The sequence below is a fragment of the Dendrobates tinctorius genome, unplaced genomic scaffold, assembly GCF_039654945.1.
Source record: "Dendrobates tinctorius isolate UK_male_01 unplaced genomic scaffold, ASM3965494v1 ptg000115l, whole genome shotgun sequence".
Classification (NCBI taxonomy): Eukaryota; Metazoa; Chordata; class Amphibia; order Anura; family Dendrobatidae; genus Dendrobates; species Dendrobates tinctorius.
Window position 1 is genome coordinate 10,736,047 of NW_027361783.1, and position 576,716 is coordinate 11,312,762.

Consider the following 576,716-nt stretch of genomic DNA (forward strand, 5'->3'; position numbering starts at 1 on the left):
TGGAGTCCCAGAAAGGCTGATCCCTCTGGTAGCAGTATCTGGAGGGTTCTGTGAGGAGAGGCTAAGTCAGCTTGGAGTGGAAACTGGAGTGACCAGAGGAATCCAGGATAGGAATTGCCAGAATATTCTGTGAAAACAGAGAGGTCAGTATAGTGCAGAGCACAGCAGAGTGTGGCCTGAACCTGAGGCAACAATCCCAGAGAATAAACATGTTGCTCTAAACAAGGGGAGCATGCCTTTTATGCACAGAACATCACAGCACAGACAGACCTAATAGACAACAGGTGCCCTGCTGTTTTAAGTATGTGCAGGAAGCGGGGCGCGCCTCCTAAGAGCATTACCAGGACACCTGCCAAGAGAATGCAGGTTCTTAGCAGAGAAAGGAGCCACTGATTGTCAGGAGCCATGGACAGGATGAGTAGAACCAGTAGAGCTGTGTGAGAGGTGCTGGTCTTCCTGCGCAGCAGAGACCGGGCCTGCGGCTGAGGGCATGACAACAGGTGTTTTCATTTATTCATTAGTCTGGCCTATCACCTTTTGCATTAGGGTTTATATATTTTCTCCCGCTGGTATTTCCTGTTGGTTATACTCTCATTTTAATATTCAGCCATACAGCTGTAGTTTAAACTAGTCAGTGAAAGACCAGCTAGGATTTAAATCTCTGCTGTTTATTTTCTTTGCCCTGCATTTTCTGTTTCTTTTTAGGAACTGTAGCAGAGTGTATCTTTTGAGAATTCACCCGTACACAGGAGAACTTCACTGAGCAAGTTATCTTGAGTACACAGCATTTACTTCTTGAGGGTAAACTTGAGATAAGAATTCAGAAGCAGTATAATACAGTCAAAAGCGAAAGTAAAACTAAACAACAACAAGAGAGATTCCCTCCCCACAATACAGCAAACATTCATCCACTCAATGCTGACTTTTATTCCCCATTGACTTGCATTGGGGTCGGGTTGCAGACGAAACTCCGACTTTTTTTGCCCTAGTCGGACAAGTTTCATCTGAAACAAATTTTGTTTCATGAAACCCGATCTGACCAAAGTCGCTCAACTCTAATGATATGCCTCTGGTAAGTTAATGGATGCAAATATTCTGTATCTACATTTCATGACTTGCAGACAGGTGATGGTAATAATACTTTTCAAAATGATAGAATCCCATGCACCACTCCGAAATCTGTACTATCTTGGTGCAACTGTCCACCATATTGCCAGTAACACAGAGTAATGAATGTCCAAAGCACCCGATATTCTCCTCAAATACTCCCTTATTGGTTATAGCATACAAAAAAAGTGACGTTTTAGCCACACATGGCCATTCTCAAGCAATACATAATGAAGAAAACAGATAAACATATGCACAGACATATAATGTAAATTATAGTAAGGCATCAATGGACCACTCCTCCTGACTCCTGCCTTTGGTCCCACCTCTATTTTCATAGAAACATTAGACACAAAGAGAAAGATTACAATAAACATTAATAGTCAATTAATGGAAAGTGTCTGTAGGTACTAGTAGCTCAGCACATCATCAGTGTCATTTATATTATAAAATCATGTCATCATGAGAGGCAAATCCTTCTAATATTGATCAACATAGGTCCCACCCCAGATAACTGCCTATTACTAATCAATATATAATTGAGGTGTGCCTAAAACATCCTTGGGAAAAATAAACCAATTAGTTTTTCTTTAAGAAGCCCTCCTACTCTGCTCTCATTACCTGTTTTAAATGTATCTGTTTGAACTCATCTACATATATAATTGCCAATTGGCCTCTGTCACCGAATCCCATAAGGCACCGTGGCAGTGTCACTTGTGCAGGCACAGTTCGTGGCTGAAAGGCCATGAACTGCCCCTGCGCAAGTGACATACGGTATATACCCGAGTATAAGCCAGCAAGCCAGTGGGGGGAGGGGGAGCAGCAGGAGAGAGCAGCTGTGACAGCATACTCACCCACTCCTGGCGTGGTGGCTGCAACGTCCCTGCATCTCTCTCTGCTTTCCTGGCTTCCAGCAGCACTTCCTGTATTCAGGATAGGACCAGGGAGCCATACATATAGGATGTGACCGGGGAGCCATGCATACAGGATGGGACCAGGGAGCCATGCATACAGGATGGGACCAGGGAGCTATGCATACAGGATGGGACCAGGGAGCCATGCATACAGGATGGGACCAGGGAGCCATGCATACAGGATGGGACCAGGGAGCCATACATAAAGGATGGGACCAGGGAGCCATACATACAGGATGGAACCAGGGAGCCATACATACAGGAGGGGGAGCCACACATACCAGGACAAGGATGGGTGGAGCCACACATAACACGACAGGATGGGGGAGCCACGCATACCAGGACAAGACGGGGAGCCACACATACCAGGACAGGGACAGGGGGAGCCACACATACCAGGACAGGGATGGGGAGCCACACATACCAGGACAGGGACGGGGGAGCCATACATACTAGGACAGGGACAGTGGGAGCCACATACCAGGATAGGTATGGGAGGAGCCACACAAAACAGAACAGGGATGAGGAGAGCCACACATACCAGAACAGGGATGGGGGAGCCACACATAGCAGGACCTGGACAGGGGGAGCTACACATATCCGGATAGGGACGGGGAGCCACATACCAGGACTGGATGGGGGGAGCCACACATACCACGACAGGGATGGGGGGAGCCACACATAGCAGGACATGGACTGGGGGGAGCCACACATAGCAGGACAGGGATGGGGGAGCCACACATACCAGGACAGGACAGGGGGAGCCACACATACTAGGACAGGATGGGGGACAATGCATACCCGGCGTATACTCGAATTAATAAGCTTACCCAGTTTACCATGGCAAAATTAGGTGCCTCGGCTTATACTCGAGTATATACGGTACACGTCTCCGCTAGAGTTGAGCGACTTTGGTCAGATCGGGTTTCATGAAACAAAATTTGTTTAAGATGAAACTGGTCCGACTAGGGCAAAAAAAGTCGGAGTTTCGTCCGAAACCCGAGCCCAATGCAAGTCAATGGGAAATAAAAGTCGGCATTGAGCGGATGACATTCATCCACTCAATGCCGACTTTTATTCCCCATTGACTTGCATTGGGGTCGGGTTTCGGACGAAACTCCAACTTTTTTTGCCCTAGTCGGACCAGTTTCATCTGAAACAAATTTTGCTTCGTGAAACCTGATCCGACCAAAGTCGCTCAACTCTAGTCTCCGCTATTCCCATGCAGGTGCAGTAACAGCCACATCATTACTACGCATGCACAGGATTAGCGGTGATGTGTATATCAATTGCGAAGGCGCAGTTCATGGTCGCAATTCCCGCGCATGCGCAGTAACAGCCACAACTGCGCGCTTTACATGTGCTGCTCCTGTCAGCACCACTAAGCATACACAGATATTAATTTCACTGCACTCCCGATGCGATAGCATCAGGCCTATTTCTAGTTACTTGTATAAAAGACACCTGTCCACTGTAGACCAGTACAATGCTGGGATGGGCTACAGGACAATAAGCAATTAGCTTAGTGAACAGGCAACAACTGTTGGTACAATTATTAGAAAATGGAAGAAACACAAGATGATTGTTAATCTCCCTCAGTCTAATGGTTCATGCAAGATCTTGTCTTTTGGTGTAAGAATGATTCTGAGAAAGGTCAGGAATTAGCACAGAACTATACAGGAGGACCTGGTCAATGACCTGTAGAGAGCTGTAACCACAGTCTACAACATTACTGTTAGTAACACAATACACCATCATGGATTAAAATCCTGCAGGGTGTGCATTTTCTCCCTGCTCACACCATCACATGTCCAGGCCCATTTGAAGTTCACCAATGACCATCTGGATGATGCAGGGGAGGCATGAGAGGTCATGTGGTCAGATGAGACCAAAATAGAACTTTTCGGTATCAACTCCACTCACCGTGTTTGGAGAAAGAAGAAATATGAGTACAATCCCAAGAACACCGTCCCATCCGTGAAGCATGGTGGGGAAACATCATACTTTGGGGGTGCTTTTCAGCAAAGGAGGCAAGATGACTGCACTGTATTGAAGGAAGGATGGATGGGGTCATGTATCACAGGATTTTGGTCTACAACCTCCATCCCTCAATAAGAGCATTGAAGATGGGTCGTGGCTGGGTCTTCAAGCATGGCAATGACACAAAACACAGAGGCAGGGCAACTAAGGAGTGGCTCCATAAAAAGCATTTCAAGGTCATGGAGTGACTTAGCCAGTCTACAGACCTGAACTCAATATAAAATCTTTGGAGAGAGCTGAAACTCAATATTGCCTAGCGAGAGCCTTGAAGCCTGAAAGATCTGGAAAAGATGTGTATGGAGGAGTGGGCCAAAATTCCCATTGCAGTGTGTGCAAACTTGGTAAAGAACTACAGGCAACGTCTGACCTGTGTAATTGAAAACAAAGGTTTCGATACTAAATATTAAGTTCTGTTTTTCTATTGTATGAAACACTTATTTCATGCAATAAAATGCAAATTATGTAAAAATCATTCAATGTGATTTTCTGGATTTTTTTAAGAGTCTTTCTCTCACAGTTAAAGTTTACCTACGATAAAAATTACACACCTCTCCTTTCTCTTTAGGAGGGAAAACTTGCAAAATCGTCAGTGCATTAAATACTTATTTTCTCCACTTTAATTAGTTATGTAGATTCTTGTCATGTCACTGCATTGTTTTTACTCTAAAAAATCTAAATTTAAATTTTTACTATGTTATTATTATTATACATTTATATAGCGCCATTTATTCCATGGCGCTTTACATGTGAAAAGGGGAAAGTACAATAAACATGTGTAAGACAAGAGACACACAAGTACAGAAGGAGAGAGGACCCTGCCCGTGATGGCTCAAAGTCTACAAGGATGGGTGAGGATACACTAGGAGAGGGTAAAGCTGGTGGTGTGGTGGTTCAGTAAACTGAGGATCATTACAGGCTGTAGGCTTGTCGGAATAGGTGGGTCTTCAGGTTTTTCTTGAAGGTTTCTGTTGTTTGTGAGAGTCTGATGTGTTGGGGTAGAGAGTTCCAGAGTATGGGGGAAGCACGGGAAAAGTCTTGTATGCGGTTGTGGGAAGAAGAGATAAAGGGGGAGGAGAGAAGGAGATCTTGAGAGGATCGAAGGTTGCATGCGGGTAAGTACCGGGAGACCATGTCACAGATGTATGGAGGAGACAGGTTGTGGATGGCTTTGTATGTCATGGTAGGGTTTTGAACTGGAGCCTCTGGGAAATAGGAAGCCAGTGAAGGGTCTGGCATAGGGGGGAGGCTGGGGAATAGTGGGGAGTCAGGTGGATTAGTCAGGCAGCAGAGTGTAGGATGGACTGGAGTGGTGCCAGAGTGCTAGAGGGGAGACCAGAGAGTAGTAGGTTGCAGGAATCGAGGTGGGAGATGATAATTGGAGTGCACTAGTGTTTTTGTGGTTTCATAATTGAGGAATGCACGGATCCAGGAAATATTTTTGAGTTTGAGGTGGCAGGAGGAGGCGAAGGCTTAGATATGTGGTTTGAAAGAGAGGGCAGAGTCGAGGATCACCCCAAGGCACCGAGCATGAGGGACTGGGGAAAGCGAGCAGCCATTGACATTGATGGATAGGTCTGGTGGAGGGGTGGAGTGAGATGGGCGAAGATGATGAATTCTGTTTTGTCCATGTTCAGTTTGAGAAAGCGAGCAGAAAAGAAGGCTGAGATAACAGACAGACATTGTGGGATTTTGGTCAGTAAGGAGGTGAGGTCAGGTCCCAATAGGTAGATCTGTGTGTCATCGGCGTAGAGGTGATACGGCAAACTGTGGGATTCTATGAGCTGTCCCAGGCCGAAGGTGTAGTTGGAGAAGAGTAGGGGGTCCTAGGACTGAGTCTTGAGGAACACTGACAGATAGGGGGTGAGGTGAGGAGGAGGTGTGTGAGAGGGAGACACTAAATGTTCGGTCTGTTAGGTATAATGAGATCCAGGAGAGGGCCAAGTCTGTGATGCCAAGAGATGAAAGAATCTGTTGCAGGAGGGAATGATCCACGGTGTTGAAGACTGAAGACAGGTCCAGGAGATGGAGGACAGAGTAGTGTCACTTGCTCTTGGCGGTTAGTAGGTCATTAGTGACTTTAGTTAGGGCAGTTTCAGTTGAACGATGTGGTCGGAAGCCAGATTGTAGCCCGTCAAAGAGGGAACAGGAGGAGAGGTGGGAAGACAGTTCAAGATGTACATGCTGTTCCAGTAGTTTTGAAGCATAAGGGAGAAGAGATATCGGGTGATAGACACAGAGGATGGGTCGAGGGAGTGCTTTTTCAGGATGGGTGTGATTGAGGCATGTTTGAAGGGTGAGAGAAAGAGACCATTTGTAAGTGAAAGGTTGAAGAGGTGTGTTAGAGTTGGGATGAAGATTGTGGCAAAGTTAGGGATGAGGTGGGACAGGAGCGGGTCAAGCATGAAAGTGGTGAAGTGTGATCTTGACAGGAGGGTGGAGAGCTGGTATTCTGTCATGATGGAGAAGCTGGTTTTGGAAGAACAGGGCTAAGTGGCTAAGAGGGGCATTGGGGGCTGCGGGCCAAAGCTTTCTCTGATCGTATTGATCTTCTATTTAAAGAAGGAGGCATAACTATTTTGTTATTATTTTGTAGATCCACCTTTGGCTTTCAACAGTGACTGAATCTTTCTGGGTATGCTCTTGATTAGATCATAAACATGTCTCAACCGAAATCCGATCCCAGTTCTCTTGAAAAGTTGGTGCATACTGGTAAATTCACTTGAATATGTATACAGCTTTATCTTCCACTCTACCCACAAGATGAGGTCTTGGTACTGTCGGGGCCAATCCAGCACCTCTTCTTCACTGCCACTGAACCACTCCTTCCCCAATCTCGACTTATGCTTTGAGTCATTGTCCTGCTGGAACACTGTCATCCTTTTCATACCCATAATGCTTGAGTGTACAAAGTAACTTGTCCTGCAGAATATTCACATATAATGTAGCTCATCATTGAGACCACTATCGTTCCTGGTCAATTATCCAATTAATAGCCTTAGGCTGTGAAACAACCCTATATTATCAAGCTCCCTACTGTACACTAAACTTGAAAGTTCCTTCAATTTCTCGATCCATTAGCCCCTTTTTTCCCTTGTTTCTACTAGACCCATTTGCATCTGTGGCGCCCCTGAGGGTTCAGTCGCCACAGAGGTACTGCACCTCCTCCTGAGGTGTGGTGCTCCACCATCCAGGTAAGGTGGAGACACCTGACCACACTCCAACACCTGCATCCCACATAACATAGTAGTGTAACAAAGCACCCTTTGGTGGCTCCCTGCTTGGAACACAAAGAGTGCTGGGAGGTGGGTGGAGCTTAGTCTGCACCAAAAGAGTGGGAAGAGATTAGTAGTCAGTGAGTCTGACAGAGGAGTCTGAGAGAGAAGTTCCCCTGAGATGGATGGATGAAGGAAGTGCTGCAGCAGACCTCAGTGACCTGGGTCTGCTGGCACAGGAATGAGAGCTTCAGAAAGCCTAATTCTGCATAAGAAAGATAGTTTTGTATGTAACGTAATGAGGGGAAGAGAGCTAAGGACTAGGGTTAGAGCAGAGCCCTTCTTCAAGTTCTAATCGCATGGCCGGGGTCCGGTCCCCAAGGTTGTATGGATACTAATGGTCCTGCAGCAGACACCGGAGGAATAGAAGTTGTCACCACTTTATTCCCACACAAGACTTGGGGGCACAACAGCAACGTGAGTGAGCCGGGACTTAGTAGCAAGGAGTCCCCGAAGCAGGCTACAGCTGTCTGCCATACAAGTAGAGTTCTAGGAACATCAGAAAGGAGGAACTCCAGTGTAACTCAGTACTGTGAGTACTTCAAATAGGCCCTAGAAAGGAGACGTTCAGAAAAGGCACATGTTGGCGGAGTGCTGGAACGGAGTACTTCATCTTGCCTGGAAGTTGGCTGAGCTCCTGACCTGGAGGACATGGCACGGATGCGGGCACCTGTATGCACAACAGACTGTGAGTAAAGCTTTGGAACTACATCTTCTGGTGTCCTCCACTTATTCCTGCACCAACACACTCAGCACTGCTACATCCTTGTGCCTAACACTGCATCGTTCTCCTCTCCTCACTATCTCTCCATCTACACTGCCCTAGGACTACAGCCCTACCTGTGGAGGGCCACAACATCATTGCTGCACCACACCATCTGTCCCAGAGGATCTGTCTGCAGCCTCGGCTTAACATCTTCCTTGCTGAACACCACAGGTGGCATCACGAATCATTCACTCATAAACTTTAACCATCATCCACACGTTCAACATCATCCCCTTTTTACAATGGACGCCCAGGGCCACGGACCGGGTCACCGCTAACGTGACAACTCCCATTGAAACCAACAGGCCCGGTACTGAGTACCCTGCTGCCCTGGGTGCGAGGGCGATCCACATCCATCAAAGCCTAGTCTATTGACTTTTGACTTATCCCTCCAAATAACCCTTTTTCAATCTTCTACTGTCCACATTTCAAACATTTTTGCAAACTCAGGCTGACACTTCTTATGACAATATTGAAGTCTATGCCTCTTCACCTTTTTTGGAGCCACCATTCTAGACTTGTGTAATGTACGGCACACAGTGCTTGCATGGACGTCTGTGATGTCACTATTACCATGTATACGTGGCACCTCAACAGCCGTGTTTGTCACGCCAGAACTAATAAACCTTGTGATGAGACAACTTGTTGAATCCAATATTTTGCCCTTATGTCCACCTCCTGGCTTTTGACATGATGCAGTTTGGCAATTTTCTTGCCTGAGATTCCACTATTGATGAGAAGGATGATGCGGTTTCTCTTTTTTGTGAAATGCCTGCTTCTTGAGTCGAACCAGTGACCTTTTGCTTGGGAATAAACATAGTAACACAGTGAGATATTAGGAAATGTGAGAACAGGTTGTATTTCCTAGTATACAATATTTTTAACCACCATGACCAAAACAGTAACAATGTATTAACATGACAAGAATCTGCATAGCTAAATATATGCTAAATAGTTGTGTAGCATGGTGCAAGGAGGCAGCTGCAGGCAAAGCACTCATCTTGTTTAATGCTATATGAAAGTGTGGGTCCTGACTGGGTGTTTGGACTTGTGCTGTGAGGGCCTTACAGCTGTGCAAGCCATATGTAGCCGGTGGTATGGGCTGGTCAGTACCAAGTGTTTCACAATATAATGAGGCAGACTTCCATTCCAAACAAACGTTTACTGAGTTGTAACTCAATAAAGGTTCTATACAAGGGATAGTGGGTACAAAGTCACTTCTCTTCTGGATCACACTATCCCTCATCCTTAGTCTCTTCTAATTTACTCACATTTATGTATGAGATAGTCAAGATGATTGTCCATTAAATGATGGTATTCTTGCGCTCGAAGCAGTAGTTGATTGTGAGATATGGAGCCTGAAAGTGAAAAGTTCAAAACATTGCTACACTTTTGCTCATCAGTGTATTGTCCTCTCTTATTAGCTATAGTGCTGGCTCTTATTACATAGCCTCCTCCCTTATTATTTCTAGCGCCATCTTTTACTACACAGCTTTCTTCCTCAATGATGTATAGAGCAGTCCCTTATTACAAACCATCCTGCATTATTATGTATAATTGTCACGCGGGGCTTAGGACAACTAAGGCAGAAATACCCGGGGCCCCTGTGGTGTCCCTTTCACTAGGGGAAACCCTGTCTGACCCTCAACCCAGGGTTTTTGCTGAAGGTGCAAATGCCTGAGCCTCCACCCTTTCCTTATCCCCTGCTCAGCCCTGCACTTAACCCTCCACCCTCCACCCAGTGAGGAGACACACCACCAAAGCTCCCACACAAATAAGACAGACAGGGAGAACTTAAACTGCACTGCGCCGCACACACACAGGAATATACAGTAATGTGAACAGGGCACAACTAAACACAAATATGGGAAGGAGAAAGGATAACGACGGATCATACGACACCAGATACGAATCTCTCTCTCTGCAACACCTCCACTCCAGACCGGAACCACTTGGTATGAAAACACAAGCTATAATCGGCGACGCCCATATGCCAGTATGACTATTTAAAGACCGTGGGCGTGACTAACCTTCCAACCTGGTCTCCAGCAGGATTAACCCCCGAGAGCCTGAAGATCAAGCCAGCGCCACTGAGGCTATAGTGGCTGGAGGTGGAACTACCTCTGCCTGCCGGACGCTGTGGTGTGAACAGCGTCCGACATGACAGTACCCCGTCTTCTACGAGGGACCCCAGGGCCCTCAAGACTCATAGGACCTGGCTTGTCCGGATGACGACGGTGAAAAGAACTGACCAGCCGATCCGCATGTATGTCTGAGGCTGGAACCCAAGACCTCTCCTCCGGACCATACCCCCGCCAGTGCACCAAATACTGAAGAGTACGGCGTACTACTCGAGAGTCCACTACCTTGGCGACCTCGAACTCTAAATTGCCATCCACCATGACTGGAGGTGGCATCGGCGTCGTGTCCACCAAGCCTACCACCTTTTTCAATAAAGCCCTGTGAAAAACGTTATGTATTTTGTACACCGCAGGAAGTTCCAACCGATAAGCCACTGGGTTAATGATGGCAGAAATCCTAAAAGGCCCAATAAACCTTGGACCCAGTTTTAAAGATGGAATTTTGAGTTTTATGTTCTTCGTAGCTAACCACACCCATTCACCCACACACAGGTCCGGACCTGGCACGCGTCTACTGTCAGCCACCCATTTGTACCTGGCACTCATGCTCAACAAACGCTGTTTCACCCGCCTCCAGACTGATGACAATTGGGCTCCTAGCTGATCCTCCTCCGGGACACCCCTGGAGTCACCCTGACGTAAGGTACAAAACTGAGGATGTTGACCGTACACACAAAAGAATGGAGACTCTCCTGATGACTCTTGGCGGTGATTATTTAACGCGAATTCAGCCAGAGGAAGGAAAGTAGACCACTCCTCCTGGTTGTCGGACACAAAACATCGTAAATACTGTTCTAGATTTTGGTTCATGCACTCAGTTTGTCCATTAGACTGTGGATGAAACGCCGATGAATGTGACAACTTGATCCCCAACCTTGAGCAAAAAGCTTTCCAAAACCTCGCCACAAATTGCGTACCCCTATCAGATACTATGTCAGATGGTACTCCGTGGAGTCTGACCACCTCCTTCACAAATACCTGAGCCAACGTCTTAGCATTGGGCAAAGAAGACAACGCCACAAAATGCGCCATCTTTGAAAAACGGTCAACCACCACCAGGATGACCGTGTTCCCTGCCGAGGCTGGCAAGTCAGTGATAAAATCCATGGAGATTTCTGTCCATGGCCTATTGGGTACCCCCAGAGGCTGTAGCGTGCCAGCAGGACGGGTTCGGGGTGACTTAGCCCTAGCGCACGTGATGCAAGCTGCCACGTACGAGACCACGTCCTGCCGGATTTTGGGCCACCAGAAACGACGCGATACCAGCTCTAAGGTGCCCTTCACCCCTGGATGACCAGCCAGTACCGAATTGTGGTGTTCCTTCAACACCTTAAGCCGAAGATGCAGGGGTACAAATGATTTGTTGGCAGGAAGTCCTGGTGGTACCTCCTCTTGGGCCTCGGCAATCTCCGCCTCTACCTCCGTCGTGAGAGCCGAGACCACTACCCCTTTCTGGAGGATGGGTACTGGCTCTTCCCGAGGTTCTCCCCCCGGAAAACACCTAGACAAAGCATCCGCCTTGGTGTTTTTAGCCCCGGGACGGTACGTCACAAGAAAATTGAAACGAGTAAAAAACAATGCCCAGCGAGCCTGCCTAGGAGACAGACGCTTGGCCAACTCCAGATAGAGCAGATTCTTATGGTCGGTGATAACTGTGACCTGGTGAGCCGCCCCCTCCAAGAAGTGTCGCCATTCCTCAAAAGCCAGTTTGATGGCCAACAACTCCCTGTTGCCGATATCATAATTCCGTTCGGCCGGCGACAGCTTCTTGGAGAAGTAGGCGCATGGATGCATCTCGCTCAAGGACAAGCCTTGAGACAGTACTGCCCCCACTCCCACCTCCGACGCATCAACCTCTACCACAAAAGGTTTAGACACGTCTGGTTGCACCAGAATGGGGGCTGAAGCAAAACTATTCTTCAGACGCTCAAATGCACGTATAGCCACCTCAGGCCAGTTCGCCAGATCGGCACCCTTTTTGGTCATGTCCGTGAGCGGTTTGGCGACAGTCGAAAAGTGTTTTATAAATTTCCTATAATAATTCGCAAACCCAAGGAACCGCTGGAGTGCTTTCAGACTCTCCGGCCTCTCCCATTGCAGCACCGCTTGCACCTTAGCGGTGTCCATTTTAAAACCGGCTGCGGACACAATATATCCCAAAAAGGGCAACTCCTGGACAAAAAATAAACATTTTTCCAGCTTAGCATAGAGCTGGTTCTCCCGGAGCAACTGTAACACCTGCCTAACATGCTCCAAATGAGTGTCCCGATCGCTAGAATAAATGAGGATATCATCCAGGTATACAATTACAAATCTCCCCAGGACATGAGCAAATACATCATTAATAAAATGTTGGAAAACGGCAGGCGCGGTGGTCAACCCAAACGGCATAACCAGACTCTCAAAATGACCCTCAGGAGTGTTAAACGCCGTCTTCCACTCATCCCCCTGACGGACCCTTATGAGGTTATACGCCCCCTGAGGTCCAGCTTGGAAAACCATTTCGCCCCCGCTACCTGGTTGAACAAATCCGGGATCAACGGCATTGGGTAGGGATCACGGATAGTAATCTGGTTTAACTCTCGGAAATCCAGACACGGGCGTAACCCCCCATCTTTCTTCTTAATGAAGAAAAACCCCGCGGCTACAGGCGAGGACGAAGGCCGGATGTGTCCTTTGCTCAGATTCTCCGCGATGTAGTCTTTCAGAGCTTGCCTCTCAGGACCAGAAATATTAAACATCCTGGCCTTAGGTAATTTGGCCCCGGGTTTTAACCTAATCACACAGTCATAGGCTCTATGTGGAGGCAGCCAAGCGTCTGTCTCCTAGGCAGGGTCGCTGGGCATTGTTTTTTACTCGTTTCAATTTTCTTGTGACGTACCGTCCCGGGGCTAAAAACACCAAGGCGGATGCTTTGTCTAGGTGTTTTCCGGGGGGGAGAACCTCGGGAAGAGCCGGTACCCCTGTGGTGTCCCTTTCACTAGGGGAAACCCTGTCTGACCCTCAACCCAGGGTTTTTGCTGAAGGTGCAAATGCCTGAGCCTCCACCCTTTCCTTATCTCCTGCTCAGCCCTGCACTTAACCCTCCACCCTCCACCCAGTGAGGAGACACACCACCAAAGCTCCCACACAAATAAGACAGACAGGGAGAACTTAAACTGCACTGCGCCGCACACACACAGGAATATACAGTAATGTGAACAGGGCACAACTAAACACAAATATGGGAAGGAGAAAGGATAACGACGGATCATACGACACCAGATACGAATCTCTCTCTCTGCAACACCTCCACTCCAGACCGGAACCACTTGGTATGAAAACACAAGCTATAATCGGCGACGCCCATATGCCAGTATGACTATTTAAAGACCGTGGGCGTGACTAACCTTCCAACCTGGTCTCCAGCAGGATTAACCCCCGAGAGCCTGAAGATCAAGCCGGCGCCACTGAGGCTATAGTGGCTGGAGGTGGAACAACCTCTGCCTGCCGGACGCTGTGGTGTGAACAGCGTCCGACATGACAATAATGCTGTCCCTTATTACATATTGCCCTTCCTTATTATGTACATCGCTGTTCCATATGTCATAGTGTCCAGTCTTGTGTTGTACAATATAGTGTTGTCCCTTTTTACATTGCATTTTCACTTATTATGTAATGTATAGTGACACCTCATATTATATAGCATCCACTGTTAAGTATAGAGCCAGCCCTTATTATGTAGCATTATCTCTAGTAATATATAGGGCCATCCTTTATTTCAAAGTGTCCTCTTTATTATGTATAGCACCATTTCATTATTGTATAGTGTTATCCATTGTTATGTGTAATGTTGTCTTTTTATACATAGTGTCTTCTTTTGCTAAGTATGAAATAAAAAGACTCTGGATGGAGGAGCTTGTCACCAGTTCATTAGCTTCTTCAGATTAAAAAAAACAGTTTCCCATATATATGAGGATATACACTCACTGGCCACTTTATTAGGTACACCTGTCCAACTGTGTGTTAAGACTCAATTTCTAATCAGCCAATCACATGGCGGCAACTCAGTGCATTTAGGCATGTAGACATGGTCAAGACAATCTCCTGCAGTTCAAACCGAGCATCAGTATGGGGAAGAAAGGTGATTTGAGTGCCTTTGAACGTGGCATGATTGTTGGTGCCAGAAGGGCTGGTTTGAGAATTTCAGAAACTGCTGATCTACTGGGATTTTCACGCACAACCATCTCTAGGGTTTACAGAGAATGGTCCGAAAAAGAAAAAAAATCCAGTGAGCGGCAGTTCTGTGGCCGGAAATGCCATGTTGATGCCAGAGGTCAGAGGAGAATGGGCAGACTGGTTCGAGCTGATAGAAAGGCAACAGTGACTCAAATTGCCACCCGTTACAACCAAGGTAGGCAGAAGAGCATCTCTGAACGCACAGTGCGTCGAACTTTGAGGCAGATGGGCTACAGCAGCAGAAGACCACACTGGGTACCACTCCTCTCAGCTAAGAACAGGAAACTGAGGCTACAATTTGCACAAGCTCATCGAAATTGGACAGTAGAAGATTGGAAAAACATTGCCTGGTCTGATGAGTCTCGATTTCTGCTGCGACATTCGGATGGTAGGGTCAGAATTTGGCGTAAACAACATGAAAGCATGGATCCATCCTGCCTTGTATCAACGGTTCAGGCTGGTGGTGGTGGTGTCATGGTGTGGGGAATTTTTTCTGGGCACTCTTTGGGCCCCTTGGTACCAATTGAGCATCGTTGCAACGCCACAGCCTACCTGAGTATTGTTGCTGACCATGTCCATCCCTTTATGACCACAATGTACCCAACATCTGATGGCTACTTTCAGCAGGATAATGCGCCATGTCATAAAGCTCGAATCATCTCAGATTGGTTTCTTGAACATGACAATGAGTTTACTGTACTCAAATGGCCTCCTCAGTCACCAGATCTCAATCCAATAGAGCATCTTTGGGATGTGGTGGAACGGGAGATTCGCATCAGGGATGTGCAGCCGACAAATCTGCGCCAACTGTGTGATGCCATCATGTCAATATGGTCCAAAATCTCTGAGGAATGCTTCCAGCACCTTGTTGAATCTCTGCCACGAAGAATTGAGGCAGTTCTGAAGGCAAAAGGGGGTCCAACCCCTTACTAGCATGGTGTACCTAATAAAGTGGCCAGTGAGTGTATATAATACAAATTTCTTGCAAAGGGGCCCCAAGCTGTCAATGTCCACCTCTGAATAGATATTATCTTTATTGCAGTTCTATTTTTAAGCAATCTAGCTATCTATGTTCAAATGATTAGCTGACTCACAGCACCAGTACATTCCTTAAGGCAAAAGTAACCACCGAAAGAAATTGTCTTCGTTAATATAGTTCCTAGGGAATATTCATCCCATTAAATACAACCTTACAAAATACATGTCAACCAGTGGTTATCATGAATTGCATTCCCCATAATAGTATATATGGCTAATGGTATATATGCTCATAGACTGTGCAAAATAATAGTGACATCTTAAAGACACCAAGACAAGTATAATAAAAAAATGAAAACAATTTATTTAGTATCAAGAGATACATGGATTACAAGATTTGGCATGCTATCAATTATTATTATGTATTACTATTTATTTATATAGCACCATTAATTCCATGGTGCTGTACATGAGAAGGGGGGATTACATACAAAGTTATAGATGTCATTAACAGTAAACAAATTTACAATGACAGACTGGTGCAGAGGAGAGAGGACCCTGTCCTTGCGGACTTACATTCTCATTCAATGAGGTTATTAATGCATGGGTGGTCACAGACAGAAGAGGACCTCTTTGCATGAACTGTATATGTGCCTTTCCAATCCAATAGTGCATCATATTGTGTCTGTGATAGAAATTTACAAAACACTTTTTAGAGACCTTTTCAGTTTTGAAGTGACTTTTGGAGATGTATATATTGGAAAAACCCCAGAAGTGATACCATTTTAAAAACAGCACACCTCAACATAATCAAAACTGTTGTCAGGTAGTTTATGAACCCTTCAGATGCTTTTCAGGAATTAATGCAAAGTGGAATGACTGAAAAGAAAAATGTTATTTTTACCACCTAACTGTTACTAACTTCTGAACAGGCCCCTATAGCCGGAAATTTGGCCATGAATTGCCAAGGCAATCATCAAGACCACACAGTCATTATCTCAGGGTGCCAATGGGGTTAAAGAGGGAGCCCCCCACACTGAGTTAAAGGTCTAGATGTTGTTGTCACTATTGACATCCGAGTGCTGTGTGAACCAAATCCTAGCGGCACAGAGCCCTCTAGGCAATTACATACCAGCAGGAGGCAGCATCCTTTCCCCCGACCCCTATTGAAACTGACACGCCGGCCCAAGATGATGACTCTGCCGCAGACCTACGTCTCCAAGTCAAGAAACTAACCAAAAGTGTGGCTGCACTCACAAAAACTGTGCAGTCCATACAAGTGGCTCCAAAGAAGAAGATCCAGTTGGCCTCCAGTTCAGATGATATCCCGTGGCGACAGCAGAGGAGAATCCCACCGACCAGAGGGAGAGATAGCGATCGTTACGACGAGGACGGACAGGCCATCTGTCGCCGCTGCAACAAGGTGGGACACATAGCAAGATTCTGTCATTTAAACAAGCAACCCCTGGGGCAAAAGGCCAACCCTCAGGAGTAAGATGACCAGGCCCACCAAATTAGCGAGACAAGTACGTAGGAGGATGGCCGGTCCTGCCCGTCGTGATTGATGGCTTCCCGATGAACGCTTTACTGGACACCAGCTCCAAGGTGACAACGATCCCATATGTCCTCTTTAAGCAGTACTGGGCTGATTCAGTCATTACTCACAGCCCAGATAAAGACCTTGCCATCTTTGCCAGCAATGGTCAGCCCCTGCCTCAGATGGGATATAAAGGGGTGACCATCAAGATTGGCCGAGTAGAATTGCAGTCGCAAGGTTTGATTATAGTTGATATTGACAAACGAGAATGCCATCCTATGATCACTTTAGGCACTAATGTTATTGAAAATTGTCTTGGAGAAATTATTGTTTTGTTACAACAGGTAGCCGAGACCGCCAGCTCCAGTCAGCAGCAGGTCCTGCAAAAGGAGATCAGAGCCCTGATGCAGAGACAACAGGTAGAGCTGTCTGGTGGAGAAGTCGGCAGTGTCAGAGTAAGTGAACCTTTCCCCATTGCAGTACCTCCCAGAAGTGAAATGTTAATTTGGTGTGGGGCAGCAATAGGCCTCATGGGTCAAGATTACCAAGCCCTGGTAGAACCCATGTACTCTGATAGTGGGCCCACTATCCTGACAGCCAGAGGGGTAGTTGATGTTCGCAAGGGGAGAATACCAATACGCATCTTAAATTGTGGGGAGAGAGAGGTCCATTTACCCCAGTATGCCACCCTTGCTAAGCTGTTCACTGTCAGTAACAATGCAATAGAGGCAGCAGAACCCTTGCTTCCGTCCGACAAGGTGGAAGACAATGGCTCTCAAAGGCAGCAGGAGGATTGGTGTCAGCAGCTACACGTAGGCACTGACTCCACCCCTTTGCACCAAAAGCATGGGGCTTACCGGGTGGCTCGAGAATTTGAACGTGTCTTCAGAAAACATCCTCTAGACTTTGGGCAGGCAAAAGGGGTCCAACACCATATCCCCACCGGACATCATCCATCCATTAAAGAGATGTACCGGCCTGTACCCCCAGCACACTCTCAATGTGCCAAGGGTATGTTACGGGAGATGAATGAGGCTGGGTTTAATCAGAGATAGTTCTAGCCCCTGGGCAGTTCCATTAGTCCTCGTTAAAAAGAAAGATGGTACTATGAGAATGTGTGTAGACTACAGGCAGATTAACAGCATTACACATAAGGACGCTTACCAATTACCTAGAATTGAGGAATCACTAGCTGCACTGAGCACTGCTAACTATTTCTCTACCTTAGATCTCACCAGTGGGTATTGGCAGGTTCCCGTGGCAGAGGCAGACAAAGAGAAGACAGTGTTTACAACACCAATGGGCTTCTGCGAGTTTAACTACATGCCATTTGGGCTCAGCAATGCGCCAGGAACATTTCAGCGGTTAATGGAATGCTGCCTTGGACATAACTACATTGAAACCGTTCTGCTGTACCTAGATGACATCATCGTCTTCTCCAAAACCTACGAAGACCATTTGAAGCACCTAGCCGAGGTATTCGAAGCCCTGTCCAACTTTGGCTTGAAAGTAAAGCCTTCCAAATGTCACCTTTTGAAGCCCAAGGTGCAGTATCTAGGTCATATGGTAAGCGCGGATGGTGTGGCACCCGACCCTGACAAAGTCACCGTTATCCGAGACTGGCAAAGACCCAGCACTATTAATCAAGTAAGGCAGTTTCTTGGGTTAGTAGGCGACTACCGAAGATTTATCAATGACTTCACCTAAATAGCTGCACCCCTGCAAGATCTTCTAGTGGGCCAATCCAAGAAGGCCAAGAACAAGAGTCTTCCATTCGAGTGGAACAAAAGACTAGAAGAGTCCTTCATCAGATTAAAATTGCCCCTCACGGGAGATGAGGTCCTGGCCTACCCTGACTATGACCAACCATTTGTACTTTACACTGACGCTAGCAACATGGGATTGGGAGCAGTGCTGTCACAAGTGCAGAAAGGCAGAGAGAGAGTGATTGCCTATGCCAGCAGGAAGCTTCGTCCCACTGAGAGGAACCCCGACAACTACAGTTCCTTTAAACAAGGAGGAAATGGTTGAGGAGGTAAAAGTGGCTGGGACCCTAGGAGGTAGCGACCATGCTATTTTAGAATTTTGGATAACTAGAGGAGGAAGACCTGTGAAGACTCAGACGTCAAGGTTAGATTTCAGAAAGGCAGATTTTAAGTGATTCAGAAAGAGAATTTGAGGGATCCAATGGCTGGATATCCTTAAAGACAAAAATGTCCAGGAAGGATGGGAAATCTTGAAAAATGAAATTCTCAAAGCACAATTGTTAACAATTCCAAAAAGAGGGAAGAATAGGAAGCATGTAAGGAAGCCAGGATGGATGAACACAGAACTTAAGCACATGCTAAAAAGGAAGAAAAAATGTTTATAAAATGGAAAGAGGGAGGCATATCTAAAGAAGAATATAATGCTGTCTGCAGAACCTGCAGGGCACAAATCAGATTATCTAAAGCTGACAATGAATTGAGGCTTGCAAGAGATGTCAAAAGCAATAATAAAGGATTTTGGGGATATGTCAAAAGTAAAAGAAAAGTCAAAGATGCTATAGGATTTTAACAGGATGAAAATGATGAAATGGTAAGACAGGATGTTGAGAAGGCCGAACTTTTAAATTCCTATTTTGCATCTCTTTTCTCTCAGAAAGGAAATGTAGCATCAACTGTTCTTCACTGTCCTATTAAGGGAATAGAAGAATCCAGGATATCTATAAACAGAAAGATAGTGAGGAAACACTTAGCTAACCTAAATGAATTCAAGTCTCCAGGTCCAGATGAATTACACTCCAGAGTACTGAAAGAGATAGCAGAAGAAATTTTTGAACCCCTCTCCATAATCTTTGAAAATTCTTGGAGAACAGAAGTCCCAGAAGACTGGAGAAGAGCAAATGTTGTTCCTATCTTCAAAAAGGGGAAGAAGGTGGACCCAGGCAACTATAGGCCGGTGAGTCTGACTTCTATACCAGGAAAGATCTTTGAACAAATTATTAAACAACATGTATGTTAGTACCTGGATAAGAATAAAGTGATTAAGCAGAGTCAGCATGGGTTTGTAACTAATAAGTCATGTCAGACTAACTTAATTTCCTTCTATGATGGAATCACTGATTGGGTGGATCAAATAAATGCTGTAGATATAGTATATCTTGACTTCAGCAAAGCATTTGACAAAGTATCTCATACAATCCTTATTGAAAAAATGACTAAGTATGGAATGGACAAGGCAACTGTTAGGTGGATTCATAACTGGCTTAGTGATCGGACCCAAAGAGAGGTCGTAAATGGCTGCACATCCAGTTGGAAGAATGTCTCAAGTGGGGTACCACAGGGCTCTGTCCTGGACCCTGTATTGTTCAACATCTTTATCAACGATTTAGATGAAGGAATTGAGGGTAAACTGATTAAATTTGCTGATGACACAAAGCTAGGAGGGATAGCTAATACTAGAGAAGAGAAAGAGAGGATTCAAAAAGATATAAATAAACTGGAGAAGTGAGCAGCAACTAACAGAATGGTTTTTAACAGGGAAAAATGCAAAGTACTACATCTGGGCAATAAAAATGAAAAAAGCATATACAGAATGGGAGGAATAGGCCTAAGCAACAGCACATGTGAAAAAGATTTGGGTATACTAATAGATCACAGACTGAATATGAGTCAACAGTGTGATGCAGCAGCAAAAAAGGCAAATGCAATTCTAGGATGTATTAACAGAAGCATACAGTCTAGATCACGTGAAGTCATTATTTCCCTCTACTCCTCTTTGGTCAGACCTCATCTGGAATATTGTGTCCAGTTTTAGGCACCACATTTTAAAAAAGACATCAACAAACTGGAGCAAGTTCAGAAAAGAGCAACCAGAATGGTGACCGGTCTGCAAATCCTGTCTTATGAGGAAAGGTTGCAGGATTTGGGATTGTTTAGTTTGCAAAGCAGAAGACTGAGAGGAGACTTAATAGCTGTCTACAAATATCTAAAGGGCTATCACATTGTAGAAGGATCAACTTTATTCTCATTTGCACAAGGAAAGACTAGAAGCAATGGGATGAAACTGAATGGGAGGAGACACAGATTAGATATTAGAAAAAACTTTTTGACAGTTAGAGTGATCAATGAGTGCAACAAGTTGCCACGAGAAGTGGTGAGTTCTCCTTCAATGGAAGTCTTCAAACAGAGGCTAGACAGACATCTGACTGGGATGATGATTTAGCGAATCCTGCTTTGAGCAGGGGGTTGGACCAGATGGCCCAGGAGGTCCCTTCCAACTCTACGATGCTATGATTCTATGATTCTTAAACTGGAGTTCCTCGCCATAGTCTGGGTGGTAACAGAGCGCTTCAAGCACTACTTGGCTACAGCAAAGTTCACCATCTACACGGACATTAATCCGTTAACCCACCTTGAAACGGCAAAGCTAGGTGCACTTGAGCAGCGATGGATGACCCGGCTGTCCAACTACGAGTTTACTATCAAGTACCGAGCAGGATATAAGAACGCTAATGCTGATGCGCTGTCCAGGATGCCCAATTTACCAGACGGGGAGAAGATCCAGAAGAACTCAAAGAAATCGAGTTACCAGCCTTCCACCCTCCAGTTGCAGCTCAGCGCTCCCAAGGGGTGAGGAAAAAGCACTATATCGTATGAGAGGTAACGTTGAACCCATTACCCCATCACGAGTGGGCAAAGACGCAAAATAGTGATCCAGCTGTTCGCCTAGTAAAGGAGTTGCTGACACAAGCTGATTCACACCCTGGTCCAGATGACCCACAGGAAGCATAGCAGTTATGGAAGGAGAGAGGCAAGCTGTTCATCTACGAGGGTAGGCTGTGTCAGAGGAACATCAACTCGCGCACATACGAACTGGTCTGGCAGGTGGTAGTCCTGAAGCGGGATGCGCCAGTGGTCTTGGAGGCGTATCGCGATGGAGCAGGACACTTCGGGTGGAAGAAGTTGGAGGTCCTACTTCGTGAAAGATTCTACTGGGTTGGCATGAGAGCAGCCATTGAGAAGTGGTGCCGAGAATGTGGCCCATGCAACCTGCGCAGGAAGGATCGTAACAGCCAGCGAGCCCCATTACAGCTGATCATCACGAAATAGCCGCTTGAACCGGTAGCCTCGGATCACGTAACATACATAGTAACATAGTAACATAGTTTTGAAGGCTGAAGGAAGACCTTATGTCCATCTAGTTCAGCCTATTTTTAGTGCAGCTGTTCTGCATTGTTGTTCCTGGGGATGGCAAAAAACCCACAGAGTAGAAGCCAATTTTCTCCATAGGGAAAAAATTCCTTCCGCTAAGCTGGGTCAACCATCTACCTATAATATTCTGTTATTCGTAACCTTCTATACTGTTACTCACAAGAAAAGCATCCATTCCTTTCTTAAATTCATTCAGTGAGTTGGCCATCACCACTTCCTCAGGAAGAGAATTCCAGAGCATCACTGCTCTTACCATGAAGAACCCTCTTCTATGCTGGTGCAGAAATTGTCTATTCTCCAAACGAAGTGAATGCCCCCTTGTTCTTGTCACAGTCCTTGGTAGAAACAGGTCATTGGAGAGATCTCTGTATTGCCCTCTGATATACTTGTACTTATATATTAAGTCTCCCCTAAGTCTTCTCTTTTCTAGAGTAAATAGACCTAATTTTGATAACCTTTCTGGGTATTGTAGTGAACCAACTCCATTTATCATTTTAGTAGCCCGCCTTTGAACACTTTCAAGTTCAGTAATGTCTTTCTTGAGCACCGGCGTCCAAAATTGCACACAATACTCCAAGTGTGGTCTGACGAGTGATTTGTACAGAGGGAGAATTATATTTTCATCTTGTGTCCCCAGACCTCTTCTAATGCATCCCATGACCCTATTTGCTTTGGTGGCAGCTGCCTGACACTGGGCACTCCAATTTAGCTTGTTATTGACTAAGATGCCTAAATCTTTTTCCATGTCTGATTTCCCCTAGCAGTTTCCCATTTAGTAAGTAATTGTAGCATCTGTTTCTCCTTCCCATGTGCATAACCTTACACTTATCTGTGTTAAACCTCATTTGCCATTTTTCAGCCCAATTCTCCAATTTACTCAAATCTGTCTGTAGTTGCAAACTGTCCTCCTTTGTGTTAACTACCTTACATAGTTTTGTATCATCTGCAAATACTGATATTTTACTGTGTAAGCCATCCACTAGATCATTAATAAATATAATAGATAGTAGGGGGCCCAATACAGAACCCTGTGGTACCCCACTAGTAACCCTGGCCCAATCTGAGTATGCACCATTAATAACCACTCTTTGTTTTCTATCACTAAGCCAGCTACCTACCCATCTACACACATTTTCCCCTAGTCCAAGCTTTCTCATCTTACTTACCAATCATTTATGTGGGACAGTGTCAAATGCTTTAGAGAAGTCGAGATAAATGACATCCAATGATTCTCCTTGATCCATTTGAGAGCTTACATCCTCATAGAAGCTGATCAGGTTAGTTTGACAGGAGCGATCCTTCATAAATCCATGTTGATATGGAGTTAAACATTTATTAACATTGAGATATTTCATAATGGTATCCCTTAGAAACCCTTCAAAAATTTTACCCACAACAGATGTTAAGCTTACCGGCCTATAGTTTCCAGGTTCCCTTTTACACCCCTTTTTGAATATTGGTACCACATTTGCTTGCCGCCAATCAAAAGGAACAGACCCTGTTTCTATAGAGTCTTTAAATATAAGGAATAGAGGCCTGTCTATCACATTACTTAACTCCCTTAATACCCGAGGGTGAATGCCATCAGGGCCTGGTGATTTGTCAATTTTAATCTTACTAAGGCGGTTCTGCATTTCTTCCTGGGTTAGGCAGGTAATACTTAATGGGGAGTTTACATTATCACTCTGCATTTCCTCTGGCAAATCCTTTTCCTGTGTGAACACTGTTGAGAAAAAAGTATTTAAAACATTTGCTTTTCCCACATCGCTCTCTATGATTTCACCCTCATTGTTTTTTAAAGGGCCGACACCATCAATTTTAATCTTTTTACTGTTTTTATAATTAAAGAATAGCTTGGGATTTGTTTTACTTTCCTTAGCAACGAGTCTCTCAGTTTCCACTTTTGCTAAATGTATATGTTTTTTACACATTTTATTTTTTTCTCTATAACTTTTTAATGCTTCTTCATGGCCTTCTTGTTTTAGCTTCCTAAATGCCTTGTTCTTGTTATTTATTGCCCTTTTTACATCCTTATTTAGCCACATTGGTGTTCTCCTGTTCCTAGCCCTTTTATTTCTGTACGGTATGGCTAGCTCGCAGTGGGTGTGTAAAACTGATTTAAATATTTCCCATTTATTTTCTGTGCTCCTATTTTTGAGGACATTGTCCCAATCAATTCTGCGAAGGTTCTCTCTAAGCTGATCAAACTTTGCTTTCCTGAAATTCAGTGTTTTCGTAACCCCCTTCCAGGGCACCTTACTGAAGGACAAGTGGAATTGCATTATATTGTGGTCGATGTTCCCTAGGTGCCCATCGATTCGTACTTCTGTTATTCTATCTGGCCTGTTGCTTAAAATTAAGTCCAGAAGGGCTGTCCCTCTAGTTGGGCCCTGCACAAATTGTGACAGATAATTATCCTTGGTTACTGACAGAAATTGGTTTCCTTTCTGACATACGCAGGTTTCAGTTTCCCAGTCTATGTCGGGGTAGTTGAAGTCCCCCATAATAATCACCTCATTGTGATTTGCTGCTTTGTCTATTTGTTTCAATTATACATTTTCAGTGGTTTCTGTTATATTTGGTGGCATATAACAAACCCCTATGAGGATTTTATTACTTTTCTCTCCTTGTATCTCCACCCATAGAGACTCCACCTCTTCATTTCCCTCTTGTATATCTTCTCTTAGTGTGGGCTTTAAAGTGGACTTTATATATAGACAGACTCCACCCCCTTTCCTTTTTTTATTATCCCTCCTAAACAAATCATATCCTTGCAAGTTAGCCACCCAGTCATAGCTGTCGTCTAACCATGTCTCAGTTATTCCTACTATGTCGTATTTTTCCTCATACATTACCAACTCCAGATCTTCAATCTTATTGGTCAGACTTCTTGCATTGGTCAGCATGCAGGAAAGAAGTTTTGCTTCATTTTTCTTAGCTTCCTTCTGAGTACCCTGTCTTGGGTCCTCTTTACCACATCTAGTATTCTTGATTAGTTTGTCCTTCTGCTGCATGTTCTTGTCTGCTGTTTTTCCTCCCATCCCCTCTTCTTCTAGTTTAAAGCCCTACTGATGAGTGTGGCAAGTCTTCTGGCAAATGTGTTTCCCAGGTTTTGTGAGGTGTATCCCATCTCTTGCGAGTAGTCCATCGTAGAGGTAATTCACGCCATGGTCCAAGAATCCAAATCCTTGCTGCCTGCACCACTGTCGTAGCCAGTTGTTCACCTCAAGTAACCTATTCCATCTTAACATGAAGTTAACTCCGAGTAGGAATGGCTACGCCTATGCTCTGACCATCGTTGACCATTACCCAAGGTTCTTGGTAGTCATGCCTGTTAAAGACCAAACAGCGAAGACAGCAGCCAAGGCATTCCAACAACACTTTTGTCGACCGCACAGATACCCTGAACAAGTGCTCACCAACCAAGGTCCAGCCTTTAAGGCAGAAGTGTTCCAGAAGTTCTGTAACATGTATGGTTGCAAGAAAATCAGGACGATGCCGTACCATCCACAGAAAAATGTCATGTGTGAGAAGATGAACCAGGTGGTAATTGACTTATTGAAGACCTTACCTCTGGAAGAACGAAACCAGTGGCCAGAGAAGTTACCAGATCTGGTAGATCTATAAAATCATATACCGGTAAACTCCACCAATTGCACTCCGGCCTACCTGATGAGGGCAAGACCTGGCAAGTTACCCATTGATTTGGACATGGGAGTCTTAACACCTGAGATGATATCACCAGATGCAGACTGGGATACGGAGCAGCAGCAACAGTACCGCAAAGTGCAAGAATGTGTGGAGAAAAGTTTGTCCCTGGCAAGACAGAGGCAGGAAAGGAATTACAATCAACATGCCCCTGCAGTTCCATTGACACCAGGAGAGCAAAAGCTCAAAAGAAAGAGACGAGTTCACAAACTAGATGACCAGTGGGAGGCAGAGCCATACACCGTTATACCTTCAGACTTTAATAACTAAAAGGTATGCCTCATCAGCAAGGATGAAGGAGAAACCTCAGAGGCAGTCTCAAAAGATCATCTAAAGGTGTGCCCTGATCAACTGAAAGACAAAGAGGTAGTCCAAGACACCCCACGGCACACAGTAGAGGTGGAAGAAAAGATCCAAACTATCCTTGGAGAATTTTCTCGGACGTGAACATAAGTGAATCAGGCTATCGTAGTACCAGTCCTAACCTTTCACCAGCCTACTTCACCGGATGAAGCAGAGACTCTTAATGAAACGGCTCCAGTAACAGATGCCACGTCTCAAGGAATGCGGAAATCTGTCCCCTGCTAGCAGCGAATCTGTTAGTCTCATGGTGAGTCTAAGAGTCAGGAGAAGGCAGTCCAGAATACTAATATTACACAAGTCCACTTATAGCGTAGTGACTAGTGCACCAGCAGTAGACATTAGAGAACAGGTCAGGTCATCGGAGATACCTGTACTGTGTAGATCCACTCGTAGTACCAGAGGTCAGATCCCTGTCCGTTATAGAGAATACATAATGTAAATAAGTTAATAAGAATGTATAGTTGTAACCATTAAGCATGAGAGCCTACAGAGACTTACTGTATGAACTTTTTAAGTATTCGTAATAACCAGTTGAAGGGCAATTGGGCCACAGGACTATGTGTGGTCAGAACTTTATTTGTAAATAGTTACCCCAACTTGGCCTTCGGTATGGCCGAAAAACCAGGCCCATCTACAGAGTGCCCTGTAGCCACGCCCAGGGATGACACAAAGTGGGCTAAGGTGGTTCCCACCAGCCAAACCCCAGGTACAAGGACAAAGACAATTCCTGGATGGCAGCGTAAGGACTGGTTGCTGCAGTAACTGTGCTATTGTTTCTTTTTCTTTTCTGGTTTTGATAATTTTTACATTTTTAAGACTTTGCAGATTTTCATTTATTGTTGCTGTTAACAGTTCTTGTTATGTTACCTCAGTCCAGGAGTACTGAATTTCACTTGGGGGGAATGTGGCACCCCAGAGTCTGGTTGTCATAGTGACATTGCCTCACTCTAAGGGGTGATGTCATGTCTGGAGGCAGGAGGGGGTCCACATGCCAGGTAACATAGGTTACATGACAATTCCTGCTGCAGGTCAGAAAGGGGAGCTTCCTTATAAATTCTGGCCAGCAGGTGAGGTTAGTGAGTCAGTAAGTCAGCTGAGAGAGAAAACAAGGGAGTTGTCATGGAAACGGGAGCAGCTGGAGCTCATGACAAGACAGTTAGAGACAGTTGAAGTGGATCTGTGAAGAGGAAAGGGACAGGAACAGAGACATGAGGCTCTGGGGGAACTAAAATTGTGTATAGCTGAACCCAGAGTGAAGCGCTGATATATGAAGGGACTCCAGAGTCCTTGGCTGGGCAGGAGCTGTACGCCCTGACAGCCGAATCTGGAGTACAGGGGACTGCAAGTTCCTTGGACACACTGAATACCTGAAGGCACGGCAGCAGACCAAGATCCCGGGGCTGACAGTGAAAAGGACAGTACCCGTGATATAGGCTCACGCTGTCAGTCATACAGGTTAGAGATCATCACGCAGGAGAGGGCCACAGCTTAGCTGCAAGCAGCACAGATCCGAAAACAGAGCACAGAAGGAAGGTTCCCAACCCCACCTGGCAGGATGGATCCCCTGAATGCCTCCAGGCAAGCCGGACTCAATCCCTCATCTGTATGTGTTACCCTAGATTGCAACTACTTTCAAGTAAAAGGTAAAGAAAACTCCACCTCTCTGTGTCCTTCACTTATTCTCTGCATCCCAACATTCACCACCATCTGAACAATCAAATATATTTGACCTGGGGCCCTGCTCTACCCGTGGGGAGCTGAACCATCTTGGCTGCGTCACCATCATCCTCAGAGGACCAAAACCACAGCATCGGCCACCTATTGCTGAACACCACGGGTGGCGTCACAATTAAACTCCACATAACTATCCTCTATTTAATTACTGGATGCCCAGGGCTGCGGACCAGGTCACTACCACAGTGTCATCCCCTTTTGAAAGCCTGACCATCCCGGTACCGAGTAACCTAAGGCCCTGCGGGGCACTCCACAATACTATTAGGGAGGTTTCTGAATGGCTCCAAATTTATTATAGCATACAGTTGTGGCCAAAAGTATTGACACCCCTGCAATTCTGTCAGATAATACTCAGTTTCTTCCTGAAAATGATTGCAAACACAAATTTTTTGGTATTATTATCTTCATTCAATTTGTCTTAAATGAAAAAAACACAAAAAGAATTGTCCTAAAGCCAAATTGGATATATTTCCACACCAAACATAAAAGAGGGTGGACAAAAGTATTGGCACTGTTCGAAAAATCATGTGATGCTTCTCTAATTTGTGTAATTAACAGCACCTGTAACTTACCTGTGGCACCTAACTGGTGTTGGCAATAACTAAATCACACTTGCAGCCAGTTGACATGGATTAAAGTTGACTCAACCTCTGTCCTGTGTCCTTGTGTGTACCACATTGAGCATGGAGAAAAGGAAGAAGACCAAAGAACTGTCTGAGGACTTGAGAAACCAAATTGTGAGGAAGCATGAGCAATCTCTAGGCTACAAGTCCATCTCCAAAGACCAGAAGTTCCTGTGTCTACCGTGCGCAGTGTCATCAAGAAATTTAAAGCCCATGGCACTGTGACTAACCTCCCTAGATGTGAACGGAAAAGAAAAATTGACAAGAGATTTCAACGCAAGATTGTGCGGATGTTGGATAAAGAACCTCGACTAACATCCAAACAAGTTCAAGCTGCCCTGCAGTCCGAGGATACAACAGTGTCAACCCGTACTATCCGTTGGCGTCTGAATGAAAAGGGACTGTTTGGTAGGAGACCCAGGAAGACCCCACTTCTTACCCGAGACATAAAAAAGCTAGGCTGGAGTTTGCCAAAACTTACCTGAAATAGCCTAAAACGTTTTGGAGAATGTTCTCTGGTCAGATGAGACAAAAGTAGAGCTTTTTGGGCAAAGGCATCAACATAGAGATTACAGGAGGAAAAAAGAGGCATTCAAAGTCAAACATGGCAGAGGTTCCCTGATGTTTTGGGGTTGCTTTGCTGCCTCTGGCACTGGACTGCTTGACCGTGTGCATGGCATTATGAAGTCTGAAGATTGCCAACAAATTTTGCAGCATAATGTAGGGCCCAGTGTGAGAAAGCTGGGTCTCCCTCAGAGGTCATGGGTCTTCTAGCAGTACAATGACCCAAAACACACTTCAAAAAGCAATAGAAAATGGTTTGAGAGAAAGCACTGGAGACTTCTAAGGTGGCCAGCAATGAGTCCAGACCTGAATCCCATAGAACACCTGCGAAGAGATCTAAAAATGGCAGTTTGGAGAAGGCATAATTCAAATATCAGGGACTTGGAGCAGTTTGCCAAAGAAGAATGGTCTAAAAATCCAGCAGAGCATTGTAAGAAACTCATTGATCTTTACTGGAAGTGGTTGGTCGCAGTTATTTTGGCTAAAGGTTGTGCAACCAAGTATTAGGCTGAGGGTGCCAATACTTCTGTCTGGCCCATTTTTGGAGTTTTGTGTGAAATGATCAATGTTTTGCTTTTTGCTTCATTCTCTTTTGTGTTTTTTCATTTAATACAAATTTAAAGAAGATAATAATACCAAAGAATTTGTGTTTGCAATTATTTTCAGGAAGAAACTTAGTATTATCTGACAGAATTGCAGGGGTGTCAATACTTTTTGCCACAATTGTACAGCCAATGTCATTAAGAACTACCTTCAATGTACAGAGGATCAAGGAGTCCTAGAAGTCTAGCCATTACACAGACTTGACCGCTAGAGGACAACTGGCCTCGTGCATCCTAGTCCAACTTCACCTCCGCAACTGATTAGCAGCTTTCTCTCACTATACAATTTACACAGGAAATTGTGGTTTGGGTGGGGTTAACAACTGAGCTTTGCTAGATCTGCAAGAGAGAAAATTGTGACTCTATACTAACTGCAGCACCCACTAAACTAAGTCATACATCGCTGGATTTAGGTTCTCTGTCCCTATCTCATCCTGCTATCTGTTAACATAGAAACATTTTTTAAAAAATGTGATTACAAGCTGGACAGGCAGCAGTTGGTCTCTTAGGCAAAAGGCTGCAAAACAAAGATTATTAATATCTCAAGAACGACTGCAAATTTTAATAAACATTCAAGTTCAAGAATACTAGATTTGACATGTTCTACATTTTTATTACTGCAAAGTGAAAAGTTTACATACATTTCATTAGTATTTGGTACCATTGCCCTTAAGCTGAATAATTTGGGTCAAATGTTTGTGATATTCTTCCACAAACTTCTCACCATAGTTGGTCAGAATTTGGGCCCATTCCTCCTGACAAAGCTTGTGTAACTGATCCAGGTTTGTAGGTTGCCTTGCTCAAACCTGCCTTTTCAGCTTTGCCCATATATTTTCAATAGGATTGAGATCAGGGCTTTGTGATGGCCAATACAAAAGATTAATTTTGTTTTCTTTAAGCCACTTTGCAACATTTTGGCAGTATGCTTTGGGTCATTGTCCATTTGGAAGACCCATTTCCAACCAATCGTTAACTTCATGGCTGATATCTTGAAATATTGCTCCAGTATTGCCACATAATCTTCTTTTCTCATGATGCCATCTATTTTGTGAAGTACACTAGTCGCTCACGCAGCAAAAACAACCCCACAAGATGGTGCTTCCACTCGTGTGTTTCACAGTTGGGATGGTGTTCTTAGGCTTCCAAGCATCTCCTTTTTTCCTCCAAATGTAACGATGGTCATTATGCCCCAAAAGTTCCACTTTAGTTTCATCAGACCACAGGACAGGTCTCCAAAAATTAAGGTCTTTGTTCCTGTGTGCATTTGCAAACATTAATTTGGCTTTTTATGTTTCTTTTGGAGTAATGACTTCTTCCTGGTAGAGTAGCCTGTCAGCCCATGTTGATACAGTACTCGTTTCACTGTGGATATTGGCACAATCTTACAAGCTCTTTTGCCTTTGTCCTTGGGTTGATATGCACATGTAGGACCAAAGCGCGTTCATCTCTGAGACACAGAACCCATCTCCTTTCTGAGCGGTATGATATTATTGTATGTACAGATGAGCGAGGCACCTTCAGGTATCTTGAAATTGTACTCAACGATGAGCCAGACTTGTGCAAGTCCACAATTCTCTTCCTGATATCTTGGCTTTATCTTGAGACTTTTCCATGATGCTACACAAAGAAGCAGTTTGTTAAAGGTGTGCATTAAAATACATCCACAGTTGTGTCTCTAATTAACTCAGATGCTGCCAAAAACCTATCAGAAGCTTCCAAACAAATGACCTCATCATATGGGCAGTCCAGAATTGTTTAAAGGTGTAGTAATCTTAGTGTATGCAAACATTTCACTTTGCAGTAAGTAATAAAAATGCCTTAAAACATTCTCTCTCTCTCATTATTTTGACATTTGGCAAATATTAATTATGGTAATCCTAATTGACCTAAAACGGGAAACATTTACTCTGAGTTCATGTCAGATATTGAGAAAAACATACATATGTGTCTTTTTATATCTTGTTTGTAAACTTCTGTTTTAAACTGTATGTGACAATTCCTATCTAGGAAGAGAAAATCCCCGTAAAGGCTAGGTATATTTTCGCACAGATTTTTTTTATTGTTGCTTCCTATGTAAAGTTAAAGGACTTGTTCACAACTAGACATCTCCCTTATAAATGTCCCCAATGTGCTGTGCAAAATAAAAATTGCATATTTAGGCTAATGGGGGTTTTACACATAGCGATATCGCTAGCAATATCGCTATAACGTCACCGATTTTGTGACGTTATAGCGATATCGCTATGTGTGATACTTACCTCCGGCTGGCTCCCCCGCTGTCCATCGCTGATCGCGCGAGATCGTCCGGCTCCATTTCTCATCGGGCGCTTCCTGCTGGGCTTCGACGTGTGGAGGCGGGCGAGAGGACTTCTTCATCGCCGCGTCTGAAAGGTAAGTATTGTCCGGTGTATCGCTGCTGCATCGCTAGTGAGTCTGCATGTGTGGTAGCTCACTAGCGATCATTTAACGATGCACCAGCGATCCTGACCAGGTCATATCGTGGTCAGGATAGCTGGTGCATAGCTAAATGTAAAAGGGCCTTAAGTCTTCTATATCAAATTGGTGGAAATCCTGACAATGGCCAGACAATGTAGCTTCATACATTGCGTAGTGACTGCTTTCGAGTGCTGCAGATCAGTTCAGTTATAAGTTATCATAGTACTTATCATGCCGGTGGAAAATCCATTAAAATATTTAAACACTGTATCAGTGACTTTATGTTAAATGAATTGCCCTTCTAATTTATATTCAACTACTCTCAGAGTTGTTAAGTCCTGAAGTGGGAAAATAGTATTTCTAAGCAGAGAAACCAAGAGAAGAATGAGCAAAGATGTCACATGTTCCATATAAGAACACAAGAAAAATGAAGGAAGAATTTCTAAAACTGTAAAAAGAATCAGATATCAGAAATTGTGGCACAGGTAGATGAAAAGTTTTTAAACTGATCAAATGCCAGAATAATGGCAGGAAATATTTTAAACCTTCTACGTTACATCTGAAAAATGAATTTGCATTATAAATTGTGTTCCATCCATTGTTCACCGAACATCAAACGAATCAGCAAAAAGATAAAACTTCCCTGAGAGAAGTATTGCTTAAACTTGTACATATCACAAATCAGTGATCAAAACAAAAATGGTTTTAAAGGATGTTAAAGGAATAGTTTTAGATTTTTTACAATAATTGTAAAATCATATTATTTAAAGGGTTATTATATTATCATATTATACTCTATCCACTAGGTAAGGAGTAACTTGTTGATCACTAGGGTCCAACCTAATGATCCAACAAGGAAATGAGCAATCTCCCCAAATTTGTTTAGGGCACATTTGATTGACTTGGTCTGCAGATTTGATTTGGTCTTAATAAAATTGGTCCAAATTGAGAGTGAACTGACTGCCAATATAGACATTTAATATGCTTTATGCTTTTCCCAGACCTCTTTACGCCCATCACAGCTCAGAGTCATCCGAGTCGGTCTTCATTTCTTATGACGATCCCCTCCAGTGTTGGCCTGAAGCAGTCATGTGAAAGGGGATGTGCATCACTCCTTATGGACATATCAATGATGTGCACCTTTCCTTATGTGACTTAGTGAGGCCAACCATTGACCTCAGCACAGGAAGGAATCACCAGAAGAACCAAATACCAGCATTTGATGTGGAGCATTCCTAAGCGTGTGTTGGCAGTGTGAGATGTGTCGCCCAAACTTATTTAACAATTGAATATACCATTCAATTCTTCAAATAAGTAAAAGGTGATTCAATGCACACTTTGATACCGGGTTTTACATCCAGACCTATGAGCACCAGTCTGGAGTAAAGTGAATTTGATGTAGGCATTAGTGATGAGCGAGTATGCTTATTACTCGAGATTTCCAAGCACGCTCAGTTGTTCTTCGAGTATTTTGGGTGTGATCGGAGATTAAGTTTGTGGCGCCGCAGCTGCATGATTTGTGGCTGCTAGACAGCCCGAATACATGTGGGGATTTCCTAACAAACAGGCAATCCCCACATGTATTCAGGCTGTCTAGCAAGCCACAAATCTTGCAGCTGCGGTGACACGAACTAAATCTTCAAGCACGCCCCAAATACTCGGAGAACACCCAAGCGTGCTTGGAAATCTCGCGTAATAAGCATACTCGCTCATCACTATTAGGCATCTCTAGGGGTGTGTTAGTAGTGCAAGTTCAGTGGTTCAATATCATTTAAATCTTTGAAAATACCAACTACTTGTTCACTCATTCAGGACAAGTTTTAGATAAAATGTAGCCCTTGGAAAAAATTATAATTTGGTATCCAAATGTTAGGATATTGCACCATCTTACAGAAACATTTAGGACGCATTTACAAAGGCAATTTCAGACTGATAAACTATGATAAATTTGAAAAGGTGCTTGTTAACAGGCTTCTTTAACCAGACTGGTTAATGATTATCTCAGAATAATGGCTAATAGATCATTCTGTACCCATCCAGTATCATGTTATCAGCAACACATGTTCTGTTTACACCAGATGATGTGCTGCTGAGAACATTGATTTTTGTTACAGCATAAGCGATCCAATCACCTCTATAATCGTTTTCTTCATTTGTTGGGTGATTGCTGACATGTTTGCACCTACAAATGCTCGGTAACTTTAAATGTGGGTGCTACACACATTGAATTTTACACACGCTCCATACTAAACACACTGTATTTGATACACACTGCAGTCCATACAGTGCAGGTTATTTCTTTGCTGGCAGTGCAAGAGTTAATTAGTTCAGTTGATCTCCGGGTGCTCTCCAACTTGGATTGTCTCTGCTGTTCAGTGTTGGACACTTCCCTCTGCTATATATGCTCACCACTGGCACTAAGGAATTGTCAGTGATAGTTCTTATTACCTAGTTAGGAGTTGGAGGTGAAGTTTATATTTGGAGTAGACGTTTGTAGAGTTATTCAGGAGATTATTGCATGGAGTTTGCGTGCTCATCCTCTCCTATTTGCTTTGACTTTCCGATAACTTGCCTGTGTTCCACTCTGTTTGGTGAGTGTATTTTGTATGATTTTTGTTTTCATTTATCACTGCAGATATTTCCTTGTTTCTCTGGGTAGTGTTATCATATACACTTCAACCACATATAACCGATATGTTAGGGAACAGATAAGGGTTTATATAGAAGCATAGCAAGGCACATGACCAAGGCGTCTTCACATTTAGGAATAATGCAGGGTCAGAGATAGACTAGGGTGCCCCTAGTTTCAGTCAGTGATTACGTAGGTGCCCATAGTCCCTAGTCACTACGTGACTAACTCATTGCACCTGTTACATACACTGCATGTCACATACACAATGTACAGGTCATACTAATCTCTCTTCCCTTCCTAGTTTTGTCCAGTCTTCCATAAGATAAAGGCCTTTTGGTCATGTGACCATGATTTCTTGAAAGGCTCTTGTCACGACCCACAGGGGTCGGTCCAGCGGACAGCACAACAAGCACCGACAATGGGATGGAAAAAGGGAGAGGAAAGACCTAGCAAAAGGGAACGAAGGATGGGGCACCTCCTAACCCAGCCTGTGCCTATACCCAAGCTCCCCTAACACCCTATATGGATCCTTCCCCCCGTCGCCTAGCCCTAGCTGTCACCTCACTATACCCTGGCTAGTGAAGTGGCCAGCAACGACACTAGCATCACCACTGCGGATGTTGTTAACAAAGGGGGTAGTAAGAATTACGAGGCAGATGAAGACAGGGAATAAAAAAGTATGCTTTCAAGCTTCTTCGGCAAGCTCCAAACAACAGAGGATACGGAACCAGGACCTCAAACAACTGATAAACGCTGGCACCAGAGAGCTCCCAACTCCTTAGCAGGTTTTTAGAGACAAACTCTATTACCATTTATTTGAAGGATGGTGGGAGTGGTCACCACTCACATCAGCAGACCTTGCAACAAACCTGCTTGCAGCAAGGAAACAGACATTAACCCTTGCTGGCACGAAAGCAAAAAACAAGGTTTAAATTAAAGCAGAGCCAGAGCTGTCACGAATCCAAAAATAAATCATGATAGTCCTTCTACAATTCTATCCTTGGAAACTACCCTAAAAATGCAAATATGACATTATCAGAGCAGTTTCTGGCTTGGAATCGCTTTAGAAATGGGCTACTGGGCAATTTCCCAGTCTCCCTTTTGACACAGGCTCTACAGTCATTAAAAATTGGTTTTCTGCTTATTTTGATGCCAGTTTTTAATAACCAGGATCACTTGGGCCAACCTCGTCTCAAATGAAATTGATGTAGGACATCCCTATCTGCATGAAAGCTTATACAGTGTGAAGAGGTGTAGGGGACATTATACTGTATGTACTGTAGGTCCATTATACTACATGGATGGCTGTGTGGGGGGTCACAGTTGGGGATCATATTGTACCAGGGTAGTTGATAGGGTACAGTAGGTTCACCATACAGTGTTTGTGGAAGAATTCACTGTGGGGGATTATACAGTGTTTGTCGGGCACTTTTGTTGGAATCATACTTCATGGGGGCAATGATAAAGAAATGTAAGGGCTTCAATAGGAGGAGAATTACTTTGTAAGGGATGCAGAGTTGTGAGATCTGTACCTATGTGACCCAGCGAAACATTTTTTTTTTAGATGGGGGAGCCCAATTAGAACTTCTGCTATGGGGTCCCATGATTGCTATGTATGCCCCTGGTGCAGGATGCATTGTCCCTTTCACATACGCCTCTGGTGCAAGACTGATTGGTCATAACTTATACATCACATCCAATGCCGCCCCTCAGTACATACTGGCATCCAGCCATGTTTCTCCCGATCAGCGGATGGTTGCTGGCGCTCGTCCTCTTTCCTGCTCCCACATCCCTCACACAACCTAATTAGAAGGCCCCTGCTATTAGTTCTGGACAGCCCTGTGTGCGGTGATTGTGATTGGCTAAGAGAATGAGGCGTGGTCTGTTGGGGAAGACACGCCATTTTACCAGCTTAGTGCACTGGCGGCTTGTTGATGCTCACACTGCAGGTTGTTGCATGTGGTGTGTGGACGGTGCTGCATGGTGGACATGTATGACTAGTTAGTGCCAGGCAGCGGCAATATTGAAGCTGTCCTGAATTTTGTAGGCTTGTGCCAGAGATAATAGGTTGGCAATCAGTGCTGCCTCCTGCGCTATAAGGATGCAGGAATGTGTCTGCGTACAGGACCACAGCTCTACCAGCCATCATTGTGTGTCTGTATGCTTGTGCCAAGCCTGTCATTGCCATTAATGATCCTTGTACTAGATTCTTCTGTGTGGTACTTGTATGTGCGGTGATGGCGCTGACATCCTTTTATTCGGACATCTTTTTTTCTATTTCTCTAAATTAAAATGTTCACTATTGTACAAATTTCTACAGGATAGATATAAATCTATATGAACCAGATTAACTTCTACCGATTTTAAAAATTTACTATGGGGGGCGCTGTTTTACAGTTCACCTCAGGCGGCAGAGAGGCTAGGTTCACTCCTGATTGGAACGTGCTGGACACTGTGCTTTCCTCCACAGAATACTACAAAGACAAACAGTATACTGTGTTTAGTTCTGGGCACCACATTTTAAAAAAAGACATGAGCAAACTGGAGCAAGTTCAGAGATCAGTGACCAGAATGGTGACCGGTCTGCAAACAACGTTCTATGAGGAATGGTTAGAGGACTTGAAAATATTTGGCTTACAAAAGAGAAGAGATGAGTGTTATGAATAGGTCACTGAGGAGGATGGCAGGAATAGGCTAGGCCACCAGGAAACCAGAAAGGTTGGTAACATAGCAGATTACAGACCCCTGATCCTAACAACACAACTAGCAGTAGCCATGGGGCGTAGTTATGATGCCCTAGACACCTCGGCACAGCCGGAGAGCTAACTAAGCTTAAAGCAAGAAAGGTGAAATCTAAAATGCCCCGGAGTAGAACCCCAAAGAAATAGATAGCCCCCAAACATATAATGTCGGTGAGACAAGATGAGGCACAAACACAGGCAGAAAATAGACTGAGCAAATGATAGGGCTCAAACTGTCTAGATAGGATAGGAAAGGAAAGACACTGTCTGCAATCATGCAAAAACCCTAAAAAATCCACCACGTCTGATGTGCAAAAAAAACACTGAGGTCTCACGACCTCTCCCCACACTATATCAGCATTCTGGTATGAACTGGCAACAAAGCAAAAGAGCCAAATATAACAGGGGACTGAACAAACTGACACAAGCTGTAACATATGGAGCGGGGTCCAGCACTGCCCCTGCAGGGAGCACGCTGAACCCTCACAGCAAAGCAGAAAGAGGCAAAACCAGATCAGATGCAAAGGATTAGCAAATGAACAACTTAACTGAAAAATGCAGGATCAGGCAGGAGACAGCAGACCTAAAAATGCAGAGGAAGAAACTAACCACCAGCAGCAACTGAGGGAAGCCTGCTCACTTATATCCTCCGAGTCAGTAACCCCTGATATCCAATCATCGTCGTCAGGTGGCAGACTTCTCTCAACCTGGCCAGCTCCACTACCCGCAGTAACCACCAGAGGGAGACCCGACTCAGAAGTCAGATCAAGAGAATTCACAACAGTACCCCCCCTTGAGGAGGGGTCACCAAACCCTCATCCACGCCACTAGGCCAATCAGGATGGGCCCGGTGAAAAGCACGAACCAATCTCTCGGCATGAACATCATCAGAAGCAGAGACCAAAGAATTATCCTCCTGGCCATAACCTTTCCACTTGACCAAGTACTGGAGTCTCCGTCTAGCCAGAGGAGAATCCAATATCTTCTCTACCTCATACTCCAAATTACACTTAACCAACACAGGGTCAGCGGGCACTGCCATGGGAACTACTGGCTCCACAAACCTTTTCAATAAAGATTTATGAAAAACTTTATGAATCTTAAACGCAACTGGAAGAGCCAAACAGAAAGAAACGGGGTTAAGGATTTCCAAAATCTTATAAGGTCCAATGAACCTTGGCTTGAATTTTGGAGACTCAACCTTTTTATTTTTTGAGGACAACCAAATCATATTACCCACTTTAAACCAGGGACCAATGGTCCTATGCTGGTTGGAAAACCGTTGGGCCTTTTCCTGAGAGTGGGACAACTTATCCACTACTTGGTAACAAATCTGCTGCATTCCCTCTACCACAGAATCCACACTTGGGCAGGCCAAAGCTTCCACCTGCCCCCCAAAAAATCGAGGATGTAACCCAAAGTTACAGAAAAAAGAAGACATCAAAGTGGTAGAACTAGCCCTATTGTTTAGCGCGAATTCGGCCAAGGGCAAAAATGAGACCCAGTCATCTTGATCAGCAGATATGAAATATCTCAAATAGGATTCCAAAGTCTGGTATGCTCTCTCAGTCTGTCCATTGGTCTGAGGATGAAATGCAGAGGAGAAAGATAACTGAATTCCCAGTTTGGAACAAAAAGCTTTCCAAAATCTGGAAACAAACTGGTCTCCTCTGTCCGACACAATGTTCTGAAGAATCCCGTGCAAACGAACCACCTGTTGTAAAAACAAGGGCACCAACTCAGAAGACTATGGCAACTTTGGGTGTGGTACAAGATGGACCATCTTAGAAAATCTATCACAGATCATTCAGATAACAGTCATTCTCTGAGAGACAGGGAGATCAGAAATAAAATCCATTGAGATATGGGTCCATGGCCTCCTGGGCACTGGTAGGGGCATCAACAAACCACTAGAACAAGAACAGGGCTTGGAACGAGAAAAAGTCCCACAGGACTGCGCAAAATTCCTGACATCATGTGATAAGGCAGGCCAGCAAAAAGACCGACTCACCAAATCTCTGGTACCAAAAATACCTGGATGACCAGCTAACACGGAGCAATGAATTTCAGACATTACTCCTCTCCGCCACTGGTCAGGGACATACAATTTTCCCATAGGGCATCGTTCAGGTTTGTCCTCCTGAATTTACTCCAGGGCACGTCTCAAATCGGGTGAGATGGCGGAAAGAACTACACCCTCATTTAGAATGGTAGTAGGCTCGGTCACATCAAGAGAATCCGCAAAGAAACTCCTAGAAAGTGCGTCCGCCTTAACATTCTTAGTGCCCGGAAGAAAAGAGACCACAAAAATAAAACGAGTGAAAAACAAGGTCCACCTAGCCTGTCTAGGATTCAAGCGCTTGGCTGATTCAAGATAAATCAAATTCTTGTGGTAGGTGAGGACCACAACTTGATGTCTAGCTCCCTCCAACCAATGTCTACACTCTTCAAATGCCCATTTCATGGCCAATAATTCCCGATTCCCCACATCATAATTAGGTTCAGATGGGGAAAATTTTCAAAAAAAGAAGGCACAGGAATTCATCTTAGAGGTTACCAGATCTCTTTGAGACAAAACGGCTCCTGCACAAATCTCAGAAGCATCTATCTCCATCTGAAATGGGAGTGAAACATCAGGTTGCCATAGAACTGGAGCAGATGTGAATCTCCGCTTAATCTCCTGAAATGCCGAGACAGCCTCTGGAGAACAATTCACCACATCAGCGCCCTTTTTGGTGAAATCCGTCAGTGGTTTAACAATACCAGAAAAATTACTTATAAAGTTACGGTAGAAATTAGCAAAACCCAAAAACTCCTGGCGAGCCTTCAGAGAAGTGGGCTGAACCCAATCATAAATGGCCTGTACCTTGGCCAGGTCCATTTCAATAGCAGACGGGGACAAAATGAATCCCAAAAACGAAATTTTCTGTACACCAAAGAGACATTTCCATCCCTTAACATACGGAGTATTTTCCCTCAAAATCCGGAACACAGTCCAGACATGTTCCACATGAGAATCCCAATCACTGGAAAAGATCAAAATATCATCCAGATAAATGATCAAGAACTTATTCACAAAGTCCCGGAAAATATCGTTCATAAAAGATTGGAAGATGGAAGGGGCATTAGTGAGCCCAAAAGGCATCACCAGGTACTCAAAAAGTCCCTCTGGAGTATTAAACGCCGTCTTCCATTCACCCCCGTGCTTGATGCGAATAAGATTATACGTCCCCCTGAGGTAAAGTTTGGTAAACCAACAAGCACTTTTAACTCTAGAAAATAAATCAGAAATCAGGGGTAACGGGTACTGATATTTAATAGTGATTTTATTACGAGACCGATAGTCAATACATGGCCTTAATGAGCCATCTTTCTTGACCACAAAAAAACAGCACCTAATTGAAGAGGATGGTCTGATATGACCCTTCTCCAATGACTCCTTGATATAAGATCGCATAGCATCATGTTCAGGTACGGATAAGTTGAAAAGACGACCCTTGGGAAATTTACAACCGGGCATTAACTCAATTGCGCAATCATAACTCCTATGGGGAGGCAAAGACACGGACTTACTCTCACTTAATACATCAGAAAAATCAGCCAAATAGTCAGGAACATCATGAGACTGGGGGGAGGTGGAGAAAACAGGAGTGTCACTAAGAACACATTGGCAACCCCAACTCACCACAGACACAGATTTCCAATTCAAAACAGGATTATGGGTTTGCAGCCAAGGAAAACCCAGTACAAATGTCATGTAAATCGTGCAACACCAAAAATTTACAATTCTCTTGGTGGTCCGGGGCGACCCGCTTTATCACCTGGGTCCAAAACTGGAGTTTATTCTCTGCCAAAGGGGTAGAATCAATACCCCTCAAAGGAATAGGGGTCCGCAGGGGCACCATGGGAAAACCACAATGCTTGGCGAAGTCAAAATCCATCCGATTCAAAGATGCTCCTGAATCAACAAAAGCCTTAGCAGAAAATGTATACAAGGAGCAGATCAAGGTAACCGCCAAAAGGAACTTAGGCTGTACACTGCCCACCACAAAAGAGTGAGCAAAATATTTTTCTTGTTTAGGGCAGACAGAAATAGTATGAGAGGAGTCCCCACAAAAGAAGCACAACTTATTAAGCCTTCTAAGCTCTTGACGTTGCGCCCTAGACAAAACCCTATCACATTGCATGGGTTCAGAAGTTTGTTCGAAAGGCAGCACCACCTCTCGTGTAGTTTTATGGTCACGTAAACATCGATCAATTTGAATGGCTAATGACATTGAGTCGTTAAGACCAGAGGGGACAGGAAATCCCACCATAACATCTTTTACGGTTTCTGCCAGACGTTTCCGAAAGAGAGCTGCTAGGGCATCATCATTCCATTTAGTAAAGATCGCCCACTTTTGGAATTTTTGACAATATAACTGCAGCATCCTGACCCTGGTTCAATGCCAATAAGGTTTTCTCAGCTTGATCAATAGAATTAGGTTCATCATACAACAGCCCCAGGGATTGAAAAAACGCATCCACATTAGCCAGAATAGAATCTCCAGGTGTCAGAGAGAAAGCCCAGTCCTGGGGATCACCGCGCTGCAAGGAGATGACAATTTTATCCTGCTGCACCGAGCTCCCCGATGAGTTAGGTTTCAAAGTGAAAAATAGTTTACAATTATTCTTAAAATTCAAAAATTTATACCCATCCCCTGAAAACACATCGGGAGTAGGGATTTTTGGTTCAAGAGCAGATGATTGAGCGAGATAGGCAGAAAATTCCCCGCACTTCTCAACACGATCAGACAATTGCTTAGTCTCCATTAAAGAAAAAATCCTCCTACGGCCCCAGAGAAAAAGAGGAAAAAATATATAAAACAATTCTTGACACTTTTTTTTTTACAATTCTTTCCTTCTTTAGAGCACCCTAGAGTCTACAGTTTTGGCTGGTGATTCTGTTATAAATAGGTCACTGAGGAGGATGGCAGGAATAGGCTAGGCCACCAGGAAACCAGAAAGGTTGGTAACTTAGCGGATTGCAGACCCCTGATCCTAACAACACAACGAGCAGTAGCCGTGGTGCGTACCTACGATGCCCTAGATGCCTCCGCACTGCTGAAGAACTAACTAAGCTTAAAGCAAGAAAGGTGAACTCTAAACTGCCCCGGAGTAGAATCCCAAAGAAATAGATAGCCCCCAAACATATAATGTTAGTGAGACAAGATGAGGCACAAACGCAGGCAGAGAATAGACTGAGCAAATGATGGGGCCCAAACTATCTAGATAGGAAAGGAAAGACACTGTCTGCAATCACACAAAACCCTAAAAAATCCAACACATCTGATGTACAAAAAACACTGAGGTCTCACGACCTCTCCCCCACTATATCAGCATTCTGGTGAAAACTGGCAGCAAAGCAAAAGAGACTAATATAACAGGGAACTGAAAAAACTGACACAAGCTGTAACATATGGAGCTGGGTCCAGCACTGCCCCAGCAGGGAGCACCCTGAACCCGCACAGCAAAGCAGAAGGGGGCAATTCCAGATCAGATGCAAAGGATTAGCAAATGAACAACTTAACTGAAAAATGCAGGATCAGGCAGGAGAGAGCAGACCTAAAAATGCACAGGAAGAAACTAATCACCAGCAGCAACTGAGGGAAGCCTGCTCACTAATATCCTCCCAGTCAGTAACCCCTGATTTCCAATCATCGTTGTCAGGTGGCAGACTTCTCTCAACCAGGCCAGCTCCACTACCCACAGTAACCACCAGAGGGAGCCCCGACTTAGATGTCAGATCAAGAGAATTCACAACAGAGGAGACTTAAGAACTGTCTACAAACATCTGAAGGGATGTCACAGTGTAAAGGGATCATCCTTATTCTCATTTGCACAAAGAAATACTAGTAGCAATGGGATGAAACTGAAGGGTGAAGATTCAGATCAGATATCAGGAAAAACTTGTTGACAGCGAGGGTAATCAAAGAGTAAAACAGGCTGCCATGAGAGGTGGTGAGTAGGGATGAGCGAATAGCTTCAGATAAGAGCTTATTCGAATAGCTATAGCGCTTACCGAATAACTGCACGGAGAACCCGGATACCTGGCATGCTCCCATTAATCAGCTGTTCAGCGTCGCAGTTCCATGTGTCACGGCTGTTTCACAGTCACAACACATCCATGGAGAGCCCAACAAGCAGGCTCTCCATACATATGTTATGACTGTGAAACAGCCGCGACACATGCAGCTGCGGCGCCAAGCAGCTGATCATCGGGAGTGTTCCAGGTGTCCGGGTACCTGTGCAGTTATTCGGTAAGCGCTATAGCTATTCAGATAAGCTCTTATCCGAAGCTATTCACTCATCCCTAGTGTGAGTTCTCCTTGAATGGAAGTCTTCAATCCGAGGCTGGAGGAAATCTGCGATGATTTAGTGAACCTTCCATTGAGCAGGGGGTTGGACCAGATGACACAAGAGGTCCCTTCCAACTGTAATTTTCTATGATTCTATGTTTTTTTCAATGGGTCTTTAAAGTGGACAGATACATTGGTATCCATTTTGTCCTGAGTGTATGCGCCTGACAATATCAGTAAAAAGTGGTTGATCGCCTAATCTGATACCAGTTTTTATGCCCAGAACCACATTGGGCAAGCTTGGAGTGGACTGATGAGGGACATCCCCATCTTTGTGCCTGTGGTGTAGGATTGTGGCACAAGGTAGCTTAACTCTTTAAAAACAGCAGTTACTTATCCAAATCAGTAAACATTGGCTTTTTGCTCAGTTTCATGCCAGGTTTTATATGCAGACGTCATTTGGGTCAGTCTAGTGTAGACTTAATCTGATGCAAGGCATGCCTAGCTATATGACTGGTGCAAATTCAGCAGCTCAGATTCAGATTTTGAGTGCAAAAGTTACTTATTCAAATAAGTAAAACATGTCTCCTCAGTTTCATGTCAGCTTTTATGATTACAGTGTGATATATGTGGTTGATAATAATTTTACTCTTTTTTACATACCATTTACTATTCAATGTAAATTGTTATGTTCAAGTTCCATTTGGGCCATCCTGAAGGTAAGGAATCTAATTCAACACATGTGTATTGGCGCTGTGAGATCAATAGGTTAAATCATTAAACTCTTTACAACCCTAATTACTTATTAAAATCAATGAAAAATTAACCAATTTTATACCAGCTTTTATATCCAAAACCCATTTTAGGCCAGCCCGAATTTCATAGTTTGATGCAGGGCATCCTTTTCTGTATGTTGGCAGTGAGAGTTGTGAGGCTCAAAGTCATTTAATTTTTTGAGGACCCCAGGTAACATATTCAAATCTGTGAAAAATGTCACTCTGCCCATTATGATGGCAGCTTTCATTCCCAGAACCCATTGGGCCAGGCTTCCCTAACTGTGGCTCTTTTTTTTGGTATAGTATTGCTGTGGATTTTTTCACTTTGTACAAACACGAGTGTTACTCCCTTTATTGAGCAAGGCATTTGACTTATATAGGGTCCCATGGACAGGTAGGTGTCTCACCGGTTGTACCCCGGCCCTGCTCAGTCCTTATCTACATTGAGGTCAACTGACACTAGATGAAATTTTAATACTAGAGTATAAGAATTGTTGTGGTGGGATGGCTTTAAACAGCGTTTATTTAGTGCCTTATTATTATTATTTACTTACCAACAGCATGGCATTTCCTCATTTGGCTTCTATCTTAGTTTTTTCTGTTAAAAGGCCACAGTGTGAACATGCTCTTATACGTTGCATGCATACCAACTTATTCTCCTGCTCATTTTTTTTTTTTTGGCTTCTCAAAACTGTGCATTGGGAGTGTGAATTCAGAATACCAAGGTCATTTAACCCTTTAAATTACATCCTACTATGATGTCTAATGGTTTGGTTTGTAACTGCTTTCAAGTTTTTTTTTTTCACCATCGGGGCTCCTCAAAGCATACTATCTCATTTTTATGAGAAGTTTTGGCCACCATGGACTAGGAAAAGAAATAAAATTCTTTTTTTTTTGTTAATAAGAAGCTAACTTCTGCCCTCAATAAGAAGCTAGACAACTATGAAAGTAACTTTAGCATGGTAATCTAGCAAGTTATAGATCAGTCTCCCTGCTATCATCATCTCATGGAGGCACAGAATAAGTCCTTAGCGTCTCTTCTGCAGATATTGAGGCGAAATAAAGACCAATCCTCTCTTCAGAGCATCCCCCTCCCTTCTTCAATAATATGCTAAGCCCTGATGTTGGCTTTCAGTGGTCTGGTGCTGCTGACAGTGTGCATCACTGATGAGTCAGTCCCAGGGAGGCTGGTGGAGTGGTGCTTGCCATAGAGGAGGCAGCAGCTCCCCCTGATGCCAGGCTAGGAGCTCTGCTGGGAGAGGTCACTGATTGGAAAGGGAAGCTGAGCCCTGGAAGAGGCATGGAGATGGAGGTCAGTGCTGGATCTGTCCAGGACACCTGAAGTCATGGAGGGTGACATGGTAGTATCCTGGGAGCAAGGTGGTCTCCTCTGCTTGTACAGTGCCTGCACCTGCTCACTTGTGGCTCTGGGATTTACTGCTGAAGTTTGATGGTCCAGTGGATTCTGGAGGAGTCTTAGTGCATAGGACCTGCTGCAGAAGACTGTCATAGACCTTCATATAGTGACATCGGTGGATTGCTGCTGCTTCCCCCAGTATAGGGCTCACTGCCTGCCTTCCTTGCATTGATACTATGCGACAAGCAGAGTCTTTGGATTTGCTCCACACTGAGGGATTTGGCTGTTTTAATGCGGATTTCATCGCAGAAATATTATTAAATCCCTATATTTGCAAAGCTTCCCCTCAGAAGATTGCAAAGGTGGAGCAAGCAGAGGGAGCAGATGACAAGCCCATTAATCCTTTCAATGCACGGGAAGCCCCAGGAACCGCTGCTGTGTGAACCGGCTCACTCGTCCTGGCTGCATGTGGCTGTGCTCCTGTATGAAACTAATGATTAGTAGCCCGATTGCTCCGTGCGATCCCCAGCCTTCATTATGAGGATGATGACCATGGCGATCTGTTGCGGCGATCTGGGGATCTGCCGGGGAGATGTGATCTAGTGTGTGGATGCGGTGCTCACAGACTCTTATCCCCTACATGCGATCATGGTGATTACTTGAGAGGAAGTGGCAATTCCTGCTCACCCATCCTATTCCCCCGCACTGGAAGTCCTCCCGGATCTAAATGGAATTGGTGGAGATCGAAGCCCCTTGTGTAAAGAACAGACATGGTCCATGGGCGCAGCTTGTGTCACAGTGAGTATGCCTGCAGCTTCCCCCAAACGAGGTGCAATGGACAGACAGACACCTTACTGGCACTGCTGCTCATCCTGGCCATTACTGCTGTGGCCATAGGCTGTATATATGCTCTGCTGCTGGGGGTGTATATACATTGGCATTCTGGAGATGTAGCACAACTGCTGTGGTGAATGGAGGTATAACAGTGCCCTTTCCTCTTCTGCAGTGATTAGTAAATGCTGTGCACAGCAAAGTGCTCCCTAATATGATAAAGGGCAGTGTGTAGAATATATATATATATACATATATATATATTTGCTTCATGTGCTTATTAGATAAGGGTACAGCGGGTGGTATGTTTGCCCAGAACTATATTAAAATTGCTTGGACACTCAGTTTCACTACATTAAATATACACAGGCCCTTTAACTGTGTATATTATGAGGGTTGATTTCCATAACTCATTCAGTACCAAGGACAGCTCCGTCTGTGAGTCAACATATTGGGCTTTTGATGCTGCCGTACATGTATGTGCATATGGTTAATAGGCATTATTAATCCGCTCTTCCCTTTAAGTTAGCCGCAAAGGTCAGGATGGTAATGCCGCGCGATATACTATAGATCTGTCCTTGATTGCATCCCATTCTAGATCAACCAAATACTTTTCCCAATGAAGGTGAATTTGAGCTTCTTTCTGTGGACCGTAGTAATGATGGAGATGGTCATTTCTTCAATGCGGTGGCTACCTGGGTGTATGAGGAGTTGAGCAGAGCGCAGATCACCTTATCTAGTGACTGTGAGACACGACGCATTGTCTGACACATCAGACACACTTCTGTATCCTCAGAGACGGCTTGTGTACTATGGGGCGCTGCATGCGATACTACACACAGTCAGACTACCTAACCATATAACCTCTCGTCTACCCGCTACGTCTCGGTACTGTAAATAACCTGCAATGCTGTGTACGGTGTACAACACGGAATGGTGACTAAACAACAAGCTCTCTTCTTTTATTGCAGTTGTAACGAGTCTAATTATTCTGCACGTGTCTTGGGCGACCAAAAAATTAGGAGGTAAGTACGGCAGGCAGAAATATTTTTTGCTGAAGTCATTGTCCGTATGGATAAATACGACGTAGCGTTAACGTAACATGTCGATATTTTACTTTTCAGACAAACCAACCACTCCAGAAGGGCAGAAATCATTGCAGTGTGGATCCTGGACAAAGTATTCAGATGGAGGAATTTTTACCTCTCCCAATTACCCCAACAAATACCCTCCTGACAGGGAGTGTATATACATAATAGAAGGTAACTAGAGTAATATTTAGAGAATTGAGCAGAGTATTGGCTTTACAACACACAGTAGTACATAAGATTAGATTGCAGTTCTCTGTATGATTCAGATTTGGTCTACTCCTCCCCAGATATGGGACCAAGACCAAAAAGTCCAGATTCACAAGGTTAATTGTATGCCGCTTATTAAATCTGTAAATATGACTTTTCGAAAACCTAAGCTCGGCTAATTGAAATATAAAATGATGCCAACATTCAAGTTCATTTTCCCCAGTGTTGTCAAGACTTCTTGTGCTTTAGTTGAGAGATTAATAGATTAGTAAAGGGAGGATTTAGGAAAAGAGTGTGCTATAATTTATCAAATGCTTTCAGGCTCCAATCCCTAAGGAGCTATTCACCATTTTGCATTACAGTATGTCTCTTTGTGAAAACTCTCAATATTATTTCTGTTGTTTATGACGGATCAGAGGCTTTAATGGTTTTTAAAATATGAAATCACTTGAGGTTTTGCAGGAATATTAATCATGGAAGAGAAGAACTGTTTTCTATGTGGGTGGACTTTTGTTCATACTCTACCGATGTTGGCAAAACTTTCATAGACAATGACTCTTGTGTTTCACCATATTTTCTTTGGTTCAGAGACATGGAAAACTCAAACGTGTAAGGTGATTGTTCAGTGTTTTATTCTGCATCTCACATAAGGCTTGTGTTTTATAAGAAAACTATTGCAGGTAGAGGTAACCTTATTACATTATATATAAATCGCATGAAAATGTCTATTTTGGCACATTTTATCGACCAAATGAAATATGTCTAGACTGGCAATCTGCCTCACCGGGCTAATCCTATCTGGGCCTCCTTGCTGGACACTTTTTAATTGTATTTGTGTGGAGCTCAATGTTTGTGCTTCTGAAATTCCAGCTGGCCATGCCCCATTACCAGTGTCTCGGTCACCTTTGTGACCATGGGAAGACACTGAGGAAGAGGATCCTTTGCCCAACAAGAGCAAAGAGAGTAGAAAGCACAGAAGGGAGTAAATTAGAGAGGAAGGGACAGAAGGTTGGAGCAGTAATGACAAAGGAGACACCAGACCCAACGGGGCAAAGGAGGAGGTGAGAAGAAAGGGGTCTGGAACTGGCAGCATGATAAGGGGTGCTTTTAAGTCAAAGAGCAGATACTGCTCAGGAGTTCCCCCAAAACCTACTGGTAAACATTTTCTTATAGTTTCCACTATAGTCACCATTGGCACCACTTATAGACGGAGTCTGACTGGTTAATCGTCCTGCCAGTTATTGCTGGGGGTGGGGAGTAAGTGAGTAGTTAGTGTCATAAGAGCAAAAGGGCAGGTACTTTCGGTACTATTGCAGTGTAATTCTAAAGTCAAATGTGAAGAGTTTGTGGACAGCATCTATGTATTGCGAGTGATGTGCCATCTTCACAGATTGTATGTAATATGATGTGTATGACATATATGCAATGTGTGACATCTACACTGCACATAATGTTTCAGTGATATCAATGCTATCATATGTCTAGTATGTGACATTGGAGATGGCAGAATTAATTCACAGGACGTGTCCACCAGTCATATCAGTAACAGTGACCACTGTATGGGGACACAAAAATTTCTTTACCTCTCAGTATTTCCAGCTCCTCTTTTGATTAGCCGGGCTGGTGCGGCGTCATCAATGTAGCATGATGCGCAAACGGCGTCACACCAGCGACTGAATCAAATGAAGGAACAGGAGGTCCGGAGATTCACAAGCCTGCAGTCCAGCAGTCCCAGATTACTGACCTAGCCGATGGACCGTGTCCTGCAAATTGATTTTTCCTTCTCTATGTGAGTGACATGTGTGAATGTTGTTTGTATATTATGTATCTAATATGTGCGTGATGTGCGTGTGTCATGTATCTGATGTGTGAGAGATATGTGTATTTGTATCAAAATTGTGAGTGATGTTTATGTATCATGTATCTAATATGTGATTTACTTGTATCATGTACCTAATATCTGAGTCCCGTGTGTGACATGCATCTAATGTGTGAATATCTAATCTGTCGAATGTATCTAATATGTAGGTGGTTTAGGCATAAAGCAGGTGAAGAATACATTTGTTAATGATTATTGTCTCTGCAAAATTTAGAAATGTAAGTTTTAATCTGTTGCATGCAGTGATGGGAAATTTTCCTTCATATGAAGTATCCTGACCTCTGCACTGATCCTTCCACTGTCTGTTCCCTCTGTGCTTAAGTAATTACTCTAGTGGTCTCCTGAACGGACACTACAGCCATCTCAACTGGGCGAACACTTGTATAGTCTGCAGCATGATAACTTGCCTGTGTAGACTTGGTATCTGACCACTATATGGTAATTGTATGACAGTATTATTTGTTGTATTGGGCTTAGAATCATAGAATGGTAGAGTTGGAAGGGACCTCCTGGGTCATCTGATCCAACCCCCTGCTCAAATCAGGATTCACTAAATCATCCCAGACAGATGTCTGTGCAGCCTCTGTTTGAAGACTTCTATTGAAGGAGTACTCACCACCTCTCGTGGCAGCCTGTTCCACTCATTGATCTCCCTCACTGTCAAAAAGTTTTTTCTAATATCTAATCTGTGTCTCCTCCCATTCAGTTTCATCCCATTGCTTCTAGTCTTTCACTAGCTTGTGAAGAGGTAGTTTGCACTTGGCTCCTGGCTCACAAAACAAGTGTATTTTTCCCCCTAAATGTTTTATGAGATGTTTCCATGTGTCATTTATTTTCCTTCTTGTTTTGTGGGTGGTAAGGATTATGAATAAGCAATGCAAAATGTGCTTAAGCATGCACTTTGCACCTCTATTTTTCAAGTATTTATTGGAGTGGGATAAATATTTTTGTGTGATGTTGGGGTTTGTGCTAGAACCGTTTCTTAGTCCTAGTGTGGCCCAGAAATGGACATGGGGTTAAAGCTCCCTCAAGCATAGAAATGGTGTGGTCAGGCAGGGTTCAGAAAATAGCAAATCATTAGAGGCCAAATTAGAAGACAGATCACAATCTGAAACATAATCGTAGTAGACTAAAACTACCACCATAGCACTAGTAATTCATAATCTTATGGATCAAGTAGGTACAAAATTCTCTATGAAAACATTTTACATTGGCGGGTGGAAATATAGTAAAGCCTTCAATGGATTCCATTAGTATTATCAGAGAATGCAGCTACTAAGTAAAACATAATGGCTCTCCATACTTATAGATGTAGTTAAAAAAGAAAGCGTCGCCTATCTACAGAGTTCCTATATAGGGATTCTGAGTCAGGACTCTTTCACACGTCAGTTTTTCGTGTATGAGTTCTATTCGTCCTTTCGTGGAGGGTATTAGTATCTATGATAATCTATGGGATAGTTTACATGTCTGATTTTCTACCTCGGACCCAGGAGTCTGCACAAATGCACAGAGATTTGCCCGATGTTGAACTGATGCTCAAAACCGACAATGCAAGTTTATGGGTAGATGAAAAAATCGGACAGCACTTAGATGGCGTCGGGTACTATTTGATTTTCATGGATAGTTTGAAAGGAAAAGCTTGAGAAACTCTGTTTTTTTTCTATACATCTAAGAAATGCTGATTAAGCACTGACCAAACTCTGGTGGTGAAATCTGACCAACTGACCAAATTCTGATAAAAACCATTGATGAAATTCAGGATAGTTTTTCTCATATGAGAAAATCACTTATGTGTGAATGAACCCAGCCCATAATCACACAGCTTGAGGTATTATAATTATTATTTATTATTATAGCACCTTTTATTTCATGGCAATTTACATGTGAGGAGGAGTAAACATAATAAAAAACAAGTACAATAATTTTAAACAATACAAGTCACGACTGGTACAGGAGGAGAGAGGACCCTGCCCACTAGTGCTCACAATCTACAGGGGATGGATGAGGATACAGTAGGTGAGGGCAGAGCTGGTCTTGTATATCCCTTTATTAAGACTGAGAACTGCTAAGACCAGAACCATGCATTATACAGATGACAAATTACCCTTAAAGGGAATCTGTAACCCTATTTTCGGCCTATAAGCTGTGGCCACCGCCATCAGGGGCTTATCTACAGCATTCTGTAATTCTTTAGATAAGCCCCCGATGTAACCTGAAAGTTAAGAATAACAAGATATATTATACTCACCTCGGTGTCCAGTCCGGTCCGATGGGTGTCGCGGTCCAATCCGGCGCCTCCCATCTTCTAGAGATGACGTCCTCCTTCTTACTTCTGTCGTGGCTCCTGCGCAGGTGCACTTACTCTGCCTTGTTGAGGTCAGAGTAAAGTACTACAGTGTGCAGGCGCCGGACCTCTCTGACCTCTCCCGGCGCCTGCGCATTGCAGTACTTTACTCTGCCCTCAGTAGGGCAGATAAAGTACGCCTGTGCAGGAGTCGCAGCAGAATTAAGAAGGAGGATGTCATCTCTGGAAAATAGGAGGCGCCAGACCGAACCGCGACACCCATCGCACCCGCCCCTGCCCCCAGTAAGTATAATATAACTCGTTTTTCTTATCTTTCATGCAAAATTCTGTAGATAAGCCCCTGATGGCGGTGGCGCATCTCATAGGCCGAAAATAGTGTGACAGATTCCCTTTAACTGGGGCAGTGTAATGCTTAATCTCCCCCTACATTGTAGATGATTGCTGGGAATTCTAGTGGAATGATACCCTGTGACGACCTGTGTTAGAAACTTTTTTAAGATCAGGGTCTGGAGTGTTGTCAGATTTGCTGAAGGGGCGCCACAAAATGTTTTCGCATTTGAATGTTAATATTATTTGTGCAGTAGTTTCATTTGGACATAATTACTTGAACTTTTCATGGATGTAGCTGTTATCACCTTATGTTGATATTATTTAGTAACTGTATGATAGTGTACATTACACTGGTGATGGCGCTTGACAGTAAATTATTGTTTCTGTGCATGGTGGACACAGAACTGTGTAGGATTGTTAGTTAGGCAACTGTCTAAAATGTTATCTGGACAAATTATCACACATTTATTTGAAAACTGTCCTGTATAGGGCACTGGCGGACACAGACAGATAATGGTCCTTGTGCAAGAACAATAAATGGGTCCTTTGCAGCCCAGCACCTCTTAAAAATTGAAAATTGTGCCTGCTTTACAGGTAGAAATGGACCCCCTTACCTCTAGGGCACCTATGCGTCTGCACAGATTGCACCAATGCTATGTCCACCCCTCGTATGGGGGTGATTGGAGTGATAGAATTGAAGAGCCAACCTTTCAAAATAAGACCAGATTTGCTTTTAACCTTAAAGTTAATATAGCTTTACTATGAAAAAAATAAATAAACAAAACATTGGGTTAAAAATTGTTTAAGATGTTTCCAAAGGGACAACTGATATTGTTGAATATATGGCATATTTTTCTGAATAATCTAGGAAAAATCTAAGAGAGTCCCAAATATATGATACTCCTAGAATGTTTTTGAATAAAGTCTTCTTTCTGCTTCATTTTGGAGTACTAGTGATATTATTATCATCATATAGCAAGCAATCATTTAATTTTTGTGTTATTGCGCTCATGACAGAATGACCTAAACTTGAGCACTTAAAGGGGTTTTCCCACAAGCAAAAGTTCATTTTAATCAATAGATCTTGGAATAATAATAATTTCCACAATTGGATTTGTTTAATAAAAATGCCTGTGCTGAGATAATCTTATAAATGTGCCCCTGCTGTGTACTGTGTCTCACCGTGCAGAAAGATGGTCTGATCATAGCACAGCTCCTGGTCAGGGGGGGAAACAAAACTGTATGTGTATAGCACAGCATGGGATCACAGCTGATTCTTTTTGTGAGGTAAAACATTTCTCTGCTAGTTTTTAAACATTGTTTTAATTCTAAGAAATAATCATTTGTGATCCCATACTGTAATGTCTGTATACCTTTTTCTCCTCACCCTGCCCAGGAGCTGTGGTATGATCAGACCATGTTTCTGTACGGTCAGACACAGCCATTACACAGTACACAGCAGGGGCACATTTATAAGATTATCTCAGTATAAGAACATTTAATTTAAACACATCCAATTGTGGAAATTATTATTATCTTGTGATCTATTGATTAAATTGAACTTACTTTTGTTAGTGGTAAAACCCCTTCATTTGTACTCAAGCACTTTTGCTCCAGCACTATAGAAATATTAAATACATGATACTTGTATGTCACTATTGCTACACGCATAAAAGCATGAGGTTCTAAGCAAACATTCTGATCAAAGTGTGTGTGCCTACCTGCCAGCCACAAGGCAACCTCTTTTACCTGGTACCCTATACTATAGACTCATGTCTTTATACCTAGTCTACAAATGAATTGGGAAATAAAATTATTTACCTATACTTTCTTCTAATTTGAAGGTGGGTGGGGTGTATAGAGTACATGGACCTTAAAACTCTATTTGCACACATTTATTATTGACCATAGAATGCATACAGTTAGAGGAAACATACAGTGGCAGCCATCACCTACAGGATCTGATTATAATTAGTAAATGTTTAACATGTACCATATATACGCGAGTATAAGCCAACCCGAGTATAAGCCGACCCCCCTAATTTTGCCACAAGAAAACTGGGAATAGTTATTGACTCGAGCATAAGCCTAGGTTGGAAAATGCAGCAGCTACTGGTAAATTTCAAAGATAAAAATAGATACCAATAAAAGTAAAATTAATTGAGACATCAATAGGCTAAATGTTTTTGAATAGCCATATTGAATCAGGAGCCCCATATAATGCTCCATACAGTTCATGATGGTCCCATACGTTGCGCCATACAAAATACACCCGATATAATGCTGCACAAAGGTTAATAATGGCCCCATAAGATGCTCCATAGAATAATATGCCCCATATGCTGCCCAATAAAGGTTATGGCCCCATAAGATGTGCCATAGAATATGCCCCATATGTTGCTCCATAATGGTTATGGCCCCATAAGATGTTCCATAGATTATGCCCCATATGCTGCCCCATAAAATGCTCCATAGATTATGCCCCATATGCTGCCCCATAGATTATGCCCCATATGCTGCCCCATACGCTGCCAAATAAAATGCTCCATAGATTATGCACCATATGCTGCCCCATAAGATGCTCCATAGATTATGCCCCATATGCTGCCCCATATATTATGCCCCATATGCTGCCCCATAAGATGCTCCATAGATTACGGTATGCCCCATATGCTGCTCTGAATGGTTATGGCCTCATATGCTGCTGTGAATTAAAAAAAAAGACATACCTCTCGTCATTGGGGGCTAGGTGCCAGTATTCTAAGCAGGCGGGGACACCAGTGCGCTATGGGGGACAGGTGCCAGTGTCATTGTTGGCTCAGGCCCCGGCTCCTGAGATATTTACCTGTCCCCATTCCACCGCTGTGCGCCACTCTGTCTTCCGGGTTCCTCTGTCAGTGACTGTTCAGGCAGAGGGTGTGCATTAGCTACATCATTGCACCCTCTGACCTGAACGTCACAGACAGAGGATGCAGAGGACAGAACGGCATGCAGTGGTGGAATGGGGACAGGTGAATATCGCATATACTTACCCCCTCCTGGCGCGGTCTCTGCAGCCCCTGCTTCTCCCATGTTCTCCCTTCCTTCAGCAGTCACATGGTACCGCTCATTAAAATCATGAATATGTGCATATTCATGACTTTAATGAGTGGTACCACGTGACCGCTGAAGGAAGGCGCCGAGACCTTGGGAGAAGCAGGGGCTGCAGAGACCGCGCCAGGAGGGGACGAGTATGATCTGACATCCTCGCTCCCTCTCCCCCGCCAACCCCTGGTGTATATGACTCGAGTATAAGCCGAGTGGGGGCACTTTCAGCCTTAAAAAATGGGCTGAAAGTCTTGGCTTATACTCGAGTATATACGGTACATTGTTTTACTGGATATTGTTTTTTGGAATAGAGTATTGTACCGCTTTTTTTAATTTGTTGGACAATCTCTTAAAGTTTTTTTTGTGTTTTATGAACATTGGTGGAAACTTTTCACATTATAAATGTAAATATTTCAGCATATAGAGGAGGTGCTATCAGCAGTGACAGACTCAGTGTGACTGATCACTGATACGGTGTCGCTGGCATTTATCCTGCTGCTTTTGAATTAGTTACAAATTTTTTTCTTCTTTCATAATGTACTACAAAGCAGGAAGCCAGTGCAAATTTTTACAGAAAAAAAAATCTGAAATTAGTACCAGTTAGAGGTGTGCTGGCTTGTCACAAGCGGCTATTCTGAGCTTTTACAATTCTTTTGCCACCCTTTTTCTGACTGTGTTGTGGGGGATAATTATTTTTTAAAAATGCAAAAGAAAATTCCCCAATGTCCAAACATTTAACTGCAACGGTCTGCCTCACAATGAGGGTGTTCCAAAGAATTATTTTTTCGTCTTATGTTTTTCTAGTGAATTTTTACATCATTATGAGCCACAAGAATACAGTACCCTGATGCAGGTGCTGACTTTTGTTGTGTACCTTACCAGCATTTCTTATTACTTATTTTTGTGGCAAAGGGTTGATTTTTTTATTAAAAAAAAATTAAAAAGTTTTAAAAAATGTACACTTTTTACTGTGCATGTCCAATGTTCAACAACTGCTTTGCTAGTTCATTTTGACAACTGTGCACACCAGACCTATACTGCGGCCTGCTGACACATTTTGCTTTCCGTACACTTCTGTTTTACTTGTTATGGCCTTTTGCAAAAGGATGAAATAATTGGGGATGAAAAATTGGCAAAAGTTTTTTTATGTGCGGTAAAAAAATGTGACAATGGCAATAGACAGGATAAGATTATGGGAGGCTCTAACAGAAGTAACACCACTGCCAGCAACCATCCGTGCAGTAGTACTACCAAATGTAGGCTACAATCAGACTCATTTGCCTCTGCCACCAGTATTAGTGGGGAAGGCATTACGGAATATACAGCATATCCCGCATTTCTGTCACAGCAGGATGATGTAATCTCCAACAATGGCACTGTCAGTTCGAGGCAGTGTTCTGCACCAAATGGTCTGTTTGATCCTGAATGATAAAGGGGAATAATTTATGGACCATTTTCTAATTTTTAAAAACATGAAATCTCTGTCAGTGCACTATTATTAAATGGGCTGTTGATTACTACCAAGTTATTATCCTTGCTTACATTGATGTCACTTTGACATTACTAAGGGTTTGTAAGAAGTTTGAAAGGGGTTAGATACAGTCCCAGAAGACCATATAGTGTTACATACTGTATATACTCGAGTATAAGCCGACCCGAGCATAAGCCAAGACACCTAATTTTGCCACAAAAAACTGGGTAAGCTTATTGACTCAAGTATAAGCACGGTATGCATTGTCCCCTCAACCCTGTCAAGGTATGCATGGCTCCCCTCTCCCTGTCCTTGTATGCATGGCTCCCCCATCGCTGTCCTTGTATGCATGGCTAATTATCCCCTCTCCTTGTATGCATGTTTCCTATTAAAAAAAACAAACATCCTACACACCATCTTGCTCACCCTCATCTCATTCCGGCGCCAGCAGCTCTCCCTGCCGAGCGATCATGTGGCCCCACTCATTAAGGTAATGAATATTCACTCCTCGCCTATGAGAATGGAGAAGCGTGCATACTCATTACCTTAATGAGCGGGGCCACATGATCGGTTGGCCAGAAATGCTGCTGGCGCCGGAACAAACAAGATGTAGCGAGGGTGTGCAGGAAGGTGAGTAGGATGTCTTCTGGAAGCCGGCTGCTGCTGGTGTCACTGTGCACGCTATAAGAGAAATGAACATTCATTTCTGACTAGCAGCGGGCACAGTTACAGCCGCAGCCACCGGCTCCTGCCTCCTGTGACCAGCTGCTCCACCACTCCTCCTTCCCCGCCGGCATTCTGGGACAATTGACTCGTGTATAAGCCGAGGGGGGGACTGTTTTTATGACAAAAAAAGTGCTTTAAAACTCGACTTATACACGAGTATATGCAGTATGTCTTTTCACTGGGAACAATTACTGTAAGTGAACATAGCAAACTCAAATTTCAAAAGAATTGATCATGTCTGCTAAAAATTCAATAACGTATTTCACTGAATAATTGGCAATATTGATATAATATAAATTAATCTTCAATTTAATGTTGAAATTTATCTTCTAACAAAAAGTGAGTTAGAGAAAATGTACATATATTTAGGCCAAGGTTGATTAAATTAGATAAACCGTGTGTTTCAGCCCTTGGTTATTTAAGGTGAACGCATCAGAGCATTTAACATTTTCCTGGCTTGCTCACAGACTGCAATTTGTGAGTGCCGCACACCTCAGCAGGAGGTGCCGATCAAGTGATTTTTGTTCACTAATTGAACTCAGTCTGTAACCGTTTTGCTACTAACAATGAAAGCTATGTTTTGTAAATATTCAAAGCATTTTTCAGCATGTATGCTTGCTGTGCATTTAATAATTTTTGAGTCTATTAGACTAAGAAAATAAGGAGTAAAACAGTTTGGAGGGAATGTGTAATGAAGATTAAATAACTGTATTTGATAGTTTTATGCAATCATAGCTGGATTACAGTAGGATGCCATGCTGTTTTAGTAGTTCTTTAAGTCATTTAAGGTATATCATCAAAGAGGAGAGTTGTTGAGATGTTGCATGCAGTCACTTGTGAAAGATTGCAATATTCTTAAACAATTATACTTATGTTATAATACACTGTGTTCCAAATTATTATGCAAATGATGTTTTTCTCTGATTTTCCTAAATAGTCGGTACAAATGAGAGTCAGACTAATAAAAGTCATCACCCATTAGAGTATGCATCGAATTTTATTGAAGAAACCTCCCAATGATAACAGTATAATCTCCAAAATGAATAAAAACTCAAATTGCACTGTTCCAAATTATTATGCACAGTAGAATTTCTAACCATTTGATATGTTTTAAAGAACTGAAAATGCTCATTTGTGGAATTTGCAGCATTTAGGAGGTCACATTCACCGAACAAAAAAGCTATTTAACTCCAAAACATCCTAACAGGCCAAGTTACATGTTAACATAGGAACCCTTCTTTGATATCACCTTCACAATTCTTGCATCCATTGAACTTGTGAATTTTTTTGAGAGTTTCTCCTTGTATTTCTTTGCATGAAGTCAGAATAGCCTCCCAGAGCTGCTGTTTTGATGTGAACTGCCTTCCACCCTCATAGATCTTTCGCTTGATGATACTCCAAAGGTTCTCTATAGGGTTGAGGTCAGGGAAAGATGGTGGCCACACCATGAGTTTATCTCCTTTTATGCCCATAGCAGTCAATGACTCAGATGTATTCTTTGCAGCATGACATGGTGCAGTGTCATGCATGAAGAGGATTTTGCTCCTGAAGGCACATTTCTGCTTTTTATACCATGGAAGACAGCGGTCAGTCAGAAACTCTATATACTTTGCAGAGGTCATTTTCACACCTTCAGGAACCTTAAAGAGCCCTACCAGCTGTTTCCCCATGATTCCGGCCCAAAACATGACTCCTCCACCTCCTTGCTGACGTCGCAGCCTTGTTAGGACATAGTGGCCATCCACCAACCATCCACTACTCCATCCATCTGGACCATCCAGGGTTGCTCGACACTCATCAGTAAACAAGACTGTTTGAAAATTAGTCTTCATCTATGTCTGGGCCCACTGCAACCATTTCTGCTTGTGAACACTGTTTAGGAGTGGCCGAATAGTAGCTTTATGCACCACAGCAAGCCTTTGAAGGATCCTACACCTTGAGGTTCGAGGGACTCCAGAGGCACCAGCAGCTTTAAATATCTGTTTGCTGGTTTGTAATGGCTTTTTAGCAGCTGCTCTCTTAATCCGATGAACTTGCCTGGCAGAAACCTTCCTCATTCTGCCTTTATCGTTTGTGCTCAGAATCAACCACATATCTCTTAAAAGTACGATGATCACGTTTAAGTTTTTGGGAAATATCTAATGTTTTCATCTCATGACCAAGGCATTGCACTATTTGATGCTTTTCAGCAGCAGAGAGATCCGTTTTCTTTCTTAAATTCCTTGAAACCTGTGCCCTGCTTAATAATGTGGAACATCATTCTTAAGTAGTTTTCCTTTAATTAGGCTCACCTGGTAAACTAATTATCACAGGCGTTTGAGATTGATTTCAGTGATCCAAAGAGCCCTGATACACAATAGCATCTATGAGTTTATTTGAAAAACAAAAAATTACATCTTTATGACACTTAAATCCAATTTGCATAATAATTTGGAACGCAGTGTATTGGCATCGTTTGCACCAAAATAAGCAAGTGTGCAATTGATTTACTTTTCTTATATGTTATCGCTCTCTTGCTGTGAGAGCTTTTCTCTTCCATTATTTAAGGTACTGTCACACTTAGCGATGCACCAGCGATCCCGACCAGCGATATGACGCGGTCAGGATCGCTGGTGCATCGCTAAGTGGTCACTAGTGAGCTGCCACACAGGCAGATCTCACCAGTAACATCGCAGGGGTCGGGGGTCGCTACTTACCTGTCAGACGAGGCGATCATGACATCCTCCCGCCCGCATCCATGAGTCGCTCGTCTCCACAGCAGGAAGCCCAGCAGGAATCTGATGACGAGAAACGGTCCAGGACGTTCTCGCGCGATCAGCGATAACCAGCGGGGGAGCGGTCGGAGGTAAGTATCAGACATAGCAATATCGCTAGCAATATCTCTATAACGTCACAAAAAGCAGTGACGTTATAGCGATATTGCTAGCGATATCGCTTAGTGTGACAGGCCCTTTACAGCCAAGAAGACCAACCACCAAAGTCTGCCCGAACATGTGCAGAAGCTATATTCCAGGCTGAGGAGTAAACTCCTGAGATCCAAGTCACTTTTCTTTAGCCCATTAATTTCTATACAGTCTATACAGCCATTAGCTGTTTACCTCCCCCTCTTTGTCAGCCTCTGACTTGGAGCTGATGTTATCAGTCTTGCAAATTGACAACACCCTTGGGCCCCATCTCTTGCTGCTTGCAGAGTTGTTCTCCTAATCAGAACAAGCACACTAACAGAACTCCACTAACAGAACAGAATGTGTCACGGTGGCACAATTAGCTCAGAAAAAGGACACAGAGCCGGAACTGTGGCCGAAACAGCACCTGCCTTTTCCAGCAACAAGGAAGTCAAGGGACTGGAGAATTGTGTGCTATTGAAGACACACGTTGAGAACAATTTGATTATAGAATACTTAGAGCACAATAAAAAAAAGAGATGCAAAACGTTTACAAAAAATGATTAAAAGTCTCAATAAAAGTCCAAAATATTGTAAACGCAAGGGGTTGTCCAGAAGTATATAAATAAAGCTCCATCATGGGCTGCAAGGGTCTTGGTGGCTACTGCTGAGTTGCACACTAGAGCACTAGGCTTGAATTTGATGAGAATTACTATCTGAATGAAGTTTACATAAATTTCCTCCAAACTTTCAGGAGTCTTGGTTAGCACCAGCATTATGTAATATGTTGTTCTTTTCCATGTCAGAGATTAACCTGTTAAATGACAAACGCCATTACTCCACTGACTTGTAATGAGTCCGCATGGCTTCTGTCATGGTGTCTGTCGTTTTACCAGGAAAAAAGGGCAGCATGCCATAGGTTTTATTGGAGGAATATAATGAAATCTGAACATCCAGTGAACCTAGTAAATGAGTATACATATGAGTTTATGATATGTAGAATTACAATGTCACCTCCTTTGGACACAGGAGCTGTGACGGACTCAGCTTCTGCTGAGCCCATTTTTTGAGTGGACCCTCTGGGTCGTGGCACCCACCCACCGAGGGCGAGCTGACCTTGAGGTACCACCCCCTATACAGGGAGTGTCAGGGACAAGACCAAAGGGGTGAGCCACCACAACTGCTGGGACCAGACGGCCAGCTCAGGGGGACACTATGGGAGTGTCTGACGACCAGGGACAAGCAGGAAACAAGACAAGACAAGAGGTAAGTGCAAGGTATCTTCATTAAGATCTTCAGGATCACATTCAATGCAAATGTGAAAACAAGCAAAACGTGCAAGGTGCGCGCGTGGGCACGCCAAGGTCCATAGCATAGTACGTGCCAAGTGGCATGCCTAGGTACAGGTAAAGGCACAATGGCATTGGACTCCGGACCGCTGGCAACAATCGAGATGATCAAGGCATCAGGCTGCGGACATCAGCTCCGGACATCAGGCCACAGTCATCTAGCTTACGATCTCTGGCAGTGATCGGCAGGTTCCGGGCATCCGGCAGGCAAACCAGGGTTCAGGCAAGGAGACACGACAGATATCCAGGCATGGTGCGTGTTAGGGAACACACCAAGGTCCAAGGCTAGGTGCAAGGCAAGGTGCGTGTGTAGGGGACATGCCAGGGTTCACAAAACAAGACAGGGTGCGTGTGAAGAGACACGCCAAAGCACAAGGTACAAGACAGAGTGCGTGTGTAGAGACATGCCAAGGCACAAGACAGAGTATGTGTATAGAGACACGCCAAGGCACAATGTAACAAAGCAGAGTCCTGCGCATGCAAAGAGACGCGCCAGGGTCAAGGTTCAAGGCAGGGTGCGTGTTAGGAGCCACGCCAGGGACAGAGTTCGAGAACAGGGTTAGGACCTGTGCGTGCAAGAGGGCACGACAGGATACATGGCAAAACCTGCGCATACTATTATAGAAGCACGGGGAGGTATGCCATGGGCAGGCAAGGGCCTGCACGTGCTTTAGAGAGCACGAAAAGCACAGTGCAGAAACAGCGTGAAGTGCAAGGAAGCACAGAGGGCACGGCTGGAGCACTGGCTAAATGATCGGGCTGCGGCACTGACAGACGGGCAAGACTCCAGCGAACCCGGCTGAGGCATGGCAGGCGACACAGCTGTCACTGACCGACGAGCACGGCTGAGGCACAAGCAGACGGGCACGGCTAGGGCGGGCACGGCTGAGGCACAAACAGGAGGCTAGGAAGGCCAGGCGCATGCAAAGAGGACATGAAGCAGCAAGGGAAGACAAGACAAGAAACCAGGCAGAGCTTAGGCAGAGAACGGAACCAGGAACAGAAGCATAGGCAGAAACACAGAATCAGGTCAAAGCAAGAACAGAGCTAGCAGCGGAGCGTAGGCCGAAGCCCAGACCCGGGCCAAGGCAGAGCCTTGAGACTAGCCTAGAAATGTGCAAGAGAGCACAACAGGAAAGAGTCTAGCAGCAGAGCGTAGGCCGAAGCCCAGAGCCGGGCCAAGGCAGAGCCTTGGGACTAGACATGGAAAAGAGCACAAAAAGTCAGAGAGGAGGAATGGTGCGTGTGCCAGGGAGCACTACGGAGCACCATAGGAGAGAGAGAGGCAGAGCAAGCAAAGGCAGAGACCATAGGGAGGAACTCAAGGCAGAGCAAGGAAGGACTACAAGGCAAAGCAAGGCAAAGACAAACATGGCACGAGAGACAACACAAGACATGGCACGAGACAAGAGGCAGAGTACGAGCACGGAGCGTGTGCAGAGACGCACGACAGGGCAGAGTGCATGGGCACAGAATAGAGGGAGCGACCCAGCAGACAAACAGCCATGCAGGGAAGCAACACAATACTCAGGCCCTGAGCATAGGAAGGGGCGGTCTGATATAGGGCATAGCACCTCCACTTCTGGGTCAGGACCAGGGAAGAGCTTCCAGTTCAGTTCCTCCAGGATCACAGGGAGCAGTCACATAATCAGGATTCCAGACATCCAGGGATGATTGCAGAACCAGTGCTGAAACCTAGGCAGGTCACATGATCAGAGTTCCAGACATGCAGAAATGATAGCAGAACCAGTGCTGAAACCTAGGCAGGTCACATGATCAGAATTCCAGACATGCAGAGATGATAGCAGAACCAGTGCTGAACCTATGCAGGTCACATGATCAGAGTTCCAGACATGCAGAGATGATAGCAGAACCAGTGCTGAAACCTAGGCAGGTCACATGATCAGAGTTCCTGACATGCAGAGATGAATGCAGAACCAGCCTCTGCTGGAACATAGGATGGACACATGATCAGGGGTTCTAGACATGACGAGACAATCACAGAAGGCACAGCAGAAACGCAGGCATCCCGCAGCTCAACAGTCATGAGGTGAGTGTGCACACTGCTCTAGGGAACATGCAGGATAGCAGACATGAGATGTGCGTGCACACCGCTCCAGGGGTCATGAGGCAAAGCGGACATGATAGACATGGCGAGCATGACAGGAGCTAATATGAGTTTACAAACAATTGTACAATCTTCTAATTGTACAAAGATGTGACTACCAAATTTTTAATCTCTGCTAACCTGCTATTGATTTACTAGAGTTTCCATAGTTTTATCTTTGGTCTGCAGTCTTATTAGGTGTATCTGTTGGAAAGCAGAAACTTGCCATATATCAATTGGAGGACCCATCATCATTTTAAATGAATAGAATGATAGTGATACAGTACATATACGTGTCCAACCTTACTTGAATCGAATTAAGGTATACAAGCTATTATGATACAAATTCAATACAATCTCATGTGATCCAGTAGAAAAGAGAAAAGATTATTGCTAGGGTATGAGCCGAAGAGCTGGAACTGGCAGCGCTTTGGACGCAGCACATGTTCGCTGCGTTCAAAGCGCTGCCGTCTATTGAACGCAGGTGAATCCGCATGTGTTCACTGAACCGCGCAGATTCACCACGTCGCCACTGTATGTGTGAAATTTGTCTTGCGGAAACGCGTCAAGAGAAATTAATATGCTGCGGTCCGGAGAGATGTGCTGCATTTCCATCTCTGCAGGTTAGTCACGGGCATCTCTGGACGCACAGTGGGCATGGGATTTCTAGAAACCCCTTCCACTGCGCTGTAACAGCTGTTCGCTGCAGGTTGGACGTATATACCCTTAAACATATCCATTTATGTTAAACATACTGTATGTGTTTTATTTTAAAATGGAAACCTATGAGAATCAGATGGACAACAGATGGGATAATTCAGAGTCATCCCTTACAGTCAATCAGTAAAACAATGCTTACAGTTTTTTAAAATGGGAGCCTATGAGTTACAGATGGTCAATAGATGGCATCCACTGAGGCATCTGTTGACGATATACAGTATATTTTTCCGAATGTTTGTTTAACATCTTGTACATCTCAGGATACATTAAGTTAGAGACAAATGGAGGTGGAACACAACTATCAAGAATCTATCCAACAGTCGTTCTCTCTTCACCAGAAGTGCCTGTTCTGTAGTCGACTTGGCAAGCAAAAATAAGAGACAATTAAAAATGTATAAAATTGAGAACCTTCACAGTCTTTTCACTAGTAATCTTGTGTTGCCCGAATGACAAGCAAACATGACAAACAATTTATGACCAACAAAATCTGGATTGTAGCCCACATGGCAGACAAATATAGCAAATAATTCATGGATGAAGAGCAAGGTTTCTATAATGTTTTTACATATAAAAAATGTTTGTGCCGAGCACTAGAAATTACTAAACCCCTTCGTGCTTCATAAACTGCTTACTTTTAGATAAGTGTTTTTTAATTAGGATTTCCATAATCTACCAAATCCTTCACATAAAAATGTCAGACCTGACAATAACTTGTTTTGCTTGTTGCTGCATATGGATTGACAGCACTTACAGTAAATGATGAAGGGATCATAGTACAGATGTTATCTGACTGTAAATTATGTATGTAGCATAATTTCTAAACCAAAGTGAAACCTGTCCACAGTTGTCCTGTTATATTGTATTCCTTAGTAGCAAAAGTGTATTCCTGGTTGTACATAACTGCACGGTGGTTATACTATGAGTGTTGTGAAAAAATGCACAGTGGTTATGCTACAAGGATTGTGAGTTACTGCACAGTGGTTTTTCTACATGGGATGTGAATTACTGTATGTTGATTAGAATGCAAGGTAGGTGAATAACTATACCGTGGTTATACTATGAGGGTTGTGAATAAGTGTACTGTGGTTATACTACAAGAGTTGTGAATAACTCTACCATGGTTATACTCTGAGAGTTGTGAATAACTGTAGACTGGCTATACCACAAGGGTTGTGAATTACTGTACAGTGGTTTTGCTACATGGCATGGGAATTACTGTATGTTGGTTATACTGCAAGGAATGTGACTAACTGTACCGTAGTTATACTTTGAGGGTTGTGTATAACTGTACATTGGTTATACTACGACGTTTGTGAATAACTGTACCGTGGTTATACTACTAGGGTTATGAGTAACTGTACCGCGGTTGTACTGCAATGGATGTGAATTAATATACAAGGAAGGTAGTGAAAAACAATGTAAAGGTCATATGGGACAATGTAATGGACGGTATATAAAAAAAAAAGAATAATTAATGTCCCAATATATAGTATAGCATTGTGGACTGTAATTGACCGGTTGCAAACAATCACATGAAAAAGGGGGAGAGGACGAATCCAAGAAGCAACCAAAAGGTCATAGTGAAAAGGATACTTTATTATGTGGAAATGCAATGAACAAATTGCAATTAAAACATGCAGCAGTGCTAGTTGGTCATTAATAAAACATGATCAGGACCCGGGGAACACTATTGCCAGTGGTATACAAATATTGTCATATATGACATAGAAAAAACGTCTATACATCAGGGTGAAAGCAGCAGAGGAGAAATGAGGATAACAATTCCCATATACATATATGCTGCTTTTTTCTTTGAAATACCCATGAAGCTGTCCCTGAATAAGGACAGATACATATCATGTACAATAAGGATCACAATTACATCGGTATATTGTAAGTTACCTGAAAATAGCAAGTGCAGGCAAATCCAGGTCCCCGTGCCCGCCCCAACGTTTCGGAAGCACCTTCTTCAGGGGGGGTACTATTAGCATGAACGCTCAGTTTAAAAAGGGCCCAGACCGGAAGGAACGCTGGATATACAACCAGAAGTCATCATACGTTGTTATAACAACACCCATGCTATGAGTCCCCGCCATAGTGCAGGGAATGTGGGCGGGTAAGAGGATCCGTTGCCTGGGAGATGAGCAGGCAATCCCGGCACAGCAAGCAGGGAGGTGTGACGCCAACACCACGTGGGGCCCCACGTGACTAGACACCCATAGCTCCCCGGTGCTGATATAAGATGCCTGGAACACCGCGAAGGCGCAGAGGATAGATGGAGGGACAGCCCGGCATTTTGTTAATGGGCAGCCAAATGGGCATCTAAGAGACTATAATAGCGACAAAAATTATATATAGAATCCACAGCAGAGTATATATAGAGAGATTCCCGCGGAGGGCACACAAAATTATCAAAAGGTAAAACAAAAATAAAAAATAGAAAAACCTTCAATGGAATAGTTTTACTGAAGCAAACATTCGCAGGAGGCCAGGAATATTTGTCAATGAAAGATGTTATGCTAACAAAATATGTGCACCAAATGCAGTCATTCGAGATATAGATAGGTTGACACAGCATTAATAATCATAAAAATTATGTTATGAATCTCCTCAATAACTCGACATAAATTACAAAATTTAATACAGAGGCAACCAAATATTCACCATAAACAGGACTACTATCCCGACTGACAAGCAAGTTGCACTTAGAGAAGTATATAGAAGATTATAAACATCTTGAATATAATGTATATAACAAGCATATCCTAATGATAGTATACGATCAGTCCTCCACATGAATAATGAAGAAAAAAATACTGTGTGACCTCCGCTTCATCTGTCATATGTCCATCCAACGGATCATACTGTGGAAGTATCTTCATATCTTCTATAATCCAGCAGATCAATCAGTAGGGCCAAGAAATTATACAAATATCTATAAGAATTGTGAATAAAAATAATGTTAAAACAAAAAATGACAACAGCCTGCATGCGGAACTCCAAGTAACAGACATTAGAGGAAGGGGGCAAATGAGAGATTCTCATTTAACCCGTGAGGATGCATAGTTCTTAGTGTCCAAATCCATCTAGATTCAAGGCGTGCCAATCTAGTAGATGATTTGCCTCCCCTTATATTAATATCGATAGTATCAATGCCCTTAAACCGTATCAAGCTACTATCACTGCCATGGCAGAGCTTAAAGTGACATGGAATGGTCTTAAGTGTGGATGCATCCTCATGACCAACAGACGCCTCAATGCCCAAAACATGTTCGTGCACACGCACCTTCAATTGACGTGATGTCAAACCTATGTAGATAAGATTACACAGGCATGTAGCGTATATAACATAACATATAACATAGCGTGTATCACAAGAGATAGACTTCTTGATTTTGTACATCTTACCACTAGAGTCAGAGAAGGTGGTTGCGCGATCCATGTTCGGGCAAGCGACGCAGTGTCCACAAGGATAGCATCCACTCCGGGGGGTTGCATCGTTGAGGAACGCAGTCCTAGGCTCCCCCACATAAAGACTACGTGTCAAATGATCTTTTAAACTTCTGGCACGCCTGAATGACATGGAAGGTCTCTCGGGCAATATTTTGGACAATATGGGATCAATCTGCAAAATAGGCCACGACTTCTGAAGGGTCTCTCGAAATCTGGTTGCTTGGGAGTTATAATTAGTTACAAACCTAATCTGGCGGTCCTTGGAAGCAGATGCTCTCCGCATATGAATGTGAATTACTGTACGGTGGTTATACTACATGGGATGTGAATAACTATATGGTGGTTACTACAAAGGATGTTGTGAATAACTATGGTGGTTATATTTCAAGGGATATGAATAAATGCACATTGGTTATACTACAAGGGTTGTGAATTACTGTACTGTGGTTATACTACAAGAAATGTGAATTGCTGTGAGGTGGTTATACTATAAGGGATGTGATTTACTATACTGTGGTTATACTACAAAGCATGTGAATAACTATACTATGGTTTTACTACAAGGAATGTGAATTACTGTAGGTTGGTTAAACTAAGGCTGTGTGCCCACGTAGCGATTTGTAAGCGTTTTTGCCGCGATTTTCGGCGTGAAAACGCAGCGAAAACGTTTAAAAATCGTGTACAGAATGCCCCCCATGCATTCCTATGGCATTCCGCACATGCTGTGCTAATGCTGCGCTTTTTTCCGCGGCGGAACCGCATCGCGGAAAAAATCGCAGCATGCTTATTCTTTTGTGCGGAATCGCAAAGAATTGCCGCGATTCCGCACCCATAGGAATGCATGAGAATCGCTTACTTCCCGCCTGTGGCTATGCCCACCATGCGGGAAGTTAAGCGTCTCATGTGCGGTTAGTACCCACGGTGTGGAGGAGAGGAGACTGTCCTCCAGGCCCTGGGTACCATACCCCTGTAAAAAAAAGAATAAAAAATAAAAAATCGAGGTATATTTACCTTCCGGCGTCCCGCGTTGCATTCCCGGCCTAAGCGTTCCCAGTAATGCCTTGCGGCACGGTCCAGTGATGACGTAGTCTCGCGTGACTCTGGCGGTCTCGCGAGATCGCTATAGCAACGCGAGACTACATCATCACAGGTCTCGCAAGGCATTACTGGGAACGCTGTGGCCCGGGAATGCAGCGCGGGACGCCGGAAGGTAAATATACCCCGATTTTTTAATTTTTTTTAGCATTTTAACATTCTATCTTTTACTATTGATGCCGCATAGGCGGCCTCAATAGTAAAAAGCTGGTCACACTTGTCAAACACTATGTTTGACGAGTGTGACCAACCTGTCAATCACTTTCCAAGCGATGCTTCAAATCGCTTGGAAAGTGCTTGAATATCGCACACGAAAATCGCGGCAAAATCGCGATCATAATCGCAGTAAAATCACTGTGAAATTTCTGGGAAGAAGTCCGGTTTTTGGTGTGCGTTTTAACACGCACCGTGGGCACATAGCTTTAGGGATGTGAATAACTTTACGGTAGTTATACTACAAGGATGTGAATAACTATACTGTGGTTATACTACACAGGATGTGAATACCTGTACGTTGGATGTACTAAAAGAGATGTGAATAATTGTACTGTTGTACTAAAAGGGATGTTAATAACTGTATGTTGGATATAGTACAAAAGATGTGAATAACTACAGTGGTTATACTACAAGGATTGTGAATTACTGTACGATGGATATACTATAAGGGATGTGAATAACTGTACGGTGGTTATACTACATGGGATGTGAATAACTGTAGAGTGGTTACACTACAAGGGAGTTGAATAACTGTATATTGGTTATACTGCAAGGAATGTGAATAACTGTACTGTGGTTATACTACCTGGCATGTGAATAATTGTATAGTGGTAATACCAGAAGGGATGTGAATAACTATACCGTGGTTATATTACAAGGGTTGTGAATATATTGTAAGGATTCATGCTCTCAGGTAGACATTAGGTAGCATTCACACAGGAAATGCGGTTGTCATGTGTCTGGGTTCAAACCCTTGAGCCTATGCTTTGGGGTCGGCTTATCTGTCCGCCGTTATACACAGCAGATACACCTCTTTCGCTAGATATTTAGTTTCTGTCATCCGTGCTTCAGTCTTTTTAGAGTAAAGTGTTATAATTTACTCATTTGTCTGTCCTATCACCTTTCCCTGTTGATATTTCCTGCTGGTAATAGTTTTCCCTTCTGGTATTTCCTGCTGGTGATAGTCTTCTTTGGATGTCCAGCTATACTGTTGTAATTTCAGCCAGTTAATGAAAGACCAACAAGGGTTTATCTTTATGTTCTTTACTCTTCACCTATCTTCTTTTTCTTTTTAGGAAGTAGGTGGCGCATTAACTATTAGCACTTACTTAATCCTTTATTTTGTATTTTGTGGATTGTTTTACTCATTCTGGGATCTCTTTTTATTTCAGCACGCTTTCCCTTCTGTAGGTAATTTGCACTCTGCTCTGTCCTCTGGTTCTTTAGGAGGAACGTGAAATGTTCATAGGCATTTCGGGCAGCATATATTCGAGTAGCCATCATCTAGTCTGTGGTTAGGGCAATCTTAGCTCAGGCAGGATACACTTAGGACTGTGGGGTTAGGATCTCTAGTCTGCACAGGAACCAGCAAGGTTAGCTGCAGTTTTTGTGTATTATCTATTTTCCAGAGTGAGTTGCTACACTATCATAAGAGCGGTTTGGTACAAACTTGCCATTTTACTGCTTTCATTAAACTCCAAAGGGTTCAAAACCAAAAACAGCCTCTTCTGAACACAAAGTTATCACAGCAAATAAACAGTTAATTTAACAACCCCAAGAAACTTTTTGACACCTTTCACTCCCTCCTCAGGCCAAAAGCACAAGCCCCTATCACAGACATTTGCGCTGATGACCTTGCCTCCCACTTTATAGAGAAAATAGACAATATCCGTCAGGAAATCCGCTCCCAATCACCAAATTCAGTGACTCCCATCCCTCCCTGCATTCCCCCTGGCTCACTCTCCACATTCGATCCCATCACAGAAGAAGAAGTCTCCAGGCTCCTCTCCTCTTCTCGTCCGACTACATGCACAACCGACCCCATTCCCTCACATCTCCTCCAGTCTCTCTCCCCAGTCGTCACAACTCACCTAACTACAATCTTTAATCTCTCCCTCTCCTCTGGCATTTTCCCCTCCTCCTTCAAACACTCTATCATTACTCCATTACTAAAGAAACCCACCCTCGACCCATCCTGCACAAACAACTACAGACCAGTCTCCAATCTCCCCTTCATCTCTAAACTCTTGGAGCGCCTGATATACTCACGCCTTACCCGTTACCTCTCCACTCACTCCCTCCTAGACCCTTCACAGTCCGGTTTCCGCCCCCTACATTCGACAGAAACTACACTCATCAAAGTGACCAATGACCTTCTGACAGCAAAACGTAATGGTGACCACTCTCTGCTCATTCTTCTCGACCTTTCTGCAGCTTTCGACACTGTTGACCATCCTCTCCTACTCTCTAGGCTCCAGTCACTAGGCATTAAGGACACTGCTCTTTCCTGGTTCTCCTCCTATCTTTCCGACCGCTCCTTCAGTGTTCTGTTTTCTGGCTCCACTTCATCTCCTCTTCCTCTCACTGTTGGGGTACCTCAAGGCTCAGTCCTTGGCCCCCTTCTCTTCTCTCTCTATACGGCCCCAATTGGACAGACCATCAGCAGATTTGGCTTTCAGTACCATCTTTATGCTGATGACACACAACTGTACACATCATCCCCTGACCTTACCTCCGCTGTACTACAGAACGCCACTGACTGTCTGTCTGCAGTCTCCAACATCATGTCTGCTCTCTATCTGAAACTCAACCTCTCCAAAACTGAACTTCTTCTGCTCCCACCATCTACTAACCTCCCTAAATCTGACATTTCCCTCTCTGTGGGTGGCACCATAATAACACCCCGACAGCAGGCATGCTGTCTGGGTGTTATGTTCGACTCCGATCTCTCCTTCACCTCCCATATACAATCTCTTGCCTGCTCATGCCGCTTACACCTAAAGAACATCTCTAGAATCCTCCCTTTTCTCACCATGGAAACAACAAAAACTCTCACTGTCGCCCTGATCCACTCCCGCCTGGACTACTGTAATGCTCTATTAATTGGCCTCCCTCTCACTCGACTCTCCCCTCTCCAGTCTATCCTTAATGCAGCAGCCAGGGTTGTCCATCTGGCTAATCGTTACTCAGACGCGTCCGCTCTTCGCCAGTCGTTACACTGGCTGCCAATTCATTACAGGGTACAATTCAAAGTACTTGTTCTCACCCACAAAGCTCTCCACAGTGCGGCACCCCCTTACATCTCCTCCCTCATTTCTGTCTATCGGCCTAACCGACCACTGCGCTCTGCAAATGACTTTCGACTAACCTCTGCCCTAATCCGTACCTCCCACTCCCGACTCCATGACTTCTCCCGTGCTGCGCCAATCCTCTGGAATGCTCTACCCCAAGATATTAGGATCATCCACAATTTGCATAGTTTTAGGCGCTCACTCAAAACGCATTTGTTCAGAGCGGCCTATCACATTCAGTAATCAAAGTCATGTTATGTTTGTGTGTGTGTAGCCCATTCACTATCTCCATCTAACCCCCACCCCCTGAAGATGGCTGGACCGTCATTGTAAATACATCATTGTAAATACAAACCTATGCTTTGTATCTCCCCCACCTCATTGTAGATTGTAAGCTCCACAAGCAGGGTCGTCTTATTTCGCTTTAATTATTGTATTGTTAACGTTGTTACTTATGACTGTTGTGTTTGAAACTGTTCAACTGTAAAGCGCTGCGGAATATGTTGGCGCTATATAAATAAAGATTATTATTATTATTATTATTAACAGGCACACATATGTCAGTGCGAGGTCACCTGAACAGAGAACAGTTCTTTCTCCTAGAGCAAACTTTACACACAGAAGAGGCACAATCCCACATTATTTGACCTTGTTACCATAGCTAGCTCCTGGTGGCATACCAGACTGCTGGGTGCTACAGTTTCAGCCCATAAGTCAAAGAATAACACAAAATCTCATCCAGTAATAATAGCATGCAACAAGACCTTGACCACTTCCACTTGATGGGAAACGGAACCATAGTCTGTGCGTGTAGATCGACTCGGGCCATGAGATAGTTCCTGGTGTCTCCACTGATACACTTTATCCCCACCCCCTTCCAGGGACTAGCACATGTAGAAGTGTGTCATGTTATGATTGAGTCACCGTAGGAGGCAAAAACAGAAATGCTAGCTAAGTCCAGAAAACCAGAGAAGTTGGCAACTATCAGATTGCAGACCCCTGAACCTATCAACACAACTAGCAGTAGCCGTGGGGGGTTCTGACGATGACCTAGACCCCTCGATCACAGCCGGAGAGATAAATAGGCCTAAAGAAGGAAAGGGGAAATCTAACTGCCCCAGAGCAGACCCCAAAGCAATAGGCAGCCCCCACATATAATGACGGTGAAGCAAGATGAAAACACTTACACAGACAGAAAGACAGACTGAGCAAAGACGGGGCCCAAAAACTACCTAGATAGGAACGGATAGGAAGGCTGCTGTCTGCAATCTGCCAAAACCCTATCAGAGACAAAAGCCAACAAGCTGATATAAAAATGGCCTTGAAGCAACTAAGCTTCAAAAACTAAATCAGCACTCAGGTACTTTCTGAAGACAGAGCTAACGGAACACTGCACACTCCAGCAGGGAGTGGCAGAATCCAAAAAGCAAGAAAAACAAAAACAAACCTTAAATGCAAAAAGGCAAAACAGAAAACTTAGCTTTAGGAGAGCAGGAATCAGACTGGTGTCCAAGAGTCCACAGAGAAATCACCCGCAGGGCAGAAAGGGCGTAGGCTGCCTTAAATCCAGTCAGTGACTCCACTCAGCCAATCATCTTCATTAGTCCCAGGTGCCTGATAATCAGGCTCACTACCTTCCTTCACTAGAATAGAGAGTTCACCTGGCCTCAGTGACGGAGGGGAAAATGAACTCATAACAGTACCCCCCCTTGAGGAGGGGTCACCGAACCCTCAACAACGCTACCAGGGCGATCAGGGTGAGCCCGATGAAAGGCACGCACCAATCTTTTGGCATGAATATCAGAGGCAGAGACCCAGGAATTATCCTCCTGACCATAACCCTTCCACTTAACCAAATACTGGAGTCTCCGTCTAGCCAGACGGGAATCCAGAATTTTCTCTACCTCATATTCCAAGTTACCTTCAACCAATACAGGGTCCGGAGGTGCCACCTCAGGCACAACTGGCTCAACAAACCTCTTCAACAAGGACTTATGGAACACATTATGGATCTTAAATGTGACAGGAAGAGCCAAACGAAAAGAGACCGGATTAATAATCTCCAAAATCTTGTAAGGTCCAATAAATCTAGGCTTAAACTTAGGAGAAGCCACCTTCATAGCAATATTTTTTGATGATAACCACACCATATCACCAATCTTAAACTGGGGACCAATGGTCCTATGTCGATTGGAAAACCGCTGGGCCTTTTCCTGGGAGAGAGATAACTTATCCACCGCTTGGTCCCAGATCTGGTGCATTCTCTCCACCACAGTGTCAACACCTGGGCAGGCAGAGGGCTCCACCTGCCCTGAAGAAAATCGAGGATGAAACCCAAAGTTACAAAAAAAAGGTGACATCAAAGTGGCAGAACTAGCTCTATTATTTAAAGCAAATTCGGCCAAGGGCAAAAATGAAACCCAATCATCCTGATCAGCGGAAATAAAACATCTCAAATACGACTCCAAGGTCTGGTTTGTTCTCTCTGTCTGCCCATTGGTCTGAGGGTGAAAAGCAGAGGATAAGGACAACTGAATTCCCAACTTGGAACAGAACGTCCTCCAAAATTTAGACACAAATTGAACTCCTCTGTCAGATACAATGTTCTCAGGAATCCCGTGCAAGCGAACCACCTGTTGCAAAAACAGGGGCACCAACTCAGAGGAAGATGGCAACTAAGGGAGTGGTACAAGATGAACCATCTTAGAGAACCTATCACAAATCACCCAAATAACCATCATTCTTTGAGAGACCGGCATATCAGAGATGAAATCCATTGAAATATGGGTCCATGGCCTCCTGGGGACCGGCAAAGGCATCAACAACCCACTAGAGCGAGAACAAGATTTAGACCGGGAGCAAGTCCCACAGGACTGCACAAAATTCCTGACATCATGAGACAAGGTGGGCCACCAAAAAGAGCAACTCACCAGATCTCTAGTACCAAAAATACCTGGATGACCAGCCAATGCAGAGCAATGAACTTCAGACATCACTCTCTTCTTCCACTGGTCAGGAACATACAACTTTCCACTGGGGCAACGCTCAGGTTTGTCCTCCTGGAACTCTTGCAGAGCAAGTCTCAAATCGGGCGAGATGGCAGAAAGAACTACCCCTTCGCCTAAGATGGTAGCAGGCTTGGTCACCATAGGAGAATCAGCAAAGAAACTCCTAGAGAGGGCGTCTGCCTTGACATTCTTAGTTCCAGGAAGGAAAGAGACCACAAAATCAAAACGTGTAAAAAACAAGGCCCACCTAGCCTGTCTAGGGTTCAAGCGTTTAGCCGACTCTAGGTAAATCAAATTTTTGTGGTCAGTGAGGACCACAACTTGATGTTTGGCTCCCTCCAACCAATGTCTCCACTCCTCAAATGCCCATTTCATGGCCAACAGATCCCGATTCCCCACATCATAGTTACGTTCAGATGAAGAGAACTTTCGGGAAAAGAAAGCACAGGGATTCATTTTAGATGTTACCGGATCCTTTTGGGACAACACCGCTCCTGCACCAATCTCAGAAGCATCCACCTCTACCTGAAATGGGAGTGAGACATCAGGCTGCCGCAGAACCGGGGCGGAGGTGAATCTATGCTTCAGCTCCTGAAAGGAAGCAACCGCCTCCGGAGACCAATTCAACACATCCGCACCCTTCCTGGTCAGGTCAGTCAATGGTTTGGCAATACTAGAAAATTTTGCTATAAATTTCCGATAAAAATTAGCAAAACCCAAAAACTTCTGGAGGGCCTTCAAAGAAGTGGGCTGAACCCAATCATAAATGGCCTGTACCTTGGCCGGGTCCATTTCAATAGTTGACGGAGACAAAATAAATCCCAAAAAAGAAATCCTCTGTACTCCAAAAAGGCATTTTGATCCTTTGACATACAGAGAATTCTCTCTCAAGATCCGGAACACAGTCCGAATATGTTCCACATGAGCATCCCAATCCTTGAAGAAGATCAAAATATCGTCCAGATAGATAATCAAAAATTTATCGACAAAGTCTCGGAAAATATCGTTCATGAAGCACTGGAAGACAGAAGGGGCATTAGTGAGCCCAAAAGGCATCACCAGGTACTCAATATGTCCCTCCGGAGTATTAATCGCCGTCTTCCATTCATCCCCCTGCTTAATGCGGATAAGATTATACGCCCCCCCTGAGGTCAAGCTTGGTTAACCAGCAAGCACCTCTGACTCTAGAGAATAGATCCGAAATCAGGGGTAACGGATACTGATATTTAATAGTAATTTTATTGAGGGCACGATAATCAATACAAGGCCTCAAAGAACCATCCTTCTTGGCCACAAAAAAAAAACCGGCACCTAAGGGTGAAGAGGATGGTCTAATATGACCCTTCTCCAACGCCTCCTTAATATAGGACCGCATAACTGGATTATGAATCTGCAACCAGGGAAACCCCAGAACAACAGCATCATGCAGACCATGCAACACCAAAAAACTGCAATTTTCTTGGTGGTCTGGGGCGACCCGCATGACCAACTGGGTCCAAAACTGAGGTTTATTTTTAGCCAGAGGGGTAGCATCAATCCCCCTCAAAGGGATAGGCGTCTGCAGAGGTGTCAACGGAAATCCACAACGTTTAGCAAAATCCAAGTCCATTAGGTTTAGCGCTGCTCCCGAATCCACAAAAGCCTTGGCGGAAAATGTGGACAGGGAACAGATCAGAGTAATCGCCAAAATAAACTTAGGCTTAACCCCACCAACAGAAAACGTGTGTGCAAAGCGTTTCTTACGTTTAGGACAAACAGAAATAATATGTGAGGCATCTCCACAAAAAAAACACAGCTTATTACGCCTTCTGAATTCCTGACGTTGCGCTTTAGACAAAACTCTATCACATTGCATAGGTTCAGACGTCTGTTCAACCGGTGGCAACACCTCTCGTGTAATCCTGCGTTCACGTAAACGCCGATCAACCTGAATGGCTAAAGACATAGAATCGTCCAGACCAGAGGGAACAGGAAATCCCATCATAGTATCTTTTACGGCTTCTGACAAACCCTTCTGAAAGAGAGCAGCCAAGGCACTATCATTCCAGGTAGTAAGGACCGCCCACTTTCGGAACTTTTGACAGTACAACTCTGCAGATTCTCGACCCTGGTTCAATGCTAACAGGGTCTTTTCAGCCTGATCAATAGCATTAGGTTCATCGTACAGCAACCCCAAGGCTTGAAAAAATGCGTTCACATTAGTCAGAATAGGGTCATCTTGTTTCAAAGAAAACGCCCAATCCTGGGGATCGCCGCGCAGCAAAGAGATGACAATTTTAACCTGCTGCGCGGGGCTCCCCGACGAGTTAGGCTTCAAAGCAAAAAATAATTTACAATTATTTTTGAAACTCAAAAATTTAGATCGATCCCCAAAAAATACATCAGGTGTGGGGATCTTTGGTTCAAGAGCATGTGAACGATCAAGATAGGCGGAAATTCCACGCACTTCAGCAGCGAGCTGCTCCACACGATCAGACACTTGCTTTATCTCCATTGAGAGAAAAAAAATTCCCCCTACGGCCTCAGAGATATAGAGGAAAGAATATACACACTTTTTTTTTTTTTTTTTTTTTTAAGCACAATTCTTTCCTGCTATTGAGTACCCAAGGATCTGCGGTTCGGCGGGTGATTCTGTTATGATTGAGTCACCGTAGGAGGCAAAAACAGAAATGCTAGCTAAGTCCAGAAAACCAGAGAAGTTGGCAACTATCAGATTGCAGACCCCTGAACCTATCAACACAACTAGCAGTAGCCGTGGGGGGTTCCTACGATGACCTAGACCCCTCGATCACAGCCGGAGAGATAAATAGGCCTAAAGAAGGAAAGGGGAAATCTAACTGCCCCAGAGCAGACCCCAAAGCAATAGGCAGCCCCCCACATATAATGACGGTGAAGCAAGATGAAAACACTTACACAGACAGAAAGACAGACTGAGCAAAGACGGGGCCCAAAAACTACCTAGATAGGAACGGATAGGAAGGCTGCTGTCTGCAATCTGCCAAAACCCTATCAGAGACAAAAGCCAACAAGCTGATATAAAAATGGCCCTGAAGCAACTAAGCTTCAAAAACTAAATCAGCACTCAGGTACTTTCTGAAGACAGAGCTAACGGAACACTGCACACTCCAGCAGGGAGTGGCAGAATCCAAAAAGCTAGAAAAACAAAAACAAATCTTAAATGCAAAAAGGCAAAACAGAAAACTTAGCTTTAGGAGAGCAGGAATCAGACTGGTGTCCAAGAGTCCACAGAGAAATCACCCGCAGGGCAGAAAGGGCGTAGGCTGCCTTAAATCCAGTCAGTGACTCCACTCAGCCAATCGTCTTCATTAGTCCCAGGTGCCTGATAATCAGGCTCACTACCTTCCTTCACTAGAATAGGGAGTTCACCAGGCCTCAGTGATGGAGGGGAAAATGAACTCACAGCAGTGTCACTTACCAAGGTCATCAAACTCCCTATGTCCCGAAGTCTCATCACTTGGACACTGTTAACTGTAACATGGCATTTCTGAGGCACCCTCACCAGGAGGAGGAACAGAACCACTGGAAAGACAGCCAAAGTAGGATTAGCTCTAGCCAATGCTGCAGTCCATTGGTTCTGAGACTGGTTCCACCATCTTTCTGCACCAATATGTTATGTGAGCCTCACTTCTGGCATTGCTGACCCCGGTTCTCATCCACAAAACTCCACTAAAGAGACAGCTCAGAGCTCTCAGTGCTCCTCCAAGCTGCACCAATGATGCCATGACAAAGCAGCAGTGTCAAAGCAGGACAGCTTCTCCACACTTTCCAACTGTGTTTGCTATGCTGTAGCTGCCTTTACCCAGGACATTCAATCTTTATATGGCAATCACCTGTGCTCTCAGGGATTTCACACCTGAATTTCATTCACCAATTGTAGTGATTCATGCTCTCAGGTAGGCATCAGGTAGAGTTCACACAGTCAATTCGGTTTGGTCCAAACATGCAGTTTCATTGCTTTCATAAAATTCCAAGAGATCCCCTCTCATCTACAGCTCACATTTTGACTGGAGACTCACCAGCTTCAGCACACTCAACTCTGTTCCAATCAGCAGACTGACACACCTATTGAACCCAGTCCCTGGTTCTTAGTTAAAGCTAGCCAGGGGCATGTAATTAAGACCTGCAGTGCTATGATTTAACTCAATCCAACCTGGCTTTGCTACAATATGTATAGTGGTTATACTACAAGGGTTGCAAATGTATAGTGATTATGCTACAAGAGTTGTGAATAAATGTATGGTGGACAGTGGTTGTACTACAAGGGGCGCAGGATATCAGGACTCTTCAGATCTACAGATGACTACCCATTCCTGCTACTACATGTGGGGACAAATGACACTGCAAGAAACGACCTGGAAACCATCTGCAGAGACTTTGAAGACTTAGGCAAGAAAGTGAAAGAACTGGGAGCGCAGGTGGTCTTCTCTTCCATCCTCCCAGTGGATGGCCATGGAACAAGGAGGTGGAATAAGATTCTGCAGGTGAACAACTGGCTACGTCGATGGTGCCGTCAGCAAAGATTTGGATTTCTGGATCACGGAGTGAGGTACCTTTATGATGGACTACTTGCTAGAGATGGGGTGCACCTTACGAAGACTGGAAAACATGTATTTGGAAGTCGTCTTGCTACACTTGTAAGGAGAGCTTTAAACTAGAACAACATGGGAAGGGAAGCAAAAGACTAGAAAAAGCCATACACCTGACAAATGCTATTGAGAACTCTGCTATTAGAAGTGGAAAGGAAGAACAGGAAGAACAAAGACAAAAGAATCTAATTAATAAAAATATTGGAGAAAGAGAAACCAATCACAAACTAAAATGTTTCTATACTAATGCACAAAGCATGGGCAACAAACAAGGAGAATTGGAACTAAAAACGCAGGAAAAGAAATATGATGTCATTGGAATCACTGAAACTTGGTGGGACAATACACGTGATTGGAATACAAGACTAGAAGGATACAACTTATTTGCAAGAAACAGACTTGATAAACGAGGAGGAGGTGTCGCATTGTATGTTAGAAACACGTATATCTGCACAGAGATTGAAGCTTCAGAGACTGGGAGTTCTGTGGAAACTGTTTGGGTAAGAATACAAGGACAGAACAATGGAAAGGACACCATTGTAGGCATTTGCTACAGGCCACCTGTGCAAGCTGAAGATATGGATGAACTCTTTATGCATCAAATGGCCAAGTTCTCCCAAAAATATGACATAGTTGTCATGGGAGATTTCAACTATCCAGACATTTGTTGGGAATCTCTCTCAGGCAAAACTAACAGGTCAAGGAAATTCTTATCCTCTCTTGCTGACAAGTTTATCTTCCAAAAGGTACGGGAGAAAACAAGGGGAACTGCTACCTTGGATCTTATCCTTATAAACAGGGAGGAAATGGTTGAGGAGGTAAAAGTGGCTGGGACCCTAGGAGGTAGCGACCATGCTATTTTAGAATTTTGGATAACTAGAGGAGGAAGACCTGTGAAGACTCAGACGTCAAGGTTAGATTTCAGAAAGGCAGATTTTAAGGGATTCAGAAAGAGAATTGGAGGGATCCAATGGCTGGATATCCTTAAAGACAAAAATGTCCAGGAAGGATGGGAAATTTTGAAAAATGAAATTCTCAAAGCACAATTGTTAACAATTCCGAAAAGAGGGAAGAATAGGAAGCATTTAAGGAAGCCAGGATGGATGAACACAGAACTTAAGCACATGCTAAAAAGGAAGAAAAAAATGTTTATAAAATGGAAAGAGGTAGGCATATCTAAAGAAGAATATAATGCTGTCTGTAGAACCTGCAGGGCACAAATCAGATTATCTAAAGCTGACAATGAATTGAGGCTTGCAAGAGATGTCAAAAGCAATAATAAAGGATTTTGGGGATATGTCAAAAGTAAAAGAAAAGTCAAAGATGCTATAGGATTTTTACAGGATGAAAATGATGAAATGGTAAGACAGGATGTTGAGAAGGCCGAACTTTTAAATTCCTATTTTGCATCTGTTTTCTCTCAGAAAGGAAATGTGACATCAACTGTTCTTCACTGTCCTATTAAGGGTATAGAAGAATCCAGGATATCTATAAACAGAAAGATAGTGAGTAAACACTTAGCTAACCTAAATGAATTCAAGTCTCCAGGTCCAGATGAATTACACCCCAGAGTACTGAAGGAGATAGCAGAAGAAATTTTTGAACCCCTCTCCATAATATTTGAAAATTCTTGGAGAACAGGAGAAGTCCCAGAAGACTGGAGAAGAGCAAATGTTGTTCCTATCTTCAAAAAGGGGAAGAAGGTGGACCCAGGCAACTATAGGCCGGTGAGTCTGACTTCTATACCAGGAAAGATCTTTGAACAAATTATTAAACAACATGTATGTCAGTACCTGGATAAGAATTAAGTGATTAAACAGAGTCAGCATGGGTTTGTAACTAATAAGTTATGTCAGACTAACTTAATTTCCTTCTATGACGGAATCACTGATTGGGTGGATCAAGGAAATGCTGTAGATATAGTATATCTTGACTTCAGCAAAGCATTTGACAAAGTATCTCATACAATTCTTATTGAAAAAATGACTAAGTATGGAATGGACAAGGCAACTGTTAGGTGGATTCATAACTGGCTTAGTGATCGGACCCAAAGAGTGGTCGTAAATGGCTGCACATCCAGTTGGAAGAATGTCTCAAGTGGGGTACCACAGGGCTCTGTCCTGGGCCCTGTATTGTTCAACATCTTTATCAACGATTTAGATGAAGGAATTGAGGGTAAACTGATTAAATTTGCTGATGACACAAAGCTAGGAGGGATAGCTAATACTAGAGAAGAGAGAGAGAGGATTCAAAAAGATATAAATAAACTGGAGAAGTGGGCAGCAACTAACAGAATGGTTTTTAACAGGGACAAATGCAAAGTACTACATCTGGGCAATAAAAATGAAAAAAGCATATACAGAATGGGAGGAATAGGCCTAAGCAACAGCACATGTGAAAAAGACTTGGGTATACTAATAGATCACAAACTGAATATGAGTCAACAGTGTGATGCAGCAGCAAAAAAAGCAAATGCAATTCTAGGATGTATTAACAGAAGCATACAGTCTAGATCACGTGAAGTCATTATTTCCCTCTACTCCTCTTTGGTCAGACCTCATCTGGAATATTGTGTCCAGTTTTGGGCACCACATTTTAAAAAAGACATCAACAAACTGGAGCAAGTTCAGAAAAGAGCAACCAGAATGGTGACCGGTCTGCAAACCCTGTCTTATGAGGAAAGGTTGCAGGATTTGGGATTGTTTAGTTTGCAAGAGAAGACTGAGAGGAGACTTAATAGCTGTCTACAAATATCTCAAGGGCTGTCACATTGTAGAAGGATCATCTTTATTCTCATTTGCACAAGGAAAGACTAGAAGCAATGGGATGAAACTGAATGGGAGGAGACACAGATTAGATATTAGAAAAAACTTTTTGACAGTTAGAGTGATCAATGAGTGGAACAAGCTGCCACGAGAAGTGGTGAGTTCTCCTTCAATGGATGTCTTCAAACAGAGGCTGGACAGACATCTGACTGGGATGATTTAGCGAATCCTGCTTTGAGCAGGGGGTTGGACCAGATGGCCCAGGAGGTCCCTTCCAACTCTACGATTCTATGATTCTATGATTCTATGATTCCAATCTGCCCTTTTATCTTCTGAGTGCTGCCACATATATTAAAGCAGTGTTTGTAGAGTTGCAATGGCATTTCATGTTATTGTACAGTAAATCCAGACAGCCAGGTGACTCGAACTCTAAGACAATGGTCACACCGCTGTATTTTCTCTCTTCCAAAAGAATCGGGCCAATTATGCTAATCTCCTTTATCAGAGTTTGATCACAGTGTGATCCGGTTTCCTCAAATGAGGAGAATATGGGAAAAATATTTCTGCATCTTTTCCATTCTGGCAGTAAGTGAAAATCACACCATGGTCTGATATTTTTCATGGACTCATAGACTTGCATGGCAGAGTGTTATCCGAATATGAGACACAAATTATGCATGCTGTGATTTTTTCCTTGGACAGACTCTTTCCAAAGAAAAAATCAAACATATCCACGGCCCCATAGAATAACATTGGTCCAACATCAATCCGATGTTTTATCTGATCCCACTCAGATCGAAAATATGGTTGTCTGCACAAGCCCTTATTGTGTACATAGATCTTATAGAGGTTGGCCATCTTTAAATACATTTTTAGTTTTTTTGCTTACATCAATGTATTTTGTAGCACAAATAATTTTTGCAATTGCGTCTACCTTAACCCCTTCCCGACCTTGAACATAGTCAGTACGTCTTGGGCGGATGGTACTTACCGACCTTAGACGTACTGCGTATGTCCAGACGATTTTGTGCGCACAGAGGCTGTGCATGCATGGTTACCGCAGGGTGTCAGATGATTTTGATAGCTGACACCTGGCACTCTGTGCAGGAGTGGTGCACTCACCGCTTCTAGCACTTTAACCCCCTAAATACTGCGATCACTAGCGATTGCAGCATTTAGCAGGAAAGCAGAGGGAGGGAGCCCCCTTTGCACTCCAATAGGCGCCCCTGCGATGCCATCACAGGAGCCAATCATTGCCATGATGATGCAATCTCATCATGATGACATCCGGGTCACCAGGCTATGGCAAGTACCTCAGACCTTGCGCAGAGCACGGTCTAAGGCTGCGTGCCCACATTGCGTTTTTTAAGCATTTTTGAAGCGTTTGTGCCAGATCAGACTCTTCAGAAACGCTTAAAGGAAGCATCCCATTCATTTTAATGCATTTTGGCCTTTTTGTGCCAATTGATGCGTTTGTTTCCGCATAGGAAACGCTTAGCGGCTAAAAACGCAGCATGTTCATTATTTTGCGCATTAGTCCGCGTTTTTAGCTGTTTCCTATGAGTCCAGAAGACGCGTGAAAAAAACGCATCAAAAATGCGCGGTGTTTGTGCAAAAAACACGCAAAAAAGCGAGGGAAAAAAAGTGCATTTTCTGGGAAGGAGAAGCGTTTTCTATCAGGTTTAAAACGCTAACGTGGGCACATAGCCTCAGGGGCTTGTGTCGGTGCAGCACATGCACTGCAATGGATTGTAACTGTGATAAGGCTGTTAAGAGTGAAAGTCCCATAATGGGAAAAGTAATAAAGTAAAAAAAGTTTTACAAAATTGTAAAAATATAAAAAAAAAATCTGAACTGATAAATTTCTATATTTATGTAAAAACAATAAAAAACGTATACGTTTGGTATCGCAACGTCCCGCCCCATAAAACTGTCTCACTAGTTAACCACTTCAGTAAACACCGTACGAAAAAAACTGGGGAAAAACCATGCTTTTTCATCATATTGCTGATGTAGCTGTTTGCATTCTGACCCAATGTCAGATATGTCAGATCACCAGTGAGGCCAAATTAGGAGGCTACGCCCTTAAAGGGAATCTGTCACCCCTTTTTTTTGAGTATGAGCTGCCAACATCGACATCAGGGGCCTATTTACAGCATTCTGTAATGCTGTTGATAAGCCCCCGATGTAACCTGAAAGATAAGAAAAAAAAGTGAGATTATACTCACCGGGGGGGGAGGGCGCTCCAGTCCGATGGGTGTCGCGGTCTGGTCCGGTGACTCCCATCTTCATGCAATGCCATCCTCTACTTTCCTTTCTGTTGTGGCTCTGGCACAGGCGCACTGCTCTGCCCTGTTGAGGGAAGAGCAGAATACTCCTGTGCGCAGGTGCGGGACCTCTCCCTGCACCTGCGCACTGCAGGACTCTGCTCTGCCTCCCACAAGGCAGAGCAGTGTGCCTGCGCAGGAGCCATGACAGGAAGGAAAGAAGAGGAAGGTATCTTATGAAGATGGGAGGCGCCGGACCGGACCGTGACACCCATCGGACCGGACCGCCCCCCCGGTGAGTATAATCTAACTCTTTTTTCTCATCTTTCAGGTTACATCAGGGGCTTATCTACAGCATTATAGAGGTGACAGGGGTGACAGATTCCCTTTAATTGACAAGCGCTTGGAGAAAATGGAAACTGCACACAGGTTGTGAGCAAGTGACTTTATCTGACATAATGAAACACGAGTCAATTTTTATACCATTTACAATGAATGTAACTCAATGTAATTCATGTAGCCTCCCCCCTTTACCCAGGGTCACATTTTATTTAACATGTACCCAGAGCATGTTGTTGCTGACTATTGAGAACATATAAGATAAGAAGTGCGGTCTCCTTGAATAGGAGCCTACCAGACTGCTGAAATGACTAAACACATTCTAAACACATTTTAGCAAACTCTAGCAATTAAAGGCAATTAAAGGCAAAACATTAACCCTTCTATATCAATTTCCCCCTTTTGTAAATGATATAACCCTTGCCGCAGGGTCAGCTGATGTCCACAAAGGAGCTACTGTCTCATGGGACTAGTACCCATAAGGGGGCATTCTATCTGCTTTGCCCATCCACACTCAGTGTGGACACTCACTTCCCCGTCAGCAATGGTTATCTCTGGTCTATGATACACTATGGAAGGTACATATATTAGAGCTTTTACAGCTACTCTACATAAAACAATAAACAAAAACTATAAAATTTGCATACAATACCAACAATCCATTCTTCTAGGCCATTAAACCAATTTGCTGGATTTAGAAATAGGGGGGAAACAAAAAGGAGTCTCTATAAAAAAGGAATCACTACAAAAAGGAGTCCCTATATGGTATTAGTCTCATTAGGAACCTCAAGGAACCTAGTAAATCTGAGTTCAAGTCTTATTGTATATGCAGTGTGGTGTTAATACCTCCCATGGCTCCAGAGGTAAGGCTAAGTATGACATAGTCCTTGCAGATACTGGGCTGTGTGTACAGATCCAACAGTCTTTTGGTTTTTGTCCTTCCATGTCCTTTATGAGAAGAACATGATGTCGAATAAGTTTGTTGTCCCAGTCAACATTTAAACGTTTATCCTGTGTCTCTGTAGAGTGCAATAATCCTGCCACTGTCAGCAAGGTGATTAGGAGAACAGTCATTCTGCTGGTGAAAGGACCTTTTTGCAGTGACTGGCATGGATCCAGGTGGGCTTTCCCTTAAGCTTTACTGAGGTAAATGTGGTCAGCTGGACTTGTAACGGACCGTCAAACCATGGATCTAGGCTCCTTCTCGGGTGTCTGCGTATGAACACCCAAACACCCGGATTCAGCTGGTGCATGTCTGCACTGGCATTAGGATCTGAAATGGATGAAAACACATGTACAGTATATGCACCACATTAAGTCTTTTCTGCAAGGCCTGGACATAGGCTGTCATAGCACAGTGTTGAATTTATGGCACCTGTGGGAAGTACAAACCAGTCTTTGATGCACTACCAAACAGGACTTCAAAAGGAGACAACCCTGTCTTTCTGTTTGTAGTGTTTTGTCTGCAGAATAGAGTGCAAGAGACAAGCACTCTCCCCAGTTCTTTTGTGTTTCTGCCATGGCCTTTGAATTTCCAGTTTAAGTGTTCCATTTAGTCTTCCCACTTTCCCACTACTTTGTGGTCTATATGGTGTATGATATGTTTGCTATATTCCCAGGGCCTGCATGATTTCCCTCATTTCTCCCATGAAGTGTGTACCCCTAATGCTTTCTATGGTTTCTGGGACACCATACCTGCAGATTAGTTCTTTCATTAGTTTGTCTGCAGTTGTTTTAGCATTTGCACATTTTACCAGATAGGCTACCGGCCAACAAGAGAAGAGGTCTACACATACTAGGACATTTACATACACTCCTACCTTAGGTAGCTGTATGTAGTCAATGTACAGTCTCTGAAATGGGTAGAGAGGCCTGGGTGTTGCTTTCTTAGGTACTTTTGCTGTTTTACCTGGGTTGTGCTGTGCACAGATGAGGCACGACTGCACGAGTTTCACGGCTGCATAACTGAAACCAGGAGCGATCCAGAAGGCATTTACCATGGCACACATGTGACTTTTTGAGGCATGAATGGGGCCATGTGCTGCTTACACCATTGCTGGGAACAGGGACCTCGGTGGGCACAATTTGTCCTTATTCTCCCATACTCCATTTGAGTTCAGCTCAGCTCCCATTCTCCCCCAGTGTTCCTTCTCTGTTTGGGGAGCCTGTTGCTGGAGGGATTTCAAGACATCTAGGATCAGTGTGGCTGGAATACGCTGACTCCCCGCCACCATCCTCTGCTCTCTAGGCCATCTTGCTGCTACTTTGGCAGCCTTGTCCGCCCTTCTGTTGCCCTTTACCTTCACACAGTCACCTTTTTTGTGTGCTTTTACCTTGACGATGCCAACCTGGACTGGTAACATCAATGTCTCCATCAATTGTTTCACCAGTTCTGCATTTTTAATGGGCTTACCAGCTGATGTAAGAAAAGCTCTGCTTCCCCAGGGCCATAATCATGGGATATTCCCCATGCACAATTCGAATCTGTGTAAATATTAGTGACTTTACCTGCAGCAGCTCTACACGCCTCAGTGAGTGCCTTCAACTCTGCCTCCTGCACCAAATTGTGAGGAGGGAGTGGTTCGGATTACCTCATGTGAGGACACTACTGCATATCCAGTGTAGAATCGTCCATCTTGGTGGTATCTGGACCCATCTACAAAAAAGCCCTCAAAATCTGCATTAGGAACTAGTTTTTCATGAACGTGTGCAAAAACCCACTGTTTCTTAACTCATCAGTTTTATGCAATCATATTCGTACATCATGTCAAAGTACTCTTCCTCACTTGCTAAGCTGTCACCAATTCCCCCTTTTCTGAATCCACAGGAATGGGGGTGGCTGGATTCAGAACATCACAGCTTTTGAAGGTGACATATTCAGGAATTAGTAGAGCACATTCAAGTCTGAGCTGTCTGGCCATAGACAGGTGTTTTGTTTGAACAGGTACGAGTATGGCATTAATGTTATGTGGGGAGTAAATTGTCAAAGGAAAAGTCAGTGTGGTCTCAAATGCCTAGCATTAGTGCAGCAGCTCCTACAGCACGTAGGAGACCCTCTGTTCACTGGGTCTAATTGTGCTGAGTAGTAAGCTATCGGTCTCTGTTTTCCTCCATGATATTGTGTCGGCACCGCCTGTTTTGAGTCAGGTGTCTTGTACCTTTAGCAATACAGTTGCCTAAAAATATCACCTTTTGTTTGCAATACTGTAGGTTGTCACATGAGACTTTGCAACCCTTTCCTGATAAACAGCATAGCAAGGAAACTGATATCATATCTAGGAAGGCCCAGAAGTGATAGGCCTCTAACCTACTAGCTCAGCTCCATGGAATGTGGGAAGGCTCTTTGCCTCTCACCCACAACAAAAACCCGCTGACTAAAGTAAGAAGGCCCAGATGTGATAGGTGTCACAGTCCAATTCTTGGATCTGTGTCAGATTCTGGATTCCCTCATTTAAACCTTTTTTTTCCTTTCAGGCCTTTGGGGCCTTAATATGGGTTTTTGCCCCTGGTGGCCACAGGTGTTATTACATGTCTGATAGTTTTCTTTGCTTTACCTTTTGCCCCCGGTGGTCACTGGGGGTTATTACATGTCTTTGGTTTCCCTGCTGATGGTGACCACTCCTCCTTTGCTATATAAGGTCACCTGGTGTATCAGCTGGTGTTGGTTATAGCAGGTCATTGGTGGATTCCAACCATGATGAAGGTAGCTCTGAGGTGTCAAGCCACTGCTGAAAGCTAATCCAGTGATGAACTCTGCTGCCCGGTGACTGCAGCAGAGAAAGATGGTGAAGGTAGCAGCTGGCTCTTAGGTGTCGAGCAACTGCTGAAAGCTAATCCGGTGATGAACTCTGCTGCCCGGTGACTGTGTTTTGTTGTATTCCCCCATTTAGTGTATTTTCCTTCGTGCATATTAGTGCAATGGTGGGACCAGTGTCTGCACTATCCAGTTCCCTAGTAAGGGATAGGTGCAGGGCTAGTGAGGGATTCAGGTATCCTGGTCGGTGACAGGTGAAGAGCCTGTATAGGGAACGTTAGGAGTGTTCAGGGACACTGCCTCAGGGGAGTGCAGGATGTCTCCACATCCCCGTTCCCTATTGCAGGGCCCACCATTGTAACTGTTTCCCCGATGTTCCCCTTTTGTCTTTTTGTTTTAGTTACTGACCTGCGTGTCGTGTCACACAGGACAGGTACACGTGAAAATAGGCCTCTAACCTACTAGATCAGCCGTACAGTTGGCTACCTCCTTTTGCTGATCCTCAATTTGCAATATATATCAATCACACGACTAGAAGCAGGTACAAACACATTAATGACCAAACAATCTCTCACAGATTTCCTCTAAAATAGGCACAGTTCCTCTTTTTCTTTTCTTGTTTAGTACAGTACTGTTGCTTTAAGCGCACATCTCCCAGCGCATACTACACCAAGGACAGAAATACAGAGAACTCGCGCAGCGGCATGATTCACCCCTCCCATCAGGCACTTAGCGGAGATAAGAACAGAAACTCTCAAGCAATCGCGCAGCGACTTCATTCACCCCTCCCATCAGAATTTTAGAAATATAGTGTCCTTCACACAGAAACAGAATGCAGCAGTTCTTAGACCTAATCAAAATCAATTTCTGCAAAACCCTCAAATCACGGGAATTTATACTGTCAGTAACAAAATCTTGTCCATTTCTGGCCAAATACATCCAGGAAACTTTCCAATGTCATGCCACACATATAACATGAGCTTTATCATTACTCAATTCATTCAGTCTCAGATGTAGATTGTAATATCTATAAGGCATCCTGGACCTCCCACAAGAACTGGAAAGGTAACAATCCCTTGACACAAAATGGTGTGTGATGATTCATTCATATGTGCTCATTCAGGGATTTTCTTTCACTTTTCTGCGATCAGTTGATTTTTACAAGAAGAGAAAAAAATCCTATATCTCAATCACATCTCCTGATTCAGCTCAAAGTGAGCTGAATAATGTCCTCTGTCACATACAGAGGACCACACCCAATGGAACCCCTCATCAATCAGGGACTTATTTATATCCCTTATACTCAATTACTCATCTCTTATCTCATTCAGAGGTTCTCATACATACAAGGATTCACACAGTCTGCCTATTTTGCACTTTGGAATTAATACAACTTATGAAACTACAGCAGTGTCCACTGACACTCTGAGATCACCAAAGCCAACTTCTTTAACAACAAAAACAACAAAAACCACAGCCCTATACAAAATGCAGCCTCATATGATTAACTGCCAATCCAAAATGACCAAAATAACAATACTGCACAGTCTATGCCAGCTCTGTGCTGCACAGTACACAATCAGTTAGTATATTGACAGATAATACATATGACAATTATTATCTTATTACTCTATTATTCAACTCTCATACGGACATAAACAGACAAACACAAAACCCACTGGTGATGTAGGTTCTTTTGAATCGTGTTGTACAGCCTTTACCCAGAAATATGGAGAGATCCAGAGAGATTGCAAGTGCAAAACAAAGTGTAAGAATAAAATTTCTCACCTTGCTGCAGCTGGATTTGCATGTCCAATTTCCCAGGAAGCTCCCACATACGGATTCTGAATAGACTGGTTACCATGGCCCCACGTTGGGCGCCAAAACTGTTGTAGCTGTTTCTGACCCAATGTCAGATATGCCAGATCACCAGTGAGGCCAAATCAGGAGGTTACACCCTAAATTGACAAGCACTTGGAGAAAAAGGAAACGGCATACAGGTTGTGAGCAAGTCACTTTATCTGACATAATGAAACACGAGGCAATTTTTATACCATTTAAAACTAATGTAACTCAATGTAATTCATTAATTCATGTAGCCCCCCCCCCGTTACCCAGGGCTACATTTTATTTACCATGTACCCAGAACGTGTTGTTGCTGACTATTGATAAAATATAAGATAAGAAGTGTGGTCTCTTTGAATAGGAGCCTACCAGACTGCTGACATGACTAAAAGCATTCTAAACACATTTTAACAAACTCTAGCAATTAAAGGCAAAACATTAACCCTTCTATATCACTGACCAGCAAGTGGAATAAAAACTGATCAAAAAGACAAATGTAAATGAAAATGTCTAGCAATAAACAAGCTGCTATATCGCTCCATCAGTGAAAAATAAAAACGTTATATCTCTCAGAATACAGCAATGCAAAAATAATTATTTTTTCTTTAAAATAATTTTTACTGAGTAAAAGTGTCAAAACATAAAAAAATATATAAATGTGGTATCGCTGTAATCGTATTGACCCGAAGAATAAATCAATTTGACCACACACGGAACAGCATAACAAAAAAACCCTAAAAAAAATTCTTGAAATGCTGTTTTTTGTTCATTCTGCCTCCCATAAATCAGAATACCGAGTGATTAAAATATGTTATGTGACCAAAAATGGTACTAATAAAAACATCAAATCATATCGCAAAAAACAAGCCTTCACATGACTTTGTCAGGCGAAATATGAAAAAACTATAGCTATCTAAATAAGGGGAAGCAAAACCTAGTTTTTGCAATAAAAAGCGTCTTTTAGTGTGTGACAGCAGCCAAATATAAAATAATGCTATAAATCTGGTACCTGAAATTGCACCGACCCAGAGAATAAAGTCGCCTTATTACTCCTACCACACGAGGAATGATATAACAAATAAAACCAATTCTTCACCTACTGTCCATTTCTTTGTTCTGCCTCCCAAAGATCACAGTAAGGCTTACACCGGGATTCCCGCGTAAATCTCTGAAATACATGATTCAGACGAAACACCAGTGAAAGATTTCCTATAATAAGGCAGATGGAGTCACTGTGGACACTGTTTGGCCTGTGATCCGGTGGTCTCCATCTTTTAAGGCATGCATAAAAGCGTGGTCCACCACAGTTATGTTCACTTCTGAATAGAAGAAAACCACTGAACAGAGGCCAGATGGAGTCCAAAGTACCTCTGCTACCTCACTATAATAAATTGATTCCTCAGGGGTTTTATCTGAATCAGGTCACTTGCAGATTTAGATGGAAACCCCAAAGTAAGTGGTCAGCATAGAACGGCGATAAATGTGATCCCAACGTTATGTAAAATGTTCCCAATAAAAGCTTCAACTCAATCCACAAAAAAAGCAAGTCCCCACTCAGGTCTATCATCTGTCAATGGAAATATAGGGGGCTTCGACATTACTGCTAGCACAAATGCTCTGGAAAAGCGCTATGGCTCACCGCACTCCAAAAGAAATACAGCAAATTCTGAGCTCCCATGTCCACATTTAGCATAAACATGTTTAGCATTTCTATAGTGATGAGAGTCCACCTAATTTACAGTTGCATGTCTCAAGAAGCACAAGTTGGGCACAATGTTCTAGCCACTGCAACCTACTGGGCACTATAATGGCAGCTTTCAATTTACTCAGTAACAGCCGCTGCTACTTGTTTCTGGAAAACACCCATGGAGTCAAAATAGTCACTACACCTGTAGATAAATTCCCAAAGTGTTATAATTTCCAAAATGGGGTCACTTGAGGGGTATTCTGCTCTTCTAGCACTTAGGGGCTCTGTATATGTAGTCCGCAAACTATTCTAGTAAAATCTGCCATCTAGGAGGCTAATAGCGCTCCATCCCTCTCGAATCTCACCGTAAATTTTGTTGAAAAAATGAGAAATTGCTGGTCAACTTTTAACCCTTATAACTTCATAACAAAAAAATTATTTTTCAACAATTGTGCTAAAGTAAAGTACAGATGTGGGAAATGTCATTTATTACCTATTTTAAGTGACTCTGATTTAAGGACATACAAATTAAAAATGTGAAATTTGCTAAATTTTCAACATTTTTGCCAAATTTCTGTGTTTTTTTTCACAAATAAACGCAAATCATGTCAAACAAATTTGACCACTATCATGAATTACAATATGTCAAAGGTGAAAAATACTGATGAACATCCACTTTCACACCTATCATCCATTAGGGTGGTGGATGCTTAATAAATGCACTCAAATAAGGTTTATGTAAGGTACAGTTGTAGCTGACAAAATGTACGGTATTCAAGTGTAATCGAATTCAACTCGATCATGAAAAAAAAAATCCATATTTTTGAGAATACAGATTTTTGTAATTTCTGTTCATGTGGACTCAATGTGAAAAAAGCTTATACTCACCTCACTGCTCACCTCTTCAGCTTCTACACTACTCGTTGCTCACCGTGCAGTTTTCACAGCCTCCTTATTATCCTGTCACAAGCTGCACCTCTTCTTGTTGAGTCTAGGCCGGAACTTCCAACCAGATCCAGGCTATGGAGGTCAGTATGTGCTGCTCATCTTGACATTACTGAAATGACTTCTAAGGCTTCATTTCTTCGGAAATCCTCCCTACAGTGAGCAAGTGAAGAGGCAACAGCAGAAATAATAGCACCCCTTTTTTTTTTTTTTTTATAAATTCTTTATTTAAAGTATTTTTTAACAAACAAGGAAAACAAAAGAACATAACATCTTTTTTGTGACATAAAATAAAGGTTACTATTTGCATAACCAGTTGTTGTTTTCAGAGAATCACAAAGTCATCTAACTATAATAGGAAGCGGGGGGTAAAGGGAGTGGAGGCGAAAACTTAGGGAGAATTCTAACTACTCTGAACACCCGTTTTTTCCAGATTTAAGAGTTAGTAAAAGGTCTCAGTAATTGATTGCTGTCCTCCCTCTATGACTGTACGTATAGAAGTGGTAGTCGCTGATCACAACCACCAACTAAACTCACTCGCAATGAATGAGCAACAATATAAAATAAAAAAATACAGTTATATTTAAGGAGTCATTCTATAAAACTTCGTGATTCCCCTGTATATCCTGTGCAAGTGGGCAGTTATCTTACGGCATGAATGTATGTGTTTTGTATAGTTGCAGTCACATGCCGAGTAGACTCTCCTCGGCTACACTAAATGTTCAATTGGGAAAAATGCCGGCATTTCTAGTCCGTACGTGACAAAGAAGTATGCAAATCACATACGTAGGGTTATGTGACCACCCACTCACACAGTGAATGTAACAGAATCATGACAGTGAGCACACTGCACACTGTTAAGATTCAGAAGTCTGCAGTGATGTTGATTTACTGCAGATTTTTCTTCTCAGCACACAAAACTGCTTCAGGGTATGTGCACACAATGTCTTTTTCAATCAGATTTCGCCTGAAATCCCCCTTGAAACATGCACAGCAATGTAAAACCACTTCAATATTCAGAAACTTTGTATGTAGCGGTTAAAAGAAGTAACATATTCTTTCTTCAGGCAGCTTGTTTCAAAGCAAGTATAGAGGAAAGAAGCCGCCGCAAAAACAAATGTAAGACGGAGCTATAGGAAAATCAATACCTGCATTTTTCTTGAAGCTTTTTCGCCTTTAAAACATACACACATACCCGTAACTATTTTCCCTTCTTCCCTATACCATGCTACCTGTGAAAAAATAATCCAACAAGTTTGCTTTGAAGTATATTCTCTACAACACCATCAGCAGCTGATGTTTAACTTTTTCCCATTCTTATTTCACTGTTCATCATCAGTAAATTCAATTTGTTCTTTCTGGTTCTGATCACGCTACTGTGAAACATTACGTAATAGCGCTAAAAATGCAGCTCTTATTTTTATAATAATGCCTATTATATACCTGGCATGGACTGTTCTATTTTTATATAAAATGGTTTACTCTGTTTCAGCATCATATTGAAACTTCAGAGAGCTCTGCTAAGCTCCAGTGAAGCAGAATAACAAGAATTCCATTCATGGGACTATCTGAAAACGTGCAGAGAGATAGGGAGTTTTGCGTTAATTGGTGTGAAGAGAATGAAGCAAGCCACTGGAGAGCACAGATTAATAATATTGATTTTGGCATAAAAACAACATAGTAGATCTGAAGTTGGAAAAAATATTATGCAAAGCAATATTTACAGCATATTTTTTAGCAGATTTTATTGATTTGTCTCCAATGTGCATTTTTGTGCTGTTAAATATTAAGCGACCCTATATCAATTGTTTTCTCTGGATCAGGTGCCGATAGGTTGTTCCTGGTGGCATCACTAATGGTATTTGGAGTGCCCAGACAGCATGACTGACACTTAGGCTGTGTGCACACGATGCAGATTTGCAGCGGATCCGCAGCGGATTTTACCGTGCAGAAACGTTGCATATCCGCATTGTGATGTACAGTAGCCTTAAAATCAATGGAAAAAAAACCGCTGTGCAGACGCTGCAGATTTTTCCGCGCGGTTTTCCTGCGGTACAAAATCCGCAGCATGTTACTTCTTTTGTGCGGTTTTCCATCTCCCCTGTCACCAAATCCGCAGGGGGAAAACCGCAGTGGAAAACCACACAAAAACCGCAATAAAACCGCAGGAAAAATGGAAGAAATCCGCAGGAAAAATGCAGGTCATTTGACCTGCGGATTTCTTCCATTCTGCGTGGAAAAATCCGCAGGGCTAAAAAGTCCATCTGCACTCAGCCTAATATGGGCCCATAAGGTGGTCTGACTGTCAAGTCAATCACTAATGTGAGTCAGAGGACCAATCAGGAGAACGGTTGAGTGTCCAATCCCTGTTCTGGACCTTATTTAAATCCCCTATATCCTGTCAACAGTGTCAGCTGTTGTATACCTTTTTGGATACTTCGCAGGTGCACTATTGAGTTGAAGTTCTGGCTGTGCTCCTGGCCATTCTCTCGACTAACCACTGGATGCCCTTACTCTTTGACTGTCTGACACCTCTTTGCCAATTTCTCATTGACCTTTGGGATTCATGTCTCTGCTCCCATGTCTCTGGTAATGATTGGACTTCATGAGTTTAATCCCTCAGGTCAACCTACTGATCAGCAGCTTCTCCGTATGTGCAACCCAGGTGCCCTTGCAACAAAGGCCAGTTCACTACTATGGACATTGGATGGGGCAAAGTCAGACAGTAGAAACCTTTGAGTTGTTGGATTTTTTTTACACGTGCATTTTTGATTTGTGTAAATTACTAAAGTTTTAGGGTTTCCTCTCATGGGACAATTTTACTATAAAGCTTATAACAAATTGGCATTTGTAATGTTATTATTATCTGGTGTCGGAATCTTGAATACCCCATAGAGGTTTGCTGCTATGTAGAATTTTAGTGGAAAGATTTATCTATAATGATATTTCCCTGTTTACATTTCTGTGCCCTGAATAGATGTGTACATGAGATTGTGAAAATGAATTATCTGGTATGTTCATAAAACAAATTCCTTTGAGGAGATGGAATCTCACTTGGAAACTATTACTACAGCATATAAATGAAGTCTGTACAATGATGATTTTGCAGGACAGAGGATACATTTGTGTAAAATAGCTCAGTAATGTTGATTCAACTCTGCAATCTAATATATAAAGCTCAATGTATGTATGTCCGGGATTGGCATCCGCACCGTCGCAGCTACAGCCACAAAATTTTGCACAGTTACACGTCTGGACCCAGAGAGCGTCATAGGCTATGTTGTGAGGCGAAATTTTAACCCTGCGCGTTCCAATTCACCAAACAATTTTACCCCTATGTACATAAAGGGGAATAAGTGTATATATGTATATATGTGTGTATGTCCGGGATTGGCATCTGCACCGTCACAGCTACAGCCATAAAATTTTGCACAATCACACGTCTGGACCCCGAGAGCGTCATAGGCTATGTTGTGGGGTGAAATTTTAACCCTGCACGTTCCAATTCACCAAACAGTTTTGCCTATTATTCTTATCATTTCTATGGTATTATCGTCCTTCTGTAAAGCTGGAAGTAACACAATTTATTACCGTGCCAACATAGACCACCCTCTGACACAGACTGCAGGGGGAGTCCAGTATCACACAGGATAGGATTAGATACACGGCTCAGCAGTCAGTATCACACAGGATAGGAATAGATACACGGCTCAAAAGACAGTATCACCCAGGATAGGATTAGATACACAGCTCAGCACACAGTATCACACAGAATAGTATTAGATACATGGCTCAGCAGACAGTATCACACAGAATAGGATAAGATACACGGCTCAGCAGTGAGTATAACACAGGATAGGATTAGATACACGGCTCAGCAGTCAGTATCACACAGGATAGGATTAGATACACGGCTGAGCAGTCAGTAACACACATGATAGGATTAGGTACATGGCTCAGCAGTCAGCATCACACAGGATAGGGTTAGATACACGGCTCAGCAGATGGTATCACACAGGATAGGATTAGATACACGGCTCAGCAGTCAGTATCACACAGGATAGGATTAGATACATGGCTCAGCAGTCAGTATCACACAGGATAGGATTAGATACACAGGATAGGATTAGATACACAGCTCAGCAGTCAGTATCACACAGGAGAGGATTAGACACACGGCTCAGCAGTCAGTATTAGAGATAAGCAACTTTGCCTTTTTTAGGGTCGAGTCAGGTTTCATGAAACCCGACTTACTCAAAAGTCAGGTCGAACGAAATCAGCCAACTATAGGGAAAAGTCGGAGGCCGACTGAAACACAAAACCCAATCCAAGTCAATGGGGATGCAAAGTCAGCAGGGAGTGGAGGACAGTAAACACACCTACAGTGCCCATTTCAATGCCAAAAACATCAATTCTTATTACTGAAGCTTGTCAACCTTAATTTACTTTATAATAATAGTTTTGCACTGAAAACGGGGTTATTTGGATAAAGTTGTGGGGGGTAGGGCTGGCTCCAGGTTTTCTTGTGCCCCTTTAACGCATACCACAACTCATGATCCTCTGACACAGCACAGAAATATAGGTATAGTACAATGACAAATACTTCACTGCTTACATGACATGACTGATCTATTTTAAATTCTACAATAGCTCAAAAAAAGGACAGTATATTACTCCATACAGTATTATGGCCACCACATTGTGCGCCATACAGAATAATGAGCCCCATATATTTCTCCATACAGAATATTTGGTCACATATAATGTTCTATACAGTATATGATGAGCTCCACATAATGCTACAGTATATGATGGTCCCCATGGATGATGCTCCAGTGTCTTATCGGCCCAAATAATGCGCGATATATAATGGGCCCCATTTCTAATGCTCCAGTGTATAATGTGCCCCTTAGATGTTGCTCCAGTGTCTGATGTCCCCCATTTGGAATGCTCCAGTACATGATGGGCCTCATGGATGATGCTCCAGTGTCTTATGGGCCCTAATAATGCTCCATATATAATGGGCCCCATTTCTAATGCTCCAGTGTATCATATGCCCCATAGATGCTGCTCCAGTGTCTGATCTGTCCCATTTGTAATGCTCCAGTATATGATGGGCCTCATGGATGATGCTCCAGTGTCAGATGTCCCCCATTTGTAATGCTCCAGTATATGATGGGCCTCATGGATGATGCTCCAGTGTCAGATGTCCCCCATTTGGAATGCTCCAGTATATGATGGGCCCCATAGATGCTGCTTTAGTGTCTTATTCCTCATTTAGAATGCTCCAGCATATGATGGGCCTCATGGATGATGCATCAGTGTCAGATGTCCCCCATTTGGAATGCTCCAGTATATGATGGGCCCCATAGATGCTGCTCCAGTTTCTGATCTGCCCCATTTAGAATGCTCCAGTACTGTATATGATGGGCCTCATGGATGATGCTCCAGTTTTAGATGTCCCCCATTTTTAATTCTCCAGTATATGATGGGCCCCATTTTTAATTAACCCATGCATGGTATGTGAAAAGAGCTCCATGGAGTAATCTGAAGTGTGTGTTGCCGCATCTTTCACTTTTGGTGTGGGTGAAGGACACAATGAAAGTGGTTGCTCCTGACCAGAAGCCTGCACTTACGACTCAGTGCTTGCATTTTTTTAAACTTAAGAAGAGGAGGCGATAGAGCTGGAGGCTGTTTCAGCAATGTAAGCCAAAAACAGTTCCTGATGCTCCGGCTTTAAAAGCAGTCTACCTACTCCCTTAAAACGGAGCCTTACGGGCCTTCCAGAGCTACACCATGACGCAGGCTCAACACCTCCTGCCTTAGCTGCTATTGTGTTTTTGGCGCTACCAGCAGATGCACAATCACCACCATCAGTACCAGGTGGCCCCCCACGCCCAAATCCACGTCCTCTTCCACCATACTTCCTCGTGTTTTAGAAAATTGACCCAAAATACCAGCAGATATATGGTACTGTATCAGAAGCGTACAGCTCTATACAGTCTAGGGATAACAGTAAATCTCCATATATATTTCATGAGTCATACACAGATGCTCACAGGCTCAGTATGGATTACCCAATAAAATAAAAAGGTGAAAAAGGTACAGTATCACCAGATAAAAGGTATATATAGTAAAGTGTAAACATTCTGAATCTCCATATACATTTCAGGAGGCAGACACAAACGCTTTCAGGCCCAGTATGGAGTACACAAGAATATGAAAAGCTCTAAATGGGTAATGTAACACAAGCGCACACCTGTATACAGTGTTGGGCAAATTTGAAATCTCGGTACAGTCATGGCCAAAAGTATTGACACCCCTGCAATTCTGTCAGATAATACTCAGTTTCTTCCTGAAAATGATTGTAAACACAAATTCTTTGGTATTATTATCTTCATTTAATTTGTCTTAAATGAAAAAACACAAAAGAGAATGAAGCAAAAAGCAAAACATTGATCATTTTACACAAAACTCCAAAAATGGGCCGGACAAAAGTATTGGCACCCTCAGCCTAATACTTGGTTGCACAACCTTTAGCCAAAATAACTGCGACCAACCACTTCCGGTAACCATCAATGAGTTTCTTACAATGCTCTGCTGGAATTTTAGACCATTCTTCTTTGGCAAACTACTCCAGGTCCCTGATATTTGAAGGGTGCCTTCTCCAAACTGCCATTTTTAGATTTCTCCACAGGTGTTCTATGGGATTCAGGTCTGGACTCATTGTTGGCCACCTTAGAAGTCTCCAGTGCTTTCTCTCAAACCATTTTCTAGTGCTTTTTGAAGTGTGTTTTGGGTTATTGTCCTGCTGGAAGACCCATGACCTCTGAGGGAGACCCAGCTTTCTCACACTGGGCCCTAAATTATGCTGCAAAATTTGTTGGTAGTCTTCTGACTTCATAATGCCATGCACACGGTCAAGCAGTCCAGTGCCAGAGGCAGCAAAGCAACCCCAAAACATCAGGGAACCTCCGCCATGTTTGACTGTAGGGACCGTGTACTTTTCTTTGAATGCCTCTTTTTTCTCCTGTAAACTCTATGTTGATGCTTTTGCCCTAAAAGCTCTACTTTTGTCTCATCTGACCAGAGAACATTCTTCCAAAATGTTTTAGGCTTTTTCAGGTATGTTTTGGCAAACTCCAGCCTGGCTTTTTTATGTCTCGGGGTAAGAAGTGGAGTCTTCCTGGGTCTCCTACCATTCAGTCCCTTTTCATTCAGATGCCGACGGATAGTACGGGTTGACACCGTTGTACCCTCGGACTGCAGGGCAGCTTGAACTTGTTTGGATGTTAGTGGAGGTTCTTTATCCAACATCCGCACAATCTTGCGTTGAAATTTCTTGTCAATTTTTCTTTTCCGGCCACATCTAGGGAGGTTAGCCACAGTGCCATGGGCTTTAAACTTCTTGATGACATTGCACACGGTAGACACAGGAACATTCAGGTCTTTGGGGATGGACTTGTAGCCTTGAGATTGCTCATGCTTCCTCACAATTTGGTTTCTCAAGTCCTCAGACAGTTCTTTGGTCTTCTTTCTTTTCTCCATGCTCAATGTGGTACACACAAGGACACAGGACAGAGGTTGAGTCAACTTTAATCCATGTCAACTGGCTGCAAGTGTGATTTAGTTAGTGCCACAGGTAAGTTATAGGTGCTGTTAATTACACAAATTAGAGAAGCATCACATGATTTTTCGAACAGTGCCAATACTTTTGTCCACCCTCTTTGTTATGTTTGGTGTGGAATTATATCCAATTTGGCTTTAGGACAATTCTTTTTGTGTTTTTTCATTTAAGACAAATTAAATGAAGATAATAATACCAAAGAATTTGTGTTTGCAATCATTTTCAGGAAGAAACTGAGTATTATCTGACAGAATTGCAGGGGTGTCAATACTTTTGGCCATGACTGTATATATTTCCAGAGTCACCCTCAGATGCTCACTCAGTCTGGGTTTGACCATAATAAAAAATGTTGTAAATAAGGTACTGGATAACAAGATAGCAAGTATATATTATAGGGTACAATTGAAATCTCCATAAACATAGTCCCGTAGTCAGTCTCAGACACTTACTCAGTATGGATTTGACCGTAATACTAAATGTCGAACAAAGGTACTGTATAACAAGATACAAGCTGTATCGAGTATAGGGTAAAAATTGGTATCTCCGATTCACCGTATATATAGAAGGCATAAACCACACACGCTCACTCACTATAGATGATACCGCAATACAAAATTTGGAACAAAGATACTGTATCAGCACATACCAGGTGTATCCCAGTCTAGGGGTAATTGTAAATTTTCGTCTATACTTCCGGAGTCAGACACAGACACTCACAGGCTCAGTATGTATTACACCAGAATTTAACAAGTAGAAAAAGGGAAAGGTAGTCGAAGCGTACAACAGTATACAGTGTTGTGGTACTTTTAAATCTTCATATATATTTCAATCTCAGTAAGCCAGTCCAGACTCTCTGCTACTGGAAACTACATGGATACAAGTACAGACGGAAATTCGAGTGTTATCAGAAATTTGGGAATTACTCATCGTGGGAAAAACTCCCGGTAGATGTTGCAGAGGCAATGCAGACCCTCAATTACTGTGTCTGTGGAGACAGCAAAAACGGTTCTTTGTGAAGAAAGGATTGCTTTATCGCTGTAGTGTGGATCACATCACTGTTACTCGTCTCCATCAAACTGTGATCACAGGGAGAGATGTACACATGGTCCTCACTGCCTATCATGATGTGTCTGGTCATTTTGGAGTGCCAAAGACAGAAGCCACAGGCCGTAGGCAATTCTATTGGATTGGAATGAGAGTAGACATTGAAAAATGGTGGCAGGAATGTGTCACGTCTCCGTCAGATTTGGGGCCTGCTGTTCCGGTCGCAGCCACTAGGAGGCGCCGGGCCGCCACTTTGCCGTCAGACTCGGGGACGGCTGTTCCTGCCTCAGCCACTGGGAGGCGCCGTGGTTCTATTACGTCACCGTCAGACTCAGGGCCTATGGTCCCAGCTTTAGCCACTAGGAGGCGCCGGTCTGTCACGTCACCGTTGGGTTCGAGGCCTGCTGTTCCGGTCACGGCCACTAGGAGGCGCCAGACCGCCACTTCACTGTCAGACTCGGGGATGGCTGTTCCTGCCTCAGCCACTGGGAGGCGCCGTGGTCCGCCCGTGAGTTATGGTGGTGACAGAGAAGTGGCTCCTGCGCAGGCATCTGGTGGGCGCAGGCTCCGCCCCTCTGTCAGTCATCAGGGGGTTACTGCAACTCCATCTGGCCTGGTCCTGGGGGCGGCCCTAATGACATCACCAGTCCAGGAACCTGTGAGGGATGACCTGATCCCTCAAATACCTTGGGACTGGTCTTGCAAGCCGCCGGATATATTCTTGGTTCCCCTGTGTGTTACTTAGTGATTGATTTCTGTTTGACTCTGACCTCAGCCTGGATTTCTGACCCCTCTTTTGCCTGACGATTCTGTGCTTCTGCTACTCTCCTGGTTTGTGACCTTGGCCTGGATATTCTGACTCTGCTACTTCCTAATGATTCTGTACCTCTGCCGCCCTCCTGGTTTTTGACTCTGACCTTGGCCTGAAATTGACTCTGCTATTGCCTGCCGTTTTTGTACTTCACTCTGATGACCGTCCTGCTCTGGCCGCTGCTCCTATTCAGACAGTACCTCCTGGGCTCTGTTGTAAATCCAGATCCCTGTATAGGGGTAAAGGGTATCAGTGTTCCTCGGGGTGTTGCCTGGCTGCAGCCCAGAACCGCAGACGGACGTTACAGAATGTCACACGTCTGTGACTATTACAACTGTTAAAGGTGATCATAAAGCACCACTGCATCCACTTGTAAGTTGACGTCCATTACAAATGGTAGCCATTGATCATCTGAAGGTAGAGGCCTGCAGGACAGTGCATAGCTTCATCTTAACCATCATCGATCAATAAACCAAATTTCTAGTGGCCGTTCCTGTGAAGAATTTAACTGCCCAGATTACACAGCCCAGATTACATAGTCCTCAATATATTATAATGCATCCCATAGTTCTCTATATAGTATAATGCTCTCCCCATAGTCCTTAATGTAGTATAATGCACCACATGGTCATCAATATAGTTTAATTCATCCTATAGTCCTCAATATAGTATAGCCACGACTCTTTTGTCAGATTACCCGGGGCCAGGGGCTATTTCCCTGTCCCTAACGTTAGGTATGCCCTAGTTATCTCTGTTCCCCATATTATTTCTGATGGTGAAGACGCAAAGGCTACAATACCTAGCTGAACTCTTGAATCAGCCTTATATCTGCACTCCTCCACCACCAAGGAAAGTGGGGAGTAATAGTGTATGAATATACACAATCCAGACAAACAAGGAAGGATGTACAGAGTATGGTAGTGCTACTCACTTGGCTGCTCACAGAGGTAGACACAGCAACATGTCTTCATCTGTTTTTTCTTAAAACACGGCATAAACTAGTGTGGGGTTCAACAAAGTAAATGTGTCTCTTTCTATCAAAAATAGGAAAACAATCTATAATGTATAGCTGAGTCCATATGCCTGTAGGATCTGCCAACTCAGGGTACAACAACAGAGTTCGGTGTAGTTTCACGTAAACACTTCTCTGGAGCATTTTTGCCTCCAGGCACAAAGACAGAAAAAAAACCTCGGTGGCCGGACATTTAACCTGCCAAACCACACCCTTGAAGTGAAGATATGGTGAGACGCCATCCTGCCCATCTCTTACAAATACTTGCAAAAAACCCCAACACTGTCATGGCCAATTAACCCCTCAGCGTGTAACATGCTGGAAAGAAACTTCTGCATTTCACATCACAGAAAATAGCAATCTTCGTGATACATATCTCCCCTCACATACAGTACATTGCCAGTGACCCTGTCACAAGGGATAAAGGAAAAATACCATTCCTATAAATATGCACTCGCAGACAACAGAGGAGAGCACCAGGGAGAAAAGGAATGTACCCCAAATAGGTGAGGAAGAGGATTTGCAAACAACTATAAAGTCCAAGCACCAGTCACAGAACAGTACTTCAGACGCCTCTACCAACAACCGACTCCTTCACTTCACATTAGGCAGTACAAGACTTAACACTGCCAATGCAGAATGCCAGAGATGAGTATATGTATAGCAGAGGGAAGTGACCAATACTGCACAGCTAAGATCATCCAAGCAGGGAGGCTTCAGAGACTATAAACTGAACAGTTTAACCCCTGCACCATTTAGTAGAAACCTGCACCATTTAGAATGAAAGAGACATGCTTTTAGTAAATGCAGGAGTATGTTAAATCAGATGCTGCAGTTTTCTCGGTCCACTTTCTCTTGTTAAATCCAAGAAAGTTCCACTCCTAAGAGGGACCCCCGGCTTATACACGAGTCATTGTCCCAGAAAGCCGGCGGGGGAGATGGAGTGGCAGGTCACAGAGGCAGCAGCCGGCAGCTGTGGCTAAAGCCTGTGCCGCTGCTGTAATAGTGCACAGTGCCAGCCGCCAGCTTCCAGCACACATCATACTCATCTACCTGCATGCCCTGGGTGCTGGCACTGCATCTCGTTCCGGCAGCTGGCACCTGCAGCTCTTCCTGCCAATTGATCACGTGGCCCTACTCATTAAGACAATGAATATACGCTCTACATCTATGGGAGTGGAGAGCAGTACATATTCATTACCTTTATGAGTGGGGCCACGTGATCGCTCAGCAAGAAGAGCTGCAGGTGCCGGCAGCCGGAGCGAGATGCAGTGCCAGCACTCAGGGTGCGCAGGTAGATGAGTATGATGTGTGCTGGAAGCTGACTGCTGCCTCTGTAACCCGCTGCTCCTCCTCCCCTGCCAGCTTTCTGGGACAATGACTCGTGTATAAGCCGAGGGGTTCGTTTTCAGCACAAAAAAAGTGCTGAAAAACTCAGCTTATACACAAGTACACAAGTATACAGTATACGGTAATTAGAAAGACTTTAAGTTTATTTAACACCGCAATTAGGTGAATAGGGGATCTAGAGTGAATAGGTCCAGACATCCACTTGGACCTTACAGTGCATAAAAATGAATAATGCCAGCATCTGAGTTCATTCTCCCAACATAGAAAACTTGTGATGTTTTCACCCTCAAAAAATACCCCTACATATGCGGTGCTTCCAACTGTGGTTACCAGAGTTCAGCGAAACAGGTCGGCCAGATTCATAAGTCACCGACTTATGCCAAGGTCGGGTTTCGTTGACCGAAACCCGACCATAGCGTGAAGTCGGCCATGCAGTCGGCAAAACGAGCGCCAAAGTCGGATTTCCCAGAATGCTTGCAGGTGCCTTTTTTCAGCCAATAAGCAAGGACGTACACTGTGGGCAACAAGATGACATGTGCAGCATCCACCACCATCGTAGAGAAGGGCATTGCAGTGATTGGCTTGCTTTGGGGGGCGTCATAGTGTCTCAAAAAGCCCTGACCGCCGACCTCCATTTTACTTCTGCCAATCTTAACAGTATTGATAGGTTGCTGTTTATCAGTAGGGAGAGAGTTAGGGCTGTAAAGATATAAGAAGTTCTTATGTGCTTGTACTGATAGCAATTGTGCTGTACAGTTAGTGTGCAGTGACAGGGGAGGATTTTCTTGTGTGCAGCAGAGCTGGTTATTAGGCTGCCTGATAGTTGTATTGCTGTGTGTACACTGCTGTGCAGACTGCTTTTTACACAGCACTAATACTTTTATTCTTTTTTCTGCACAGTTACCGACCATTCATTTTTTCCCACACCATATAGAGCTGTACGCTCCTCACACACTACCGTGTACCGGCTGTTATCACGGACAAATACATGCTGACTATCTGTGGGTGACTCCGGAAATAAATACGGAGATTTAAATTTTCCCCTACACCGTAAACAGCTGTACGCTCCTCATACAGTACCGTATATTTGCTGTTTGTATTATGGTCAAATCCATACTGAGTGAGCGTCTGTGTGTGACTCCGGAAATAAATACGGAGATTTAAATTTTCCCCTGCACCGTATACAACTGTACGCTCCTCATACAGTACCATATATCTGCTTTTTGTATTACGGTCAAATCCATACTGAGTGAGCGTCTGTGTGTGTCTCCGGAAATATATACGGAGATTTAAATTCTTCCCTACACCGTATACAGCTGTACGCGCCTCATACAGTACCATATATCTGCTGATATTTTTGGTACATTTTCCCAAACATGAGGAAGTATGGAGGAAGAGGCCGCGGACGTGGGCGGGGGGCCAGCTGGTACTGATTGTGGTGGTGGTGCATCTGCTGGTAGTGCCAAAAACACAATAGCACCTAAGGCAGGAGGTGTTGTGCCTGCATCATCGTCTGGCTCCAGAAGGCCTGGAAGGCTCCCTTTTCTGGGAGTAGGTAAACCGCTTTTAAAGCTGGAGCATCAGGAACAGGTTTTGGCCTCCAGCTCTGTCGCTTCCTCTTCTGAAGTTTCAAAAACTGCAAGCACTAAGTCGTCAGTGCAGGCTCCTGATCAGGATCAACACCTTTCCTTGTGTCCTTCACCTCCACCAAAAGTGAAGGATGTGGCAGGCCACACTTCAGATTACTCCCTGGAGCTCTTTTCACATACCATGCCTAAGTCATCAAGTGAAATCCTGAATTCCCCAGTCCAAGATGAATATGACAAGGAGTGCACTGATGCACAACCAGTGCTATATGATTCTGCTGATACATTCACCCAGAGCAATGCATTGCCCTCGCAGTCTACTGAGCCAGATTCTGACCCTGATGAAACTCAGATGCCCCTTCCTGCATACTATACCACCTTACACAGTGACACAGAGGAAGGTGCAGATGAAATTGAAGAGGAGGTGATGGATGACCCAGTTGTTGACCCAGATTGGCATCCATTGGAGGAAGAGGGTGCCGCTGGCAATAGCTCAGAAGAGGAGGAGGATCCGTAGCAGGCATCGACATTGCAGCTGCGGTTATCTGGCAGGCCCGTAGCAGTCCAAAAACGTGTTAAAAAAGCAAAAAGAATTGCAGGACAGCTTGGCCAGATGGTCAAATTAGCACAGCGTGCAAGCCCTGAAAATTTATCCCATAGTAGAAAGAGTGCAGTGTGGCACTTTTTTGACCAAAATCCTATTGATGAGGCAAAGGTTATCTGTAAGAAGTGCGGAAGGACCTTTAGCTGAGGGAAAAATATCCGAAATTTGAATACCAGTTGCATGCTTAGACATGTAAACACCATGCACTTGCAAGCATGGACGGTTTACAAAGCCTCAGGTAGCACACGTGCACCTGCTCCGACTGAAGGTAGCCAGCAATGCTGCATCGCTTCCCCCACTGCAAGCCCACCGGTTAGCACACCACCAGCAAAAAATGTTGAGGTGTCGTCGCAAGGCCAAAGCAGTCAGGGAATCACAATGCTTTTCCAACGAAAGACTGCATCTAGGCCATCACCACCACCATCACCATCACCAACCACCTCTCAGTCCGCCATGTCCACCGCTGGTTCCACCATATGCAGCTCTCAAGTTCAGCTCACCCTAGCAGAGACTCTGAGTAGGACAAGAAAGTACTCATCCTCTCATCCGCGTACACTGGCTTTGAACGCCTACATTGCCAAACTGATCTCAGTAGAGATGATGCCCTTCCATTTGGTTGAAAGCGCAGCGTTCCGAGAGCTGATGGCCTGCGCTGTCCCACGCTATGACCTACCCAGTTGGCACTTCTTTTCTAGAAAAGCCATCCCTGCCCTCTACCTGCATTTGAAAGACCGCATTGTCCATGCACTCAAACAATCAGTAAGTGGAAAGGTGCACCTCACAACAGATGCATGGTCCAGTAGGCATGGCCAGGGCCGTTACGTGTCCATCACTGCGCACTGGGTGAATGTGGTGGATGCACATGGTATAGGCAACATTTGGGTGTAGGCGTTCGACCCACTGTCTCCTCCTCCTCCAGAAGCAAAAGCTTGTTGACAGAGCGCAGTTGCACGAGCACTCTATACGCAGCTGCCAGTGTCGCACACGAGGTGTCCGACTGTCGAACAGCTAGTGGTAAGCATCAGAAGGCTGTTTTAAAGATGATGTCTTTGGGCGACAACAGACACACCATGGAGGTACTGGTTGAGCGAGAAACTGAGTCATAGCTCGGCAGTCTACATCTTGAGCCAGGCAAGGTAGTCAGTGATAACGGATGTAATTTTGTGGCAGCTATAGCCCTGGCAAAACATTCCTTGCCTGGCTCACAACTTGAACCAGGTGGTGCAGTGCTTCATAAATAATTATCCGGAGTTACCAGCCCTGCTCCATAGGGTGCAAAGACTGTGCTCGCACATCCGTCGCTCACCGATAGACTCCAGTCATATGAAGAGGCTGCAGCAATCGCTCCACCTCCCAAGCACCGCCTAATCATAGATGTTGCAACAAGGTGGAACTCCACCATGCACATGGTTGAGAGGCTGTGCGAACAGAGGCAGGCTGTAATGCATTTGTGGGAGGATACACGGGCAGGTAGTTTGAGGGCAGACATCGAGTTGTCGGTTGTGCAGTGGTCAAAGCTGAAAGACCTCTGTAAAGTCCTTCAGTGTTTTGAGGAATGCACATGGCTGGTAAGTGCATACGACGCCACCATAAGCATGAGCATCCCATTTATGCGTCTGTTCATGCTAACTTTGACGCACATGAAGGATCAGGCGTTTGCAGTGGAGGAGGAGGAGGGAAGCCTTGATGACAGTCAAGCATTGTCTGCTCAGGGAACTGTCCTGGATGAGGTGGAGGAAGAAGAGGAAGAAAAGGAGGAGTAGGGGGATGATTATTTTGGGGAGGAGGATGCTTCTCAGGGGGCGAGAGAAAATGTTGGCTTGCCAAGGTCAAGTACAGGGTTTGTGTGTGACTGGAGGGATGTGGATTTGGCAGAAAGTGCTCCTCCACCCACCACTGGCAGTGCATCATTGACACCTGGAACATTGGCCCACATGTGTGATTATCTCTTGCGGATCCTAAAAAGGTACACCCGCGTTGCCAAAATTATGAAGGATGATGACTACTGGTTGGCCAGCATCCTTGATCCACGCTATAAGGCAAATTATAGAACATCATGCCACAGGAGAACCTAGAGCTAATATTGGCAAACAAACAAGCAACTCTGGTAAACCATTTGTTAGAGTCATTCCCAGCACACAGGAGCAGTGCAGGTTCTACCACAAGCTGTACTGGGCAACATGGAAGAGTTATTCGTAGTGCACATAGCCAAAGTGACATTGGAGACAGGGGTTTCATGACCATGTTGTGGACTGATTTCTCGAGTACCGCTCACACGACTGGTAATACTGAATCGATTGCAACAGACAGCAGTTGTCAACTATGGTTCAAAATTACCTCTCGTCCCCTATCGATGTTCTCGCTCACAGTTCATTCCCCTTTGACTACTGGGCCTGTAAACTGGACACCTGGCCTGAATTGGCACACTATGCCTTACAGGAGCTCGCTTGCCCTGCTGGTAGTGTGCTATCAGAAAGAGTCTTCAGTGCTGCTGAATCAATCCTGACAGAAAGAAGGACCCGGCTGTTGACCCAAAATGTAGGTGATCTCATCTTCATTAAAATGAACCATGCCTGGGTTTCAAAGGATTTTGTACCACCTTCCCCTGATGACACATAGGTTGCCAGCAAAATGGCTCGCTTTTTCCTCCTCTTCCTCTGGCTTCTCCAATTCCTCCATTTGCAGCTGCTGAACGTCCAGCCTACACCTCAACATATACCAGTTTTTCCACCTCCCTAACTGGGCTGTACCCCCCCCCACAACTTTAGCCAAATAACCCCCAGTTTTCAATGCGTTACTATTATTATAAAGTAAATTAAGGTTGACAAGCTTAAGCAATAAGAATTGATGTTGTTGCCATTGAAATGTGCACTGTAGGTGTGTTTAATGTCCTCCACTCACTGCTGACATTTATTCCCCATTGATTTGCATTGGGGTTGAGTTTCAGTTGGAATTCCGACTTTTGCCGATAGTCGGTCGATTTCATTCGACTCGACTTTTGGTAAAGTCGGGTGGTCCGAAACCCGGCCCGACCCTCCCAGAGGCAAAGTCGCTCATCTCTAGTGGTTACTACAAAATACATATTTACTTATCAGATGAGTGGAGAAGAACTATTGCAATAATAGAATTTCAATTTTATAGATGTTTGTTGTGTTATGAATACATAGCCTCAGGTATGTTATAAAGTAATGCATAATAGTATTCAGTATTCCCATTTTCTCATTTACCTATTCATTCTTGACATTTTCTCAATGTGAATATATATTTTGTATATGGTAATTTCTCCTGGATTTTCTTCTAGTGAAACATAAAGGACCACATTTTATATTTCTTAATAAAGGGTAATATGGGTAGTTATAACGCCGCCTTTCCAACAATATTCTAGGTTTAGAGCATTCTGGCTTTCGCACAAGTCTTCATAAATAGGTTTAATAGATATTATTCTATTGAACATTTAAGCACTGATTTATCAAGCAGTTTTCTTGTAAAGTAGCTTTAAACATTGCAAAATTTGGTAATTTTTGGTGCAGTTTGTATTCCAGTCTTGGTCAACTCCACCAATTTTTTAAAAAGTAGGTGGAACTTGGCCTGGAGCAAGTATGGACAAGTGGATCACAAGTGGCATAAGTTAAGATAAAAATTTACACCAGTGCAGGACAGTTAACAGATGCGCCAAATTCATTAAGAGGGACAAGCTTCTTAGTGAATTTTGTACATCTTATTCCAGCATAACCTTCATCCCTTCATTAAGACTACCATTCAAACTGTTTTTGTAGCCTAATAGATAGATCCAGGTAATGGTATGATCAAACGGGTTGTCCTACCTGAAAGACTGAAGCTATACCCAGCCACCCTAGACTTTGGAAATCATCTTTCATCCTTGTCGGTAATGCTACGCAGTCACTTTTTCCAACCTGAATTACTCATATAAATAAATACTTAAATATATAATGCATAGTTGTTCTGAGTCTGCCATAATGAAGCAACTTCCAATTTGACTCAAAAAATGAAGTTTAGGTGTTACTGTATATATAGCATATTTCTTTGGAATGGTCCTCATTTTGGTATCTAATAGTGCTGTATTGTGACTTACATAATAATGTAAAATACATGTAAATACATTTAAAATATATTGAATATTTGTAGGATGGACAAGTATAATACATAGTATTTAAAATCTGCATTTTGATTTTTCTTAAACAGCTGCACCCAGACAATGCATTGAACTTCATTTTGATGAAAAGTATGCCATAGAGTCGTCTTGGGAATGTAAATTTGATCATATTGAGGTACGAGATGGACCTTTTGGTTTTTCACCAATTATTGGACGCTACTGTGGACAACAAAGCCCTCCTTTTATAAAATCAAGTGGAAGATTCTTGTGGATTAAATTTTTTGCTGATGGTGAGCTAGAATCTCTTGGGTTTTCTGCACAATATAATTTTACACCAGGTAAGCAACATAGATTTTTGATTAATCTGTTGAAATTTGCTATTTTATTATTCTGAAAAACTAAGTTAAAAATGTGATGTTTTAAAATTTGCATCTAAAGTGGAGCTGCAACTAGATGCCAATTACACTTATAGCATATTTGGAATATTTACTTAGGATACTGTTATGTTTGAAAGTTTGTGGACTCTTCAGAATTTTCCACATCTTTGCATGCATATAACCTAAAGCTACCTCAAATTTTCACACTAATCCTAAAAGTAAATGCAATCAAATCAAACAAACATGTAAAAAATATCAAACGTTGTCATAAAATGAGCCAATATCTTATGTGTATGAGTGGGAAAGGTATGTGCATCTTTAGGAATAGCAGATAATCAGAAGAAAGAATTTGAGCCTGGTGATTTCAATCAATAGGATTATATATTTTTTTTATATAGAACAAGGATTTATCAAAGTCTCATCTTCACAGTTCATTTGTGGTAGTGTAAAATGACAGAAATAAAATAGATTTGTCAGCACCTTAGTTACATATGTTTTGATGCTCATCAGGCTGGAAAAGGTTATAAAACTATCTCTAAAGGGTTTTGGAATCAACCAATCCAAAGACAAACCGATTGCATACAAATGTAGGAAATTAATGACAATTACTACCCCTTCTCAGGAGTGGTCATCTAAAAAAGATTACTCAAGAACAAGGTTTATAATTGCCCATGAGGAAACAAAGGATCCTAATGCAAACTGGAAGCAGCTAAAGGTCTCTCTCTTTAGATAATGTTAATGTTCTTGAGTGTGCACCATCAAGAGGCTGCTGAGCAACGTTGTGAATTTCAGGATTGCAAAAAGAAAGCCTATTCTCTCTCACACAAAAAAGAACATTACTGCCTCTCTGCAGTTTTCTAAAAACCATCTAAACAAACCAGAAGGCTATTGTAACAATGTTTTATGGGTGGATGAGACCTAAAGAGAGCTTTCGGTTTTAAGTGAGAAACATTGTGTTTGGAGAAGAAAAAACACTGCATTGTAGCATACAAACCTGATACCATCTGTGAATAATGGTGATGGCAGAATTATAATTTAGGTCCAGTTTGTTGGCTGGGACAGCTTGTCATCATTGATATGAAAATTAATTCTGAGATTTTCAAACAAATTCTAAAGGAAAATGTCAGGACATCGGTCCACAAATTTTAACCCCTTTCCGACATTGTGCGTAATAGTTCGCCAATGTCAGACACCCTCCCTTTGATGTCAGCTGAGCCCACATCTTTTCCTGCATATGTCAGCTGTTTTGATCAGCTGACATGTGCCTCTAACAACTGCGGGTGGAATCGCAATCCACCCGTCGATGTTAACTAGTTAAATGCCGCTGTCAAACTTTGACAGCATCATTTAACACGTCCTTCCGGCAAGCGTGCTAGTGATCGCAGGTCACTGATAGGTTGGTATGACAACCAGAGGTCTAAAGCAGACCTCCATGGTTGGCACTGCCGGATTGCTATGAGTGCCACCTGGTCGTTGGTGCTCATAGCCAGTGAGTAATTCTTCTACATACAAGTGATCTAATCATCGCCTGTATGTCAAAAATGCCAAAATTACTTTTTTTTTTGTTCCCACAACTTTGCAATAAAATGCAATGATGGGCGATTAAAAGATCATATCTGCACCAAAATGGTATCATTAAAAATGTCAGCTCAGTGCGTAAACAATAAGCCCTCACCCAACCCGAGATCACGAAAATTGGAGACACTATGGGTATTGGAAAATGGTGTAATTTTGTTTCTTTTTAAAAAAATTTGGAACTTTATTTGACCACTTAGATAAAAAAGAACCTATACATGTTTGGTGTCTCTTAAGTCATAATGACCTGGAGAATCATAATGGCAGGTCAGTTTTAGCATTTAGTGAACATAGTAAAAAAAAAAGCAAAAAAAAAAAAACAATTGTGGAATTGCAATTCTTTTGAAATTGGAACTTGGAATTTTGTTCCCGTTTTTCAGTTCATGATATGTTAAAACCAATGGTGTCGTTCAAAATCACAACTCGTCCTGCAAAAAACAAGCTCACATGGCCATATTGACCGAAAAACAAAAGTTTATGGCTCTGGGAAGAAGCAGAAAACAAAAATGCAAAAACATATATTAAGACATCTACCCAAAGCACACAAATTGGTCTGTAAAAGAATTGTTGAAGAGTAGAGTTAGAGTTTGGTAATGGCCACATCAAAGTTCTAACCTTAAAGGGATTGTCCAGGCCTTTTTCCTATTTTGTGTGTATCTAATCTGCAGAATGCTGACCGTTTGTAATATACTATGTATCTTACCCATATCTACCTATCCATCTACCTATCCCTGTATCTATCTATCTATCTATCTATCTATCTATCTATCTATCTATCTATCTATCTATCTATCTATCTATCAGCTGTCAGGTTCCTTAGGCCTGTTTCACACTTCAGTTTTTTTGTGTCAGTTAAAATCTGCCAAAATGGCGGAAAGCGGATCCGTTGCTAACTGTTGTGAACGGATGCCACCGGACCGTTTTTTTGACGGATCCGATGAATGAAGAATTTTAAAGGAACCGCTGCCCAGGAAGGAGAGAGAGAGAGAGAAAGAGAGAGAGAATTTTGTCTGTCCGCCAGAAATGAATTCAGGGTTAAATTTCCAGCTGACTACATTCCTCCGGGCATGCGCACTATAAAAATGCGGATCCTGCAGCAAAAAAAAGTTGCATGGTCCGTCCAGGCATCTTGGCGGACGCAAAAAAATTGACGGATCCGCAAAAAAACGGATCCAACGGATGGCCACCCGTCAAGATCCGCCGGTAATGCAAATCAATGGGGAAAAAAACGGATCCGCCCAAAAAAATGGCGGACCAGTTTTTTTGCAAAAACGGCGGATTTTGACTGATGGTCAAAAACGGAAGTGTGAAACAGGCCTTATCGAGTGGCAAAATAACATTGGAAGCCTCAGCTTCAAACATTACATACTGCTATCTCCAGATCAGCATGTAATCAATGTTGAAATAAAAGTCATTGTATCAATTTAATGTAACTATAACCACAAATGTGCATTATGATTGTCTGCAGCAGTTGAAGTTTGTATTATTAGGTTCTGGCAGTATTTATTATGATGATCTGCAGCAGACTAAGTATGTATTATGAGGTTCTGCGGTTCCCAAGATGTGTATTATGATGTTCTTCAGTAGCTGATGTGTGTATTATAAAGGGTTCTGCAGTAGCTGAGGTATATTATGAGGTTCTGCAGCAGCTGAGGTGTGTATTGGGAGATTTTTATATGTGTGTTTGTGTGTGTGTACAGGATATCCTTTGCTTCAGATGCTGCACATCTTGTATCTTCACACCATAGACAATTGCCTTCAGATGACCCCAAAGATAAAAGTCTAAGGGGGTCAGATCGGGAGACCTTGGTGGCCATTCAACTGGCCCACGACAACCAATCCACTTTCCAGGAAACTGTTCATGTAGGAATGCTCAGACCTGACACTCATAATTGATGGTATGTGTGGTATATGGGGTACAAAGATAGTGGGGCGATTCTTCATCAATGGAAATCTCAATGCCAATGGATATCTGAAATTGCTACGTGATGATGTGTTGCCCTCTTTGGGCACTGAAAATGGCCCCCTCCCTGAGTTTTTCCAGCATGTGGTGCACCACTACATTATGGGTGTCATGTCCGAGCATTTCTACAAGGAATCTGACCCCCTTAGACTAGCATTTCTTCTGCGGTGTTGCTATCAGTGTGTCAAGAGTGGGAGACGAGGGTTGCATTGACAATCCAACACAATTGGCAGCACTTTTAACACATTTTATAAGTGGTGATAAACTTGTAAATAACTCATGAAAGAATAAAGTTACGTTAAATCCAAGCACACCATTATTTTTCTTGTGAAATTCTCAATAAGTTTGATGTGTCACATGACCCTCTTCCCATTGGAAAAAATAAAGTTGGATCCAAAATGGCCACCATGGTCACCACCCATCTTGAAAATTTTCCCCCCTCCCATATATTAATGTGCCACAAACAGGAAGTTGATATCACCAACCATTCACATTTTATTTAGGTGTATCCATATAAGACGCACCGGACCACAAGAAGCACCCCAAACTTCCAGAAGGAAAATAGGGGAATAAAAGTAATGTGTCAAATGGGGGTCCGTCTTACAGTCCGATTTCAGCTTACCAGGGAAGAGATCGGCACAGGTGGAGGAGTGGTCACAGGGGTCGTTTAGTGGTCCAGGCAGGTACCGTGGCTTCCGGGAAATCCCATCCCAGGCTGGTGCAGTGGCAGTGCTCTGTGTTGCGGCGGTTCTCTGTGCAGTGGCAGTTCTCTGTGGTGTGTCTGTGCTCTGTGTGGCGATGGGGCTCTGTGACATTGACAATTTTGAAACCAACATTTTTTTTTGCTAGGAAGTTATGAGGGTTAAAAGTTGACCAACAATTTCTCATTTTTACAACACAATTTTTTTTAGGGACCACATCACATTTTAAGTCACTTTGAGGTGTCTATATGATAGATGATACCCAAAAGAGACACCATTCTTAACCATTCAGGTGTTTTACAGGAATTTTTTGGGAATGTGGAAAAAAAATGAACAATTAACTTACTTCTGATCCAAATTTTTTTTATTTTGACAAGGGTAACAGGAAAAAATGGACCCCAAAATTTGTTATGTAATTTCTCCTGAGCATGCTGATACCCCATATGAGGGAGGAAACCACTGCTTGTGGGTACAGCAGAGCTCAGAAAGGAAGGAGCTCCATTTGACTTTTTAAATGCAAAACTTGCTGGAACAATAAGGGGATGCCATGTCACGTTTGGAGAGCCTCTGATGTGCCTAAACAGTAACAATCCCAGACAATTGACACCATTTTGGAAAATAAACCCCTCAGGGAACTGATCTAGATGTATGGTGAGCACATTGAACCCTCAAGTGCTTCACAGAAGTTTATAATGTTGAGCTGTAAAAATAAAAAAAATCCAATTTTCTCCACAAATATGTTTTTACCACAAAATATTGCATTTTCATAAGAGTGACAAGAGAAATTGCATCATACATTTTACATATATGGTACAATATTTGTGGTATGTCCTGATGAAGGGGTCACCTGAACCCTGAAAAGCGTAGAATAAACCACGTTGAAACCTATACAATTTTTGGAATTCTTCTTGCGGCAGCGCGTGGATGATCCTTCCTTCCTACCTAAGTGTGTGCGCCCAAAACAATCATTTTCTCCCTCACATGGGGTGTCTGGGTACTCATGAGAAATTGCACAAGAAACTGTATGATGCAATTTCACTTGTCACTCTTATGACTCAGGGTCAGCCAAATGCAGATATAGACAAAATATCAAACAGATACTCAGATACATATCATATGGGTACTCATAGCTATCACACCACATCAGGACACAAGATATTCAGACATCAGGCCTCCTGATGAGCCTAAATGAGGCGAAATGCATTGAGGCGCAATAACTGCATGGCAGATGGCAGGTGAAATAGATGAGTACCCATATGATATGTATCTGAGTATCTGTTTGATATTTTGTTTATCTCTGCATTTGGCTGGCCCTGAGTGTGTCAATATATGAATATGAATATGCTCTGAGGTTATATCTATTGGCCATAAATTCTGATTGGGTCAATGATATATACGTGTAAACTGCCCTGTTTTGAGACTGACCCTAAAGCTATCCTTTTACTTATTTTTATGGCCTTGGGAGCTTTGAAATGTATCGCTCTTGACTTTTGAGCTTAATAACACTGTGTGATGGTCAGTATCTATCTAAAATCCAGTCCATAGTTGACTCAGTTTTGAGATGGTCTGTGTTAACCATTAATATTGGGACTCCTTAATGGAAACAGGATTTCCTCTCATTTTTGAGCATTTTCAGCATTTACGCCAAAATACTGCCTTTTGTGTTCCTATACATGGTTTTAAATTTTTGGGGTATAAGATCCTCTCTAGCATAGGATTGTCTGTGTCTAGTGTTAGGGTTCCCTCTAGATATCAGGCAGAGGGATTCTCTAGTGGCTGCAGGGTGTATCAGGGTCCCTAGGGACAGCCATCGTGGAGCGGGGGCACCATAGCATTCCCCTTTAGCGTGCCAACTTCCGCAGCTAGGAAGGTGTGAGCTTAGTCTACACGAGGGACTTCTAGTTTTTCATCCCCATTTTAGACTGGTTTTTGAGCACTTTTGTTTGTTGTTTTTTATTTGTTCACTTGTGGTTTAAACCCATTTTTGAGTTTTTTTTATTAAAAAAGTATTTCATTATAGGGTATATACACTCACTGGCCACTTTATTAGGTACACCATGCTAGTAAGGGGTTGGACCCCCTTTTGCCTTCAGAACTGCCTCAATTCTTCGTGGCAGAGATTCAACAAGGTGCTGGAAGCATTCCTCAGAGATTTTGGACCATATTGACATGATGGCATCACACAGTTGGCGCAGATTTGTCGGCTGCACATCCCTGATGCGAATCTCCCGTTCCACCACATCCCAAAGATGCTCTATTGGATTGAGATCTGGTGACTGAGGAGGCCATTTGAGTACAGTAAACTCATTGTCATGTTCAAGAAACCAATCTGAGATGATTCGAGCTTTATGACATGGCGCATTATCCTGCTGAAAGTAGCCATCAGATGTTGGGTACATTGTGGTCATAAAGGGATGGACATGGTCAGCAACAATACTCAGGTAGGCTGTGGCGTTGCAACGATGCTCAATTGGTACCAAGGGGCCCAAAGAGTGCCCAGAAAAAATTTCCCACACCATGACACCACCACCACCAGCCTGAACCGTTGATACAAGGCAGGATGGATCCATGCTTTCATGTTGTTTACGCCAAATTCTGACCCTACCATCCGAATGTCGCAGCAGAAATCGAGACTCATCAGACCAGGCAACGTTTTTCCAATCTTCTACTGTCCAATTTCGATGAGCTTGTGCAAATTTTAGCCTCAGTTTCCTGTTCTTAGCTGAGAGGAGTGGTACCCAGTGTGGTCTTCTGCTGCTGTAGCCCATCTGCCTCAAAGTTCGACGCACTGTGCGTTCAGAGATGCTCTTCTGCCTACCTTGGTTGTAACGGGTGGCAATTTGAGTCACTGTTGCCTTTCTATCAGCTCGAACCAGTCTGCCCATTCTCCTCTGACCTCTGGCATCAACATGGCATTTCCGGCCACAGAACTGCCGCTCACTGGATTTTTTTTCTTTTTCGGACCATTCTCTGTAAACCCTAGAGATGGTTGTGCGTGAAAATCCCAGTAGATCAGCAGTTTCTGAAATTCTCAGACCAGCCCTTCTGGCACCAACAATCATGCCACGTTCAAAGGCACTCAAATCACCTTTCTTCCCCATACTGATGCTCGGTTTGAACTGCAGGAGATTGTCTTGACCATGTCTACATGCCTAAATGCACTGAGTTGCCGCCATGTGATTGGCTGATTAGAAATTAAGTCTTAACACACAGTTGGACAGGTGTACCTAATAAAGTGGCCAGTGAGTGTATATGATATTGACAGTGCAAAGCTCAGAAGACAAGGAGCCCCAGATTTTACTGTTATGGCTTGCAGGTGTCATGACCCACTGCAAGAGCCCATGAGGTGCCAAAACAGGAGAACCCCCCATAAGTAACCCCATTTTACAATCTACACCTCTCAATGAATTCATCTAGGTGTGCAGTGATTGTATTGACACCATGGGTGTGTTGCAGAATTTTATACCATTGGGCAGTGAAGACAAAATAACTACATTTTTACCACCATAATTTTGTTTTAGCCCCAGATTTTACATTTTCACACAAGAAGCTGGTAAAAATGGCAACATAATTTGTCCCACAATTTTTACTGTGGGGGATCGTGCAGACATAACAATCCATCCCTAGTCAAACAGTCACATGGACAGGTTATTACGTCATATGTCAGAAAGGAGTTAATCTTATAGAAATGTTGTAGCTGAACCTGAAGTGAGCAGTTTATGGGAGAAAACCGAGCAGCATAACAGAGTTTAGGCTGTTTTGTAGGGAGCAATGGGCTAAAATATTTGGTGCTAAATAGCAATTACCAGATATGTTTAGATTCAGTTATTGCTGCACAAACGGGTCCCGCTAGACACTGAGAGCAAAGCTTTACAGACTTTTGCCACTACAGATATGTAATATTGGATCATGTTCTTCATTTAAAGGACATCTGTCAGTAGGATCAGCTCTCATAAGCTCTCTATAATCACATGTAGGTCATAGAAAGCTTAATAAAATGATACCATGTTATCTTCAATCTGATTTCTTCTTCCACAGAAAGAAACGTTTTTCTTAATATGTAAATGAGCTGTTCCAGGCTATGGGCCGGACTCCCTGAGAATCTGCCTCCAGAGATTATTTTAAATGACAAGGGGAAGTTAAGTGTGAGACATGTTGATCAGGAGAGCAGACTGTCAGTCATTACATAGCTCACACTGGTAACACCTCCATGATATTAAAGTAAACTCTGCAGGCATATTCTAACATATTCTCATGCAGATCTGTATTTTATTCAATTTTCTATGACCTGCATATAGATAGCTTAGTATGGCTGATCCTACTGACATATGTATTTGCTCATTTACATATTAAGAAAAATGTAGATTTTTTTTTAGAATAAGACATTGAATCGCAGATGTCAAGGTATTATTGTATTCAGCTATCTATGCTCATATAGATTGCTTAGGAAGGTTGAACATGAATGACAAAGTCTCATTTTTTTTGCTCCTTTGTCTGATTTGGTTCTCCTTATGTACTTTTAGGACTTGTATGAAAATCTCATGCAGTTTTATGCCAAATTTATGCACAAAATATGGAAAATTAGAAAGGGTTAAAAAAAACTTTCAAGCACTATTGTTTGGATCAATTGCATTTTTTTTTGCTATCTCTGAAAAAGTTTTGGTTTATATTCACAAATTCTCAAGGTGCAGAATAATTGCAGAAATTTCTATAGCTGAAAATTTGTTCCACACATCTGAAATTGGATTTTTCTGCAGCATGTGCATGGATTCCAATCAATGAGGCAGAATCACAGGTGCCCAGAAACAAATATTCCACATTTGAGCATATTTTTACATTCCCATGTGTTTTCTATCTGTACATTTGATGCTGCATCTCACTATATTCTTGAAACAGAGCCATAATTAGGCTTTCCTTCAGCTGTTTGCTGTTCATTCTTGAGTGTAAATACGTAGGTCAAGGGTCTAAGGTTCTCCTCGTGGACGCTGCCAAGCAGGCAAAAGCAGATGGGCACAAGCAGACTTATATGCCATGCAGTTCTGCTCAGGATATTTCATTCCAAGTGAGCACAAGGAGACTTAAATGTCATCCAATTCTGCTCTGGATATCTAAATATGCAAATAGTCACTTCAGAGAAGAAGAGCACTTTCATTTTTTGTGCCACCTATCGGATATAACAATCCTAAAAGTCAACATCAACCTGTCAGAAGCCTCTCACCTAGCCAAATAAGGCCTCCTGTTTTGCACTGATGAGGGGCAAACACCCCAAAACACGTCTGCAAATGTAATGTCTGGTTTGAATTCTTATCCTAAGTCATAAGGGAAGGCTTGATAAAGGGTTCATATTGACTTTTAGGATTGCTTCATCCAATAGGTGGTGCTGGAGTTCTATCCTATTCTTATCTAAAGATGTTATTTTTTTGCATGTCAAGGTCAAAGCACAGTTGTTTTACTTCCTGGGTTACTTGCGATGCCAGCCTACCTATCAGTGCCAACCCTAAATATCTCTTTTCTGAGACTGTAGACAAAAAAGAAAAGATGAACCAAAATTAAACAGATTTCTTTTATAATTTGTATTTATTCCAAAGAAGGTTTCTGGAATCGTATAACAGTCACATTCATAAAAGGATCAGAACTGTAGCGTTGCATGCTACTCATTGGTTTGAAGCTAACTCTTTGACTATGCTTTAATCATAATATAGTGAAGTTCAAAAAGTAAAATAAAGTAAAATAAAGCTATGTTAAGCCATTTTAGAATAGCTTCACACACCGCAATTTTGGAAACTATGCTATTGCAGTTTTACATCAAAAGTTTCAATGGTGTTGTGTGCAAATAATGCTGTGACAGAAATCTATCTGTTGGCATATAAAAACAATGTTAAAAACATATAATTTGCGTGCTACAGCTGAGATCCAAAAACAGTACAAAATAGTGAAAAATATTTTTAATGTCAAACATCTTTTAGCTATAGCCTCGTTAGACATGTCTTATTCATTGAGAGGCACATGCCGAAACAGCGGACAAGTGATGTGCACCTCTGTGTGCAACTCACCACAAATCCTATGCCTGTCTTTACTGGAGACAGATTTGTGGAGAAGCGAATGCTGGTGCTCCTCATGAATTTGAGGAGTGGTTGACACTACTCTCCTGTCCAGCAACATCTCTGCCTACATTAAGAATGACAAAAGTCATAAAATTTCGGCACAGTCTCGAGTTGCACCAATTTTTTTGACTTTTCAAAGCTTTTTACACAGTCTGTCATAAAACCTTTGATGAATTTGCCCCTAAATCTTTACAAAGCTAAGCTAAATGTATTGGATCTAGAATAGAAGGTGTATGTTCTAAGATCAATCGTTTATGACACATGAATCTAGTAATCTCAGTCTAAGATCTTTTTTTTACGATGTGAAAGGAGCAAAATGAGGAGTTCACCATTCATATTACTGGGAACGACATTTTCTGTGATAACTTTATTGTTTTCTATTGATGAGACACAGATGGCCAAACTCACATTCCCTGGTTTACATTTTGCACATTGAGTCCTTATCTTTGTGTTCTGTTGTATTTGTATATATAAATGTAGATGCTAGTGTTGAAGGTTTGTTGCTTGGAATTAATGGTAAACTTGAATGAAAATTATTTGACATGCAACAAAATACTTTTTGGCTTCTAATTCAAAGCTCAGACTTTGAAACTTTTTGATTCCTTTCACAGTTGAGTTGTGACTTCCATATTTAAAAGAGTCATTATATTTATGATGGATTTGTTTTCAAATTAGGATCAGGACCAATCTTAACCCCTTAGTGACAGCCAATTTTGTACTTAATGACTAAGCCAATTTTTACAATTCTGACCACTGTCACTTTATGACGTTATAGCTCTGGAACGGTTAACGGATCCGGCTGATTCTGAGAATGTTTTTACGTGACAAATTGTACTTCATGTTAGTGTTAAAATTTCATCAACTTGCATTTATTTATGAAAACGTTTCATTTTTGTGCCCCTAAATCAGAGAGTCATATCGCACAAAATAGTTAATAGCATTTTCCACATATCTACTTTACATCAGCACAATTTTGGAAACATTTATAAGGGCTAAAAGTTGACCAGCAATTTCTCATTTTTCCAACAAAATGTACAAAACCATTTTTTTAAGGGACCACCTCACATTTGAAGTGAGTTCGTGGGGTCAATATGACAGAAAATACCCAAAAGAGACACCATTCTAAAAACTGCACCTCTCAAGGTGCTCAAAACCACATTCAAGTTTATTTACCCTTTGGCTGATTCATGAGAACTACAGAAATGTGGAAGGAAGAAATGAACATTTTACTTTTTTCACAAAAAATCACTTTAAGCCCAAACTTTTTTATTTTCACACGGGTAACGAGAAAATGGACCACAAAATTTGTTGTTCAATTTCTCCTGAGTTCACCGATTTCCTGTAAGTAAGGGAAAGCCACTGTTTGAGCGCATGGCAGGGCTCAGAAGGGAGGCAGGATCGTTTGACTTCTTGAAACCAAAAATGGCTAGAATCAATGGCAGGTGCCATGTCGCGTTTGGAGACCCCCTAATGTACCTAAACTGTCGAAACCCCCAAATTCTAACTTCAACCCTAACACAGCCCTAGCCCCAACACACCCCTTACCCTAATCCCAACCATACCCCTAACCTTAACCACAACCCTAACACCACCTGAAACCCAACACCACCGTAACCCCAACACTAGAGTTGAGCGACTTTTGTTTTTTTAGGGTCGCGTTTCGTTTCGTGAAACCCGACTTTTCCAAAAGTCGGGTCGAGCAAGATCGTCCGATTATAGGGAAAAGTCGGGGTCGTCCCGAAACACGAAACCCAATGTAAGTCAATGGGGAATAAAAGTCGGCAGTGAGAGGAGGACAGGAAACACACCAACAGTGCCCATTTGAATGCCAAAAGCATCAATTCTTCTTACTTAAGCTTGTCAACCTTAATTAACTTCATAATACAAGTTACGCACTGAAAAATGGGGGTTATTTGGCTACAGACTGTGGGGGGGGAGGGCTGGCTCCAGGTTTTCATGTGCCCTGGGCGAAAGAGCGCCCCTTTAACACATACCACAACTCATCATGCTCCGATACGGCAGAGAAATAGCGGTATAGTACAATGAAAAATACCTCACTTTTTACATCTCATGACGAGGCCCATCTATTTTTCCATACAGAATCATTGGTCCCATATAATGTTTGAAACAGTATATGATGAGCTCCACATAATGCTACAGTATATGTTGGTCCCCATGGATGAAGCTCTACTGTCTTATGGGCCCAAATAATGCTCCAAACATAATGGGCCCCATTTCTAATGCTCTAGTGTATAATGGGCCCTGTAAATGCTGCTCCAGTGTCTGATGTCCACCTTTGGAATGTTCCAGTGTATGGTGGGCCCCATCTATCATTCTCAGACGGTGTTAGGCCCAGTATGGATTGCACGTGATTGCACAAAGGTGAGAAAGGGTACCGTATCCCCAGATAACATGTATGGATAGCGTACACATTCAAAATATATGTCTCAGGAGGCAGGCTCAGACGGTGTTAGGCCCAGTATGGATTGCACGTGATTGCACAAAGGTTAGAAAGGGTACCGTATCCCCAGATAACATGTATGGATAGCGTACACATTCAAAATATATGTCTCAGGAGGCAGGCTCAGACGGTGTTAGGCCCAGTATGGATTGCACGTGATTGCACAAAGGTTAGAAAGGGTACCGTATCCCCAGATAACATGTATGGATAGCGTACATATTCAAAATATATGTCTCAGGAGGCAGGCTCAGACGGTGTTAGGCCCAGTATGGATTGCACGTGATTGCACAAAGGTTAGAAAGGGTACCGTATCCCCAGATAACATGTATGGATAGCGTACACATTCAAAATATATGTCTCAGGAGGCAGGCTCAGACGGTGTTAGGCCCAGTATAGATTGCACGTGATTGCACAAAGGTTAGAAAGGGTACCGTATCCCCGGATAACATGTATGGATAGCGTACACATTCAAAATATATGTCTCAGGAGGCAGGCTCAGACGGTGTTATGCCCAGTATGGATTGCACGTGATTGCACAAAGGTTAGAAAGGGTACCGTATCCCCAGATAACATGTATGGATAGCGTACACATTCAAAATATATGTCTCAGGAGGCAGGCTCAGACGGTGTTAGGCCCAGTATGGATTGCACGTGATTGCACAAAGGTTAGAAAGGGTACCGTATCCCCAGATAACATGTATGGATAGCGTACACATTCAAAATATATGTCTCAGGAGGCAGGCTCAGACGGTGTTAGGCCCAGTATGGATTGCACGTGATTGCACAAAGGTTAGAAAGGGTACCGTATCCCCAGATAACATGTATGGATAGCGTACACATTCAAAATATATGTCTCAGGAGGCAGGCTCAGATGGTGTTAGGCCCAGTATGGATTGCACGTGATTGCACAAAGGTTAGAAAGGGTACCGTATCACCAGATAACATGTATGAATAGCGTACACATTCAAAATATATGTCTCAGGAGGCAGGCTCAGACGGTGTTAGGCCCAGTATGGATTGCACGTGATTGCACAAAGGTTAGAAAGGGTACCGTATCCCCAGATAACATGTATGGATAGCGTACACATTCAAAATATATGTCTCAGGAGGCAGGCTCAGACGGTGTTAGGCCCAGTATGGATTGCACATGATTGCACAAAGGTTAGAAAGGGTACCGTATCCCCAGATAACATGTATGGATAGCGTACACATTCAAAATATATGTCTCAGGAGGCAGGCTCAGACGGTGTTAGGCCCAGTATGGATTGCACGTGATTGCACAAAGGTTAGAAAGGGTACCGTATCCCCGGATAACATGTATGGATAGCGTACACATTCAAAATATATGTCTCAGGAGGCAGGCTCAGACGGTGTTAGGCCCAGTATGGATTGCACGTGATTGCACAAAGGTTAGAAAGGGTACCGTATCCCCGGATAACATGTATGGATAGCGTACACATTCAAAATATATGTCTCAGGAGGCAGGCTCAGACGGTGTTAGGCCCAGTATGGATTGCACGTGATTGCACAAAGGTTAGAAAGGGTACCGTATCCCCGGATAACATGTATGGATAGCGTACACATTCAAAATACATGTCTCAGGAGGCAGGCTCAGACGGTGTTAGGCCCAGTATGGATTGCACGTGATTGCACAAAGGTTAGAAAGGGTACCGTATCCCCAGATAACGTATGGATAGCGTACACATTCAAAATATATGTCTCAGGAGGCAGGCTCAGACGGTGTTAGGCCCAGTATGGATTGCACGTGATTGCACAAAGGTTAGAAAGGGTACCGTATCCCCAGATAACATGTATGGATAGCGTACACATTCAAAATATATGTCTCAGGAGGCAGGCTCAGACGGTGTAAGGCCCAGTATGGATTGCACGTGATTGCACAAAGGTTAGAAAGGGTACCGTATCCCCAGATAACATGTATGGATAGCGTACACATTCAAAATATATGTCTCAGGAGGCAGGCTCAGACGGTGTTAGGCCCAGTATGGATTGCACGTGATTGCACAAAGGTTAGAAAGGGTATCGTATCCCCAGATAACATGTATGGATAGCGTACACATTCAAAATATATGTCTCAGGAGGCAGGCTCAGACGGTGTTAGGCCCAGTATGGATTGCACGTGATTGCAAAAGGTTAGAAAGGGTACCGTATCCCCGGATAACATGTATGGATAGCGTACACATTCAAAATATATGTCTCAGGAGGCAGGCTCAGATGGTGTTAGGCCCAGTATGGATTGCACGTGATTGCAGAAAGGTTAGAAAGGGTACCGTATCCCCGGATAACATGTATGGATAGCGTACACATTCAAAATATATGTCTCAGGAGGCAGGCTCAGACGGTGTCAGGCACAGTATGGATTTGACGGCCCAGATTACACAGCGGAGGAGCAGGGAGAGGTAAAGATTGCAAATGCTGGGGCCCTGCCCAAGCAAGGGGGGCCCACTCGTGGGCGTCGGTACTGGCACTGAGCCCCTCATAGTACAGTGGTGTGTCTGACGGCGGGTGTGCACCACCACCGTCAGAGACACTTGATTGCACTATGAGGGACCCTGTGCCAGTGCCCGCTCCCAAGAGTCGGCCTACCCACCTGTCCAGGGCAACGGCACTCGCATGGTGTCGTGCGCTAGGTGGTGACCCCGGCCATGGGGGGGGAGGCAGCACAGTTAGGGAGTTTTAGAAAGTGGCATATGTTGATGTTGGACATTCAGCTGATGCAAAAGGCTAAATAGGTGAAGTACCAGGAAGAGGTGGACCAAAGCAAGCCATTTTTCTGTCACCCTATGTGTCATCAGGGGAAGGTGGGACAAAATCCTTGGAAACCCATGCGTGGTTCATTTTAATGAAGGTTAGATCATCCACATTTTGGGTTGACAGACGGGTCCTTTTTTCTGTCAGGATTGATCCAGCTGCACTGAAGACTCTTTCCGATAGCACACTTGCAGCTGGGCAAGCGAGCTCCTGAAAGTCATATTGGGCCAATTCAGGCCAGGTGTCCAGTTTAGCGGCCCAATAGTCAAAGGGGAATGACCTGTGTGGGAGAACATCGATATGGGAGGAAAAGTAGTTTGTAACCATAGTTGACAACTGCTGTCTCCTGTCACTTTCCATCGATGCAGTATTACCAGTTGTGTGAGCGGTATTTGAAAAATCAGTCCACAACATTGTCATGAAACCCCTGTCTCCAACGCCACTTCTGCTGTGTGCACCACGAACACCTCTGCCAAGCTGCCCCCGGCCCGTACGGCTCGTGTGAGAACCATCACCGCTGCTGTGTGCTGGGAATGCCTCAAGCAACCGATTTACCAGAGTTGCTTGTTTATTAGCCAATATTAGGTCAAGGTTCTCCTGTGGCATGATGTTTTGTAATTTGCCTTTATAGCGTGGATCCAGGATGCTGGCCAACCAGTAGTCGTCATCGTTCATCATTTTGGCAATGCGGGGGTCCCTTTTTAGGATCCGCAAGGCATAATCTGACATGTGGGCCAATGTTCCCGGTGTCAATGATGCACTGCGAGTGCTGGGTGGAGGAGCACTTTCTGGCAAATCCACATCCCTCCAGTCACGCACAAACCCTGTACCAGACCTTGCCACGCCAACATTTTCACTTGCCCCACGAGATGCATCCTCCTCCCCTAAGTAATCATCCCCATCATCATCCTCCTCCTCCTCTTCTTCCTCCACCTCGTCCAGGAGAGGTCCCTGAGCAGACAATGGCTGAATGTCATCAAGGATTCCCTCCTCCTCTTCCTCCTCATCAACATTGGCTGCAGACGCCTGCTCCTTAAGGTGCGTCAAAGTTTGCATGAGCAGACGCATAAGTGGGATGCTCATGCTTAGGATGGCGTCATCTGCGCTTACCAGCCGTGTGCATTCCTCAAAACACTGAAGGACTTTACAAAGGTCTTTCAGCTTCGACCACTGCACACCTGTCAACTCCATGTCTGCTCTCAAAGTGCCTGGCCGTGTATCCTCCCACAAATGCATTATGGCCTGCCTCTGCTCGCACAGCCGCTCCACCATGTGCAGGGTGGAGTTCCACCTTGTTGCAATGTCGATAATGAGGCGGTGGTTGGGAAGGTGGAGCAATCGCTGCAGCTTCTGCATACGAACGGAGTGTACAGGCGACCGGCGGATGTGCGCGCACAGTCTTCGCACCTTCTGGAGCAGGGCTGTTAACTCTGGATAATTTTTGAGGAAGCACTGCACCACCAGGTTTAAGGTGTGAGCCAAGCAAGGTATGTGGCTGAGTTTTGAAAGGGCTATGGCTGCCACAAAATTACGGCCGTTATCACTAACTACCTTGCCTGCCTCAAGATGTACACTGCCCAGCCATGACTCAGTTTGTCGCTTCAAGTACTCGGCCAGCACCTCGGCGGTGTGTCTGTCGCCCAAACACATCATCTGCAACACAGCCTGCTGACGCTTTCCACTAGCTGCTCAATAGGGGGACACATCGTGTGCAACAGTGGCAGCTGCAGATGGAGTGCTCGTACGACTGCGCTCTGTGGACGAGCTTTCGCTTCTGGAGGAGGAGGAGGAGGAGGAGGGTCGAACGCCTACAGCCAACTGTTTCCTATACCGTGGGCTAGGCAGCACTGTCCCACCACCGCTGTCCCCTGTGGACCCTGCATCCACCACATTAACCCAGTGCGCAGTGATGGACACGTAACGGCCCTGGCCATGCCGACTGGACCATGCATCAGTTGTGAGGTGCACCTTTCCGCTCACTGACTGCTTGAGTGCATGGACAATGCGGTCTTTCACATGATGGTGGAGGGCTGGGATGGCTTTGCGAGAGAAGAAGTGGCGACTGGGTAGGTCATAGCGTGGTACTGCATAGGCCATGAGTTCGCGGAAAGCTGTGCTTTCCACCAACCGAAAGGGCATCATCTCAAACGAGATTAGTTTGGCAATGTGGGCGTTGAAACCCAGTGTACGCGGATGAGAGACTGAGTACTTTCTTGACCTACTCATAGTGTCTGGGAGGGTGAGCTGGACTTGAGAGCTGCATATGGTGGAAGTAGCAGTGGACAGGGCGAACTGAGAGAGGGTTGATGATGGTGATGGAGTTGGTGTTCTTTCTGATGGCCTAGAATCAGTCTTTCATTGATATAACAGTGGGATTCCCTGACTGCTGTGGTCTTGCAACGACACCTCAACATTTGCTGCTGTGCTAACCGGTGGGCTTACAGTGGGGGAAACAATGTAGCGTTGCTGACTACCTTTGTTGTGATCAGTTGCACATGTGGCACTTGAGGTTTGGTGTTGTGTCCACGCTTGCAAGTGCATGCTGGTTAAATGTCTAAGCATGCAACTGGTATTCAAATTTTTCAGATTTTTCCCTCGGCTAAAGGTCTTTGCGCACTTCTTACAGATAACCTTGGCCTGATCATGAGGATTTTGGTCAAAAAAGTGCCACACTGCACTCTTCCTACTTTGGCAGACATTTTGCGGCCTAGCACGCTGTGATCTTTTGACCCTCTGGACAAGCTGTCCAGCAACTCTTTTGATGTTTGGAACCTGTCTTTGGAGTGCTCCGGGCCTGCCAGATAACAGCTGTTGCGATGTCGATGTCTGCTGTGGATGCTCCTCATCTGAGCTATTGGAAGCAGCACCCTCTTTCCCCAATGGATGCCAATCTGGGTCAACAACTGGGTCATCCATCACCTCCTCTTCTATGTCATGTGCACCTTCCTCTGTGTCACCGTGTATGGTGGTATAGTGTGCGGGAAGGGGCACCTGAGTCTCATCAGTGTCAGAATCTGGCTCTGTACACTGCGAGGACAATGTAGTGCTCTGAGTGAATGTACCAGCAGAATCATCCATCAGCGGCTGTGCATCAGTGCACTCCATGTCAGATTCATCTTGGCCTGGGTAATTCACCATTTCACTTGATAATCCAGGCATGGTATGTGAAAACAGCTCCATGGAGTAATCAGTAGTATGGCCTGCGTCATCCTTCAATCTTGGTTGGGGTGAAGGACACAAGGAAAGGTGTGGTTCATGAACATGAGCCTCCAATGACGACTCAGTGCTTTTACTTTTTACAACTGAAGAAGAGGAGGCGATAGAGCTGGAGGCTGAGTCAGCAATGTAAGACAAAACTTTTTCCTGATGCTCTGGCTTTAAAAGCAGTTTGCCAACTCCTAGAAAACTAAGCGTTCGAGGCCTTATGTAGCCAGACGATGACGCAGGGTCAGCACCTCCTGCATTCGGTCCTATTTTGCTCTTGCCACTACCATCAGATCCACCACCAACACCATCATTACCAGCTGCCAACCCCTGCCCAATTCCACGGCCTCTTCCACCAGCCTTCCTCATTTTTGGTAGAAATGTAGACAAAATCCAACAAACTATATAGTAATGTAAAACAAGGTACAAAGTGTCTATAGGACAGGGGAGATTTTGAATTTCTGCAGACACTTGTGGACACTGGACACTTTTGGATTGTGTGAGGCCCACTGATATCTGAGCGCTATGTGACAGGCTCGATGGCACAGCTGTGACCAAAGTGACTAGAGGATAAGGGAGATTTTGAATCTCTGCACACACTTTTGGACACTGGACACTTTTGGATTGTGTGAGGCCCACTGATATCTGAGCGCTATGTGACAGGCTCGATGGCACAGCTGTGACCAAAGTGACTAGAGGATAAGGGAGATTTTGAATCTCTGCACACACTGATGGACACTTTTGGATTGTGTGAGGCCCACTGATATCTGAGCGCTATGTGACAGGCTCGATGGCACAGCTGTGACCAAAGTGACTAGAGGATAAGGGAGATTTTGAATCTCTGCACACACTTTTGGACACTGGACACTTTTGGATTGTGTGAGGCCCACTGATATCTGAGCGCTATGTGACAGGCTCGATGACACAGCTGTGACCAAAGTGACTAGAGGATAAGGGAGATTTTGAATCTCTGCACACACTTTTGGACACTGGATGGACACTTTTGGATTGTGTGAGGCCCACTGATATCTGAGCGCTATGTGACAGGCTCGATGGCACAGCTGTGACCAAAGTGACTAGAGGATAAGGGAGATTTTGAATCTCTGCACACACTTTTGGACACTGGACACTTTTGGATTGTGTGAGGCCCACTGATATCTGAGCGCTATGTGACAGGCTCGATGGCACAGCTGTGACCAAAGTGACTAGAGGATAATGGAGATTTTGAATCTCTGCACACACTTTTGGACCTTGGATGGACACTTTTGGATTGTGTGAGGCCCACTGATATCTGAGCGCTATGTGACAGGCTCGATGGCACAGCTGTGACCAAAGTGACTAGAGGATAAGGGAGATTTTGAATCTCTGCACACACTTTTGGACACTGGACACTTTTGGATTGTGTGAGGCCCACTGACATCTGAGCGCTATGTGACAGGCTTGATGGCACAGCTGTGACCAAAGTGACTAGAGGATAAGGGAGATTTTGAATCTCTGCACACACTTTTGGACACTGGATGGACATTTTTGGATTGTGTGAGGCCCACTGATATCTGAGCGCTATGTGACAGGCTCGATGGCACAGCTGTGACCAAAGTGACTAGAGGATAAGGGAGATTTTGAATCTCTGCACACACTTTTGGACACTGGACACTTTTGGATTGTGTGAGGCCCAATGAATATCTGAGCGCTATGTGACAGGCTCGATGGCACAGCTGTGACAAAAGTGACTAGAGGATAAGGGAGATTGGATTGCTTTTAAAAAAGCAGTTTGCGGAGCAGTGGGTAAACAGCAATGCAGGAATGTCAGGAAGCCTTAGAAGGCAGCCCAACAACCAACACCACTGATACACCACTATATAGCCTCCCCTTGCACTGCACACACAGTGACTGGTGTGTTGTGCAGGCCAAATCGCTAGCAGCAGAAGCAGTTTTTTTGTCTTCTTCCCTGCCTAACGCTCTCCCTACAGAATCAGCAGCAACCTCTCCCTATACTAAGATCGGCAGAAGTAAGATGGCGGTCGGCGTGCACGCCCTTTTATACACCCTGTGACGCCCACCAAAGCAAGCCAATCACTTGCATGCCCTTCTGAAAGATGGTGGTGACCCGTGCCTATGTCATCACGTTGCCCACAGTGTCCGTGGATCCTGATTGGCTGAAAAAGAGCGCAAAACAAACTTTTGAAACGCGACTTTGGCACGTAAGTCGCCGACCTCGTGGCCGACCTCATCCTAGGGTCGGGTTTCGTTTCATGAAACCCGACTTTGCCAAAAGTCGGCGACTTTTGAATTTTTTCGACCCGTTTCGCTCAACTCTACCTAACACCACTCTAATCCCCACACAACCCTAACCCCAACACAACCGTAACTCCAACCCTAGCCCAAACCCTAACCCTAGCCCCAATCGTAAACCTAGCTCAACCCTAACCCAACCCTCACCCTAGCTCTATCCCTAGCCCAACACTAACCCTAGCCCAAACCTAACTCTAGTTCTAGCCCCAACCCTAACCTTAGCTCCAACCCTAACCCTAGCTTTAACCCCAATCATAAGCCTAGCCACAACCCTAACCCTATTGGAAAAATGGAAAGAAATATATTTGTTTTATTTTTATTATTTTTACCTAACTAAGGGGGTGATAAATGGGGGGGTTTATTTACCATTTTTTTGTTTTGATCACTGTGATAGGGTCTATCACAGTGATTAAAATGAACCAATAGGAAAAATCTCCTATTGTTGCCGGGTGCCGGTCGGCAGATCTCGGCGGGTGCACTGCACATGCAGACCCCATTTCAATCTCATCTGGTATGCTAGATCATATCAGAGGAGAGAGAAATAAATAGGAAATCAGACTTTTTTGTGGTCACCGTTATTCACCGACAACAGTGGGCACAGTAAAAACTGACCCAAATCATGTTCTCCAGGTTCTAAGCTACCCCCGGTAGCCGAGACCACAGAGATTTTCCGACGCTGGGGGACGCTATACCTTTATTTCTTAGCGCCGTTAAAAAGCGGCACTGAGGAATAAGCACCCTTAACTGCCACTGTTAAAAGGCGTATCGGCGGTCGTTAATGGATTATTGAACCTTATTGGTGTCTACAGTGAAGCATGATGGTGGCATTGTCCTTACAATTTCTTCATAACTTCATGAGTGCAACTGGTGTTGGGGAGCTACTTTTTATTTATGGTGACATTAATTCACATATGTACTGGTCTATATTGAAAGATGATACTCCAATGCCCTTGGTAGACGTGCACTTTTACAACATGACAATGATCTAAAACATATCTGTTACATTTCTGAAGAAGAAAAGGGTGAAAGTGAGTCAATGGCCATGTATACCTCTTCAAAATTTCCTATAGGTGTTCAACTGTGTTCAGAACACCTATAGGAAATTTTGAAGAGACAAATTGAGCATCACATCCTATGCAGCATTCTGGCTTTTAAAAAGGTCGTTCTTGAAGAATGGAAAAAAATAGATGTTGCAATGTGTGGCCAATTTGTTCATTCTATGCCTGAAAGACTTGGTGTTGTTTTTAAAAACATGAAGGTCATATAAAATACTAGAAGTAGAAGCTTTTGATGTGGGGTGTATTCATTTTTCCATAAACTAATTTGAGTAAAACTAAAGATTTATGAAAATTATATTATTAACCTTACTTTTATGATATGGGTTAAACAATGTTCTATGAAACTCAGTCTTGTGAAAATTTTGGAAATGCTTAATGTGCTCAGTAAGATATTAATTAAATTCTTACTTTTCAAAGGGGAAACTCAGCTCATTTTTGCTGAGTTGTGTACATACAGTTCTGTGTAAAAATGTTTGTCTCCTTTCTGATTTCCTATTTTTTTTGCATGTTTGTCACACTTAAATGTCTCAGATCACCAAACAACTTTAGATTTAAACAAAGATAGCACAAGTAAACACAAAATGCAGTTTCTAAATGAAGGTCTTTATTAAGGGAAAAAGAAATACAAACTTACAGGGCTCTGTGTGGAAAAGTGATTGTCCCCACCCCCCTTAAAACATAAATTAATAAATTAACTGTAGTTTATCACATCTTTGGGAAGCTGAGTTCAAATTCCCTAGTCACAATCAGGCCCGATTACTGCCACACCTGTTCTCAATCAAGAAATCACTTAAATAGGACTTGACTGACAAAATGAAGTAGGCCAACAGATTTTCAAAAGCTGGACATCATGCTGCGATCCAAAGAAATTATGGAACAAATGAGAAACAAAATAATTGAGATCTGTCAGTCTGGAAAAGGTACTAAAGTTGTGGGGTTCCAGCGAACCACAGTGAGAGCCTTTATCCACAAAAGACAAAAACATGGAAAAGTGGTGGTGAACCTTCCCAGAAGTGGCCGGCCGACCAAGATTACCCCAAGAGCACAGTGACGACTCATTCAAGAGGTCACAAAAGACCCCACAACAGCATCCAAGAACTGCAGGCTACACTTTTTTAATTAAGGTCAGTGTTCATGACTTCACCGTAAGAAAGAAACTGGACAAAAATGGCCTGCATGACCACTGCTGAGCACTAAGAACATAAAGGCTTGACTTAGTTTTTCCAGAAAATATATTGATGATCCACAAGACTTTTGGTAGAATACTCTATGGACAGATGAGACAAAAGTTGAACTTTTTGGAAGGTGTATGTCCCATTAAATTTGGTATAAAGGTAAGACAGCATTTCAGAAAAGGAACATCATACCAACCATAAAATATGGTGGTGGTGTAATGGTATGGGGCAGTTTTGCTGCTTCAGGACCTGGAAGACTTCCTGTGGCAAATGAAACCATGAATCCTGAAGGAGAATGTCTGGCCATCTGTTTGTGACCTCAAGCTGAAGCCCCCATGGGTCATGAAGCAGTAAAATGATCCAAAACACAGCAACAAGTCCACCTCTGAATGGCTTAAGAAAAAAAATTAAGATTTTGGAGTAGCCTAGTCAATGTCCTGACCGTAATCCGATTGAGATGATGTGGCATGACCTTGACCTCTTTCCTACATTGGACTTAATATTCCGTCCATGTGACCTGGGACCTAAGTCCCAAGGATGGAATATTACGTCACAGGCGCTCAGCGGCGCTCACAGGGGGAGCACCGCTGATCGCGGCTGGGTGTCAGCTGATTACTACAGCTGACACCTGGCACTATGTGTCTGGGGCGGTCATGGACCACCCCCGGCACATTAACCCCTGGCACACTGCGATCAAACATGATCGCACTGTACCAGGGGCATAGGAGAGAAGCGCGCAGGAAGGGGGTTCCCTGTGTGCTTCCCTGCGACCCCCGGAGCAACGCGATGTGCTGTGTTGCTCCGAGAGTCCTCCTCCCTGCAGGCCCCCGGATCCAATATGGCCGTGGTGGCCTTCGGGGTCCTGCTGAGAGCAGGCAGGAGGAAGCCTGCAGAGCGCCTGTCAAATCGCCGATCTACATATTTAGTATCGCTGCGTCCGTAACGACCCAACCTATAAAATTATCCCACTAGTTAACCCCTTTAGCGAACCCCTTAAAAAAAAAACAAAGCAAAAAACAATGCTTTATTATCATACCGCCGAACAAAAAGTGCAATAACACGAGATCAAAAAGACGGATATGAATAAACATGGTACTGCTGAAAATGTCATCTTGTCCCAGAAAAAATGAGCTGCCATACAGCGTCATCAGCGAAAAAATAAAAGTTATAGCTCGCAGAATAAAGTGATGCAAAAATAATTATTTTTTATATAAAATTTTTTTATTGCATAAAAGTGACAAAACATAAAAAAGAGATATCGCTGTAATCATACTGACCCGAAGAATAAAACCACTTTATCAATTTTACCACACGCGGAATGGTGTAAACGCACCTCCCAAAAGAAATTCATGAATTGCTGGTTCTTGTTCATTCTGCGTCCCAAAAATCGGAATAAAAAGCGATCAAAAAATGTCACATGCCCAAAAATGGTACCAATAAAAACATCAACTCGTCCCACAAAAAATAAGACCTCACATTACTCGGTGAGTCAAAATATGGAAAAACTATAGCTCTCAACATGTGGTGATGCAAAAACCATTTTTACAATAAAAAGCGTATTTTAGCGTGTGACAACTGCCAAACAAAAACCCGCTATAAATAATAAATCAAGCCCTCCTCTATCACCCCCTTAGTTACAGAAAAATAAAATAATAAAATAAAAAAAAAATATTTATTTCCATTTTCCCATTAGGGTTAGGGCTAGGGCTAGGGTTAGGTCTAGGGCTGAGATTAGGGTTAGGGGTGTGTTGGGGTTAGGGTTGGAGTTAGAATTGGGGGTTTCCACTGATTGGGCACATCAGGGGCTCTCCAAACACTGCATGGCGTCTGATCTCAATTCCAGCCAAAAAAGTCAAATGGCGCTGCTTCCCTTCCGAGCTCTGCCATGCGCCCAAATAGTGGTTTACCCCCACATATGGGGTATCAGCGTACTCAGGACAAATTGCACAATAACTTTTGGGGTCCTGTTTCCCTTGGGAAAATAAAAATTGGGGGTGAAAAGATCATTTTTGTGGAAAAAATATGATTTTTTAATTGTACGACTGTACGTTATAAACTTCTGTGAAGCCCCTGGGGGTTCAAAGTTCTCACCACACATCTATATAAGTTCCTTGGGGGGTCTAGTTTCCAAAATGGAGTCACTTGTGGGGTTTTCCACTGTTTAGGCACATCAGGGGCTCTCCAAAAGTGATATGGCGCCCAATCTCAATTCCAGCCAATTTTGGGTTGAAAAAGTCAAACGGCGCTCCTTCCCTTCTGAGCTCTGCCATGCACCGAAACAGTGATTCCCCCCACATATCAGGTATCAGCGTACTCAGGACAAATTGCACAATAACTTTTGAAGTCCAATTTCTCCTGTTACCCTTGGTAAAATAAAAAAATTGGACCTGAAGTAATTTTTTTTGTGAAAAAAAGTTAAATGTTCATTTTGTTTAAACATTCAAAAAATTCCTGTGAAGCACCTGAAGGGTTAATAAACTTCTTGAATGTGGTTTTGAGCACCTTGTGGGATGCAGTTTTTAGAATGGTGTCACTTTTGCGTATTTTCTATCATATAGACCCCTCAAAGTGACTTCAAATGTGATGTGGTCCCTAAAAATAAAATGGTGTTGTTAAAAGGAGATATCGCTGGTCAACTTTTATCCCTTATAACTTGCTAACAAAAAAAAAATTTTGGTTCCACAATTGTGCTGATGTAAAGTAAACATGTGGGAAATTTTACTTATTAAGTTTTTGCTTGTCATAACTCTGTGATTTAAGGGTATAAAAATTCAAAGTTGGAAAATTGCAAAATTTTCAAAATTTTCGCCAAATTTCCACTTTTTTCAAAAATAAACGCAAGTAATATCAATGAAATTTTACCACTGACATGAAGTACAATATGTCACGAGAAAACATTGTCAGAATCACCGGGATCCATGGAAGCATTCCAGAGTTATTACCTCATAAAGGGACAGTGGTCAAAATTGTAAAAATTGGCCTGGGCATTAACGTGCAAACCACCCTTTGGAGTAAAGGGGGTAAACAGGCGGTTTATGCTTGGAAACCCTCCAATGTGATTGAATTACAATAATTCGGGAAAAATGAGAGAGCCAAAATTCCTCCAGAGCGTTGTAAAAGGCTCATTGCCAGTTATTGCAAATGCTTGATTGCAGTTATTGCTGCTAAGTGTGACCCAACCAGTTATTAGGCTTAGAGGGCAATCGCTTTTTCACACAGGGCCCTGTAGGTTTGGATTTCTTTTTCCTTTAATAATAGACCTTCATTTTAAAACTGCATTTTGTGTTTACTTGTGTTATCTTTGTCTAATATTTAAATTTGTAGTGTGACAAACATGCAAAAGAATTGGAAATCACGAAGGAACAAACACTTTTTCACACAACTGTGTATATATATAGATATTGATATAGATATAGAATAGTAATATTTAGTACTTATGCTGTGATTCTGGGAAATCTCTTATCTAGAAAAATAAATCCATTCTAGGAAATAATATTGGCAGGATATCTGTGTGAAAGACATGCAGCTGAGCCCATGAAACTGGCTTCTATTGTATAATTGGTTTTAGAGTAATAATTAACTGGAGCTTGGATGTTTATCACAAGTTGGATGGAATTTTAGTGTGGAATGGAATGATTTCTACGAGCAACCTTGTAAAATTCTGTTTGATTCAGAAAGTGAAATGCTGGAAAGAAATACAATGGTGCATATTGTATATAAAAATATGCAATGTCACTAGAAATATAATATTCCAGGTTTGTGACATAGGACAATAGCTGGAGCATTATGCCTTGTATTAAAGGCCAGAGAAAAGACACTTGTGATTAGTGATGAATGGATGTAGAGATCAATTTTTTTTTACATCTCAGACAAAGGGCTTAAAATGACTACAAAGTATAATGTAGCTTCAAATTTTGATTCTGTCCAGCAGAAGAAAGATAAAATGTGTATTTCCTGTATGGCCGCCAGCGTTTACTTACCGTACTGCAGACAAACTGCTCTTACAGCTGATAATTTCAGAAGGTTTCTGTTTTCTACCTGCTTACTGATAATTTTCTATTGTATAATTACTAATCTTATTAATGATCAAATGATCAAGCCATATTCACTGGCAGAATTACGATATTTCAGTGTTTCCTTTCTGTCCCTAGTTTATGACTCAATGATTCTATCACAGTAGGGACATTTTTCCCATCATCAGTCCCAATATTATCATTAAAGGGAATCTATCATTAAGTTTTTGAAAACTCATCTGAGAGCAGCATGATGTAGAAAATGAGACCCTGATTCCAACGATGTGTCTCTTAGTTCACCCAGTACTGCAGTTCTGACACAATCAAAGTTCTTAGCTGCAGCATGTAGCAGAACTCAAGAGCTAACTCCATGCACACCAGGCCCTGTATGTACATTGTGTATAAACAGTGAGCTGCTTATCACAGCAGGAAGAGTGGTCAGAGCAGGGCACACATGCTGATGTAGGTGCTGTAGTCCGAGCAGTGATAAGATCCTGGTCATTATAAGTAAATAACTGTACTCAGCTTGATAAGTGACACATCGCTGAGTTCAGCGTTTTAATCCATATGCCATGTTGTCTTCAGATTATATATAAAAAACCTGCTAACAGATTTCCTCTAAAATTTCATACTCAATAGGGTTTTCCAGGATTGGGACAAAAGTCTTCAGTGACTTTATGTACACACACTGTCACAATTCTGCAGCATTGCTGAAGTGAAGCAGAAATTGCTTGACTTCATGCATGCGATCTTCATACTCGTTGACTAAATGCACTCAGTTCCTTTCAGTATAAGGGAATTGGGAAAAGGTGAACACATTTAGTTGGCACATGACTTCAGGTATGCACATTACATACATGCAGTCTTGTGATTGCCCATACATCAGCAATAGCCTGTAATCATGACAGCGTGCACACCATGAGCTGTCATGTTACATTAGCCTGCAATCAAATAAAGTGACTGTAGACTTTTGTCTCACACCTAGAAAAATACATTAAGCTCCATAGACAATTTTCTTAAAGAAGCATTTTGTAATTATCCTATTATTTAGCAGTGTACATACACTTGCTTGTTTCTCTTCTACCCAGTTAATCTCTTTTCCATTAGGTCTATGGCCTCAAATGATTAAAAACAAACTGGTTCAATTGTTCTAAGCTTTATGTATAAACAGGAAGTCTCTTTATCCTGCATGAGTCATCATTAGATTTACTGTTCTGGCTCACTGCAAAGTCCCTGGCATTGGGGAGGAGCAGAGTAGCAGGGTCAGCAGTTGAGATGAGGAGATGAAGCAGGCTGGCAGTGACTTTGTAGAATTGTAGTTCTAATGCTTACTCATGCAGGGAAAATAGACTTCATGTTTCTATGTTGAGCTTAGAATGTTTCAGTTAGTCTGTTTTTAATCAAGCGATGTCATAGAATCATAGAATCGTAGAGTTGGAAGGGACCTCCTGGACCATCTGGTCCAACCCCCTGCTCAAAGCAGGATTTGCTAAATCATCCCAGTCAGATGTCTGTCCAGCCACTGTTTGAAGACTTCCATTGAAGGAGAACTCACCACTTCTCGTGGCAGCCTGTTCCACTCATTGATCACTCTAACTGTCAAAAAGTTTTTTCTAATATCTAATCTGTGTCTCCTCCCATTCAGTTTCATCCCATTGCTTCTAGTCTTTCCTTGTGCAAATGAGAATAAAGTTGATCCTTCTACAATGTGACAGCCCTTTAGATATTTGTAGACAGCTATTAAGTCTCCTCTCAGTCTTCTCTTTTGCAAACTAAACATTCCCAAATCTTGCAACCTTTCCTCATAAGACAGGGTTTGCAGACCGGTCACCATTCTGGTCGCTCTTTTCTGAACTTGCTCCAGTTTGTTGATGTCTTTTTTATAATGTGGTGCCCAAAACTGGACGCAATATTCCAGATGAGGTCTGACCAAAGAGGAGTAGAGGGAAATAATGACTTCACGTGATCCAGACTGCTTCTATTAATACATCCTTGAATAGCATTTTTTGCTGCTGCATCACACTGTTGACTCATATTCAGTCTGTGATCTATTAGTATACCCAAGTCTTTTTTCACATGTGCTGTTGCTTAGCCCTATTCCTCCCTTTCTGTATATGCTTTTTTCATTTTTATTGCCCAGATGTAGTACTTTGCATTTTTCCCTGTTAAAAACCATTCTGTTAGTTGCTGCCCACTGCTCCAGTTTATTTATATCTTTTTGAATCCTCTCTCTCTCTTCTCTAGTATTAGCTATCCCTCCTTTCTTTGTTATCAGCAAATTTAATCAGTTTACCCTCAATTCCTTCATCTAAATCGTTGATAAAGATGTTGAACAATACAGGGCCCAGGACAGAGCCCTGTGGTACCCCACTTGAGACATTCTTCCAACTGGATGTGCAGCCATTTATGACCACTCTTTGGGTCCGATCACTAAGCCAGTTATGAATCCACCTAACAGTTGCCTTGTTCATTCCATACTTAGTCATTTTTTCAATAAGGATTGTATGAGATACTTTGTCAAATGCTTTGCTGAAGTCAAGATATACTATATCTACAGCATTTCCTTGATCCACCCAATCAGTGATTCCATCATAGAAGGAAATTAAGTTAGTCTGACATGACTTATTAGTTAAAAACCCATGCTGACTCTGTTTAATCACTTCATTCTTATCCAGGTACTGACATACATGTTGTTTAATAATTTTTTCAAAGATCTTTCCTGGTATAGAAGTCAGACTCACCGGCCTATAGTTGCCTGGGTCCACCTTCTTACTCCTTTTTGAAGATAGGAACAACATTTGCTCTTCTCCAGTCTTCTGGGACTTCTCCTTTTCTCGAAGAATTTTCAAAGATTAAGGAGAGGGGTTCAAAAATTTTTTCTGCTATCTCCTTCAGTAGTCTGAGGTGTATTTCATCTGGACCTGGAGACTTGAATTCATTTAGGTTAGCTAAGTGTTTCCTCACTATCTTTCTGTTTATAGATATCCTGGATTCTTCTATTCCCTTAATAGGACAGTGAAGAACAGTTGATGTTACATTTCCTTTCTGAGAGAAAACAGATGCAAAATAGGAATTTAAAAGTTCGGCCTTCTCAACATCCTGTCTTACCATTTCATCATTTTCATCCTGTAAAAATCCTATCGCATCTTTGACTTTTCTTTTACTTTTGACATATCCCCAAAATCCTTGATTATTGCTTTTGACATCTCTTGCAAGCCTCAATTCATTGTCAGCTTTAGCTAATCTGATTTGTGCCCTGCAGGTTCTGCAGACAGCTTTATATTCTTCTTTAGATATGCCTTCCTCTTTCCATTTTATAAACATTTTTTTCTTCCTTTTTAGCATGTGCTTAAGTTCTGTGTTCATCCATCCTGGTTTCCTTAAATGCTTCCTATTCTTCCCTCTTTTCAGAATTGTTAACAATTGTGCTTTGAGAATTTCATTTTTCAAGATTTCCCATCCTTCCTGGACATTTTTGTCTTTATGGATATCCAGCCATTGGATCCCTCCAATTCTCTTTCTGAATCCCTTAAAATCTGCCTTTCTGAAATCTAACCTTGACGTCTGAGTCTTCACAGGTCTTCCTCACTAGTTATCCAAAATTCTAAAATAGCATGGTCGCTACCTCTTAGGGTCCCTGCCACTTTTACCTCCTCAACCATTTCCTCCCTGTTTATAAGGATTAGATCCAAGGTAGCAGTTCCCCTTGTTTTCTCCCCTACCTTTTGGAAGATAAAGTTGTCAGCAAGAGAGGATAAGAATTTCCTTGACCTGTTAGTTTTGCCTGAGAGAGATTCCCAACAAATGTCTGGATAGTTGAAATCTCCCTTGACAACTATGTCATATTTTTTGGAGAACTTGGCCATTTGATGCATAAAGAGTTCATCCATATCTTCAGCTTGCACAGGCGGCCTGTAGTAAATGCCTACAATGGTGTCCTTTCCTTTGTTCTGTCCTTGTATTCTTACCCAAACAGTTTCCACAGAACTCCCAGTCTCTGAAGCTTCAATCTCTGTGCAGATATATGCATTTCTAACATACAATGCGACACCTCCTCCTCGTTTATCAAGTCTGTTTCTTGCAAATAAGTTGTATCCTTCTAGTCTTGTATTCCAATCATGTGTATTGTCCCACCAAGTTTCAGTGATTCCAATGACATCATATTTCTTTTCCTGTGTTAGTAGTTCCAATTCTCCTTGTTTGTTGCCCATGCTTTGTGCATTAGTATAGAAACATTTTAGTTTGTGATTGGTTTCTCTTTCTCCAATATTTTTATTAATTAGATTCTTTTGTCTTTGTTCTTCCTTTCCACTTCTAATAGCAGAGTTCTCAATAGCATTTGTCAGGTGTATGGCTTTTTCTGGTCTTTTGCTTCCCTTCCCATGTTGTTCTACTTTAAAGCTCTCCTTACAAGTGTAGCAAGGCGACTTACAAATACATGTTTTCCAGTCTTCGTAAGGTGCACCCCATCTCTAGCAAGTAGTCCATCGTATAGGTAATTCACTCCGTGATCCAGAAATCCAAATCGTTGCTGACGGCACCATCGACGTAGCCGGTTGTTCACCTGCAGAATCTTATCTTATGCAAATGATCTCCTCAGGACTCTTCCCCTGGTTTTGTCATAGACTTCATGGAAAAGAGAAGAATTAAATAGATAGAAAGGTAAAATTAGAAATTGTAAGTAAATAGTGTAATACAATATGATGACTGAAACAAAGTGCTGTGTGAAAGTATTCACCCCCTTGGCATGTTTTCACATTTTTTTCCTCACAACCTGTAATTTCACTGTGTTTTTAAAGGTTTGCATCAGTTCATGTAAAGAACATGCCTTCAACTGTGAAAATGTTGTTTTCTTTTGTTTGTGAAGCAAACAACAAATAGGACTAAATAACTGAAAACTTCAGTGTGCATAACTATTCACCCCCTACAGTCAGTACATTGTAGAGCCTCCTTTTGTAGCAATAGCAGCTGCATGTCACTTTTGATAAGTCTCTATGAGCTTTCCACATCTTGCTCACTGGGATTTTTGCCCATTCCTCAAGGAAAAACTGCTCGAGCTCCTTCAAGGTTGATGGCTTCCTCTGATGAACACTAATCTTCATGTCTTCAAGTCTGATCTCAGATTCTCAATTGCATTAAGGTCTGGGCTTTGACTGAGCCACTTCAAAACATTTACATGTTTCCCCTTAAATCACCAGAGTGTTGCTTTAGCTGTATGCTTTGGGTCACTGTCTTTCGGAAGGTGAACCTTTATCCCAATCTCAAATCACTGACAGACTGAAATGGGTTTTACTCAAGAATATCCCTATATTTTGCATGATCCATCTTCCCTTCAACTTGGATCATTTTCCCTGTCGCTACTGCTGAAAAGCATCCCCACAGCAAGATGCTGCCACCACCACCACATTTCACTGTGGGAATGGTGTTCTTGGGGTGATAAGATGTGTTCGTTTGGCGCCTGTCATAGTGATTACCTTTGTGGCCAAAAAGTTCAATTTTAGTCTCATCTGACCACAGCACCTTACTCCATACATTTTAGGAGTCACCCACATATATTTTGGCAAACTCAAAACAAACCTTACACACAAAAATAAAAGTAAAGGCTTTTTTCTGCCCACTCTTCCATAAAGGCCACCTCTATGGCGTGTCCTGAGTATTGTGGTCATATAGACAGATACTCCAGTCTCTGCTTGGGAACTCTGCAGCTCCTTCAGGGTTACCTTTGGTCTCTGAGCTGCCTGTCTTATTAATGCCCTCCTGAGCGTTTTGGTGGGCGGCCATCTCTTTGCAGGTTTTTTGTGGTACCATGTTCTTTTCATTTGATAATTAATTTCATGGTGCTCCATGGGATCATCAGAGATTGGGATATTTGTTTATAACCCAACCCTGACTTGTACTTCTCAAGAACTTTGTCCCTGATTTGTTTGAAGATCTCCCCCTGTTCTGTAAGGCTCCCTTTACATTTAGCGATGTACCAGCGATCCCGACAATGATACGACCCGGTCAGGATCGCTTTTGCATCGCTGAATGGTCGCTAGTGAGCTGCCAAACAGACAGATCTCACCAGCGACGCAGCAGCGATTAGCGATCTGTCGGCAGTCACTCTTACCTGTCACACCGCAGCAATGACGACTTCCACCTGCGTCCATGCTTCCCTAGTCGGCGCCAGCGGGACACCAGCGAGGAAAAAATGGCCCAGGACGTTCCAACGCGATCAGCGATATCCAGTGGGAGGGGCGGTCGCAGGTACGTGTCACACAAAGCGAGATCGCTGTTGCGTCACAAAATCGATGATGCTTTAGCGAGATCGCTAGCGATCTCGCTATGTGTAAGTGGCCCTTAAAGCCTTCTTGCAACCTATCAAAGCTTTCTTTTGTCATGTAAATGCACTGCTTTCAGTTCAAAAATAACCAATATGTCTTACATGACAATGTGTTTTGATTTTTATAATAATGTCTATATAGTACCTATGTATGAGTTTTTTGTTTATTATATGGCCCTTAAAGAGGACATTTCATACTGTTTGACCTTATAAACTGCTCATCCCTGCACATAATAGCAGGAATATAGATTTATACATTTTCTGGTTTTATTTTTTCCATTTTTTTGTGGAGGTACATCTAGGAGAAAACACCGTGTGCACTACTGTAATGGTGCCAAGTTAGGTTCCCAAACAATTTGTAATAAATGAAAACCTGGCAGTCAACTTATTGCTTAGGGAGACAATTTATTGTAGTACCAGAAAATGTTTCGGTCAGTATAGACCTTCATCAGTTACTACAGTGTGAGAAAACAAACAAATAAACAAAAATAAATATAAAGTATATACAAAAATAGCAGAAAATACAATCTGGTCATAGTTATGTATACAGTATAGTACAAGAGATAATACAACTGATACCAAAAAATTCCTTGAGTGCTCAGATTGAAGGAGAAAAAGAAAAAAAGGAGGACATACCATGCTAGTATGTTTGAATGCAGTTTAGAGGAGGGCGCTTTTTGTGATTCTCTTTGGTAAAACCTTAAAGAAAAGTGATTGGTGCTGTTAAGGTATACATGTGCAGATCAGTAAGCTAGTGTAGGCTAGTACATACCGGTAATCAGATAATCAGAATGCTGCTGTAATGCAGAAAAATCTGTAAGACAAGTGTCATGTAATGACATGAGTCAGCGGTAATCTAACTTGGCACCATTACAGTGGTGCACACAGTGTTTTCTCCTAGACGTATCTCCTTTACGTGTTTGCACACTGCCTTGTCTTAACCTCTACCTTTTCCTACAACATTGATGAGACCACAAATATCTTGGCTCAATCCAAATTCTCTAGCGAATTTCTTAAGGTACCACCTCGCGAAACACGGGGTAGAGACATTGAGCGAGAGCTACGTTAGCACACCAACTTAGAGCTGCACTGCGCCACTCTTTCTGAGTACCTTCGGGTACAAAGAATCCCACGCGGCCTTCGAGTTTCACTCCGGCCAACATTATTTCGGGACACCCCTAAATATTGTACCAGATATGAACACATTCTAAATAAATGTTCTTTTGATTTAATGACCCTCACCATAGAAAATTTACAGAAGGCCATTGAAACCAGTACAGAAAAAATCAAGAACATTGAATCGCAACTTTCTACTCTTGGCACTCCCGACAAACTGAGTTCACTGAAAGCCCAGATTAAAGCTCACGTGGACCAGCATCGTAAGGAAACGGAGAATAGAAAACGCATTAAATTCACCAGAGACACTGAGGACTATCAATCCAACAGAGTTTATAGATGGCAAGACTCCTTCTCCTCCCACCGAACCACCGGTCGCCCAAACACACGTACCTCCACAGACTACTCTACTTCGGGATCTGACCAGGATCAAGGACTCTTTCCACATACTTCAAAAAGGACTCTCCACAATAAGGGTGGAGAAAATAAAAACTGGAAGAAAACATTTTTACCTACATTCCCGCCACTATGTGCAATCCTGTATAGGTTATAAGATCAAAAATTGTGAAAGATCCTTTTTAAGAATAATTAGACGTGGTGATGTGACTTTAGATTAATTATAAATTCTAATGAAACCTTGATAATTAAGCTTCATTACTCAAAAATATCATTTTGTACTGAGCAGATACTTTAAGAAATAAAGTTTGCAACTAAACCACATTTTTGTGCGCGCATTGTATTTTTTTATGAGCTTAACCTTAGCTTGGTTATGAACAGTGAGGTCTGGGCCTTCTCCTCTCTGTACTAGTCTGTTACTGTTATTTTGCTCATTGTAATTTATATTTGTATTTTGTAATTAACACGCTTTCACATATACAGCACCATGGAATCAATGGTGCTCTAAAAATTAAGGAAAATAATAAACATAGTAATAATAATGATGTAGGGGCACAGACCCTAATTCTAGTGATGTGTCACTTACTGGGCTGCTTGTTGTACTTTTGATAACATATTGGTTTTGCTGAATATTCTGATTCTCTGAATGCTGGACTCTGTAAAACCCTGTCCATCACTGATGTACAATGTGAATAAGCAGGAATCTGCCAATCAGTGGTGGGTGTTAGGCTAGTATCACACTAGCGTTTATTTCCTGCAGCGCACGGCGCCGCTAAGTCCCGCCCCCTCCCGGCTCCCTGCCCGCCCCATCCGGTCATCGGTGCCCACTAGCGCACATGGACGCTTGCGATCTGCGCACCCTATCTTTAGCATAGAGTGCGCAGATCATGCACTGGCCATGCGCTAGTAGGATTTTAGTGTGCGCTGTGCACTTTTGAAGGTGTGCCGTGCGCGCCAAAATGCAACATGCTGCGTTCGGCGCACACCGGCGCACCTTCAAAAGTGCGCATCGCACGCTAAAATCCTACTAGCGCACGGCCAGCGCACAATCTGCGCGCCCTATGCTAAAGATAGGGTGCGCAGATCGCAAGCGTCCATGTGCGCTAGTAGGCGCCGATGACCGGATGGGGCGGGCAGGGAGCCGGGAGGGGGCGGGGCTTAGCGGCGCCATGCACTGCAGGAAATAAACGCTAGTGTGAAACTAGCCTTAGGGTTATACAGAGCTCATGATTATGGAGAACTGCATTAAAGCATGTCACTAGTCCTTTGGTGATAATCACCTGCTTATAAAATAGTGATTATATCAAAACTACAACAAGCATCCCAGTAAAGGGGCACAACACTGGAATCAGAGTCTCTGTCTCTACATTATGCTTCTCTTATATTTGGTGGCAATAACTTGGTGACAGATTCCCTATAAGCAGGGAGATATAAAAGAAAGCTGATATACATAGAAAGTCCTTCACTAGCAGTAGAGCCTATGCTGTCATTTTCTCTGACATCAATAGCATTCTTCTATTCCCTAAGGCTTAACAGCTCCAAGCTACGTCAACATATGTTATTATTTTGTAATAAAGCATATACCGGTACTCTTATAAGCCAGCAATGTTTTTCTATTCAGCCCTGTGCACACGTAATTAATGTTCCTGCTCAATGCATGTGCATGGAATATGAGCTGACAATCCATAGTTTGTATCAGACTTCATTTTGCGCCTTGTATAAGCTGCTGTGATTTAAAATAAAAGAAGTAATTTATACTTGATAAACAGCCATTTACCCAGTGTGAGCATTCTGCATGTTCCTGAATGCCTGTCAATCTCTCAAACGCAGGTAATTAAATAGATTTATCACCAGACCAGTCTCTCAGCAACTTTCAGGTTCTCTGTAGTATTAGTTTTCTAAAACACAGATATTTGAATTTTGTAGATGTAGAAAAAATAAATAAATAAAGACTGCGATTATATGTGAAAGCCCATCTGCATTAAATAAAATTTTACTACACTTCTGCTGTGCTGGATAATTTAGCTGTAACATTTTATTTGGCTTCCTGGAAAATATTTTGTTTGCCAAATTGCTACACAATCAGTTTGGCCTGAAGTTGCAATAGCATGTGCCTGTTATTGCAGATAAGTTTATTCTGTATCTTTTATCTACTTATTTAAAATATAGGTGTTTGAACTACTTTAAATCTATCTCTGGCTTTGAGCTAAATAAAAATTTTTTTAGAATATGGACTTTGGAGTAATTAACAGGATTACAATTATACCCCTCACATCAGGGGCAGACAGCTTGGGGTCCCTATGCAACAAAATGCGTCTGGCCCCCCTCCATATATATATATATATATATATATACACTCACTGGCCACTTTATTAGGTACACCATGCTAGTAAGGGGTTGGACCCCCTTTTGCCTTCAGAACTGCCTCAATTCTTCGTGGCAGAGATTCAACAAGGTGCTGGAAGCATTCCTCAGAGATTTTGGACCATATTGACATGATGGCATCACACAGTTGGCGCAGATTTGTCGGCTGCACATCCCTGATGCGAATCTCCCGTTCCACCACATCCCAAAGATGCTCTATTGGATTGAGATCTGGTGACTGAGGAGGCCATTTGAGTACAGTGAACTCATTGTCATGTTCAAGAAACCAATCTGAGATGATTCGAGCTTTATGACATGGCGCATTATCCTGCTGAAAGTAGCCATCAGATGTTGGGTACATTGTGGTCATAAAGGGATGGACATGGTCAGCAACAATACTCAGGTAGGCTGTGGCGTTGCAACGATGCTCAATTGGTACCAAGGGGCCCAAAGAGTGCCAAGAAAAAATTCCCCACACCATGACACCACCACCACCAGCCTGAACCGTTGATACAAGGCAGGATGGATCCATGCTTTCATGTTGTTTACGCCAAATTCTGACCCTACCATCCGAATGTCGCAGCAGAAATCGAGACTCATCAGACCAGGCAACGTTTTTCCAATCTTCTACTGTCCAATTTCGATGAGCTTGTGCAAATTGTAGCCTCAGTTTCCTGTTCTTGGCTGAGAGGAGTGGTACCCAGTGTGGTCTTCTGCTGCTGTAGCCCATCTGCCTCAAAGTTCGACGCACTGTGCGTTCAGAGATGCTCTTCTGCCTACCTTGGTTGAAACGGGTGGCAATTTGAGTCACTGTTGCCTTTCTATCAGCTCGAACCAGTATGCCCATTCTCCTCTGACCTCTGGCATCAACAAGGCATTTCCGGCCACAGAACTGCCGCTCACTGGTTTTTTTTTCTTTTTCGGACCATTCTCTGTAAACCCTAGAGATGGTTGTGCGTGAAAATCCCAGTAGATCAGCAGTTTCTGAAATACTCAGACCAGCCCTTCTGGCACCAACAATCATGCCACGTTCAAAGGCACTCAAATCACCTTTCTTCCCCATACTGATGCTCGGTTTGAACTGCAGGAGATTGTCTTGACCATGTCTACATGCCTAAATGCACTGAGTTGCCGCCATGTGATTGGCTGATTAGAAATTAAGTCTTAACACACAGTTGGACAGGTGTACCTAATAAAGTGGCCAGTGAGTGTATATATATAATGGGATAGCACTGTACATAATAGCAGAGAAAGCTATATAATAAGAGACGGTACCACATATAACTAAAGAGGATGATACATAATAAGGGACAGTGTTATATATAATAAAAGGGAAAACTAGATAACTAAGTACAGCATTAGACATAATAAGTGAGTAAACTATATTCTAAGGGACTGTGCTATAATTAATAATTAAATACACTATATACTAAGGGACTGTGCTATACATAACTGAGTACACTATGCACTAAGGGATTGTACTATACATAATAAATGAATGCACTATATACTAAGGGACTGTGCTATACATAATAAGTGAGGACACTATATACTAAGGGACTATACTATACATAATGAGTGAGAACACTATATACTGAGGGACTGTGCTACACATAAGTGAGGAAACTATATACTAAGGGACTGTGCTATACATAGTGAGTACACTATATACTAAGGGACTGTGCTATACATATATAAGGCTACATTTCTATATCTGTGTGCAATGTCACTGTGCTGTGAATGGACCTTTAAAACTGTACGGGTCTGAGTGCTGTCTGTTAAAAAAAAAATCTGGCATCACATAGACATATCACCCAATTGTGAGAATGCAGCATAATAGATTTTACAGTTAACATTATCACTCCAAGTTACACAGTACAGATACAAAATAATATTTACATCCAGGAACTTATTGCTGACTAGAGTTGAGCGAAACAGGTAGGCCAGATTCATAAGTCGCCGACTTATGGCAAAGTTGGGTTTTGCCCACTGAAACCTGACCACAGCGTGAATTCGGCCATGCAGTCGGCAAAACGAGCGCCAAAGTCGGATTTCCCAGAATGCTTGCACGTGACTTTTTTCAGCCACTGATTAAGGACGTACACTGTGGCCAACGAGATGACATGTGCAGCGTCCAGGGAGAGAGATTTCACGCACTTTAAAAAAGCGGTCCGGCATGTAGGTGTGTTTACTGTCCTCCACTTCCTGCCGACTTAGCTTCCCCATTGACTTGCATTGGGTTTCGTGTTTCAGTCGGACCTTCGACTTTTCATGATAGTTGGCCGATTTCATTCGACTCGACTCTTGAGAAAGTTGGGTTTCATGAAACCCGACTCGACCCTAAAAAAGGCAAAGTCGCTCATCTCTATTGCTGACATCTTGTCTCATTAGAGTCAATTTCTGCTGTTTCTTCTCCATTTGGTCAGACCTTCATGTCGACATCTACCAGCCACGACTCATCTTGTCGCAATGATCATCGCAACCCTGAAAATAACAAGGTCACATATATTATATGTATACATGTGTTTCCCCATGAATACAGATGGATACTCCATCATTAATATACTATTAGCCACCTATCAATCAAAATATAAAGTGATAAGCAGCACTGTGCCCCCCATTAACTATAATCTCTGCTGCTCAATAATATAAATTATTCAGTCTGTGACTCTCCCAAATTAACTTTAAGGCTATGTAGACATGCTACGATTTTATGACGGAAGCCATGCAAGGTTTTACAGTACGAGCAAATGAATGAGATCCCTGAAGTCTAATGCACACGTTGCTTATTTTTTCCTTGCATGTTTGCAGCAGATTAAAATCTGCATAATGTCTATTCTTGCAGCATATTTCACCCATACTAATGAGTAATGAGTAGGGAAAATACGCAACAAAAGCATGTAAAAAATATGGCAAAAAATTAATTTTAATGCATCATTCTTCCTGCCAACACATTAGGATATGCAGCACAATTTACTCTTTTAAATGCTGAACATGTGCACATTGCTTTAGTCCCTGTCCTTTGTCTCTATCATTCATTGTAAGTCCTTTGATAGCATGATAATGAATTTGGGGGTGGGAGAAGACGCTATCAGGTACTGAGCATTCTCTGCAACCTCCAAATTCATTACAAGTCCCTAATAGCATCCTTTCCCATTTTTCAATTCATTATAAAGGGTCCTATGCAACTTATCACCTCCTCGCCCAATCCCTAATAAATTTTAAGATCCTGATAGCATCATAATGAATTGTGAGATGGGGAGAACACCATAAGGGACTTGGCACCCTTTCCACCACCCAATTCATTTTCATATCTAACATCCTCCTCCCCCTCCCCCGTTTGTAAGTCCCCTTCCTCCCATCCCAATTCTCCACACTGTCATTGTCCTCTCCCCCACCTACATCATTGTATTCTCCTCACCTCCATCATTGCCCTCTCCTCCACCTCCATCATTGTTCTCTTTCTCAATTACATCATTTCCCTCTCACCCACCTCCATCACTGTCCATTCCCCACTTCCATCATTGCCCTCCTCCACCTGCATAACTGTCATCTCACCCACTCCCTTGATTGTAATCTCCACCTCCATCATTTTCCTCCCAACACCACCATCATTGCCTTCCCTACCTCCATCATTGCCTTCTCCCCACCTCCATCATTGTCCTCTCCACCACCCCATCCTTGCTTTACCCCACCTCCATCATTGTCCTCCCCCATCTCCATCATTGACCTCTCCTCCACTTCCATCATTGTCCTTACCACCACCCCATCATTGATCTCCCCAACCTCCATCAATGCCCCCTCCCCCACCTCCATCATTACATTCTCCCCACCTCCATCATTGCTCTCTCCCCCAACTCCATCATTGCCCTCTCTAGCACTACCAGTTTTGTCCTCCACCACCTCCATCATTGTTTTCTCCCACCTTCATAATTTTTCTCCCCCACCTCCATCATTGCCTTCTCCATCACCTGCATCATTGTTCTCTTCTCTCTCACCACCCCTGCCTGTTTTTCTAGGACCTCTCCCCAGTGTATTGTTTAAAAAAAACACAAATACCATTACTCACCTCTCCGTCCATTGCCCCACAGCATCTTTCTCTCTGATACAGGTGTACCATGCTGCTTGCTAACATCATCCAGCCATGCACGCCTGTGTCAAACAGAAAGCGCTGGGCAGGAAGCCATTAGATCTCCAGGGATCACATCCTGCCCATCACACATGAGGACAATCTGTCCATGGCCCCCGGAGCCTCGGGCTCTGAGAAACAGGCCAGATTGCCCTCAGCATTAGCCACAATGCAAAGGCCCCCTGCACTTCCAGGCCCCGGTGCAGCTGCATCGGTGGTATGTCCACCCCTGCCACACATGATGTCCATGATGCTACATAGGGCATTTTTGGATAAAGCACAAGTTCTTATGTATTGCTTGGAATTTCAAGAATTCAGCACAAATACTACAGTATGTAGCTTACTATTTATCTCACTAGTTGCATTTGGTATATTTTTATAGGATAGTAAATATTAACTATTCTTTTCTAAAATTATAAAATAAGTTCTAGCATCAGTTTCCTTCTGGTGTTTCTTTACCATGCTGGAGGAAAGGAACAATGAATAATCACATGCTCTATATATGGTAATGAGATTTTTTACAGTAGAGTTCCGTTAAGTTCACATGAAACTATGTCACGCGCCGTGTCGTAGTTTATGTAATTTCTAATAATTATTATGCTGCTTACACATTTGAATTTAGGCAATGTGTTTTCCTGCCCATAATAATTGCCAAAATTAGGATTTCACCAGAACTCAGGGGAATGGGGAAATGATCCTACAAATTTCTATGAAAATATATCCAGTTTTGTTGCATTACACCCAAGAATTAAAATGGATTTAAAATGTCACTTTATTTAATACACTATACAGAATAGTCCAAATTGTTAGAGTGGAGTTAACAACTATATTGTTAAAATAATACATAATTAAGTAAAGCCTAAAATAGTTGTGAGTTCATTTTTAGTCAAGCTATTTGCTTTAGGGTTTGCTTAAACCAATCAATTTCAGAAGTCACATAATTAGTTGATTAATCTACCCTGATAGCAATCAAAGAGCAACATGATCTGTCTCATGGTCTACAACACCATTAAGCAAGGAAACGTGAAGACCAGAGAGCTCTTCAAACAGGTCAAAGATGGAGAAGAAAAGAGTAGGGTAATAAAGAATATCCTACACTTTGAACATAGTTTTGTACTATGAGAAACATAAGAAAACATGATTGGAGTTCACCAAACTGCATGTTCACTGGTCATATGAAAGTTTATATTTTTGTTCATTATAGAAAATGCTATATGTGGTACAACCAACACTTCCCATAACTCCAAAAACACCATCCTAACAGTTAAACATGGTGGTTGCAGCATCATGCTGTGGGAATGATTTTCATTGGCAAGAACTGCAAATACAAAGCAGGATTTAAGAAATGGTTTTAATGAATGAAGCCTCATCCATTTTATTTCTTTTTATTGTATTCCCAAATGTATAACATTAATGTGAAAGCTTTGTTTGACAGTAGTAAGAGTAAACATGCTATGTCTACTTTGGTTGTACTGTGAATATGAGAGGTTTATTTGCATATTTTTAGCTCTAGGGAATGTGGTTTAAATATCCATATTACTGGTTCCATTTAGTGCAGCATAGTCTATAATGTGCTAAGTGCTGACTATATTGACAAATCCTGACAAGTTGATGGGTAATTTGTGTATGTCAGCATCCTGCTTTCTTTTCTAAGCACCAAGTCCATGTAAAACATTTAAACCGTACAATACAAATATATACAAATTAACATAAAGAAGATAATATCAGCACTACATGCAATGAAAGAACTTGAGCTTCCTATAAAAGCTAACAATTATTTAATGGTTTAAAATAGAAAACATCTTCCCTGCCAATAAAAGTGTATTGAACATAATACACCATAACTTCCTGGCAAACTGTTGGCCAGTAAAAATTATTGAAGGGAGTAAAAATTAAAAAAATATAGAAGTTCTTATATATTGATTGTCACTCTTTCTTAACATCTTGCCACAAGCTATATTTTTTTATTGTCACTGATCATTTGAAATTAATAATTTTTTATGTTAAAAAAGATACAACCTCCCAAAACACCAGCTAGAACAATATAGAAAAATGCAAATAGCCATTAAAGTTGGTCATTCCTATCATAAAAAATTCTAAAATGCTTGAAATAATTAAGTAGTGGCTGCACAGACAATTCATGGTTTTATTTTTTCCTCTATGGGACTTTGTATTAATCTTCCCAACCAGTCCCATAAGAAAATTAAAGAAATTTTGACTACTGATTTAATATTTAATTTATTACTATATGTCTATTTCACATTTTATGTGTAAATCAACTATTAAAGAATTGTTATAAGGTCAAATACCTATGTAAAGCTAAGAGAGGATAACTCAGCAAAAAAAAAATTTTTTTGCTGTAATATTTCTGTCAAAATCATATACGTTATGTACCAAGTAATTGGACCAATATCTTCCCTATTTCATCATCATATGGAGAGGAGGGAGCCTGACTATAATAAATTTAGTCTTTGTATTTCAGTTTATACTCAACTTGAGCATAAATCTAAATATCTCATTACCAATTTGTGGAATATTTTAAGACTCACTCATGCTTTCCTAGAAATCATTCTAGCAAGCCCCATACTGGCCCTATGTATATACACTAACCGTTAACACAATGTTTATATTCCAAATTTTTGGAACATTTTGAACGCTTATTTTTAGGAACACCTACAGAAAAGGCTGGAGAATATGTTATCCAGATCTACAAAATGATGCTTTTTATATGGTTCATGAGAATGTTTCACAAAAAATTATAACTTTGACAGGTTTGTTTCAGATGAAGTTCAATGTATAATGCTTATCCAACCATACACGAAGCCTAATGGGTGTTTTTTAGAGATGAGTGAGTTTGTGGGAATTCTGTTTGTAAGATTCACCCAAATTCAAGTTTGTTCAACATGAATCAGTTAGCTGTATGTTATGCTCTGAGGTCTCTCAGGACTCCATAATAACCAAAGGGGTTAAAAATATATACAGTATTATGCTCACCTCGTCCCGTATCTGATCTAGTGCCGGATCTATCACCTGGTCCTCCATTTGCATGCTTAATATCTTCAGCTCCAGTCTTCTCTTCATCTTCCGTCTTCCTCACTCTTTGGTGACTCCAGTACCCACAAGGCTTCACACAACCTCATGACATCCCTTAAGGGCTGGCAGGTAATGATACGCTTCACTCCATAAATGAGTTGGTGTCCAAGTAGGTTTCCAGTCCGTAAATCTAGATACATGAATAAACTTGCCACTCAGTGGTATGCAGTGAAATTAAAGAATTTATTCATGCAATCCAAAAATATTCAGAGCAACTAACGTTTTAGCTCTGAACTGGGTCCTTCATCAGAATGGTGTGGATTGCTGTGGGGATTATGAGTAGTTATTTCTAAGCAGTTGAAAAAATGAAAAAGCAGCACAAACAATATAAGAAAAAAGGGGGTGCACGCTCCCAGGTATATACCAAACCTTTAAAGCATCCATCAAAAATTGAAAGCAGCACGCCTTTTGAAAAGTATGAAGAAAATGTATTCAGCCCATCAGGCTATGTGCCCATTCAGTGCAATGTTTCGGTCCAGAAAGGGTGCGGACCTTTCTCAAGCAGTGCAATGTGACAAATGAGTGCTTTTTTATAGCACACCAGTTATACAGGTATTTTACAACAATTATGCAATATAAAAGACATGAAGATGAATCTCCAGCATAGTGATATACAATCAAGAAGTGCTCACTTAATATAAAGTGCCAAAGTGCATTACATAAAAACATAATATACACAAAGATATGAATATCATGCACAAGAGATAACTAATTATCAGCGGCAGCTGATGAATACACATTTAATGAATATGACTCACCCTAATGCCATTAGAAACACCAAGCCCCGGCGTCCACAATAGCAGAATGCGCAGGGCAGGAGATAAGCTGCGGTGTATATCACACTACCGCTCATGCGCAATAGCGCATTGTGGTATTCAGCGCTATCTTGGAAGATGGAAAAAATAAACAGACATGCGCGATCTCACTATTCATGCGCAGTAACACATCTCATCTATCAGCGCCATTTTAAAAAAGGGAGAACTATACCCTATTGCAAAAATTGTGTAATTGCATTCATAAAGCGTTCAATCGTTTAAGAGAATTCTCATATAGGGAGTGAATGTTAAGCCACATAAGCGTTTGCTTATAGCAAGGAACATCATTGGTATAAGGAAAAAGTCCTTAGGAAACAGGAGCACCTCCCATTAGCTGGGATTGGTAACCCATGACCGATAAGTAGGAAGGGTGGTGAACCCTGTAGAGGCACATCACCCATACCATACAAATCAGGACGAACCCATACGATACCACAAGTTCAAGTCCCCACAGATGGCACATTCACTATATAGAGCAAAAACAAGTAGAACGCATGAAACAGCTATAACATATATTATGCATTTCAATTTTATTTATTGCAAAAGAGTCAATTATAGTTTCCCATTAAATATATTATGAAAAAATACAAAAGGGCTATAGGTGAGTCAAAATTTCATGATAAGCTGCCGCTGTAAAATCTGAAAAATATAAAAAAAGACAAAAAAAGCTATTAATACCTAAAATGTTCCAATACTCTAAAAGATGAAACAAAGAACAATCGCAGTATCATACATTATAATGTAATATGTAACTTATAGTCAACATTCAAGCCAAAAGGGTCTTAAATCTGTAGAAAGAGGTCTTTTAAAGGCAGAATTCACATCAGAACAGAGAAATTTTTTGTTGGAACTCTTGAAGTTAATGTTATATAATAGTTATTTCCTTTTTGGAGATTACTATTTTATGCAAATGAGGGGGACGGCCATGGGTGCCAATATGGCGCCCGCTTATGCGAACTTAGTTATGGCGTCTTTGGAGGAGGACTTCATCTATGTATCCCACCATTTTGGCCATGTACTGGGATGGTGGCGGTATATAGATGACGTCCTCCTACTTTGGTCTGGTAGCTTGTCCGAATTGGAGGACTTTCATGCATTTTTAAGTGCCATCAATAATGACATCAAGTTTACCTTGGTGCATTCGGAAATAGAAATTCAATTTTTGGATGTTTTAATTAAAAGGAAAGATGATAGATTAATAACTGAGTTGTATGTTAAACCGACTGATAAAAATAATTTACTTCTATTTGATAGTCACCATTTGAGAAGGATGGTTGAGTCTCTTCCTTTTAGTCAATTACTACGCGTCAAGCGTATTGTGAGTGAACAGGAAACTATGAATGTTTCATTGGATAATATGCTTGCCAAATTCAGACAAAGCAATTATCCTGTGAAATTATTGGATGGATGTAAAACAAAAGTTATGAATACATCACGTAGAGATCTTCTTTATCAGAAAAAATATACTGTAGTAGTAATGTGGAGCGTAGGATTCCATTTGTAACTAGATTTTGTGAAGAAAGTGCCTCCATTGTTGGGATAATTAAAAAACACTGGCCTATGTTGGGTAAATGTCACCCAGAAACTGTAGAATTTAAGTCCCCTCCTTTGATTTCCTATAAACGTGCTAAAAATATTAAAGACATGATTGTTCATTCCGATGTGGGCACGTTAAAGAAAGACTCACAGGTTACATTGACTGGTAAAATCAGAGTTGGCTCTTTCCCCTGCCTGAATTGTGCTAATTGCTCCTATATGGAGAAAGGTAATACCTTCCAAGATCCACACAATGGAGAAAAGTTATTTTTTTAACATGTTCTTCCGATTTTGTCATTTATCTTTTGAGGTGCCCTTGTAATCTATATTATGTAGGTGAAACAACGTGTGAGATGAAAATTAGGTTAAATCAACATAGATATACAATTAGAAAAAAGAGACAGGATTTACCAGTTTCTAAGCATTTTTTTTATTTAAAACATACTGAAAAAGATTTGTCATTCAGAATTATTGATCATATCCCCCCATTAAGGAGATGAGGTGACAGAGTTAGGTATCTAAAGATTAGAGAACTACAGTGGATAAAGAAGTTGAATACTTTAAAGCCTTTTGGCTTGAATGTTGACTATAAGTTACATATTACATTATAATGATCTTGTTATACGCCTTGTATGATACAGCGATTGTTCTTTGTTTCATCTTTTAGAGTATTGGAACATTTTAGGTATTAATAGCCTTTTTTGTCTTTTTTTATATTTTTCAGATTTTACAGCGGCAGCTTATCATGAAATTTTGACTCACCTATGGCTCTTTTGTATTTTTTCATAATATATTTAATGGGAAACTATAATTGACTCTTTTGCAATAAATAAAATTGAAATGCATAATATATGTTACAGCTGTTTCATGCGTTCTACTTGTCTTTGATCTATATAGTGAATGTGCCATCTGTGGGGACTTGAACTTGTGGTATTGTATGGTTTGGGTGTTGTGCCTCTACAGGGTTCACCACTCTTCCTACTTATTGGTCATGGGTTACCAATCCCAGCTAATGGGAGGTGTTTCTGTTTCCTATGGACTTTTTCCTTATACCAATGATGTTCCTTGCTATAATCAAACGCTTATATGGCTTAACATTCACTCCCTATATGAGAATTCTCTTAAGAGATTGAACGCTTTATGAATGCAATTACACAATTTTTGCAATAGGGTATAGTTTTCCCTTTTTTAAAATGGCGCTGATAGATGAGATGTGTTACTGCGCATGAATAGTGAGATCGCGCATGTCTGTTTATTTTTTCCATCTTCCAAGATAGCGCTGATTACCACAATGCGCTATTGCGCATGAGCGGTAGTGTGATATACACCGCAGCTTATCTCCCGCCCTGTGCATTCTGCTATTGTGGACGCCGGGGCTTGGTGTTTCTAATGGCATTAGGGTGAGTCATATTCATTAAATGTGTATTCATCAGCTGCCGCTGATAATTAATTATCTCTTGTGCATGATATTCATATCTTTGTGTATATTATTTTTTATGTAATGCACTTTGGCACTTTATATTAAGTGAGCACTTCTTGATTGTATATCACTATGCTGGAGATTCATCTTCATGTCTTTTATATTGCATAATTGTTGTATAATACCTGTATAACTGGTGTGCTATAAAAAAGCACTCATTTGTCACATTGCACTGCTTGAGAAAGGTCCGCACCCTTTCTGGACCGAAACGTTGCACTGAATGGGCACAAAGCCTGATGGGCTGAATAAATTTTCTTCATACTTTTCAAAAAGCGTGCTGCTTTCAATTTTTCATGGATATTTCTAAGCAGTGCTATAATGAATGTGGCTACCTTCACTAGATGTGTGGCATCATCATTTAAGGGCCAATCAGTGCCGGAGGATGATGGGGTGGGGAGCTGCAGTGCCAGGACAGGTGAGGGATGAGGTGAGAGTAATAGTTTTTAACCCTTTCACAGCCCAAAACTAAGTACACTAAATGAACATTTTACTTTATTCATGCCTATCATATTGCAGAAAATTCAGGTTCTGCAGAGTGCAACTTTTGTTTTTTGTGAAATTGAAATCTGATTAGCTCATCTTTAACCCCTTCACTACCAAGGGTGCTTTGCACGTTAACTCCCGGGCCAATTTTTACAATTCTGACCACTGTACCTTTATGAGGTCATAACTCTGGAACGCTTCCATGGATTCCGGTGATTCTGACACTGTTTTCTCGTTACATATTGTACTTCATGTTAGTGGTAAAATTGAATTCAAATAACTTGCGTTTATTTGTGAAAAAAGCGGAAATTTGGCGAAAATTTTGAAAATTTTGCAATTTTCCAACTTTGAATTTTTATGCCCTTAAATCACAGCGATACGGCACACAAAAAACTTAATACATAACATTTCCCACATGTTTACTTTACATCAGCACAATTTTGGAACCAAAATTTTTTTTTATTAGGAAGTTATAAGGGTTAAAAATTGACCAGCGATTTCTCATTTTTGCAACACCATTTTATTTTTAAGGACCACATCACATTTGAAGCCACTTTGAGGGGTCTATATGATAGAAAATACCCAAAAGTGACACCATTCTAAAAACTGCACCCCTTAAGGTGCTTAAAACCACATTCAAGAAGTTTATTAACCCTTTAGGTGCGTCACAGGAATTTTTTGAATATTAAAAAAAAAATGAACATTTAACTTTTTTTCACAAAAAAAATACTTCAGGTTCAATTTTCTTTATTTTACCAAGGGTAACAGGAGAAATTGGACTGCAAAAGTTATTGTGCAATTTGTCCTGAGTACGCTGATACCTGATATGTGGGGGGGAACCACTGTTTCGGCGCATGGCAGACCTCAGTAGGGAAGGAGCGCCGTTTGACTTTTTCAATGCAAAATTGGCTGGAATTCAGATCGGACGCCATGTCGCGTTTGGAGAGCCCCTGATGTACCTAAACAGTGGAAACCCCCCCAAGTGACCCCATTTTGGAAACTAGACCCCCCAAGGAACTTATCTAGATATGTGGTGAGAACTTTGAACCCACAAGGGCTTCACAGAAGTTTATAAAGTACAGCGGTACAATTAAAAAATCATATTTTTTCCACAAAAATGATCTTTTCACCCCTAATTTTTATTTTTCCAAGGGTAACAGGACCCTAAAAGTTATTGTGCAATTTGTCCTGAGTACGATGATACCCCATATGTGGGTGTAAATGACTATTTGGGCGCATAGCAGAGCTCGGAAGGGAAGCAGCGCCATTTGACGTTTTTGGCTAGAATTGAGATCGGACACCATGTCGCGATTGGAAAACCCCTGATGTACCAAAACAGTGGAAACCCCCCACAAATGACACCATTTTGGAATCTAGACCCCCCAAGGAACTTATCTAGATGTGTGGTGAGCACTTTGAACCCCCCAGTGCTCCACTGAAGTTTATAACGTCCGGGCGTGAAAATAAAAAAATCGTATTTTTTCCACAAACATCATCTTTTAGTCCCCATATTTTTATTTTCCCAAGGGTAACAGGAGGAATTGGACCCCAAAAGTTGTTGTCCAATTTGTCCTGAGTACGCTGACACCCCATATGTGGGAGAAAACTACTGTATGGGGACACGTCGGGGCTCGGAAGGGAAGTAGTGACGTTTTGGAATGCAGACTTTGATGGAATGGTCTGCGGGTGTCATGTTGCCTTTGGAGAGCCCCTAATGTACCTAAACAGTGGAAACCCCCCACAAATGACCCCATTTTGGAAACTAGACCCCCTGAGGAACTTATCTAGATGTGTGGTGAGCACTTTGAACCCCCAAGGGCTTCACAGAAGTTTATAATGCCCAGGCATGAAAATAAAAAAATCGTATTTTTTCCACAAACATGATCAATTAGTCTCCAATTTTTTTTATTCTCCCAAGGGTAACAGGAGAAATTGGACCCCAAAAGTTGTTGTCCAATTTGTCCTGAGTACGCTGATACCTCATATGTGGGAGAAAACTACTGTATGGGCACACGTCGGGGCTCGGAAGGGAAGTAGTGACGTTTTGGAATGCAGACTTTGATGGATGGGTCTGCGGGTGTCATGTGCGTTTGGAGAGCCCCTGATGTACCTAAACTATTGAAACTCCCCACAAGTGACCCCATTTTGGAAACTAGACCCCCCACGGAACTTATCTAGATGTGTGGAGAGCACTTTGAACCCCCAAGTGCTTCACAGAAGTTTATAACGCCTGGGCGTGAAAATAAAAAAAACATTTTTTTCCGCAAAATTATATTTTTGCCCCCAATTTTTTATTTTCCTAAGGGTAACAGGAGAAATTGGACCCCAAAAGTTGTTTTGCAATTTGTCCTGAGTAGGCTGATACCCTACATGTGAGGGTAAAACACTGTTTGGGCGCATGGCAGAGGTTGGAAGGGAAGGAGCACCATTTGACTTTTTCAACGCAGAATTGGCTGGAATTGAGATCAGACGCCATGTTGTCTTTGGAGAGCACCTGATGTGCCCAAACAGTGGGAACCCCCTAATTATAACTCCAACCCTAACCCCAACACACCCCTAAACCTAATCTGAGCCCTAACCCTAGCCCTAACCCTAGCCCTAACCCTAACCCTAACCCTAGCGGGAAAATGGAAATAAATACATTTTCTTTTAGTTTTATTATTTTTCCCTAACTAAGGGGGTGATAACGGGGGTTTGATTTACTATTTATGGCGGTTTTTATGCTTGGCAGCTGTCAGACGCTAAAAGACGCTTTTTATTGTAAAAATAGTTTTTGCATCACCACATATTGTGAGCTATAATTTTTCCGTATTTTGACCCACTGAGTCATGTGAGGTCTTATTTTTTGCGGGACGAGTTGACGTTTTCATTGGCACCATTTTCGAGCACGTGACATGTTTTGATCGCTTTTTATTCCAATTTTTGGGATGCAGAATGAACAAAAACCAGCGTTTCATGAATTTCTTTTTGGAGGTGCGTTTACACCGTTCCGCGTGCGGTAAAATTGATAAAGCGTTTTTATTCTTCGGGTCAGTACGGTTACAGCGATACCTCATTTAGGTCGTTTTTTTATGTTTTGTCGGTTTTTTGCAATGAAAACAATTTTATATAAAAAATAATTATTTTTGTATCGCTTTATTCTGCGAGCTATAACTTTTTTATTTTTTTGCGGATGACGCTGTATTGCAGCTTGTTTTTTGCGGGACAAGATGACGCTTTCAGTGGTACCATGGATATTTATATGCGTCTTTTTGATCGCGCGTTATTGCACTTTTTGTTCGGTGGTCTGATAATAAATCATTATTTTTTGCTTCGTTTTTTATTTTTATTTTTTAAGGGGTTCGCTAAAGGGGTTAACTAATGGGACAGTTTTATAGGGCGGGTCGCTACGGACGCGGCGATACCAAATATGTGTACTTTTATTGTTTTGTTTTTTTTATTTTGAAAAAATGGATTTATTTGGGAATATTTTTTTTTTTTTTACTAATTTATTTAGCGATTTTTTTAAATTTATTTTTAACACTTTTTTTTTTACTTTATTACCTTGTCCCAGGTGGGACATCACTGTCCTGTGACAGATCGCTGATCTGTCACATCACAGATCACTGTGACAGATCAGCGATCTGTCACAGGCACTGCTGCAGACTTCCTCATGCCTGCGCTTTGCAGGCAGTGAGGAAGTCAGCTCCCTGCAGGCCCCCGAAGGCCCCCGTCGCCATCTTGGATCCAGGGGCCTGTAGGGAAAGAGCCCCCCCGCAGCAGCGCTGCACATTGCGCTGCCGTGGGGGGCTCAGGGAAGCACGGAGGGAGCCCCCTCCCTGCCGATGCTTCCCTTTAACCCCCGGTACACCGCGATCGCGTTTGATCGCGGTGTACAAGGGGTTAACGTGTCGGGGGCGGTCCGTGACCGCCCCTGACACATTGTGCCGGGTGTCAGCTGTGATAATCAGCTGACACCCGGCCGCGATCAGCGGCGCTCACCACGTGGGCGCCGCTGATCGCTGGGACGTAATATTCCGTCCATGGTAGTTAGGTCCAGGGTCACATGGACGGAATATTACGTCCATTGTAGGTAAGGGGTTAAGGTACCGTCACATTTAGCGATGCACCAGCGATCCCGACAACGATACGACCCGGTCAGGATCGCTAGTGCATCGCTAAATTGTTGCTAGTGAGCTGCCAAACAGACAGATCTCACCAGCGACATAGCAGCGGTCGGCGGTTGTTACTTACCTGTGAGACGCGGCGATGAAGACGTCCTCCCGCCTGCGTCCACGCGTCGCTCGTCAGCGCCAGCAGGAAGCAGCCGATGAGAAATGGCCCAGGATGTTCTCACGTGGTCACCGATAACCAGCGGGGGAGCCGGTCGGAGGTAAGTATCACACATAGCGATATCGCTAGAAATATCGCTGCTGCGTCACAAAATCGGTGACGCTTCAGCGACATCGCTAGCGATCTCGCTTAGTGTGATGGGCCCTTTACTGTTCTCCTTTATTTATACAACAGATGTAACATTTCCGAACCTTCCACATAAAACTATACTATTATATTATAATGCAGGAATACATCTTGAAGCAGGAAACTGTAACTTGACATTTAACATAGCACACACCATTTAGCATGTCAGGTTAGGTGTTGAATTACATTTTTCTGTATCAATATACGTTTTTGCATTATATATATATATATATATATATATACAGTATATATACAGTATATATATATATATATATGTGTATTATATTAAAAATGCTCCATCTGTAGGTTGCCCGACCACACATATTAGGGGTAATAGAAATCTGGCAGAGTAAAAATAGCACTAAACATAACAAATCCTATAAATATAGGTAGCAATTGCAGTGCACTGTTCAGTATATTGCTTTTACTATCTTGATTTTTCTGTTGAGAACAACATGTATCCCTCCATTGGTCAAACAGCCTTTGTTGCTCCTACAAAGGTTAATTTTTGCACGTTCTCTTTGTGCTGTGCTGGAAGTATTGAGCTGAAAAATATATGACCATTCAGAAGTCTACAGTCAGAAACAAAATTCAAATAAATTGATTACTGTGTCACAGTCATTATTAAAAACTCTTTTGAAGCGTGACAGAAGCAGACTGGCTACATTATTATTCAAGTCACAGTCTAAACCTCCAGATGAAACTGGGAAGCCGCCATTTGTTGTACACGAGAAAAAAAACAAACATCCATAGCCAGATGTTATCTAATAGTTAATGTCCGAGATGTAGAGCTCTGATATTAATATGCAGATAATTACTATGATAATAACATATCAAACATCATCTCTAGTTTTGTTTTTATGAAAGTCAGAATTCTGATTGTTTATTCTAAGTAATATTTTCTCAGCAACTCTGTATAAATTGCATCGGGATACTACTGATACCACAATAGTACACATCAAAGGGGGAATAAAAAGAAGACATGCTGTGTAGGATTCTACAGCATTACATGTTGTGAGTAAATTATGCAATATAGCATTACTATAGCATTATTAACCTAATAATCATGTCTGTTTTTCTTTATTCTTCTAAAGAAAGGGAATGGGTTAAATGCAGAACGAGAAAGAGAAGAGAGGGAGGGAGAGAGGGAAAGAGAGAGGTAGTGAGGGAGAAAGACAAAGCGAGGAAGAGAAAGATAAAGAGTGAGGAGGTATGTATTTATTTCTGTATATATACGGTATATCTACAAAAACAATATAGATATATACAGTTGGTATGGAAAGTATTCAGACCTCTTCAAATTTTCCACTCTTTGTTTCTTTAAGGTAACAGGTTCCAGCCGCTGCACAGCAGGAATCCGAGCCTTGCATTTGGCAGTCTCCCATTCCTCTCCGGCCGCAGAGGAGGCTGCTCAGCAGACTTGTCGATCCAGGCCCTATGATAAGACCAGCTCTGTAGGTTTGGTTGCTGCTGCCACCTCTGGTCCAGCTATAGCAACGCATGCTGGTCAGCAGTGAGCTACTCCAGGGACTAAGTCCTCCTTTCGGTCCACTGAGCATGCCCGTGGGGCAATCTCTCATTGGAGATCGGAGTTCACATGCTCAGGTCCTTCTCCAGCTCGGATTGGACCATCAGGAGGGTCAGGAAGGTCCCGGAAGGATACTGCTATAAAAGAGCCGCATGGCCACATGGCCATGCACTATTATAGACTCAAATTTTTATGGAGTGTATGATGATGGAAAAACGAAAAAAGTGGTTTGGTACCGTGTTAGCCAATAGAAAAAATATATAAAGTGCTCTCAGTGAGAGAAACAAAATAGGAATCTTGTTGGTATGATACCTTTTAATGGCTAGCAAATAATAGTAAATGATGTTACAAAGCAAGCTTTCAGGACTGTGTATGTCCCTTCATCAGGCTGATATCAGCCTGATGAAGGGACGTAAGCAGTCCTGAAAGCTTGCTTTGTAACATCATTTACTATTATTTGTTAGCCATTAAAAGGTATCATACCCACAAGATTCCTATTTTGTTTCTCTCACTGAGAGCACTTTATATATGATGATGGATGCATTTATCTGGTGACTGACTCATTATGAAACCCCTACCCTTTGGTTGTGTTTGTTGTTAGGGTTCAGGGGTTAGAGTCAGCACCCGTCAGTGGCTACTGTATACGCCACAGTGCAGTCCAGTCTTCTGCACACTAGCGTCCGATGGTGTCGCCCACTGCAGGGCACTATCGTACCGCGGCAAGTGACAGCCACGCCTGTGCAACGCTTTGCGCAACCTGCGCTTATCTGGCCCAATCCTGGGCGATTAGTGGCATCCGTCTGAGCAGTACTGTGCACACTTACACGTGTTATACTTAGCTGGCACCGCAGCTGTGGTGCTGAGCACTAGCGTGTCTAGAGGGACTCTAACGCAGTGTCTCAGGGGCAGAGTCCTGTGACTATAGGCTAGTGCTCACACTGCCGAGCTCTGTGAGCACAAACAGGCTACGGCATTTATTATTTAGCGGTTGTGCGGCTCTGTGAGGTAACAGAGTCCGCCTCTGTACACACTGGGTGAGGTTAACCCCATGTGTCCCTTTATTATACCGCCATATCACGTCCGCCATTACCGAGCAGCAGTTAACACCTCTGCATGGTGGACCCCGGGCTGCGAACGCACCTAAATACCATCTTTATTATTTGGTGCGTTCTGCCAGCCCCTAACATTATACTAGTGGCAGGGTCTGGCTAGTAATGGCGGCCGAACAGCGACTGCTGCAGTACATCCGGCAGCTGCAGGGCAGTTTGGCGGCTCTCGAGTGTTCAGCCTCAGCTGCCGATGTTACTGTGGTCGCTGTTCAGGCAGCTATGGAGGTTGTCTCCCGTGTGACCACTGCCATCCCTGCCTTGAATTTGTCCCACCTCCCGCTGCCTGAGAAGTTCTCGGGTGATAGTGCTTCTTGTAGGGGTTTCATGAGCCAGTGCTCTATACAGCTGGAGCTGCTGGCAGCACGACTCCCCTCGGCGCGGGCTAAGGTGGGATTTATTATTTCCTTCTTGTTGGGCAGGGCTTTGGAGTGGGCCACATCACTGTGGGAGCGTGGTAATCATGTGGTGCAGAGTGCCTCACGGTTCTTGGACACTCTGAAGCAGGTCATCCTGGGACCGCAAGTCACCCATGACACCGCGCTCCGACTGCTGGCATTGTCACAGGGCTCGTCCATGGTCAGCCAATTTGTCATCCAGTTCTGGACGCTGGCTTCGGAGTTAGAGTGGCCAGATAAGGTCCTCATACCGGCATTCTGGAGAGGTTTGGCTAACCATGTGAAGGATGCTCTGGCCACCAGGGAGATTCCTGCTACACTGGAGGAGCTTATCACCATCTCCACCCGTATAGACCTTCACTTTGCCGAGCGAAGGTTGGAGCGGTCCCAGTGTAGGCAGAGGTTTAGGTTGGCACCTAGTTTTGCTAAACCTCTGGAACCTCCCGATTGGGCATCCGAGCGTCAGGGGGTTTCCCGTGAGGGATCCAGGCCCTGGTCCACTTGAGCTCCTGTGATCTGTCATGGTTGCCGGCAGTTCGGTCACCTTGCCAACCAGTGCCCACAGCGGCTGGGAAAACGCTCACGCCTAGTGGCCATAGGAGGTGGCGCACTAGAATCCACGGCGTTTTCCTCCAAATTGTCCTTTAAGGGGACACTTGAGTTTGGTTCTTCCACTCTGGCGGTGGAGGTTTGTGTGGATTCCGGAGCGGAGGGCAATTTTATGACATCTTTGCTCAACGGCATGCAATACCACTGGTTATGATGTCTAAGCCAGTCACCGTCAGAGTAGTGAACGGCGCAACTCTGCCCTCACAGATTACCCACCAAACCGCTCCACTGATACTCTCGATGTCTCTATCTCATCAGGAGACAATATCCCTCCTCGTCATGCCCGAGGGTATCGACCAGGTCCTTCTAGGGTTTCCCTGGCTGCGGTATCACTCTCCGCATATAGAGTGGTCCTTGGGGAGAATTCTTGGTTGGAGTAAGTCATGTGAGGGTAGATGTCTGAAGGAGTGCGTCCAGGTTGCCTCCACCGAGGTCCCCGCAGATCTTTCCTCTCTCCCCAAACACTGTCGACAGTGTTCTCCAAAAAGGCGGCGGAGACCCTTCCACCACATCGCCCCTATGACTGTCCTATTGACCTCTTGCCGGGTGCTGAGCCTCACCTGGGTTGAGTCTACCCCTTATCTCTTCTGGAGACAGAGACCATGTCTCTATATCAGGGAGAATCTGGCAAGAGGATTCATTAGGAAGTCAGTGTCACCAGCGGGAGCAGGATTCTTCTTTCTCCAAAAGAAGAGTGGGGAACTACGTCCCTGCATTGATTATAGGGGTCTTAATGCCATCACCGTTAAGAATAAGTATCCTCTGCCCCTGATATCGGAGCTGTTTGATAGGCTATGGGGAACGAGAGTGTTTACCAAACTTGATCTGCGTGGGGTTTACAACCTGATTCGCATCCGTGAGGGGGACGAATGGAAGACTGCATTTAACACCAGGGATGGGCACTATGAATACCTGATGATGCCCTTCGGGCTCTGTAATGCCCTGACCATCTTCCAAGACTTTGTGTACGATATCTTCCGAGATATGCTTACCACCTCGGTAGTAGTCTATCTGGACGATATCCTCATCTACTCTCCAGATATTGACTCCCACCGGAGAGATGTTTGCAAAGTTTTCGACCTCCTTCGGGCAAACTCCCTCTATGCCAAGTTGAAGTGTGTGTTTGAGCAGGAGTCCTTGTCTTTCCTGGACTATATCATCTCCGCCCAGGCAGTGATGGATTGGCAGGAACCCCATTCTCTCAAAGCGGTGCTTTATGGGGTTCATAAATTACTATCGCCAATTCATTCCCCACTTCTCGACTTTAGTAGCCCCCTTGGTAGCCCTCACCAGAGTGCAAACCCCAAGTTGTGGTCGGAACCTGTCTCAAAGGCCTTCTCCTCTATTAAGTCCCATTTTAATAGTGCTCCCATTCTACATCACCCTGATGTAGATAAACCTTTTATTCTGGAGGTGGATGCCTCTTCCATCGGTGCTGGAGCGGTCCTGTTCCAGAAGAACTCACAAGGTCGGAAGCACCCATTCTTCTTCTTCTCCAAGACCTTCACACCGGCAGAGAGGAATTATTCCATTGGGGACAGGGAGTTGCTAGTGATGAAATTGGCCTTTTCAGAGTTGAAACACCTCCTTGAGTGTGCTCGCCACCCTTTCTAGGTGACCACCGAACACAAGAACTTGGTTTATTTACAAACAGCCCAGAGGCTAAATTCTCACCAAGCCAGCTGGTCCTTGTTCTTCTCCCGTGTCCATTTCACCCTGGATTTCCTATCCAGTGAGAAGAACTTCAGGGCCGATGCTATCTCCCGCTCCGTGGTGTCATCGGAGGAGGAGCCTCGGCTGATCGTCCCATCAGAGAGCCGAGGACTGTGGCTCTGGTGGTGCTTGAGTCAGTACCTCCAGGCAAGACATTTGTCCCTGCCTGTCCACGACCGGAGGTCCTCTCTTGGGCTCATTCGTCCAGGGTGGGTGGACATTTCGGGACAAAACGGACCTCTGAGCTTTTGGCGAGGACGTACTGGTGGCCACATATGGCCTGTGATGTCAGGGACTATATTCAGGCGTGCGTCTCTTGAGCCCAGAATAGGTCCTCTCGGCAGTGGCCCGCTGGGCTACTTTAACCTCTGCCGGTAGCGGACAGGCCCTGGAAGATGGTTGGTATGGACTTTGTGGTGGGACTGCCCAAGTCCAGTGGCAGCACAGTTGTTTGGGTTGTCACTGACCACTTCTCCAAGATGGTGCACCTGGTACCTCTCTCTGGGTTACCTTCTGCACGGGGCCTGGCAGCGTTGTTTATTAAGCATGTTTTCTGCCTGCATGGCATGCCGGACAAGATTGCCAGCGACTGGGGCACCCAGTTTGCGTCACGGTTCTGGAGAGAGCTCTGTAGCCTGCTCAGCATTGAGCTAAATCTCTCCTCGGCCTATCAACCTGAGACGAACGGGTTGGTAGAGAGAGCCAACCAGACCCTGGTCACATATCTACGACATTTTGTCTCGGCCAGGCAGGATGACTGGGCATCCTTGCTGCCGTGGGCGGAGTTCGCGTTGAACAATGCTGCGGCCTACTCCACCGGCCAGACCCCATTCCTCCTAAATTACGGCCAGCATCCGCACGTCCCTGTGCCCATGCCCATGTCATCCACCGATTCCAGGGTGGCAGACTGGGCAGTGGAGGCACGAGACATTTGGGATCGCACTCAGGATGCTATCCAGGCTGTTGTGAGTTCATTTTCCCCTTCACCATTGAGGTCTGATGAACTCCCTCTTCTGATGAAGGAAGGTAGTGAGGCTGATTACAAAGCACCTGAGCAGAATGATGATGACTGGGTGACTGGGATTGCTGACTGGATATAAGGCAGCCGACGACCTTCTGCCTTGCGGGTGATTACTCTGAGGGATTCTTGGAGACCAGTCTGATTCCTGCTCCGCAAAAGCTAAGTTTTCTGCTCTACTTTTTGCATTTCTGTTTTGGTTTTGTTTTGTCTTGTTTTTCTGGATTTCTGCCTTTCCCTGCTGGGTGAGCTGAATTCCTTTTTTATTATCTGAAGACAGAGCACTGTATACGCCACAGTGCAGTCCAGCCTTCTTTTTTTAATAAATTTACAAAACTTTCTACATTTCTGTTTTTTTCAGTCAAGATTGGGTGCAGAGTGTACATTAATGAGAAAAAAAACTCTTGAATTTACCAGATGTATGCAATGAAACAAAGAGTGAAAAATTTAAAGGGGTCTGAATACTTTCCTTGGATTGTGAAATGGATACAGTGAAGACTATATATGAAATGGACCTAACATGGACCAATCACATACTGACATGATAGCTGATCAGGAGATGTGCAATGCACTCTTCCTGCCTGCTACATGATCTATTGTTTTGTACTAATAAAATCAGTTTTGTACCAGGTTTTCCTGAGAGGAGAAATTATATGGCTTTTGTGTCCCATGTATTTCCTCTATGTGTGCACTTGGCTTATATCTATCGGGTCAGGGCAGGTAATGAGTAAAATCTCACCTTAAGAGATCACCCCAACAAAATTGTGGTCCACTTGTGACTGTTAACATGTTAAATACCACTGTCAATCTCTGTCAATGGCATAATGACAAAAAATCAAAAAGCCAGAATTATGGTTTTATTGTCACCACAACATTGCAATAACAGGCAATCAATGCATCATATCCACCCCAAAATGGTATGAATAAAAACATCATCTCAGCGCCCAAAAGCGAAGCCCTCACTTAGCCTCAGATACGAAAAAATTGAGATGCTATAGGTATTGGAAAGTGGCACTTTTTTATATACAAACCTTGGATTTTTTTAACACACTTAAATAAAAAAGAACCTTTACATGTTTACTGTCTCCAAAGTCGTAATGACCCACAGAATCATAATGGCAAGTCAGTTTTAGTGAATATGGTAAAAGGCAAAACACAATTATGGAATTGCACTTTTTTTGCAATTTCACCATACTAGGAATTTTTTTCCCATTTTACAGTGCACTATATGGTAAAATCAATGGTGTTGATTAACAGTACAACCCATCTCTCAAAAACAAAGCCCTCATATGGGTATATTGATGGAAAAATAAAAAAGTTATGGCTCTGGGTAGAAGGGGAGCAAAAAACAAAACAGCAAAAATGGAAAATCCCACGGTGGTGAATGGATTAATGAAATGTACCTCCCTGACACCATGAGCACTTGTGGAGCACAACTGCATGGATTTTGTAATTCCATCGCTCAGTCCTGAGCTGTCTATGCAGTGATTGACAGCTCAGTTTTTCAGTCTGGTGCTAGGGTGGTCTGAGTTGTCTTTGCAGTTATTGACAGCTTAGTTGTCCAGTCTAGTACAGGTGTCTGCTAATTTGTCTGTGTTTTGATTAATAGCTCTGCCATCCAATCAGAGACCGGGAGGTACTGAGCTCTCATCAGGTGCTTGGAGTTTCCATAATTACTCAGCTATGCAATTGAGCTGGCAGTCTCAGATAGCTGTCAGATGTAGCTTCAACTATTTGTGGTTGTGCCTTGTATTTTGCTCATTGATCTATCACTGCATGACTTTGGACTTTGTTCTGACCATCAATCTGTTGAACCCCTTTTCTCTGATCTGCTATCCTCCTAGTATTTTGACCACGGAAGTTACTTGGCAAAGAATTTGGCTCTTCTCTATGTTAATGACATACTCTCCTGGCTATTGACCTTGAACTCCTCAACTAACAATCCTGACTCATGGCTTGTTTGTGAGAAGTGACTTGGCGTCACATTTTGGCTGATCAATACGTTTTCTTTTTCACTAGTGTGGAGCTTGTTCAAAAGCTCTGTGACAAGGTGGTGAATTTTACACTGATAATGCAGGATCTGGCTAAGGATAGCAAAGTATGGAATCAATGGAATATCAGCTGCAGGGTCAGATGATTAGTTGATGAAGACTCCCGATAGCCCTCCACTGCTGACAGTGGCTGTGTTGTCAAAAGAGTCTAACATACAGTTAGTTTTTCATAAACCTATAATTGCTCTCCCTGATAAATTTTTAGGAGAGAAAAAACAGTTTAGGGTTTTCAGGGAAAGCTGTAGGTTATTTTTTATTCTGCGTCCATGGTTATCAGGGGACCAGTGGGTGGGAATAATCATGTCCCTACTACGAGGGTGTCCTCAGACCTGGGCAATTTTCCTTGTACCCACAAACCCCAGAAAGGTTTTCTGTTGACACCTTTTTTAACACATTAGACCTGATCTGTCTAGGATCCAGGTCGCTAAATCAAAGATCATGAACCTGGCACTAGGCGGGGTGCACTGCTGAGGACTATTGCACTGAGTTTCAGCACTGGTCCACTGAAGTTCTGTGGAATGATGCCAGTTCCACAAAGGCCTTTCCGAAGCTCTTAAGGACGCTCTGGTACTTCATGACGCTGGTTGTTCTCTGGCAGAGGCCCTGACTCAGGCCTTATGAATGGACCGCAGAATCTATGAAAGACGTGGTGAACAGCAGGCTGCCGTTATACTTCTCTGCAGTAGTCCCATTTACCGGAAGAAGTGCCATAGGAGGTTTGAGTTGCCTGTCTTTGTGTTGTAGAGAAAAAACGTAGACAAGATCTTGGACTCTGTATTGTGCTCTGTCTGGATATTTTCTCAAGAATTGCCCAACTCACCCTAAGGCAAGCAAACTGTAGGGAGAACGTCTGAGTCTGGGTTATGAACGAGGAGGTCATCCAGACTCTCAGGTACCTTTTTATTCTTCTGATAAAGTACTGATGAATACATTGTTATCCTTCAAGAACCAAGTGTTTTCACATTGTTATTTCATTGACTGCAGGTCTGCTGCTTAATTTGTTGATTCATGACTGGTACTAAAATTACGACTAGGGACAGTTAGTTTAGAAAGACCCATTTAAATCTTCGCCATTGACAGGATTTCACTCTCCAAGTGGAAGCATTCCACTCTGAATGCATTACCGTTTTGGTTTTGGATTATTTACCTGCTGGGTTGGTAATGGGGCTTCCATGGTTGCATATTCACAATCCTATTATTGATTGGTGTTAGAAGGAAATTGTTAAATGGAGCCCAATTCTTTGAAGAAATGTCTATAGTCTGTGCAAAAATGCTGTGCTAGTCGGGTCTGCCAGGGTACCTTGTGCTATCAAGAGGTGGAGATACTACCCCCATCGTCCTTATGATTGTGCTATCAATCTTGTCCCTAATGCCAAATTACCTAAAGCTAGCCTTTACAATTTGACTGGGCTGGAATGGGTCACCATGAAAGGTTATAATAACAAAAATTTACGTCATATCCATCCTTCCTCTTCCCCTGTAGCTGCCAGATTTTTCTTTGTAAAAAAGAAAGATGGCGGCCTTCGTTGCTTCCTTGATTTCCGAGAACTAATCAAAATCTCAGTTAAAAATACTTACCCACTTCCACTCATCCCTGATCTATATAATCAGCTTCTGGGGAATAAATGGTTTTCTAAACTTGATCTTTGTTGAGCTTACAATTTGATACGCATCCAGAAGGGTGAGGACTGGAAAATGGCGTTCTTAACATCTGAGGGTCTATTTGATAATCTTGTAAATCAACAGCCGCGGAGTCACCATCACTTGTTTCTCAACGCAAGCAATGACTAGCCAGGTCTTTCACCGGGAAGGAACAACCACGGGAAGGGCAGTCTCCAATGAAGGAAACCACCTATGCCAAAACATGGTATCCATCCACAGACAGCTGTTTCGGGGTATTGCCCCTCATCAGTGTGGAGTAGGAAACTGGCTAGTAGGAGCAATGCCTAGTAAAGACTGTGAAAAATGAGGATGAATGACCTCATGGAGATCAACATCCAACACTGCGGAGACACCATCACATGTTTCTCAACACAGTGATGCTAGAGCAATGCCCCCATCCCTTATGGGAAATATGCAAAAACATGTAAATCAACAGCCGTGGAGACACCATCACATGTTTCTCAACGCAAGCAATGACTAGCCAGGTCTTTCACCAGGAAGGAACAACCACGGGAAGGGCAGTCTCCAATGAAGTAAACCACCTATGCCAAAACATGGTATCCATCCATAGGTGGTTGTTCCTTCCCGAAACATGTGATGGTGTCTCCGCAGTGTTGGATGTTGATCTCCATGAGGTCATTCATCCTCATTTTTCACTATTTGATAATCTTGTCATGCCATTTGGCTTATCCAATGCACCTGTTGTTTTTCAATATTTTATGAATGATATTTTCTCTGATTGCATTGAAAATTTTGTTCTGATTTACCTGGATGGTATCCTAATTTTCTCACTCGATTTGCACTCTAACCAGGAACATGTCTGTGTGTTATTACAAGGGTTGAAGGAGAACTCTTTGCGGAATTAGAGAAATGTTTTTTTCTGTTCAGGAAATTTTGTTCTTGTGACCTTAAGGCTTTGCAATGTTTATTGGGATTTGCCAACTATTAGCAAGCTGGGTTCTTTCAGCTTGCTATACCTCTTACTGACCTTACACATAAGGGGGTGAATCTCAGTGTTTGGTCACCAGATGCTATAAAGGCCTTTAAAAAATTAAGAGTATTTCATGTTTGCTCCTGTTTTAATCCAACCCAATCTCTAAGAGGCTTGCATTGTGGAGGTGGATGTTTGGAGGTTAGGGTAGGGGCCATTTTATTGCAGGGGCCAAAAAACTCTGAATAACCGCCGGCCATATACTTTTTTTAAAGAAAAAAATTCTTGTCTGTGGATAGAAATTATGATGTTGAGAATTGTGAGTTGCTTGCTGTTAAATTGGCCTTTGAGGAATGGAGGCATTTTTGGAGGGGGAGGTTCATCAAGTTACTGTGGTGTTACTGCTACATGGAAAGCCATTATTAGGCTATGTGCACACGTAGTTTTTTGGGTGTGCGGATTTTGTAGAGAAAACCGCAGGTAAATCCGCAGGACAAAAGTCCTGCGGATTTCCCCTGCGGTTTTACACCTCATAATGGATGAGGTGTGAAACCGCAGCGTTTCTGCACCAAACAATTGACATGCTGCGGTTTGTAAACCGCAGCAAAACCCCGCGGAAAAATCCGCAGCATGTGCACAGCTTTTTTTTTTATTTCCATAGGAAATAAAGGTACTGTACAACGCAGCAGAATCTGCTGCGGATCCGCAGCTGCAGAAATGCTGCGGAACCGCAGCAGAATCCGCACCGTGTACACATACCCTTAGACTTTTTTGGTGGCTGTCCATTACGGTGTTTCATTTTGTATGGTAAAAATTAAAATGTCAAATTTTTGCAGACTTTGCTTACGCCCCGAGTCTCACTAATGTAAAAAGTATATATGCCAAATTTCAAGACGATCGAACAATATTTAGAGGTTGCACACTTTTATCAGTTTAATAAAAGCACGAAAAATACAGATTTTCAATGTTAAGTATTTTTTATTAGAAATTCAAACAATTAAAAACTTAGAATAATAGTGATAATAAACAGTAACATTGATAGGCAGTATCATACGTATTAAATGATTAACACTAATGTGCTGTGAAAGATGCAACTCCTTCTTTTGTTTGCCTGATGACAGCTTTTCTATGATACTGGACAACTCTTAACAAGAACTGTTTCTGTTGTTCATCTCTGATTGAATTAAATTTCTTTATCAGAGCAATGCCCCTTTCTGTGGTGTCATTCACCACCTTAAGAGCATTGACGGAGCTTCTTAGTGTATCACTGCAGTATTCTTCTACGTGGTGGATCCCAAACAATTCAAGGAATGTCTTTATTTTACTTGTAACAAAATCGCTGAGGTCTTTTCCTTCAAAAACTAGGTTTTTACCTTCCAACCGTTTCAGTTCCTTTTTCTTTGCATGTTTCATTCTTAAATTTTCAAACATCTTATCCTTCTCAGCCTGACCGATACGTTCATCCAAAAATGCCAATCCTATGTTAGTTTCTGACAGATACCAAATGTGTCTTAGCCACTGTGAGGGCACATTCTCTGACATCTTTATCTGGATAATATTCCAAAAGCTGTAGCATCTTCAAATCATTCTTTGGAGTCCATCGACTTACAACTGCCTCGTGCCAAAAGCGGACATATATTAGACAGACAAAACGTGCTACTTTTCTTATTCCTTTCAATTCGATACTAGAAATATGCAATTGTTTAGTGAATAGCACAATTTTGAGTACATATATGGCCTTTGCCATCCACCTTGCTTCAGTCAGAGCCCCTGGAACCCTAAATTCGAAATCATTTTCATCCTAACCTCCAAGATATAGAAGTGATAGTTGTAATAGCTCAACTGAATTCCACTGATTTTGGAACTTTCGGAAAATCTGGATGTCAGGACCACTTGATGGTGTGTTACAACAGATACCAAGCACTCCTTTCAAAATTAATTCATGGGTGTGGTGGCGGCAAGCCAACCACAACAATGGTCGCCCAAATTCAGTTTCAATTCTGATACATGCTCCTTGGATCATTCCTGTATTAGATGCTGTTGTATCGAAAGATATACCAATGATACGGTCACGTAGCGCGAATCGGTCCACCTCCTGAAAAAGAACTTCAGCCATTAGCTCACCAGTACCTTTCTGGGCAACAGGTACGCCAAGCAAATGCTGAAAATCCTTTCCAGTTACAAGAACAGCAACTCTATCTTCTAGAGTTTTGACACTCCCACAGGCAACCGAGGGCAACAATTTACTATCCCAATGTAAGACTAAATGAGGAGGATTTCCAAAGAGTGACTTTTCCATGTTCTCAGCCATTTGTCTTCTGTTAATCGTCCGAGCTCGGAAAATGGTAGATGGAGATATGGAAATGCATGACACATCGTGACCAAGGCTTTTTACAGTTGCAATAAATGAAGTACTTGCTTGTCGAATGGAGAGTTGTACTCAATCCCATGTAGCCGTGAGTGTGTGATCAAGAGGTTTTAATCTACGACCTGCACAAGATTTTTTCACTGGTGGTGCAGAAAATTTTTCCTCTTCGTGAATTGATGATGATGGAGATGAGACTAAGTGTTCCACTATAACTGTCTTGTTCATTTTGGCGATTTCATTATAATGTTTCATCTTGTATGCCTCCTTTTTTCTGTATTTATTTTCTTCCTTTTAATTTGTGAGGCAAGAACCTTATCTACACCACTCATTGATGAACTCATACGATCCTCTGTGACATAAGGAATGCTTTATCGTCTTCTAGTACGCTATTCATGGACATCACATTTTGCCTGGCAATATCAAATAACTCAACAAGATCACCTTTCCAAATCTGCCGCTTCATATTTGCTTTGTCAGTGTTTCTTTATTTCTATTTACCCAGATGTTGATATTCCTTGTATAACTTCTGTATACGAGTTCGGATATTCTCCTCTGTCATGACAGGGATACTTGCTTTCTTCCACACTTCCTGTAGTTTAATACTTGTGGATTTAGCAGCACACAAGAGTGTTTCTTTCATTTCCTTGTGATGGTAAATAAAAACTAAAATAAAATAAATATATAAGTAAATAAATAAGTAAATAAAAAACAAATTCCCTTTCTAGTACTCATTTTCAGTTTAACTACCTGCAAAATATAATAGAAACACAACATACACATTAGTGTGATGTTGATGATACATTTTCATGAATTTCAGTACTTTCAGATAAAAGTGATCAAAGTGTGCAACCTCTAAATATTAATCGATTTTGCTAAAATTTTTTACATAGATCTTTTAGATGACTTAGACCAAGGATTCAAGCAAAGTCATATGAAAATCATAACTTCGGAAAAATGAAACACCCTACTGTCCATGGATAATGATATTAAAGATTTTGTATCTACTTGTGAAGTCAGCGCACACGCTAAAATCATTCATAGCCATCCAGGGAATTGGTTCCATTGCCAACTCCAGAAAGATCATGGACTCATCTGTCCACGGATTTCATCATGGATTTGCCTCTGGTGGGAAGACTACTATTTGAGTGGATCGATTCAGCAAACAAGCTCATTTTATTCCTTTGTCATGATTACTAAATGCATAAACACTGTCCATGTTGTTTGTTTCTCATATTGTAAGGTTACATGTGGTCCCTCTTAGCATTATGTCTGATAGGGGAGTGCAATTTGTCTTTAAATTCTGGAAAGCTTTTTTTTTCATGCCCATTTTGGTGAGTTTTCTATAATTAGTTCTGAATGTCCTGGGGTGGTATTCATTGTACAGAGACTTGTTCTAGAGGGAGATTCAAAAGAATTTTGGGACTGCTCAAATTCACCAAAAACAGAAGCCGATAGAAGACATTTGGTGGGTCCTGCTTTTAGTATTGGGGATGGGGTTTGGCTGTCATCCAGAAACATCAAACTTAAGGTACCAGTACTGAAGATGGCTTCAAAGTTAATCGGTCTCTATGAAATTCTGGAAGTGGTCAGTCCGGTGGCCTTTAGGTTGAAGCTTCCTTCATCTCTCCTCATCGCTAACATCTTCCATAAATCCCTGTTGAAGGAGTTTGGCTTCTCGGTGGTTTCTCCTCCTCTGGTTACTGGTAATGGCAGTTTAGAATTTGAGGTGCAGAAAATTGTGGACTCTCATAGGGTCCAAAATTCCCTCCAGTACTTCCTTCCACTGGAGGAGATATGGACCTGAGGAGAGATCCTGGGTGCAAGCTCGAGATGTGAAAGTAGAGTGTTTAGTCAGGGCCTTCCATCTGAAGTTTCCTGGGAAACCTGGAAGTCCAGTGGCCCCCGTAGAAAAGGGGTACTGTAATGTTTTCACCCCTCATTGCAGAGCTGTCTGTGTTTTGATTGACAGCTCAGACATCCAATATGAAAAAAATACTAAGGACCAGGTGGAACTCATTACACTTATTACAGGTGGAAAAAAAGTGATTCCGGCAGCTAAATAGGAAAGGGCTCTTTACAGTTAGAGCTGTCAGACTGCAGAATGCCCCACCACAAGAGGTAGTAATGCAGACACTATGACTACTTTAAAAAAGGGCTGTATGATTTTCTCAGTATACATAACATTGTGGGTTATAGATAATAAAGTCACAAAAATGTATGATAAGTGGCAAAAACTTGAAGTTAAATGACTTTTTTCAACCTATAACTTTGTAATTATGTGTAGGTTCTATATAGATGGAAGGGTACCTGTTGTGAATTCACTTTCTGGCCTACCTCTGGTTACTAGTGAAGGTAGTGGAGCTGGTTATGTTGATAGAGGGGTTGTGAGTTCTCTTTTCGGGCTCCCTCTGGTGGGTACAGGAGGTAATGGAGCTGATCTAATTAACAAAGGCCTGCCACCTGATCATGAGGAGGACGATTGGACATCTGGAGTTTTTGACTGGATTTAAGACAGCCGACTCCCTCTATCCCTGCTGGTGATTTTTTCCTGCCTCCTGAGGTCTTAGTTTCCAGCTCAGTCCCTGCATGCTCAAGCTAAGTGTTCCTTTGCTATTGTTCACATTTGATTTGGTTTTGTCTATTCAGTTTTGTGTGGTAAGCCAGCCCCAGCTGGGGCTGTGCTGAATTTCCATCCTCATGTTACTGCTTGTGCCAGTTTGTTTTTGTCCCTTAATAGATTGGCCTCTTTTTGCTCTTCTTTCAGAATATGCTAGAGTGCTGATATAGTGGGCGAAGTCGAGTGACTTCAGTATTTTTCTATCAGACGTGTTGGACATTTTTTGCAGGGTTTTTTGCATGATTGCAGACAGTGTCTTTCCTTTCCTGTCCTGTCCAGTTAGTGTGGGCCTCATCATTTGCTCAGCCTATTTTCCTACCTGCGTTTGTGTTTTCATTTTGTCTCACTGACAATCTATGTTTGGGGGCTATCTATTCCTTTGCGGTCTGCTCTGGGGCAGTTTAGATTTCCCCTTTCTTGCTTTAGGCTTATTTAGTTCTCTGGCTGTGTCGAAGCATCTAGAATCATTGTAGGTGCACTCCACGGCTACTGCAAGTTGTGTGGATAAGATCAGGGGTCTGCAATCCGCTTAGTTACCAACCTCTCTGGTTTTCTGTGGCCTAGCTTGGTTTCCATTCCTCGTCGGTGACCTAATCATAACAGGTACCCTTAAAATACATTTCTTTTATGCAGGGCTGCATCTATAATGGGGCAATTTGAGCCATCGGCTCAGGTGGCATCAAGTCCCTGAACAGAGGGGGCGGCAGCGCGGCGCCGCCCCCTGCAGTCAGTCAGATAACATGCCATGCAGCCAGCACCTACAATTTAGCCTCGCCCTCTTCACGCTGGTGCTGCTGGTAGCGTTTAGTGCCTTGTAATTGATGAGGTCACAGGAGGGAAGGAGTTAGGGCTCCCTGATCATGTGACACTGACTCCTCCCCTCCTGTGACCTCATCGCAGTTCCTGTGCTTTTCAGCCGTCGGTCTATCGATCATCTCCATCACTGCTCTGCTATCTTCTCTTCTCTTATAATAAGATGTAAGGTGTTGAAATAAGTATTTAAAAAAATTTAATTGAAACACCAAAAATATAAAAATTTACAGAATTTTTTAATTAATTTTTAAAATTTTTACAATGATTTACTACTTGGAAGAATTCATATTCATCTTCATAACATGATATAATTATGCATGATACAGTCATATGTTAAAGTTTGGGCACCCCTATTAATGTTAACCTTTTTTCTTTATAACAATTTTGGATTTTGCAACAGCTATTTCAGTTTCATATATCTAATAACTGATGGACTCAGTTATATTTCTGGATTCAAATGAGGTTTATTGTACTAACAGAAAATGTGCAATCTGCATTTAAACAAAATTTGACCTGTGCAAAAGTATGGGCACCCTTATCATTTTCTTGATTTGAACACTCCTAACTACTTTTTACTGACTTCCTGCAGCACTAAATTGGTTTTGTGACCTCATTGAGCTTTGAACTTCATAGCCAGGTGTATCAAATCATGAGAAAAGGTATTTAAGGTGGCCACTTGCAAGTAGTTCTCCTATTTGATTCTCCTATGAAGAGTGGCATCATGGGCTCCTCAAAACAACTCTCAAATGATCTGAAAACAAAGATTATTCAACATAGCTTTTCAGGGGAAAGATCCAGAAAGTTGTCTCAGGGATTTAACCTGTCAGTTTCCACTGTGAGGAATAGAGTAAGGAAATGGAAGAACACAGGTACAGTTCTTGTTAAGCCCAGAAGTGGCAGGCCAAGAAAAATATCAGAAAGGCAGAGAAGAAGAATGGTGAGAACAGTCAAGGACAATCCACAGACCACCTCCAAAGACCTGCAGCATCATCTTGCTGCAGATGGTGTCACTGTGCATTGGTCAACAATACAGCGCACTTTGCACAAGGAGAAGCTGTATGGGAGAGTAATGCGAAAGAAGCCGTTTCTGCAAGCACGCCACAAACAGAGTCGCCTGAGGTATGCAAAAGCACATTTGGACAAGCCAGTTACATTTTGGAAGAAGGTCCTGTGGACTGATGAAACAAAGATTGAGTTGTTTGGTCATACAAAAAGGCGTTATGCATGGAGGCTAAAAAACACAGCATTTCAAGAAAAACACTTGCTACCCACAGTAAAATTTGGTGGAGGTTCCATCATGCTTTGGGGCTGTGTGGCCAATGCCGGCACCGGAAATCTTGTTAAAGTTGAGGGTCGCATGGATTCAACTAAGTATCAGCAGATTCTTGACAATAATGTGCAAGAATCAGTTGTTGTGAGTTCCTTTTCCCCTCCGTCACTGAGGCCTGGTGAACTCCCTATTCTAGTGAAGGAAGGTAGTGAGCCTGATTATCAGGCACCTGGGACTAATGAAGACGATTGGCTGAGTGGAGTCACTGACTGGATTTAAGGCAGCCTACTCCCTTTCTGCCCTGCGGGTGATTTCTCTGTGGACTCTTGGACACCAGTCTGATTCCTGCTCTCCTAAAGCTAAGTTTTCTGTTTTGCCTTTTGCATCTAAGATTTGTTTTTGTTTTTCTTGCTTTTTGGATTCTGCCACTCCCTGCTGGAGTGTGCAGTGTTCCGTGAGCTCTGTCTTCTGAATGTACCTGAGTGCTGATTTAGTTTTTGAAGCTTAGTTGCTTCAGGGCCATTTTTATATCAGCTTGTTGGCTTTTGTCTCTGATAGGGTTTTGGCAGATTGCAGACAGCAGCCTTCCTATCCGTTCCCATCTAGGTAGTTTTTGGCCCCATCTTTGCTCAGCCTGTCTTTCTGTCTGTGTAAGTGTTTTCATCTTGCTTCACCGTCATTATATGTGGGGGGCTGCCTATTGCTTTGGGGTCTGCTCTGGGGCAGTTAGATTTCCCCTTTCCTTCTTTAGGCCTATGTATCTCTCCGGCTGTGATCGAGGGGTCTAGGTCATCGTAGGAACCCCCCACGGCTACTTCTAGTTGTGATGATAGGTTCAGGGGTCTGCAATCTGATAGTTGCCAACTTCTCTGGTTTTCAGGACCTAGCTAGCATTTCTGTTTTTGCCTCCTACGGTGACTCAATCATAACAGAATCACCCGCCCAACCGCAGATCCTGGGGTACTCAATAGCAGGAAAGAATTGTGTTTAAAAAAAAAAAAAAAAAGGTGTGTATATTCTTTCCTCTATATCTCTGAGGCCGTAGGGGGAATTTTTTTTCCTCTCAATGGAGATAAAGCAAGTTTCTGATCGTGTGGAGCAGCTCGCTGCTGAAGTGTGAGGAATTTCCGCCTATCTTGCTCGTTCACATGCTGTTGAACCAAAGATCCCCACACCTGATGTATTTTTTGGGGATCGATCTAAATTTTTGAGTTTCAAAAATAATTGTAAATTATTTTTTGCTTTGAAGCCTAACTCGTCAGGGAGCTCCGTGCAGCAGGTTAAAATTGTCATCTCTTTGCTGCGCGGCGATCCCCAGGATTGGGCGTTTTCTTTGAAACCAGATGACCCTATTCTGACCAATGTGAACGCATTTTTTCAAGCCTTGGGGTTGCTGTACGACGAACCTAATGCTATTGATCAGGCTGAAAAGACCCTGTTAGCATTGAACCAGGGTCAAGAATCTGCAGAGTTGTACTGTCAAAAGTTCCGAAAGTGGGCGGTCCGTACTACCTGGAATGATAGTGCCTTGGCTGCTCTCTTTCGGAAGGGTTTGTCAGAAGCCGTAAAAGATACTATGGTGGGATTTCCTGTTCCCTCTGGTCTGGACGATTCTATGTCTTTAGCCATTCAGGTTGATCGGCGTTTACGTGAACGCAGGATTACACTAGAGGTGTTGCCACCGGTTGAACAGACGTCTGAACCTATGCAATGTGATAGAGTTTTGTCTAAGGCGCAACGTCAGGAATTCAGAAGGCGTAATAAGCTGTGTTTTTTCTGTGGAGATGCCTCACATGTTATTTCTGTTTGTCCTAAATGTGAGAAACGCTTTGCACACACGTTTTCTGTTGGTGGGGTTCAGCCTAAGTTTCTTTTGGCGATTACTCTGATCTGTTCCCTGTCCACATTTTCTGCCAAGGCTTTTGTGTATTCGGGAGCAGCGCTAAACCTAATGGACTTGGATTTTGCTAAACGTTGTGGATTTCCGTTGACACCTCTGCAGACGCCTATCCCTTTGAGGGGGATTGATGCTACCCCTCTGGCTAAAAATAAACCTCATTTTTGGACTCAGTTGGTCATGCGGGTCGCCCCAGACCACCAAGAAAATTGCAGATTTTTGGTGTTGCATGGTCTGCATGATGCCGTTGTTCTGGGGTTTCCCTGGTTGCAGATTCTTAATCCAGTTTTGGATTGGAAGTCTGTGTCTGTGGTGAGTTGGGGTTGCCGGTGTACCTTTAGTGAGGCTCCGGTTTTTTCCACCTCTCCTCAGTCGCATGAGGTTCCTGACTATTTGGCGGACTACTATGATGTATTTAGTGAGAATGAGTCTGCGTCCTTGCCTCCTCATAGGAGTTATGACTGTGCAATTGAACTAAACCCGGGGTGTAAATTTCCTAAGGGTCGGCTCTTCAATTTATCTGTACCCGAGCACGAGGCTATGCGGTCCTATATTAAGGAGGCGTTGGAGAAGGGTCATATTAGACCATCTTCTTCACCCTTAGGTGCCGGTTTTTTTTTTGTGGCCAAGAAGGATGGTTCTTTAAGGCCTTGTATTGATTATCGTGCCCTCAATAAAATTACTATTAAATATCAGTATCCGTTACCCCTGATTTCGGATCTATTCTCTAGAGTCAGAGGTGCTTGCTGGTTAACCAAGCTTGACCTCAGGGGGGCGTATAATCTTATCCGCATTAAGCAGGGGGATGAATGGAAGACGGCGTTTAATACTCCGGAGGGACATTTTGAGTACCTGGTGATGCCTTTTGGGCTCACTAATGCCCCTTCTGTCTTCCAGTGCTTCATGAACGATATTTTCCGAGACTTTGTCGATAAATTTTTGATTATCTATCTGGATGATATTTTGATCTTCTCCAAGGATTGGGATTCTCATGTGGAACATATTCGGACTGTGTTCCGGATCTTGAGAGAGAATTCTCTGTATGTCAAAGGATCAAAATGCCTTTTTGGAGTACAGAGAATTTCTTTTTTGGGATTTATTTTGTCTCCGTCAACTATTGAAAGGACCCGGCCAAGGTACAGGCCATTTATGATTGGGTTCAGCCCACTTCTTTGAAGGCCCTCCAGAAGTTTTTGGGTTTTGCTAATTTTTATCGGAAATTTATAGCAAAATTTTCTAGTGTTGCCAAACCATTGACTGACCTGACCAGGAAGGGTGCGGATGTGTTGAATTGGTCTCCGGAGGCGGTTGCTTCCTTTCAGGAGCTGAAGCGTAGATTTACCTCCGCCCCGGTTCTGCGGCAACCTGATGTCTCACTCCCGTTCCAGGTAGAGGTGGATGCTTCTGAGATTGGTGCAGGAGCGGTGTTGTCCCAAAAGGATCCGGTAACATGTAAAATGAATCCCTGTGCTTTCTTTTCCCGTAAGTTCTCTTCATCTGAACGTAACTATGATGTGGGGAATCGGGAACTGTTGGCCATGAAATGGGCATTTGAGGAGTGGAGACATTGGTTGGAGGGAGCCAAACATCAAGTTGTGGTCCTCACCGACCACAAAAATTTGATTTACCTAGAGTCGGCTAAACGCTTGAATCCTAGACAGGCTAGGTGGGCCTTGTTTTTTACACGTTTTGATGTTGTGGTCTCTTTCCTTCCTGGAACTAAGAATGTCAAGGCAGACGCCCTCTCTAGGAGTTTCTTTGCTGATTCTCCTGTGGTGACCAAGCCTGCCACCATCTTAGGCGAAGGGGTAGTTCTTTCTGCCATCTCGCCCGATTTGAGACTTGCTCTGCAAGAGTTCCAGGAGGACAAACCTGAGCGTTGCCCCAGTGGAAAGTTGTATGTTCCTGACCAGTGGAAGAAGAGAGTGATGTCTGAAGTTCATTGCTCTGCATTGGCTCGTCATCCAGGTATTTTTGGTACTAGAGATCTGGTGAGTCGCTCTTTTTGGTGGCCCACCTTGTCTCATGATGTCAGGAATTTTGTGCAGTCCTGTGGGACTTGCTCCCGGTCTAAATCTTGTTCTCGCTCTAGTGGGTTGTTGATGCCTTTGCCGGTCCCCAGGAGGCCATGGACCCATATTTCAATGGATTTCATCTCTGATATGCCGATCTCTCAAAAAATGACTGTTATTTGGGTGATTTGTGATAGGTTCTCTAAGATGGTTCATCTTGTACCACTCCCTAAGTTGCCATCTTCCTCTGAGTTGGTGCCTCTGTTTTTGCAACAGGTGGTTCGCTTGCACGGGATTCCTGAGAACATTGTATCTGACAGAGGAGTTCAATTTGTGTCTAAATTTTGGTGGACGTTCTGTTCCAAGTTGGAAATTCAGTTGTCCTTCTCCTCTGCTTTTCACCCGCAGACCAATGGGCAGACAGAGAGAACAAACCAGACCTTGGAGTCGTATTTGAGGTGTTTTATTTCCACTGATCAGGATGATTGGGTTTCATTTTTGCCCTTGGCCGAATTTGCTTTAAATCAGTGGTCCCCAACCTTTTTTGCACCAGGGACCGGTTTCAAGCAAGACCATTCTTCCATGGCCCGGCAGGGCGTGGATGGAGGTGTGGCAGGGGCGGGGCTTTGGTCATAAGGGGGCGGGGCTATGGACACGGTTGTAGTGTAGCAGTGCATACTTATAATTAAATAACATTTATAATGTGACTCAACTCACCATAGGTTTTGAATAAGTGCACCATCACCCCCTTCTCCCCATCATTGCCTTCACCCCATCACTCCCTTCTCCCCATCATTGCCTTCACCCCATCACTCCCTTCTCCCCATCATTGCCTTCACCCCATCACTGCCATCTCTCCATCATTGCCTTCACCCCATCACTGCTGTCTCCCCATCATTGCCTTCACCCCATCATTGCCTTCACCCATCACTCCCTTCTCCCCATCATTGCCTTCACCCCATCACTGCTGTCTCCCCATCTTTGCCTTCACCCCATCACTCCCCTCTCCACATCACTCCCTTCTCCCCATCATTGCCTTCACCCCATCACTCCCTTCTCCCATCACTGCTGTCTCCCCATCTTTGCCTTCACCCCATCACTCCCCTCTCCCCATCACTCCCTTCTCCCCATCATTGCCTTCACCCCATCACTCCCTTCACCCCATCACTGCCGTCTCCCCATCTTTGCCTTCACCCCATCACTCCCCTCTCCCCATCACTCCCTTCTCCCCATCATTGCCTTCACCCCATCACTCCCCTCTCCCCATCATTGCCTTCACCCCATCACTGCCGTCTCTCCATCACTCCCCTCATGGCCTTCTCCTCATGTCCCCATCTCCTCCAGGGCCAGGCTAAACAAACACAGACCAACACACACACACACACACACACACATATACACGTACACACACAGACAGACATACACACACATTATACATACACACACACACCACCTCTCTCCTCTCACCTGGCCGCCGCCCGCGCTTCCTCACTCTGACACAGCAGCGGCCGCGCTCCTCTCTGTGTCAGTCAGAGACAGGAAGCGCGGGCGGCGGGTAGGAAGCTGGACGGGTCCTTGCAGCTCCGCTCCTGCTATTCCCTCTTGCAGGCAGCGGAGCTGCTTGGATCGCTCCCTGGCCACCGCTAAGAACTGCTGCGCGCCGCCCCAGTCCCCGCTACGCCACTGACCGCCCCTGGCTCCCCTTGTGTCCGCGGACCGGCAAGGGCACTGCAGCGGCCCGGTGCTGGGCCGCGGACCGGCGGTTGGGGACCCCTGCTTTAAATAATAGAGCTAGTTCTGCCACCTTGATGTCACCTTTTTTTTGTAACTTTGGTTTTCACCCTCGATTTTCTTCAGGGCAGGTGGAGCCTTCTGCCTGCCCAGGTGTTGACACTGTGGTGGAGAGAATGCACCAGATCTGGGACCAAGTGGTGGATAAGTTATCTCTCTCCCAGGAAAAGGCCCAGCGGGTTTCCAATCGACATAGGACCATTGGTCCCCAGTTTAAGATTGGTGATATTGTGTGGTTATCATCAAAAAATATTGCTATGAAGGTGGCTTCTCCTAAGTTTAAGCCTAGATTTATTGGACCTTGCAAGATTTTGGAGATTATTAATCCGATCTCTTTTCGTTTGGCTCTTCCTGTCACATTTAAGATCCATAATGTGTTCCATAAGTCCTTGTTGAAGAGGTTTGTTGAGCCAGTTGTGCCTGAGTTGGCACCTCCAGACCCTGTATTGGTTGAAGGTAACTTGGAATATGAGGTAGAGAAAATTCTGGATTCCCATCTGGCTAGACGGAGACTCCAGTATTTGGTTAAGTGGAAGGGTTATGGTCAGGAGGATAATTCCTGGGTCTCTGCCTCTGATATTCATGCCAAAAGATTGGTGCGTGCCTTTCATCGGGCTCACCCTGATCGCCCTGGTAGTGTTGTTGAGGGTTCGGTGACCCCTCCTCAAGGGGGGGGTATTGTTGTGAGTTCATTTTCCCCTCCGTCACTGAGGCCTGGTGAACTCCCTATTCTAGTGAAGGAAGGTAGTGAGCCTGATTATCAGGCACCTGGGACTAATGAAGACGATTGGCTGAGTGGAGTCACTGACTGGATTTAAGGCAGCCTACGCCCTTTCTGCCCTGCGGGTGATTTCTCTGTGGACTCTTTGACACCAGTCTGATTCCTGCTCTCCTAAAGCTAAGTTTTCTGTTTTGCCTTTTGCATCTAAGATTTGTTTTTGTTTTTCTTGCTTTTTGGATTCTGCCACTCCCTGCTGGAGTGTGCAGTGTTCCGTGAGCTCTGTCTTCTGAATGTACCTGAGTGCTGATTTAGTTTTTGAAGCTTAGTTGCTTCAGGGCCATTTTTATATCAGCTTGTTGGCTTTTGTCTCTGATAGGGTTTTGGCAGATTGCAGACAGCAGCCTTCCTATCCGTTCCTATCTAGGTAGTTTTTGGCCCCATCTTTGCTCAGCCTGTCTTTCTGTCTGTGTAAGTGTTTTCATCTTGCTTCACCGTCATTATATGTGGGGGGCTGCCTATTGCTTTGGGGTCTGCTCTGGGGCAGTTAGATTTCCCCTTTCCTTCTTTAGGCCTATGTATCTCTCCGGCTGTGATCGAGGGGTCTAGGTCATCGTAGGAACCCCCCACGGCTACTGCTAGTTGTGTTGTTAGGTTCAGGGGTCTGCAATCTGATAGTTGCCAACTTCTCTGGTTTTCAGGACTTAGCTAGCATTTCTGTTTTTGCCTCCTACGGTGACTCAATCATAACATCAGTGACGAAGTTGAAGTTACGCAGGGGATGGATATTTCAGCAAGACAATGATCCAAAACACCGCTCCAAATCTACTCAGGCATTCATGCAGAGGAACAATTACAATGTTCTGGAATGGCCATCCCAGTCCCCAGACCTGAATATCATTGAACATCTGTGGGATGATTTGAAGCGGGCTGTCCATGCTCGGCGACCATCAAACTTAACTGAACTGGAATTGTTTTGTAAACAGGAATGGTCACAAATACCTTCATCCAGGATCCAGGAACTCATTAATAGCTACAGGAAGTGACTAGAGGCTGTTATTTTTGCAAAAGGAGGATCTACAAAATATTAATGTCACTTTTATGTTGAGGTGCCCATACTTTTGCACCGGTCAAATTTTGTTAAAATGTAGATTGCACATTTTCTGTTAGTACAATAAACCTCATTTGAATCCAGAAATATAACTGAGTCCATCAGTTATTATATATATGAAACTGAAATAGCTGTTGCAAAAACCAAAATTGCTATTAAGAAAAAAGGTTAACATTAATAGGGGTGCCCAAACTTTAAGATATGACTGTATAATTATACTATTTCAAAGACTGAACTCCTTGTGTTTCCTCCCTCTACTAATGTACCTATACCCGACATTGACATTTCTGTGTGTGGTTCCACTATTACTCCCCAGCAACATGCCCACTGTCTTGGGGTCATACTTGACTCCGAGCTTTCCTTTGCCCCCCACATTCGATCACTGGCTCGCTCTTGTCATCTGCACCTCAAAAACATTTCTAGAATTCGACCTTTTCTTACTTTTTACTCTGCAAAAGCTCTTACTGTTTCTCTTATTCATTCTCGTCTCGACTATTGTAACTCTCTTCTAATCAGTCTCCCTCTTTCCAAACTCTCCCCTCTCCAATCTGTCTTGAATGCTGCAGCCAGGATCATATTCCTCACCAATCGTTACACCGATGCCTCTACCTTGTGCCAGTCATTATACTGGCTACCCATCCACTCCAGAATTCAGTATAAACTTATTACCCTCACCCACAAAGCCCTCCATGGCTCAGCACCACCCTACATCTCCTCCCTTGTTTCAGTATACCACCCTACCCGCACCCTTCGTTCTGCTGATGACCTGAGGTTAGCATCCTCAATAATCAGAACCTCCCACTCCCGTCTCCAAGACTTTACACGTGCTGCGCCAATTCTTTGGAACTCACTTCCCAGGTCAATACGATTAGTCCCCAATCCCCACAATTTTAAGCGTGCCCTGAAAACGCATTTATTCAGACTGGCCTATCGCCTCAACACATTAACCTAATCTATCCCTGTGTGGCACAGCCAAAAGTTTTACCATAACCAGGTTCCCGCATCATGTTCCCACATGCTTTATGCATCCATTAGCCCTCTGTGTCTGTACTGTTACACACTTAACATTATGGCTGGTCCATACAATCAGGGCAACTGTTACCACCCACCTTTCGTGTCTACCTCTTTCCTCATAGACTGTAAGCTTGTGAGCAGGGCCCTTATTCCTCTTGGTATCTGTTATGATCTATATGATTATTGTTATGCTGTAATGTCTATTGTCTGTACAAGTCCCCTCTGAAATGTAAAGTGCTGAGGAATATGTCAGCGCTATAGAAATAAAATTTATTATTATAATTATTCTCCGCATAGTACCTGTGATGAGGTCACAGGAGGGGAGGAGTCGAGGTCACATGATCAGGGGCCTCACCGTACTATGCAAGACTCTACTGTGCTGCTTGCTGAATAAGGGACATTTTATGTGTGGGGTCGGGGGGGTTTACAGGGTGGATGTAGCAGAGCTGCACGTGTGCGAGGTGTATGGAGCAGAGCCATGTGTGTGTGAGGTGTAGGGAGTGGAGCCGTGTGTATGAGGTGTATGGAGCAGAGGCATGTGTGCGAGGTGTATGGAGCAGAGCCATGTGTGTGCAAGGTGTACGGAGCAGAGCCATGTGTGTGCGAGGTGTACGGAGCAGAGCCATGTGTGTGCAAGGTGTACGAAGCAGACCCAAGTGTGTACAAATTGTACGGGGCGGAGCCGCATGTGTGCGAGGTGTACGGGGCGGAGCCATGTGTGTATGATGTGTACGGAGCGGAGCCGCGCATGTGCAAGGTGTACGGAGCGGAGCCACCCGTGTGCGAGGTGTATGGAGAGGAGCCGCACGTGTGCAAGGTGTACGGAGCGGAGCCGCGCATGTGCGAGGTGTACGGAGCGGAGCTGTGTGTGTATGGGGCATACAAAACGGAGCCCTGTGTGTACAAAGTTTATAGAGCTGAGCCATGTGTGTATGGAGCGGAGCAGAACCGTGTGTGTACGGAGTGGAGTTGCATGTGTATGGAGTGGAGCCATGTGTGTGCGAGGTGTACGGAACAAAGCCGCATGTGTACAAGGTTTACTGAGTGGAGCCATGTGTGTACAAGGTGTACAGAGCAGAGCCACATGTGTACGGAGCGGAGCAGCGTGTGTACGGAGCAGAGCCGTGTGTGTACGGAGCAGAGCCGGAGCAGAGCCGCATGTGTACGGAGCAGAGCCATGTGTGTACGGAGCAGAGCCGTGTGTGTACGGAATGGAGCCGCGTGTGTATGGAGCGGAGCCGCATGTGTGCGAGGTGTACGGAGCAAAGCCGCACATGTACAAGGTTTACTGAGTGGAGCCATGTGTGTACAAGGTGTTCAGAGCGTGGCCACGTGCGTAAAGGGTGTACGGAGCAGAGCCGCATGTGTACGAGGTTTATGGAGTGGAGCCATGTGTATGCAAGGTGTACAGAGTGGAGCCACGTGTGTACGGACCGGAGCAGCGTGTGTACGGAGTGTACGGAGCGAAGCAGCATGTGTACGGAGCAGAGCTGTGTGTGTAGGAGTGGAGCCGGGTGTGTATGGAGCAGAGCCGCATGTGTGCGAGGTGTACGAAGCAAAGCCGCATGTGTACAAGGTTTACTGAGTGGAGGCATGTGTGTACAAGGTGTACAGAGCATGGCCACGTGCGTAAAAGGTGTACGAAGCAGAGCCGCATGTGTATGAGGTTTACGGAGTGGAGCTGTGTGTGTACGAGGTGTACAGAGAAGAGCCGCGTGTGTACGGAGTGGAGCTGTGTGTGTATGGGGTGTACGGGGCTCAGCCGTGTGTGTACGGAGTGGAGACGCATGTGTATGGAGCGGAGCCGCGTGTGTGCGAGGTGTATGGAGCAAAGCCGCATGTGTACAAGGATTACGGAGCCGAGCATGTGTGTACAAGGAGTACAGAGCGTGGCCATGTGTGTAAAAGGTGTACAGAGCAGAGCCGCATGTATACAAGGTTTATGGAGTGGAGCCATGTGTGTACGGAGTGGAGCCGTGTGGGTGCGAGGTGTACAGAGTGGAGCCTCGTGTGTACGAGGTGTACAGAGCGGAGCAGCATGTGTACGGGGTGCGCGGAGCGGAGCAGCGTGTGTACGGGGTGCACAGAGCAGAGCCGCGTGTGTACGGGGTATACGGAGCAGAGCCGCGTGTGTACAAGGTGTACGGAGCGGAGCCGTGTGTGTAAAGGTTGTACGGAGTGGACCTGTGTGTGTATGGGGCGTACAAAACAGAGCCCTGTGTGTACGAAGTGCACGGAGCTGAGCCGTGTGCGCGGCACAGAGTCGTGTGTGTATGGAGCAGAACCATGTGTGTACGGAGTGGAGTCACGTGCGTATGGAGTGGAACCACGTGTGTATGAGGTGTATGGAGCAAAGCTGCATGTGTACAAGTTTATGGAGTGGAGCCATGTGTGTATAAGGTGTACAGAGCGTGGCCACGTGTGTAAAAGGTGTATGGAGCAGAGCCGCATGTGTGCGAGGTTTACAAAGTGGAGCCATGTGTGTACTGAGTGGAGCCATGTTTGTGCGAGGTGTCCAGAGACGTTCCACCGGAAGTGACGTGCTAGAAGCTGACCGTAAATGAGGTAATTTCGGGAGGAGATTGTGACGGAACCATGGAGGCACTTTGGGGAATGCTTCAGATCCATCACCGTGTCCTCTGACAGCGCGGACAGTGGGATCGCCTTGGACTCGGGCATGCCGGCCATGTGAGCAGATCATGATATGTCCTGCATTGGGAGGCTCAGGTGGGCACTACAATGGGAGCTGGGCTGCTATAGTATCTTTATAGAATCTTTCTTTCTCTCTCCTTTCTTTCTCTCTCTAATCTTTCTTTTTTTCTTTCTCTTGCTTTGTTCTTTCTTTCCTCTCTTTCTCTCTCTTCTTTCTTTCTCTTTGTTCTTTCTTTCTTTCCCCTCTTTCTCTCTCTAATCTTTCTTTCTTTTTCTCTTTGCTTTTTCTTTCTGCCTCTGTTCTTTCTTTCTCTCTGTTCTTCCTTTCTCTCGCTCTGTTCTTCCTTTCTCTCTCTCTGTTCTCTTTCTTTCCCCTCATTATTTCTCTCTCTCTGTTCTTTCTTTCTTCTCTTTCTCTCTCTGTTCTTTCTCTCTCTCTGTTCTCTTTCTCTGTTCTTTCTTTCTTTCCCCTATTTCTTTCTCTCTCTGTTCTTTCTTTCCCCTCTTTCTTTCTTTCTTCTGTTTTTTATTTATTTCCCCCTCTCTTTCTCTTTCCCTCTCTGTTCTTTCTTTCTCTCTCTGTTCTTTTTTTCTCTCTCTGTTCTTTTTTTCTGTCCACTCTTTCTTTCTCTCTGTTCTTTTTCTTTCTTTTTTCTCTCTGTTCTTGCTTTCTTTCCCCTCTTTCTTTCTCTCTCTCTTCTTTCTTTCCCCTCTTTCTCTCTGTTCTTTCTTTCACTCTGTTTTTTCTCTCTCTTTCGTTCCCATCTTTCTTTCTCTCTGTAATCTTTCTTTCTTTCTCTCTCTAATCTTTCTCTCTCTGTTCATTCTCTCTCTCTGTTTTCCATTCTTCCTCTCTGTTCTTTCTTTCTCTGTTCTCTTTCTTTCCTCTCTTTCTTTCTTTCTCTCTCTCTGTTCTTTTCTCTCTCTGTGTTCTTTCTTTATTTCTCTTTTTTTTCTCTCTCTCTCTGTGTTCTTTTTTCTGTCCCCGCTTTCTTTCTCTCTCTGTTCTTTCTCTTTTCTTTCTCTCTCTGTTGTTTTTTCTTCCCCCTCTCTTTCTATCTTTCTCTCTCTTTTCTTTCTTTCCCCTCTTTCTTTCTTTCTCTCTGTTTTTTATTTATTTCCCCTCTCTTTCTCTCTCCCTCTCTGTTCTTTCTTTCTCCTCTTTCTTTTTTCTCTCTGTTCTTTTTTTCTGTCCACTCTTTCTTTCTCTCTGTTTTTTTTCTTTTTTCTTTCTCTCTGTTCTTGCTTTCTTTCCCCTCTTTCTTTCTCTCTCTCTCTGTTCTTTCTTTCCCCTCTTTCTCTCTGTTCTTTCTTTCACTCTGTTCTTTCTTTCTCTTTCTTTCCCCTCTTTCTTTTTCTCTGTAATCTTTCTTTCTTTCTCTATCTAATCTTTCTTTCTCTCTCTGTTCATTATCTCTCTCTGTTTTCCATTCTTCCTCTCTGTTCTTTCTTTCTCTGTTCTCTTTCTTTCCTCTCTTTCTTTCTATTCTTTCTTTCTCTCTCTCTGTTCTTTTCTCTCTCTGTGTTCTTTCTTTATTTCTCTTTTTTTTCTCTCTCTGTGTTCTTTTTTCTGTCCCCTCTTTCTTTCTCTTTTCTTTCTCTCTCTGTTGTTTTTTTCTTTCCCCTCTCTTTCTTTCTTTCTTTCTTTCTTTCTTCCTTCCTCTCTCTTTTCTTTCTTTCCCCTCTTTCTTTCTCTGTTTTTTATTTATTTCCCCTCTCTTTCTCTCTCCCTCTCTGTTCTTTCTTTCTACTCTTTCTTTTTTTCTCTCTGTTCTTTTTTTCTGGCCATTCTTTCTTTCTCTCTGTTCTTTTTCTTTCTTTTTTTCTTTCTCTCTGTTCTTTCTTTCTTTCCCATCTTTCTTTCTCTCTCTGTTCTTTCCCCTCTTTCTCTGTGTTCTTTCTTTCGCTCTGTTCTTTCTCTTTCTTTCCCCTCTTTCTTTCTCTCTGTAATCTTTCTTTCTCTCTAATCTTTGTTTCTCTCTCTAATCTTTCTCTCTCTGTTTTTCCTTTCTTTCTCTCTGTTCTTTCTTTCTCTGTTCTCTTTCTTTCCTCTCTTTCTTTCTTTCTATTCTTTCTTTCTCTCTCACTGTTCTTTCTCCCTCTCTATGTTCTTTCTTTATTTCTCTTTCTTTCTCTCTCTCTGTTCTTTCTTCCCTTCTTTCTTTCTTTCTCTCTCTCTGTTCTTTCTTTCCCCTCTTTCTTTCTCTCTCCCTCTCTGTTCTTTATTTCTCCTCTTTATTTTTTTTCTCTCCCTCTCTATGTTCTTTTTTTCTGTCCCCTCTTTCTTTCTCTCTGTTCTTTCTTTCCCCTTTCTTTCTCTCTCTGTTGTTTTTTCTTTCCCCTCTCTTTCTTTCTTTCTTTCTTTCTTTCTCTGCCTGTTCTTTCTTTCCCCTCTTTCTTTCTCTCTCTGTTCTTTTTTTCTTTCCCCTCTTTCGTTCTCTCTCCCTCTCTGTTCTTTCTTTCCCCTCTTTCATTTTTTCTCTCTTTCTTTTCTTTTTTCTGTCCCCTCATTCTTTCTCTCTCTCTGTTCTTTTTTTCATTCCCCTCTTTCTTTCTCTCTCTGTTTCTTTCTTTCTTTCTTTCTCTTTCTGTTCTCTCTTTCCTCTATTTCTTTCTCTCTTTGTTCTTTCTTTCTCTCTCTGTTTTCTTTTTTCTCTCTCTCTGTTCTTTCTTTGTTTTCCTCAGTACCAGTCAGTGTGCCCACAGTACCGGTAGAATAAGAGGGGTAGGAAACTAGGTGGTACTGGTCACATTGAGCCTTTCATACTTTTTACTGGTGTATAATCATATGCCCTGAGCACCCCCATAAAGTGGGCCAACCCCAGACAACACGGTACAAACAAATCACTATTACTATCAGTCTAAGTGGACAATTATATACATAAAGCTAATGATGTCCCTGTGTCAAGCAGTGCAGAGGATCAGAATACACTGAGGAGACCAGAGCAGTGGGGTATGGTGAGAAGAATTATATAGGGCCCATTATGCTGTATGAAGTAATATATGGTGCCCATTATACTGTATGAAGTAATATATGGGGCCCATTATACTGTATGAAGTAATATATTGGGCCCACTATGCTGTATAAAGTAATATATGGTGCCCATTATGCTGTATGAAGTAATATATGGTGCCCATTATACTGTATGAAGTAATATATGGGGCCCACTATGCTGTATGTAGTAATATATGGTGATACAATTTCCTCTCATGTAGATTTCATACTGTGAGCAAAGATTTGTTTTTGTCATAAGCTCAACAGAGGTTAACATTATATTAGAGGAAAGTAGCCATACCTGTCAACACACAAAATGATTGAGCCATATGATGTCAAGGAATGATGTCTGGTTTGAGCAGTATTGTATTCATCTGGTACAGTAATTATGTCTGCGTTGTATGTGACTGTGTCTGAGACTGCTATATTTTTATGATTTTTCCTATATACATTTTAGATGCCATTTTAATACATGTATAGTGTTTATTTTGTAAAGTAAAACTTAAAGTACATTCCCAAACAATGAAAAGGTTATTAGGGTTAAAAAAACATGACATCTTCCAAAAATATTACTGCACCTATCTAAGGCTACTTTCACACTTGCAATCGCACGTAAAAAACGCATCATGCGTTTGTGTGCTTTTTTTGCGGTTTTGCACGCTTTTTTTTTTTAAAAAATGCATGCTTTTTTTGTGCTGACGTGCGCATTACCATGCGCACGTCAGCGCACCCATAGACTATAATGGGTGTTTGGGTGAAAAAAAAAAAAGCATTGTGTGCGCATGCGTTTTTTGGGACAAGTCGGACGCACAAAAAATGCAATAGGATGCATTTTGTGCGCCCGAGCGCACACTACAAAAAAACGCATGTGCATACAAACGCGTACAAACGCATGTGTATGCGCACCCATGTAAATTATAGGGAAAAAAAGCATGTGAAACCAGCCTAAAGGGTGTGTGTGGTGTTCAGGCTCAGCCCCAGTACCTTCCCAAAGCAATCCAGCTTATATGAAATTTTCAGCTTTCACAAAATTCTACATTAAAGAGCAAGATTTCAAACATTAGTCTTTCACTTCTTGCTAAGATCAGGAAATACAGTAATTAATATTTAAAAAGTTGCAAATTTATAAGAAATTCAGCATTGATGTGCAAAATTTAACAGACTAGATTTCCCCTTTTATCTAACTTTGGGAATCATACTACTATGCTTCAAAGGTTGCTCTGGTCTAATTTACAGTGCTTATTAGAGTTGAGCGACTTTTGGTTTTTTAGGGTCGCGTTTCGTTTCGTGAAACCCGACTTTTCCAAAAGTCGGGTTGAGCAAGATCGTCCGATTATAGGGAAAAGTCGGGGTCGTCCCGAAACACGAAACCCAATGTAAGTCAATGGGGAATAAAAGTCGGCAGTGAGAGGAGGACAGGAAACACACCTACAGTGCCCATTTGAATGCCAAAAGCATCAATTCTTCTTTCTTAAGCTTGTCAACCTTAATTAACTTCATATTACAAGTTACGCACTGAAAAATGGGGGTTATTTGGCTACAAACTGTGGGGGGGGAGGGCTGGCTCCAGGTTTTCATGTGCCCTGGGCGAAAGAGCGCCCCTTTAACACATACCACAACTCATCATGCTCCGATACGGCAGAGAAATAGCGGTATAGTACAATGAAAAATACCTCACTTTTTACATCTCATGACGAGGCCCATCTATTTCTCCATACAGAATCATTGGTCCCATAAAATGTTTGAAACCGTATATGATGAGTTCCACATAATGCTACAGTATATGTTGGTCCCCATGGATGAAGCTCCACTGTCTTATGGGCCCAAATAATGCTCCAAACATAATGGGCCCCATTTCTAATGCTCTAGTGTATAATGGGCCCTGTAAATGCTGCTCCAGTGTCTGATGTCCACCTTTGGAATGTTCCAGTGTATGGTGGGCCCCATCTATCATTCTCCAGAGTATAGTGCTCCCCAAAAATTGCTGTCCCAACATTGAAAACAATCAAATAAGTCTCCTCGCTAGGGAATCCCTGTACTTGTCTGGACAGGTGCTGTAGCTTGCTTAACAGCTCGCCAGCCGTTCTCACGCCCAGTATGGATTGCACGTGATTGCACAAAGGTTAGAAAGGGTGCCGTATCCCTGGATAACATGTATGGATAGCGTACACATTCAAAATATATGTCTATACAGCATGAGGCAGGCTCAGACGGTGTTAGGCCCAGTATGGATTGCACGTCATTGCACAAAGGTTAGAAAGGGTACCGTATCCCTGGATAACATGTATGGATAGCGTACACATTCAAAATATATGTCTATACAGCATGAGGCAGGCTCAGACGGTGTTAGGCCCAGTATGGATTGCACGTCATTGCACAAAGGTTAGAAAGGGTACCGTATCCCTGGATAACATGTATGGATAGCGTACACATTCAAAATATATGTCTATACAGCATGAGGCAGGCTCAGACGGTGTTAGGCCCAGTATGGATTGCACGTCATTGCACAAAGGTTAGAAAGGGTACCGTATCCCCGGATAACATGTATGGATAGCGTACACATTCAAAATATATGTCTATACAGCATGAGGCAGGCTCAGACGGTGTTAGGCCCAGTATGGATTGCACGTCATTGCACAAAGGTTAGAAAGGGTACCGTATCCCCGGATAACATGTATGGATAGCGTACACATTCAAAATATATGTCTATACAGCATGAGGCAGGCTCAGATGGTGTTAGGCCCAGTATGGATTGCACGTCATTGCACAAAGGTTAGAAAGGGTACCGTATCCCCGGATAACATGTATGGATAGCGTACACATTCAAAATATATGTCTATACAGCATGAGGCAGGCTCAGACGGTGTTAGGCCCAGTATGGATTGCACGTCATTGCACAAAGGTTAGAAAGGGTACCGTATCCCCGGATAACATGTATGGATAGCGTACACATTCAAAATATATGTCTATACAGCATGAGGCAGGCTCAGACGGTGTTAGGCCCAGTATGGATTGCACGTCATTGCACAAAGGTTAGAAAGGGTACCGTATCCCCGGATAACATGTATGGATAGCGTACACATTCAAAATATATGTCTATACAGCATGAGGCAGGCTCAGACGGTGTTAGGCCCAGTATGGATTGCACGTCATTGCACAAAGGTTAGAAAGGGTACCGTATCCCCGGATAACATGTATGGATAGCGTACACATTCAAAATATATGTCTATACAGCATGAGGCAGGCTCAGACGGTGTTAGGCCCAGTATGGATTGCACGTCATTGCACAAAGGTTAGAAAGGGTACCGTATCCCCGGATAACATGTATGGATAGCGTACACATTCAAAATATATGTCTATAGAGCATGAGGCAGGCTCAGACGGTGTTAGGCCCAGTATGGATTGCACGTCATTGCACAAAGGTTAGAAAGGGTACCGTATCCCCGGATAACATGTATGGATAGCGTACACATTCAAAATATATGTCTATACAGCAGGAGGCAGGCTCAGACGGTGTTAGGCCCAGTATGGATTGCACGTCATTGCACAAAGGTTAGAAAGGGTACCGTATCCCCGGATAACATGTATGGATAGCGTACACATTCAAAATATATGTCTCAGGAGGCAGGCTCAGACGGTGTCAGGCACAGTATGGATTTGACGGCCCAGATTACACAGAGGAGGAGCAGGGAGAGGTAAAGATTGCAAATGCTGGGGCCCTGCCCAAGCAAGGGGGGCCCACTCGTGGGCGTCGGTACTGGCACTGGGCCCCTCATAGTACAGCGGTGTGTCTGACGGCGGGTGTGCACCACCGCCATCAGAGACACTTGATTGCACTATGAGGGACCCTGTGCCAGTGCCCGCGCCCAAGAGTCGGCCTACCCACCTGTCCAGGGCAACGGCACTCGCACGGTGTCGTGCGGTAGGTGGTGACCCCGGCCATGGGGGGGGAGACAGCACAGTTAGGGAGTTTTAGAAAGTGGCATATGTTGATGTTGGACATTCAGCTGATGCAAAAGGCAAAATAGGTGAAGTACCAGGAAGAGGTGGACCAAAGCAAGCCATTTTTCTGTCACCCTATGTGTCATCAGGGGAAGGTGGGACAAAATCCTTGTAAACCCATGCGTGGTTCATTTTAATGAAGGTTAGATCATCCACATTTTGGGTTGACAGACGGGTCCTTTTTTCTGTAAGGATTGATCCAGCTGCACTGAAGACTCTTTCCGATAGCACACTTGCAGCTGGGCAAGCGAGCTCCTGTAAGGCATATTGGGCCAATTCAGGCCAGGTGTCCAGTTTAGCGGCCCAATAGTCAAAGGGGAATGACCTGTGTGGGAGAACATCGATATGGGAGGAAAAGTAGTTTGTAACCATAGTTGACAACTGCTGTCTCCTGTCACTTTCCATCAATGCAGTATTACCAGTTGTGTGAGCGGTATTTGAAAAATCAGTCCACAACATTGTCATGAAACCCCTGTCTCCAACGCCACTTCTGCTGTGTGCACCACGAACACCTCTGCCAAGCTGCCCCCGGCCCGTACGGCTCGTGTGAGAACCATCACCGCTGCTGTGTGCTGGGAATGCCTCAAGCAACCGATTTACCAGAGTTGCTTGTTTATTAGCCAATATTAGGTCAAGGTTCTCCTGTGGCATGATGTTTTGTAATTTGCCTTTATAGCGTGGATCCAGGATGCTGGCCAACCAGTAGACATCATCGTTCATCATTTTGGCAATGCGGGGGTCCCTTTTTAGGATCCGCAAGGCATAATCTGACATGTGGGCCAATGTTCCCGGTGTCAATGATGCACTGCGAGTGCTGGGTGGAGGAGCACTTTCTGGCAAATCCACATCCCTCCAGTCACGCACAAACCCTGTACCAGACCTTGCCACGCCAACATTTTCACTTGCCCCACGAGATGCATCCTCCTCCCCTAAGTAATCATCCCCATCATCCTCCTCCTCCTCCTCTTCTTCCTCCACTTCGTCCAGGAGAGGTCCCTGAGCAGACAATGGCTGAATGTCATCAAGGATTCCCTCCTCCTCTTCCTCCTCATCATCATTGGCTGCAGACGCCTGCTCCTTAAGGTGCGTCAAAGTTTGCATGAGCAGATGCATAAGTGGGATGCTCATGCTTAGGATGGCGTCGTCTGCGCTTACCAGCCGTGTGCATTCCTCAAAACACTGAAGGACTTTACAAAGGTCTTTCAGCTTCGACCACTGCACGCCTGTCAACTCCATGTCTGCTCTCAAAGTGCCTGGCCGTGTATCCTCCCACAAATGCATTATGGCCTGCCTCTGCTCGCACAGCCGCTCCACCATGTGCAGGGTGGAGTTCCACCTTGTTGCAATGTCGATAATGAGGCGGTGGTTGGGAAGGTGGAGCAATCGCTGCAGCTTCTGCATACGAACGGAGTGTACAGGCGACCGGCGGATGTGCGCGCACAGTCTTCACACATTCTGGAGCAGGGCTGTTAACTCCGGATAATTTTTGAGGAAGCACTGCACCACCAGGTTCAATGTGTGAGCCAAGCAAGGTATGTGGCTGAGTTTTGAAAGGGCTATGGCTGCCACAAAATTACGGCCGTTATCACTAACTACCTTGCCTGCCTCAAGATGTACACTGCCCAGCCATGACTCAGTTTGTCGCTTCAAGTACTCGGCCAGCACCTCGGCGGTGTGTCTGTCGCCCAAACACATCATCTGCAACACAGCCTGCTGACGCTTTCCACTAGCTGCTCGATAGGGGGACACATCGTGTGCAACAGTGGCAGCTGCAGATGGAGTGCTCGTACGACTGCGCTCTGTGGACGAGCTTTCGCTTCTGGAGGAGGAGGAGGAGGAGGGTCGAACGCCTACAGCCAACTGTTTCCTATACCGTGGGCTAGGCAGCACTGTCCCACCACCGCTGTCCCCTGTGGACCCTGCATCCACCACATTAACCCAGTGCGCAGTGATGGACACATAACGGCCCTGGCCATGCCGACTGGACCATGCATCAGTTGTGAGGTGCACCTTTCCGCTCACTGACTGCTTGAGTGCATGGACAATGCGGTCTTTCACATGATGGTGGAGGGCTGGGATGGCTTTGCGAGAGAAGTGGCGACTGGGTAGGTCATAGCGTGGTACTGCATAGGCCATGAGTTCGCGGAAAGCTGTGCTTTCCACCAACCGAAAGGGCATCATCTCAAACGAGATTAGTTTGGCAATGTGGGCGTTCAAACCCAATGTACGCGGATGAGAGACTGAGTACTTTCTTGACCTACTCATAGTGTCTGGGAGGGTGAGCTGGACTTGAGAGCTGCATATGGTGGAAGTAGCGGTGGACAGGGCGGACTGAGAGAGGGTTGATGATGGTGATGGAGTTGGTGTTCTTTCTGATGGCCTAGAATCAGTATTTCGTTGATATAACAGTGGGATTCCCTGACTGCTGTGGCCTTGCAACGACACCTCAACATTTGCTGCTGTGCTAACCGGTGGGCTTACAGTGGGGGAAACAATGTAGCGTTGCTGACTACCTTCGTTGTGATCAGTTGCACATGTGGCACTTGAGGTTTGGTGTTGTGTCCACGCTTGCAAGTGCATGCTGGTTAAATGTCTAAGCATGCAACTGGTATTCAAATTTTTCAGATTTTTCCCTCGGCTAAAGGTCTTTGCGCACTTCTTACAGATAACCTTGGCCTGATCATGAGGATTTTGTTCAAAAATGTGCCACACTGCACTCTTCCTACTTTGGCAGACATTTTGCGGCCTAGCACGCTGTGATCTTTTGACCCTCTGGACAAGCTGTCCAGCAACTCTTTTGATGTTTGGAACCTGTCTTTGGAGTGCTCCGGGCCTGCCAGATAACAGCTGTTGCGATGTCGATGTCTGCTGTGGATGCTCCTCATCTGAGCTATTGGAAGCAGCACCCTCTTCCCCCAATGGATGCCAATCTGGGTCAACAACTGGGTCATCCATCACCTCCTCTTCTATGTCATGTGCACCTTTCTCTGTGTCACCGTGTATGGTGGTATAGTGTGCGGGAAGGGGCACCTGAGTCTCATCAGGGTCAAAATCTGGCTCTGTACACTGCGAGGACAATGTAGTGCTCTGAGTGAATGTACCAGCAGAATCATCCATCAGCGGCTGTGCATCAGTGCACTCCATGTCAGATTCATCTTGGCCTGGGTAATTCACCATTTGACTTGATAATCCAGGCATGGTATGTGAAAACAGCTCCATGGAGTAATCAGTAGTATGGCCTGCGTCATCCTTCAATCTTGGTTGGGGTGAAGGACACAAGGAAAGGTGTGGTTCATGAACATGAGCCTCCAATGACGACTCAGTGCTTTTACTTTTTACAACTGAAGAAGAGGAGGCGATAGAGCTGGAGGCTGAGTCAGCAATGTAAGACAAAACTTTTTCCTGATGCTCTGCCTTTAAAAGCGGTTTGCCAACTCCTAGAAAACTAAGCGTTCGAGGCCTTATGTAGCCAGACGATGACGCAGGGTCAGCACCTCCTGCATTCGGTCCTATTTTGCTCTTGCCACTACCATCAGATCCACCACCAACACCATCATTACCAGCTGCCAACCCCCGCCCAATTCCACGGCCTCTTCCACCAGCCTTCCTCATTTTTGGTAGAAATGTAGACAAAATCCAACAAACTATATAGTAATGTAAAACAAGGTAAAAGGTGTCTATAGGACAGGGGAGATTTAGAATTTCTGCACACACTTGTGGACAGTGGACACTTTTGGATTGTGTGAGGCCCACTGATATCTGAGCGCTATGTGACACGCTCGATGGCACAGCTGCCTGTGACCAAAGTGACGAGAGGATAATGGAGATTTTGAATCTCTGTGTACACTTTTGGACACTGGACACTTGTGGATTGTGTGAGGCCCACTGATATCTGAGCGCTATGTGACACGCTCGATGGCACAGCTGCCTGTGACCAAAGTGACGAGAGGATAATGGAGATTTTGAATCTCTGCGTACACTTTTGGACACTGGACACTTGTAGATTGTGTGAGGCCCACTGATATCTGAGCGCTATGTGACACGCTCGATGGCACAGCTGCCTGTGACCAAAGTGACGAGAGGATAATGGAGATTTTGAATCTCTGCGTACACTTTTGGACACTGGACACTTGTAGATTGTGTGAGGCCCACTGATATCTGAGCGCTATGTGACACGCTCGATGGCACAGCTGCCTGTGACCAAAGTGACGAGAGGATAATGGAGATTTTGAATCTCTGCGTACACTTTTGGACACTGGACACTTGTGGATTGTGTGAGGCCCACTGATATCTGAGCGCTATGTGACACGCTCGATGGCACAGCTGCCTGTGACCAAAGTGACGAGAGGATAATGGAGATTTTGAATCTCTGCGTACACTTTTCGACACTGGACACTTGTGGATTGTGTGAGGCCCACTGATATCTGAGCGCTATGTGACACGCTCGATGGCACAGCTGCCTGTGACCAAAGTGACAAGAGGATAATGGAGATTTTGAATCTCTGCGTACACTTTTGGACACTGGACACTTGTAGATTGTGTGAGGCCCACTGATATCTGAGCGCTATGTGACACGCTCGATGGCACAGCTGCCTGTGACCAAAGTGACGAGAGGATAATGGAGATTTTGAATCTCTGCGTACACTTTTGGACACTGGACACTTGTGGATTGTGTGAGGCCCACTGATATCTGAGCGCTATGTGACACGCTCGATGGCACAGCTGCCTGTGACCAAAGTGACGAGAGGATAATGGAGATTTTGAATCTCTGCGTACACTTTTGGACACTGGACACTTGTGGATTGTGTGAGGCCCACTGATATCTGAGCGCTATGTGACACGCTCGATGGCACAGCTGCCTGTGACCAAAGTGACGAGAGGATAATGGAGATTTTGAATCTCTGCGTACACTTTTGGACACTGGACACTTGTGGATTGTGTGAGGCCCACTGATATCTGAGCGCTATGTGACACGCTCGATGGCACAGCTGCCTGTGACCAAAGTGACGAGAGGATAATGGAGATTTTGAATCTCTGCGTACACTTTTGGACATTGGACACTTGTGGATTGTGTGAGGCCCACTGATATCTGAGCACTATGTGACACGCTCGATGGCACAGCTGCCTGTGACCAAAGTGACGAGAGGATAATGGAGATTTTGAATCTCTGCGTACACTTTTGGACACTGGACACTTGTAGATTGTGTGAGGCCCACTGATATCTGAGCGCTATGTGACACGCTCGATGGCACAGCTGCCTGTGACCAAAGTGACGAGAGGATAATGGAGATTTTGATTCTCTGCGTACACTTTTGGACACTGGACACTTGTAGATTGTGTGAGGCCCACTGATATCTGAGCGCTATGTGACACGCTCGATGGCACAGCTGCCTGTGACCAAAGTGACGAGAGGATAATGGAGATTTTGAATCTCTGCGTACACTTTTGGACACTGGACACTTGTGGATTGTGTGAGGCCCACTGATATCTGAGCGCTATGTGACACGCTCGATGGCACAGCTGCCTGTGACCAAAGTGACGAGAGGATAATGGAGATTTTGAATCTCTGCGTACACTTTTGGACACTGGACACTTGTGGATTGTGTGAGGCCCACTGATATCTGAGCGCTATGTGACACGCTCGATGGCACAGCTGCCTGTGACCAAAGTGACGAGAGGATAATGGAGATTTTGAATCTCTGCGTACACTTTTGGACACTGGACACTTGTGGATTGTGTGAGGCCCACTGATATCTGAGCGCTATGTGACACGCTCGATGGCACAGCTGTGACCAAAGTGACTAGAGGATAAGGGAGATTGGATTGCTTTTAAAAAAGCAGTTTGCGGAGCAGTGGGTAAACAGCAATGCCAGCGTGTCAGGAAGCCTTAGAAGGCAGCCCAACAACCAACACCACTGATACACCACAATATAGCCTCCCCTTGCACTGCACACACAGTGACTTGTGTGTTGTGCAGGCCAAATCGCTAGCAGCAGAAGCAGTTCTTTTGTCTTCTTCCCTGCCTAACGCTCTCCCTACAGAATCAGCAGCAACCTCTCCCTATACTAAGATCGGCAGAAGTAAGATGGCGGTCGGCGTGCACGCCCTTTTATACCCCCTGTGACGCCCACCAAAGCAAGCCAATCACTTGCATGCCCTTCTGAAAGATGGTGGTGACCCGTGCCTAGGTCATCACGTTGCCCACAGTGTCCGTGGATCCTGATTGGCTGAAAAAGAGCGCAAAACAAACTTTTGAAACGTGACTTTGGCGCGTAAGTCGCCGACCTCGTGGCCGACCTCATCCTAGGGTCGGGTTTCGTTTCATGAAACCCGACTTTGCCAAAAGTCGGCGACTTTTGAATTTTTTCGACCCGTTTCGATCAACTCTAGTGCTTATCATTAAAGGGAATCTGTCACCTATTTTTACCCTAATCAGTAAAAATTAGTTAGGAAGAGGATTTCATCACTAGAAGATGGGAGGCGCCGGACTGGACCGCGACACCCACCGCACCAGATCGCGCCCCTCAGTAAGTATAATCTAACTTGTTTTTCTTATCTTTCAGGTTACATCGGGGGCTTATCTACAGCATTACAGAATGCTGTAGATAAGCCCCCGATGGCGGTGCCAGCAGCTGATAGGGCTAAAAATAGGTGACAGATTCCCTTTAAGATGTGACATTTGATAAATGAAATGGATTTGAGTACACTGAGATTTTGGTGCTAATTAGGCCAGTTTTGATAAATTGGCAGAGAAGAGCGAATGTGGAATTGAATTGTACTCGAATAGAGCAAAAATTCATTTTTCCAAAACCCGTATTTTTTGGAATTTACTTCCTCACAGATGCAGAAAAATGGCTGGCCATCATTTTGCTGAACCGTAAAGGGCCATCAAGTGGTTGAAAGTGTTGTCCAATACTCAAACAAATCCTTCTCAATTACTATGTTACCGCACTTATAAAATAATCACAGGTATACTCATCTCCGTTGAGAGTGCCATTCCAGAGATGTCTGCACTTGCTCTCCCGGGGCTCACATAACATTAAGAACCAGTGTGGCTCAAAAGATGTCACCTATTCTTATTTTACTATTCCCCCTTTTTTCTGTCCTCATTCATGATGGATTTTTAAAGATTTTCTATTAAATGTGAAGTTTTAGTATAATTATTTGGGATTGCTGTTTTTTTCCCTTTTCTTCTGCAGGATAGCCATTGTTTCTGATTTTGTACAAACTACTTTATGTCCAAATGAGAAGCTCTTCATATCAGGAGAACATTAGTTGATTGCAGGGTTTGATGGCAAGTAATGCTTGCATGCAAGCTAATATTGATCGCACATAACATAGCTGGTGTTTTATAAAATAAAAGGGAACTGAAGTAATCACATATTCTCTACTGAAATAGTAAAGTATGGTGCTGTTACGGATGCATAGGCAGTGCTTTCGCTTCATTGCGTTTCTATGGAAACATGTGACATCATACTAATTCACTGTATCAGATGGAGGCTAAGGAAAAGCATGATCTGTGTCTTCTCTGCAAACCTTCAGCACAAATGCAAATAAATAACCACATAAGGCAAAATAGTGACAGAGATGAAGAAAATACTGAACAACTACTTCATTTTTTCTTGCCTCTTCATGGATTACGTGACTGTCCTCAGGAACTGATGATATTAGTTGTCACTTTTACATTGATTCCTTATCAATTTATGACAACTGCAACATTCTCATGTACCGGTAAAACAGAGAAACAGTATGCAGTAAATACATTATACTACTGCTCTGACATCTGATTCACTAATTCACATTTTCACTGAATGTTCTCTTCAAATTCAACTCTTTCACATTCCAAGAAACAATTCTTGATTTTTTCTCTTCTAAAGGAGAATATCATTTTTATTAACTATTCTAGCTAAGTAATAATATGGAGACCACTTTTTCAGCTTGCAACTCTTGGTTTGGCCCCAACGCTATTTTCTATTTGTATTTTATATTCTGGCTAATTAACAATCTCTTTATTTGTTCCCACATAATTCATATTGTAGCCACGTCATCATCCTTACATTCCATATGTTAGAGTCTTTACCTTTCCGTTTGGCTATTTTTGTGCAAATGTTGTATTATGATGGCAATTAGTGTTGAGCGCAAGAGCTCACTTCTCGAGTTTGCATTGGGTGATTGGGTACGCACCGAGCATCGTAGGTGTTCCTGCAACATGCTCGTGTCTCCACACAGAATGTTTTGCGGCTGTACGGCAGCCAAAAAAAGTGCGTGGATGGCCTGTCATACATGGGCAATCCATACATGGTTTTCTGGTGTTTAACAGCCGCGAGACATGTGGGGCAGGGGCTCGAGCATGTCACACTAGCTGTTGCGATACTCGGTGCCTACTCGAGTACCCAATGCAAATTCAAGTAGCGAGTACTTGCACTCAACACTAATGGTAATGCAGCAAGAAACATATGCAGGCCCAATGCAACCTTCAGATTTTGAAATGTGTCTTGAAAAAAAGGGTAAAATATAAGGGAATTTGTTGGGTTGTAACATTTTGCATGTAAGGTTGTGCTCACTTTGAGTTTTTTGTTTATATTTAGCTTGGCAAAAAAAAACTCTGATGTGCATTCTTTAAAGATTTATGAGGAGGTTGAAAGCCATTTTGCCTTCCATGAATACACAAGCATTTTTTTTTAGCAAAATATATAAAAAGATATATAAAGAATAAATATAGATGGTATGAAATAGCATAATCAAATATAGTTTTCCATCCAAGTCAAGTAAATAAATGTTTTGTTATTTTATCTAAGTAATTTTTTTCTATAGTTATAGTAAATAGAGGTAAGCAAACCTTCCAAGGTTAGGATCTGCAAATGTCCCGATGTTCATCGAATGGTTAGATGAACATACCCGAACCACACTGAATTCAATGGGAGTCAAAACCAACCGCATACACAGCACCTTCGGGGGGGGGGGGCAAAAAGATGACATAACAGCTAAAATTAGGGGCAGACACCAGTAAAAATGGCATCAATTGGCCAATCAATTGCGCTGAAAATAAATAATTAAAAAAAAATTGACATGGGTTTCCCTGTTTTTTTATAACCAGCCAGGCAAAACTCACAGCTGTGGGCTGTAACCCACAGCTGTCAGCGTTAGCAAGCCTGGTTATCAAGAATGGCATGGTCAGCACGCTGTTCTTTTAATTATTTAAGTACATAATTTTAAAAAACAGCATGGGCTCCCCCCATTTTGACAACAAGCAAATCTAAAGCTGACAGCTGGGGGCTGGTATTCTCAGGCTGGTAAGGGGCCATTGATATTGTGCCCCCAGCCTAAAAATAGCAGTCCGCATCTGCCCCAGAAAAGGTGCATCTATTAGATGCGCCAATTCTGGAGCTTTGCCTGGCTCTTCCCACTTGCCCTGTGGCGGTGGCAAGTGGGCTTCCTATTTGTGGGATTGATATCACCTTTGTATTGTTCGGTAACATCAAGCCCACAGCTTAGTAATGGAGAGCCGTCTATAAGACGGCTCTCCATTACTAATCCAATAGTTATATTGTAAATAAACACACAGCCATAATAAAGTCATTTAATTGAAAGAATGACACAGACTCTTTTAATGAATGTAAATTAAACCATACTCACATCATCGTCCATTCTACTGAAGCCATGGTCTCCTGTAATAAAACAAAAATAAAAAGCAACCATATCCCTCACCTCTCTGTTGTTCTGTCCCACACCATAATCCATGTCTGGGGATAAACAGTTTCCATTAGGATTAGCTAAATAGGTGTTGTGTTATAAAGCAAATTACATACAGTAAGTGTTTAGGGTGTAAGAATTAATAGTTAGAAAATGCATTTTAGTTGATGGACCACCCCTTTAACTATTCTAGTTGTGCCATGGTCCACACAGGTAGCATCTTCTGTGATTATAGTTACTTCATCTGCCTTTGCCATTTGGCCCAGATCACCACTTCTGCCAACTAGGACCTGTCTGCAGAGCTTTTTATCAAGACATCTTCAGATGTCCAATTATTCAGCATTAAAGATGAGCAGACATTGTTGGCTCCCTCCTTATTTGGTAAGCTATAACTATTACCAAAGAAGCTGCATCAGGAACCCGGATACCTGGATAATTATCTAATTGGTGCATTAGCTTCATGTGTCGCAGCTTTGTGACAGTCACAACACACGGGCTCTCCATGCATGTGTTGTAACTGTCACACTGCCGTGACACATGCAGCTGCAGTGCCGAACAACTGGTTATTGGGAGCACTCCAAGTGTCTGGGTTCCCGATGCAGCTTCTTCGGTAAGCACTATAACTTGTCGAATAAGGAGGGAGCCAATGATGTTCGCTCATCTCTATTCAGCATCTCGCTTTTATTTTACCATCTATTCAAACTTGTTATTCTGCTGATGCCTGAATTCTGTGTCAGTTGTGTGGTGCCCCTGAAGGTTCAGTCACCACAGAGGTACTGCACTTCACCCAGAGGTGTGGTACCCCACTCTGAGGTAAAGAGGGAGCACCACCCAGGACTCTGACACCTGCACCCCACACACACTACAGTAGCAGGATCTTCCGTCCCTCCCTGCTGGGTAGGAAAGGGTGTTGGGAGGTGGGTGGAGTGAGTAGGAGTAGGGGAGAAGCTGAGAGCGGGAAAGGACAGTGCAGAGAGAGTGAGTGAAACATGAGGAGAAGGGGAAAGTGGAGAGATGTGTGGTGAAGCAGCTCCCTGTCAGGGGGAGCTGTAGGAGCAGAGAAGTTTCTGGAAGAGTAAGTCAGGAGGAGGGAGAGCTGGAGGAAGGAGCTGAAAGGACTGGTCAGTTAGAGTGCTGACAGGAAAGTTCGAAAAGAAGTGAAGAGGGAGACGGAAGCTCCCGGGAGGACAGAAAGGATCCTAGTGGCACGGTACAGCGACTATATTGCCTATGGGACTCGTTCCACGGTGACTAACGGGTGGAGGGATCTAGTCGCTAGCCTAGTGGATAAATGATCAGACTGAACTAGCAAGCCGAAGGCAGAGGCACCTGTAGCTGTTTCAGCCACAGCCACAGTTACATCGCTGAAAAGGCAGCCATATAGGAGCAAGGGGACGCAGAGAGGATGTCGCCCGACAAGGTCCGCGGCTGCTGGCTTGGGACGCTGACTGTGAGGTGTTGGGCAGGAGAGGCGGTCAGCCAACAGAGTGAGATGGCAGGAGAGGCATATACTGAAGGGAGTCCTGGGAAGGTGTATCCTGATCTACCTGGGAGTTTGCTGGACCCTTCACCTGGAGGAGACACTGCCAAGCGGGTATCTGTGTACACAAGAACTGTGAGTAAAGCATTAGAAACTGCACCCAGCTGTGTCCTCTGAATTCTTTCTGCAACACCCACGCAGCACTGCTACATCCTTTGCCAAATACTACATCATTACCATCTTCAATATATTACTTCTGCCCTGGGACTAAGCTCTGCCTGTGGAGAGCTTTACCAACTCTGCTGCATCATCACCAGTCCTAGAGGATCTACTCTGCAGCGCTGGTCACCTCTGACCAGAAACCACAGGTGGCGTCACGAACACTTTACAAACTTTATTTCCCTTGTAAATATTCCCTGTTTATTGGATGCCCAGGGCCACGGACTGGGTCACCACTGCCATGACACATCCCCTATAAATACTGGCCCGGTACCGAGTATCCCCACTGCCCTGGCTAGCGCTCCAGTTACTGCCCTGTTTCCCCCTACTACTGTGCTTGACATACTGTATATGTTATACAAACTAATTAATCCTCTTAAAATAGTGCCATACAGACAGTTGCCATGAACACAATTGCGGGATATACATAGTGAATCCACAGATACCCCTAATTATGCTGCAGACTGCAGTGGTGCATCAGATGCTAATTGTGCACTACACAGTAAATGTGCCCTCTTTTATGTCCCAATCAATAGCAGCAGTGGCGTAGCATGGGGAGGCGGTCCGCCCCAGGCGGCACGTGTGTGGGGGCGGCGCGGCAGCAGCAGCAATTCCCCTCTGTGGGAGAAGCGCGGAGGCACAGTGCAGTGCATCGGTGGGCAGGGAGCGATCACAGCAGCTCCGCTGCCTGTAAGAGGGAATAGCAGGAGCGGAGCTGCAAGGGTCCATCCTGCTTCCTGCCCGGAGGCCGCGCTTCCTGTTTGACACAGAGGAGCGCCGCTGAATGACGTCATCATTCAGCGGCTGCTGCTGTGTGAGCGAGGAAGCGCGGGCGATGCTGCAGACAGGTGAGAGGTGGTGTCTGTGTGTATGTATGTCTGTGTATGTATGTATGTGTGTGTCTGTAGGTTAGCCTGGCCCTGGAGGAGATGGGGACATGAGAAGACCATGATGAGGAGAGAAGGCCATGATGCCTGGGGTGATGGGAGAATGCCATGAGGGGGTAATGGGAGAAGGCCATGAGGGGGTAATGGGAGAAGGCCATGATGGGAGTAATGGGAGAAGGCCATGATGAGGGTAATGGGAGAAGGCCTTGAGGGGGTAATGGGAGAAGGCCTTGAGGGGATAATGGGAGAAGGCCATGTGGGGGTAATGGGAGAAGGCCTTGAGGGGGTAATGGGAGATGGCCATGATGGGGGTGATGCAAAGAAGGCAATGATGGGAGTGATGGGGTGATGGAGCAGGCAATGATGGGGGTGATGGAGCAGACAATGATGGGAGTGATGGGGTGATGGAGCAGGCAATGATGGGAGTCATGGGGAGAAGACAATGATGGGGTGATGGAGCAGGCAATGATGGGAGTGATGGGGAGAAGGCAGTGATGGAGTGAAGGAGAAGGCAATGATGGGAGTGATGGGGAGAAGGCAATGATGGGGGTGATGGAGAGGGCAATGATGGGGTGGTGGGGGAAAAATAAATGATGATGGGGTGGTGGGGGAGAATGCAATGATGGTGGTGGTGGAAAGGGCAATAAATGGGGGTGGTGGAGGAGGAGGAAATGATGGAGGAGGAGGAAATGATGGAGGTGGTGGAATGGGCAATGATGGGAGTGGTGGGGAGAAAGCAAAGATAGTGGTGGGGGAGAAGAAAATGATGGAGATGGTGAAGAGGGCACTAATGGGGTGGGGGAGAGGACAATAATGGGATGCGAGGGGAGGAGGACAATGAGGGGTGTGGGGAATTGGGATGGGAGGAAGGGGGACTTATAATGGCCTTAGGAACAGGGGGAGGTGGAGGAAGACATTATCGCTTATTATGTCTAACACAGTCCCTTAGTATATAGTGTACTCACTAATTCTGTATAACACCATCCTTAGTTATATAGTTTCCTCTTTTATTATGTATAACACCATCCCTTATTACGTATCATCCTCTCTAGTTATATACGTATGATGCCGTCCCTTATTATATAGCTTCCTCTGCTGTTATGTATAGTGCTTTACATAGTGTATTCTTGTTAATTTTGTTATTTACAGTGCCCTCTTTTATTACATAGTCCCCTCTCTTTTTAGATATAAAATGACTGCTGATCGAGGAGCCGGTGACCAAACTACCAGTCCATCAGCTCCTCCATTAGAAAGGAAGCTTTCCCATGCTCCATCAGCCATCATTGCATTATACAGCCAACAAGACAGGACGGTATGTAATAAAAAACAGGGCTCTATATAATCCAATATGTAAGGGACGGTACTGTACATAACAAGAGAGGGCACTGTGTAAGGGACAGCAATATACATAAAGGAGACTATGTAATATATATACCTGTATGTGTGTGTGTGTGGCTATATAATATAAAAATCTATCTATATCTCTCTATCTATATGTATATATACATACACACACACACACACACACACACACACACACACGTAGCTTTGACGCCATAAAAGGAGGGGGGACCGGACACATTTCTTGCACAGGGGCCCCAAGCTGTCAGTGTCCACCCCCTGTCCGCCAAAATAATTTGTACTTTCTGTTTGTTTGTTTTTTTTCTGTCACATTATTATTATTAAAAAAGCCATTAGGTCTTCATCCAGCATCATTAAGCTAATACATACATATATATAGAGAACTGCAAGAAGATGAAAGTCTAGAAATTTAGAAATAATAACAGCAGAGTTAGTAGCAGACTAAAAATTAGATCTTTGAGTGTAGTGTGGGCTCTTCGGATGCTTCTGAATTATCAACGACCAAAGGGGCGGCAAATTTTTCGACCGCCCCGGGCGCCACAAACAGTTGCTACGCCACTGAATAGCAGTGATTGTCTCAGAGCCCCCAATAAATAGTGCCCCCAATTAATAGTGCCCCATTTAAAATTCAAACATAATAGTGCTCTTCTAAGTGTCCATACAGTAATAGGGGTTCCTTTTGCTTATACATGCAACAATACCATTTTTGTGCTCCTACATTCTAATAATGTTGTGCAATTGAGAAAGTAATGACTCCCTTTATGGGGTCAAGACTTTAAACATACCCTCTTGTCATTAGTAGTACCACATTTCTACCCTCAACTCAATTTTGATAACCATTTTTTGGCCAACACACTAAAAATTACCCATCTCTGTTACCCAAGCAAAATAGAAATATATATTGTGAGCCTAGCCTAATAATCTGGCAATAATTTACTCAGTATGGCCCAAAGCTCATGTTCGGTGCTTAGTTGAGCCCAAAGCCTGAACATCCCGCCTCACTGTGATTTATTTATTTATTTATTTTATTCACTTATATAGCACTATTAATTCCACATGCCTTGCAGACATTATTGGCACTGGCCCCATTGGGGCCCACAATCTAGATTCCCTATCAGTATGTCTTTGGTGCATGGGAGGAAACTGAAGAACCTGGAGGAAACCCATGCAAACATTGGGAGAACATACAAACTCCTTGCAGATGTTGTCCTTGGTGGAATTTGAACCCAAGGTCCCAGAGCTGCAAGGCTGCACTGCCAACCACTGAGCCACCATATTGCCCATATGATTGTTGCTGGAGCTGGCTTGTTGTAGCATATCCCAGCGTTTGGGGTGTCAAATAATTGAAATGGATTCCATGACTTCCCCAGAGTCCTGTACTGCTCATGTGGCTCATAACATGTAAGCTACATTATAGCTTTATTTTTGCATTATGATTCATTTTGATGGAAGGAACCTTTAAGAAAGTGATATCTTTACAATCTTATTAAAATACTGTATAATGCTATGCAAGAATTTTATTGGTTATATACTGTATTTTTCGAATTATAAGACGCACTTTTGTTCCCCCAAATTTTGGGGGAAAGTGGGGGGTGCATCTTATAATCTGAATGTGTGCTGTAGAGGAGATGGGGGGCGGCTCTGGAGTAGTGTCTGAGGGCTGGGGTGGGCTGGTTGTGGGCTGCAGAGACAGCTGGTGGTCACATGCTCCCTCTCATTAGGCTCATGTAATATTTACTGCACCCACTGTCCATCACCTCGATGCTGAAGCCGCGCCGAGTAGGTAGACAGGGGAGTGGTTCATATTACATGAGCCTTCACTCTCCCCCCCACCCCGTCACTATATTCAACTTCCGATGATGGCTCCTGCTTCCAGCATCCCCGTTGCTCTTCCTGTGTCTGTGCTGACATCCTCCTTCTGCGAGGGCACACTGGGAGTCACGTGACCACAGGTTCTATTGGTCATGTGACAGAAGGTCCTAAAGCTACAATGAACTGCCTGAATGAGCAGCTGCTACCACGCGCCCTCGCAGGAGGAGGATGTCAGCACAGACACAGGAAAAGCCACGGGGATGCTGGAAGCAGGAGCTATCATCGGAAGGTGAGTTAAGTGTCTGTTATTTTATCATGTGCTTGCCAGCAGGAGGGAATATAGGGACGGGGGCCATGTGAATTCCAGCAGGGGGGAATATAGGGACGGAGGGGCCCGTGTGCATGCCAGCAGGGGGGAATTATTATGAATGGGTCACCGAGAAGGAGAGCAGGTCCAGGCTAAGCCACAGAAAACCAGAGAGTTTGGTACCTAAGCGGATGGCAGACCCCTGATCCTATCCACACAACTAGCAGTAGCCGTGGAGTGTACCTACGATGATCCTAGATGCCTCAGCACAGCCGGAGAGCTAACTAAGCCAAAAGCAAGAAAAGGGAAATCTAATCTGCCCCAGAGCAGACCCCAAAGGAATAGATAGCCCCCAAACATATATTGTCGGTGAGACAAGATGAAAACACAAACACAGGCAGGAAAATAGACTGAGAAAATGATGGGGCCCACACTGACTAGACAGGACAGGAAAGGAAAGACACTGTCTGCAATCACGCAAAAAACCCTGCAAAAAGTCCAACTCGTCGGATGCAAAAAACACTGAAGTCACACGACTTCGCCCCCCAGTATATCAGCACTCTGTTATTTTCTGAAAGCAGAGCAAAAAGAGACCAATCTAACAGGGGATAAAACAAATTGGCACAAGCAGTAACATATGGACGGTGATTCAGCACAGCCCCAGTCGGCGCTGGCTGACCCGCACCAAGAAGAAATAGACAAAACAAGATCAAATGCAAACAGAATAGCAAATAAACCACTTAGCCGAACATGCAGGGACAGAGCTGGAGAAATCAGACCTCAGGAGGAACAGGAAGCAAATCACCAGCAGGGATAGAGGGATAGAGGAAGTCGGCTGTCTTAAATCCCAGTCTGAAACCCCAGATCTCCAATCGTCATCATCATTATTAGGTGGCAAGCCTCTGTCAATCAGATCAGCTCCATTACCTCCAGTAACCACCAGAGGGAGCCCAGAAAGAGAACTCGCAACCCCTCTGTCAATCTGACAAGCTCCACTACCTTCAGTAATAACCAGAGGGAGGCCAGAAAGCGAATTCACAACAGGGAATATAGGGATGGCATGCCAGCAGAGGGGAATATAGGGACAGAGGGGCCATGTGCATGCCAGCAGGGGGGAATATAGGGACGAGGAGGCCATGTGCATGCCAGTAGGGGGAAATATAGGGACGGGGGGGCCCATGTGCAAGTCAGCAAGGGGGAATATAGGGACGGGGACCCATTTGCATGCCAGCAGGGGGAATATAGGGACAGGGGGGCAGTGTGAAGGCCAGCAGGGGGGAATATAGGGATGGGGGGCCATGTACATGCCAGCACGGGGGGCATATTGAGTGAGGAGGGCCATGTGCGTGCCAGCAGGGGGGCATATAGATAGAGAGGGGGCCATGTGAGTGCCGGCAGGGGGGCATATAGTGACCGGGGGGGGCCATATCTAGGATGGGGCTATGTGCCAGCACAAGGGGGCAATGTGCCAGGATGGGGGTTATATAGATACCAGGATGAGGGACTTATATATGATTTGAAAGACGGACACTGCCATTAGAAGACACACCTCCATTTAACAGGAAAAAAAAAATTCTCTTTTTCTTCACCAAATTTGGGGGTGCGTCTTATAATCAGATGTGTCTTATAAAGCAAAAAATATGGTATGTAATGACAAGTTCCCATTTAAGATTGAGGATGTTGGTCAAACATGGTGCTCTTAAGGTTGTTTTTTTCTTGATGATATCTCTTTTATGAAATCAAGTAGAATATGAAGCACAGTGATTTTAAAATACTTTGTAAGTCTTAGAAAAGTATGAAGAGGAATCCTGGCTGAGTTTCAAATTATATTTTCTTTTTCTACCATGATACAGCATAGTGACATTTTGGAACAAAAGCTTTTGGGAACCTGTAGAATGTTATTTCTTCATAATAGCAAAAAATCTTTTGAACCAATCTGTCCATGCCTATTATATATTTTCACGCCTTGCTGACATTTTCAAGGCTACTGGCATTAATTATATCTTAACTACAGGTGGAAATATAACAAGCCATTTTTGATCAGTGCTACATTTGCATGATGATATCATTTTTAGTTTAGATTTCAGTGGTGTGCTGTACAGAGAGCTGTCAGCGGCATTTCCAGTTGATTTCCTTTTCCAGTGTAAATTGCAGCTATGAAAAGAATAAAAAATTACTTGCACTGTTTATTAAGATCTTTTGGTCTTGAGAATAAATGCCAAGCTTGTAGAGATGAGCAAATTTTTTAAATTCAAATTTGGCTATTTGGCCAAATTTTTCTATAAATTTGATTTGCGTTGAATAAATTTGCAAAAATTTCAATACTGAAAAGCTTGTAATTGCTCATAAAATTCAAGTGGGAGAGAGGAGAGTGAACCTTGCTGAACATAAGAGCTTACGCTTTACAGGCAGGAAAGAAAGGACCCTGATGACCTTAAGAGCTTATGTAAAAAGATGACATAATGCTATGTTCCCTGTTGAAAACACCAATACTTTTCTCATTACACCTGACACCTGATATGTCAGGTATAATGAGATATGTTTATTGTTATATAATGGTGATCTATTGCAATATTTTGCACTGTGCTGTGAGAACGCTGAGTTCTGCCTAGCAACAGACAGTGAGTAGGGACATTTAGCGTTAATTTTAGTACTAGCTCAGAGAGGGAAGGACTAAGCAGGAAGATCACAATTGACTTCCTGAAAGTAAGACAGGGTCTAACTTGTAGCTATAGCAGTTGTTTAGTCTCATAGCTCAGCAGTATAGATGAGTGAATTTTTCAAGGTTCGGTTAGATTCGCCAAAATATTAGATGTTTGCCGAACAGTCCGATGAACAAACCCAAACCTCATTAAATTCAATGGGAGACAAAGCCAAATGTATACACAACACCTTAGGTAGTAACAAAAAGCTTCCCAAACAGATAAAAATAGGGGCAGACACCATGAAAAAAGCATCATTTGACCCACAGTAGAAATTTGCAAATGGCACAGCAGTAGTCAGCCATGGGCAATGATTGAGGTATCAGGGTCTGTGCCTGCATTTAAAGCTTGGAATTAAAGTTTCAATGAGGACCTGGAGGTTAAGGGAGCAGCATAAGCCTTCTTACCTTGGAGCTCTAATACCTCATGCAGCACCTCCATTTTTTTTTACAGCTCACTCAGATGGCACAGACATCAGTTTCATACAGTACTATTGATAGAAAAATGTAAGGAAAGTATCACAGGTTGTTGACTCATCAATTGATCCACAGTATAACCTTTTATAATGGCACAAAACAAGTTAACCTGGGGCCATGGATGAGATATCAGGGCATGGCCCACAATTTACAGCTTGCACTCAGATGGCACAAACATCAAACATCAGTTTCAAACAGTACTATTGGGAGAAAAACCTGAGGAAAATTACACAGGTGGTTGACTGAAATTAAGTGCAGGCCTGCCTGTCTGGGAACCCTACTTACACAGGCAACCCAACAGATGGAGACTCAACTTGGAATCTCCACATTTCAAAAAATTATTGTCATAGACCATTAAAGTGGCATAAATTTCCACAGAGTAGAAATATTATTATAAACCTCTAACACGTGTTCCACCACAGGCAACCCACCAGTTGGAGACCCAACTTAGAGTCTCCACATTTAAAAAAAATTGTTTGTAACAGCAGCAGTAGCTACAGCAGGCAAAGAAGACACCATAAAGGTGGCACAGACTGCTATAATGCGAGATCAGTGCATGACACCATAAACTATACTATCACCTTGTCTGCCCAGTCTGTGACTAGGGTGCAAATGTCTTTAGAGATCCATAACTTGTTCATTTTGAAAAAAGTTGGGTGGTTTACACTTTCAGGGGACAGCCGGATGCGCTTATCCATCAGGACACCACCAGCAGCGCTGGAGCCTTGTTCTGAGAGAACACTGGCTGCCGGGCATGACAAAATCTCAAAGGCAATGCAAACAAGCTCAGGCCACTCTTCCATTTTTGAAGACCAAAATGCAAAAGCATCCAAATTTCTCCTCATGGCATTGTTATTGAGCTCCAGATACTCTTGCACCATCCTCTTCAGTCATTCATAACGTGTCAGACTTGTACTCTGTTCTGCTAGTGCAGGGGCTGATCTAAAAAATGTGAGAAATGACTGACAGAAATTGCTTATGCCACTTGCGCTGCTGCTGCCATTGTTTTTGCCATGAACCCCATTGAAAACCTCTGGAATGTAATCAAGAGGATGAGCCATCAAACAAAGAACTGCTTTAATTTTTGTGCCAGAAACAGTGTGAAAGCCTAGTGGAAAGCATGCCAAGATGCATGAAAGCTGTGATTAAAAATCATGGTATTCCACAAAATATTGATTTCTGAACTCTTCTTGAGTTAAAACATTAGCATTGTTGTTTCTAAATGATTATGAACTTGTTTTCTTTGCATTATTTGAGGTCTGAAAGCACTGGTTATTATATTTAATTTTGACCATTTCTCATTTTTAGAAAAAAAATATAAAATATAGTGCTTGGAAATTCGGAGACATGTTGTCAGTAGTTTAAAGAATAAAAGAACAATTTACATTTTACTCAAAAATAGCTAAATGGGCCTCCGGGCTGCACCACAATATTAGGCTTAACGATTTTTAAGTGAAAATCTGGCCCTCTGATTTGTCACTGAAACACATTTTTATCAGAAACTATTTGGATTTGCAAATGGGGCCTCCTGAGACTGTCACACAGTTTTTGCACAATCTAGTTAGATGCTGGAAGATTGATTTAACACAGGGCAGGATCCTATCTAGCTAACTGACAACTTCACTTGCAGCAGTAGCAGGAGCAGCTTCTTTGCACTATGACACTGAGAAAATGGCACCAACAAAACAAGATGTCCACTTTTTATATAGCCAGAGACATGTGACTTTGCCAGCCAATCACAGAAGACCTTGTGTCATGATGTTGTGAATGGTTTCTGCACTCTGAATAGTTGCCAAAATCAACACATATAAAATTAAGGGGGGAAAAAAGAGTGCACCACGCCACTCCACATCCCTCCCCTCATTAAACACGTCTCATCTGCTCATCATACAGCACCAATATCCTAGCCAAACTAATAACGAAAGCATTAGTGAAAATGCGCTGATATACCGAACAGTGACCGAATTTTGCCAACTGAGAGGGAGAGTTGCAGAGAGAACAATAGTGCCAGTTGAGAGGACTGACCAGAGAGTAGAGTCACCAAGTGAGAAGGGTCCAGAGAAGGTACGTGTAGCTGCACAACCCAGAGCAACTTACAGATCTTAGGCCTGTTTCACACTTCAGTTTTTTTGTGTCAGTTAAAATCCGCCAAAATGGCGGAAAGCGGATCCGTTGCTAACTGATGTGAACGGATGCCACCAGATCCGTTTTTTTGACGGATCCGATGAATGAAGAATTTTAAAGGAACCGCTGCCCGGGAAGAAGAGAGAGTGAGATAGAATTTTTTCTGTCCGCCAGAAATGATTTCAGGGTTAAATTTCCGGCAGACGTCATTCCTCCGGGCATGCGCACTATAAAAATGCGGATCCTGCAGCAAAAAAAAACGTTGCAAGGTCCGTCCAGGCATCTCGGCGGACGCAAAAAAATTGACGGATCCGCAAAAAAATGGATCCAACGGATGGCCATCCGTCAAGATTCGCCGGTAATGCAAATCAATGGGGGAAAAAACGGATCCGCCAAAAAAAATGGCGGATCCGTTTTTTTGAAAAAACGGCGGATTTTGACTAATGGTCAAAAACGGAAGTGTGAAACAGGCCTTAATGGTAATGGGCCAGGATGGAATAGAAAGTGAGACAAAGTGAATGCCTTGTGTAGGAGCTCACTAAGCACCAGAGAACTTGAAGCTGAGTTTGTCATATTGGCAAACACTCTCCTCTTTAAAGAGAATCAGATGCGGAACCGCAGGAAGAGAAAATGATATTCACAGACTGTACTGTGTTGATAACCTGGATGGTGGTGAAGGAAATGTGACCAGTGGAGGCATGGAATGTGTAAGCACAAGGTGGTAATAAGACTATATATTGAGATGCTCTGTATTAATGAAGAAATGTGTGAGAAGTTGTGTACCCACTATCCTGTGTGCATAGTTGCCATGCAATGGCTGTTTAGTAAAGTATTGTTTGTTAAGAACTGGTGGTCCCCTATCATGAACTAGTTAACATCTGGTCCTGGCAAATGAGTGTTATCAGTTATATGCAGCTTGCATGGGCTGATCTTAAAAGCTTACACTCTATAGAAAAGAGTGACTTGCCAAGTGACTATGGGGATGAAATTTGACTCTTCAATACAGATTGTGCACCACTATGAACCACTGATATACAATGGCCTAGTGACTGACCACCTCTGTAGAAGGTATGGTAATCCATAAGATGTCAAAAATGCAGGGCATTATGGGGAAGTCTACACAGCAATGTAAAATGAACTTTGCCTGCTTTTATGTAATGAATTTTTTTCGCATTTCAAATTCTGCTTTACATGGTTTCTAATAAATCTCCTGTTAGGCGTCGAGATTCCTCCGCTGCACAGCGGAATCTCAAGTCATGTCTTCTGCGGTCTCCCATTCTTCCTTGGCCGCAGAGGATCCTGCTCAGCGGAGACATTGGTCCCAGCATCTTGCTCAGGCTAATGCTGTGCGTCTGGTTGTTGCTTCCTCCACAGGTCCAGCTATAGCAACCAGCATTATTCAGCGGCGAGCAGACGTTCCTGGGACTAAGTCCTGCTTTTGTCCTTCTGAGCATGCCCGTGAGACAACCACTCATTGGTGGTCGGAGGTCACATGCCCAGGTCCTCAAGCAGTTCAGATTGGTCCATTTGCAAGGTCCTGGAAGGCTGCAGCTATAAAGGGATTGCACGGCCGCTTGGCCGTGTGCAAGTATATCCTATAATCTTGGGGTGTGTGTGCAAGCGTGTATGTCTATGGTGAAAGCTCCTAATGATTCCCTACCCTCTGGTTGTGTATGTGATTGGAGTTTGAGACAGCGCCGAGTAGTGGCATTCCCTATGCGCCACTGTGCACTCAGTCCGCACTTCACGATAGTTAGTGTCAGTTATTGGTGTTCGCCCATGCGATGCTGCGCACTCTGTGCGCTTTATCTTGCTGTGCCCTGTGTCAGCTAATGGTACGATGTCAGTATATTGCGGTATAGCGATCTTGTGAGTTAAGAGAGCTCGCCGCAGTACACACCTGGTGACGGTTAACCCTTGTGTGTTCGGTGCGTAACCGCCATTTTGTGTCCGCCATTGCTGAGCAGCAGTTAACATCTCTGCATGGTGGACCCCGGGTTGCGAACGCACCTTATTGTTATTATTATATTTCATTGGTGCATTCCGCCAACCCTAACATCTCCTTGATATTTGGCTTAAAAATGACATTAAGAATCAGTAATAAGCAACATTGGTCAGGTAAATATCTAAAAGATGCTAAAATACTTATGCCAGAAACAAGCTGCCATTGCATAATCAGGAACATAGTCATGCAGTGGCGTTACAAAATCTTCCTGTGTTGGACGGGACAGGCAGTTTCTGAGGCTCAGATACCAGCAGGCATTTTTTCTTAAATTGGCATATGCTGCATGTTACTGGCTTAAAAACATGCATGAATTGAGTTAATAACTGCAACAGAAGTCACATTATACTAGTGTGTAATTGATATTTTATAAAAAGTATCCCAAAATCGAATCCTGCAAAATGTTGGTTGTTGCCAGTAAAGTGTCCAGGACTATTTAGCCACACGTGATAAGTGATTACCATACCAAACTGTTTTGACCGTCTGAGGACACAGATATTAAAAATGTGTGGTGGTCTACATTGTGACCATATAAGCCAATCTTAATTGGCACGTTGACCTATCTAAAAAAAATAAATAAACTGCAGTCGGTTAATAAATCATATGCTCAGTGTGCATCGTGGAAATCTAATGTTCCTTTCGTTTTTAGGCCAGGATTGTAAACAGGCCCAATTGTATGGATAGGAATCTGAGTCGTTTAAGAATTCAAATAAATTATAAAAATGTAAGTGGTAGGATCTATAGGCTTGAACAAAATAAATGATTTGAGGATATCTCTACTAATTTCATGGAAAAGCTATGACAGTTTCAATATAACACAAATTTTAGACCTGATTCATCAAATCTTTTTTGTAAAAAAATTTGTATAATAAGCTTTGAAAAATTGCAGCATTTTTGTGCATTGTGAGCCTGCGCAAACATTGGCGTTCTCAACGTGTATTCGCCCAGCCTCAACAAAGTGTGCGGAGCTGGAGCAGGGAATGGGATTGACAGAGTGTGGCAACCCCACTTGTCAAATTTATTATAGACAGTGGAGATTTTACTTTGAGTGGAGCACAATTTGTGGCAATGTGCACAAGGAGGGGCACACCACCTTGCACTCTACCCCTCCCCCTTATCAAGACCGGGGTGAAAAATGGCGGTTTTGATGAATTCATCGCAGAGCTGTAGGAGAGATTAGCGCAACATAGTCTTATCCGAAAAATTTGACATGTGGTAAATTGAAAATTACACTCACCTTTTATGATTATTAAAAAAGCATGTCACAAAACACATTATCTGCAGCAGATCCACAGGTAAGTAAATAACAATACGATATCCAAGACAAAAAGGAGAGGTTTGTGGATGGTTTCCACACTTGCTGATAAATGAAGATACATATATCCCAGAAAGTCAAAGGAAATCGTGGTTTATTCAAAGCGTTTCAAAGTACAAAAGACTATATCATCAGGAAAGGCCACAGGTATCAAATTTGTGGCTATGTGCACAAGGAAAAGCACACCACCTTGTACTCTACCCTGCCACCTTATTGAGACCGGTGTGAAAAATGCCGGTTTTGATGAATTGCTGTTTTTGTCTTTTAGTATTCTGTGAATTGATTTTAATTACATGTAAAAGTTTATGTAAATAAGTGCTACACAATATTGGTTAAAAGGAATAATTTGGTGCCTACCCATCATACTACACATTGATAATTTATACTACTGCTCTATGTACCTGAAATAAAGAAGATTTATAATTCTACTAGTGAGTGCCGCAAATAGTTTTTTTTTCTACGTGAAGTCCATGCTAAACTGTTTGACCTTCTGTGCATAAGATCCAAGAAATGTGTGGTGGTTTACAATGTGAAAATATTAGAGAATTTTAATTAGTACATTGACTTAATTTAAAAAAAAAAAAACTGCTATAGGTCTCATTTGTTAAATCTGTCAAAAGGAAAATTTGTCTTTGCAGCCTACAGAAACCAGACAGGGCTCATCTTTTATATCCTTACTTCTTAATCTTTGGTTGCAATGTAGCAACCACAACATTTTTTATTTTAGTTTTAATTAATACTGCCCCAATGTCACTAATAAACATAAGTCAATACCAAACATAAAATAGTTATCACATGCATAAGATTTTCCTGATATTTGTGGTAGATAAAACAGAAATATACTATATACATTGCTTAGCATAAATGAGTACACCCCCTTTGAGAAGTAAGATTTTTTTGAACATCTCACTGAACGCGAGAACTATTTCCAAAATGTTGATAAGATGGAGTTTCATAGATTATTTGTAACCCATAACATGAATGTAAGGTTAATAGTATAACTTTAATTCCAAAATATTCAGCTTTTTTCCAATTAATTGAAGCAAAAATGAATACATCTCACATCAAAAAGCTCGTACCCCTCAGGGTAATCGATAACTGCCACCGCATAGTAGCCCGGGGGCAGTATTCTTTGTTCTTTGTAGTAGGAGACCAGGTCTCCCTCCCGCAGAGCCCGCCCATGCTTGATGGATGTCACAATAAGGTAGATTTTCTGGCCGGTTGCGAGGTCCTGAATAAAGCCATAGCCCTGTGCAATGTTGATGTGCACAAGCCGGCCAGTGGACCGTGGGACCGGCATGGCGGCCTCGCCTTTTTCGTGGAGCAGCACCCAGACCTCCCGCTCTCTGACCTTCTTCTGCTCAATGACCTCCACAACCCAGGCGGAGGGTCCAGTGTAGGCCGCAGAGCCGATCGAGTGGGCCGCAGTCGGGGTCAGGAGCGGGGCTGTGGCGGCTGGAGGTGCCGGCAGACCAGCCTCCGCTGGGGCCAGGCAAAGAGCAGGGGCAGCCATGGGTCCTGGTGAATAGGCCGCAGCTGGAACTGAGGCGGCCGAAGGTCTCGGCAAGTAGGCTGCAGCCGAGGAAGGAGCAGTGGCAGCCGAGGAGGCTGGTGAGTAGGCCGCAGCAGTTGGCAGCTTAACCGCCACGATATTCTGGATCGGGGCTGCAGTGGCTTCGGGCCTCGGTTGGTAGGCCACTGCTGACAGGTGGAACGCAGCAGAGTCGGCCACAGGCGGGTTCCGCACCGGGGATGCGGGCCGATGTGCCACCGGGTGAGGCGGTTCGGGGTGGTGGGCGAAAGCGTCGGTCAGCCCAGCGGAGGCCGCAAAGCCCTCCACAGCCGGGGCCGTTGGAAAGCAGGAGGCCACGTAGGGAGGCCAAGTGGCAGGGGCCGCTTGCGGAACTGCCGGCTGGGCCGGGGGAATTCTCACCTTCCCCGGCGCCGAGACCTCTGACAGGCCACCCGCAGCCTCCAATCTTCACCCCGCCGTCCGGCAGGGCCAGCCTCCAGGCCCGATGGTTCCGCAGGGAGACTCCAGGCTACTTCCTCCATGGGGGCTCCAGCAGGATCCGGGGTCATGCTTCCTCTCTGGTACGCGTCCATGACAGCGACAGGGGTTCCCAGGGGCAGGTCTCCCTATGAGACTCGATCTGATGCCACCACCATTCCAGGCATCTGAGACCACGGCAGCTGCAGCGTTGCATCCCGTCCGAGATCCAGAAGCTAAATGGCGCCAAACAGCCGCACTGAGCCTCTTCACTTGGGCCACTCCCGTACTTGGGTGGGGCGTTGATCGGCCTCTCCACCCATCTTCCAGGGTCCAGCATGGGAGGGCGGCTGTCTCCTGATGTAGGCTGCTCCCCCCTGGGGCGGGTGCAACATAGTCCCAGAATGTCCAATGTGGCTGCAAACTTCTGTGCTTCTTTTTGGCCCTGAAATGCCACAGCCATTTTGACAAAGCACCTTTCCGCTCCGGATCCGCTTGATGACAGCCAGCAATCCGGAGCACAGTCCAATTTGTTTGTAATCCACAGAGGAAAATCTTCAACCCGATCAGCTTGGGTTCTTTGGAGCTTCGGGGCAGGCTTACCGCTGAAGATCGTGTATTCGCGGTGGTGATCCTGCTGACTACGTCAAAAGTAGGTCCGAGAGCCGACTGGGGGGTGGTCTGCTTTAAGCCGCGAACAGACTCGAGATGGAGACAGAATTGTGTCAAACAGGTCTTCTTTATTGGCTGTACTCACGACAACCGTAGCAATACACCGCAGCAACTTCACAGTTCTCCGTACACAGGCCCGGGTACCTGAACCTTTCTTCCCTTTAGTAGTGGCGTCCCTCATGGCTTTTCCACTGTGGCTGCCCTAGGCCTATCTACTGCTAGCATTTCACCAGTCTGAGTACGTCGTCCGTCTGGTACCCCCGGGGCCTTGTCTGTCCTGCAGTACTTCTTGCCAGAGCCACCCCCCTTGAACATCTGTTCTCAGTCCCTTCTAGAAGCTCTCCTCCGTTGTCCGTCTTGTCTTTCTGCCTCCTCTCTTCTTGATCTCCTCTCCTTGGACTGGAACCCGCTGGAACCCTCTCTCTCCTTTTTATCCCCTCTCTCACACTGGGGATTTCCCTCTCGAGTTCCTGTAACCACGCCCACCAAGGCTGTGCAGTTTCCTAAGCCCTAAGCTGTTGTTTAGCCCTGTTCTCACAGCTCTCTCCTGCCATCTTGTGGTCAAACCCTGGTATTACACTCATTCTCCACTTTTCCCAGCTGTTTCCCTTCTGCTAATGCAAACATCCATCTAAAGTGCACCAACCACCTCTTCTCCTTACAGTCAGTACGTCAGGTCACCTTCCCTACACACTGACGCCCTAATACTTTTGTGCCGCTTGGACCTTGGACATAGAGGATCCACCTCACAAAGTGAGCTTAACAAGTACATCTGTGAATTCATGATACCATCAATGAAGTGTAGCTCCCTGACACCATGAAAACTCATGCAGCCCCACATAAGGACACTGCCACCACCATGTTTCACTGTAGATGCCATATAAAGACACTGTTGTGCTTCTGAAGAAAAAAAGTAAATTCAAAAGTAATTCAGTGACTAGGTATGCCAACTGATCTGAAACCAATTGAACACCTACAGTAATGGCCAAATGTGTTGGCACTTTTCAAATTGTTCCCAAAAAATTAAGTATTTCTCCCAGAACATTATTGCAATTACACATGTTTTGTTATATACATGTTTATTTCCTTTGTTTTATTGGAACAATGCAAAAAAGTGAGAAAACGCAAATTGGACATAATTTCACCTAAAAGTCTAAATATGGATCGAATAAAACTATTGGCACCCTCAAATTAATATTTGGTTATGGTTACATATCCTTGGCAAAAAATAAATGCAGTCAGTCACTTCCTATAACCATCAAGAAGCTTCTTACACCTCTCAACTGAAATTTTGGACCACCGTTTTACAAACTACTCCAGGTTTCCAATATTTCAAGAGTGCCTTCTCTCAACAGCAATTTTAAGATCTCTCCACAGGTGTTCATTGGAATTGCTGGCCACTTCAGAATTCCCCATCGCATTGTTTCAATACATTTCTGGGTGCTTCTTGAAGTATGTTTGTCCTGCTGGAAGATCCATGACCTATTCATTGCGACTGCTAGACAGCCTGAATACATGTGGGATTGCCTGTTTGTTAGGGAATCCCCACATGTATTCAGGCTGTCTAACAGCAGCAAATCATGCAGCTGCATCGACACAAACTAAATCTCCGAGCATGCCAAAATACTTGAAGGACACCGGAGCATGCATGGGAAAACCCGAGCAGCGAGTATACTCACTCATGACTAGTTATTACCAAAATAGTTTAGGTGATTCAACTATTTTCAACAGACCCATAGACAATGAATAGTGTCAATGTTAATCTTGTGGAACTCTGCTACATTCAAGATTGGGTCCTGTTCCATTGAACTCCTTTCTTAGATTTCCCGCAGTCCCAGCAGCCGGACTTCCAGTGAACAGTCATTGTGATCTTCATAATGTGGGATAAATTACTATTTTGAGAATAACCCTTTAAAATTAAAATTGAGACATCCACCTAAACAAGGCAGTAGTATACTACATAGCTACAATGGAAAAATTTAACTTGGTGCCTCTTGCTTACCCATGCAAAATTTGTACCGAGGATCAGAACACTAAAAACTCAGCTTTTTGAAGGTATCATGCTGACTTGATTGTTTTTCTATAAATGGATCCTGACTGCATGTGGCATGGTTATAGTTCCCAGCTTATGCAAGACTAAGAACCAATATTGGGACAGGTGGCTTACCTGCAAAGACATAAAATAAACACCAATTCCATAATGTCTTCTTTCTGATCTTAATCACAGTGGATTCATGTGAAACACAGGAGGGAAGAGACATGAAAATTTAAATTTCTCTAATGTGGGGTGAGAAATTACTGATCCATTAGCTGATTACCTAAACACATTTTTATAGTAAAGGTCAAGCAGAGCAATTCAGTTTACTGTCCTTAGCAATGTATTTTTTCTACAGAAGAGGAGATCATGTTGATCCACTAATAAATATTTTTCTAAGCATCATATACTTTTAATGAAAAAATGTTTATAATGTAGTAGTAAAATTAATCAATATATTATTCCTGTTCCTTCTTTTATGGACATTAAAGTTTTTTCTCAATTTTATGTAAAAAAACACCACTAAATAATCGAATAATTAAGCAATCTGCAGTTTTTTTTATATACTTTGTTTAATTAAATCCATCTCTACTACGAAATTACGTGTTTACTCTCAGTGTATAGGAGCATTTTTTTCTCACATCCAGAGTCTAAAATCACTTGCTATGAATTTCACTACTGTACTTTTGAACTTACTTAAAGATCACCTGCAGTTTCCATTTTAAATTTGAATGAAGGCACAATTCCATCAATTCATTATATAACCTTATGTTTTTGTAGGGTCAGTGGGCCGGGCTGGGGGGTGGTCCCTCTTTATGCCACGCAGAGACGAAACAGAGACAAGATGAAGGCAGGTTCTGGGTGCAACAAGTCCAAATTTATTTCTCACCTGCCGTCCGCCTGACGGCCTCAGAAGCACACCGCACTTCCTTCACCTCACGGCCCTCCGTTTCCAGGGCCGCTTTCCACACACCGTACGTTACACTGGGGACGTGTATGCACACACTGTCCCCTCCTCACTCGTCGACGCTCCTGACAGGTCCGTCACTGTGGCCGCCTTAGGCCTGTAAACCAACAGCGCTTCCACTGATCAGTCGTCGTGTCAAATACGGTGTCTCACACCCAGTGCCTCGTCCCTTCTGCGTTTCTTCCTGTCAGGACCACCCCCCTGATGTTCTCTCTCCTCAGTCCCCCTGGTTTAGATTCTCCTCACAGCGCACAGACTGTCGCAGTCCTCCTGTCACTGGAGCTCCCCCTGGGGACTGGAACCTTCTGGAACCCTCCCTCAGTATTAATAACTCTCACGGTCCCCTGTCACTGTAACCCCACCCCCCATGACCAACGGTTTCTAAAGCCCTAAGCTGTTGTCAAGTCCTTTGCTCACACTCCTCCCTGCCATCTAATGGTCAACCCAAGGTACTGCACGTCCACTACACTTTCCTAGCTGTTTCCCCACTGTAGTTACTGACACCTGTCTAAACTGTGCAAACCTATCTTTCTCTATGCTGACACGTCCATCCGTCAGGTCACCTTCCCTACATTTTAATCCAGAAGAAGGCTACATCCAATGACCCAGACACTAATGCCCTATGTTGTGTAATGTAGTTCTGTTTCTTTTAGCCAACCAGCTCTTAGTATGGCTTCCACGGACAGAACGTACTTGAGCTACTCAGTTTAGCAGGTCCAAAGAATCCTTGCCTTCACCCTTAAACTGCCGTACAGGGATCTGGACTTAAGCCCCTGTTACACATAGCGATATCGTTAGCAATATCGCTGTAATGTCACCGATTTTGTAACGTAGCAGTGATATTTCTAGCGATATTGCTATGTCTGATACTTACCTCCGACCGGCTCCCCCGCTGCTCATCGCTGGTCGCGCGAGAAGGTCCTGGATCATTTCTCGTCAGCCACTTCCTGCTGGGCTTCCTGTGGCGCCAACGAGCAATGCGTGGACGCGGGCGGGAGGAAGTCAGGATCGCTGCATCTGACAGGTAAGTAGCGACCCCCGACCCCTGCTATGTCGCTGGTGAGATCTGCCTGTATGGCAGCTCACTAGCGACCACTTAGCAATGCACCAGCGATCCATATTGTCGGGATCGCTGGTGCATCGCTAAGTGTAACACTTACACAGAGCCTCCTGTGATATCTCCACATAGTAATTGCTGGCCAGTGGAGCGATACGGCAGAGAGAAGGGTTTTCAAGTCAGGTCGTTTCCAGGAGGTCAAAGTTATAAAGAAAATCGAGATATGATTGAGTAGTCAAATGGAAACTGAGGTGTGGAAATAAACAAGAACATATAAGAAGCAAATTAAGCTAAGAAGTAGCACAGGGAAATTCAAACTTATAATTGCCAATATTGGCAGGCTGCAGGATGTTTAAATAGAGTGTGGCCCCACTCAAGGCTTAGGGCCCCTTCACACATAACGACTCAGCAGCGATCCCGACAATGATATCAATGTGTCAGGATCCCTGGTAAGTCGCTATGTGATCGCTCGTGAGCTGTCAAACAGACAGCTTCACCAGCGATCAGCACAGTGACGCCGAGCGTGCGGCGTTGCTGTGTTCATTAGTTACCAGCGCGCTGATGCAGGGAGCTGGTAATTAACGTACACATTGGGTATCCAAGGGACGTGTGTCCCTTAGATACCCAATGTGTATGTTAGTTACCAGCTCCCTGCATCAGCGCGCTGGTAACTAACACACATCGGGTTTCTAAGGGACGCATGTCCCTTGGATACCCGATGTGTACGTTAGTTACCAGCTGATCGCTGGTCTCCCGCCTGTCACACGCAGCAATGCGTGCTGGCCAGCGGGAGACCAGCGACCAAAGAAAAGTCCTGGCCTTTCCTCCAACGATCAGCGATACCGGCAGGGGGGTCGGTCACTGATCGCTGTTGCACACATTGATCTCGCTGGTGAGATCGATGTTGTGTCACAAAACTTGTGACTCAGCAGCGATCTCGCTAGTGAGATCACTATGTGTGACAGGGCCCTTAAAGTGAGGAGCTAATTAGAGGAATGATGTCAAAGTATTAACTGCAGGCTCACTGTCTGGACACTAGCACAATTCCCAGAAATCTCTTTACAGAATTGCTCTTGTGTCACCCAGCATCATCCATAATGAAAGTACGGCCCTCCTAGCAACAGATGCAGATTTAGTAGCAATGATTTCAAATATAGATGTTAAGGTTAGGGTAAAAATTCTTCCCGACTCCAGATATGCCAATCGGACTAGTTCTCTGAACCAACATGACATATCCAGAATTTAGTAGTACCCATAACCTATAAGTTATACTTTTCAAGAAAGGTATCAAGGCCCTCCTTGAACTTGATTAGTGAATTCACCATTACAGCATGTTGGGTCATTAATCTCTTAGCTCTTACTGCCTCTGTGATGAAGACTAAACTTTCTTTCCAATAGATTGTAAAATAATAGATCAAAGCAAAGGAATATTATTAAGGGCAGGCTGCCAATGAAAAATGTAAAATCAAGATAATCCGTAAGTAAAAATAAAAATAAATATAATAAAAATAATAAACACCCCACTATAGTAAAACTGGACAATATGTTAATATAGGGACAATTGGATAAAGCCAAGGAAAGAAAAGAGAAAAAAATGACCATGAAGTCCAAGAGATAATGCAGTAAAAATATAATGTTTATTAATAAATTTAATTACAGGAATAATAATTGGAGCCAAACACAAGAATCAATGTGTAAAAATCAGTAAATTAAAAACAAGGCCGCACATCCACATGAGAAAGAAAAGGTGTAGGCAGTAGACCCAAAGATATAATATGACCAAAAAATGTGGTTCACAATGTGGTGAAAAAATCCACAAATGAAAATTGGTGATGAATAACATTGGCATGTACAGCGCATATAAGAAAGACCCCTTGATGAAGGCAACGTGCTGAAACGCACATTGGGGAGGCACGCCATCCAGGAGAGTGAGACTCCATTATCTCAGTAAGAATTTTGTTATTACTTCTTTTTCTGACTTGATCTTTACACATAATTGGTGGTCTCATCCCCATTCAGTAGTACAGCAGTTCCTGATGTGAATTTTTATTGTTCCCATTCATTATTTGGGCTCATATTGTATTTATTTTTACACCTTGTTCACACTGCGTATTTCTTGTTTTTGATATGTTTTGCACTTAGCACTTTATGATTTATTCTTGATATATCCTGATATATATTTTTTTATACACTGCGTTCCAAATTATTATGCAAATTGGATTTAAGTGTCATAAAGATGTAATTTTTTGTTTTTCAAATAAACTCATAGATGGTATTGTGTATCAGGGCTCTTTGGATCACTGAAATCAATCTCAAACGCCTGTGATAATTAGTTTACCAGGTGAGCCCAATTAAAGGAAAATTACTTAAGAATGATGTTCCACATTATTAAGCAGGGCACAGGTTTCAAGGAATTTAGGAAAGAAAACGGATCTCTCTGCTGTTGAAAAGCATCAAATAGTGCAATGCCTTGGTCATGAGATGAAAACATTAGCTATTTCCCAAAAACTTAAACGTGATCATCGTACTTTTAAGAGATTTGTGGTTGATTCTGAGAACAGACATGTTTGTGCTGATAAAGGCAGAATGAGGAAGGTTTCTGCCAGGCAAGTTCATCGGATTAAGAGAGCAGCTGTTAAAAAGCCATTACAAACCAGCAAACAGATATTTAAAGCTGCTGGTGCCTATGGAGTCCCTCGAACCTCAAGGTGTAGGATCCTTCAAAGGCATGCTGTGGTGCATAAACCTACTATTCGGCCACCCCTAAAAAGTGTTAACAAGCAGAAATTGTAGCAGTGGGTCCAGACATACATGAAGACTAATTTTCAAACAGTCTTGTTTACTGATGAGTGTCGAGCAACCCTGGATGGTCCAGATGGATGGAGTAGTGGATGGTTGGTGGATGGCCACCATGTCCCAACAAGGCTGCGATGTCAGCAAGGAGGTGGAGGAGTCATGTTTTGTGCCAGAATCATGGGGAAACAGCTGGTAGGGCTCTTTAAGGTTCCTGATGGTGTGAAAATGACCTCTGCAAAGTATATAGAGTTTCTGACTGACAGCTGTCTTCCATGGTATAAAAAGCAGAAATGTGCCTTCAGGAGCAAAATCCTCTTCATGCATGGCACTGCACCATGTCATGCTGCAAAGAATACCTCTGAGTCATTGACTGCTATGGGCATAAAAGGAGATAAACTCATGGTGTGGCCACCATCTTTCCCTGACCTCAACCCTATAGAGAACCTTTGGAGTATCATCAAGCAAAAGATCTATGAGGGTGGGAGGCAGTTCACATCAAAGCAGCAGCTCTGGGAGGCTATTCTGACTTCATGCAAAGAAATACAAGCAGTAACTCTCCAAAAAATTCACAAGTTCAATGGATGCAAGAATTGTGAAGGTGATATCAAAGAAGGGTTCCTATGTTAACATGTAACTTGGCCGGTTAAGCTATTTAACTCCAAAATATCCTTTTTGTTTAGTGAATGTGACCTCCTAATGCTGCAAATTCCACAAATGAACATTTTCAGTTCTTTAAAACATATCAAATGTTTAGAAATTCTACTGCGCCTAATAATATGGAACAGTGCAATTTGAGTTTTTATTCATTTTGGAGATTATACTGTTATCATTGGGAGGTTTATTCGATGCATACTCTAACGGGTGATGACTTTTATTAGACTGACTGTCATTTGTACTGACTATTTAGGAAAATCAGAGAAAAATATCATTTGCATAATAATTTGGAACACAGTGTAAGTTTGGAATTATGGAATATTTTTTTAGATCACCACATTATGCCATATCCTCAGTTATTTCCTCTGAAAATGTGGGTAAAAAAGTGTCAACAAAGCATTGCCATTTCTGTTGACAATGCGTCATGTCAGTAAACTCTTACACTATCCTAACAGTGCTATTTCACTCTGTGTAGAGACAAATCCTATTGACAAGGGAAATTTTAAATACGCAATTATTAATTTATTCCTAGTTTCCCAATAGGAATAGCAGATAAATTACAGAATTATAAGTTTAAATGCTCTTTAATCCTGTATCTTATCAGTTGGTTCCATGGGGATTAAAGGGATTGTCTCATCTTTTTAAAGATAAGCTGTCAGCATGTTTTTGCTATGTAATCTATGGACAGTATGAAGTATAGGTTAAAACACAGATTTTAACTATTTGTTACATGTCAGACTGCTGCTGTTTATAGGTGATTATACTTTTCTGGGCTATAGCAGCTATAGCAACGCATGCTTGCTAGTCTGACTCTGCCCCTAAACAGCTCACTGTCTATAGACTATCTAATTACAGAGCTTGGCGTGGGCGGGGTTAGCTTTATTAGCTCGGCTGCATTGCTAAATCTTAAAATTCTGATTCTGTCAGTACCACTTCTCCCTATAAACTAAGTGATACATCATTGGATTCAGGGTCTCTTTGCCTACATTATGCTGCTCCCAGTTGATGTTGCAAAAACCTGTTGACAGATTCCCTTTAAATTGTTAAAACTGAAAAGTGCCAGTAAAGCAATCAACTTTGCAATTTACTTCTTATTAAAAAAAAAAATCTCCATTCTTAGGTTTGGAAGAATTTTTAACTTTATTGTTTACAACATATTGCCTAGGCAACCGATGAAGCCTGAAAGCGCTGCTTTGAAGTTGGCTGGAATGCTGGAACTAGCCAGCTTTATCCCCTTGCACTTCTCTGGTGCTACAGAGGAAAAACTGACTCTTCTTGCAGCACTAGAAGGGTCACAGCGGCACAACTATTCTACCGTTTGAAACATTCAGTTATCTAAAGCTTGGGAAGCAATGCACACTTGAAGATAAATTCGACAACCCCTTTAAGAGCCTAAATTTTATGCTGATTTTTTTTTGCATTAGAACTAATTTTCAAGGAATCATTTAATGGGATCAAAGGCATCTCAGTGAGCTAACCAGTACCTTGCCCTGCACTTATTAGATGCAAGCAACGCTTCAGATGAGTGTCTGGTCTAGCTGATATGAGTTATTTTGCGTAGCTGTTAAGACAAATTTTAGACTGCAGATGTTATTATCTCAGATGTGGTTGACTAGATTTTGTACTAAACTTGCTTCATTATTTTTATACTATTATTAGTATGGTGCTATGCAAATCTGACTATATCATTAATTAATTTCCAGTCAAAATGGAGCTTAATTAATGGAAAACAGAAAACATATCTGTTAGACATTTAGACAGTAATTAAAGCTTCTATTTTTGAGACAAAGAATATCAAGTTCCTCATTTAGTTCAAAGCTGAAAAGTGTTTCTGTCCAAACCTCCATGTTGACATGACAACCAAACAGCAGAGTTCACATTTACTGTATCTTATTGCTAAAAAAGGTCACAAATTTTACAACTTATTTGTTGCATGTTGTAGTTTGCAGCTGGCATACACCACTTAGCAACTGTAGGTCCTTCAGTCTGAAAGAATTTTTTGCAGTCAAAAACTCTAAATTTCAAATGGTTAGGAATGAAGGGGTTTTCTACATTTTGGGACACTTTTTTCGTACTTAATTGCATGCAATTGTGGATAAAATTTATTTTTGGAATTGGGTTCCTTTACAGTTTTTGCACTGTTTGCCTCTTGTAGCCACTGTATTATACTGTGTATTGCTGTCTGCAGAATGGGGCCACAATAGACTTGTTTTACGAGATGTGTTGGGGACTTGATTTTTGTCTATTATTTAAATATGGCAGGTTCTTATCCTGCTCTTGTTAGTGCAGCTTTCCTCACAGGCTGCTCAGGTCTCCTGTGCATAAAAATGGATGTTGGTGTAGGAGCATATGACCACACTCAATGCTCCAATAGAAAAGCAACTTTCTCATGTTAAGGCCTTACGCAAAGAAAAAAGTTGGTGTCATTCACCGGTCTGTGAAATCCAATGTTTATTGAAATGGTTAAAACATCTTCAATGGGAAAATGGGAGATGGAGTGTACGAGCGACGATGGCCATTTTGCGCAATTGCGCTTCTACGCACCCGTAGAAGCGCAATAGCACGAAACGGCCATCATCTTTTTATCAGTTTTTTTGTCCTGATAAAGTTGTCATGTGAGACTGTGAAATGCATTGACCTATAAACCTTAACAATGGACTACTTGCTAGAGATGGGGTGCACCTTACGAAGACTGGAAAGCATGTATTTGGAAGTCGCCTTGCTACACTTGTAAGGAGAGCTTTAAACTAGAACAACATGGGAAGGGAAGCAAAAGACCAGAAAAAGCCATACACCTGACAAATGCTATTGAGAACTCTGCTAATAGAAGTGGAAAGGAAGAACAAAGACGAAAGAATCTAATTAATAAAAATATTGGAGAAAGAGAAACCAATCACAAACTAAAATGTTTCTCTACTAATGCACAAAGCATGGGCAACAAACAAGGAGAATTGGAACTACTAACACAGGAAAAGAAATATGATGTCATTGGAATCACTGAAACTTGGTGGGACGATACACATGATTGGAATACAAGACTAGAAGGATACAACTTATTTGCAAGAAACAGACTTGATAAACGAGGAGGGGGTGTTGCATTGTATGTTAGAAACGCGTATATCTGCACAGAGATTGAAGCTTCAGAGACTGGGAGTTCTGTGGAAACTGTTTGGGTAAGAATACAAGGACAGAACAATGGAAAGGACACCATTGTAGGCATTTACTACAGGCCGCCTGTGCAAGCTGAAGATATGGATGAACTCTTTATGCATCAAATGGCCAAGTTCTCCAAAAAATATGACATAGTTGTCATGGGAGATTTCAACTATCCAGACATTTGTTGGGAATCTCTCTCAGGCAAAACTAACAGGTCAAGGAAATTCTTATCCTCTCTTGCTGACAACTTTATCTTCCAAAAGGTAGGGGAGAAAACAAGGGGAACTGCTACCTTGGATCTAATCCTTATAAACAGGGAGGAAATGGTTGAGGAGGTAAAAGTGGCTGGAACCCTAGGAGGTAGCGACCATGCTATTTTAGAATTTTGGATAACTAGAGGCGGAAGACCTGTGAAGACTCAGACGTCAAGGTTAGATTTCAGAAAGGCAGATTTTAAGGGATTCAGAAAGATAATTGGAGGGATCCAATGGCTGGATATCCTTAAAGACAAAAATGTCCAGGAAGGATGGGAAATCTTGAAAAATGAAATTCTCAAAGCACAGTTGTTAACAATTCCGAAAAGAGGGAAGAATAGGAAGCATTTAAGGAAACCAGGATGGGTGAACACAGAACTTAAGCACATGCTAAAAAGGAAGAAAAAAATGTTTATAAAATGGAAAGAGGGAGGCATATCTAAAGAAGAATATAATGCTGTCTGCAGAATCTGCAGGGCACAAATCAGATTAGCTAAAGCTGAAAATGAATTGAGGCTTGCAAGAGATGTCAAAAGCAATAATAAAGGATTTTGGGGATATGTCAAAAGTAAAAGAAAAGTCAAAGATGCTATAGGATTTTTACAGGATGAAAATGATGAAATGGTAAGACAGGATGTTGAGAAGGCTGAACTTTTAAATTCCTATTTTGCATCTGTTTTCTCTCAGAAAGGAAATGTAACACCAACTGTTATTCACTGTCCTATTAAGGGAATAGAAGAATCCAGGATATCTATAAACAGAAAGATAGTGAGGAAACACTTAGCTAACCTAAATGAATTCAAGTCTCCAGGTCCAGATGAATTACACCCCAGAGTACTGAAGGAGATAGCAGAAGAAATTTCTGAACCACTCTCCATAATCTTTGAAAATTCTTGGAGAACAGGAGAAGTGCCAGAAGACTGGAGAAGAGCAAATGTTGTTCCTATCTTCAAAAAGGGGAAGAAGGTGGACCCAGGCAACTATAGGCCGGTGAGTCTGACTTCTATACCAGGAAAGATCTTTGAACAAATTATTAAACAACATGTAAGTCAATACCTGGATAAGAATGAAGTGATCAAACAGAGTCAGCATGGGTTTGTAACTAATAAGTCATGTCAGACTAACTTAATTTCCTTCTATGACGGTATCACTGATTGGGTGGATCAAGGAAATGCTGTAGATATAGTATATCTTGACTTCAGCAAAGCATTTGACAAAGTCTCTCATACAATCCTTATTGAAAAAATGACTAACTATGGAATGGACAAGGCAACTGTTAGGTGGATTCATAGCTGGCTTAGTGATCGGACCCAAAGAGTGGTCGTAAATGGCTGCACATCCAGTTGGAAGAATGTCTCAAGTGGGGTACCACAGGGCTCTGTCCTGGGCCCTGTATTGTTCAACATCTTTATCAACGATTTAGATGAAGGAATTGAGGGTAAACTGATTAAATTTGCTGATGACACAAAGCTAGGAGGGATAGCTAATACTAGAGAAGAGAGAGAGAGGATTCAAAAAGATTTAAATAAACTGGAGAAGTGGGCAGTAACTAACAGAATGGTTTTTAACAGGGAGAAATGCAAAGTACTACATCTGGGCAATAAAAATGAAAAAAGCATATATAGAATGGGAGGAATAGGGCTAAGTGACAGCACATGTGAAAAAGACTTGGGTATACTAATAGATCACAGACTGAATATGAGTCAACAGTGTGATGCAGCAGCAAAAAAGGCAAATGCAGTTCTAGGATGTATTAACAGAAGCATACAGTCTAGATCACGTGAAGTCATTATTTCCCTCTACTCCTCTTTGGTCAGACCTCATCTGGAATATTGTGTCCAGTTTTGGGCACCACATTTTAAAAAAGACATCAACAAACTGGAGCAAGTTCAGAAAAGAGCGACCAGAATGGTGACCGGTCTGCAAACCCTGTCTTATGAGGAAAGGTTGCAGGATTTGGGAATGTTTAGTTTGCAAAAGAGAAGACTGAGAGGAGACTTAATTGCTGTCTACAAATATCTAAAGGGCTGTCACATTGTAGAAGGATCAACTTTATTCTCATTTGCACAAGGAAAGACTAGAAGCAATGGGATGAAACTGAATGGGAGGAGACACAGATTAGATATTAGAAAAAACTTTTTGACAGTTAGAGTGATCAATGAGTGGAACAGGCTGCCACGAGAAGTGGTGAGTTCTCCTTCAATGGAAGTCTTCAAACAGAGGCTGGACAGACATCTGACTGGGATGATTTAGTGAATCCTGCTTTGAGCAGGGGGTTGGACCAGATGGCCCAGGAGGTCCCTTCCAACTCTACGATTCTATGATTCTATGATTCAATAAAATACTATTGATTTCACCTTGCCATCGAGCTTCCTTCAGCAGTGCATTTAATGACACCTCCTTCCTACTCTTTATTTTTCAAGGGTCCATACATGACCGGTGTCCTGCAGGAGCTGCAATACATGTCCATCTCATGTTGCTTGTTTGCAACCACTCCAAGTTAGTGTTCTCACATTTCTTACCCTTCTGTTATCATCGGATAAGACCAAATTGTGCTATTTTGTCTCCTAGTTTTTTCTCTTCAAAGTTTTCAGTTGTACTTTGCTGATGGACAGGTCTGGTCACATGCTCCTGTACTAGAATCCATTTTTATGGACAGGAGAACTGTGCAGTCTGTGAGGAAACCTGCACCAACCAGAGCAGGAGGAGAACCTGTCATACCTACAGGTGCTTCTCACAAAATTAGAATATCATCAAAAAGTTAATTTATTTCAGTTCTTCAATACAAAAAGTGAAACTCATATATTATATAGAGTCATTACAAACAGAGTGATCTATTTCAAGTGTTTATTTCTGTTATTGTTGATGATTATGGCTTACTGCCAATGAAAACCCAAAAGACATTATCTCAGTAAATTAAATTTCTTTATAACACCAGCTTGAAAAATTATTTTAAAATCTGAAATGTTGGCCTACTGAAATGTATTTCAGTAATTGCACTCAATATTTGGTCAGGGCTCCTTTTGCAACAATTATTACATCAACGTGGCGTGGCATGGAGGCCATCAGCCTGTGGTACTGCTGAGGTGTTTGGGAAGCCCAGGTTGCTTTGATAGCAGCCTTCAGCTTGTCTGCATTGTTTGGTCTGGTGTCTCTCATCTTCCTGTTGACAATACCTCATAGATTCTCTCTGGGGTTAAGGTCAGGCGAGTTTCCTGGCCAATCAAGCACAGTGATACTGTTGTTCTTATACCAGGTATTGATACTTTTGGCAGTGTGGACAGGTGCCAAGTCCTGTTGGAGAATGATGAAAGCAGATGAAATGAGTTTCACTTTTTGTATTGAAGAACTGAAGGAAATTAACTTTTTGATGATATTCTTATTTTGTGAGAAGCACCTGTATATAATAGTAAATGCCACAAGCACCCCAAAACGATCAACTGATATATGTTCTGGCAGTGACACTAAGCCATCATATTTCCAAGCTAAATAACTCATAAATATGTCTTAGTACGGTAATCCACTCATTCCCTTAATAACATTGTTCACTTTAGTTCACCTATGTCTTTTTTATATACAGATGTCTAAATCTGTACTCTAAGTGTGGCTGCACTAATGACTTGTATATAGGCAAAAATATGTTCTTTTCTTGAGCTTCTAAGCCTCTTCTGATGCATTTCATGAATTTATATGCCTAAGCAGTAACTGCCTGACACTGATCGCTAAAGTTACATTTACCAATATTTCCAAGCATCTTCCATCAGCAGTTTTGCTCACTGTTTTACTATGCAATAATACTGTATTTGTAGAATTTGTTCTCGGCCTTACGTTTATCCACATTAAACTTAATCTGCCATTTCTCTGCCTTAGCCTACAGTTTCAGCATATCCCTTTATAATATTATCCTTCTCTGCTTTGATTATCTCATGTAGCTTAGTATCATCTACAAATATTGAAATTAATCTATAAAAGCCCTCTACGAGGCCATTTATGAATATATTAAATAGAAGCGGGCCCATTGTGGGAGTCATATTGAGCAGAAAATATACCTATCTGTTATAAAATAATTGAAAATAGGTGTACCATTATTCCCATTTAACATACAGACCTGGTGATTTGTGACTATTTTCAAAGTTAAACAGGTAATATTAATAGAGAACTTACATTATCACTACACGAATTGATTTTTCTATGTAAATACCATCTTTTCCAGATTAACTATTTTTTTAACCCAAGTTTAGGGGGGAAATGGGGGTGTGCCTTATAGTCCAAATGTAGCTTACCAGCTGTGGAGGAGTGGAGTCCCAGAGTCACTACTGCAGGAAGCTTCTGGCTGTGGCGGCAGCAGTGGGACAATGTTGCGGGTCCCATGCCGGTAGGAGGGAGTGTTTGTCGGTGTGGGAGCTATGCCCATATTTTGTGAAAGCCCGGAGCCCCCGCACTTTCCATGATTTTCAATGCGGTGAACTTCAGGAAAATGGTCATGGAGGCTGTGCATGTGCAGATTCAGATCTCAGCAGTGTGATGTTCTGAGATCTCAATTGCTCATGCCCCGTACCACCGAACACTACCTCCTACCAGACTGTGGCCACAGCATCCCTCACTCATACCTCTGCCTCACACCACCTCCTACCCGCCTGGGGCCTGCAGGAACTCCTGGCTCCGCTACTGCCACCATCTCTCTGCAATGACTCTATCACTTGGGACCCTGCTCCACCGATGTTGTCCGCAGGTAACCATAAAAGCAGATTATAAGATGCATCACCATTTTATTTAAAAAAAATATCCTATTTTCCTTCCCAAAATATGGGGTGCGTCTTATAATGTGGTACGTCTTATAGTCTTCAAAATGTCGGTACATTACATTAGAAAAAAGGAAGAAATTGACTAAACTCTGAAAACTAAACAATGACTCCTGCATGTTATCTATATTAATTACACTATAATAAGTTTATTTTAGTTGCTCAAGATTTTGAGGATTGAATGAATTGAATTTATAGATCATTTCTTCTTTCTGTGTATTTTAACCCTTTCCTAACATGTGACATAATTGCCTCACACGGTCAATGCTGCTGTATGGAGTGGGCTCTAGAACTGAGTGTCGGCTGTTTCATGCAGTTTGCATCCACCTTTAAAAGTAGCAACTAGTGACAAACTAGTCTTTTAGCTCTCCTGGTGAATGTTATTACAAAGTTAGCCAGAATTGCTATTCTTTGGTCACTTCAAATTAAAAATTTTGAAAAGGAAGCAATCAAAAAGTTTTATTTTGAGAAAGTAAGAAAGTAGAAATAAACTACATATTTGGTATCACCATGCACATAAGTATAAAATAAGCATGCTGTTAATCTCACACCATAAAATATTAACTATTTCAGTGTGTAACACATAAAATAAGCTCTTCACACAACTCTGTGAGCAAAAAAGTAAAAAAGTTACATCTCTGAGATATGGGGACATAAAAAACATTAATTTGAAAAATTCTATTTAATTGTAAATATAAAAATAGAGAATAAATGATGCTTGCTTGGTGTCATCATGTCCTTAGCTACCTAAAGTATAAAATGTGAATGCTATTTATCCTGCCCTGTGGACACTGCTAAAAAAAATTCCAGAATTGCTATTTTTGTGTTACTTTTTCTCACAAAAGATGGAATAAAGAGTAATAAAAAGCAATGTACAGCTCAAAATGGTAACAATAAAGCTACAAATCATTCTGCAAAAAATAAACTTTCATACAGCTCCATCAATAGTAAAATAAAAAGGTTACGACTTTCAGAATATAGCACAAAAATCGTTTTGCTTTTTAGCGTACAAGCTTTAAATAAATAATCTTTATTTTTATATAGCGCTAACATATTCCGCAGCACTTTACAGTTTGCACACTTTATCATCGCTGTCCCCAATGGGGCTCACAATCTAAATTCCCTAACAGTAGGTCTTTGGAATATGGGAGGAAACCGGAGTACCCAGAGGAAACCCACGCAAACATGGGGAGAACATACAAACTCCTTGCAGATGTCGTCCTTGGTGGGATTTGAACCCAGGACCCCAGCACCACCGCCCATAAGCTTTATAAATTTGGTATCCATTACTCATACTGACTCACAGACTAAAGTTAATATATCACTTACACCACACAGTAAACATTAAAAAAAATCCTAATTGGAAAAATGATTACAATTTTCACCTTTTGCCAACTGTTGCACATTAGTTTCTTGTAGTCACTTTTGGGGTCAAAATAGTCACTATACCACTTGATAAAATACTAAATTGATATAGTTTCTAAAAATAGGATAATTTTTGTGTGGTCTTCTCTGTACTAATACTTCAAGAGTTTTGAACAAGAAGCTGTTTCAACACAATATGGTCTCCAAGTGGTGCTGTTGTGAGCAGATACATGTACCCAAACAGTATCTTACAACCACTTATAAGGTATTTCCATATCGGGAAAAAGTTTAGTAAAAAATTGAGGGATGTTTTTTCTTCCCCCAAATTTCGACTAAACTCACATTTTATAACAAAAATGTATTTTTAAATGTATTAATTCCACTATGCATTAGATCATGTGAAGCTTTAAAAAGCTTAGCAAACTTAGTAAGTTGTGCATTTAGTTTTAAAATGGTGTAACAAGGATTTTTTAATATGAAGGCACCTCAAAACCTTAAAGACACTGAGGAACTGTAATGCCCCCTAAAAATGTCTTGATAAACTTATATGCCATCAAATGTTACAAAAAATAAATGCAGGAAAATTGGCACTCAGAGTAGATGAAATTAAATAAATCATTTCATATGCGATCCAACAATAAAGGTTCATAAATGTTTCAGTCTACATTAGACCTTTCTCAGTGTGCCTATTGTGCAATTGAAAAGATATCAGAACGTGTTTTATTCCGTGGGGCAGCTAGGAAGCGCTGAATGCTGGGTCCACCACTGGTTCAAGCAGCATGTTCAGCACTTCATAGCTGACCCAGAGGATAAAACACAATCTGATATGGTCATTTCTATATAAAAATTAAATGGACATATGAAAAAGATTGCCAACATAAAGTAAGCATATGTTTAATGTTAATTAGTAACTATTTGGCATTGTGTCTCCAAAGTTATTGCTGCATAAAATGACACATGCTAGATTTGCATGAAACCAAATTTCTTGTCTCTTTAGTGCTGAGGATTTATAAAAATGTAGATATAGACCCAGGTGGTATGTATGTACTCTGCACATGTTAAAGTATTAATTTAAGGAGTTATTTTATATTTATTTTACTGATTGGTTGATACTTTTAGCCGCTAATATACATTTTTATGCAGATTTTGCAAAACATTTCACTGTATCGCAAAATTGCACTCAGTTGACTGCATGTGTAAAGTTCTGAGTGGTGTTTTAACTATGTGCCAGGTATCTAATTTTGGAAAATATATATGTAATGGTGTTAATATCAATTTATTATTTAGTAATTTAGGTTTTATTTGTACAGTTAATGTCAAAAGGAAAAAATTGTCCTGGTTACTAGTGTTGAGCATTCCGATACCGCAAGTATCGGGTATCGGCCGATACTTGCTGTATCGGAATTCCGATACCGATTTCCGATATTTTTTCAATATCGGAATTCGGCATCGGAATCGGAAGTTCAGTTGATTGACGGCCTGACGTCATCATGATGCGCGGTGTGTGCGCATCATGATGCGCCGTCATTTCGGGCCTTCCGGGGGTCTCTGCCGGCCTGCCGGGGGGCTGTGCCGGCCTGCCGGGGGGCTGTGTGGACTGCCCGGGGTCTGTACCGGCCTGCCGGGGGGCTGTGCCGGCCTGCCGGTGGTCTGTGCACCCTGTGGGGGTCTGTACCGGCCTGCCGGGGGGCTGTGCCGGCCTGCCGGGGGGCTGTGCTGATGTCCGGGGGTCTGTGCAAGCATCGTCCGATGGGACTACAAGTCCGATGCCTGCTACCATGACAGTGATTGACACATTAGCCAATGATGGGACAGTAGTAGTCCCATCATCCGGCTAATGTGTTAAATGTTAAAAAAAAAAAAAAAAAATAATACATACATACTACATGCATGCTACATACATACTACATGCTACATACATACTACATACATACTACATACATGCTACATGCATGCTACATACATACTACATGCTACATACATACTACATGCATGCTACATACATACTACATACATACTACATACATACTACATGCATGCTACATACATACTACATATATACTACATGCATGCTACATACATACTACATGCTACATACATACTACATATATACTACATACATACTACATACATGCTACATACATACTGCATGCTACATACATACTACATACATACTACATACATACTACATGCATGCTACATACATACTACATATATACTACATGCATGCTACATACATACTACATGCTACATGCATGCTACATACATACTACATACATACTACATGCTACATACATACCACATATATACTACATACATACAATACATTCATACAATACATACATAGACATACAGTACATATAACATAGAGTAACATACTTACCAATACTTGTCACATTGTTCCCCGAAGCCATTGTCTTTTCCGGGATAAATATTAACATAACAAACCACAAAAATACTCACCCACGATCCGAAGCAGTCCACGAGTGTGTCCCACGACGATCTTGGGTAGAGAACGGCAGCATCAGATGATGCTGCCGTTCTCTACGGGCTGCAGGAATCCAATGACGGAAGGTAGGTATCCTTCCGCACTGTATTCCTCCGCCACTTAAAAAAAAAAAGTCCCTAGTCTCACTTTATGCCATTGCTGCGTGGGAATTTCCCACATGTATTGTATGTATGTAGTATATATGTGGTATGTATGTAGCATGTAGTATGTATGTAGTATGTATGTAGCATGCATGTAGCATGTAGTATGTATGTAGCATGCATGTAGTATATATGTAGTATGTATGTAGCATGCATGTAGTATATATGTAGTATGTATGTAGCATGTAGTATGTATGTAGCATGCATGTAGTATGTATGTAGCATGCATGTAGTATGTATATGGTATGTATGTAGCATGTAGTATGTATGTAGCATGCATGTAGTATATATGTGTTATGTATGTGGTATGTATGTAGCATGCATGTAGTATGTATGTAGTATGTATGTAGCATGTAGTATGTAGCATGCATGTAGTATATATGTAGTATGTATGTAGCATGTAGTATGTATGTAGCATGCATGTAGTATATATGTAGTATGTATGTAGCATGTAGTATGTATGTAGCATGCATGTAGTATGTATGTAGCATGCATGTAGTATGTATATGGTATGTATGTAGCATGTAGTATGTATGTAGCATGCATGTAGTATATATGTGTTATGTATGTGGTATGTATGTAGCATGCATGTAGTATGTATGTAGTATGTATGTAGTATATATGTAGTATGTATGTAGCATGCATGTAGTATATATGTAGTATGTAGTATGTATGTAGCATGCATGTAGTATATATGTGTTATGTATGTAGCATGTAGCATGCATGTAGCATGCATGTAGTATATATGTAGTATATATGTGGTATGTATGTAGCATGCAGTATGTATGTAGCATGCATGTAGTATATATGTAGTATGTATGTTGCATGTAGTATTTATGTAGTATGAATGTAGCATGTATGTAGTATGTAGTATGAATGTAGCATGTATGTAGTATGCATGTTGTATGTATGTAGCATGTAAATTTTTTTTTTTTTTTTTTACATTTAACACATTAGCCGGATGATGGGACTACTACTGTCCCATCATTGGCTAATGTGTCAATCACTGTCATGGTAGCAGGCATCGCCCGATGGGACTTGTAGTCCCATCGGACGATGCCTGCACAGACCCCCGGAGCCTGCACAGACCACCGGCAGGCCGGCACAGCCCCCCGGCAGGCCGGCACAGCCCCCCGGAGCCTGCACAGCCCCCCGGCAGGCCGGCACAGCCCCCCGGCAGGCCGGCACAGCCCCCCGGAGCCTGCACAGACCACCGGCAGGCCGGCACAGACCACCGGAGCCTGCACAGACCCCCTGGCAGGCCGGCACAGCCCCCCGAAAGGCCCGTACAGACCCCAGAGAGGCTGTACAAGGGCAGGAAAGGGTTTTTCTTATTCCGATACCGGAAGTCCCATAGACTTGAATGGGACTTCCGGTATCGGAATCGGCGATACCGATACTTTTTTTAAAGATCGGCCGATACCATCCGATACGATACTTTGAAGTATCGGACGGTATCGCTCAACTCTACTGGTTACCAAAGGCGAAAAATGTCATGAAACCAATGGCAGTAAAAGGGTTTGGGTGCTTTCACATTGTGTTTGGTTTGTGGATTGAGTCGGGGCATATTTCTGAAGCTCCCTTCAAAACGGGGTTCAGATGCATGCACCAACAGGGCCATAGACTATAATGATGCATACAGAGTGAACTTGTGCTTTGACATGCATCATTTTCGGGTGTACATCTAAAGTAGATGGACACGGAGATGTAGTAGACTGTGACTGGGTGTCCGCCTCCTGTAGGTGTGCACTCCCGAAAATGGTGCACGACAGAGAGCACATTTACTCTGCTGTCACCACTACAGTCTATGGAACTGTCTGCACAAATGGGACTAACAAACACAATGTGGAAGCTTCCTTAGGCTACTTTCACACATCAGGTTTTCGGCGTCAGGCGCGATCCGGCGTCGTGCCGGAACGCCGGATCCGGCAAATGTTTCGTAAAACCGGATGTGACGGATCCGGTTTTCTGCCGGATCCGTCTTTTTCTTGACAGACAAAACCGGATCCGTCTCATCCGGTTCATCCATTTTTCTATCCGTTTTTCGACGGATTACGCCGGATCCGGTTTTTAAAATTGACCCTTGTGGCCTTCCGAACGGGATTGGCTACTGGAAAACTATATATAGCATGTTCCTACAGCCCTTCTTTGACAGGTTGTAGAGGAGAAAGTGCAGGTTGGAGAGAAGAGCAAGTTACTGGCGAAGATGGATGTTGTCATTGGAAATATTTTGAAGAATTTGGCGGATTTTATAGCGGAGGCAAATCGTTTGAGGGTGATTGTTCTGGAGAAGGAGAGAGCGAGACAGCAGCGCATCAGGCATCGTAGACGACGTTTGTGGATCCACCCCATCACAGCCAAGAGAATGACGCATGGGGTCTATTCTACACTCTGCATGGACCTTCGACGAAACCCGGATAAATTTTTTGGATATGTTATGATGAAAATGGAGAATTTTGATTACTTGGTGGAGCGCATTGCACACCTCATAAGAAAAGCGGACACCTATTGCCGCTTCTCTGTTTCACCCGCAGAGCGTCTGATGGTGACTTTAAGGTAAGCCACATTTATTGGATATGCTCGCATCAGAGCACACTTTCACTGCAATCTTGTTGGTGGTAGTTTGTATCTCCAAGTGTTATAGGTCAGTTTTGGTATGTAATGCTGTGATTTAAAACTAATTTATTGTTTTTTAATTCCCCACAGATTTCTTGCAACTGGAGAATCCCTTTCGTCACTGCATTTCCAGTACAGACTCGGGATTTCCACCATATCTGGAATTGTGAAGTACACATGCCGTGCACTGTGGGACTCCTTAGCGAAGAGTTTTTACCAGAGCCCACAACAGAGAGGTGGATTGAAATTGCTGACAAGTTTCAACAGATATGTCAGTTTCCCAACTGCTTGGGCGCTGTGGACGGGAAACATATCCGCATTATAAAGCCAGCTGGATCGGGATCGGAATATTTCAATTACAAGAAATATTTTTCAATTGTCCTCATGGCCATCGCTGACGCGGAATACAAATTTATTGCGGTTGATATTGGGGCCTATGGCCGCTCCAATGACTCTCAAGTTTTCAAACTGTCTGCCATGGGGCGTAAACTGTATGGAAACAGCTTCCAGTTCCCACCACCTAGACCGCTGCCGCAAACATCTGGTCCACCTATGCCATTTGTCTGTGTAGGGGATGAAGCCTTCCAGCTGTCAGAACACATTTTGAAATCGTACTCTAGCAGAGGATTGACAAGACCAAAACGCATTTTTAATTACCGCCTCACAAGAGCAAGAAGAATGGTTGAATGTACCTTTGGTATTCTGACAGCCAAATGGCGGGTCCTATTGACTGCGATCAACCTCAAGACAGAAACTGTGGACGAAGTGATCAAAGCGTGCATGGTACTCCACAATTTTGTTATCTGCAAGGAACCCATTTCCATTGAGGACACCTCTGAAGAAACCACCTTGCAAGATTACCATTACATTACCACTAGAAGTTCTGTGACGGTTTCAGTAATGAGGGACAATTTTGCACTATACTTTATGTCACCTCAAGGCAGAGTACACTGGCAGGATGACAGAGTGTGAAAGATTTGTGCCCTAACCAAACTTGTGTACCTTCTGTACCAACAGTATATACCTTTGCCAACCAAAGTTGGCTATCTTGTCATGGTCTCTATTTTTAGCTTTAGGCCACAGGTGTGTACCTGGTTGTGTTTTATGCAAAGTATTTCACCTTTTAACAAAAGTTGTGTACATTGTTAGGAAATCACCAACAATAAACACAACTTTTTAGGTGAAATACTTTGCTTCAAACACAACCAGGAACACAACTGTGGCAAAAAGCTAAAATTTACCCACAGTTATATACCTAGTTTTGAATACCATTTCACCTTTTAAATACCCTGTATTTAACCTTTTTCGCCGCAGAAAGAAATGACAGACAACCAGTGTAAAATAATTTAACTTTTATTGAAAAATGTTTTTTTAGTAAACTTTTTTAAAATTTTAATAAACTTGTTTAATAAAGCTTTGAAACCATAAAACTGGTCATTTTTATTTAAATACACACATTATAAATCTGTGTAGTGTGTGGTGGAAATACTGCTGGAGGGGCTGCGGGACACTTCGACACTGGGAGTGTGGAGAGAGGACTGGGATCGTGGTGGGGAAGGAACAGTTAGAGGTGAAGGTGTGGAAAAAACTACAGAATGGGTGGACATGTGGGAAGCAGAAGAGGTGGTGGGTGGTGGAGTGGAGGGTTGGGCAGGGACTGTAGGAGCAGATGATGTTGATGGCAAGTTGTATGGGGAAGGAGTTTGGTACGGGGCAGGTTGCTGGAAGTGGGGAGATGTCTGGTACGGGGCAGGTTGCTGGAAGTGGGGAGATGTCTGGTACGGGGCAGGTTGCTGGAAGTGGGGAGATGTCTGGTATGGGGCAGGTTGCTGGAAGTGGGGAAATGTCTGGTACTGGGGAGGTTGCTGGTACTGGGGAGGTTGCTGGTACTGGGGAGGTTGCTGGTGCTGGGGAGGTTGCTGGTGCTGGGGAGGTGGATGGTGCTGGGGAGGTGGATGTGCTGGGGAGGTGGATGGTATGTAATAGGAGGGGGAGGATGGAAAGTGGCTGGAGGGGGTGTAGATGTAATAGGAGGGGGAGGATGGAAAGTGGCTGGAGGGGGTGTAGATGTAATAGGAGGGGGAGGATGGAAAGTGGCTGGAGGGGGTGCAGGTGGAGGAACTACTGTGGTGGGAGGAGGAGGTTGGGAGGTAACTTGCTGGAGAGCAGCGTGGCATGAATGCATTACATGCATCTGCTGGGCAGGAGAGAGCGTTTCCATGCGCTCCACAACAGACCTGAAAAAGGTGTGGTTTGGCGAAGATCTTGCTTCTGAATGCATGGTTTGCAGAAGTGTCTTCACCTCCAGAATGCTGGAGTTGATCTGCTGATAGCCTGCGGAGATTTGCTCTGACAAGACTTTTAGACAGTTCTGGAAAGATGCATTCAGATGCAAGAACTCTGGCGCATAAGTCTTTTCCTGACCCCTCTGCCGCTGCCGCCCAGTACCCGCAGGTGTACTAGAGGTGGCAGGGGCAGAAGGGTGGGGTAAAGGGAAAGCGATCTCCTCACCAGCAGCTTCATGTAATGTAGGCGGCCACGATGCTCCTGTGCTGGTGGATGGGACAGATGGGTCGAATGTGTGGGAAGGCTGGGAAGGTGCAGATGTACCGGGGCGGTCGAAGTGTCCCTCGGTGCCGGTCTCCTCATGGATCGCCTCAGAAGGGTCCAATCGTGCAGGCTCCCGAGTGCTGCTCACCGTGCTGTGGAATAAAGAGAAAAAAAAACAATTAAAATACTGACATGGTATGGCCCTGGCTGAAAAAAAAATTTACATCTAACATTTTTTTTCACATGTGGTGTGTAATATTTACCTTCTGGTGACCATTGTTTCCCGGAGGAACGACAGGGCTTCTGCGTACTTGTACTTGCTCCTGCGTCCTCCAGATCCACTCGGGGCCCGCATCTCTTTATTGAACTCCTTCTTGAAACGATCCCTCACAGACCGCCACCGATTCACAATTCTGTTCCCTGAAACGAGAAAGGAGTGGTTAGTATACAACATCAGTGTTTCCCAAACTCCAGTCCTCATGGTCCCCAGGGGTCATGTTTTCAGGATTTCCATAGTAAATAGAAATCCTGAACACATGATCCGTGGGGACCACGAGGACTGGAGTTCGGGAAACACTGGTTTACATCAAGCAACCGGTACTGTATATACTTACGCTCTTTAATCTGGGCCTGAACATCGAGGTCCTCCCAGCGGCCCACAAGGAGCGAACAGATTTCCTCCCAGAGTCGTCGGGTAACGATAAGGTCAGCGTGGCGGCGGTCAGCCATATTCCAGAGCGGCTCCCTTTCTCTGACGAGATCGATGAGGTGGTCCACATCGAGTCCTCCATCCTCACCGTCAGAGTCGGGAACACGCTGTGAAGGCTGTTAAAGAAAAAGACAAAAATAACATAATTAGCCTCCACATAAGAAATGAAATAAAAAGTGCAAAAAAACAAAGCAAAAATATTTATACTTACACGCTGGTGACCGCCGCGTTGCTGTCGCCGACGACCCTGGGAGGCACTGCGAGGACCTCTTGGCCGAGCACCAGATTGGGAAGACTAGAGAAGAAAACAAAAAATGTTATGTCTTTGGATGTAGGCATTTGTTTGCTGTGTGTGGTCTGCAGAACATTGTTTTCTATGTGTTGTGTGTAGTGTGATGTTGTGTTTCTGCGTTTGATGCAAAAAACTTACCAATTGTGAGCCCACTCCAGGTGTCTGTCCACCCCTTCCTTCTTCTTCTGGGAGCTCCTCTTCATCTTGTGAATCCTGTTTTGAAATAAAAGGCAATGAATAGACATATATTACAGAGAAGATGGATTTTGGAAATAAAAACTTACCGTCAAACGCTGACGATGCGAGGGAGGGCTCCCAGAAGATGATGTGCTGTCTTCCTGGTGGCCACACTCCATGCCTGTGGGTGGTGTTCCAGCTGCTGCCATTGCTGCTGCTGCTGCATCTATTGGGCGGCTGTTGAATAAAGAGAAACAAAGGGCCAATGAATATCTTGATATTCAATAGCCCTAGTTTGGAGGAATGGGGGATTTGATAATTACCGTCTCTCATCTGCTGCTGGCCTCCCCTCCTCAGCATGTTCCATTTGCTGCTCCATTTGGGGTGGTGGTGGTGCTGATGGTGCTGCAGTGGTCTCCTGCCTTCTCCTGCTGCACTTGGTTGCTTTCTTGGGTGGCATGTTGGGTGTGGCTGTGGGTCCCACTGTCTTGCTTTTATATATGTCTTGTGGGCAGAGCTACTGAGCATGCTCAGACCAAAAAACCGGATCCGGCGCATTGCGGCGCTCATAGGCTTTCATTGTGTGAAAAAGCCGGACGCGCCGGATCCGGCGTGTCCGGCTTTTTCGCCGGAGACAAAAAACGTTACAGTAGCCGTTTTTTCCAGACGCCGGATCGCGACACATTGCCGGATCTGGCGAAAACCGGATGAAACGCATGGCCATCCGGCGCGATCCGGCGCAAATGCAAGTCAATGGGGGGGAAACCGGATCCGGCATTGCATTTCGCCGGATCCGGTTTCTGTCAAAAGCGCCGGATCGCGCCTGACGGCGAAAACCTGATGTGTGAAAGAGGCCTTAGAATGCTTAAAGGATTTTGAAATGCTGCTCTTCCAAGTGAAATTTTTGTGTATGCTCTGTGTAATAAATCTTGTCACTCATTTACACAATAATGTGGTTCTAATGTGTTTAATCTAAGACACCTTTCAAGAAGGTTTGAGGGGAGGTTTGAAGCTATCTATGCTTGTGTCATGCCTTCTCTTCCCAATTTGAAATTCTTCCCATCAGCAAACAGCCCATAGGTAGCAGACCTACGCAGAAAGTGGGACAATGAGTGACACACAGAACAAGCAAGCTTGACAGTGAATGATGAAGTGTGCAAGCAACTGTGACAGAGAGTGCAAGTCTGACAGTAAACACAAGCAAGCCTGATAATCATACAGTCTTGGGACCACCCAGCAATTACCATTCCATATGTCTCTTACAAATATGGTACATAATGATACAATTTTAATCTTATCTTACAGTATTATAGATATAATATATTCTTCAGCTTTATGTATACTGTAGTATGTTTCTTTCATTACTTTATAATCTTTTGTGGATATGATGCATAAAGAAATGTTAAGGCATACACAGTTATTGTAGAATTGAAAGGGTTATTCTCAAGTGTGGATGTTATCCTCTATCCATTTGATAGGGAATAATTTCCCAATTGTTGGACGCCCGACAACTGAGACCCAATCGATCCTGATACCTCTCTGAAGAGTCCCATGTAAATGGAATACTGATTATGTGCACATTTCGCTACATCCAGAATTGGATCTCAATAGATCTCCGGCACTCACATAAAAGTATATTGAGCAGCAGTGTGCATGATTGACCACTCCTCCATTCACATTCAGCCTGGGCTATCAGGATTAGGGGTACTTCACACTAAGCGAGATCGCTAACGAGATCGCTGATGCATCACCGATTTTGTGATGATCAGCAATCTCGCCAGAAATCTCACTGTGTGTGGCACGCATCAGCGATACCCGGTGGTATCCAAGGTACACAGCGGGTAACTAAGGGACGCGCGCGCTTAGTTTCCCGCTATTTACCATAGTTACCAGCGTCCTTGTTGGTCCTGATCGCTGGTGAGTCTGCCTGTTTGAGAGCTTACCATCGATCATGTAGCAACGCACCAGCGATCCTTACCAGGTCGTTTCGTTGTCAGGATTGCTGGTGCGTCGTTTAGTGTAACGGGACCCTCAGTTTGGGCCCTAGTGGCAAAACCAGCAGTCAGAAAGTTATCCCCTGTCCCACGGTTTGGGAATAACTTTCAAACTTGAAAATACCTCTTTAATTTAAACTGAAGGCAATGAAATAAGTAACTAAGAAATGAGGTAAATGGGAGTCCACTTGTCCAGCAAGAAATGAAAACACAAAGGGAATGGGATAAATTGGAGATAAATATATTTTGGGACCACGTACACATTAGATAAATGTGGGGTGATGAATGACCAAATGGCCCAAAAAATAACACAGACTACATCTGTTGGATATCCGCAGTCTATGATGCAGAAGATGCTGGTCATCATCCAAAAAAATCCAACATGCACTGTGAAAGATTATGAACATTTGCTTCATCAAACCATCCGATTGTTCATTATGGTCGGGAATCACCCATTTTGTTTAACTTTAATCTAACATGTACAGACTTCCTTAAAGTTTGTCGTTGTTACCTATAGCAACTAATCACAGCACAGCTTCCATTTTTAAGGTGCTGTGTAAAAATGAAAGCTTTGCTGTGATTGGTTGCTATGGTCAAATGGACTATATGAACAGTTTTGATAAATCTGCTCATAGGCTTTGATTAGTCTAATAGCTGCGTAGCGTGTATTATAATTATCTTTCGTTCAGAATGCTTATCTCAGTTCTTGAGAAGCACTTTTTTACATTTCACCCAATTTAATTTCTTTGTTTGAAATAAAATATATATATAAAAATGCTCCAATCATAATTGTGTTTATTTTTAAACGGCCTTTTATTATCGATTTTAGGGTTCACTCCCACTTGCGTATAAATCAGACGAGTGCAATGTTAGAAAAAAAATCGCATTGCACTCTGACCAATGTTATTCAATGAGTCAGTGCTGATCTGCAACATTTTCCTCAGCTCTAATCAGGCTAAGGAGAAAATCAGCATGCTGTAGGTGGATGCATATATTGGATGAGACTCACTGATGCAAGTCAATGGGTGCGAGACGAAAATTGAATCACACACGGACCATGCCCAATCTTTTCTCTAGCACTCGAACCATCAAATTTCATCAGCCAAGTACAGTAAATTCACAGCCATAACTCTCAAAGTAGAATAGATAGATAGATAGATAGATGCATACCTAAGAGCGAAACGCATGTAGGGGGTCTTTGTTCTTGTGCTGGCCTTGCCTTTGGTACTCTAGTTTTTGATATGTTCCACTTTTCATTACCCTGATTTCAAATGCACTGTTGCATACTATTTGCTATGTTTCCCAACACATTGTCATTATGTAGGACTGCCATTATTGTCATTTTTTTAAACTCGGCCATATACGGACCATGTAGTCGTTATTGTGTTAACACTAATATTAACATGGGTTTCAGACTTTTTACTGTTTATGCAACAGATGGACTTCATTCCACATTTTTCCAATTGCCATGGCACTCATATGATGCAATTTGGCAATTTTCTTGGCCGAGAGACCTCTATCAATGAGCTTAAAGATGATGTTTCTCTTTTCTTGGGAAATATTCTTTATGACTCAAACCAGTGACCTTTCACTTGAGAATCAACTTACTAACACACTAAACTATTAGCACATGTGAGAACAGGTTGTAATTTGTAGTATACATGAAGAAAAAGATTTTTCCACCACATGGAGCAAAACAGTAACAATGCAGTGGCAGTTATGCAGTGCATAACTAATCATGCTAAATAATTGCAAGTCAAATTTATATATTAGATACCCAAGGTGATTGTCTATAAAATGATGATAGTCTCACATTGAAAGCAGTAGAGGATGATGAGATATGGAGCCTGTAAGTCAAACGGTCAAAACATTTTTACTTTTTTGCTCATCAATGTATGTAGGCTCTCTGAGTGATCACTCCATCCATCATCTCAGGGTGATGTTCATTACAGTAGGATTCTACCTACTGTGGTGTAGTTACCACTATGTCAGCTAGGGGGCGCTGTGTGGGTGTCCCAGGATGGGTGTACAGGCACATTCAGTGTGGTAACAGGAGCAGGGTCCTAAATGACCATTATGGGTCTCAAGGTGGGTGGCCTTGGGATGCAGGCTCCAGGGTGTATTGATCAGCAGAGGTACTGCTGATCTTTCTGTTACACTGTGTCAGGGAAGCCTGTGTGTGTCTATACAACCTTTAGGGATGTCATAGCCATGTGATCACCTGTGGGTGTGGTTACAGGGCTATGTAATTGAGGTGTTTGGCACATGTGTCCAGGTGGAACACTACAGAGAGTGTGAGGGAGTCTGTCAGAGTGTGGACAGACTTCCCTGTGTCCAGGTGGGACACTACAGAGAGTGGCCTGTGTGCTAAGGAAGGAGAAGCCTTCCTGGGTCTTCGGCTGCAGATAGAGCGCTGCTCTGGACATCGCCCTGGCCTATGTATATTAGTTGTATATGGGGAGGACTACACCTCCCAGCATGTGCTGAGACTCTCGGTCCGAGTCTGAAGCCACGGACGTTTATGTTCTTTTGTGCCTAAGCTAGAGGCTATTTTGGTGATATGCTGAGTTATGGTTTATGGAGCAAATAAACCCCATGAACTCTGGGAAGAACCTGCCTCATGATTGTCTCCCGCTGCACTAGAGCGAGTCGAATCCCTACAATTGGTGACAGACTGCGGGCAGCGACTCCCAGAAGCACGTGTGGCAGCGCTGGCGATTCTGAGCCAGGAGAGCAGACTGTCTGACAACCGTGAGTAATACTGACCGAGGTCAGAGAAAGTGACTGTGTTAATATTTGTGGGATACCTCTGAGGAGAAGAGGCGTCCAGGAACCTGTGTGGCCGACACAGATAACAGACAGGAGTCTGTGTTGCACTGACCAGGGTCAGTGAGAGACTGTGTCCCTGGAGGGGTCAGTGAGCAAGGTTCTGGAGGGTCAGTGTTGGGAGGAGCCCTGAAGCACGTGCTATGACCTTGGACCTGGTGAGGCGTGTGTTGGGCAGTCGCAGGTGGAGACGGATGTCCTGAAGAGCACTCGCTGAGCCCCTGGACCTGGTGAGATCGGTGTGTTGGGAAACCCTGGGAGGAGGGCTGCTCCCTGAATAGCACCCGGTGTGCCCTGTGTGGTGGACGGTCTCAGGCGGAGACGGTACGTCCTGAACAGCACACGGACAGGACATGAGAGAATGTGCATGTGTTTTTGTTTTTTTTTTTCTTTTCCTCTGCAAAACCTGAAGGTGCTTGCTGTGGCTCAATGGGGTCACGAAGGTCTCGCAGCACAGGGTCCTGGTGTTTTTCCTTTTTTGGGATCTGCCCTGGGAGCATTGGTAGCAGACGCTGTCTGTCTACACCATCCTGCTGCAGCTTTATTGCATGTGACTAAGCGGATACAGTAGTTGTGGCTTTACACAACTATTGAGGGTGAGTACCCTGTATCATTGCTTCATAACCCATTATACCTGCACTGGTAAGGCCCTATGGGCGCGCTTTTGTGGTTTTTATCTTTGAGGGTGACAAGCGGTTTCCGGTAACCCGGCGGGGTTAAGAAGGGGACAAGCGGCTTCTGGTGGATCGGTGGGTCCACGAAGATGGCGCAGCAGGAGCTGCAGTGACACCAGCCGCTGTGTGTGTGTGAACAGCAGCCGGAGGTGCCAGTGATCAGTGACAGCAGGAGCTGTGGTGGTGCCAACAAAGACTTGTGTGGTATCGTTAAAAGACAAACTGTACTGTGTGAACTGTGGCATAAGAAGTTCTGCAGAACGGACATGGGGAAATCCCAAAAGGGGGCGGTGACCCAAAAGGGAGTGGTAACCAAAAAAGGGGTGGAGTCCCAAAAGGGGGCGGTGACACAAATTGGAGTGGTAACCCAAAAAGGGGTGGAGTCACAAAAGGGGGCGGTGACCCAAATTGGAGTGGTAACCCAAAAAGGGGTGGGGTCCCAAAAGGGGGCGGTGACCCAAATTGGAGTGGCAACCCAAAGTGGGGTGGTGGTCCAGAAAGTGGCCAAGTGTGAAGAAGTGACAGCACTGGGTGACTCAGTAGGTATGTCTGGAGTACCGCAGTGTATGTGCAGGTCTTTTTCAGAATGTGGAATATCCTTTCCAGGTAGTAATGATGGGCCACAGATGTGTACAGTGATGCTGCACCGGGAAGGAGCCTTTGGTCGGCTGGACTCAGAGAGTCAGGTGACTCTGACAGGAACGCCTCTCGTTTTCTCTCTGACCGAGAAAAACGTCAGGGTTCGCTGTAAACACGTGGTCACGGTGAACTACGCAGTAGACACAGTAGTGTTTGAGGGGACCAAAGGTGGTGAGTGCCAAGGTAGAGGAATACCACGGGACTTAGTCTATGCCTGGGAGAGGGGCCGGGACTTTCTTTTGTTTGATGACGTTTGGTCTGATGATGGAGATGCTTCGACTGTGGGACAAGCAGACACTGAGACAGTGACGGCTCCTGACATGGACAGGTCAGAGGTAGAACTGACCAGATGAAGAAGTACATCTGCCCAACTGACGGACCTGACGTCTCGTGATAAGACAGATGGTGGGCTGGGAGATGAAACTACTGGACTAGACACATTGGTGCTGGACGGTAACTGGAGGGTTCACTTGACTGGGGTGGCTGACCCAGTGGTACCCTTTAACGATATAATTAAAGAGGTAGTGGTGCGACACGTGATGGACAAAAGAGAACAAGATCGTGAGATACAGCTGATAAAGGAGACTGTAACAGAACATGTCGAACGGGAAAGAGTCCTAAGGCAAGCAGCTGAGCACAGAGTGGATGAGCTGGAGAAGGAAGTCTCTGAGCTCAGAGGTCACCTGTCAGCATGTAAAACCATGAACAAGACCCTGTTGGAAGATATGGAGGTGCTCAGAGAGGCCCAAGAGAAGCATCAACAGGAGATTCTCAGGAGAGAGGATGAGCGTCGCTACCTGGCAGAGGAGAAAGATAAAGTTCTGCAAGAACTCAGTGGAGTAGTAAAAGGTCTTCTGCAGGAGAAGTGGAGGGGCGAAGACGTACAGCGGCCTTGCCCGACTGATAGCAAGGCAGAACTGCCAAAGCCCATCTTGGAAAAGGGTCCTGAAGACTGTAAATCTCAGGAAGATGGTGAGCCAAGAGCTGCACAAGACAGTCACCCGGTCTTGGCAGATACCTTGAGGGAAGTGTCCGTGGGGAACCCAGAGCCATCTGTCCAGGATGAGAGCAAGTCCATGACCTTCAAGTGTGTGATGGAGGTACCCGAAGACGTGCGAGAAGCGTGTGCCAGCGAAGGTGTGCATGAGACCTTTAAAAAGGCAGTAAAGGCCTATAGTGTGAGCTGGGCACCAGAAACAGACAAGTTGGTGATACTGGCAGAAACGGAAGACACAGAGAGAAGGGTGGCTGTCCTGAAGGAGATGCACCTACAATGTCTCCGCACGAAACAGATGCTCGTGAAGCGTAATTGGAAAGCCGCTCGATGTCTGGAGCTTGCAAGGGAAGCACAAAGTCGGCTGGGCTTTGTGGAAGACATAATTCCGGTGCCCAGAAATCTGGTGGGGAAAGTCGTTGGCAGACTTGGAAAGGTGATGCAGGAGATGGTGAATCGATCCTGTGTGAAGAGAGTGAGGATCCCACCTGCTGGTGAAATCCAAGTCGTTATTGAAGATGACATGGTTCCTGTCATTGTGGTTGGTTCAGTGGAAAGCATTGGGAAGCTTCACATGCTCCTGGAATATCGGGTAGCGTACCTGAAGGAGATTGAGCAGCTAAGACAGGATCGACTGCAGATGAATGAGCAGATAGAGAACGTCAGGTGGCGTCCCCCTCCAACCCAAGGTGTAAGGACCCGAAGGGATCCTCCAAGGAATGAAAGGACAGGTAGTCGAAGGCAAGAACGTCGAGAGTCCGCAAGTGGCCGTTCTAATATTAGTAACATAGGCACGAGACTCGGTGGTGGACATAGCGACAGAGGGTCAGACTCAGACCAGCCAGTTGGCCCAGCTGGACGTGGGACTCATGACCGTGCGAACTGGGAGAGCCAGCCAGTGAGAGAAAGGTTGCGTGATGAAGCACACTGCAGACAGGTGGAGACTAAAGAGTGTCTGGTCACACTGACGGACGTTGACGGGAAGGCCAAAGCCCAAGGCCGAGATACTGACCGCTGGGAGCAGGGGAGGCCTAACGTAAATATGCAGTATGACTACCGAAACAGACGGAGATGGTCCTCCCGACTGGTAGGGCAAGGTGACATGGGTGCCAGGTCTCAAGATCCCTGGGTGATGTCATGTGTTCAACCCCACAAGTTTGAACAGAGGGGGAGGTATGTGGTGTAGTTACCACTATGTCAGCTAGGGGGTGCTGTGTGGGTGTCCCAGGACGGGTGTACAGGCACATTCAGTGTGGTAACAGGAGTAGGGTCCTAAATGACCATTATGGGTCTCAAGGTGGGTGGCCTTGGGATGCAGGCTCCAGGGTGTATTGATCAGCAGAGGTACTGCTGATCTTTCTGTTACACTGAGTCAGGGAAGCCTGTGTGTGTCTATACAACCTTTAGTGATGTCATAGCCATGTGATCACCTGTGGGTGTGGTTACAGGGCTATGTAATTGAGGTGTTTGGCACATGTGTCCAGGTGGGACACTACAGAGAGTGTGAGGGAGTCTGTCAGAGTGTGGACAGACTTCCCTGTGTCCAGGTGGGACACTACAGAGAGTGGCCTGTGTGCTAAGGAAGGAGAAGCCTTCCTGGGTCTACGGCTGCAGATAGAGCGCTGCTCTGGACATCGCCCTGGCCTATGTATATTAGTTGTATATGGGGAGGACTACACGTCCCAGCATGTGCTGAGACTCTCGGTCCGAGTCTGAAGCCACGGACGTTTATGTTCTTTTGTGCCTAAGCTAGAGGCTATTTTGGTGATATGCTGAGTTATGGTTTATGGAGCAAATAAACCCCATGAACTCTGGGAAGAACCTGCCTCATGATTGTCTCCCGCTGCACTAGAGCGAGTCGAATCCCTACACTACCCATATAAATGTAGGCTTCAGCCTAAGAGAGGATTCACATTAGGATAGATTCCCAGAAAAAGATCGTCTTGTCATTGGCATGCATGAATTGGCCAAATTATGTGCTAAGCATCTTAATTTTTTCCTATTTTCTACAGGAGTAATGCAATTCAAGTTTCCTATATTTTACCTTTATCTGCTATAGCACTACAGAGATGGCCACTTACTAAAGACTATAGGACAAATGGACATAGAGAGGAGTTCACAGCTCTAAGAGATAGATACTTTCTCCAGTATGGAGCATTGGTTGCTTCGTTATTGTTGTGTATTATTAGATATTTTCTTGCCATGTTTTATTAGTGATTTGCTTGCTCATCAGTTCATTCTCAGGAATCAATGTTTCCATTCAGTGACAGTAAGCAGATGAAGACGTGCAGGCTAGATGTCATGTATAGCTAAGGCAAGACAGGAGACTGCCAAAGGTAAATGTAAAGCAAACATCCTATCAATCCCCTCTGCATCTCAAGGTTTCAATCCATTGTTCTTACAACACAGACCCATTATATGGATGGATAATGTAGACCCAGGGGAGCCGCCACCACTGGGGTCTGACATGTAGTTCCAGATGATAGAATATGCTCATTCTGTGAGCTAAAATATGTTTAATGGGGAGGGAGAAAAAAACTCTTGTATTGAATCAGACGGTTGTTGGAGTGGCTTCAAAGGGAAAGGATACAAGCTGCGATGGATGGATGGTCTATGGAGTTTTGGAGATCAGTTGCCATCTCGGCTGGATCCCCCTGTTACATTTGAGGGAACAGTCTTCTAGATTTAACAAATTTTCTTAAGGATTGTTGATCCTTTATACATGGACATCAGTTGGGATATTTGTCATTTGGAGGAGCCTGGACTGTGACTTCAGACTATACGAAAGATACGAAATCTCTGGGCCAACGAAAAGTGGGGAGACTGTGATTATCACCTGATATCTGGGCAGCGGGACTAGCGGCCCCAGGAAAGGGATCTTGTGGACTGAGGACATTTTGGCCATTTACCTGGATTTGTTGTACAACCAGGGATGTATGGAATAAAAAATTGTTGCATCCTTAACCTGCCTAGGTAATTTTTATAACCCACAACTTCAGATCCTCACAGTTACTAGAGGGTTTTTAGCCTTATTTAATATATTAAAAATAGAACATTTTAAAAAAAACTATGTGGGGTTGTTTTGCCAATTATTCAAAGGGGTCGGACACAGCTTTAAAGAAGGCAAATAATTTTATAATGATAATTAAATGATCACAGAAAATAGTGAGATATTGTGTACACTTTTGCATAATACAGGGTGGGCCATTTATATGGATACACCTAAATTAAATTTGAATGGTTGGTGATATCAACTTCCTGTTTTTGGCACATTAGTATATGGGGGGAAACTTTTCAAGATGGGTGGTGACCATGGTGGCCATTTTGAATTTGGCCATTTTGGATTCAACTTTATTTTTTTCAATGGGAAGAGGGTCATGTGACACATCAAGCTAATTGAGAATTTCATAAGAAAACAATGGTGTGAGTGGTTTTAATATTACTTTATTCTTTCATGAGACATTTAAAAGTTTATGACCACTTATAAAATGTTTTCCAAGTGCTGCCCATTGTGTTGGATTGTCAATGCAACCCTCTTCTCCCACTCTTGACACACTGATAGCAGTGTGGATAAAATACTTGAGGGGTGTGGTTTCCAAAATGAGGTCGCTTTTGGGGGGTTTCCACTCTTTAGGCACATCAGGGTTTCTGCAAACAATAAATGGTGCCTGCCATCGATTCCAGCCAATTTTGCATTCAAAATGTCTTCTTCCTTTCTGATGCTTGACGTGCACCCAAATAGTAGTTATCCCCCACATATGGGGATTAGGTGTACTCAGGAGAAATTGCACAACAAATATTGTGGTCGATTTTCTCTTGTTAACCTTGTGAAATTAAAAAACTTTGGGTCTAAATTAATTTTTGGGTGAAAAAAGCTAAATGTTAATTTTTTTCTTCCACATTGCTTCATTTCTCGTGAAGCACCTGAAGGGTTAATAAACTTCTTGAATGTGGTTTTGAGCACCATGAGGGGTGCAGGCTTTAGAATCGTGTAACTTTTGAGTATTTTATATCATATAGACCCCTCAGAGTCACTTCAAATGTGATGTGGTCCCTGAAAAAATGGTTTTGTAAATTTTGTTAGAAAAATTAGAAATCGCTGGACAACTTTTAACCTTTATATCGTCCTAACAAAAATAATATTTCCAAATATATGCTGATAGAAAGTAGACACATGTGAAATGTTATTTATGAACTATTTTGTTTGACATAACTCTCTAATGTAAGGGCACAAAAATTAAAATTTTGAAATTTGCTAAATTATCAAAATTTTTGCCAAATTTCCATCTTTTTCATGAATAAACGCACATCATATTAAAGAAATTTTACAATTATCATGAAGTACAAGTTGTCATGGAGAAAAGATTCTCGGAATCAGTGGGATCCATTGAAGCGTTCCTGAGTTATTACCACATAGAGTGACAGTGGAGAGAATTGCAAATTTGGCTTGGTCATTAAGGTCAAAATTGGCTTGGTCAATAAAGGGTTAAGTTATTACAGCATGTAAACAATGATGTTAAAAATGCATTGCATACGAATTGCATATGCATGTCTTATGGATGTCATATGGATGCTAGGTGAGAAAATATTGCACATTCGCATTACAGTGTCATGACATAGAGTGACATGCATGACACACACATGACATTCATACAACTTTTTGGGATGAACAACGGAGCTATTTTTAATACGCTGATAAGAACAATTATTTTTTTTCTAAAATCAGTAATGCTTTGCTTTACAAACCTGTTGCTCTACAAGTATTTTACTGCAAAATGACCAATCTTTACCCATTATAAAGTGAAGGTGGTATCTGAATGCAGTTCAGCAATAATTGTGGCAAATGTATTTGGCTGTAATGAACAGTCAGTCTCACTCTCCATCTTTAGGAAAAGGCTCTATCAGAGTTGGTCAATAGATTTTGGTGATAATATGCATAGGGAACTGGCAACAATATGCAAGAGCAGTCTGTTTTATGGCCCCTTAACATGATCTAGTGATTCCTTTTCTGGAAAAATAAGTTATGGTGAGATCCATGGTCCATGTCTGTGTGACATCAGAGTGCACTTATGTGACATCCATGTGAGATTTTTGTGTCCATGTGCTGTCAATGTGCTGTCCGTGAGAAACATAGGGAATGCAATGCAGCATAGAAATGAAACATTTTTATGTATTTAAGATGTTCAAAGAGAGATATGTAGAGATGAGGAACAAGATAGATAGATAGATAGATAGATAGATAGAAGTATGTCAGTTTGATTTTAAATAAGTGCTTTGTGTGCTCATTTTTCTGTATTTGTATATATGCTTTAAATTAATAAATTAAAAAAAGGCGAGGGTTCTCCCTTAATTTTCATAACCAACTGAGGGAAAGCCGACAGCTGGGGCTGATGTTAATATTCTGGTAAGGGGCAAATAGCTATAAAGGTTACCAGGCTATTAATATTAGCTCACAGCTGTTTGCTGTTTTCTTAGCCTTTACTGATTATTATAGGGTGGATCTCCCCACAAAAAAAATGATGTCTGGTCCCCCTAATACTTACTAACCAGCAAAGGCTAAATAGTCATCTGTGAACTGATATTAATAGCCTAGGAAGGGACCATGGATACATCATTAAGGGTGGTTTCACATTAGCGCTTTTTAAGCGCACGCACGGCCGGGGGTAGCTCCGCCCCCGAGCCGGCTCTCTGCCCGGCGTGCCCGCCCCTTGCTTGTAGCGCCGCCTCCTAGCGCACAGCGGCGCCTGCAATCGGCACACCCTATCTTTAGCATAGGGTGCGCAGATCGTGCGCAGGCCGTGCGCTAGTTGCGCTTTGACCTGCGCTGCGCACTTTTGATGGTGCGCCGTGCACACCAAAATCAAACTTTTCGGATTTTGGCGCGCACGGCGCACCGTCAAAAGTGCGCAGCACAGGTCAAAGCGCAACTGCGCACGATCTGCGCACCCTATGCTAAAGATAGGGTGCGCCGATCGCAGGCGCCGCTGTGCGCTAGGAGGCGGCGCTACAAGCAAGGGGCGGGCACGCCGGGCAGAGAGCCGGCTCGGGGGCGGAGCTAATGTGAAACCACCCTTACCCTTTTTGGTTCAGCATCTGGTCAGAGAGCACCAAAGACTTGAATCTTCACAGTCCCAGATGATGGGTCATTTTTCTAGTACTATGAATGCTTCCCAAAGCTCTCCACTATCGAATGTAGCAATGACTCCTGTACCTTTTTATGTCCAGTTGGTCTTCCCCAAGCCAGAAGTCGCACTTATGACACATTTTCAGGGGAGAAGGATCAGTTTAGGGTATTCAGGAAGAGACTAATTTTTATCTTTCAACCCCAGTCTTCAGGGGATGAGTCCCAGTGGGTTGGAAATAATAATCATGTCCCTATTGTGAGGGGTCCTCAGATTTGGGCATTCTCTTTGTCCCCACTAGCCCCAAAGCTGTCTTACATTGATGTCTTTTTTAATGCTTTATGTGATGATCTATGATGAACCTGACAGGGTCCAGGTTGCAGAAGCATAGATCAGAGGACTATAATATTGAGTTCCGACAACAGGCCTCTGAAGTTTTGTGGAATGATGCAGCTCTGAGATGTCGGTTACACTGTGGCTTTTCAGATACTCTTGAGGATGCTCTGGCTTTTCATATTCCATTCTGTTTTCTGGGGGAAGTTGATGACGCATGCCATTTGAATGGATCCCAGAATTCAGGAGAGACGTGATGAAAGACAGGGCATTTAGGTCATTCTTGCCAGAGACTGAACTAATGGAGGTTGGAGAAGACCACACTCGGGTCATGGAGAGGAGGCAATGGAGTGATCCCGGGCTCTGCCTTTATTGTGGTCATGCTGGACATTTTCTCAAGGACTGCTTGGTATGACCTCAAGCCATCAAGCCTTCGGGAAACGTCTAAGGGCCCTGTCACACATAGCGATCTCACTAGCGAGAACGCTGCTGAGTCACAAGTTTTGTGACACAAGAGCGATCTCACCAGCGAGATCACTGCGTGTGACAGCGATCAGCGACTGCCCCCCATGCCGGTATCGCTGATCGCTCTTGGAAAGCTCTGGACATTTCTTTGATCGCTGGTCCCCGCTGGCCAGCACGCATCGCTGCGTGTGACAGGCGGGAGACCAGCGATCAGCTGGTAACTAAAGTACACATCGGGTATCTAAGGGACTCTGCCCTTGACTCGATTTTCATGAACTAAACAAAATTACCATTATGAATTCTTATCCACTTCCACTCATCCCTGACCTATATCTAGAAGAATAATAAGTGGAAAACAGTGTTTTTAACTTTGGAGGGTCTATTTTAAATCTTGTTATTCCTTTTGGGTTAACCAATGCACCTGCAGTCTTTCATTAGTTTATGAATGACTTTGTTTTTTTAATATTGTTGGAAGGTGTATTGTAGTATACCTTGATGGCATTTGAATTTTTTTTGCTTGATCTGAATTCACACTATGAGCACGTTCGGTGTGTTTTACAAAAACTCAGAGAGAAAATTCTTTGTTTGCTAAATGGGAAAAATTTACTTTTTCTGTTCAAAAAATATCGTTCCTGGGGTTCATTGTATCAGCTGAAGGGTTTAAGATGGACTTGGAGAGGGTGCAGGCTATAATCAATTCAACCTTGTGACTTGAAAGCATTGCAGTGATTTTTAGAATTTGCCAATTACTATAGAAAATTTCTTATCGTTTTCTCTCATCATTAATCCTCTTATTGACCTGACACATAAGGGGGTAGATCTTAAGGTTTCGTTGCCAGATGATATTGAGGCCTTTAATAAATTAAGACTGCTTGATGTCTCTTTCAGTTTTGATTCAACTCAATCTCCATCAACTATTCATTGTAGTGGTGGATGCCTCAGAGGTTGGGGTAGAGGCTGTTTTGTCTCTAGGTTCCAAAACTCTGACCAACTTTCGACCATGTGCATTTTTGTCTAGGAATATGTAGGCAATCAACAGGGAAGGTACTGGATGGAGTGTATATCAGTCATCATGCTGTCTTGGACATGTTATATGCTTTTCATTGCTTGTTTATTGGCCATACTGTTTTTTTGTCACTAAATTATCTATAACCCACAATGTTACGTGTACTGAGGAAATCATCCAGTCCTTTTTTAATAGCTGCTATAATGTCTGCCATTTCTATCTCTTTTGGTAGGGCATTCTACAATCTGATTGCTAAAACTATAAAGAACCCTTTCCTATTTATCTGCTGGAGTCACCTTTCTTCCACCCATAATGAGTGCCCCCTGGTCCTTAGTATGGTGATTGGAAGCAATAAGTCATGTGCCAGTCCTTTGTATTGACCCCACATGTATTTATACAGTGGTTTGCGAAAGTATTCACCCAGTTGGCTTTTAACCTACTTTATTACATTACAACATGTGTTCAAATATTTTTGTAATCCATTTTGTGTGTGATGCATCAGTCCTAAATAGCATAAGTTGGTAAAGTGAAGTGAGAAAAATATAGGCATAAATTAAATTTATGGTATCAAATAACTAAAAATTGTCATTTGCATATGTATTCACCCCTTTTACTATGAAGCCCCTAAAAATTTTTTGATGCAAGCAATTACCTTCACGAGTCACATGATTAGTGAAAGAAATTCCACCTGTGTGCAATCTAAGTGTCACATGGTCTATCGGTATATACACACCTTTTCTGAAAGGCCACAGAGGTTGCATCACCATTAAGGAAGAGGCACCATTAACTAAACAACACCATGAAGACCAAAGTGATCTCCAAACTAGTCAGGTACAAAGTTGTTGAGACATACAAGTCAGAGTTGGATTATAAAAAAATAATATCCAGATCTCTGATGATCCCCTGCAGCACCATAAAATCCATTATCATCAAATGAAAAGAACATGGTACCACAACAAAAGTGCCAAGAAAGGGCATTAATCAGAGAGGCATCAAAGAGACTAAAGGTAACCCTGAAGAAGATGTAGAATTACCAAGCCGACTGGAGTATTAGGAGTACCTGTCCATACAACCACAATATGTCATAGGTGGCCTTTATGGAAGAGTAGGCAGAAAAAAGACTTTACTTACACACAAAAATTATAAGGCTTGTTCTGAGTTTGCCAAAAGATATGTGGGAAACTCCTTTAATGTATGGAGGAAAGTGCTGTGGTTAGATGAGACCAAAATTGAACTTTTTGGTCGCTAAAGTAAACGCTGTGTATGGCATCAAAGCAATAGAGCTCATCACAACCGAAGAACTCCATCTCTACAGTGAAACGTGGCAACATCATACTGTGAGGATTTTTTTCAGGGAAAGGGAAAATGGATGGTGTGAAATACATGGATATTCTTGAGCAAAACCTTCAGTCTGTCAGTGATTTGGGACTGGTACGGAGGTTCACCATCTGACAAGACAATGACACAAAGCAAATTGCTAAAGCAGCACTCAAGTGGTTCAAGGGGGAATGTGTAAATATTTTGGAGCGGTAGAGTCAAAGGCCTGACCTCCTGTTATGAATGGGTCACCGAGGAGGATAGCAGGCCCGGGCTAAGTCACAGAAAACCAGAGAAGTTGGTAACTAAGCGGATTGCAGACCCCTGATCCTGTCCACACAACTAGCAGTAGCCGTGGAGCGTACTTACGATGATCCTAGATGCCTCAGCACAGCTTGAGAGCTAACTAAGCCGAAAGCAAGAAAGGGGAAATCTAAACTGCCCCGGAGCAGACCCCAAAGGAATAGATAGCCCCCAAACATATATTGTCAGTGAGACAAGATGAAAACACAAACGCAGGCAGAAAAATAGACTGAGCAAACGATGGGGCCCACACTGACTAGACAGGACAGGAAAGGAAATACATTGTCTGCAATCACGCAAAAACCCTGCAAAAGTCCAACACGTCTGATGCACAAAAAACACTGAAGTCACACGACTTTGCCCCTGCTATATCAACACTCTGGTATATTCTGAAAACAAAGCAAAAAGAGACCAATATAACAGGGGACAAAACATCGTTATCAGGTGGCAAGCCTCTGTCAATCAGATCAGCTCCACTACCTCCAGTAACCACCAGAGGGAGCCCAGAAAGAGAACTCGCAACCCCTCTGTCAATCTGACCAGCTCTACTACCTTCAGTAATCACCAGAGGGAAGCCAGAGAGAGAATTCACAACACCTCCAATTGAGAATCTGTGGTCAGACTTTCAGGAGTTGATGGAATTTTGCCTTGAAGAATGGGCAAACATCCCAGTGGTAAGATGTAGAAAGCTCATGCCGACTTATCCAAACTGACTTACAGCTGTAATTGCCTCAAAAGAGGCTCTACAAAGTACTGACTTTAGGGAGTGAATACTGTATTTATGCACACTAAAGTTTTCAGTTATTTTGCCCTATTTGTTGTTTGCTTCATAAAAAAAAGAAAAACAAATGTTCACAGTTGTGGGCATGTTCTTTCCATAACATACCCTTAGTTACAGGCCTAGATCAAAGGTACTTCCAATAAGAAATATATTCTACAAAAAGTCAGGAAGCATATGCCAAGTAAAATAAATATACTTTATTGATCAAAAAAGATAAAAACCTAATATAAAATCATTTTTCAGAGGAGATGCAAGTTACAAAATGAACTTTTTGCAAGGAAAAACATGTTAGCGCCTAAAAGTTTAGTATAATTATAAAGGCAGATATTCAAAACCTACTGGATAGAATAATACCATACTATCTCAAGCTATTTGGTTAGTCTACGCAAATTAAATCATTCACATCCATATACAATAAGTGATAGCTAAAATACAAATGATTTTATATTAGGTTTTTATCTTTTTTGATTAATAAAGTACATTTATTTTACATGGCATATGCTTCCTGACTTTTTGTAGAATATATGTTCTTTACATGAATTGATGCAAACCCTAAAAAAACCCCAGTGAACTTCCAGGTTGTGAGGTGGAAAATGCCGACGGGGGTTAATACTTTCGAAAACTATTGGGAATGAGATCTTCTGAGAAGTCATTTTTCTAAGATAAACAAGCTCAGCTTTTCCAACCTCTCATCTCTTGTAATAATCTAGTTGCTCACCTTTAAACTGACTCTGACTTCTAAATATACTATTTAAAAAGTAGAGCCCAAAATTGGATCCCTATTCTAGATGTGGCCTTACAAGTGACTCATAGCGGAGAAACAATATGTTGAAATCACTGGATTGTATTTCTTTTTTTTTCTCTTTTTTTCTAAAATTTTGTTTGCTTTTGCACCTGCTTGACATGAAATACTGCTGCTCAGCTTACTTGTAACCAGAATACCTAAGTCCTTATCTTGTTCTGTAGTCTTGACTATACTCTTATTTAATGTATATGTAGCAAAAGGATTATTCCGTCCAAAGTCAATTACTCTACATGTATCTACATTAAATCTCATTTGCCAAGTGTTTGCCCATTCAGACATCTTATCCAGATCGTTTTGTAATATGGTACTAGTTTTTAATATCATACATATTGTAGTTTGGTGTTGTCAGCAAAGTCTGACATGTTACTCTCAATCCCATCCACAAGGTCTTTAATTTTGAGACTAAAAATAATCGGTCCTAGCACAGATTCCTGCGGTACCCCACTGCTGACTATATCCCATTTAGACAATATACCATTTACAACAACTCTTTGTTTCCTGTCTTTTAACTCCTTCACTACCAAGGGTGGTTTGCACGTTAACTCCTGGGCCAATTTTTACAATTCTGACCACTGTCCCTTTATGAGGTAATAACTCTGAAACGCTTCCATGGATCCCGGTGATTCTGACACTGTTTTCTCGTGACATATTGTACTTCATGTTAGTGGTAAAATTTCATTCAAATAACTTGTGTTTATTTGTGACAAAAACGGAAATTTGGCGAAAAATTTTAAAATTTCGCAATATTCCAAATTTGAATTTTTATGCCCTTAAATCACAGAGATATGGCACACAAAAAACTTGATAAGTAACATTTCCCACATGTTTACTTTACATCAGCACAATTTTGGAACCAAAATTTTTTTTTGTTAGGAAGTTATAAGGGTTAAAAATTGATCAGTGATTTCTCATTTTTGCAACACCATTTTATTTTTACGGACCACATCACATTTGAAGCCATTTTGCGGGGTGTATATGATAGAAAATACCCAAAAGTGACACCATTCTAAAAACTGCACCCCTTAAGGTGCTCAAAACCACATACAAGAAGTTTATTAACCCTTTAGGTGCATCACAGGAATTTTTTGAATATTTAAAAAAAAATTAACATTTAACTTTTTTTCACAAAAAAAATATTTCAGGTTCAATTTTTTTTATTTTACCAAGGGTATCAGGAGAAATTGGACTGCAAAAGTTATTGTGCAATTTGTCTTGAGTACGCTGATACCCGATATGTGGGGGGATCACTGTTTTGGCGCATGTCAGAGCTCAGAAGGGAAGGAGCGCCGTTTGACTTTTTCAATGCAACAGTGGCTGGAATTCAGATCGGACGCCATGTCGCGTTTGGAGAGCCCCTGATGTGCCTAAACAGTGGAAACCCCCCACAAGTGACCCCATTTTGAAAACTAGACCCCCCAAGGAACTTATCTAGATATGTGGTGAGAACTTTGAACCCACAAAGGCTTCACAGAAGTTTATAACGTACAGCGATACAATTAAAAAATCATATTTTTTCCACAAAAATGATCTTTTCACCCCCAATTTTCATTTTACCAAGGGTAACAGGACCCTAAAAGTTATTGTGCAATTTGTCCTGAGTACGCTGATACCCCACATGTTGGGGTAAATCACTATTTGGGCGCAAGGCAGAGCTCGGAAGGGAAGGAGCGCCATTTGACGTTTTTGGCTGGAATTGAGATCGGACACCATGTCGCGATTGGAAAACCTCTGATGTACCAAAACAGTGGAAACCCCCACAAATGACACCATTTTGGAAACTAGACCCCCCAAGGAACTTATCTAGATGTGTGGTGAGAACTTTGAACCCACAAGGGCTTCACAGAAGTTTATAACGTACAGTGGTACAATTAAAAAATCATATTTTTTCCACAAAAATAATCTTTTCACCCCCAATTTTCATTTTACCAAGGGTAACAGGACCATAAAAGTTATTGTGAAATTTGTCCTGAGTACGCTGATACCCCACATGTGGGGGTAAACCACTATTTGGGCGCATGGCAGAGCTCGGAAGGGAAGCAGCGCCATTTGACGTTTTTGGCTGGAATTGAGATCGGACACCATGTCGCGTTTGGAAAGCCCCTGATGTACCAAAACAGTGGAAACCCCCCACAAATGACACCATTTTGGAAACTAGACCCCCCCAAGAAACTTATCTAGATGTGTGGTGAGAACTTTGAACCCCTCCAGTGCTTCACAGAAGTTTATAATGCCTGGGCGTGAAAATAAAAAAATCGTATTTTTTCCACAAACATGATCTTTTAGTCACCAACTTTTTTATTTTCCCAATGGTACTAGGAGAAATTGGATCCCAAAAGTTGTTGTCCAATTTGTCCTGAGTACGCTGATACCCCATATGTGGGAGAAAACTACTGTATGGGCACATGTCGGGGCTCGGAAGGGAAGTAGTGACGTTTTGGAATGCAGACTTTGATGGAATGGTCTGCGGGTGTCATGTTGCTTTTGGAGAGCCCCTGATGTACCTAAACAGTGGAAACTCCCCATAAGTGACCCCATTTTGAAAACTAGACCCCCTAAGGAACTTATCTAGATGTGTGGTGAGCACTTTGAACCCCCAAGGGCTTCACAGAAGTTTATAATACCCGGGCATGAAAATAAAAAAATCATATTTTTTCCACAAACATGATCAATTAGTCCCCAATTTTTTTATTTTCCCAAGGGTACCAGGAGAAACTGGATGCCAAAAGTTGTTGTCCAATTTGTCCTGAGTACGCTGATACCCCATATGTGGTTGAAAACTACTGTATGGGCACACGTCGGGGCTCGGAAGGGAAATAGTGACGTTTTGGAATGCAGACTTTGATGGAATGGTCTGCGGGTGTCGTGTGCGTTTGGAGAGCCCCTGATGTACCTAAACTATTGAAACTCCCCGCAAGTGACCCCATTTTGGAAACTAGACCCCCCATGGAACTTATCTAGATGTGTGGCGAGCACTTTTAACCCCCAAGTGCTTCACAGAAGTTTATAATGCTCGGGCGTGAAAATAAAAAAATCATTTTTTTCCACAAAAATGATATTTTTGCCCCCAATGTTTTATTTTCCTAAGGGTAACAGGAGAAATTGGACCCCTAAAGTTGTTTTGCAATTTGTCCTGAGTAGGCTGATACCCCATATGTGGGGGTAAAACACTGTTTGGGCACATGGCAGAGTTTGGAAGGAGCACCATTTGACTTTTTCAACGCAGAATTGGCCTGAATTGAGATCAGACGCCATGTTGCATTTGGAGAGGACCTGATGTGCCCAAACAGTGGAAACCTCTAATTCTAACTCCAACCCTAACCCCAACACACCCCTAACCCTAATCCTAGCCCTAATCCTAGCCCTAATCCTAGCCCTAGCCCTAGCCCTAACCCTAGCCCTAACCCTAACCCTAGCCCTAACCCTAGCCCTAACCCTAACCCTAGCCCTAACCCTAGCCCTAATGGGAAAATGGAAATAAATACATTTTCTTTTAATTTTATTATTTTTCCCTAACTAAGGGGGTGATAACGGGGGGTTTGATTTACTATTTATGGCGATTTTTATGTTTGGCAGCTGTCACATGCTAAAATACACTTTTTATTGTAAAAATAGTTTTTGCATCACCATATATTGAGAGCTATCATTTTTCCATATTTTTTCATGAATTTCTTTTGGGTGGTGCGTTTACGCCGTTCCGGGTGCGGTAAAATTTATAAGGCAATTTTATTCTTCGGGTCAGTATGGTTACAGCGATACCTCATTTAGGTCTTTTTTTATGTTTTGGCGCTTTTATGCTATGAAAACAATTTTATATAAAAAATAATTATTTTTGCATCACTTTATTCTGCGAGCTATAACTTTTTTATTTTTTCGCTGATGATGCTGTGTGGTAGCTCGTTTTTTGCGACACAAGATTACATTTTCAGCGGTATCATGGATATTCATATGCGTCTTTTTGATCGCGCGTTATTGCACTTTTTGTTCGGCGGTATGATAATAAATCATTATTTTTTGCTTCGTTTTTTATTTTTATTTTTTAAGGGGTTCGCTTAAGGGGTTAACTATTGGGACAGTTTTATAGGGTGGGTCGTTACGGACGCGGCGATACCAAATATATGTACTTTTGTTTTTTTTTAATTTCCAAAAAATGAATTTATTGGGGAATATTTTTTTTTTTAATTTATTTAGCGATTTTTTTTAAATTATTTTTACACTTTTTTTTTTTTTACTTTATTACAATGTCCCAGGGGGGACATAACTGTCCTGTGACAGATCGCTGATCTGTCACATCACAGATCACTGTGACAGATCAGCGATCTGTCACAGGCAGTCCAAAAGGCTTCCTCATGCCTGCGCTTTGCAGGCACTGAGGAAGCCAGCTTCCTGCAGGCCCCCGGAGGTCCCCGCCGCCATATTGGATCTGGGGACCTGCAGGAAAGGAGCCACCCGCAGCAGCGCTGCACATTGCGCTGCCGTGGGGGGCTCAGGGAAGCACGGAGGGAGCCCCCTCCCTGCCGATGCTTCCCTTTAACCCCCGGTACACCACGATCGTGTTTGATCACGGTGTGCAAGGGGTTAACGTGTTGGGGGCGGTCCGTGACCGCCCCTGACACATTGTGCCGGGTGTCAGCTGTGATATTCAGCTGACACCCGGCCGCGATCAGCGGCGCTCACCACGTGGGCGCCGCTGATCGCTGTGACGTAATATTCCGTCCATGGTAATTAGGTCCAGGGTCACATGGACGGAATATTACGTCCATTGTAGGTAAGGGGTTAAACAATTCTTTACCCATCTGGTTAGCTCCCCTAGTTCCTGCTTCTGGAGCTTCAGTATAAGACTGCTATGTGGCATCATATCAAACGCCTTTGCAAAGTCCAAACACTGTAAATCACATCAGCTGCATTACCAACATGTAGATTTTCACTTACCTCATAGAAACCCAACATTTTGGCCAGATACAATTTATTTTGCATGAATCCACGCTGGTTGTTACTTATTATATTATTTTCAGCAACATATTTTTGCAGATCATCACTTCTATTGCCTTAAAAAACTTTGCAAACTACTGCTGTCAGACTAATTGAACGGTAGTTGCCTGGATCCATCTTCTTACCTTTTTGAAATATCGGTACCTCGTGAGTCATCCTCCTATCCTGGGCACCAACCCTGCTACAATAGAGCCTGAGAAGAAGAGATTCAGTGGTCTGTCAATTACTGAGCTTACTTCCCTCAATATCTGTGGATGAATGCCACCTTGTGCAGGCAATTTGTCAATGTTTAATTTGCTCAGATGCAGGCATATTTCTTCTTGTGATTAGCTAGTTATATAAGGCAACGAACTTTGATTTTTGCCTTGTTAAGTGTTCCATGGAACAGACAGTTCATTGGTGAACAGGGATGCAAAGTGCCTATTTAAAATCTCAGTATTTTCTTTGTGCTCTATAATTATCTTGTAATTATCATTCTTTAAGTGACTGATCCCATCCATTTTTTTTCTTTTTGGCATTGATGTATTCATAATTTTGGGGGGAATTTATTTTAATGCTAGCTGAAGAGCCCGGCGCTGCCAGGGCATAGTAACTAACTGTGGTTAGTTATAACAAATTATAATTATCCTCCATCCCATAGTCCCATGCCCATATACCCATCATACATATCCACCATCCAATAGGCCCATGCCCATATACCCATCATACATATTCTTCATCCCATAGTCCCATGCCCATATACCCATCATACATATCCTCCATCCCATAGTCCCATGCCCATATAACCATCATACATATTCTTCATCTCATAGTCCCATGCCCATATACCCATCATACATATCCTCCATCCCATAGTCCCATGCCCATATATCCATCATACATATCCACCATCCAATAGGCCCATGCCCATATACCCATCATACATATTCTTCATCCCATAGTCCCATGCCCATATACCCATCATACATATCCTCCATCCCATAGTCCCATGCCCATATAACCATCATACATATTCTTCATCTCATAGTCCCATGCCCATATACCCATCATACATATCCTCCATCCCATAGTCCTGTGCCCATATACCCATCATACATATCCTCCATCCCATAGTCCCATGCCCATATACCCATCATACATATCCTCCATCCCATAGTCCCATGCCCATATATCCATCATACATATCCACCATCCAATAGGCCCATGCCCATATACCCATCATACATATTCTTCATCCCATAGTCCCATGCCCATATACCCATCATACATATCCTCCATCCCATAGTCCCATGCCCATATAACCATCATACATATTCTTCATCTCATAGTCCCATGCCCATATACCCATCATACATATCCTCCATCCCATAGTCCTGTGCCCATATACCCATCATACATATCCTCCATCCCATAGTCCCATGCCCATATACCCATCATACATATCCTCCATCCCATAGTCCTGTGCCCATATACCCATCATACATATCCACCATCCCATAGTCCCGTGCCCATATACCCGTCATACATATCCTCTATCCGATAGTCCAGTGACCATATACCCATCACGCATCCTCCATCCCATAGTCCCGTGCCCATATACATATCCGCCATCCCATAGTCCCGTGCCCATATACCTGTCATACATATCCTCCATCCCATAGTCCAGTGCAAAAATATACCCATCACACATCCGCCATCCCATAGTCCCGTTCCCATATACCCATCATACATATCCTCCATCCCATAGTCCGGTGCCCATATACCCATCACACATCCTCCAATCCATAGTCAACCATTATGACATCATAATGAGCGGCGGCGGGGCTTGCAACCATTGATGACATCAGCGTCGCCATGGCAACCATTGTGACATCATAATGAGGGGCGGGGCTTGACGCGCGCACACTTTTTCCCCCAGTATGTAGACGGGGCAAAATTGTTTGGTGAATTGGAACGTGCGGGGTTAAAATTTCGCCTCACAACATAGCTTAGGACGCTCTCGGTGTCCAGACGTGTGACTGTGCCAAATTTTGTGGCTGTAGCTGCGACGGTGCGGATGCCTATCCCGGACATACACACATACACACACACACACACATACATACATACATACACACATACATACACACTTTGAGCTTTATATATTAGATTGCTGACGATTTGTGTTTCAGTATCTAACGTTGCTAGCTTTATTTCTTACTCTTATTTGGATCTTTATGCTCCTAAAATGCAAGTACTGTATTCTTGGCCTTCAAGTTTTTGAATGCCCTTTGTTTTTATCTTATTAAACTTTGTACTATCTTATTTATCCATAATTGTGTTTTTTATTGGACATTTTATTACCAGAGGGTATGAGATTTCTACAGTGTTCTGGTAGTATATCCTTAAATGTGGATAATTTTCTTGTTATATCAGCTTATAGTATTTATCTAAGAAACGCTGTTAAAGATATGTATTATATTGATTACAGATGAGCCGGTCTGGTACAATTCATATTCACCAAATCACATGGATTTCTAAGGAAAATTTGATTTTCAGCAAAGTTATTCTCCACAAATTTAATGATCCTTTTATGTTCAGGCGTCTTTTTAGACCTCAGAGCAAAATAAAACATCTAAAAAATTAAAAAAATACCCTACTACTTATCTCACCGCTTACCTGTCCTGAAATCCCCTTTCCCCTTTCTTCCTGCAGAAGTTTCCTGGTGTCTTCATTCTATTACTGGGCTTCCGGCTGCAATCAGGCTTCGGAGTTCAGAATGCGTTGTGACATTTCAACTTTACAATTTGCCATGACCTCCAAGGCCTGATTGCAGCCAGAAGTTCTGTTCTTGAAAAAACCTGTAAAAACAGGTGCTTAGAACTGGAAGATATAAGGCAGGCATCAGAGTCTGCTAGGGTGCTGGGACAGGTTAGCAATGAGGTATTATGTTTTTGTTTTTTAATTTCTATAGCTGAGCAAAATGGTAGCTGCATCTAATCACCATTTTGCTATATTCAAGCAGAGAGAATTACAAAAATAATTCTGGAGAATACAGATTTTTGTAAAATTCAAGTAGAATTAAAGAATCCTCTTGAATAGTGATAAGGAATACATTCAGCACTACTCGTTAGTCGCATGAATAGTACACTTTTCGGGCTATTCATTACTCATCGAGTAATTTGATATTCACCTCGGTATATTCGAGTGACCCTCCCAGCATGATTGGTGCTTTATTTGCAGCCAATGAACATTCTGGGCTTGCTTGCCAATCACAGTTATGCTGGCTCCATATTTGGTGTGGCATTACTGTGATTGGCTGGCCTTACAGTGTCATCGGGGAAATGTAATCCCTGCCGGTGCCATCTTGTGCACATTGCAGCCGGAAACAGAGTAGGGAGAGTGTAGTGTGAGCATAGAGAGAGTGAAAGGAGAGTATAGGAGAGTTTGTGATTTCAAAATGCTCTTTTAATAGCTTATGAAGGTGAAGATTAGTTCTTTTTTAGGTGGAAATAGCGTAGGGAGAGATTTAATAGGAGGGAGCATGAAAGGCAGGCACCTCGGTGTCATCACTTCATCATTGCAAGTACATGCTGCAGATTTCTGCTAGTTTGCATTGTGTTGCATAGTTAGGATTAGGGAGAGATAGCCAGAGTTTCATCCACTCCCATAATATACAAAGCAGCTCTTTTTAGAGCCAAATAATATTAGTTAATACCAGCATATGCTAAACCAATTTTTAGAGCTACATAATATTCTTTTATACCAGTATACAAGACTTTTTTTTACGGCAAAATAATATTACTCAGTGCCAGCATATAGTAACATCCTTTTTAAAAGATAATTGCTAAATAATATTCCTCGCCTATTGCTTAAATAGTTAATATTTATCTAGCAGTTGTGTGATTGGTGCAAAACCTGCTGAGCTACGGATATGTCACTATTTACCAGTAATTTCCCTGAGTCTGCTGTTGGCGTGTCTCATAAAGGCAATCTAAAAAATAAAAAAAATCCTATTTGTTAAATAAATAGTGTATTTTTATCTGATGATGTTTGTCCTTTGTAGTCAAAGATGACCATGGCTTCAGGGTTAGAAGAGAACTAATAGTTATGGGTCCAGAGGTGGATAATGAGGCCAATCCGGGCCCTGAAGGTTCGCCCACATATTTGACATAAGGAAGTAGATGTGGTCAGTACACCAGATTCTGCTTGTGCTTTGTGGACATCACAATTTCTTTTTGCATCCAAGATTTTCCTGTCTTCAGCTGCATGTGCTCCTGAGGTGATCCTGCCTCACCAACCTGGACAATCCAGGGCAAGCTCTTCCCATTCATTGATGGTAACTTCCAGTTTTTTTGGGGGGAACCCTTAAGGCAGTCTTTGTAGCACTTCTTCTGCCCCCTAACTGCTCGCTTTCCTTGGCACAGTTCTCTGTAAAGCAGTTGTTTTGGTAGTTGGCTGTCAGACTTTCTCACCACATGTCCAGCCCACCTGGCTTGGGCTTTCAGCAGGAGAGTGTAAACGCTGCAGAGCCCGGTTTGTTCCAGAATTGCCGTGTCCGGGACATTGTCTTGCCACCTAATGTGGAGAAGTCTGCGGAGGCAACTCATGTGAAAATGATTAATGTGTTTAGCATGCTGGCTGTAGACTGTCCAAGTCTTGCTAGCATGGAGAGTGTGGTGAGGACCACCGTGCAGTAGACCTTCAGCTTGGTGATATGGCTGAGTCCCCTTCATTTCCAGGCGTTCTTTTGCAGTCTCCCGAAGGCGGCACTGGCTTTGGCAATTCTGTTATTAACCTCAGTGTCTATGGTTACATCACAGGAGAGTGTGCTGCCTAAGTAGGTAAAGTTATCGAATGCTTTGAGGTTTTGCTCCTTCACCATGATACATGGCTCCTTGTATAGTTTTCCTGGAACAGATTGATACATGACTTCGGTTTTTCTAGCGTTAATCTCGAGACCAAAATTGTCACAAGCTTGAGAAAAACAGTCCATTTCATGCTGCATCTGCTGTTCCCTGCTAGCGTTAAGTGCACAGTCATCAGCAAATAAGAATTCATGGATAGCAGTCTCATACACCTTCATAACTGCCTTCAGGCATTTTAGGATGAACAGCTTGCCATGAGTCCTGTACCTAACATGGATTCCATCTTCACAGTTGTTAAAGGTATTACTTAACATTGCAGAGATTAGCATACTGAACAGGGTTGGAGCAAGCACACAGCCTTGTTTTATGAGATTTGTTACTGGGAAAGCCTCAGATTCGTCTTCATCATTCAGAACCTTCACCATCATGCCATCATGGAACTGCCGGACAACTGAGATGCACTTGCTCGGGAAGCCGAATTTTGCCATGATCTTCCACAGGCCGTCTCTACTGACTGTGTCGAAAGCCTTGGTCAAATCAACAAAAGTCACATAAAGGTCACTGTATTGCTCCTGGCACTTTTCCTTACATGCTGCAAAGACCATATCTACTGTTCCACATTTAGCACAGAAACCACACTGGCTTTTGGGTAATAAACCTTGCTCAAGGTGATGTAGAAGGTGGTTGAGCAAGAGATGAGACAATATCTTTCCTGCAAGAACAGAAGGGAGATGCCTCAATGGTTATCACAAGATTGGCGATTACCTTTCCTCTTGTATATGTGGATTATGCTGGCATCTTTCAGCTGTTGCGGAACCTGTTCCTTTTCCCACATATACTGAAATAGTTTGGTCACCATTTGCATCAGAGCAAGGCTGCCAGCTTATATACCTCAGCAGGTACAGCATCATTTCCGGGTGCTTTTCCACAAGAAAGTTGTTTTACTGCTTTTCTGACTTCATCTCCACTTGGAAGAACATCAAGGTCTTTGTTAATGTCTACATGGGGCAGGCGAGCAATAGCCTCGTCATTGATATTGGCAGGGTGATTGAGAATATTATTTAAGTGCTCAGCCCACCATTCCAGAATTTGTTTCTTTTCTGTTAGCAGCTTAGTTCCATCTTCGTTAAGCAGTGATGAAGAGCTTGATGACTGGGGTCAATATACAGCTTTGAGCACATCATAGAAGCATTTCTGATCTGCATAGCCTTGAATTTCATCATCCTTCTTGCTAAAACAGGTTATCCTGCATTTTGCGTAGCTTGATTTGTACCTTTCTTTTAATGTTGATAAAGGCATCTTTCTTAGCTAGCTATGTGGGGTCATTTTGATACACCTTGTACCGCTGACGTTTCTCTTCTAGTAGTGTCTTTATTTCCTCATCATTTTCATCGAACCAATCTGGATTATTTCTGGCTGCCGATCCAAGATGCTCCAGGGCAGTATTGTAAACAGCATCTCTCAGAATCATCCACTGTTCCTCAACGCCAGTCTCCTCTGCCTGCAGTATATATAACAGTCTGCCATCAAGGTCATTGGCAAATTCCTCTGCAATTCTAATATTTTGTAGCTTATAGACATTCATCTTTTTGTAGTTATCTGCCCATGGGGTCTCCTCGCTGGCAGGATGCAGAGCCTGCACTTAGATACAATGAGGCAATGGTCAGTCCAGCAGTCTGCATCACACATGGCCTTCATCACCCTAAAGTCCATCCCATCCCTTTTCCTGGCAGTGATGTAATAAATGAGATGCCAATGCCTCGAGCGTGGGTGCATCTATGATGTCTTCTTGCATGTGGGTAAACGGAATAGGGTCTTGGTGATGACAAGGTCATGTGAGGCACACATCTTGAGGAGCAGCAGACCATTACTGTTACACTTGCCAGTGCCATGTCTCCCAATTACCCTTTCCCAGTTTTGATGGTCTGTTCCCACTCTGGCATTAAAGTGTCCAAGCATAATGAGCTCACCTGCCTGTGGGATTGCTGAAATAAGTGTGTCTAGTTCATCATAGAACTTATCTTTAATGTCATCCGGGTTAGTCATAGTGGGAGCATAGGCACTGATCAGAGTTGCATGTTTCTTGTTTCTAAGTGGGAGCTGAAATGCCATCAGATGGTCGTTGGTAAGTTTATGAACAAGATGAGTTTTGAAACAAATCCCACACCTGCTTTTGGTTTTCAGTGCTGCCTTGACCAGTCCAGAAAAGCATATATCCACCACTATGCTCTGTCAATTGACCCTTGTCTGCCAGGCCAATTTCGCTGAGAGCCGCTATATCAACATTGTAACGAGCTAGCTCCCTAGCAACCAATGCCTTTCTTCTCTCTAGTCTGCCTCCTTTAGTATTATCCAGCAGAGTTCTCATATTCCATGTGCCAAGGTTGAGTACCATCATTTTCTTTTTCTTTATTGCGTGTCGACCGCTGTATGGGAAACTCGCCAGCTGGGGTTGGCAGGCCATGTGAAATGAAGCATACTATGTTTGAGGCACCTTTTCTAGCCCTGTCCTCGAGTGAGGTGAGCAGAGTGATCCTAAACAGGACAGCTCAGACACCTAGGAGGCTGCCGAACTCCACTACTGCTTCGGTCCAGTGGAGAGCGACCATATGGACTGGGCCGCCTGCATGCAGGTTCATGACTACAGCTTCCAGTGATTCCACACCTGCTGCTTTGCCATTCTCCCATTGCCACAGGATTTGGATACGAGGGGTTGAAGTCATGATCTGCCCTTGACTTGGATTAAAGTGAGGACGAGTTGCGCATGTCATCAACCTCACTCTCTCGCCCATACATATCAAACCCCAGTGGCAAGAACTAGACGAGACAACTGGAGATAGGTCAGGGTACAGTGGATTGCCAGCAGTATCTTATATGTGCCTCGCTGCACCCTCTCAGCGCTCCACAACACTGTGCTGGGAATCGCTTGTCTGTCCGTTGAATTTTAAATGGTTTCTTCCGCACAGTCTGCCATATCCAGTTTTCGCATGCATGGGTAGTCAAACCATTAAAAATCACCATAGGTCTCGAAGAAACCCAACAGCTACCCTCACCTGGTTTGGCCCGCCTGCCGAAGCGGTGTTCCAGGGTGTACCCACTGCCGCATGCTGGCAGCTACTTGGAGGTACAGGTGAGAGTTGAGCATCAGATGAGGACCAAAGATAGAAGAGCTGTCCAGAAAGGACACAGCAAGCCCTCCACCAAGGGTACTACCTCTATCTAGATACCCCAAACACCCCATATTTTTTTTATCTAGCAGTTGTGCGACTGGCGCATTACATGCAGAGATAAGCAATCGTCACAATTTACCAGTGGCAATAATTTTCCTTAGTCTGCTGTTGCCATGTGTCAGCAAGGCGACATAAAAAAATATTAATTTTCTATTGGTTAAATAGTGTATCTTTATCTAGCAGTTGTACGATTGTCGCAAAGCCTACTGAGATACGCAAACGTGACTATTTACTTGTAACTCTGCTGTTGCTGTGTGTAATAAAGATGATATCTGAAAAAAAATAGCCACACATTGCTTTATACAGGGATTTTGTACATAATTCCTCTGAGAAAAATAAAGCCAGGAACTTTATCTTTTCATAACGCATTCAATATGGGAAAGGGTGATGTTAAGGGACATGGATGTGGTGGTGCCCGCAAAGTCCATGTGACAGATCAGAAGTTGACTGTATCTCATTCTAGTTTCTCTCAAAATTTGGTCATCACCACTGTTGAACCCCGCACAAGTGCTAGGATGCTGTGGGTTGGATGGCAGACAAAGGCTCCAGTATGTTGACAAGCAGCTCAACGAAGTCTTCCACACAGTCCAGTCTCAGTAACCAAGAGGGTGGGACTCTGAATCCTCAACCTGGTCCTCCTTCCTTCCCCCATCAAGAGTCCCAGGAGATGTATGACCCCAACGCTGGCCACTCTGAGGAACTGTTTACGTTCAATTGTAGTTATTCAGGCCTCTTAACGTGCACCGTTAAAGAGGATCTTGAGGGGGTAGAGTGCAGTGATGCCCAAACATTTGAGCACTATCGTCCAGGAGAAAACCACGTTGGGGAAGGTCAATTCATGCTGAAGAGGAGGAGGATAATGATGATGCACAGTTGCCATCAGGTCAGCCTCAAATCGCAACTCAGAAGGAGGATCAGATTGATGAATTGGAAGATGACGTGGATCCATAGCATTAAAACAGGCAAGAAGAGGTAGTTGTTTGACCAGAAGGAGAACTCGGTCAACTGTTCCACAGAGTCCTCCCCGCTAGATAACAGGCCAAGTGTGCATTGTTCACCTGTATGGCAGTTTTTTTCTGAAAGTACCAAACTAAGAAGAGGCAAGAACACTGCCAACCTGAGCACCACCAGCATGCAAAAGTACATGGCAGCAAAGCACCCCAGTAGGTGGGCGGAATGCCTGGGTGCAAAATCTGTGTCTGAGGATGAAACCACTGCACCTTCCCTTGTGTTACGGCCTTCCCAATCTGCTGTCCAGGAAGCAGGCACTGATGTCTCATGGTCACAACCTGCAGTTGCACATGCACAACAGTCAGCAACCATGTCCAGTTCATTGTCCCAGTGGCTGTGTTCAGTTGTCCCTTGTAAGCATATATGTCTGTTCACATATTGTTGGTTAGATAGGGCATACATATGGGTTACCACTTTACAACGTTCGGTGTTGGACAAAGACCATTGCTGGCTTTTCCAGGCTCCTAAATGACACTTTTGTTTCTTTATTTAACTGTTGCTTCCCTTAAGTTTTCTAAATTTGGCTCATAAAAAAATGGTGGTGGAGTTTTGCCCAGTGTCTGTACATTTTAAGCACGTCTAAGAGACTGGGATACTACGCTCCACAGACCTATTCAGGGCGCAGCCTTACACATATTGAAACATGGTCATTGCCATGCTAAGACCTTTACCTGAGCTCTGTAGCACTGCCTGTCATCTGAGTAATACACTCCACAGACCTTATCACTCTGTGGGACATATCCTGTAATTACTCCATTGTTTTTCAAAACCATGCAAAAGATACATTCTGCCTGGTTGTGTAGTTTCCAGAAGAAGTGCGTAGGCTTGTTCAGATCGGTCAATGCCACTCCTGTCTCTTTCCCTTGAGGAGGCTGCTTCCAAGTAAAATGAGGCTTGTACATGTTCTTGACATGGGTTACAGGCCTGACAGATTGACAACAATAGAGGCCCTCGCTTGCATACACTGTTTTCAGAATTTAATTCTATTGCTTTTGGTGTCTGGTAGAATCCAATTTACTGACATTGATCATACAGCTCCCCCAACTCCTTTATTATATTCACTTTACAGTGGCTTCACCCACTATGACAGTGGCTCCATTGGGTCCGGTGGCCAAAATGAACTGTGGACCTCACAAAACTCATGTTTCATGGCACCTGCTGGCCCTTTGAAAATGTGAAGGGCTGCATAATGACATGGTGGTGGATGTAGTGGTGGTGGAAGGGGAAGCCCAAAATTCAAATCGGCATGTTTAAGCTGGCATTGTAAAGTGATGGGGAATATGTATTCCACTCTCTAGGTAACAATTTGGAATGAGGGAGAGACTTCCCAAATATAGAAGTTAGAGCTCTCACAAATTTATGATTCAGGGCCACCTGATGGCCCTCCCCAAATTCAGGTTTCATGGCACCTGCTGGCGCTATGAAAATTTGAAGCAAGGGCCGTGTAATAACATGGCAGTGGACATGGTGGTAGAGGCGGGCAAAGCCCAAAATTCAAATTGGCATGTTTTAGCTGGCATTGTAAACTGATGGGGAATATGTATTCTACTATCTAGCTAACAATTTGGAATGAGGGAGTGACCTCCCAAATATAGGAGTGATAGCTCTCCCAAATGTGTGATACAGGTCCACCTGAGGGCCCTTATCAAACTCAGGTTTCATGGCACATTCCGGCCCTATGAAAATGTCAAATGAGAGCCGCATACTGACATAGCAGGGCATGTGGAGGTGGTGGCGGGCAAAACACAAAATTCAAATGGGCATGTTGTAGCTGGCATTGTTAAGTGATGGGAAATATGTATTCCACTTTCTAGCTACAAATTTGGAATGAGGAAGAGTCCTCCCAAATATAGGAGTGAGAGCCTTCACAAATGTTAAAGGAAAAAATAATGCCAAAACAATACGTGTGAATATATGGTAAAGGGGAGGTATAATTTTTTATTTATTTTAATTTTTTTAATTTTGCATTTTATACATGTAATTATGAATCAAAAATGTTTCTTCATTTTTCACTTTAAAAAAAATGCAGATTTGGTTTGGTAGGTCTTCTTATAAATCCGTAAAATCAGCGCAATAGTCTGACAACATTATTCCCAGATACCATATGTGAGTCAGAAAGATATGCAGGCATCTTCTCCATGCTGTTCCCATCTAGTTTTAGTTCTTTCCCACCCATTTCATCTTTTTACTCATGCCCTTAGACTTGTTTGTTGGGTCCAGCAGAAAAATATTTGGCTTTCCCATTGACTTGCATTGGATTTGTTATTCGGTATGAAGACACAGATATTAGAAATTATTCATGCCCTTTTTCCTGGATCTGATTATTTCACTAGTCACTCATCACTATACTTATATAAATTCACCCATCTCTAATATTGATGCTAAAATAATTATGACTTTCCTTAATAAGATGAGACTAGCTTGGGCCGTGCAAAATTTTTCACATTGGTCGTCGGGGGTGCAGGATTATGTCAGAAAAAGCAAGCTGGTCAAATGTAATTGTATTTCATGAGATGATGAACACAGACAGTTATTTATATATGTAGAATGGTAATACAATAAATTGGTTTGATAAGTAGAGACCAAAAAAGTGTCTTCCGGTTGAGGTGCCACCTGCAGGTCATTGTGTCTTTCTGCAGGTTTATGAAAATGAATGTTTAAACTGTATTTAGTGATAAAATCATGAATGTGTGGTTTGTTTGGCTCTTTTCTTGTTGAAGGGAGCAAGTTTACCTTTTAAATGGTGTATAATTTGTGTGTGGAGTGAAGTTATCAGCGATAAAGCAGTGCATGTTTACAAATGTGTTTGCATATGTAACTTACCATTTGTGTGTGTGGGGCAAAGTAATCACCGAAAAAGCAGTGCATGTATTCAAATGTGTTTGCATATGTGACTCACCTGCAGTGAAGTCTTCAATCCTACAATGTGCCTGAAATAGGCTGGGCAAGCACTTGAGCAAGCTTGAAAGACCCAAAGGCAAATGTTTGGATTTGTTTGTGATGTATGTAAGCAGCTTTGTGGTAGTGTGCTTTGGGATAGTGTGCTGCCACCTGCAGGTAATTTGACCTTTCAAATGGTGTATCATTTGTTTGTGTGGGTGGAGTATGAACAGAGCAAGTGTGCAATTCAATAGGCAGTGCATGTTTACAAATGTGTTTGCATATGTGCCTCACCTGCAGTGAAGTGTGCAATCCTCCAATTTGGCTACAATAGGCTGGGTAAGCAGTTTGGCAAGCTGGAAAGCTCCCAAGGCAAATGTTTGGATTTGTTTCTGATGTCTGTAAGCAGCTTTGTGGTAGTATGCTTTGGGGTAATGTGGTGCCACCTGAAGCTCATTTTCTTTACTGCAGGTTTAAGAAAATTAATGTTTAAACTGTATTTTTTGATCAAATCATGGATGTGTGGTTTGTTTGGCTATTTTCTTGCTGAAGGGGGCAAGTTCACCTTTCAAATGGTGTATCATTTGTGTGTGTGGGTGCAGTATGAACGGAAATACAAAGTAATCACCCAAAAACAGTGTTTAGAAATAATAGAATACAATACATTGATAAGACAATTTTAAGATGAGTTGATAAAAAAGTGTAATGCAGAGACATGCTTCCCCCTACTGTCTAGAATGCAAAATAACACCCATCCACCCATGTCAAAAATAGATACAGGACTGGCTATTTAGGTCTAAAAGATTTGAATTATTTAAGGTTATTTTAATTGCTCTATCAAACATCAATCATTAATTAGAAATAGAATGCTTTCATGTCATCTGTAATGTAAAAAAATGTACAGCAGAAAATTCCATACTTTTAATCTTCAATTCTTTGATTTTTTTCTGTCAACAGATCCAGATTTTAAAGAACTTGGAGTTCTTAAACCATTACCTGGTAAGTAGCCTTAAATATTTATCGTTATTGTTAATATCTTCCTATCTATCTATCTATCTATCTATCTATCTATCTATCAATAGATTTTTTAAATGTTTCTTTTATTATTTTAAAAATATAGTTTGTGAGTTTGAAATGGGAGGATCAGAAGGAATAGTAGAGTCAGTGCAAATCCTTAAAGAAGGAAAAGCTTCTGCAAATGAAGCAGTTGATTGTAAATGGTATATTCGAGCACCACCACGGTCAAAGGTAAGTTGTGTTTTTATTATCTTGACAAGTTATACAATTCAGCTTGGGGAACATACTACTGCAATATCAGTGTAATGTCTTATTGTAAGCTTGTAACAATTTGTTTGACTTTTGTTTAGTGAAATAATACAGTTTTTGTTAAATTATAATGACACATGAAAAAGTTGCAAAAATATACATCATATCATGAATTGTTACATACAAGGCAATCAAAAGATACATTCAGGATATACAAATAATAAGACGTAGAACAAACATCCGCTATACTGAGCCTCCCTTATTTGGTCCGGGGAATCCCTTAAGCGACCCCATACAGATTTCTTTCAACAAGAATAGACTTAATAGGAACATGATAGTAGAAACGTGCTGCACCGACCATGGGCCGCATGCATCAGGTATTGACTGTATGATCACAGCCATGTATGTTTGTGTCATGCCCGTCAAGTCTGTTATACTGCATGACCCCTGGAGCAGTGTGCACGCGCACCTCACTGTTATGTCTGTCGGGTCTGTTATGCTGCATGACCCCTGGAGCAGTGTGCACACGCACCTCACTGTTATGCCTGTCGGGTCTGTTATGCTGCATGAACCCTGGAGCAGTGTGCACGCGCACCTCATCTCATGGCTGCCTGCTGTTGCTGGTGTACATTTGTGCTCTACCTCATGGTTATATGCCATTGCTTGTGCGCACATGTGCTTCATCTCATGGCTGTGCATCATTGCTAGTGTGCACGCGTACCAGAACCATGGCTGTATGCCTTTGCTGTGCGCATGTGTGCTTTACATCATGGCTGCATGCCATTGCTGTGTGCGTGCCCGTCTCTGCTCTGCCTGCTGCAGTCCTCTCTATGGTCCTGGAGGACCGAATCCAGCAACCTTCTCTATGGTCCCGGAGGACCCGACCATGTGATCCTCTCTTTAGTCCAGGAGGACCTGATCCAGCAATCCTCTCTATAGTCCTGGAGGACTCGACCATATGATCCTGTCTGTGGTCCAGGAGGACCTGATCCAGCAATCCTTTCTATGGTCCTGGAGGACCCGACCATGTGATCCTCTCTATGGTCCCGGAGGACCTGATCCAGCAATCCTCTCTATAGTCCTGGAGGACTCAACCATGTGATCCTCTCTATGGTCCAGGAGGACCTGATCCAGCAATCCTCTCTATGGTCCTGGAGGACCCGACGATGTGATCCTCTCTTTGGTCCAGGAGGACCTGACCCAGCGATCCGCTCTATGGTTCTGGAGGACCTGACCCGGAAGTTTACCCCCATGGTCCTAACCCAGAAGTCCAAATGCTAATGCCCTATATCAGACTGCCCCTTCTTATGGTGGGGCATGAGTATCGTGTTGCTTCCCTGCTAGGCTGTTTGGTCTGCTTGGTTGCTCCCTGTATTCTGTGCCCCTGCACTCTGCTCTGTTGTGCTTCTTTGCACACGCTCTGTGCTTGTACTTCGTCTGGTGTCCTGTGTTTGTCCTTGTCCTGTACTTCGTCTTGTGTCCAGTCTTTGGTGTCTTGTACCTTGTTTCGTGTCCTGTATCTTGCCTCGTGTCCTGTTCCTTGCCTTGTGTGCTTTTGCTGTACTCTGTCTTATTGTACTCCTTTAGCGCAAGCTCTGGTTCTCTCCTACACTCTGTACTATCGTGCTCTCTTGCACAAGCCTGTTTCCGTACTGTGTCTCGCAGTGCCGTCTGTATGCGCTTTGGCCATGTACTCTGCTTTAGGCCTTATCTTTGTACTCTGCCTTCCCGTGCTCCTTTAGCACAAGCCCTGTCTTGTAATCTGTGCTTTGCCATATACCTGCATCTGTGCTCTGGCATACGCTCCGCTTTTCCCTTGTACCCGGCTCTGTGCCTCAGCATACGTTCCGCTACCTGTCTGTTCTTTGCTCTATGTCTCTGAGCCAGTTCTGGGCTCTAGCATATGCTCTGCTTCCCTTTCTTGTACTCAGCTCTGTGCTTCAGCCTACGCTCCGCTCCTTGTTCTGTGCTTTGCCTTGCCTTGTTTCTTTGTGTGCTCTTTGGATGCTCCTGGCCTTCCCTTGCCCGCCTGTTTGTGCCTCAGCTGTGCCCACCTTAGCTGTGCCTTCCTGCTTGTGCCTCAGCCGTGCTTGTCAGCCAGTGACTTAGCTGTGTCCGCCTGTTGTGCCTCAGCTGTGCTCACCTCAGTCTTGCCCGCCTGTCTGAGCCTCAACCCGACCAGCTAGCCAATGCCCCAGCCATGCTCTCTGTGCTTCCTGGCACTCACGCTGTCCCTGCACTGTGCACTGCATGCTCTCTTGGCACGTGCATACCCTAGCCTGCTCCTTGGCATGCCTCCCCATGCTTCTCTAAAGTATGCGCAGGTCCTGCTATGAATCCTGGCGTGCCTCCTAGCATGCACAGGCCCTAGCCTGTACTCTGGCGTGCCCTCTAGCATGCACAGGCCCTAGCCTGAACCCTGGCATGCCTCCTAGCACACACAGGCCCTAGCCTGAACCCTGGCATGCCTCCTAACATGCGCTCTGCCTTGCACCCTGTCTTGGACCCTGGTGTGTCCCCTAGCACACACCCTGCCTTGCACTCTGCCTTGGACCCTGGTGTGCCCCCTAGCACGCACCCTGCCTGGAACCCTGCCTTGGACTTTGGAGTGTCTCTAAACACGCAAAATGTCTTGAACTCTGGCGTGCCTCCTTGCCTAAACCCTGGCTTGCTTGCCTGCCGGATGCCAGGAGCCTGCGATCGCTGCCAGAGGTCCGGAACCTTATGACTGCGGCCTGATATCCAGAGCTGATGTCCGCAGCCTGATGTCCGGAGCCTGTCGATCGTTGCCAGATGTCCGGAGTCTGATGCCATTTAGCCCTTTCCGGAACCCTGGCATGTCACCTAGCATCTATCATGCCTTGGACCTTGGCGTGCCCACGCACGCACCTTGCTATGTATCACTTTGTCCTTGTTATCACATCTTGAACCTGATTAAACCCAGAGACCACGCTTTACTGAAGAAACCCTGTGACCACGCTTTGTTATGCATTGTACCCTGCATGTTCCCTGTTGCCAGACACTCACACCCGTGTCTTCCTTGAGCCGGCCTTCTGGTTCCAGCAGTCGTGATAACTCACCCCCTTGGTCTTGCCCCTGACACTCCCTGTATAGGGGGTGGTTTCTCACAAGGTCAGCTCGCCCTAGGTGGGTGGGTGCCACGACCCAGAGGGTCCACTCTAGAAATCGACTCAGCAGAAGCTGACTCCATCACAGTTTGACAGCGATTCAGAGAAAAAAATATATTAAAAAAGCATACATGACACGGCTTTCTATTCCAGCATTTAAATTGTCTTACAAAAACACCTTTAAAATATATCCTATATCAGTAATGGTCAAAAATACCCCCTCAGGTAATCAAAATACATATAAATATAAAATAGATATATAAAATTGATAAAGTTCCAATAGTGACCTATTACCACAGAAATTGATTGATAACTCACCGAAGATAATTACAGAAAAAACCTATCTTTCCCTATAAGTCTCTGGGTAGATCCCTGCTTTGCCATGTAGGTTGGCACCCTAGGATAAGTGTAAATGGCACGCCCACTCATTGTGAACTATTCCTCTTTGTCCCTGCATGACCCCAAATGTACAGGATCAAACTTTAAAAATCACATTGGTAGTTCAACATGTGGAACCATAAGTCCACACAGCATCTAGAAACATAATGCTAAATTGCCAAGATATGTGGATAAAGATATAGGGTTATAATCCATGGTACAAAGGGACAGAAAAAAGGTCCTATAGTTAGGTTATATGTATCCAACTGTACTTTAAATTTGCATATGTCAACAGTTCATTGCTGTACCCACATGTTGTGCCTCTACACGTTTCCCCTCCATCATTTGGTTCATCAGGAGGCTCTTAGACAGCTTGGCATCAAGTCATGACATCCTTTGTAAGATAGTATGGTTTCTGTGGGTATCTTGTTGCCCTTTGTCCCTCTCAATGCTTCCTATAAAAGATGATTCCTTCTCATGGTGTCACCTAATTGGCTATGCTATAGCAAAAAGCCTGTCAAGGAGAATTGTACATTTAAGGTCATTAAGTGACTCAGGGATGGTCCTCGGTGACAACCTAAACCATAAAAAGGTCTTTTATTGTCATTACCTTTGGTGACTTAATAGATCACTATTTGAACTTTATCAATTTTATGTATCTTAGTTATATTTATATGTATTTTGGTTACCTATGGGGATGGTATTTTTAACCATTACTAATAATTACTAATAAAAGATATATTGTAAGAGTGTTTTTAGAAGATGATTTTTGACTATTGAAATCAATATTGTGAGCCGTTCTGTGGGTCTAAGCATATTTCGTGGAGCAGGTGCAATCTGTTCTGAGACTCGAAAGCACAGGCCGAATGGCTCCATGTTTCACAATTATATTCAACTATGTCTGCATCTTGAAGATGCAGATGCCTTTAAAGCTGAAATACTCGGTGGGATGAGGAAAGGGAGTGGTAACATTTGGCAATGGACCCCACAATTAAATACCCTTACTATTCATAGCTTGTATGAAGCTGTAGGAGAGCCAAATGCATGATTTTGAATGCTTTGTTCACACTACATTAATGGTTTATGTTTTCAAGCAGAGACCAAGACGTCCTGAGGTCTTATACTCTGGTCTTTGAGGTTTCTGGTGCTGATGACAACAATAAACACCAAATGATTTGCTATTCGTTTCTTTAAAACAGATACAAACACAATCTTTATTAAAATGACAAAAATACAAGTCACTCTCTGTGACCAGACACTGACTAGGAATAACAAAACAAACCAAAAACCCAAAGTCTCAACAATAAAGATATGGTGAGGTGGCAATCCACCGTAACCCACAAAAACTAATGTCCCTACGCGTCTCGTCATACGCAAATGAGACAAATCATCAGGAGACTGTCTAAAAACATAGCCATACACCCTCAGCAACGTCACAACCAGACTCTGATCCGATTGCATACACCTGACCCAATCACATCCTAGAGTCGGGTTCATACCTCTGTGAAGTCACAAGTAGTCGGCCGTATCCTCCTGCGTCTCACAGTGTTCTCCATGCATGCGTGCACCCTGCATAAACTGAACAGTCGTAAATTGCCTAAAAGAAGAGAACTCAATCAGCCCCAGCCGGAATTAGTGTATTGACAGTCTCCTGATGATTTGTCTCTTTTTGAATGACAAAACGTGTAGAGACATTAGTTTTTGTGGGTTAAGATGGATTGCCACCTCACCATATCTTTATTGTTGAGACTTTGGGGTTTTTGTTTGTTTTGTTATTCCTATTCAGTCTCTGGTCGCAGAAGGGAATTGTGTTTTTGTAATTTAATAAAGATTGTGTTTTTATCTCTAATCAGTGATATTCGTATTGGAGGGATGATAGTAATTCTATTCAGTGAGTTTTTAAAACAACAGAACCCAGGTGAAACAGAACCCAGTGCATGTGTAAACAGTGCTTTATGGAAAAACAGAAATCTTAGCAGTTGATTGCATTAAGTAAAACCTTTTCCTACCTAAGTGGCAGCACTTGTTTAGCATTTAAGGTGCATACTGCATATATTCCTAGGTCTGTCTAATGCAATTCTTCTTAGTTAAGTTTTCAGTGACATAATATTTCCCAGCGTTTTTATTTTTCAAAGAAAGACAATTTGACATATTCTCTGAAAACAGTTCTCTAGCAAGTATTAAGAAGCCTGTACTCATCAATAATGGAAGGAATGAGCAGTTTAATAAATGGTTTGCTTTGAATAGCAGATAATTGAAGTACTTACTGATTGAACGGTGAATGCTCAATCAATGTGTAATACTGCTCACATAATGAACTTTCGTTACTTCCAGATATACTTGCGATTTTTGGACTATGAAATGCAAAACTCAAATGAATGTAAAAGGAATTTTGTGGCTGTGTATGATGGGAGTAGTTCAGTAGAAGATCTGAAAGCAAAATTTTGCAGCACAGTCGCTAATGATGTGATGCTGCGTACAGGACTTGGAGTAATCCGAATGTGGGCAGATGAAGGCAGCCGCACCAGCCATTTCCAGATGCTCTTCACTTCTTTCCAAGAACGTAAGGCACATTATGTCTCATATTGAACTAATGCGCTATAATAGTTGTTTATCTCTCATTATTAAGATGTTTTTCTTTACTAAATATCAGTTTTTACCTCTACAGCTTATAGCATCTAACCCCTTAGTGATCAGACCTTAAAGGCACTTAATTGACAAGTCATTTCCCATGGATTTTTTTTTAACTATGACTCTCCTCTTTTATATATATTATATATTGTGAAGATTAACTTGCCAGTTAGATGTTAGTCATTCACTCAGCCTCTAGCAGACACTAAAGGTACTGTCACACTTAGCGATGTACCAGCAATCCCAACCAGCAATATGACGCGGTCAGGATCGCTGGTACATCACTAAGTGGTCGCTAGTGAGCTGCCACACAGGCAGATCTCACCTGTGACTTCGCTGGGGACGGGGGTCGCTACTTACCTGTCACACTAGGCGATCCTGCGTCCTCCCGCCCGGCTCCACGCTCGTCTCTCCACAGGAAGCTGATGATGAGAAACGGGCCAGGACGTTCTCGCGCCATCAGCGATAACCAGTGGGGGAGCGGTCGGAGGTAAGTATCAGACATAGCGATATCGCTAGCGATATCGCTATAACGTCACAAAAACCAGTGACGTTATAGCGATATTGCAAGTGATATCGCTTAGTGTGACAGGCTCTTAAGCCACAGAGGCAAGGTATTTTCAATTTGCACACACAGAACCAGATGAGACAGCCTGGCTACTTTCTATAGGTCGCACCCGTGGCTGGTTTTAGAAAAAGTGGGGCCCTTGGCAAAAGTTTAAAGTGAGGCTCCAAATGCTAACATATTGCACCATCACACAGAAACATTTCGGTTGTATTTGTGCTGAGTTGAGGTCGTAAAACAAGCGTGATCGACAATATTGAACATGTTCAACGCTTGTTTCAAGGTCTCTTTACATCGGCTGAGGAAGAATGATTGGTACAGAATGATCACTAGTAGAACAATCTGTCCCATACAGTATCATGTTATCATCAGCATATCTGTAGTTTTCACTGGGCAATGTGCTGCTGAGAGCAAAGATTTTTGTTAGAGAATAAACAATGCAATCACTCATTGAACAGGAAGCATTTTGCTCATTTAGTATAATGCACATCATATTCCCCCACATTGTATAATGCAAACCCCATAATCCGCTATTTAGTATAATGCACACCCCATAGTCCTCCAAATACTATAATGTGTCCCATAGTCCTCGATATACTGTAATACTGTTAGGTGCCAAGATTCTGCCGCTGCACGGGATGGATCTCAAGCCTTGTCTGGTGTTGTGGTTTCCCATTCAGGGATCAGCATCTTGTCCAGGCTCATGCTGCACGTATAGTTGCTGCAGGCTCTCCAGTTAAGCCTATGGTGACTACTGGTTTACACATGCAGTGCTGTGCTCTGGGGCCTGAGTCCAGATTTCATCCTCCTGAGTATGTCTGGGATGTGGCGCCTTCTCATTGGTGCTCGGACATCACCTGCTCTGGTTATGTGGCTATTTCGATTTGGTCCACAGGCAAGGCTCTGTCTATCTGGACTTGAGCTGTATGTATAAAAGGTACTCTGGAGCGTACACCTGTGTGCTAGTATCATGTGTGTTTGGTGTTTTGTTGGCTACTTTACCACCCTGTGTGCATGTGTGCCGCTAATAGCACAGCGAGTGTTGGTCTGGACAGACAGTGTAGGGTGGGAACTCCTTCTTGAGCTTAGCATCTGCATCGGGCGTCCTCAGGTATGCATGCTAAAGCACACCATGCATCAGAGCAGGGTCAACCACCAGCTTAGTCTACCCTGGGGGGGTTAAGTTATAGGGACCCCAATTAGAATTTTTCTATACGCCTGTGCAGTTGTGCAGTCTAACAGGGTATAGTCCTTTTTGCTTTGCTTCATAGTACCGCTGTGTGGTGTAACAGAGCTTATTACTTTGCGCTTTGTGCATACTGAGTGACATTTAACTCAGTGTGCTTTAAGTGATTTCTCGCAGCCTTGCTCTGCCATTGTGCTAGCTGCGGTTTCCACAGCACAGTGGACCCTGGGTTGCGAACGCACCTTATTATAATTTCTTATTTGGTGCATTCCACCAATTCTAGCAGTATACTAGCGCCAGGGTCTGGGTTGCAATGGCGGACCATCAGCGTCTTCAGCGGTACATCCAGCAGCTTGAGAGCAGATTGATCACTCTCCAATGGGTGTCTACAGCTCTCGATCTTGCTGCATTGGTAGCACAAGCAGCCGCCAAAGCCGCTACAAAGGTTACTGCTGCAGTTCCTGCTTCCTCTGTGCCACGTTTTTCGCTGCCCGAAAAATTTTATGGGGACAGCAAGGCTTGTAGAGGGTTTGTGAATCATTGCTCAATCCACCTGTTGTTGCTGGCTTCACGATTTCCAACAGAGCGAACCAAGGTGGGATTTATTTCCCTTTTGTCATGCTGGGCATTGGAGTGGGCTACGCCATTATGGGAATGAGATGATCTCTTGATCCTTAGTGCCTCTCATTTTCTGGGTGCCCTGAATGAGGTTTATTGATCAATAACTTTTTAATTTTTATCTTTATAGAAAGGAGGCATGTAAGGGCTTGTTTTTTGGTAAAATGAGCTGTAGTTTTATACAAATACAATTAGCATGATTTAGGTAGCGACAAAAATGTACAAATATTTAAATACTATACCTCGCTTTTTAACCCCTTTACTCCCAAGGGTGGCTTGCATATTAATGCCCAGGCCAATTTTTACAATTCTGACCACTGTCCCTTTATGAGGTAATCATTCAAATAACTTGCATTTATTTGAGAAAAAAACAGAAATTTGGTGAAAAGTTTGAAAATTTCTCAATTTTCCAACTTTGAATTTTTATGCCCTTAATTCACAGAGATATGGCACACAAAAAACTTAATAAGTAACATTTCCCACATGTTTACTTTACATCAGCACAATTTTGGAACCAAAATTCTTTTTGTTAGGAAGTTATAAGGGTTAAAATTTAACCAGCGATTTCTCATTTTTACAACACCATTTTATTTTTAGGGACCACATCACATTTGAAGTCACTTTGAGGGGTCTATATGATAGGAAATACCCAAAAGTGACACCATTCTAAAAACTGCACCCCTCAAGGTACTCAAAACCACATTCAAGAAGTTTATTAACCCTTCAGGAGCTTCACAGGAATTTTTTTGAATGTTTAAAAAAATGAACATTTAACTTTTTTCACAAAAAAATACTTCAGGTACAATTTTTTTACTTTACCAAGGGTAGCAGGAGAAATTCGACTGCAAAAGTTATTGTGCAATTTGTCCTGAGTATGCTGATACCTGATATGTGGGGGGAACCCCTGTTTCAGCACATGGCAGAGTTCAGAAGGGAATGAGCGCCATTTAACTTTTTCAAAGCAAAATTGTCTGGAGTTGAGATCGGGCGCCATGTCACGTTTGGAGAGCCCCTGATGTGCCTACACAATGGAAACTCCCCACAAGTGACCCCATTTTGGAAACTAGACCCCCCAAGGAACTTATCTAGATGTGTGGTGAGAACTTTGAACCTCCAAGGGCATCACAGAAGTTGATAACGTACAGATGTACAATTAAAAAATCATATTTTTACCACAAAAATGATCTTTTCACCCCCAATTTTTATATTCCTAAGGGAAACAGGACCCCAAAAGTTATTGTGCAGTTTGTCCTGAGTATGCTGATACCCCATATGTGGGGGTATACCACTATTTGGGTGCATGGCAGAGCTCAGAAGGGAAGCAGCGCCATTTGACTTTTTTGGCTGGAATTGAGATTGGACACCATGTTGCATTTGGAGAGCCTCTTATGTGCCTCAACAGTGGACATCCCCCACAAATGACACCATTTTGGAAACTAGACCCCCCAAGGAATTTATCTAGATGTGTAGTGAGCACTTTGAACCCCCCAGTGCTTCACAGAAGTTTATAACGCCCGGGCGTGAAAATAAAAAAAATCATATTTTTTCCACAAACATGACCTTTTAGTCCCCAATTTTTTTATTTTCCTAAGGGTAACAGGATAACTTGGATGCCAAAAGTTGTCCAATTTGTCCTGAGTATGCTGATACCACATATGTGGGAGAAAACTACTGTATGGGCACATGTCGGGGCTCGAAAGGGAAGTAGTGACATTTTGGAATGCAGACTTTGATGGACTGGTCTGCGGGTGTCATGTCGCATTTGGAGAGTCCCTGATGTGCCTAAACTGTGGAAACCCCCCACAAGTGACTCCATTTTGGAAACAAGACTCCCCAAGGAACTTATCTAGATTTGTGGTGAGCACTTTATAACGTCCAGGCGTGAAAATAAAAAAATCATATTTTTTCCACAAACATGATATTTTAGTCCCCATTTTTTTTATTTTCCCCAGGGTAACAGGGAAAACTGGACCCCAAAAGTTATTGACCAATTTGTCCTGAGTACGCTGGTAACCCATATGTAGGGGTAAACCACTGTTTGGGCGCATGGCAGAGCTTGGAAGGGAAGGAGCTCCGGTTGACCTTTTCAACGCAGAATTGGCTGGAATTGTGATCAGACGCCATGTTGCTTTTGGAGAGCCCCTGATGTGCCAAAACAGTGGAAACCCCCCAATTCTAACTCCAACCCCAACCCCTACACACCCCTAGCCCTAGCCCTAACCCTAACCCTAATGGGAAAATGGAAACAAATACATTTTTTTTATTTTATTATTTTCCCGAACTAAGGTGGTGATAAAGGGGGGTTTGATTTACTATTTGTGGCAGGTTTTTATGTTTGGCAGCTGTCATATGCTAAAAGATGCTTTTTATTGTAAAAATATTTTTTTGCATCACCACATTTTGAGAGCTATAATTTTTCCGTATTTTGACCCACAGAGTCATATTAGGTCTTATTTTTTGCAGGACGAGTTGACGTTTTTATTTTTTCGGGCATGTGACTTTTTTTATCACTTTTTATTCTGATTTTTGGGATGCAGAATGAACAAAAACCAGCAGTTCATGAATTTCTTTTGGGGGGTGCGTTTACACAGTTCTGCGTGTGGTAAAATTGATAAAGCGGTTTTATTCTTCAGGTCAGTACGATTACAGCGGTACCTCATTTATATCATTTTTTTATGTTTTGGTGCTTTTATACAATAAAACCAATTTTATACAAAAAATAATTATTTTTGCACTGCTTTATTCTGCAAGATATAACTTTATTTTTTAGCTGATGATGCTGTATGGCAGCTCATTTTTTGCGGGACAAGATGACATTTTCAGCGGTACCATGTTTATTCATATCCGTCTTTTTGATCGCGCATTATTGCACTTTTTGTTCGGCGGTATGATGATAAAGCATTGTTTTTGCTTTGTTTTGTTTTTGAAGGGGTTCACTAAAGGGGTTAACTAGTCGGACAGTTTTATAGGGCGGGTCGTTAAGGACGTGGCTATACTAAATATGTGTACTTTTATTGTTTTTTTATTTAGAAAAAAAAGATTTTATTAGGGAATTTTTTTTTTATTTATTTTGTTTTTTTATAAATTATTTTTACAAGTGTTTTTTACTTTATTATATTGTCCCAGTGGGGGGACATCACTGTCTTGTGTCAGATCGCTGATCTGACACTTAGAACAGCACTGTGTCAGATCAGCGATCTGACAGGTGCTGCTGCAGGCTTCCTCCGTGCCTGCTCTCTGCAGGCACTGAGAAAGCCGCCTTCATGCAGGACCCCGAAGGCCACTGCAGTCATATTAGATTCGGGGGCCATCAGGGAGGAGGACCCTTGGAGTGACGCAGCACATTGCGTCACCCCAGGGGTCTCAGGGAAGCATGTAGGGAGCGCCCTCCCTGCGCGATTCTTCCCTGTGCCCCCGGTACAGTGCGATCATGTTTGATTGCAGTGTGCCATGGGTTAATGTGCCGGGGGCGGTCCGTGACTGCCCCTGACACATAGTGCTGGGTGTCAGCTGTGATAATCAGCTGACACCCGGCCACGATCAGCGGAACTCCCCCTGTGATTGCCGCTGATCGCGTTGGACGAACTATTACATCCTTGGGACTTAGGTACCAGGTCACATGGACAGAATAGTACGTCCAATGTAGGTAAGGGGTTAAATATCACCAAAAGTGTAATGTTTTAGGTAAAACTACGTCAGAGAGTGGACCCTCTGGATCGTGGATCCGGAGCCCCTGGGCCGAGCACGCCAGGTGAAGACCGACCCCTATACAGGGATCGTTTGGGGCAGGACCACAGAGGACGGAGGTGCGACAGCCGGAACCAAGAGGGACGGCTCCACGGACATAAGGGGCTCGGAAGACAGAGGGCTGAGATACGAGCAGGGACCGGAGGCACAGAGGAAAACACAATACAGGGAATGGCAAGAGGACAGGCCAGGGCTGACTGGAGACAGAGGGAAGGGGCACAGAGGATAGCAAGGAAGCAGCGCCTGGACAGACTGGGGAGGGCGAGGGAGACGAGGCCGAGGACGGCAGGGAGGCAGAGCCTGGTGGTCCTGGAGGAGGACAAGGCAGAGGACGGAAGAGCTACAGGAGAACTGTAGTGGCCAGAGGGTGCAGAAGCTACACAATCATCAGGCGTCCTCCTAACAGCGAGGACGCCTGAAATATACTAACCCCCGGAAGTGCGTCCCCCAGTCCAGCCCCTCAGCGCCGCCCACCGCTGGTGAGAGAGAGCGGGAGGGGGCGTGCGCATGGCAGTGGGCGGGTGCCAGGAGCCGCAGTGAGGGCGAACGTGCGACGGGCGCGCGCCCGGACGGGGGCGCGCAGGTAAGGGGATGCTGCGGCGCGCGCGGGCATAGCCGCCGATGTCACAGTACCCCTCTCCTTACGTCCTCCCCTACTGAGATTGGCCCAAAAATTTTTCAGAATCCGGGGAGCGTTGATATTTTCTCGAGGCTCCCAGGACCTTTCCTTGGGACCAAAACCCTCCCAATCGATAAGAAAAAGGGTCTTACCCCTGACTCTTTTCATAGCCAAGATGTCCTTGACCTCGAAGACGTTGTCCGAGGTAACAGGTGAAGGAGGGACGATGGAAACTGGTTGGAACCGATTCAGGACTACGGGTTTCAAGAGCGAGACATGGAAAGCGTTGGGAACCCGGAGCAAAGCAGGCAACCTCAGTTTATAAGCCACTTCATTAATGCGTCGAATCACTTCAAACGGCCCAATGTACCAAGGACTCAACTTGTAAGAGGGAACTCTCAGACGGATATGTCGAGTTGAAAGCCAGACTTTGTCACCTGGATGGTACGGAGGCACGTCCTTTCGTCTTTTGTCTGCATGTTTCTTGATTCAGTTGTTGGCACCCTTGAGCGCCTCCCTGGTCTCTCTCCAAATCTGCGAGAATTCCTTTGCGAGAGAATCAGCTGCGGGCACTCCCGTAGACGTGGAAAAAGGTAACGGAATACCTGGGTTTTGACCGGTTACCACAAAAAATGGTGACTTGGCGGTAGATTCGCTGGGATGGTTATTGTGCGAGAATTCAGCCCAAGGTAGGAGCACGACCCAATTGTCCTGATGGGCGTTGGAGAAGTGACGTAGGAAGGTGGTTAACACCTGATTAATTCGCTCCACTTGCCCGTTGGTCTGAGGATGGTATGCGGAGGAGAAGTCGAGAGATGTACCCATAAGCCGGCAGAGAGCCCTCCAGAAGCGGGAGGTGAACTGGACCCCCCGATCCGACACAATCCGCTGAGGAAGACCATGCAGCCTGAAGATCTGGTGGATGAAGATCTCGGCCAACTTCGGGGCGGACGGCAGTCCCGGTAAGGGAACGAAGTGGGCCATCTTGGAAAAACGATCTGCTACGACTAAGATGGTGGTACATCCAGCTGAGCGGGGTAAATCAGTCACAAAATCCATGGCGATCTGCTGCCAGGGGGCCTCAGGAACTGGCAATGGGTGAAGAAGACCGGCGGGCAAAGTCCTAGCCACCTTGTTCTGGACACAGATTGTGCACGAGGCTACATAGTCCATCTCATCCTGGTGAAGCGTGGGCCACCAGTAATACCGGGAGATCTGTTGGCCTAGGCTAAGAATGGGAACGAACAAGGGTACGCAAACAGCTTGCATGGCAGGTGTGCCCCCAGCGCAAGATCTCCCCGGAATGCCAGTCGACAACTGGCTCATGCCGCCTAAGCCAAGGTAGTCCCAAGAGAATGGCGTGGGATAGTTGAGGCAGGACATAAAAGGCAATCTTCTCGGAGTGAAGTGCGCCAATTTGTAGTTTTACTTCAGTGGTAACCGTGGTGATGAGCCCAGGCAGAGGTTTGCCATCGACGGAGGTGATTGCTCGGGGATTACTTAAGACGACCACGGGAATCTGGAGTTTGTCAACCTCTTCCTGGCGGATGAAGTTGCCTGCTGCGCCCGAGTCCACATACGCCTCCACGGAGCCACGCCCCCGACCTGTAATAAGCAGAGCTGAAAGAGTAAGTGGAAGAGAGGGGGTCTGATCACCTAGGGGGCCCTCTCCTACCTGGCCTAGGCGGATGCGTTTCCCGGTCTCTCAGGACAAGTGCGTACGAAGTGATTGGCCCCTCCACAATATAAACAGAGTCCCTTAGTCATCCTCTCCTTACGCCGTTGTTCGGACAGCTTGATGCGATCCACCTGCATAGGCTCGGGAGCAGTGTTACTAGGGAGAGCAACAGCGCACGGAATGGGAGCTTGGTATAATCTAAAGGGCCTCTTCTCCCTGGCTGACTCTCTAGCGCGTTCCTGAAAACGCAGGTCAATACGAGTAGCCAGAGAGATGAGATCTTCCAGGGTGGTTGGGGGGTCACGCCCGGCCAACTCATCCTTGATTTTACTAGAAAGACCTCTCCAAAAGGCACCGACCAGGGCTTCATTATTCCACCCCAGCTCCGAGGACAAGGTCCAGAAACGGATGGCGTATTGCCCTACCGTAAGGGACCCCTGGCAGAGGTTAAAAAGGGCCTCTGTAGAGGAAGCAAGGCATCCGGGTTCATCAAACACCTTACGAAATGTTTCCAAAAAACTCTGGATATTAGTCACCACCGGGTCATCCCTCTCCCACAACGGATTCACCCAAGCCAACGCCTCTCCCTCTAGATGGGACACTATAAAGGCCACCTTAGCACGGTCCGTGGGGTATTGTTGGGGCAGAAGATCAAAGTGCAGTCTGCACTGGTTTAAAAATCCCCTACACAACTTCGGGTCCCCACAGTACCTAGGCGGCTTACCAAGACGGGGAGGTGGGAAAGAGACGGCGTCCCGGGCTTGGGTAGAAGCGGCCGCAGAGGACTGCAAAGAAAGCAGCCGATCATCCACGGACGCCATATACCCCAAAATGTGAGATTGCGCATCGCGCTGCTGTGCGAGCTCCTGCTGGAGGCTGACTAAGAGAGGTGCATGCGCTGGGTCAGCGGTTTGCAGGGCGGAGAGCCGGGTGTCCATGGACTTCATGAATGACATAATTCGGGTCTGATTCTCTCTTAAGAAAAGCAGTTCCTTTTGAGTGGCAGCCGCGGCACCGGCAGGGTCCATGGCCTAATGATACTGTAATGTTTAGGTAAAACTACGTCAGAGAGTGGACCCTCTGGATCGCGGATCCGGAGCCCCTGGGCCGAGCACGCCAGGTGAAGACCGACCCCTATACAGGGATCGTTTGGGGCAGGACCACAGAGGACGGAGGCGCGACAGCCGGAACCAAGAGGGACGGCTCCACGGACATAAGGGGCTCGGAAGACAGAGGGCTGAGATACGAGCAGGGACCGGAGGCACAGAGGAAAACACAATACGGGGAATGGCAAGAGGACAGGCCAGGGCTGACTGGAGACAGAGGGAAGGGGCACAGAGGATAGCAAGGAAGCAGCGCCTGGACAGACTGGGGAGGGAGACGAGGCTGAGGACGGCAGGTAGGCAGAGCCTGGTGGTCCTGGAGGAGGACAAGGCAGAGGACGGAAGAGCTACAGGAGAACTGTAGTGGCCAGAGGGTGCAGAAGCTACACAATCATCAGGCGTCCTCCTAACAGCGAGGACGCCTGAAATATACTAACCCCCGGAAGTGCGTCCCCCAGTCCAGTCCCTCAGCGCCGCTCACCGCTGGTGAGAGAGAGCGGGAGGGGGAGTGCGCGTGGCAGGGGGCGGGTGCCAGGAGCCGCAGTGAGGGCGAACGTGCGATGGGCGCGCGCCCGGACGGGGGCGCGCAGGTAAGGGGACGCTGCGGCGCGCGTGGCCGCTGGAGGGGCATCGGCGGGCATAGCCGCCGATGTCACAAAAAGTTAAGTTTTAGGTCTTCTTAGTGAAGGCTATTTTAGGGATTTTCCAATTTGCTTGGATTATATATATCAGTGCTGGTGGAGCAGGGTCACAGGAGGTGTTTGATGGTCCGGCGATGATCTGACTCCCATCCCAGAATGGTGTGACAGGTTCGGCGCTGCTCAGTGGTTTACATAGGGAGGGCCATCATATTGTGTAGAGGGAGATGTGAGGGCTATTCTACTGCTGTAAAAGGACATGTGTGAATATCTTACTGTGTGTAAAAGGGATGCGGGGACATCATATTGTGTATGGAGACCTATGGGGGCCATTACACTTTATAGGGAGCTGTGAGGGCCATCATACTGTGTATAGAGAGATGTGAGGGTTACGGTATTTTGCACTAAAAGGGCATGTGAGGATATCTTACTGTTTCTAAAAGGGATGTGGGGTCATCATACTGTGTATGGAGACCTGTGGAAGCCAACACACTGTGTATAGAGCGCATGAGCGCATAGGGCCATTATACGTGAATGGAGCACCTGTGAGATCATGTTACTGAGTTTTTGGGGTATCAAACTTTGCTGGGATCACCATACTGTACTTTTAGGTGGGTATTCACTGTGTAGCCTATCATACTGTATGTGGGGTGGTGGAAGTTGGGGTGCATGACTCTCAAAGGGAGCCATGAAATTGGTATATTAGTAGATGAAAAACAACAAGGGGCATGTGGCAAATTAGGCTGATGAGTTTTCCATCTGATAGGTGCTTTAACATTACATTCAGAGAAGCAGGAAGATTAGCTTGTCAGCAGGCGATCACAAGTATTCAAATTGCATATGAATAATTACATGCTGTCTGATCGAACTGGCAAGCAGAGTTGAATCCTAAAATTGTGTATCTTATGGCAATATAATAGCATACAGTACCTGGTCCCAAAAAAACCCTTATTGATAATGCATTGGTTTTGTAATTTGGAATCAAGTTCTCTGCTGAGCACAATGTTCCTCAGTCTGACATTGTACTTGAGCCGTATCCAGTGCGCACTGTAATTAGGTCCAATATTCTATTCTAACAATGTAATTGTGCATCAAGGAAACATCTGTTCCTCCAACATTAATGTTTGCGCTGTATCTCAAATACAAAGGTAGACTTATTTATAGTTCAGGTTAAAATCATGTTGAACCAAAATGTTCCATTATTTATGTGCTCATATCTATTCTGCTTTATATAGTTTATTAAATTTACCTTTGATTTATTTTGTGTTTGTTCTCTAAAAGATTCTTCTACCATCCACATATTGACATTTAAAATTATTTAATATGTATTGGCTTATCTTAGTAATCTAGTATTTAATAACATGGCAATTTACAATGTAGCTCCTGCTTAGATGTATTATGATCTTTTAGAAGCTGAAGTTAATGAGGTCATTGGTTTGGGCTCCTTGGTGCCTAAAACTCATAAATGCTCATAAATATTGCTTGCTTATCCAAACAGTGGTTTCTGAGAAGAATTTTTAGAAAGTAATGCTCTGATTTCTACCAGACCAAAGAAATATATTGAACAAACTCTAAAACCATAATTACCATATATTTCCAAATTATAAAATGACATGTAAACATGTCCCATCGATAGTTTTAACAGTAATCTTAGGGATGGAACCTCGGGTCTCACATAGGTTGCACAAAGCCATCAAGATAAAATTGTGTAGACTTAAAAAGAATACATTAGCTGATTCAAAATTACTGTAATTTTTACATAGTCCATTCATTTACAGAGGCACAAAATTAATTAGATTACAATGACTGACCAGCCCCTTTATGATCTGGAGTGGTTTTTATGTAATTATTTTATGACAAATTAGGAAAATAAAAGGTTTCAAATTGATTCCAAATGATGAATATACATTTTGCAGCTATTCATGGAAACTCTCAATAAGCAGTTCAAAGAGGTGAAGGAGACCACCAGCAGGCTGAAAAAAACCCCAAATTAATATTGTAAAGTAATAAGGGACATTAAGGAATGAACAGATCAACAATCTGGTACAGTCTTAAAAAGAAAAAATGCAGTGATAAGATTATTGGCAACTCTTTCCTGCTAAACAAAATCCATTGCCCAACATCAAGCCATGTCCTGAGGACTTTCAAGCAGGTGGTTGTATCACTGTCAGAGTCTACAAACAAGAAATGTCTTCTTAAAGTCATCTCTTGGCATCGCAGACTTGGCCCTATCCTGGATCTCATCATACCTAACAGACCGAACATTTAGTGTCTCCCTCTCACACACCACCTCCTCACCTCGCCCTCTGTCTGTCAGTGTTCCTCATGGCTCTGTCCTAGGACCCCTACTATTCTCCATCTACACCTTTATCTTGGGACAGCTCATAGAATCCCATGGTTTGCAGTACCTCCTCTATGCCGATGACACGCAGATCTGCCTATCTGGACCCAACCTCGCCTCCTTACTAACTAAAATCCCACAATGTCTATCTGCTATCTCAGCCTTCTCTGCTCGCTTTCTCAAACTGAACATGGACAAAACAGAATTCATCATCTTTCCCCCATCTCACTCTACCTCTCCACCAGACCTATCAATCAATGTCAATTGCTGCTCTCTTTCCCCAGTCCCGCACGCTCGGTGCCTTGGGGTGATCCTCGACGCTCTCTTTCAAACCACATATCCAAGCTCTCGCCTCCTCCTGCCGCCTCATACTCAAAAATATTTCCTGGATCCGCTCATCCCTCAACCACGAAACCACAAAAACACTAGTGCATTCTCTTATCATCTCCCGCCTCGACAACTGCAACCTCCTATTCTCTGGCCTCCCCTCTAGCACTCTGGCTCCGCTCCAGTCCATCCTACACTCTGCTGCCCGACTAATCCACCTGTCTCCTCGCTATACCCTAGCCTCCCCCCTATGCCAGGCCCTTCACTGGCCTCCTATTGCCCAGAGGCTCCAATTCAAAACCCTAACCATGACATACAAAGCCATCCACAACCTGTCTCCGCCATACATCTGTGACATGGTCTCTAAGTACCTACCTGCACGCAACCTTCGATTATCTCAAGATCTCCTTCTCTACTCCCCCTTATCTCTTCTTCCCACAACCGCATACAAGACTTCTCCCATGCTTCCCCCATACTCTGGAACTTTCTGCCGCAGCACATCAGACTCTCACCATCAATGGAAACCTTCAAGAAGAACCTGAAAACCCACCTGTTCCGACAAGCCTACAGCCTACAATGATCCTCGGTCTACTGAACCACCGCACGACCTGCTCTACCCTCTTCTACTGTATCCTCACCCATCCCTGCAGACTGTGAGCCCTCACGGGCAGGGTCCCCTCTCCTTATGTACTTGTGTGTCCCTTGTCTTACACATGTTTATTGTACCTGCCTATATTTCCCCTTTTCACATGTAAAGCGCCATGGTATAAATGGCACTATATAAATGCATTATAATAATAAAAATTAAAGCACCCCTCCAGCATTTTTTTTAATTTACCGCTGTAGTGGTGTCACTAATCTAAGTTCTCTGATCCTAACACTATACTCTCTGGGGCTGTCTTCATTGGCCCCTCTCTGGTTATCTTCTGAAGTTTAGCATCTTCCAGAACTCTCCAGTTCTGACTTGGCAAGCCAAATGTCAGTACTCAATGTAAGTCTATGAGAGCCAGGACAAGGTTTCCAGTCAGTCAGTAGTTGTGGTCACAATACGATGGCACATGACAAAGTGGTGCCAGGAAAAGCAAAACACTATGGCTGGTGAGTATAATTCAAGGTTTAGGGAACTTACATTAGTGGCACCAATCCAGCATTGAAATAAAACCAATGCTGGAGTGGTGCTTTAAAAGTAAATCCATAGTTTTTTGTTTTTTTTAAATGACAATCACTGGGAATAATCAAGAACAGAAAGACAAGATTAGACTTTTTTTCCATTGCTTAAAAGCATTTAAATAGCATGTCAGTTCTGTAGCAATCTTTTATGGTGAGATGAAACCAAGGTTATCATAGGAAAAATGATATGAAAAGTCTGGAGAAGAAAAGGAAGGGTTCATCTTATGAAATACACCTGATCATTTGCCAACCAAAGTGGAAAGACTTACATTGAGAGAGTGGTGCAATAGAGCATATATCACTGCTTTACAAATGTTTTCTACTTGGGCTTCACTAGCTTATCCATGGTGATGCCAAGACCTCAGCTCAAATACCATAGTGTAGCACCAGATACCTGCCCAAAAGTGCTAAACAACCTGGACAGAGGCCCTGCATTTCAAAATAGTATGGCCAAACACTAATAGTGCTCACTAATATGAAGCAGAGAGACAAATATATTTTTTAAGTCAAATGAGATGTCAGGAGTTATTGGTGACTTCTCAGTATGTTGGAACTACCTGTTACGATATCACATTTGCCCCCCAAGACATGCAATAGAACAGAAAAGTAAAGGATTTTTTCACACAAGACGTGGTCACTGTGCTATGAATGGACTCCTATACTGCATGTGTGGGTCACCCTCCCAGGGCTGTGGGGTACTCGGTACCGGGCCCGATGGGCTTCAATGGGAGTTGTCACGACAGCTGGGACCCGGCCTGTGGCCCTAGGTGCCCATTGTAAAAGGGGGGAAATGTTCAGTGTGTTTATGATGTTAGGGACGGCGGAACACACCAAATATAAATAATAGGAAGTGCGTCCGCCGCCCGGGGTCCACCGTGCAGTAGGTGTAACAACCGCTGCTAAGTAATGGCAGACTAGCTATACGGCGATATACTGCGCTCGGGTTAAACGTCACCCGAGGTGCACAGAGCGGACTCTGTTTAAACTCACAGAGGTGCTTTAGAACCAATAAAGCATAAACACCAAGCCTGTTAGCTTCACAGGTCTCAGCTGGCGTGCACACACGGTATACAGTCACAGGACATGGCCCAAGGCTGAGGTCGGTGTCCGTCCTGACCTACCGTGCGTGCGTCGTCGCTACCGTGGACGCCAGTAAGTGCTGCTAACTGCAGCGTGGCGGTAACTACTGCCTCTGTACGACAGTGCCGTGAGGCATCACAATATCAGACGCTAGTGTAGCGGTGCGGTATGCACTGTGGCGTATGGCTTGCCAGTGACTGGCGCTGACTATAACTCTAGTTCCCTATCCACATGCGTAATATCAGAGGGAAGGGGTTTCAAATGAGTCAGTCACCAGAATCATACATCCGTCACCATTCACACATCTAGCAAGTATAGCCTATACTAGCGCATGGCCGAGCGGCCATGCAGGCCTTTTATAGCCATGCGCTTCTGGGACCTTACAGACCTCTGAGATGAGCCAATCGGATCAGAACAAGGACCTGAGCACGTGACCCCCGATCTCCACTGGGAGATCGTTTTGTGGGCATGCCCAGTAGCACGGCGAGAGGACTTAGCCTCTGGAGTGGTTTCCTGCAATGCAGGCTGCGCTACCATTGCTGGTCCAGAGGTGGCAGCAACATCCAGACCGAGAGAGCTGGTCCGAGCAGGGCGCCTGGATTGCCAAGATTGCTGTGCAGGTCCCTGAGTGGTCGGAGAGGAATGGGAGACCGCTGGATGTATGGCTCTGGATTCCTGCTGTGCAGCTGCAGGAATCCGACGCCTAACATATGATGATTAGAGTTTATAAGTGAATGATTCGTGACACCACCTGTGGTGTTCGGCAATGAATGATGTTAAGCCGACGCTGCAGACCGATCCTCTGGGACAGATGGTGTGGGGCAGCAATGATGTTATAGCCCTCCACAGGCAGGACTGTAGTCCCAGGGCAGAGTAGGTGAAGTGACACTTAGATGGTGTAGTGTCAGGCGCAGGGGATGTAGCAGTGCTGGGCAGGTTGATGCAGGAATAAGTGGAGGACACCAGGGCATGTAGTTCCAAAGCTTTACTCACAGTCTGTTGTGGCAAAAGAACCCGCATCCGTGCCATGTCCTCCAGGCCAGGAGCTCAGCCAACTTCTAGGCAAGATGAAGTACTCCTTTCCAACACTCCGCCAACTTGTGTGCCTTTTCTGAACGTCTCCCTCTTAGCGCCTTTAGTGAAGTACTCACAGTACTGAGTTACACTGGAGTTCCTCCTGTCAGATGTTCCTATGAACTCTACTTGTACGGCAGACAGCTGTAGCCTGCTTCGGGGACGCCTTACTTCCTAGTCCTGGCTAACACACGTTGCTGTTGTGCCCCCAAGTTTTTTGTGGGAATAAAGTGGTGACAACTTCTATTCCTCCGGTGTCTGTCGCAGGACCATTAGTATCCATACAACCTCGGGGACCAGACCCCGGCCTTGCGCTTAGAACTTTGGAAGAGTTCTCCTCTAGCCCTAATCCTCAGTTCTCTTCTTCTCCTCACGTTCTGTACTATTTCTTTACTTCTTATGGAGAGTCAGGCTTTCTATTAATGTTCCTTTCCTGTGCCAGCGGACCCAGGTCACTGAGGTCGGCTGCAGCACTCCCTTCATCCATCCCACTCAGGGGATCTCCTTTCACAGACTGACCTTGTCAGACTCCTGTGACCAACTGACTAAATCCTATCCTCTTCCCGCTCTTTTAGTGCAAACTAAACTCCACCCGCCTCCCAGCATGTTTCGTGTTCCAAGCAGGGAGCCACCAAAGGGTGCTTTGCTACACTACTATGTTGTGTGGGATGCAGGTGTTGGAGTGTGGTCAGGTGTCTCCACCTTACCTGGATGGTGGGGTACCACACCTCAGGAGGAGGTGCAGTACCTCTGTGACGACTGAACCCTCAGGGACACCACATCTGCATCTGTGACTATAAATATAGTATAATATAATAATAAGAAAAAAAAAACAGTGTGCATAAAAAGCAAAAAAAAATAAGAAAAGTTTTATAAAAAATATGTATATAATAAATAACAGACCAGAGATTACATTAAGAATATCTAAATTACCCAAATAATAGTGTCATGTTCTAACTTGGTGTAGACCCCATACAGTTGTCCATCCCCTAACGCACCTCACAATAACCATACAGAACACTATACTCGACAAAATAATATATTAGAAATGCTTTGTAGTTGATTGTGTCTTAAGTTTCAATTTGCTTGCTTATTGTACATTTACATGACATAGGAACATTACCAAGAAAATGAAAAACAGGAAACGTCCAACACTATGTCTTGTATGACGATCAAACACTGCCATCTGCTGTAAAAGCCTTCTCCCGCAGCTTGTAATTCCTAACATCTCAGCCCAGAAGTATCATCTCTGTATTTCCTCTAGCTTTGTTAAGCCAATTTTTGTGTGCTAGTAACGACATACGTGAATATAGTTCTATAGTTCTAATAAGGACACACGTGAATATAATAGCATTTCTACTGATCAAATCAATAAAAAAAACATCACTTGTAGAGTCCTGCAGCTATTTTTTAGTAAACTGAATCTCATGTCAGTTTTTTACATCAAATTATGAGCACAAAATCATTTATACGACTGATTTACATGTAAACAAAATGTACATGTTTTTACATATCACTAAAATTATAACATGTGAATGGCAAAGCAATTTATGATTAAGTGATCCATTTGTGTTAGTCTGCAGTTAAAGGGAAACTGTCAGCTAATTCATGCTGCCCAATGCACGGGCAGCATGAAACAGAGTCCGACTGCTTAACTGCATTCTGGTATACTGTACTATGAAACTGTTCCGGCATTTAAAGAAAATACAGGTTGAAGATTCTTTTCTCTACTGTAGCTGATTGACTGATCTCTCCCATATGTTTATTGAACTGTGACATGTATGTCGGCTTACCAGAGTATAAATGTATATACCTGTGTCTGCATCAGTATAATACTGTACATATTGTAAATAGATTTCATCATCTGCAGTGACGTTGTTATTTGGTTACAAGATGTCGCTGTTGCCTAAGCATTACTTGTGGGACTGTAAGATGCAAAATGAACGTCAGAAGTGGAGCTATAATATGAGGTAATTAATGATGAGCGAGTATACTCGTTACTCAAGATTTACCGAGCATGCTCGGGTGATCTCCAAGTATTTGGATGTGCTCGGGGATTAAGTTTCTGTCACCATAGCTGCATGATTTGCGGCTGCTAGACAGCCTGAAAATATGTAGGGATTTCCTAACATACAGGCAATCCCCACATGTCGTGAGGTAGCGCTGTCATTTAAGTAGGGGATCACTCACTTGGCAGCCACAAAATCAGATCCGGAACAGGTTTTCCATAAACTCAGAACAGTCCATGCGGTTTATTAAACATCATAAACCATGACCAGCAATAAATAAACGGCATAGCGTCCATGACAGAGCTTCACTCTGTTAGCAATGTCCGATATGCAGGATTTTCATCCTCACAGTTATATCTCACCCCGTCAGGGTTCTCTCATGGCTGCTTCTCCATACTGCAGACATTCATTCCCTCCAGCGACCTCTCAGGCACTTGCAGCCATTAAACACAGCATCCACACGTGCTGTCAGGCAGGAAGCCCCATCTCAGCGGGACATTCCACACTGGACCAACCAGGTCCCAGCATTCACCCCCATGTGACCTACCCTGGCCACATTATATGGTTCATAGCCACGCCCACAGGGTCACATGACTATGACCTCATCACTGGTCCTTCAGGCATTTACACACTCTTTACAACAGTGCTTTAAACACACCCCCTGGGTGGGTTTGTAGGTAACCAGGCCCGTCCATCTCTCTAGTTATCTGGAGACTTCTCCCTTTCACATTAAAGCAGCACCTCAGCAGTATCACTGCTGATCAACACATAAGTCTCCATCTCAAAGCCACCCACTTTGAGATACATAATGGCCATTCAGTATTCTGCCGTTCATCCTTTCTCCTGGGACATCCACACAGGGCCCCCTAGCGGACACAGTGGTTACTACAGCACAATGTATTCAGGCTGGCTAGCAGCCACAAGTCATGCAGCTACGGCGACAGAAACAAAATCTGCGACCACAGCCAAATACTCGGAGATCACCTGAACATGCTCGGGAAATCTCGAGTAACGAATATACTCGCTCATCACTAGCGGTGATATGAAACACAGGAAGAGGAAGGGCAGTCTGCAGTTATTGAAAACAGGAAGAGGACAAATCTATTATTAACCTTTTCATTCTCCCATCTTTGCTTACTTTCTGGCAAAGATGAATTCAGATTTACATTACTGCGGCAGCCCATTACCAGTCTCAGGAGTCACGTGTATGTAAGGCACGTCAATGCTGCAGGCAAGTAAACAAAAGACTCATCGAAATAATAAACACTAGGTCTGTGGAGGACTCATCTACTTAGAAATTTGGTTATTCTTTAATCACATTTGCTGCAGTTTTTGAAATTCCAGACAATCCCTTAGTCATCAGTTGTCTGTAGAAGTCTTCATGTTATGTATGATGCTGAAATAATTCATTACTCTGTAAATACCGAATGACCTCTAAATAATACTTATACCATACACAGCCATATATACTGTATACATAATTACTCCCACCATATATACTGTACATTAATCCACAGCATACACTTTATGTTCTGAAACATTTATAGTAGACAAGAGATAATTCAGTTCACCCCTTCCAAGGAAAGCGTTTTAAGTTCCTTGGAACTTGAGCATGGATTCGCATCTCTGCCGGACGCCTTTAAAATGTGCTTGAAGAAAAGGAAGGAATCCAGCTCCAAGGAATAAGATCAATTCCTTTTATTCAGTTTCAATTGTAAAAAATATACCAAAATGTCATGCAACATGCAGATACCGAGTGTACCGGTGAGAAAAAGTGCTTGACTAAAACTGAACACGTTTCGAACACACATGTGTTCTTAGACTCAGTTGAAACATTTATACAAGACCTTACACTGACTACCAATAGTGACAAATATACACATCTACATATGTATTCACAAACATATCCTTTATTTTTAATAATCTTTATTTTTATATAGCGCTAACATATTCGGCAGCGCTTTACAGTTTGCACACTTTTTTTCATCACTGTCCCCGATGGGGGCTCACAATCTAAATTCCTTATCAGTATGTCTTTGAGGTGTGGGGGGAAACTGGAGTACCCGAATGAAACCCACGCAAACACGGGGAGAACATACAAACTCCTTGCAGATGTTGTCCTTAGAGGGATTCGAACCCAGGACCCCAGCGCTGCAAGGCTGCAGCGCTAACCACTGAGCCACCGTGCTGCCCCATATACTATATGCATTTATATACTGTAAGCATACACTTTTGCAAACATTTGCACTTTCCTTCATGTCCTTTGAAGTCAGAATCTGGAGCTTTCACTTCAAGACCAGTGTCTGTAATGTTGTGAAGCAGTGAGAGCAGAGAAGGAATCTCCTCTACCACTACCACTAGGTGACTGGCCATGCTGTGTGATTGTCTGCATCTAAAAGTCAGTCGGCTCAACAAAAGGCCAGTAACAGGAGGCTGAAGCCTCTGCCTTCCACTCTCAATGTGAACCATGCTCCTTATGTTTGGTGAAGCAGCAGATTGACAGGTACTCCACGAAAGAAGAGGGCCAGTTGGCTGGTGTGTGTGCTCTGCTGTTTAGGTGACTAAAGTGTGATGCTTGCTATGTTCGGTGCACCATGATAATTCAGGTCTTCAATCTGAGTCTATAGATGCACTTCATGTCCCTGGACACCTAATGCGGGACCAGCCCAATGGATACATGCCTCCCAGATGTCAAGTAGATTTCTAGTTTTGACGTGTGGGAAGGTAAAAAAAGTGCCAAATTAATTTTAGGTGTGTGCCACTTATTGAGTTTGATGCAACTTACTCCAACTGTACATAAACCATGTCCTCCTTCCCAATGAGAAAATATATATGCTCTATTATTGTCATGTTCAGGGAGTATTTCTTTTGTTTCTGGTGTTCTGTTAAAGCAATTATGTTGTCTAATCCGTTGCCTAAATGTTTACTGCCAGATAATGGGTCAGTCCGCTAAAGGCCCCGTTACACATAATGATGTCCCAGCGATCCCACCAATGATGTGACATGATGGGATCGCTGGGACATTGTTAGACTGATCGCTGGTGAGCTGTCAGTGATCAGGACCAGCGACGCTGCACGCTGGTTTCTAATGTAAACGTTGGGTATCCAGGAGCCGCGGCTCCTGGATACCCAACGTTTACTTTGGAAACCGGCATACACGCTGGTTTCCAAGGTAAACATCGGGTATCTAAGAGCCACGCAACTCCTGGATACCCGCTGTTTACCTTGGAAACCAGCGTGTAGCATCTCTGATCGCTGGTCTCTTGCTGCCACACGCAGCGATGCGTGCTGGCCAACGGGAGACCAGCGATCAAAAAACGGCCCAGGCCGATCGAGCACGATCAGCGATAACCAGCAGGGGGGCCGGTCGCTGATCCCTCTCACACACAGCGATCTCGCTGGCGAGATCGCTGTGGCATCACAAAATCAGTGATCTCGCTAGAGAGATCGCTGTGTGTGATGGGGCCTTAAGGGTGAAATTCTGAACATACGTGAACGTAGACATACACATTGCACATATGAACATCTTGAACTTTTAATTTTAGAAATAGTTCCATTTTTTAGGCTGTCCTTATTTGTGAAGTAATGGGCTTGTTGATTATAATGTGATATACCACTTGTAGAGGTCAGCAAATAAAATACCAGTGAGATTGAATTCTAGTAGAATTTTACAAAAATTCACATTGACCAAAATGTAGAATTTTTTTATCATTCGACTCCACTTGGATTCAGCAAAATGGAAGAAGGTGGCTGCTATTTTTCTGAACTTTAAAAGGCTATCAAAAGTTTAAAGAAAAATCTTTTCTTTTATCTCATCACTCATCTCTCCTCTTTGGCCCCTCCACTCCTAACTGACACCTATCCTGCCCTTAACACATCTTCTGATTCCCACTGGAAGTGCTGAAATTTCCAGTTCTCTGACACTGAGCTGGGACATCCAGCTGTGATGAGGCCTGGGCCAGATTTGCACATGCACACATAAGGCTGTGTGCACACGCTGCGGATTTTGCTGCGGTTCCGCAGTGGATTTGGCCGCTGCGGACCCGCAGCAGTTTTTGCTGTGGTGTACAGTACCATGATTCCCTATGGGAATCAAAAACCGCAATGCAGACCGTGCGGAATTTTCCCCGCGGATTATCTGTGGTTTTCAATCCACAGAAAGAATTGACATGTCAATTCTTTCTGCGGATTCTGCTGCGGTTTGCCATCTCCTCCATTGAAGAAATGAAAAACTGCAGGGCAAAACCGCAGAGCAATCCGCAGGTAAAACCGCAGGTATTTTGACCTGCGGATTTTACAAAATCCGCGCAGATGAATCCGCACCTAATCCGCAGCGTGTGCACACAGGATAAGATCACAATGAGGCCGGAAAGGTGAGCGGTGAGTATAAGTATTTTGTATATTTTTTACATCTTATGTTTATTATGCTCTAAGGTCTTGAGAGACACCAGAACTAAAAAGAAACATTTAAACTCATGGAGAAAAGCTTCTCCTTAAATCAAATTTCCTGGGAAAATCTGCGTGACCAAGCAGATTAAACATTTTGCTTGATCTGCTCATCTTGGTGTTTAGGAAAAATGTTGGTACAGCCAGGGTGTTATATCATATTTTTTTTCAATTTATAATTCAAGTTTTAAATCTAAAAATTTTGCAAATTGTCCCAATACACCTGATAACAAAAAGGTCATGTTTATTTACAGAGCCCAGGTGGACATTGCATTTAATTCCCAGCTGGCCTAATAAGCCAACATATTGAATACCTTGTTGTTTTTGTGTCTTACTATAAAATTGTAATGTTTTGCTATGATTGCTTTTCTCTTCTGCAATGGCCAAATTCTTTTGAACACTATACTAAGTAAACATGAGTATTACTCTCATTTAATGTTTCTCTCTTGCTTTTCAGCTCCATGTGAAGCAAATTCATTTTTTTGTCATAGTAATATGTGCATTAATAATACATTGGTCTGCAATGGAGTTCAGAATTGTGTATACCCTTGGGATGAGAACCACTGCAAAGGTAACACTTAGAATAAGAACTGATTTTAGTAGTTTATTATATTAAAAATGGAAAAATAATAGTAAACACTGGGTTTAGCGTTATTATAGATGCTGGCATTCATAAAGTTTGAATTCCATACAGATAATCTATTGACAAAGTTTTTATTATTGAGTTATAAAAAATACAAAGTATTATTTTTTTAATATTAATAAATTGCTATTAATTCTCATACATTATTTCTCCATCTCCAAATGACTTTGTGCTAGGATGACACAAAAAAATGATCATGATGGACCCTGTTTTTAAAAATTAATTCATTTAGAAATTGATGGCAGCAACACATCTCACGAAAGATGGGACAGGGCCATATCTTCCATTATATAGCATCTGCTCTTCATTTTACAATAGTCTGTAGACGTCTGCGAAATGAGGAGACTAATTTCTGGAGTTTTGGGAGAGGGATGTTTTCCTATTCTTGTCTGATGTAGGATTCTAGGTAGGCCGGTGTCACACTTCCAAGAAACTCGCATGAGTCTCGCACATCAGTACCCGGCACTGCCATCGGCACTCGGATCAGCTTTCAGCTGCATGTATTTCTATGCAGCTGAACCAGAGGTGTAGCTAGGGGTTCAGCTTAGGGGGGGGCGAAAAAATCTGAGTGGGCCCCTAACCGGTAACCCTGATTACAACTCAGGTGGCACATTCTAGTCGTGAGTATAGGAGAACCTCAGCAGATGACCGCGCTGTAACTGAAACAAATCTCTATACAAAAAACAATACTAATATAACCGCCATATGGTGACTTCATAGTGGTAGATACCAGTCCTGCAGAATATACAAGAGTTTACTATACAGTTACATATGATAACTTACAGGCCACATTCTTTCTGATAATCGTTCACTTTTACACCTTACTCCGACCGACATGTCTGCTTCTCCAGCCAGGACTCATCTGCAGAGAATACAACAAAGACACATTTGACTTCTCACATTTCCAGCTTAATACCCATCTATCTCCAACCTGCACAAACTACTCACCCAATACTGAGCTGCTGCTGCCGTATGTGTCCCTACTATTCTACCTGATACCCCAATACTGAGCTGCTGCTGCCGTATGTGTCCCTATTACTACACCTGATACCCCAATACTGAGCTGCTGCTGCCGTATGTGTCCCTATTACTGCACCTGATACCCCAATACTGAGCTGCTGCTGCCATATGTGTCCCTATTACTGCACCTGATACCCCAATACTGAGCTGCTGCTGCCGTATTTGTCCCTATTACTGCACCTGATACCCCAGTACTGAGCCGCTGCTGCCATATGTGTCCCTATTACTGCACCTGATACCCCAATGCTGAGCCGCTGCTGCCGTATGTGTCCCTATTACTGCACCTGCTGTGTGGTACAAGCGCAGGGATCCTCTAACTGCCTCACATAATAATGCCACCATTATGCCCTTTACATAGCAGAATGTCTCTTGTGCCCTCACAGTAGCTCCCACACGGTATATAGGCCCCCATACTGTATGATGGCCCCCACAGAAGCCTTTAAACTGTACTGTATAATGGCCCCCACATTAGCTCCCATACTGTATAATGGCCCCTGCATTAGCTCTCATGCTCTATACTGACTCCCGCATTAGCTCATCCGCTGGATTATGACCCCCGAATTAGCTCTAACACTGTGTAATGGCCCCCGCTGTATCTCCCATTCCTTTGATTCTGGTCTCTGTCGGTCCCTGTCTGTGATATATATGACAAAGAACTAAATAGAAGAAAATATAAACAGCCAGTGGGTGCGTATAGAGTCCAGGATATGGGTATAGCTCCCTGAATGTACCCAGGTGACCCTAAAAAAATACTCTTGTCTGAACAAGACCCCAAAGAGGAGAAAGAAAGAGGGAATTAGAAGAGAGGAAGGTAAAATATTACTCATGTAAAGAAGAAAGTGCACCCTGGTATGTCTTCTCTTTTATTCCCCTTTCTGCCTTTGGGGGGGTCTTGTCCAGACTGAGTATACGTTCAGGGGTCTATATGTGATCAGCTATACGCACCTGCTGACTGTTTATATTTTCTTCTATTTGGCTCTTTATCATATATATTCATCCTCAACTTTGTGGGGATTGTTTTTTTACTAAAAAGTTATATACTGTATTTGGGTTTTCATGCTTGCCACCCTGGATTTACAATATGAGATGATAGGACCCTCACCCCGGCTACAGGACCAAGATCACAGGGGGAGTGTATATATACTGTATATATACACATATATGTAGAGATATATGAAATATACGGCTGCCAAACATTCCAGGCATTTACCAATCTTCAATATAGCAGAAAAAATGAAAGTAGCACACCATTTAGACAAAATGAAAAAAAACAGAGTTTTGGTTCTCCTGGAAAAAGGTTCTCAGCGAACCAAAACATTCCTGAGCCCCAATAAGCTATTAAAACACTATTTTTTAATTTTGTCAATAGTCCGCTGCCTTCATTTTTTACTACTATAGATTTTTACATTTATATACCGTATACACCATATATATGATACCACTCATGTCAGTCGCTCTGAGGCACAGTGAGATTTATGGCAGCTGATTTGCACTGACAGAGACGCCGTCTGAGCTGTATAAAAGTTCAAGTAGCCGCCACAAATCTACTGTGCCTCAGATACAAGAAAATAAATAATCCAGGATTTGTCAGGAGCTGAGCAGCATCCTTCCCCCTCCTCACTGCACAGACCCCTCATGGCCCCCAAGTTCTTACTCACAGCACAGTCTTGTCCTGCTCCTGTCCAGGTGAAGAAGCTGGTGCTGTGTGGTGACCTCTCTCCTGCAGACACACAAGGAGCAGTGTGGGCGTGTCTGCAGTTCGCTTGAGGAATCTTAAAGCTATAGTCTCCCTGCAGCTACAGTGCAGCTTAGCTACATTAGCGAGCTGCGCACGCTGACATAGTTAACAGGGGCAGAAGCTCTGGGTGGGCCCCTCAGATCAAGGGGACTGGGGCCATTGCAACCTCTGCCCCCCTGCTAGCTACGCTACTGAGCTGAACGCTCCGGTCCCGAGTGCTGGCGGCAGTGCCGGGTATTGACGTGGAAGACTCGTGCGAGTTTCTCGCAAGTGTGACACCGGCCATACTCAACAATCCTGGGTCTTGTATGACTTTTTTCAATATTTTCTATTGGTGAAAAGTTGGGACTGCATGCAGCCAGTTCATCACGCCAAGTTATTCTTCGAAGCCAGGCTATTTTAATGTATGTAAACCAGTATGTGGTTTAGCATTGTCTTGCTGGTATTTGCAAGGCCTTTTATGAAATAGTCATTTCTTTGATGGAAGTAAATGTTATAAACCTCTATAAAATGCTCAGCTTAAACAGTGCCTTTCAATATATGTAAATTGCCCATGCAATATGCACTAATGCAATCTCATACCATTAAATATGAGAAATAGAGACCAGGATCAGCCCTGTCTTCTGTTGCCATGAATAAATTAAGAACAGTCTATTTTTGTTTGCTCATTGCTGGATTCACAGCCACACTGCTCAGAACAGTTGTATAATGTCCTTCATTCTGCTGAATAAAGGACATTATACAACAGTACTGAGCAGTTTGGCCTGATTCAATTGTGGAAACAGAAGACAGTGCTGATCCTCATCTCCATTTCTGTTTCTTCCACTTTGGGAAACTCCTGGATGCTGTAGAAGGTAATTACACCTGACTCTGCAAGCACATTCTGTGTCTTGCACTTTTGCTGTGGAGTGATATCCTTCTACCTCTAGGACCTAGCGGTGATCTCCACCATCTGCTGCTGATTAATACACCCTTGCTGCAGCCTTAAAAATCTTTAGTTACTTCAGCAAGGGGTGGGTCAGTGATAGCTATGCTTACCTCTGTCTGCTGTAAGTGCTAGAAGTTGACTAGTTTCTTCTTGGAGCCTTTTGGAGGATTGCTGGCATGAGGTTTCTTGTGTCGTCTCAAGCTAAGTGTATTCCCTCATTTGCCTTCATGCTTTGTTTTTAGTTGTAGTGAGGGCTGACTAGTGCTGACACCTTCCCCTCCCTATCCAGCGCCTATTGCTATGGGCAGACAGGGACTAGGTTCCTGCTCTTCGATAGGTGTGGAACCTATTTAGGGATGTAAGGGCAGACAGGGTATTGTCAGATCTGCCTAGGGGTCCCCACTCTCCCCTTTCCTATTGTTTGGGCTCTTCTTGTTGTTGTGCACCTAGCTTCTCCCTCACCCAGCATGACACTCATAACTTGGAATTTCACAGTTTTTTTTACTGTTTGCATCAGTTCATGTAAAGAACATACCTACAACTGTGAACATTTAGTTTTCTTTTTATTGTGCAGTAAACAACAAATAGGACAAAATAACTGAAAACTTTAGTGTACATAACTATAAACCCCTAAAGTGAATACTTTGTAGAGAGTCCTTTTGCGACACTTATAGCTGCAAGTAGCTTTGGATAAGTCTCTGAACTTTCTGCATCTTTCCATTGGGATTTTTGCCCATTCCTCAAGGCAAAACTGATCCTGCTCTTTCAAGTTATATTGTTTCGTCTGGTGAACAATAATCTTCAAGTCTGACCACAGATTCTTAATTGGATTAAAGTCTAGGCTTTGCCTAAGCCATTCCAAAATATATACATTTATCTCCTTAGACTTCTTGAATGTTGCTTTAGCAATATGCTTTAGGTCATTGTCTTGTTGGAAGGTGAACCTCCATCCCAGATCCCAGTCTCTAATATCTGACTGGCGGAAGCAGGTTTTGCTCAGGAATATCCCTGTATTACGCACCATCCATCTCCTCCTGACAAGGAACTTTTCCTTGTTGCCAAAAAACATCCTCACAGCATGATATCAGCTGCCACCACCATGTTTCACTGTGGGGATGGAGTTATTGGGATGCTCACTTTTGTTGGTTTGGCGTCTGACATAACATTTAATGTTGTTGGCCAAAAAGTACAATTTTGGTCTCATCTGACCACATCACCTTCCTCCATACAACTGGGGAGTCTCCCACATGTCTTTTGGCAAACTCAAAACAAGCCTTACAATTTTTGTGTGTAAGTAAAGGCTTTTTTCTGCCGACTCTTCCATAAATGTCACTTCTATACAGTGTACGGCTTATTGTGTTCGTATGGACACATACTCAAGTCTCTGCTTGGTAACTCTACTGCTCCTTCAGGTCTCTGTGCTGCCTCTCTGATTAATGCCTTCCTTGCTTGTGGGTGGCTCTCTCTTGGCAAGTTTATTGCGGTGTTATGTTCTTTCCATTAGATAATAATGGATTTGATAGTGCTCTGGGTGGTTCATTGGAGATTGGGATATTTTTTCATAACGCAAATCTGACTTGTACTTCTCAACATCTTTGTCCCTGACGTTTTTGGAGCTCTCCATGGTGTTGTTTGGTTAGTGGTGCCTCTTGCTTAATGGTGTTGAAGCCTCTGTGGTCTTTCAGAAAAGTTGTGTGTATATCGACTGACCTGGTGACACTTAGATCATACACAGGTGGTCTTCCTTTCAGTAAGTATGTGATTTAGGAAGGTAATTGCTTCAACTAGAAATTTTTAGGTGCTTCTTAGCAAAAGGGGTGAATACATATGCACATGTCAATTTTTAGTTATTTGATCCCATAAATTTAATGTATGCCTATATTTTTCTCATTTCACTTCACCAATTTAGATTATTTAAAGCTGATGCAAGGCATACAAATTGGATTGCAAAAATATTTAAACAAATGTTGTAATATAACAAAATAGGTAAAAAGCCAAAGGGGTGAATACTTTTGCAAGCCATTGCATGGCTTCTTTTTTGCATGATAGAGCTTAAACTTGCATTTATGGATTGCAAGGCAAATTACATTAACAGACAATGATTTACAAAATATTTTTGAGCCCATGCAGTGGTTTGAATGGCTGGATTTTAGTGCATTGCTCTGAGAGTCCATAAATCACGAACATCCAATATTGACTAGCAGCCTTGGTACTTGGATTTCTCCTGAATCTCTGAGTATTTTGATATTATGCACTGTAGATTATGAAATAGTCAAAGTCTTTGAAATTGTATATTGAGGGACATTTTTAATTTTTTTCTCATTTTTTTTCCCCTCAATTTTTAGAAGTAGTTGGTGACAGGCTGGTGAACTTCTAACCATATTAGCTTCTGAGAGATTCTGCCTCTCTAACATACTCTCTTTACACACAGTCATTTGAGTCAGTTGAAAATTTATCATAGCTAGACCTAAAAATAAAAGTTCTTCAGAAATAAAATTTTCTGTTATAGCTAAGATGATGTTGAATAATATATTTAGTAAAACTGCTGTGTTAGGCTGAATTCTCACTTGCACTTTTTGGAGTACAGTATATCACCAGGTTTTCCCAATATAAAGTATGACCGCCACCTTTAATTTCTCTTTTACAGCATACTAATATAATGATTGACTGATTCAACTGTTTTCTTGATTGTTTTGCATATTATTTTTTCTGTTTTAATTTTTGTATCATGTAAGAGCTGGCCACAAAGCTTTCATAACAGAAGATGTTCGCAATTTCTAAATGAAAATGTCAGCTATAATGCATATGAAAGAGCCAATTATAGTGCCTATTATGCTCCCATCTACTATGCTTCCATTATAAAGACCTCAACATTTTAAGAACCAACCCAGCCACTGTGGGTAATAAAAATTAGTTGACAGTATATCTATTGCAAAGGTGCTCACTAGTGATGAGCGAATGTGCTCGCCACTACTCGTTACTAGCCCGATTATCATGGTACTCAGTGTACTCGGCGAGCACCGAGCATTTCTGGGATTTCTCGGTGGGAACTTGGGTCTCCACCCAGCTTTTTTGGCGGACTTTACAGACCCAGTCATGATGCAGGGATTGCCTGCCAGGCAATGAAAAGCTGCATCCATCTTTGTTGTGGTCGTGCAGTGATTGGCTGGCCGCACAGCATCACCAGGGGTATAAGAGACCGGACTCTTACTTTGCTCTATACACATCAGTGCAAGGCCTGCAGGCACTGTATGTGTGTATATAGATCATTGCATACATCAAGAAGGTCCATTCCCTTCCTGTGTTCTGGTGCGGCTGCTGCTACCTGAAGGATATATTGGCCGCATATACCTAGCTCCAGGCTTGGAAAATATTTTTGGCCAGGGCTAATAGAGCTTTTTTATTGCAAAGCAATCCAGAACCCTTTTTTTTCCCTCCATGTGTTTTTTGACAGTGCACAATACAGCCAGATCCTTTTCCTAGCACAGCATGAAAATCCCGCAGTTTTAAATGGGTCCCAAACATCCCTTTTGAGTGCGCAGAGAAATATTTAATTCTTATGTGGTACAGTTGAGTAGATTCTTTTGTGTCTTACACAATTTCTTAACACTATTTTGCTGAACCCCCCCAAAAATACATACAGGCCACATATTTTACAGTGTGGTATATCTGTGACATGCCTCATCCATCCATCTGCTAAAAATTTTGGTCTTTTTAGCCCTAAATTCAATTATTTTTCCTGTCTGGCATTGTACTAATATACAGAAGTATTTAGCAAAAAAATAAAAAAAATACAGGCCACATATTTTTCAGTGTGGTATCTCCGGGCCAGCTCATATCTGTGCGTGCTCAACGTTTGGCCAGTTTACGGTGGTTTTCTTTTTTTTCCTGGGTGTCACAATACTTATATACAGCACTAGTTAGCCCAAAAATAAGAAAAAAAACAGGCCACACATTTGTCGTAGTGGTATCACCATGCCAGCTGATATCTGTGCGTGCTCAAAGTTTGGCCAGTTTACGGCAGTTTTCTTTTTTTGTCCTGTATGTCACAGTACTTATATACAGCACTATGTTGCATTATTTTAAAAAAACAGGCCACATATTACATTAGGGTATATCTCTGACACGCCTCATACATCCGTGTGATTACAATTTGTGGATTTTAGGCCGGTATTCCAGTGTTTTCCTGTCTGGTACTCAAGTTATATACAGCACTATGTTGCATTATTTTAAAAAACTGGCCACATTTTTCAGTGGGGTATATCTGTGACACGCCTCAGACATCCGTGTGATTACAAATTGTAGATTTTAGGCCGATATTCCAATTTTTTCCTATCTGTTACTCCAGTTATATACAGCACTGTGTTGCATTATTTTAAAAAACAGGCCACATTTTACAGTGGGGTCTATCTCCGACATGCCTCATACATCCGTGTGATTACAATTTGTGGATTTTAGGCCGGTATTCCAGTGTTTTCCTATATATCCTATATCCGTGTGCCAAAAATTGTGGCATTTTAGCCCTAAATTCCCTTTTTTTTGCAGACTGTCACTCTCATCATATCCAGCACTCTTTTTTATCCAAAAAAAAATAAAAAATAAAAATTTTTTACAGTGGGGTATGTTGGTAAAAATAATTCTTTTTCAAGTTCCTATGGCAGCTTCATGACTGTGTTAAATGTTCCAACTACTACCATCATCATCATCTTCAGCCTAGAGACAGTCACTGTGCAGATAGAAAGTCTGAGTAGCAGAGGGAGAATGCTTAGGCGGTGTTGTACTCTGTCTTGTACTCTGTCTCTGTATTACAAGGTATAAATCTTCTCGATGAAATCATGACTGGAAGAACCATAGCAAGATAACTTTGAAGATCACAGGGACAGGATCGCAACTACTGAAGCCTGGTGTTCCTGGGCAGGATTCTGATAAGCCCTCACCTACTAATACTGAACTGGTTGGATGATGACGTTTAAAAGGAGCACATGCATTTTCTATAACTGAAGCTAGATATTTTGACATTTTGGCTGCATTTCAAGAGATGTCATTTGGAGATCGTGGTGGTCAGAGATGTGACTTCTACACCACCACACGAGCTGCCGCCTCTCCACCGCCCGAGTTGCCACACCCCCCACCTTCTGTCTCTTTCCCAATCTCCTGCAGAATGAATGTCCGCAAGGACAAGGCCCTCTCCCCTCTGTAACAGTCTATCATTGTAATTTTTTTTTTGTTAAACGATATCTATTACTTTGTATGTAACCCCTTGTCATGTACAGCACCATGGAATTAATGGCGCTATATAAATAACTAAATAGTAATAATAATAATATATGGGTGTTTCCACAAGACAATCCATCAAACATGTTATTGAAGGACGTTTTTTTTTCTGACAACTCTGTTCAGCTGTGCACAAACTATGTCAACTTGGTAGCTGTATCCCAGTCGGTGTTGGCACAGTGTCATGTTGACTACAGTCCCCAGATGTTATGTAGGTCCCTAATCTCACCTCTACTTCAGCAGCATGATAAATTAATAGGAAAAGCATGTGGTATTGGTGTAGCTGTTGCTTTCTTGACAAAGAAACTCAATAACGTCAATGAGGTGGTTAGCCGCACATGGAAAGGAGAAATAGTAAAGATGACAATTGACAAGTAGTTTTACATTTGAGGTAAAACACACTTTAACAAGTTGCTTTAATTCTTACAACATTATATTCCAAAGCCTTGAAGAAAAAGATGAATATATTGTGAAGCAGATAGGTATAAATAATCACACAACTGATATTACATAATTCTAAGCATTCACAACCTATCAGTGGGGAAATTATTTTCCACAAAACATTTCAAGTATGAGACTAGTGTCATCTTGTGGAATGATATGAGCCACAAAGTCCTTCAAATTGAAACTGTCCTGGATGTACTGTACAATTTTCTCTAGAAAATTGGAAGTACATGCCTTTTTTGCTGCTTGCATTAAAGAACTGATTTGCCAGATATGTACGGAGTCATGATGACCTGGCTGTGGGTACCTGTGCTGTGCCATGTCCGGAACTGTCAAGGCTGCATCCCCTGTTTCCCAGCGGAAGGAATAGGGTAATGGACAGGCCCATTACACAGAAAGAGGGGTCGTGTTTAGACAGAGAACCTGGCCGGAAGCTGAGGGAAAAAAAGCAAAGCAGGAGTGAGTCCCCAGCTGTGAGCGTGTGAGCAGCAATGTGGCCAGTGCACTATGCACAGGAAGCACCGACACTGTGGCAAAATGCCTTGTGACCTAGAGGCATGGGGCCAGCTTAAGTGAAAGTGTGCAAGACATCAAAGATTTATGGCGTGGACAAGCAGCACATAGGAGGCTGAGTAGCATGCTCCTTAGAGCAGAGGCACTGCAAAGGACTGTTCCCATTGTCTCCCACCACTAAAAACTGTACTGCCATATAGCAAGGCGCCGTTTGCCCATTAACCGCCAGTGAGGAGCCGTGTGCTCCTTGACCGTGAGTACAGCGCACATGCACAGTAGAGGGAGCCAGTTCATGCCACGTGTTCAGCGTGGATAACCAATAATTATAAGGCACAGAGGAATGACAGAGTATGTTGGTACGGTCAGCATGGTACTCCCTCAGCATTTTCCAAAACTTTGCACTCCTTGTGAGAGTCCCCCGCCCTTCCAGGACATGGCAATGGGAGGGTCTGAGAAAACTCCCAAAATTTTGCCAGTGTTCCACTGCCTTTGCTGGCTTGGAGTTGTGTCTTTTTCACCTGTACTCCTTGCTTGGCCAACAAACTATGACCTCTGATGCCAGTGTTTTCAGATGTGAATTTTTTTAATAATTCTGCAAGAAGGATCCTCTGTTCCTCCAACATTTTAGTACACCTGTCTGCCTCTGGAATAAGAGATGTAAAGTCCTCCTTGTAGTGTGGGTCTAGAAGTGTCACCAATCAGTATTTCCCAACACCCAAAATATTGATAACGCGAGGGTGATGGGAAAGGCAGCGTAACATAAACTCAACCATGCGTGCAAAATTGCTAACAGTTAATACTTCCGTTTCCTCACCAAGAGGACGACTGACTATGCTCTCCTCCATCTCCTTGTCCTCAGGCCTCCAACATTTAGATCTAACCTCAGTAATATCGTTGTACAAACATCGTAAATATATTCTTGTAAATACACCCCTGTATTTTTTATCTCCCCCACCTCATTTTTGATTGTAAGTTGTGACGAGCAGGATTGTTTTGCTTGGGTTTAATTATTGTTATCATTGTTACTTATTGTAGATTGTAAGCTGTCTCCAGCAGGGTAGTTTTGTTTTGGTTTAATTATTGGATTATTGTTATCATTGTTACTTAGGACTGTTGTGTTTGAAACTGTTAAACTGTAAATACGTTTTCGCTCTATAATAACTCTCAATCTTCAAATTAGAACACAGATAAGTAGGAAGGAGATGTAAATTATGGTGTAATTGAAGCTCACCCTCTTGGTGGATTCCTCAAAGTTTTGGAGGATGTTACATATGTCAGACATCCATGTCCACTCCTCATATGTTATGTGTGAAGACAGAACTGAATACCAACAACCTTGTAGATGCTGGTAGACTAGTCACCAACTGCCCTCTTCTGCTCACAAATCCTTTCCAACATCTGTAGTGTAGAGTTCCAAGGCCTGTGGGCATCACACACCAGTCGGAGAGCCAGGAGCTGCAAGCGCTGCTGAGTCGCGGCAAGGGCGGATGAAGTTGTTGCTGACTTTCTAAAATGGGTATTTAGAGCATTGTACTTTTCCAAGCAGATCTGCCAGCTCCGTGTCGCTTTTCAAAAAATGTTGACCAATTAGGTTAAGCGCATGAGCCAGGCATGGTACATTTGTGAGCTCGCCTCGCCACAGAGCAGCCACCAGGTTCCAGGCATTGTCACACACAACCTTGCCTGGCTGTGTTTTTTCAGCGGTCTCAGCCACCGATCTGCCTGCTCTTTCAGAGCTGTCCATAACGCATTGTGGGTTTTGTCACAGAAGCATATTAACTTCAGCACAGCCTGTTCCCGCTTTGATTTGGCAGTGCTGCAGTGCTTCCAGCTTGTGACTGTTGTGCTACCTTTTGTAGTATTTATGCTTTGATTTATGTTTTCATTATGTTTATTAATAAAAATCGATATTTTAAGCATTAAAAACTCATGTTTTTCCTTTTCTTAATTGAATGGGAATTAGTCTTGGTGCTTTTGTAGCTGGAGGCTGACGAGGAGGCGAAGGAGGAGGTGCAGGAGCTGTACACTGTGGGGGCAAACCAGATTGACGTAGGGCATGCAATACTCGGTGTTTGGGAGGATGGCACCCTACCAAGGTCGGAGTGGGTCTTGGCTTCCACTATGTTAACACAGTGTACCCTAAGTGAGATGTACTGTCCCTGACCACAAGCACTTGACCACGTGTTTGTGGTTAGGTGGACTTTCCATGTAACAGCATTGTGGAGGGCACAGGTATGTGACGGCACATCGGGACAATTATTCCCGCATGTTCGTGGCCTCGGGGTGATCCTCGACTCTGCCCTTTCTTTCAAACTCCCCCAAAAAAGGCCACACTATGTTGATATCTACCCCTTGAGGCAAATGTTTAGTGTATGGGCATTCCGAGTCTAGGAGACACAATTCTTTAAATTGGTCCTATTTGTTAATCAGGCCTTCCTCCAGTTCTCATCATCCACAACCACCGCCACTAGATCAACAGGGTTAACGTGTTCTGTGGTGCTACAGCCAGGGTTGAATTCCGAACAAGGGTGTGTGGTTGTGCTGGGCGTAAATGAAGTGTTATGAAAAATGTTGAGGTGTACCCTACAGGGGAAAATGTTTGACAGCCAACACACTTAGTGTATGTGCATTCTGAGTCTAGGAGACCCGCTCCTTTAAATTGGGCATAATTTTTAATCAGGCTTTCCTCCACGTCTCATCATCCGCCACCACTAGATCACTAGCATTAACGTGTTCTGTGCTGCTATAGCCAGTGTTAAATTCATAGCAAGGGTAGGTGTTTTTGCTGGGCGTAAAATACTTGTTATGGAAAAGGTTGACGTGTACCCCACAGGGGAAAATGTTTGACAGGCAACACACTTAGTGTATGCGCATTCCTAGTCTAGGAGACCCGCTCCTTTAAATTGGGCATAATTTTTAATCAGGCTTTCCTCCATGTCACATCATCCGCCGCCACTAGATCACCAGCATTAATGTGTTCCGTGCTGCTACAGCCAGTGTTAAATTCATAACAAGGGTGGGTGTTTTTGCTGGGCGTAAAATGCTTGTTATGGAAAAAATTGAGGTGTACCCCACAGGGGAAAATGCTTGACAGCCAACACACTTAGTGCATGGGCATTACAATTCTATGAGACCCGCTCCTTGAAATTGGGCCTATTTGTTAATCAGGCCTTCCTCCACGTCTATCATCCACGACCACCGCCACTAGATCAACAGGGTTAACATGTTCCATGCTGCTACAGCCAGTGTCGAATTCCGAACAAGGGTGGGTGTTTTTGCTGGGCATAAAATAATTGTTATGGAAAAGGTTGAGGTGTACCCCACAAGGGAAATTGTGTGTCAGCCCAATACGCTTAGTGTATGGGCATTACAAGTCAAGGAGACCCGCTCCTTTTTAATGGGACATTTTTTGTTAAGAGGCTCTCCGACATGTTTTTTCCAAGGGGGGATTGGGGTTATTGGGGTGCATATGACTTGGTAGCAGGGCAGGCCTTTCAATCAATGCATAAGAAAAGTGAATGGGGGTACAAAATGAATAATGTGAAGTGGATTTTCCTGTGCCTATCCAGTATGTGGATTCAAAGGTATATTGGTGTGCTGATAACTTGGCAGCAGGGCAGGCCTTGCAGTCAATGCATAAGAAAAGAGTTTGGGATTACAAAATGAATAATGTGAAGTGGATTTTACAGTGGCCATCCAGTACGTGGCTTGAAAAGCTTATTGGGGTGCATGTAACTTTGGGGCAAGCCAGGCCTTGCAATCAATGCAACATTTTTTATGGAAGCAGTCCTGGACATCTCGTGAAAGGGGTATTGGGGTGCATCATAATTCTTGGCAGCCTATCCACTCGCTGCATAGGCAATAGCATTTTAGGAGACCCACTGTTTAATAATGGCCCTTTAAGCAGATTAATGCTGCCTGATGCCCCTGTAAAAATAGGCTCTGTGACTTTTAGAGTCCCTCCTTCATAAATTTAACAAGATGTGTCTGCTTATGTGTCACATACCACATGGCCAGCTAAGGTTGTTAAATGTTACAATGACATTTCCCAGTGAATGCATTTGTTTTGGTTGAAAGCAATGTTAAAGTTAAAAAACGCTTCAAAAATGCTGCGTTTGAACATAGCCCAAGTGGTGGAAGAACATTTTGGTCCGGGGTTAATCATTTTGCCTTATATACAAGTCTTTAACCTGGAAAGGATGTACCTTAACGTATTTCCCAGCAAAATCCTTTTTGGTTTTGTTTTGTTATGCTTTTTGGTGCACCAGTAAAAATGGCCTGAAACTCTGACATTGTTTAAAGCTGTGAAGTAGGAGTCAGGAATGCTTCCAGGAGCGATCCCCATGATGTCCCCATGTCATTTGAGCAGTGTTTCCATTATTTTCAGACGTTTTTACACCTTAAAAGGACCCCCGGGGATCACGGTAAAAATGATCGGGTCTCCCATAGACTTACATTGGGCTCGTTGTTCTGTCCGAGTACCCGAGTATTCAAACTTGCTCAACCAAAGCAACGAGCACTCGAGCATCTTAATGCTCGCCCATCACTAGTGCTCACTATGCTCCATTACGGAGCCAAGCCATGCAAAACTCTAGTCACCAAAGAGCTCCTATAGCAGCAGGCCCAGTGGACGGAAACCATTGCCTGGTACAATAATATGAACCTTCTTCATACTTTTTCTCTGTTCTCAGTTATGCATTTTTTCTTCCAGGATCAATTTGTCAATGAGATGTTAGAAAAAAATGCTTTTTTGTGCTATTATCTGAAAGTAATCTGCCTTTGAGTACTACATACAGAGATGATAAATACCTTCCTCAATGCAAATACTATATTACATATATTGAGATAAAATGGTTTACTTAATGAATAATGTAGCAATTTGTTTTATTCATAAAATGTTATTTTCTTAGCCAATAATATTTATTCAATGCTCTTACCCTACAGAAAAAAGAAAATCCAGCCTTTTGGATCAGCTTACAAACACCAGTGGGACAGTTATAGGGGTCTCTTCTTGCATTGTCATCATTCTCATTATTATCTCTGTAATAGTTCAAATCAAACAGCCTCGTAAAAAGTTCATCCAAAGGAAGGCAGACTTTGATCAAACAGTATTTCAGGAGGTGTTTGAGCCTCCACATTATGAATTATGCACTCTTAGAGGTTCAGGAGCTGCAGCAGACATTGCTGATGTTGCAGATGATTTTGAAAATTACCATAAATTACGAAGATCATCTTCAAAATGCATTCATGACCATCACTGTGGATCACAACTATCAAGCAGCACTAAGGGCAGCCGAAGTAACCTTAGTACAAGAGAAGCACCCATACTAACAGACACACCAAACCAGCCTGCTAAACCCAATCTACAGCATATGAATAGAAGAAATATCCTGGTCATGAAGCATAGTTATTCGCAGGATGCCACAGACACATGTGACATTGATGAAATTGAAGAGGTACCCACGACAAGTCACAGGCTATCCAGACATGACAAATCAGTCCAGCGGTCAGTATCAATAAATTTTTGATGAGGACATTTACTTATGGACTTGCTCGTTTCTTGAAATATGTACTTTCATATTTTTATGTTTCATCATTTCCCTTTCCATTACTTTTCGATATCTTTAAACTCTTTTAAAAATTTTAGATACTGTAAAAAAAAAATGTAGAATGTGCACTCACTCATTTATGATGAAACATATTGTTTTTCATCTCATTGAACATTTTTTAATTAAGTCTCACTGGTTCATAAGAATTTTAAATGACAATGCATCCATAGATCGTAAAACTATTACTAACCCTCCTTCAGTGAATGCTTCTATCTCAATTTCCGGGTTGCACTTTTTACTATATTGAATTATGTCATGCTCCTGCATGCATGCAATAGCATTAACATATACAGTATGTATGAAATTATTTGAAGTTTAGTTATTATAATAACCAGTTCTTATTATCGGTGCTGTTGATTAAGTATTACTAGAAATAATATTTGGTTCTATTTTATGAATCAGTAAAAAAAAATTAGCAGAGCACTTTAGTAATAAAAAAATAGGAAAAAAAACAAGAAAAATAGCTTTTTCTAAAATAATGCATACTGAATGATTGTGAAGAAGATCTGTATACAAATTGTCAGGGAAATAACCGTTCCATAAGCCATTGGATGTTATAGCACTACCTGTATGTTTATCTGTGTTTGTATTGCATGCATACTTGTGCTTATGTGTTTGATTACATGCACTACATGCTTTCTTTGCACATTAAAATCACTAATATCTCTCAAAAACTCTTCTCTTCCTTTACTGTTTTGCATGCCCGTGTTTTTGTACTGTGTGATGTGCTTTCTATGATAATTTTCTAAATGTAATCTGTTTTATGCAAACACAATGAATGAAATAGCCATAACATTCCAGGTTCTGCCTCATTGGGTCTTTAAACAAACACGAAACTGAATACAATACAACTAGGGTATGAAAAGAAGAATTAAGGTAAGGCAATATATGGCATGTATTTTTTACGCATTTTATTTAACATGGATAAGATAATTAAAGAACACTAGAGATGGGCGAACCCGGGTGTTTGTCGCGTTGTGATGTGCATGGCAGTGTGGCAAACACTGCTTCTGATCAGCGATAAAATCATCCCCACCGGTCAGAGAGCCGTGGTTCCCATGCTGTCAAAAGACAGCAGGAGCGCTCAGTTGAGATTGAAGGTATAAATTTGACCTCCGGTCACTGTTGTCAGGTGATGGGACTACTGATCCCATAATCTGACACCTGCTCCTGCTAATTACAGTGAGAGCAGGAGCGGCGGATGGGAGCATTCATTATCCGCTCCTGCGCTGTAAATAAATGATTAAAAAAAACCTGTTGTGGGTTCCATTGTATTTTTGCTAACCAGCCAGGCAAAACTCACATCTGGGGCTGTAACGCTCAGCTGTCAGCTTCAGCAAGGCTAGTTATCAAAAATAGAGAGGTCCCTATGCTGTTTTTTTAAATTATTTAAATAAATAATTTAAAAAAACGGCATGGGGTCCACCCCATTTTTAACAACCAACCTTTCTGAAGGCAGACCCCTGGGGACTGTAATTCTCAGGCTGGTAAGGGGCCATGTATATTGGCCCACAAGCCTTAAAAATAGCAGCCCGCAGCTGCCCAGAAAAGCCACATCTTTTAGATGCGCCAATTCTGGCACTTTGCCCGACTTTTCCCACTTGCACTATAGGGTTGGCAAGTGGGCTTCATATTTGTGCGGTTGCTGTCACCTTTATATTGTCAGATGACATCAAGCCCACAGCTTAGTAATGGAGAGGTATCTATAAGACATCCATCCATTATTAATCCTAGAGTTGTATGGTAAATAAAGACACAGCAAGAATAAAGTCCTTTATTTGAAAAAAGACTAAACACAGTTTTCCATTTTTATTTAAATATCTCATTCCAGTGAAGTCCTTGTTCCCCCCGGTGCTATCGGGGATCTCTCTGAGGTCACCACAGTTCAGCCTGGCTGAGAAGGAGCCTCACTGACCGGAGGTAACCTAGATAACATCACTACCAGTCTCTGAGGCTGCGTTCACAACCGCTAAGTCACCAGTGGTTCTCAGCCTGGACTGACGCATCTTGGCACCGTCCAGGTTGAAAACTGTTTATCCCCCAGACATGGATTACGCTGTGGGACAGAACGATGGACGCGTATGGTATATTGTTGTTTTTTTATTTTACTTTTGATACACAAGAACGAGGGTTTTGCTCTAATTAGGTGTTTAAATAAAAATGGAAAACTGTGTTTAGTCTTATTTCAAATTAAGGACTTTATTCTTGCTGTGTCTTTATTTACCATGCAACTGTAGGATTAGTAATGGATGGGTGACTTATAGATGCCTTTCCATTACTAAGCTGTGGGCTTGATGTCACCTGACAATACAAAGGTGACATCAATCCCACAAATATGAATCCCACTTGCCACCGCTACAGGGCAAGTATTGGCGCATCTAATACATGTGCTTTTAATGGGGTCTGCTATTTTTAGACTGGGGGACCAATATCCATGGCCCCTTACCAGCCTGAGAATACCAGCCCCCAGCTGTAGGCTTTATCAAGGTTGGTTGTCAAAAATGGGGGGACCCCACAGCGTTTTTTTTAAATTATTTATTTAAATAAAAAGACAGCGTGGGGACACCTTTATTATTGAGAACTAGCCTTGCTGAAGCTGACAGCTGAGGGTTGCAGCTCCCAGCTGTGAGTTTTACCTGGTTGGTTAAAAAAATACAGGGGAATCCACACCGTTTATTTAAATTGTTTATTTACTTCGAAGGAGCGGTTGATGAATACTCCCATCTGCCACTCCTGCTCTCACTGTTATTAGTGGCTGCAGGTGTTGGATGATGGGATCAGTAGTCCCATCAGCTGATACCAGTGACCGGAAGTAAAGTTTATACCTCCAATCACAGCTGAGTGCTCCCACTGTCTTTTGACATTGTGGAAACTGTGACTTTCTGACCGGCGGGGAGGATTTCCCCACCGATCAGAAGCGGTGTTAATCGAACTGTCATGCACTTTACAGAGCAGAAAACACTGGATGTTCGAGTCCGCCATTCAAGTGAATGAGGTCCGTGTTCGGGTCCGGGAACTGTTGTACCCGAAATTTTTGTAACTGTTCAGCCGAATCCACCGGACCTGAACATCCAGGTGTCCACCCGTCTCTAAAGAACACTTAGCAGTTAGCAAGTAGAACTAAAAAGTTTTTTTTCAAGCTCATAAATATTTGTGTCTTTAGTGGCATTTATAATTGAGGTTGTAGTTTTTGTAAAAAAAAAAAAAAAAACTTTGAACAGTTTAAATTCTCTCCAGAATGTCAACCATGTATAAACCATAAATAGGAGAACAACATAATCTTTTAACACCTACACGCTTCCTGAAATGACGTCTGGGGACTATGGCAGCTGGGGGCTTGCTTTAGGAAGGCCCTTATCACTGTGATGTTTCTGCTTCTGTTAATAGGAGTCACACACTCTGGTTTTATAGAAAACAGTAATTTGTCCTATTTACTGCAAAACTGCAGTACATAGAACAGCTGATTGCTGGCTCAAGCCAGATGCTTTAGTGAATCCTGCATTGAACAGGGGGTTTAACACGATGAACCCAGAGGTCCGTTACAACTCTAACAATCTATGATTCTAAGCCGAAAAAAAATGTATAATGTAGAAAAAATAAAAATTTGAAATCAGTAAAAAATAAAATAAAAAAATTGAATTAAATATATTTAAAAAAATTAACTAAGTATTTTATGTACTTTTACATTTGTAAAGGTCTAATCCATGAAAATATTAAATTATTAAACACATTTAGTAGACAATTTAAAGAAAAGAAATTGAAATAGCAAAATTGCTATTTCTAAGTTACTGCATCTCCAACAAAAATGGCCAAAATTGTACGACTGAAAACTAAAGCTTGGCATACAAAAAAAGCCCTCATGCAGGTACAAAAGAGTAAAAAAGTGAGGTATCTGGCCTTATGTAAACACGAACAATTTTTTTTTGAAAGTTCAAAATTTTCTCAAGCCACTAAAGCCCCCTTACACACTGCGATATCGCTAGCAATATCGCTGTAAAGTCACCGATTTTGTGACGTTGCAGCGATATTGCTAGCGATATCGCTGCATGTGATACTTACCTCCGACCGGCTCCCCCGCTGGTTATCGCTGATTGCGCGAGAAGCTGCTGGATCATTTCTCGTCGGCCACTTCCTGCGGCGCTTCCTGCTGTGACGACGAGCGACGCGTGGACGCGGGCGGGAGGACGCAGGATCGCCTCATCTAACAGGTAAGTAGCGATCCCCGTCCCCAGCGATGTCGCTGGTGAGATCTGCCTGTGTGGCAGCTCACTAGCGACCACCTAGCGATGCACCAGCAATCCTGACCGCATCATATCGCTAGTCGGGATCGCTGGTGCATCGCTAGGTGTAACGGTACCCTAAAGGAGATAAAACAACCCTTGCATATGTTTTGTGGAGATGAGGAGATTGCTTCAAGCAACCCCAGTCCATGTTCCAGGTCAGTGCTCTTGGGCCATGGACAGCTATGCAAATTTCCTTAACTTCTGGGATTCCAGGTGTTAGGAGCTGTCTACAGCCTAAAGACTATCGGACCAATGGACATAGAGTGGAATCCACAGCTCTAAAGGATGCAGACTTTTTCCAGCTTGGCGCACCGGTAATGTTGATCTTATTGTGTTTTATTAGAAATTTGTTTGCCTGTCAGTTTAAGGTGCACAAATCTTTTCTGGAAAGGGTTCAGCCTCAGAAATTGATGATTCCATTCAGTAACAGTAAGAATATGTGCGGGCTGGATGTCATGTATAGATAATGCAGACTTGAGATTGATAATCAGGTAAAGCTATAATTTGATTACTCTTGTTAGTGTCTCAGAGGCCTTAATTGAGCCATTGTTTCATATGAACCTGCACATTGACTCTTCTATGCTAATTTGTGGAATACCTGCTGATTATGTATTGCATCAGCCCACTGCAGTTTATTAATTCACACAATTTAGAACAACTATGCAGATTAATTGTACATTCAAACAATGAAGGATTACCTCTCCCAGCTCCCCCTACTCCTGTGGAAGAATGTCCTGAATGGGATCTGTGTGTATAAAGTCTCTGGCTCCCTCTGCAGAGAGAATCTTTAGGAACAGCCCAAGGGAACCATGGCTCCAACTTCTGTATTACAGATCTGCTTCATTGGCCATCACTGAAACCATAATGACAGTTGGAAAATCCAGGTTGGGGCAATTAGGTCACCTGGCGGTATATCTTTCTGTAATCGGTCAGCCTGTTAAGCTTGTCGCTACCTCCTCTTTGTGGGTACCCTCCAAAAGCGGGGTTCCACTGGTTGGGGGAGTTGGCTCCAAAGTCACATAGATTCTAATCCTCTGTGAGCCAGTGGGAGAATGGGACTCTGATATTTGCACCATCTTATCTACTTTCTGGGACTGTACAATATCTTGTTGCCAGCTCCAGCTGTATACATGTGCTATGGTTGTGGTATATGTCGGGCCACAGAGATAGAGTGAGCAACTGTGGTAAGCAAATATCTGGGTGTGCATGTAGCAGTACCCCCTCCAGCTAAAGCACAGATGACAGTAGATAACATGAGAGAGGGGCCCGCATCTTTAAAGTATCGGTCCATACCACAGTTTAATGAAGGCACCTTGGATATTGATGAACATCTCCAGTTATTTGAAAACCCCTGCCTGCTGCATGAAGTGTCAGTCGATGACTGGACCAAATTTTTGAGCTTTGGCCTGACCGGAAAAGTAAGAGAAGATTTTAATAACTTGTCTTCTGGGGATCAAAGATGATACTGTACCTTTTCCAGCGCATTACTAGAGAGGTATGCTGTCACACCTGAAACCTATTGGGGGAAATTTAGGGAGACTGACAAGCCTGGTGCACACACACACTGGGAGTTTGCCAACACATTATATACGGCATGCACTCAGAGCATAGGAGAACTAGAGGCTTGGGAAACAGAACATGTCTTGGATATATTCATGCTGGAACATTTTATGTCCAAGCTCGCAGGTGACTTAAAAGCATTGTAGAAGATAGAAAAGCGACAAATGAAGGCAAATAGTCAATCTCATGAACAGGAGCCTAGCACTTGCTGTTTTAAAATTGTGAAGAAGGAGGAGTGTGAGGAGCTGGCCACGGACTAAAGACTATTGGACCAATGGATGTAGAGCAGAATCCATGGCTTTAAGGGATGAGAACTTTTTCCAGCACGGAGCACCAGTAACGTCGATCTTGTTGTGTTTTATTACAGATTTGCTTGCTCATCAGTTTAAGGTGCACAAATTTCTCTTGGAAAGTGTTCAGCCTCAGGAATTGATGTTTCCTTTCAGAGACAGTAAGCAGAGCAAGATGTGTGGGCTGGACCAGACAAGATTGGTAATCAGATAAAGCTATTATTCCATTAGTCTTGTTAGTTTCTCAGAGGCCTCAATTAAGCCATTGTTTCATACGAACCTGTAGGTTGACTCTTGTGTGTTAATTTGTGAATACCTGCAGATTATGCATTGCATCAGCCCACTGCAGTATACTAATCTACACAGCATGGGAAAAATATGCAGGTTAATTGAACAATTGAACAATAAAGGTTTACCTCCACCTCCTCCACTCACTCCTGTGGCAGAATGTTCTGAATGGGAGCTGTGGATGTAAAGTCTCTGGCTTCCTCTGCAGAGAGACTCTTCATGAACACAACAAGGGAACCATGGATTCATCTGGTGGAATACAGATGTACTCCAAGCCCATCACTGAAACCACAAAGGCAGTTGGAAACCCAGGTTGGGGCAATCAAGTCACCTGGTGATATACCTCACTGTGCTCTGTCAGTCTCCTAAGCTTTCTGCTACCTCCTCTCTGTGGGTGCCAGCCAAAAGTCTTAAAGGTTCTAATTCTCAGCGAGCCAGTGAAAGGATGAAACTCTGACATTTGTACTATCTTGCTGGGACTGTACTATATGTTGTTGCCAGCTGGAAAAGGATGCATGTGTACGGTCATGTTATCAGTCATCTGGATTTGAGGAACAATCCTAAGGACTGTTATTGCTGGCCTGAGCTAGATACATGTACTACATTCATGGTGTCCATCGTCTGGATTTGAGGAACTATCCTATGGATTGTTGGTGCTGGCTGGAGCTGGATACACGTGCTACGTTTGTGGTACTGGAACTGGATACATGCTCTGGTCATGGCATCCATTATCTGGAGGAACATAGACTGTGACAAAGACTATACTGGTGGGACATACAAAATCTGTGTGCAAACCACAAATTGGGGGACAGTAGGTATTGACTGGTATGTGGGCAGTGGAACTACCAGCCCAGGGTTGGGATCAGGTGGATGGGGGCATTGAATTGCATTTCCATATACCTGGAGTTGCTATAAGACCATGGTCCTAAGGAATAAAACATAGTTGCACTGTTAACCTGCCTAAGTGATTATTACAACCCACAACCTCCGATCTTCACACCAGGCTTGGCTTGAGATTAGCTGGGCTGGCAAGAATTCACTTATACATTGTATGATGCAGAGATAACATCTTATGAGGCCGACAAATCAAACACCATGCTGTAGAAACCATAAGAAATTTGTGCAGCTCCTATCCATCACCAGAGAGCAATCACCTGGACTGTGGATTGGGGTTGCTTGAAGTGATAAAGTTTTGTATTGCCAAAATTTTATTGATCTCGATATTCATGGTGCTAGGTCATTTTGGCTGCATTTTGAACACTGTAAAAATGAAACCCAAAAAACAATGTTAAAAATGGGTTATTTTCACAAATTCGCCTCACTTGGAATTATTGTCTTATTTTTCAGTACACTATAAGATAAAGCAAATGATATAATTCAAAGTCACAACAAATTGCATAGGAAAACAAGCCCTCATGTGGCTTTATGGACAAAAAAAAAATAAAAAAAGTTAAACTCTTGACAAAGGAAAAAAAGTCATTTTGGACATAATTTCACACAAAACCCCAAGACATGACAGGTCGGGTGGTGGGGGGGGGGAGGGGAGGGTGATAACTGTTATTATTTTGTCCATATGGCAATTTTTAGTGTGGCCAATTTTCTGTGTGGGCAACTTTCCTCTTGGGCAATTTTCCTGTGGGCATTCATGGCTGTGGGCTTTTTTTCTGTGGGCATTTTTTTTACCTGTGGGCATTTGTACTTTGGGCATTTTTCATGGAACCGTAAAACAGCTGAGCTCACGATAGAACAGGCAGAAATGTTTGCTACCCTCTCTGCCTTACAAATATCTTTGTGCACAGTGCTGAAAAATACTGTATAAACAGCATATACAAAAGTAACTATGTTTAAGGGAGCATAGCAAATGCAGCTCTGGGATATCACAGCTCACTTTTATATAGTTAATCTTGGCTGCATCTGAGGGGACTGCTAGCAGCACTTCCTCTGGCTGATACATCGGTCATGTGATCACTGGGCCTAGGGAGAGAATAGGAGCAGCTAGGTCCTAGGGACCCAGCGAGCTCTACTATGAAGCCAAAATGCAGCATTTCCACCGGGGGTAAATATGTGAAATAAATTAAAATTAAATTAATAGATGAAAAGCATGTGAAAAAATGAGCTGCTGTCAATCCAAATAAATGTTACTAGCCCAATATATAAAAATAATTGTAACAGAAAGAGGGATTGAATTTTAAAATGTAAAAAACAGACTTTTATTTTGCATCAATATTGGAAAAAGAAGGACTCTGAAAATAATATAAAAATTAAGGCCCATATATCACAGCAAAATGAGGCAACCATTAACTCAATAATTGAACCAGAAAAAAATTACAGCTCATTAAACAGCATATAAGAAAAAAAAACAAATGTGCCTTCTGAGGAACTTTGGTAAATTAACTGTTTAAGCAGAAAAAAATAATAATTACATATACAGCACGTGCATTTTTATATTTCATTGTAATATACCGTATTTTTCAGATTATAAGACGCACATTTCTTCCATCAAATTTTGGGGAAAAGTGGTGGGTGTATCTTATAATGCGAATCTGTGTGCTGCTGTGCTATAGAGTGGGGGGGTGTCTCTGGCGTGGTGTCAGGGGGCTGGGGTGGTCTGGCTGTGGGCTGCAGAGAAAGTGGGTGGTCCTGTGCTCCCACTCATTAGGCTTATGTAATATTCACTGCACCCGCTGTCCATCACCTCGGTGCTGAAGCAGCGCCGAGTTGGTAGACAGGGGAGCGGTGCATATTACATGTGCCTGCACTCTCCCCCCCGCCCGTCACTATATTCACCTACCAATGATCGCTCCTGCTCCCAGCTCCCCCTGTGGCTTTCCTCCTGCAGGGCGTGTGGCAGCTGCTGCTTTCAGGCAGTTCATCACTTCAGGACCTTCCTTAATGTGACCAATAGGACCTTCAGTCACGTGACTCCCAGTGTGCACTGCAAGTCACGTGACCCCAGGTCCTATTGGTCACATCATGGAAGGTCCTGTAGCTACAATGAGCTGCCTGAATGAGCAGCAGCTGCGCGCTCCATCGCAGGAGAAGGATCTCAGCAGACACAGGAGAGCCAAGGGGGGAGCTGTGAGCAGGAGCCATCATCAGAAGGTGCGTTAACTGTTTATTATTTATCATGTGCTTGCCAGCAGGGGGGAAATATAGGGACAGGGGCCATGTGTGACAGCAGGGGGAATATATGAATGGGGGGATAATGTGTGCCAGCAGGGGGGAATATATGGATGGGGGGGACAATGTAATGTGTGCCAGCAGGGGGGAATATATGGATGGGGACAATGTGTGACAGCAGGGGAGAATATAGGGATGGGGGACAATGTGCGCCAGCAGGAGGGAATATATGAACGGGGGGCCATGTGTGCCAGCAGGGGGAAATATGGGAACGGGGGATAATGTGTGCCAGCAGGGGGAATATAGGGACGGGGGGACAATGTGTGCCAGCAGGGGGAATATAGGGATGGGGGCCATGTGAATGCCAGCAGGGAGGAATATAGGGACACGGGGGCCGTGTGCATACCAGCAGGGAGGCATATAGAGAGAGGGTGGCCATGTGCCTGCCAGCAGGGGGGTATATAGAGAGAGGGGGGCATGTGAGTGCCAGCAGGGGGGCATATAGTGACCGGGGGGCCATATCCAGGATGGGATAGGGGGGCTATTTGCCAGGACAAGGGGGCAATGTGCCAGGATGGGGGTTATATAGATACCAGGATGAGGGACATATACGGTATATGATTTGAAAGATGGACACTGGCATTATAAGACACACCTCCATTTAACATAAAAAACATTTTTTCTCTTTTTCTTCACCAAATTTGAGGGTGCGTCTTATAATCAAGTGCGTCTTATAAAGCGAAAAATACGGTATTGTATTGCATTCTTAGTTTGTATTTTATGTGGGAAGTGCTTTTCTATTACAGTATTTAGTATTTTTAGGAGAATGTGCATGTAAATGTACTGTTTCTTGTCTGGTTTTAATGTTGTGAAATGTAATAACATGACTATTTCTCTTTCACTTTTTAGGATGGCCTGTTTAATTATTTATTTTGCTTTCAGAGAAGAATTTTTACAACTTTAAGAGAGAAAAATGAGTATGTTCTATTGAGAATTATTTCACTCATCTTAAGAGATTGGACTCTGTTCTAAACTCATTCCACTGCCTTCTTAATATAGGATATACAGACATTCCCGCCCTCAAACACAACGCTCCTGCTACTCAATGACATTGTTGTAATTTGGTTGCTGGCCACCAAGTGCTCCTTAGTTTTTAAGTACATTTTGAAATATACTGGATACTTGAAGAAGAATCTGGTTACTGATTGCAGAACTCCCAGCAGTATTTGGCATTTTACTTTTGATGAAGTCAATTTTTTTTGTTTTACTGAACAAAACTGATGTGAAAAATTAACCCCCAATAAAATGTTCTTAATTTATTTATTATTTTTATTTTGCAAATTTCTTCACAAAAATGGTCCTAAATTTTAAAAGTATTCATAAAATAAACTTTTTAAAGACTGATATTACAATTATTACCTTAACAGATATTCTATAAAATATGATTGTTTGGATTAAAATACTAAATGGCAATAAGATGTTTACTTCTGTCTTAATTTATATTACTTATTTGAGTTAAGATCTTGATTTGCAATTTTATAGCCACACATTATTGGCATTTGTCAAAAATGTAAGAGGGTATTCTGTGTAAGGATCTGAATATATTCTAAATGACTGAACCAATTTTTTCGGCATTGCTTTTCGGTTTAGTAGTTCAAAATTTGGAGCAAGGATAGATGAGTCTTGTTAAATCTTTAAAATATGCATGCATTTGTTAGCATTCATGTTTTAATTCCCTTTTTGCTTGCATATTGTTTCTTTTTTTAATGAAATAATGTGTAGTTATTGCGGCCAAATGCTCAAAATAACTTTATTACCCAAGTGAATGGTTTATTGAACTTAAAAGAGCAAAGATCTTAAAGAGTAAATTTATTATTGCTGTGAAATAGATAAGGCATTAAAAGCCTTTCAATAATCTAAATACATTTTCTTTTTCACATTTCACTATTCTTTTAATGTTAAGTTTTGGAAATGTATCCATATATTTCCAAGGTAAAGCAAAACTTTTGATGAGCTTGTGTTAAGAAAATGAATGAAGTGTTAAATATACTTGTTTCTATGTTATTTTTTTAAATAAACTAACAAAAATGCAAATTGGATCTTAGAATATGTATTAAAAGTTACTTTGAACAAAAAAAAAATACTGCTGGTCTTGATAACTTAAATATTCGAAACAAACACAATTTACTTAGGTTCTTTTTTCTTATTATAAATTATGGTTGTCACATTAGTAAAAGACATAACTCCATGTTAATGATTGTAATCCAGAAACTGAGTAAACGTATGTTCACACATTGCATTTTTCCTGCATTTTCCATGAGTGTATTTGCCGTGAACAAATGCATTGTTTTACTGTACCAGCAAAGTTCATGAGATTTCTGGAATCTCATGAATATGCTGCTTTTTTTTTGCTGTTTATTTTTGTTCCTTGCAGATTTGAAGTAGTTTGAAATTTGCAGCATGTCAATTCTTTTAACATTTTTGCATCATAGCATAAAAGCGAGTAAAAAATACACATACAAAACTCCATCAATTGTAGCAGACTTTTCTGCTGCAAAAACTGAGCATGTAGATAGACCCTAAAGCCAATTACTTTATTTTTCAGATTATAGGGGAAATTTTAGGGGAAAATGGGGGTGCGTCTTATAATGCGGATATATCACACCGGCCATGGTGGAGCAGGGACCTGGGGTCGCTGCTGAAGGAGGCAAGAGTGGCGTGTTGTTGCAGGCCACAGGCTGGGATGAGGGAATGTTCCAATGTGCTCTGCTGTGGGTGAAAATGGCTTTGGTGCTCTGTGGTGAGGGGGGCTTCGCCATCGTTTTGTGAGAGCCTGGAGCCCCCCCGCATATCAATTACTGCGATGTGGTGGCCTCTGGGAAAATGGCTGCCGTATGCTCAGATTGAGATCTCCCACAGAGGCGCTCATCCCAGCCTGCAGGCTGCAGCAACGCGCCACTCTTGCCTCCTCCAGCAGTGACTCTGGGACTCCGCTTCACCGCAGACTCCACCCCTGGAAAGCAATGACTCATGGATTATAAGAGGCACCACCATTTTATTAAAAAAGTTTTTTTTTCCTATTTTTCACCTAAAATTTTGGGGTGCGCCTTACAACCAAGAAGTATCATTTCTCCTTGTGGAGATTGACATCCTAAACATGCCGAGATGAGGAGACTTAAAGCCATAATGCTCCTTTGGGAAATATGCAAATTGTCTCTTCAGAGAGGAAGAGGACTAGAACTCTAGTGTCACCTATTGGAAGTAGCAATCCTAAAAGTCAATGTCGGCCCTTTAACGAGCCTTGTAACATGACTTAGGATAAAAGCCAAACTAGAATCTCAATTTGCAGACACTGTGTTTTGGGGTACTGCTCCTCGTCAGTGCAAAGTATGAAATCTGGTTTGGCTGTGTGAGAGGCATCTAACCGATATCCAAGAAGTATCGTTTTTCCTTGCGGAGATTGACATGCACTGATGAGGGGCAGTACTCTGAAACACAGTGTCTGCTAATTGAGATTCTGGTTTGTCTTTTATCCTAAGTCATGTGACAAGGCTCATTAACAGGTACAGCGATCTGCTCATCTTCTCTATGTAGCTGAGCCGATCGAGTTGTGTCACCTTCTAGCCTCCTATGGAGACTATTGAAGCATGGCAAAAGTAAAAAAAAGTGTTTAAAAATATAAAAAAATAAAAAAAATATAAAAGTTCAAATCACTCCCCTTTCACCTCATTCAAAATAAAACAATAACAATAAAAGCAAACATACACGTATTTGGTATTGCCATGTTCAGAATTGCCCTATCAATAAAAAAAGGATTAACCTGATCGTTAAACGGGGTAGAGAGAAAAAATTTAAAACGCCAGAATTACGTTTTTTTGGTCGCCGTGACATTGCATTAAAATGCAATAACAGGTGATCAAAAGATCATATCTGCACCAAAATGGTATCATTAAAAACATCAGCTCGGCATGCAAAAAATACACCCTCACCCGACCCGAAATCACGAAAAATGGAGACGCTATGGGTATAGGAAAATGGCGCAATTTATTTTTGCAAAGTTTGAAATTTTTTTCACCACTTATATAAAAAAATATACATTTTTGATGTCGATTAACTCATAATGACCTGGAGAATCATAATGGCAGGTCAGTTTTAGCATTTAGTGAACCTAGCAAAAAGCCAAACAAAAAACAAATGTGGGATTGCACTTTTTTTTTGCAATTTCACCGCACTTGGAATTTTTTTCCCCATTTTCTAGTACACGACATGGTAAAACAATGGTATGATTCAAAAGTACAACTTGTCCCACAAAAAATAAGCCCTCACATGGCCATATTGATGGAAAAATAAAAAGTTATGGCTCTGGGAAGGAGAGGAGTGAAAAACGAAAACACAAAACCTACAAAGCTTCGGGGGTTAAGGGGTTAAAATGCAGCAGATTTGTTTATCTGAACAAGCTAAAATCAAAGCAACTGAGCTCTAAAGCCCCTAATTATTAGTTTGTAAAAGAAAATGAGGGCAAAACTATTTTTAAACATCAAAATATTTTACAACTGTTATTTGGTTTAATTATTATTATTATCATTATTATTTATTATTATAGCGCCATTTATTCCATGGTGGTGGCAGCGAAGTGTGTTCTGGGTCCTGGGTACCACTGACAGTGAGGGAAGGGGTTTTATAAGCTTCTGTGTGACTGCGGCCATAGCATTTATAATTCCCTCGCTGCAGTGTGCTGGGTGGCCAGTCCACATTGAAGCAGCCCGTCCGGCGTCTAATTATCCTAGGTGTAGTTCCCGGACTGACCTGAGGATAAGGGGCACCAGAGAGCTGTGAGTTCCAAAGTGGAACTGAGAAAGTGGGATACCCATAAATCCTGACAGCTTGTATCATATTGTGCCAGGGGTGGGATAACCAAAATATACCCCCCCGAGGTAAATTGTTAGGGCAAGACTAGCTTGCTGTTTTTTTATCACATGGTGCCAGCGGTTGGATAACTAAGATAAGCCCCCCTGTGCCTGTGATAGCTTTGTGCGGCCAAAGGTCACATCCCCCTGTCCGTGACATACCGCTGTCGGCAGTGGGATCGTAAGCTCTGCTTACTTTCTCAAAAGTGGTCAGAGCTTCACAGGGATGGATGTGACTGAATGTTGCCAACATATTCATCACAATTAAGTCACAAATATGTAATAACTAATGGTAGAAATGTACTCCAGTCCATGACTTTTTTGGCCGGCGTTGAGCACATGCACCAAAGTAATTTCTAGATACAAGCCCCCTCCTTTCTAATCTGATATTGAAGTCTTTTTCTGAGGGTGCTTGAATTACCTTTCTGGTTAAAAATAATATTTATGGTACACAAAGCAGAAATGATTGCTTCTTCAAATATGGTAAGTTCACCACATTCACATTCAAATTATTACCACTATGTTTCAGTGTTAGTGCTTGAGCACTGAATTTGTTATATCTACCACATGGTTAAATTAACCATGGCTGGGGTATTGACTTTTCTTTAAACAGGTATAGCTTGAAGGATGGTTAAGGGTATTCAAAACATCATGCATGGAATTTACTAAGTACCAACTAATAGCCAGTAAAGGTAGAAGTAAACTGATGTCAGATTAAAGGACTTCAATTGTACAAATCTCTGTGTTAAAGGGAACCTGTCACCAGTTTTGGAGCATATGAACAAACTAGATGGAGGCCCGATGCTATCGCATTGGGAGGGCGGTAATGTGATGATGGGGGCAGGCCTTGCAGCGTTAAGAATCTCTCTCCCATGTGCTCACCCACCTAACCACTCTCTCCTTCCCCATGTGCTGACTTCTCCCGTCTGTGCTCTCTTCTTTGACCTGTCTACCCCATGTGCTATCCCCCTTGTCTGCTGTCTCTCTCCTTCCTGTGCTGTGTTCTCCCCTCATGTGCTGTCTCGTTTGAGCTGTCTCCTCCCTGTGCTATGTCTCTGTCACCCCTGTGTCTGACTGTGTACAGAACATACCACAACTCCTGGGCAGGAGAGGAAGCAAAAGACGATACTGACATTACAGCATGAGATCACAGAGGATACATTTTGTGAGGTAAAATATTGTTTAAAAACAGTCAGTGAAATATTTGACCTCACAAAATGAATCCTCTGTGAACCCATGGTGTAATGTTAGTATTGTCTTTTGCTTCCTCCCCTGCCCAGGAGATGTGGTATGCTCCGTACACGGTCAAACACAGACAATTTTTAAAATGAACTTTTGTTCATGGGAAAACCCCTTTAATGTGACCGGCTTCCTCTGCCTGTAGACACATCATGCATCTGCAGCCGAATGATTCACTGCGCCTGCGCGGAATTCACGCAGGTGCGGTGCAAAAGTGTTCTGCTGGTGGTACCATGCAAGAGGCTGCGTGAGAGTGAGAGTTTATGAGTCGAGTGTGAGTGTGTGTGAGAGTGTGATAGTGTGTGAGTGTGAGTCTGTAAGTGAGAGTGCCTGAGTGTGTGAGTGTATGAGTGAGTGTGTTAGTGTGTGAGTGTGAGTGTGTGTGTGGTGCGTAAGGCACATACAGTAGAGTGTGTGTGTCTGTGGTGCGATGGTGTTCTGCTGGTGGTACCGTGCAATAGGTTGGTACCAGCAGCAGTTTACATATTTAGACACCCATCACTTGGGTGTCCAATATGGCGGTCGGTGAACTTCCTCCTCTTGGAATTCTGGGATATGGTGACATCTGGACAGAACAGGAAATGAAAACATTACAAGGCAATTATATAAATAGATGGCACCAACTTTAACTGCTCCTCTTCTGCATACTACAAACTTGTCTATAAGCTCCTGACTTCCCCTGTATAGCCCAAAAAAATACCATGTGATATGTTCCTGCACAGAATGTAAGTGAGATTGGTCCAGTCCAATGGGTGTCCTCGCTATGTCGTCTGTCCCTTTTCTCTGCTCCTAGCCAGGTCCTTCTCCTTTGAGGATGAACATATAATGGAGCAAGGGCACCCATCTGTCCAGACCACCCTTTTTTACATACAGCATGGGAGAATATTAAATGGTATTTTTTATGTTGTGCAGGGAGTAGAGTTGAGCGATACCGTCCGATACTTCAAAATATCGGATTGGAATGGATCGGCCGATCTTTAAAAAAAGTGTCGGTATCGCCGATGCCGATACCGGAAGTCCCATTCAAGTCTATGAGACTTCCGGTATCGGAATTGGAAAAACCCTTTCCTGCCCTTGTACAGCCTCTCGGGGGTCTGTACGGGCTTTCCGGGGGTCTCTGCCGGCCTGCCGGGGGCTGTGCCGGCCTGCCGGTGGGCTGTGTGGACTGCCCGGGGTCTGTACCGGCCTGCCGGGGGGCTGTGCCGGCCTGCCGGGGGGCTGTGCACCCTGTGGGGGTCTGTACCGGCCTGCCGGGGGGCTGTGCCGGCCTGCCGGGGGGCTGCGCAGATGTCCGGGGGTCCGTGCAGGCATCGTCCGATGGGACTACAAGTCCCATCGGGCGATGCCTGCTACCATGACAGTGATTGACACATTAGCCAATAATGGGACAGTAGTAGTCCCATCATCCGGCTAATGTGTTAAATGTAAAAAAAAAAAAAAACATACTACATACATACATACTACATGCATGCTACATACATACTGCATGCTACATACATAGTACATATATACTACATGCATGCTACATACATACTACATACATACTACATATATACTACATGCATGCTACATACATACTACATGCTACATACATAGTACATATATACTACATGCATGCTACATACATACTACATACATACTACATATATACTACATGCATGCTACATACATACTGCATGCTACATACATAGTACATATATACTACATGTATGCTACATACATACTACATACATACTACATATATACTACATGCATGCTACATACATACTACATGCTACATATATACTACATGCATGCTACATACATGCTAAATACATACTACATACATACTACATGCATGCTACATACATACTACATGCTACATATATACTAAATACATACTACATACATACTACATGCATGCTACATACATGCTACATACATTCCACATATATACTACATACATACTACATGCATGCTACATACATACTACATGCTACATACATACTACATACATGCTACATACTACACACATGCTACATACATACTACATGCATGCTACATGCATGCTACATACATACTACATGCTACATACATACTACATATATACTACATGCATGCTACATACATACTACATATATACTACATGCTACATACATACTACATATATACTACATGCATGCTACATACATACTACATGCTACATATATACTACATACATACTACATACATACTACATGCATGCTACATACATACTACATGCTACATACATACTACATGCTACATACATACTACATACATACTACATGCTACATACATGCTACATACATGCTACATACATACTACATGCATGCTACATACATACTACATACATACTACATGCATGCTACATACAATACATTCATACAATACATACATAGACATACAGTACATATAACATAGAGTAACATACTTACCAATACTTGTCACATTGTTCCCCGAAGCCATTGTCTTTTACGGAATAAATATTAACATAACAAACCACAAAAATACTCACCCATGATCCGAAGCAGTCCACGAGTGTGTCCCACGACGATCTTGGGTAGAGAACTGCAGCATCAGCTAATGCTGCCGCTCTCTACGGGCTGCAGGAATCCAATGACGGAAGGTAGGTATCCTTCCGCACTGTATTCCTCCGCCACTTAAAAAAAAAAAAGTCCCTAGTCTCACTTTATGGTAAAAGCTGTGTGGGAAATCATCATTCAAGGATTTTTAAGGTTGACCTGGAAAGAAATGGGGCATTTGGGTATTTATTCAGTATTGTGTTCAGTTGCTATTTGTCTTGAAGTTTTGCCTCCATCCATTTCATTCAGCTGCAATCATCTCTGAAAACTAATGTGATTTACATAACTTGTATTGAATGCTCCTCAGACTTGCTGATTAACCCATCATCTGCTGTAAGCATTATGAACCACTATCTGAAGATTGTTCACACTGCAATCATCTTTACAAACTTCTGTAGTTTTCACAACTTTTCAGATATGTTGATTAACCCATTGTCTGCTGTATGGATTATGAACTGTTATTTAGAGACTGTTTAAATTCTCAACCCCTGTGATTTATTCAACCTTCATCTAAATTGTGGTTCAGGTTTTCTGTTTAATTCTGTATCTGTTCTCCTGTGTTTGTCTACACCAGAGGTGCACAACATTTTTTGGTCCAAAGACTACATTGTGATATTGAATCAATCCAGAGGCCACAATGAAATTTAAAGGGGTATTACCCACTTTGACATTTATGGCATATCAAAAGTGCATACCATAAATGTCTAATAAATACAAATTCTACTTACAGGACTCTTAACTGCACCAATCAGCATTATAAGGCTTTGTGCCCAACAATTAGTTTTTGTTGCTGCGTATTGTCGCTTCATCAAAAAAATGAGCGTCTTACAGTTTCAGCAAGATTAATGGAATTTATAGAAATCTCATGCCCTCTGTGCTTTTTTTAAACAGAGTTTAAGAGTTTAGAAATAGAAATAGATTCTGCTCCTAAATCCACATAAAAATTGCATCAAATATTCTTGAATGAGTTTACCATTTAATTGAATATCTGTTTTTTTTCGTGTTATTTTGAACATTTCCTAATAAAAGAAAGGATTTTCAGTTAAATCTGCTTCTTAATCTTGTAAAAAAAACCTGTGTGAATAGGCCCTAAAAAGGAAGAGTTCATGCATACATATGGCTCTTTACAATAGTGTTTTTTCCTTACTGCTTAATATTTCAGAACTCCAATAAACTACAGTAGAATGAGCCACAGACACGGAAGGCCACATGTTTAATTCACATACTCTTTTCTGGAGTGCCAAACTGGTTTATTGACCTCATTCTCCTGATGTATAAGGCATCCAGAGATGTCTACACAGTGTATCATTAGTACTTGACTGTCCCTGCTTCTTAGCTGCTTGCAAGCACTCTTCTGTGTGTGACTGCCAACTTATGGATAACCTTTCATTCAAGAATTTTTCTGTCCATATGTGTGATGGTGTGTCACTTCTCATTGGAAGTCATGAGGCGGGGAAGTCAGGAAGTTCAAGGTCAAAAGTCTGGAGGGAATGTCAAGGACAAGGAGATAAGACAAACAGATAGAAGCAAAGTCCAGGGTCAAGTAACTAAGGTCATAATGTGCCAAAGGAAAACAGGCAATACAAATGAGTAGTCAAAAGGCAAATCCAAGGTCCAGTAACAAAGATCAGAAATCAGCAGAGTAAAGAGCAACACACCATTGAGCAAGACTACAATAGGCAATAGTCTAACCATTGCCAGCCAGCTAAATAGCCAGTTAATCATCCTGAAGAGATATCATCCTAAACAGATATCACCTGGCCTGGACAGGCATGGATGGTTTGAACAGCTAGACTGTCATTTACAATACTGACAGCTCACCATGACGCTGCCTCAGATTGGATGAATTTGCTGTCACTCACAATACTTTGCAATGCAGCATGCCCTTGATCCCATAGTGCAGCTGAGCTTTCATAGCGTCCTTAGAACACTGTTAGTTTTGGAATCGTAACAGAACCCTCAGTGGGCCACTGGACCCCCAGGTTACCCAGGAGACCTAAAGTGGAAGTTCCCGACCAGAAGATTTGCCTTCTCGGATCCAGCTGGAATCCAGGATATCTCCTGCAGTCCATATCACTTTCCAATGGATGTGCTGAGGGAATTTTGGACCTTCCGAGAATCCACAATTCTCTGTAAACCGCCATCGACAGAAATCGGAGGAGACAGGGATAAGGTAGATAAAATCAAAGGGACAAACTTCTTTAACAGGGATCAGTGGAAGATGTTAGGAATGCGAAGAGATGGAGGAAGCTTCAACCTGAAAGCCACCGGATTGATCTATTGAATCTCTTAGGGACCAATGAGCTTTCACTCAATTTTACAGACAATAAAGTTTAATGTTTTTTGATGACATCCAAACCTTATCACTAGAGATGAGCGACTTTGCCTTTTTTCGGGTCGAGTCGGGTTTCATGAAACCCGACTTTCTCAAAAGTCGGGACGAACGAAATCGGCCAATTATTGTGAATAGTCAAAAGCCGACTGAAACAAGGTCAGCAGGGAGTGGAGGACAGGAAACACACCTACAGTGCCCATTTTAATGCCAAAAACATAAATTCTTATTACTTAAGCTTGTCAACCTTAATTTACTTTATAATAATAGTTAGGCATTGAAAACTGGGGGTTATTTGACTAAAGTTGTGGGGGGGTAGGGCTGGCTCCAGATTTTTGTGGGCCCTGGGCCAAAGAGTGTCATTGGTCTCCTTTAACACCTGCCACAATTCATGATCCTCTGATACGGCAGAGAAATAGCGGTATAGTACAATGAAAAATACTTCACTTCTTACATCTCATGACTGATATCCATTTTAAATTCTCCAATAGCTCCAAAAATGGACAATATATTACTCCATACAGTATTATGGACACCGCATAGTGCGCTATACAGAGTAATGAGGCCCATATATTTCTCCATACAGAATCATTGGTCCCATATAATGTTCCATACAGTATATGATGAGCTCCACATAATGCTACAGTATATGTTGGTCCCCATGGATGAAGCTCCACTGTGTTACGGGCCCAAATAATGCTCCATATATAATGGGCCCCATTTCTAATTCTCCAGTGCATAATGGGCCCCGTAAATGCTGCTCCAGTGTCTGATGTCCACCTTTGGAATGCTCCAGTGTATGGTGGGCCTCATATATCATTCTCCAGAGTATAGTGCTCCCCAAAAATAGCTGTCCCAACATTGAAAACAATTAACTAAGTCTCCTCGCTAGGGAATCCCTGTACTAGTCTGGACTCCTCGTCGTCCCCATCTTCCATCTCACTGCACTTGGACTGTTTAGGCAGAGGGCGTACAGATGTGATGTCATCGCGCTCTCTTACCAGAATGTCACTGTCAGGAAACGCGGAAGATGTCACGGCGGTGGAGCAGGGAGAGGTAAGTATTTCAACTTTGCAAGTGTTGTGATCCTGAGCAAGCAGGGGGGGCAACTTGTTGGCGACGGCACTGGCGCAGGGCCTCATAGTACGGCAGTGTGACTGACGGCGGGTGGGCCCTCCCACTGGCAGAGACACTTTTGCGTTCCATGAGGGGCCCTGTGCCAGCGCGTCGCCCATGAGTATGCCCCCCACCTGCTCAAGGAACCTGCACTTTCATCTGCACCTTCCTCTTTGTCACCGTGTAAGGTGGTATAGTATGCGGGAAGGGGAACCTGAGTTTCATCAGGGTCAGATTCTGGCTGTGTAGAGTGCGAGGGGAATGTTGTGGTCTGGGTCAATGTACCAGCAGAATCATCTAGCAGTGGCTGGGCATCAGTGCACTTGTGGCGCCCCCAGGAGTACGGTCGCCACAGTGGCATTACCTTTCTACTAGGGAGTGTGATGTCATGCTTGGGAGCAACGAAGGATCTCTCTAGCAGTTAAACCAACACACAACACAGTTCCCACTCCAGGCCAGCAGGGAAACCTCTGTACCTGACTGCTGAGGAGCTGCTCTCTGTGGTCGGGAGGAAGTTAGGGCAGTCTGTGAAGGGAAGGGGAAGTGAGTGGACATGAGAAGGGGAGCTGAAGGATGAGCAGGGTTAAGGCTCCCTCCTAGCTGGAGTGCATGGTCGGTATTCCGGTCTCTGAGTTTGTAGGAACACTGATGTTCCTGCAGCAGAAACTGGAGGAAGTAGCAGCTGTAAATGCTCTGTTCCCAACTAAGGCTCGGAGGCCCCAGGAGCGACGTGTGTGAGCCAGAAGGAAAAGGCTATGGCTGCCTGCCATATGAGAAAGTTCCAAAAGAGAGTCAACAGGGGGAACTTCAGTGAACGCAGTACTGCAAGTACCTCAGATAAGCGCTAGAACGGAGGCCACACTACCTATCTGCATAGAGAGAATTCCAAATTTGCTTCCAGGCTGACCAACTCCTTCTCCATCTGTAGCCTGGGTCCTGGACGGCACTTACCAAGTACAGGTAAAGGAACTGCTCGACTGTGTCAGTCATCTTTCTCCTGCGCCTGGCGCACTGCTCTGCTACATCCTGCACTGCACACCATCTACCAACTCTTTCATCTGCCCTGCGACTACGGCCCTACCTGTGCAGGGCTTCTACATCTTAGCTGCACCACAACATCTGTCCCAGAGAAGCGACACTGCAGCGTGGGTCAATCTGATCAAAAACCACAGGTGGCATCACCTATAAATGTTATTCACCCCTTTGCATGGATGCCCAGGGCCACGGAACAGGTCATCATCACCAACGTGACACATCCCTCTGAGACACCGGCCCGGTACCGATTAACCCCACTGCCCTGGCTGGCCACCCACACTCCATGCCAGATTCATCTTGGACTGGGGAATTCACAATTTGACTTGATAACTCAGGCATGGTATGATAGAAAGAGCTACATGGACTAATGTGAAGTGTGGCCTGCTGCATCATTCATTTTTGGTGGGGGTGAAGGACACAAGGAAAGGGGTTCTTCCTGACCAGGAGCCAGCACTTGACGACTCAGTGCTTGCATTTTTTGAAACTTCAGAAGAGGAGGGCAATGTAAGCCAAAACCAGTTCCTGATGCTCCGGCTTTAAAAGCGCTTAACCTACTCCCAGAAAAGGTAGCCTTCCAGGCGTTCCGGAGCCAGACCATGACGCAGATTCCACACCTCCTGCCTTAGCTGCTATTGTGCGTTTGCCACTACCAGCAGATACACCACCACCATCAGCACCAGCTGGCCCCTCATGCCCACGTCCGCGGCCTCTTCCACCAAACTTCAAAATGTTGCAGAAAATGAACCCAAAATAACATCAGATAAATGGTAATAAATGAGAAGCGTTCAGCTCTATACAGTCAAAGGATGATTGACAATCTCCCTATATATACCATCAGTCACACAGAGATGCTCACAGGCTCAGTATGGATTACACAAGAATATAAAAAGTAGAAAAAGTGTACAGTATCATCAGATAGCAGGTATATATAGTATAGTTTAAACATTCTAAATCTCCGTAGATATTTCAGGAGGCAGACACAGACGCTCTCAGGCTCAGTATGGATTACAACACAATATAAAAATCCGTAAAAAGGTAATGGATCTGAAGGGTACAGCTGTACACAGTGTAGGGGGTCATTGTTGTCAATCTCAGTATTTATTTCCACAGTCAGAAAATAACTCTCACTTGGTCAGTTTGGATTAGACCAGAATATAAAAAGCAGTAAATGGGTAATGTATCACAAGCGTAGAGCTGTATACACTAGTGTTGAGGTAATTTTTAAATGTACATCTAAATTGCAGGAGTAACCCACACACTGTCACACGCTCAGGATGGATCACACCACAATATAACAAGAAGATCCACAAGAAATAATCACACATGTGGGACAATTTTCCAGGTGTCAATGATACACTTATAGTGGTGGGTGGAGGAGGACTTCCTGGCAGAAAGGGTACAGTATCACCAGATACCAGGTATATATAGCATAGTTTAAACATTAAAAATGTACGACTATATATTCAGGAGTAGGGTTGAGCCACCCCGCTAGTGTTCGAGTTCGTTTTGGTTCGACGAACACGAGGCAAGTTCGTCGAATGTTTGTCGAACGTTCGACAAACAATGTCGAACACCATTGAAAACAATGGCAGGCAAACACAAACACATATAAACACATAGAAAACAATTACAAAACACCATAAAAGGTGTCCCAAAGCAGACAAAATGCTCAGAATACAAAAATAACATATGGAAAACGGCAACTACATATAGAAAAGATGTGGAGGAGTAAAAGGAGGAGTGTTATGATTGAGTCACCATAGGAGGCAAAAATAGAAATGCTAGCTAAGTCCAGAAAACCAGAGAAGTTGGCAGCTATCGGATTGCAGACCCCTGAACCTATCAACACAAACTAAACTGCCCCAGAGCAGACCCCAAAGCAAAAGGCAGCCCCCCACATATAATGACGGTGAAGCAAGAAGAAAGAACAAAACACAGACAGAAAGATAGACTGAGCAAAGATGGGGCCCACGCTAGCTTAGATAGGAAAGGACAGGAAGGCTGCTGTCTGCAATCCGTGAAAAACCCTATGAAAATAAGAGCCAACCAACTGACAGTAAAAAAGGCCCTGAAGACGCTAGGCTTCAAAAAAGCTATGTCAGCACTCAGGAATATTCTGAAGACAGAGCAACAGGCAAAAGGAGATTCAGCTAACCCCAGCAGGGAATGGCAGAATCCAGAAAAGCAAGGAAAACAAAACACTAATGCAAAAAGGCAAAGCAGAAATCTTAGCTTTAGATGAGCAGGAAACAGACTGGTTTCCTAGAAGTCCACAGAGAAATGACCCGCAGGCCAGAAGGGCGTCGGCAGCCTTATATCCAGTCATTAACTCCACTCAGCCAGTCATCATCATCAGCCCCAGGTGTTTGACAATCAGGCTCACTACCTTTCTTCACCAGAAGAGGGAGTTCCTTGGGCCTCAGTAGTGAAGGGGAAAATGAACTCACAACAGTACCTCCCCCTTGAGGAGGGGTCACCGAACCCTCAACCACGCCACCAGGGCGATCAGGGTGAGCCCGATGAAAGGCATGCACCAATCTTTTGGCATGAATATCAGAGGCAGAGACCCAGGAATTATCCTCCTGACCATAACCCTTCCACTTAACCAAATACTGGAGTCTCCGTCTAGCCAGACGGGAATCCAATACGTTCTCTACCTCATATTCCATGTTACCTTCAACCAATGCAGGGTCTGGAGGTGCAACCCCCGGAACAACACGTTCAACAAACCTCTTCAACAAAGATTTATGGAACACATTATGGATTTTAAATGTGACAGGAAGAGCCAAACGAAAAGAGACCGGATTAATAATCTCCAAAATCTTGTAAGGTCCAAGGTGGCTTAAACTTAGGAGAAGCCACCTTCATAGCAATATTTTTTGATGATAACCACACCATATCACCAACCTTAAATTGGGGACCAATGGTCCTATGTCGGTTGGAAAACCGCTGGGCCTTTTCCTGGGAGAGAGATAACTTATCCACCACTTGGTCCCAGATCTGGTGCATTCTCTCCACCACAGTGTCAACCCCTGGGCAGGCAGAGGGCTCCACCTGCCCTGAAGAAAATCGAGGATGAAACCCAAAGTTACAAAAAAAAGGAGACATCAAAGTGGCAGAACTAGCTCTATTATTTAAAGCAAATTCGGCCAAGGGCAAAAATGAAACCCAATCATCCTGATCAGCAGAAATAAAACATCTCAAATATGACTCCAAGGTCTGGTTTGTTCTCTCTGTCTGCCCATTGGTCTGAGGGTGAAAAGCAGAGGAGAAGGACAACTGAATTCCCAGCTTGGAACAGAAAGTTCTCCAAAATCTAGACACAAACTGGACTCCTCTGTCAGATACAATGTTCTCAGGAATCCCGTGCAAGCGAACCACCTGTTGTAAAAACAGGGGCACCAATTCAGAGGAAGACGGCAACTTAGGGAATGGTACAAGATGAACCATCTTAGAGAACCTATCACAAATCACCGAAATAACAGTCATCCTTTGAGAGACAGGCATATCAGAGATGAAATCCATTGAAATATGGGTCCATGGCCTCTTGGGGACAGGCAAAGGCATCAACAACCCACTAGAGCGAGAACACGATTTAGACCGGGAGCACGTCCCACAGGACTGCACAAAATTCCTGACATCACGAGACAAGGAGGGCCACCAAAAAGACCGACTCACCAGATCTCTAGTACCAAAAATACCTGGATGACCAGCCAAAGCAGAGCAATGAACTTCAGACATCACTCTCTTCTTCCACTGGTCAGGAACATACAACGTTCCACTGGGAAAACGCTCAGGTTTGTCCTCCTGGAACTCTTCCAGAGCACGTCTCAAATCGGGCGAGATGGCAGAAAGAACTACCCCTTCGCCTAAGATGGTAGCAGGCTTGGTCACCACAGGAGAATCAGCAAAGAAGCTCCTAGAGAGGGCGTCAGCCTTGACATTCTTAGTTCCAGGAAGAAAAGAAACCACAAAATCAAAACGTGTAAAAAACAAGGCCCACCTAGCCTGTCTAGGGTTCAAGCGCTTAGCCGACTCAAGGTAAATCAAATTCTTGTGGTCAGTGAGGACCACGACTTGATGCTTAGCTCCCTCCAACCAATGTCTCCACTCCTCAAATGCCCATTTCATGGCTAACAGTTCCCGATTCCCCACATCATAGTTACGTTCAGATGGAGAGAACTTTCGGGAAAAGAAAGCACAGGGATTCATTTTAGATGTTACAGGATCCTTTTGGGACAAAACAGCTCCTGCACCAATCTCAGAAGCATCCACCTCTACCTGGAATGGAAGTGAGACATCAGGTTGCCGCAAAACCGGGGCGGAGGTGAATCTTCGCTTCAGCTCCTGAAAGGAAGAAACAGCCTCCGGAGACCAATTTAACACATCAGCACCCTTCTTAGTCAAATCAGTCAATGGCTTGGCAATACTAGAAAATTTTGCTATAAATTTCCGATAAAAATTAGCAAAACCCAAAAACTTCTGGAGGGCCTTCAAAGAAGTGGGCTGAACCCAATCGTAATTGGCCTGTACCTTGGCCGGGTCCATTTCAATAGTTGACGGGGACAAAATAAATCCCAAAAAAGAAATCCTCTGTACTCCAAAAAGGCATTTAGATCCTTTGACATACAGGGAATTCTCCCTCAAGATCCGGAACACAGTCCGAATATGTTCCACATGAGAATCCCAATCCTTGGAGAAGATCAAAATATCATCCAGATAATCAAAAATTTATCGACAAAATCTCGGAAAATATCGTTCATGAAGCACTGGAAGACAGAAGGGGCATTAGTGAGCCCAAAAGGCATCACCAGGTACTCAAAATGTCCCTCTGGAGTATTAAACGCCGTCTTCCATTCATCCCCATGCTTAATGCGAATAAGATTATACGCCCCCCTAAGGTCAAGCTTGGTAAACCAGCAAGCACCTTTAACTCTGGAGAATAGATCAGAAATCAGGGGTAACGGATACTGATATTTAACAGTAATTTTGTTGAGAGCACGATAATCAATACAAGGTCTCAATGATCCATCCTTTTTGGCTACAAAAAAAAAACGGCACCTAAGGGTGACGAGGATGGTCTAATATGACCCTTCTCCGCCTCCTTAATATAGGATCGCATAGCCTCGTGCTCGGGTACAGATAAATTGAAGAGCCGACCCTTGGGAAATTTACACCCTGGGCTCAGTTCAATAGCACAGTCATAACTCCTATGAGGAGGCAGAGACGCAGACTCATTCTCACTAAATACATCATAAAAGTCCGCCAAATAATCAGGAACATCATGCGACTGAGGAGAGGTGGAAAACACCGGAGCCTCACTAAAGGCACACCGACAACCCCAACTCACCACAGACACAGATTTCCAATCCAAAACTGGATTATGAATTTGTAACCAGGGAAACCCCAGAACAATAGTATCATGCAGATTATGTAACACCAAAAACCTGCAATTTTCTTGATGGTCTGGGGCGACCCGCATTACCACCTGGGTCCAAAACTGAGGTTTATTTTTAGCCAAAGGAGTAGCATCAATCCCCCTCAAAGGGATAGGCGTCTGCAGAGGTGTCATCGGAAATCCACAATGTTTAGCAAAATCCAAGTCCATTAGGTTTAGAGCTGCTCCCGAATCCACAAAAGCCTTGGCGGAAAATGTGGACAGGGAGCAGATCAGAGTAATAGCCAAAAGAAACTTAGGTTGAACACCACCAACAGAAAACGTGTGTGCAAAGCGTTTCTCGCGTTTAGGACAGACAGAAATAATATGCGAGGCATCTCCACAGAAAAAACACAACTTATTAGGCCTTCTGAACTCCTGACGCTGCTCTCTGGAAAATACTCTATCACATTGCATAGGTTCAGACATCTGTTCAACAGGTGGCAACACCTCTCGTGCAGCTCTGCGTTCGCGTAAACGCCGATCAACCTGAATGGCTAAAGACATAGAATCGTCAAGACCAGAGGGAACAGGAAATCCCACCATAGTATCTTTTATGGCTTCTGACAACCCCTTCCGAAAGAGAGCAGCCAAGGCATTATCATTCCAGGTAGTAAGTACTGCCCACTTTCGGAATTTTTGACAGTACAATTCTGCAGAATCTCGACCCTGGTTCAATGCCAGCAGGGTCTTTTCAGCCTGATCAATGGCCTTAGGTTCGTCATACAACAACCCCAAGGCCTGAAAAAATGCGTTCACATTAGTCAGAATAGGATCATCTGGTTTCAAAGAAAACGCCCAATCCTGGGGATCGCCACGCAGCAAAGAGATGACAATTTTAACCTGCTGCGCGGAGCTCCCTGACGAGTTAGGCTTCAAGGCAAAAAATAATTTACAATTATTTTTGAAATTCAAAAATTTAGACCGATCCCCAAAAAATACATCAGGTGTAGGAATCTTTGGTTCAGCAGCATGTGAATGAGCAAGGTAGGCGGAAATTCCCCGCACTTCCGCAGCGAGCTGCTCCACACGATCAGACAATTGCTTTATCTCCATTGAGAGAAAAAAAAATTCCCCCTACGGCCTCAGAGATATAGAGGAAAAAATATACACACTTTTTTTTTTTTTTTTTTTACAATTCTTTCCTGCTATGAGTACCCTAGAATCTGCGGTATGGCGGGTGATTCTGTTATGATTGAGTCGCCGTAGGAGGCAAAAATAGAAATGCTAGCTAAGTCCAGAAAACCAGAGAAGTTGGCAGCTATCGGATTGCAGACACCTGAACCTATCAACACAACTAGCAGTAGCCGTGGGGGGCTCCTACGATGCCCTAGGCCCCTCGATCACAGCCGGAGGACTACATAGCCTAAAGACAGAAAGGGAAATCTAAACTGCCCCAGAGCAGACCCCAAAGCAAAAGGCAGCCCCCCACATATAATGACGGTTAGCAAGAAGAAAGAACAAAACACAGACAGAAAGATAGACTGAGCAAAGATGGGGCCCACGCTAGCTTAGATAGGAAAGGACAGGAAGGCTGCTGTCTGCAATCCGTGAAAAACCCTATGAAAATAAGAGCCAACCAACTGACAGTAAAAAAGGCCCTGAAGACGCTAGGCTTCAAAAAAGCTATGTCAGCACTCAGGAATATTCTGAAGACAGAGCAACAGGCAAAAGGAGATTCAGCTAACCCCAGCAGGGAATGGCAGAATCCAGAAAAGCAAGGAAAACAAAACACTAATGCAAAAAGGCAAAGCAGAAATCTTAGCTTTAGATGAGCAGGAATCAGACTGGTTTCCTAGAAGTCCACAGAGAAATGACCCGCAGGCCAGAAGGGCGTCGGCAGCCTTATATCCAGTCATTAACTCCACTCAGCCAGTCATCATCATCAGCCCCAGGTGTTTGACAATCAGGCTCACTACCTTTCTTCACCAGAAGAGGGAGTTCCTCGGGCCTCAGTAGTGAAGGGGAAAATGAACTCACAACTAGAGTTGAGCGATACCGTCCGATACTTCAAAGTATCGTATCGGATGGTATCGGCCGATCTTTAAAAAAAGTATCGGTATCGCCGATTCCGATACCGGAAGTCCCATTCAAGTCTATGGGACTTCCGGTATCGGAATAAGAAAAACCCTTTCCTGCCCTTGTACAGCCTCTCTGGGGTCTGTACGGGCCTTTCGGGGGGCTGTGCCGGCCTGCCGGGGGGCTGTGCACCCTGTGGGGGTCTGTACCGGCCTGCCGGGGGGCTGTGCCGGCCTGCCGGGGGGCTGCGCAGATGTCCGGGGGTCCGTGCAGGCATCGTCCGATGGGACTACAAGTCCCATCGGGCGATGCCTGCTACCATGACAGTGATTGACACATTAGCCAATAATGGGACAGTAGTAGTCCCATCATCCGGCTAATGTGTTAAATGTAAAAAAAAAAAAAACATACTACATACATACATACTACATGCATGCTACATACATACTGCATGCTACATACATAGTACATATATACTACATGCATGCTACATACATACTACATACATACTACATATATACTACATGCATGCTACATACATACTACATGCTACATACATAGTACATATATACTACATGCATGCTACATACATACTACATACATACTACATATATACTACATGCATGCTACATACATACTGCATGCTACATACATAGTACATATATACTACATGTATGCTACATACATACTACATACATACTACATATATACTACATGCATGCTACATACATACTACATGCTACATATATACTACATGCATGCTACATACATGCTAAATACATACTACATACATACTACATGCATGCTACATACATACTACATGCTACATATATACTAAATACATACTACATACATACTACATGCATGCTACATACATGCTACATACATTCCACATATATACTACATACATACTACATGCATGCTACATACATACTACATGCTACATACATACTACATACATGCTACATACTACATACATGCTACATACGTACTACATGCATGCTACATGCATGCTACATACATACTACATGCTACATACATACTACATATATACTACATGCATGCTACATACATACTACATGCTACATACATACTACATATATACTACATGCTACATACATACTACATATATACTACATGCATGCTACATACATACTACATGCTACATATATACTACATACATACTACATACATACTACATGCATGCTACATACATACTACATGCTACATACATACTACATGCTACATACATACTACATACATACTACATGCTACATACATGCTACATACATGCTACATACATACTACATGCATGCTACATACATACTACATACATACTACATGCATGCTACATACAATACATTCATACAATACATACATAGACATACAGTACATATAACATAGAGTAACATACTTACCAATACTTGTCACATTGTTCCCCGAAGCCATTGTCTTTTACGGAATAAATATTAACATAACAAACCACAAAAATACTCACCCATGATCCGAAGCAGTCCACGAGTGTGTCCCACGACGATCTTGGGTAGAGAACTGCAGCATCAGCTGATGCTGCCGCTCTCTACGGGCTGCAGGAATCCAATGACGGAAGGTAGGTATCCTTCCGCACTGTATTCCTCCGCCACTTAAAAAAAAAAAAGTCCCTAGTCTCACTTTATGGTAAAAGCTGTGTGGGAAATCATCATTCAAGGATTTTTAAGGTTGACCTGGAAAGAAATGGGGCATTTGGGTATTTATTCAGTATTGTGTTCAGTTGCTATTTGTCTTGAAGTTTTGCCTCCATCCATTTCATTCAGCTGCAATCATCTCTGAAAACTAATGTGATTTACATAACTTGTATTGAATGCTCCTCAGACTTGCTGATTAACCCATCATCTGCTGTAAGCATTATGAACCACTATCTGAAGATTGTTCACACTGCAATCATCTTTACAAACTTCTGTAGTTTTCACAACTTTTCAGATATGTTGATTAACCCATTGTCTGCTGTATGGATTATGAACTGTTATTTAGAGACTGTTTAAATTCTCAACCCCTGTGATTTATTCAACCTTCATCTAAATTGTGGTTCAGGTTTTCTGTTTAATTCTGTATCTGTTCTCCTGTGTTTGTCTACACCAGAGGTGCACAACATTTTTTGGTCCAAAGACTACATTGTGATATTGAATCAATCCAGAGGCCACAATGAAATTTAAAGGGGTATTACCCACTTTGACATTTATGGCATATCAAAAGTGCATACCATAAATGTCTAATAAATACAAATTCTACTTACAGGACTCTTAACTGCACCACTCAGCATTATAAGGCTTTGTGCCCAACAATTAGTTTTTGTTGCTGCGTATTGTCGCTTCATCAAAAAAATGAGCGTCTTACAGTTTCAGCAAGATTAATGGAATTTATAGAAATCTCATGCCCTCTGTGCTTTTTTTAAACAGAGTTTAAGAGTTTAGAAATAGAAATAGATTCTGCTCCTAAATCCACATAAAAATTGCATCAAATATTCTTGAATGAGTTTACCATTTAATTGAATATCTGTTTTTTTTCGTGTTATTTTGAACATTTCCTAATAAAAGAAAGGATTTTCAGTTAAATCTGCTTCTTAATCTTGTAAAAAAAACCTGTGTGAATAGGCCCTAAAAAGGAAGAGTTCATGCATACATATGGCTCTTTACAATAGTGTTTTTTCCTTACTGCTTAATATTTCAGAACTCCAATAAACTACAGTAGAATGAGCCACAGACACGGAAGGCCACATGTTTAATTCACATACTCTTTTCTGGAGTGCCAAACTGGTTTATTGACCTCATTCTCCTGATGTATAAGGCATCCAGAGATGTTTACACAGTGTATCATTAGTACTTGACTGTCCCTGCTTCTTAGCTGCTTGCAAGCACTCTTCTGTGTGTGACTGCCAACTTATGGATAACCTTTCATTCAAGAATTTTTCTGTCCATATGTGTGATGGTGTGTCACTTCTCATTGGAAGTCATGAGGCGGGGAAGTCAGGAAGTTCAAGGTCAAAAGTCTGGAGGGAATGTCAAGGACAAGGAGATAAGACAAACAGATAGAAGCAAAGTCCAGGGTCAAGTAACTAAGGTCATAATGTGCCAAAGGAAAACAGGCAATACAAATGAGTAGTCAAAAGGCAAATCCAAGGTCCAGTAACAAAGATCAGAAATCAGCAGAGTAAAGAGCAACACACCATTGAGCAAGACTACAATAGGCAATAGTCTAACCATTGCCAGCCAGCTAAATAGCCAGTTAATCATCCTGAAGAGATATCATCCTAAACAGATATCACCTGGCCTGGACAGGCATGGATGGTTTGAACAGCTAGACTGTCATTTACAATACTGACAGCTCACCATGACGCTGCCTCAGATTGGATGAATTTGCTGTCACTCACAATACTTTGCAATGCAGCATGCCCTTGATCCCATAGTGCAGCTGAGCTTTCATAGCGTCCTTAGAACACTGTTAGTTTTGGAATCGTAACAGAACCCTCAGTGGGCCACTGGACCCCCAGGTTACCCAGGAAACCTAAAGTGGAAGTTCCCGACCAGAAGATTTGCCTTCTCGGATCCAGCTGGAATCCAGGATATCTCCTGCAGTCCATATCACTTTCCAATGGATGTGCTGAGGGAATTTTGGACCTTCCGAGAATCCACAATTCTCTGTAAACCGCCATCGACAGAAATCGGAGGAGACAGGGATAAGGTAGATAAAATCAAAGGGACAAACTTCTTTAACAGGGATCAGTGGAAGATGTTAGGAATGCGAAGAGATGGAGGAAGCTTCAACCTGAAAGCCACCGGATTGATCTATTGAATCTCTTAGGGACCAATGAGCTTTCACTCAATTTTACAGACAATAAAGTTTAATGTTTTTTGATGACATCCAAACCTTATCACTAGAGATGAGCGACTTTGCCTTTTTTCGGGTCGAGTCGGGTTTCATGAAACCCGACTTTCTCAAAAGTCGGGACGAACGAAATCGGCCAATTATTGTGAATAGTCAAAAGCCAACTGAAACAAGGTCAGCAGGGAGTGGAGGACAGGAAACACACCTACAGTGCCCATTTTAATGCCAAAAACATAAATTCTTATTACTTAAGCTTGTCAACCTTAATTTACTTTATAATAATAGTTAGGCATTGAAAACTGGGGGTTATTTGACTAAAGTTGTGGGGGGGTAGGGCTGGCTCCAGATTTTTGTGGGCCCTGGGCCAAAGAGTGTCATTGGTCTCCTTTAACACCTGCCACAATTCATGATCCTCTGATACGGCAGAGAAATAGCGGTATAGTACAATGAAAAATACTTCACTTCTTACATCTCATGACTGATATCCATTTTAAATTCTCCAATAGCTCCAAAAATGGACAATATATTACTCCATACAGTATTATGGACACCGCATAGTGCGCTATACAGAGTAATGAGGCCCATATATTTCTCCATACAGAATCATTGGTCCCATATAATGTTCCATACAGTATATGATGAGCTCCACATAATGCTACAGTATATGTTGGTCCCCATGGATGAAGCTCCACTGTGTTACGGGCCCAAATAATGCTCCATATATAATGGGCCCCATTTCTAATTCTCCAGTGCATAATGGGCCCCGTAAATGCTGCTCCAGTGTCTGATGTCCACCTTTGGAATGCTCCAGTGTATGGTGGGCCTCATATATCATTCTCCAGAGTATAGTGCTCCCCAAAAATAGCTGTCCCAACATTGAAAACAATTAACTAAGTCTCCTCGCTAGGGAATCCCTGTACTAGTCTGGACTCCTCGTCGTCCCCATCTTCCATCTCACTGCACTTGGACTGTTTAGGCAGAGGGCGTACAGATGTGATGTCATCGCGCTCTCTTACCAGAATGTCACTGTCAGGAAACGCGGAAGATGTCACGGCGGTGGAGCAGGGAGAGGTAAGTATTTCAACTTTGCAAGTGTTGTGATCCTGAGCAAGCAGGGGGGGCAACTTGTTGGCGACGGCACTGGCGCAGGGCCTCATAGTACGGCAGTGTGACTGACGGCGGGTGGGCCCTCCTACTGGCAGAGACACTTTTGCGTTCCATGAGGGGCCCTGTGCCAGCGCGTCGCCCATGAGTATGCCCCCCACCTGCTCAAGGAACCTGCACTTTCATCTGCACCTTCCTCTTTGTCACCGTGTAAGGTGGTATAGTATGCGGGAAGGGGAACCTGAGTTTCATCAGGGTCAGATTCTGGCTGTGTAGAGTGCGAGGGGAATGTTGTGGTCTGGGTCAATGTACCAGCAGAATCATCTAGCAGTGGCTGGGCATCAGTGCACTTGTGGCGCCCCCAGGAGTACGGTCGCCACAGTGGCATTACCTTTCTACTAGGGAGTGTGATGTCATGCTTGGGAGCAACGAAGGATCTCTCTAGCAGTTAAACCAACACACAACACAGTTCCCACTCCAGGCCAGCAGGGAAACCTCTGTACCTGACTGCTGAGGAGCTGCTCTCTGTGGTCGGGAGGAAGTTAGGGCAGTCTGTGAAGGGAAGGGGAAGTGAGTGGACATGAGAAGGGGAGCTGAAGGATGAGCAGGGTTAAGGCTCCCTCCTAGCTGGAGTGCATGGTCGGTATTCCGGTCTCTGAGTTTGTAGGAACACTGATGTTCCTGCAGCAGAAACTGGAGGAAGTAGCAGCTGTAAATGCTCTGTTCCCAACTAAGGCTCGGAGGCCCCAGGAGCGACGTGTGTGAGCCAGAAGGAAAAGGCTATGGCTGCCTGCCATATGAGAAAGTTCCAAAAGAGAGTCAACAGGGGGAACTTCAGTGAACGCAGTACTGCAAGTACCTCAGATAAGCGCTAGAACGGAGGCCACACTACCTATCTGCATAGAGAGAATTCCAAATTTGCTTCCAGGCTGACCAACTCCTTCTCCATCTGTAGCCTGGGTCCTGGACGGCACTTACCAAGTACAGGTAAAGGAACTGCTCGACTGTGTCAGTCATCTTTCTCCTGCGCCTGGCGCACTGCTCTGCTACATCCTGCACTGCACACCATCTACCAACTCTTTCATCTGCCCTGCGACTACGGCCCTACCTGTGCAGGGCTTCTACATCTTAGCTGCACCACAACATCTGTCCCAGAGAAGCGACACTGCAGCGTGGGTCAATCTGATCAAAAACCACAGGTGGCATCACCTATAAATGTTATTCACCCCTTTGCATGGATGCCCAGGGCCACGGAACAGGTCATCATCACCAACGTGACACATCCCTCTGAGACACCGGCCCGGTACCGATTAACCCCACTGCCCTGGCTGGCCACCCACACTCCATGCCAGATTCATCTTGGACTGGGGAATTCACAATTTGACTTGATAACTCAGGCATGGTATGATAGAAAGAGCTACATGGACTAATGTGAAGTGTGGCCTGCTGCATCATTCATTTTTGGTGGGGGTGAAGGACACAAGGAAAGGGGTTCTTCCTGACCATGAGCCAGCACTTGACGACTCAGTGCTTGCATTTTTTGAAACTTCAGAAGAGGAGGGCAATGTAAGCCAAAACCAGTTCCTGATGCTCCGGCTTTAAAAGCGCTTAACCTACTCCCAGAAAAGGTAGCCTTCCAGGCGTTCCGGAGCCAGACCATGACGCAGATTCCACACCTCCTGCCTTAGCTGCTATTGTGCGTTTGCCACTACCAGCAGATACACCACCACCATCAGCACCAGCTGGCCCCCCATGCCCACGTCCGCGGCCTCTTCCACCAAACTTCAAAATGTTGCAGAAAATGAACCGAAAATAACATCAGATAAATGGTAATAAATGAGAAGCGTTCAGCTCTATACAGTCAAAGGATGATTGACAATCTCCCTATATATACCATCAGTCACACAGAGATGCTCACAGGCTCAGTATGGATTACACAAGAATATAAAAAGTAGAAAAAGTGTACAGTATCATCAGATAGCAGGTATATATAGTATAGTTTAAACATTCTAAATCTCCGTAGATATTTCAGGAGGCAGACACAGACGCTCTCAGGCTCAGTATGGATTACAACACAATATAAAAATCCGTAAAAAGGTAATGGATCTGAAGGGTACAGCTGTACACAGTGTAGGGGGTCATTGTTGTCAATCTCAGTATTTATTTCCACAGTCAGAAAATAACTCTCACTTGGTCAGTTTGGATTAGACCAGAATATAAAAAGCAGTAAATGGGTAATGTATCACAAGCGTAGAGCTGTATACACTAGTGTTGAGGTAATTTTTAAATGTACATCTAAATTGCAGGAGTAACCCACACACTGTCACACGCTCAGGATGGATCACACCACAATATAACAAGAAGATCCACAAGAAATAATCACACATGTGGGACAATTTTCCAGGTGTCAATGATACACTTATAGTGGTGGGTGGAGGAGGACTTCCTGGCAGAAAGGGTACAGTATCACCAGATACCAGGTATATATAGCATAGTTTAAACATTAAAAATGTACGACTATATATTCAGGAGTAGGGTTGAGCCACCCCGCTAGTGTTCGAGTTCGTTTTGGTTCGACGAACACGAGGCAAGTTCGTCGAATGTTTGTCGAACGTTCGACAAACAATGTCGAACACCATTGAAAACAATGGCAGGCAAACACAAACACATATAAACACATAGAAAACAATTACAAAACACCTTAAAAGGTGTCCCAAAGCAGACAAAATGCTCAGAATACAAAAATAACATATGGAAAACGGCAACTACATATAGAAAAGATGTGGAGGAGTAAAAGGAGGAGTGTTATGATTGAGTCACCATAGGAGGCAAAAATAGAAATGCTAGCTAAGTCCAGAAAACCAGAGAAGTTGGCAGCTATCGGATTGCAGACCCCTGAACCTATCAACACAAACTAAACTGCCCCAGAGCAGACCCCAAAGCAAAAGGCAGCCCCCCACATATAATGACGGTGAAGCAAGAAGAAAGAACAAAACACAGACAGAAAGATAGACTGAGCAAAGATGGGGCCCACGCTAGCTTAGATAGGAAAGGACAGGAAGGCTGCTGTCTGCAATCCGTGAAAAACCCTATGAAAATAAGAGCCAACCAACTGACAGTAAAAAAGGCCCTGAAGACGCTAGGCTTCAAAAAAGCTATGTCAGCACTCAGGAATATTCTGAAGACAGAGCAACAGGCAAAAGGAGATTCAGCTAACCCCAGCAGGGAATGGCAGAATCCAGAAAAGCAAGGAAAACAAAACACTAATGCAAAAAGGCAAAGCAGAAATCTTAGCTTTAGATGAGCAGGAAACAGACTGGTTTCCTAGAAGTCCACAGAGAAATGACCCGCAGGCCAGAAGGGCGTCGGCAGCCTTATATCCAGTCATTAACTCCACTCAGCCAGTCATCATCATCAGCCCCAGGTGTTTGACAATCAGGCTCACTACCTTTCTTCACCAGAAGAGGGAGTTCCTCGGGCCTCAGTAGTGAAGGGGAAAATGAACTCACAACAGTACCTCCCCCTTGAGGAGGGGTCACCGAACCCTCAACCACGCCACCAGGGCGATCAGGGTGAGCCCGATGAAAGGCATGCACCAATCTTTTGGCATGAATATCAGAGGCAGAGACCCAGGAATTATCCTCCTGACCATAACCCTTCCACTTAACCAAATACTGGAGTCTCCGTCTAGCCAGACGGGAATCCAATACGTTCTCTACCTCATATTCCATGTTACCTTCAACCAATGCAGGGTCTGGAGGTGCAACCCCCGGAACAACACGTTCAACAAACCTCTTCAACAAAGATTTATGGAACACATTATGGATTTTAAATGTGACAGGAAGAGCCAAACGAAAAGAGACCAGATTAATAATCTCCAAAATCTTGTAAGGTCCAAGGTGGCTTAAACTTAGGAGAAGCCACCTTCATAGCAATATTTTTTGATGATAACCACACCATATCACCAACCTTAAATTGGGGACCAATGGTCCTATGTCGGTTGGAAAACCGCTGGGCCTTTTCCTGGGAGAGAGATAACTTATCCACCACTTGGTCCCAGATCTGGTGCATTCTCTCCACCACAGTGTCAACCCCTGGGCAGGCAGAGGGCTCCACCTGCCCTGAAGAAAATCGAGGATGAAACCCAAAGTTACAAAAAAAAGGAGACATCAAAGTGGCAGAACTAGCTCTATTATTTAAAGCAAATTCGGCCAAGGGCAAAAATGAAACCCAATCATCCTGATCAGCAGAAATAAAACATCTCAAATATGACTCCAAGGTCTGGTTTGTTCTCTCTGTCTGCCCATTGGTCTGAGGGTGAAAAGCAGAGGAGAAGGACAACTGAATTCCCAGCTTGGAACAGAAAGTTCTCCAAAATCTAGACACAAACTGGACTCCTCTGTCAGATACAATGTTCTCAGGAATCCCGTGCAAGCGAACCACCTGTTGTAAAAACAGGGGCACCAATTCAGAGGAAGACGGCAACTTAGGGAATGGTACAAGATGAACCATCTTAGAGAACCTATCACAAATCACCCAAATAACAGTCATCCTTTGAGAGACAGGCATATCAGAGATGAAATCCATTGAAATATGGGTCCATGGCCTCTTGGGGACAGGCAAAGGCATCAACAACCCACTAGAGCGAGAACACGATTTAGACCGGGAGCACGTCCCACAGGACTGCACAAAATTCCTGACATCACGAGACAAGGAGGGCCACCAAAAAGACCGACTCACCAGATCTCTAGTACCAAAAATACCTGGATGACCAGCCAAAGCAGAGCAATGAACTTCAGACATCACTCTCTTCTTCCACTGGTCGGGAACATACAACGTTCCACTGGGACAACGCTCAGGTTTGTCCTCCTGGAACTCTTCCAGAGCACGTCTCAAATCGGGCGAGATGGCAGAAAGAACTACCCCTTCGCCTAAGATGGTAGCAGGCTTGGTCACCACAGGAGAATCAGCAAAGAAGCTCCTAGAGAGGGTGTCAGCCTTGACATTCTTAGTTCCAGGAAGAAAAGAAACCACAAAATCAAAACGTGTAAAAAACAAGGCCCACCTAGCCTGTCTAGGGTTCAAGCGCTTAGCCGACTCAAGGTAAATCAAATTCTTGTGGTCAGTGAGGACCACGACTTGATGCTTAGCTCCCTCCAACCAATGTCTCCACTCCTCAAATGCCCATTTCATGGCTAACAGTTCCCGATTCCCCACATCATAGTTACGTTCAGATGGAGAGAACTTTCGGGAAAAGAAAGCACAGGGATTCATTTTAGATGTTACAGGATCCTTTTGGGACAAAACAGCTCCTGCACCAATCTCAGAAGCATCCACCTCTACCTGGAATGGAAGTGAGACATCAGGTTGCCGCAAAACCGGGGCGGAGGTGAATCTTCGCTTCAGCTCCTGAAAGGAAGAAACAGCCTCCGGAGACCAATTTAACACATCAGCACCCTTCTTAGTCAAATCAGTCAATGGCTTGGCAATACTAGAAAATTTTGCTATAAATTTCCGATAAAAATTAGCAAAACCCAAAAACTTCTGGAGGGCCTTCAAAGAAGTGGGCTGAACCCAATCGTAATTGGCCTGTACCTTGGCCAGGTCCATTTCAATAGTTGACGGGGACAAAATAAATCCCAAAAAAGAAATCCTCTGTACTCCAAAAAGGCATTTAGATCCTTTGACATACAGGGAATTCTCCCTCAAGATCCGGAACACAGTCCGAATATGTTCCACATGAGAATCCCAATCCTTGGAGAAGATCAAAATATCATCCAGATAATCAAAAATTTATCGACAAAATCTCGGAAAATATCGTTCATGAAGCACTGGAAGACAGAAGGGGCATTAGTGAGCCCAAAAGGCATCACCAGGTACTCAAAATGTCCCTCTGGAGTATTAAACGCCGTCTTCCATTCATCCCCATGCTTAATGCGAATAAGATTATACGCCCCCCTAAGGTCAAGCTTGGTAAACCAGCAAGCACCTTTAACTCTGGAGAATAGATCAGAAATCAGGGGTAACGGATACTGATATTTAACAGTAATTTTGTTGAGAGCACGATAATCAATACAAGGTCTCAATGATCCATCCTTTTTGGCTACAAAAAAAAAACGGCACCTAAGGGTGACGAGGATGGTCTAATATGACCCTTCTCCGCCTCCTTAATATAGGATCGCATAGCCTCGTGCTCGGGTACAGATAAATTGAAGAGCCGACCCTTGGGAAATTTACACCCCGGGCTCAGTTCAATAGCACAGTCATAACTCCTATGAGGAGGCAGAGACGCAGACTCATTCTCACTAAATACATCATAAAAGTCCGCCAAATAATCAGGAACATCATGCGACTGAGGAGAGGTGGAAAACACCGGAGCCTCACTAAAGGCACACCGACAACCCCAACTCACCACAGACACAGATTTCCAATCCAAAACTGGATTATGAATTTGTAACCAGGGAAACCCCAGAACAATAGTATCATGCAGATTATGTAACACCAAAAACCTGCAATTTTCTTGATGGTCTGGGGCGACCCGCATTACCACCTGGGTCCAAAACTGAGGTTTATTTTTAGCCAAAGGAGTAGCATCAATCCCCCTCAAAGGGATAGGCGTCTGCAGAGGTGTCATCGGAAATCCACAATGTTTAGCAAAATCCAAGTCCATTAGGTTTAGAGCTGCTCCCGAATCCACAAAAGCCTTGGCGGAAAATGTGGACAGGGAGCAGATCAGAGTAATAGCCAAAAGAAACTTAGGTTGAACACCACCAACAGAAAACGTGTGTGCAAAGCGTTTCTCGCGTTTAGGACAGACAGAAATAATATGCGAGGCATCTCCACAGAAAAAACACAACTTATTAGGCCTTCTGAACTCCTGACGCTGCTCTCTGGAAAATACTCTATCACATTGCATAGGTTCAGACATCTGTTCAACAGGTGGCAACACCTCTCGTGCAGCTCTGCGTTCGCGTAAACGCCGATCAACCTGAATGGCTAAAGACATAGAATCGTCAAGACCAGAGGGAACAGGAAATCCCACCATAGTATCTTTTATGGCTTCTGACAACCCCTTCCGAAAGAGAGCAGCCAAGGCATTATCATTCCAGGTAGTAAGTACTGCCCACTTTCGGAATTTTTGACAGTACAATTCTGCAGAATCTCGACCCTGGTTCAATGCCAGCAGGGTCTTTTCAGCCTGATCAATGGCCTTAGGTTCGTCATACAACAACCCCAAAGCCTGAAAAAATGCGTTCACATTAGTCAGAATAGGATCATCTGGTTTCAAAGAAAACGCCCAATCCTGGGGATCGCCACGCAGCAAAGAGATGACAATTTTAACCTGCTGCGCGGAGCTCCCTGACGAGTTAGGCTTCAAGGCAAAAAATAATTTACAATTATTTTTGAAATTCAAAAATTTAGACCGATCCCCAAAAAATACATCAGGTGTAGGAATCTTTGGTTCAGCAGCATGTGAATGAGCAAGGTAGGCGGAAATTCCCCGCACTTCCGCAGCGAGCTGCTCCACACGATCAGACAATTGCTTTATCTCCATTGAGAGAAAAAAAAATTCCCCCTACGGCCTCAGAGATATAGAGGAAAAAATATACACACTTTTTTTTTTTTTTTTTACAATTCTTTCCTGCTATGAGTACCCTAGAATCTGCAGTATGGCGGGTGATTCTGTTATGATTGAGTCGCCGTAGGAGGCAAAAATAGAAATGCTAGCTAAGTCCAGAAAACCAGAGAAGTTGGCAGCTATCGGATTGCAGACACCTGAACCTATCAACACAACTAGCAGTAGCCGTGGGGGGCTCCTACGATGCCCTAGGCCCCTCGATCACAGCCGGAGGACTACATAGCCTAAAGACAGAAAGGGAAATCTAAACTGCCCCAGAGCAGACCCCAAAGCAAAAGGCAGCCCCCCACATATAATGACGGTTAGCAAGAAGAAAGAACAAAACACAGACAGAAAGATAGACTGAGCAAAGATGGGGCCCACGCTAGCTTAGATAGGAAAGGACAGGAAGGCTGCTGTCTGCAATCCGTGAAAAACCCTATGAAAATAAGAGCCAACCAACTGACAGTAAAAAAGGCCCTGAAGACGCTAGGCTTCAAAAAAGCTATGTCAGCACTCAGGAATATTCTGAAGACAGAGCAACAGGCAAAAGGAGATTCAGCTAACCCCAGCAGGGAATGGCAGAATCCAGAAAAGCAAGGAAAACAAAACACTAATGCAAAAAGGCAAAGCAGAAATCTTAGCTTTAGATGAGCAGGAATCAGACTGGTTTCCTAGAAGTCCACAGAGAAATGACCCGCAGGCCAGAAGGGCGTCGGCAGCCTTATATCCAGTCATTAACTCCACTCAGCCAGTCATCATCATCAGCCCCAGGTGTTTGACAATCAGGCTCACTACCTTTCTTCACCAGAAGAGGGAGTTCCTCGGGCCTCAGTAGTGAAGGGGAAAATGAACTCACAACTAGAGTTGAGCGATACCGTCCGATACTTCAAAGTATCGTATCGGATGGTATCGGCCAATCTTTAAAAAAAGTATCGGTATCGCCGATTCCGATACCGGAAGTCCCATTCAAGTCTATGGGACTTCCGGTATCGGAATAAGAAAAACCCTTTCCTGCCCTTGTACAGCCTCTCTGGGGTCTGTACGGGCCTTTCGGGGGGCTGTGCCGGCCTGCCAGGGGGTCTGTGCAGGCTCCGGTGGTCTGTGCCGGCCTGCCGGTGGTCTGTGCAGGCTCCGGGGGGCTGTGCCGGCCTGCCGGGGGGCTGTGCCGGCCTGCCGGTGGTCTGTGCAGGCTCCGGGGGTCTGTGCAGGCATCGTCCGATGGGACTACAAGTCCCATCGGGCGATGCCTGCTACCATGACAGTGATTGACACATTAGCCAATGATGGGACAGTAGTAGTCCCATCATCCGGCTAATGTGTTAAATGTAAAAAAAAAAAAAAAAAAAATTACATGCTACATACATACAACATGCATACTACATACATGCTACATTCATACTACATACTACATACATGCTACATTCATACTACATGCAACATACATACTACATATATACTACATGCATGCTACATACATACTGCATGCTACATACATACCACATATATACTACATACATACTACATGCATGCTACATGCATGCTACATGCTACATACATAACACATATATACTACATGCATGCTACATACATACTACATGCTACATACTACATATATACTACATGCATGCTACATACTACATGCTACATACATACTACATATATACTACATGCATGCTACATACTACATGCTACATACATACTACATATATACTACATGCATGCTACATACATACTGCATGCTACATGCATGCTACATACATACTACATACATACTACATGCTACATACATACTACATATATACTACATACATACTACATACATACTACATGCATGCTACATGCATGCTACATACATACCACATACATAACACATATATACTACATGCATGCTACATACATACTACATGCTACATACATACCATATACATACTACATGCATGCTACATACATACTACATGCATGCTACATACATACTACATGCTACATACATACTACATATATACTACATGCATGCTACATACATACTACATGCTACATACATACTACATATATACTACATGCATGCTACATACATACTACATGCTACATACATACTACATATATACTACATGCATGCTACATACATACTGCATGCTACATGCATGCTACATACATACTACATACATACTACATGCTACATACATACCACATATATACTACATACATACAATACATTCATACAATACATACATAGACATACAGTACACATAACATAGAGTAACATACTTACCAATACTTGTCACATTGTTCCCCGAAGCCATTGTCTTTCCGGAATAAATATTAACATAACAAACCACAAAAATACTCACCCACGATCCGAAGCAGTCCACGAGTGTGTCCCACGACGATCTTGGGTAGAGAACGGCAGCATCAGATGATGCTGCCGTTCTCTACGGGCTGCAGGAATCCAATGACGGAAGGTAGGTATCCTTCCGCACTGTATTCCTCCGCCACTTAAAAAAAAAAAAAGTCCCTAGTCTCACTTTATGCCATTGCTGTGTGGGAAATTCCCACGCAGCAATGGCATAAAGTGAGACTAGGGACTTTTTTTTTTTAAGTGGCGGAGGAATACAGTGCGGAAGGATACCTACCTTCCGTCATTGGATTCCTGCAGCCCGTAGAGAACGGCAGCATCATCTGATGCTGCCGTTCTCTACCCAAGATCGTCGTGGGACACACTCGTGGACTGCTTCGGATCGTGGGTGAGTATTTTTGTGGTTTGTTATGTTAATATTTATTCCGGAAAGACAATGGCTTCGGGGAACAATGTGACAAGTATTGGTAAGTATGTTACTCTATGTTATATGTACTGTATGTCTATGTATGTATTGTATGAATGTATTGTATGTATGTAGTATATATGTGGTATGTATGTAGCATGTAGTATGTATGTAGTATGTATGTAGCATGCATGTAGCATGTAGTATGTATGTAGCATGCATGTAGTATATATGTAGTATGTATGTAGCATGCATGTAGTATATATGTAGCATGTATGTAGTATGTATGTGGTATGTATGTAGCATGTAGTATGTATGTAGCATGCATGTAGTATATATGTAGTATGTATGTAGCATGTAGTATGTATGTAGTATGTATGTGGTATGTATGTAGCATGTAGTATGTATGTAGCATGCATGTAGTATATATGTAGTATGTAGTATGTATGTAGTATGTATGTGGTATGTATGTAGCATGTAGTATGTATGTAGCATGCATGTAGTATATATGTAGTATGTATGTAGTATGTATGTGGTATGTATGTAGCATGTAGTATGTATGTAGCATGCATGTAGCATGCATGTAGTATGTATGTAGCATGCATGTAGTATGTATGTAGCATGCATGTAGTATGTATGTAGTATGTATGTAGCATGCAGTATGTATGTAGCATGTATGTAGTATGTATGTAGTATATATGTAGTATGTATGTAGCATGTAGTATGTATGTAGCATGCATGTAGTATATATGTAGTATGTATGTAGCATGCATGTAGTATGTATGTAGTATGTATGTAGTATGTATGTAGCATGCAGTATGTATGTAGCATGTATGTAGTATGTATGTAGTATATATGTAGTATGTATGTAGCATGCATGTAGTATGTATGTAGCATGTAGTATGTATGTAGCATGCATGTAGTATGTATGTAGCATGTATGTAGTATGTATGTAGTATATATGTAGTATGTATGTAGCATGTAGTATGTATGTAGCATGCATGTAGTATGTATGTAGTATTTTTTTTTTTTTTTTAACATTTAACACATTAGCCGGATGATGGGACTACTACTGTCCCATCATTGGCTAATGTGTCAATCACTGTCATGGTAGCAGGCATCGCCCGATGGGACTTGTAGTCCCATCGGACGATGCTTGCACAGACCCCCGGACATCAGCACAGCCCCCCGGCAGGCCGGCACAGCCCCCCGGCAGGCCGGTACAGACCCCCACAGGGTGCACAGACCACCGGCAGGCCGGCACAGCCCCCCGGCAGGCCGGCAGAGACCCCGGGCAGTCCACACAGCCCCCCGGCAGGCCGGCACAGCCCCCCGGCAGGCCGGCAGAGACCCCCGGAAGGCCCAAAATGACGGCGCATCATGATGCGCACACACCGCGCATCATGATGACGTCAGGCCGTCAATCAACTGAACTTCCGATTCCGATGCCGAATTCCGATATTGAAAAAATATCGGAAGTCGGTATCGGAATTCCGATACAGCAAGTATCGGCCGATACCCGATACTTGCGGTATCGGAATGCTCAACACTACTCACAACAGAGGAGGAGGAGACACAGATATAGGCATGTCATGCCCTTATGAAGTCAAGAAAGGCTGGAATAAAAATTTAAAATACCAAAAAACAGTAAAAATCTGAAATAGAAGACGATCATATACCGTCGGATTTCCCTCCATAAATTAGGCCAACTGCTGATCGGGCGGTGCTATTCCCACAAACCTCCGAGCAGCGTCCATGAAGGCAAAGTGTTTGGTTTCCGGGGGCAGTATGGTTGCAAAGCTGAACCTTAAAGGAATGTCCAGAAAGGCACCACCAGGAGTGGAGCCTGCGGCTTAATTCGACTCCACCCAGGAAATCTCAACCATACCAGCTACAGAAAAGATTGACAGATTGCTGTCAGGACTGTAATGTCAGGACCCTGTCGGCATTGGCAAACTGCCACGCCAAGCAGGGTGACTTACCCACACTATGGGAGAGCGCGGGGTCCAATACAGTAGTGATGGTTCAAGCAGACAGGACCTGCGGCACTGAAAATAGTAAGGAGTCCCAAGACCTAGATCATGTGACTGCAGGGGGCGGTGCTTAGCATCCTACTGCTGCAGATGATATAATGTACCTACTGCAGGGAAACTGTAGAAGAGGAGAGGAAAACACAGGTCAGACAAGCGAGGGTTCGTACACGGAGAGCGCTGTGCAGTACCAGAGGGATGAGCAAAGAATAGTCAAGTCACAGGCAGAGGGTCATACACAGAGCGGTAGCACAGTACAAGAGGGACAGGCAGAACTCGTAACAGGGACAGAACCGGATCAAAACCAAACAAGCAAGCAAGATATCAGGCACAAGGCACACGTACGCACGAGGTCAACTAACTCAGCCGAGGGCAGGAGTATAACTGACACCGGACCTAGGTCAAGTGATCATTAAATAGCCGCCCTCTGCCAGAGAGAGGCAGAAGCAATTAACCCCTGTCTGACCAGGATGGGCCAAAGACAAAGCCCATCCTGGATCATGACAGTACCCTCCTCTCAATGGGGGCCACTGGACCCCCGGGTCTCTCAGTATACTTGGCGTGAAAGGCCTGGACTAACCGATCCGCATGAACCGATCGAGCAGGAACCCACGACCGGTCTTCAGGACCGTAGCCTTTCCAATGTACAAGATATTGAAGGGCACGACGGACCAACCTAGAGTCAACAATTCGTTCCACCTCTTACTCAGACTGCCAGTCTACCAAAACCAGTGGTGGGAAAGACGATGATCCCTCCCCACAGTACCTCACAGGTTTCAAAAGGGCCCTATGGAAAACATTGGGGATCCATGGAGATGGCGGGAGATGCAACCGAAAAGCCACCGGGTTAACCGCATCGGTAATTTCTTTTTCATAGGGACCAATTAAACTTAGGTCCAAGCTGCGCAGAGGGGACCTTGAGCCTTATATTCTTGGTAGATAACCATACCTTATCTCCAATCTGGAACACCGGCCCCGCGGACCGTTTTTTGTCTGCAAAAAACTTATATTTATCCTGGGCCTTCGTAATGTTACTCTGGACCTCCCGCCATACCTCTCCCAACCGCTGGATAGTCTCATCCGCCCCATGACACCCAGAGTCCAAACGGGAAAACTCTCTGAAATGAGGATGAAACCCATAGTTGCAGAAAAAGGGAGATGTACCCGTAGACTGGTTAATGCGGTTGTTAAACGCAAACTCAGCCAAAGGTAATGCAGTACACCAATCATCCCGTCGGGCTGAGGTCAAGCAACGCAGAATTTGCTCCAGAGACTGATTGGTCCGCTCGGTCTGCCCATTAGTCTCTGGATGGTAAGCGGATGAAAAGGACAGACCAATACCCAACCATTTAATAAATGCCCTCCAAAATCTGGAAACTAATTGAACTCCTCTATCAGACACCACATTCAAGGGTACCCCATGCAACTGCACCACACGCTCAACAAACAATCTGGACAACGTTTCCGCATTAGGTAGAGCTGCCAAAGGTACATAATGTGCCTGCTTACTAAACCTGTCCACCACAACCCAAACGACGGTATTACCCTTGGAGGGGGAAAAGTTGGTGATGAAATCCATGGACAAATAAGTCCATGGTCTCTCAGGAATTGGCAGTGGTACCAATTCCCCGGCTGGCCGATTATGGGGGGTTTTCGCACAGGCACAAACATCATACGCAGACACATATTCCCCAACATCAGAGGCTAAAGAAGACCACCAGAATATTCTAGCAATGGCCTTCCGGGTAGCCGAGATCCCTGGATGTCCACCCAGAAGTGAGTCATGGAACTCCCGGAGGACCTTGAGACGAAACTGAGCTGGTACAAAAAGTTTATCCACCGGCTTAGCCGGAGGTGCAAGAGACTGGGCTTCCTGAATCTCCCCTTCCAACATATTAGAAATACCTGCCACCACCACCCCGGGCTGAAGAATGGAGGATGGAGGTTCGGGGGGGGGAAACCGGATATAGATGCGTGACAAGGCATCAGCTCTGACATTTCTGGATCCTGGCCGAAAAGTGATAGAGAAGTGGAATCAGGAAAAAAAACGTGACCATCTAGCCTGTCTAGGAGTCTACCTTTTAGCTGACTCAATGTAAGCTAGGTTCTTGTGGTCTGTAATTATGGTTATAGGATGGACAGCCCCCTCCAAAAAATGCCTCTGACATGTCCGCCATGTCTGCCCTGTCTGTTTTCTCTCAAGAACTCCTGGCGCGATGTGCATGCGCATATCTTGTCTGCTATCCTGCTCATTCCCTAGAGAAGTGTGCACACTCACCTCATGTCTGAGCTGCAGGATGCCTGCGTTTCTGCTCTGTCTTCTGTGATCTTCTCGTCATGTCTAGAATCTCTGATCAGGAGTCCCTGTCTAAATCCTGCACTGTCTGGTTCTGCAATCATCTCGTCATGTCTGGAACGCTGATCATGTGACCTTTTCTAGGATACTGCACTGTCTGGTTTGGTAATCATCTTGTCATGTCTAGAACTCTGATCATGTGACCTGTCTAGGTTTCAGCACTGATTCTGCAGTCGTCTCGTCATGTCTGGAACTCCGATCATGTGACTACGCTCTGTTATCCTGTGGATCTGAACTCGGAAGTGCTCCCCTGGTCCTGACCTGGAAGAGGAGGTGCTATGCTCTATATCAGGCCGCTCCTTCCTATGCTCAGGGCCTGAGTATTGTGTGGTGTCCCTGCATGGCTGCTTGGTCTGTGGGGCGCGCCCTCTATTCTGTGCCCTTGCACTCTGCTCTGTCGTGCGTCTCTGCACACGCTCCGTGCTCGTATTCCGTCTCTGGTCTCGTCTCATGTCTTGTCTAGTGTTTGTCCTTCGTGCCATGTTTTGTCCCTGCTCTGCTTTACCTTGTAGTCCTTGTTTGCTCTGATTCTGTTCCTTGTTTCATGTCTTGCTCTGCTTTGTGGCTTCAGGTACCCTGCCTCTGTCTCTGTTCCTGGCGTGTCCTTACACATGCAGGTCTCCGTCTCTGAACCTCTCCCTGGTGTGTCTCTACACGTGCAGGCCTCGCTCTGTACCCTGTCTAGTCCCAAGGTCCTTCCTTGGCCCGGCTCTGGGCTTCAGCCTACGCTCCGCTGCTAGACTGTCCCTCTCCCTGGCGTGTCTCTACACGTGCAGGCCTCTGCTCTGAACCTCTTCCTGGCGTGTCTCTACACATGCAGGCCTCCGCTCTGAACCTCTCCCTGGCGTGTCTCTACACGTGCAGGCCTCCGCTCTGAACCTCTCCCTGGCGTGTCTCTACACGTGCAGGCCTCGCTCTGTATCCTGTCTAGTCCCAAGGTCCTTCCTTGGTCCGGCTCTGGGCTTCGGCCTACGCTCTGCTGCTAGACTGTCCCTGTCCCTGGCATGCTCTTTGCATGCGCAGGTCTCTGCCTCGTTCTTTGTATTGTCCCTGATGTTTCGTGTGCCCTTGCATTTTTCGCACCAGGCTTTGCCGTACTGTCTGTATGCGTCTCTGTCCTGTGTCTTTGCCTAGCCCTGCCTTGTGGCTCCGTGCCTCTGTGCACGTGCCTGGTCGCCTGTGCCTACCTGGTGTGCCTCAGCCGTGCCGCCTCTAGCCGTGCTCACCTGTGTGCCCCAGCTGTGCCCCGTCCAGTGCTATAGTGGTCTGGCTGCGTGACCCCGCAGCGGTGCCGCCTCTAGTCGTGCCTGCTTGCAACTGCCATCGTCAGGACCACCTGCCGGTGCTCCCAGCCGTGGTCTCTGTGCTCCCTTGCACTCACGCTGGTTCTCGCACTGTGCCTTTTCATGCTACTCTTGCACAAAGTCTTTGTCTCTTTTACTCTGCTCTGAACCCTAGTTTGCCTGCCAGATTCCGTAACCTGCCGACCGCTGCCAGAGGTCTGGACCTAGATGACTGCGGCCTGATGTCCGGAGCTGATGTCCGTAGCCTGATTCCTGGACCCTGTCTGTCGATGCCAGCACCCCGGATTCCGATGCCATTGAACCCTTCCCTGGCGTGCCCTCGCATGTGCAGGCCTCCGTCCTGATACCCGTCCCTGGCGTGCCCCTCGGCATGCGCAGGTCTCCGTTCTGAGAACCTGATCCTGGCGTGTCTCCTAGCACGCACCCTGTTTTGTCTCCTAGTGTGTCTCCTGGATTCCTGAAGCCTGCTGACTGTTGCCGGAGGCTCGGAGCCAGATGCCTGGACCCTGTCAGTCCTTGCCAGCCTTCCGGATCCTGATGCCTCGTACCCTGCCTTGGACTTTGGCGTGCCCTTGCACGCACCCTGTTGTATGGATTCCGTGTGTTCACGTTTGCACCTGTTTTGCCTAGAAGAGTTCCTCAAGCCTTGGACCTCGGCGTGCCTTGCACGCATCTTGCTTTGTGTTTTTGTGTGTTCACCTTTGCACCTGTTGTACCCTGAAACCTTCCTTAAATGAAGTCTACTTGAACTGATGCTTTGTCTTGTCTTGTTTCCCTGAGCCGGCTGTCTGGTCCAGCTGCCGTGGTGGCTCACCCCCTTGGTCTTGCCCCTGACACTCCCTGTATAGGGGATGGTTCTCATTAGGTCAGCTCGCCCTAGGTCGGTGGGTGCCACGGCCCAGAGGGTCCACTCTTTCTAAGAAGAATGACTCAGCGTAAGCTGACACTCGTCACAGCCTCCATTCTTCAAAGGCCAACTTCATGGCCAGAAGTTCTCGATTCCCAACATCATAGTTTTTCTCTGCAGGGGAGAATTTCTTCGAGAAAAAGGTGCAAGGTCTCAAATTAGTCAAAATGGCAGGTCCCTGGGACAATACCGCACCCACCCCCCACCCCCACCTCTGAGGCGTCCACCTCAACAATAAATGGTTCAGACGGGTCCGGTTGAATAAGAACCGGAGCAGACATGAAACATTTTTTTAAAAACTGAAACGTCGCTATTGCTGCAGCTGACCAATTCTTGATATCGGCCCCCTTTTGAGTCATGTCTGTGAGGGGTTTAACCACCTGTGAGAACCCCCTTATAAATTTGCCATAATAATTGGCGAATCCTAGGAAACGCTGCAGAGCTTTTAAATCACAAGGTTGGACCCAATCGACAATGGCCTGCACCTTATTAGGATCCATGCGATACCCCTCAGCAGACACAATGAACCCCAGAAAAGACAGTTCCTGTACAAAAAATAAACATTTCTCTGGTTTAGCAAAGAGACAGTTCTCCTGAAGCCTTTGGAGGACTGCTCAAATATAACAAATGTGAGCCTGTTTATCAGGAGAATAGATCAGTATGTCATCCAAATACACCACCATAAAACGCCCAATAAAATCAGAGAACACGTGATTTATGAAATTTTGGAAGACCGCTGGAGCATTGGTCAGACCGAAAGGCATGACCAAATTTTCAAACAACCCTTCAGTAGTGAGAAAAGCAGTTTTCCACTCATCTCCTTCCCGGACTCAGATAAGGTTATATGCTCCCCGTAGATCTAATTTCGAAAACCACTTAGCTCCGGACAACTGGTTGTACAAATCAGGAATAAGTGGGAGGGGATACGTATTTCTCACAGTTTTCTTATTTAACTCTCGAAAATCGAGGCATGGGCGTAAACCACCGTCTTTTTTCTTTACGAAAAAGTACCCCGCCGCCACGGGAGAGACAGAAGGACGAATGTGTCCCTTACGGAGACTCTCGGAAATGTATTCCTTCATAGCAGCCCGTTCGGGACCCAAAAGGTTATACAAGCAGGCCTTGGGCAATTTAACACCTGGAACCAGGTCAATGGCACAATCAAATGGGCGGTGTGGTGGTAAAACCTCAGCTTCTTTTTCGGAGAAAACATCCGTATAGTCTTTTAGGTACTCCGGAATACCTTCCAGACCCACGGACGACACAGACACAGTAGCAAGATATTTTTCCTAACAATAGGGACCCCATTTAACAATGTCCCGAGATTCCCAATTAATCACTGGATTATGTAATTGTAACCAGGGGAACCCCAACACCAGTCCCGGAGGCAGGTTGTCCATAACAAAGCATGAAATATATTCCTGGTGCAAGGAACTCACTTTAAGGAGAAACTTCTCTGTAAGAAATATGACGTAATTCTTAGCCAGTGGTGTTTTGTCTATGGCAACAACGTGGATAGGAGTCCCCAGCCTAACTGTCCCTAACTTACACCTGGACACCAAGTCAGAGTCAATAAAGTTCAACGACGATCCGCAATCCACGAAAGCAGAAGTGGGTGTGGAGACACTCCCACAACAAAGTTCCACTTGCAACAACATTTTTGAAAATGGATAAAAAGGTACCTGAGAGCCTGGGTGACCTCCACGACAATCACCCGGGCTCAGTCGCTTGCTGGTCAGTGGACAGGAGGGGCAATCCTTTTTCCAATGTCCGGAATCACCACAGTGAAAACAGCATTTTCCCAAGCACCGTTGTCTCTTTTCTTTCTCCTTGACGTCGATGGTTCCCATCTCCATGGTTTCCAATGTAGGACTGGCTCCCCTTCCTTGGGAAAATAACGGGGTTTCAATCTACATCACTCCCCTGGCCCGTAGCCTGCGATCCATTCGGACGGCTTGTGTCATAGCGTCCTCCAGGGAATCAGGTGGAGGGTGGAGAGCCAAGGCATCCTTCAGATGTTCAGACAAGCTTCTATGGAACAAACCCCGGAGGGCGGCATCATTCCAGCAGACCTCAGCAGCCCAGCGTCTGAACTCTGAGCAAAACCACTCGGCTGAGTGCTTCCCCGCTTCCCCTGGCACACACTCATCACCCTGCCTCAGCCATACGCATCCGATCAGGCTCATCATAAATATGCCCCAGGGCCTAAAAAAATGCATCCACAGTCATACGCTCAGGGGCAGTGGTCGGAAGGGAGAAAGCCCAAGCCTGGGGAGCTCCCCTTAGCAGAGACATAATGACCCCCACTCTCTGACTTTCATCCCCAGAAGAGTGTGGTCTCAATGAAAAAAAATGCTTACAGCCCTCCTTGAACACTTTGAATTCCCTTTTATCTCCATAAAAGGTATCTGATAACTCAACCGGAGACTCAGGGGAAATTAACGTAACATCCCGATCCCCCGATGATAAAACCCACTGCACAGTGTCAGCGATCAACTGCTGAGACTGAGCCAGGGCGAGTTGTTCCTCCAGGAGCCTCTGAGACATCTGAGTCAGGTGCTTTACCTGCTCAGAAAGAGTGTGCATAGGATCCATCACACACACAGGAGAAAGGGAGCAGAGAAAAAAAATGGTATTGGTCAGTTATAATGTCAGGACTCTAATGTCAGGACCCTGTCAGCGTCGGCAAACTGCCATGCAAAGCAGGGTGACTTACCCACACTATGGGAGAGCGCGGGGTCCAATACAGTAGTGACGGTTCAAGCAGACAGGACCTGTGGCACTGAAAATAGTAAGGAGTCCCAGGACCTAGATCATGTGACTGCAGGGGGCGGGGCTTAGCATCCTACTGCTGCAGATGATATAATGTACCTACTGCAGGGAAACTGTAGAAGAGGAGAGGTAAACGCAGGTCAGACAAGCGAGGGTTCGTACACGGAGAGGGCTGTGCGGTACCAGAGGGACGAGCAAAGAATAGTCAAGTCACAGGCAGAGGGTCATACACAGAGAGGTAGCTCAGTACAAGAGGGACAGGCAGAACTCGTAACAGGGACAGAACCGGATCTAAACCAAACAAGCAAGCAAGATATCAGGCACAAGGCACACGTACGCACAAGGTCAACTAACTCAGCCAAAGGCAGGAGTATAACTGACACCAGACCTAGGTCAAGTGAGCATTAAATAGCTGCCCTCTGCCAGAGAGAGGCAGAAACAATTAACCCCTGTCTGACCAGGACGGGTCAAAGACAAAGCCCATCCTGGATCATGACAATTACAAGCTTTTCTGATTTTGTGGGTGGTGGTGGATGTCCGTTTTTGGTTGTGCTAGTGATTTGTCAGCTTAATTCCGTTAACGAACGAGACTCCGGCATGCCCCCGCAGTATGCGTCATGCTTACTAGAGGGACACGCAAGGCTCTGGCATGCGAGATCGATCAATAACTGGTCTGTCATGCCCTTACATGTCCGGGGCTGCATGCGCGCTACACTGAAAGGTCCAGCGTGTGTCGCTTACAGGTGCAGATAACCCGCTGAACCCCATTAGTGATGGGGATCTGGGATTACAATTCTTCCCCGCAAACGAGGATTTCCCAGTAAGTGCAGATCAACCGGTCGATAATTAGGCGGTGCTTGGGAAGGTGGAGCAATCGCTGAAGCTTCTGCATACGACTGGAGTGTATGGGCGACCGGCGGATGTGCGAGCACAGTCGTTGCAACTTATGGAGCAGGGGTGTTAACTCCGGATAATTATTGAGGAAGCACTGCACCACCAGGTTCAAGATGTGAGCCAGGCAAGGTATGTGTCTGAGTTTTGAAAGGGCTATGGCCGCCACAAAATTCCGGCCATTATCACTAACTACCTTGCCTGCCTCAAGATGTAGACTGCCCAGCCATGACTCAGTTTGTCGCTGCAAGTAGTCGGCCAGTACCTCCGCGGTGTGTCTGTTGTCACCCAAACACATCATCTTCACCACAGCCTGCTGACGCTTACCAATAGTTGTTCGATAGTGGGACACCTCGTGTGCAACACTGGCAGCTGCGGATGGAGTGCTTGTGCGACTGCGCTCTGTGGACGAGCTTTCGCTTCTGGAGGAGGAGGAGGAGGGTCGAACACCTACAGCCAACTGTTTCCTATACCATGGACTAGGCAGCACTGTCCCACTGCCGCTGTCCCCTGTGGACCCTGTATCCACCACATTAACCCAGTGCACGGTGATGGACACGTAATGGCCCTGGCCATGCCTACTGGACCATGCATCTGTTGTGAGGTGCACCTTTCCACTCACTGATTGCTTGAGTGCATGTACAATGCAGTCTTTCACATGCTCGTGCAAGGCTGGGAAGGCTTTTCGCAAAAAAAAGTGCCAACTGGGTAGGTCATAGCGTGGTACTGCGTAGGCCATGAGCTCGCGGAAAGCTTTGCTTTCAACCAACCAGTAGGGCATCATCTCTAACGAGATTAGTTTGGCAATGTGGGCATTCAAAACCAGTGTACGCGGATGAGAGGATGAGTACTTTCTTGTCCTACTAAGAGTCTCTTTAGGGTGAGCTGGACTTGAGAGCTGCATATGGTGGAACTAGCGGTGGACATGGCAGACTGAGAGAGGGTTGGTGATGGTGATGGTGTTGGTGGTGTTGCTGATGGCCTAGATTCAGTCTTTTGTAGCAATAACATTGTGATTCCATGACTGCTTTGCCCTTGCGACAACACCTCGACATCTGCTGCTGGTGGTGTGCTAACCGGTGGGCTTACAGTTGGGTAAGCGATGTAGCATTGCTGACTACCTTCATTCGGAGCAGGTGCACATGTGGTACGTGAGGTTTGGTAGTCTGTCCATGCTTGCAAGTGCATGGTGGTTAAATGTCTAAGCATGCAACTGGTATTCAAATTTCTCAGATTTTTCCCTCGGCTAAAGGTCTTTGCGCACTTCTTACAGATAACTTTTGCCTGATCATTAGGATTTTGTTCAAAAAAGTGCCACACTGCACTCTTCCTACTATGGAAGACATTTTGAGACCTTGCACGCTGTGCTAAATTGACCGTCTGGCCAAGCTGTCCTGCAACTCTTTTGGTTTTTGTAACACGTTTTTGGACTGCTACGGTCATTCCAGATAACAGCTGTTGCAATGTCGTTGCCTGCTGCGGATCCTCCTCCTCCTCTTCTGAGCTATTGGCAGTGGCACCCTCTTCCCCCAATGGATGCCAATCTGGGTCAACAACTGGGTCATCCATCACCTCCTCTTCAATTTCATGTGCACCTTCCTCTGTGTCACCGTGTAAGGTGGTATAGTATGCAGGAAGGGGCAATGGATTTTCATCAGGGTCTGATTCTGCCTCAGTACACTGCGAGGACAATGTAGTGATCTGAGTGAATGTACCAGCAGAAAAATCTAGCAATGAATGTGCATCAGTGCACTCCATGTCAGATTCATCTTGGACTGGGGAATTCACGATTTGACTTGCTAACCCAGACATGTTATGTGAAAAGAGCTCCATGGAGTAATCGGTAGTGTGGCCTGCCACATCCTTCACTTTTGGTAGGGGTGAAGGACACAAGGAAAAGTGTTGTTCCTGACCAGGAGCCTCCACTGACGACTCAGTGCTTTTATTTTTTGAAACTTCAGAAGAGGAGGCGAGAGAGCTGGAGGCTGTGTCAGCAATGTAAGCCAAAACTTGTTCCTGAAGCTCCGGCTTTAAAAGTGGTTTACCTACTCACAAAAAAGAGAGCCTTCGAGGCCTTGTGGAGCCAGATGATGATGCAGGCTCAACACCTCCTGCCTTAGGTTTTATTGTGCTTTTGCCACTACCAACAGATGCAAAACCACCACCATCGGGACCAGCTGGCAACCTCCGCCCACTTCCATGGCGTCTTCCACCATACTTGCTCATTTTTGAGAAAATGTACCCAAAATACCACCATCTATATGGTACTGTAAAACAAGGTAGAAGGTGTATCTACGATTGGTGAGATTTTGAATCTCACTATAGATTTGAGGACGCTGAACAATTGTCTCAGGCCCAGTAGTGATTACACCTCAATTTAACAGGCTGAAATTGGATGGGGTATGACAAGGTGGAGGGTGTATGTAGTATTGGTGAGAATTTGAATCTCACTAGAGATTTGAGGACGCTGAACAATTGTCTCAGGCCCAGTAGTGATTACACCTCAATTTAACAGGCTGAAATTGGATGGGGTATGACAAGGTGGAGGGTGTATGTAGTATTGGTGAGAATTTGAATCTCATTATAGATTTGAGGACGCTGAACTATTGTCTCAGGTCCAGTAGAGATTACACCTCAATGTAACAGGCTGAAATTGGATGGTGTATGACAAGGTGGAGGGTGTATGTAGTATTGGTGAGAATTTGAATCTCACTAGAGATTTGAGGACTCTGAACTATTGTCTCAGGCGAAGTAGAGATTACACCTCAATGTAAGGCTACTTTCACACTTGCGTTTTTTTGCTCTGCGCACCGTGCGCAGTGCAGACGCACATAAAAAGCACATCATGTGTTTGTGTGCGTTTTTTTCGGGTTTGGGTGCATTTTTTTTTTAAAAAACGCATGCGTTTCTTTGTGCGTACGTGTGCATTACCATGGGCACGTATGCGCACCCATAGACTATAATGGGTGTTTGGCTGTAAAAAAACGCATTGCGTGTGCATGCGTTTTTTTGGGGCAAGTCGGACGCACATAAAATGCAACAGGATGCATTTTGTGCGCCTGAGCGCACACTACAAAAAAACACATGCGCGTACAAACGCATGTGTATGCGCACCCATGTAAAAGATAAGGGAAAAAACGCATGCTTTTTTTGCGCTAAAAAACAGTGCGAAAAAACGCATGCTTTTTTTGTGCTAAAAAACAGTGCAAAAAATGCAAGTGTGAAACCAGCCCAACAGGCTGAAATTGGATGGTCTATGACAAGGTGCAGGGTGTATGTAGTATTGGTGAGAATTTGAATCTCACTAGAGATTTGAGGACGCTGAACTATTGTCTCAGGCCCAGTAGAGATTACACCTCAATGTAGCAGGCTGAAATTGGATGGTGTATGACAAGGTGGAGGGTGTATGTAGTATTGGTGAGAATTTGAATCTCACTAGAGATTTGAGGACGCTGAACTATTGTCTCAGGCCCAGTAGAGATTACACCTCAATGTAACAGGCTGAAATTTGATGGTGTATGACAAGGTAGAGGGTGTCTATAGTATTGGTGAGAATTTGGATCTCACTAGAGATTTGAGGACGCTGACAATGATGCTCTCAGTCCAAGTATGTATGAAAAAAATGGACAAGAGAGTACATCCACAAAATGGGAACTCCAGCAAATAATTTTAGCAAAAATATAACAATCTTTATTAGTTACATGTACACAAAGCAGCAAAGTGAGATAAAAACATTTAAAAACACAAAAAAGTGTAAATCAAGTCACAGTCATATGATGCTGACATAGTGACTCTCCCACATTAAATACCCCTATTATCTGATGTTAAATAAATATATGTATATATAGCAGGCTACTGAAAAATAATGAATGTAGTGCTCAATATATGAGCACTGACCATAGTTAGTTAGAAAAAGGCCTTAAAGTAAGAGATAACACATTAAACACAGCACCATGCAGAAAAAGGGGAATATGTATAAACATTGCCAATTTCTTGAGATAGCCAACACATGTTGGACTGCTCAGAAGAGGTCTGATAGCCCCTAAGTTGAAAAATGGTGGAAAAGGCAAGCAAAAAACTCTTACATGTCCAAGAATGGAGTGCTGAGAAGAACGCCCAGAGATGAAAACAGTAACCTGCGGGGTAAAAAGTGAGGGGAAGCACACCCCACATGTATCGCCACACCCTGTGTGGCTTTCTCACGGGAGAATGAAGCACTGGGAGGGTACATGCATAGCGTCATTATATATGAGGAAAACACATGATAAATAATTAGTTAATTAACATGCTACTGACCCATAAGGCGAGTGAACACAGCGTGGCAGCGGCCATCTTGTCGGCGTTGCTGGTATACAAATAAATTTGTTTTGACACAATGTGAGCACTGCCAAATGCAATTGCACATGCGCAGTTTGGCGGCAGCCATCTTGTCCACATTGGCAAGTGAACAAATAAAGTTTATTAAAGCGATATAATAGAAACGCCCACATGCACAAAATGTGGCACTGATCACTTTATCAAAGTCCTGAATGGATAGAGGACTTCCAAAAAGAATGATGGTATAGCCAAAGAGCTATGTATAATCTGAGCGCCGCTGAGTACATTGGCGCATGCGCAATTTGGCGGCGGCCATCTTGTCAGCAGCGAAATAATGCCTGTACACACATGATGTGGCATCAGCCATTTTTTCAAAGGCCTAGATGAATGGAAATTTTTCAAAACAAAAAGAAGAAGGCGCCACTGAATGACCATATGCAATATCAGCGTTGCCAAATAAATTTGCGCATGCGCCGTTTAGCGGTGACCATTTTGACCACAAGTCCAAGTGAACAAAATGATAAAAATGCCCACATGTCAGACTGATCAAACTCCTGAGTAAAAGCACCACTTGATAGCCATATACAAATATGAGCGCTGCTAGATACATATGCGCATGCGTGATTTTGGCGGCAGCCATCTTGTCCACAGATGAAAATGAGCGGATAAAGTGTGTTGAACATATATGTACAGTTTGATGGCAACTATCTTGCCCACAACTAGGACTAAACAAATAAAATTAATTATAACAAAATAATGAAAATACCTGTACACACTCAATGTGGCATTGGTACTTTCATTTTGCCGCTAATTATATATTCTGTGTCCACTTGGATATGCGAACAAGATGCGCATGCGTAAATATATTTAGCTCGCTATTTGTTATCTAGCGGTGCCACTATTCTCTTTTTTGAAAGACTCTCTAGGATTCTGATGTAATGGCTAATGCCACATTGAGTATGTACAGGTATTTTCATTATTTTGTTATAATTAATTTTATGTGTTTAGTCCTAGTTGTGGGCAAGATAGTTGCCATCAAACTGTACATATATGTTCAACACACTTTATCCGCTCATTTTCATCTGTGGACAAGATGGCTGCTGCCAAAATCACGCATGCGCATATGTATCTAGAGGCGTTCATATTTGGGCAGACAAGGACCTATAAAAGTCAAAATGAAAAAAAGCTCAATTTTTGTGTTTTTTCTTTGTATTTTTGCATTCTGTGCAAGCTGGGGTGTGGCCTCCCTCTCCTGAGCTGGAAATTGTATTTAAAGGCTTCCCCTGACTGGTCTCCAATGGTTGGGACCCCGGCCTTGTCTGCCCTTATTCACACAGATGTCAACTTTGACACATGATAAGGTTATTAATACTAGACAGTGTAGGATCGCCCCGACCACAGGGTCACCTTGTCGATGGTGGGACGGCTTTTATGCTATGTTTGATCAAATACAGTGTTACTAAGAACTCTGTATGATTTAAATGCACTTTTGCTTTTTACTTATTTAATTATAGCAGGGTTTTTTCATTTTGTCTTTTGTAGGTTTTGTATGCTTTTTGGCCATGTGAACATGCATTTATATGCTGCATGTGTACCAACTCAAACCAAGCTCATTTTTTGTGTTTCTACTTATCACCTAGTTTAAAGACAGGAATCTCCAAACGTTTTCTATCAGCCGTCTGGTTTTGGTGAATCTGAGCAGCCACAATATTCTTTTGAGCCTCCCTCCAGACATCCCCAAGATTATGTATGGTGACCTACACCCTAGGCCACTCAGAACTTATCCTAGAAAATTCACCAAAATGGGGATGAAGACCATAATTGTAAAATAAATGGCGAGGCTTCAGTGGACTGATTGACCCGACTGTTAAAGGCGAGCTCGGCAAAAGATAAAAATGAAAACCTGTCCTTCAGCTGAGTCGCAACAAAATACCTTAGAATTTGTTCCAAAGATTGATTTGGCCTTTATGTCTGACCATTGGTTTCATTGGTTTACCTGAATGGCATGACATGATTCTCAAATAGACCCTCAGACATTAGAAGTGCAGTTTTCCACTCATCACCGTTTTTGATGCGCATTAAATTGTAAGCCCCTCTAAGTTCAAGTTTGGAAAACAACTTAGCTGCCACAAGCTGATTATAAAGTTCAGGGATGAGTGGGAGTAGGTACAGTATATATTCTTAATCATAATTATGTTCATTTTACTGAAATAAAGGCAAGGACAGATGCCACCATCTTTCTTTTTTACAAAGAAAAATCCAACAGCTACAGGGGAGGAGGAAGGATGGATATAACTCTTTTGTAAACTTTTCACATAACTTTTCATGGCGGTAACTTCAGGCCCGGACAAATTGTAAAAGAGAGATGAAGACCAAGGTTTTAGGGTAAAAAAACACACTCTCACACACACTCACCCACACTCACATTCACACTCATACGCTCAAACTCATACTCTCAAACTCATACTCTCACACTCATACACTCATACTCACACACTCCCACTCCCACTCTCACACACACTCACACTCTCAAACTCACACTCATACACTCACACTTAATCTCACACTCACCATCATACACTCACATTCACACTCTTACAGGCACACTCACATTCACATGCTCACACATTCAGACTGACACACACACTCACACATTCACACTCACACTCATACACTCACACAATCACACACTCACACTCATACACTCGCACACTCATGCACTCACTCACACACGCACACTCACACTCACTCATACACTCATACACTCCCACTCTCACAGTCACACACATTCATGTTCACACTCACATACTCACACACTCAGACTGACACACTCACTCACACAGTCACACACTCATACATTCACACTCTCACACATTCACACTCATACACTTACACACTTACACTCGCACACTCACACTCATACACACACACTCAAACAATCACACACTCACATTCACACTCTCACACACTCACATTCACACTCTCACACTCAGTCACACTCACACACACTCGCATTCACACTTACACTGATACACTCACACTCACTCAGTCACACACTCACATTCACACTCACAGTCACACTCACACACTCACAGTCACACACACTCACACTCTCAAACTCACATGCACACTCACACTCACTCTCACACTCACACTTACACTCTCTCTCACACTCACAAACTCACACATACACACTCACACTCATACACTCACACACTCACACTCATAATCTCACACACTCACATTCACAGTCACACTCACACACTCCCAAACTCACATGCACACTCACACACTCACTCTCACACTCACTCACACACTCACACACACTCACATTCACACTCTCACACTCACAGTCACACACACATAATCACACATTCACACTCACATTCACACTCACACACTCGCACTCACATACACTTACATTCACACTCTCAAACTCAGTCACATTCACACACACTCATATTCACACTCACACTCTCACAGTCACACTCACATACTCACAGTCTCAAACTCACACTCACGCTCACACACACACTAACAATCACTCTCACACACATACTCACACTCATACACTCATACTCTCACACTCATAATCTCACACTCATAATCTCACACTCACATTCACACACTCACAGTCACACACTTACACACTCAAACTCACATGCACACTCACACTCACACTCACACACAATCACTCTCACACACACACACTTATACAGTAACACTCACTCTCACACTCACACTCATAATCGCACACTCACTCACACACTCACACTTACAATCAAACACTCATGCACTCGTGCGCTCACACTCACACACTCATTCACACTCACACACTCACGCTGCCTCTTTCACGGTACCACAAGCGGAACATCGTCACACGGCGCTTGAGCAAATGCCACGCAGGCGCAGTGAATCATTTGGCTGATTCCAGTGGCAGATGTGCGACATGTCTACAGGCAGAGGAAGCCAGTCACATTAAATGGGTTTTTCCATGAACAAAAATTCATTTTAAAAATTGTGTCTGACCATGTACACAGCATACCACATCTCCTGGGCAGGGGAGATAGCAAAAGACAGTACTGACATTACAGCAGGGGATCACAGAGGATTCATTTTATGAGGTAAAATATTTCACTGACTGATTTTTATAAAATATTTTACCTCACAAAATGTATCCTCTGTGATGTCCTGCTGTAATGTCAGTATTCTCTTTTGCTTCCTCCCCTGCCCAGGAGCTGTGGTATGTTCTGTATACGGTTAGACACAGGGGTGAGAAAGATAGAGCACAGGGGAGAGACAGCTCAAGGAGGACAGCACATGATGGTAGAACACAGCACGGGAAGGAGAGAGACAGCAGAAAAGGGGATAGCACATGGGGTAGACAGGTCAAACAAGAGAGCACAGATGGGAGCAGTCAGCATATTGGGAAAGAGAGAGTGGATAGGTGGGTGAGCACATGAGGGGAGAGATTCTCAATGCTGCAAAGCCTGCCCCCATTGTGACATTACAGCCCTTTCAATGTGATAGCATCACGCTTCCATCTAGTAAAAAATAAAAATAAAAAATACTGCATTAAATACAGTTCAGCCTGTGCCAAATTGTTATCCAATATTATCTTAACCCCTTTCCGACATTGGACATAAATTTACACCAATGTCGGACTCCCTTTCTTTGTTGTGGACTCTGGCAGTGGGCCCACATCTTTCCTGGCAGATGTCAGCTGTTTTGGACAGCTGACATGTGCCTAGAACAGCCGCGGGTGTAATCGGGATCAACCAGCAGCTATTAACCAGTTATATGCTGCTGTCAATCTCTGACAGCGATATTTAACATGTGCTTATGGCAATTGTGCCAGAAATCCGCCCATCGGTGACCTCCGTCACATGATCGTGGGTCACCGATGGGTTGGCATGACAACTAGAGGTCTCCTGAAGACCTCTATGGTTGTCACCGCCAGATTGCTACGAGCACCGCCCGGTGGACGATGCTCATAGCAAGTGAGGTATTCTGCTACATACAAGTGATCTGATCATCACCTGTATCTAGCAAAGCCAATCCAGGTTATGGCAGTTTCTAATCTCCCATGGAGTCTATTGAAGCATGACAAAAGTGAAAAAAAGTTTTTACAAATATAAAAAAAATAAAAGTTCAAATCATCATCCCCTTTCACGACATTCAAAATAACAATCACCCTATCAATAAAAAAAAGATTAACTTGATTAATTAAATGGCATAGTGAGGAAATAAGTAAAAATGTCAGAATTACTTTTTTGGCATCAAAAAGATCGTATCTGAACCAAAATTGTATAATTAAAAACATCAGTTCAGTACACAAAAAATAAACCTTAACCCAACCCGAGATCACAAAAAATGGAGACTCCACGGATATCAGAAAATGGTGATTTTTTTTCTTAACAAAGTTTGAATTTTTTGTCACCACTTAGATAAAAAACCTACACATGCTTGGTGTCTATGAACTCGCAATGACCTGGAGAATCATAAAGGTTGGTCAGTTTTAGCATTTAGTGAACCTAGTAAAAAAGCAAAACAAAAAATAAGTGTGGGATTGCACTTTTTCAATTTCACCGCGCTTGGAATTTTTTTTCCTGTTTTCGAGTACACAACATGGTAAAACAAATGATGTTGTTCAAAAGTACAACTCGTATCTAGTGTTGAGCGATACCGTTCGATACCCAAAAATATCGTATCGGATGGTATCGCCCGATACGAAAAAGATATCGGGTATCGCCGATTCCGATACCGGAAGTCCCATTCAAGTCAATGGGACTTCCGGTATCGGAATTAAAAAAAGCCCTTTATTTCCTTGTTGGCTAATTCTACGTAATTGAAAACAAATAAGAGTCATGTAGAATGTATTGTGGGAGGTGGAGGAGACATTAAAGGCATAGTGGTTTATTCAAATCACATGGCATAGCATTAATTCCATTTTTTTTTTCAAGACGTTCGGAGTTAAAAAGATATTGACTATGTTAACTTTTTTATATTTTTTCAGATATGTATGTTTCACAACTTCCATGCTCTTCACCTGCTTTTGTACTTCTCCCACACTTTCTCCTTTATGATCCGCAGCAGTAGCATTTTTTTCATCAACTTTTTCTTCACCTTATTCATCTTCTTCACCTTCTTCCCATTAATTTTTTTTTTCCATTCTTCATATTCTTCTTATTCAGCTATTATTAATTTTCATATGCTATTTCTTCATCTTCTTCCTATTCTTCTTTTTCTTCATTTTCTTATGGTGACAGGCATTCCTGTAGTACTTATCTATAAAAGTTATAAGATTACACCTTACGTTCTGCCTGTCACAAAAGATTTACAACAGGATTTGTCCGCGTTCAGTTTGGCCTGCAGCAGCAGGCATTTTCCAGGGGCACCACGAGGAGGAACGGACTCACCCCCATTTACCGCTTAGTCTTCTTCTGCTTATAATTTTGATTTCTTCTATGCTGATTTTTAGTCTTATGCTTAATGTTCTTCTGCTTTCTGTTCTTCTGCTTTTGCTTCTTCTGCTTCTTGTTCTTCTGTCTTTTGTTCTGTATCTTGGTGGTTGTCTTCATGTTCTTTGTCCTCTTGGTCTTATTAATTAGGGTCATATTTCTGGTCTTCTTTGGTGTGGTCTTCAGGGTCGTCGTCATCAGGGTCGTCGTCATGGAGATCAATAAGGATTACCAAAGACAATTTCAAAAAGCTTGATCTTGGAAATGTAGCAGAAGGTACAAGAAGGCTGAGAAACTGGTGAGAACCAGCTGACAGTACTGGAACCCCTAGTGGCAGCAGAAGGAACAATAGCCAATGGTACTACTGAGGAACAGCTGACGGTGCTGGACCCCGGTTACTATGCAGGAGGTACCTGTGCTAGAAACCACTACGAAGGACCAGCTGACAATGCTGGACCTTGGATACCGAGATGGAGGCACCTAGGCCAAAGGCTCTGGCGTGAACCAGCAGACAGTGCTGGAACCCGGATGGGTAGCAGAAGGAACAAGAGCCAATGGCACTACCGAGGACCAACTGACGGTGATGGACCACGGTTACTAAGCAGAAGGTACCTGTGCTAAAAAGCACTACCAAGGACCAGCTGACGGTGCTGGACTTCGGATACCGAGATGGAGGCACCTAAGCCAAAGGCTCTGGCGAGAACGAGCTGACAGTGCCGGCACCCGGATGGGTAGCAGAAGGAACAAGAGCCAATGGCACTACTGAGGACCAACTGACGGTGCTGGACCACGGTTACTAAGCAGAAGGTACCTGTGCTAAAAAGCACTACCAAGTACCAGCTGACGGGGCTGGACCTCGGATACCGAGATGGAGGCACCTAGGCCAAACGCTCTGGCGAGAACCAGCTGACAGTGCTGGAACCCGGGTGGGTAGCAGAAGGTACCCATCCAAAGCAAAGTAGCCAGGCCGCAAGCCGGCCGCAGTTACTGAAACCCACAGTCCTACAGGGGGTCCATGTCCCATTGGCACTAGGGATCCAGCCTTCAGTGCCAGTTCCCGCAGCCCACATAGGAGTCACCTAAACTGCAGGCACCGTAGAGTCGGCTAACCCGGCCGCAAGATGACAGGACAACGGATTGGTGGCATAGTGACCTTGACACTACCCGGAAACAGCTGGCGTGCTGGAACCAGGCTGGGCAACAGGGAGTACCCGTGCCAAAGACACTGCCGAGAACCAGCTGACGGTGCTGGAACACAGATGAGTAGCAAAAGCTACAAGAGCCAATGGCACTACCGAGGAACAACTGACGTTGCTGGGCCACGGTTACTAGGCAGGAGGTACCTGTGCTAGAAAGCACTACCAAGGACCAGCTGACGGTGCTGGACCTTCGGATACTGAGATGGAGGTACCTAGGCCAAAGGCTCTGGCGAGAACCAGCTGACAGTGCTGGAACCCGGGTGGGTAGCAGAAGGTACCCATCCAAAGCAAAGTAGCCAGGCAGCAAGCCAGCCGCAGTTACCGAAACCCACAGTCCTACAGGGGGTCCATGTCCCATTGGCACTACGGATCCAGCCTTCAGTGCCAGTTCCCGCAGCCCACATAGGAGTCACCTAAACTGCAGGCACCGTAGAGTTGGCTAACCCGGCCGCAAGACGACAGGACAACGGATTGGTGGCATAGTGACCTTGACACTACCCAGAAACAGCTGGCATGCTGGAACCAGGCTGGGCAACAGGGAGTACCCGTGCCAAAGACACTGCCGAGAACCAACTGGCGTTGTTGGAACCCAGGGACAATCATGGTGAAGGCCGAGGCCTACTTGGTGGTAGTTTTAGATTGTTTGTAGTATCTTGTTCTCCCTGAGGTTGCCCCACATGGACTCTGCAATTTTAGGTTACTCTACATACCATTACTCATGGTTATAGGTTCCTTCTACCAAGGTTTTTTGCTTGTCTGGGTTTATTTTTTGATTTGGGGATGAACCCATCTGATGATGACTATATGCATGCTTTACAATTTCTTCCTGACAGGCATTCTGGGTTATGGTGACCAAGTGTACTTTTTATATTCAACCTATTTAGGGGTCACAATTACCTCCGAATAATTTCAAGCGTTTGGACTGAGGGATTATACAACCCTCCTCATTTTTCGTTACACTTGGTCACCTTTTGGTATGCTGTTTATACAGGCAGGTCCTTTGTGGAGTATACCTCTAGGGTGAAGGCTCTATTGCGAGCCAGTCATGTGTTTGTTAAGTCACATGTGTGACTTTTTAATGTTTTTACCTTTTGTGTGGTTTATGCATGTCTAAATTAAAATAAAAAACTGTCTATTTAAACGCCAACCAATTGTCTGTGGTGATCCCCTTTGCATAGCCCATCCCTGTTTTTTGGTTGTGTTTTGTATTGTTCTTTGAATGGGCTTGGTTGGATCCTACTGTGCTATTCATAGACGGTGGTGCCCCTATCTCTTGTTCTGCAGATTGTTTGTAGGCTACAACAGACTGTCAACGTGCTCCAATTAGGCATCTGTCTCCACTCTGTTTCCAGGATTTCACGTGACCAACAACACTGCCCGTTTATGCGTACAGTAGCCGTCTGCCCAATCCACACGTGTTCCTGTGTTACTGGGGTTCTGTAATGTCAGCAGATCCCCTGATGTGTGTCTGCCAATGTCTCCTGCTCAGTCCACATTCCCACCGCTTGCAGTAGGAAGGTGGACAGCGCAGGAGACAGTGCCGGACACACATTGGGGGATCAGCTCACGTAACAGAACACCAGGAACACAGGAACAAGTGTGGAATGCGTGGGCGGCAACTGTGAGCAGGAACTGGCGGTGTTGGAGGTCAGGGGAAATACTAGAGACAGAGTGGAGACAGAGGCCAAATCAGAGAATGTTTAAATCTGAAGTAGTTACAATTTGGAGGCAGCAGCAGTTTGCCCTCCACACAGCAGGGGATCAGCTGACGTTACCGAACCCCACTTTCACATGAACGAGTGTTTTTTTCTGAGTGGACAGCACTTCCGAGCACCAACTGGCGTTGTTGGAGCGCAGGGACAATCATGGTGCAGGCCGAGGCCTACTAGGAGCCAGGTGTAAATAGGAGGTATTTTGACTTTGGAGGGAGCAGGACACTTTGCCCTCCACTCAGCAGGGGATCAGCTGACGTTACTGACCCCCACTTTCACATGAACGAGTGTTTTTTTCTGTGTGGACAGCACTTCCGAGCACCAACTGGCATTGTTGGAGCCCAGGGACAATCATGGTGCAAGCCGAGGCCTACTAGGAGCCAGGTGTAAATCGGAGGTATTTTGACTTTGGAGGCAGCAGGAGAGTTTGCCGTACACACAGCAGGGGATCAGCAGACGTTACTGAACCCCACTTTCACATGAACAAGTGTGTTTTCTGTGTGGACAGCACTTCCTAGCACCAACTGGCATTGTTGGAGCCCAGGGACAATTATGGTGTAGGCCGAGGCCTACTTGGTGGCAGTTTTAGATTGTTTGTAGACTACAACAGTCTGTCAACGTGCTCCAATTAGGCATCTGTCTCCACTCTGTTTCCAGGATTTCACGTGACCACCAACACCGCCAGTTTATGCGTACAGCAGCCGTCTGCCCAATCCACACGTGTTCCTGTGTTACTGGGATTCTGTAATGTCAGCAGATCCCCTGATGTGTGTCTGCCACTGTCTCCTGCTCTGTCCACATTCCCTCTGCTTGCAGTGGGAAGGTGGACAGTGCAGGAGACAGTGCCGGACACACATTGGGGGATCTGCTCACGTAACAGAACACCAGGAACACAGGAACAAGTGTGGAATGCGTAGACGGCAACTGTGAGCAGGAACTGGCGGTATTGGAGGTCAGGGGAAATACTAGAGACAGAGTGGAGACAGAGGCCAAATCAGAGAATGTTTAAATCTGAAGTAGTTACAATTTGGAGGCAGCAGCAGTTTGCCCTCCACACAGCAGGGGATCAGCTGACGTTACTGACCCCCACTTTCACATGAACGAGTGTTTTTTTCTGTGTGGACAGCACTTCCGAGCAACAACTGACAATGTTGGAGCCCAGGGATAGTCATTTTGTAGGCTGAGGCCTACTTGGAGGCAGTTTAAGATAAGACGTTGTTTGAATTTGGAGGCAGCAGGAGAGTTTGCCGTACACACAGCAGGGGATCAGCTGACGTTACCGCACCCCACTTACACATGAGCGAGTGTTTTGTCTGTGCGTACAGCACTTCTGAGCACCAACTGGCGGTGTCGGAGCCCAGGGAAAATCAGGTAGTAGGCCGAGGCCTACTTGGAGCCAGGTGTAAATCTGAGGTTGTTTGACTGTGGAGGGAGCAGGACACTTTGCCATACACACAGCAGGGGATCAGCTGACGTTACCGAACCCCACTTACACATGAGCGAGTGTTTTGTCTGTGTGGACAGCGCTTCTGAGCACCAACTGGCGGTGTCAGAGCCCAGGGAAAATCAGGTAGTAGGCTGAGGCCTACTTGGTGGCAGTTTTCGATTGTGTCTAGACTACTACTAACTGTCAACGTACTCCAATTAGGCCTCTGTCTTCACTCTGTTTTGAGTATTTCCTCTGGCTTCCAACCACGCCAGTTGCTGCTCTGAAATGCCGTCTGCACAACCCACACTTGTTCCTGTGTTACTGGGGTTCTGTAACAGCAGCTTCTTCCTAGAGGTGAGTCAGGCAATGTCTCCTGCTCTGTCCACTTTTCCACTACAAGTAGTGGGAATGTAGACAAAGCAGGAGACATTGCCGGACTCACCTCTGGAGATGAGCAAATGTTACAGGACCCAGGTAACACAGGAAAAAGTGTTGATTGTACAGACGGCACTTGAGAGCAGAAACAGGCGGTGTTGTAGGCCGGAGGAAATACTCAAAACAGAGTGGAGACAGAGGGAAAATCAGAGAACATATTAAATCAGAGGTAGTCAGAAGTTGTAGGCAGCAGGAGAGTTTGCCGTACACACAGCAGGGGATCAGCTGACGTTACCGAACCCCACTTACACTTGAGCGAGTGTTTTGTCTGTGCGTACAGCACTTCTGAGCACCAACTGGCGGTGTCGGAGCCCAGGGAAAATCAGGTAGTAGGCCGAGGCCTACTTGGAGCCAGGTGTAAATCTGAGGTTGTTTGACTGTGGAGGGAGCAGGACACTTTGCCATACACACAGCAGGGGATCAGCTGACGTTACCGAACCCCACTTACACATGAGCGAGTGTTTTGTCTGTGTGGACAGCGCTTCTGAGCACCAACTGGCGGTGTCGGAGCCCAGGGAAAATCAGGTAGTAGGCCGAGGCCTACTTGGAGTCAGGTGTAAATCTGAGGTTGTTTGACTGTGGAGGGAGCAGGACACTTTGCCATACACACAGCAGGGGATCAGCTGACGTTACCGAACCCCACTTACACATGAGCGAGTGTTTTGTCTGTGCGTACAGCACTTCTGAGCACCAACTGGCGGTGTCGGAGCCCAGGGAAAATCAGGTAGTAGGCCAAGGCCTACTTGGAGCCTGGTGTAAATCTGAGGTTGTTTGACTGTGGAGGGAGCAGGACACTTTGCCATACACACAGCAGGGGATCAGCTGACGTTACCGAACCCCACTTACACATGAGCGAGTGTTTTGTCTCTGTGGACAGCGCTTCTGAGCACCAACTGGCGGTGTCGGAGCCCAGGGAAAATCAGGTAGTAGGCCGAGGCCTACTTGGAGCCAGGTGTAAATCTGAGGTTGTTTGACTGTGGAGGGAGCAGGACACTTTGCCATACACACAGCAGGGGATCAGCTGACGTTACCGAACCCCACTTTCACATGAGCAAGTGTGTTTTCTGTGTGGACAGCACTTCCGAGCACCAACTGGCATTGTTGGAGCCCAGGGACAATTATGGTGTAGGCCGAGGCCTACTTGGTGGCAGTTTTAGATTGTTTGTAGACTACAACAGACTGTCAACGTGCTCCAATTAGGCATCTGTCTCCACTCTGTTTCCAGGATTTCACGTGACCACCAACACCGCCAGTTTATGCGTACAGCAGCCGTCTGCCCAATCCACACGTGTTCCTGTGTTACTGGGATTCTGTAATGTCAGCAGATCCCCTGATGTGTGTCTGCCACTGTCTCCTGCTCTGTCCACATTCCCTCCGCTTGCAGTGGGAAGGTGGACAGCGCAGGAGACAGTGCCGGACACACATTGGGGGATCTGCTCACGTAACAGAACACCAGGAACACAGGAACAAGTGTGGAATGCGTGGAAGGCAACTGTGAGCAGGAACTGGCGGTGTTGGAGGTCAGGGGAAATACTAGAGACAGAGTGGAGACAGAGGCCAAATCAGAGAATGTTTAAATCTGAAGTAGTTACAATTTGGAGGCAGCAGCAGTTTGCCCTCCACACAGCAGGGGATCAGCTGACGTTACTGACCCCCACTTTCACATGAACGAGTGTTTTTTTCTGTGTGGACAGCACTTCCGAGCAACAACTGACAATGTTGGAGCCCAGGGATAGTCATTTTGTAGGCTGAGGCCTACTTGGAGGCAATTTAAGATAAGACGTTGTTTGAATTTGGAGGCTGCAGGAGAGTTTGCCGTACACACAGCAGGGGATCAGCTGACGTTACCGAACCCCACTTACACATGAGCGAGTGTTTTGTCTGTGCATACAGCACTTCTGAGCACCAACTGGCGGTGTCGGAGCCCAGGGAAAATCAGGTAGTAGGCCGAGGCCTACTTGGAGCCAGGTGTAAATCTGAGGTTGTTTGACTGTGGAGGGAGCAGGACACTTTGCCATACACACAGCAGGGGATCAGCTGACGTTACCGAACCCCACTTACACATGAGCGAGTGTTTTGTCTGTGTGGACAGCGCTTCTGAGCACCAACTGGCGGTGTCAGAGCCCAAGGAAAATCAGGTAGTAGGCTGAGGCCTACTTCGTGGCAGTTTTCGATTGTTTCTAGACTACTACTAACTGTCAACGTACTCCAATTAGGCCTCTGTCTTCTCTCTGTTTCGAGTATTTCCTCTGGCTTCCAACCACGCCAGTTGCTGCTCTGAAATGCCGTCTGCACAACCCACACTTGTTCCTGTGTTACTGGGGTTCTGTAACAGCTGCTTCTCCCTAGAGGTGAGTCAGGCAATGTCTCCTGCTCTGTCCACTTTTCCACTACAAGTAGTGGGAATGTAGACAAAGCAGGAGACATTGCCGGACTCACCTCTGGAGATGAGCAAATGTTACAGGACCCAGGTAACACAGGAAAAAGTGTTGATTGTACAGACGGCACTTGAGAGCAGAAACAGGCGGTGTTGTAGGCCGGAGGAAATACTCAAAACAGAGTGGAGACAGAGGGAAAATCAGAGAACATATTAAATCAGAGGTAGTCAGAAGTTGTAGGCAGCAGGAGAGTTTGCCGTACACACAGCAGGGGATCAGCTGACGTTACCGAACCCCACTTACACTTGAGCGAGTGTTTTGTCTGTGCGTACAGCACTTCTGAGCACCAACTGGCGGTGTCGGAGCCCAGGGAAAATCAGGTAGTAGGCCGAGGCCTACTTGGAGCCAGGTGTAAATCTGAGGTTGTTTGACTGTGGAGGGAGCAGGACACTTTGCCATACACACAGCAGGGGATCAGCTGACGTTACCGAACCCCACTTACACATGAGCGAGTGTTTTGTCTGTGTGGACAGCGCTTCTGAGCACCAACTGGCGGTGTCGGAGCCCAGGGAAAATCAGGTAGTAGGCCGAGGCCTACTTGGAGTCAGGTGTAAATCTGAGGTTGTTTGACTGTGGAGGGAGCAGGACACTTTGCCATACACACAACAGGGGATCAGCTGACGTTACCGAACCCCACTTACACATGAGCGAGTGTTTTGTCTGTGCGTACAGCACTTCTGAGCACCAACTGGCGGTGTCGGAGCCCAGGGAAAATCAGGTAGTAGGCCGAGGCCTACTTGGAGCCAGGTGTAAATCTGAGGTTGTTTGACTGTGGAGGGAGCAGGACACTTTGCCATACACACAGCAGGGGATCAGCTGACGTTACCGAACCCCACTTACACATGAGCGAGTGTTTTGTCTCTGTGGACAGCGCTTCTGAGCACCAACTGGCGGTGTCGGAGCCCAGGGAAAATCAGGTAGTAGGCCGAGGCCTACTTGGAGCCAGGTGTAAATCTGAGGTTGTTTGACTGTGGAGGGAGCAGGACACTTTGCCATACACACAGCAGGGGATCAGCTGACGTTACCGAACCCCACTTTCACATGAACAAGTGTGTTTTCTGTGTGGACAGCACTTCCGAGCACCAACTGGCATTGTTGGAGCCCAGGGACAATTATGGTGTAGGCCGAGGCCTACTTGGTGGCAGTTTTAGATTGTTTGTAGACTACAACAGACTGTCAACGTGCTCCAATTAGGCATCTGTCTCCACTCTGTTTCCAGGATTTCACGTGACCACCAACACCGCCAGTTTATGCGTACAGCAGCCGTCTGCCCAATCCACACGTGTTCCTGTGTTACTGGGATTCTGTAATGTCAGCAGATCCCCTGATGTGTGTCTGCCACTGTCTCCTGCTCTGTCCACATTCCCTCCGCTTGCAGTGGGAAGGTGGACAGCGCAGGAGACAGTGCCGGACACACATTGGGGGATCTGCTCACGTAACAGAACACCAGGAACACAGGAACAAGTGTGGAATGCGTGGAAGGCAACTGTGAGCAGGAACTGGCGGTGTTGGAGGTCAGGGGAAATACTAGAGACAGAGTGGAGACAGAGGCCAAATCAGAGAATGTTTAAATCTGAAGTAGTTACAATTTGGAGGCAGCAGCAGTTTGCCCTCCACACAGCAGGGGATCAGCTGACGTTACTGACCCCCACTTTCACATGAACGAGTGTTTTTTTCTGTGTGGACAGCACTTCCGAGCAACAACTGACAATGTTGGAGCCCAGGGATAGTCATTTTGTAGGCTGAGGCCTACTTGGAGGCAATTTAAGATAAGACGTTGTTTGAATTTGGAGGCTGCAGGAGAGTTTGCCGTACACACAGCAGGGGATCAGCTGACGTTACCGAACCCCACTTACACATGAGCGAGTGTTTTGTCTGTGCGTACAGCACTTCTGAGCACCAACTGGCGGTGTCGGAGCCCAGGGAAAATCAGGTAGTAGGCCGAGGCCTACTTGGAGCCAGGTGTAAATCTGAGGTTGTTTGACTGTGGAGGGAGCAGGACACTTTGCCATACACACAGCAGGGGATCAGCTGACGTTACCGAACCCCACTTACACATGAGCGAGTGTTTTGTCTGTGTGGACAGCGCTTCTGAGCACCAACTGGCGGTGTCAGAGCCCAGGGAAAATCAGGTAGTAGGCTGAGGCCTACTTCGTGGCAGTTTTCGATTGTTTCTAGACTACTACTAACTGTCAACGTACTCCAATTAGGCCTCTGTCTTCTCTCTGTTTCGAGTATTTCCTCTGGCTTCCAACCACGCCAGTTGCTGCTCTGAAATGCCGTCTGCACAACCCACACTTGTTCCTGTGTTACTGGGGTTCTGTAACAGCTGCTTCTCCCTAGAGGTGAGTCAGGCAATGTCTCCTGCTCTGTCCACTTTTCCACTACAAGTAGTGGGAATGTAGACAAAGCAGGAGACATTGCCGGACTCACCTCTGGAGATGAGCAAATGTTACAGGACCCAGGTAACACAGGAACAAGTGTTGATTGTACAGACGGCACTTGAGAGCAGAAACAGGCGGTGTTGTAGGCCGGAGGAAATACTCAAAACAGAGTGGAGACAGAGGGCAAATCAGAGAACATATTAAATCAGAGGTAGTCAGAAGTTGTAGGCAGCAGGAGAGTTTGCCATACACACAGCAGGGGATCAGCTGACGTTACCGAACCCCACTTACACATGAGCGAGTGTTTTGTCTGTGTGAACAGCACTTCTGAGCAGCAACGTGCGTTGCTGTAGCCCAGGAAATAAAGTTCAGGTCATAGAAATATGAACACAACAGGAGACCTGGATCCTGTTGCCAGCCAATTATTTATTCTGGAAGAGGACTGGCAAATTCAGGTGAGATCCAGGCCTTGTTCATTTTCAGAAAAGTAAGCCGGTCAACATTATCGGCGGATAGTCATGTGCGACGGTCTGTTACCACACCACCTGCAGCACTAAAGACACGTTCCGATAATACACTGGCAGCAGGGCAAGCCAGCACCTCCAATGCATACTTGCTAAGTTCTGGCCATGTATCCAGCTTAGAGACCCAATACTTGAACGGGGAAGAGCCGTCTGGGAGTACACTAACAGGGCAAGACAAGTAGTCTGTCACCATCTGACGGAAATGTTGCCTCCTGCTGACTGGAGCCGTCTGTGATGGTGTAGCCGTTTGTGGCGGTCCCACAAAACTTTTCCACATTTGGGCCATACTGGCCTTGCCTTGTCCTGCGGCACTGCCTCTGCTACCTCTTTGTGCAGAGCTTCCTCCATTGCCTCTACCCACATGGCTGCTTTGAAAAGCACTACCAGCAACACTTGCGGGGGGAATGGAGAACATGATGGCCTGCACAAGTGTTTCTTGGTACTCCCGCATTTTACGCTCCCGGTTCAACTGTGGTATGAGGCTTTGTAAGTTGTCCCGGTAGCGAGGATCTAGGAGGGTGTACACCCAATAATCAGCCATGTGGAGAATGTTGGCGATGCGGCAGTCATTTAACAAGCACTGCAGCATGAAATCAACCATGTGCTGCAGACTGCCAACTGGACCGGAAACGCTGTCCCCAGCTTGAGGCAGCATCTCAGCCTGCTCAGCATCACCCCACCCTCGCTGTACACACTGACTACTAGAGCCTTGTGTACCTCCCTCCTCTGGAGAGATGTGTTCCTTCTCCTCCATTGACTCCTCGTCATCCTCCTCACTAAGTGTCCCCTGCCTGGGCCTTTGTGTGGAAGCACGTTGCGCAGAGTTGCCAGAAGCAGATGGCATTTCTGACTCCTCATCCTCGACCTCTTCAAAAACCTCCTCACTTAGTGCTTGTAAGGTTTTTTGAAGCAGACAGAAAAGGGGGACAGTCATGCTGACTAGTGCATCATCTGCACTGGCCATCCGCGTGGAGTCATCGAAGGCACGCAAAACTTGGCAGATATCCCTTATAGTGGCCCACTCAGTGGTGGTGAAGTGTGTCCGGCGTACAGTGCGACTTGTTTGCGCCTGATGCAGCTGGTACTCCATTACTGCTGCCTGCTGCTCACACAACTGCTCCAACATATGTAACGTTGAATTCCACCTGGTGGGGAGGTCACATATGATGCAATGTTCTGGCAGGCGGAATCGGCGTTGCAGAGATGCAATGCGCGATCTTGCCATGCTGGAACGCCGCAAGTGAGCACACTCTAGGCGAACCTTGTGCAGCAGTGCATCAAGATCCGGATAGTCCCTCAGAAAGCTCTGCACGACCAAATTGAGCACGTGTGCCAGACATGGTATGTGAGTGAGGTTGCCTAGGCCCAGAGCTGCCACTAGATTTCAGCCATTGTCACTCACTACCAAACCTGGCTGGAGATTCGCTGGCACAAACCACACATCGCTCTCCTGCTTGATGGCATTCCAGAGCTCCTGTGCTGTGTGGCTCCGATTCCCCAAAGAAATTAATTTAAGGATGGCCTGTTGATGTTTGGCCACACCTGTGCTCATATCTGGCCTAACAGGCTCATGCAGTGCTGATTCCGAGGAACTAGAGTAGGAGGAGGACTCAATATGTACAGACTGCATTCCTGCAATCCTTGGAGTTGGCAGAATACGTACAGAGCCACTCTCCAGATCTGTGCCCGGCTCCACAACATTGACCCAATGGGCAGTGAGGGAAAGGTATCGTCCCTGTCCATGGCTACTGGTCCACGCATCGGTGGTCAGGTGGACCTTGCTACTGATGGCGTTTAGTAGCGCATTTTTAATTTTTCCCTCCACATGCTTTTGCAGGGCAGGGACGGCTTGCCTGCTGAAATAAAAGCGGCTGGGCACATTGTATTGTGGAACTGCCAATGACATCAAGTTCTAGAAGGTATCAGTCTCCACCAGCCTGAATGACAGCATCTCAAGGGCCAGTAGTTTGGCAATGCCGGCATTCAGAGCCAGTGCTCGGGGATGGTTTGCCGAGTATGGCCGCTTTTTCTCCCATGTCTGTGCTACCGATTGCTGGTGAGTGGCCTGGGAGTGTGCTGATGACTGAGAACATGGTTCAGTGGGTGGAATTTCACTGGGTCTCTGGACAACAGTGGCAGAGGTTCTTCCATGGCGTTCCAGTGAGGAAGCCGAACCAGCTGTGTGTGAGCTGGAGGAAGAGGCCCCAACACGAGCAGAAGAGGTGGTAGGTGCTGCTGAAGGTTGGCCTACATCTTCAGTGTGTCTGTGTAACTCCACCTCGTGCTTGGTACGCACATGTTTCCACATATTTGTGGTATTGAGGTTGCTCACATTTTTCACTCGTTTAACTTTCTGATGACACAGCTTGCATTTGACAAAGCAAATGTCATCTGCAACTGTGTCAAAAAAACACCAAGCACTGCAAGTCCTGGGAGCGCCCGTTTTCTGTTTTGGAAGAGGATTGCTCCTCACGGGTGCCAAAGTGGAGGCTACAGGCAACCAAGTCTGCCCCCGCCCTCTCCCTCCTCTTTTGGCCGTTCGGGGAATCTCTTCCTCAGAGCTGCTCCCACCACCTTCCTGTGGCTGACGCCATGATGGGTCAAGGACCTCATCATCTCCACTCCCCTCTTCAAGCACCGGCTGGTCCTGGGTTGTCTCGCCAGCACCGTACGCACCAGAAATTGGCAACTGAGTCTCATCATCATCAGATGAGCACTGAGGTGTGCTGACAATAGGCACTGGCCCACCCACCTCTTCAGATTCAGAGGGACAAAGCAGTTGCGCATCACTGCATACTCCCTCTTCTTCACGCTCTAGAATGCTGCTTGGCTGGCCACCTCTTTCCAAGCCAACAGATTCTGAGAACAGAAGTAAAGATTGAGATGGCTCCTGTCCAGGGCTCTCAGACTGCCTGGGCAATTTGGCAGGTGGTGAAGAGACAGATGGTTGCTCTTCAGTGCTCTGGCCCTGGGAGGATGCGGAAGTCATTGAAGTGGATGCGTTAGCTGCCATCCATCCGACAACGGCTTCAATTTGTTCGTCACGCATCAGTGGGGTACGGCGAGGTCCTACAAAGCTGCGCATGAAGGACTGTTGCCTAGTAAGAGTGGGGGATGCCGGGTCACTGGTGGCCACAGCAGACACCGAATCCCCATGTCCTCTCCCTGCTGAATCCCCCGTCCTCTCCCTGCTGAAACTCCACGGCCACGACCACGTGCCTTACTCCCTGCCTTCTTCATCTTGGTAGACTGATAAAGATAGGCAGAAAAGTAAAAAAGGGGTGGCTTAGTGTTCTTATTCATGAATACCTGCTAACCAGTATAAGAAACACTAATTTGGCTAAGAGTGTGTGTAATACACTTTAATATGATCTAATGTGGCCTACACAACTCTAAAGTGGAGTGTTTGGTGAACTTTATTTCCTTTTTTTTTTTTTTGGGAAAAAAGAAAAGGATGTGACCAAAGTTTGAAAGCTATAGTATCACAAACTTTTTGGAGCGATTACAATGCAGGAAGCTAACCTACAATGCAATTGATGAGGCTCCAAAAAATAGGGTGATACTAGTCTGGCTGGCCCTGAAGGGCACAAGCCAGCAAAAAGGCTCCTCTATCTAATCCTATATAGTGTTTGCAACCAACCAATGACAATGGATGCGGATGGAAGCACACTAATATAGGAGCAAAAATCTGGACAAATTAGCTGCAAAAAAAGGACTATGTATGAGGCAGTGACGCACGCTGAGCGGACTACAACCAGTGGTGGCTGTAGAACACACTGCAACGTGAGCTGCACTCACACACAGAGAGACCTATCAGACAGCCAAAAACAGTGCAGAGAAATGGGCTATAGCACTGAAAGGCTGCTGAAAGGCTTCGCTGTCCACTCCTTTAGTGTTTGCAACCAACGCATATGGATACGTATGGAAGCACACTATACAGGAGAAAAAAAAAGCAGCAATAAAAGAAAAATGTGTATGAGGCAGAGACACACGCTAGGGCGGCCTACAAGCAGACGTGCCTGCAGGACACACTACACAGCGTGGGTCTGCACTCACACATCCCTTGCAGACAGCTATTAAAACAGCGCTGCTGGGCTACAAAAATGCTACAGTGGTGGATTATGTAGCCTGGGTAGAGCAATAGATATGTTTGATGATCGCTATTTCTAACTGTCCCTCACAGTCTTCAACAGCAGCCTATCCCTAACTGAATTCACAGCAGAGTGAACCCGAAATGGCGGCTGCTGCGGTTTTTATAGTGCATTATGACATCATTTCAGCAGCCAATCACAGCCATGCCAGTAGTTAACATGCCTACATGCCTATCAGGATGTGCCCACACTTCAGAGGATCCCCATTGGCTGAATCAAATCGAGCGGGCTCCTAGCATTATGGGAACTTCCGATTCCGGTATTCGATATGAAAAAAGTATCGGAACTAAGTATCGGAATTCCGATACAGCGAATATCGGCCGATACCCGATACTTGCGGTATCGGAATGCTCAACACTACTCGTATCGCAATAAACAAGCCCTCTCATGGCCATTTTCACCAAAAAATAAAAAGGTTATGGCTCTGGGAAGAAGGGGAGCAAAAAATGAATATGCAAAACCAAAAATACCTCTGGTCGTTAAGGGGTTAAACCATATGACCTGACCCAATCATAGTTGTGGTTCAACAGTGAATAGCGAGCTCTTAAAAATGGATCTTCTTCACACAGTGTATAATTATATCATAAAGGGGCACATACATACATTAACCTTAAAGGGGTTTTCCTGGACTATTTTTTTACTATGGACATAAGAACTAACAGGCAGATAGCGTCTAACTACTTGCTTGTGCTGCCCACCACCAATGTTTGCCAGTTCAGGACCCTTTTGTTTTAGGAAATCTGTAAAATTTTTATCTGACAAGGTGACTGATCCTGTGAGTCCAATCTCATGCAAACAGTAAAGCCTCCTTAGATCATTCATTCACTTTATGTTCAAGAAAGTGGGCCCATTCACAATTTTGCCTCAGTAAAGTGTCAAACCCACTGAGAACCTATGTTGAATCCTCAAAATGTGGGTGGACAATGTAAAACTTAGAAATTGTGATAAACTTCAAACACTGATTAGGCAAGAATGGCTTGTCATGAGTCAGGATTTGACCCAGAGCTAAAATCCTTCCTGGCAGAGCAAATTGTTTAAATCTTGAAAAATAAGGGGCAATACAATATTGCCTCTGAATAATTTTGATGAATTTGTCAATAAATATCTAAAGACTTATGAAATCTTTATAATTGTACTTATGGGAGAGTAAACTGGAAAGGCAATAGCGCAATAGTGTCTTACCCATGTCAACAAATTAATATAGGGAGAACTGCTTACCTGACAAGGTTGTTAACACATCCACTTAATGCATTTAGATACAGGCTGCTGTAGACCCACACAAAGTCGTAAGGGTTTAGTATATACATATACATTTTATAATTTGTAGTAGGGGTCAAAAGTTTTGAGACAGACATAAATGTTGGCTTTTACAAAGTTTACTGCGTCGGTATTAGATTTTTCAGTCACATATTTCTTTATAACAATAATAATAATAATCTTTTTATTTATATAGCACCAACATATTCTTCAGCACTTTACAGTTTTCACACATTATCATCGCTGTCCCCAATGGGTCTTACAATCTAAAATCCCCTATCAGTATGTCTTTAGCTACTTAAGTACAATTATACAGTGTGGGCCATGTGTATGGATACACCTAAATAAAATGGGAATGGTTGGTGATATCAACTTCATGCTTGTGGCACATTAGTATAGGGGAGGGGGAAAACTTTTCAAGATGGGTGGTGACCATGGCGGCCATTTTGAAGTTGGCCATTTTGGATCCATCTTTATTTTTTCCAATGGGAAGAGAGTCATATGACACATGAAACTTATTGAGAATTTCACGAGAAAAACATTGGTGTTCTTGGTTTTAATGTAACTTAATCTTATTGGGTCTGTAAGGGGGACGACCAGACCATGGGTACCTGCGTGCTGGGTCCAGAACTGTTAGAACATGATTGCAGTGTACTGGGGGATTAGGGAAGAATTGCGCTGCGCTGCTCCGAGGGTCTCCTCCCTGCAGGGCCCTGGATCAAATATGGCCACGGGGGCCTTCGGGAGAGCAGGCTCTGAGAAATCCTCCAGCAGTGCTTGCAGATCGCTGATCTGACACACTGCTGTGCAAGTTGTCAGATCAGCGATATGACAATTTATTGTAATGTCCCACATTGGGATATTATAATAAAATGAAAAAAAAACAAGTGTAAAAATAATTTATAAAAAATCCTAAATAAATAATAAAAAAATCTCTAATAAATTCTTTTTTTGTAAATAAAAAAAACAAAAATAATAAAAATATACATATTTAGCATCGTCATGTCCGTAATGATCCACCCTATAAAACTGTCCCACTAGTTAACCCCTTTAGTGAACTCCTTCAAAAAACTAGGCAAAAAACAATGCTTTAACATCATACCACAGAACAAAAAGTGCCATAAGACGCAATCAAAAAGACGGATATAAATAAACATGGTACCGCTGAAAACGTCATCTTGTCCCAAAAAAATGAGCGACCATACAGCATCATCAGCAAAAAAATAAAAAAGTTATAGCTCGCAGAATAAAGCGATGCAAAAATAATTATTTTTTATATAAAATTGTTTTTATTGCATAAAAATGCCAAAACATAAAAAAACACATAAATGAGGTATCGCTGTAATCATACTGACCCGAAGAATAAAATTGCTTTAGCAATTTAACCACACGGGTAAAGGTGTAAACGCACCCCCCAAAAGAAATTCATAAAATGGTGGTTTTTGTTCATTCTGCATCACAAAAATCAGAATAAAAAGCGATCAAAAAATATCACATGCCCAAAAATGATACCAATAAAAACGTCAACTCGTCCCTCAAAAAATAAGACCTCACATGACTCTGTGGGTCAAAATATGGAAAAATTATAGCTCTCAAAATGTGGTGATGCAAAGACTATTTTTACAATAAAAAGCGTCTTTTAGCATGTGACAGCTGCCAAACATAAAAACCCACTATAAATAGTAAACCAAACTCCTCTTTATCACCCCCTTAGTAAGGGAAAAATAATAAAATTTAAAAAATGCATTTACTTCCATTTTCCCATTAGGGTTAAGGTTAGGCTTAGGGCTAGGGTTAGGGCTGAGATTAGGATTATGGGAGTGTTGGGGTTAGGGTTGGAGTTAGAATTTGGGGGTTTCCACTGTTTAGACACATCAACGGCTCTCCAAACGCAACATGGCGTCTGATCTCAATTCCAGCCAATTCTGCTTGAAAAAGTCAAACGGTGCTCCTTCCCTTCCAAGCTCTGCCATGTGCCTAAACAGTGGTTTACCCCCACATATGGGGTATCAGCCTACTCAGGACAAATTGCACAACTTTTGGGGTCCAATTTCTCCTGTTATCCTTGGGAAAATAAAAGAATTGGGGACTAAAAGATAATGTTTGTGGAAAAATTATGATTTTTTTTATTTTCACACCCGGGCGTTATTAACTTCTGTGAAGCACTTGGGGGTTAAAAGTGCTCAGCACACATCTAGATAAGTTCCTTGGGGGTCTAGTTTCCAAAATGGGGTCAGTTGTGGGGGTTTTCAAGGTTTAGGTACATCAGGGCCTCTCCAAATGCAACATGATACCAGCAGACCATTCCATCAAAGTCTGTATTCCAAAACTTCACTACTTTCCTTCCGAGCCCCGACGTGTGCCCATACAGTAGATTCCTCCCACATATGGGATATCAGCGTAGTCAGGACAAATTGGACAACAACCTTTGGGGTCTAATTTCTCCTGTTACCCTTGGGAAAATAAAAAAAATTGGGGACTAAGCGATCATGTTTGTTGAAAAAATATGATTTTTTTCTTTTCACGCCCGAGCGTTGTAAACTTTTGTGAAGCACTTGGGGGTTCAAAGTGCTCACGATACATCTAAATAAGTTACTTGGGGGGTCGAGTTTCCAAACTTGGTTCACGTGTGGGGGGTTTCCACAGTTTAGGCACATCAGGGGCTCTCCAAAGGCAACATGATACACGCAGACCATTCCATCAAAGTCTGCATTCCAAAATGTCACTACTTCCCTTCTGAGCCCCGACGTGTGCCCATACAGTAGTTTTCTCCCACATATGGGATATCAGCGTACTCAGGACAAATTGCACCATAACTTTTGGGTTATAGTAAAAACTTGACTAAAAGATCATATTCGTGGAAAAAATACGATTTTATTATTTTCACGCCCGGGCGTTATAAACTTCTGTGACGCACTGGGGGGTTTAAAGTGCTCACCATACATCTAGATAAGTTCCTTGGGGGGTCTAGTTTCCAAAATGGTGTCATTTGTGGGGGGATTCCGTTGTTTAGGCACATCAGGGGCTTTCCAAACGTGACATGGCATCCAATTTCAATTCCATGTTTCCCTTCTGAGCTCTGCCATGCGCCCAAATAGTCATTTACCCCCACATATGGGGTATCAGCGTACTCAGGACAAATTGCACAATAACTTTTTGGGTCCTGCTACCCTTGGGAAAATAAAAATTGGGGGTGAAAAGATAATTTTTGTGGAAAAAATATGATTATTTAATTGTACGGCTGTACGTTATAAACTTCTGTGAAGCCCTTGGGGGTTCAAAGTTCTCACCACATATCTAAATAAATTCCTTGGGTGTTCTAGTTTCCAAAATGGTGTCATTTGTGGGGGGATTCCGTTGTTTAGGCACATCAGGGGCTTTCCAAACGTGACATGGCATCCAATCTCAATTCCAGCCAAAAAATCAAATGGCGCTGCTTCCCTTCTGAGCTTTGCCATGTGCCCAAATAGTTGTTTATTCCCACATATGGGGTATCAGCGTACTCAGGACAAATTGCACCATAACTTTTGGGTTATAGTAAAAACTTGGCACTCAAAAGGAAAAAATAGATTTAACAGTTCCTTTATTGTACAAAGCATCCAGTTCAGCACACTTGAATGTTTTCGGTCATACAATAGACCTTGATCAGAGAAGGAATTTCACAGTTGGTTTAACTAAAATGATTTTACAAGAAAACAAAATATTGTAATTAGTAAATAACTCACTTATATAGCCAAACACATATTACAGGATGCCTCAGACAAATGCATACTGTGATAGATTTTTTTTTTAGAAATATTTTGAACAAAGTACCCAGCACCTTTATGCCACCAAAAGACAACCTGCCCATTGAAACATTTGATTCTCTGGTAGAAAGAGACATTAACCAGACCATTCACAATATTGACATGGGTAAATTCCACTTCCAGGCAAATTTGCCTCAAGCTGAGAAATTGTCCCTTGAACAATTATCCACAGATAAATCCCTGGTCATTATTTTTTCTTTAGTACCATTTCCTCATTGGGGACTCAGGCTTGCTATGCGCAACTCGTGGCATATCTCCGAAATAAATCTCAGGTACTCCACATAAAAATATTTGATTGATAAAGCTCCGTTAGAATGCTGCCAGTCACATCTCTATGTGCATCTTCCTGTTTTCATTTTCTAGCTCCATTTGTGGGCATATATACTAATTTACCAGGATACCTTGTGGTCCTATTCCTGCAACCCAGTGTTTCTTCGCTTCATAATGGTATTACAATTTTAGCTCTTTTTTAGTCCTTTTCGCCAGCCTAGATTACATGGCCTAATTAATATTTTAACGTTGTCATTTCATTTATTATCTCTCCAGTCCTCATCCCCTTTATCTGTTGCTTATCAGACACCATTTACCCACTTTTGTATACCAATACACTCGGGTATTGATTGATTGTTCTGGGCTCCTCCTTCCCTTTTTCCAACTATTTACAATTCAATTATTTACTAGACTATGTGCCATTATTTCTCACCTGTGATTTTCTTTCAGTACTGAATAGTGCCACACATGCCAGCTGCCTCTTTAATAATATATGGAATTTTCCATTACAGCTCCTTTCAGGTATCTATCTGGGCACTTACTTCATCCGGCCATCACCCACTATTTATGGTACACAAGCACCATTTAATCAAGCTGACCACGAAACTCTCAGTATCCTTCTTTCAGTAGTTTACGCACAGTCTTCTTTAACCTCTTGTGGCACGCATAGTTTAGGTTCCATCACAGCACGGACGCTTTATCACCGTCCATGGACTCTGTGGATCTTCACTGAGCTCACTTAAAACCTCATCTCAGGATTCGCTATTACAGTATTAATTTTTTCATCAACAATTTGTTCAAAATAATTCTAAAAAAAAAAAAAACTAATTACTAACATGGAGTACAGTATGTCACATGAAAACGTCAGAATCACCATTATCCATGGAAGCGTTCCAGAGTTATTATCTCATAAAGGGACAGTGGTCAGAATTGTAAAAATTGGACAGGTCATTAACGAGCAAACCACCCTTGGGGGTAAAGGGGTTAAATTTGCATTAAAAAAAGCAGCAAAAATGCAAAATGTGAACATAGCTCTAAATAAACTGGTCAAGTTAAATACATAATGCCAGGAAGGTGTCCAGCCACCCTCTACTCAAAGTGTGACACTTGAGAGAAAATGAACTTTATTTCCCTTGGGAGCCACCAACTTTCAGACATTTATTGTGGTGTGCCTCAAAGCTACAGTCACCACGCACAAGAGCGGCAGATGAAAGCATATGCCAATACTTTAACTGGCAGCCTGCTTTGCATTAATGCAGTAGTCTTCTGATGTCATAACAAATGTCATTATTATGTGTACGGCTAAGGTCCACTTGACCTTTGTAGCCCTGGAGCACACTGATGGGAGAGGATGTGAAGAAGTAAGGCCTCTTTCACACTTCCGTTTTTTACAATCAGTCAAAAGCAGCCAGGTTTTGAAAAAAACGGATCCGCAATTTTTTTTTGCGGATCCGTTTTTTTCCCCATTGACTTCCATTATCGGCGGATTTTGATGGATAGCCGTCCGTTGCATCCATTTTTGTGAGGATCCGCCATAATGTTGCTGTCCGTTAACATCCTCAAAGATTTCCAAACGGAGCTTGCAAGGTTTTTTTGTCTGGCGGATCCTCCAGACACTGATTTAACCCGAAATTCTGTCTGGGTGCCGGACCAAAAAAAATTCTCTCTCTCTCTCTCTCCTTCCCAGCCAGCGGTTCCTTTACATTTCCTCATTTTGCAGATCCGTCAAAAAACGGATCCTGTGCCATCCGTTCACATCAGTTAAGAACGGATCCGCTTCTCCACCTTTTTGGCGGATTGTAACTGACACAAAAAACTGAATTGTGAAAGAGGCCTAACAAAGAGACCAGAAACACCTGCACAGAGGATCAGATGGGGAGCTGTGGCAATGGGACAGATGAGCAGTGAGGTAAATATTTGTTTTTACATATTTCCCAGCTGTCTTCAAATTAAGCCATCGTTTTGCTGGATTTGTACAAAACACATCACAAAGAAAATTTGCATTCGGGAAATGCAAATTTGGGGGGGGGGATTTGAGGCAAACTTTACGAACCCATTCACTCATCTCTTGTCTTGCCCTTCCCTATACATGCCAGATATAACCCATTGTACATCTAGTTTGTTTCATCTTTTGGTCTTAGTAAATATCCATGAAAGGAGCCAAATTTGCCAATAATTTTGGAGTTAATTATATAATAATGCAGAAAAAGAGTATGTAGTTCGACAAAACCTCCAGATAAAATAAAAATCCGTTATTTGACATCCATGGACCACTTTTTTGTTATGGATTTTTGTTTTACTGGACAGTTTTGCCTTGCAAAATCCTCTTTTTCAGCGTGGTTTGCTGTGCTCTTCCAGCAGGGTTCGGAAGCCACTGTCTCAGGGCTCATTAGCCTTCAGTCTACCGGTAAGACTGAGCTCTAATCTTCTCGCTTCTACCTATATAATAAAGTGTGTTGATTTTTATTCTTCTTTTGAAGGTGATTTTATGAGCTCTGGATACATTTAGTATAAATTGAAGACATTTCACAAAAGGAAAAAGACACATTTAGAAACATCATTTTGTCAGTATTTTCAGGTGAAATTTTTTTATATAGTCAATTAAATGAGTTCCTGTCATTTCTTCCCTGTGTAGTTACACTAATAGGCATGACATTTACAATATTGTCAGTCTTAATACTCCATTGACAAATGGAATGCTATGAGGGCACAAAGTACTGCAGGCCTTATAATAGTCGCCCTCCTGCCCTTCATAAATTGACATGTGAGTTTTGATTTATTTACTTGCCCTTTCTATGGGCATAAGTGCTCAAGGGAAACTCATTTAATCTTCCACATGAGGGATTTGTCACCACTAAGGAATGCTCGCTGTCTCAACTTGTCAATCAAATCAAATTGAAGTTTGAACTGGATTTCTAAACTTGTACAATCTTCTGTTTGTTTTTTGAGTTTTAATCCTACAAGTTATCTGAAAAAAATCTGTCTTTATTTACTAAAAAATATACACTTGAAAATACTTTGCAATATGAAGACATAAAATTGCAACATACATGCACACAAATGTATAAAAATGACCCCTGCACACTGTGCATAAATATTAAAAGAAACATTTCTAATAATTTCCTAGGTCAGAGATTTTATAATTAAGCAACACGTAAATCTTATTAAAACTAATTGTACGTGTGATTTGTTTTAAGAATTTTATGATCGGCAACATAAATGTCAGTTTTATAGGTTGCAATCTTTAAAGGCTACAGTATCCCCAATATAGCATTATTCAGTTCTATTTAAACTATCTGCACAAACATCAAGTTTGGGACTCTGCTGTGAATGTGGTGGCTGCGGAGCATGTTTGAAGGGCACAGCATTGTACATTATGTGGTGTATGAGCAACAAATACTACCATATTAAAGAATGGAAAATGAAACATTTTTAAAAATGAACAAATTGATCCACTTCAAAATTCTCCCAAGATTTGGATTCTAGAGAATCCGACATTTTTGATATTTGATTATTATGAGTCGAGAAAAATGGCTGCCAGCTGGATTGTTTAACTGCCAGGGAAGGTATTGATATGACAAAATACATTATACTCTCATGTGAAGTATTCTGTTCTTCTGTTCTGTTATACTTCCATGTCCAGAATTGTCTTACGCTGCCACTGCAGTCACAGTTTCCCAAGTCTCCATAGCAGTCTTCAATTTTTCAGGCACTTCTTTACCAGTAAAAATAGCAGTGATGGACCTCACGTGGTCATGTCGGTTGAGAGATGGTGACACATGTCATGTCAAGTTGACAGAGGAGGACTAGGGAAAGTGATTATAATGCACTAGAGAGTGGCCCGATTCTAACGCATTGGTTATTCTAGAATATGTATGTATTTACAAGGGAATCTGTCACCGGAAGTTGCAGGCCTATGTAAATGGCCTGGGTCCTGCCCGATGGGCAGTGTTTCTTCTTTTTTCTCCACCCCATACGTGGCCCCCATCCGCGCTCTTTTCCGGTATTCTTCTCCATCATTCGCGCGTGCGCAAAGCAATCTTGATTCGCGCACACGCAGTATGCTTTGCCCGACCGTGGGCAAAGCCGAAAATCATTACTGCGCATGCGCCGGAAGTATTTCACTGTGTTCTGGGACATAGTGTACTGGCGCATTTCCGGTACAAACAGACAGACTGACAAAATTAGATGATTATATAGTACATTATTTTTAATACTTTTTTCCCCACTCTTTATTATGCTCTGGGGCCTGGCGAAACCACAAGCCAAAATAAATGTATTTTTCTGAAATCAGTGTGCGTTAATTTTGACCAAATTTTATTCATCCCAAGTGAAATCTTTCTAGCAATTCATGAAATTTTCAAATGATTTAATCATTTTTAGGCATGTTCTGTTTTAATCTTGTTACATACCATTCCTGTGGTTAGACACAGCTAAAAAGCAAAAATGAAGCAGCTTGATGGATGTGAAAACAGGGTAACTTACCTCATAGTTTTTAAGAAATAAGCCTAAATAAAAAAATGTAATTAAAAATTAGATAAAACATTGAAATGTATAACTTGCTGAGTAACCAGAATATCTCACAGCAATTAAATACCGCTTACATTAGTATGCAGCTCCGCCTTATTCCTTAGTACAGTATGTATTACCTATATTTTCTAAAAATAGTGTGCAATGTAAAAAAGAGTGTGCAAGTAATTCAGCATAATCTTGTGTCAGAAACAATATAGAGAAAAGTCAACAGCAGAGAGTAAACTGTAGTCTGACAATTCCCCCATTAGTGAAAGACATATAGGGACTAAAGGGGCCCAACCCACAATTTTAAATGGGCACCACAACTCCCCTGGCTCAAGCTTAATTATAATGTCATGATCCAGTCCTGGTTTTGAGTCTTGTCTTTCCATATTCCTGATCTGGTCAATTCAGGGGTTAACTTTTCTCAGCCTCAGTCTGGTCTCAGGTTTTCCATTTAGCTCCGCTGCATCCTGCAGGCGGTGTCAGCTATAGTTCTGCCTTCGGCATGTGTATCCAACTCTGGTTTATCCTGATTAGTCCTGCTGTGATCCCTGACTTGCCCTGAGTTTCCTTCTATCTGTCCTGACTCAGTGTTTCCCTGTAAGTTTGTTGACTCCCTGGTTTTCACTTGGCTTGCATTCGGACCTGCTTCTGTCTTGTGTCTTAGTCTTATCCGCTTCCGACCGTTGCTGAACCCCTGGCTTGTTTCTGACCACGTGTACTGCTGTGACCTCTTGTACTTCTGCTCCTGGCTGTTTCTGACTTGGCTTGTCTGACCACTCACCAACTGGTGGCATTTGTGCTGCTGATCAGTGTTGCTACGCTCTGTGTGCAACCTCTCTTCCCTGACCAGCATCCCCTGGTGGAAGTTGCACTATACTGCACTGCAGTAGTATGACATATAACTTCTGATTCACTTTATGAAAGCATTTACTAGATAGCCATAGTAGCGATCTCATTAACGAGCCAGTCAATTACATTAGCTATTAATCTGTGAGTAGTCCACATACTCTTCCTTCATAGCTATCCAATATTGTATATTCCAACTTTAAGTAATCTTTTAAAAGAAAAAAATTACATAAGTGATATTTCCTTTTTTAATTAGCTGCACAAAATTACCTTTTTTTCTCTGCGACTAATCCCATAAGGCTCCTCACTCTGCAAACCTGTGCAGTCTCTGATTTCAGGGATTCCTGTGATGTTTAGTTTTCCATTTTATCGCCTCTTGTTTTATTAACAATATAAGGTTAAAGAGTTTTTTCATTACTTATTTCTCACAATTGCACAATTCTTTGAAAATTATGTAATATATTGAATTATATTGTTAAAGTATTTACATAAAACTCTTGAAAGTAATGTTAGAGATAGAAATCATAATTACTAAACACATGCTCATGCTATGTCTATGTATGTGCTATTTTTTAAAGGGATTGTCCACTAGATTTAAATTGATGACATATTCTTAAAGGGGTTATCTGGGACATTTGCATTTTTTTCTTGTTGGGTTAAGGACTTACAGGTGGTTAAGTGAACTATTTGTCAGTTCTGCTCAGCGCCAACCTCTGCAGGCTCAGGGTGGTCTTGGCCCTCTCTGGCCAGTGATTTTACTGCTTTATCTAACCTCACGTCAACAGAGCAGCTCTTTCTCCTCCGAGCTGCTCTGTGAACGGGGTGTCACTATCAATGTCATGCTGATGGACAGCTGAATCCCACAATTAGGCAGCAGGGAGCCAGCTGTCAATCAGCATAACTTTGGCAGTGACGCTCAGTCAAGAAAGCAAAGAGAAGACAATCTTTATTTGTGAAGTCAACAGAAGTCACAGAATTGCCTGCAGGAGTGATATGAGACCTCTCTAAGCCAACAGAGATCTGCCAAAACAAGCCTGTAAGCTCCTAGCAGCATAAAAACAAATACAAAAGTCCCATATGGCCCCTTTGAGATAATTGTTCATTATGAAGTTAGTGGTAGTCTAATTGAAGAGAATAGCAGCTGACCTGCAGTATCCGGTAATGAGTATACGGAGCCATCCTGTTACCCACTGTTTACATCTTTCTGTCAGTGCATTTGATTAACTGATTGGTGGCAGTGCTAGGAATTAGGCACCAACTAACCTCATACTGTGGACGACCCCTTTAACTTGTTCATCCATTTATGCACAATTCATCTTTATACATTCACCGCAATGGGGCATTTACAAGCTTACTAAATCTAAAGTGCTTGCTCCATCTTGTTAAATGGGTAAAATGGCAAAGTGCAGGTAAAATCAAGTAACTTTGCAATTTATTGATTAATAAAAATTCTCTGCATTCTCAAAAACAGAAGGATTTTTAATTCTATCGTTTATTGCTTGTTTCCCAGGATGCCAGCAACCTCTGCAGTGTATCCGAGGTGGCTGGCTTACTAGGTAAGAAGCGCTAGTTTGCAAGATATTTTCTTTAAAGCTTGCAAGAGCTTCTCTGAAAATGGCCGGATTACTTGATCTAGACAATTTCAGTGTCTTTTTGCGTCTCCATTGCTACGGAGTCAAAGCTGCCTCTGCTTGAGGTATGAAAAGCGCACAGTTTGGGCCAGCAACGCAACCATGCTGCAAGTCCAAACTGTCGAGCTTCAGGTGTGTATTGCCTCATGTCAAGCAGAAAGCCAGGAGGTTGGGGAGTGGTGCACTCCTTAAGATGGAGAACAAGCCCCTTTAAATTTATTATAAATGGGAAATGTATAAATGGGTCTTTTGTTAGATCCTCCTAGTAGCTGTTGCCGGTATCCTATATATTATCAATGGAATCTGTGAATGCATAAAGGAAAATAAAGCTGTTTCAGAAAAAAAAAGTCCCAACATTTCTAGAGGTTTGATATTAATTTGAATTTTGGATCTATTTCTATTGTATTTTCTTATAAATGTATTTTTCATTTTTTATTTCTTCTTATTCTTTCTTTTCCTTTCAGACCAATTTATGTAACACCCAGATATTTTACCATTCTGCACTCAGAGTTCAGTCTTCAGACCGATCCCTGCCTTTTTACGACACACATTCCAATTTCTCTACTTGCAAAAACTTCTTAGACAACCAAGAAAATAGCTTTTTTTTAATGTAATGGGTTAAGAAAAAAGAAGATGTAAGAGCACGATCAGATCAAACTTTCTGTAGCGCCCTGATGCTTGCAATAAAGCCGCAGCCACGTTGAGCTGAAAATCACATTGATTCTATTTTCATAGGTTTATTGTAAAATACATTTCTTTCATTCTAAGTAATGCTAATCATTCAGCAATATCATTATTATTATTTTATTCTATGTATTTTCCATTACTGATGCAGTAGCTGTTAATAAAGGAATGTACCAGCAGAGGTCAGTAGATACATTTAAATGAGTTTTACACCAGAAGGCAAAATAGTAGGAGAAGAATAGGTGAACATTTTATAGCTCTGCTCCTTTCGGCAATTTTTTTCCATCAGAGAACAAGATGTTATTATTTTGATTAGGCCATCACAGTTATTTCTTTCATTGAGATCAGATATTTCATTTCTTTTCAAAGTATATTCCATGCTAAATACAATTACCCTTAGAAATCTGACCTTCTTGATTAGTGCTATTGAGTAATAAAATGATAATTATCAAACTAGCAGCTTCTAATGTGGTGTACTAAATTCACAGCAAAAAGTAACCTTGCAAATGAGAATGATAAAAAGAATATAAAATACTCAACTGAGTATGATATGAGTATGTTCACATGGAAGATTTTCATGTGCAAAAATATGTTGTGCATTTGCAGCGGAAATCTGAGGCTGACCCTCGGACTTCTTGTAACTTTGAACTGCTGTGAGGCTACTACTTTGATTCTACCTTTATAGAACTCATAGTTATAGTAAAAGTTTTTAAGCCTAAAAGAAGTCAAATATCTTCACAGGACTTATTCTCAATAATGTAAAAGGGATATCCCCATCATAGACATTCATGGCACATCCACAGTGTAATGTAAAGTCTAAGGAGTTTGTATGTTCTCCCAATGTTTGTGGTGGTTTCATCCGCGTTCTCCTGCTTCTGTCCACACTCCAAAAGACATACTGATAGGGAATCAAGATTGTGAGCCCCGATGAGGAATGTGTCATTAATTTCAGTAAAGCTCTGTGGAAATCAATAAATAAATAACGCTACCTCGTTACATCATTGCGGTCTTGGCAAAAAAATTTGAGACTGACACAAATTTTGATTTTCACAAAGTTTGATTTTTCAGAGTTCACCATGATGACTGAAGTATAGTTTAAGCATTTCATAAGTTTTTGAAGTTTTGTTGACAAATACATTAAAGTTTTGCAAAGACTTAATGTTTATACCGTTGACCCTTATATATCAAGACCTCTTCAATTCACCCTTGCATGCTGATTATTAGCTACTGGGACAAAGTCTGACCAATGACAACCTACTTTTGCCTAATCTGTCCCTGGATAGTGATGAGCGAGGACTAAAATGATCGGGTGCTTTACTAGAGTAACGAGTAAAATGGAAGTCAAAAGGAAACTTGAGCATTTTTTCACCCCTCCCCCTTGGAGGTCTGTAAACAGTACTGAAATATCATAGGAACAGCATGGGGTAGACCACTGGAAGCATCTCTGTTTCCCATGTCGGTGCAGAGAACAATGTTGTCAGAGTATTACAGCACTTTTACTGACTGACAATAAAACATACACAACCAAAGATAAAACGGATTTGACTGGAAAAAGTGTTAAGAAAATTCTTTCCTGAATTATGACTTGTATATAAGGCAAAATAGATAGGTGGAAAAAATGCTCCTTTACACCATGGGCTATATTTATATGCAGTGTTTTTCCTGCATTTTTGCACTTTTGCATTTCTTTCAATGATGAAAAAAACATTCAACAGGAAAAGTAATTTTATAATTTTTATATTTTATTTGGCCATGTTGTATGTGAGACATGTAGAGATGTGCAGACACCTGAATGTTCAGGTCCGGCAGGTTCGGCCAAACAGTTACAAAAAGTTCAGGTTCGGGTACCTGGACCCCATTCACTTGAATGGGGGGCCCGAACATCCAGTGTTTGACATGCTGTCATAGGCATGACAGCTCAGCAAACACTGCTATCTATTAGATACGCCAATTCTGAGCACAGCCTGAGTGACTAGCGGTGACGTTACTGAGGCTGCGTTCCCAGCCAGGCTGAAATGCGATGACCTTGGTGAGATTCCTGCTAGCACCGTGAGAAAAACTCTCATGCTGCTAGTGGGCATCTCTCCGAGGTCACCGCAGTTCAGCCCGGCTGGAAACGGAGCCTCAGTGACCGGACATAACCTCGATGACGTCACCACCGGTCACTGAGGCCACACTTGCAGCCGTCCAGTCACCAGTGGTTCTCAGCCTGGAGTGATATGTATCTCAGAAATGTACCCCAGACCATGGGATGCAAAAAATCTCCAAAACTGCATCATGAAGAGTCATACACCAGTGTGCTAGATATCCCCATAAATAAAAGTGTAGTCTGGACTTCAACTAGATATGAACAAAAGGAGGAGAAAAAAAGTCCACTACTAAAATGTAACAACTTTATTGAAAAAATACAAAAAGACCCATGAGAACAAGAACCATTAGAAACATCACATGCAAAATTTGCAACAATGAGGACAAGCAGTGATCACTGCCCAGATGTGATAATGACCAAGTAACACCCAACCAAGTAACACCCCATAACCTCAATGACGTTACCAGCGGTCACTGAGGACACACTGGCAACAGCCCAGTGACCTGTGGTTCTCAGCCTGGAGTGATATCTATCTCAGAAATGTACCCCAGACCATGGGATGCAAAAAATCTCCAAAACTGCATCATGAAGAGTCATACACCAGTGTGCTAGATATCCCCATAAATATAAGTGTAGTCTGGACTTCAACTAGATATGAACAAAAGGAGGAGAAAAAAAGTCCACTACTAAAATGTAACAACTTTATTGAAAAAATACAAAAAGACAAATGAGAACAAGAACCATTAGAAACATCACATGCAAAATGTGCAACAATGAGGACAAGCAGTGATCACTGCCTGGATGTGATAACGACCAAGTAAAACCCAAAGAAACAGAGGAGTACAAGACTGCTAGTTCAAGATCAAATGAAGCTAATTAATACCTGCACAACCCTTAATCCACTGTGGGACACAGGGGGTAAAAAAACCCTACTGAGAAAGCAGTAATTGCATAGCTGCAACCATGGTAAGTACATGCTGATATAGCTAGTAACATTGTACCTCTTAGGCCTCTTTCACACATCAGGTTTTCGCCGTCAGGCGCGATCCGGCGCTTTTGACAGAAACTGGATCCGGCGAAATGCAATGCCGGATCCGGTTCCCCCCCATTGACTTGCATTTGCGCCGGATCGCCATGCGTTTCATCCGGTTTTCGCCGGATCCGGCAATGTGTCGCGATCCGGCATCTGGAAAAAACGGCTACTGTAACGTTTTTTGTCTCCGGCGTAAAAGCCGGACACGCTGGATCCGGCGCGTCCGGCTTTTTCACACAATGAAAGCCTATGAGCGCCGCAATGCGCCGGATCCGTTTTTTTTGGTCTGAGCATGCTCAGTAGCTCTGCCCACAAGACATATATAAAAGCAAGACAGTGGGACCCACAGCCACACCCAACATGCCACCCAAGAAAGCAACCAAGCGCAGCAGGAGAAGGCAGGAGACCACTGCAGCACCATCAGCACCACCACCACCCCAAATGGAGCAGCAAATGGAACATGCTGAGGAGGGGAGGCCAGCAGCAGATGAGAGACGGTAATTATCAAATCCCCCATTCCTCCAAACTAGGGCTATTGAATATCAAGATATTCATTGGCCCTTTGTTTATCTTTATTCAACAGCCGCCCAATAGATGCAGCAGCAGCAGCAGCAGCAATGGCAGCAGGTGGAACACCACCCACAGGCATGGAGTGTGGCCACCAGGAAGACAGCACATCATCTTCTGGGAGCCCTCCCTCGCATCGTCAGCGTTTGACGGTAAGTTTTTATTTCCAAAATCCATCATCTCTGTAATATATGTCTATTCATTGCCTTTTATTTCAAAACAGGATTCACAAGATGAAGAGGAGCTCCCAGAAGAAGAAGGATGGGGTGGACAGACGCTTGGAGTGGGCTCACAATTGGTAAGTTTTTTGCATCAAACGCAGAAACACAACATCACACTACACACAACACATAGAAAACAATGTTCTGCAGACCACACACAGCAAACAAATGCCTACATCCAAAGACATAACATTTTTTGTTTTCTTCTCTAGTCTTCCCAATCTGGTGCTCGGCCAAGAGGTCCTCGCAGTGCCTCCCAGGGTCGTCGGCGACAGCAACGCGGCGGTCACCAGCGTGTAAGTATAAATATTTTTGCTTTGTTTTTTTGCACTTTTTATTTCATTTCTTTTGTGTAGGCTAATTATGTTATTTTTGTCTTTTTCTTTAACAGCCTTCACAGCGTGCTCCCGACTCTGACGGTGAGGATGGAGGACTCGATGTGGACCACCTCATCGATCTCGTCAGAGAAAGGGAGCCGCTCTGGAATATGGCTGACCGCCGCCACGCTGACCTTATCGTTACCCGACGACTCTGGGAGGAAATCTGTTCGCTCCTTGTGGGCCACTGGGAGGACCTCGATGTTCGGGCCCAGATTAAAGAGCGTAAGTATATACAGTACCGGTTGCTTGATGTAAACCAGTGTTTCCCAAACTCCAGTCCTCGTGGTCCCCACGGATCATGTGTTCAGGATTTCTATTTACTATGGAAATCCTGAAAACATGACCCCTGGGGACCATGAGGACTGGAGTTTGTGAAACACTGATGTTGTATACTAACCACTCCTTTCTCGTTTCAGGGAACAGAATTGTGAATCGGTGGCGGTCTGTGAGGGATCGTTTCAAGAAGGAGTTCAATAAAGAGATGCGGGCCCCGAGTGGATCTGGAGGACGCAGGAGCAAGTACAAGTACGCACAAGCCCTGTCGTTCCTCTGGGAAACAATGGTCACTAGAAGGTAAATATTACACACCACATGTGAAAAAAAATGTTAGATGTAACTTTTTTTTTTCAGCCAGGGCCATACCATGTCAGTATTTTAATTGTTTTTTTTTCTCTTTATTCCACAGCACGGTGAGCAGCACTCGGGAGCCTGCACGATTGGACCCTTCTGAGGCGATCCCTGAGGAGACCGACACCGAGGGACACTTCGACCGCCCCGGTACATCTGCACCTTCCCAGCCTTCCCACACATTCGACCCATCTGTCCCATCCACCAGCACAGGAGCATCGTGGCCGCCTACATTACATGAAGCTGCTGGTGTGGAGATCGCTTTCCCTTTACCCCACCCTTCTGCCCCTGCCACCTCTAGTACACCTGCGGGTACTGGGCGGCAGCGGCAGAGGGGTCAGGAAAAGAGTTATGCGCCAGAGTTCTTGCATCTGAATGCATCTTTCCAGAACTGTCTAAAAGTCTTGTCAGAGCAAATCTCTGCAGGCTTTCAGCAGATCAACTCCAGCATTCTGGAGGTGAAGACACTTCTGCAAACCATGCATTCAGAAGCAAGATCTTCGCCAAACCACACCTTTTTCAGGTCTGTTGTGGAGCGCATGGCAACACTATCTCCTACCCAGCAGATGCATGTAATGCATTCGTGCCACGGTGCTCTACAGCAGGTTACCTCCCAACCTCCACCTCCCACCACTGTAGTTCCTCCACCTGCACCCCCTCCAGCCACTTTCCATCCTCCCCCTCCTATTACATCTGCACCCCCTCCAGCCACTTTCCATCCTCCCCCTCCTATTACATCTGCACCCCCTCCAGCCACTTTCCATCCTCCCCCTCCTATTACATACCAGCAACCTCACCAGTACCAGCAACCTTCCCAGTACCAGCAACCTCCCCAGTACCAGACATCTCCCCACTTCCAGCAACCTGCCCCGTACCAAACTCCTTCCCCGTACCAAATTCCTTCCCCGTACCAAACTCCTTCCCCATACAACTTTCCATCAACATCATCTGCTCCTACAGTCCCTGCCCAACCCTCCACTCCACCGCCCACCACCTCTTCTGCCTCCCACATGTCCACCCATTCTGTATCTTTTTCCACACCATCACCTCTAACTGTTCCTTCCCCACCACAATCCCAGTCCTCTCTCCACACTCCCATTGTCGAAGTGTCCCGCAGCCCCTCCAGCAGTATTTCCACCCCACACTACACCGAGTTATAATGTTTTTTTTGTAATAAAAATGCCCATGTGGTTGGTTTCAAACCTTTATTAAAAAAGTTTTTTTAACTTTAAAAACAGTTTACACAAAAAACAAAATTTTTAAATAAAAGTTAAATTATTGTTTACACTGGTTGTCTGTCATTTCTTTCTGCGGCGAAATATGTTTAAAAAAAAGGTTAAATACAGGGTATTTAAAAGGTAAAAAGGTATTCAAAACCAGGTATATAACTGTGGGTAAATTCTAGCTTTTTGCCACAGTTGTGTTCCTGGTTGTGTTTGAAGCAAAGTATTTCACCTGAAAAGTTGTGTTTATTGTTGGTGATTTCCTAACAATGTACACAACTTTTGTTAAAAGGTGAAATACTTTGCATAAAACACAACCAGGTACACACCTGTGGCCTAAAGCTAAAAATAGTAAGACCATGACAAGATAGCCAACTTTGGTTGGCAAAGGTATATACTGTTGGTCCAGAAGGTACACAAGTTTGGTAGGGCACAAATCTTTCACACTCTGTCATCCTGCCAGTGTACTCTGCCTTGAGGTGACATAAAGTATAGTGCAAAATTGTCCCTCATTACTGAAACCGTCACAGAACTTCTAGTGGTAATATTTCCAATGACAACATCCATCTTCGCCAGTAACTTGCTCTTCTCTCCAACCTGCACTTTCTCCTCTACAACCTGTCAAAGAAGGGCTGTAGGAACATGCTATATATAGTTTTCCAGTAGCCAATCCCATTCGGAAGGCCACAAGGGTCAATTTTAAAAACCAGATCCGGCGTAATCCGTCGAAAAACGGATAGAAAAACGGATGAACCGGATGAGACGGATCCGGTTTTGTCTGTCAAGAACAAGACGGATCCGGCAGCAAACCGGATCTGGCACATCAGGTTTTACAAAACATTTGCCGGATCCGGCATTCCGGCACGACGCCGGATCGCGCCTGACGCCGAAAACCTGATGTGTGAAAGTAGCCTTAAAAGAGAGATGGTCTAACAACAAATCGGGGAGGGGGCGCTAAGCTGGTACATGCCAGCAGCCCTAAATGTAACATATTCCCCGAGAAGATGCATTTTAAACAAAAAATAAAGTTTTACCCATTGCAAGGCAGACTTTGGGCGCCCCGGTACTTGTTTTCTTATTTTGCTTTAATGATTGTATTGTTAACGTTGTTACTTATGACTTATGTTTTGAAACTGTTAAACTGTAAAGCGCTGCGGAATATGTTGGTGCTATATAAATAAAGATTATTATTATTATTTCAGTGACCATTGTGTATTTTTCTTATTTTAACGGGATGGCACCATAAATTGTGTCCACATGTGTAATTTCCTATTTGGATATAATTTTCTATCTAACAGGAAGTTAGTCATGGCCATTTACTTTAGACTAACAGATATAATATTTACTATGAGGTCATTTCCACTTAGAGTTGAGATGCAATTCATTAATAAGTTGAATGGAGGAAGTAGCAAATGTAAAAAAGACTGTAGATGATTGAAGATAGACTGCTAACGTTTCTAGATCCCCATAAATGGAGACAACGTTTTAATATTTAGATATTATTCTCCAATACTTAATTATAACAAATTATTATTTCCCTTTAAAAGCCTATAAATGTCTGTATAATTAAAAGGGAAACATTAAGTTTTGCTCTATCTCTGTTTAATCATTTACCAAATTTATACAATCAAAATGCATTTCCTTTATAAAATTGGACTAACACAAATAACTGCTTCCATACCTAGCTCAGCTATGAACCATTTTATCATGCAGACATAAAGTAAAAGGTTATATGGTTTCCATGGAAATGTAGTGAATATATTCCATAGTAGGTGTGCTTAACCACTACACCCCGAAGCCTGTTTTCACCTTCCTGACTAGGTCAAATTTTACAATTCTGACCAGTGTCATTTTATGTGGTAATAAATCTGGAATGCTTCAATGAATCCCACTGATCCTGAGAATGTTTTCTCATGACATATTGTACTTCATGGTAGTGGTAAAATTTGTTTGATGTAATTTGCATTTATTTGGTGAAAATTTGGAACATGTTGCAATTTCCACGCTTTTAATATTTATGCCCTTAAACCAGAGAATTACGTCTCACTTAATAGTTAATAAATCAAATTTTCCACATGTCTACTTTATATCAGCACAATTTTTTAAACATATTTTTTTTCCTTACAAAGTTTAACGGTTATAATAGACCAGTGATTTTTTATTTTTCCAACAAAATTTGCAAAACCATTTTGTTTAGAGATCACATTGCTTTTGAGTGGCTTTGAGGATCCTATATGACAGAAAATACCCAAAAGGGACACCATTCTAAAATCTGCATCCCTCAAGGTGTTCAAAACCATTTTCAATAAGTTTGTTAACCCTTCAGATGCTTCACAGGAATTAATGTAATGTAGAAGTAAAAAATTAACATTTAACTATTTTACAAAAATTTTTTACTTTAGACCCAATTTTTTTTATTTTCGTAAGGGTAAGAAAAAAATTAACCCTTGAATGTGTTGTGCAATTTTTCCTAAGTACGCTGATAACCCATATGTGGGAGAAAACAACAGAGCTTGGAAAAGAAGGAAGTAAACTTTGCTAGAATAATAAGCGGACATCATGTTGTCGCGTTTGTAGAGCCCTTGATGTGCCTAAACAGTGGAAACCTCATACAAATAACTCCATTTTGGAAACAAGACCCCTCAGGAAACCTATCAAGATTTGTTGAAACCCCCCACAAGTGAACCGTTTATAAGAAAATAGACCCCTCACAAACCTTTTATAGATGTATGGTGAACCTGCAGGTGCTTCACAGAACTTTATTATGTTGAGCTCTAAAAATAAAAAAAAACACACTTTTACCACAAAAATGTTCATTTAGCCCCATTTTTTATTTTCATAGGGGTAACAGAAGTAATTGCACCACAAAATTTGATGCGTATGCTGATACTCCATATGTGAGGGGAATCTACAACAGTGCTCAAAAAGAATGTGGTGACATTTTAGAATGCAGATTTTAATGGAATGTTCTGAAAGTGTCATTCTGTGTTTGGAGAGCCCCTGATGTGCTTAAAAAGTGGAAACTCCCCATAACTGACCACATTTTGACTACTAACCCCCTCAAGGAATTTATCTAGATGTGTGGTGAGCACTTTGAGCCCCCAGGTGCATCAAAGAAGTTTATCAAGTTGAGCCTTGAAAATAAAAAACACATTTTTTCTCACAAAAACATTCTTTTAGCAACCATTTTTTTTCTTTTCACAAGGTTAACAGGGAAAAATGGACCAAAAAATTTGTTGTGCAATCTCTCCTGAGTATACAAGTACCTCATATGTGGTCGAAAACTAATTGTGAGGCACAGTGCAAAGCTCAGAAGGGAAGAAGCGCCATATTGGAGTTGAGATTTTGCTGGGCTGGTTTGAGGATGCCATGTCATGGTAGAGCCCCTGAGGTGCCAGAACAGCAGAACCCCCAAAAGTGGCCCCATTTTACAAACCACACCTCTCAATGAATTAATTTATTGGTGCAGCGATCATATTAACACCACAGGTGTGCCACAGAATTTTATACCATTGGACAGTGGGAAAAAATAATTAAATTTTCACCACGAACATTTTGTTTTAGCCCCAGATTTTACATTTTCACACTGGGAAATGGGTACAAATGACACCAAAATGTGTCCTACAATTTTTGCTGAATGTAGAAATAGCTCATATGTGGATAAAGAGCCCCTAATTGCTAAAAGTGCAGAATACACCCTCACGTGATCCCTTTTTGAAAATAACCCTTTGGGAATTTATCTACTGGTGTAGTGATGAATCCATGTTTTTTTTTACAGAAACCAGCAGCAGTGAATGTTGCTGAGTGAAAATTGAAATCTAGTCACTAGTACGTTGTGGTGCCCAGCTTACTGTATGCTTCTGGAGACACGCATCTATAAATAAGGTGGGCTGTCATCGCTACAGAAATGTCAAACATGGATGCTAAATGTAGTTTAGGTACACTGAAGCTCAGAAGAGAGGGGGATATTTGAATTTGGGAGTGCAAAATTTACTGAATTTCTTTTGGGGGGTGTGGAGCTATAGTGCTTTTCCAGAGTCTTGGCACTACCAGTAACACTGAAGTCCTGTTAACACATGACAAAGCTGAGCAGGGACTTACTTTTTTGTGGACTGAGTTGAAGCTTTAGTTGGGAACATTTTACATAGCATTTGGATTACATTTATCCAGTGCCCTACACTGAGCTCTTACCTTGGGATTTATGTTTAAATCTCTGAGTGACCTGATTGAAATGAAACCCTCAAGAAAGCCATTCACTATAATGCGACAGCAGAGTTACTCTGGACTCCATCTGTCCTCTGTTCAGCGTTGTCCTTTTTTAAAGAGGAGCACAAAACTGGCGGATTGCGCTTTTATGCACACCTAAAACATTGGACACCAGCTGATCATAGGAGACCAGACAACATCCACAGTGCCTCCTTCTGCATCATTATAGGGAACCTTCCACCGGGAGTTCCACCTGAATCATTTTGGTTTTATTTATTTTTACACTATTTCTTGTGCGGCATTAGCGAGTAAATGACTTTATTTTTTGGGTCAGTTTGATTACAGCAATGCTAGATTTATATTGTTTTCTTTATTTTTGGCTGCTGTCACACACTAAAAATTGTTCTTGCCATATTTGATAGCTATAATTTTTCCAGAGACATATGAAGGCTAGTTTTTTGTGGGACGAGTTGACGTTTTTATTGGTACCATTTTTTGATTGCTTTCTCTTTTGATTTTTGGGAGGCAGAATGAACAAAAACCAGCAATTCAGGAATTTTTTTTATGCCGTTCTGTGTGTGGTAAAATTTCAGGCAGCTTTATTCCTGGGGTCGGTGCGATTACAGCAATACCAAATTTATATTGGGTTTTTTATGTTTGGCTACTGTCAGACACTAAAAAATGCTTTTTAAAGAAAAAACAAGTTTTTGCATCGTCAGCTAGGGGCGGAGCTTACCACAAGGCACCACTGGGAGCCGGCAGCAGCGGAGGTATGCGGCGTGGGTATGAGAGAGATTCCAGGTCAGACTAGCCAATGGTCATACACGGAGAGAAAAGCGAAGTACAGAGGGAAAAGCCAAAGAATAGTCAGGTCATAGCCAATAAGTCAGAAAACCGAGCCAGGCAAACAACAGTACAAGGACAGCAGACAGAAAACCTCAACAGGGATGGAATCAGATCAAAAACCAGACAGACACACGATAATTTGAGAACTCAGAAAACCATGAAATCAGGACACCGGAAGCATCCACAATGTCCCAACACAACAGCTTGAATCATTGGCTGCTGAAATCACATGTCCCTCTCTATATAAACAGTGGCCATCTTATTTTGTTAATAAAACAGCTCAGAGACGCTGCTTCTGATGCTGGTCCGGGGTGTTGATAGATTTTAGCTAGTAAACTAGGTGGTTGTTTCTAAGTCAGAGAGTTTAGATAGCTAGTGTCCTGTGTGGCTGTGAAATCGACCTATCAGCAAATTTTTTTTGTGCCATTAATGAGGTCCACAGACAAAGACAGCAGGGTAAATTTCATAGAAGTGTGCTGTGCACTGCTTCTATTGTGCTCCATGCACAGTCCTTTCTAAATCTTATTTTTTAAGTTGCTAAATGTGATACAGCAAAGCATATGTCACCTTGTCATTTAGTGGTGTTGACTAGAGTTGAGCGAAACGGGTCGAAAAATTTCAAAAGTCGCCGACTTTTGGCAAAGTTGGGTTTCATGAAACGAAACCTGACCCTAGGATGAGGTCGGCCACGAGGTCGGCGACTTAAGCGCCAAAGTCGCGTTTCAAAAGTTTGTTTTGCGCTCTTTTTTAGCCAGTCAGGATCCACGGACACTGTGGGCAACGTGATGACATAGGCAGGGGTCACCACCATCTTTCAGAAGGGCATGCAAGTGATTGGCTTGCTTTGGTGGGCGTCACAGGGGGTATAAAAGGGCGTGCACGCCGACCGCCATGTTACTCATGCTGATCTCAGAATAGGGAGAGCTGCTGCTGCTGCTGATTTTGTAGGGAGAGCGTTAGGCAGGGAAGAAGACACCAAAAACTGCTTCTGCTGCTAGCGATTTTGCCTGTACAACACACCAGTCACTGTGTGTGCAGTGCAAGTGGAGGCTATATTTTGCTGGATCAGCGGGGTTGGTTGTTAGGCTGCCTTCTAAGGCTTCCTGACAGCTGCATTGCTGTTTACCCACTGCTCTGCAAACTGCTTTTTTAAAAGCAATCCCAATTTTTTTTTTTGTCCTGGTGAGGTACTGAGCGTGCATTATTTCACACCATACAACGGTGCACACTACTCACACAGTACTGTGTAACGGCTGTCATCACAGCCACAGTCAAGCTATCTGTGTGTCACTCTGTAAGAATAAGTCGAGGACATGTTCCGTTCTTACAGACCTGCACCTTCTAGTTTTGTCTAGCTTTCAAACAGTTAAATATATTTGCTGTTTGATCACATTCAAAACTATAGAGAGACAGCGTGTGTCAGTCCGTATACTTAAAAAACACGGAGCTTGACAATTTTACGTACACCGGACAGCCGTGTACGTGCACGCTCCTCTCTCAGTACCGTGTAACGGCTGTTATCACGGCCACAGTGAAGCTATCTGTGTGTCGCTCTGTAAGGATAAGTCGAGGATATGTTCCGTTCTTACAGACCTGCACCTTCTAGTTTTGTCTAGTTTTCAAACAGTTAAATATATTTGCTGTTTGATCACATTCAAAACTATAGAGAGACAGGATGTGTCAGTCCGTATACTAAAAAAACACGGAGCTTGACAATTTTATGTACACCGGACAGCCGTGTACGTGCACGCTCCTCTCTCAGTACCGTGTAACGGCTGTTATCACGGCCACAGTGAAGCTATCTGTGTGTCGCTCTGTAAGGATAAGTCGAGGACTTGTTCAGTTCTTACAGACCTACACTCTATGGAGATTCCTATTCTGCCCAATTCTATATACACCTTGTAGTTTGTCATACACTAGCCAATTTCTGCCTGTGACATAGCGCTGTGATATTCAGTGGGCCTCACACAATCCAAAAGTGTCCAGTGTCCACAAGTGTGTGCAGAAATTCAAAATCTCCGTTATCCTCTAGTGACATTTTTCACACCTGCGACATCGAGCATGTGACATAGCGCTGTGATATTCAGTGGGCCTCACACAATACAAAAGTGTCCAGTGTCCACAAGTGTGTGCAGAAATTCAAAACCTCCGTTATCCTCTAGTGACATTTTTCACACCTGCGACATCGAGCCTGTGACATAGCGCTGTGATATTCAGTGGGCCTCACACAATACAAAAGTGTCCAGTGTCCACAAGTGTGTGCAGAAATTCAAAATCTCCGTTATCCTCTAGTGACATTTTTCACACCTGCGACATCGAGTCTGTGACATAGCGCTGTGATATTCAGTGGGCCTCACACAATACAAAAGTGTCCAGTGTCCACAAGTGTGTGCAGAAATTCAAAATCTCCGTTATCCTCTAGTGACATTTTTCACACCTGCGACATCGAGCCTGTGACATAGCGCTGTGATATTCAGTGGGCCTCACACAATCCAAAAGTGTCCAGTGTCCACAAGTGTGTGCAGAAATTCAAAATCTCCCCTGTCCTATAGACACCTTGTACCTTGTTTTACATTACTATATAGTTTGTTGGATTTTGTCTACATTTCTACCAAAAATGAGGAAGGCTGGTGGAAGAGGCCGTGGAATTGGGCGGGGGTTGGCAGCTGGTAATGATGGTGTTGGTGGTGGATCTGATGGTAGTGGCAAAAGCAAAATAGGACGGAATGCAGGAGGTGTTGAGCCTGCATCATCGTCTGGCTCCACAAGGCCTCAAAGGCTTAGTTTTCTAGGAGTTGGCAAACCGCTTTTAAAGCCAGAGCATCAGGAAAAAGTTTTGTCTTACATTGCTGACTCAGCCTCCAGCTCTATCGCCTCCTCTTCTGAAGTTGTAAAAAATAAAAGCACTGAGTCGTCATTGGAGGCTCATGTTCATGAACCACACCTTTCCTTGTGTCCTTCACCCCAACCAAGATTGAAGGGTGACGTAGGCCATACTACTGATTACTCCATGGAGCTGTTTTCACATACCATGCCTGGATTATCAAGTGAAATGGTGAATTACCCAGGCCAAGATGAATCTGACATGGAGTGCACTGATGCACAGCCACTGATAGATGATTCTGCTGGTACATTCACTCAGAGCACTACATTGTCCTTGCAGTGTACAGAGCCAGATTCTGACCCTGATGAGACTCAGGTGCCCCTTCCCGCACACTATACCACCATACACGGTGACACAGAGGAAGGTGCACATGACATTGAAGAGGAGGTGATGGATGACCCAGTTGTTGACCCAGATTGGCATCCATTGGGGGAAGAGGGTGCTGCTTCCAATAGCTCAGATGAGGAGGAGGAGCATCCACAGCAGACATCGACATCGCAACAGCTGTTATCTGGCAGACCAGGAGCACTCCAAAGACAGGTTCCAAAAATCAAAAGAGTTACTGGACAGCTTGTCCAGAGGGTCAAAATATCACAGTGTGCTAGGCCGCAAAATGTCTGCCAAAGTAGGAAGAGTGCAGTGTGGCACTTTTTTGAACAAAATCCTCATGATCATGCCAAGGTTATCTGTACGAAGTGCGCAAAGACCTTTAGCAGAGGGAAAAATCTGAAAAATTTGAATACCAGTTGCATGCTTAGACATTTAACCAGCATGCACTTGCAAGCGTGGACACAACACCAAACCTCAAGTACCACATGTGCAACTGATCACAAAGAAGGTAGTCAGCAATGCTACATTGTTTCCCCCACTGTAAGCCCACCGGTTAGCACAGCAGCAAATGTTGAGGTGTCGTTGCAAGGCCACAACAGTCAGGGAATCCCACTGTTATATCAACGAAAGACTGAATCTAGGCCATCAGAAAGAACACCAACTCCATCAGCATCATCAACCCTCTCTCAGTCCGCCCTGTCCACCGCTATTTCCACCATATGCAGCTCTCAAGTCCAGCTCACCCTCCCAGACACTATGAGTAGGTCAAGAAAGTACTCAGTCTCTCATCCGCGTACACTGGGTTTGAACGCCCACATTGCCAAACTAATCTCGTTAGAGATGATGCCCTATCGGTTCGTGGAAAGCGCAGCTTTCCGCAAACTCATGGCCTATGCAGTACCACGCTATGACCTACCCAGTCGCCACTTCTTCTCTCGCAAAGCCATCCCAGCCCTCCACCATCATGTGAAAGACCGCATTGTCCATGCACTCATGCAGTCAGTGAGTGGAAAGGTGCACCTCACAACTGATGCATGGTCCAGTCGGCATGGCCAGGGCCGTTACGTGTCCATCACTGCGCACTGGGTTAATGTGGTGGATGCAGGGTCCACAGGGGACAGCGGTGGTGGGACAGTGCTGCCTAGCCCACGGTATAGGAAACAGTTGGCTGTAGGCGTTCGACCCTCCTCCTCCTCCTCCAGAAGCGAAAGCTCGTTCACAGAGCGCAGTCGTACGAGCACTCCATCTGCAGCTGCCACTGTTGCACACGAGGTGTCCCCCTATCAAGCAGCTAGTGGAAAGCGTCAGCAGGCTGTGTTGCAGATGATGTGTTTGGGCGACAGACACACTGCCGAGGTGCTGGCCGAGTACTTTCAGCGGCAAACTGAGTTATGGCTGGGCAGTGTACATCTTGAGGCAGGCAAGGTAGTTAGTGATAATGGCCGTAATTTTGTGGCAGCCATAGCCCTTTCAAAACTCAGCCACATACCTTGCTTGGCTCACACCTTGAACCTGGTGGTTCAGTGCTTCCTCAATAATTATCTGGAGTTAACAGCCCTGCTCCAGAAGGTGCGAAGACTGTGCGCGCACATCCGCCGGTCGCCTGTACACTCCATTCGTATGCAGAAGCTGCAGCGATTACTCCACCTTCCCAACCACCACCTCATTATCGACATTGCAACAAGGTGGAACTCCACCCTGCACATGGTTGAGCGGCTGTGCGAGCAGAGGCAGGCCATAATGCATTTGTGGGAGGATACACGGCCAGGCACTTTGAGAGCAGACATGGAGTTGACAGGTGTGCAGTGGTCGAAGCTGAAAGACCTCTGTAAAGTCCTTCAGTGTTTTGAGGAATGCACACGGCTGGTAAGCACAGACGACGCCATCCTAAGCATGAGCATCCCACTTATGCGTCTGCTCATGCAAACTTTGACGCACCTTAAGGAGCAGGCGTCTGCAGCCAATGTTGACGAGGAGGAAGAGGTGGAGGCAATCCTTGATGACATTCAGCCATTGTCTGCTCAGGGACCTCTCCTGGACAAGGTGGAGGAAGAAGAGGAGGAGGAGGATGATGATGGGGATGATTACTTAGGGGAGGAGGATGCATCTTGTGGGGCAAGTGAAAATGTTGGCGTGGCAAGGTCTGGTACAGGGTTTGTGCGTGACTGGAGGGATGTGGATTTGCCAGAAAGTGCTCCTCCACCCAGCACTCGCAGTGCATCATTGACACCAGAAACATTGGCCCACATGTCAGATTATGCCTTGCAGATCCTAAAAAGGGACCCACGCATTGCCAAAATGATGAACGATGACGACAACTGCTTGGCCAGCATCCTGGATCCACGCTATAAAGGCAAATTGCAAAACATCATGCCACAGGAGAACCTTGACCTAATATTGGCTACTAAACAAGCAACTCTGGTTAACCGGTTGGTTGAGGCACACAGCAGCGGTGATGGTTCTCACACGAGCCGTACGGGCCGGGGGCAGCTTGGCAGAGGTGTTCGTGGTGCACACAGCAGAAGTGGCGTTGGAGACAGGGGTTTCATTACAATGTTGTGGACTGATTTTTCACGGACCGCTCACACAACTGTTAATACAGCATCGATGGAAAGTGACAGGAGACAACAGTTGTCAACTATGGTAAACAACTACTTTTCCTCCCATGTCGATGTTCTCCCGCACAGGTCATTCCCCTTTGACTATTGGGCCGCTAAACTGGACACCTGGCCTGAATTGGCACAATATGCCTTAAAGGAGCTCGCTTGCCCAGCTGCAAGTGTGCTATCGGAAAGAGTCTTCAGTGCAGCTGGATCAATCCTGACAGAAAAAAGGACCCGTCTGTCAACCCAAAATGTGGATGATCTAACCTTCATTAAAATGAACCATGCATGGGTTTCCAAGGATTTTGTCCCACCTTCCCTTGATGACACATAGGTTGCCAGAAAAATGGCTTGCTTTGGTCCTCCTCCTATTCCGCGAACTTGACCTATTTCGCCTTTTGCAGCAGCTGAATGACCCACATCTACATATGCCTCTTTGTAAAACTCCCTAAGTGGGCGCCCCCCCATGGCCGGGGTCACCACCTAGCGCACAAAACCATGCGAGTGCCATTGCCCTGGACAGGTGGGTAGGCCAACTCTTGGGCGCGGGTACTGGCATAGGGTCCCTCATAGTGCAATCAAGTGTCTCTGACAGTGGTGGTGCACACCCGCCTTCATACACACCGCCGTACAATGAGGGGCCCAGTGCCAGTACCGACGCCCACGAGTGTGCCCCCCTTGCTTGGGCAGGGCCCCAGAATTTGCAATGTTTACCTCTCCCTGTTTCTCCGCTGTGTAGTCTGTGCTGTCAAATCCTTCACTGGGACTGCCACTACAAATTGATTGAACTGAAAGATGATGGTTAAGATGTAGCTATGCCCTGTCCTGCTGCCCGGGCTCTAGCTCCAGATGATCAGTGGCTTCCATTTCTTATGGACGTCGAATCACAATTAGATGCAGTGGTGGTTTATCATCAGCTTTCACAGTTTTCCTACTCACAAACGTGTGACATTCCGGCGCACATTTCAAAATGTGCCCTCTCATGCCAATCAAATAGAATCGCCTACGGCCTGTGGCTTCTGTCTTTTGCACTCCAAAGTTACGTGACAGATCATGATAGCCAGTGAGCACCATGTTTACATCGCTCCCTGTGATAAAAATTGGATTGAGATGAGTAACAGTGATGGAATCAACGGAAGTGCGATACAGCAAGACTTTATTCACAAAAAAATGTTTTCACTGTCTCAACACACAAATTAATTGAGGGTCAGCTTCGCCTATGAGAATTGTGACGGAAGTTTTTCCCGGGAATAATAATTCCAAGATTTCAGCAATCAATAGCCTTTATGTCACTAATTGTATGCATCTCATTTCCTATTGCGGAGAGGCTGGACTGTATTACTGAGACAGAAATATATATGAAGATTTAAAAGTAACACCAAAAGTATATAGTTGTGTACACCTCAAATGCATTTCCTTTTTTCCACTTTTTAGATTGCTGTGTAATCCATACTGAGAACACGGAGATTTTACATGTTTAAACTATGCTATATATACCTGCTATCCAGTGATAAAGTACCCTTTCTCAACTTTGTACAATCTGGTCAAATCCATACTGGGCCTGAGAACATCTGAGTCTGCCTCCTGATCTATAGACATATATTTTTAATGTGTAAACTAGGCTACATATATACGTGTTATCCGGTGAATCTGTACCCTTTATCAACTTTCTACAATGTTGTTGAATCCATACTGGGCCTGAGAACGGCTGCCGAGCTGTTAAGCAAGCTACAGCACCTGTGGTTTGGACACGTAATTTTTTCATGAATGACGGTTAGGCCTAACTCCGGAATTGCGGTTGACCTGAACTTACTGGGAAATCATCGTTCGCGGGGAATAATCTGAATCCCAGATCCCCATCACTAACGGAGTTCAGCAGGTTATCTGCACCTGTAAGCGACAAAAGCTGGTCCTTTCAGTGTAGCGTGCATGCAGCCCCCGACATGTACTGGAATGCTAGACCTGTTATTGCGCGATCTCACGTGCCACAGCCTCGCGTATCCCTCTAGTAAGCTTGACGCATACCGCGGGGCCATGCCGGAGTCTCGGTCGTTAACGGAATAAAGCTGAGAAATCGCTAGCACAACAACAAACGGACATACCACACCACACACAGAATCGACAAAGCTTGCAATCTGTCCATCTTTTCTGTAGCTTGTATGGTAGAGGTTTCCTGGGTGCAGTCCAATTAAGCCACAGGCTCCACTCCTGGTGGTGCCCTTTTGGACATTCCTTTAAGGTTCAGCTTTGCAATCATACTGCCCCGGAAACCAAAAACTTTGCCTTCAGGGACGCTGTTTCGACGTTCGTGGGAATAACGCCGCCCGATCAGCAGTCGGCATATGGGTCGCCCACCCAGGGCTGTGGGGTACTCTGTACCAGGCCGGTGTCAGTGGGATGTGTCACAGCAGCGGTGACCCGGACGGTGGCCCTGGGCGCCCATGTAAATGGCGTGGTATAATGGTAAAGAGTTTATATAGATAGTTTGACGCCACCTGTGGTGTTCGGCAACATAGATGTTAGGCCGCCGCTGCATGCAGATCCTCTGGGACTGATGGTGTTGTGCAGCAAAGATGGTGAAGCTCCCCACAGGTGGAGCTGGAGTCCCAGGGAAGTGTAGATGTAGTGATGGGGGAAAGGCACAGGCGGTGTAGGTGCTGGTACCCAGATGTAGCGGTGCTGGAATAACTGTAGGACACCAGAGCGTGCAGTTCCAAAGCTTTACTCACAGTCTGCAGGTTACACAGATGCCTGCCTCCGTGCTGTGTCCTCCGGGGTCAGGACCTCTGCCAACCTCCGGGACCAGAATGGAAAGCTCCCTTCCAACACTCTGCCAACATGTACCTTCCTGAACGTCTCCTTTCTAGCGCTTGTGGGGGAAGCACTCACAGGACCGTGGTTCACTGAAACGCCTCCTGTCTAACAGATGTTCCTCAGACTTTACTTGTATGGCAGACAGCTATAGCCTTTTCCTTCTGCCTCACACACGTTGATGCTGGGGCCTCCGAGCCTTAGTTGGGTACAGAGCATTTATAGCTGCTACTTCCCCGGTTTCTGCTGCAGGAACTTCAGTGTCCCTACAAACTCGGAGACCGGAATCCGGACCATGCGCTCCAGCTAGGAGTGAGCCTTAACTCTGCTCATCCTCCAGCTCCCCTTCTCACGTCCACACACTTCCCCTTCCCTGCACAGAGTGCCCTAACTTACCTCCTCCCGACCACAGAGAGCAGCTCATCAGCAGTCAGGTTTAGAGGTCTCCCTGCTGGCCTGGAGTGGGAAATGTGTTGTGTGTTGGTTTCACTGCTAGAGAGATCCTTCGTTGATCCCAAGCTTGACAACACACTCCCTAGGAGGAAGGCAATGCCACAGTGGCGACCGTACTCTTGGGAACGCCACAAGTGCACTGAGGCCCAGCCACTGCTGGATGATGCTGCTGGTACATTGACCCAGACCACTACATTCCCCTCGCACTCTACACAGCCAGAATCTGACCCAGAGGAAACTCAGGTTCCCCTTCCCGCATACTATACCACCTTACACGGTGACAAAGAGGAAGGTGCAGATGAAAGTGCAGGTTCCTTGAGCAGGTGGGGGGGCATACTCATGGGCGATGGCACTGGCACAGGGCACAGCATAGTACGCAAAAGTGTCTCTGCCGGTGGAAGGGCCTAAACTGCCAAGTGCAGTGAGATGGAAGATGGGGACGACAAGGAGTTCAGAGTAGTGCAGGGATTCCCTAGCAAGGAGACTTATGTAATTGTTTTCAATGTTGGGACAGCAATTTTTGGGGAGCACTATACTCTGGTGAATGATATATGGGGCCCACCATACACTGGAGCATTCCAAAGGTGGACATCAGACACTGGAGCAGCATTTACAGGGCCCATTATACACTAGAGCAGTAGAAATGGGGCCCATTATATATGGAGCATTATTTGGGCCCATAAGACAGTGGAGCTTCATCCATTGGGACCAACATATACTGTAGCATTATGTGGAGCTCATCATATACGGTTTGAAACATTATATGGGAATAATGATTCCGTATGGAGAAATATATGGGCCTCATTACTCTGTATAGCGCACTAAGCGCTGGCCATAATACTGTATGGAGTTATATACTGTCCGTTTTTGGAGGTATTGGAGAATTTAAAATGGATATCAGTCATGAGATGTAAGAAGTGAAGTATTTTTCATTGTACTATACTGCTATTTCTCTGCCGTATCGGAGCATCATGAGTTGTGGTATGTGTTAAATGGGCGCTCTTTGGCCCTGGGCCCACGAAAACCTGGAGCCAGCCCTCCCCCCCCACAACTGTAGCCAAATAACCCCCATTTTTCAGTGCGTAACTAGTATTATGAAGTTAATTAAGGTTGACAAGCTTCAGTAACAAGAATTTATGCTTTTGGCATTGAAATGGACACTGTTGGTGTGTTTCCTGTCCTCCTCTCACTGACGACTTTAATTCTCCATTGACTTACATTGGGTTTCGTGTTTCGGGACGACCCCGACTTTTCCCTATAGTCGGCCGATTTTGCTCGACCAGACTTTTGGAAAAGTCGGGTTTCATGAAACGAAACTCGACCCTAAAAAACCAAAAGTCGCTCAACACTAGTGTTGACATTGTTCTTTGCTTTGAGCTATTGGCCAGTAAAAAAAAAAATTATATTCACAGTTACTGCCATGATTCAGCAAGCCATATCTCACCATGCTATTTAGTGGCAGGGAAATTCAGCTGTATGCATAGCTCATGCAGATTACAAAAAAAATTCTGTTGCTAAACGTGATACAGCCTGCCATATCCACCTTGTCATTTTGTGGACATGAAATTGCACTGTATGCAGAGCTGTTGAACAGTAAAAAAAAAAAAATTGACAGTTGCTAATGTGACTCATCTCACCCTGTCAATTATTAGCGGTGAAATTCAGCTTTGTGCAGAGGTGTTTTACAGTAAAAAATATATATTTGCAGTTGCTAACATGATTCAGCATGCCATATCTCACCTTGTCATTTAGTGGCATTGAAATTCAACTTTGTGCAGAGCTCATGCAGAGTAAAAAAGCAATTCTTGGCGGTTACAAACTTGATACAGCACATCATATCCCACCTGGTAAGTTATTGGCACTGAAATTGTTCTGTGATTTTACCTGTTGCACAGTTAAAACGATATTTTTAGCAGTTGTTAACGTGATTCAGCAAGCTATATCTCACCCTGTCATTTAGTGGCAGTGAAGGCCATTTTTTTGCAAAGCTGTTGCACAGTAAAATAAAAAAAGTTCTGTAACTAAACGTGATACAGCCCGAGATATCCCACGTTGTCTTTTAGTGGCGCTGAAGTTGTACTGTGTATTGTTTGGATCATACCTTCTAGGTTATACTAGTCTCATCCACACTAAAAACAAATTTATTCTCTACTAATGTGATACAATAGGGGAGATCTCAGTTTGAAATTTATTGGAGCACCTTGTCTATATTATATAGACCTCATCCACACAAAAAAATCAAATTTCTTCTAAAACTAATGTTTTACAGGAGGGGGTTCTCAGTTTGAAATTGTTCAGAGCATCTAGCCTATGTTACACAGGGCTCATCCACACAAAAAAATTATTCTGTTACTAACGTGATGCAGTAGGGGAGATCTCAGTTTTAAATTCTCTGGAACATATCTTCTTTGTCATACAGGCCTCATTCACACTGAAACAGTTCTTTAGTTTGTTACTAGCATCATACAGTAGGGGAGATCTCAGTTTTAAATTGTTTGGAGAATCTAGTCTATATTTCACTGGCCTCATCCACAAAAAAAAAATTCTTCTGTTACTAACATTCTACAGTAGGGGAGATCTCAGCTTGAAATTTTTGGGAGCATCTAGTCTTTGTTATACAGGCCTCATCCACACACGCACAAAAAAAATTCTTCTGTCACTAATGTGATACAGTAGGAGATATCTCAGTATGGAATTTTTTTATAGCAACTAGTCTATGTTATACAGGCCTTATCCACCCAATAGAAAAAAACTAATTTCTTCTGTTACTAACATTCTACAGTAAGGGAGATCTCAGTTTTAAATTTTTTGGAGCCTTTGTCATACAGGCCTCATCCACACTCAAACAGTTCTTTCTTATGTTACTAACATGATATGGTAGCGGAGATCTCACATTCTCAACCTGGAGGTACAGCATTTTCTCCGCCACTATCCTGGCCTGGGTGAGCTGCTGCAGAAAGCACAGAAGATATGTGCTCACTTCGGCCACTTGCATCCCTCAGGTCATCGACTTGCATCGATACAGAGGTCTATGCTCATGCCAATTAACAGGTTGATATGCGATGTGCCGACACAGCGAAATTCCACTCTGAACATATTGCAGCGACTGTCGCAGCAGCAGCAAGCCCTAACGAATTATGTCATGTTATATAGCCTGGACGAATGCAGTATGAACGTGGTACATATTACGTTTCTAGAATGGGCACAGATTAAGGATCTCCGCACTGCTCTGCACAGTTTCAAAATAGCTACTAAGATGGTTAGCGCTCACGATGCGTCATCAGCATCACTATATCAGGAGGAGGTGGTGGTTCCAAAGGAAACAGAGGAGGATGAGGAAGGGATAATGTTGTCTCAATGTTCCAGACTGTCATCACACAGGCGGATGCCAAGGGAGGGTGGATTACTGCAATTGACTAGAGCTGGTTATACCAGACAAACTAGCTAGTGAAGGTGCAAGAGGAGTAAATGGAGGAGGAAAGGGTGATGGGCAAGCAATTATCAGGAGATGAAGAGGATAATCATTCCATCTCTGTAGTTTGTGATTGGCAGGAGGGGATGGAGGAAACTAGCATCAGTGTTACCCAATCACCAACACAGCATGGGCTTGGACCTCATGGAAGAGCCTGACATATGAGTACCTTCATGCTGCACTATCTGCAACATGATCCCCATGTAATTATTATTCAAAATAGTGCTGACTACTGGGTTGCCACTCTGCTAGATCCACATTATAAGACACAATTTTGCCAGATGTTTTCCACCCCGGAAAGAGACTCACGAATGTTGGAGTATTGAAACATGCTTTTACACAACCTTAAGAGAAGTTTTCCACAGGACAGCACTGATACACACAGTGTGCATTGCAGCTTTAGACTTCCAATCTTTGGAATATCAATTTGTCAACTCCAAAACACTAGACACAGCAGCATTAGTGTATGTGTCAGAAGAAATTTTTGTGAGTCCTTTAACATATTTTTTAGACCAGCTCATGCACCAGCACAACAGAGTCCAAGTTTGACACGTGGTGAATGAATGGAGAGTATGGTGCAGGAGTACCTAGAACTGAATATCAATACCATCAGGGAGGGTTTGTACCCTTTCACATTTTGGTATTCAAAAATAGATGAGTGGCCTGAGCTTGCCTACAACGCCTTGGAGGTTTTATGATGTCTGGCAGCCAGTGTTTACCTCTCTTCAGTGCTGCTGGTGGTGTCCTAATGGATAAGCGCAGTCAACTATCTCCTACAGACTTTTGCACCCCAATCACAAGCTGTACAGACTAGGGAACGTTGAAATTTTTAATGTGCTGCATTGATCTCGGGCAATTTCAAACTGTAGTGAAAGACGTGTCGGTCCCTATTACAATACTTCTACTCTCATGAAACTGATGCCACTTTGGTGGTCTGGCCCAATTTTTTAAAAATGTTAAGACTCCTGATTGGGTTTCCATCTGCTGGGTTGGCTGTAGTGGAAGAGGTATCGGTCATTATTATACTATTTTTACTCTTGTGAAATTGATGCCACTTTATTGGTGTCTCCAACTAATTTTTGGAAATGTGTACACTCCTGGTTTTTTTGTCCATTTGCTGGGTAGGCTGTCATGGAATGCAGTTCTCCAACACAGCCTCTCCTTCTGCCCATTCCACCCTGTTACAAATTTAAACTGAAACAGGATCTTCAGTTCTTTTACCGTTACATTCATCTAAAGCCTGACTTCGGACTCCAGCAAGATTTGACCAGGCAAACCATACTGAAAATAGAAAAAATCACACAGACTGTCGCCACAGGAGGCAGAATAAAATGTAAGGCTTTTTTTTCACCACTGTCTGAGGCGCTGCCTTTTTTATCTATTGCTACACACCAAATGTTGACGCAGGTTCATAGATGATATTTTTGTCTATGGAATGGCATTTCTGACACACTGCTCACCTTTTTTGAGCAACGTAACTCCATAAAACCCAAAATACACTGCTTAAAAAGTAAAGGGAACACTTAAACAACAGAATATAACTCCAAGTAAATCAAACTTCTGTGAAATCAAACTGTCCACTTGAGAAGCAACACTGATTGACAATCAATTTCACATGCTGTTGTGCAAATGGAAGAGATAACAGATGGAAATTATTGGCAATTATCTAGACACACTCAATAAAGGAGTTGTTCTGCAGGTGGGGACCACAGACCACATCTAAGTACTAAAGCTTTCTGGCTGATGTTTTGGTCACTTTTGAATGTTGGCTGTGCTTTCACACTCATGGTAGCATGAGACAGACTCTACAACCCACACAAGTGGCTCAGGTAGTGCAGCTCATCCAGGATGGCACATCAATACGAGCTGTGGCAAGAAGGTTTGCTGTGTCTGTCAGCGTAGTGTCCAGAGGTTGGAAGCGCTACCAGGAGACAGGCCAGTACACCAGGAGACATGGAGTGGGCCATAGGAGGGCAACAACCCAGCAACAGGACTGCTACCTCAGCCTTTGTGCAAGGAGGAACAGGAGGAGCACTGCCAGAGCCCTGCAAAATGACCTCCAGCAGGCCACAAATATGCATGTGTCTACACAAATGGTTAGAAACCAATTCCATGAGGATGGTCTGAGGGCCTGACGTCCACAGATGGGGGTTGTGCTCACAGACCAACACCATGCAGGGCGATTGGCATTTGTCCCAGAATACCAAGATTGGCAGATTCGACATTGGCACCCTGTGCTCTTCACAGATGAGAGCGGGTTCACACTGAGCACATGTGACAGATGTGACAGAGTCTGGAGATGTTGTAGAGAACGTTCTGCTGCCTGCAACATCCTCCAGCATGGCCAGTTTGACAGTTGGTCAGTAATGGTATGGGAAGGCCTTTATTTGCAGGGCCGCACAGCCCTCTATGTGCTTGCCAGAGGTGCCCTTACTGCCAGTAGGTACGGGGATGATATCCTCAGGAGCATATGCAGCTGTAGTGCGCCCTGGGTTCCTTCTGATGCATGATAATGATAGACCTCATGTGGATTAAGTGTGTCAGCCTTCCCTGCATGATGAAAGCATCGATGTTAAAGACTGGCCTGTTCATTCCCCAGACCCGAATTCAATCGAGCACATCTGGGACATAATCTCTCGTTCCATTCACCAACTCCACGTTGCACTACAGACTATCCAGGAGTTGATTGATGCATTAATCCAGGTCTGGGAGAAGCTCTCTCAGGAGAACATCTGCTGCCTTATCAGGACCATGCTCAGGCTTTGTACGGAGGTCATACAGGCACGTGGAGGCCACATATACTAATGAGCATCATTTTCTTGTCTTGAGACATTTGAGACTCCTGATTGGGCTTCCATCTGCTGGGTTGGCTGTAGTGGAGGAGGTATCGGTCATTATTATACTATTTTTACTCCTGTGAAATTGATGCCACTTTATTGGTGTCTCCAACTAATTTTTGGAAATGTGTACACTCCTGGTTTGGTGTCCATTTGCTGGGTAGGCTGTCATGGAATGCAGTTCTCCAGTGCAGCCTCTCCTTCTGCCCATTCCACCCTGTTACAAATTTAAACTGAAACAGGATCTTCAGTTCTTTTACCGTTACATTCATCTAAAGACTGACTTCGGACTCCAGCAAGATTTGACCACGCAAACCATACTGAAAATAGCAAAAACCACACACACTGTCACCACAGGAGGCAGAATAAAATGTAAGACTTTTTTTTCACCACTGCCTGAGGCGCTGTCTTTTTTATCTATTGCTACACACCAAATGTTGACTCAGGTTCATAGATGATATTTTTGTCTATGGAATGGCATTTCTGACACACTGCTCACCTTTTTTGAGCAACGTAACTCCATAAAACCCAAAATACACTGCTTAAAAAATAAAGGGAACACTTAAACAACAGAATATAACTCCAAGTAAATCAAACTTCTGTAAAATCAAACTGTCCACTTAGGAAGCAACACTGATTGACAATCAATTTCACATGCTGTTGTGCAAATGGAAGAGATAACAGATGGAAATTATTGGCAATTATCTAGACACACTCAATAATGGAGTTGTTCTGCAGGTGGGGACCATAGACCACATCTTAGTACCAATGCTTTCTGGCTGATGTTTTGGTCACTTTTGAATGTTGGTTGTGCATTCACACTCGTGGCAGCTTGAGACAAACTCTACAACCCACACAAGTGGCTCAGGTAGTGCAGCTCATCCAGGATGGCACATCATTGCGAATGGCAAGAAGGTTTGCTGTGTCTGTCAGCGTAGTGTCCAGAGGTTGGAAGCGCTACCAGGAGACAGGCCAGTAGACAAGGAAACATGGAGGGGGCCGTAGGAGGGCAACAACCCAGCAGCAGGACCGCTACCTCAGCCTTTGTGCAAGGAGGAACAGGAGGAGCACTGCCAGAGCCCTGCAAAATGACCTCCAGCAGGCCACAAATATGCATGTGTCTACACAAATAGTTAGAAACCGACTCCATGAGGATGGTCTGAGGGCCCAACGTCAACAGATGGGGGTTGTGCTCACAGACCAACACCATGTAGGGTGATTGGCATTTGTCCCAGAATACCAAGATTGGCAGATTTGACATTGGCACCCTGTGCTCTTCACAGATGAAAGCGGGTTCACACTGAGCACATGTGACAGATGTGACAGAGTCTGGAGATGTTGTAGAGAACGTTCTGCTGCCTGCAACATCCTCCAGCATGGCCAGTTTGCAGTTGGTCAGTAAAGGTATGGGAAGGCCTTCATTTGCAGGGCCGCACAGCCCTCTATGTGCTCGCCAGAGGTACCCTTACTGCCAGTAGGTACGGGGTTGATATCCTCAGGCCAATATGCATCTGTAGTGTGCCCTGGGTTCCTTCTGATGCATGATAATGATAGACCTCATGTGGATTAAGTGTGTCAGCCTTCCCTGCATGATGAAAGCATTGATGTTAAGGACTGGCCTGCTCATTCCCCAGACCTGAATTCAATCGAGCACATCTGGGACATAATCTCTCGTTCCATTCACGAACTCCACTTTGTACTACAGACTGTTCAGGAGTAGACTGATGCATTATTCCAGGTCTGGGAGTAGATCTCTCAGGAGAACATCCGCTGCCTCATCAGGACCATGCTCAGGCTTTGTACGGAGTTCATACAGGCATGTGGAGGCCACATATACTACCGAGCATCATTTTCTTGTCTTGAGACATTTCCACTGAAGTTGGATCACCCTGTAATTTGATTTTCCACTTTCATTTTGAGTATCATTCCAAATCCAGACCTCCATGGGATATTATTTTAATTTTTAATGATCATTTTTATGTTTTATTGTTCTTAACGCTTTCCACTATGTAATGAATAAAGATTTGCAACTGGAATACTTCATTCCGTGATATCTATGATGTGGTGTTTTAGTGTTCCCTTTATTTTTTTGAGCAGTGTACAATTCACACTAAACTGGGACACCACCAAAATTTAATTCCTCAATACTCTTGTAATCAAAGAGAAGGGGGGCAGATTATCAACTGATATCTTTACTAAACCCACAGACTCTAATAAGCTTTAGCACTACTCTACAGGTGCATCTCACAAAATTAGAATATCATCAAAAAGTTAATTTATTTCAGTTCTTCAATACAAAATGTGAAACTTATATATTAGATAGACTCGTTACAAACAGAGTGATGTATTTCAAGTGTTTATTTCTGTTAATGTTGATGATTATGGCTTACAGCCAATGAAAACCCAAAAGTCATTATCTGAAATGTTGGCCTACTGAAATGTATGTTCAGTGAATGCACTCAGTACTTTGTTGGGGCTCCTTTGGCATCAATTACTGCATTAATACGGCATGGTATGGAGGCGCTCCTTGCAAGAGCATACCCACAAATTGAAGCATTCAAAACAACATCACTGAAGTGCAAAAGGAGACACAGGAATATCAGTGATCAGCTGGGTAAAACGGACTTAGGGAATCTCTCTAGGCAACCCAAACGAAGCTTTCTTGATGCAGAAAAGACCAGCACATTCCCATGTCTTGGGTGTGCCTGCTGTCCCAAAGTCATTAAAGCAAGCAACATAACGCATCCACACACAGGTAAACGGTACAAAATCAAAGTTTTCTATACCTGCGAGATCAACTTTGCAGTATATATGATCAAATGTCCATGTGTCCTACTGTAGTTAGGAGAAACTACACGACATGTACATGATCGCATAGCAAGCCACAAGTCCACCATTAATAATAGTCTTTACTTTTATATAGCTCTAATATATTCCGCAGCGCTGTACAGTTTTGCACACATTATCATCGCTGTCTCCAATGGGGTTCACAATCTAAATTCCCTATCAGTATGTCTTTGAAAAGTGGGAGGAAACCAGAGAACCCAGAGGAAACCCAAGCAAACATGGGGAGAACAAACAAACTCCTTGCAAATATTGTCCTTGGTGGGATTTGAACCCAGGACCCCAGCGCTGCAAGGCTGCAGTGCCAACCACTAAGCCACCATGCTGCCATTAGGTGTAAAAAAGACATGACTCCCTTTACCACATCACTTCATAATGGCCAACCATGTGGTCTCACAGTTAAGATTCCAGATTATTGAACAAGTGGACAGACCTAGATGGGGGCAACCATGTTAAACTACTCAAAGAGAGAGAATCCTTCTGGATTCACACTCTGCAAACACTAGCGCCCAAAGGCCTGAATAGAGAATTGAATCTAATTGTCAATTGACGGCTTGGCACATCAATATACCCAACCCCCCTTGGTGACTACTCAGTTACTGTAATACTCTGCTGTACATACATATGATTTAGTTTATTTAAATTGTACTTAGTTTATCATTTATGTATGTGCCTTTTGTGTCCGATACTTCTGGTGAGTATGTATATTTGTGAACATGCTGGCTTCCCTACTTTCCTGCTAACATGCACCTTACCTTTCCAGACCAACTGATATCCTTATCCAACTTTTGCATATCCTACAAGGGTAAGTAACCTCTACCCAGGGGCGTAACTACCACGGTCTCAGCAGTCGCCACTGCGACCGGGCCCAGGGGGAGTCAGGGGCCCAGCAGGCATATCTCCCAACCGTCCCAATTCCCATGGGACAGTCCTGTTTATGACCCCCCCACCAGCGTCTCACCCGGGAGTCTATTTTTCCCGCACTGCAGCGAGCCGCCATGCCCCACCATGCACCCCATCCTCGCCCTCCTGCAGAAACCCACAGCACTGACAGCAGCCCCTCACAGCCTGCAATGATGTCGCTAGGCTGTTCTCTAATGTGCGTACAGGACCTGTGATGAGGTCACAGGAGGGGAGGAGTCAGGGGTCACATGATCAGGGGCCTCAATGTCTGCAGGACTTTGCTGTGCTAGTTGCCATGGTGCTGGATGAGGGTAAGTTTATGTGTGGGGTCAGAAGGGGTATACAGGGTGGATGTAGCAGAGCTGTGTGTGTACAATTTTAGACAGAGTGGAGCCGTGTGTGTACGAGGTGGACAGAGTGGAGCCGTGTGTGTATGAGGTGGATGAAGCAGAGCTGTGTGTGTATGAAGTGTACAGAGCGGAGCCACGGGTGTACGAGGTGGACGGAGTTGAGCCGTGTTTTTACGATGTGGACGGAGCAGAGCCATATGTGTACGAAGTGTACGGAGCGGAGCCGTGTTTGTATGAGATGTACGGAGCAGAGTCGTGTGTGTACGAGGTGGACGGAGCAGGGCCATGTGTATACGAGGTGTATGGAGCGGAGCCGTGTGTGTACAAGGTGTACGGAGCAGAGCCGTGTGTGTACGAGGTGTATGGAGCAGAACTGTGTGTGTATGAGGTGTACGGAGCAGAGACGTGCTTGTATTTTGGCATGGGGGCCCATTTGAAAGTTTGCACTGGGGCCCATAACTTTGTTGTTACGCCACTGCCTCTACCACCACCATTTCATTTTATTATTGTTTTTTAATTTTGAATTTTTGTTTTTTTGTTTTATTTTTATTTTACCTTTTTATTTTAGTTTTTTATTTTATTTTCCTTTTTGTATAATTTTTGCCCTCCCCTTTTCATTTCCCATTTTTTCATTTCATCTCCTTTTATTTTTACTTTATTTTTTTCATCTTTTTTTCATTATTTTTCTATTTTATTTCCAATTTTATTATTTTATTGATCTATTTTATTTTTCCTTTCTTTATTTCTTTCATTTTTCATTTCTTTCATTTTTTTCAATTTTCATTCATTTTTTCACTCATTTTTCCATTCTCACTTCTAACGAAAAGGATTCTTTTCAAAATATATTTTTTTCTAAAAAATATTGTTTTCACTTTTTCTCCATCTGTTTATCATTTTTATAATTGTTTCAACATATTTCTGTTGTGAACTCATTTTCTGGTCTGCCTCTGGTTTCTGGTGAGGGAGCTAGTTGTGCAGACAGAGGAGTTGTGAGTTCTCTTTCTGGGTTCGGTCTGATGGTGGCAGGAGGTAGTGAAGCTGATCTAATTAATAGAGACCTGCCACCTGATAACGAGGAAGAGGAGTGGACATCTGGAGTCTCAGACTGGATTTAAGACAGCCGACTCCCTATTCCCATGCTGGTGATTTTTTCCTGCCTCCTGAGGTCTTCCTTTCCAGCTCAGTTCCTGCCTTCTCAAGCTAAGTCATCTTTGCTAATGTTCACATTTGATTTGGTTTGGTCTATTCAGTTTTTTGTGTGGTCACCCAGCTCAGGCTGGGGCTATGCTGAATGTCCACTCTTATGTCACTGTATGTGCCAGTTTGCTTTTTGTCCCTTATTAAATTGGCCTCTTTTTGCTCTGTTCTCAGAATATGCCAGAGTGCTGATATAGTGGGAGAAGTCTAGTGACTTCAGGGTATTTTTTGCTATCAGAAGTGTTGGACATTTTTGCAGGGTTTTTTGGCGTGATTGCAGACAGTATCTTTCCTTTCCTGTCCTTTCTAGCTAGTGTGGGCCCCATCATTTGCTCAGCCTATTTTCCTATTTTCATCTTGTCTCACCATCAATACATGTGTGGGGGCTGTCTATTCCTTTGGGGTCTGCTCTGGGGCAGTTTTAGATTTTCCCTTTTCTTGCTTTAGGCTTATTTTGTCCTCCGGCTGTGACGAGGCATCTAGAATCATCGTAGGTATGCTCCACGGCTGCTGTTAGTTGTGTGGTTAGGATCAGGGGTCTGCAATCTGCATAGTTACCAACCTCTCTGGTTTTCTGTGACTTGGCTTGGTCTTGTTTTCCTCCTCGGTGACCCATTCATAACATATTTCCACCCATTTATTTATTTAATCTTATTTTCATTCTCCTTTTTATTTTGTCCCCTTCATTGCTTCCATTTAAGGGTTCATCATTAATTCTCAATATTCCTTGGCCATGTTTTCATTTACTCCCTTTACTGCATTTGTCTATCAATATCACTCACACTTTTCCCCCCAGTTTACCACTCTTACCCACTTCATCCAAAGACATACTGTTAGGGTTGGCAGATTGCACTAAATTAAAATAATATTATGAAGTGCAATTGCAACCCGGGGTCTACCGTGCAGAGATGTTAACCTGCTGTGAACAAATGACAGATAAAAAACTAGCGAACATGCTGCGTTAAAATCACACAGAGCCAACGGGATGCAGAGTACCAAGCTCAGCTTACCACTGAGAGGCACAGAACATATAAGTAGCAAGCTCAGTTCACCACCGAGCGGCATTAAAAATTTCAGTACTTGTCATGGTTTGCTCAGCTTGTGGGTGTTAGGGACGGCGGAACGCACTAAATATAAAATAATAGAAAGTGCGTTCGCCGCCTGGGGTACACCGTGCAGAGGTGTTAAACTGCTGCTATATAATGGCAGACGCACAATATGGCGGTATATCGCACACAGGTTGAACATCACCCGGTGTGCACTGGCCGTACTCTGTTAGCTTCACAGAGACGCCTTAGACATAAACATAAGTACTGAGCCTGTTGGACTCACAGAAATGCATGCACGGTATATGGTCACAGGAGCTGGGCCCAAGGCAGAGGGACAGCATCCATCTAGACCTACCGTGCGAGCGGCGTCGCTACCACGGACGCCCACAGGTGCTGCAGACTGCAGTGCGGCTACTGACACAGCCGCTATGCGACAGTACCCAGGAGGGGCGCACTGTTGGACGCTAGTTAGGTGATGATATGCACTGTGGCCTGTAGCGTGCCACCGACTGGCGTTGACTCTATGACTAAGTCCCTATGCACACACGTAATATCAGAGGGAGGGGAGTCTTAATGAGTCATTAGCAGGTTCATGCATCCATCATCATTCACACATGTAGCAAGTAGAGTCTATACTAGCGTATGGCCGAGCGGCCATGCGAACCTTTTATAGCCGGGACCTTCTGGAAGCTTCCAGATCCCTGAGATGGACCAATCAGATCACGAGAAGGACCTGAGCATGTGACTCCCGATCTCCAATGGGAGATCGTCTCATGAGCATGCCCAGTAGAGCAAGCTGAGGACTTAGCCTCTGAAGTAGCTTGCTGCTGAGCAGCCTGCGCTGCTATTGCTGGCCCAGAAGTGGCAGCAATAGCCAGACCCACAGAGCTGGTCTGAGCAGGGCATCTGGAATGCCGGGATTGCTGTGCAGGCTCCTGAGCGGTCGGTGGAGAATGGGAGACCGCTGAATGCAAGGCTCTGGATTCCTGCTGTGCAGTTGCAGGAGCCCGACGCCTAACAGTGGGATTAGGTAGTTCAGAGGTTAATGTGGACAGCCTCACTCTGAAATTCTGTGAGGCTTTTTATAGCCTCATTGTGGGCTCATTTCTCATCGCTTATACTCTGGCCCTTGGCCAAGTGTGTGTGACCCTGGTGTGCTTTGTGACTGTGATACTTTATGATTGTTTGGTTCTGATCCGGTTCTGTCCCTGTTACGAGTTCTGGCTCTCCCTCTTGTACTGTGCTGCTATCTCCATGTATGACTCATTGCCTATGACCTGACTATTCTCTGATTACCCCTCTTGTTCTGCACAGCCATCTCCGTGTATGACTCATTGCTTATGTTCTGACTATTCTCTGCTCACCCCTCTGATACTGCACCGCCCTCTCCTTGTATGACCCCTCGTTTGTCCGACCCGAAGTCCCCTAGCCTCTAATCCAGGATTCCTGTAGTAGAATCCTACAATCATCTCCAGCAGTGGGATGCTAAGCCCCGCCCCCTGTAGTCACATGATCGTAGATCCTTGTACTTCTTAATACTTCAGTGTCACAGGTCCCGTCTGCCTGAACTTTCCCTGCAGTATCGGACCCCGGGCCCTCCTGCAGTGTGGATGAGTCACCCTGCTCAGTCCTGGCAGTTCGCCGGCGCTGATAGGATCCTGATAGTACCAAGCTCAGCTAACCACCAAACGGCACTGAAAATATAAGTACCCAACTCAGCTAACCACCGAGCGGCACTGAAAAATGAGAAGTGTGCAATACCCTGTTAAACCCACAGGGAATGAGCACGTGGGTTGAGCTTGCCCCGCAACTGACCCATGCTATCCGCACAAGTGGCCGAAACAGGTGCTAAGTCAAGCAGAAAGGCAAATTCTACACAACTTATCTGAAGCTTACCAAAGCTAACCACACAAAAACATACAGACAGAGGGGTAGAGTATCTACCCACACACACCAAAACACAAATGACGCTAGCACGCCCACATGTGCCTCTGAAAACCTTTTATGGACTAGGCTCCACCCCAAACACTCATGCCCAGGGCATCATCCGTGGCCAATCCGGAGCTGCCACATCACCAGAGCAGTCAGTGTCTGAGCACCAATAAGAAGGCGCCACATCATGAACATGCTCAGTAAGGTGATCTCTAGAATTAGACTCCATAGGGTAGTGCTACCTCTGTAAACCACTGGTTACCATAGACTTAGCTGGAAAGCCAGCAGTAACCACATGGACACTGCGTAGCATTGCAAGATGCTGGGATCAATGTCTGCGCTAAGCAACATTCCCAGCAGCAGGGACTGAATGGGAGACCATAGAGGCAGATAAGGCTTGGGATCTATCCCGCGCAGTGGGAGGATCCCGATGCCTAACACATATTAACTAAGGCTTTCTCACAAGCGCCGCTTCATTTACAATGTATGTGCCAGGGGTCTTGCATTCAAGACCTCTTTCCCATCTACTCAACTGTGCATGTGCCCGCATACCTGTGGTCCACATGGAACTGCTCCTGAGCCTAAAACCTCGCTCTGATTTCCCTGTACCACAATGCAGCATTGAGCATGCTGTTCTCACTCCTGGTGCCAATACACTGGAAGAGATGGAACTTCAGCATATTTAAAGATCACTGCCATCAATGTCCAGCACATCACCGCAGACAGCATGAGGCACTCTACACACAATCTATACCCATGGAAGAGCCTTGTAGGAGGCTCTCTATCCTGAATTCCCTTGCTGGATTAACTTCCACTGATAAGGAGAAAGAGGAATTTGCAGCTTCTTACCTCAGCACTCTTGGTATCTCAAATATCAGATTACAAAGGCAAGGTGGACATCAATGTTACTGGTCTCTTCTTAGCTCAGCACTCTTGGTATCTCCTGTATTAGATTAGAAAGACTTAGGGGATATCATTGTGAATGGCCTACAGCAGTTTGAGCATCATCAGAATTCAGCACCCCTGATATCTCTAGTATTAGATAAGAAGATAAGAAATCCAGGATGGACAGCAGTGTGAGCATCCTGTGTTTACCTTAGCACTCCTGGTATCTCCAGTATTAGATAATAGGGTCTTATCCAAATTATTAATGGATATTGAAACAGGATATGCTAAGAATAAACGAGTCACCAGACCATACTGCAATGTTAGGATGAAGATGTTTGTAGAGTTGTGTCCACACTGCTGAAGATTGAAGAGGTCCACTGTCAGGATATATTGACAATGTGGTTTTTATACGATGTGTTTTGAAGTATATCACATTTCTTCTTCAAGAATAACTACATTATTAGATGAAAAAGACAGGGAATACAGCAGTCTAAGCAGTCTCTTGATAGGACAAACAGCAGTGTCAGCAGCCTCCTCTTACTTCAGCACCCATGGTATTTCCACTATTACATCAATATCCAAGAAGTATTGTTTCTCCTTGCGGAGAATGACATCCTAAGCATGCCGAGATGAGGAGACTTAAAGCCGCAATGCTCCTCTGGGAAATATGCAAATTTTCTCTTCAGAGAGGAAGAGGACTAGAACTCTAGTGTCACCTATTGGAAGTAGCAATCTTAAAAGTCAGTGTTGACCCTTTAACGAGCCTTGATGCATGACTTCCGATAAAAGCCAAAATTAGAATCTCAATTTGCAGACACTGTGTTTTGGGGTACTGCCCCTCGTCAGTGCAAAGTGTGAGATCTGGTTTGGCTGTCTGATAGGCATCTGACCGATATCCTAGAAGTTTTGTTCCTCTCTGTGGAGAATGGCATGCTAGGCATGCTGAGATGAGGAGACTTAAAGCCGCAATGCTCGAGACAGGGTAGACAGCAGTGCTAGCTGTCTCTTTACAGGTAGAACAACAGTGTGAATGCTTCCTCTTACCTCAGAATCCATGGATTCTCCAGTATTAGATCAGAAACAACAGTATAAGCAGCTTTTTAATACCACAACACTCTTGATATTGCCAGTATTATTTCAGAATTCACAACAAGTAAATCTTCTTAGACATGAAAGGAGAGACGAAGCTTCTTACTGCACATGCTCACAGGCACCTGTCAAATTAGCATTCTATGAAGGGTTTCAGTCAGAGTAACCAGGCGGAGGCTAACAAAATGAGAGGGTTTGCTCATTGAGGGTACTTAGGAATTTATTTATAAGTTCATTTCCTTTGGTTATTTAATTTTTGTCTATAAAGTTTCCTCAAAAAGTTACATAAAGAGTTACTATTATCTATCTTCAATTCTTTTAAAGATGGATGCTAGTAACTAATTTTCCTTAATATGCAATTGTAATTGTAGAAAGCTTGAGATTTCTTCATTCTTCGCCAGTAGGAAAATTCCATAAATATTTGTATAGTAAAAAAGTATCAGTAACTTATTGCACAACATGTAGGGTATCATTAAACATCGCAATCTCATTATGCATATGTAAGTTGCCAATCAAGGTGCATGGCTAACTTATCAAACACTTGTTAAAAAAATAAGTGTTTGGCGTACTCTGTGCATTCACACTTCCATAAATGCTGGTAAAAGTTACAGTGCTGTTCAGTACGATAATCCACACATTAACATCTACTTGTTAATGATATGCCTATTAACTACACATTTCTACAGGCACTTTACATCATTTCTGTTTACCTCACTGTCTCCTTTCCTATTCACTTTGTTATTTTTCTTCTAACCCCCAAGAGTCTCAACTTCTAAAACTGCTTTTATCTTTTGCTCCTTGTAAAATGCCCTTTAAAAAGCTGAACATAATAATGTCAAGTACATCTGATTGCCATCTTTCGTTATATTATTCTCTGGAAAGTCACATATATTAGTTAGACCACAGCTGCCCTTTCAGATAGCTTTCACAGCTAACTCTTTTCCCTTTACAACCTAGTGTACCCAGACCATTGATTCCTTCAGAAATAAGATCTCTGTGTAAACACGAAAGAATCTTGGTAAATATCAAGCAAATTAATAGTCAAAACTGAGAAATTGCGAGCCTGATTCATACTTCCATTACGTATCCAAAGTTTTTTACGCTGTAATTGTTTCTATTTACATGTAATTATTTCCGCTCATAATTGCTTTACAATCTTTCATGTGGTTTTATTTGTTGTGCAGGCTCTTAGTTATACATTTTACCATATTCCTGTAAAAATTGTACTATTATAACAAATTTATGCTGCTTCTACCCTTTTATATGGTAGACATTCGCATAGAAAATTAGGCCTATAAAGTTACATGACACTTTTTCATGTACAGAGTTAGCTGTAATATGCCAATTAACACAGCGTTTCTCAGCTATTGAAGTTAAGCTTGCATTCCTGTATTCTAAGCTCCTTTTTCTAAAGATAACTTTTGTCTAATTTTCCCTCGTGGACCGGAATGAATGTGCGTTCATCCATAGCTGCTATCGGTGGCAGGTTTTACTGCAGGGTATTTTTCAAATCATGTAGGTGCACGGTACGTTCATTCCCTGCTATTTACAGCTGGGTGAATTTGTGAAAGCAAGGGGACACATTTTCTTGTTAAGGCTTATGGTGCATATAAACACTTGTATTATATGCTCCCTTATATAATGAAGTAATTCTGAATCATCTCAAATACTCGTTAATTATACAGATGCAGCAGTGTTTAGTGTAGTGAATGGTGTGTGTAATAGCAGATCAGAACTGGTAATTAAATCCTATATTAAGCTCTATTAACTGGTAAATTAACCTGTTATAACATACCAGTGACTCTCTACTTTATCATCTTATATTGGGCACCATGACCAACAGTGCTACCTAGCCAACCATAACGCTTGATGTAATAGTGGTGTGACTCTAATAATATGTCAAGTGCCTCTAAGAAATTCATGATAATCAGGCAGTAGATTTGGAGCGGGGTGTAGCAATGAGGGTCAAAATAACACTAAATACTACTGAAGATTGGACAGGCCCGTTGGTGGGCCGCTAAGCCAAGTGGTGAGCATCCCAGTCCAGAAGCTCCCTCAGTCACATAGAGCATATAATACCTGACCTGTGGGTAGTCTTGATGCGGGTATTATATACTCCATGTGACTTTCTGCACAATGTTAGGTTCAGTGAATTGAAATCTCCATTCATCTACTGAAGCTGCTATGCACTATATGCACTTTTGCAGGCATGTTTATTACTATGTACGGTATATTGACATTTAACTCATTGAACTTTGCTGCACTGTCTGGATACTATGTATTTTTGTAATCCAATGATGGACTAAATATATGGCATTTGCAACAATTATGTGAAAAGTTTTTCCATGCTGCTATGCACAACGGCACCTTACAAAGCTTAATTGCTTATTTAGGATTTTTTCCATTAAATGGTTACTATTTTATATTGCTGCTGGGAAAAACTTTGTATATGATGTCCGAATGGTTCTCTTTTTGCATTCCTTTATTCTCTGCTCATTGTGCAGACACTTAATTGTGTTTTCAGATTTTTGAAAAATTATTATTGATTGTAGACTATTTTTAGTCTCATATAGGGGTATATTTCTACTTCAATGAGAAATTAAATTTTTTTATGAATATTTCTCACAGCATTGTCACTGTACTGTAACTTAGGGATGTAATAGCTTGACTTGTGATCAGTAGTCCTATGTTTTGCATTTTGTATCACCATTGTCCGATGTTTTAACTATATGTATTTAATAAAGATGGATTATGATTGATTAATATAGGGCGTATACTTCCAATTTTTTGCAGGTATTTGTTTATGTATGGGAAGTGTCATCATTAGGCCTCTGTTTTCTTCTTTGGTTATATACAGTACAGTCACCATTCTGGTGCTCTTCTCTGAACTTGCTCCAGTTTGTTGATGTCTTTTTTAAAATGTGGTGCCCAAAACTGGACACAGTATGCCAGATGAGGTCTGACCAAAGAGGACTAAAGGGCAATATTAACTTCACTTGATTTAGACTGTATACTTCTTTTAATACATCCCAGAATTGTATTTGCCTTTTTTGCTGCTGCATCACACTGTTGAGAACAAAATCCTATGATGCACACTAGACAGTTGAAGCGGCCATAGGCCTAATATAGTGGACCCTAATCAATTCATACAGACACTCCAAGAATCATAAATCCTACAAAATATACGCGGAGTCAAAGTCCAAAAAATATATCAAATTTTATTACCACATCCAATTACAAAAATATCACCATCAAGGTAATAAACAGACAAGAACAAAAAGGCACATAAAAGACTCATGTATGAAGGACATCAACCACTGTTACTGTAACAGTGAAGAGAGACTGGCAAGAAAATATTCCCTGGACCCCAAATAAAGTATCAAAAAATAAATATTATGAACAAAGTGCATAGTGGCATCAAAGAGCAGTGAAATTAAGTAAAAGCCGCCTAATCAGATAGAGGCATAGTAGTGATGAATCATACAATAGAAGTGTCTCCAATACGGAAATGCTAGCGTTAAGGAAAAAATGCTCAGTCTGTCAATAAATACCTGCCAGTGTGTGTCTGGTGCAGCTTCCTCGGGGGGGGGGGGGGCTGTCTGACCAAAGAGGAGTAGAGGGCAATAATGACTTCACATGATCTAGACTGTATGCTTCTGTTAATACATCCTAGAATTGTATTTGCCTTTTTTGCTGCTGCATCACACTGTTGACTCATGTTCAGTTTATAATCTATTAATATATCCAAGTCTTTTTCACATGTGCTGTTGATTAGCCCTATTCTTTGCATTCTGTATATGCTTTTTTCCTTTTTATTGCCCAGATGTAGTACTTTGCATTTTTTGCTGTTAAAAACCATTCTGTTAGTTGCTGCCCACTGCTCCAGTTTATTTATATCTTTTTGTATCCTCTCTCTCTTCTCTGCTGTTATCTATCCATCCTATCTTTGTGTCATCAACAAATTTAATCAGTTTACCCTCAATTCCTTCATCTAAATCACTGATAAAGATGTTGAACAATACAGGGCCCAGGAGAGAGCCCTGTGGTACCTCACTTGAGGCATTTTTACAATTGGATGTGCAGCCATTTATGACCACTCTTTGAGTCCAATCACTAAGCCAGTTATGAATCCATCCAACAGTTGCCTTGTCCATTCCATACTTAGGCATTTTTTCAATAATGATTGTGTGACATACTTTGTCAAATGCTTTGCTGAAGTCAAGATTTACTATATCTACAGCATTTCCCTGATTCAACCAGTGAGCGATTCTGTCATCGCTGACTTTGGTTAATCACTTCATTCTTATTCAGGTACTTACATACATGTTGTTTAATATTTGTTAAAAGATCTTTCCTGGTTTAGAAGTCAGACTCACCGGCCTACAGTTCCCTGGGTCCAACTTCTTCCCCTTTTTGAAGATAGGGACAGCATTTGATCTTTTCCAGTCTTCTGGGACTTCTGTTTTCCAAGAATTTTCTAAGATTATGGAGAGTGGTTCAAAAATTTCTTCTGCTATCTCCTTTAGTCCTCTGAGATGTAATTCATCTGCACCTGGAGACTTAAATTCATTTATGTTAGCTAAGTGTTTCCTCACTATCTTTCTGTTTATGGATATCCTGGATTTTTCTATTCCTTTAATAGAACAGTGAAGATCAGTTGATGTTACATTTCCTTTCCGAGCGAAAACAGATGCAAAATAGGAATTTAAAAGTTCAGTTTTCTCAACATCCTTTCTTACCATTTCATCATTTTCATCCTGTAGAAATCCTATAGCATCTTTTGATTTTTCTTTTACTTTTTGACATATCTCCCAGATCCTTTTTTATTGCTCTCTTTTAAGCCTTAATTCATTGTCAGCTTTTGCTAATCTGATTTGGGCCCTGTAGGTTATGCAGACAGCATTATATTTTTCTTTAGATATGCCTCCCTCTTTCTGTTTGATAAACACTTCTTTCTTCCTTTTTAGCATGTATATAACACCGCTGTGTTTGTACCTTGCTTCATGGCATTAATCTGCATATCTCTGCTTTAACCCTTTGCTCTTTTCCCTCTAATGAGTCTTGTTATGTCTGTTTGGTGATCAACACCTGTCCTGCCTGCCTGCAGTTCTAGGTGAGCTGATGCCTGTCTTTCACATGCTCTGGGGGCAGAATACCCAGATCCGTTTCTGTTCAGTCTGTTATCAGCTTTGGGACAGCTGATGTCTGAGTTCCTGGACTTATCCTGTTTATGTATTGGTACCAAAGTCCTTTTCCTGATTTCTGTTGTGTTATGAAGTCCTAGTCCTGATTCCTGCTGTCTTATGTTCCTGAGTCCTTCTGTGTCCTGAACCCTGTGCCCAGTGACTGTGACTCTTTGCTAACTGACTTTCTGTGATCTACCTGGGTTCATCTTGGAACTAGGGGTCCATTGTGTTCACTGAGTTTCTGCTACTCTGTGCTCAGCTTGTTGTTCGGTGCAATCCCCAGCCGGCTCCAGTTCAACCCGGCGGGGCTTGCACCAGACTGCTTGAGTTCCTTTTTAGGTCACTGCCAGATATCCAGAGCCTGATGACTGTGGCCTATTGTCTGGAGCCTAATGACCACAGCCTGATGTCCAGTGTCTGTTGATTGTTTCCAGATGTTCGGTGCCTGATGTCCTCCGCCAGATGTTCGGATCCTATCCTTCCCTGCCCAATGCCCGGAGCCTGCCAATTGCTACCAGATGTCTGGAACCTGATGACTGCAGCCTCATGTCTGGAGCCTGATGTCTGCAGCCTGATGTCTGGAGCCTGTAGATCGCTGCCAGATGCCCGGAGTCTGATTCCAAGTGTTCTGATGTTCTCTCTCAGATTTGAGCCCTGATGTCCTGCCTGAGACCTGATGTTCTGATGTCCACATGGTACCCTGCTGTCCTGATGTCCAGATGTCCTGCCTGAGACCTGATTTCCAGATGTCCAGCTTCTGCCCTGATGTCCTGGTGTCTGGCTTGAGTCCCGATGTCCTACCTGAATCCTGATGTCCTGGTGTCTCATCTGTGTCCAGATGTCCTGCCTAAGTCCGGATGTCTGTCTGTGTTCTGATGTCCCATCCATGTTCCGATGTCCAGTCCGTGTTCCGATGTCCCGCCTGTGTCCAGATGTCCTGCCTGAGTCCGGATGTATGTCCATGTTCCGATGTCCAGCCTGTGTCCAGATGTCCAGTTCATATTTCCGGTGGTCCAAGTTGTGCTCTTGAGCCGGTCCGGCGGGCTTGCACCAGACCGCTTGAGTTCCTTTTTAGGTCGCTGCCAGATATCCAGAGCCTGATGACTGTGGCCTATTGTCTGGAGCCTGATGAACGCGGCCTGATGTCCGGTGTCTGTTGACTGCTTCCAAATGTTCGGTGCCTGATGTCCTCTGCCAGATGTTTGGATCCTATCCTTCCCTGACCAATGCACGGAGCCTGCCAATCGCTACTAGATGTCGTGAGCCTGATGACTGCGGCCTCATGTCTGGAGCCTGATGTCTGCAGCCTGATGTCTGGAGCCTGTCGATCGCATCTAGATGTCTGGAGTCTGATTCCAGTGTTCTGATGTTCTCTCTCAGATTCGAGCCCTGATGTCCTGCCTGAGACTTGATGTCCTGATGTCCACCTGGTGCCCTGATGTCCTGACGTCCAGATGTCCTGCCTGAGATCAGATATCCAGATGTCCGGCTTCTGCCCTGATGTCCTGGTGTCTGGCTCGAGTCCCGATGTCCCGATGTCCTACCTGAATCCTGATGTCCTGATGTCTCGTCTGTGTCCAGATGTCCTGCCTGAGTCCAGATGTCTGTTGGTGTTCCGATGTCCTATCCATGTCCCGATGTCTAGTCCATGTTCCAATGTCCCACTTGTGTCCAGATGTCCTGCCTAAGTCTGAATGTCTTTCCGTGCTCCGGTGATGGTTCCACCAGTGAGTCCTGGACCTGACCATCCATGGTGACAATGCTCCTGGATCTGGGCTATCTGAGTCTTGCTTATGTTCTGATGTCCTACCGGTTCCCTGGGGTCTTACTCATGATGGCTCCTGCCATTGTCTGAAGGCTGCCTGAGGTCAGTGTCTGATGTTCTCCTGCTGTGCCTGTGCGATGCCTGAGGCCTGAGAAAGAGGCCATCCTAGTATGCCCATGCCAGATGAACGTTGACTGCCTCAACCCATGATGACCTCTTGCTTCGCCTGTCAACTTGAGATTTGTTTCTTTCGAGATGTGCATAATCAGGAATCTGGTGTTTTGATGTCATTTGCTTTATTTAAGTAAACTTTATGTTTCTTCATACCTGAAGTTATGCGGTGTCTTTTAGTCCTGCATATGGTCATCGTGTCCACAAGCTCAGCTGTCACAGACCCCAGTCGCTACCCTTCGCTATTCCGGGTCCCCCCTGTGGTCCAGTGGTTCCACATTCCACGGTCATCTGGGACGCATACCCCGTCGTCGCTATGGTTCGACAATATGGGAGCGCCAGCTGGGCAAGCCACGCTGCATCCGCGTTCGTAACAGGAAGCTTTGGCCATGGACTCCGCTGAGCCTATAAGGACTGTAGGACATTTCCGAGCCCTGCCTGGTGAGCAGATTAGATGGCTCGGATCCCAAGTAGTGATTGGCTAGATAGCTCTATCCCCCTCATGGTCTGCGAATGGAATTTTTTGAGTGTTGGACTCTGCTGCTACTGTGTGAACTGTGGGAATATCCGCCAAGCCCAAAGTGAATTTTCTGGGGAATTTTTTTCTTGGGTCTTCAGAAGAGAGGGCCTGAGGAGGGGATACTGTAACGCCGCTGTCTTTGTACCTTGTTTCACGATGTTACTCTGCATAGCTCTGCTTTAACCCTTCGCTCCTTTCCCTCTAATGAGCTGAAATGCTGTTGGCAGTTACCTGTGTGGATGCTGCTCAGTTCCCGGGTCCGCTGCATAGCCGTACATGCTGTGTGGCTCCGCTGCGCTGCATGACCACCCGCTTGTGTGGTCCCTGGCTGCCCCTGTGGAAAGCTTACCATGTGTGTTCAGGCTTGCAGCTGCTGACAGATGTCCTTTGCTATGCTGATGTGTGTCTGCCAGTGTTTAGGGTACGCGTGGCGACATCTCACCTGCTTTTATGAGGAATGGATGTGTGCTAAAATTGCTGTTCCAGCCTATCGCTGTGAGGCAGCCCCTATATAAAGTTCCCTGCCCTGTGGGGCATTGCCAGAGCTTCACATCATGTTTCTGAGTCTTGATATGTTTGTTTGGTGTTCAGCACCTGTCCTGCCTGCCTGCAGTTCTAGGTGAACAGATGCCTGTCTTTCGCATGCTCCGGGGGCAGAATACCCAGATCCGTTTCTGTTCAGTCTGTTATCAGCTTTGGGACAGCTGATGTCTGAGTTCCTGGACTTATCCTATTTATGTGTTGGTACCAAAGTCCTTGTTCTGAATCCTGCTGTGTTATGAAGTCCTAGTCCTGATTCCTGTCTTATGTTTCTCAAGCCCTTCTTTGTTCTGAACCCTGTGCCCAGTGACTGTGCCTCTTTGCTAACTGACTTTCTGTGATCTACCTGGATTCATCTTGGAACTAGGAGTCCGGTGTGTCCGCTGAGTTTCTGCTACTCTCTGCTCAGCTTGTTGTTCGGTGCAATCCCCGGCCAGCTCCAGTTCAACCTGGCTGGCTTGCACCAGACCTTTTTATGTTGCTGCCAGATATCCAGTGCCTGACGACTGTAGTCTATTGTCTGGAGCCTGATGACCAGTGTCTGTTGACTGCTTCCAGATGTTCGGTGCCTGATGTCCTCCGGTAGATGTTCGGATCCTTTCCTTCCCTGCCAGATGCACGGAGCCTGCCGATCGCTACCAGATGTCCAGAGCCTGAAGACTGCGGCCTCATGTCTGCAGCCTGATGTCCGCAGCCTAATGTCTGGAGCCTGTCAATCGCTTCTACATGTCTGGAGTCTGATTCCAGTGTTCTGACATTCTCTCTCAGATTCGAGCCCTGATGTCCTGCCTGATACCTGATGTTCTGATGTCCACCTGGTGCCCTGATGTCTAGATGTCCTGCCTGAGATCTGATATCCAGATGTCTGGAAACTGCCCTGATGTCCTGGTGTCTGGCTCGAGTCCAGATGTCCGGATGTCCTACCTGAATCCTGATGTCCTGATGTCTCGTCTGTGTCCAGATGTCCTGCCTGAGTCCACATGTCTGTCGGTGTTCCGATGTCCTATCCATGTCCCGATGTCCAGTCCATGTTCCAATGTCCCACTTGTGTCCAGATGTCCTGCCTGAGTCTGGATGTCTGTTCATGCTCCGATGTCCAGCCGATGTCCAGATGTCCAGTCCGTGGTTCTGGTAGTCCAAGTTGTGCTCTTGAGCCAATCCCGCTCGTGTTCCTGGATGTATTCCTCATCCATGGTTTCTGGGAGTCTCCAACTTTGTTCCCGGTGATGGTTCCACCAGTGAGTCCTGGACCTGACCATCTGTGGTGACAACGTTCCTGGATCTGCGCTATCTGAGTCTTGCTTATGTTTTGATGTCCTACCGGTTCCCTGGGGTCTTACTCATGATGGCTCCTGCCATTGTCTGAAGGCTGCCTGAGGTCAGTGTCTGATGTTCTCCTGCTGTGCCTGTGCTGGGCCTGAGGTCTGATAGGCCATCCTAGTATGCCCTTGTCTGGTTACCATGGACTGCATCAACCTGTGATGACCCTAGCCATCATCTGAAGCTAGTCGGAGGTCGGTGTCTGATGTTCTCCTGCTGTGCCTGTGCTACGCCTGAGACCTGAAAAAAGGCCATCCTAGTATGCCCATGCCAAACAACCATGGACTGCATCAACCCGTGATGACCTCTTGCTTCGCCTGTCAACCTGAGATGTGTTTCCTTCGTGATGTGCATAGTCCAGAACCTGATGTTTTGATGTGATTTGCTTTAAGTAAACTTTACGTTTCTTCATACCTGAAGTTGTGCAGTATCTTTTAGTCCTGCATATGGCCATCTTGTCCAAAAGCTCAGCTGCCACAGACCCCTGTCGCTACCCTTCCTAAGCCCGGGTAGGCCCAGGTCCACATTCCACAATCACCTGGGATGCATGCCCCATTGTCGTTATGGTTCGACGACATGGGAGCGCTGGCTGGGCAAGTGACGCTACATCAGTAATTGTAACAATGTGTTTAAGTTCTGTGTTCATCCATCCTGGTTTCCTTAAATACTGCCTATTCTTCCCTCTTTTCGAAATTATTAACAAGTGTGCTTTGAGAATCTCATTTTTCAAGATTTCCTATCCTTGCTTGACATTGTTGTCCTTAAGGATATCCAGCCATTGGATCCCTCCAATTCTTTCTGAGGCCCTTAAAATCTGCCTTTCTGAAATCTAACCTTGAAGTCTGAGTTTTCACAGGTCTACCTCCTCTAGTTATCCAAAATTCTAAAATAGCATGGTCGCTACCTCCTAGGGTACCACCCACTCACCTCCTCAACCATTTCCTCCCTGTTTATAAAGATTAGATGCAAGGAAGCAGATCCCATTGTTTTCTCACCTACCTTTAGGAAGATAAAGTTGTCAGCAAGAGAGGATAAGAATTTGCTTGATCTGTCAGTTTTGCCTGAGAGAGATTCCCAACAAATGTCTGGATAGTTGAAATCTCCCATGACCACTATGTCATATTTTTTGGAGAATTTGGTCATTTGATGCATATAGAGTTCATCCATATCTTCAGCTTACACAGGCGGCCTGTTGTAAATGCCTACAATGGTGTCCTCTCCGTTGTTATCTCTTCGTATTCTTACCCAAACAGTTTCCACAGAACTCCCAGTCTCTGTGCAGAAATACGCATTTCTAACATACAATGTGACATCTCTTCCTCGTTTATCAAGTCTGTTTCTAGCAAATAAGTTGTATCATTCTAGCCCTGCATTCCAATCATGTGTATTGTCCCACCAAGTTTCAGTGATTCCAATGACATGATATTTATTTTTGTGCGTTAGTATTTCCAGGTCTCCTTGTTTGCTGCTCATGCTTTGTGCATTTGTATAGAAACATTTTAGCTTGTGATTGGTTTCTCTTTCTCCAATATAAGTATAATTTAGATTTGTTTTCCTTTTTCTTCCTTTCCAAGTCTAATAGCAGAATTGTCAACAGCATTTGTCAGGTGTATGGCTTTTTCTGGCCTTTTGCTTCCCTTCCCACAATGTTCAAGTTTAAAGCTCTCCTGATGAGTGTCGAAAGGCGAGTTCCAAATACATGTTTTCCAGTCTTCGCAAGGTTCACCCCATCTCTAGCAAGTAGTCCATCATATAAGTAATTCGCTCCATGATCCAGAAATCCAAATCCTTGCTAACGGTACCATCAACATAGCCAGTTGTTCACCTGCAGAATCTTATTACACCTCCTTGTTCAATGGCCATCCACTGGGAGGATTCAAGAGAATGCAACCTGCACTCCCAGTTCTCTCACTTTCTACCTAAGTTTTCAAAGTCACTGCAGATGGTTTCCAGGTCCTTTCTTGCGGTGTAATTTGTCCCCACATTTATTAGCAGGAAAAGGTAGTCATCTGTAGGTCTGAAGATTCCTGATATCCTGTAAGACACATCTTTAATTTTTGCACCTGGAAGCGAGCACACTTCTCTTGAGGTTATATCTGGTCTCCAGATAGCGACCTATGTTCCTCTCAACAGGGAATCCCCCATGACCACAAGTCTCTGTTTCTTCTTCGCAACATTTTTCTTTCTCCATCCAGGAGGACTGTGAGGTTGTACAAGGTTTTTCTTTGTGGGCAATGTCTTATCTTGATGTATTTCTTTATAATTCTCCTGCGTGAGAGCCTGGTACTGGTTCCTGAGCAGTATGGGTGCTGACTGCCTCCCGATCCTCCTGCTTCTCTGGGTCACATGCTTCAGTTCCTCTGTTTCTTCAGGTGAACTTCAAATTTCTTCTCTTTCTGTAACATGAAGAGATAATTCTCCTCTGTCTAAGAACTCTTCACCTTCCTTAATGATTTTCAATCTAGCTAACCTCTCTTCTAGATTTTGCAACTTTTCCTCCAACAGGGACACAAGCGTGTATTTCTGGCATGTGAAGTTTGGCTTTTTCACTAGTAAGTCTGTTAACATGTAGCAAGAAATGCAGCACATCAAATGGCTCCTGGCCTCTTCCATGTTCTTATTGTTAATGAGATATGAAAGCGGTGAAAAACGTGTCAACCGATGTCCTCCTTTCAGGTGCAATCACTAAATTCCAATGTTCTTTGAGCTTGCGGAGACTCTTCACTGACCCCACAATGCACTGGGAATATGAAAGTTATCTCCTCAGGACTCCTCCCCTGCTGGACTCCTGCAACAAACAGGCTCTCCATGAATGTGCTGTGACTGCGACACAGCCTTGACACATGCAGAAGCGGTGCAGATCAGCTGAGCAGCTGTAGTGATCCAGGAAGCCAGGTTCCCTCTGCAGCTTATCCAGTAAGCACTATAGCTTGCCAAATAAGAGGGAACCCGAACAAATTTGCTCAACTCTAGTGCTGAATACCGGGTTGCCACTCTGCTAGATACATGGTACAAGAGTAAATTTAGCCAGATGCTTCCCCTCTTTTAAAGGAACGTGCATATGCCGGAGTATTGAAACACGATTGTAGACAATCTTAACAATGGTTTTCCCAAAAACACCAGAGAGGCACGCAGTGTGCATCCTAGTTCCAGACATCCACACCTGAGAATGTCAAGGTGCCATCACAAAAACATTAGCAGCAGCAGTGTAATTGGCATGAGCAATTTCTGTGAGTCGTGCACCAGCAGAAGAGTACAAGTCTGACATGTTGTGAACGACTGGAAAGGATGGTGAAGGAGTATCTGGAGCTCAATATCAATGCCATCAGGGGAGATTTGGACCCTTTTGCATTTTGGTTTTCAAAAATGGAAAAGTGACCTGAGCTCGCCTGTCAGGCCTTAGAGGTTTTGTCATGAGCGGCAGTCTTCAGTGTTGCTGGTGATGTCCTGACAGATAAACACATCCAGCTGTCCCCTGATAGTGTAGACTGCTTAATTTTCATCAAAATGGATGTCATTGAGCTCCAATGACATTTGCATCCCAGTCGCAGACTGGGCAGATTAAGCGATGGTGTAGTTTTTGCTGTCATGCATTCATCTCACATTACTGCAGTCTGTGCCACCTTTGTGTTGTCTTCTGTGTCTGCTGTTGCTACTGTTGCTGATGTTACAAACAATTTTTTAAAATGTGTAGACTCCTAGTTGGGTCTCCATCTTGTGGGTTGCTTGAAGTAGAAGCTGTTCCAGAGGCCTCTTATACTGTTTCTACTCTGTGGAAATTGATGTCACTTTAGTGATGTGTGACAATAATTATTTGAAATGTGACGACTCCAACTTGGGCCTCCATATGGTGGTTTGTCTGTGTAAGTAGGGCTCCCAGACAGGCCTGCACTTACTTTCAGTCAACTACCTGTGTTACTTTCTTGCTATAGTAAATAAAATGTTTCAGGATATGAAACATTTAGTAAACTTGAGTAAGCTTATTTTACATTTATCCCCCTTTTGCAGGAAAAAACTTGCCAAAACTAGCCAAAGCTAAATTTATTATGCAAATGTCAAAAATAGCTTAAATAAACTATTACCAAAAAATTAGATTAATTTAATCATGCTAATTAAATTAATTGTAAAAAAAAACCTTCTAATTAGCAGAAGAGTACAAATCTGACATGTTGTGAACGACTGGAAAGGATGGTGAAGGAGTATCTGGAGCTCAATATCAATGCCATCAGGGGAGATTTGGACCCTTTTGCATTTTGGTTTTCAAAAATGGAAAAGTGACCTGAGCTCGCCTGTCAGGCCTTAGAGGTTTTGTCATGAGCGGCAGTCTTCAGTGTTGCTGGTGATGTCCTGAGAGATAAACACATCCAGCTGTCCCCTGGTAGTGTAGACTGCTTAATTTTCATCAAAATGTATGTCATTGAGCTCCAATGACATTTGCACCCCAGTCGCAGACTGGGCAGATTAAGCGATGGTGTAGTTTTTGCTGTCATGCATTCATCTCACATTACTGCAGTCTGTGCCACCTTTGTGTTGTCTTCTGTGTCTGCTGTTGCTACTGTTGCTGATGTTGCAAACAATTTTTTAAAATGTGTAGACTCCTAGTTGGGTCTCCATCTTGTGGGTTGCTTGTAGTAGAAGCTGTGCCAGAGGCCTCTAATACTGTTTCTACTCTGTGGAAATTGATGTCACTTTAGTGATGTGTGACAATAATTATTTGAAATGTGACGACTCCAACTTGGGCCTCCATATGGTGGTTTGTCTGTGTAAGTAGGGCTCCCAGACAGGCCTGCACTTACTTTCAGTTAACTACCTGCGTTACTTTCTTGCTATAGTAAAAAAAATGTTTCAGGATATGAAACATTGAGTAAACTTGAGTAAGCTTATTTTACATTTATCCCCCTTTTGCAGGAAAAAACTTGCCAAAACTAGCCAAAGCTAAATTAATTATGCAAATGTCAAAAATAGCTTAAATAAACTATTACCAAAAAATTAGATTAATGTAATCATGCTAATTAAATTAATTGTAAAAAAAAACCCTTCTAATTATCAGATAGCTTAATGCAGACTGATTCATTTAGCTCTGTTTAACATAAACACAATGCAAAAAAAAACAAAAAAAAGACAAAACACAAATATCACAGTTGTGAGTTAAATTGTCATTTAGCTTACAGCTATCCCTGACTACCCAATTATCTAGCGTATTCATGTCAACCAGACACCTCACCTATGATCTCTAATAGCACATCTAATCTAATTGGTTTACGCCAACCTTTGTATACTAGTTTGCCACCACTGACAGATACAATATCAAAAGACTGCTAAATATTGCAATGAGATTTAACCCGGAATTCAGCAACCTATTTTCTGTACTTGAGTAACCATAACTTTTATTATTGCTGTACTCAAGACAGAACCCCTTTGATCTCATTAAGTTAATGTATTATGTCAACTTTATCTGTCAAAGCATTGCATAATCTCACTTTTATTTCATTAAAGTATTCCATTCTATTCTCTAGCTTTCAAACATTCAGCAAGGCCCCTTGTTACAGTTACTCAAATTTTGTCAATTTTTCTCAAATTGTAGTCAATCCATTTAACACAATATTTGTCAGTCTTTGAACCTGGTGAAGCATTCTTGACCAATATTATATAGTTTTATGGCTCTTTCATATGTCAGTGTGTTTGGCACGTGTGGTGACAGTTTTCACATGTACCTGAGACACTTACACACATAGACCAATTCAAATGAATAAGTCTGTGGACGTCAGTGTGTTTCCACGGACACAAGGACTGTGGGTAAAATACGGTGACATGTTCATGTTTTAGCAGCAGCATGGGCAGCAAAATTTCCCACACATGTTCACACTGATGACTCATCGATCACATCCGTGTGTCATAAGTGTGACACGTACAGGCACCTGGGAAGCAGCGGTACAGTTAGCACTATTTCCCTGCACTGTGTACTGAAGACGGCTCTCATCATTCTCCCCTGCAATGCCAGCTAATCTACGTGAGCAGGGCAGAATGTTGCAACATATATTCAACTGATTAGAGCGACAGCAGGTGGCGACTGATGGGACTACTACTCACCTCTGCACCGTGATACTTTTTCTCACTGTGCTAGCGAGGATCTCACCCGAGGTCTCTGCAGTTCATGGGCCCAGCTGGGAATACAGCCTCTGTGACCGGCGGTAACCTCAAAGACATCACATATAGCCACTGATGCTGCGCTCACAGCAGCTCATTCCCCAGTGGTTCTCAGCCTAAATGGATGCATCTTGACACTATCTAGGTTAAAAACTGTTTATTCCCATACATGGATTGTAGCGTGGGACAGAACACTTTTTCTTTATTACAGTATAAATGTGTTTGTTATTTTTAAATAAAAAAGGAAATGTGTTGATTTTTATTTCAAATAAAAGACTTTACTCTTGCTGTGTGTTTATTTACAATATACATAAAAGATTAGTAATGGAGAGGTGTCTTATAGATGCCTCTCCATTAGTAAGCCATTGGCTTGATGTCACCGGACAATATAAAGGTGACATCAACCCCACAAATATGAATCCCACTTGCCGACGCCACAGGGCAAGTGGGAAGAGCCAGGCAAAGTACCAGAACTGGTGCATCTAATGGATGAACCTTTTTATATGCTATTTTTAGGCTTGGGGAGCCAATCTCCATGGACCCTTAGCAGCCTGAAAATACAATCCCCCAGTTGTCTGCTTTAGCTCAGCAAAAATGCAGGATACCGCCATCATTTTTTTCACTTATTTATGTAAATAATTTAAAAAAAACAGTGTGGGGACCACTCTATTCTTGAAATCCAGCCTTGCTAATGTTGACACCTGAGGATTGCAGGACTCACCTGTCAGTTTTGTCTGGCTGGTTATCAAAAATCCAGGAGAACCCATGCCGTTTTTTTAATTCTTTTTTTTATTTAGAGTGCCAGCTGAATAGTCGCAGCCGGCTTTCACTGTTATTAGTGCCAAAAGGTGCAGGCTGATGGGCGCAGTGGACCCATCAGCCGATGCCAAGTGTCAGAATTAGCGAGAAACACCCGGTGTTCGGGGGGCCAAACCTGAACAGTAACATGGCTTCCTGGTGAAGTCTGAGTTTGTTGTCCGTGCCCGAACAGTGCGGAGACTGAACTTTACTGTTCAGGTATGCCTCCATCTCTAATGGTGATGATAGGTTCAAGACGCCTCTTGCATTGACAAACTAGTGTCATGCATTGCTCACATGTGGTTTTTGCCAGATCTTCCACAAAATACTCTTTAAATCCTGAAGGCTCTCTGAGCTCCTTCTATGAACTATGAGCTTTAGTTCCTTCTTAAACTTTCAATTGGATTCTGGTCACGTGATTGACTGGCCCATTCTAGCATCTTTTCTTCAATCTCTGAAACCAATTGCGCATTTCCTTGACTGTGTGTTTGGGATCATTGTCTTGCTGAAATGTTCACCGTCATTTCATTTTCATCATCTTGTAGTTCGCCACACATTCTTTCGCGAATATCTTGGTAAATGTATTCATTCATCCTTCCTTTAATATAATGATGTTTGCCAGTGTGTTATGCTGAAAAACAGCTGCACATCATTGTAACGATAATGTAAAAATATGATGTAAGATTCCCCTGATTAACACATTGCAGAATCTTCTATTCGCATACTGAGTTCTGCCATGTTAGTGTGCGGGCTTGACCCCGCCTGTTCTTTTCCCTTTGCCTGCATATTTCGACTCACCGGCAGCCTGTAACCTGAGACAGCAGCCACTCACCCCCTTGTTCCTCCCCCACAGCTCACACACATGACTAGTGTAACCTGAATTACTAGTTCCTGGCTTCCCGCCTCCCAGCAGGGGGTCTCTTTGTCTCCAACATGTGCAGCTACTCTCATAGACAATAATGAGAATCTAATTATTGGGTCATAAAATGCTGCAAGTTTATGATAAAAATACAAAAGTTACATTTCTGCGACGTGCGCCGACTAAGCTTCATAGCCCATGTTTTTCATGGTTCCAGCGCCAACAGAACCAGAGAAATGGATTTCTCCTGAACGGTGCGGAATAGCTAGTTCGAGTTTGGTTTTGGATGAATGCCTGCGACAAGCTGGAAAAGATGATACTATGTGCGTTTTTATACAAGGTACCCTCTGCTATTTATGATTATGAACTAGTGTCCAGTTCTTTAGGCCTTAGCATAGACCAACACACAGGCAATCCACACACTTCCAGCTCCAGACATTGAATGAGACACTCAGCTTCCATTTTATCTGACAAACCATGCCCCTGGAGTTGGGATATGTGAGCAGTCATTCCCAGTCATCTCTTTTGACTGCTCGTAAAACCCGACCCTATAATGGCCTAAGGACTCTCTCAGCACTATATGTGCTGGTGCATTCTTCCGAGCTCACATCTCTGCAGCTAATAACTGCGATGACACATATCTCCCCTCAAGAACCCATCCGGCGGCCATCTTGCAATATACAAAAAGGATATGAATGTATGTTTGTATGTATGTATATGAATGTAATCTGCTGGCAAAGCAAATGAACAAACTGCCAGAAGCAGGCCACCACAAGGAAGAAGAGCACTGATCATGAAGGATCCTCACAAAGGAACAATTCCATCCAGCTACTGCCCAATAACCTGCCTTACAACAACATGGAAACTCCTATCAGGCATCATAGCCACCAGACTACAGAACCATATGAACCAGTACATGAATACAGCTCAGAAAGCCATTGGGACCGACACCAGAGGCTCTAAGCACCAGCTCCTAGTAGATAGAGCAGTCGCTCAAGACTCAAGATCCAGGCATACCAATCTCAGCACAGCCTGGATTGACTACAGGAAAGCCTATGACTCAATGCCACACACAAGGATCTGTGAATGCTTGGCTCTCTACAATTTCAACAGGAAATTAAGAACCTTCCACAGAAACTCAATTTGGCAAAGGTGAACAAAATTAGTAGTTAACTCAAGACAACTAGCACAAGTGGCCATCAAATGCAGCATATACCAAGGTGATGCACTGTCCCCTTTGCAATTCTGCATAGACTTGAACCCCCTCAGTCAGATAATTACAGAGTCTGGCTATGAATAGAAGTTCTAGAGTGGAAGCACCATCAGCCACCTCCTCTACATGGATGACATCAAGCTGTATGCGAAAGATGACTGAGACATCAATTCACTGATCCACCTGAAAAGGATCTACAGCGCAGACATCGGGATGTCCTTCATACTGGAGAAGTGTGGCCGGTTGGTAATAAAGAGAGTCAAGGTAGTCAAGACTGATGGAGTGGAATTACCAGCAGGACACATAGCAGATGTCCACACATTCTACAAGCACATCGGCATCCCACAGGGATACAGTAACCATGATGAGGAGGCAAGGAAAGCAGCAACATCCAAATACCATCAAAGGGTAAGACAGGTCCTGAAGAGCCAGCTCAATGGGAAGAATAAAATCTGTGCCATCAATACTTATGCCCTGCCAGTTATCAGATACCATGCTGGCATAGTGTGCTTGCCAAAAGAAGAGATGGAAGCCACAGATGTAAAGACACAAAAGCTGCTCACAATACATGGAGATCTCCACCCTAATTCTAGCACCCAAATATTGTATATCAACAGAAAGGAAGGTGGTCGAGGCTTGATTAGCATCTAAGCCACCATCACGGATGAAACAAGGAGTAGCCAGGAATACATCAGAAAAATGGCACCAATAGATGAGATGCTGAGAGAAAGCTTAAGGCAGCAACAACAGATCTGGTTGGAAGAGCAGAAAAATAAAGCGCCATGGCAAGACAAGCCACTGCATGGGATGTACCCCTGACAGATATTGGAGGTGGCTGACATGGAGAAATCCTACCAATGGCTGGAGAAAGCTGGACTTCGAGACAGCACAGAGGCACTAACCATAGCGGCACAAGATCAAACACTAAGAGCCCCGTCACACATAGCGATCTCGCTAGCGAGATTGCTGCTGAGTCACAAGCTTTGTGACACAACAGCGATCTCACCAGCGAGATCACTGTGTGTGACAGCGATCAGCAACCGGCCCCACTGCCGGTATCACTGCAAGAAACCTCTGGACATTTTTTTCGTCGCTGATCTCCCGCTGGCCAGCACACATCGCTGCGTGTGAGAGGCGGGAGACCAGCGATCAGCTGGTAACTAACGTACACATCGGGTATCCAAGGGACGTGCATCCCTTGGATACCCGATGTGTACGTTAGTTACCAGCGAGTTACAGGTGCTGCCGCCTCACGCTGGTGACCAAGAGCCCAAGGAGTGTGTACCTTAAGTTTGCTGCCGCCACACGCTGGGGATCAGGAGGCAGCAGGATGCCACAAGGAGAGGTCGGGGATGCAGGCGCGCCCTCTGCTGGTGGAGGACTGGAACAGCAGGCACACTTGTCTGCTGCTCCCGGGCTCGCTCCTCACCTCAGCGTCGGCGTGCTGATCGCTGGTGAAGCTGTCTGTGTGACAGCTCACCAGCGATCACATAGCGACTTACCAGCGATCCTGACACGTTGATATCGTTGTCGGGATCGCTGGTAAGTCGCTATGTGTGACTCCAGCTTACGTACCAGATCCATAGAAGCAGGAATCTACCACACAAGACAAGACCGAAGGTGCCGGCTTTGCAAACAAACCTCAGAAACAGTCCAACACATAGTGGCAGGATGCAAAATGCAAGCAGGAACAGCATATACCGAACGCCACAACTAAATAGTGGGAATTATATACAGGAACATCTGCGCAGCATATGGGCTAAGTCCCCCTAAGTCCAGGTGGGAGACCCCAGTGAACGTGGTGGAGAATGAAAGCACAAAAATCCTGTGGGAATTCAAGATCCAGACAGATAAGCAGGTGTTGGATAACCAACCATACATTGTAAAAGTAGACAAGGATCAGAAGACAGCAATGATAATAGATGTGCAGTGCCAAGTGACAGCAACATCAGAAAGAAGGAATATGAGAAGCTGGAGAAAGACCAGGGCCTCAAAGGAGAACTGGAGAAGATGTGGAAGGTGATGGCAACAGTGATTCCAGTGGTGATAGAAGAACTTGGATCAGTGACCCCTAAGTTGGAAGAATGGCTACAACAGATCCCAGGAGCAACATCTGAGTTCTCTGTCCATAAAAACACAATGCTCGGAACAACTATACTAACCTGGTATATGACCTCATCCTGGTATATGGCACCAACCTGGTTTATTGCCTCATCCTGGTATATGGTCCCCATCCTGGTATACGGCCTTCCATCCTGGCATACGGTCCCATCCTGGTACATGTTCGCCCATGCTGGGATTTGTTCCTCCATCCATGTATATATCTTCATCCAAGTATACAGCCCCCATTCTGGTATTTGTCCCTCATCCTGGTATATAACCCCCATCCTGTTATATGGCCCCATCCTGATATATGCCTCCATCCTACTATACAGCCCCCATTCTGGAATATGTCCCTCATCCTGGTATATGGCCCCCATCCTGGCACATGTTCCCCCATCCTTTTATATGTTCCACCATTTTGGTATATGGCCCCCATCCTGATATATGGCCCCCATTCTGGTATATGGTACCATCCTGGAATATGGCCCCATCCTGGTATATGTCACCATCCTATTATACTGTCCCAATTTTGGAATATATCCCTCTTCCTGGTATATGGCACCATCCTTGCATATTCCCCCAATCCTGGTATATGTCTCCATCCTTTTATATGGCCCCCATTCTGGAATATGACCCCATCCTGGTATACTGTATGTCTCCATCCAAGTATACAGCCCCAATTCAGGTATATGTTCCTCATCCTGGTATATGGCCCCATCCTGGTATTTGCCTCCATACTGGTACATGGCCACATATTATATTCAATGCAAAGAAAAAAAAACATACATCATCCTGGTATATGTTCCTTCATTCTGGTATATGTCCCCCATCCTGGTATATTGACTCATTCTGGTATATGTCACCATCCTAGTATTCAGCCCCCATCCTTGTATTTGACCCCCAGCAAATTATATGGCCTCATCTTATACTCAATGAAAAGAAAAAAAGACAATAAACGCTTCTACTTACCTTCCTTGCGCTCCCACGCAGCACTGTGTCTTCTGTGCGCTCTGAATGGTCAGAGGTGAGTGGTGATCACTGCGATCACTGTTTCATGATACCGTAGATACTCACCTCACCCTGTGCCTCCACTTCCCAGAAACTTCTGCCCCTGCAGCTCATGTCATCGCACTTACTGATGACAGGGGTAAAGTGGAGCCCACAATGCGGACTCCACAAAGATGGCAGCGATCGCCTCTCACATGTGGCCTGGACAGACCAGATGCAAAGGAGCCATTAGCCTTGGGTAGGGAATAGAGCTGGAGTGACAGAAGTTATAGAGGCTTTAGAGCTCATCCCCATTTGCGAGAAAAAAAACGGCCCATTTTCTGGATGAAAAAAACAGACCCATTCTATGCAATTGTCATGCGAGTGTCATGTGATTTCAGTATGAATTTTCAATATGACATGCTTATGACATCTGTATGCAATGCGATTTTAACTTGAGGTTTTACATAGAGCAGTTCTCTCCATGTAAAAACTCATGTTAAAATAGCACTGCACACATCGTTTTAAAAAAAAAACCTTCAAAACACACACACATATATAAGAGAAAGATAGCAGAATAGCCGTTAATTCATTTGTCGGCTTTTGTAAAATAATTGCAAAAGCCGACAGGATATGAGTAGTGTTGAGTGATACCACCCGATATTGAAAAATATCGGATCGGATTGGAACGGCCAATATCAAAAAAGTATCGGGTATCGCCGATTCCGATCCCGGAAGTCCCTTCAAGTCAATGAAACAGAAATATCGGAATTAAAAAAAAAACTTTCTTTCCTACTAGTAATGGGAATGTGGACAGAGCAGGAGACATTGCCGGACACACATCAGGGGATCAACTGACGTGACTGAGCCCCAGTAACACAGGAACAAGTGTGGATTGTGCAGACGCCACTTCAGAGCAGCAACTGGCGGGGTTGGAGGCCAGGGGAAATACTAGAGACAGTGGAGCCAGAGGCCTAAGTGGAGCACGGTTAAAAATCAGTAGTAGTGTGACTGTGTAGGCATCAGGAGATTTTGCCATCCACACAGAAGGGGAGCAGCTGGAGTTACTGAAACCCACTGACACAGGAGCTAGTGTTTCTCTCTGTGCGGACGGCACTTCCAAGCAATAACTGGCTGTGTTGAAGTCCAGGATCAATCATGGAGCAGGCTGAGGCCTACTTCTAGCGAGTAGAAAATAAGATGTAGTGTGATTTTGGAGGCAGCAGGGACTTTGTCGTCCACACAGCAGGGAAGCAGCTGGCGTTACTGAACCCCACTAACACTGGAGCATGTGTTTTTCTCTGTGCAGATGGCACTTCCGAGCAACAACTGGCTGTGTTGAAGCCCAGGATCAATCAAGGAGCAGGCTGAGGCCAACTTGGAGCAAGTAGAAAATAAGATGTAGTGTGCTTTTGGAGGCAGCAGGAGACTTTGTCGTCCACACAGCAGGGGAACAGCTGACATTACAGAACCCGACTAACACAGGAGCTAGTGTGTTTTTCTCTGTGAAGACGGCACTTCTGAACACCAACTGGCGTTGTTGGAGCCCAGGATCAAGCATGGAGCAGGCTGAGGCCTGTGGTTTTTGAATGTGGAGGCAGCAGGAGACATTGCCGTCCACACAGCAGGGGAACAGCTGACGTTACTGAACCCCACTAACACAGGAGCTAGTATGTTTTTCTCTGTGAAGACCGCACTTCCGAGCGACAACTGGCTGTGTTGAAGCCCAGGATCAATCATGCAGCAGGCGGAGGCCAACTTGCAGCAAATTTTATATAGGTTGTAGACTACTACTGATTGTAACCGTGCTCCACTATGGCCTCTGGCTCCACTGTCTCTAGTATTTCCCCTGGCCTCCAACCCCGCCAGTTACTGCTCTGAAGTGGCGTCTGCACAACCCACACTTGTTCCTGAGTTACTGGGGCTCAGTCACGTCAGTTGATCCCCTGATGTGTGTCCGGCAAGGTCTCCTGCTCTGTCCACATTCCCACTACTAGTAATGGTAATGTGGACAGAGCAGGAGACATTGCCGGACACACATCAAGGGATCAACTGACGTGACTGAGCCCCAGTAACACAGGAACAAGTGTGGATTGTGCAGACGCCACTTCAGAGCATCAACTGGCGGGGTTGGAGGCCAGGGGAAATACTAGAGACATTGGAGCCAGAGGCCTAAGTGGAGCACGGTTAAAAATCAGTAGTAGTTTGATTGTGGAGGGAACAGGAGACTTTGCTGTCCACACAGCAGGGGAGCAGATGGCGTTACTGAACCCCACTAACACAGGAGCTAGTGTTTTTCTCTGTGCGGACAGTACTTCCGAGCGACAACTGGCTGTGTTGAAGCCCAGGATCAATCATGCAGTAGGCTGAGGCCTACTTGGAACAAGTAGAAAATCGGATGTTGTGTCGTTGTTGAGGGAGCAGGAGACTTTGCCGTCCACACAGCAGGGGAGCAACTGGCATGACTGAACCCCACTAACACAGGAGCTAGTGTTTTTCTCTGTGCGGACGGCACTTCCGAGCGACAACTGGCTGTGTTGAAGCACAGGATCAATCATGCAGCAGGCGGAGGCCTACTTGCAGCAAGTTTGATATAGGTTGTAGACTACTACTGATTGTAACCGTGCTCCACTTAGGCTTCTGGCTCCACTGTCTCTAGTATTTCCCCTGGCCTCCAACCCCACCAGTTTCTGCTCAGAAGTGACGTCTGCACAATCCACACTTGTTCCTGTGTTACTGGGGCTCAGTCACGTCAGTTGAACCCCTGATGTGTGTCCGGTAATGTCTCCTGCTCTGTCCACATTCCCACTACTAGCACGGTTAAAAATCAGTAGTAGTTTGAATATGGAGGGAGCAGGAGACTTTGCCGTCCACACAGCAGGGGAGCAGCTGGCATTACTGAACCCCACTAACACAGGAGCTAGTGTTTTTCTCTGTGCAGACGGCACTTCTGAGCGACAACTGGCTGTGTTGAAGCCCAGGGATTACAGTTCAGGTGGTAGAAACATGAACACAACAGGAGACCTGGATACTCTTGCCAACCAATTATTTATTCTGGAAGAGGACTGGCAAATTCTGGCGAGATCCAGGCCTTGACCATTTTCAGAAAAGTAAGCCGGTCAACTTAAAAATCCTTTTTTTTTCTTCAACGCCATTAAAAGTGCATTGTTAACGGGAATAAGCGGGGTTTACTGATGACAGTCATTTTGTGCTGTAAGGCCGGGGTCACACTAACTGACGCAAAATACTGTCCGTAGTTTACATGCGTAATACGGATGAATGACCCCTAAATAGTGCTCCGTATGTCATCCGTAAGCAAGGTGTGGTCACGTATTTTGCGCATGTCAGCATCTGTATGTAATCCGTATGGCATCCGTATGGTGAGATTTTCTCGCAGGCTTGCAAAATGGACGTTTAACGTTTTTGAGGCCTGCTAACTATTTAAATCATTAGCCTGCACCCTATTTATTGGCTCAGGAACAGGTGGCTGCCTCCATTCTGTCCATTTGTGACCTTGCCTTGACTAGATGTGTTGCTGCTGTATGTGCAACATGGCAGACAGTCTGAGTTTCAACACAACTGAGCAGGTTCTCTTCAATTGGCTTTTGTCACGCCGCTTTGGTCAACCATACCCAATGATAGTGGATCCGCGGAGGAGGAGACGCATGTGGGTCCATCCACTTTTGAGGCAACGACTCACAAAAGGTCATTTTCACCGCCTCTATTCTGCTCTGCTGGAGCATCCGGAAAAATTCTACCAATACTGTCGCATGAGCCTTGCAACATTTGATCTACTGTTGGAGACAGTGTGCCCTAGGATAACCTTTCAGGACACAAGGATGCGCAAAGCTATATCTGCAGAGGAGCGACTTCTACTCACATTACGGTATGTACTACACAACCACATTCTCTATGTTCATGATGTGTTGCCCAAAGTATGTATTTTTTGCTTCTTGGACTAAGTTTAATGTCCTCATCTTATTCCAGATACATTTAAACTTACAGACCAGAATGTTATGTGTAATATATACTGAATATCACTTAGCCATTGTGCGACCAAATATATGTGTGTTAGTAGATCTGAATTATTAACAAGTTTGGTATGTATGTACCTGTTTTTTAGTTAATTTGTGCATTCTAAAATGTTACATTTCTGTTGTTCTTCAGCTTCCTGTCCATTGGCCTGTCTTATGCCGCCCTCCACCATGAGTTTCTCATTGGAAGATCTACTATTTCTTGCATAGTCAGGTCGACATGTAGTGAAATATGGTCAAGACTACATCAACTCATCATGCCCCAGCCCAGGATGGAAGACTTGTTGAGGATATCAAGCGACTTTGAGGAGGAATGCCAGTTTCCTAATTGTATTGGGGCCCTTGAAGGCAAACATATCCGGGTGCATAATCCGTCGAACTCTGGCTCCCAATTCTTCAATTATTAACAATACCTTTCTGTTGTATTGTTGGCTCTGTCCGACCCTCAATACAAGTTTATAATTGTTGACATTGGGGCCTATGGAAGGACGGGAGACTCTAGAGTCTTCAATACTTCCATTATGGGTCGGCGGCTACGCACCAACCAGTTGGATCTACCACCACCACGCCAGCTACCAGGCTCCACTCAAGAATCAGTCCCTTATGTCCTTGTGGCAGATGAGGCGTTTCAGTTAATGCACAATGTCATGAGGCCATATCCCCGGCGCAATCTGGACCACCGGCGCAGAATTTTTAACTTGCGCCTATCACGTGCTTGGCGACTGGAGGAGTGTTTCTTTGGCATTCTTTGTGCCAAATGGCGTGTACTCCAGTCTGCCATTCAGCTGAGTGAACAAAATGTTAATGAAGTTGTTAAAGCCTGTGTGGTTCTTCATAACTTCACCAGGATACATGATTGTTCCTCCTCTGCTGGTGTTGTGCGTGGGTCAGACAATGTGCATAGGGCGAGACCACCTATCAACCCTCAACGTAGACCGCTCTCTGGGCTCAAAGTGCGTGATATTTTCACAAATTACTTTATGTCACCTGAGGGGGAAACTTCTTGGCAAGAGCATGCTGTGTCTATGTTATAATTTTTTGGTTTATGTCTGTCTAAATATATATATTTAAACCCCTTATGATTCTATGACTGTTTAATTGCATTGGTAAGCGTATGTTAGTATGCTGACACCGTTTTTTTGAATTGAGACAGAGACGTAAAATGTAGTAGGAAAATGTTTACTTTTGCCTTTTTATTATTTTGAAGCAAAACATATTATTGCCATATGAGAAATGTGGCAATGGGCCAAATTGGCCTTTGTGCAGATATGAAAATTGGGTACAATAAACATTTTCGGACATATAAAACAAACAAAATACCATTAGGCAATAACAAAATGGCAATATTATAAATTTTGGTACGTCGGGGGAGGAGAAGGCGGAAGACCAGCCTGTGTTTGCTGCTGGCTACTTTGCCCAACTTTGCCATCGCCCTGTGTGGGGGCATACTGTTGCCCATGATGTGGGTAGTGTACTGCCTCCTGGGATTGTGCTTGGTACTGGCCAGAGTGATACTGAAGAGGGGCCTCTTGTTGGGTCTGGTAGGCCCGTGTCTCATACCCACCAATATAGCCATGTCGTCCCCAACCAGGTTGGGACCAGCCTCCAACACTGGGTGGGAAGAAGTGGTCATATTGGTGAGGTTGGCTAGAGCTAGACATACGTGGCTGCTGTCAGGAACACCGCACTGCACTTGCTCACTGAGCCAGTGCGCGTGTCCTGAGTAAGACAAACTGTGCTCAGAGATACCTGTGGAGCGGGCAGCAGCAGAGAAGATGCGTGCTTCAGACCAGCAGGACCTAAAGCACGTGACTGCTGGGGGCGTGGCCTAAACCTCAGAGAGCTAGGAGCTGCAAGAAAACTCCTAGAATGGTAACTACGGAACAAAGTTGCTAATTGGCATAAACAGGGAACTAAACCAGATCAGGCCGGGGTCAAAGCACGAGATAGCACAACAATTACCAAAGGGCTAGACAGAACGGAAAGTCAAGACGCAGCCAAGAAGTCAGAAACCAGAGAAGCAGATATACAGTACAGAATCAACAGGCAAACTCACAACGGGGGACAGAACTGGATCAGAACCATATAAGCAAGCTATAAGACAACGAACAGGCACACAGGGGTCAAAACACTCGGCCAAAGGCAAAAGTATAACTGACAGGGATTGGAGCTTCCGTGGGGTTTAAGAAGCTCTACCAGAACCAAAGAGAGGCCACAATCATTAACCCCAGGTGTGCAGGTCCAAACCTGCACTGAGCTCCAGATATTAACCCCTGACGTGCAGCTCAAAAACCTGCACTGGGATCATGACAGTACCCCCTCTCAACGGGGGGCCTCTGGACCCCCAGGCTTCCCCGGTTACTTGGCATGGAAAGCCCAAACCAGGTGATCTGCATGTACAGAGTGAGCAGGGACCCATGAGCGATCCTCTGGTCCATATCCCTTTCCTTTGGACCAGGTACTGCAAAGAGCGGCGCACCCGCCGGAGTCCACAATATGTCCAATCTCATACTCCAAGTGACCCTCCAACAACACTGGAGGAACAACAGACTCGGAGTCCTCCTTGACAGACCCCACGGGTTTCAACAGAGATTTATGGAACACATTGGATATCTTTAAGGAGGCGGGGAGGCGCAACCTATATGCCACCGGGTTGACTATTTCCACAATCTCGTGCGGACCAATGAACTTTGGTCCCAATTAAGCTGATGGTACCTTCAAGTTGATGTTACGTGTGGAAAGCCAAAACTTCTTCCCCACTTGAAACATGTCTCCCAAGGCTCTCTTTTTGTTAGCAAAATATTTGTACCTCCCCTGGACCCGAGAGATATTATGCTGGACTTCAGCCCAGAGGTTTTTTAACCATTGGACGGACCCCTCTACCCCTGGACAACCGGAATCTACCCGTGAAAACTCCCCAAAATGAGGAATAATTGATTAGGAATGGGGACATGGTGGACTGACTCACCCGGTTGTTAAAAGCGAATTCCGCCAACGGTAACGCATCACACCAATCCTCCTGTCTGGCGGAGGTCAGACACCTGAGAATTTGTTCCAGGGATTGATTGGTGCGTTCCGTCTGATCATTACTCTCCGGGTGATATGCCGACGAGAAGGAGAGTGAGATGCCCAATTTCATACAGAATGCCCTCCAAAATTTCGCCACAAACTGCACACCTCTGCCAAACACCACATTCAGGGGTACCCCATGCAATCGGACCACATGCTGCGCAAACAACCTTTACAATGTTTCTGCTGAAGGTAGTGCTGCCAAGGGAATGAAATGGGCCTGTTTTGAAACCTATCCACCACCACCCAGATCACGGTATTGCCCCTGGAAGGTGGAAGATCGGTAATAAGATCCATGGAGAGATGAGTCCATGGCCTATCAGGAACCGGTAAAGGTATGAGTTCCCCAGCCGGCCGGTTATGCAAGCCTTTTGGAATGGGCACAAACTCCACAAGCAGCAATGAAATTCTTGACATCGGACCCCATTGAAGGCCACCAAAAACCCCTGGCTACTGCCTCTCTAGTGGCTGTGATACCGGGATGAACACTCAGCCTAGACTCATGAAACTCCTGCAGAAGACTAGGCCGCAATAAATCTGGAACAAACAATTTATCCCATGGCCTGGTGGTCGGAGCTAGGGCCTGAGCCCTCAAAATTTCTTGTTCTAACTCTGATGAGACCCCCGCCACTACCACCCCTGGGGGAAGAATGGAGGACGGCGGCCCTGGGGGAGACACTGGGTCAAAACTTCTGGACAGGGCATCCGCTTTAACATTTTTGGACCCTGGTCGAAAAGTAATGGAGAACTGAGAGCGTGAAAAAAAAAGTGACCAATGGGCTTGTCTAGGGGTAAGCCTCTTAGCAGATTCAAGGTATGCCAAATTTTTGTGATCAGTGATAACAGTGATAGGGTGAGCCGCCCCTTCCAAAAAGTGCCTCCATTCTTCAAATGCCAGCTTAACCGCAAGAAGTTCTCTATTGCCTACATCATAGTTTCTCTCAGTGGATGAGAACTTCTTGGAGAGGAAGGCACAGGGCTTGAGATTAGTAAGGGTGGCTGGACCCTGGGACAACACTGCCCCCACCCCTACTTCAGAAGCATCCACTTCCACAATAAATGGTTTGAACGGGTCTGGCTGGACCAACACTAGGGCGGACATGAAACATTTCTTAAGAGCTGAGAAGGACTCCTTAGCGAGTTCCGACCAATTTTTTACATCAGCGCCCTTCTGGGTAAGAACCGTGAGTGGTTTAACCACTTGAGAGTAACCTTTAATGAATCTCCGGTAATAGTTCACAAATCCCAAGAAGCGCTGGAGCCCCTTGAGATCACGAGGCTGAACCTAGTCAGCGATCGCCAGCACCTTCTTAGGATCCATACGAAACCCCTCACAAGATACAATCAGCCCCAAAAAAGACAGTTCCTGTACGAAGCACGAACATTTTTCCAATTTAGCAAACAAGTCGTTCTCTGTTATGAATGGGAAACCAAGGAGAAAAAAAAGACAACAAGCTAAGTCTCAGAAAACCAGAGAAGTTGGTAACGATGCAGATTGCAGATCCCTGATCTTACCTGCACAACTAGCAGCAGTCGTGGAGCGTTCCAATGTTGGCCCTAGACGCCTCGTCACAACCGGAGAACTACATAAGCCTAAAGCAGAAAAAGAGGAAAACTAACTGCCCCAGAGCAGACCCCAAAGGAAGGACAGTCCCCCACATATATTGACGGTGAAGCAAGATGAAAATGCAAACAAAGGCAGGAAAATAGGCAGAGCAAACGATGGGGCCCGGCTAACTAAAAAGGACAGAAAAGGAAAGACACTGTCTGCAATCTGCCAAAAAAAACCTACAAAAATAATGTCCAACACTTCTGATAGCAAAATTAACCCTGAAGTCACTAGACTTCTAAACCTATATCAGCACTCTGAAATATTCTGAGACAGAGCAAAAAAGAGGCCAATCTAATAAGGGACAAAAAACAGATTGGCAAATACTGACTAATAGGAGTGGAATTTCAGCATAGCCCCAGCAGGGGCAGGCTGATTACACAAAAAACTGAATTGACCAACAATCGCAAGTGTGAACATTAGCAAAAAACAAACTTAACTTGAGAAGACTGGAAGAGAGCTAAATTCCAGGACCTGAGAAGCAGACTGAATCACCAGCACCCGGATAGGGCGTCGGCTGTCTTATATCCAGTCTGATACTCCAGAGATCCAATTGTTATCTTCCTCATCAGGTGGCAGATCACTACCACTTAAGCCAACCGCACTACCCCCTGTCACCACCAGAGGGAGAACGGAAGGGGAACTCTCAACTGGTGGAGCAGAAAATGAGTTCATGACAGTACCCCCCTTGAGGAGGGGTCACCAAACCCTCATCCATGCCACCAGGCCGATCAGGATGGGCCCGGTGAAAAGCACAAACCAATTTATTGGCATGAATATCAGCGGCAGGGACCCAAGAATTATCCTCCTGGCCATAACACTTCCATTTGACCAAATACTGGAGTCTCCGTCTAACCAAACGAGAATCCAATATTTTCTCTACCTCATATTCCACATTGCCTTTAACCAATACAGGATCAGGAGGTGCCGCCACAGGAACTACTGGCTCAACAAACCTCTTCAACAGTGACTTGTGAAATACGATATGGATTTTGAACGTAACTGGAAGAGCCAATCGAAAAGAAACAGGATTAAGAATCTCCAAAATCTTATAAGGTCCAATAAATCTTGGCTTAAATTTTGGAGATGCAACCTTCATAGGAATATTCATAGAATACAGCCAAACCATATCACCCACTTTAAACCAGGGACCAATGGTCCTACGCCGGTTGGAAAAATGCTGGGCCTTTTCCTGAGAGAGTGACAACTTATCCACCACTTGGTCCCATATCTGCTGCATTCTCACAACCACAGTGTCCACACCTGGGCAGGACGAAGATTCCACTTGCCCTGAAGAGAATCGAGGATGAAACCCAAAATTACAGAAAAAGGGTGACATCAGAGTGGCAGAACTAGCTCTATTGTTCAGCGCAAGTTCGGCCAAGGGCAAAAATTAGACCCAATCATCTTGATCAGCAGATATAAAACATCTTAAATAAGACTCCAGTTTGCTCTCTCAGTCTGCCCATTGTTCTGGGGATGAAACGCGGAGGAGAAGGATAACTGAATTCCCAGATTGGAACAAAAGGCTTTCCAAAATCTGGAAACAAATTGGACCCCTCTATCGGACACAATGTTCTCAGGAATCCCGTGTAACCGAACCACCTGTTGTAAAAACAAGGGCACCAACTCAGTGGAAGATGGCAACTTTGGGAGTGGTACAAGATGGACCATCTTCGAAAATCTATCACAAATCACCCAGATAACAGTCATTCTCTGAGAGACAGGAAGATCAGAAATAAAATCCATTGAGATATGGGTCCATGGCCTCTTGGGCACCGGCAGGGGCATCAGCAACCCACTAGAACGAGAACAGGGTTTAGACCGAGAACAAGTCCCACAGGACTGTACAAAATTCCTGACATCATGAGATAAGGCAGGCCACCAAAACGACCAACTCACCAAATCTCTGGTACCAAAAATACCCGGATGACCAGCCAATGCGGAGCAATGGACTTCAGACATCACTCTCTTTCTCCACTGGTCAGGAACATACAATCTTCCCATAGGGCAACGCTCAGGTTTATCCTCCTGAAATTCCTCCAGGGCGTGTCTCAAAATGGGCGAAATGGCAGAAAGAACTACCCCCTCACCTAGGATAGTAGTAGGCTCGGTCACATTAAGAGAATCAGCAAAGAAACTCCTAGAAAGGGCGTCTGCCTTAACATTCTTAGTGCCCGGAAAAAAAGAGACCACAAAATTAAAACGCGTGAAAAGCAAGGCCCATCTAGCCTGTCTAGGATTCAAGCGTTTGGCCGACTCCAGATAAATTAGATTCTTGTGTTCGGTGAGGACCACAAATTGATGTCTAGCTCCCTCCAACCAATGTCTCCACTCCTCAAATGCCCATTTCATGGCCAACAATTCCCAATTCCCACGTCATAGTTGCGTTCAGATGGGGAAAACTTTTGAGAAAGGAAGGCACAGGGATTCATCTTAGAAGTCACAGGGTCTTTTTGGGACAACACAGCTCCTGCACCAATCTCAGAAGCGTCCACCTCCACTAGAAATGGAAGTGAGACATCAGGTTGCCGTAAAACTGGAGCTGAAGTAAATCTCCGCTTAAGCTCCTGAAATGCTGAGACAGCCTCAGGAGACAAATTCAGCAAATCAGCTCCCTTCTTGGTCAGATCAGTCAGTGGTTTGACAATACTAGAAAAATTACCTATAAATTTACGATAGAAATTTGAAAAACCCAAAAACTTCTGGAGAGCCTTCAAAGAAGTAGGCTGAACCCAATCATAAATGGCCTGTACCTTGTCCGGGTCCATTTCAATAGTCGATGGAGACAAGATAAATCCCAAAAATGAAATCCTCTGTACACCAAAGAGGCACTTCGATCCCTTAACAAACAGGGAATTCTCCCTCAAAATCCGGAACACAGTCCGGACATGTTCCACATGGGAATCCCAATCACTAGAAAAGATCAAAATATCATGCAGATAGATGATCAAAAACTTATCCACAAAGTCTCGGAAAATATCATTCATAAAGGATTGGAAGACAGAAGGGGCATTAGAGAGCCCAAAAGGCATCACCAGGTACTCAAAATGTCCCTACGGAGTATTAAACGCCATCTTCCATTCATCCCCGTGCTTGATGCAAATAAGATTATATCCCCCCTGAGGTCAAGCTTAGTAAACCAGCAGGCACTCTTAACTCTGGAGAATAAATCAGACATCAGAGGTAACGGGTACTGATATTTAGCCGTCATCTTGTTAAGGGAACGATAATCAATACACAGTCTTAATGAACCATCTTTCTTGGCCACAAAAAAAAAACAGTGCCTAACGGTGACGTGGATGGTCTAATATGACCCTTCTCCAACGACTCCTTAATATAGGATTGCATAGCATCATGTTCGGGTACAGATAAGTTGAAAAGCCGACCCTTGGGAAATTTACACCCAGGCATCAACTCAATTGCACAGTCATAACTCCTATGAGGAGGCAAAGACGCAGACTTACTCTCACTAAAAACATCAGAGAAATCAGCCAGATAATCAGGGATGTCATGAGACTGAGGAGAGGTGGAGAAAACAGGAGCGTCCCTAAAAACACACTGACAACCCCAACTCACCACAGACACAGATTTCCAATCCAAAATTGGGTTATGAGTTTGCAACCAGGGGAACCCCAGAACAATAGTATCATGCAAATTATGCAGCACCAAAAATTTCAAATTTCTTGGTGGTCTGGGGCAACTCGCATTATCACCTGGGTCCAACTGAGGTTTATTCTCCGCCAAAGGAGTGGCATCAATACCCTTCAAAGGAATGGGCATCTGCAGAGGCATCATGGACAAACCACAATGTTTAGCAAAGTCCAAATCCATCAGATTCAGAGCTGCTCCTGAATCCACAAAAGCCTTAGTGGAAAATGTGGACAAGGAGCAGATCAGAGTAATTAGGTTGTATACTGCCCACAGCAAATGTGTGTGCAAAACGTTTCTCTCATTTAGGGCAGACAGAAATAGTATGAGAGGTGTCTCCACAGAAAAAACACAGCTTATTACGCCTTCTAAACTCCCGACGTTGCGCCCTAGACAAAACCCCATCACATTGCATAGGTTAAGACATTTGTTCAAAAGGTGGCAGCGCCTCCCGTGTAGTTTTACGTTCACGTTAACGCCGATCAACTTGAATGGCTAATGACATAGAGCCATCCAGACCAGAGGGAACAGGAAATCCCACCATAACATCTTTTACGGTCTCTAACAATCCTTTCCGAAAGAGAGCTGCCAATGCACTATCATTCCATGTAGTAAGGACCGCCCACTTTCTGAATTTTTGACAGTACATCTCTGCAGGATCCTGACCCTGGTTTAATGCCAATAGGGTTCTATTAGCTTGATCAACGGCATTAGGTTCATCATACAACAACCCCAAGGCCTGAAAAAATGCATCCACATTAGTCAGAATAGGATTTTCAGGTGTCAGAGAAAATGCCCAATCTTGGGGATCGCCGCGCAGCAGGGTTTTGACAATTTTAACCTGCTACACAGAGCTCCCCGATGAGTTAGGCTTCAAAGCAAGAAATAATTTACAATTATTCTTAAAATTCAGAAATTTAGACCGATCCCCAGAAAACACATCAGGAGTAGGAATCTTGGGTTCTGCAGCATGTGACTGATTAAGGTAGGTGGAAATTCCCTGTACTTCAGCAGCAAGCTGCTCCACATGATCAGACAGTTGTTTAATCTCCATTAGGAAAAAAAAATCCTCCTACGGCCCCAGAGAAAAAGAGGAAAAAATACATAAAAAAAAAAAAATTCTGACACTTTTTTTTTCTCTAAGAATTCTTTCCTGCTTTTAAGTACCCTTGAATCTGCGGTATGGCTGGTGATTCTGTTATGAATGGGAAACCGAGGAGGAAAAAAAAGACAACATGCTAAGTCTCAGAAAACCAGAGAAGTTGGTAACTATGCAGATTGCAGATTCCTGATCTTAACCGCACAACTAGCAGCAGTCGTGGAGCGTTCCTACGTTAGTCCTAGACGCCTCATCACAACCGGAGAACTACATAAACCTAAAGCAGGAAAAGAGGAAAACTAACTGCCCCATAGCAGACCCCAAAGGAAAGACAGCCCCCCACATGTATTGACGGTGAAGCAAGATGAAAATACAAACAAAGGCAGGAAAATAGGCTGAGCAAACGATGGGGCCCGGCTAACTAAAAAGGACAGAAAAGGAAAGACACTGTCTGCAATCTGCCAAAAAAAACCTACAAAAATATTGTCCAACTCTTCTGATAGCAAAATTAACCCTGAAGTCACTAGACTTCTAAACCTATATCAGCACTCTGAAATATTCTGAGACAGAGCAAAAAAGAGGCCAATCTAATAAGGGACAAAAAACAGATTGGCAAATACTGACTAATAGGAGTGGAATTTCAGCATAGCCCCAGCAGGGGCAGGCTGATTACACAAAAAACTGAATTGACCAACAATCGCAAGTGTGAACATTAGCAAAAAACAAACTTAACTTGAGAAGACTGGAAGAGAGCTGAATTCCAGGACCTGAGAAGCAGACTGAATCACCAGCACCCGGATAGGGCGTCGGCTGTCTTATATCCAGTCTGATACTCCAGAGATCCAATTGTTATCTTCCTCATCAGGTGGCAGATCACTACCACTTAAGCCAACCGCACTACCCCCTGTCACCACCAGAGGGAGAACGGAAGGGGAACTCTCAACTGGTGGAGCAGAAAATGAGTTCATGACAGTTCTCTCTTGCAGAAAGGACCGAATACCTTCGCTTATTGACTTTCACCGTCGAAGCGTACTTTGTGGCTCTTCCACCGTGGCTGCCCTAGGCCAATCCACCATGGCGTTTCACCCTGCAAAGTTCACCAAGTTACAGGTCCTCACAGACCGTCTCTGCCTGTGACCAACGTCCTCAAGGGTCACCCCCCGTAACCGTATCTGCTGTCCAAGCTCTCTGAGAGGTCTCCTCTGTATAACAGACCCTCCTTCCTTGTGAGCTCCCCTGGCTGACTGAGGCTTATAGAAGCTTACCTCAATATTTATCAAGTCAGTCCAGGTATCCCCGCCCACTGTCACTTGACAGTCACCTTTGCCCAATCAGAGTCACCTTGACCTCTGACAGTTATGTAACGCTCGCATGGCAGTTACATAACCACTGTCGTCGGTGCTCTACAGTGACCTCTAATGGACAGACTGCCACATGACACCTTCTTTTCCTTCCTCTCTGTCTTCTACTACAGACAGAGCCGTACTCAGCTCAACCTCCCCACAGGTGCACGATAAGAGGCCATAATAATTACAATGGAACGTAAACAGTTCCTCAGATTGGCCAGCTTTGGAGTCATATGTCTCCTGGGACTCTTGATGTGGGGAGGAAGGAGGACCAGGTTGAGGAATGTGAGGCTCAACCTCTTGGCTACTGACACTAAACCATGTGGAAGACTTGATGGTGCTGATTTTCAACACACTGGAGTCTTTATCTGCCATCCAACCCACAACATTCTTGCACTTCTCTTGGTTCAACAGTGGTGTAGCACGCAGACTTAACTTTGACGGGAAGCTAGAATGAGATAAAGTCACCTTTTGATCTGTCACATGGCCTTGGCAGGCACCACCACATCCATGTAGCCATTCCTTAATGACACCCTTTCCCATATTGAATGCATTATGAAAAAAAAATCCTGGCTTTATTTGTCATAAGTACCCTCACAGAGGTGTTATGTACAAATTCCCTGTATGTAGCAATGTGTGGGTAATTTTTTTTTTTTTAGCTCTCAGCTTTATTACACGTGCCAACAGCAGACTGAGGTAAATTACTGGTAAACAGCGATGTTTGCGTATTTCAGCAGGCTTTACGCCAGTAACACAACTGCTAGATAAATGAACGCTATTTCACCAATAGCAAAGTAATTTTTTCTTATATAGGCTTTATTACGCATGCCAAAATCACACTCAGGTAAATTACTGGTAAATAATGATTCCAGTCGTATAACTGCTGGATAAAGATACACTATTTCAGCAATAGGCAAGGAATATTATTTAGCTATAAAAAAAGCTGTTTAGTATATGCTGGCACAGGATATCAAACCCTGCCTCTCTCTCCCTACAAAAGAATCTGTTCCTACACTATACACAATGCCACCTAGGAGATCTGCTGAATGTCCTTGCAAGGCTAACACCCTGCCTGTCCCTCTCCCTGGTATAAAATCTCTCTCTACGCTACCTAAACCTAAAGGGCCTGTCACACTAAGAGATATCGCTAGCAATATCGCTATAACTAGTGACGTTATAGCGATATTGCTAGCGATATTGCTGTGTCTGATACTTACCTACGACTGACTCCCCCGCTGCTTATCGCTGATCGCGCGAGAACGTCCTGGACTGTTTCTCGTCATCAGCTTCCTGCTGGGCTTCCTGTGGAGAGACGAGCGACGCGTGGAGCCGGGCGGGAGGACGCAGGATCGCCTGGTGTGACAGGTAAGTAGCGACCCCCGTCCCCAGCGATGTCGCTAGTGAGATCTGCCTGTGTGGCAGCTCACTAGCGACCACTTAGCGATGTACCAGCGATCCTGACCGCGTCATATCGCTGGTCGGGATCGCTGGTACATCGCTAAGTGTGACAGTACCTTAACAGAGAACTGATCTTTACTCTAAGTAGCTCTTCAAAGAGCTTTCTGGACTCAGAAACTTTCCCTATATGTTGTTTTCAGTCTCCCTACACATGCACTAAGCGCTCACTACACTGTTTCCTCATTCAAGGTGTGCAAGATGGCACCGGCAGGGCTTAAATATCCCCTATGTTACTGTGAGGCCAGCCAATCACAGTAATGCCAGAACAAAGTTGGCTACGTTATTACTATGATTGGCAAGCAAGCCCAGCATGTTAATTGGCTGCAAATAAAGTGTCAAACATGCTGGGTGGGTCACTTGAATATATCGATGCGATTAGCTAATGAATTGCCGAATAACGAATAGCCGGAATAGTGTATTATTCGTGTGAATAACGAATAGTGATGAATGTATTCGCTCATCACTATATATTTCCACAGAGATCTAAGCTTCAGAGAATTCTAGCTCTGTAGAAAATGTATGGGTAAGAATATAAGGAACGAAGAAGAAATGGACACTATTGTAGGTGTTAACTATAGACCACCTGGACAGACTGAAGATATCAGACCACTTTGTTCTCAAAAAGTTTCACGTAGCAATCATGGAAAATTTTAACTATGCAGATATTTCTTGGGAATCTCTCTCAGGCAAAAAATAATGGGTACAGAAATCTTTTATCTTTTCTCGCTTGCAACTTTATATTTCAAAAGGTAGAAGGTAGAACAAGAGGATTTGCCATCTTGGACCTAATTCTTCAGGGAGAAAATCATTGAGGAAGTAAAGGTGGCTAAGAATTTAGGAGGCAGCGATCATGCTGTCCTCAAATTTGTGATTACAAGAGGAGGAAGACCAGCGAAACTTTAAGGCTATGTGCACACGCTGCGGTTTTTGTTGCGGTTCCGCTGCGGATTTGGCCGCAGCAGAACTGCAGCAGTTCTGCAGACAGTGTACAGTACAATGTAACTCTATGTGACTTACATTCTGCTGTGCACATGCTGCGGATTTTACACTGCGGAAAAGCTGTGGTTTTGAATCCTCAGAAAGAATTGACATGTCACTCCTTTCTGCGGATTCCGCTGCGGTTTGCCACCTATTCCATTGTCCAGGTGTCAAACCGCAGAGGAAAACCGCTGGTCAATCCGCAGGTAAAGCCGCAGGTCATTTTACCTGCGGTTCCGCAGATACAAATCCGCAGACCAATCCGCAGCGTGTGCACATGGCCTAAGGTTGGACTTCAAAAAGGCAGCTTTTAATGAACTCAGAAAAAGGGTAGCAGACGAACAATGGGTGGATGTTCTAAAGGACAGAAATGTTCAAAAAAGATGGGAAATGTTGCTAAATGAAATTCTCACTACACAATCAGTAGCAATCATGAAAAGAGTGAAGAATTGGAAGCATTTAAAGAGACCAGGATGGCTGAACTTAAACACTTGCTAAAAAATAAATGCATATCAAATAAAAAAGGGGGGAATTTCTAAAGAAGAGTATAATGCTATCTGCAGGGAATGCAGGGCAAGCAATAAAAGAGTTAAAGCCAGTAATTAAGGTAAGCCTGCTAGGGAGTCCAAGAGCAATAAAAAGGATTTTGGCAGTGTGTCAAGAGCAAAAGAAAAGTCAAATATGATATAGGATTTTTACAGCATGAAATGTGGTAAAAAAATAGAAGGCCAATCTTTTAAATTCCTATTTTGCATTGGTGTTAACTAAGATAGGAAATGTAACATCAATTGATCTTCACTGGGCTATCAAAGGGATAGAAGAATCCATAGTATCTATAAACAGAGAGATGGTGAGGAACACTTAGCTAATTTAAATTATTTTTATATATACTGATCCAAATGAATTACATAGTGGGTACTGAAAGAGATTGCAGAGAAAATTGTAGAACCACTAACCAAAATCTTTGAAAATTCCTGGAGAACAGGACAAGGGCAAATGTATTCTTATCAAAGCACTTATATACAAGGTGTTTAATAATTTGTCCAAAGATCTTTCCTGGTATAGAAGTATGGGTCACTGTAATTCCATACCTCCATCTTCTTTCTTTCTTGAAGGGCAAATGCTGTCCCTATCTTCAAAAAATGAATGAAGCTGGAGCCAGGAAATTACAGTGAACCTTACTTCAATACCAGGAAAGATTTTGGACAAATAATTAAACAGCATGCATATAAGCATGCATGCAACCTACTGTCTCCTTCCCCACCATCCTGCAGAATGTAAGCCCACAAGGGCAGGGTCCTCTCCCCTCGGTATCAGTCTGTGATTGCTAGCTTGTTTACTGTAAGCGATATCTGTAATTTGTATGTAACCCCTTCTCATGTACAGCACCATGGAATCAATGGCGCTATATAAATAATAATAATAATAAGTACTTGGATAAGAATACAGTAATTAACCAGAGCCACCATGGGTTTGTAGCCTGTCAGTCATGCCAGATTAATCTAAGTTCCTTCTATGATGGAATCACTGACAGGGTGGATCAAGAAAATGTGGTCAATAGTGTATATCTTGACTTCAGCAAAGCATTTGATAAAGTATCTCATACTAGCCTTATTGAAAAAGTGAACAACAATCATTAGACATATCCGCCCATCCCAGGCTTTTGTCAATGATTAACAAAAGTCTGGGATGGGCTAAAACGTCTGATGATATTTTGGATTTCACTGAATTAAATAACCAATTATTCTATATGTGAATGCTGGAGTTTCTTTCCATTTTGCTGCTTCTCTCCATGTGCAATCAGCATCTTATTATTTAGATATTAGAAAAAGCTTTTTGACTGTAAGTGTGATCAATGAGTGAAACAGGCTTCCATGAGAGGTATTGTGTTCTCCTTCAATGTAAGTCTTCAAAGAGAGGCAGGACAGACATCTGTCTCAGATGGTTTTGTGAATCCTGCATTCAGCAGGGGGTTGGACATGATTACCCTCAAGGTTTCTTCCAACTCTAAAATGCTATGATTCTATGAAATTAAAAAACAATAATTTTATATATTCCCTAACAAAATGAAATACACACAAAAAGTCTAAAATAACGATAAATACTGGATCTTACTCAAAGGAAACAAAAAAATAGGAGAACACAAACAAATAAATAATAAATAAATAAGGAATTAATGTTGGGATTGAGCCCAGTAGAAGAAACCACTTGTGATAGCATACTAGGATCCACATGGCGACATCTGAGGCCACCACACACACAAATGCACACACACTCACACACCTATAATTAGAGTAGAGCAGATCACTTTGCACATCCCCAATACTGGGCCTGGTCAGTGCTCTCTGGCCGTGAACAAGAGCTACATGAATTTCTTTACCTTCCAGGATCCCAGTCTTGGCTTATGATTATCTAGGCTAGCAAAACGTCACCTGTACATTGCACAGATGATGCATACCAAATGTCACTTGAACCCAGTAGCTTCGGAAATTCAGAAACATTGACTTGGACCATGAACTGAGATTGTGCAAAGTGATTTTCTCATATCTACCTATAACCAAACTCAGATTGCACCTCCCATCTAATGCGTGCCAGTTTTTTACAGTTTATTTAATAGTACTTGTAATGCAAAATTAGATTGAAATAAAAAGGTAAAATGAGATTCTATTTCCAGACAGTAAAGCAACTACTATATTTGGATTGACACAAATTGCACATTTAAAGAGCCCTGCTATACCGCAAACATAAATAGTTCCCTTATATCATTCACATAAATAGTACTATACACATCGTTTTGTTGTTATTTTTGAAAATGTCAGCAATTTGTGACTTTGTGACATTAAATTCAAGTGCAAGTGGGTTATGCAGGAGAATAATTATCTAAATAAGACAAGCAAGAACACCCCTTTAATTGGTTGCCCAATAAAAAATTTATAACTTATTAACACTTTTGATGTTAAAAGAATGATCTGTTGGGTTCTGAGAAAGACCCCTGTGTAAAATTAGTGGTCATAGACATTTGTGACCACCAGTCCTATAGACAGTGAATGAAACAGTGATCACACAAGCTTTGATTTTTTAGTAATTTCTGAGTGTTGAATAAATTAGCATTGTTATTCACATGCAAATAAGATATTAAGTAGTCTTGTTGTTAGAGAGCTCTTAAGGAGCCACTGCCTTCTGATATTTCCCTGCCATGCACCAGCCTCTTTGCCTTGTTTGACAGTTCACTGATTTTCTTGCATTGCACCTGAAGTGACAAAGACAGTGTGCTATCAATTCAGCTAAAGAAGCTGGTGCAGCTCTGGGAAACAACCTTGAAAGGCAGTGGAACCTTTAGTGCTCTCTCATGACCACAACCCTGAAAAGTCAAAGTTATGACCAGAGCACAAGGGATGATTGAACGGGTTCGGTGATATTTGAATATCACTCGAGTATCCGGGTGCTCAGATGTGCACGGCACTTGGTAAGTATTAGCTGGTGTTCAATTTCCAACTCGAACAGTCTGGATCACTTAATCATCACCCTGATTCTCCTTCCCACCATGTTAATTCCCAGAAGACTAGTAATCCCACTCTAGGACACTACGATGAGCTCTTTACAACATCACTTCTTGATTGTGGCCTCTCACCATGCATGTTCCAAGAGAGACAGGAGGAGATGCTGTTTAGAGATGCACAAAACTTAGTGCAGCCACAGCAGCAAGAAAATTACAAATTTTGTCTAAGGAAAAAGGTAATGATGAGACATAGTTGCCGATTAACCAGGTTGTTGTTAAGTCACCAAATCAGGAGTACCAGGGTGCGGCGGTGGAAGTCGAGGTGGTGGATGGTGAAATCACTGACCCCACCTGGGAATCTGGCATGGAGAGCGAGGCAAGCAGTACTAAGTGGGAGAGATTGGCAACACTGAAACAAGCAGGAAGAGGCAGTGGGGTGACCAGAGGGCGAAAGTAGGCAACTGTTATGAAGGGCAAAGACACTTCTGAATTTATCCATCAAAGAGTTTGGTGTTCCCCAGTCTGGGACTTTTTTAAACTTTACTGAAGCAAGAAAAAATTGGTAATTTGCAACCTGTGCCTTGACAAGATGAGAAGGTTCCTGACCACTAAGAGCCTACCCACCATCAGCATGATCAGAAACATGTCACTTAAGCACCCAACTCGGTGGACCGAACACCTGGGTCTACGATTGGTGCTAGCACTGCTATTGGGTGACACCACTGCCTCTTCCCCATGCTAATTGCTTCCCAGTCCCCTGTCCATGACACTGGCACAGATGCCTCCCGCCATGCACCTGTCATTGCACATTCTGATGCACCATCATCAGGCACCTCCAAATCCTTGTCCCAGCACAGCATTCAGTTGTCCCTACCCCAGAACTTGGAACAAAAGAGAAAGTTTCCAGCCACCCATCCACAGGCCCAAAAAGCTAAATAGACACATTTGCAGGCTGCTTGCTGTGGAAATGTTGACACTCATGGAGGCAGCCATCCCTTGATACTCGGTACCCAGCCGACACTTTTTTTCTCGGTGTGGCGCCCTCGCCTTGTATCAGCACATGTTCAGGAACATCATTCATGCCTTTACTAATGTGGTAACTGAGATTTTCCACTTGGTGACAGACACATAGACAATTGTGGATACTGGATTCGAGCCCCACCTGTGCATGGCACATGTGCTCCTGACACGGGATTTCTGACTCGACTTCTGTCAGGGCTACCTCCACATCATATATCAGTTCCTGTACCCTCTTCTGCACCTCTTCATTCTCCATCTCCAATGGGTTATCTCAGAGCACATTGTCTACATCAGCCAGAAGCTGGAAACTGCAGCATTGCCTCGGAGAAACGGCAACAGGCTCTGCTTAAGCTAAATTGTCTAGGAAACACACAACACACACTTGCAGAGCTACTTAAAGGATTAACAGACCAAAAAGATCTGTGGCTTTTTCAGCTGAATACCCAACCTGGCATGGTCATGTGTGATAATTGGTGTAACCTGGTGGCAGATATGAAGTTTAGCTGGCTCACACCCATACCATGCTAGGCACACATGCTCTATTTGGCAGTTCAGTGGTTTCTGAAAACATGCTGAGATTTGAGAGAAACTTCTGGTCAAGGTACGTTGTGTCAACGCCAAATTCTGCAAGCTCACCAAATGGTGTGCAACATGACCATGCGCTGGAACTCCACACTGCACATGCTAGCAAGGCTTTGTGAGCAGCAGAGGCCAGTTGTTGAATACCAGTTCCAACACGCCAGTTGGTCTTCTCTTCCTCCACACATAATAACTGAAGAGTGGGCATGGATCTGTGACTTTTTGCAGGTCTCCATGACTTTGAGGACTCCACAAAGATTTTGATCTGAGAATTGCCAGAGCTATTAGTCATGGTACGCCTTGTCAGTGCCCATTCAATTGGTCATCCATAGAATATTAGGTTCTTTTTGTTACATTTTCGTGGTATATATGACTCCAAAAAAAGCATTGAAAAATTTGTCTGTATTAACCCCTTCACGACCCATGACGCCTACGTAGGCGTCATGAAAAGTCGTGCCCAAATGACTTATGACGCCTACGTAGGCGTCATGCTATAAATAGCCCCCCTGCGGGTCGGGTGACTGGGGTCACTGAGAGGTCACCCGACCCGCACACAGAGGACACTCTACAGTTAAACCCAGGGGGCGTGGCTTAGCCCCGACGTGCCTACGATCGCTCTGATTGGCTGTTAAAAGTGAAACAGCCAATCAGAGCGATTTTGTAATATTTCACCAATGAAATTTGGTGAAATATTACAATCCAGCCATGGCCGATGCTGCAATAGCATCGGACATGGCTGGACACCGACACCCAACCCCCCCACACCAACTGGCGGGGCCTATCGGCCCCCGCCACCGATGGACGGCGGCGATCGGTCGCCGCCGCCATCATCTGCTCCCCCTCCCCTTCCTATCGCTCCCTCCCACCTTCCGATTCCCCCGGGACCTCCGATGGTGCTCTCGGTGTCCAGCCGTGGCTTCCGGCGTCCCACCATCCAGATCATGGGCGCCGCCATGTTGGAAAATGGCGGGCGCATGCGCAGTGCGCCTGCCATTGTCCAAGATGGCGGCGCCCATGAATTTGCCAGCTGCCCATTCATTTTTCATTTTGATCCCTGTGATACACTCTTACAGTGATCAAAATGAAAAAAAAAGTAAATACACCCCTCTTTTATCACCCCCATAGCCAGGCGCAAACAATAAAATAAAAAAAATATATTTTTTTTCCATTTAGGGTTCGAACTAGGGTTAGGGTGGGAATTAGGGTTAGGGTTGGAATTAGGGTTATAGATAGGGTTAGGGTTAGAAATAGGGTTAGGGCTAGAATTAGGGTTAGGGTTGGAATTAGGGTTAGGGTTGGAATTAGGTTTGGAATTAGGGTTAGGGTTGGAATTAGGGTTAGGGGTGGAATTAGGGTTAGGGTTGGAATTAGGGTTAGGGTCGGAATTAGGGTTAGGGCTGCAATTAGGGTTAGGGCTAGAATTAGGGTTAGGGCTAGAATCAGGGTTAGGGCTGGAATTAGGGTTAGGGGTGGGTTGGGATTAGGGTTAGGCTTGTAGTTAGGGTTAGAGTTGGGATTAGGGTTAGGGGTGTGTTGGCGTTAGGGTTGTGGTTAGGGTTATTATTTGGGTTGGGTTAGGGTTAGGGGTGTGCTGGGGTTAGAGTTGGAGTTAGAATTGAGGGGTTTCCACTGTTTAGGCACATCACAGGGTCTCCGAACGTGACATGGCGCCACGATTTATTCCAGCCAATTTTGCGTTCAAAATGTCAACAGCACTCTGTCCATTCCGAGCCCCGACGTGTGCCCAAACAGTTGTTTACCCCCACACATGGGGTATCAGCGTACTCAGGAAAAATTGCACAACAACTTTGGGGGTCTAATTTCTCCTGTTACCCTTGGGTAAATAAAAAATTGGAGGCTAAAAAATGATTTTTGTGAAAAAAAATGATTTTTTTATTTTCACGGCTCTGAGTTATAAACTTCGGTGAAGCACTTGGGGGTTCAAAGTGCTCATCACACATCTAGATAAGTTACTTGGGGGGTCTAGTTTCCAAAATGGGTCACTTGTGGGGGGTTTCCACTGTTTAGGAACATCAGGGGCTCTGCAAACGTAACATGATGCCCGCAGACCATTCCATCAAGTCGCTATTTCAAAACGTCACTACTTCCCTTCCGAGCCCCGACGTGTGCCCAAACAGTGGTCCCTCCCCACATATTGGGTACCAGCGTACTCAGGACAAACTGGACAACTACTTTTGGGGTCCAATTTCTCCTGTTACAATTGTGAAAATAAAAAATTGCAGGCTAAAAAATCATTTTTTGTGGAAAAAAAGATTTTTTATTTTCACGGTTCTGCGTTATAAACTTCTGTGAAGCACTTGGGGGTTCAAAGTGCTCATCACACATCTAGATAAGTTCCTTGGGTGGTGTAGTTTCCAAAATGGGGTCACGTGTGGGGGGTTTCCACTGTTTAGGCACATCAGAGGCTCTGCAAACGTAACATGACGCCCGCAGAACATTCCATCAAGTCGGTATTTCAAAACGTCACTACTTCCCTTCCGAGCCCCGACGTGTGCCCAAACAGTGGTCCCTTCCCACATATTGGGTACCAGCATACTCAGGACAAACTGGACAACAACTTTTACGGTCCAATTTCTCCTGTTACTATTGTGAAAATAAAAAATAGCGGGCTAAAAATAATTTTTTGAGGAAAAAAAATATTTTTATTTTCACAGCTCTGCATTATACACTTCTGTAAAGCACCTGGGGGTTCAAAGTGCTCACTATGCATCTAGATAACTTCCTTAGGGGGTCTAGTTTCCAAAATGGGGTGATTTGTGGGGGAGCTCCAAAGTGTAGTCAGACAGGGCCTCTCCAAAAACGTCATGGTGTCCGCTTACGATTGGAGCTACTTTTCCATTCAAAAAGTCAAATGGCGCTCCTTCCCTTCTCAGCCCTGCCGTGCGCCCAAACAGTGGTTCTCCCCCACATTTGGGGTGCCAGCGTACTCAGGACAATCTGAACAGCAACTTTAGGGGTCCATTTTATCCTGTTACCCTTGTGAAAATAAAAAATAGCGGTCTAAATATCATTTTTGAGGAAAAAAAATGATTTTTTATTTTCATGGCTCTGCATTTATAAACTTCTGTGAAGCACTTGGGGGTTCAAAGTACTCACTACACATCTAGATAAGCTCCTTGGGGGTTCTAGTTTCCAAAATGGGGTCACTTGTGGGGGGTTTCTACTGTTTAGGCACATCAGGGGCTCTGCAAACGCAACATGATGCCCGCAGAACATCCCATCAGTCTGCATTCCAAAATCGCGCTCCTTCCCTTCTGAGCTCTCCCATGCGCCCAAACAGTGGTTTCCCCTGACATATGGGGTATCGGTGTACTAGGGACAAATTACACAACTGTTGTGGTACAATTTCTCCTGTTAGCCTTGTGAAAATAAAAAATAGCGGGCTAAAAAATCATTTTTGAGGAAAAAAAAATATTTTTTTATTTTCACTGCTCTGCGTCATAAACTTCTGTGAAGCACTTGGGGGTTAAAAGTGCTCACCACACATCTAGATAAGTTCCTTGGGTGGTCTAGTTTCCAAAATGGGGTCACTTGTGGTGGAGCTCCAATGTTTAGGTACACAGGGGCTCTCCAAACACGACATGGTGTCCACTAACGATTGGAGCTAATTTTCCATCCAAAAAGTCAAATGGTGCTCCTTCCCTTCGGGACCCTGCCGTGTGCCCAAACAGTGGTTTATGACCACATATGAGGTATCGGTGTACTCAGGAGAAATTGCCCAACAAATTTTAAGATCCATTTTATCCCATTGCCCATGTGAAAATGAAAAAACTGAGGCTAAAAGAAAATTTTTGTGAAAAAAAAATCCTTTTTTTACAGATCAATTTGTGAGGCACCTGGCTGTTCAAAGTGCTCACTATGCATCTAGATAAGTTCCTTGGAGGGTCTAGTTTCCAAAATGGGGTCACTTGTGGGGGAGCTCCAATGTTTAGGCGCACAGGGACTCTCCAAACGCGACATGGCAACCGATAAATATTCCAGCATATTTTCCATTCAAAAAGTCAAATGGCGTTCCTTCCATTCTGAGCCCTGCCGTGCGCCCCAACAGTGGTTTATGACCACACATGAGGTATCGGTGTACTCAGGAGAAATTGCCCAACAAATTTTAGGATCCATTTTATCCTGTTGCCCATGTGAAAATGAAAAAATTGATGCTAAAAGAAAATTTTTGTTGGAAAAATTAAAATGTTCATTTTTTCCATCCACATTGTTTTAGTTGCTGTGAAGCACCTGAAGGGTTAATAATCTTCTTGAATGTAGTTTTGAGTAGCTTGAGGGGTGCAGTTTTTAGAATGGTGTCACTTTTTGGTATTTTCTGCCATATAGACCCCTCAAAGTGACTTCAAATGTGAGGTGGTCCCTAAAAAAATGGTTTTGTAAATTTTGTTGTAAAAATGAGAAATCGCTGGTCAAATTTTAACCCTTATAACTTCCCAACAAAAAAAATTTTGTTTCCAAAATTGTGCTGATGTAAAGTAGACATGTGGGAAATGTTATTTATTAACTATTTTGTGTCACATAACTCTCTGGTTTAGCGGAATAAAAATTCAAAATATGAAAATTGCGAAATTTTCAAAATCTTTGCCATTTTTCCATTTTTTTCACAAATAAATGCAAACATTATCGACCTAAGTTTACCACTAACATGAAGCCCAATATGTCACGAAAAAACAATCTCAGAATCGCTAGGATCCATTGAAGCGTTCCTGAGTTATTACCTCATAAAGGGACACTGGTCAATATTGCCAAAAATGGCCAGGTCATTAAGGTCAAAATAGGCTGGGTCATGAAGGGGTTAAAGTAGTCATTTGTACAGTACTAGGTGCTTTCTGTAAAATTTTGGTGGTATATTAGACTTCAAAAAAGTGTTGAAAAATGTGTCTGGATTCAATTAGTCATCCATACAGCTTAAAGTGCTTTCTATGACATTTTCGTGGTATATAAGACTCCAAAAAAGCATTCAAAAATTGGTCTGGATTCATTTAGTCATCCATAGATTATTAGCTACTTTCTGTTATATTTTAGACATATATAAGACACCAAAAAACTTTAAAAAATGTGTCTGGATTCAATAGGTCATCCATAGAGTATTAGGTGCTTCCTTTAAAATTTTGATGGTGTGTAAGACTCCAAAAAAGCATTGATAAAGATGTCTGTATGCAATTAGTCAACCATAGAGTATTAAGTGCTTGAGTAACATTTCGCTGGTGTATTAGACTCCAAAGAAACATTAAAAAATTTCTGTGCATTGAATAGGTAATCCATATAGTATTTGTTGCTTTCTGTGACATGTCAGTGGTATTTAAGTCTCCAAAAAAAGTGTTGAAAAATTTTTCTGGATTCAACAAGTCATTTGTACAGTATTAGGATACTTCTGTAGAATGTCAGTGGTATATAAGACTCCAAAAAAGCATTGATAAAGATGTCACCCATAGATAATTTGGTGCTTCAGTGATATTTCGTTGGTATGTAAGACTTCAAGACAGTGTGTAAAAATGTGTTTGTATTCATTTGGCCATTCATATAGTTTTTGGTGCTTTCTGTGACATTTCAGTGTTACATAAGACTCCAAAATAGCATTGAAAAATTGGCCTGGATTCAATTAGTCATCCATAGGGATTTAGGCACTTTGTGTTAAATTTCACTGATATCTAACACTCAAAAAAAAACCAAATATATGGATTCGTTTAATCATACATAAAGTTTAATGTGCTCTGTGTGAAATTACGTTGAGTTTAATTTCTTAAAAACTGCTTGGCCTAGTATAATTCACAAAATATTTTTGTTCAAAACATTGACTATTATATATATACTGTAGAACTTGGTTTGTTTGCAATTTCATGGTTATAAGTAAAAACAAAATTGGCCTCCTACGAGTGTACCAATTTTTCCCAATGTGGCATCACCGCTTTGTGACATGAGTCCAGAAACATCACTCTTGTCTTTACCAACATGGTTATGGGATTGTCCACTTAACTGTCACATTGACAAGTGCTTGAGGCCTGGGACGCTACATTTCACTGACAGTACACTGGTTGAACATTGTGAAGGCCAGGGTCAAGTCCCACCCTTGCACGGCCCATGTGCTTCTGACATCAAAGATAGATAGCCCTACTTTTATCAGGGTTTCCTCCACCTCCTACACCGGTGTCTGCATCCCCTCCTGCTCCTCTTCCACCTATATCTCCAATTTGGTATTTCAGAGCACATATCAGCTACAAGCTCTACAGCACTGCCTCAGTGATGCGGCAACATGCTCTGCTAATGCTATTTTGTCTAGTAGACAAACCACACACCATGGAACAGTTATTGAAAGAAATAACAAACCGGACAGATTCGAGCCTACAACCAGGTTTCTGGGAATTCATACTCAGATTTCCCAGAGCTTCTGGTCAAGGTACCCCATGTCAATGCCCATTTCTACAAATCAACTACAGCCGCTCTGGCAGTGCTGCAGCAATGCATGCAAGCGCCAGCTCACTGACTGGTGTGCGATGTGACCACATTCTGGAACTCCACACTGTACATACTGGGAAGACTTTGTGAGCTGCAGAGGCCTGTTGTGGAATACCAGCTCCAACATGCCAGTCAGTTTTCTGGTCAGCCTCTGCACAAAACAACTGAAGAGTGGGCATGGATGTCTGGTCTAACATTTGTGAAGTTCTCCAAGACTTTGCAGAATCCACAAAGATGACGAGCTGCAATTACACCATCATCAGCACAACAATCCTGCTTCTGTGCCTACTTCAACAGTTTCTGCCGACAACTAAGCATGAAGCTTTGCATGTAGAACAGGTAGAGAAGAAAGAAGACATAAATCAGGGAGATACTTTGCAGAAGAAATGGGAAAGGTGTTCCAGCTCCTTAAAATCAGAAATTGTATTCATCCATTAAAAACTTGAAAAAGGCAAAAAATCGTCTGATACCATAGACATGTGTCAGGGGGAGTGTGTTGAGCAACGCATTTTGATCTATAAAAAGATCTTTATCACAGCTAAACATTGTTCAACAGCAACAGGTATATCTATTACATTACAACCAATCAAATTCAGAAACAGTGAACAATAGTAGAAACAAAATTATGTTTAATTATTAATGGTGCTTCTTTCTTTGTTCGTCATAACTTTTATATTTCATTTTCTATATAATTTGTATTTAAAGCTAAGTGTTCACAGTATTTTTGTTACAATGTCTCAGTCATTCCACTCATTCAGTCACTTTTGACCTGTAAGGACCTTTTTGTTAGATCATGTGACATTGTTACTGTATCTGACTGGCTGAAATGTATTACATACACAACATGCTGTTGAATAATGTTTAACTGTGATAAAGATCTACATACAATAGTCCTAATAATAGAAACAAAATTATGTTTCATGTCTAAATATGTTTTGTTGCTTGTCACAATTGAAATACTGTTTTTATATATCTTGTATTTTATACTAAAATATAGGAGAACTGGTTCTTATTCTGCGCTTCTGAATCACTGTAGTCCAAAGATATTATTAATAGTGATCTTTATACAATGCGTTTCAGAGTTACAAAGAACTCCTTCATCAGGAAAATATCACATAAGAAACGATTCTTATGTGGTATTTCCTGTTGAAGGAGCCATTTGTAGCTCTGGTCCCTTGTGGGTTTGTTGATCTGCAGCAGCGAATCCTTCCAGTGATTAATTCAAGAAACATCTGGTGAGTGTTATTACATTGCATTAACAACTCTATCTCGGATAGGACCCTATTGCGCTGTTATTCTCCAACAGTTTTCATTGTAATTTATACTGAATGTTCACAGCATTTTCATTACAATGTCCCAGGTAGTCTATTCAGTGATAGTCACTTTTGATCTGCCAGGACCTTTTTGTTTGATCATGTGACACAGTGGCACCCCAGAGTCCGGTTGCCACTGTGACAATGCCTCCCTCTGAGGGGTGATGTCACGCCTGGAGGCAGGGGGTGTCCCCATGTCAGGTAACACAGAGTACATGACAATTCCTGCTGCAGGACAGAAAGGGGAGCTTCCTTATAAATTCTGGCTAGAAGGTGGGATTAGCGACTCAGTAAGAAGTCAGCTGAGAGAGTAAACAAGGGAGTTGTCATGGAAAAGGGAGCAGTTGGAGGTCATGACAAGACAGAGACAGTTGGAGTTGGTCTGTAGAGAGGGAAGGGACAGGAGCAGAAACAAGGGCTCTGGGGAACTAAAATTGAGCCCAGAGCAAAGCGCTGATAAAAAGGGACGCCAGAGTCCTTGGCTGGGCAGGAGCTGTACGCCCTGACAGCCGAATCTGGAGTGCAGTGGACTGCAAGTTCCTTGACCACACTGAACACCTGAAGGCACCGCAGCAGATCAAGAGCCCGGGGCTGAAAATGAACAGGACAGTACTCGTGATATAGGCTCACGCTGTCAGCCATACAGGTTGGCAATTATCACGCAGGAGAGGGCCGCAGCTTAGCTACAAGAAGGAGGGACCCAAAAACAGAGCGCAGAAAGAAGGTTCCCAACCCACCTGGCAGTGTGGGTCCCCTGAATGAGCCGAACTCAATCCATAATCTGTATGTGGTACCCCAGATTACATTTATGTTCAAGTACGTTCAAGTCTTGAACTTACGCTCAAGTGTGTCTTTCACTTTTCCTCTGCACCCCAATGTTCACCATCTGAACAATCAAATATATTTGCCCTGGGCCCCGTTCTACCTGTGGGGAGCTAAACCATCTTTGCTGCATCACCATCAGCCCCAGTGGACCAAAACTACAGCGTCGGCCGCCCATTGTCGAACACCACGGGTGGTGTCACGATTAAACACCACATAATTATCCTCTATTTCTTAATGGATGCCCAGGGCCATGGACCGGGTCACTGCCACCATGACATCCGCTTTAAAGAACCTGACCAGCCTTCTGCTAAGCAAGGATTGGGCAACGATTAGGACATGGAAGCTGAGGACGAGGAACAGGAGCTGGCTGACAGAGGATAGTACCAACACAAGCTTCATCCCATCTCTCTTACGTGAACTGGCTGAGGAAGGGAATGAGGAGGAAGAGATCGAGGAGGAGAAGGGAATGGAGAGCAGTCATCATGGTGAAGACAGCGAAGTATTGGCTGTAGGGACCTTGGCACATTTGGCAGACTTTATGTACCTCTGCCTTAACTGTGACCCTCGCATTGCATTCATCTTGACCAAAAAAAGAGAAATGGTTGCTCACCCTGCTAGACCCCTGCTACAAGGAGAATCTTTTATCTCTCCTTCCTGAAGCAGAAAGGTCTACTAAAATGGTGCTAAGGCAAAAGGCCATTGTGAAAAATATGTATGAAAGATTCCCATCAGACAGCGCTAGCTGCAAGGGGCAAGCATCATTGCCCTAGGAAGAGAGGCAAGGGAGACACACACCAGGTATAGCAGAGTCTGGAGTATGCTGTCAAAAGCCTGGGCCAATGTCTTAATACCCTTTAATTGTCCAGGCCCTGGTGACTAAATATTTTTGACAAGGAGAAAATTTATTTTAAAGATGGTCAATCAATACCTGGCTGACAAAACCAGCATACTTCTCAATTTCTCTGCAACCTACAGCTATTGGATCTCAAAGCTAAACACCTGGCATGAGCTGCTCCTCTATGCATTGGAGATGTTCTGCTGCCCTACCGCTAGCCTCTTGTCTGAGCAATTTTTTTAGTGCTGCCAGGGGGTCAAAACAAACAGGGGCTTTAGTTTTTCACTCTGTTAAAAATGAATAAAGCTTGGATTAACCCTAGCTATTCCACACTGCCAGATGACAGCAACACATAAAATGTTTTAATGTTCAATATTTGATTGAGGCCTTCAAGTTGTTATTATTATTATTATTATTATTATTATTATTGTTCTTTATTTATAAAGCACCATTGGTTCCATGGTGCTGTACATGAGAAGGGGTTACATACGAATTACAGATCTCACTTATAGTAAACAAACTAACAATCACAGACTGATATAGAGGGGAGAGAGGACCCTGCCCTTTCGGGCTTACATGCTACAGGATGGTGGGGAAGGAGACAGTACGTTGGGGGGTTGCAGCAGCTCCAGTGATTATGAGGCGGTAGCTCCAGTAGTGGTGAGGAGGCAGCGGGGATCATTGCAGGCTGTAGGCTATCCTGAAGAGGTGGGATTTCAGGTTCTGTTTGAAGGATCCGAGTGTGGATGCTAGCCTGACGTGTTGGGGCAGGGAATTCCAGAGGATGGGGGCTATTCGGGAGAAGTCTTGGAGGCGGTTGGGTGAGGAGCAAATAAGTGTGGAGGAGAGAAGGAGGTCTTGGGAGGACCGGAGATAACATGAGGGGAAGTATGGGGAGATTAGTTCAGAGATGTATGGAGGAGACAGGTTGTAGATCGCCTTGTAGGTCAGTATTGTTGTTGCCTTCAAAAGTCTATGGATGACTGAATTATCCTCCTTATCATTTTTTGAATGGCTTTACACTTTGTTCAGAACCTTTTTAAGTGTAGCAATACATCAACTACACTTTCTAAATACTTTAATGAGGCTCTCCAATTGTTGCCTTCAAGGTTCTATGAATGTCAAATATCCAAATATCAAATGTCCTCTTTAGATATAACACCATCCTCATTGTTCAATGTCCTCTTTTTTCATTCCTGTTTGAGATTCCTTTGGAAATTGTATTTTGAAATCTATAAATAAATATTTACATTTTATTCTATGTTTGCCTATGCCTTTTCAACCCCTGTTTCTTTACTGAGGTGGGTGTAAGAATAAACTTCAAGGTTCTATGAATGAGCCTACTTATAATTTATTCCTGGCTTTGCCCTGTGTGTAGAGCTTTTACGAGTGTAGAAGTACAACAACTACACTTTGTTGACAATATTTGAATGAGGTACTACAGTTGGTGCATTGAAGGGTGTAACGATGGCTCTGCTTGTAATTTTTTGCAGGCTTTGCGCTGTGCAGAACTTTTATGAGTGTAGAAGAGCCATAACTATACTTGGTTCACAATATTTGAATGAGGCACTACAGTTGGTGCCTTAAAGGTTATATAGATGACCATGCTTGTAATTTATTGCAGGCTTTGCACTGTGCGGTACTGTGAGGTACTACAGTTGGTGCTTTCAAGGATGTATAGATGACCCTGCTGGTCATTTTTGGCAGACTTTGCACTTAGTACATTGCCTTTATGAGTCTAGGAGTACAACTACCTGACAATTAGAACAGAATCTGTATGAGGCCCTCCCTTATGTCTAATACAGGGTGTATCTGAGTCCCTCTTCCAGCACATTTTTGGCAGTTCTTGCTTCATTCATAAATTACACTTATATTTCCATTTTTTATGAAAAATATCAATTTTGGTTTACTTAAATTACTATTTAAAAAAAATCATTTTTAAAATGTACCTTATATAGAAGACATTGTAAAGAAAAGTGTTTCTTAACATTTTTTCCTGTAAACTCCTATTTCTTGTTGATTTTGAATGTTTTATTGCTAGTTCTTAAAGTGGAGTAAAAGTTTGACATCATTGTTCTCAGCAGTGATCTGGGAGTCAGATATGCTACCAGGGGTCTTCCCCATGCTGTTCTCCTTCCATTCAACATTTTTTCCATCCATTTCAACATTTTAACTTCCCCCAGACTTCCTTGTAGGGTCTGCTGAAAAAATGCTCTGATTTTTCATTGATGCCCATTATACTTGTTTCTGGAAATGAGCATCTGAGCATTATGAATTGCCCCTTTCAGGTAACGAGCATCTCGGCATTATGGTACTTGCTCATCTCTATAAAGCACTTAATGCCTCATTAAGTAAAATATTAATTTCTCAGGAATGCAGCAACAGATAGAAGATGTAAAGGTGTTGATTATTTGACATTTCAAAGAATGACATGCACATATATGCAACCTTTTTTGAAGAGTTCAAAGTGAGGTTAACATTTATTAAAGATTCCTTTTGAAAGGGTGTTAAAATTGGTATTTCAGATTGGTGTTAGGAAAAAAAGGAAGAAAAAAAATTCGGTCCTTAAAAAATGGGATTGTCAAATGCATGTTATATATGCAAGTATTATCCACTTCATATATAATTTTTTACTGTATATTGCTCATGCATTATACATAGCAAACAACAATCAGGTTCAATCTTCTTGTACTAATAGAATCAAAGACTGTGCTATGGAAAATACATCAGGCACTTCTTTCATTAGGGAAGTAGTCACAACATGAGGATGTATAGAAATATACAAGTAAGTGTGTGTGTGTGTGTAAAAAAAGAGTAAAAGCTTTCCCTGTGCCATGCATCATAATAATGTCCTCTACAAGCTGGGACCTCCCATTCAAGTCACAATTATTCAACACAGTTGTACCTCACAATGCCTTTGTTTGCAAGGGAAAATAACATTATGATTTGTATGCTGAGAACCTTTCCGTGAATACATCTCCAAGACCTGAGCTCATTGAGTACAATTTAAATAAAATATCTAGATGCACTGATGCACAAATACACCAAGGAATACGCCTTATTTGGTTCTAGTTTTTCTTGCAAAATCGCCTTGCTACATCTACTTCAAGATGTTTTCTTTAGAAACCATTAATCCATGCAAATTGATGCCGAGTTAGACATTATCCATCCATGAAACATGTCTGCGTGATCACATCAAAAATCCCCCAGGGAATCCTATAGGACGTTTCCATGAAAACCAATTGTCAGGAGGCCAGTGAAATATCATCACACAGGTACATACTGTAATAAAACCAAGTTGACATCTCATCCGGCTATGCATGGCTTTATCGGATTTATTGTAAATGTTTTCAATGTGTTCTTTTTTAAAGTGTCCCATATGAGGTAGGAATGTCATGAAGAATCTACCCATAAAATGTCACTGCAACTTGCATCAGAAAAGTGACTGAAAGCTTTCATTTCTTATTTAGCATCTTCAAATGAGATGTGCTGTACTGTATACACAATACCAAAGAAACCTAATGTATCTTGTTTACTTTTTATTCACCAGACCGACACTGAAAACCTCAAGGAATCAAAGAAACTCATATTGCAGGGTTATAAGGCGTCCATTAATTCCGTCACCGTCTGTGAAAACAGTGCACTTTTTCTATTATTCCTAGAATTTGATGTGTCCCTGATATTTTGAAGCTTGAGTAGTGTGATTGTGACTATCATCATTTTAAATTTTACTGTAAATATCCTGAGCTATATATGATCACCATCCTCCTGCTTGCTTCATGGCTCCCCGAAATCATGCTCCTGTGCAGGCATAATTATCTGCCCTGCTGAGGGCAGAGGAAAGTGCTGCAGTGTGCAGGCGCCGGAAAGGTCAGCGAGACCCAGCGCCTGCAGTACTTTGCTCTGCCCTCAACAGGGCAGCTAAGTAAACCTGCGCAGGAGCGTGATACCAGGGAGCGATGAAGCAAGCAGGAGGGCGGCGATCATAAGAAGATGGGAGGCGCCAGACCCGGACTTGCGACGCCCATCAGACCGGACAGCCACTGGGTGAGTATAATAAAATTTATTTTTATAATCTTTCAGGTCAGATTTGGGGCTTATCTACAGCATTACAGAATGCTGTAGAAAAGCCCTGAAATGCAGTACCCATATCTTATATTGGCCAAACCTGGTGACAGGTTGGCTTTAGAAATGTTTTCTGGGGCTACTTTATTTTTATTACTGTGGTGTTAAGAACTAACAGGCAGATAGCTGCTAACTCCTTACATGTTCTACCCATCACCAGCTCAAAGTGATCACAGCAATTCTGCAGCTTCAGGTCAACAGAGCTGCTCTTCGATGCTGCTCTGTGGATGGGGCATGACTGCCAATGTCATGCTGATTGATAGCCAGCATAGGCAACAGGCAATGGGTTGTCAATCAGCATGACGAAGGCAGTTACACCCCATCAACAGAGCAGAGCAGTGGAGAAGCAGATGCTCTTTCGACATGAAGTCACTATAAACCACAGAATCACTGCAAGGAGTGGTCTATGACCACTTTGAGGCGGCAGAGATCGGCTGTGGGAAGAACACGTAAGTAGTTGGCAACTACCTGCCCATAAGTTCTTAGGCTCATAGTACAACCATAAAAAATTCCTGGGCCCCTCTTTAATATTAAAGGGACTGTAAAGGGCCCAAAACAAGTTAGACTAATCTTGACAGAAACCTCCCATATCAACGAGTCTAATATGTTTGAGGGCCCCCTTGTCTCTCCTGATAGATGATTTTGTACTGACAATCCTTAATCCTTTTTCTTCTATGATTGATAACAAAGGAGCAAGAGAACAGAAGAGACAAAACAGGAGCAAGAGAACAGAGGAGAGAACACAAGAGCACTCAGTGCTCCTGTGTATGGGAGAGTTGGGTTGGATATCTGCTGACATTCTTCTGAATTGTGTAGGGGGGCTTACCTCTTCTGATCTTACTAATTAGGATTTGTCAGAGAGATAAAGGTGATTATTGACAAGTAGTGTTGAGCGATACCTTCCGATATCGGGAAATATCGGATCGGATTGGATCGGACCGATGCCCCAAAAATATCGGGTATCGCCAATTCCGATACCGGAAACCCATGCAAGTCAATGGGGCACAAATATCAGAATGAAAATAAACCCTTTCTTTACTTGCACATCCAGTTCAGGAGGGGGGAAGAGTGTGGGCGGTGCGTGGGTGGACACTGTACGTGTCTGTGTGTGCATTCGGGGTCTGTATGGGCCTTTCGGGGGTCTGTGTGGGCTTGCCGGGGGTCTGTGCGGGCCTGCCGGGGGTCTGTGCAGGCTGCCGGGGGTCTGTGTGGGCCTGCCGGGGGTCTGTGCGGGCTGCCGGGGGTCTGTGCGGGCTGCCGGGGGTCTGTACAGGCCTGCCGAGGGTCTGTATGGGCCTGCCGGGGGTCTTTGCGGGCTGCCGGGGGTCGGCACGGGCCTGCCGGGGGTCTGTGCGGGCCTGCCGTGGGTCTGTGCGGGCTAAAAAAAAATTATATTATATTGAAATAACAAACAACCAATATACTCCCTGATCTGCAGAAATCCACGAGTGTCCCACGACAATCTCCCGTGGAGAACAGCAGCATCAGCTGGTGCGACCGCTCTCTAGGGACACCAGGAATACAATGACGGGAGGTAGGTATCCTTCCGCACTGTATTCCACCGCCACTGTAAAAAAATAGTCCCTAGTCTAACTTTTGGTATTGCTGTGTAAGAAAGTTCTCACGCAGCTTTTGCCATAAAGTGAGACCAGTGAACTATAATAACCTCTCAGTGATGCACTGCAGGCGATCGTCGTGGGACACTCGTGGATTTCCGCGGATCAGGGAGTATATTGGTTGTTTGTTATTTTAATATTTTTTACAGTGAGATGACACTGGCTTCAGGGTTCAAAGTGACAAGTGATGGTGAGTATGTACTCTATGTTATATGTTCTGTATGTCTATATGTATGTATTGTATGAATGTATGAATGTATTGTATGTAGTATGTATGTTGTATGTATGTAGTATGTTGTATGTATGTTGTATGTATATAGTAAGTATGTAGTATTTAGTATGTATATATGTTGTATGAATATAGTATATATGTAGTATGTATGTAGTATGTATGTATGTTGTATGAATGTAGTATATATGTAGTATGTATGTAGTATGTATGTATGTATGTTGTATGAATGTAGTACAGTATATATAAGATAAGATAATCCTTTAATCGTCCCACCATGGGGAAATTCAGAGCATTACAGCAGCAAGACAGGAACAAATACAGATACAGATGCATAAAGGCATTACATTGACAGTATGTAGGTACATATATGAAAAAAAAAAAAAAGATATAACCGGACTATCACAACTTTGGATCTATCAGTTCACTGTTTGGGTCATTCTCCGTTTTGGACAGTGCTGGTTATACAGCCTAACTGCAGCAGGAAGGAAGGACTTTCGATAGCGCTCCCTCTCACATTTAGGATGAAGTAGTTGGTCACTGACAGTACTGCACATCTTTGTCACGGTCTCATGCATGGGATGGGAATCATTCTGCACCATGTAGCTCACCTTGGCCAGTATCCTCCTGTCGCCTACTTCCTGAACTGGATCAATGGGGCATCCCAGGACAGAGCTGGCCCTTCTAATCAGTTTGTCCAGCCTATTCCTGTCCCTGGTTGATATGCCACTACCCCAGCACGTCACCGGCCTGTAGGCAAACTGGAAAGGGTCCATATCCGAGCTCACTAGAGGACGGAGACGTGTGAGAACCAATGTCTCTAGTACCTTCATAAGGTGTGATGTCAATGCTACAGGTCTATAGTCATTAAGGTCTTTCGGATAAGGTTTCTTTGGAACTGGTACCACACACGATAATTTCCACAGTTGTGGTACTATACCTATTCTCAGGCTCATATTGAACAGATATGTAATGATCTCATTCAGCTGGTGCCCGCAGGTTCTGATTAGCCTTGCACTGATGCCATCAGGACCTGCAGCCTTCAAAACTTTGATCTTATCCAGTTCTTTTGCAACCTGGGTACTTGTGAAGAACAGACCCTGGCTCAGTTGACAAGTTGCAGCAGGGTTAGGTTATTGTAGTAGAGAGGTGTGAATGGTATGCAGGGGCAGGAGCAGCCAGTGTGTGATTAAATCTGTTAAAGAATAGATTAAGTTCATCAAGCCCCTCTTTGTCTACCACTATCCTGGAGACAGTCTGTCTATGCCCAGATATAGACTTTAGACCCTCCCAGACTTCATGAATCCTTTTCTGTGACAATTTAAGTTCAATCTTTCTCTTATAATTAGCCTTTCCCTGCCTGATTAGATTCTTCAGATCTTTCTGCACCTCTCTCAGCCTGCCCTTGTCACCTGATCTGAAGGCCAACTTCTCTTTGAGAAGAGCCTTTATTCCGGGGCTGATCCATGGTTTATTGTTAGAGAAGCACCTCACTACTTTTGTGGGTACCGTGTTGTCGACACAGAAATTAATGTAGTCCGTTATACAGTGTGTGAGACCATCCATGTCATCACCATAGGAATCTTGCAGCACATCCCAAGTGGTTGTTTCAAAGCAGTCTCTCAGAGCATCATCACTCTCCTCAGTCCATATCCTCACTGTTATGAATGAGTCACCGTAGGAGGCAAAAACAGAAATACTAGCTAAGTCTAGAAAACCAGAGAAGTTGGCATCTATCGGATTGCAGACCCCTGAACCTATCAACAACAACTAGCAGTAGCCGTGGGGGGTTCCTACGGTGCCCTAGACCCCTCGATCACAGCCGGAGAACTACATAGCCTAAAGACAGAAAGGGAAATCTAAACTGCCCCAGAGCAGACCCCAAAGCAATAGGCAGCCCCCAACATATAATGACGGTGAAGCAAGATGAAAAAACACTCACACAGATAGAAAGATAGGCTGAGCAAATGATGGGGCCCAAGCTAACTAGATAGAACAGGATAGAAAAGCTGCTGTCTGTAATCCACCAAAACCCTATCAAAACAAGAGCCAACAGCTGATAGGGAAAAAAGCCCTGAAGACGCTAGGCTTCAAAAAGACTATATCAGTACTCAGGTATTTTCTGAAGACAGAGCAAAAAGGAATTCAGCTCACCCCAGCAGGGAATGGCAGAAATCAAGGAAAACAATGCAAAACAAAACCAAAACACAAATGCAAAAAGTAGAACAGAAAACTTAGCTTTTGAGGAGCAGGAATCAGACTGGTCTCCTAGAATCCCTCAGAGAGATCACCAGCAAGGCAGAAGGGCGTCGGCTGCCTTATATCCAGTCAGTAATTCCCGTCACCCAGTCATCATCATCCTGCCCAGGTGCTTGGTAATCAGCCTCACTACCTTCCTTCACCAGAAGACGGAGTTCATCAGACCTCAATGGTGAAGGGGAAAATGAACTCACAACACCTCACTGTGCGAGTGACAGCAGGTTCTCTCTGTACAAGTGGCTTGTACACGGGTTGGAGGTGGACTAGGTTGTGATCCGATCTTCCAAGGGGCGGTAGGGCTGACGAGGCATATGTCCCTCTCACATTGGCAAAGAACAAGTCCAATATTTTGTTGTCTCTAGTGAGGCAGGTAACATACTGTGTGCAACCTGGTAGTATGGATGCTGGAGACACATGATTGAAGTCTCCCGAAACCAGAAGTAGTACTTGGGGGTGAAGGGACTGCATCATGCTCACTGTGGATTGTAGGACCTCAGTGGCGGCATCAGCTTTCGCAGAAGGGGAGACATATGCAGCTATCATGATTACATGCGATAGTTCCCTCGGTAAATAAAAAGGTCTCATGCCCACAGCAAATAGCTCAATGTCCTTACAGCATGTTTGCTCTTTGACCACGATATGCCTAGAGTCACACAATCCATCATTCACAAATATCGCCAGCCCTCTGCCTTTCCTCTTACCGCTCTCCCTTGTCCTGTCCGCGCGAATGAGTTTAAAGCCATCCAACGAGACAACAGTTTCCGGAGTACGTTCGGTGAGCCAGGTCTCTGTAAGGCCTGTTTCACACTTCCGTTTTTGTGTCCGCCAAACGGATCCGTTTCCGTTTTTTTGACGGAAACGGATGCAAACGGATCCGTTTTTTAAAACCCGGTTCCGTTTTTTTTGACGGATCCGCGGTAACCGCTATGGGAAAAAAAACGGATCCTGCAAAAAAATGGCGGATCCGTTTTTTAATGGAAACCAACAGATTTTGACGGATTTGAAAAAACGGAAGTGTGAAACAGGCCTAAACAGCAACATACTGCACTCCCTTAATTCCCGATGATGTCTGGTCAGCGCCGACAGTTCGTCCATCTTATTCCCGAGTGACCTCACATTGCCCATAATGACGGAGGTCTATAGCGCCTTCTTCTAGCTTTCCAGAGGGTTCCAGCTCTGCAACCTCTTCTCTTAGTCCTCCTTATTTCTGGTAGAATGTCCTCTGGTCTGTTAGCAGCATGCTGCCTTGCTGTATCCCTAAGCAGCAGTATAGCTTCTCTGGAGTAGACAATAGGGTCTTTTTCAGTTCCTGGATTTCCCAACATAATAGATCCAAGTAAAATCAAGGTAAAAAGTCAATCGAAGGTCCAGGTCCTCTTATGGTTTTCCATAGTGCAATGTCCTTTGGAGTAACAATAAAAAAGAGAAAGAAAAAATAGAGAAAAAAGAGAGCAAAGAAGGAGCTACTGTAACAGGCTGCCACTCCAGCGGCGCCAGGTATGTATTATGTAGTATGTATGTAAGTTGTATGAATGTAGTATATATGTAGTATGTATGTTGTATGAATGTAGTATATATGTAGTATGTATGTATGTATGTTGTATGAATGTAGTATATATGCAGTATGTATGTATTATGTAGTATGTATGCTGTATTAATGTAGTATATATGTAGTATGTATGTAGCATATATGTATGTTGTATGAATGTTGTATATATGTAGTATGTATGTAGTATGTGTGTAGCATGCATGGTTTTTTTTTGGTTTTTTTTACATTCAACACATTAGCCGGATGATGGGACTACTACTGTCCCATCATTGGCTAATGTGTCAATCACTGTCATTGCAGCAGGCATAGCCCGATGGGACTTGTAGTCCCATCGGACGATGCCTGCACACACACACAACCCCCGGCAGGCCTGCACAGACCCCCGGCAGGCCCATACAGACCCCCGGCAGGCCCGCACAGACCCCCGGCAGCCCACACAGACCCCCGGCAGGCCCCTATAGGCCCCCGGCAGCCCGCACAGACCCCCGACAGGCCCGTACAGACCCCCGGCAGCCCCGCACAGACCGCGCATCATGATGACATCATTTCAGCAGCCAATCACAGCCATGCCATTAGTTAACATGGCTAACACAACTGGCTCATTGCATTATGGGAACTTCCGATTCCGGTATTCGATATCGTAAAAATATCGGTACTCGGTATCGGAACTCCGATACAGCCAATATCGGCCGATATCGAAATGCTCAACACTATTGACAAGATATGGGCTCTCAATACATCCTTTTAAGGGGAATATTTTTATGAAATGTTTCCACCGAAGTCCAATGTTTAACATTTATCTCAATATTGGGGCAGTGCGAGAGTTAAATCAGAATGGAGAATGGCTTTTACATGAAGTGGTATGATAATTGAAAACAAGATTTAAAGATGAATGTTTTGATGAAAATGTTCTTCAGATCATGGCCAAATCTTTGCGTCTATATCACCTTTAGGTCCCAGCTGAATTTCTCTCATTTCGTTTGATGATGTCTCCAGTAGCTAATAAATGTGCTGAGGATTCTGTGAATAGAACTGCTGGCGTATTTATTCAGGGACTCTCTCCTACATTTGTTTTTCCAGCTCTTAAATACTTAAGGACATTATAGTCTCCAACTCATTTAGCGCAGGGCATTGTTACATCCCGCTGTGGTGGGTGAAACTTGCAGACGGTTATAACTGATGATAGGACTGACTGCAGCATACATCATAATGGCAGCGATGAAGCTATAGGCTCTGTTCGCACTGGGGAAAAGACTTAATTAAGGATTAGAACTTCCCCAAACACCAAGAGGCACATTGAACACTAATTGCCAAATTCTAACACTAGATGTCGCCACTAAACCATCAATGAGTGAGCCTTGCACAGCTTTTCCATTTAATTGGGAAGTAACAGAAGGTTCAATAGTCTTGATAAATAAGTCATTTGCCAAAATGAACAATGAAGCATTGTGCGTGAGCGATAACAGTTCCATATTCAGCATTCCTTATACATTGCCACAAATAGAATACAGAAGACATTTCCGCCGCGCTGATTATCAGTGCCTATAATTGCCCTGACCTATTACTTGATAAGTGCCAGGGTCAGCAGTGCAGCCATAACATATTATTTGCGTCTTGTGAAAAGATTCTTAATTATTGTTTGCATGCTGTGCCTACCATATACAGTATACTGCTCCCCTAGTGATCGCCTTATAGATCATAATAAGTGACCATGTGAATATCAGGAGGATGATATGTGCAAAGCTGCAAAAAAAAGAGAAAGGCATGAACTCCATAAGGGGAAAGAGTGGGAGAGGAAATGACAGCTATGTAAAGTAAGTCAAGGGAGGGAGAAGGAGATGGAGAGGCAGAGAGAGGGAGAGGAGGGAGAGGAGGGAGATGGAGACTATTAGCAATGGGCGGGTGAGGATGAGGAGACTCCTGTTTTGCTGTGTGTTTGCCAGCACAACCCCAGCTCGTTGTGTCTAAGCAATCCAACTTCATAGGCAGCTAGCAGCCAGCCTGATTGCCACACAATGGACCTTCCAGGTAACACTTTTCTTCATTGGGTCACTGGGCAGGGTCAATGCTGTCATTTGGGCTTGTGTAGGTAGCCTTAAAGTTCAGGATGGGACTTGTTCAGGGTGTCTTACAGCTTGCCAGCTCTCTTTCAGCTTCGCAGATAGGTTTCTTCAGAGGGAAATTGATTTGTTTTAGTTTTTGACAGTGATTATTTGGAGTTTATTGATTTTCTTCTCCAAGGCATAGACAGCCAAAGGACAACTACTGTAACTGGCCTTTAAATCAGGTCATAAGAGCGAGGTGCTGAAAAGTTTATCAGCCAGGGGAAGGTCTGGGTCGTCCTTGGAGAAAGGTGGTTTTTATAGTCTGAGTGCTCAGATCCGCTCATCCCATGAAAGCTGCATTGTGCTGGCATTGACCAGGGAGCCTCAGAGCGATGTCTGATATATATAAAATGCGATAGTATTGACGCGGTCACCTCTTAGATCCAGATATGAAATACCTGAAGAGGTAACAGGCATCCAGTAATTCAATTGTACTTTTATTTAAAGGTTCAGCACAACGAGCAAACTGAGCAAGAGAACCCGAGCAGGGGACTATAGTCGACAGAAGACTAGCAAGAGCATCATCTGGAGTGCCAGGCTGCCAGCTTCTTGCTGTGGCAGGATGGATCTATGGGGCAATGCTGCAGGAGACAGAAGAGCTGCGGTGAAGCCTTTGAAGTGGGAGCAGAGCTTCCCCAGAGTTGCTAAAGTGCTGCTGTCCATGGTGCTGATGTTGCAGGCGCCACCTACAGGCAGTGCTCAGAATGATACAGAACCCATAGTGCTGGAAGGAAAGTGCCTGGTGGTCTGTGATTCCAACCCGTCTTCAGATGGAGCGATTACATCGTCTTTGGGTATATCAGTGCGTTCTGGAAGTGCCAAAGTGGCTTTCTCTGCTATTAGGAACACCAACCATGAGCCCTCTGAGATGAGTAACCGCACCATGACGATTTATTTCGATCAGGTACATTGAACTATTGTAACATATTGCAATGTGGCGTAGTATACGGTCATAGTCACACTTATCTTGAGAAGGTTATTAGCAAAGCCCATCAAATGCCTGTGTCGCAATATGGACGTAAATACAAGAATGAATGGAACAATGATTAGTCATAGATTAAGCCTTTTTACAATGAAATGTAATGCTGCTTGGCACATACAAGTGGCTCTAAGTCAGATCTGTAGAATAGAATCTGTAGAATAGATCTGTAGAACAAATCTGTAGAATAGATCTGTAGAATAGTTCTGTAGAACAAATCTGTAGAATAGATCTGTAGAATAGAATCTGTAGAATAGAATCTGTAGAATAGATATGTAGAATAGATCTGTAGAATAGTTCTGTAGAACAAATCTGTAGAATAGAATCTGTAGAATAGATCTGTAGAATAGATATGTAGAATAGAATCTGTAGAATAGATCTGTAGAATAGAATCTGTAGAATAGATCTGTAGAACAAATCTGTAGAATAGAATCTGTAGAATAAATCTGTAGAATAGATATGTAGAATAGATCTGTAGAGTAGATCTGAAGTATGAAATCTGTACTACAGATCTGTAGAATAGATCAGTAGAATAGCTCTGATTCTGTAGAATAGATCTGTAGTAAAGAATCTGTAGAATAAATCTGTAGAATAGTTCTGTAGAGTAGATCTGTAGTATGGAATCTGTATAACAGATCTGTAGAATAGATGTGCAGAATAGATCCGTACAATAGATCCGTACAATAGATCTGTAAATAGATCTGTAGGATAGATCTGTAGGATAGATCTGTAGGGTAGATCTGTAGAATAGATCTGTTCTGTGCCAGCGCAGACCTACAGTGACACACACTGTGCAGAGCTTTCGCTGGCTGAGTGCAGGAAGCGATGACATGCCACCGAGCCCACGATATTCATCTTGACAGCTTGATAGTTCACCTATGACTTTCCTAAAGTTTGCTTGTCTTCCATCAATGTTCCTTTTGAAAAATGGACTTTCCCTCAATGATCTTTTGATTGAGAAGGCAGGGAAGAGATGAGCTCATCTGAGAGTCTCTCCCCACGCTGCTCTTGATATATGATGCGTGGAGACACCAATGCAGTGAATGACACAATTATGGAAATTGTTATTTTCTCAGTAATTCATTTAATTAGGCATCTATTATCATCACCTGTAATGACAAGACTTTCCATATTAATACCGTAAATCAGTTAGTCTTGTATTCAGCCTTAGTTTTAATACACTATTGCCCCTTCTTGTTAACATGTGTTTGCATCCACCCGATGTGACCTGCTGCACCGTCCATTCTCTATTGCCGGGGACTAGGGCATCTTATAAAGCATCTCTTTTATTTTCTTCTGAATAGCTTTTAATAATCTGATCCACAATGGAACCAAAGTATTAGAAATGTTCTGTGCGATGCATTTACTTTGGATTCACCCTAAGTTCTACAGGTTAATCAGTAAAAAGCATTAGTAATTAGTGTAGGAAAGTTTTCCTTTTTCTAGTAATAATTCTCTAACATCATCCTGCGATTGGGCAGAGAAGGATTTCGTTAAAATGCTACCATTTATTTATTTTTAACCCCCAGCATATACTCTGTGCTTGAGGGTCACAAATAAATGGAGAGTATGTGCCCCTGTAAAAGAGTGGAAGCCCCCTTCACCTTCACACTTTACCGGCCGACAAATGGAGATGCAGAAAAGTCCCCTCTTCTTCTGAGCTTGTGTTTTTGATCTATTTTTGGGATGATCCCCTTTTGCCCTAACATTGCCAGTTTCCCAGCTTATATTTATCAGTATGCCTAAACATCAGTGATAGTAACGAATTGCCAGCCTGTTCCAGCACCTTGGTTTTCCACTTTAATATAGACGAAGAGATTGATTGGCTTTTAGAGTTACAAAAAAAAAACCTCCATGAAACGCTCCATGAGTAGCCTTCACAGACCAAGTGTGATTTATAAAGACGATCGTGGCTGTCACAGTGCTGCTCCTTCACACTATGATGATTTACAACTCACATCTTCACCTTCTTCTAGGTGCTAGTAAATATTGGGAACCATTTTGACCTTGCATCCAGTGCATTTGTAGCTCCAAGAAAAGGAATCTACAGCTTCAGCTTTCATGTGGTCAAAGTGTACAACAGACAGACTATCCAGGTGAGTGATCTCATATTCTACTCATTAAATCAGGATATTTGTTATATTGTGCAATAATGATACATATGGCAGAAGACAAAGCACCATCACAGAACCTTAATGTCATCACCAGCATTAATGCAAATAATGGGGCAGCGTTTAGATGTTCTGCACATTAATAGATGCCCTGAGAAATGAAGGTGCCTATAGAAAAGCCCATGTCCTCTGATAACGCTATAGCCAAATGGCTGATCATGAGAAATTAGCAATTTAGCTGTTATATAGCATAGGCATTTTTCACACCAACTTTTCAATAGATGACCCTGTGTATTGTTTTTTTTTTCCTTTTTAGGTAAGTCTGATGCAGAATAACTACCCGGTGATTTCAGCCTTTGCAGGGGATCAGGATGTCACCAGAGAAGCGGCCAGTAATGGGGTGCTACTGCATATGGAGAGAGCTGATAAAGTTCACCTAAGACTGGATAGAGGCAACCTCATGGGAGGCTGGAAATATTCGACCTTCTCTGGCTTTTTAGTATTTCCATTATAATGAGAGAACAGCAAAAGATCGGACAGTCCATACAGCCATTAATGTGGTGGAACAAGATCTAATCTCCAACATCCCTCCCAGATTGTCTCTGTAGAAGAACGAATTCTTTCTTCTAGGTAAAAATATTTACTATGATATTGACATTTCCTCGGGAAACTGCTCCTCTAATTAGTTTTAGACGACAGTGATCTTTAGGATAAATGAAATTATCGACCTGAGCAATTTGTACCTGTGATTGTAAAGTCAATATCGGAATTTATTGTTGGGATCATTGACTTTTTGTTGTTGTTCTGAGACGAGTAATCGGACCCACACACGCAGCTGGTAGGAGGCATCACAAAAGAGAAGATTCCAAATCCGTGTCCTTGCAATGCTTCTTTTAGTGTTTGTATAGCCTTAAGAAACGAATGGCTTCAAGTCTCAGTAACGTATATTTTCTTGGGGATTTCTGGACATGACTGTGTCAAGAAGTGCTTTATACAAACAAGCAACATTTGCACGATTGGAATTACCTATTTCGTTTTTGTGTTGTTTGTGTGTTTCTTGATAGCCTTTGGTTTTATTTTTTATTTGTTTTCCTTTTCAGGGTGCTGAGATGTAAATTAGGTTGACCAATAACGATAACGTATATAGCTGTAAAGCAGAGTAAAGCTTATCGATTAAAGCTGTCTTCTTTTCAAGTCTTTGCTTCGGTGCGCACTCTTTTTTGACTTGAGACTGGAGCAAGTGGAAAACGCGTAGGCGCTCCATTGTGGTGTGTCTACTTCCATACAGACCTGTCAGTTTTGGCAGTGTCACAGTGGACATCACACAATTGCAGCAGAACCCTTCGTCCTCCACCAGAGGCTGACATCATCATTTCTCTCTACTTGCTTCTTTCTCAAGAATCCAAGTGTCTGAGAATTCCAGCACCATCACAATGGGCTTCTCCCAAGCGCTGCTGCCTGGTGCAGCTCCTTCCCTGCCATAATCCATATTCCTTGGGGAGCTGTAAATCAGCATTTAAAACTATTAAAAATAGTTTGCTACTTTTTAATGTGGCACATGTATGTCCACTAACATTGGTGAATGGGTTGGCATTACTGTCCAGAGTGCTAAGGGCAGTGATTTGCCATCTTGTAAAAGTTAGCAAGGGTTGATGAGAAAAATGTCAGTCTCATGGTGACAATGAACAGCTGGTATGACTAAGCAGCCCTTCTATTAGTAGACATTTAGACTCCCAGAAGTCTTTGCTCTTACAAGAAGATGACAAGGCTTTGCTGCAAGACAAAATGTATTATTCATCCTTACAGGAAAGGAGAGTAATGCCCTAGATACAGAGCATCTGTAGAACCATTTTTAGGAAATGGTCACAAAAGTATCAGTTGAATCCTTATGTAGTGATGACAATGGAATGGTAAATTTACCTCTGTATAGTAAGGAGCAAATAGGGCCAGTATGTGATATGAAAAACCCATAATCCTTAGTAGGGGAGCAAATTCCTAATATAGAAAAGCTGTAATAATGGACTTAATTTGCAGTTATTATCTATGCCTCCTGCCTGCCCAGAACAGCTACCACTGTATTTCTTCCATCTACATGACAGGTAATATTTAAATGATATGAACCACAAAGCTGAAAGCCTCTTGCATATTTCATTGTATAGATTTGTAGATCAATAAAAATGTAGTATCCATGACATTTGTTTTATTCAGGATATTACTCTAAAAGCCTTTTTTTCTTTATGGAAGACAAGCATCCCAGGCCTGTAACTGTAGGCAGGGAAGGCAATTGCTGTGTTTTTATGGCTATTTATTCCTATCATGTCTTTGATAGCTATGCTAATTATTCTCATTTGTAATATATAGAAGTTATTTTCACAAGCTAATGAATTTATTTTAGAGTAACCATCAAACGAAACATGTAAGTTATTCAGAAATCAAAAGATGAATCAGCCTACTATAATCTATATTTATTAGTGATATCCTCCTTATTATAAAGAAATGCATTGGCTAGGAATGGACCAATGCACATGATCTAGGCTAATATTTGATTCTTACTAATTAAGAAGTAGCACACTGTGTAATGAGGAATATAAAGCAAAATTGTGTAAATAATATAATTACCATGGATGTATGGATTTACATTTGAGCGATAGAACATTTTATTTTCTATATGTAGATTAAAAAAAATGGAATAACACAATTTGTAATGAGGCAATTTTCGGGCAATAATTCGACATCTGCTTAACACTTCTCCTTGGTCCATTAAATTCGAAATTTATAAAATATAACGGGATGCAGAGTGTCGCACAACAGATAGGCCGACACTGCAATTCTTATTGCTGATTTTTTGTAACTGTACTCATGCTGTGCCATTTCTACAATTGAATGTTTCAATAATAATCAAAAGAGAAATGCTTGTCTGTGTCTGGACCAAAGTATCTGTTTGTCTCTGTCTGTCTATCTATCTGTATATCATTACATTGGGTACATACATAAACAAATATATATATATATATATACACAAAAATATATAAATAATATATAATATATATATAGATAGATAGATAGATAGATATTATGTACAGTTCCAAATTGCAGCATAATATTTGCAAGATCTTTGCATTAAAAAGCGGTAATGTTTGGTTAGAGAAATACCGTCACTGTTATTGAAAGTGGTGAAGTGATCAATTCTATCTTACCATTTTAATCAAAATGGAAGGTATGTTATGTTTTCTTGTGTACAGCACATCTCATTTGATTATTAGTAACATTTGTTGTTGTTGTTGGCTTTTTATATTTGGGGTTGAGGGTGATTATTGAATTTCATATACAGCTCTGGCAAAAATTAAGAGACCACTTCCAAGTGTTCAGTTTGTCTGATTTTTCTCTTTATAGGTATATTATTGAGTAAAATGTAAATTGTTCTTTTAGTTCATAACTTCTGACCACGTCTCCAAATTTCCAAGCAATAAATTTTGTACTTTTTTTTTCTGACAAAGAAAAATGGTCAAAATTAAAAAAAAAATCCAGTGCTCTCAGACCTCAAATAATGCAAAGAAAACAAGTTCATAATCATTTAGAAACAACAATACAAATGTTTTAACTCAGGAAGAGTTCTGAAATCAAAATTTTGTGGAATAACCATGATTTTTAGAAACAGCATTCATGCGTCTTGGCATGCTTGCCACCAGTCTTTCACACTGCTTCTGGTGCAAAAATTTAAGCAGTTCTTTGATGGCTTGTGTCTATCCATCATCCTCTTGATTACATTCCAGAGGTTTTCAATGGGGTTCAGGTCTGGAGAATGGGCTGCCCATGACAGGGTTTTGATGTGGTGGTCTCTTAATTTCTGCCAGAGCTGTACTTTACAATTTGAAAATTAATTTTGAAATGATCCTATAATTTTTTTTACCAACTTCCTTTTTTTAACATAGCTTTAGATAAACCAATATTGCAGTATGAAGGTTATATAGACTAGATAGGGTCTGCAAGAGCATTTGATCAATATCTGGTTGCCTGAGTTGGGAACACCCAAGAATTATTTTTGTCTTGACCAAGGTTTTTAGATATAAGGGTAGTATTTGCTTTAAATCTTTGCCGTAAGGGTGAGAAAGCCTAGTTATTGCTATAAAACTATTTATGGAATGTGACAATGGAAAAATCATCAATGTCTCTGTATGTCCAAATAATGATATAGATTTTAAATTGCTTATTATTAGTGTTAATGTATAAAATTGGCATAAAGACTCATCTTAAAGGAGTAGGTGGTATTTCTTTATTAGTGTACTGTATCATACTGTATAGTAGCTTTATATTTCTATTACTTAGCCTAAGGAGTTTTCATAGTTTCATGACAAATTGAGCAGTTGTCGTGTCCTAGGAGCTATGCCTACATTCAGGCCTGTACCATGTATGAACATATATATATATATATTTTTTTTATCACATTTAGGTCACTTGATTTCTTTTGCTTGAACCTTGGCCTGTCATATCAGACCCATGTAAACCTAACCTATTTTTCACAGTAATATTATGATTTCTATTAACCTAGAAATATCAGAGATTTTTCTTTAGCTTTCCTTAATACTGCTATGGAAACTAACCATATTTTCTTACTGGAAGAGAATTCTGTTATGTTTTCTAAGAATAAGCTGTCAAAATAGCATGCCAACAATTTCATCTAATTTAACATTATTGTATTCTTGAATTGCCATTGCTCCATAAACAACGATACTTTTACGACACTAAATTCACAGTTGTGTCCTTGCGTTGTAATCATTCCTAGCCAACATCTATTGTCTTGGATTACTTATTCTCAAAAAATCTACCCTATCTTTTTGCCATATTATTTATTACCATGTGCGTAGCTCCGCATGTCAAGCGCCTAGTATTCTCTCTAAATGAATTTATAATTAATTTGTCAATTGTTCAGAATTATTTCTTAATATTTACTTAAAATGTGGAATATTATTAGGCATTTAATGACTCCGCACATCGTACTACATAATATTATGATCTTCTAAGTTTCTTGAATCACAGGTATAGATTGATAGTACATTTACTCAGTTTTTATATCAACAAATATAAGCTAATCATATGGGCAGGTAGACAGGGTAACTTATTTTTTTAAGATATTATATTCCTGCTAGAAATGGATCAGAACAGCTGAGAGTTACTTTTAATGTGAATTGTAAAATAGATATAAGAAATAGATCTAAATTTGCCATCAAAACTATACTGTCCTCACCACTAATTAGGTTTAATAGCAACATTTAAACATTGTCTGTTGTTTGCTATAAACAAGTGAAACAAGAACAAGTTTAAAAGCTCAACACAACTAATCTAACAAGTAAAATAACAAGTAATTTCCCCAAATATATTATGAAATGTCACTGCTAATGACTAATGCAGTCTCAGAATTATTTAACCTCTTCATGAAATGCACGCATAAGTATATAAGCAATGCAACCTTTGGCTGTTAAGACTTGTTGCAAATATGATGGCCAATGGCCTCCAGTTGTCTAATGTTCTTGGATTGTCAGCAAAGTGGGTGGGAATAAAAAGCAATGAAAAGAATATAAAATCATAGCAAAGGATTGTAGACCAGAGTAGGAAGCATAGTTTGCATGTTTAAAGCGTAACCTTCGTTACTCTTAGTACTTGTGAAAATAACTAACTTTGTAATACGTCTTTTCCAAGAAATCTGCTTCTTTCTCCACCAGGACTGATAATTAATTCTCAAAATTCATAATTCACAAGAAAAATCTTTATTTAGCGAAGACAAAATGTTACGTTACTGAGATAGGAAATGACAATTACTACTGATAAGATTATTTGTAGACAGGAGGAGGAGGAGCTCTGCCTCTAGCTCCTCCCTCCTCCTCTTTCTTCTCTACATAGAATCTTAGCAGTATAATACTTCAGCTCCTTCCTCAGTAGTAGGAAAGTCTGTCTATACTGAATAAAGATTTTTCCCATAAATTGAGAATTTTGAGAATGAATGATTAGTTTTGTCAGACAAAGAAGTGGATTTCTCTGATAAGATAAATTACAAGGTTTCATATTTTCATGTGTATTATTTATTTATGAAATAAAATAAAGTCTACTCTTGAAAGCTGAAGGACCATTGGCTTTGCTGTTTGGACATGGCAGAGAGAGGAAGCTATGACTTGCTGCCACCAAGTCCAGGTGGTCAAAAAACCTGCAGTGACAGCAAAAGACGTACTACGAAATTCAGTAGCAGTAGACACTCAAGTTTTAGTTTTGCACAGTAAAGCTAAATGATGGTCTCCAAAACCAGAACTCCATGATGTACAGCTCTACTGACCCAAAATCAAGAGGAATATTGATAATATGACCATAACAATATAAATAAGCCACAAAGATTTTCTGAATCCTGTTCTGTGAAATGATGAATCAAAACTGAAACTTTTTTGGGCCTATGGAACAAACGTATTTTAAGAGAAGCATGGTGATGGCTGATTTGCGTCCTCTGACACTGGAAGCCTTCTTAATGTGGAGCGCAAGATGGATTTAATCAAGTATCAAGAACTGTTAGATGAAAACATCATGTTTTTTGTGAGGATGCTGAAGATTCAAAATCATTAGACTTTGCAGAAGGACAATAACACCAAGTATACTTCAAAGTCCACTGAGGTTTAGATTCAGAAGACGTCCTTAAAGATTTTGCACTGGTCAGTTACCTTACTTTGAACCCCATAGAAAATATTTGATGGAAAATGAAGAAGGCAGCTGCGCTCAACCCCAAAAATATTTGTAAGTTAAACACTAGTGCACATGAGGAATCGGTTTAGGTATCTCAGAAACACAGACTGAAGCTGGTGTCTGGTTTTGTATTGCTTGCAGCAGGCTGTAGCAACTAAATAGTGATCTTCTAAATACTAAAGAAATGTATCTTGATGCCCTACTCCAGAGGCCAGACAAATAAAAATATGGGAGATTGTAGTGACATGCAGTAAAACCAGTACTCGTCTGAAATACCTGTAGATCTTTTAATGTTACTGAATTCTTCTTGATAGCCTCTCAGACCACCTTTCTAGATAATATCACTCTTGTGCCAAATTTAAACCACTTCTTGATGCCCCTCTTCACAGTGTTCCATGGTATATCTAATGCCTTGGAAATTTATTTGTACCCTACTACTGACTTATACCTTTCAACAAAGAAATATTTTGCTGCTATTTATGGACTTTGGATTTTGATGTGATTAAATAATTTTTCTTGGTTTGATTTTTCTACATGACAAAATCCTGGTATTTTGTGCATAGCCTTTCTATATCCTCTGTTTGTATACATTATATATACATAGTAGTACACTGTCAAGAAGAAAAATACATTACATACTTATACATATATACACGTATATGCATATATTTTATATATATGTGGGCAAAATAAGGATTTGATGCACTGCCGATTTTGCTAGTTTTCCCACATAAAGAGAATGGAGAGGTCTGTAATTTTTTATCTTAGGCACACTTCAACTGTAAGAGACAGAAGATTAAAAAAAATCAGAAAATTAAATTGTTTGATTTTTAAATAATTAATTTGCATTGTATTGCATGGAATGAGTATTTTAATAAGTATTTGATACAATAGATAAAACAGAACTTAATATTTGGTACAGAAAACTTTGTTTGCAATTACAGAGGTCAGACGTTTCCTGTAGTTCTTGACCAATTTTGCACACATTTCAGCAGGATTTTGGCTCACTCCTCCATACAGATCTTCTCCAGATCTTTCGGTTTTCAGCGCTGTCGCTGGGCAACATTGAGTTGTAGATCCTTCCAAGATTTCCTATTGGGTTCAGGTCTGAAGACTGGCTAGGTTACTCCTGGACTTTGAAATGCTTCTTACAGAGCCATTCCTTTGTTGCCCTGGCTGTGTGCTTTGGGTCACTGACATGCTGTAAGACCCAGCCATGGGCCATCTTCAATGCTCTTACTGAGGGAAGGTGGTTGTTGGCCAAAATCTCACAATACATGACCTCATCCATTCTCCTTTCAATATGCTGCAGTCGTCCTGTCCACTTTGCAGAAAAGCTCCATAATGTATGAGGTTTCTCTCACCATGCTTCACGGTTGGGATGGAATTCTTGTGGTTGAACTCATCCTTCCTTCTCCAAACCCAGCAAGTGGAGTTTATACCAAAAGTGCTATTTTGATCTAATCTGACCACATGAATTTCACTCTTACTTCCTCTGGATCTTCCAGATGGTAATTGACAAACTTCAAACGGGCCTAGACATATTTTTGGGTGATCGGGGGGATCTTGAGTGTCCTGCAGGATTTTAATCGATGAAGGTGTAGCATGTTACTAATGGTATTGTTTGAGACTGTGCTCCCAACTCTCTTCAGGTCATTGACCAGGTCCTCCTTTGTAGTTCTGGATTGATTCTTGACCATTCTCTAAATCATCCTTACCTCACGAGGTGAGATCTTGCATGGAGCCCCAAAACCATGAAGATTGATATTCATCTTGTGTTTCTTCAATTTTCTAATAATGGTGCCGACAGTTGTTGCCTTCTCATCAAGCTGCTTGCCTATTGTCCTGTAGCCCATCCAAGCCTTGTGCTGGTCTATAATTTTGTCCCTGGTGTCCTTAGACAGTTCCTTAAGTTATAACCATGGTGGAGAGGTTGGAGTGTGATTGATTATGTGGATAGGTGTATTTTATACAGATAACAAGTAAAAAATTGGTGCAATTAATAGAGGTAATGAGCAAGGAGTAGGAGGGTTCTTAACAAAAAGCTAACAGTTCTGTGAGAGCCAGAATTATTTCTGGTTGGTAGGTGATCAAATACTTATTTCATGCAATAAAATGAAATGTTTTTATTTAAAAATCATGTAATGTGATTTTCTGGTATTTAATTTGAGATTCTGTCTCTCACAGTTGCAGTGTACCTACGATAAAAACTGCAGACCTCTCCATTGTTTGTAGGTGGAAAACTTGCAAAATCAGCAGTGTATCAAATACTTATTTCCCCATTGTATATAGGTATATATATACACTGTATACTATATATAAACTATATATGTAGTATATATATACATACATATATACATACATATATATATATATATATATATATATACATGTATATATATATACAGGGTCGGCCATTTATAAGTATACACCTAAATAAAATGGGAATGGTTGGTGATATCAACTCCCTGTTTGTGGCACATTAGTATATGGGAGGAGGAAAACTTCTCAAGATGAGTGGTGACCATGGTGGCCATTTTGAAGTTGGCCATTTTGGATCCAACTTTATTTTTTTCAATGGGAAGAGGGTCATGTGACAAATCAAACTTATTGAGAATTTCACAAGAACTACAATGGTGTGCTTGGTTTTAACGTAACTTTATTCTTTCCTGAGTTATTTACAAGTTTCTCTGTTTACAGCCATTGACATGTAGCAGACGTTAACACGTGAGGAGCAGATAGAAATTGTGTTGATTTCTGGTGAATGCAGTACCTGGGTCATTGCAGCAGATTTCAATGCAAGACACCCTATACAAGAAAACTGTCACCATTCCCATTTTATTTAGGTGTATCTATATAAATGGCCCACCCAAAAAAGTTTGCCTCATCACTGAACATAATGTTCAGTGTAAACTGAGAGTCCTGTTCCAATTTTTTTTTTGCCCATTCTGCACATTCAGCATGCTGATCTGGGTCACCAACCATTCCAATTTTATTTAGGTGTATCCATATAAATGGTCCACCCTGTATATACATATGCAAATATACAGTCATATGTAAAAGTTTGGGCACCCCTATTAATGTTAACCTTTTTTCTTTATAACAATTTTGGTTTTTGCAACAGGTATTTCAGTTTCATATATCTAATAACTGATGGACTCAGTTATATTTCTGGATTCAAATGAGGTTTATTGTACTAACAGAAAATGTGCAATCTGCATTTAAACAAAATTTGACCGGTGCAAAAGTATGGGCACCCTTATCATTTTCTTGATTTGAACACTCCTAACTACTTTTTACTGACTTCCTGAAGCACTAAATTGGTTTTGTAACCTCATTGAGCTTTGAACTTCATAGCCAGGTGTATCAAATCATGAGAAAAGGTATTTAAAGTGGCCACTTGCAAGTAGTTCTCCTATTTGATTCTCCTATGAAGAGTGGCATCATGGGCTCCTCAAAACAACTCTCAAATGATCTGCAAACAAAGATTATTCAACATAGCTTTTCAGGGGAAGGATACAAAAAGTTGTCTCAGAGATTTAACCAGTCAGTTTCCACTGTGAGGAACATAGTAAGGAAATGGAAGAACACAGGTACAGTTCTTGTTAAGCCCAGAAGTGGCAGGCCAAGAAAAATATCAGAAAGGCAGAGAAGAAGAATGGTGAGAACAGTCAAGGACAATCCACAGACCACCTCCAAAGACCTGCAGCATCATCTTGCTGCAGATGGTGTACACAGTGATGGAGAAAAGTGCTTCAGTGTAAAAGTGCTTTCAAGAATATAAATGTTCAGTCTGCTATTATGAATTCATGTCAATGAACAAAAGAGAAATTTAAATCAATGTTTGGTTATCAATTATTATTACATATTATTTACATATGCTCTACTTTGATAGATATAAGGCGTGGTGATGTTTCATTCAAAAGAACCTTACTCTGCTTGCTTTTGGTAAATATTGGAGTGCTGCCTACTTTTTCTATTTTTATGTACATTTTGCAAAAGTTGTATGCTTTGTAAGGGAATTTTTGAAATTTTGAACCCACATTGCATTTTTTGTAGTGTTTCTATTTCTAATTTCTATGATAGATAGAATTCACTAGTCTCTAAAAGTTCAAAGAATTTGATTTATGCTAATCACCTAAAATGGCCACTTCTCCTTTACACAAAGCAGACGTTTGCATTAATCACTGAAAGCTAGCATGTCCTCAGGCGCAGTTGGGTTGTTACTCACATCAAAAGGTGTAGCAGAGCCAATCAGAAAAGATCATAGCCTGTATAAAAGCATAACCATGGAATTCAGAAGCCTTTAGCAGCCTTTTTTTGTTGAATATGTATAGTAAGAGGATATCACAACTAACAGCTTAGCAGTGAGCATATGGAGAAAATTTCATTAAAACAGTATATTAATGGTAGTTAATTAATTTATTAATTGTAATTAACATATCGTTTATAACAGCACAGAAGTGCAGAAAGATTTTGACAAAAGTGCAAAGAAGAATGCTTACCATTCATTTCCCCGACCGACATATTCTGCTAAGGTCACTTTGACATTACTAAGGCTGGTTTCACACTTGCGTTTTTTTGCGCAAAAAAAGCATGCGTTTTTTATCCCTATACTTTACATGGGTGCGCATACACATGCATTTGTACGCATTTGCATGCGCATGCGACTTTTTGCATCCTGCTGCATTTTTTGTGCGTCCGACTTGCCCCCAAAAAACGCATGTGCATGCAATGCGTTTTTTTCACCCAAACACCCACTATAGTCTATGGGTGCGCATACGTGCGCATGGTAATGCACACATATGCGCAAAAAAAGCATGCATTTTTTTTAAAAAACACACCCAAACCCGCAAAAAAACACACAAATGCATGATGCATTTTTTATGTGCGTTTGCACTGTGCATGGTGCACAGCGCAAAAAAAGCAAGTGTGAAAGTAGCCTTAGGCTGTGTGCCCACATAGCGTTTTTTAAGCGATTCTGCAGCGCTTTTAGACAAGCGATTCTGCTGCAGAAATGCTTAAGAAAAGCATCCAATTGATTTTTAATGAAAAACGCACATGTTGTGCCAATGGTGCGTTTTTAACCGCTGCGGAAACGCTTAGCGATTAAAAACGCTGCATGGTCATTAATTTGGAGGAATCGCACGCAATTCCGCATACCATCAATTATATAGGCAAAAATGCTTAGGAAAACGCATGCAAAAACGCTTGAGGCTATGTGCCCACGTAGCGTTTTTCAAGCATTTTTTTCCTGAGCAGAAACGCATGCCCTTGCCAGAGAAAATGCATGCGCTTTTTGACACGCGTTTTTGACGTGATTGTCAAGCGTTTTGACATGCGTTTTCCTATGCGTTTTTGCAATTACAGTGTATGTATGCGATTCCGCACAATTAATGAACATGCTGCGTTTTTTGCCGCTAAGCGTTTTCGCAGCAGAAAAAACGCACCATTAGCACAACATGTGCATTTTCCATTCTATTACATTAGATGCTTTTCTTAAGCGTTTCCGCAGTAGAAACGCTTGTCTAAAAACGCTGCGGAAACGCTTAAAAAACGCAACTTGGGCACACAGCCTGACAAACGCTTACAAAAGCGCGTCAAAAAACGCACGCGGTTTCCCGGGAGCAGGGTGTGCGATTCTGCTCAGGTTTATTCTGCTTCAGAATCGCTACATGGGCACATAGCCTAAGGCTATGTGCCCACGTAGCGTTTTAAAACGCTCACTAAAAACCGGACTCCTTCCCAGAAATCGCGCGTTTTTTGCGCGATTTCACCGCGATTTTACTGCGATTATGATCGCGATTTTGCCGCGATTTTCACGTGCGATATTCAAGCACTTTCCAAGCGATTTGAAGAATCGCTTGGAAAGTGATTGACAGGTTGGTCACACTTGTCAAACATAGTGTTTGACAAGTGTGACCAGGTTTTTACTATTGAGGCCGCCTATGCGGCATCAATAGTAAAAGATAGGATGTTAAAATGCTAAAAAAAATAAAAAAATCGGGGTATATTTACCTTCCGGAGTCCCGCGCTGCATTCCCGGGCCACAGCGTTCCCAGTAATGCCTTGCGAGACCTGTGATGACGTAGTCTCGCGTTGCTATAGCGATCTCGCGAGACCGCTGGAGTCATGCGAGACTACGTCATTACAGGGCCTTGCCGCAAGGCATTACTGGGAATGCTTAGGCCGGGAATGCAGCGCGGGACACCGGAAGGTAAATATACCTCGATTTTTTATTTTTTATTCTTTTTTTTACAGGGGTATGGTACCCAGGGCCTGGAGGACAGTCTCCTCTCCTCCACACCGTGGGTACCAACCGCACATGAGATGCTTAACTTCCCGCATGGTGGGCATAGCCACATGCGGGAAGTAAGCGATTCTCATGCATTCCTATGGGTGCGGAATCGCGGCAATTCTTTGCGATTCCGCACAAAAGAATGAGCATGCTGCGATTTTTTCCGCGATGCGATTCCGCCGCGGAAAAAAGCGCAGCATTAGCACAGCATGTGCGGAATGCCATAGGAATGCATGGGGGGCGTTCTGTACATGATTTTTAAACATTTTCGCAGTGTTTTCGCGCTGAAAATTGCGGCAAAAACGCTTAAAAATCGCTACGTGGGCACAGGTGTGGAGGTGTTGCAGTAGTTTTAATCTTCTGCTATCTAATATGTAGCTAACTGCTTTGTTTGGTAAAAATTTGTCAAAGCTATAGAATTTGAATTTCAAAATATTGATTTCTTTCTCATATGTATATACTATATGAGAGAGATCAATCTTTTGAAATTAAAATATAAATTCAAATACACACACACACACACACACACACACACACACACACACACACACACATATATATCCACCTTATTGGTGCTATCAGTAACAGTAAACCAGAGTTAGTACCTGGAGAAGCAATCAGTTCCTGACAATCTTCTCTATACATTATTCAATGAGTCCTGTCAATACTCACATACATTATTTATAAGCTCTCTATACATTAACCTGTTTATACGTTGCACCCATTGTATGTAATCTATGGTTCTTCAGCTATTCAAAAACTAGATGTCTAAACATGCCATTTCATCTTTCGTAGACCACCCCAACAGCTCGAAGGCCATATACAGCTCTGGCAAAAATTAAGAGATCAGTGCAAAATTTTCTGTTTGTCTGATTATTCTCTTTATAGGTATATTTTGAGTAAATGTAAATTGTTCTTTTATTCTATAAACTACTGACAACATGTCTTCGAATTTCTAAGTAAATTTTGTATTTATTTTCAGAAAATGAGAAATGGTCAAAATAACAAAAAAATGCAGTGCTTGCAGACCTCAAATAATGCAAAGAAAACACGTTCATAATCATTTAGAAACAACAATACTAATGTTTTAACTCAGGAAGAGTTCACAAATCAACATTTTGTGGAATAACCGTGATTTTTAATCACAGCTTTCATGCGTCTTGGCATGCTTTCCACCAGTCTTTCACACTGCTTTTGGGTGACTTTATGCCACTCCTGATACAAAAAGTTAAGCAGTTCTTTGTTTGATGGCTTGTGACTATCCGTCTTCCTCTTGATTACATTCCAGAGGTTTTCAATGGGTTCAGGTCTGGAGATTAGGCAGGCCATGACAGGGATTTGATGTGGTAGTCCTTCAGCCACACATTGATTGACCTAGCTGTGTGGCATGGAGCATTGTCCTGCTGGAAAAACCAGTCCTCAGAGTTGGGAAACACCTGAGCAGAAGGAATCAACTGTTTTTTTCCAGGATAATCTTGTATGCGGCTTGATTCATACATCCTTTGCAAAGATTAACCTTCCCAATTCCAGCCTTGCTGAAGCATCCCCAGATCATCACCGATTCTCCACCAAATTTCACAGTGGGTGCAAGACACTGTGGCTTGTACGCCTCTCCAGGTCTCTGTCTAACCATTAGTCGAACAGATATTGGGCAAAACTGAAAATTAGACTCATCAGAGAAGATTACCTTACTCCAGTCCTCTATGGCCAAATTCTTATGGTCTTTGGCAAACTTCAGCCTGGCTCTCCTTTTCTTATCATTGATGAAAGGCTATATTCTTCATTTACATGACTTGAACCCTGTCTCTAGGAGGTTATTATGCACTGTTCTTGCCATGCACTTCACCCCAGGTGCCATTTGTCATTCCTTTTGTAGGTTACTTAATGTCATCCTGCTGTTGCTGAGTGACATTCGAATAACATGATGGTCATCCTGGTCAGTGGAGAATCGCTTTTGCCCTCTGCCAGTCTGTAGCTTTGTTGTCACCAATTTCTGCTGCTTGACCTTGTTGTAATGGACTGCTGTCTTAGAAATTTTAAGGATGGAGGCAACATAACGCTCACTATATCCCTCTGCTAGTAAAGCCAGAATTGAGCCCTTCTTTTCCTCATTCAAGACTTTTCTTTTTAACTTCTTTGGCATGGTTAAGAGTTATTTTTTCATTCCTATTACTTTTAGATATTACAAGCACTTGTTTTGCCATCCAGATTGTCCTATTGCAAGAGAATTGTGAACACCATAACAGGTTTTTTTATACTTTCCTTTGTTAAATAAGATTTGGTTCAGGTGATCACCTAATCATAAGCACATTAAGTACAATGAGGTGTACGCTGGTTGAAATTCAACTGATACTGGAATGGTTGTCAGACATGTAGAGAAGCTGATTTTTATAAAACTGTGCAGTGGTCTCTTAATTTTTGCAAAAGCTGTATTATAGATTTTTAGATTAGTAACATATTGTAAACATATGAAGCATATGCACTTATAAACATTGTATATTGCATTGTCATGTATTTTTTGTTTGTTCACTATATTGAAGAAAGGATTATTGCACGATTTTAACCCCTTTCTGCCATCTGACATACTATCCCATCCATGCGACCTGTGATTTAATTCCCATGGATGGGATAGTACATCATAGCGATCAGCGGTGCTCACTGGCTGATTATCACAGCTGACACCCGGCACTATGTGCCAGGGGCGGTCACGGACCGCCCCCGGAATATTAACAACCGACAAACTGCAATCAAATATGATCGCAGTGTACTGGGGGCACAGGGAAGAATCACGCAGGGAGGGGGCTCCCTGCGTGCTCCCCTGGACCCTGGGAACAGCGCGATGTGATCACGCTGTTCCAAGGGCCTCCTTCCCTGCAGGCCCCCGGATCCAATATGGCCGCTGGGGCCTTTGGGGTCCTGCAGGGAGGCGGCTTCCTAAGTGCCTGCTAAGAGCAGGCACTGAGAAACCCTCCAGCAGTGCCTGCAGATCGCTGATCTGACACACTGCTATGCAAGGTGTCAGGTCAGCGATCTGACACTTTATTATATTGTCCCACACTGGGACAATATAATAAAGTAAAAAAAATCATATGTAAAAATATTTTTTTTAAAAATCCTAAATGAATTAAAAAAAATTCCCCAATAAATTCTTTTTTTTTGCAAATAAAAAAAAAACAATAAAAATTCACATACAGTATTTAGTATCGCCGCATCCATAATGACCTACCCTATAATACTGCCCCACTAGTTAACCCCCTTTAGTGAACCCCTTCAAAAAAAGCAAGGCAAAAAGCAAATGATTTATCATCATACCGCCGAACAAAAAGTGCAATAACGCGCAATCAAAAAGACGGATATAAATAAACATCGTACCACTGAAAACGTAATCTTGTCCCACAAAAAACAAGCCACCATACAGCATCATCAGCAAAAAAATTAAAAAGGTATAGCTTGCAGAATAAAGCGATGCAAAAATAATTATTTTTTTTATATAAAATAGTTTTTATTGTATAAAAGCACCAAAACATAAAAAAATATAAATGAGGTATCGCTGTAATCATACTGACCCAAAGAATAAAATCGATTTATCAATTTTACCACACGCGGAACGGTGTAAACGTCTCCCCCAAAAGAAATTCCTGAAATGCTGGTTTTTGTTCATTCTGCGTCCCAAAAATCGGAATAAAAAGCGATCAAAAAATGTCACTTGCCCGAAAACGGTACCAATAAAAACGTCAACTCGTCCCACAAAAAATAAGATCTCACATGACTCTGTAGGTCAAAATATGGAAAGATTATAGTCCTCAAAATATGGTGATGCAAAAACTATTTTTACAATAAAAAGCATCTTTTAGCGTGTGACAGCTGCCAAACATAAAAACCCGCCATAAATAGTAAATCAAGCCCCCCGTTATCACTCCCTTAGTTAGGGAAAAATAATCAAATTAAAAAAAAGTATTTATTTACGTTTTCCCATTATGGTTAGGGCTGAGATTAGGGTTAGGGGTGTGTTGGGGTTAGGGTTGGAGTTAGGATTGGGGGGTTCCACTGTTTAGGCACACCAGGGGCTCTCCAAACGCAACATGGTGTCTGATCTCAATTCCAGCCAATTCTGCGTTGAAAAAGTCAAACAGTGCTTCTTCCCTTCCAAGCTCTGCTATGCGCCCAAACAGTGATTTACCCCACATATGGGGCATCAGCGTACTCAGGACAAATTGCACAACAACTTTTGAGATCCAATTTCTCTTCTTACACTTGGGAAAATAAAAAAAATGGGGGCAAAAATATCATTTTTGTGGAAAAAAATCAGATTTTTTTTTATTTTTATGGCTCTATGTTATAAACTTCTGTGAAGCACTTGAGGGCTCAAAGTTCTAACCACAAATCTAGATAACTTCTTGGGGGGGTCTAGTTTCCAAAATGGGGTCACTTGTGGTGGGTTTCCATGGTTTAGGCACATCAGGGGCTCTCGAAATGTGACATGACACCCGCAGACCATTCCATCAAAGTCTGCATTCCAAAACGTCATTACTTCCCTTCCGAGCCCCAAAGTTTGCCCATACAGTAGTTTTTTCTCACATATGGGGTATCAGCGTACTCAGGACAAATTGTACAACAACATTTGGTGTCTAATTTCTCCTGTTGCCCTTAGGAAAATAATAAAATTGGGGACTAAAAGATCATGTTTGTGGAAAAAATATGATTTTTTCATTTTCACGCCCGGGCGTTATAAATTTCTGTGAAGGACTTGGGGGTTCAAAGTGCTCACCACACATCTAGATAAGTTCCCTGGGGGGGTCTAGCTTCCAAAATGGGGTCACTTGTGGGGGTTTCCACAGTTTAGGCACATCAGGGGCTCTCCCAATGCAACATGACACCGGCAGACCATTCCATCAAAGTCTGCATTCCAAAACATCACTACTTCCCTTCCGAGCCCCAAAGTGTGCCCATAGAGTAGTTTTCTTCCACATATGGGATATCAGCGTACTCAGGACAAATTTGACACTAACATTTGGTGTCCAATTTCTCATGTTACCCTTAGGAAAGTAAAAAAAATTGGGGACTAAAAGATCATGTTTGTGGAAAAAATATAATTATTTTCATTTTCACGCCCGGACGTTATAAACTTCTGTGAAGCACTTGGGGGTTCAAAGTTCTCACCACACATCTAGATAAGTTCCTTAGGGAGTCTAGCTTCCAAAATGGGGTCACTTGTGGGGGGTTTACACTAGAGTTGAGCGAAACGAGTCGAAAAAATTCAAAAGTCGCTGACTTTTGGCAAAGTCGGGTTTCATGAAACGAAACCCGACCCTAGGATGAGGTCAGCCACGAGGTCGGCGACTTACGCGCCAAAGCCGCGTTTCAAAAGTTTGTTTTGCGCTCTTTTTCAGCCAATCAGGATCCACGGACACTGTGGGCAACGTGATGACATAGGCACGGGTCACCACCATCTTTCAGAAGGGCATGCAAGTGATTGGCTTGCTTTGGTGGGCATCACAGGGGGTATAAAAGGGCGTGCACGCCGACCGCCATCTTACTTCTGCCGATCTTAGTATAGGGAGAGGTTGCTGCTGATTCTGTAGGGAGAGCGTTAGGCAGGGAAGAAGACAAAAAACTGCTTCTGCTGCTAGCGATTTGGCCTGCACAACACACCAGTCACTGTGTGTGCAGTGCAAGGGGAGGCTATATAGTGGTGTATCAGTGGTGTTGGTTGTTGGGCTGCCTTCTAAGGCTTCCTGACATTCCTGCATTGCTGTTTACCCACTGCTCCGCAAACTGCTTTTTTAAAAGCAATCCCAATTTTTTTTTTGTCCTGCTGAGAAGACAAAAAAACTGCTTCTGCTGCTAGCAATTTGGCGTGCACAACACACCAGTCACTGTGTGTGCAGTGCAAGGGGAGGCTATATAGTGGTGTATCAGTGGTGTTGGTTGTTGGGCTGCCTTCTAAGGCTTCCAGACATTCCTGCATTGCTGTTTACCCACTGCTCCGCAAACTGCTTTTTTAAAAGCAATCCAATCTCCCTTATCCTCTAGTCACTTTTGTCACAGCTGTGCCATCGAGCCTGTCACATAGCGCTCAGATATTCATTGGGCCTCACACAATCCAAAAGTGTCCAGTGTCCAAAAGTGTGTGCAGAAATTCAAAATCTCCCTTATCCTCTAGTCACTTTGGTCACAGCTGTGCCATCGAGCCTGTCACATAGCGCTCAGATATCAGTGGGCCTCACACAATCCAAAAGTGTCCATCCAGTGTCCAAAAGTGTGTGCAGAGATTCAAAATCTCCCTTATCCTCTAGTCACTTTGGTCACAGCTGTGCCATCGAGCCTGTCACATAGCGCTCAGATATCAGTGGGCCTCACACAATCCAAAAGTGTCCATCCAGTGTCCAAAAGTGTGTGCAGAGATTCAAAATCTCCCTTATCCTCTAGTCACTTTGGTCACAGCTGTGCCATCGAGCCTGTCACATAGCGCTCAGATATCAGTGGGCCTCACACAATCCAAAAGTGTCCATCCAGTGTCCAAAAGTGTGTGCAGAGATTCAAAATCTCCCCTATCCTCTAGTCACTTTTGTCACAGCTGTGCCATCGAACCTGTCACATAGCGCTCAGATATTCATTGGGCCTCACACAATCCAAAAGTGTCCAGTGTCCAAAAGTGTGTGCAGAGATTCAAAATCTCCCTTATCCTCTAGTCACTTTGGTCACAGCTGTGCCATCAAGCCTGTCACATAGCGCTCAGATATCAGTGGGCCTCACACAATCCAAAAGTGTCCATCCAGTGTCCAAAAGTGTGTGCAGAGATTCAAAATCTCCCTTATCCTCTTGTCACTTTGGTCACAGCTGTGCCATCGAGCCTGTCACATAGCGCTCAGATATCAGTGGGCCTCACACAATCCAAAAGTGTCCATCCAGTGTCCAAAAGTGTGTGCAGAGATTCAAAATCTCCCTTATCCTCTAGTCACTTTGGTCACAGCTGTTCCATCGAGCCTGTCACATAGCGCTCAGATATCAGTGGGCCTCACACAATCCAAAAGTGTCCAGTGTCCAAAAGTGTGTGCAGAGATTCAAAATCTCCCTTATCCTCTAGTCACTTTGGTCACAGCTGTGCCATCGAGCCTGTCACATAGCGCTCAGATATCATTGGGCCTCACACAATCCAAAAGTGTCCAGAGACCAAAAGTGTGTGCAGAGTTTCAAAATCTCCCTTATCCTCTAGTCACTTTGGTCACAGCTGTGCCATCGAGCCTGTCACATAGCGCTCAGATATCAGTGGGCCTCACACAATCCAAAAGTGTCCAGTGTCCAAAAGTGTGTGCAGAGATTCAAAATCTCCCTTATCCTCTAGTCACTTTGGTCACAGCTGTGCCATCGAGCCTGTCACATAGCGCTCAGATATCAGTGGGCCTCACACAATCCAAAAGTGTCCATCCAGTGTCCAAAAGTGTGTGCAGAGATTCAAAATCTCCCTTATCCTCTAGTCACTTTGGTCACAGCTGTGCCATCGAGCCTGTCACATAGCGCTCAGATATCAGTGGGCCTCACACAATCCAAAAGTGTCCATCCAGTGTCCAAAAGTGTGTGCAGAGATTCAAAATCTCCCTTATCCTCTAGTCACTTTGGTCACAGCTGTGCCATTGAGCCTGTCACATAGCGCTCAGATATCAGTGGGCCTCACACAATCCAAAAGTGTCCAGTGTCCAAAAGTGTGTGCAGAGATTCAAAATCTCCCTTATCCTCTAGTCACTTTGGTCACAGCTGTGCCATCGAGCCTGTCACATAGCGCTCATATATCAGTGGGCCTCACACAATCCAAAAGTGTCCATCCAGTGTCCAAAAGTGTGTGCAGAGATTCAAAATCTCCCTTATCCTCTAGTCACTTTGGTCACAGCTGTGCCATCGAGCCTGTCACATAGAGCTCAGATATCAGTGGGCCTCACACAATCCAAAAGTGTCCAGTGTCCAAAAGTGTGTGCAGAGATTCAAAATCTCCCTTATCCTCTAGTCACTTTGGTCACAGCTGTGCCATTGAGCCTGTCACATAGCGCTCAGATATCAGTGGGCCTCACACAATCCAAAAGTGTCCATCCAGTGTCCAAAAGTGTGTGCAGAGATTCAAAATCTCCCTTATCCTCTAGTCACTTTGGTCACAGCTGTGCCATCGAGCCTGTCACATAGCGCTCAGATATCAGTGGGCCTCACACAATCCAAAAGTGTCCATCCAGTGTCCAAAAGTGTGTGCAGAGATTCAAAATCTCCCTTATCCTCTAGTCACTTTGGTCACAGCTGTGCCATCGAGCCTGTCACATAGCGCTCATATATCAGTGGGCCTCACACAATCCAAAAGTGTCCATCCAGTGTCCAAAAGTGTGTGCAGAGATTCAAAATCTCCCTTATCCTCTAGTCACTTTGGTCACAGCTGTGCCATCGAGCCTGTCACATAGAGCTCAGATATCAGTGGGCCTCACACAATCCAAAAGTGTCCAGTGTCCAAAAGTGTGTGCAGAGATTCAAAATCTCCCTTATCCTCTAGTCACTTTGGTCACAGCTGTGCCATTGAGCCTGTCACATAGCGCTCAGATATCAGTGGGCCTCACACAATCCAAAAGTGTCCATCCAGTGTCCAAAAGTGTGTGCAGAGATTCAAAATCTCCCTTATCCTCTAGTCACTTTGGTCACAGCTGTGCCATCGAGCCTGTCACATAGCGCTCAGATATCAGTGGGCCTCACACAATCCAAAAGTGTCCATCCAGTGTCCAAAAGTGTGTGCAGAGATTCAAAATCTCCCTTATCCTCTAGTCACTTTGGTCACAGCTGTGCCATCGAGCCTGTCACATAGCGCTCAGATATCAGTGGGCCTCACACAATCCAAAAGTGTCCATCCAGTGTCCAAATGTGTGTGCAGAGATTCAAAATCTCCCTTATCCTCTAGTCACTTTGGTCACAGCTGTGCCATCGAGCCTGTCACATAGCGCTCAGATATCAGTGGGCCTCACACAATCCAAAAGTGTCCATCCAGTGTCCAAAAGTGTGTGCAGAGATTCAAAATCTCCCTTATCCTCTAGTCACTTTGGTCACAGCTGTGCCATCGAGCCTGTCACATAGCGCTCAGATATTCATTGGGCCTCACACAATCCAAAAATGTCCAGTGTCCAAAATTGTGTGCAGAGATTCAAAATCTCCCTTATCCTCTAGTCACTTTGGTCACAGCTGTTCCATCGAGCCTGTCACATAGCGCTCAGATATCAGTGGGCCTCACACAATCCAAAAGTGTCCATCCAGTGTCCAAAAGTGTGTGCAGAGATTCAAAATCTCCCTTATCCTCTAGTCACTTTGGTCACAGCTGTGCCATCGAGCCTGTCACATAGCGCTCAGATGTCTGTGGGCCTCACACAATCCAAAAGTGTCCATCCAGTGTCCAAAAGTGTGTGCAGAGATTCAAAATCTCCCTTATCCTCTAGTCACTTTGGTCACAGCTGTGCCATCGAGCCTGTCACATAGCGCTCAGATATCAGTGGGCCTCACACAATCCAAAAGTGTCCATCCAGTGTCCAAAAGTGTGTGCAGAGATTCAAAATCTCCCTTATCCTCTAGTCACTTTGGTCACAGCTGTGCCATCGAGCCTGTCACATAGCGCTCAGATATCAGTGGGCCTCACACAATCCAAAAGTGTCCATCCAGTGTCCAAAAGTGTGTGCAGAGATTCAAAATCTCCCTTATCCTCTAGTCACTTTGGTCACAGCTGTGCCATCGAGCCTGTCACATAGAGCTCAGATATCAGTGGGCCTCACACAATCCAAAAGTGTCCAGTGTCCAAAAGTGTGTGCAGAGATTCAAAATCTCCCTTATCCTCTAGTCACTTTGGTCACAGCTGTGCCATTGAGCCTGTCACATAGCGCTCAGATATCAGTGGGCCTCACACAATCCAAAAGTGTCCATCCAGTGTCCAAAAGTGTGTGCAGAGATTCAAAATCTCCCTTATCCTCTAGTCACTTTGGTCACAGCTGTGCCATCGAGCCTGTCACATAGCGCTCAGATATCAGTGGGCCTCACACAATCCAAAAGTGTCCATCCAGTGTCCAAAAGTGTGTGCAGAGATTCAAAATCTCCCTTATCCTCTAGTCACTTTGGTCACAGCTGTGCCATCGAGCCTGTCACACAGCGCTCATATATCAGTGGGCCTCACACAATCCAAAAGTGTCCATCCAGTGTCCAAAAGTGTGTGCAGAGATTCAAAATCTCCCTTATCCTCTAGTCACTTTGGTCACAGCTGTGCCATCGAGCCTGTCACATAGAGCTCAGATATCAGTGGGCCTCACACAATCCAAAAGTGTCCAGTGTCCAAAAGTGTGTGCAGAGATTCAAAATCTCCCTTATCCTCTAGTCACTTTGGTCACAGCTGTGCCATTGAGCCTGTCACATAGCGCTCAGATATCAGTGGGCCTCACACAATCCAAAAGTGTCCATCCAGTGTCCAAAAGTGTGTGCAGAGATTCAAAATCTCCCTTATCCTCTAGTCACTTTGGTCACAGCTGTGCCATCGAGCCTGTCACATAGCGCTCAGATATCAGTGGGCCTCACACAATCCAAAAGTGTCCATCCAGTGTCCAAAAGTGTGTGCAGAGATTCAAAATCTCCCTTATCCTCTAGTCACTTTGGTCACAGCTGTGCCATCGAGCCTGTCACATAGCGCTCAGATATCAGTGGGCCTCACACAATCCAAAAGTGTCCATCCAGTGTCCAAATGTGTGTGCAGAGATTCAAAATCTCCCTTATCCTCTAGTCACTTTGGTCACAGCTGTGCCATCGAGCCTGTCACATAGCGCTCAGATATCAGTGGGCCTCACACAATCCAAAAGTGTCCATCCAGTGTCCAAAAGTGTGTGCAGAGATTCAAAATCTCCCTTATCCTCTAGTCACTTTGGTCACAGCTGTGCCATCGAGCCTGTCACATAGCGCTCAGATATTCATTGGGCCTCACACAATCCAAAAGTGTCCAGTGTCCAAAATTGTGTGCAGAGATTCAAAATCTCCCTTATCCTCTAGTCACTTTGGTCACAGCTGTTCCATCGAGCCTGTCACATAGCGCTCAGATATCAGTGGGCCTCACACAATCCAAAAGTGTCCATCCAGTGTCCAAAAGTGTGTGCAGAGATTCAAAATCTCCCTTATCCTCTAGTCACTTTGGTCACAGCTGTGCCATCGAGCCTGTCACATAGCGCTCAGATATCTGTGGGCCTCACACAATCCAAAAGTGTCCATCCAGTGTCCAAAAGTGTGTGCAGAGATTCAAAATCTCCCTTATCCTCTAGTCACTTTGGTCACAGCTGTGCCATCGAGCCTGTCACATAGCGCTCAGATATCAGTGGGCCTCACACAATCCAAAAGTGTCCATCCAGTGTCCAAAAGTGTGTGCAGAGATTCAAAATCTCCCTTATCCTCTAGTCACTTTGGTCACAGCTGTGCCATCGAGCCTGTCACATAGCGCTCAGATATCAGTGGGCCTCACACAATCCAAAAGTGTCCAGTGTCCAAAAGTGTGTGCAGAGATTCAAAATCTCCCTTATCCTCTAGTCACTTTGGTCACAGCTGTGCCATCGAGCCTGTCACATAGCGCTCAGATATCAGTGGGCCTCACACAATCCAAAAGTGTCCATCCAGTGTCCAAAAGTGTGTGCAGAGATTCAAAATCTCCCTTTACTTCTAAGAAAAATATTCAGGATTGAGAGTCCTCAGTAGTTGATACCTTTTAATGGCTAACTGAAAAGATGGTAATACATTGCAAGCTTTCGAGACTACTCAGGTCTCTTCATCAGGCTAGACTAATACAAAATCTGAAGTCACATATTTATGCACAATACAGCCTAGAAAAAATGCAATAGATAAGACAAGTGACGTGAAGCAGAACTATCAATATGGGAGAGGGAGAAACATAAATATAAACATTGGACCTTTACTTCTAGTCACTTTGGTCACAGCTGTGCCATCGAGCCTGTCACATAGCGCTCAGATATCAGTGGGCCTCACACAATCCAAAAGTGTCCATCCAGTGTCCAAAAGTGTGTGCAGAGATTCAAAATCTCCCTTATCCTCTAGTCACTTTGGTCACAGCTGTGCCATCGAGCCTGTCACATAGCGCTCAGATATCAGTGGGCCTCACACAATCCAAAAGTGTCCAGTGTCCAAAAGTGTGTGCAGAGATTCAAAATCTCCCTTATCCTCTAGTCACTTTGGTCACAGCTGTGCCATCGAGCCTGTCACATAGCGCTCAGATATCAGTGGGCCTCACACAATCCAAAAGTGTCCATCCAGTGTCCAAAAGTGTGTGCAGAGATTCAAAATCTCCCTTATCCTCTAGTCACTTTGGTCACAGCTGTGCCATCGAGCCTGTCACATAGCGCTCAGATATCAGTGGGCCTCACACAATCCAAAAGTGTCCAGTGTCCAAAAGTGTGTGCAGAGATTCAAAATCTCCCTTATCCTCTAGTCACTTTGGTCACAGCTGTGCCATCGAGCCTGTCACATAGCGCTCAGATATCAGTGGGCCTCACACAATCCAAAAGTGTCCATCCAGTGTCCAAAAGTGTGTGCAGAGATTCAAAATCTCCCTTATCCTCTAGTCACTTTGGTCACAGCTGTGCCATCGAGCCTGTCACATAGCGCTCAGATATCAGTGGGCCTCACACAATCCAAAAGTGTCCAGTGTCCACAAGTGTCTGCAGAAATTCAAAATCTCCCCTGTCCTATAGACACCTTGTACCTTGTTTTACATTACTATATAGTTTGTTGGATTTTGTCTACATTTCTACCAAAAATGAGGAAGTCTGGTGGAAGAGGCCGTGGAATTGGGCGGGGGTTGGCAGCTGGTAATGATGGTGTTGGTGGTGGATCTGATGGTAGTGTCAAGAGCAAAATAGGACCAAATGCAGGAGGTGCTGACCCTGCGTCATCGTCTGGCTACATAAGGCCTCGAACGCTTAGTTTTCTAGGAGTTGGCAAACCGCTTTTAAAGGCAGAGCATCAGGAAAAAGTTTTGTCTTACATTGCTGACTCAGCCTCCAGCTCTATCGCCTCCTCTTCTTCAGTTGTAAAAAGTAAAAGCACTGAGTCGTCATTGGAGGCTCATGTTCATGAACCACACCTTTCCTTGTGTCCTTCACCCCAACCAAGATTGAAGGATGACGCAGGCCATACTACTGATTACTCCATGGAGCTGTTTTCACATACCATGCCTGGATTAACAAGTGAAATGGTGAATTACCCAGGCCAAGATGAATCTGACATGGAGTGCACTGATGCACAGCCGCTGATGGATGATTCTGCTGGTACATTCACTCAGAGTACTACATTGTCCTCGCAGTGTACAGAGCCAGATTCTGACCCTGATGAGACTCAGGTGCCCCTTCCCGCACACTATACCACCATACACGGTGACTGTATGGAAGGTGCACATGACATAGAAGAGGAGGTGATGGATGACCCAGTTGTTGACCCAGATTGGCATCCATTGGGGGAAGAGGGTGCTGCTTCCAATAGCTCAGATGAGGAGCATCCACAGCAGACATCGACATCGCAACAGCTGTTATCTGGCAGGCCCGGAGCACTCCAAAGACAGGTTCCAAACATCAAAAGAGTTGCTGGACAGCTTGTCCAGAGGGTCAAAAGATCACAGCGTGCTAGGCCGCAAAATGTCTGCCAAAGTAGGAAGAGTGCAGTGTGGCACTTTTTTGAACAAAATCCTCATGATCAGGCCAAGGTTATCTGGAAGAAGTGCGCAAAGACCTTTAGCCGAGGGAAAAATCTGAAAAATTTGAATACCAGTTGCATGCTTAGACATTTAACCAGCATGCACTTGCAAGCGTGGACACAACACCAAACCTCAAGTGCTCATGTGCAACTGATCACAACGAAGGTAGTCAGCAACGCTACATTGTTTCCCCCACTGTAAGCCCACCGGTTAGCACAGCAGCAAATGTTGAGGTGTCGTTGCAAGACCACAGCAGTCAGGGAATCCCACTGTTATATCAACGAAAGACTGATTCTAGGCCATCAGAAAGAACACCAACTCCATCACCATCATCAACCCTCTCTCAGTTTGCCCTGTCCACTGCTACTTCCACCATATGCAGCTCTCAAGTCCAGCTCACCCTCCCAGACACTATGAGTAGGTCAAGAAAGTACTCAGTCTCTCATCCGCGTACACTGGGTTTGAACGCCCACATTGCCAAACTAATCTCGTTTGAGATGATGCCCTTTCGGTTGGTGGAAAGCACAGCTTTCCGCGAACTCATGGCCTATGCAGTACCACGCTATGACCTACCCAGTCGCCACTTCTTCTCTCGCAAAGCCATCCCAGCCCTCCACCATCATGTGAAAGACCGCATTGTCCATGCACTCAAGCAGTCAGTGAGCGGAAAGGTGCACCTCACAACTGATGCATGGTCCAGTCGGCATGGCCAGGGCCGTTACGTGTCCATCACTGCGCACTGGGTTAATGTGGTGGATGCAGGGTCCACAGGGGACAGCGGTGGTGGGACAGTGCTGCCTAGCCCACGGTATAGGAAACAGTTGGCTGTAGGCGTTCGACCCTCCTCCTCCTCCTCCTCCTCCAGAAGCGAAAGCTCGTCCACAGAGCGCAGTCGTACAAGCACTCCATCTGCAGCTGCCACTGTTGCACACGATGTGTCCCCCTATCGAGCAGCTAGTGGAAAGCGTCAGCAGGCTGTGTTGCAGATGATGTGTTTGGGCGACAGACACACCGCCGAGGTGCTGGCCGAGTACTTGAAGCGACAAACTGAGTCATGGCTGGGCAGTGTACATCTTGAGGCAGGCAAGGTAGTTAGTGATAATGGCCGTAATTTTGTGGCAGCCATAGCCCTTTCAAAACTCAGCCACATACTTTGCTTGGCTCACACCTTGAACCTGGTGGTGCAGTGCTTCCTCAAAAATTATCCAGAGTTAACAGCCCTGCTCCAGAAGGTGCGAAGACTGTGCGCGCACATCCGCCGGTCGCCTGTACACTCCGTTCGTATGCAGAAGCTGCAGCGATTGCTCCACCTTCCAAACCACCGCCTCATTATCGACATTGCAACAAGGTGGAACTCCACCCTGCACATGGTGGAGCGGCTGTGCGAGCAGAGGCAGGCCATAATGCATTTGTGGGAGGATACACGGCCAGGCACTTTGAGAGCAGACATGGAGTTGACAGGTGTGCAGTGGTCGAAGCTGAAAGACCTTTGTAAAGTCCTTCAGTGTTTTGAGGAATGCACACGGCTGGTAAGCACAGACGACGCCATCCTAAGCATGAGCATCCCACTTATGCGTCTGCTCATGCAAACTTTGACGCACCTTAAGGAGCAGGCGTCTGCAGCCAATGTTGATGAGGAGGAAGAGGAGGAGGGAATCCTTGATGACATTCAGCCATTGTCTGCTCAGGGACCTCTCCTGGACGAGGTGGAGGAAGAAGAGGAGGAGGAGGATGATGATGGGGATGATTACTTAGGGGAGGAGGATGCATCTCGTGGGGCAAGTGAAAATGTTGGCGTGGCAAGGTCTGGTACAGGGTTTGTGCGTGACTGGAGGGATGTGGATTTGCCAGAAAGTGCTCCTCCACCCAGCACTCGCAGTGCATCATTGACACCGGGAACATTGGCCCACATGTCAGATTATGCCTTGCGGATCCTAAAAAGGGACCCCCGCATTGCCAAAATGATGAACGATGACGACTACTGGTTGGCCAGCATCCTGGATCCACGCTATAAAGGCAAATTACAAAACATCATGCCACAGGAGAACCTTGACCTAATATTGGCTAATAAACAAGCAACTCTGGTAAATCGGTTGCTTGAGGCATTCCCAGAACACAGCAGCGGTGATGGTTCTCACACGAGCCGTACGGGCCGGGGGCAGCTTGGCAGAGGTGTTCGTGGTGCACACAGCAGAAGTGGCGTTGGAGACAGGGGTTTCATGACAATGTTGTGGACTGATTTTTCAAATACCGCTCACACAACTGGTAATACTGCATCGATGGAAAGTGACAGGAGACAGCAGTTGTCAACTATGGTTACAAACGACTTTTCCTCCCATATCGATGTTCTCCCACACAGGTCATTCCCCTTTGACTATTGGGCCGCTAAACTGGACACCTGGCCTGAATTGGCCCAATATGCCTTACAGGAGCTGGCTTGCCCAGCTGCAAGTGTGCTATCGGAAAGAGTCTTCAGTGCAGCTGGATCAATCCTGACAGAAAAAAGGACCCGTCTGTCAACCAAAAATGTGGATGATCTAACCTTCATTAAAATGAACCACGCATGGGTTTCCAAGGATTTTGTCCCACCTTCCCCTGATGACACATAGGGTGACAGAAAAATGGCTTGCTTTGGTCCACCTCTTCCTGGTACTTCACCTATTTCGCCTTTTGCATCTGCTGAATGTCCAACATCAACATATGCCACTTTCTAAAACTCCCTAACTGTGCTGCCTCCCCCCCATGGCCGGGGTCACCACCTACCGCACGACACCGTGCGAGTGCCGTTGCCCTGGACAGGTGGGTAGGCCGACTCTTGGGTGCGGGCACTGGCACAGGGTCCCTCATAGTGCAATCAAGTGTCTCTGACGATGGTGGTGCACACCCGCCGTCAGACACACCGCTGTACTATGAGGGGCCCAGTGCCAGTACCGACGCCCACGAGTGGGCCCCCCTTGCTTGGGCAGGGCCCCAGAATTTGCAATCTTTACCTCTCCCTGCTCCTCCGCTGTGTAATCTGGGCCGTCAAATCCATACTGTGCCTGACACCGTCTGAGCCTGCCTCCTGATGTATAGACATATATTTTGAATGTGTACGCTATCCATACATGTTATCCGGGGATACGGTACCCTTTCTAACCTTTGTGCAATCACGTGCAATCCATACTGGGCCTAACACCGTCTGAGCCTGCCTCCTGAGACATATATTTTGAATGTGTACGCTATCCATACATGTTATCCGGGGATACGGTACCCTTTCTAACCTTTGTGCAATCACGTGCAATCCATACTGGGCCTAACACCGTCTGAGCCTGCCTCCTGAGACATATATTTTGAATGTGTACGCTATCCATACATGTTATCCGGGGAAACGGTACCCTTTCTAACCTTTGTGCAATCACGTGCAATCCATACTGGGCCTAACACCGTCTGAGCCTGCCTCCTGATGTATAGACATATATTTTGAATGTGTACGCTATCCATACATGTTATCTGGGGATACGGTACCCTTTCTAACCTTTGTGCAATCACGTGCAATCCATACTGGGCCTAACACCGTCTGAGCCTGCCTCCTGAGACATATATTTTGAATGTGTACGCTATCCATACATGTTATCCGGGGATACGGTACCCTTTCTAACCTTTGTGCAATCACGTGCAATCCATACTGGGCCTAACACCATCTGAGCCTTCCTCCTGATGTATAGACATATATTTTGAATGTGTACGCTATCCCTACATGTTATCTGGGGATACGGTACCCTTTCTAACCTTTGTGCAATCACGTGCAATCCATAATGGGCCTAACACCGTCTGAGCCTGCCTCCTGAGACATATATTTTGAATGTGTACGCTCTCCATACATGTTATCCGGGGATACGTTACCCTTTCTAACCTTTGTGCAATCACTTGCAATCCATACTGGGCCTAACACCGTCTGAGCCTGCCTCCTGAGACATATATTTTGAATGTGTACGCTATCCATACATGTTATCCGGGGAAACGGTACCCTTTCTAACCTTTGTGCAATCACGTGCAATCCATACTGGGCCTAACACCGTCTGAGCCTGCCTCCTGATGTATAGACATATATTTTGAATGTGTACGCTATCCATACATGTTATCTGGGGATACGTTACGCTTTCTAACCTTTGTGCAATCACGTGCAATCCATACTGGGCCTAACACCATCTGAGCCTTCCTCCTGATGTATAGACATATATTTTGAATGTGTACGCTATCCCTACATGTTATCTGGGGATACGGTACCCTTTCTAACCTTTGTGCAATCACGTGCAATCCATAATGGGCCTAACACCGTCTGAGCCTGCCTCCTGAGACATATATTTTGAATGTGTACGCTCTCCATACATGTTATCCGGGGATACGTTACCCTTTCTAACCTTTGTGCAATCACTTGCAATCCATACTGGGCCTAACACCGTCTGAGCCTGCCTCCTGAGACATATATTTTGAATGTGTACGCTATCCATACATGTTATCCGGGGAAACGGTACCCTTTCTAACCTTTGTGCAATCACGTGCAATCCATACTGGGCCTAACACCGTCTGAGCCTGCCTCCTGATGTATAGACATATATTTTGAATGTGTACGCTATCCATACATGTTATCTGGGGATACGTTACGCTTTCTAACCTTTGTGCAATCACGTGCAATCCATACTGGGCCTAACACCATCTGAGCCTGCCTCCTGAGACATATATTTTGAATGTGTACGCTATCCATACATGTTATCCGGGGATACGGTACCCTTTCTAACCTTTGTGCAATCACGTGCAATCCATACTGGGCCTAACACCGTCTGAGCCTGCCTCCTGAGACATATATTTTGAATGTGTACGCTATCCATACATGTTATCCGGGGATACGGTACCCTTTCTAACCTTTGTGCAATCACGTGCAATCCATACTGGGCCTAACACCGTCTGAGCCTGCCTCCTGAGACATATATTTTGAATGCGTACGCTATCCATAGATGTTTTCCGGGGAAACGGTACCCTTTCTAACCTTTGTGCAATCACGTGCAATCCATACTGGGCCTAACACCGTCTGAGCCTGCCTCCTGATGTATAGACATATATTTTGAATGTGTACGCTATCCATACATGTTATCTGGGGATACGGTACCCTTTCTAACCTTTGTGCAATCACGTGCAATCCATACTGGGCCTAACACCGTCTGAGCCTGCCTCCTGAGACATATATTGTGAATGTGTACGCTATCCATACATGTTATCCGGGGATACGGTACCCTTTCTAACCTTTGTGCAATCACGTGCAATCCATACTGGGCCTAACACCATCTGAGCCTGCCTCCTGATGTATAGACATATATTTTGAATGTGTACGCTATCCATACATGTTATCTGGGGATACGGTACCCTTTCTAACCTTTGTGCAATCACGTGCAATCCATAATGGGCCTAACACCGTCTGAGCCTGCCTCCTGAGACATATATTTTGAATGTGTACGCTATCCATACATGTTATCCGGGGATACGTTACCCTTTCTAACCTTTGTGCAATCACTTGCAATCCATACTGGGCCTAACACCGTCTGAGCCTGCCTCCTGAGACATATATTTTGAATGTGTACGCTATCCATACATGTTATCCGGGGAAACGGTACCCTTTCTAACCTTTGTGCAATCACGTGCAATCCATACTGTGCCTAACACCGTCTGAGCCTGCCTCCTGATGTATAGACATATATTTTGAATGTGTACGCTATCCATACATGTTATCTGGGGATACGGTACGCTTTCTAACCTTTGTGCAATCACGTGCAATCCATACTGGGCCTAACACCATCTGAGCCTGCCTCCTGAGACATATATTTTGAATGTGTACGCTATCCATACATGTTATCCGGGGATACGGTACCCTTTCTAACCTTTGTGCAATCACGTGCAATCCATACTGGGCCTAACACCGTCTGAGCCTGCCTCCTGAGACATATATTTTGAATGTGTACGCTATCCATACATGTTATCCGGGGATACGGTACCCTTTCTAACCTTTGTGCAATCACGTGCAATCCATACTGGGCCTAACACCGTCTGAGCCTGCCTCCTGAGACATATATTTTGAATGTGTACGCTATCCATACATGTTATCCGGGGATACGGTACCCTTTCTAACTTTTGTGCAATCACGTGCAATCCATACTGGGCCTAACACCGTCTGAGCCTGCCTCCTGATGTATAGACATATATTTTGAATGTGTACGCTATCCATACATGTTATCTGGGGATACGGTACCCTTTCTAACCTTTGTGCAATCACGTGCAATCCATACTGGGCCTAACACCGTCTGAGCCTGCCTCCTGAGACATATATTTTGAATGTGTACGCTATCCATACATGTTATCCGGGGATACGGTACCCTTTCTAACCTTTGTGCAATCACGTGCAATCCATACTGGGCTTAACACCGTCTGAGCCTGCCTCCTGAGACATATATTTTGAATGTGTACGCTATCCATACATGTTATCCGGTGATACGGTACCCTTTCTAACCTTTGTGCAATCACGTGCAATCCATACTGGGCCTAACACCATCTGAGCCTGCCTCCTGAGACATATATTTTGAATGTGTACGCTATCCATACATGTTATCTGGGGATACGGTACCCTTTCTAACCTTTGTGCAATCACGTGCAATCCATACTGGGCCTAACACCGTCTGAGCCTGCCTCCTGAGACATATATTTTGAGTGTGTACGCTATCCATACATGTTATCCGGGGATACGGTACCCTTTCTAACCTTTGTGCAATCACGTGCAATCCATACTGGGCCTAACACCGTCTGAGCCTGCCTCCTGAGACATATATTTTGAATGTGTACGCTATCCATACATGTTATCTGGGGATACGGTACCCTTTCTAACCTTTGTGCAATCACGTGCAATCCATACTGGGCCTAACACCGTCTGAGCCTGCCTCCTGAGACATATATTTTGAATGTGTACGCTATCCATACATGTTATCCGGGGATACGGTACCCTTTCTAACCTTTGTGCAATCACGTGCAATCCATACTGGGCCTAACACCGTCTGAGCCTGCCTCCTGAGACATATATTTTGAATGTGTACGCTATCCATACATGTTATCTGGGGATACGGTACCCTTTCTAACCTTTGTGCAATCACGTGCAATCCATACTGGGCCTAACACCGTCTGAGAATGAAAGATGGGGCCCACCATACACTGGAACATTCCAAAGGTGGACATCAGACACTGGAGCAGCATTTACAGGGCCCATTATACACTAGAGCATTAGAAATGGGGCCCATTATGTTTGGAGCATTATTTGGGCCCATAAGACAGTAGAGCTTCATCCATGGGGACCAACATATACTGTAGCATTATGTGGATCTCATCATATACTGTTTCAAACATTATATGGGACCAATGATTCTGTATGGAGAAATAGATGGGCCTCGTCATGAGATGTAAAAAGTGAGGTATTTTTCATTGTACTATACCGCTATTTCTCTGCCGTATCGGAGCATGATGAGTTGTGGTATGTGTTAAAGGGGCGCTCTTTCTCCCAGGGCACATGAAAACCTGGAGCCAGCCCTCCCCCCCACAGTCTGTAGCCAAATAACCCCCATTTTTCAGTGCGTAACTTGTATTATGAAGTTAATTAAGGTTGACAAGCTTAAGTAAGAAGAATTGATGCTTTTGGCATTCAAATGGGCACTGTTGGTGTGTTTCCTGTCCTCCTCTCACTGCCGACTTTTATTCCCCATTGACTTACATTGGGTTTCGTGTTTCAGGACGACCCCGACTTTTCCCTATAATCGGACGATCTTGCTCGACCTGACTTTTGGAAAAGTCGGGTTTCACGAAATGAAACGCGACCCTAAAAAACCAAAAGTCGCTCAACTCTAGTTTACACTGTTCAGGCACATCATGGGCTAGGGTTAGGGTTAGGGTTAGGGCTAGGGTTAGGGTTAGGGTTAGGGCTAGGGTTAGGGCTAGGGTTAGGGTTAGGGCTAGGGTTAGGGCTAGGGTTAGGGCTGAGATTAGGGTTAGGGGTGTGTTGGGGTTCGGGTTGGAGTTAGAATTGGGGGTTTCCTCTGTTTGGGCACATCAGGGGCTCTCCAAACGTGACATGGCGTCCGATCTCAATTCCAGCAATTTTGCATCAAACGTCTCTCCTTCTCTTCCAAGCTATGCCATGCGCCCAAACAGTGGTGTACCCCCTCATATGAGGTATCAGCATACTCAGAACAAATTGCACAATAACTTTTGTTGTCCTGTTTCCCTTGGGAAAATAAAATTGGTGGTGAAAAGATCATTTTTGTGGAAAAAATATGATTTTTTAATTTTACGGCTGTACGTTATAAACTGTAAAGCCCTTGGGGTTCAAAGTTCTCACCACACATCTGGTTAAGTTCCTTGGGGGGTCTAGTTTCCAAAATGGGGTCACTTGTGGGGGCTTCCACTGTTTAGGCACATCAGGGGGTCTCCAAACATGACATGGTGTCCGATCTCAATTCCAGCCAATTTTGCATTGAAAAAGTCAAACGGCGCACCTTCCCTTCTGAGCTCTACCATGCGCAGAAACAGTGGTTCCCCCCACATATCAGGTATCAGCGTACTTAGGACAAATTGCATAATAACTTTTATTGTCCAATTTCTCCTGTTACCCTTGGTAAAATAAAAAAAATTGGACCTGAAGTAATTTTTTTGTGAAAAAAAGTTAAATGTTCATTTTTTTAAACATTCAAAAAATTCCTGTGAAGCACCTTGAGGGTAAATAAACTTCTTGAATGTGGTTTTTAGTACCGACAGGGGTGCAGTTTTTAGAATGGTGTCACTTTTGGGTATTTTCTATCATATAGACCCCTCAAAGTGACTTCAAATGTGATGTGGTCCCTAAAAAAAAACTTTTAACCCTTATAACTTCCTAACAAAAAAATGTTGGCTCCAATTATACTTATTAAGTGTTTTGTGTGCCATATCTCTGTGATTTAAGGGCATAAAAATTCAAAGTTGGAAAATTGTGAAATGTTCAAATTTTTTGCCAAATTTCTGTCTTTTTCACATATAAACGCAAGTTATATGAATCAAATTTTACCACTAACATGAAGTACAATATGTCACAAGAAAACTATATCAGAATCACCGGGATCCATGGAAGTGTTCCAGAGTTATGACCTCATAAAGGGACAGTGGTAAGAATTGAAAAAATTGGCCCAGTCATTAACGTGCAAACCACCCTTGGGGGTAAAGGGGTTAATTGTATGGTGATTACTGGATTACTGGATTCTGATCTACTAGCATAAACGTAATTAAGGCTCTTCTCAATTAAAGTGCTTGGAAGACAATTGCCTCACTTGGATTTCTTGCCAAACAAAGTTGAAAGAAGTGCACACCTGTTATGAATGGGTCACCGAGGAGAAAAAAAACAAAACAAAGCTAACTCACAGAAAACTAGAGAGGTTGGTAACTATGCAGATTGCAGATCCCTGATCCTAACCACACAACTAGCAGCAGCCGTGGAGCGTACCTACGATGGTCCTAGACACTTTGTCACAGCCGGAGGACTAAATAAGCCTGAAGCAAGAAAAGGGAAAACTAACTCCCCCAGAGCAGACCCCAAAGGAAAGATAGCCCCCACACATGTATTGATGGTGAAACAAGATGAAAGCACAAACACAGGCAGGAAAATAGGCTGAGCAAACGATGGGGCCCAAACTAACTGGAAAGGATAGGAAAGGAAAGACACTGTCTGCAATCTGCAAAAAAAACCTACAAAAATACAACACTTCTGATAGCAAAATTAACCCTGAAGTCACTAGACTTCTCCCACTATATCAGCACTCTGAAATATTCTGAGACAGAGCAAAAAGAGGTCAATCTAATAAGGGACAAAAGCAAATTGGCAAATACAGATAAATAAGAGTGGAAATTTAGCACAGCCCCAGCCGGGGGCTGGCAGACCACACAAAAAACTGAATAAACCAACAAAATCAAGTGTGAACATTAGCAGAAAAACTTAGCTTTAGATGACTGGAACAGAGTTGAAAACAAAGACCTGACAAGCCAGAAGGAATCACCAGCACCAGACTCAGGCGTCGGCTGTTATGATGAGTCACCGAAGGAGGAAAAAACAAAATACAGCTAAGTCCAGAAAAACCAGAGAGGTTGGCAGCTATCGGATTGCAGACCCCTGAACCTATTCACAACAACTAGCAGTAGCCGTGGGGGGTTCCTACGGTGCCCTAGACCCCTCGATCACAGCCGGAGAACTATATAGCCTAAAGACAGAAAGGGGAAAAACTAAACTGCCCCAGAGCAGACCCCAAAGCAATAGGCAGCCCCCAACATATAATGACGGTGAAGCAAGATGAAAACACTAACACAGATAGAAAGATAGGTTGAGCAAATGATGGGGCCCAAGCTAACTACATAGGACAGGATAGGAAAGCTGCTGTCTGCCATCCGCAAACACCCTATCAAAATGAGCCGACTGATAGGAAAAAGAGGCCCTGAAGTCGCTAGGCTTCAAAAGACTATATCAGCACTCAGGTATATTCTGAAGACAGAGCAAAATATCAACAGATCAGAGATAAAAATGGAGTTCAGCTCACCCCCGGCCGGAGATGGCAGAACTCCCAAAAAACAAGGCAAAACAAAAACAAAACTGAAGAGTACAAAGCAGAGCAGAAAAACTTAGCTTTGAGATGCAGGAATCAGACTGGTCTCCAAGAATCCAGCAGGAAAATCACCAGCCAGGAAGAAGGGCGTCGGCAGCCTTATATCCAGTCCTCAATTCCAGCCACCCAGTCATCATCTAGCTGCCCATGTGTTTGGTAATCAGCCTCACTACCTTCCTTCACCAGAGGAGGGAGTTCATCAGACCTCAATGGTGAAGGGAAAAATGAACTCACAACAGTACCTCCCCCTTGAGGAGGGGTCACCGAACCCTCATCCATGCCACCAGGGTGATCCGGGTGAGCCCGATGAAAGGCACGCACCAATCTTTCGGCATGAATATCCGAGGCAGAGACCCAGGAATTATCCTCCTGACCATAACCCTTCCACTTAACCAAATACTGGAGTCTCCGTCTAGTCAGACGGGAATCCAGTATCTTCTCTACCTCATATTCCATGTTACCTTCAACCAAAATAGGGTCAGGAGGTGTCACCACAGGAACTACTGGTTCAACAAACCTCTACAACAAGGACTTATGAAACACATTATGAATTTTAAATGTGACAGGAAGAGCCAACCGAAAAGAGACCGGATTAATAATCTCCAAAATCTTGTAAGGTCCAATAAATCTAGGCTTAAACTTAGGAGAAGCCACCTTCATAGCGATATTTTTTGATGACAACCAAACCATATCACCCATCTTAAACTGGGGACCAACGGTCCTATGCCGGTTGGAAAACCGCTGGGCCTTTTCCTGGGAGAGAGACAACTTATCCACTACTTGGTCCCATATCTGGTGCATTCTCTCCACCACAGTGTCAACACCTGGGCAGGCAGAAGGCTCCACCTGCCCTGAAGAAAATCGAGGGTGAAAACCAAAGTTACAAAAAAAAGGTGACATCAAAGTGGCAGAACTAGCTCTATTATTTAAAGCAAATTCGGCCAAGGGCAAAAATGAAACCCAATCATCCTGATCGGCAGAAATAAAACATCTCAAATACGACTCCAAAGTCTGGTTTGTTCTTTCTGTCTGCCCATTGGTCTGAGGGTGAAACGCAGAGGAGAAAGACAACTGAATTCCCAGCTTGGAACAGAAAGTCCTCCAAAATCTAGACACAAACTGAACTCCTCTGTCAGATACAATGTTCTCAGGAATCCCGTGCAAGCGAACCACCTGTTGCAAAACCAAGGGCACCAACTCAGAGGAAGATGGCAACTTAGGGAGTGGTACAAGATGGACCATCTTAGAGAATCTATCACAAATCACCCAAATAACAGTCATTCTCTGAGAGACAGGCATATCAGAGATAAAATCCATTGAAATATGGGTCCATGACCTTCTGGGCACCGGTAAAGGCATCAACAAGCCACTAGATCGAGAACAAGGTTTAGACCGGGAGCAAGTCCCACAGGACTGCACAGAATTCCTGACATCATGAGACAAGGCGGGCCACCAAAAAGACCGACTCACCAGATCTCTAGTACCAAAAAACCTGGATGACCAGCCAATGCAGAGCAATGAACTTCAGACATCACTCTCTTCCTCCACTGGTCAGGAACATACAACTTTCCACTGGGACAACGCTCAGGTTTGTCCTCCTGAAACTCTTCCAGAGCACGTCTCAAATCGGGCGAGATGGCAGAAAGAACTACCCCCTCACCTAAGATGGTAGCAGGCTTAGTCACAACAGGAGAATCAGCAAGGAAACTCCTAGAGAGGGCGTCTGCCTTGACATTCTTAGTGCCCGGAAGAAAAGAGACCACAATATCAAAACGTGTGAAAAACAAGGCCCACCTAGCCTGTCTAGGATTCAAGCGCTTGGCCGACTCCAGGTAAATCAAATTCTTGTGGTCAGTAAGGACCACGACTTGGTGTTTGGCTCCCTCCAACCAATGTCTCCACTCCTCAAATGCCCATTTCATGGCCAACAGTTCCCGATTCCCCACATCATAGTTACGTTCGGATGGAGAGAACTTTCGGGAAAAGAAAGCACAAGGATTCATTTTAGATGTCACAGGATCTTTTTGGGACAACACCGCTCCTGCACCAATCTCAGAAGCGTCCACCTCCACCTGAAACAGGAGTGAGACATCAGGTTGCCGCAAAACCGGAGCAGAAGTGAATCTTCGCTTCAGCTCCTGAAAGGAAGAAACAGCCTCCGGAGACCAATTTAGCACATCAGCACCCTTCCTAGTCAAATCCGTCAATAACTTGGCAATACCAGAAAAATTACCAATAAATTTACGATAGAAATTGGCAAAACCCAAAAACTTCTGGAGGGCCTTCAAAGAAGTAGGCTGAACCCAATCAAAAATGGCCAGTACCTTGGCCGGGTCCATTTCAATAGTCGATGGAGACAAGATAAATCCCAAAAATGAAATCCTCTGTACACCAAAGAGGCATTTCGATCCCTTAACAAACAGGGAATTCTCCCTCAAAATCAGTTACACAGTCCGAACATGTTCCACATGAGAGTCCCAATTCTTGGAGAAGATCAAAATATCATCCAGATAGTTAATCAAAAATTTATCCACAAAGTTTCGGAATATATTGTTCATGAAGCACTGGAAGACAGAAGGGGCATTAATGAGCCCAAAAGGCATCACCAGGTACTCAAAATGTCCCTCTGGAGTATTAAACACCGTCTTCCATTCATCCCCATGCTTAATGCGAATAAGATTATACGCCCCCCTGAGGTCAAGCTTGGTAAACCAGCAAGCACCTTTAACTCTAGAGAATAGATCAGAAATCAGGGGTAACGGATACTGATATTTAACAGTAATTTTGTTGAGGGCATGATAGTCAATACAAGGCCTTAATGAACCATCCTTTTTAGCCACGAAAAAAACCCCAGCACCTAAGGGTGAAGAGGATGGTCTAATATGACCCTTCTCCAATGCCTCCTTAATATAGGATCGCATAGCCTCGTGCTCGGGTACAGATAAATTGAAAAGCCGACCCTTGGGGAATTTACACCCTGGGTTCAGCTCAATTGCACAGTCATAACTCCTATGAGGAGGCAAAGACGCAGACTCATTCGCACTAAATACATCATAAAAGTCAGCCAAATAGTCAGGAACATCATGCGACTGGAGAGAGGTGGAGAAAACAGGAGCATCACTAAGGGCACACCGACAACCCCAACTCACCACAGACAAAGATTTCCAATCCAGAACTGGATTATGAATTTGCAACCAGGGAAACCCCAGAACAATGGTATCATGCAAATTATGCAACACCAAAAATCTGCAATT

At 43.6% G+C, this 576,716-nt stretch overlaps 2 protein-coding genes across 5 annotated transcripts; both read left to right on the plus strand.

Annotated features, from left to right (window-relative positions):
* Window positions 1-45,819: 45,819 nt before the first annotated feature.
* Window positions 45,820-348,534, plus strand: NETO1 (neuropilin and tolloid like 1). Of its 4 annotated transcripts, none has more exons than XM_073590007.1 (11): window positions 45,822-46,840; window positions 47,845-47,898; window positions 47,998-48,135; window positions 112,320-112,568; window positions 291,684-291,725; window positions 291,847-291,974; window positions 297,833-298,061; window positions 321,188-321,301; window positions 336,235-336,796; window positions 337,701-337,775; window positions 347,350-348,534. In XM_073590007.1, the coding sequence occupies exons 1-10, from the start codon at window positions 46,813-46,815 to the stop codon at window positions 337,759-337,761; spliced, it is 1,605 nt and encodes a 534-aa protein (XP_073446108.1). In that variant the 5' UTR covers window positions 45,822-46,812; the 3' UTR covers window positions 337,762-337,775; window positions 347,350-348,534. The 4 variants fall into 4 exon arrangements, 3 of the variants coding, with proteins under 3 accessions (XP_073446108.1, XP_073446109.1, XP_073446110.1); XM_073590008.1 differs by having other exon boundaries at window positions 347,383-348,534; XM_073590009.1 differs by lacking the exon at window positions 337,701-337,775.
* A 184,157-nt stretch (window positions 348,535-532,691) lies between these two features.
* Window positions 532,692-540,261, plus strand: CBLN2 (cerebellin 2 precursor). Its single transcript, XM_073590010.1, has 4 exons — window positions 532,692-532,836; window positions 533,361-533,817; window positions 535,869-535,988; window positions 536,320-540,261. Exons 2-4 carry the CDS (start codon window positions 533,476-533,478, stop codon window positions 536,515-536,517), a joined length of 660 nt encoding a protein of 219 aa, XP_073446111.1. The 5' UTR covers window positions 532,692-532,836; window positions 533,361-533,475; the 3' UTR covers window positions 536,518-540,261.
* Window positions 540,262-576,716: the final 36,455 nt, after the last annotated feature.

Excerpts from the sequence above, each read along its gene's own strand:
- NETO1 (XM_073590007.1), top strand. The coding sequence starts at position 46,813 with ATGGTCCATGGGCGCAGCTTGTGTCACA. Across the intron at positions 47,899-47,997 it reads GGCGACCAAAAAATTAGGAG|ACAAACCAACCACTCCAGAA; the intron begins GTAAGTACGGCA and ends TTTACTTTTCAG. Across the intron at positions 48,136-112,319 it reads GTGTATATACATAATAGAAG|CTGCACCCAGACAATGCATT; the intron begins GTAACTAGAGTA and ends TTTCTTAAACAG.
- CBLN2 (XM_073590010.1), top strand. The coding sequence starts at position 533,476 with ATGGATCTATGGGGCAATGCTGCAGGAGACAGAAGAGCTGCGGTGAAG. Across the intron at positions 533,818-535,868 it reads TGACGATTTATTTCGATCAG|GTGCTAGTAAATATTGGGAA; the intron begins GTACATTGAACT and ends ACCTTCTTCTAG. Across the intron at positions 535,989-536,319 it reads ACAACAGACAGACTATCCAG|GTAAGTCTGATGCAGAATAA; the intron begins GTGAGTGATCTC and ends TTTCCTTTTTAG.